This window comes from Saimiri boliviensis, chromosome 7 (genome assembly GCF_048565385.1).
Source record: "Saimiri boliviensis isolate mSaiBol1 chromosome 7, mSaiBol1.pri, whole genome shotgun sequence".
Classification (NCBI taxonomy): domain Eukaryota; kingdom Metazoa; phylum Chordata; class Mammalia; order Primates; family Cebidae; genus Saimiri; species Saimiri boliviensis.
Genome location: NC_133455.1, coordinates 78,440,835 through 79,009,994, shown reverse-complemented (window position 1 = coordinate 79,009,994; position 569,160 = coordinate 78,440,835). Strand labels below are relative to the sequence as shown.

General features: G+C 42.2%; 7 protein-coding genes, 1 long non-coding RNA gene and 3 other non-coding genes across 18 annotated transcripts; 4 read left to right on the top strand and 7 right to left on the bottom strand.

Annotated features, from left to right (window-relative positions):
- Nucleotides 1–10,755: 10,755 nt before the first annotated feature.
- Nucleotides 10,756–10,861, top strand: LOC120365217 (small nucleolar RNA U13). Its single transcript, XR_005580224.1, has one exon. It is a non-coding gene; the product is annotated as a small nucleolar RNA U13 (small nucleolar RNA).
- A 1,994-nt stretch (nt 10,862–12,855) lies between these two features.
- On the top strand, nt 12,856–56,610 carry GNS (glucosamine (N-acetyl)-6-sulfatase). The gene is made up of 14 exons (XM_003926524.4): nt 12,856–13,211; nt 19,177–19,236; nt 23,090–23,296; nt 25,706–25,771; nt 26,522–26,620; nt 28,117–28,284; nt 30,356–30,438; nt 31,508–31,626; nt 33,872–33,975; nt 42,101–42,202; nt 47,409–47,516; nt 48,511–48,621; nt 50,085–50,245; nt 53,274–56,610. Exons 1-14 carry the CDS (start codon nt 13,020–13,022, stop codon nt 53,350–53,352), a joined length of 1,659 nt encoding a protein of 552 aa, XP_003926573.1. The 5' UTR covers nt 12,856–13,019; the 3' UTR covers nt 53,353–56,610.
- RASSF3 (Ras association domain family member 3) lies at nt 54,552–163,350 on the bottom strand. 2 transcript variants are annotated; one of them, XM_074402847.1, is made up of 5 exons: nt 163,308–163,350; nt 82,075–82,182; nt 78,550–78,787; nt 75,701–75,810; nt 54,552–72,238 (listed from the first exon to the last, which is right to left on the bottom strand). In XM_074402847.1, exons 2-5 carry the CDS (start codon nt 82,081–82,083, stop codon nt 72,089–72,091), a joined length of 507 nt encoding a protein of 168 aa, XP_074258948.1. In that variant the 5' UTR covers nt 82,084–82,182; nt 163,308–163,350; the 3' UTR covers nt 54,552–72,088. The 2 variants fall into 2 exon arrangements, with proteins under 2 accessions (XP_074258948.1, XP_010335577.2); XM_010337275.3 differs by lacking the exon at nt 163,308–163,350 and adding an exon at nt 161,879–162,203.
- A 117,986-nt stretch (nt 163,351–281,336) lies between these two features.
- On the bottom strand, nt 281,337–348,353 carry TBK1 (TANK binding kinase 1). Of its 3 annotated transcripts, XR_012518474.1 has the most exons (22): nt 348,247–348,353; nt 341,769–341,886; nt 337,414–337,554; nt 333,454–333,583; nt 330,576–330,757; nt 321,451–321,611; nt 315,874–315,984; nt 313,631–313,810; nt 310,864–311,060; nt 309,559–309,617; nt 309,054–309,145; nt 305,839–305,940; nt 303,862–303,940; nt 296,222–296,343; nt 296,051–296,127; nt 295,128–295,167; nt 294,494–294,595; nt 294,285–294,381; nt 293,770–293,876; nt 293,476–293,547; nt 282,620–282,773; nt 281,342–282,225 (listed from the first exon to the last, which is right to left on the bottom strand). XR_012518474.1 is itself a non-coding variant. In XM_074402843.1 (21 exons), exons 2-21 carry the CDS (start codon nt 341,853–341,855, stop codon nt 282,734–282,736), a joined length of 2,178 nt encoding a protein of 725 aa, XP_074258944.1. In that variant the 5' UTR covers nt 341,856–341,886; nt 348,247–348,353; the 3' UTR covers nt 281,337–282,733. The 3 variants fall into 3 exon arrangements, 2 of the variants coding, with proteins under 2 accessions (XP_074258944.1, XP_039327701.1); XM_074402843.1 differs by having other exon boundaries at nt 281,337–282,773; XM_039471767.2 differs by lacking the exons at nt 281,342–282,225; nt 282,620–282,773 and adding an exon at nt 288,711–288,989.
- A 4,205-nt stretch (nt 348,354–352,558) lies between these two features.
- XPOT (exportin for tRNA) lies at nt 352,559–411,846 on the bottom strand. 2 transcript variants are annotated; one of them, XM_074402842.1, is made up of 25 exons: nt 411,636–411,846; nt 398,088–398,221; nt 391,251–391,333; nt 389,237–389,293; nt 388,209–388,278; nt 387,088–387,306; nt 385,933–386,117; nt 385,663–385,831; nt 384,694–384,930; nt 383,089–383,127; nt 382,752–382,814; nt 380,933–381,057; nt 380,461–380,605; nt 380,191–380,310; nt 379,734–379,828; nt 375,849–375,918; nt 373,589–373,827; nt 371,809–372,094; nt 369,080–369,269; nt 367,611–367,727; nt 367,327–367,442; nt 366,578–366,625; nt 362,552–362,623; nt 355,707–355,763; nt 352,559–352,683 (listed from the first exon to the last, which is right to left on the bottom strand). In XM_074402842.1, the coding sequence occupies exons 2-25, from the start codon at nt 398,145–398,147 to the stop codon at nt 352,657–352,659; spliced, it is 2,889 nt and encodes a 962-aa protein (XP_074258943.1). In that variant the 5' UTR covers nt 398,148–398,221; nt 411,636–411,846; the 3' UTR covers nt 352,559–352,656. The 2 variants fall into 2 exon arrangements, with proteins under 2 accessions (XP_074258943.1, XP_003926571.1); XM_003926522.4 differs by lacking the exon at nt 411,636–411,846 and adding an exon at nt 403,642–404,029.
- On the bottom strand, nt 395,163–395,637 carry LOC120364925 (cytochrome c oxidase subunit 6C-like). Its single transcript, XM_039471766.2, has one exon. The coding sequence runs from the start codon at nt 395,552–395,554 to the stop codon at nt 395,327–395,329; it is 228 nt and encodes a 75-aa protein (XP_039327700.1). The 5' UTR covers nt 395,555–395,637; the 3' UTR covers nt 395,163–395,326.
- On the top strand, nt 410,192–502,409 carry C7H12orf56 (chromosome 7 C12orf56 homolog). Its single transcript, XM_074402848.1, has 13 exons — nt 410,192–410,620; nt 422,027–422,186; nt 437,436–437,508; nt 455,908–456,316; nt 462,521–462,594; nt 468,355–468,499; nt 477,828–477,934; nt 479,364–479,453; nt 488,022–488,145; nt 490,371–490,445; nt 490,759–490,830; nt 499,046–499,224; nt 502,129–502,409. The coding sequence occupies exons 1-13, from the start codon at nt 410,264–410,266 to the stop codon at nt 502,232–502,234; spliced, it is 1,971 nt and encodes a 656-aa protein (XP_074258949.1). The 5' UTR covers nt 410,192–410,263; the 3' UTR covers nt 502,235–502,409.
- On the bottom strand, nt 455,660–541,605 carry LOC141585142 (uncharacterized). Of its 2 annotated transcripts, XR_012518476.1 has the most exons (5): nt 541,516–541,605; nt 540,068–540,185; nt 489,982–490,093; nt 471,873–471,927; nt 455,660–456,220 (listed from the first exon to the last, which is right to left on the bottom strand). It is a non-coding gene; the product is annotated as an uncharacterized LOC141585142 (long non-coding RNA). The 2 variants fall into 2 exon arrangements; XR_012518477.1 differs by lacking the exon at nt 471,873–471,927.
- LOC120365233 (U1 spliceosomal RNA) lies at nt 513,617–513,776 on the bottom strand. Its single transcript, XR_005580240.1, has one exon. It is a non-coding gene; the product is annotated as a U1 spliceosomal RNA (small nuclear RNA).
- A 13-nt stretch (nt 541,606–541,618) lies between the features above and the next one.
- KICS2 (KICSTOR subunit 2) lies at nt 541,619–568,170 on the top strand. Of its 3 annotated transcripts, XR_012518475.1 has the most exons (5): nt 541,619–541,925; nt 547,527–547,812; nt 560,192–561,003; nt 562,314–562,516; nt 567,142–567,212. XR_012518475.1 is itself a non-coding variant. In XM_074402845.1 (4 exons), exons 1-4 carry the CDS (start codon nt 541,691–541,693, stop codon nt 567,213–567,215), a joined length of 1,407 nt encoding a protein of 468 aa, XP_074258946.1. In that variant the 5' UTR covers nt 541,619–541,690; the 3' UTR covers nt 567,216–568,170. The 3 variants fall into 3 exon arrangements, 2 of the variants coding, with proteins under 2 accessions (XP_074258946.1, XP_074258945.1); XM_074402845.1 differs by lacking the exon at nt 562,314–562,516 and having other exon boundaries at nt 567,142–568,170; XM_074402844.1 differs by lacking the exon at nt 567,142–567,212 and having other exon boundaries at nt 562,314–564,645.
- LOC120365161 (U6 spliceosomal RNA) lies at nt 556,287–556,391 on the bottom strand. The gene has a single exon (XR_005580177.1). It is a non-coding gene; the product is annotated as a U6 spliceosomal RNA (small nuclear RNA).
- Nucleotides 568,171–569,160: the final 990 nt, after the last annotated feature.

Genomic DNA, 569,160 nt, shown 5'->3' with positions numbered 1-569,160 from the left:
TTCTTTCTCAGTAGCAAGAAATGCAAAATGTAGCAGTTTGTTTTTACTTTGGAGACAATGTCATGGCGCACTCCGAGACCCCTAAAAATCTTTACTGAAGTACCAAGTTTCTAAATGTTCATACAGCTTGTCGCCCACCCTCTGGAGCACGTGTATCTTATCAAGGCATTCAGCGTGCTAGTCACCTCTTGTTCATCCTGCCTGATCAGCATGATGTCATCAATGTATTGGATGAAAAAGATGTTCTGCAGGCTGTCTGAGCAGTCTAGATTTATCGGGGCTGTATTAAAACACAGAGTTAGATATTGTGACACAGAGACGAGTTAACATAACCTTGGGGCAAAACTGTAGGCGTCTTTTGTTGTTCATTCTAGATGAATGTGAAGTGTTTCTGAGCCTCTTTTCTGATTGGGACAGAAAAGAATGCATTCATGAAATCGATGGCTGCTTACCATTTACCTGTGGCCATACTGATCTGGTCTAGCAGAGGTATTAGATCTAGCCTGACCACATTATCAGGACTAAGATTTGGCTGAGCTTATGGTAGGCTATGATCATTTCCCACAATCCTTTCTGCAGGGGCCAAACTGGCTACTTAAATGGAAATATGATAGGGACCACCAAGATTGGTCAATTTTGTTAATCTTTCCAAAGAATCAGCTTTTGCTTCCATTGATTTTCTCTATTTTTTTCTATCCTCTATTCCATTAATTTCTGCTCTAATTTTTGTTATTTCCTTCTTCCTGCTTGCTTTAGGTTTATTTTGCTTTCTTTGATGTCTTAAGGTAGAAGGTTATTGATAAGATCTTTTTTTTTTTAATACAGGCATTTACAGCTGTAAATTACTCTTTAAGCTCTATGTTACCTGTTTCCCAAGTTTTAGTATCTTGTGTATTCATATTCATTCATCTCAAAGTATTTTCTAATTTCTGTTTTGATTTATTTTTTAATCCACTGATTATTTAGGAGTATGTTATTTCATTTCCAAATATTTGTGAGCTATCCAAATTTCTCTGGAAATCTTACCATGTTCTAATTTTTTCATTGTGGTGAGGGAACATACTTGTATTATTTCTACCATTGTAGATGTATTGAGGTTTGTTTTATAATCTAGCATATGTTCTATCCTGGAGAATATTCCATAGGCTCTTGAGAAGAGTGTGAATTCTGCTCTTGTTGGGTGGAGAGTCTTGTGAATCTCTGTTAGGTCTACCTGTTTTATAATGTTGTTCATGTCTTCTATTTCCTTGTTCATCTTTTGCCTAGCTACTCTATCCATTATTGAAAGTTGATATTGAAGTTTCCTACCATTATCAAATTGTCCATTTTTTCCTTCATTTCTATCAGTTTTTGCTTCAAGAATTTTGGCACTTTGTTAGGTTCATATGTATTTATAATTGTTATATCTTCCTGATGGAGTGACTCTTTTGCCATTATAAAATGCCCTGCTTTATCTCTAATAATATTTTTGTCATAAAGCCTATTTTTCTTTATTACTAGTTTCCAGAATTTTAATTGTGATGCTTCTCAGTATGATTTTCTTTATGTTTATTCTGCATGGAGTTCACTGAACTTCTTGAATCAGAGATCAGAGGTTTCTCCATATGTAGACAGCAACTATTATTTCTTTGAAAAAGTATTTCTTCCTTCTGGAATTCCAGTTATGTAAACGGTAGACCCCATGATTTTGTTTCACAGGTCACAGGGGCCCTGCTTATTTTTATTTTCATTTTTTCTCTCTTTGCTTTATTTTGGATATTTTTCTCTTGCTATATCTTCAAGATGACTTATCTTCCCCCATCCCCATATTGCTTAATCTTCCATTAATCCAGGTGGTGAATTTTCAGATATAGTGCTTTTCAGTTATAGTTTTATTATTTATTTATTTTTGAGACAGGTTCTCTCTCTGTCACCCAGGCTGGAGAGCAGTGGCATGAATATGGCTCACTGCAGCCTGGACCACCCAGGCTCAAGTGATCCTCCCAAATCAGCTTCCTGAGTAGCTGGGACTACAGGAGCATACCATCAAGCCCAGCTAATTTTGTGTATTTTTTTTTGTAAAGGTGGGGTTTTGCCAAGTTGTTGGGCTCAAGCCATCTGCCTTCCTAGGCCTCGCAAAGTGCTGGGATTACAGGTGTGTGCCACTGCACCTGGCCCAGTTATATATCTTCCACCTCTTTTCTCAATAGGCCCATGTTTTCTTTAAATACTTGAACAAGTTATAATAGGAGTTTTAACACCCTAATCTATTAACTTCTTCATCTCTGTCATTTATTATCTGTTTCTATTGACAATTTTTTCTTCTGGTTATGGGTTACATTTTCCTGTTTGGGGGCCTGTGTAGTAATTTTCTTATTGGATGCAGGACACTGTGAATTTCATATTGTTGAATATCTAGGTTTTGTAGTCTTCACTTAAAGAGTATTTGGCCTTATTCTGGAAGACAAGTTACTTCCCTTGCAGATTAGTTTGATCATTTGAGGATTGTACCAAAGCTTTGTTACTGTGGGTGCAGAAAACTTTTTACTCATGATAGTATTAGCTCCACGTGATAGTTTAGTTTATTAGGGCATGACCTTTCCAGGTTCTTAAGGAATGCTCCTGTGGGAAGTAGAAAAGTTCCTCTTTAAAGTTTCCTGTCTTGTTCAAGAATAAATGTGCTAATAACTCTTTGTGAAGACCTATTCAATGTAGCTATTAGACGTGCCATGCCTACAGGCACGTTGTACATTCTATGTCCTTGTACTTTAACCAAGATATCTGTGCTGGACGTGCTCACAGTCTTGTCCCAGCTCTACACTGCTTTTAACTGTTTAGAAAGGTTTTAAGTTGTTAGCCAATCGGGCTTTAGTTTAAATTCTGAGGTCTGACTCCAGCCAACGGAGATCAGACACAGCAGTAAGAACAACCCCAAATGTGTAAAAGATAAATATGTTTGTTTTTCCTTTGTTCATCGTACTCTTCTGGCAAAATGGCTAGCAAGAGTACCCTTCCTGCAGTTCAGGAAGTAAAAATTGCGTTGCTGAAAGATCCTTTGTCTCAGTGCTGATTTTTCTTTGTGGCACTGAGCATCTTTCCAACGATCAAGGAGGACTTTCCCCTCTAGCTGGTTAGATCTCAAACATCCCCAACCCCTCTGAAAATTATTTATTTTACATTACCTTGGTCATTATTTGCCTTGCCTCCTGGTGGTGTTTCACCCTATGAATGCACATCTCAATGTTCAGCAAAGTTTCAGAAAGACATCTGTGCAGATTTATGGAGCTTTTAAATCTATACAGCATCCTTCTCTTTGGAATTCTTCCCTGCAAACTTCCCACTGCCTCAATCTCCCTCAACCTTGATCTCTCTCCTCCCAAACTTAGCAAATCAACTTTGTCAGGCATGAGATCCTCTTTCCTGGTTTCTGGTTCAGAATGTGAAAAAATTGGAGCAACTGTTTGTTTCTCTTTAGATGTGGATCACAATCCTTCACTATTGTCCCTTGTATAAAAGCATCTATGTTGCCCTGTTTTCTAGTTGATTTTAGCAAGAGAATTAGTCTGGCACTGTTACACTCCATCATGGCCAGAGGTGGAAGTTTTGAGGTTATTAAATGTTAAGTAAAAGTCAGAGGTCATGATGAAAAGTACCATTTTTCTACAATGAAAACTCCACGGGAATTTTTCAACTAATAGCTGAATTGGATCCATTTTTGCTTAAACTCCTGGAAAAGATGTCAAAATTTTAAAATGCCTTATTTTACTAAAACAATTTATGGATAAAATTGAAATAATGAAGCTGGGCGCGGTGGCTCAAGCCTGTAATCCCAGCACTTTGGGAGGCCGAGGCAGGTGGATCACGAGGTCAAGAGATCGAGACCATCCTGGTCAACATGGTGAAACCCCGTCTCTACTAAAAATACAAAAAACATTAGCTGGGCATGGTGGCGCGTGCCTGTAATCCCAGCTACTCAGGAGGCTGAGGCAGGAGAATTGCCTGAACCCAGGAGGCGGAGGTTGCGGTGAGCCGAGATCGCGCCATTGCACTCCAGCCTGGGTAACAAGAGTGAAATTCTGTCTCAAAAAAAATAAATAAATAAATAAATAAATAAAAATTAAAAAAAAAATAAAAAAAAATAAAAAATAACTTGGCTAGGCCAGGTGCAGTGGCTCATGCCTATAATCCCAGCACTTTGAGAGGCTGAGGTGGATGAATCACTTGAGGTTACGAGTTCAAGACTAGCCTGGCCAATATGACGAAACCTCTTTTTCTACTAAAAATACTAAAATTAGTTGACTGTGGTGGCACACACCTGTAATCCCGGAAACTCAGAAGGCTGAAGCACAAGAATTGCTTGAACCTGGGAGGTGGAGGTTGCAGTCAGTCAAGATCATGCCACTGCACTCCAGCACTCCATCTTGGGTGACAGAGTAAGACTCCGTCTGGAGGGCAGGGGGGTGATGGGGAACAACTTGGCTGAGTATGAGCTACACACACACAGCTCATTACCTTAATTTTGTTAGCGAAAAGACTTCCTCAAAGTACCTGAAGTTGTTAACTACTTCAATGTTTTACAATAATTGTCAATTTTATTTTCAGGTTCAACAACTATATGGAATATTTTAAACACATATACCAACTTGGACTTTTCTGTGAAGAGTCTAATGTAATGAAATGGTCTGCCCAGTACAAAAGTGTTCAAGCTTTGCGACATAAGTTCATGAAATTTTTAAAAGAACTCTAAAATATATTTTTTACAACTCAGAAGAGAAACCCAATCACAAATGAAATGTAAAATCTTTATTTAAGGCTGGGGTATGGTGGTTCATGCCTGTAATTCCAGCACTTTGGGAGGATAGGTGGGAGGATCACTTCAGCCCAAGAGGTCAAGACCAGCCTGAGCAATATAGTAAAGCCCCATCTCTATAAAAATAAAAATAAAAATCAGCTGGGTGTAATGGCACGCATCTGTAGTCCCAGCTACTCAGGAGGCTGAGGTCGTAAAATCACCTCAACCTGAGAGGTGGCAGTTGCAGTAACTCATGATCATGCCACTGCACTCCAGCCTGAGCAACAGAGCAAGACCCTGTCTCAAAACAAACAACAACAAAATCTATGAAACTTTATTTATATATTTGGTAAAACTCAAATTCAACATTTTAAACTGCAGTTTAGGAAGATATTTTGGAACATTTTAATGAAACAAGTGGTGAATTACAGACTTCTGATGTAGATGTATATGGTGGATACTTTCTTCTGTCACCCTTCAAGTTATTTTATTAAAGCACTGAGATAAAATTGAGATTAAAAAAATTAAGAGGATATGAAACCAAAGTGATAAGATGAATGAAAAAGTAAAGAGAAATTATCCTGACATTGAGAAGTGAAGAGTAACAAAAAACTGTTTCAATCATAGGAAAAACAGTATTCATTAAAAGGAAGAGAATAATCATTTCACACTGTATACATACATGTAAACATCATATTGTACACCTTAAATATACATACTTTTGTCAATTGTATCTCAATAAAGCTGGAAAAAAGAGGAAGAGATAACTTGCAAATGAAAGTAATAAATAAACTAGCCAGACACGGTGGCTAATGCCTGTAATCCCAGCACTTTGGGAGGCCAACGCAGGCAGATCACAAGGTCAGGAGTTTGAGACTAGCCTGGCCAATATGGTGAAGCTCCGTCTCTACTAAAAAACTACAAAAATCAGCTGGGTGTGGTGGTGTGTGCTTGTAGTCCCAGCTACTTGAGAGGCTGAGGCAGAAGAAGCACTTGAACCCAGGAGGCAGAGGTTGCAGTGAGCAGAGATCGTGCCACTGTACTCCAGCCTGGGCCACAGAGCAAGACTCCGCACCCCCCCCAAAAAAGGGGGTGCTATTAAATTGGCTAAAAAAAGGCTATTAAATTGTTTTATAATTTGTTAATTATACAAACTCATTGAAAAATATTCAAATTTCTTTCTGATTTGATCTTTCACTACCATTGAGGAAGATGACATAAAACTCACAATATGATTACAATGAATACATTTATGACAAATGAGTGACTTCAATTCAAAAACTACATATGATTATTAACTGTAAGAAAAGGCTGGGCACAGTGGCTCATGCCTGTAATCTCAGCACTTTGGGAGGAAGATGGATCACCTGAGGTCAGGAGTTCCAGACCAGCCTGGCCAACATGGTGAAACTTTGTCTCTACTAAAAATACAAAAATTAGCCAGGCGTAGTGGCTCACACCTGTAATCGCAGCTACCCAGGAGGCTGAGGCAGGAGAATTGCTTGAACCTAGGAGGCACAGGTTGCAGTGAGCCGAGAGCACACCACTGCACTGCACTCCAGCCTGGGCAACAGAGCAAAACTTCGTCTCAAAAACTAAAATAAAGAAAATGCAGAATGTCATGAAATGCCTGTGTAAAAGGATATTAAGAGTTTTCTGAAATTTGACAAAAATACTAAACATATATGTAGATATATATGCATTTATATAAAACCAACAATGAACTGTGCAGGTGAAAAATAGCTTTTCTGAATTATCACTAATAAAAAGCAAATACTGATCAAAAACACCAGAGAAAAAATGAAATTATCTTTCTATTCTCTTTAGAAAATATTATAAAGTATCATCATATGAAGAGATAATTAAAGATTACATAGGCTGCCGGGCGTGGTGGCTCAAGCCTGTAATCCTAGCACTTTGGGAAGCCGAGGCGGGCAGATCACAAGGTCAAGAGATCGAGACCATCCTGGCCAACATGGTGAAAACCCATCTCTACTAAAAATACAAAAATTAGCTGGGCGTGGTGTCTTGCGCCTGTAGTCCCAGCTACTCGGGAGGCTGAGGCATGAGAATTGCTTGAACCCGGGAGGCAGAGGTTGCAGTGAGCCAAGATTGTGCCACTGCACTCCAGCCTGGTGCCTGGTGACAAAGTGAGACTCTGTCTCAAAAAAAAAAAAAAAAGATTACTTAGCCAACCCTTTTAACAAGATGGCGCCAAAAGTGAAGAAGGAAGCACCTGCCCCTCCTAAAGCCAAAGCCAAAGGGAAGGCTTTGAAGGCCAGGAAGGCGGTGTTGAAAGGTGTCCACAGCCACAAAAATAAAGAAGATAGATCCACAGATCACCCACTTTCCAGATGCCCAAGACATTGTGATTTCCAAGGCAGCCCAAATATCCTCGGAAGAGCGCTCCCAGGAGAAACAAGCTTGACCACTCTGCTGTCGTCAAGTTTCCGCGGACCACTGAGTCCGGAGTGAAGAAGACGGAAGACAACACACTTGTGTTCGTTGTGGATGTTAAAGCCAACAAGCACCAGGTCAAACAGGCTGTGAAGAAGCTCTGTGACATTGATGTGGCCAAGGACAACACCCCGATTCGGCCTGATGGAGAGAAGGCATATGTTCGACGGCTCCTGATTACGATGCTTTGGAGGTTACCAGGAAAATTGGGATCATCTAAACTGAGTCCAGCTGGCTAATTCTAATATATGTATATCTCACCATTAAAAAAAAAATGTACATAGGCATATAACGTAGGGGGGAAAGTATGAAGTATGCCTGGTAGTTACTTAATTAAAATGTTACTTTAAATTTTTGCATTATTTGTAATATTTTTCAACTTTTAAAAATTTATAACGTGATTTGTTTTAGACCAAATATATATTCAGTTGTGTACCTACTTTTTAATCTAAAATTGTTATTCTTTTTCTCAAGGAGCCCCTACTTATCAAATGTATATAAACTTAAGGCCCCACAAAATCGGAATCTGTCCCTGTTACCCACTTTTCTCTCTACCTAATTGGTCTACTGTGAGTGGGAAACCCCACAAGTGTCAAGGCAAGGGTCTGAAGCCTCAGCCTGTTTCTATATAAATATAGAGCTAGAAAAAGAATTAGAGATATAGCTCCATAGTTATTCCTATATATATATAAAACCATATATGTTCCATATAACCTTTTGAGTTTATTAATGACTATCGGGTTGTGAAGCATGGAACTGAAGTGACATGGTGAACAAAGTGATCCTAAGGCAAGATGCTCTAAGCCCTCTGTCATGCCCACGTAAGGGCTGCCGGAGGGCACCTTGGCTGTGCGGCAGCGCCAGCACTGGGAAAGCGCCGGCTGTTTAGCCAGCTAGGGAAGGAGACGTCCAAAATGGCCGAGACATCTCCTTCCTGGGGAAGTTAGGAGAAAACTCCACCTCTCCAAGCTCTTGTGCTACCACTGTCAGGTAGGCCCGCAGACATCGGGGGTTTAACTGTCTCTATGTGATGCTGTGCTTCAGTGATCATGTTCTCTGTCCACTCTCATGCTCCACTTCCACACCTGGTTTCTTTTTTTCCCAAAAGATAAAAATCAGTAGTAGTGACAGAAATCTTAATGCCTTCGTTCTTTCTTGACAAGTATGAGAAAAGTGCTGATGCATTAGATTTTCTCCTCGCCTCAGCCACTCAGAAGACCTGGGTCCCTACCTCCAAGACACGTGATTTACCTCACTGACCATTACCTAACCCTACTCACCCTGCTCCCTGCTTCGTACTCAATAATTAAATCAGAGCGTCCAGGCACTTGGGGCCACTGCCAGACTCCACACTTTGGTTGGCAGTGGATCCCTGGGCCCAAACTCTATTTTCTTTCTTGGTGTCTTGTATCATTTCTACAGTTTTTCGTCTCCACTCCAGCAGAGAGGGGCTCACAGGACCCTGTAGGGCTGGACCCTACAGTCTACCCTTGTCTATGCTTGTCCTCTTCCAATCTGTTCTTCATGCCACAGTCTAAACTATCTTCTAAAAATTCATGTATGATTGTATTTCTCCTATATTCTTTTAGTAATTTCCAATTCGCCTTACTATAAAAACCCACGTCCTTAAAACAGGATCTGGGTCCTCACCACCTCTCTCCCTCTGCTCTAACCACACTGGCTTCTTATAGCTATTGCAATGCATCAGCTCAGGACCTTTGCATACGATACACTCTGTGACTAGGAGACATTCTACCACCCCAACACTTCATTAACAAATTATCTCCTGGCCGGGCGCGGTGGCTCAAGCCTGTAATCCCAGCACTTTGGGAGGCCGAGGCGGGTGGATCATGAGGTCAAGAGATCGAGACCATCCTGGTCAACATGGTGAAACCCCGTCTCTACTAAAAATACAAAAAATTAGCTGGGCATGGTGGCTCGTGCCTGTAATCCCAGCTACTCAGGAGGCTGAGGCAGGAGAATTGCCTGAACCCAGGAGGCGGAGGTTGCGGTGAGCCGAGATCGCGCCATTGCACTCCAGCCTGGGTAACGAGAGCGAAACTCCGTCTCAAAAAAAAAAAAAAAAAAAAACAAATTATCTCCTACTCGAACTTCAGATTTCATGCTAAGATCACTTCCTCGGGGCACCTTAGACTAAGTCAGCCTCCCACTCTCTTCAATGCTAATTGCACCCTTTACTTTTCCTTCATAGCAAGTCTATTTGTAATCATATACTTCTGTGACTATTGGTTTGTCCATCTCTCTGCCATTAGACTGCAAATTCCTTGAAAGAGGAACAGTGTCTCTTCAGCATTAGTGCAGCAGTGTTACCAGAACAGACCCCAAGAGAGCGTTCTTGGATCTCGAGCAAGAAAGAATTCGGGACAAGACCATAAAGTGAAAGCAAGTTTATTATGAAAGTAGAGGAATAAAAGAATGGCTACTCCGGCCGGGCGCGGTGGCTCAAGCCTGTAATCCCAGCACTTTGGGAGGCCGAGGCGGGTGGATCACGAGGTCGAGAGATCGAGACCATCCTGGTCAACATGGTGAAACCCTGTCTCTACTAAAAATACAAAAAAATTAGCTGGGCATGGTGGCGCGTGCCTGTAATCCCAGCTACTCAGGAGGCTGAGGCAGGAGAATTGCCTGAACCCAGGAGGCGGAGGTTGCGGTGAGCCGAGATCGCGCCATTGCACTCCAGCCTGGGTAACAAGAGCCAAACTCCGTCTCAAAAAAAAAAAAAAAAAAAAAAAAAAGAATGGCTACTCCATAGGCAAAGCAGCTGAGGGCTACTGGTTGCCCATTTTTATGGTTATTTCTTGATGATACACTGAACAACGGGTGGATTATTCATGCCTCCCCTTTTTAGACCATGTAGGGTAAATTCCTGATGTTCCCATTTGTAAACCGTCATGCTGCTGGTGGGAGTGTCGCGGTGAGGACTACCAGAGGTCACTCTCATTGCCACCTAGGCTTCGGTGGGTTTTAGCCGGCTTCTTTACTGCTATGTGTTTCATCAGCAAGGTCTTTATGACCTGTATAGTGTGCTGACCTCCCATCTCATCCTGTGACTTAAAATGCCTAACCATCTGGGAATGCAGCCCAGCGGGTCTCAGCCTTATTTTACCCAGCCGCCATTCAAGATGGAGTTGCTCTCCTTCAAATGCCTCTGACAGCAGCATCCTGAACAAAGTGTGGAACTAATTACACAATTTCTGGCCTCAAATAGTTTAACCCTGAAAAAGAAAAAACAATTTTACAATTTGGGGCATCAATGTGAATGACAGGTCCTTTTTTTGTGCATGAAAGTCTTCCTGGAAGTCTTGAAACCTGAACACATAAGGATTAGTTATTCTAACCAGCTTGAAAAATTGGCCTAGGCCAAGGCCGTAACCAAGTGTATTCTGGTTGTCTAGGAACTGTTCTGACCATATTTCTGGCAAAACTGTTTCTTGCAGAAAAACTCTACTTCATTTTTTTAAAGTTTCTTTTGCCTTCTGTAGGCTTACTTTTAAAAAAGTATTAAGATCCTTTTGTGGTTCATTAGTGTGATGATTCGGTTTTCACACTAATGTGTGAGTTACGACCCCTACTTCAAACCTTGTTAGGACTCCACACATTACCCCTCTGTAGTGAAAAAAAAAGTAATAAAAGAATAGCCCTATCCTTGTACACATGAGGTTTCAAAGTGTTTCCATCATCACTTTTACCTTATAGTACAGTGTCTTCACGAGTTTTTTTCCTTTTTAAAATTTATCTCACTTTTAAGTTCTGGGACAGTTTTCACGAGTTTTAAGAGACTCTTCTTGGCAGATAGTTCAGCTCAGAGAAAATACTTTTACCAGCAAGGAGGTACACCCTGTTACATTGGTCTGGGAAAAACTTAACAGTTCACCTTGCCAGTAAGATCTCTGTTTCTACAGACGTCCGCAGAGGGGCAAAGTCGAATTGTTCCAGAGCGACCACAAAATACTTGGAGCTAGTATCATGGGATATTCCTCGCTAAAGATTACTTAATAATGCGATGGGGTTGGGGGTACGGGCACAGTGGCTCACACCTTACAGGTTACATTCCAGCACTTTGGGAGGCCGACACGGGCAGATTACAAGGTCAGGAATTTGAGATCAGGCTGACCAAAATGGTGACATCTTGTCTCTACTAAAAATATAAAAATTTCTCTCTGATGAGGAACTTTTCACAGACCAGATATTCCCGCGGGACATAGAACAGGTGCCACAGCAGCCGACATACGTCCAGGCCCTCTTTGACTTTGATCCCAGGAGGACAGAGAGCTGGGCTTCCGCCGGGGAGATTTTATCCATGTCATGGATAACTCAGACCCCAACTGGTGGAAAGGAGCGTGCCACGGCCAGACCGGCATGTTTCCCCGCAACTACGTCACCCCTGTGAACCGGAACGTCTAAGAGTCAAGAAGTGATTATTTAAAGAAAGTGAAAAAATGTAAAACACATACAAAAGAATTAAACCCACAAGCTGCCTCTCACGGCAGCCTGTGAGGGAGTGCAGAACACCTGGCCGGGGCACCCTGTGATCCTCTCACTTTGGTTGGAACTTTAGGGGTGGGAGGAGGTGTTGGATATAAAAATGCCAAAACTTACCTATAAATTAAGAAGAGTTTTTATTACAGGTTTTCACTGCTGCTCCTCTTTCCCCTCCTTTGTCCTTTTTTTATCCTTTTTTCTCTTCTGTCCATCAGTGCATGACGTTTAAGGCCACGTATAGTCCTAGCTGACGCCAGTAATAAAAGACAAGAAACCAAAAAATATATATATTAACCAGGTGTTGTGGCACACGCCTGTAATCTCAGCTACTCAGGAGGCTGAGGCAGGAGAATCGCTTGAATCCGGGAGGCGGAGGTTCCAGTGAGCCGGGATCACGCCACTGCACTCCAGCCTAGGCAACAGAGCAAGACTCCTCTCAAAAATATAATAATAATAATAATAATAATAATAATAATAATGCCATTGGAAGACCACCTTACAAGGTTTTTGTTCATGCACATCCTCCAACATTTTCCAAGAGAGTGTTAAAAAAGTTACCAAGGAACATTAGGATAAAACTGTCAGGACATCCCTAAATTGTAACTACAATGTCAGCTGAGGAAAGTAGAACATAATCAGGCTTTGGAGTTAAAACAGCTGAATTGGAAGCCAGTTCCGAATTTAATGGCTGAGCCAAACGAGAATGTTAAGACTTATCTCACAAGTTGTAGAGAAAACTAAAAACGATTAAACATGGGGACCTTGAATAAGTGCCCGTCCATTCGGGGATCCAATATGGTAGAGTCCACTTTCCCCATCAGCTGATATTAAAATCTGGTAGGTATAGTCCTCCTTTCTCTTCCCTAATCGGTTGGTCAGTATTTGCCAATTCTTTCCTGCTTTTCATCGTCTCTTTCCTCCGTTTAAATCTTTCCACCAAGCACTCAGAAACGCGAACCGAGCCTGCGCACGAAGTACGCACGGGTCATGACCTTTTCCCGGTTCTCCGCCCTTTTTCCCATTTCTCCGCCCCTTTTCCGCAGCTGCCCGGCACCTCCCTCCCGGCTGCGCCCGCCCTAGGCCCCGCCCACGCGACAGTCACGTGACCGCGCAGCGTGCTCCGCCCCTTCCCCAGCTCACGTGATCGCGCCCAGAGAGAAAACGCCTGACCCCAGCCCCTGGCCTTCAAGGCACGGCTTTTTCTTCCTTCGGCTGGTCGGCCTGTCGCCTTTCAGCTACCTGTGCGTCCCTTGTTCCTGTCCCGGGGTCCCCCCGGAGGCTGTCGGCCATGCGGCTTTTGCCTCTAGCCCCAGGTCGGCCCCGGTGGGGCAGCGCCCGCCACCTGCCCTCCTGCAGCCCAGCGCTGCTTCTGCTCGTGCTGGGCGGCTGCCTGGGGGTCTCCGGGGTGGCGGCGGGAACCCGGAGGCCCAACGTGGTGCTGCTCCTCACGGACGACCAGGACGAAGTGCTCGGCGGCATGGTAACTCTTCTGTTTCTGCCCCGCCCCTCCATCTCTCGGGCTGACTCCCCGGTGTCTTGCTCTCTTTCCCGGTCCCCACCCCCACTCCCCATACTGGCTGTCTTGACCCTGGATAGGTTTGGTTTTACCACCTGAGGCCCTTTACGCCGGTTAAGGGACTGCAAGACTCTTTTCCCTTCTGTATTGAGGCACATGCGTACTGCACACACAGCTTCTAGGTAGGACTGTACTGCTGTGGAGTTTACATTAATATCTGAAGATAAACATGTGGAGACCGGTGGAGGATGGGCTGAACCAATGAGGATCAGGTGCTGGCTAAGAGCACTCAAGCCCTGATTGTTTTTCTTTTGGATTAGAGGATCAAAAGACAAGTCCAGTCCCCTTTATGAGGGAGCTAGGCCACCTCTGCGTTTGTGCCTGTGTACAATGTCTGTGTCTGATATCTGTAAAAATAAGCCTGAAGTACACTGATCTGGTAGGCATACCGTCAAACTATTGAGGGTGTGTTTTGCCTCACAAGAATCAAAATTCAGTTGGTCTAATTGAACACCATCAGGTGTTCAATTAGAGACTGTCAGTGTTTCATTTTCTGTCTAATGGGTGTTGTCACAAGACTTCATTTTTTTCCTCCCGAGTTAATTTTGCTTGTGTATTGCAGAATTCTGGAATGTGTGACCTTTGGAAACATCCACTCCAATCCCTTCCCCGTGGAGGCCAAGAAAGCAACTTGCCCAATACACATGAGTAGTTGAGGCAGAGTCCTCTGACCTTGGGTTCAGCATTCCTCTCTTCGCTTTAAAACCAAATGCTTTATTGCTTTATTTGGTTTCAGTTCTTTTTGCTTTCAGCTGAATGCTGAGACTATGAAATGAAATACTCCAGCAAGACGTTCCTAACTTTGCTTGTGTAGTTAGTTACACACCCTAACTTAGTGTCCTTCAAACCGCTGGTCCCAATCCGTGAGTGAGTTGTGAAATCAGTTTATTGAGTAGCTACCAACATTTTTCATTTCCTCCGGAATACAGTAGAATAAAAAATGTCCGTGTGTGTGTGTGTGTGTGTGTGTTACACTTGATAAAGGTAATTATGTCCATCTGCCTATCTTCCTGAGTTGTCTATCTACATTACTGAGTTGTAAAATAGGTTGTGCTCAAGAGCTTGAGAGTCTTTTACAGCTGATGTCTAAGATGTTTGCATTTTGACTACACATTTCTTCCTGCCGTATATGCTTCATTGTCTTTTAGTTTCTAACAAGCCATGTTGACAAGTCTTGATTTAATTTTCCTCTTGCACTTTAGTTTTACTACTCTTTTACTATTTTGTCTGCTCACAGAATTCCTTTTTTATTTAAAAACAACAACAACAAACTGTGTCGTCGAGTGTTTTGTCCAGAAAAAGCAAGTCTTCTCTAGCAGTGACTAAAGTTCTCGGTCAAAACGTCAAGCTTTTATAGCTGTTGAAAACAAAATTCATTGTTTAAATATAAGGTATTTACAATTCAGTTTCTTCAATTTTTATCAACCACAGCTGTAGTCTGTGTGTATTTGAGGTCTCTTCCTTTTAGTATGTTAATCCTATTTGCTTCTTTAAGCCAGTAGCAGTTTTGTTTGTTTGTTTGTTTGTTTTTGAGTCGGGGTCTTGCTCTGTCATCCAGGCTGGAGTGCACTGGTGCAATCGAGAGTCATTGCAACCTTGAATTCCTAGTCTCAAGCAGTCCTCCTGCCTCAGCCTCCTCTAGTAGCTGGAACTACAGGCACATGCCACCACATTCAGCTAATTTTTAAATATTTTGTAGAAACAGCATTTCTCCATGTTGCCCAAGCCAGCCTTGAACTCCTGGACTCAAGTAATCCACCCACCTCAACCTCCCAAAGTGTTGGGATTACCTGCATAAGCCAGTGCCCCGGCCCAGATTCTTTTTTTTAATAGGTGTTTCTACTGGAAACAGGTACCAAAATTGAGTGGAGGAGACAAGGCAAGCTTAATGTTCCCAACTCAAGAATTCTGGCTTCTCTTCTAGCCTTTTTCAGAATATTCTACCACTAATTGTCAAAGAGGACTCCAAAGGGAAGAGCTAAGACAAGGGTATTTAAGAACTTACTTGGAGCCAAGCAGAGTATTAGGATTTTTATTCTTGTGCTTCGTCACGAGTCCTCTGCTGTGCGTAGTATTCCTATCTTAAAAGGAAACTAAACCTGGAAGGTGGTTAAGTGACTTGGCTAGGGTTCATATAGCTAATACTGGCCAAAGCCTGGGTAGCTAATCTCAGAGCACCATGCTTTTTCTCCTATTCTAGAATACTGTGATAATAATCAGATTTCATTCCACATACCCACACCAGCGTAATCACACCATAGGTCAGAGAGTCTGCAGGTGACCTTCGGGGATGCCAGTGACTTCATGGAACTCCTTAATTTACATGTAAAATTTTGTGTATAATGTCTTCATTTCTGTGGAAAGAGAGCTCTAACCTAAAAAAGATTACAGATTGCTGCCATCATTGGCAAAATAAACAGTGGTCAACCCCCACCAGACTAACTCTGGTCAAAGGATTGTAGACAGCACTTATAACATGACTTAGATTCATAGTGGAATTTTTCAGGTGTCTTGGAAATTCTCTTTGATATAGTAGCATTGTCTTTAACATTTAATTTTATTTGTTCCAAATATCTGTGGGACTCTGTTTTCATTTTTTATTTTGCCAGGGAACTTTACTTAAATCTTTCTTGATTTTACTTAAACATCATTATAGTGTGGAGGACACAGTATTCTTCACAGAAGCATAAGTTGCTCTTTTTAAAATCATTCACGGCCAGGCACTGCGTCTGACGCCTGTAATCCTAGCACTTTGGGAGGTGGAGGCAGGTAGATCATGAGGTCAGGAGTTCGAGACCAGCCTGACCAGATGGTGAAACCCCATCTCTACTAAAAATACGAAGATTAGCCAGGCATGGTAGTGTGTGCCTGTAGTCCCAGTTGCTTGGGAGGCTGAGGCAGGAGAATCACTTGAACCTGGCAGGTGGAGGTTGCAGTGAGCCAAAATCGTGCCCCTGCACTCCAGCATGGGCAACAGAGAGAGACTCTGTCTCAAAAAAAATAAAATAAAATAAATCATTTAAGAAAAGTGACATTTGGCCAAAACCTCAGGCAAGTGAGGGAAGGAGCATCACCCAGGCTGCAGTGCAGTGGCACGATCTTGGCTCACCACAGTCTCTGCCTTCCCAGTTCAAGCGATTCTCCTGCCTCAGCATCCCAAGTAGCCCGGATTACAGGGACCCTCCACCACACCCGGCTAATTTTTGTATTTCTGGTAGAGACGGGTTTCACCATGTTGGCCACAGTGATCTTGAACTCTTGACAAGTGATCCGCCCACTTTGGGCCTCCCAAAGTGTTAGGATTACAGGCGTGAGCCACTGCACCCAGCTGGGGAAGAAGGAACTATTTCATTGCTTCACTGAAAGCAAAACAATTTCCATTGTTAGCCACAGAATTATCAGAATTGTCGTTTCAGAGCAGCTATACATGGAACCAGGAAAGTAAGTGACTCTTTGGGGTTTTAATGAAAAAGATTCTCCTTGGGATGAGCAGAGTAACACGTTTGCCCATATGAGAGCATTAGACTGGCTGCTGCTTAAAGACTTGTATGGCCTTAACTTGACCATACAAGTTTTTTGTTAGATCTTTGCTTAGATCTTAAGGGTTCATTTTACATTCTGATTAGCATAGAGACACATACACATTTAGGGTACAGTATGGTTTCTTGTTTAGGACTTTTTCAGTTAAGCACAGATTAGGTTATCTTTTGTACTATTGTTAGCAGTGTAAATATTACAGTTAATACAAACTACTTTTTTTTTTTGAGACAAGATCTCTTCTCCTCTAGCGGGGGAGTACAGTGGTGCAATCATAGCTCATTACAGCCTCGAACTGGGCCCAAACAATCCTCCCACCTCGGCCTCTCAAGTAGCTGGGACTACAAGCACGCACTACCAAACCCAGCTAATTTTTGAATTTTTTGTAGAGGCAAGTCTTGCTATGTTGCTCAGGCTCCTCTCGAACTCCTGGCCTCAAAGAGTCCTCCTGCTTCTGCCTTCTAAAGTGCTGGGATGACAGGTGTGAGCCACCTTATTGGACCTAAAGTCTAAACTGCTGTTCCACTCCACGTGACTGACTCCTGCCTGCCTCTCTGACCTCATCTTAACCTCATTCTCACTTTTCCTTCCTAAGCTGCTTCTATCGCCACGCCGGCTTTTCTCTTCCTCCCAGGTGTCTCTCTCCTTCCTCTGGCAGCCCTCGTACCTACATACCCAGCCTGAAACACCTTCTGAATCTTTGCATGACTGACTCCTCATCACATGGCTTTCCATACTGAAGCTATCTTTGGAAAGAGAGGCCTTTCCTGACCACCCATCTAAAGTAGTTCCCTTTTCCTCCCACCAGCTACAATCACATCATCCTGGTTTATTCTCTTCATAGCACTTATCACCACCTGAAATAACTGTTTACCTGTTAGTTGTTTTACGTCCCCAAGAGTGCTGGAATCATGCAGCCAAGGACCATCTATCCTCTGTCCACCACTGCCTAGGTTAATGCCTGGAACATGTTGTGTTTAATAAATGGTATTACACAGTTTTCCTGTAAATCAGATATTCTTTCATAGTTTTACATATTTATCAGACAGTTTAACAAGAAGTCCCATACAATAAACTCTGATGGTCCTTTTCTCCACTTACCCTTTGAATCCTCATTTCGCCTTCGAATGTCCTCATAGTAACTCAGGTTTTTTATCAAACCAGTGTTTCAGTGAGCCCGGTATTCTTTTCCTGAGGGTGGTACCCGGTGATGCTCTGAGGAGAGCATGACTGCTGACCTTGCTTTGGAAGGTTGGCAAAGATCTTCTGCATCTCCAGCATCTCGTGGCAGCCTCTTCTGTATCTACGCATGAAATTTCAGAGCTTTTTTTGGATAAATTAGAATTCTCATCCTTTTGAGCTTATGGATTCCATAGATTTTGTATTTATATTAAATGATGGAAAATTATTTATATATTGAAATTGAGGCTTCTATTTTACCTAGTTATATATTTAGATTAGCGATCTTTAAGGAATTATTATAAAACAAAATATACTTAAAACTGCATTCAGAATGGTCTTAGGTTTCAAAGGCATTTCAGAATCGTCATGAAGTGACCCGTATTACAACTAAAACAACCTCTTCAGTGGTGCTTTTTGCTGTCTGGAATCTGAAGAATATTAGTGTTCCTTTCATTTGTATTGAAATGACTGTCTTCACACTTTCATCCTCATTGTAGAGTGAAGTTAATTGTTCTCTGTACTTGTAAAGTTCTTAGATTTTGAAGAAAAGATGAAAAGCAAGGACATAAAGTTGTTTGAGTAGGCTTTTGCCTGACAGTGTTCTGCATACACCTGCTTACCGCCTGGTTCAAGCCCTTATCCTGAAGTGTTAGTGGATCTATGCAGATGGCAGTCGCTGTAGTTGAACAGTGTGCATCTGGCCTGCACCACTGAGTGTGTGAAGTTTGAATCAGTCTCTGAGCCCTGGGGCCCTGTTTGACTTTCAGAATACCACTGTTGTCTTCTGTTTCATAGGGCGGAAGACTCCCTTTATATCATTTCCCACATCCTATTTCTGAAGATTAATTCATTGAGATAGGTCTGCCCTATCTGCCTTATCTGGGGGTTGATAACTATAAAGGCACGAAGATGTTACTGCCACCAACTGAACTTTCCCTTCCTGCAAGCATTTTGACCTCCTATACTTTTACAAAACAGGGTGGAGCTGGCTGGAGCCAAACCTGTCTCTAGAATCATACAGGACTCTATTTGGCTGTTGCTTAGCGCTGACCGTTTAGAAATTAAAGATTAAGATGTAACAAAACAGGAATTCTTTGTGTCTTAATTTATTGGAAGAAATTGTCTAATGGATATTTACTTACTTTTATAGACACCACTAAAGAAAACCAGAGCACTCATCGGAGAGATGGGGATAACTTTTTCCAGTGCTGTAAGTTTTACGGCTAATTCTATTTTGTTAACCTAACCTAATCATGTTTGTAGCTTGAGAAGAAACTCTCTTCTCGGGAATCTGGTATGATCTATTTGCTTTTTTTTTTCCTTGTTCAATACTTCATCTGAAGGAAGGATTTAATGTGATATAAACTCTTTTAATTGAAATATTACCTCTTATAAATTGAAGATTAACTGCAGATATTTCTAAGCCAGTCTCAGAACTAGAGAATTTTAAACTTCATCGTTTGAGATTTGAAAATGGATTGTAAAAAATCATGTAATACGTATGTGTTACCTTTTCTATGGTAAAAACACAATCCTGATAACCAACTGACAAATAGCCAGCCACACACACACACACACACACACACACACACCCCAACCGTAAATATAGATGCAAAGATTCAAAACACAATATCAGCAATTGATTTTCAACCATGTACATAACAAAGTGAATGGTATTCTAGGAATGTAAGGGTAGCGTACTCTCAGGAAATCCCTTGAACAGTAGCATAGTGTTATGTTGAAGTACTCAAGACTCTGGAACCAAACTAGTCTGGAATAACCTCTCTGTCTCTTGTCTAGCAGCATGACCTTGGACAAATTATTTAAACTCTCTGGCCCTTTTTCTCCCGCTTTATAAAAGGGAGTACCAAAATCTCCTTCAGAGTTGTTGTGAAGTTGAGTTAATATGTGTAGAGCACTGACTTTTTTATTTATTTTTTTTTTTTTTGAGACGAATTCTCACTTTGTTGCCCAGGCTGGAGTACAGTGGTGCAATTTTGACTCACTGCAACCTCCACCTCCTGGGGTCAAGCAATTCTCCTACCTCAGCTTTCCAGGTAGTTGGGATTACAGGTGCCCACCACCATGCCCAGCTAATTTTTTTTGTTTTTAGTAGAGATGAGTTTGCACCATGTTAGCCAGGCTGGTCTTGAACTCCTGACCTCAAGTGATCCGTCCACCTCAGCCTCCCAAAGTGCTGGGATTATAGGCGTGAGCCACCATGCCCAGCCAACGCCTGCCTTATTATAGTAAATACTACATGATGTTGGTTATTATATGTCTATCGACATGGTATAAATTATTGAAAGAAGGAAAATTGAATGTTCTTCCTAATGGATATTGAAAGTACTGTGAAATTTTAGCATCTTTTCCTGGTAACACATTAAGCTATAGTAAGAGTACTTCCTGACAATGATGAATATTTCAAACAAATACATAAGGTGAAAGACTCAGGGCAATTGCTGTTAGGGATAAAACAAGGGCTCCATTTAATGTTATTCCGGACTGTCTACTCATTGCCATTAGGTCTTATGGAAATCAGAGGTAAAAATATTGGAAAAATTCTTTCTGCTTGTTTGGATTTTCTATCTAGGAAACACAGGAGAATTACTGAAAAACTTAAAATCACTAGAATTCAGCAAGATAAACATGAAAAAATAAAAATAACTTTCTTCCATGTGATCAGTGAGAAAAATAGAAGGTTGGGAACAAAGAAAATACCTTATTCATAATTACTTATTTTTCTTTTATGTAAAGATAGAGACAAGATCATATTGTGTTAGCCCAGGCTGGTCTGGAACTCCTGAGCTCAAGTGATCCTCCTACCTCGGCCTCCCAAAATGCTAGGATTACAGATGTGAGCTGCCATGCCCTGCCTCATTCATAATTTATTAACTTTCTAAGAATCACTGGTTGGGGCCAGAAATGACTATGACCTATGTAAGTTAAGTGACAAAACAATGTGAGTGGTAAGATAAAAAACGTTTGATACATAGATAGGCACATCATTTTACATACATTTCATTTCTTCCTTTTTTTTTTTTTTGAGATAGGGTCTCATTCTATCACCCATGTTGGAGTGCAGTGGCATAGCTCACTGAAGACTTGAACTCAAACTCCTGGGCTCAGATGATTCTCCCACCTCAGCTTCCCAAGTAACTGGGACTATAGACATGCATCACCACACTCAGCTAATTTTTTTTCACTTTTTTTTTTTTTGAGAGACAAGGTCTTGCTCCTGTTGCCCAGGCTGGTCTCAAACTCCTGGCCTCAAGTGATCCTCTGCTTCAGCTTCCCAAATAGCTTGGATTACAGGTGTGAGCCACTGTGCTCAGCTAAGACACAATATTATATAATATATTTATTCTAGTTGTAATTCTATCAAGATTATTTTAGACTCAAGTGATTCCCAAAGTTACCTGGAATAATAAATAAGTTAATTTTTTTTTTTTTTTTTTTTTTAAATTACAGTGGCTCATGTTTGTAATCCCAGCACTTTGGGAGGCTGAGGCAGATGGATTGCTTGAACTTAGGAGTTTGGGACCAGCCTGGGCAACATGGCAAGACCCTATATCTATAAAAATACTTAAATGGTGGTGCACGCCTGTGGTCCCATGTACTTTGGGAAGTTGGGGTGGGAGGATTGCTTAACCCTGAGGCGGCAGAGGTTGCAGTGAGCTGATATTGACCAGTATACTCCATCCTGGGGGACAGAGTAAGACTGTCTCCAAAAAGAAAAAAAAAAGAGAGAAATTGTTCTACCAGATGCTAAAATGTAATACTAAGATAAGCTGTGTACTGACCGTAAAATTCATCAAAAAACAAAAAGGGGAAGAGTTAGGAGTTTCCAATTTAAACTAAAAAAGTCAAACATCTAATAAAATTAAAAGGCAAAAGTAAAAATGGGAAGTATTTGTAACATGACTGAATCCTTTCTTAACTTAAATTTTATGTAGCAAGAGGCCAGCAGCCAGGAGGAAAAAAATGAGCAAAGCGTATGAACAAACCATTCACATAAACACAATCAGTACATGGGGGAGAATGTTCATCCTCACTATTATTTAAAAATGCCAAATCTAACTTGAAAGGCAGAAAAAATTGCAAATATTTAAAAAGGATAATACCCAATTTTGGCATAAGCATGTGCTTGAATGACCTTTCCCTGCTGGTGCAAGTATAAGCTAGTATTACCTTTCTATGAACTGGCTTGGTGATTTGTACCAGTATGATTGAGTAGAATGGGGAGAATAGGTTGCTGACAGTAGCTAATGGAAATATAATTACAGTAGGAAAAACTTTTCCTGTATAAATTGACACAGGAAATGTATAAAGCTGTGGATCGGCCTGCAAATGAACCGCTATGTCTCAATTAGATCCAAGTAGTAGTATTTGTCTTTGGTTAAAACCCATCTCTCACCTTGCTGTGCTCCTTGTGTATAAATAATATTTCCGGCTGGGTGCAGTGGCTCACACCTATAATCCCAGCACTTCGGGAGGCCAAAGTGGAAGGATCACTTGAATCCAGGAGTTTGAGATGAGCTTGGACAACACAGTAAGAACATTGTCTCTACAAATAAAAAATAAATTTAAAAAATTAGCCAGGAGTGGTGACACGCTTCTATACTCCCAGCTATTTGAGAGGTTGAGGTGGGAGGATCACTTGCATCAGGAGGTCAAGGCTGCAGTGAACTGCGCTTGTACCACTGCACTCCAGCCTGGGCGACAGTGAGACCTTGTCTCAAAAAAAAAAAAAAAAAAAAAAAAAAAAAGATCTCTATGGCAGATGAGACTAGAATCGCTGTTATCCTACAGAAAGAAAGGAAGTGAAAAAGAAATCCATTTTCTCAGTTTGTTCTCTCTGCGTTGATGTCTACACTATGTGACTTAACCACATAAGTTAATGTGCCCTCATCAAGTATGTCATGTGTAGAAAAAAAAATTCCATGGGAAACTACATATTTGAAGTTAGAGTATTAAGGAACTTTTCTTTACTCTCTTTAGCAGTGACGGGAAGTCCATCTTTCTTGTGTGACTTTGTCCTTTTTGCTTCCTTTCCTTTGTAGTATGTGCCAAGTGCTCTTTGCTGCCCCAGCAGAGCCAGTATCCTGACAGGGAAGTATCCACATAATCATCACGTTGTGAACAACACTCTAGAGGGGAACTGCAGTAGTAAGTCCTGGCAGAAGATCCAGGAACCAAACACTTTCCCAGCAATTCTCAGATCAATGTGTGGTTACCAAACCTTTTTTGCAGGGAAATATTTAAATGAGGTATGTTGAATGATCTCTTTCTTTTTTATACAATAGCATTTAAAATGTGACTGTAATTCATGTTAATTTTATTAGTAACAATATTAAAGGATTTTTTTTGATGTACACTGTTTTCTGTGAATCTGCCCATTAAACAAGAATAAGGAGTATGTTCATGTAAGTACACATGTACATGTTTACTTGATTTGGGTCCTTGGTTTTCCTTTCAGTAGTCCCAGGAGCATGTATTTAAAAATTGTCGGCCGGGCGTGGTGGCTCACGCCTGTAATCCCAGCACTTTGGGAGGCTGAGGCGGGTGGATCATGAGGTCAGGAGATCGAGACCATCTTGGTCAACATGGTGAAACCCCGTCTCTATCAAAAATACAAAAAATTAGCTGGGCATGGTGGCGTGTGCCTGTAATCCCAGCTACTCGGGAGGCTGAGGCAGGAGAATTGCCTGAACCCAGGAGGCGGAGGTTGCAGTGAGCCAAGATCGCGCCATTGCACTCCAGCCTGGGTAACGAGCGAAACTCCGTCTCAAAAAAAATAAAATTAAATTAAAATTAAAATTGTCCTAAGACTGCTGCTGTCTGATTCATCTTCCTTCCCTTTACCTCAGGAATTCTGCTTGTCATGTAGCTGTCATGGTATCTTTGTTTGCATTTCCCCATTATCAGTATCTAAATGAAGACATTTTTCCTCTTAGAATCTTTCCTCAGATTTCTTAGGATCTTTTCTGAATTATAACAACTTAATGCTTAACTCATTTTCCAATGTGAAAAGTGGCAACTAAATGTGGAGAGATTCGTGATAAAGAGAAAGTACCCAGAGTTGGGATATGAAGGTCATTAAAGTGTATGACCAGCAGCTGGTGCGCCAGCTTCCTAGACCTGGATGGAGAGATACCTTGTGGTGAACCGTTGAGGCCAGATTCCATGGGCCCACATTCACACATTGGCCTTAGCTTTTACCCAAAGTCCAAGCTTAAAGGAAATAGTACATTTGAGACTGTTTGGGTTAGCTCTTAGAGTTAAACTGAGGGTTCAAGACAGAGAAGATGTACTTATACTCTTTATCTGTAGTTACTAGAGATCTTGATATCTGAATTTTCTGTTAATTCTCCCCTCCCCCAAGTAATTGGGGGAATCTGCAACCTTGTAAGTATGCAGGAAGTTGAGTCAGTTTGAAAAGGATCATGAGAAACAGGAACTGTGGGTACTGGGTCATTTGGTTGGGGCTATGGGTCATAAAGAGAACTTATACTACTTTGCATATTGAAGGTCATCTGATGTGTATATAAAATTAGGAGAGACTTAAAGTAGAAAGATGTTGTTTTCAGGGATTAAGTTCTGCCTTAAATGGGTGGCATTAAACCTTGTAAGGATAAAGTGGGATAATTCTGTGGTTTATTTTATTCATCTCATCAGATAAATTGATCTCTAAAAGTGGGGTTCGTTTGCAGGGCAACTGAAATACAGATTATCCCTTATCCAAAATGCTTGGGACCAGAAGTGTTTTGCATTTCGGGTGTTTTGGATTTTGAAATATTTGCATGATACTTACTGGTTGAGCAGTCCCAATCCAAAAATCTGAAGTGCTCCAGTGAACATTTCCTTTGAGTATTATGTTGGCACCCAAAAAGTTTTAGATTTTCAGATTTGGGATATTCAACATACAATAAATTGGTAGCTCATAGTCTGATTATTTGGGCTGCTTAGGGTCAGCTGGACTATTCAGTCTGTGCTATCAGCCGCTCAGCATTCATCCCATGAATAGGCCATGTGGGGTAGGCTATGTGGACTTTTTCTGTAGTGGGTCAGATAGTAAACATTTTGGGCATTGCAGGCCATATGTCTCTGTTGCTACTATTCAGCTCTACCACTATAGCGTGAAAGCAGCCACAGACACTGTGTAAATGAATCGTGGCTGTGATACAATAAAACTCTATCATTATTGAAATTTGAATTTTATATAATTGTCACATTTCATAAATACTATTTTGATTAACTTTTATATTTTTAAATTGTTAAATTCTTAGCTTGCTGTCCATGAAAAAGTCATCAGGCCAGATTTGGCTCACTGGCTGTAGTCTGCCAACTCCTGCTTTAGACGTTCCTGGGATTATTAGTTTATTTTGGACTAGTGTCTATATTTGGGGAAATTAAGCACCTACTGTGTTTCAGGCATTAGTCTAAAAAGATTCTAGGCCAGGTGTGGTGGCTAACACCTGTAATCCCAGCATTTTGGGAGGCCAAAGCAAGTGGATCACCTGAGGTGGGGAGTTCAAGAGCAGCCTGACCAACACGGAGAAACCCTGTCTCTACAAAAAAAAAAAAAAAAAAACAAACCTAAAAATTTCCTATTTCTTTCTTTCTGGTCTGGTCATATCTAAGGACTTGTAATTGTCCCTACTTGTCTTGCTTTTCAGTATGGAGCCCCAGATGCAGGTGGACTAGAACATGTTCCTCTGGGCTGGAGTTACTGGTATGCCTTGGTGAGTGATTATTGAAGTTAATGACATTATCTGCAGCCCTACAGATGCAGAATAATTTAGCTCTGACATTGATATAACTTTATTTGCTTTTACAATTAGTTATTTTAAAACCTTAAAGTATATTGAGCTGTGACCAGGTGTAGTGGGTCATGCGTAGAATCCCAACACTTTGGGAGGCAGAGACAGGAGAATCACCCTGAGTTCAGGAGTTCGAGACCAGCCTGGGCAAAATGGTGAGACCCCATCTCAACAGAAAATTTTAAAATTAGCTGGATGTGGACACGCACCTGTAGTCCCAGCTACTTGGGAGGCTGAGGCGAGAAGATCACTTGAGCCCAGGAATTTGAGGCTGCAGTAAGCTAGGATTGTGCCACTGCATTCCAGTCTGGGCGAGAAAGAGAGACCCTGTCTCTTAAAAAAAAAAAAAAAAAAAAAGGGTGGGGGTCTGTTGACTTATGAGTCGAGTCAGTCCTTTCCTTTCTGGGATGTTTTTCCTGCATCGTACAAAGTTTAGCAAAGTAGTTTGCTTTTCTACCTGATCTACTTCTGGCTTTTAAACTAGAACATATAATTGAAACTTCTAGTCTTTAATAAAAGCCTAGTCAAAAAAATCCAATTCAGTATTCGACTCGAGTAATTATCTTTTTAATGTCTTACCACGGCTCAGAGTATAGTTTAGCACAGCATGGATTCAGACTTCCACTTTGTACACTGACCTCATGACAAATTTGACTTTCCTCTTTTTAATAGGAAAAGAATTCTAAGTATTATAATTACACCCTCTCTATCAATGGAAAGGCACGGAAGCATGGTGAAAACTATAGTGTGGACTACCTGACAGATGTTTTGGTGAGTTGCAGAAGCTTTGTAGCTCTGTCCTTACAGAGTTGGCTCACATTTGATTGTAGACTCTGCCTAGAAAACCCATAATCTTGTTTGTGTTGCGTAGTGTAAATGCACAGTAACTTGGTCTGACTGCCCAAGAGTATTTCCAGCTAATTACAAACTCCCGAGGGTATTTTCTTTGTGTATAGGCCAGGCTCAGATCTAATGCTCTTGAAATTCTAGCAACAAATTCCTTTCCAAAGGTTAATCTCTTTGACTACACAGATTACTTTGTAGGGGGTTTTACTTTATAAGGGTTCCTACTCTTGACCCCAGTTTTACTCATAAGCTACAAGATGGCAGCTTCACAGGCCCCATTATGAGGGTGGAGGGATAGGGATATTGGATTTATTTGGGCATTGGGTATTTATATATAGAAACTACTGAAAGCAGGTGAAATTGGGACTTTCCTGTTTGGAAGCATGCCTAACAGCAGTCTTCCATAGTATTATATATTCATTCTCTCAATAGTGCAGCACCTAGTATAGCGAGTCTTCAGCAGTAAATGAAGCAGTATCCCTGCTTCTGTGGAAGGTAATTTTATTCACACATGCACACTCTCGCAGTCTTATGTGTTGCCTTGTTAGATGGTCATCAGTTAGAGAAATAAGTTAGGGTATGAGGTTACTTAGACAACATTTAAGCAGAAACTGGAAGGAGGTGAGAATGAGCTGTATAGATCAGGGGGAAGAGTGCCTCAGAGTCAGGGAACAGTAAGTGGGAGGGCCCTGAGGCAGGAGTGTGCCTGGCATATTTGAGAAACCACAAGGAAGCTGATAGGACTGGAGTGAAAGGTGGATGGAGGGACTATAGGAGATAGATATAGTCAGTGTCTTTTGAGTTATTGTTGGGAATAAATGAAATTATTTCAGAACAATGAAAAACAACATGTATGTAGTATACTTTCATTTTCATAAAGTATCTCCTGATAAGCAAAGGAAAAATGTAAGTCCATGTAAATTAAAGCCCTAGTGGGATGTATTTGAATCTAATATTATTCACTTAGCTACCTAAGTGCATAATTTATGACATCTACTTTATACATATTTTCATAAGGTTAAGGTAACTTAATCTACCTTTCCCACTGTTTTAAGTTGACTCTCCTTTTACATTTTTTAAGGCATCACATGTAGATACCATAATCTCCATTAGTGTAAGTTAATACTAAAATAGCCAAGTTACTGTTTCCTTCTTTGTGGGAAACATGATTTCCAGGTCATATAAAATCAAGACCTTAATTGCCTTCTTATGTTGGTATCCTCAGGTTTTAAAATGTTGCCTAAAAACCAAATACATTTGTTCCAACAATATGCTTGCAAATGGCTATGACATAAGATCATGTGCTAAGGTTGATTAAGAGCTAATATGACCCTGTACTGTCTGCTCGCTAGGGGACATTTATCTATTAAATACTCATCTTTTGGGTAAGGTAGGAGATGACAAATCTTTGTATGTGTCAGGCTAATGTCTCCTTGGACTTCCTGAACTACAAATCCAACTTTGAGCCCTTCTTCATGATGATCGCCACTCCAGCACCTCATTCACCTTGGACAGCTGCACCTCAGTACCAGAAGGCTTTCCAGAGCGTCTTTGCACCAAGAAACAAGAACTTCAACATCCATGGAACGGTAGCTTCTCCTAACCCTTGTATTCAGCCCTACTCAGCATGATTAGCTGTATGATATACTTGTCAGGAAGGCTTTAAGCCATTTACTGAGTTTTTCTTCACAATCTTTTAGAGGTAATTGTACCTGTCCCTAGTAAAACAGATAGTATAAACTTACATTCCAAATACAGGTAAAGTTCCTGCTACTCATCCAGTGAGCAGCTAGAGAGTTGACAGGAATGGTAAAGAATGCCGTCTTTCCCAGTTATAGGAGTATATCACTTGGGCGCTCCTGGTAACCTCTGCACTGGGTCTCCTCCCTCCTGGCATAGCCGGGACTGCACCAGCCTCCTGGTGGCCCTCACTAGCCTTGAGGTATGGGAAGAAGGGGTGGCACAGAGCAATATGGTTGGAAAGGGAAGTTGAATGGAAAAATGAACCAGAGCAGGTGACATGATTAAAAGCCACAACAACTCACATATTTGCCTCATGTGCCAATTACTTATACTTCCCTTGGCTTGAAGTATAGACATTTCCCTGGTTCAAAGACAGAAGGCTTCTATTGCCTCAGATCTGTTATCCAGAAATTGTAATTGCTTGTTGTAGAAAGAATGAGTCTTGAACCCAGAACTACCACTTTCTAGCTCAGTTCTGACCATGAGCAAGATGCTTAACTTCATTTTTTTCATCTGAAATGGGAGATCTTGATCCCTCATGGAACTATTTTATGAATTCAAGTACATAGAAACAACTAGCTTATTGCCTGGCACATTATAGGCATGTGCTTGTTAAATAAAAATTTTAAAGCTGAGTGAACTGCGTTTTAAATTAGAGGACCATTCTCAATCTGTGTTCCAAAAGAAGTTAATAAAAAGTTCCGTGGTTAAGTAAGTTTGGAAACTGTGAGTTAAATAAGTCACTCTGCTACAGGACTTCTCAGAGTTATTCATGATCAAATGTAAATTTTTAGCAGGAAGATATGCTATATAGCATGTCTCAAACTTAATAATTAAAGAACACTTTGAGGATCATAGTTTGAGATACGGTGGCTTAGAGTTTTACGAATAGAGAAGAGAGAATTAATAGTATATGGGGATGTTTTTGTTTAAGAAATATGGCTCTTAGGCCGGGCGTGGTGACTTGCACCTGTAATCCCAGCACTTTGGGAGGCTAAGGCGGGCGGATCACGTGACAACAGGAGTTCGAGACCAGCCTGGCCAATATGGTGAAACCCCGTCTCAAAAAAATAAAAATAAAAATGGCCCTTTTTATTTAAACGGAAGGACCCTCTGGATTTAGACTTGAAGTTTTGGAAAATTGCTGTGATAAGATTTTTTAAGGATTTAGAGTGATTGATATCTTGGCTAGGCAAAACTTAAGAGGAAGGTAGACCAGGTACGGTGGCTTATGCCTGTAATCCCAGCACTTTGGGAGGCCAAGGCAAGAGAATCACTTGAGGCCAGGAGTTCGAGACCAGCCTGGCAAACATGATGAAACTCCGTCTCTACTGAAATACAAAAATTAGCCAGGCATGGTGATACATGCGTGTAATCCCAGCTACTCAGTGGCTGAGGCATGAACATCACGTAAACCAGGAGACAGAGGTTGCAGTGAGCTGAGATCATGCCACGCACTCCAGCTTGGGCTTTGGCTGGAGTGCAGTAGCATGATCTCGGCTCACTGCAACTTCCCACTCTGCCTCAAAAAAGGCAACTTAGAGGAAGGTAAAGTTATTTGCCCATTTCGTAACTGTAGTAGACCAAAGGCATATGATCAGAGTTGTAAATGTAATCTCGTTTTAGCCAGTAGTTTCCCAGTGACCTAAAACATCTTTATGCTGCTAACAGAGGAAGACGTTTTATGGTTTGGGAGGTGCTGGGAAGCTGAAGAATGAGAGATTGAGTTAATCTGCAGAAATTTCTATTTTAGGAACATAGGAGGGGAGAGAAGGTCTGAAGTTGCTTAAACAGGTTCCAGTTAGTTCCTTCTTGCTTAAGTAAGAGTGAAATGATTCTATTCATTATATACTCCAGCAATCCAGTAGTTTACTGTGGTGACTTGGTGTTAACATTTTTTTTTCTTCTGAATTTTAGAACAAGCACTGGTTAATTAGGCAAGCCAAGACTCCAATGACTAATTCTTCAATACAGTTTTTGGATAATGCATTTAGGAAAAGGTAAGAGCTGCTGCTACTTAAAATCTGAGTGGTTTTAAGGACCCTACACATCAACTCACACAGAGGGGACCACACCACATTGTTGTCTCTGAAACAAAAATGGAGGGAAGCAAGTCAGTGAGAGAAAGGCTTCAATGGAGCACCAGAAGCAGAGAGATTTCTTTACACTCAAGTGAATGAGGTGGCATTTGGACCCCAGTACTAATTAGACCATGCATTTTCAGGACCTGGCAAAAATACTGCAAACTTGAACCATGTGGTAGAAATTTTTTCTCCTGGTTTAAAGAAAAGGTCACTTGGTTGAGAAAGCCCATTATCGTCTGTGACAAATGACCCAAAAGCTTAGTTAGACAAGATCAAAATATTTGCCTTTGCCATTTGGAATTTTCAAGAAATTCTCTTGTGTCAATTTTTAAAAACCCATTACTTAGGAAGTGTTTAGACCAGTGGCAAGCAAACTTTTTCTGTAAAGGGCCAAGTAGTAACTATTAATCGCTCACAAGTTGCACATTCTGTCACAGCTACTCAGCTCTGCTATTGTAGCACAAGAGCAGCCCTGGATAATATGTAAATTAATGAGCGTGGTTGTGATCCAATAAAACTTTATAAAAACAGACAGTGGGCAAGCTGTGGCCCCTGAGTCATAGTTTGCCAACTCCTAGTTCAAACTTAATAAGCTTTTTTGTAACACAGGCCCATCTGAATTAATCTGTAGTACAGTACTGAGAATGAATAACTGTCCCTTCTGATTGTCTCTACTCTCATCACCATTGGCAATAAAAAGTAAAGCTAACTGGTTATTTTAAAATGAGTTTATTTATTTGGAGATCATTAACTTTGGAATGAATTATGTTTTGAAATTTTCTAATCTGTTACAATAGGAAGGTCTAGGGAGTAGAAATTGGGGATTTGAGTTTTTGGGGAGGGTAGTTTGGGGTTTCATGGTTTTTTTTTTTTTTTATTTAAACAGGATATCTTTGGTTTTTTGTTTGCTTGTTTGTTTTGGCAAGCTAGTGATACCTCAGTCATTGGCCGTGAAGTCCCATTTCTACCTTCTGTTCACATCCAGGTGGCAAACTCTCCTCTCAGTTGATGACCTTGTGGAGAAACTAATCAAGAGATTGGAGTTCACTGGGGAGCTGAACAACACTTACATCTTCTATACCTCAGACAATGGCTATCACACAGGTCAGAGGCAGGGGTAGACACTGCTGTGATCTTTGACAACATGTCTTTCCTTTTTCACCCAATCAGCCCTGGCAGGGAGTTCTAGTCTTTCTATAACTGTGGACCTGCCAGAGGGAGGGTCTTGCCCTCAAGACCCCTCCAGTTAGAACACCACATCATTCCCACATGGAGAAATCAGGTTTCATTGTTTGCCCTTTCACATGCAAGATGACAATGGTGTTCTAGGAGTGGGAGCAGAGTATGAGCTTGATGGGTTGGAGGCAGTCCATATGGAAGGCATTTATGACAGGAAGACCAAGAGATGGTTGTCTTGTGAGGAAAACTCTATTTTGCCAATCATGGAATTTGTTTTTTGGGGGTTTTTGTTTTTTCAGAATCTGTAGGATGAGTTGGCTCTGTGTCCTTGACTTTCATGCTTTCTACTTGGACGTTCTGTTGTTAAAAGCAAACGTTTTCTTTTTTCCACATATATAAATGTCCACTTGAATCTTCCTTGCATAGGAGGAGATCACTTAGGCATTTAATACATTATTGTGATTTTTTTGTTGTTGTTGTTGAGACAGAATCTCACTCTGTCACCCGGGCCAGAGTACAGTGGTGTGATCCTGGCTCACTGCAATCAATCACCTCCCAGATTCAAGCGATTCTCCTGCTTGAGCCTCCCGAGTAGATGGGGCTACAGGTGCACACCACCATGCCCAGCTAATTTTTGTATTTTTAGTAGAAACGGGTTTTCGCCATATTGGCCAGGCTGGTCTTGAACTCCTGACCTCAGGTAATCTGCCTGCCTCGCCTCCCAAAGTGCTGGGAATACAGACATGAGCCACCATGCCTGGCCTATGAATATTTTTAAGCACTCAAAGTAGAGAGTAGGAAAATAGCATCTGGCTTAGATTTTCAGCTGCATGTGGCCAGTCTTTTGAATTCTTCCTACTCTCCTTGTGTTTTTCTTTTGTTGCTAGAAGATTTTGAAGCAGCTCCCATACACATGATTCCAGGCTTCAATACCTGATTATGCATTTGACTCTGGTTATTACGTATCAAGATGCAGACAGCTGGCATGGTGGCTCACTTCTGTAATCCCAGCATTTTTGGAGGCCGAGGCAGATAGATCATCTGGGGTCAGGAGTTTGAAATCAGCCTGGCCAACATGACAAAATCCCATCTTTACTAAAAATACAAAAATTAGCCAGGCGTGGTGGCATGCATCTATAGTCCCAGCTACTTGGAAGGCCGAGGTAGGAGAATCACTTGAACCCCAAAGGCGGAGGATGCAGTGAACTGAGATCACACCACTGCACTCCAACCTGGGTGACAGAGCAAGACTCTGTCTCAAAAAAAAAAAAAAAAAAAGGTACAGAGAAAGTCCACATACTACCTTTAGTTCTTATGTCTCCTAACTGTCATTTGCCACGAATTTATAGGGAGAAATGGGTCTTTTGTCCATCAGCATGTCTCACATTCTGAATTTGGCTAAATGCAGTTTTATAGTGCCATGTTCATCTCTGCTCAGCATTTCCTATAGATTGGTAGTTAGATTAGGGACTTGATAGAAATTCACATTTTCAGGTGACAGTGCATACTTGCCTGCTGCTGACTTTCTATTACATCATGTCATGAGGTCCGTGGTGTCTGGTTGTACTGTTTTGGGGGTGCTGGTGTTGGTTGATGGATCAGGTGATTTAAGCCTGAGCTGTTGCTATGAGCTTTTCTCTTGTTCCATTGATGATTGTTGCCTAAATCCATTATTTCCTCAGAAATTGAAAAATGTCGATTTTGTAATCCTGTCCTTTCTTTTGTATTTATTAGCTGGAATTCCTCAGGAAAGAATTTCCCCTTATCAATTATTTGGTGATCTTGAGATGCAGTTCATTCAGGAAATACAGGATAGGCGTTTTTGTTCGTTTGACAGTTTTTGGAGTAAACCTCATTCAGTTGTGATGAGGCTGAGTAGCATGCATAAATTTTTATGTTCTTCTGTTTCAATATTTTCCTGTCATTACTTTTGCTCATTTTATCCTATCATAAGCCAGGGAGTCCCTTGTAGTCATTTATTTAGAGAAGATGAATTCGTCGTCTTCCTGCCTTGTAAAAAAGACCCAGGCAAATTTCAGCTTTCTATTAAAATACCAGAATCAGTAGAACAAAGTTGTTTTAGTTTTTGCTATGGATTAAATGAGTGAAACATAATATGAGCAAGGCTCCTGTCTTGGTTCCACCTTTACCTTGTGTGTTTTGTTTTCAGGACAGTTTTCCTTGCCAATAGACAAGAGACAGCTGTATGAGTTTGATATCAAAGTTCCACTGTTGGTTCGAGGGCCTGGGATCAAACCAAATCAGACAAGCAAGGTAGGTGCCTGACAAGCCGGTGCTGTGGACAGGTAGGTGCTTGCCTGAGAAAATAAGGTGTTTCCTCCTGAGAGAAGATTGGTTAGGTTCCTCTTCCCACTAGGGCGAAGGCTGAGCAGCAGAAGAGCTTTTAAGTGGAAACAATGATTTCTTTTTTTTTTTTTCCTTAACTTGCAACTGTTCTCCATAATCTGTATTTTCACCCCACATGTACGTGTCCCATTAAGATGCATAGCTTTTATTTGTCTTTTGAGGCTAGATCTTTACTTTGTTCTGGAGCAGTGACTCTCAACAGAAGATATGCATCAAAACTGCCCTCTGAAACTGAAGAAGAAAAATGGTACATTCTTGGGCAATATCCAGAAAGAGTGTGATTGACTCATTTGGTCTAGAGGGACCCAGCATCTGCCTGTTTTCTTTTTTAAGTTTACAGATGATTTTGAAAGGCAGCCTGGTTTGGCACCCACTGCCTTGTAAAGCATAACTCCACAGGCTTTTCTGTGTATGTGAATCCCCTGGGGATCTGGTTAAAATGCAGATTCTGCTTCTCCATTTCTGACCAGCTTCCAGGTGATGTCTGCTGCTGGCCTGACCTTGCTTTTGAATATAAGGCTATCAAAAACATGTATTCTGGGAATGAGTCTTTGCCTGTTCTAGACTCTTCCTTACAAATGCTTTGTTGCTTTCCTGGTTCTCTCTCCTAGAACTGCCAACACATGCCACACTGTTGTTGTTCCCATTTGCCTTCAGTGTCTTTTTCCAAACGTGGTACCTAACGCTGAGGCACTTTGTTCCTAGTGATCGTGAGGACCTTCATCTAAAACACTGTCCTCCAAAACTCAGGAGATAAGTGTTGACAGGCTCTGCCAGCTATGTCTTCTCTCCTTCCTGATCTCACAGTTGCAGTTTCAGTCCCAGTTTGGTGAGACCAAAGAAGATGAACAAATATACACTTTAAGCTAAAATTAAAAAGCAGACTTTTAAATAGACCAGACTTTCTAGGTAGATTGGGTATTTTAGTTTCATTTTGGAGCTTAACGTTTACTTGTTTAAACGTCTGTTTTTCACTTGTTTCCTTTTACAATTAAAATTCTCTGGGAAGGGTGAAATGGCCTTCATAATTACCTTTTGTGTTTTTCTCTTAAAACCCACATTCCCTAGCTAGTCACTTTTCCCTACAAATTTCAGTGCCTTCTAAACAGGCTTCCTCTTTCAAAGGAGATACACAAGTTTGGAAGACCATTAAATCTTAAAAGTATTTTCTTGAGGTTGATGTTTGGAACTGATTGAGGAGAACATGTCAGCAGCTATGTTCTGTTTTTAGGAGCAGGGCTTCCCCAGCCCACGTATAACCAGCGTAGGGAAGGAAGCTGAATGAGATCATAGTGAAATGTGTCGGCCAGCTGCCTGTGGAAAAAATGGTTCTTTTTTCCTTTAATATTGCTATTTAAATGTTAAAAATCAGAAACTTCACCTTCTCTAAGCAATCTAAATGAAGTCTGGTTCGTAGGAAGCCAGTTGAACAATATGGCTAACATTTATTGAGTGTTTAGTATGTGACAGGTGCTATTCTAAGTGTATTACCTGAATCAGCTCACTCAATCCTCACAGTTTATGAGATAGAGGTAGTGTTACCCTGTTTTGCAGTTGAGGAAACTGAAGCAGAAAAAAATGATCACACAGTTAAAAAGTAGCAGAGCCCTGCATTTGAACTAGGGCAGTCTGGCTCCAAAGTCTATATACATAACCATTATATTATAGCTCAGTCAACAACTATTACCTTCTTTGCCAGCACAGTACACCAAGGAGCCTTGCATACGGCAAGGAGCAAGCAAACAAGATCAGTTCTTAAATCCCTGTGTCAGGGAGCACCAGATACTTAAGCTACAGTGGTCAGTGAAAGCCTCTGAGGCATTTGAGCAGACATGGATATTGAGAAGGATTTAGCCATGCAGAGATCCGTGGGAAGAGCATCCTGAGCAGGATGGTAAATGCGAAGGCCCAGATGTAGGGATAAGCTAGGCTTGTTCAACAGATGGAAGATAGCGGTTGTACTGAATTCCTTGTCCTTCCTAAGTGCACCTTCTCTCTTACCTCCTGGCCTTTGAGATTGGTGTTTGGAACTGATCGAAGAGACTATGTCAGCAGACTGCTCCTTCTTTCTGGAATGCCCATCTCGTACCCACTTCAGCTGGCCAACTTAATTGTCCTTTAGGGCTTTGGTTAGGGCTCCCTCTGGGAAGTCACTTCATACTGCTGCTCCCACATGGGGTCGATGCCCTTATTATATATGTTACCAGCTGGCCTCACACTTGTCACACCCTATTGAGTTTGTCTTTTTTAGTCTAGGGTGTCCTAGAAAAGAGGAACTATCTAAACTTAAAAGCCCATAGCATACACTGGGGAACATCCACATTGGTTGAATGGATTTTGCCAAGGTTGCATAGCTGCAGAACAGGGACTGAAAAATTAAGTCTGTGTATTCTCAGAATCCATGTGGTTTGGTTTGGTTTGGTTTTGTTTTGTTTTGTTTTGTTTTGTTTTGTTGAGACAGAGTCTCTCTGTCACCCGAACTGGAGTGCAGTGGTGTGATCTCAGCTCACCGCAACCTCTGCATCCCCAGTTCAAGCAATTCTCCTGCCTCAGGCTCCTAAGTAGCTGGGACTATAGGCACGCCACCATGCCCAGCTAACTTTTGTATTTTTAGTAAAGATGGGATTTCACTATGTTGGCCAGGATGGTCTTGATTTCTTGACCTCATGATCTGCCCGCCTTGGCCTCCCGAAGTGCTGGGATTATGGGAGTGAGCCACCAGGCCCAGCAGGAATCCATATGTTTTTACATTACTGCATTGACAGATGTAATTTGAGAAGCATGAAATGCCCCAGCTTTCCCCTAGCACAAAGAATGTCAGAGACGATGGGTGATGCATCATGTGTTGGCAGCTCAGTTGTCTCAGTGCCAGCCATTCTGTGTGAGTGGCACAGGGTTATAAGTTGGGCATAATGAGCTGAGCTGAGCTGTCAACAGCCTTGACAGCCACATCAGCGCACATTTAACTGACAGGCAGACTTAGCTGTGTGTTGGCTGTGTGGGAGAACTGGGGCAAGGTCGTATGTGTAGGTGCCAAAGACTGGCTATTGACGTTTTCTTCTCTGACTAGTCTAGCTTTAGATTTGGTGGTAGGAGTTCTGCAAAAGGAATTATAGAAAGGAAAAGGTTAGTAGGAAAACTAAAATGATACAGCATGGTCCCAGGGAAATAGAACTGAACTGGGAGTCAGGAAGACCACCTGTTGGCTTTGGACAAAATAAGCCTTGGTTCCCCTAGTTTTGTGAAAGTAAGAGGATGTTAAGCCTCCATTTTTGGGTGGGACCAGGTGATGCCCCAGCTTCTTCCTTGTCAGGAAAGCTGGCACTGAGGGGCAAGTGCACCTGAAGCAACCAAAATGTGAGGATTCTGAACTTTCTCATGCAGTTACAGTGCTTCTCACTAAATGGATTTGGGGTGCTTTCTGGTGTGCTTGGAGCCTTTTTGATAACCCTGGAGAGATTCAACATCAGGGTTTGGGTGTCTGTCTGGAAACCTGATATGTTCTGACAGCCCATTGCCATCTTGTTCTTTTCAGTAATTATGCAACAGTGTCATTCTTTCAGAGCAAGAATAAGCAGGTTCAATGCATGATACCCCTTGAATTAAGCCCCAGGAATTTTTTTTGTTTTTGTATTTTGAGACAGGGTCTCGATCTGTCACTTAGGCTGGAATGCAGTGGCACAAGCTTGGCTCACTGCATCTTCTGCCTCCTCAGGTGATCCTTCTACCTCAGCCTCCCAAGTAGTTGGGACTGTAGGTGCATACCACCATGCCCAGCTAATTTTTGTTTTGTTTGTAGAGATGCAGTTTCACTGTGTTACCCAGGCAGGTCTCTAACACCCGGGCTCAAGCAATCAACCCTCCTTGCCTCGTTACAAGCATGAACTACCATGACCAGTCTACCCCAGGGTTTTCTAGGGACTTTCATTTGATTAGGACATTTATATACTTAAATCCTAAGAACATTCTCAACCTGAGGGAGTGTGATTTATGAAATAATTTATAATTTTGGCTGGACGCGGTGACTCATGCCTGTAATCCTAGCAGTTTGGGAGGCCAAGGCAGGTGGATCACCTGAGGCCAAGAGTTTGAAACCAGCCTGGCCAACATGGTGAAACCTCATCTCTACTAAAAATACAAAATAAGTAGGTCGTGGTGGTAGGCCCCTGTAATCCCAACTACTTGGGAAGCTGAGGCAAGAGAATCACTTGAATCCCAGAGGCAGAGGTTGCAGTGAGCTGAGATCACACCAATGCACTCCAGCCTGGGCAAAAGAGCAAAAAAATGTGTCTCAAAAAAAAAAAATTATTTTTGGTCTTGTCAAAGCCTTTTCTGCTCCAATCCATAAATGAAGTTTTTGTTTGTTTGAGATAGGCACTCTGTCACCCAGGTTGGAATATGGTGGCTCAGACATGGCTCACTGCAGCCTTGGCCTCCTGAGCTCAAGTGATCCTCCTGCCTTGGCCTCCCAAAGTGGAGGGATTATGAGCAAGAGCCAGTGTGCCTGGCCCATAAATGAATTTTTAAATTTACACTAGACAAAAGCAATACCCTGAAACTAATGTTTCTCAAACTCATCACAGCGATGGGTGAATCCATTCAAATTATTGATTATATAAAAACCAGAGGTAGGTATAATTGTTTTTAACTCTTCAATCATACTTGGCATTCACTAGAAATCTCCCATCTCCTGATACAGTACGCTAATTTTGAGACTGTCTGCTTATTTAAGTAAAATTCTAGAAGAAGAGAAAATTAATCCATTATATTTAAGGGAGTGTGATAGTTATAGATTTCCAGGGAGAAAGAGTCCTGGAATGATTTGTGCTTATGGTACTTGTGCTGAATCTTAGTGATTTTGGAGTTCTACTAGAACTTATCCCTTTCTCTCCAGGGAGCAAAATGCCATTAGAAAGGGCCTTGACTGGGTGCAGTGGCTCATGCCTGTAATCCCAGCACTTTGGGGAGGCCAAGGCAGGTGAATCACTTGAGTTCGGAAATTTGAGACCAGCCAGGGTAACAAGGCAGAAACTCCATCTCTACTAAAAATAAGAAATAGAAAAATTAGCTGGGCATCATGATGTGCACCTGTAGTCCCAGCTGATCGGATGCTGAGGCAGGAGGATCAGTTGAGTCTGGGAGGAGGTCAAGGCTGCAGTGAGCTATGATTGTGCCACTGCACTCCAGCTTGGGTGACAGGATGAGCCCCTGTCTCAAACAACAAAACAGGCCAGGTACAGTGGCTCATACCTGTAATCCCAGCACTTTGGGAGTCCAAGGTGGGCGGATCATCCCAGGTCAGGAGTTTGAGACCAGCCTGACCAACATGGAGAAACCCCATCTCTAAAAATACAAAAATTAGCCAGGTGTGGTGGCACATGCTTGTAATCCCAGCTGCTTGGGAGGCTGAGGCAGAAGAATTGCTTCATCCCAGGAGGCGCAGGTTACCGTGAGCCAAGATGGTGCCACAGCACTCCAGCCTGGTGACAGAGCGAGACTCTGTCTCAAAAAAAAAAAAAAAAAAAAAAAAAAATTAGCCAGGTGTGGTGGCACATGCATGTAATCCCTTGAACCCAGGAGGCAGAAGTTGCTGTGAGCCAAGATCATGCCATTGCACTCCAGCCTGGACAACAAGAGCAAAACTCCATTTCAAAAAAACACAACAAAACAAAAAGTTTCCCCCAACTCCAAAAAAAAGAGCAAGCCTCCCATTATACAGGTAGTAGATGCTGCAATTTTTGGTGAGATAGCAGTCACGATTTTGTGTCTCTGGGTTTTTTGATGTTTTCTCTTTTCTTTTAAAGTGCCTTGGACATCATAGTAGTATCTGAGGAATTGGCTTCACCTCATTCATGGTACAGGCATCACTGAAGATCTGGTAGTGACACTTCAGGGTCTGTGGATGTCTTGTTGTCTTGATCTAATTCTGGAGATGGTCTTTCCCTTTGACCTTCCTTTCCTGTTGTGGTCTCTTCCATATTGACACTTAGACCTGATGACTGTTTTCTAAGCTGCTCAATTTGCCTGGGGGACTTGAAACTAGGAAAGTTATCTGTAACAGTGGGTCTTGTATCCTCCCAGGGGACATGGTTTTTGTATGTGAGGTTTTTCCCCTCTTCAGTAGCATATGGATTGCCTTTCTCCTAAAGTGTCTGCCTCTGAGTGGTAATTCCTGACAGCTGCAGAGTTAGACTAATTGATTGAGAGCCAGGATATTTATCACTCTGCCCTCCAGGTGCTGTCCTGGCCATCAGGAAACCTGGCCCTTGATAATCATATTCTGAAGGTTTTTTTTTTTTTTTTTTGCCTTTCCTATCTGTACTTTCCGTTTTGTTTTTAAATTAAAAGTGGCAGGGTTGGGGTGCTTTGTTTTGTTTGATCTCTCTATTTGAACTCTCCTAAAATGATCTAAGTTTTCTCAACAGTTTAAAGACTGTTATTTCCTGTCAGTAACTGATGGCTTTTCCAGTTATAAGCTGTTAACTGTTCCAGTGACTTCTTGTGTTTCATTTCTTTGTGTATAAAATGGGGGAAACACTGTGTCTGAGGACTGTGATAAGGAATAAATGAGAATAAACATTACATGCTTAGCACAGTAAATTTCCCAGTTTTTCTCACTTCCTGTTTGTTACCCCCAGTGGGTTGTTTCACCACTTGAAGATTTTTCTTTTCTTTTCTTTTCTTTTTTTTTTTTTTTTTTTGAGACGGAGTTTCGCTCTTGTTACCCAGGCTGGAGTGCAATGGCACGATCTCGGCTTACCGCAACCTCTGCCTCCTGGGTTCAGGCAATTCTCCTGCCTCAGCCTCCTGAGTAGCTGGGATTACAGGCACATGCCACCATGCCCAGCTAATTTTTTGTATTTTTAGTAGAGACGGGGTTTCACCATGTTGACCAGGATGGTCTCGATCTCTTGACCTCGTGATCTACTCGCCTTGGCCTCCCAAAGTGCTGGGATTACAGGCTTGAGCCACCGCACCCGGCACTTGAAGATTTTTCTAGCCTGTGACCAGGTGACTTCTGCGCTTGAGTTCTGTGTAGGTCTGCAGTGTCCACTTGTGGCTGTTGAGCACTTGAAATGCGGATAGTCCAAATTTAGATGTATTATTATTGTGAAACGCCAGATTTCAAAGACTTGGTTCACAAAAAGTTAAATCTCATTTTTTAAAAATACTGTTTACATATTGAAATATTCAGATATTTTTATATGGGGTTAAAATATATAAAATTTTACCTATGTTTATTTTAATGTGATTATTGGACAATTTCTAATTACATCTAGGGTCCCCTTTATATTTCTATTAGGCTACTCTGGATTAGGTCCTGTAGAGGCATTGTTTACAAAAGGAAAACAGTCTGAAAACCAAGGCAATAAGGCATAAATACAGGACGATGCCTTTAGTTTCTAGAATGTTTAAAAACATCTAAGTTTTATGCCATTAAAAAAAAATTTTATTGCTACATTGTTGGAATAAATATATTCCAAAAAATAAAAAATTTTGTGCAGCCTTCACACCCTGTTGCAAACATATTTTGGCAGTGTTGTCCCTTTGAGAAGCTATAAAAAGAGCTGATAATTCTCATTGGTGGCAAGCATTCCATTTTTGAGGCCTTCCAAAATGTCTGGAGTTCATTTGAAGTCAAATTTAGTTAATCTGAATAATCAAGTTGTAAGATGCTTTGTGTAAAATAATCGGAACAATGTTTTTTTCATGAGTCACAACAAACTCAAAGCAATCGCAGAGGAGTTTTTAAAAAACGTTTTGCTCAATAACAGAATGGGTTGAATAAATATGTAACCTCCCAGGGGGATACACTATTATACACGCCTTATAAGCCTTTATATTTTGAGTTATTGTAGTTATATTTGAACATACGAAACAGTAAGACTAAAGTAAGCATGGGCTGTATAAAAGGTAATATTAAGTGCTCTTGTCCCATGGGTGGGATACAGGGGGAAGAGAACTTTAGGATAGATAGAAAAGGAAAATGAGACCAGTTGTGTTCTAGATTGTTTTTCCTTCATTCTCATAGATGCTGGTTGCCAACATTGACTTGGGTCCTACTATTTTGGACATTGCTGGCTACGACCTAAATAAGACACAGATGGATGGCATGTCTTTATTGCCCATTTTGGTAAGTATAAAGCCCTCGACCAGGCCTGAGCCAAGACCACAATAAATTTTGGGTTGTGTAAAGACTTAAAAATTTAAATATTAAATAATACTATTAAATTTGGGAAGCAGAAAATCTTGTGGTGGGAAGGAGTTTTCTAAAAGAAAAAAGTTGACCACCTGTGAAATTGAGAGCTGTTTCCTTTTGCTCTCCTCTAAGAACACCCACCATAAAGAAAGAGGTGACAGTTTGGGAACATATTTGCATCATTGTAAAAAAGAGTCATTAATCCAAATACATGAGTTCTTAGCAAAGATTAATATCCCAGTGGGAAAATGGGCAAAAGAAAAAGTGGCTAATCAACTCACAGAAGAATTAAAAATGGCTAAAACAAATGCAAAAGGATTACTTCAGTGCTAATCACAGAAATGCTTAACTGAAGGAGACCTTTTTCATCTGTGAACTGGCAAAGATTTTTTAAATAGCCAGTATTTCAGAAGTCTGAGAATTTGGAAACTACTCATATACTTTTCACACAAGTGTAATCAGTATAACCTATCAGGAAGCTGGTTTAACAAGACGTACCACTTCAGAGTACACACATCAAAAACAGACAGATTAACTTTTGCCTGTCTGGTGAGTGAAAAATGGCGTTTGGTCTTACTGTGCATCTGTTTGTTTGTTAATAATGTGAATTATTTTTTAACGACTTAATTCCCATACCATCCAGTTCACTCATTTAAAGTGTCCGATGGGCGTGATGGCCCACGCCTATAATCCCAGCACTTTGGGAGGCCAAAGTGAGTGGATTACCTGAGGTCAGGAGTTCGAAACCAGCCTGGCCAATATGGTAAACCCCTGTCTCTACTAAAAATACAAAAAACTGGCTGGGCATGGTGGCAGGCACCTGTAGTCCCAGCTACTCAGGAGGCTGAAACAGGAGAATCACTTGAACCTGGGAGATGGAGGTTGCAGTGAGCTGAGATAGTGCCATTTCACTCCAGCCTGGGCAACAAGAGTGAGAAACTCCATCTCAAAATAAATAAATATTTTTTTTAAAAAGTGTCCAGTAGTCGTTGGTATATTCAGAGTTCTACAACCATCACCATAATCTAAGAGTATTTTTATCACCCTAAACCCCCAAACACATTAGTCACTGTAATAGAAGAAAACTGAAAACCCAAATTATCTAGTAAAGAATTGATTAAATTGTGGTGCAGGGAATTGATTAGATCTGTTGCTCCCATTCTCACCACAAATCTGTTTTATGTTTGTACAGAGTTGTCTGTTCTGAACTTTTCACATAAATTACATAATATGTGACCTCTGGTTTTTTCACTGAGCATAATGTTTTCAAGGATAGTCTCCACTGAAACGCGTATCAATACCTTGTTCTGTTTTAGTGCCAAATAACATTCCATGTGTGAATATATCACATTTTATTTATCCATTCAGATATTTGGGCTGTTCCCACTTTTTGGCTGTTAGGAATAATGCAACTGTAATGTTTTTGAGATAGGGTCTTGCTCTGTTGCACAGGCTGGAGTGCTGTGTTGGCCATCACAGCTCACTGCAGCCTCAGTCTCCCAGGTTCAGGGGATCCTCCCACCTCATCCTCCGTAGTATAGCTGGGGCTACAGTCGCCAGCCACCACGTCTGGCTAATTTTTTTTTTTTTTTTTTAGTAGAAGTGAGGTTTCCCTGCATTGCTCAGCCTGGTCTCGAACTCCTGGTCTCAAAAGATCCTCCCTTGTTATCCAAGAGGATTTTTAAGAAAAAATTCCTCCCGCCACAGCCTCCTGAAGTGCTGGGATTATGGGCATGAGCCAACACTTGCTATTATCTATCTTTGTGACTATTTTATTTTAGTAGGTGTGAAGTGGTATCTCATTGTGATTTTCATGTGTCTTTCCCTGCTGACTATTTATGTTTAGCATTTCATCATTCGTTTGTCAGCCATTTGTATATCTTCTTTGGAGATGTGTTTATATTGGGATCCTTCACCCAGTTTTTTTTTTTAATTGTGTTGATCAGCAAATCACTTTTCATTTATGCTGTTTTGTTTCTTCTCTTGAGAAATGCCTCTGCATTTTTGCCTATGATAGTCTTATTTATGACTTGTCTTTTCCATATATTAAGATATGGGAGCCAGGTGCAATGGCTCATGCCTGTAATCCCAGCAATTTAGGAGGCCAAGGCAGGCAGATCCCTTGAGTCCAAGATTTCAAGACCAGCCTGTGCAACATGGCAAGACCCAATCTCTACAAAAAATACAGAAAATTAGCCAGGCATGATGGTGTGCATCTGTAGTCCCAACTACTCTGAAGGCTGAGGTAGGAGGATCACTTGAGCCAAAGAGGTGGAGGTTGTAGTGAGCAGAGATTGTTCCACTGCACCCCAGGAATCGAATGTACATATTGTTTCTTTTAACAGTTAGCATCTTTTGTATACTTATAAAGATGCTTCTAAAACTTTGAAGCCAGTAAACTATATTTTCTTCTAAAAGTTTTATAGCTCTGCCTCCTATACCCAAGTCCTTGATGGATCTATCTCTGTACCAATGTCATTTTGTCTTATAAAGCTGTGTAACTAAATCTTTATTTGCATGGGTGCACCTCTGTGCTAATTGTTCTGGTGGGGATCCTAGCCCTTATCTTCACATAAACTTTAGAATCAGCTTTTCAGATTACCTGAGAAATGTTGGCTTTTGATTGGAAGTGCATTTAACCTATAGATCAGTTATGGGAAACTTTACATCTTTTAACTTTCTTCATACGAGTCTTACACTGTGTACCTTATTAAGTTTCTAATTAGAAAAAAAAAAACTTGATTCATTTTAGGGGTAAAAATCATTATGTTGTCTATAATTTCTCTGCACAGTTCTTGAAGTGCCACTTGAGACTTGGTTCTTTTCCTCATTCATGTTTTGTTTCTGGAGGTTATTCTGATGAAATACTGATATATTGCAACAGTTAAATAGCCATGTGTGGCTATTTATGTGAATTAACAAAAAATGAAATTCAGTTCTTCAGTTGTGCTAGCTGCACATCTTGTGCTCAGTGGCCATCATATTGAACAGCAAAGATAGGGAACATTTTAGTCAGAAAGTTCTGCTGGCCTAGCAGTTGGCAGACTACAACCTGTGGGCCAAATCTGGTCCACCCCCCGTTTTTGTAAATAAAGTTATATCAGAACACAGCCACACTTAATGTATTGTTGATGGCTGCTTTCCTGCTACCTGAGTAGATGTGACAGAGCCAGGAGTCTAAGTATGTACCCTGTGGCCTTTTACAAAGAAAAGTTTAATGACCCCTACAGACCATGAGTCTCAAACTTGGTCAGACATCAGAATCACTTGGAAACTAAACTACTAATGCCTGGGCCTCACCCCTAGAGATTCTGATTTAATTGGCATGAGATAGAATCCCTTGGGATTTTTGAAGTTTCCGTGGAACTTCAAAAATCCCAAAGTTCAGGAACCACTGATCTACACTTCTCAGATGCTCTTTTCTCCTCTGGACACTTTGACATTCAAGTGTGGGATTTTGAAGTTCACTCAATTGTGACAGTTCACTCAATTCCACTTTCCAGCTTCCAGCTTCTGTGGCTCAGGTTTGGCACCAGAAGCTTTTTTTTTTTTTTTTTCTGAGGCAGTCTCACTTTGTCGCACAGGCTCAAGTGCAGTGGTGCAATCTTGGCCCCACCACAACCTCTGCCGCCTGAGTTCAAGAATTCTGCCTCAACCTCCCAAGTATCTGGGACCACAGGCGCATGCCACCACGCCTGGCTAGTTTTTTGGTATTTTTTAGTAGAGATGGGGTTTCACCACGTTGGCCAGGCTGGTCTCAACCTCCTGACCTCAAGTGAGCTGCAGCACCAAGCCAGCATGAGCTTTTGAAGTCTCCAATGACTCATGATTTCTGAGATCCTGAGCTGCACAGGATTGTTCCTAACAAGTTAGGAAATAATTCCTATTTCACCCATTCCCCACCATACTCACCCAGGTTAAGCATTCTTTAGAGCAGTGATTCTCAAACAGGCATTCCCCAGAAATGCCTGTGGGACCTGCTAAAACCCAGGTTGCTGTCTACCTACATTAGGAACTAAGAATTTGCATTTGTAAAAAGTTCTAAGGTGATGCTGCTTGTCCTGGGAGCCACATTTTAAGAACCACTTTTTATAGAGCAATGCTGTTCAGAGGTCTTACTAAAATGCAGGCTTTGGCTCGTGAGAGCTAGAGTAGGACCTGAGATTCTGCATTTCAAACAAGCTCCCAACCAGACTTTGACCATTTTAAGAGCACCCTCTAACCTGGTCTTCCTGTCTTTCTATATCTCCATTCCCTCTCTATATTCTGCTACGAGGCTGACTTTTCTATCTAAATCACTGCCTTGATTGTGTTACCTGCCTGCTCAAAAACCTCCTATTGTTTCTCATCACCTGCTGTTCTTTATAGGACAGGCCCAGGCAGCATGACATTTGGAGCCTTTTCTCGTGTGATGCCAGCCTGCCTCTCCACCCTGTTACTTTGTCTGAAAGCTGGGTTTCAGGAAGCCACCTTACTAAGTGGTCTGTGTTCAACCTATGTTCATGCTCTTTAATCTAAAACTTGCTCCTATTCCTAGATTCTTTCTCCTTTCACCATTTGTGTGTCTCTTAAACTTACTTTCAAATGCTGCCACTTCTTTCCTTCCACACCATGAATGTACATTGAAGAGTGAGTTAATGTACTGTACCTGCATTCTGACCATCAAGAGGTGCTTTCAATCTGTTACAGTCCTAAGCACACAGGTCTATTAAATACTTGTTTCTTTATTGTCCTTGTGTCTATTAGGTTATACGTTCCTTAGTATGAGCATAAAACAGTTCTTAAATAGAGCATATGACAGTATTATGTGTTCTAGTCTGGACTTTTCAGCAACTTGCAACGTGACTTTGATTCTTGCTTAGCTACCTTGTCAGGTTCCATTCCTGACCTAATTCACAGAAGTACCCTTGGGAAGGAATTGTTGAATGTTCAAAGTATTTGACCATCATTTGTAAAGGCCCTTAAGTACCAAACATACAACTCAGTAGCTTTCATATGCACCTGTTTTAGTCATTCGCTTTGGTTACCGAATGAACAGTCTAGTTACTTTTGACTCCCAAGTCCCCTTCAGCAGTCAATTACTTTGTGATTTTTGTCATAGTCTGTGTGCCTCACAAACTCCGCTTGCTCTTCTTTCTAGAGAGGTGCCAGTAACTTGACCTGGCGATCAGATGTCCTGGTGGAATACCAAGGAGAAGGCCGTAACATCACTGACCCAACATGCCCTTCCCTGAGTCCTGGCGTATCTGTGAGTAATGGCTTGAATCGACTTAGGAAGCTTTCTCACTGACAACACGGCAAGGTGCTGGTTTCGGTGTGTCAAGTAGTAAAACCTTTCATTTGACTCCTGTTCATTTGTCACTTGACTGTGAGTTTTTAGCAGACAGACAAAAGTAAATCCAGTGATCTTGGAAATGATGCTGCCAACCTGTCATCAGAATGTGTGCTGTTAATTTTCCCAATTTATGTAACAAGTGCATGTATCCACCCATGTTCTTACCTTACCAATTCCTTTTCTCTGTTTTTCTACCCGTCCCAATAACAGTACCACTTTTTAGAATTAGGGATATTACTGGGGCATGCCGTAGAAAGATGTGGTTGCTGCCTGTAACCATGCTATTGTGAGTGCCTGGCATTGTCGGCAGCCGGGGAGGTCACAGAGAGGGTAACAGCCATATTGGCCTCACTTTGGAGAAGGGAAAATAGGCTTCCATTTGGAGTTGATTGATTCTTCTAACAACAAAGTGTTACAGTATAATAACCAAAAGTGCAATAACAGATCATATGGTAGACTTAAGTTAGATTTAAGTCATACTTGGTGATAAGAACACTCAAATAACTTACCTGCATGTGATTCCACAAAGCTCATTTTAATCTTTTCCTCCATCTTTTTAGGGTGACAGTTCCTAGTCATTCTTAGAAATGAGTCATTTGAGTTGATTTCTTCTCCTTGCCAACCCATACCTTTTACAGGTGCTCATTGTAAGTAATTCTTTTCAGGAGTTTAGCAGACAAGGATAGCAACAATCTACAAATGGAACAACCCATATACCTTGATCAAGTTAGCCAAAGGAACAATGCCTCACATCTATGTTTGAGTTATTGGCTTCTCCATGGAAGGTTTTCTGATTGCTGTTAAATTGCATGTCTGGCATGAGCCAAGCTGATGGTTCTTCTGGGCAACTAGGTATTTGATACTATGGAAGAACTGTCTTCATTTAACTTTTAAAATATCCCTACAGCAATGTTTCCCAGACTGCGTATGTGAAGATGCTTATAACAACACCTATGCCTGTGTGAGGACAATGTCAGCGTTGTGGAATTTGCAGTATTGCGAGTTTGATGACCAGGAGGTAAGAGGGATGTCTGCCTGCATTTCCCCACTCCTTTCTTGCTGGTGCTTTGTTGGCTGGACTTGGTGGCAGAAGAGCAATTCCAAGGCCACTCCCTAGGGAAGAGGTTGTGTTTCTCATTTGTGCTTCACTTTATTTAGGTTTCCTTCACTTGTAAGGCCATGTCTCACTTCTCTAACTGCAATCTTTCTGAATGGGGTTTTCTCCACTCCCACCACTACCCAAATTCACAGTTTAAATGCACAGTTTGTTTTCAGAATGATACATGCTTTGTCTCTTAACTTCCCTGGTAGTTTGGGGTGAAAGTGAAATACCTCAACTTCACTTGAGTTGGAGCATTTCCTAGAAAGCTTACCAGCAACTGGTGTATTCAGAAACTCTTGTTGCCACCACAGCATAATCCAGTGCTTCTCTAATAGATAAGAGTGGGGGTCAGAGGCCCAGGAGTCCATCCATGGAAGAAGGTGGCTTTTAGCCTACATAGGTTGGTATGGATTATCTGAAGGATCCCATGGACGCTAGTCCCTTGTGGTTTCTTACTGTTTATCAGCATATGCACACCTGCCCCATCTGGAGCAGATGCCCATCTGTGTTTCTCAGAAATGGACTCATTCTCCACTCCATTTGCAACTTATAAGCGTTTCTCAGAAATGGACTCATTCTCCACTCCATTTGCAACTTATAAGCACTCTGGACAATAAGCAAGAGAGCTTCCCTCAAACTCTGTTCCTGTTTCCTGCTCCCACATGATGTTTATCAGTTTGATAACTACTTTATAAGTAGTTGTAAGTGTGAGGGCAGCTGCCTGAAGCCATTATAGGCAAAATTACCTACCATCTTTCTAGCCTAATATTTGACTCCAATTTGGAGAACAGCATATAGATTATAGAGGGAAAAGTACTGCTGTTCGACCTGTCTTATGTTAGAAATGATAATTAGTACTGTATCCTTCCCCAGTATATCCACAGCTACTTTTTAAAATAGGAAAACTTAACATTTGTGTAACATAGGCGAGAGTACTTTCATATCCATTCTCATTTGAAGTTTACAATTCTGTGGCAAAAATCACCTTTGAATGTTTGCTCTCACTTTATTAACTCTATTACCAAGTCTTGTTTCTGAGACCTTGCCATGGCAGGTTCATGCCTTCGGTTCTATTTTAATTACAGAAGATAATGTATTTCTTCCCCATCCCCCTTTTGCCTCTGCCTGAAGGTACAGGCTGTGCAGGGGCCCCTTTTTAGCATGTGGCTGGAGACCAGAAGCAGCTGAACCCCCAGAACAGATGCTCCCTCATCTGAAGGAAACAGTGAGCTCTTTGAGGATCTTGAGACCAGATTGAGTCTCCAGGGCCATGGTTTATCTTCCTCTTCCCCTTCCCATTTAGAAATAAGTCACGTTAGGAGTATTTCTCACATCTAACCCCTGCTCTTTTCTTTCCTCCGTGCTTTCATTTCTTCTAGGTATTTGTAGAAGTCTATAATCTGACTGCAGACCCAGACCAAATCACTAACATTGCTAAAAATATAGACCCAGAGCTTTTAGGAAAGATGAACTATCGGTTAATGATGCTACAGTCCTGTTCTGGGCCAACCTGTCGCACTCCAGGGGTTTTTGACCCCAGGTAAGTTTCCTTTCTCTTCATTTACTTGGCCAAGATTTTTTCTACTAGTCACGCTGTTCTTGAAAACAAAGGGAACCCTTTTTGCTGCGGGATGATGATGATTCTAGTGCTTTAGAGGAATACTGTGTTCTTAGTGCATCATCAGCCTGTTGTGCTGGGAAAATAAGCTTTGGAAACTTTTGCTTTCCACTACCAGTTGCTGCTTTAGCCAGTGGTACAGCCTTGCTCCCCACCAAATTTGGGGCTCTTCTTTTCCTTCTATGATTATTGTCATGGTACCACTTGATTGCACTGGTGACACTTAGGGCTTCTTTAAGCTGCAACCCTCTGCTGCTCTTCCCTAGAGCTTCCAAGAGTATATGCCATCATTTCATTTCTCAGAAACCCCTATTACAGAAACTTGAATGTTTGCTAAATATATTAAATACACAATGAAAACAGAAGGTGTAAAGTCACATGTTGAAATATATAAGCCCACTGCAGGATATGGAGGTATAAAAGATGTTTAGCTCCCACCTGCTAAGTCAGATTTGTTCCCCACACTATCCCTCTTAGTAACTTCTCAGCATTAGCACTGGGTGTCAGTATACCAGGCATTTGAGCTGCTGGTGGCAGGAAGCTTGTCATTTATTTTTTTCTTGAAGATCATGAAGTTTAAAAATCAAACTTTCACTGGGAAAGGAGTATTTTAGTTCTTACCTTCAGACTGTAGGAGAGGGAGGAATGATATCCTAAGTTGATGGAAAGTTATCACTTAATTTTTGTTATCTTGGTGTTAAATTTTTAGTCCAAATTAGAGACAGATGAATATGAATGAGTAGAAAACTCGATTATAGACTATTCGTTGTTTGCTTTTAAATAATGTATATAGAGCCAAAGTGACATAGATACCAGTAAACTAAGACCAGATAATATAAAAAGATAATATTTATCATTATACCACTTAAACGAAATAACTGTTTTTATATGGATAATCCCATTAGTACAATAAAAATGGTCAAGGATTTTCACCACCTTGCTTTGATCTTTCCTCTAAGTTAGTGAAATAGATCCTAGCTTGGTACCAGTTACCTGAAATAGGAAGTTGATTCCCTAAAATAAAAAACACAAGACTTCCAGTTTCCATGTGCTGACTTCGCAATTTCCAACAGTTACTTAGCTCAGAATGTTCTTTTAAACCATACTAAGTTAGATGTCTACAGCAGTGAATGCTTTTTAACCATATACTCTTTGGCTGACTCTGGAAACTTAAAGCCAACATCTGACTAAATTTTAAATGGAGGGTCAAGGGACTGCATCTCTTAGATGATGATGTGTGGCCAAACAGTCCCTGACCACCCCACTGCTAGGACATGGACCTGCCAGGCTGGCATCTGGTTGGCCAGTACAAGGTAAATGCAGCCAGTTGTCTGTTTCTTCTGAACATCTGGCTGTAAGTGTTAGAATTCATTCAAGTTCCATACAGCCCTTAGAGCCCAAACAGGTAAATTTCAAATGAGGAAATTGAGCTTGGAGTTGTGATTTGCCCAAGGGCTGCCCTTTAAGGAACTGAATACATTGTCTATTTCCTAAGCAAGTTTTGTGTGGTTTTTAACTGCAACAAATTGTCTTGCTCACATTTTAGAAGGTTATAACTAAAGTTCTAGATGCTGGCTTTGCTGATGTTAGCCTGAACTACTTAAACTTTACCTGATTTTCTGTTTTAAATTCCTTAGCCATGATTATGCTTTTCCTATCAAACAGTTGGGCCTATTGAGTCCTCCATGGTGGGGTCATCAGACCAGATCCTGTGAGCCCAGTCTAGTCCCACCTGCTGGAACAGAGTCTCACATACTCATTTACCTGGTTTTGGCTGCTTGTGTGCTTCAGCAGCAAAGGAGAATGGGCAGGACAGAGACTGGATGGCTCCCATACCCTAAACATTTATTACCTGGCCCTTTACAAAATACGTGGTCAGTTGCTGTTCTAAAAGGCAGTAGTCCCCGCTTATCCACAGAGGATCTATTCCAAGGACAGTACCAGGCCCAGTCGCCAATCAGTCAGAAGATGGTTCTGTTCATGTCTTCTGCCTACAAATTTTATGCCTTTTCCATCTTAACTAAACTTCTGTCACGTACTATGGCCCTAACTTTTGCAGTTTAAGGTGTGGCAGCAAAACTAGCATGAATTCTTTTTTCCTTCTTCATGATTTCACAGATAGAAGATTCATTCTTAGCCAGGTGCTGTGGCTCGCACTTGTAATCCCAGCACTTCGGGAGACCAAAGGAAAATCACATGAGCCCAGGAGTTCTAGACCAGCCTGGACAACATGGTGAAACCCTGTCTCTACCAAAAAAAAAAAATTAATACAAAAATTAGCCAGGTGTAGTGGTACACACTGATGGTCCCAGCTACTTGGGAGGCTAAGGCAGGGAGGTGGAGGTTGCAGTGAGCTGAGATTGTACCACTGCACTCCAGCCTGGGCTACAGACTGTGACTCCATCCCCATGCCAGCGCCCCACCAAAAATGATTAATGCTCATGGTGAGCTGCTATAGGTCTTAGCAGTCTCGCTGTAGATCTTAGCAGTCCTGCTGTACAATTTTTTTCTTAAGTCAAGAGCATTCACTTTTTCACCTAAAGACACACTTTATGGCTCCTCTTTGGCATTTCTGAATTGCCAGCACCACTACTCTTGTGGTTTGGAGTCATTATTAAATAAGGGTGACTTGAACACAAGCACTCTAATAGTGCAGCAGTTGATCCACCCCTACTCCCGCAAAAGAAAAAAAAAAAATCTTGCTGCCTTCTGACACCTTTCAAGACTAACCTACTTGTTTTTCTCCTCTTGAGTTGCACTGTGTGACTGTGTGCTGACTGGGGATGGAAACCTTCTGAACTGTCGAGTGCTGTTTTATACCATAGACTTTCTCACTCGAGTCCCTTCTAGTGATTTCTTTAACATCCCTTCCTGCTGTCCTTTCCACTGAATAATATTCTGAGTGAGAAGCTAGCGAGAGTTAATGTTACAGTTGGTGTTTCCTCCCCAGATACAGGTTTGACCCTCGTCTCATGTTCAGCAATCATGGCAGTGTCAGGACACGAAGATTTTCGAAACATCTTCTGTAGCGACCTCACACAGCCTCTTCAGTTGGATCCCTGCACGCCTCTTTCTGATGAAGTGATCGTAGTAGGTGTCTGTAGCTAGTCTTCAAGACCACACCTGGAAGAATTTCTGGACTGGCTTTCAGTCCTGTTTGAAACAGCAACCCCATTGGCTGACTTCCTCGTGCAATGCGTTCAACTGTGAACTCTGCCCGTGTGTCAGGAGTGGTCATCTCTGGTCTCTTCTTCAGCTGATAAGGGCACTCTGAGGTATTTGTTCTCACCATATTCTTCCTGTCCTGGGGCCACAATTCTTGATTATTCCCCATGTGGTTAAAGTCTGAATTTGTAAATCCATTCAGATAAATGGCAGTACTTTAGGACACACACACACAGACACACACACACTCCCCTATGTTTTGATATAGCTTGACCTAAAATCGAATGACCTGTGTAGCATTCAGATTGAGCACTTCACTATCAAAAATACTAACATCACATGGCTTGAAGAGCAACCATCAGAGCTGAATCACCCAAGAACAAGTACCATTGTTGATAGATAAGCAGAGATATATTTTTTATGATGTCCATCACAGTGTGGTAAGGTTGCAAATTCAAAACATGTTACCCAAGCTCTGTTCATTTTTTTGGGGGGGAGGGGGGTGGCAATTCTAGCCTGGTGCTGCATTGACTTAGAGCAGCAAGCTTGTGATAAAGGCCAGTTCCAGGTAGCTCCTGAAGGTGATAGCCATCTACTTTCCAGTGGCTGCCAACCACAGGGAGTGCCTGTTAACACCGGAAGGACTGAGGAAAGGTCTCTTCTCTTGAGACTCCCCTCTGGGGTCTGAAAAGTAAAGTGTAGGAACATCACCAGGGAAGAACTGCCAAGAGTTGGTGAAGGTTGTGTCTTCTGAAGGCCTTCTGAAGACAGTGCTCTTGAACAGACTGGTGGAAGGGCTGTACCTGGGATAAAGGAAGTGTCTGTCTAGCAGACAGCTTGAGTTTCAGTTGCATGCATGAAGTCATTGACTGTCTCTGCATTTTTCTGTCATTCTGTTCATTTAAGATGGAAAATTGTCTTGTAGTTGATGTGTAGTATCAACTACTTTACCCTACCTTCTCCCTTTTAGATGGGTTCTTCCTAAGTTTTGGGAGTCTTGTGTGATTAGGGCCCCATTCAGTATTCCCCTGTCAAAATCACATCTATTTAGGTTTCTTCACTGTTGAGAACACCTAAACTTTTTTTAATTTTACTTTTTTTTTTTTTTTTTTGCAGGGAGGAGGGGTGGACAGTCTTGCTGTGTTACCCAGGCTGGAGTGTAGTGCGGCGATTTCAGCTCACTGCACCCTCAGCCTCCTGGGTTCAAGGGACTCTCCTGCTTCAGCCTCCTGAGTAGCTGGAATTGCAGGCACCCACCACCGCACCAGCTAATTTTTTGCATTTTCAGTAGGGACGAGGTTTCACCATGTTGGCCAGGCTAGTCTCAAACTCCTGACCTCATGATCCACCCACCTGGCCGAGAATACCTAAATTTTTAGGTTTCTTGGCTCAAAAACCAATTCCATTTCTAATGTTTTCTTCACAAGAAGGCTCATTTGTGGTGAGACAGCAGGGAAGGAGGAAGAGCTGTGGTTTGTAACTTACTCAACTCAGGCGATAAGCGATTTTAGCTTTATTTAAAGTCTTCTGTCCAGCTTTAAGCATTTGCTAAGACATGGCTGAAGGTAGCTTTTCTATCAGAATTGCAGATAGTCATGTTGGGTTAACAGCCATTGGATTTATTACTTTACCTCACATGATCCCAGCAACTGTGGTGATACTTAGGCAAGTGAAATGAACACCCCTGCTGTGAATGTTTTACAGAAGGAAATTCAAAAAAATGTTGTAACTAAAAGTATACTACATTGTTGAATATGGGTTTCAGCTTTTTCACTTTGATTCTTAACATTATCAGTCAACTTCCACATTAATGAAAGTTGACCACAGTTATTTCCAAATAAAAAGAAACCAACTCTTACCAGGCCTTGGACTGTGATGTCATCTTACTCAGTTTTATGCTGGTTCCTGAGAGCAGAAGCCATCAGAGTGACACAGTCAGCTGCTGATAGCACCTCTGCCATACTGCTGTTACGTTCAGTTCACTGGGTGTGCTTCAGTGGTGGGATGTGGTGTGGCCCTGTCTTCTATACTCTTCTAGTTTTGGTGTATTTCCTATCTAGCCTTCAAATAGCTTCCAGTTTTAGTTTTTTTCTTGGACTGGCTTCATTCTGAATCTATGCTAAAATCATCTTTCATAGAGACCTCAGTTTATAGCCTAACAAACAGACTACAGAATGCACTGATGTTTTCATAGTATTTAAGGGACCCACTGCAAGAAGCTTGCTTTCTTTTATTTGTATTCATTAGATTTTGATTTTTCATGTTAAGAAGGTGAGGTCCATGTTGGTGCCCTTTGGAGTAGAGACCATATAAACACTGGGAATCAACAGAGGCCTTAGGAATGAATAGTCTGCCTTATACAATTTCCTGTTACAAAGCTCTCCCTCACATACAAAGTAGATAACACCTTTTGAGCATCTTTGAATTTGACATTTGGTGCTGTTACACTTTTTTGAGACGGAGTCTCGCTGTAGTCACCCGGGCTGGAATGCAGTGGAGCGATCTCAGCTCACTGCCAATTCCACCTCCTGGGTTCCAGCAGTTCTCCTGCCTCAGCCTCCCAAGTAGCTGAGATTATAGGCGCCTACCACCACACCCAGCCAATTTTTCTATTTTTAGTAGAGATGGGGTTTCACGATGTTGACCAGGCTGGTTGAACTCCTGACCTCAGGTGATCCACCTGCCTTGGCCTCCCAAAATGCTGGGATTACAGGTGTGAGCCACTGTGCCTGGCCTGCAAACACATTTTAATTGACAACAAACACTAGGGCTCTTGTACAAAAAAATGACAGCCATGGAAGTTTCACCTTATTCTATGAGAACTGTTCTTAAGTGTCTAAGGTTTAGTGCTCTTTTTAAAGGAAAGTTGTTCCAGGATTCATACTAAAGAAAGCAAAAGTTATTTCAACTGATCCACCAATGGAATTAGATGGGTAGAGTTGGGTTGAGTTTTACCACCATTTAAATCCCTCTGAATTTTGTAACTTCCTGTGTTTGCATCCTCTGTTCCTTATTCTGCCCTTTGTCTGTGTCATCTCAGTCATTTGACTTAGAAAGTGCCCTTCAAAAGGACCCTGTTCACTGCTGCACTTTTCAATGAATTAAAATTTATTTCCTTTCTAGTGGGAATGTGTCCTTTGTTTTAGTTCACAAGTAGTAATTTTGACAAGATGCTTTCTTCTGATACAGTTTGTTTTAATCACTCACCTAGTACTGGAAATGGGCTGTTTTCTAGTCAGACCCTATAGTCTTTACCTGTATAAGCTCTTACATACATGGCCCCTACTGACTGATAACCCCTGAATGAAGTACCATGTAGAAAATATATCCTGATAGACCGGGTGTGGTGGCTGACGCCTATAATCCAAGCACTTTGGGAGGCCAAGGTGGGTAGATCATGAGGTCAAGAGAGCAAGACTATCCTGGCTAACACAGTGAAACCCCGTCTCTACTAAAAACCCCAAAAATTAGCCAGGCATGATGGCATACACCTATAATCCCAGATACTCTGGAGGCTGAGGCAGGAGAATCGCTTGATCTTGGGAGGCAGAGGTGGCAATGAGCAGAGACTGAGCCACTGCACTCCAGCCTGGGTGACAGAGTAAGACTCCATCGCAAAAAAAAAAAAAAAAAAAAAAAAAAAATTCCTGATAAATCTTTATTCATTTACAGCTTTGAAGAAAAAGTCTGGTCTTGGCTGGCTTTCAAACAGACTAAGCTTACCTTCAAAGATGCTTTGCCATGTGGTCCACTGCCCAAGATGAGGAATGACTTCTTATGGGGTCAGTAAACTTTTTAAAAGGATAGACAGCCAGTATTGTATGCTTCCAGGCCATGTGGTCTCTGTCACAGCTGTTTACCTCTGCTGTTATAACACAAAAGTAGCCATAGATAATACATAAGTGATTGTGTGGCTGTGTTCCAATAAAACTTTATTTACAAAAACAAGGACATAATTTGCCAACCCCTAGACCTTGTAGGTTGCCTCATATCTTGGCAGTTCTGAAGACCACATAGAAAAGTGTTAGACATAAAATTGTCAGATTACTATCAGAAAACTGGGTGATTTGGGCCAGGAGGCAATGGCTCACACCTTTAATCTCAGCACTTTGAGAGGCCGAGGCGGGAAGAATGCTTGATCTCTGGAGTTCAAGACCAGCCTGGGCAACATAGCAAGACTGTCACCATAAAAAGTATTTAAATTTTAAAAATGAAAAGCAGGTGACTTGGCTATATCACAATTTTAAGGTTAATTTTAAGGTTATTTATCATCACCTGGGATTTATACCCTTCTTGCAAGCTAATTAAGTAGGTCTGTTATTTCATGAGACTCCTAGGATAAAGACACAGGACTTAATTACAGCACAGCAAGCCCTACAGGTACAATGCAGAGGGCCCAGACAGATGCCTGCACATGAAGTGGGTTTTGTTAGAGGAAAAAAGATGCTGGGCTTGGGGAGCCTTCGTCCAGGCTGGAGTGAAGTGGTGCGATCTCGGCTCACTGCAACCTCCGCCTCCCAGGTTCAAGCAATTCTCATGCCTCAGCCTCCTGAGTAGTTGGGATTACAGGTACACACAACCACACCTGGCTAATTTTTGTATTTTTAATAAAGACAGGGCTTCACCATGTTGGCCAGGCTAGTCTCAAACTCCTGACCTGAAGCGAGCTGCCTGTCTCAGCCTCAGCCTCCCTAAGTGCCGGAGGTATGAGCCACTGCACCCGGCCAAGCCTGCTGTTTTATAGCAAGCACTAAGTGAGGCTGCTCTTTGTTCGAGAAAAAGACATTGACTTATCTCTGAAGCTGCTCACTACAGACAACCCTAAGGAATGGCCAGCATAAAAAGTGATCAGGAGGCCGGACATTGTGGCTCATGCCTGTAATTCCAGCACTTTGGGAGGCTGAGGTAGGCAGATCACCTGAGGTCAGGAGCTGGAGACCAGCCTGGGCAACTTGGTGAAACCCCATCTCTACCAAAAATATAAAAATTAGCTGGGCATGGTGGCGTGCACCTGTAATCTCAGCTACCTGGGAGGCTGACGCAGGAGAAGCACTTGAAACCAGGAGATGGAGGTTGCAGTAAGCCAAGATCACACCATTGCACTCCAGCCTGGGTGACAAGAGCAAAACTCCATCTTAAAAAAAAAAAAACAAAACAAAAAAAACGCAGGACCTTGCATTCTTGGCATGCAAAGCAAGGAGGTGCAAGCGTGCTTGGGGTTCATAGTGGATTGCCTCTCCCAACAGCTGTCAGCCGTTCAGTAGCAGGGAATCACCTGGCTGGATGTTTCTCCTTCCTCTTCCAGACAGGCTAGAATGCTAGATCAGGCCAAGAATAGCAATTGTAGACCAAAATGCTTAAATAAGATTTTTTCTTTTTTTTTTTTTTTTTTTTTTGAGACGGAGTTTCGCTCTTGTTACCCAGGCTGGAGTGCAATGGCACGATCTCGGCTCACCGCAACCTCCGCCTCCCGGGCTCAGGCAATTCTCCTGCCTCAGCCTCCTAAGTAGCTGGGATTACAGGCACGTGCCACCATGCCCAGCTAATTTTTTGTATTTTTAGTAGAGACGGGGTTTCACCATGTTGACCAGGATGGTCTCGATCTCTCGACCTCGTGATCCACCCGCCTCGGCCTCCCAAAGTGCTGGGATTACAGGCTTGAGCCACCGCGCCCGGCTAAGATTTTCTTTTTAACCTGGTACCTAAGACCAAGAAACATGAGAGAAGTGCACTGGGCTTCCAGATTTCAAGACAAGACATCAAGACCCAATGGAAAGGGAAAGGATAACAAGGTTAAGCATCAGGTCAGACTTAGTTTTGAGCTACCTCCTCTGGCCTTTGTCTAAGTACTAGAGAAAGGTGAAAGAGAAAGGAGAGCCCCTGTGATCACTGTCCAAATATTAATAGAAAACCAAGATGGTACAGAACACCCATAAAATCACTAAATTACCATCCTAAACATTGGAAATTTGATTATATCACAGTCATGCCGTCAGCAAGGAGAAGGAGAATTCACTTGCAGAGATGCAGAGTGAAGAGAAATACAGACTCCATTAGATCCATTTTTTTGTAATTTATCCCAGCTATTCCCACTGAAACTAGACCCCGCCCTGTAAAACCAAATTCCCTACAGAAGCAGCGTTTGTTTCATCATCTTCATCTACCACCAGTGGATTTATTTTTTGAGACAGGGTCTCGCTCTGTTGCCCAGGCATGATGCAGTGGCCCTATCTTGGCTCACCACAACCGCCGTCTCCCGGGCTTAACTGATCCTCCCATCTCAGCCTCCCAAGTAGCTGAGACTATAGGCAGACACCACCTGCCCGGGTAATTTTTGTATTTCTTGAAGAGATGGGGATTTGCCATGTTGCCCAGGCTGGTCTTGAACTCCTGGGCTCAAGGGATCCACCTGCGTTGGTCTCCTAAAATGCTGGGATAATAGGCATGAACCACTGTGCCCAGCCACCCCCAGCGGATATAAAAGGCTGGTCATATGTGTACACTAAAGTCTGCTGATGCCGAGAGCTGACAACCAAAGTGCCCAAAGGAGACAAGGTGAAAGCATGGTGCTGAGCTCTCCACTGATAGGCTAGGAATCACTGAATCAGACAAGATTTAAGTGTGGGACATGGGAACTAGCTCCTGGAGTACAGTAAAGTAGATGACGGTTCTAAATCTTGGTCTTTGAGAGAAAGTTCATGATCACCTTCTGGTGAGACTGATACCCGTATATGTCATCTTAACCTGCAGCCTCAGAAATAACACCACACATCTACATCATCTGATCTTTAACAAACCTGACAAAAACAAGCAATGGGGAAAGGATTCCCTATTTAGTAAATGGTGTTGGGAAAACTGGCTAGCCATATGTAGAAAGCTGAAACTGGATCCCTTCCTTACGTCTTATACAAAAATTAACTTCAGAGGAATCAAAGATTTAAACATAAGACCTAACACCATAAAAACCCTAGAAGAAAACGTAGGCAATACCATTCAGGACATAAGCATGGGCAAGGACTTCATGACTAAAACACAAAAAGCAATGGCAACAAATGCCAACATAGACAAATGGGATCTAATGAAACTTCAGAGCTTCTGCACAGCAAAATAAACTATCATTAGAGTGAACCGGCAACCAACAGAATGGGAAATTTTTGCAATGCACCCATCTGACAAAGCGCTAATATCCAGAATCTACAAATAATTTAAATTTACCAAAAAAAACCCCTCAAAAACTGGGCAAAGGATATGAACAGACATTTCTTGAAAGAAAACATTTATGTAGTCAACAAACTTACGAAAAATTCATCTTCACCAGTCATTACAGAAATGCAAATCAAAACCACAGTAAGATACCATCTCGTGCCAGTTAGAATGGTGATCATAAAAAAATCAGGAGACAACAGATGCTGGAGAGGATGTGGAAAAATAGGAACACTTTTACCCGGTTGGTGGGAGTGTAAATTAGTTCAACCATTGTGGAAGACAGTGTGGCAATTCCTCAGGGATATAGAACTAGAAATACCTTTGACCCAGCAATCCCATTAATGGGTATATACCTAAAGGATTATAAGTCATTCTACTATAAAGACACATGCACATGTATGTTTATTGCAGCATTGTTCACAGGAGCAAAGAGTTGGAACCAACCGAAATGCCCATCAGTTATAGACTCGATAAAGAAGATGGCACATATACACCACGGAATACTATGCAGTCATAAAAAAGGATGAATTCATGTGCTTTGCAGGGACATGGGTAAAGCTGGAAACCATCATTCTCAGCAAACTAACACAGGAACAGAAAACCAAACACCTCATGTTCTTACTCATAAGTGAGTGTTGAACAATGAGAACACATGGACACAGGGAGCGGAACATCACACACTGGGGCCTATCGGGGTGGGGGTAGGGGAGGGACAGCATTAGGAGAAATACCTAATGTGGATGATGGGGTGATAGCTGCAGCAAACCACCATGGCAAGTATATACCTATGTAACAAACCTGCATGTTCTGCACATGTACCCCAGAACTTAAAGTATAATAAAATTTTTTTAAGCTAAAACTGTCCCCCCAAAGGATTAAAAAATAGTAACAAAAATTCTTGAATCTACAGGATAGCAGATTTTAAAAGAAAACTAGCTCATCAGATTTTGCATAGAATGAGTCTGCTGATGTCACAGCCTGAATTTCCACTGTATATTTCATACAAACTCCCCAGATTTGCACCTGTGACCCATGAGTTTGCATAAAGAAATAACTACATGTGCCCAAGGAGTTTCAGATCTCCCTTTTCCTTTCACCAAGCACCTGCTAATCCCAGTATCCACCCGCAAACTCCTTTACATTTTTGTGGAAATGGGACTCTATGTTTTCCAGAGGTAGTTTGAGACATGGGCTTGCTATGTTGCCTAGACTGGAGTACAGTGTTGTGATCATGGCTCACTGCAGCCTCAGCCACCAGCAATCCTGCCTAAGCCTCCCAAGCAGCTGGGACTACAGGCATGTGGCACCATGTAGAGATGGAGGGGATCTCACTATGTTGCCCGTTTGTCTCAAACTCCTGGTCTCAAGTGATTTCCCACCTCAGTCTCCCAAAGTGCTGGGATTACAGGCGTAAGCCATGGTACCCAGACTAAATCTTTTTTCTTATTTTTCTTTTTTTGGAGACAGGGTCTCAGTCTGTCTCCTAGGCTGGAGTGCAATGGCACCTGGGCTCAAATGATCCTCCTGCTTCAGCCTCCCAAGCAGCTGGGACTAGAGGCATGCTACAGGCATGTGCCACCATGCCTGTCTAATCTTTTCAAATAAAATTACTGCCTGCCTTAAAGACAGCACAAGGAGAAATATTTGAGCTTGACATTCCTATCTCCTTGTGAGTCAACTTACATATATTATAAAGCTTTTCTCAAAAACAAAAAACCCGGTGTGATGTTATTGGCTTCAGGTGCACTGAGCAGGGAGCCCTTTTTACTATAGGTTAGGTTAGAGCTGTTTAGTGGTAGAGGCTCAGATTGTCTCCAAAGTGGGGGAAAACATGTATGTTACATACTGTAATTACAGAAATAAACACTGGTTCCCAGCTATTGTTACTAAAACCAAGTGGAAGCTTCTTTGTTGGAATGGTTGCTAAAATGTTCTCAGCACATGTTGGAAAATATTTTAATGGACTCTTGGCTGGCAGGCTCCAGTCACAAGTCCAAAGCCTTCTCTCTAGTGGGCCTCTGTAACTCCCAAACGCTGGTGCAAGGGAGAGTCGCAGCTCGGGAGAGCGGCCCCTCAGCAGCTGCAACACACCAAGATTCTGGCTGGGTTTCCAAGGCACCTGTTGTCCAAATCAAGATCGTCAGTCACTTCTCCCTTGTCCCCTCCCTACGCTGGGAAAGTAGCTCAGATGCACAATTGACTGTGTTCCCACCTAAGTCCCTAAGAAAGGGACTGCTGTGTGTACGTTTCCGCCCAGTCCCTTTTCAGCATCTCCCAGATTAGGTGAGCAGCACGCTTCCTAGGCCTGAGATCAACACGACAACCCAGGTTCCTTCCAGCAGTCTAAAGCGAGTGACTACTCATTTTGTCATCTATCAGGGCAGACTTCAGCCTAAAGCCACCCTATCAATGCTCCCACAGAGGATGAAGCCCATGATGCCACATCTGGTCCTCTGCACAGCAGGGGATAACAATACTCTTACCTGCAATCATCCTGGCCCCTCTCCTTCGTCCTGAAATACCATCAAAGGTCCTGTTTAAGAGTTCAGCCAAAGGTGAGCACTGCCTGCATAAGGAGCGGCAGCAAGCTGCAGCTAGGGGTCTCTCTGTAGAGGAGCATCTTACTGTCCCAAAGCTGCCCAACTGGCTGTTTCCAGACATGTCCGAAACATTCAGTCCCATGAATGCTGTGCCCTGCAGCTAAGAGAGATGCAAAGTGAGCTGAAGATATGGTCTAGTCTCCAAGGAGATTACTATCTAGGGGAGAATTTACGTGCCTCAAAACATGGACTAGAAACAAAAAGGTCAAAGCCCCTGTAACACACAGCCGTCTGGTTTGGATCACGCAGCCTCGCTCTGTGCCTTACGTGGATATGAAAACATGGGCATCCCCGGTCCCAGCTACTCTGAGCATTTGGGCTCTAACTTGTCAAGGAAGAAAGAACGCTTTGTGACTTTTATTTATAGGAAGCACAAGGCAAGGCACTAAATGATCTGGCCTACCGATCACCCTAAGAATCTTGAACGTTTTGCTTTTAACTACATTTCCTTCCCTTAGCATGAATTTTTAAAACAAAACTAAACAAAAAAATCCTTTTCTGCTTAGAAAACTGGCACCCATGATGCTTCTAGAATGATAGATAAGCATCTATCATTGGCCCAGTAGTGAAGCAGCCACATTACTGTAGGAACAAAGAGTTGGAAAATAATACCATCTCATGCCATACCAGGAACTACAATGTACAAGGTACTTGCGCATTCCCAGTCTTATTTGGTCCTCACAGCAGCCCTATGAGGTAAGCAAACAGGTGATGCCCTCTCCATTTTACAAGGGAAAAAAATAGGTTTGATGCAGAGCAATTGCCACTGTAATTTTTTTTTGGGTGGAGACAGAGTCTTGCTCTGTCCAGGTGACACTCACTCTCGGCTCACTGCAACCTTCACCTTCCAGGTTGAAGTGATTCTCCTGCCTGTCTCTTGAGTAGCTGGGACTACAGGCATGTGCCACCGCATCCGGCTAATTTTTGTATTTTTAGTAGAGATGGAGTTTTGCCATGTTGACCCAGCTAGTCTAGAACTTCTGACCTCAATTGATCCTCCCGCCTGAGCCTCCCAAAGTGTTGGGATTACAGGTGGGAGCTACCACACCGGCCAAGGCTGTCTTTTCCTAACTACCTTCAAAACTTTCCATGACAAAGGAGACATGAACGTTGTTTCTGTCTTCCCGACACCACTACACCCTAACTGTTTAAAGCCCACTTCCTTCCCCAGCACACACAAACTCCTATAAAAACTGTATCTAGGTAGGCTGAGTGCAGTGGCTCACGCCTGTATTCCCAGCACTATGGGAGGCTGAGGTGGGTGGATCACAAGGTGAGAAGTTCAAGACTATCCTGGCTAACACAATGAAACCCCGTCTCTACTAAAAATACAAAAATTAGCCGGGCGTGGTAGTGGGTGCCTGTAGTCCCATCTATTCAGAAGGCTGAGACAGCAGAATTGCTTGAACCTGGGGAGGCAGAGGTTGCAGTGAGCCAAGATTGCGCCACTGCACTCCAGCCTGGGCGACAGAGTGAGACTCCTCCAAAAAAAAGTAAAAATAAAATAAATAAATTGTATCTAGATAAAGGTGATAGAACTTGAAGTTTTCTGATGGCCGGGCATGGTGGCTCACGCCTGTAATCCAAGCACTTTGGGAGGCCAAGGCAGGTAGATCACCTGAGCTTAGCAGTTCAAGACTAGGCTGGCCAACATGGTGAAACCCTGTCTCTACTAAAAATACAAAAATTAGCTGGGTGTGGTGGCAGGTACCTGCAATCCCAGCTACTCAGGAGGCTAAGACAGGAGAATTGCTTGAACCTGGGAGGCGGAGGATGCAGTGAGCCAAGGCTGAGCCACTGCACTTCAGCCTGGGTGACGGAGCAAGACTGTCTCAAAAAAAAAAAAAAAAAAAAAGAACTGGAAGTTTTCTGAAAACTGGTCCTCATGTTCCTCAATTTCTATGGTTACCCTTACCTGCTCAAACATCTTTTATTGATAAGGCCTTGATATCCTCAATCAGACCTAAACAAAATTGACTAAGAATGTTTTCCTTGCAAAGATCACATATGAAATGTTCACCATCTTTAAAAGAATCTGAAGGCACCATTTACAGTTCTGAGTAAAAGGTTTGAAATTTTTTTTTGAAACGGAGTCTCACTCTGTGGCCCATGCTGGAGTGTAGTGGCGTGATCTCGGCTCACTGCAACTTCCGCCTCGCAGGTTCAAGCGATTCTCCTGCCTCAGCCTCCTGAGTAGCTGGGATTTATCCCTCCTGGGATTACAGGCGCGTGCCACCACGCCCAGCTAGTTTTTGTATTTTTAGTAGAGATGGGGCTTCACAAACTCCTGACCTCGTGATCCGCCTGCCTCGGCCTTCCAACGTGCTGGGATTACAGGTGTGAGCCACCGCACCCAGCCATAATGAGGCTTGAATATGAGCTGTTGCCTTCCTGCCTCCAAGAGCAGTAATTAAAGAATTCTTAGTTTTGGCAAGGCACTAAAGTTTGCTGCTTCAGAATTTTTAGAATTTCAACAAATTTTATTGCACCTGTCAATGGAAAAGCCCTCTAGAGCAGAGCCCCCTAGAAAGCCACTTGAGAGGCAGGAACCACAGAGGGCTTAATGAATCCCACCAAGAGTGGCTCAACAGCCCGCAGTACATATGCCAGCAAACACAAACCAGACAGATGCCCTTAGCAACCAAGACGCATTGTGATCAGAATGAACACTCCTGATTGAAACAACTCCCTCCCAGAAACAAAGTCAAATTCCAACTTCTTTTGAAGTTTACAAAGAGATGTTTTGTTGTTTGTGTGTAAGTAATATTTAAAGGTGCTCACATTTCTCAGAAACAGGAAGGAGAGGAGGTTTTGGAGTTTACTTGCTGCCAACTACAGCCTCAGCCAAACATGTGAGAACCATAATTGTCCTCTGGAAACGACTATTTAAGATCAAAGGGGTCTGTCCTCTACCCTGCTTTTGTCATCTCCTAAAATAGGGAAAGATTTGTCAAAAAAAAAAAGCAAGCAAAACCAACAGGCGAAAAGAACCCACAAAAAACCAAGAACCCAAACCCTGATCCAACCCTGCAGATGGAATAGATTTAGCTTCAGAAGTCGTTAGTATATAACCCTGCTAGTTCCCATTCCCTCCTGTTCCAGCCTTCGCCACACCAACCTTTATCCTTATACAAAACTTCTTTCTTGTACATTCAATTAAGTAGTGATTCACACCACACGAGGGTATACTTTGGACTTCTGACTACTTATCTACATGTGTCCCTTTGCAGAGGATGAACTTTGTTTGGGGAGATGGTTTCGAGTCAAACTTTTGCTCAAGTTTCGTGGTTCCTATAGTACTCTGAAGTACTGAAGCTGTTCTTCTGGTGGTTCCAGAAGAATTGTCTTACCAATTGCAGTGAGACCACTAGGTTTGGTTACCCGCCCTGTCGTTCCCCCATGCAACAGAACCTTTAAATGAAAACACAGGTCTGGGCTGGGCATGGTGGCTCTAATCCCCCGCACTTCGGGAGGCTAAAGCAGGAAGATCACTTAAGCCCAGGAGTTTGAGACCAACACGGGTAATATAGCCTGACTTTCCACATCCAGCTAAATTTTCTTTTTCATTTTTGTAAAGATGAAATTTAGCTGGATGTGGTGGCAGGCACCTGCAGTCCCAGCTACTTCAGAGGCTGAGACGGAAGGATCTCTTAACCCCAGGAAGTTAAGGCTGCAGTGAGTCGTGATTGTGCCACTGTACTCCAGCCTGGGTGACAAGGCGAGACCCCATCTCAAAAAATAAAAACAAAAAGAAAACACAGGTCAGCATTTTATCCTATGTGACTTAGTATAATCACCTAAATGAAATGGTAAATGAACCAAATTGGATAAAAACACAATGACATCAACAAACCCAATGGCACCAAAACAGTTATGCTTTTGGGTGAAGTGCCCATTAGAGGCAATTTAACAGACTTTTGCTCCTTTACTCAGTAGGCAATTTAGCTGAGGAACTAGAGAGCACTTACAGAAAAAGATAGTAGAGAAATGCAGTGGCAGTGGGGTGGAGGGGGCGGTTCCCCGGTATGCCACTCTCTCACACAGTGGTCTGGAGCAAGCTGCTAAACCTCAACATGTCTGTTTCCACATCTGTAAAAGAAAGGGATATGAAGAAACAGTGCGGTGATGTCATGGGGAAGGAAATGAGTTAATACAAACTAAGCATTTTAGAAGAATGCCTAGCACATGGTAAGTACTTTGCTGGCATTGGCTATTAGAGTGTAGACCTTCACCACCATCCTCTTTTTCGAGACAGAGTCTTGCTCTGTCGCCCAGGCTGGAGTGCAGTGACACAGTGATGGCTCACTGCAGCCCCCCGCCTCCCAGGCAATTCTCCTGCCTCAGCCTCCTAGCTGGGACTGTAGTCGTGTGCCACCACACCTGGCTAATTTTTGTATTTTTAGTAGAGATGGGGTTGCACCAGGTTGGCCAGGGTGGTCTTGAACTCCTGGCCTCAAGTGATCAGTCTGCCTCGGCCTCCCAGAGTCCTAGGATTATAGGCGTGAGCCACTGTGCCTGCCCCCTCCTCTTTCAATAAAAAGATCTAATTAGGGTCATCTGACAGTGTCTCCGAATTTGTCACCAATTGATAATTGTTGTTTCAATATTCATGTGGGCTGGGCGCGGTGGCTCATGCCTGTAATCCTGGCACTCTGGGAGGCCAAAGCGGGCAGATCACCTGAGGTCAGGAGTTTGAGAACAGCCTGACCAACATGGTGAAAGCCCATCTCTACTAAACATACAAAATTAGCCAGCTGTGGTGATGCACACCTGTAACCCAGTTACTCAGGAGGCTGAGGCAGCAGAATCACTCAAACCCAGAAGGTGGAGGTTGCAGTGAGCCAAGTTTGTGCCATTGTACTCCAACCTGGGTGACAGATCAAGACTCTTTCTTTAAAAAAGGCCTGCCTATAATCCCAGAACTTTGGGAGGCTGAGGTGGCTGGATCACTTGAGGTCAGGAGTTTGAGACCAGCCTGGCCAACATGGAGAAACCCCGTCTCTACTGAAAATACAAACAAACAAATTAGTCGGGTGTGGTGGTGGTGGAGGTTGTAGTGAGCCAAAATCATGCCACTACACTCCAGCCTAGGCAACAGAGTGAGACTCTACCTCCCCCGCTCCACAAAAAGGGGATAAAAATTCCCGTTCTCCGTGCACCTTGGGTAGTAATCCAAGCAACCCCCAAACCTGATTCTTCTGAATATTTCAATGGAAAAGCAGAATTATACAGAGCCATAATTTTCTATCTCGATTATTTTTATAGAGCAGCTATGGTACTTGAAAGGTCTCTACCACCTTTTGCCAGCCTTGCTCCCATTTCATCAGCCCCTCCAGGGGGCAGTGTAGTGGTAAAAATACTCCCAACAGCAGACATAGAAGGCAAAGACCATGGCACAAAGCCAAGGTGCAGGTGCCCACCCCATCATCACCACCCCAGACACTCTCCATCCCAATCTGTGTAAGGCAGTCACAGTGACCAAAGAAATACAAATACTCACCTTATGTTGAAGCGGTCTGTTTCAGGGGTAGGAGACCTCAGAGCAAGCACGGGTGGAGGGAGAGACGGAGTTTTGCTCTTCTCGCCTAGACTGGAGTGCAACGGCACGATCTTGGCTCACCGCAACCTCCAACTCCCAAGTTCAAGCGATTCTGCTAACTCAGCCTCCCAAGTAGCTGGGATTACAGGCATGTGCCACCATGCCCGGCTAATTTTGTATTTTTAGTAGAGAAAGAGTTTCTCCATGTTGGTCAGGCTGGTCTCAAACTCCTGACCTCAGGTGATCTGCCTGCCTTGGTCTCCCAAAGTGCTGGGATTACAGGCCTGAGTCACCGCGCCCAGTCTGGAGGGAGAGGATTTGCAAAGAACTGACAAGGTTCTATTTCAGTAATGGTCATGGGGTATCCATTTTATAATTATTTAAACTGTTTTCATGTTCTTATTTTTTTCACTCTGCCTCTCCCCTCTTTTGCATGCTTTATATACTTTTAAATGTATATATTTCAATAATTAAAACAATTGTTTTAAATAAAATAGGAATATGCTGTGTGATCTTAGGGTTATTTTTCCCCAGAGGATAAGGCAAAGAGCAAATGACATCTGGGAGGACAAATAACCTACCCAAACCTAGGAAAAGCTGTTGCATTCCAGCATGTGTCCCTGTGTTCTGCCAGCTCGGCCCACTCCTGTGACCTTTTTAAATCCAGCACATTATCATAAATAAGCACACACAAACATCAACTAATAATTTCAATTTTTAATAATGGAAACAATTTTGCCATTCTAGAAACAATGTTAGGGGAGAAAAATCTTCCCTACAAAAATAAACCCATCAAAATTATAAATATTATAACATTTTACTTCTGCCATTTAAAATGCTCTCCTGCAATACGACCCCTTCATTTAACATCTTTCCTGTACCATCACATATTGAAGAGAAAACAGTATTACAGCAAAGCTTAGATAGTTTAACATAACGATTTGTACAATGATTCTTAAAAAATCTTTGGCCTTAGTGGCCTTTTTACTTCACTTAGACATTAAAAATGCTGCTGCAATTACCAGTGTTTGGGAAAAAACATCAGTCTTCAAGAAACATGAACTGACAGAATTTCAATACAGTAAGTTTCCAAATTGCAATTTGTAGTGCACATGACAGTGAGCGAGGTTCTGGATAAATACAGATGAGGATGCCTAGTTAGACAATCTACTTCAAGTAAAAAAAAAAAAAAAAAAAAAAAAATTCACAGATACCCATCAGCTACTATTTTAGGTTCTAACAGTGTCTTAATCTGAGAAACAAATGCCTCACAAAATGTAAGTTTACTTGGATGAATAAGTAAAAAACCAGGTGGCTGCTAAAACCCAGGCCACAGTCTGAGTAGTAAAACCAGTATAAAAATCAAAGGCATTCCCTGAACAATAAAGGTAAAGTGTTAGATGACAATGTCACTAAAACCTCATCAATGTACTACAGAGAAGTTACATGCAAAATTAAATAAGATGTGCCATACATATTTTATAGCTGCTAATTCTATTTTTTTTTTTCAACTTTCCTTAAATGCTTAGGAAGATACGATTGTCTCAATAAATTGTGTGGCACAGCATAACAACTTAAGTCTGCCTCCAACAAGATGGGTATTCTCTGAAAAGTCAGAAGAGCCACCAAGAGAGGAACAGAAATGCAATAAAAGGCACGGTTCACTTAGGCAAAGAACTGAAGCACCTTGGAATTTCAAAAAGAATCCATTAGGTGTCACCAAAGTGTTAACAATTCCTTGGGAATTTATAAACAAAAAATATCTAGACTAAAAATAGAATATAAGGCCCCTCTGGAACCACTGCACACCTTTCCCTCTGTTCTCAGATTAAACTGCTGCATAAAATGAGGTTATTTAGCTTGTTTTAAGGAAGGCTTCTATTGCACCTGTAATTTCTTTGGTTGGTAATAACATGTACTTTCGTTACAATATTTCCATAGTGAAGTCCTGTTGTGTGGTTAGCTGGGTATGGACGTTCCTCCGTTTCTTGGGGCCCTCCTACTCACAGTCAAGTTGTCCTTTAGAACAAAAGATTTGGTAGGACTGGGTCTTTATTCAATAGCCCCGTTCTACATTATGTAAGAACAGATTTCAATGTAGAAAAGAAAGGGAGAAGAGGGAGAGGGAGGAGAGGGAAGGAGAAGGGTGGGGAGAGAGAAAAAAGGGAAGAAAAAGGAAAGGAGGAATAAAAGGGACGGGAGTGATTGTCACAAAAGTTTACTTGATAAATATCCTAGCTAACAATCAAGGGAAAAACAACCACCCCTACCAAAATTCCATCTCCACTTTGAAAACCACCTGTGGGGGGGAAACTATATACTGTATGTAACTTAACAAGAGTTAGCGAATGGTGACTGTCCTGCCTATGCAGTGAAGCTACACCAATGAGACCTTCCACTCCAAAGGGGCAGAAGTAGCGGGTCGGTTCCAGCTGCGTGAGGCCCACGTCTGCCCAGGACGGCAGGCTCCACCTGCCCGAGTCTCCGGTCCCTCTGTCTGTTCTAGCTTTTGCCTCTGGCTTTGTTCCCACATTTTACCCACCAGGAAACCAAGAGATTCTAAAATGGGTTTAACATCTCAACACCGAATGCGTTTAACTCGTTTATAAGCAACTACCCCTTTCTCCACTACACCTAACTGAAAAGCCAAGTAACCTTCCACAGCCCACAGCGCTCGCCACCACGCCACACACCTTCTCCAAACTTACTCTTTCCTCTCTGTCAACCCCCAACAAAATCCTTCACAATAAATTCCTCAGAGTTCCTAGATTCCTGTGCCTTTTGATTCACACGGATCGATTCCTCTGACATTAAAAAAAAAAAAAGAGAGAGACAGGTAGTTTCAAAACAGGACAAATATTCAGAAAGATAGACTCCTAGTTAAGCTTTTTAAAAAATCATCTGCACATCCATAAGCTTAACAGCATCACATAATTAAAATAACTAAAAGAAAATTTAAAAAAACACCCCAGAGTTCATGCTTCCAAGCACCCTCGAATGCTCCTGATGAGGCTACAGGTTCACAGCTTGCCAAGAGGTAACACTGCGATGCTGAACAACAAGCTTGCAGAGTCCCTTACGTGAGACACTAGGTGCAGGATGCTGTGTGACCAGATTTGGGGAACAAAATCTACAGATTAAAAGGGGAAGACCCTAGCATACCGGGGCAAGACAGCAGCCCTCTGAGAAGAGAGGCTCTTGGTGCTGTTCTGTGGGTCCGTCCCACATGGGGCCTCGAGGACAGGGAGCCCTGCTTTAATCAGGCTTCCACACCTCACGGAGGGCCTCTTCCAGCTTGTGTCTGTAGGCTGCGTAGCGCTTCTTCAGGTTCTGCAGCTGCTCATCTTCTTCCTTGTCCAAGATGCGCAAGAAATTCTGGAGCTCTGGCAGGCTGAAGGCTTCCCACTGTCAGCAAACACAGGAAGAAAAACTCCAGGTGTTTAAAGCTCAGTCAGACTTGGGAGTGCTGACCGGGAGCTCCTGGAGGTGCAGCTGCCCCCTCCTCCCAGCACCATGCCGCAGAAGGTGTGGTCTGCAGGAGCTGGGGTGCTGCCAGCCTAAGGACTCCATCCACTTGCCCTCGGTTCACAGCCAACACTTCCCACCCTCTCCTCCCACTGTTCTTCACGACGGTCTCCCTAAAAGCCACAGACCTCCGTATCCCTAAGTCTATTAGACACTTTCATTCCTCACCTGATTTGCCCCCAGCAGTATTAAAAAGAACTCAACACTCTTTCCATATTAACCTTGAGTCTTCATTGTAACTGACTTCTTTCTTACCTCGTGTAATCAATCGCATCACCCCCAAACAGTTCTCCACTCAGCCTGCTTTTCTCTCTCTCTACAGCCCCTTGGTGTTAGCTACCATCATCTATTCCTGCATCACTGGGAAAGCTTCTTACCTGGCCTCCTCACTCCACTCTCAGGCTCCCCAGTCTGTTCCCCAAACAGAACAGCCTTTGTAAAATGCACATGTGGTCAAGACTCTCCCCTGCTCAGAACCATCCAGTGGCTTCCCTTAGTCGCTGAGGCTAAGTCTGAAAGACTCTAAACTCTCCGGCCCCATCTCTCTCTCACTGAGCGTCACTCTCTACCCAAGTGGCATGCGTTCTACCCTTCTCCACTTTGCCTGGCTACGAACTACTAATCCTCCCCATCTCAGCTAAAACGCCACTTTCTCTAAGCAGCTTTCCACAACTTCCTCCCCTCTCTTCCCACCCAGGACTAAGCGTATCAGAAGGCTTCAGAGAACCTGATCACAACGAAGATTTTTAAATTACAATGAATTGCTTAGTATCTATTTCACCTGCACCTTACCCACACTACAGCTGCCGTACTTCTTGCTATTTGGAGTTTATCTCTTGCCTTGAGGCTCTGAGCCTTGTTTCCCTAACAGCACCTAGTACTTATATAGCAGGTACAAAATAAAATCTTTTAGGTGGCATGGTGGCTCATGCCTATAATCCCAGCACTTTGGGATGCTGAGGCAGGAGGATCACTTGAGCCCAGAAGTTCAAGACCAGAAGTTCAAGACCAGCCATGGCAATATAGTGACACCCTGTCTCTACAAAAAGTTTAAAAATTAGCTGGCTGTGGTGGCACACTCCAGCTACTCGAGAGGCTGAGGTGGGAGGACTGCTGGAGCCCAGGTGTTTGAGGCCGCAGTGAGCCATGGCTGCACTACTGCACTCCAGCCTTGGCGACAGTGCAAGACCCAGTCTCTTTAAAAAGAATGAATGAATAAATAAATAAATAAATAAATAAAACAAATTTAAAAAAAATAAAAGCCGGGTGCGGTGGCTCAAGCCTGTAATCCCAGCACTTTGGGAGGCCGAGGCGGGTGGATCACGAGGTCAAGAGATCGAGACCATCCTGGTCAACATGGTGAAACCCCGTCTCTAATAAAAATACAAAAAATTAGCTGGGCATGGTGGCGCGTGCCTGTAATCCCAGCTACTCAGGAGGCTGAGGCAGGAGAATTGCCTGAACCCAGGAGGCAGAGGTTGCGGTGAGCCGAGATCGTGCCATTGCACTCCAGCCTGGGTAACAAGAGCGAAACTCCGTCTCAAAAAAAAATAAAAAAAAATAAAAAATAAAAAAATAAAAGCAGTGAATGTCAAGAAGTGTATCTAGCATCATCTAGAAGGTTTCTTCCAAACACATCCTATTCTCCCAAAGTGGGCCCTGGATCCTGGCTAAGAATTGCTCTTGGATGGGGTAGGGAAAAGGCTCAAGATAACCAAACACAACTGAACAGAGAAAGTAAAACCACGTGGGCTCCATGGTAGAAGAATTTCTGGAGATGAATTCAGGCTGGTTATTAAAGAAAATGAGCAACATGGAGTAGGAGAGCAAAACTTCTACATTAGAATATTCTGTTAATTTAAAAATTTTTAACATTTTATCTTTCACCAATGTTGAAGTCTCCAAAAGAAAGACATCATATAAATATCCCTCCTACCCCCTAACAGCTATGGAAAGTTTCTTCCTTCAGTTCAGTTTGCCTTCAATAACTGAAAAACAAGAACACCATACAGAGATCCAGTACAGCAGTCTGGGACGACGAACTCCACTAGAAACCCAATGTAAAGTAAATTTCAAAACTAAAGTTAAGGCCAGGTGCAGTGGCTCACACCTGTAATCCCAGCACTTTGGGGGGCTCGGGTGGGAGCATCGCTTGAGCCTAGGAGTTTGAGACCAGCTTAGGCAATGTAGCAAGAGATCCTATCTCTAATTATAATTGAAATAAAATAAGACACGAATAAAATTCTTGTCCAATGTAGTTCCAGTTGCTACTTAAAACACTAAGTACAAGAAAAATGAAACACTGACTAGACTATGCTAATGCGTCTGGCTTCAGCAGGCAGAGGAATGCTGCCCAACTGCAAAGCCAAGTCAGACTTCTGCACCCTGCCTGCTCCCCAAAATGAGTCTGAATTTCTTGAAAAGCTTCAAAACACCAGAATCGAAAGAAACTTCGAAAACATCTAAAACCACTGTCTTCCTAAAACTCTCTTCACTTACATGTATACATTTCTAATTGGGACTAGAAGCCACCTTGTAAACTGTTTAGTCCCACTTAACAGATTTTAAAACTGAAGGCTAAAAGATGAGAAGATTCACCTGAGGTCAGGCGCCTCATCTAACAGAGTAGGAAAGAGAGTCATTTTCCTAACTTTTAACCTAGAAGCCGTATTCTCAACTGTACCATGCAGGACATTTCATACCACTTCCTGTTCCAGACAGAAGACTGGGGCAGGAGCTTGGATGTGCTCAAGTGTCATTTAGAGCTGACACTTGATCTGGAGGGCAGGTTCAAGTGCCTTCTTTCTTCTACTGAACTGGCTACATACAATCCTCCCTGGAGACAACATGGCAAATGATGCACATGGAAACATAATTTCTTAATTGACTGACTGGGCGAGGGGGAAAAAAAGATTCTAGAAAGCTAAATGTCTTCCATGGTAAAGAGATCGGATTTCCTTTTATTTCCCTTTAGAAGGGAATTAGCCTGGAGACTTTTGTTAGTAGCAAACACATGGAAAGTGTCAACTTTCAAAGTTCAGCAGGACTGGAGTATTTTGGAGGTTGGAAGGGGTGAAAATGACTCTCTGGATTGGAGATCAAGTAAAAAATATTTATTTTCTCCCACATCTGAAAATGACAGACTAATAGAAGGTTGTGAGAGATTAACATCGTAGGCTAACTTTGGGTTCATTTCCGACGATTCACAATCTCTCTTCCTCTTCCTGCCCTCCAACTCTCCTCTCTCCCCATCCCCCACCAACAGCCAAGTCACTAGGCTACCGCAATAAAGTAGGGCCAGCTGTTCTGTATAGTTTAAAGCAATAGTCAACAATAACTTACCTCTCCAATTTCATGTTCACGAAGAACAAAACTAAGTGTGTCTGTTCTGGGGCCTGCTACCAAACGCAGGTAGAGTGGATGTTCCCGGTCTGAGAGCTTGCAGGCGTAGACTGGGTAAGGAACAAGCAGCATGTTAGAGTATTCAGCCATTCCTGAGACCACGCCCCCATTCGATCCCCTCCTCCAGGTCAAGGTAACCATCACTTTACCCCAGCCTCCAAGTCACCAATAAGCTCATCTCAGTATTTAACACCAGTAGCCCACAGAGGAATGAAATCTATTCTGTTTCTCTTCAAATAGAAACTATGCCTTAAGGAAGAAATTATTTTCAAGAACAAATTTTAATAGGTATTAGTCCCCAAATATGCTTATGGTTAGCTCTGCTCTTCCTTTTAGAAAACAAGTACTCCCAGCAATTTGGGAGGCTGAGGAAGGCAGGAGTTTGAGACCAGCCTGACCAACATGGTGAAACCCCATCTCTACTAAAAATACAAAAAATTAGCTGGGCATGGTGGTGGGCGCCTGTAATCCCAGCTCCTGGGGAGGCTAAGGCAAGAGAATTGCTTGAACCTGGGAGGCAGAGGCAGCAAGGCTGCAATTAGCCGAGATCATTCAATTGCTCTCCTGCCTGGGCAACAAGAGTAAAACTCCATCTCAAAAAATAAATTAATTTTTTTAAATGGGAGAAAAAAAAAAAAGAAAACAAGGTAAGAAACCTAAAAAAGGGTCTACAACTCCTTTAAAAACAATATAAATAGGCCAGGCATGGTGGCTCGCACCTATAATCCCAACACTTTGGAAGGCTGAGGCAGGAGGATCACTTGAGGCCAAGAGTTCAAGACTAACCAGGGCAACATAGCAAGGCCCAGTCTCAAAAAAAAAAAAAAAAAAAAAAAATTCTAATTAGCTGAGCATAATGGTGCCCCCCTATAGTCAGTCCTAGCTCCTCAGGAGGTTGAGGCAAGAGGATCACTTGGGCCCAAGAGTTCAAGGTTACAGCGAGCTATGATCGTGCCATTGTACTCCAGCCTAGGCAACAGAGTAAGACGCTGTCTCAAAAACAAAAACCAAGGCCGGGCATGGTGGCTCACACCTGTAATTCCAGCACTTTGGGAGGCTGCGACAGGCAGATCGTCTGAGGTCAGGAGTTTGAGACCAGCCTGGCCAACGTGGTGAAACCCCGTCTCTACTAAAAATACAAAAATTAGCTGGTCATGGTGGTAGGCACCTGTAATCCCAGCTACTTGGGAGGCTGAGGCAGGAGATTCGCTGGAACCCAGGAGACAGAGGCTACAGTGAGCCAAGACCATACCACTAGGCAACAGAGCCAAGACTGTCTCAAAAAACAAACAAAAACCAAATGAAAAACAAAAATATACCATCCAAAGAACATAAAATCAGAGTTCTAGAAGCAAATCTCTCTACAGATTAATTAAGAATTAGCTATCAGAATACAAGCTCTGGTAGCTTCAAGCACAGCTGTATGTCTGATGCTAGAGACACACACTCACACACCTCTCTCTCTCTCTCTCTCTCGCTCTCGCTCTCGCTCTCGCTCTCGCTCTCTCTCTCTCTCTCTCTCTCCCCGCCTCCCCGCTCTCTGACACTGCCAATAGTGTTGAAGGATTTGCCAGCCATGGGGGGGGTGGTATTTCAACAAGTCACCATTACTTTCAGATTGTACAGCTGAAGTCTAGGTGAGCAGACAAAGAAACTGGCAGATAAAAATGCCATCGAGCCTCTCTACATTATGATGGCACTTCTAGAGGCACCGCATTGCAGGTGCCAATCTCCCTGTAGATATAAATTTCCCCCACACCACTAAGCTTGTGGCCACTGGAGGTAGGAACCCTGGCCTGTTCATCTTTGTATTCCACGAGGTCTAGCCCCATGGTATGTTTTTAAAAAGATGTATGCTCAGCAATTAGCTGGGCTGCATCCTGTGTAACTGAAGAACACTACTATCATGTCCAGGTTAATACAGTTTATTGTATAGCTACATTAGGCTTTACCCAGAAAATCTAAAGAAAGCTTAAATAGTTTATTGTACACACACATACACACACACACACACACACACACACACACACACACACACCCCGATTTCAAAGTGGATGTAGGGATTCACTCCTCTCCACCACTGGTATCAATTTCTGGTCACTGCCTGACCTGGAATATCTCATTCCGTTTTCATTCAGTAATTTATTATTCTGTTTCTACTCCATGAATGTGGGTATGAAGTTTAGTCAGACCCTAGATCAAAATGTTATTCACTCCTTTTTTGAGCCTCTGGGGGACAGAGTACCAAAATGTCCCAACGTAATGGCAAGTGAGACAAGCTAAGGAAACAGGAGAGCCCAGGGCTGGGCCATTTCCATCAGTACGCTGAAATGCGCTGTGATACACAGGTGCCTCCCATCCACAAAGTCTCAGCAAGCACAGGTCCACCGAACCACTCCATGTACCAATGCACATCAAATATGGAATGTGCTACTGAAAACTTCAAGCACAGAGGCACTCTTTTGTGTCCTAAAGAAAATTAAAATCAAAGCCACTCCTCTTAATGATAAAAAACAGCCCCCACCCCATCCCCCCCAACACAAAATACTCTGTAACTGTCCATCATATATGAATGCTTCTAAGCTCCTCAGACCCACAACTGTCCAACTCAAAAATCTGGACAGCCAGGAAGCACTAAGTGCATGCTAAGATCACCATGGCTTCCAGCATCGGACTCCAGGCTCTGACACAATCGACACGGATAAGACCCACCAGGCTTCCCTCTGCTAATGAGAACAACAGATGTAAGTAGAAGCAGAGACCATTTTCCCTTTAAGCTGGCAGCGTACCTTGGTCTTCCCTGTGACAACGCTTATAAAGTGCAAACTTGGCAGGGCTCTCAGTCACGAGAAACTTTTTGAGCAGGGCCTCGATCACTTCCCCGACAGTGTTTGTGCTGCTGATATGAAGTGTGTTCATACAGCCATTGCTACTGGGAGAGAGTTTGCCAGAGTTTGGAGAAGTCTGTGGAGATTTGCAGAGTTCCATCTGTACTTTAATGAAGCCAGTGTAAATCCCATTTGAATTCTGAAGCAGAGAGAGAAGCACACACTTAGCTGGGTGGATGGTGGCACTTCAGGGAGGGAGCATATCAAAACAAAATGGGAAGGTGAAATGCTCCTTTGTTCTCTTCTCTTAGAGGTTTGTGGCAGAGCTTCACTAAAGACTGCCCCCAAGGGAATGACCTCAGAGAGCAGTTAACACACCAGGCAAAGTGCTTCCAGAGGCAAGGTCTGCAGGGCAGATGTGGTGACTCAAGAAGCCTCCTGATGTTGTGGCTGACTGCTGGCCCCAGGCTCATGCCTCTGAAGCTACTGACAAAAGGTCAGGGTCCACTTGCGAGGCCAAACCACAAAACTTACTAAAGCTTGGGGGATATGTCTAGGCTACAGGCTCAAAAGAAACAAGGTCCTCCACTGATGACTATTATACACACAAAAAAGGTCACAGTTAGGGCTCTGAGATACTGAAGTCAACAATGAGGGGACAGTAAGAAAACAGTCTCTTTTCATTCCTAGTGACTATGTTCATATGCACTGAATTACCAACTTTGCTTAAACTTTTTTTTTTGAGACGGAGTTTCGCTCTTGTTACCCAGGCTGGAGTGCCATGGCGCGATCTCGGCTCACCGCAACCTCCGCCTCCTGGGCTCAGGCAATTCTCCTGCCTCAGCCTCCTAAGTAGCTGGGATTACAGGCACGCACCACCATGCCCAGCTAACTTTTTGTATTTTTAGTAGAGACGGGGTTTCACCTTGTTGACCAGGATGGTCTCGATCTCTCGACCTCGTGATCCACCCGCCTCGGCCTCCCAAAGTGCTGGGATTACAGGCTTGAGCCACCGCGCCCGGCCTGCTTAAACTTTTTAATGCAGCATATATGCCATCCAGCATAGGATGCATTTTAGGTCTCTTAAGCAGCATTTTAAAAACAAATTCAATCTCCCGAAGTCAGGAGGCAGAGGTTGCAGTGAGCCAAGATCGTGTCGTTGTACTCCAGCCTGGGCAACAGAGTGAGACTCCATCCCTGCCCCTGCTCCCGCCAAAGAAAAAAAAAAAAAAAAAACAGTCAAGCCACTATACTTCACAGTACAGATCTTAAAAACAACTTCATTGATGGCAGAATTACTATTTGTTAGTTGCCAAAAACAGTAAAAACAGACTGGTCTTTGCATTTTGTTGTTGTTGTTGTTATTCAGTATATTTGGGGCCAAGCGAAGTGGCTCTCGTCTGTAACCCCAGCACTTTGGGAGGCCGAGGCGAGCAGATCACTGGAGGTCAGGAGTTCGAGACCAGCCTGCCCAACATGGTGAAACCCCATCTCTACTAAAATTTAAAAAAAAAAAAAAAATTAGCTGGGCGTGGTGGCGGGTGCCTGTAATCCCAGCTACTTGGGAGGCTGAGGCAGGAGAATCTCTTGAACCCAGAGCGGGAGGCTGCAGTGGGCCAAGACTGCACCACTGCACTTTAGCCTGGGCAATAGAGCAAGACTCAGTCTCAAATACAAACAAAAACAGCATATTTAGAAAAGATTTATTATAGTGTTTTATTAAAATGAATTGTCAAGTGTTATATATAAATAGCAATTAAAGTAGAACATTTAAAATCACTTTTATGGTGGGTTATTTTTCTTCCTTCCCACAAGATCAATTTTCAAACCCAATTCTCTTGTTGATTCTTTGTTTTTGTTTTTGTTTTTTTTCTTTTTTTAAGACAGGGTCTTACTCTGTCGCCCAGGCTGGAGTGCAGTGGCATGAAACAGCTCACTGCAGCCTCAACTTCCTGAGTTCAAGTGATCCTCCTGCCTCAGCCTCCAGTAGTTGGGGCTGCAGCTGCCCGCCACCACATCTGGTTAAATTTTGCATTTTTAGTACAGACAGGGTTACGCCATGTTGACCAGGCTGGTCCCACCTTGGCCTCCCAAAGTGCTGGGATTACAGGTGTGAGCCACTGTACCCAACCTAAAATTTTTATCTTTAAAATGATATGGATATTTGTGTCTGTTTTAATCTCTACGGGGAAAGAAGAAAAAAAAAAAAAAAACATAGGAAGTGAAATTCTCCTTTGATGAAAAAAAGAAATCTTGCTGCTGGAATGATTAAGAGTTATCTTGGGATTCTCTGCCCCTCTCCCTTCTTTCTAGAGCAGTTCCACCAGGGAGGGGGTCCTTTACCAAAAGCGTTTCTATCTGAAAGCTCCTCCCCAAGAATCACCGGATTCAGTAGGGCCTGTTTTAAACTGGTCACCCTGTCCTTTACCAAACTCCATCATTTTCACAGTGAACAGACTGAGAGAGAGGGGTCCAAGTGCCCTGGAAACTGGCACCAAGGACTGACAAGTGCCATGAAGAAGGCGGAACACCCAATGGGTGGGTGAGACCTAGACGCCAACTCAGTTTAGAGGAACATGAATACTCTAGCTTTGCTGTCAGCTCCTGTTTCCCTGTCACCAGGCCCTGAGCCTTCTCCCTCCTGTACGCCCACTCTCTGTGTGCTTCCAACAGTGTGGTGCAATGCTGTGGAAGCGTGGGACGACGACGTGGAGCAAACTGAGTATTAAGTACCTCATCTTACGCTAACGACTGGCAGAGAAAAATATCCTACTATGTACCTCTATATTCCATTCCGTGGGCTCAAAATCCTTTCCCTGACACTTCCATATTTATTTTGTACAAGACAAAAACTTAAGGGCTTCTGACACCTGTAATCCCAGCACTTTGGGAGGCCAAGGAGGGTAGATCACCTGAGCCAAGGAATTTGAGATGAGCCTGGGCAACATGGCAAAACCCCATCTCTACAAAATATACAAAAATTAGCTGGCAATGGTGGCAAGTGCCTGTGGTCACAGCTACTTGGGAGGCTAAGGTGAGAGGATCACTTGAGCCTGCAGCTCGAGGCTGCAGTGAGCCACAATCGTGCCACTGCACTCCAGCCCAGGTGACAAAGCAAAACCTTGTTTCAAAAAAAAACCTTATCTGAGGTCTTGTTAGAATCTGAGTCACTATTTCTGTATGTTAGGCAATGCTGCTAAAAATCATTTGGGGAGGAAGGGGTGGGTCACAAAATCTTTTAAAATAAAATTATAAGCATTTCATTTTTTTAAGGGTAACCCAGCAACTGATTTTTGAGACAAAGCTACTTCAAAATACAGATTTAAATTGAAAGCCATGGAAATATTCCATTTTCCTGTTCTGTAGACCTTGACTATTACACTTCTACAAATGTTATTCAGATATTTAGAAATATAGATTATAATACCAACAACTTACATTTGTCTTGTGACAGGTGTCAACGTAAACAGTATTATGGGTACTTACCAAGGTCATCTTCAACTTGTCTGTGACTGCTAAGTTGTATTTATGAACTTTCTCTTTGATCTCCTCTTTGCTGAGGTAACTGTGGGTTTCCTTCTCTTTCTCAACATCCTAGAAGAAAAACAAGACACGCCACATGTGAGCAATCACAGAAAAAAATGAGGACAGGTCGGGTGAGGTGGCTCATGCCTGTAATCCCAGCACTTTGGGAGGCGGAGGCAGGCAGATCACCTGAGACTGAAAGTTCAAGACCAGCCTGACCAACATGGAGAAACTCCATCTCTACTAAAAATACAAAATTAGCCAGGCGGGTGACACATGCCTGTAATCTCAGCTACTCGGGAGGCTGAGGCAGGAGAATAGCTTGAACCAGAGAGGCGGAGGTTGCGGTGAGCTGAGTGGGGGGAATAAGTCAGGATTCTTTTTCAATTCCACACAAGGCCCAGGCATGATGGCACATGCCTGCAATCCCAGCACTTTGAGAGGTCAAGCAGGGCAAAGCTTTAGCCCTGGATACTGAGACCAGGCTGAGCAACATGTTGAAACTCTATCTCTACAAAAAATACAAAAATTAGCTGGGCATGGTGGTGTGCACCTGTAGTTCCAGCTACTCGGGAGCCTGAAGTGGGAGGATCACCTCAGCCCAGAGGTCGAGGCTGTAGTGAGCCATTAATTGTGCTGTGCTGTAGTCTGGGTGACATAGTACAACCCTGTCTCCAAAAAATAAATAAATAAATTACATCCCACACAAGAACGACCTTGCTGTTCTTGCATATTACCTTGAACACACACACACACTCTCTCCCTCTCTCCCTCACTGCTTCCCTTTCTCTCTTTCAAACTCTCCAGGGTCATCCACCAATTATGGGAGTTCTCATTCTTTCAGATTACAGTCTCCCTAGGGGATATACTAAAAAAAAAAAAAAAAAAAAAAAAAAAAAAAAAACTAATTTGTCAGCAGCTAGTAGTAACACTTCATTACCAATATTATTCTGCAAAACTGTCATTGCTAAATTTTTCTGCAAAAACATCATTTCCTCAGCGTGCCTGTTAGAGTGGCCATTTCTATTTTAAACAACATTTAAAGACATACAGCACAAGTTTCTCTGTAGCAAACTGTATTAACTCTGTTGTCTTTACAGCTTTACAGTATTTATCAGCAAAAAGCACAGCAGTTAATATTAACTGGCACTACTCATGGACTCACCATAATCCCTGATCTGTCAAACTGTACACAACTACCAGAGAGTAATTCATCTTCCAAACAAATCCCCAGGCCAAGATACAAGTAGTCAGACTTCTCCTTCCCACTCCCCCAACCTCCCCACCCTTCCAGTCTCACGCACCTCTCTACCTCCCCATACTCTACAGCAGGCGTCCCCAGACTTTTTACACAGGGGGCCAGTTCACTGTCCCTCAGACCGTTGGAGAGCCGCCACATACTGTGCTCCTCTCACTGACCACCAATGAAAGAGGTGCCCCTTCCTGAAGTGCGGTGGGGGGCTGGATAAATGGCCTCAGGGGGCCGCATGCCATGGGCCGTAGTTTGGGGATGCCTGCTCTAGAGGGAGAAATATGGCTTAAATCCTCTTCTCGCTGTGAAGAATTTATCAATAATTATGTCTAAAGAGTCCCACCAGCATATGACATTATACAGCAGCAGACGTGATCACAAATGACCAAATTACAGCGTTCTGTCACCCTGATGGAGTACCTAACTTGTATCACCTTTACTTCTCCCAACAACCTAATCAAGGAGGCATTACTACGCCAGTTTCAGTAAATTAAACTGCTGGGGGAAAATTGTAACTGTTCAGTGAAAGCAAATGAAAGCCTGCTAACCCTAACTCCAAACGAGCTCTAAGTACTTCCACAGGGGTGTTCTCATTTAATCCTCCCAACAATGAGCTCATTCATGCTAATTAGCACCCCCATGTTACACGTAAGGACAGAAGATTTACAGAGGTCAAGCAGTTTGTCCAAGGACAACCCAACTAGTTGAGAGACCCAGTTCCACTTTAATCCAAGTGCTCTAGGGTGCTCCCACTCAATCCAATCCATGGGTCTGACGTGGGCAAACATTTAAACACGTACAGAAAAACTGCATAATCAGCTTCAAAACAAAGAGAGGAAGAACAGTTAAAATCTAACGATTTAGGCCTGCAAAATAAAGCCTTTGTAAACATGCCTCTTTCTGCCAGACACATCACAGCATTCTCACAGCTGGATATTCTCCAGGCAGGCACTGGTTCCCATCTGCCCACTGGAAGCCAGTGTCATAAATACACCAGAGGGGCTACTACAGAACTTGCATCAGGACCACAGAGAACGAAATGGCTCTGGATCCATTCAAGCCTCAAGATCTCTGACTTTAGATCTTAAGAGGGGTGTGCTGACTACAAATTATCTCAGTAACTTTTCAATGTCAGCACCATCCTGGTGAAGTCTAACAGGTCAGTATACTGGGAAATACTGGATAAATACCAGCACAAGATAATATGTTTATTCCCTAGTACCAGGGGTAGGCTTTGAAGTCCCTTGGGAGCATCCTATTAGCCAATGTAAAACCCCAAAGTAATCTTATTTTTGGTATTACTGTTTGGTGGAGGGAAAGCTGTGGATTAAAATAAGCTTTCAAAAGCTCCAGTGACTACTTCCAAGGAAGTGTTTTGTTTTGAGACAGGGTCTCACTTTATCCCCCAGATTAGTATGCAGGGGTGTGATCACAGCTCACTGCAGCCTCAACCTCCTGGGTTCAAACAATCCTCCCACCTCAGTCTCCTGAATAGCTGGGATTACAGGCATGTACCACTGCGCCCAGCTAATATTTTGTAGAGAATAGAGATGAGGTTCTATGTCGCCCAGCTGCTCTCAAACTCCTGGGCTCAAGCAATCATCTCACCCTAGCCTCCTAATGTGTTGGGATTACAGGTATGAGCCACTGCACCAAGCCCCAAAGAAGTTTTAAACATGTGTCACATCTCTGCTTGTCTTGCTCTTACCAATCCACAATTAGCTGGGTACCAGTCATAGCTGAAGAAGAAAATTAGGCATTCTTGGCTTGTACATTCAGTTTTAACTGTCCAAAGACTCTTCAAAGCATATGTTAAAAAGTGTACAATAAGGACCTACGATCTCATGGACGTGGGATAGGTGGTTGGCGGGGCAAAGGAGTGTTAGAGAAAGCGCACCACATCTGCAAGACTCTGGCTCCAGTCCTCAGGCTGTCACCAACTAATGCTATACCTTTCTGAGCCTGTTCCCTCATTTTCTACAAAACAAGGAACTAGAGTTCATCACCTCCTCTAAGATGCTTCCTCGCCTAGGCTGATCTGATTGCAAAGATGTGGAGGTGCTTTCACAGGTGTCACCAGGTCTAGGACAATCTGATTGAAAAGATCTGGTGCTGCTTTCACAGGTGTGACCAAGGGGGCCAAAGGGTTCCATGTGAGGAAATCACCAAAGGCTCACCATTAAAAACACAGAAAGGCCAGCACAGTGGTGCACGCCTGTAAGCCCAGCACTTTGGGAGACTAAGGCGGTTGGATCACGAGCTCAGGAAATCGAGACCATGCTGGTTAATATCGTGAAACCCCATCTCTACTAAAAATACAAAAATTATCCAGGTGTGGTGGCACGCGCCTGTAGTCCCAGCTGTGCAGGAGGCTGAGGCAGGAGAATTGCTTGAACCCAAGAGGTGGAGGCTGTGGCGAGCCAAGATTGCACCACTGCACTCCAGCCTGGGCGCCAGAGTGATAGTCCATCTCAAAAAAAAAAAAAAAAAAAACCACCCACACACACACACACAGAGGAAATGGCAAAGCACATATACAGCAGCCTAGATGCATCCTAGGGGCTTGTGACTTACATGAGAACTCTAACAATGAGAAGAAAAGGGGGTAAAGAACATGAAAGAACAGAGTTAAGTAAAGCTGGTCAACCCTAAATTACAGGTTCTTGTGATGCTATGGGACTTAACACCCAGCCTTGGGCCCCCTGGCACAGGCAGACCCAGAAGCTTGAGGAAAACCCAAAGAGTAAGCCAGTCTGGAAAGAGAAAATTTCCCTGGATCATCCACATATAGATAACTGAGACATCCTTATGTAACAATTATCTTTCCTTCTCAGAGATTAAAAAATAAGGGAAGTGACCGGGCATGGTGGCTCACACCTGTAATCCCAGCACTTTGGGAGGTCAATGCGGGTAGGAGTTGGAGACCAGCCTGCCCAACATAGTGAAACCCTATCTCTACTAAAAATACAAAAATCAGCCAGGTGTGGTGGCAGGTGCCTGTAGTCCCAGCTGCTTGGGAGGCTGGGGTAGGAGAATGGCTTGAACCAGGAAGGTGGAGGTTGCAGTGAGCTGAGATCATGTCACTGCACTCCAGCCTGGGCAACAGAGAGACTCCATCTCAAAAAAAAAAAAAAAAAAAAAAAGCAAGTAAAACCCAAAGGACTCTGCTTCTGCACTTTTTAAGTGAAAAATGTAGCGATTACACACGAAGGCCTCATCCTTCAGCAAACACCTGCTGAGCTCCCACCATGCGCCAGGCACCTGCTTAAGTGCGAGGCAGTCAGACTCGGCAGTAGACACCACACCATCCTCATGGGGCTTGGTGTCTGCCCAGGTGGAGTGGGGAAAATCAAGGGACAATCTGCTTCCGAAGTGGCCACCAAGTACTGTTTCTCCAGCTCTGGCAGCAAAGAGGACAGGCCTTGGAACAGAGGACACTGGTTTCATTTGGCATCAGAGAAAGATCCTTAGCTCTAAAAACTTCCCAATTGTTTACCCCTTTAAAAAAGACCCTCCTGGGCCAGGCGTGGTGACTCATGCCTGTAATCCCAGCACTTTGGGAGGCCAAGGCAGGTGGATCACAAGGTCAGGAGTGCAAGACCAGACTGGCCAACATGGTGAAATCCGTCTCTACTAAAAATTACAAAAATTAGCTGGGCATGGTGGCTCATGCCTGTAATCCCAGCTGCTTGGGAGGCTGAGGTAGGAGAATTGCTTGAACCGGGACCAGGGAGGCAGAGGTTGCAGTGAGCCGAGGTAGTGCCACTGCACTCCAGCCTGGGCTACAGAGCAAGACTCCATCTGAAAAAAAAAAAAAAACCTTCTTGTCCCCTAATGGAGGGGAATCCGGAATCCTCCCCCTTCCTCCACTACACTGATTATTAATCAGAACCACAATCTCTAGGAATGCAGCCGTATGCACAGGAAAAAGGTCTTTAAGAGAAGAAAATGAAACTCAGGAGGGGCACAGGAGCTCCCACAGGTAAAGGGGTGAGAGCAAGAAGGAAGGGTTAAAAGAAAACAGTGCAGCCGACGTGGACTAGATACAACACCAAGTGTCAACACTGGTCTTTCATTGTGATGGCAGGAGAGGAAACGGCATGGGGCGCAGCCGTCTGTGGATAATGTGTCAGTTATTGTTCTTGGCAGCCAGTGAGGGCATCATGCCACGCCTGAGATGTCTGTCTGGTGAGCTACAAGTCATCTTTTCATAAGTCAGTTTTGTTTTGTATTCCCCAAACCCTCCAGCAGTTTCTCAGAGGAAGAGTTCTTCCACAAAAAAATGTTTCATAAATCCTAGATACTTCCCTCATTATTTCCAGCCAGTGAGCCCTGGAGAGCTGCTCTTAGGCTCGCTTCAGTTCCTGGGTGGGTTTTCGTCACTGTTTTCCAGCAGGGCACTTTCTCAGATAGGACACACCTGACCTCCCAGGCACGCAGGAGACCTCATGTAGCATGGCCCAGACTCCACTCAAGAAGTGTGGCCCAATCCTGCAGGCTCACAACTGAGACTTTCTATGACTATATCCCAACGAATCTGGGTAAAGGGTCTGAGAATTGTTTATACTCTTCTGGTTAATTTTTCTCTGCGAAATTGTAACAAATTTAAAATATGAAAACATACCAAAACACCCAAATAAACATAGTGCAATTAAGAGTGACTGTTCAGGCCAGGTGCGGAGGCTCACACATGTAATCCTAGCACTTTGGGAGGCCAAGATGGGCAGATCATAAGGTGAGGAGTTTGAGATCAGCCTGGCCAACATGGTGAAACCCATCTCTACTAAAAACACAAAAATTATCTGGATGTGGTGGTGTGCACCTGTAATCCCAGCTACTCAGCAGGCTGAGGCAGGAGAATCGCTTTAACCTAGGAGGTAGAGGTTGCAGTGAGCTGAGATTGTGGCACTGCACTCCAGCCTGGACAATATAGCAAGACTCTATGCCCACCCCTCAAAAAAGAGTGACTGTTCAAAAGAGTGAAAAGATGAATGTGGCCCTATCATTCCCTCTAGTTTAGCATAGTGACAGCCTGTCACATTCTAGCTGTGTGACCAGAGGTAAATTACTTAACCTCTCTGGACCGCAGTTTTCTCACTGCTATAAAATGTGCAAAACAATACCTACTTTATACAACTGTTGTGAAGATATAATACAAGCCATTATTCAACAACTATTTATTGAATGCTTCTTGGTGCCAGGCTCCACGCCAAGCACTTAAAGCCCCAAGAGACAGTTGTGGACCCTGGCTTTCTGCCTGTGCTTGGCTGGCAGCCTAGTAAAGTTTGCCTTACTCCCCCCACCCCAGCCCCACAAGGAGTTTTTGGGTTTTCATATATATATATATATATATATATATATATATATATATATATATATATTTGGTATTACAGATCTCATTAAGAAATACAGCTGTTGACCTTTTACCACCCCATACCCCCAAAAGAACAAACATTAATGGCACAGATGCTGTGACTGAGTGGCAGACAATATATGCACAGTGCCTGATGTCAGTGGCATGACAGATGCTCAGTAAGTGGTACCATCGCCCTGCCACTAGGAGGTCCCACAGCTCTCACAGGTGCTCTGACACCTGGTTAGGTTTGGGGTCCCACCTGTGTCAGCCGAGAAGGGTGAACTTCCCAGGCCAACAGGTGCTTTCTCCAAGTGAGGCTACGTTCTGAAATCATGAAACCTGACCTTACATCTCATCCGTTTTGGCAGTAGGCAGTCACCTGCTGATGACCCACAGACTGGGATGCCCAGTGCACTAACAGACGGAGCAAGTTCTAGCCTAGGAATTGCACAGAGCAAAACATCAAGCACCTTTCAAACGTAAAACAGCACATATATTGGAGCAGTGGGCCCATGTTGCAAATGAAATTCAAGGCTAGCTCAAACTGAATTGAGTCTAGGTCTTGATTCCTCTAGATGTCTTCCAATAAAGACATCAAATAAAGTACCATGGACCAGACTGAAAGAGAAAAACATTCTCTGGGAGAGACATTTCCACTGAATTCAGGGAGGGACTTATAAGCAAACCAAAGCAGGCTTGCTCTGAAGCACAGTATTAAAGTGATTTCCAAGAGCTGCAGAGCAAGCAGTAAGGGATTTCAAACAGAAATTTTCGGCATGTGAAGTTAGATGCTCCTAAACTAGATTTTAACTGTGAATAATAGGCAAAAATATGGTTCTCAGATGTCTTTTAGGTATGCAAAGTGCATGCCCTGTGATGAATACAAAGAAAACCGTCACACAGAGATAATCCTGCAAAGCCCTAGGAGGGTCTTCCAGGTGGGGAGCATGTCTTGCTCAACCCTAGGGAAATGTATGAACAGGGACACCAGGGACAGTTTTGTATTTACATTTGATGTCTGTCCAATGTTCTTCACTTTCAGTACCAAAACCTCTAAGATATTAAAGTAGGCAGAGTCACCAAGCATGGTGTCTCATGCCTATAATCCCAGCACTTTGGGAAGCCGAGGTGGGAGGGTCACCTGAGCCCAGGAGTTCGAGACTAGCCTGGAACTGTCTCTTTAAAAAAAAAACAAACAAAAAAATAGAAATAGCTGGGCATGGTGGTATGCACCTACCAAAAAAAAAATGTTTTTAAAATAATAAAGTAGGCAGAGATGCTGAGAGAGCCCAGAAAGTTTTCTCAAATACTGATCGGCATTGTTGATATACTTCAGGGCTGTCCAGCAGTATTTTCTGCAGTGGAGGAAATGTCCAGTAACTGTGCTGTCCATCAGAGCAGCCATGAGCAACATGTGGCTTCCAAGCACTGGAAATGAGAACTGAATTTTAAGCTTCATCTAATTATTGTAGTAGACATTGCAAATGTAGACTATAATGTAGACAGAGGTGTAACTGAAGGACGAGGAAGGAAAAACCCACCATAAAATGATGTAAAACAGGATGTTCGACAGCAATATTCTAGCCCAGGCACAGTGGCTTTGAGACTCTGTCTCCCAAAAAAAGAAAGAAAGAAAAGAAAAGAAAAATTAGCCCTGCATGGTGGTGTGCACCTGTAGTCTCAGCTACTCAGGAGGCTGAGGCAGGAGGATCACTTGAGCCCAAGAGATGGAGGTTGTAGTGAGCCAGGATCATGCCACTGCACTCTAGCCTGGGCCACACAGCAAGACTCTGTCTTAAAAAAATTTTTTTTTTTGGCTGGGCGCAATGGCTGACGCCTTTTGGGAGGCCAAAGTGGGTAGAACAAGACTCTCTCTCTCAAAAAAGTGAAAATAAAAATAAATTCTACTACTGAAGGAAAGAATCAGAACAGTTGTTTCTAGGGTGTTTGGTGCTGTTCTTTTTTTTTTTTTTTTTTTTTTTTTTTTTTTTTTTTTTTTTTTTTTTTTTGAGATGGAGTCTCACTCTGTTACCCAGGCTGGAGGGCAATGGCACAATCTCAGCTCACTGTAACCTCTGCTTCCAGGGTTCAAGTGATTCTCCTGCCTCGGCCTCCTGAGTAGCTGGGATTACAGGCACGTGCCACCACAGCCGGCTAACTTTTGTATTTTTGTGTTTTTAGTAGAGATGGAGTTTTACCATATTGGTCAGGCTGGTCTCGAACTCCTGACCTTGTGATCCACCCACCTCAGCCTCCCAAAGTTCTGGGATTACAGGCATGAGCCACAGTCCTGCTGTTCTTGACCTTAAAAGTACAGTGTGCTGCTTGCTGTGGTGTTCTCACAGCACTCGTGTTGATAATCTGCCATGGTGCCACATCTAGAGACTCAATGCTTATCTTGGTGTATGGCCCTGGCATGATGATTCATCCTGGCCACTCTAGGGCTGGGATGTTGTCCCCCTGCCAGAGGAGAGGATTTTTTTTTTTTTTAAATAGCAGGATACAGGGTGGGAGCTCTATTTCCATTTATGCACAGATTCAGAAGTTCATCTTGCCTGAATTCAGCTTGTAAGCAGGCAACTTTTTTAGTGCAGCCATATAAGATGTTCACTTTGTTCAAGCTTCCAACAGCAAAGAAAAGGTTAAAGAGGGACTTAGCAGCCTCCCCCCATCCCCCAATCCTTCTTGTAGCAATAGATGTATCACTGTTACGTCAGGGCAGGAAAAGTTAAGTGGAAAAACAGAGGGCAACTGGAATGAATAAGCGCACTGTACACAGCACTGTGGAGCAGCAGGGCGCCATGTTTCCCAAAGAGTGTTCCACTGAACACCAATCCTCCAAAATGTGCTGTGGACAGACAATTCCTGTTCTTCCTCCTCCTTCACTCTAAGCTTAGAGATTCTCAATGTTTCTTAGGATGCTAAAGGCTCTAAGAAATCCTGCAGTTAAGAAACCAGGTCTGGCGCAGTGGCTCATGCCTGTAACCCTAGCATTTTGGGAGGCCAAGATGGGAGGATCGCTTGGGCCCAGGAGTTTGAGACCAACCTGGGCAACACTGCAAGACCCTATCTCTATTTAAAATTTTTAAAATTAAAAAATAAACCAGTTAAAGGACACAGCAAGAAAACCTTAGGAGACTTTTAATGTTATGAATGTGACATTTATTAACTATGAGGAAATGAGTACTTTATAAAGGAACAAATATTTCTTCTTATTGTTCATTTAAGTAAGCAGATTCTATTCATTAGAGGATTATTGGCACACGCAATCTCCATCTGTTGAACTTGAAATTTTAAACAACCTTTCTTGGTCCTCAAGGTTACTCATTAAGCAAGAAGCAGAGGAGGGTCTAGGTGGATATTTTAGACGACTTCTAAAACATGGACTACAAAAATAAAATGAAGCAACAACCTTATAAGGCTGGAGTACTATACTAGCCTTCCTTAAATGTAAGAAAGAGAAACAAGAGAGCAAGAGAGAAAGCGTGCATGCTGGAAACCAAAGCGTACCACCCGCTGCTGCTGGCAATCTTACCTCTCACCACAGTACTGCCCTGCCAGTCAGCGCACCACCTGCTCCTCACCTGGTGATCCTCTGCGTTCAAGGCCCACCCCACCCAGGAAGCCATCCTAACCACAACAGCCCTCAGTTACCTACCTGCCCTCAGAACCACCATGCTACCTACCCTCATCAATTCAGGTTTGGGATTCACAACACCTTCCATGGCTTGTTGCTTCCTGTGCTTACTTTTGGTTCCCAAACACCCAACAGTGCTTTTACCTTTTTGTTTGTCTGAGACAGGGTCTCACTCTGTTGCCCAGGCTGAGGTGCAGTGGGGCCATATTGACTCACTGCAACCTCCACCTCCCAGGCGCACACGATCCTCCCATCTCAGCCTCCCACAGTGTTGGGATTACAGGAATAAGCCACTGTGTCTGGCTATTTTTTACATCTTTCCCTCAGTGCTGGATCTGCAAGAGGGCTCCATTCCTGTTCAGCTGATTCTGATCTGGTCATAGAGTCACTGCTGCAAGACTGCATCTGCAATCCACCCTCTTTTGTACATCCTATCAATCTGCATGAAGCTTTCTGCTCTCTTCTCAAAACCGAACGAATCTACAGAGGCATACAAAAGGCCTTTATAATACCAGATACAAAGTTTGATGTACTTCTGTTATCCATGTGCATCATCAAAGAGCAAGAATCCTTCAAAGCATGCCCCCTGAATACTCTTGCACACCCAGGGCAGCGAAAACAGAAACAGGCCCAGCATGTAAATAAGATTAATTGCAGTTGTGATACACATTAAAAGAGCTTCATCTGGGCCTTCCATGACCTCACTTTTTAAACCCCCTGGTTACCAGCCCTCCATACCCTATATGGTTGTACTTTTAAAACTGGGTACTGTGCCAATAGTCAAACAGCCACTCATTTGTTTGGAGCCAGAAAACAAACTTGGAGGTCGACCAGTCTCCTCTGAGTGCCCCAGCTTGAGGTCCCAACCTCAAGGCATACCAGATTACACTCAGAAATCCCAGTCTGATGTGTTTTCAAAGGGAATCAATTGAGACGCTGTTCATTTCTGAAAGGTGATATATTTCACAACTGGTTTAATGTTCTTCAAATTCTAGGTGAGCTAGGTAAGAAAGGAGAGATTATTAGAGGCCTCCAAGCCAAACACATCCAAATCCACTAATCAGCTTTGACAACTGGAAAAGGAATGTGACTGCATGGGAGTCAGCATCCTCGATGCAGCCCATCCTCTCGGAAATCTGTGGGCTCTGTCTCAATGGAAGAAGCAGTGGATTTTTAGGATTTCAAAGGCAAGCATGTCCTCATGGACTCAGTTTTCCCTGATTATTAAAAGATAGCACTGGACTACGGTCCCTTTCAATAGTAAGTTTTCAAATATCAATACCATCTACAACACTACATTAAACAATAAATGCAAAGTAAGCTCAGTGGATAGTAAGAAAGTTATCTGAAAACATTTATAGAAGAGGATCGCCAAGAAGCCAGGAGGGAAGTGAGACTGACAAGATAATTTTGAGTGGTGACACAAACACCCACCCCAAGTTCAAGATTATATGTAACATCTCACTGTTCAAGGCATCATCCAGCAATCATACACCTCCTTCAGCTAACAGTGATTAAAAGCCATGGTCCACTAATTCAGGTTAGCTGGGTTTAAAAAAACAGTTTTTTAGTAAGGTCAAAGTTTGGAGGTCGAGTTTCAAGACTGCCATATCCTTCATGGAACTTTTGAACCTCAGTGATAAGAAGAGTTTCCGGAGAAAGGAAATGAACAGGCTCATTTGGAGGCGAGCCAGACAGGAAGCACAAAGCAATGAATGCCACAGAAACCCAGGAGGAGGCAGGTGGATCCCATCTGGGAAACTCAGCCGGCTCCAGCAGCAGCAGGAATCGAAACATCAAGGGCAGAGGCTTGCAAACAAATGGAGCAGCCACTCTGCCCGATGAAACCTAATTTGAAGGACGAACAGAGTCCGAAGAAAATTAGACATTTTTCTAGACCAGGCCAGCCACGGTGGCTCATACCTGTAATCTCAGCACTTTGGGAGGCTGAGGCAGGAGGATTACTTGAGCCCAGGAGTTCAAGACCAGCCTGGGCAACACAGCAAGACCCTCCCCCACCATTTCTACAAAAAATAAAAATAATAGCCCAACTACTTGCGAAGCTGAGGTGGGGGGAATCGCCTAAGCCCAAAAGGTAGGGGATACAGTAAGTATGACTCAGCCTGGGCAACAGAGCAAGCTCCTCTCTCTCAAAAATAAATAGGCTGTCAAGGTGGTTCACACCTGTAATCCCAGCACTTTGGGAGGCCGAGGTGGATGGATCACCTGAGGTCAGGAGTTCAAGACCAGTCTGGCCGACTCGGTAAAACCCCATTTCTACTAAAAGTACAATAATTAGCTGTGTGTGGTGGCACGTACCTGTATAATCTCAGCCACTCAGGAAGCTGAGGCAGGAGAATCGCTTGAACCCAGGAAGCGGAGGTTGCAGTGAGGTGAGATGATGTCACTGCACTCCAGCCTGGGCAACAGAGCGAGACTCGGTCTCAAAAATAAATAATAAATTAATTAATCAAATTGAAAATAAAGTAACTAGAAGAATATATTTGGATTGTTTGTAATACAAAGAAATAATAAATGCTTGAGACGATGAATACCCCATTTACCCTGATGTTATTACACATTAATATGCCTGTATCCAAAAATCTTATGTATCCCGGCCAGGCATGGTGGCTCATGCCTGTAATCCCAACACTTTAGGAGGCCAAGGCAGGCGGATCACGAGGTCAGGAGATCGAGACCAGCCTGGACAACATGGTGAAACCCTATCTCTACTAAAATACAATTAGCCAGAACCACTGCACTCCAGCCTGGAGACAGAGTAAGACTCTGTCTCAAAAACAAAAACAAAAACAAAAAAAAAACTTATGTACCCCTTGAGTATATACACCTGTGTACCCACAAAAGCTAAAATTTTTTAAATAAATAAAAATAGACAAATGTAAAAGTCTGAAGAGGGCCACAGGGGATTAAACTGTTTTGTATCACTCTTGTTCCCATTAATTCCATCCACTTTCATGTCTTGCATTCTTTCCTTCTGCCCTACAGGCCACTCAAGATGGCTCTTTGATAAGTCTGTTCACTTCCCTAAAAAGGCATGGCTGAAATCCCAAATGTACAAGTATTTGTGCCTCGGGCCTTGGGCGATACATGATGGAGAACAAAGGAAGATAGCCCTCTGCTGCCCTCCATTCAGAACGCCAGTACAGGCACAAGTTGGGCCCACGGAGAACACCTACGCATTGACGCATTCAGCTCTACCTAGGCACGGTTTCTTTCAGACGCGCAGCTCTAGGTTTTGGTTTTATCTGAGGAATCACCTTCCTCCTCCTCCCAACAAGGTAAAAAGTCCTCTGGAGTTACTAAAAAACTTCAGTTAACAGTTAGAGCAATAAAAGTAACAGGTTATTAGCACTTCAAGGAGCCTCACAAAAGCAGTTTCTAGGCGTACTCTGCTGCAGAAACCCTCTCCCATCCTCCTGCTTGTTGTAGACAGGGTGTGAGACGCTTACATCATCAGAAGAATGCCAGGAACACAGGTTGGTCAGTCGGAAGGCTCAGAGTAAGCAGTGAACACACACAGAAGACCACAAGAGGCGAGGCCAGGGAGGCAGATACCCCTGCAGGGAGAAAGCCGAGGGCCCACCTCACTGAACCCTGCTGGGGTGGCTCAGGACCAGCCCACATCCGTCATTGAGGGTTCAGGTACTGCCAGAAACAAATACCTGACTAGGGCAAAAGAAGGTTTTCTCAACTACACCTCCCCTATTCTGCCTCCCTTTCTTTCCTGGTCCCTCATCCAAAACCAGACAGGGCAAGATTAGTCAACCCAAATTCTTGGGTGGGGGCAGAGGCAGAATCCCCAGCACAGAGGTGGCAGCAGCTTTCCTTGGAGAAACTGTATCATCACCCATTCCAGACAACATGCCACACCCTTCACAACCTGCCTCTGAATTCTTACAATAACCCTGCAACTGGGTAATACTATCCTCCCTATTTTGCAAATAGGAAATGGAGGCTCAGGGAGATTTAATTTGCCTGAGGACACAAAGTTAAGTGGATGGCACTTAACTAGGTGACATTTCTACCCCGGTCTGTCTGATTCAAACCCAATAAAGCCATGCAAGTGAAAGAAAGGCGGAAAGACCCGTGGAAAAGCTGAGACCCTAATGTTTGCCCACTACTAGTTTCTGACAACTCAGCCATTTTGATAGAGTAATCAATATGGATTTTACAGGGCAGGGGTACTAGCACAATTGGCAACTTACTAGGGAATATCTGGCCGGAACCACTGCCATTAATTTAAAAATGAAACTACATGTGCAGCACTCCAGAAATGTGAAACAAGGAGCATACAAGTGCTAACATGAAGCCTACAGAAGGGTTTTTTAATGAAAAGACAAAAAAAAAAACTATATCCAGTTTGACAAATAATTTTTGCCTGATTGGTGAGATTTGGAATGGGCCCCCATTTTCTCTTCTCGTAAAAAAAAATTTCAACACTTTTACAAAAATTTTAAAAACTTCTCCTCGTGGGGTGTGGTGGCTCACGCCTGTAATCCTAGCACTTTGGGAGGCTGAGGCGGGCGGATCACCTGAAGTCAGGAGTTTGAGACCAGCCTGACCAACATGGAGAAACCTCCTCTCTACACTAAAAAATAAATAAATAAATAAATAATTTAAAAAACTCCTCCTAGGTCTGTATATTTTTGTTAATCAGGAAAAAAAAAAAAAAAGCAAAATCTAGTAGGGAAAAAGGCTTTCATGTGTAAAAAATAAAATAGCCTTGGAAACAAAAATAAACACAATGCAATGCAGCCCTTTGCCAGCATAACTGAATACCACTTTGATGTGCCGCTCATGGGACGGCCACCCCCAAATAAACAGCCAGACACAGAACAGAGGCACCAACGCCACAAGGCTCTCTGTCTTCCTTAATGCTGACACCAACTGCACGTACAGAAACGACATGTGGATGCTGCTTGACAGAGGAACCTGAGCTCCCTCAGGCAAAGACATGCTGTGAAAGATATCTACCAAATAAAAAAGCTTCTCCATCCATTAAAAAAAAAGACAACTGATACTGCCAAGAAGTGCCAGAAGGAAAGGTGGGTTTTTAAACATCCCTCAATCAGCTGACCAATGTGTAAATAAAAGCTACCCTCCATCTGCCCTGGAAAGCAGATGGTCAGCTTTTTTTTTTTTTTTTTTTTTTTTTTTTAATTTACAGCAATTTACATTTTCTTTGTTTCGCAGCAGTGTTGCTTGCATAACCTGAGGGTTCACACGCCCTCCAGCTCCTTTTCCTTCTAGGTGGCGTGAACAGGAAGCCCGAGGCCGGGAGGAAGCGTGCTCCCGCTCCACCTTTCCTCAGCACCCGGGTCAGCGGCCAGCCAGCCTCCCAACCCCCGCCGAGGTCAGCGGCTTGCAAAGGGACGGGGCAAGGAGAGTGGCAGCCCAGCTACCAAGGCTGGACTGCAAACCTGCTCAAGTAAAAGGCTGATGTGAAGCAGAGAAAAGAAAAAGAGAAACTGAATTTAACATAACGAATGCATTAGCATTACAAGTTTAAGACAGCTGTACTTCACTCAAAACTAAAGACCTAGGCAGGAAACAAGTGGCAGAAGAGTCAACACAGTCTTAAACACAGGATGTGCCCTGCCTAGCGCCACATCCTTATCTCCACGTGTGGCGAGGGGAACTGTTTCATCCAGAACATCTAAGGAAAAAACGAAGACAAGAATTAGACTACATAAGGGCCGGGCGTGGTGGCTCAAGCCTGTAATCCCAGCACTTTGGGAGGCCGAGGCGGGTGGATCACGAGGTCGAGAGATCAAGACCATCCTGGTCAACATGGTGAAACCCCGTCTCTACTAAAAATACAAAAAATTAGCTGGGCATGGTGGCACGTGCCTGTAATCCCAGCTACTCAGGAGGCTGAGGCAAGAGAATTGCTTGAACTCAGGAGGCGGAGGTTGCGATGAGCCGAGATCGTGCCATTGCACTCCAGCCTGGGTAACAAGAGCGAAACGCCGTCTCAAAAAAAAAAAAAAAAAAAAAAAAAAAGAATTAGACTACATCAGATTTCACACATTCCTGCCCAATCCCGTACACAAAAAATGTGAAGGTTTCACCTTTTTTCACCCTTTCATCTAAGGCCCCAATTACCTCCCCTAGGAACTGCTTCCTGTAGGGTCCTCTCTAACGTGCATAACAAAACGGAATGCTTCAACAAAAACCTGAAGAATGCCCCAGAGAAGAAATGAGAATGTTTAGAGTGGAAAGGCATTTGCTACTCGAGGTTAAACAGGACACATAGTTCAATGCCCTACTAAAAAAAAAAATCAATCCAAGGTGTAACCCAAGTTTTTCTAGGTGTGTGTAACATATAAGTCTTTCAATTTAGGACTTGACATCCTTAGGGGAAAAAATGGGTTTTTCCTCCTAAAAAAATCAAAATGCAAACAGTCAACATCCAAGTCCTACCGTGCTGAGAGCTAAACTCCAATCACCAAGTTTTCTGAGGTGTCAAGCCAGGGTGATTAAAAGAAAACAACGAGGCTGGACACAGTGGCTCGTGCCTGTAATCCCAGCACTTTCGAAGGCCAAGGCGGGCGGATCGCTTTGAGCTCAGGAGTTCAAGACCAGCCTAGGCAACATGGTGATAACCCGTCTCCAAAAAAACACAAAATTAGCCTCACATGGTGGCAACAAGCCTGTAGTCCCAGCTACTTGGAGGCTGAGGCTGGAGAATCGCTTGAGCCCAGGAAGCGGAGGTTGCACTGAACGGAAATTGTGCCACACTCCACACCAGCCTGGGCGAGACAGTGAGACCCCGTCTCAATTTAAAAAAAGAAGAAGAGGCCGGGCACGGTGGCTCAAGCCTGTAATCCCAGCACTTTGGGAGGCCGAGGCGGGTGGATCACGAGGTCGAGAGATCGAGACCATCCTGGTCAACATGGTGAAACCCCGTCTCTACTAAAAATACAAAAAATTAGCTGGGCATGGTGGTGCGTGCCTGTAATCCCAGCTACTCAGGAGGCTGAGGCAGGAGAACTGCCTGAACCCAGAAGGCGGAGGTTGTGGTGAGCCGAGATTGTGCCATTGCACTCCAGCCTGGGTAACGAGCGAAACTCCGTCTCAAAAAAAAAGAAGGAAGAAGGAAGAAGGAAGAAGGAAGAAGGAAGAAGGAAGAAGAAGGAGAAGAAGGAGAAGGAGGAGAAGAAGGAGAAGAAGGAGAAGACGGAGGAGAAGACGGAGAAGACGACGGAGACGACGACGGAGACGACGACGAAGAAGAAGAAGAAGAAAAGAAGAAGAAAGAAGAAAAGAAGAAGAAAGAAGAAAAGAAGAAAGAAGAAAAGAAGAAAGAAGAAAGAAGAAAGAAGAAGAAGAAGAAAGAAGAAGAAAGAAGAAAGAAGAAGGAAGAAGGAAGAAGGAAGAAGAAAGAAAGAAGGAAGAAGAAGAAGAAGAAGAAGAAGAAGAAGAAGAAGAAGGAGAAGGAGAAGGAGAAGGAGAAGGAGAAGGAGAAGGAGAAGGAGAAGGAGAAGGAGAAGGAGAAGGAGAAGGAGAAGGAGAAGAAGGAGAAGAAGGAGAAGGAGGAGAAGGAGAAGGAGAAGGAGAAGGAGAAGGAGAAGAAGAAGAAGAGCTGGCTGATATTTACATTGCTGATTTTGAGTGCCAAGCAGTGGTTCAGGTCATTCAATAGTTGTATCTTATGTAACCCTCCCAGGAATCCCTATGGTAGAAATTTTAACCTCATGGTATATTTTCAGAAATCAAAGCTAAGAGCACAGAAGTAGAATGTGGTGAACACAAGACCTGGCCAACCTCATTACCATGCCCTTTCTACTCATACCAAAATCCTCTAGAGTCCAGGAGAAAAACCTGTTGCCAGCTATCTGTGTGACCTTGGGAAAGTACATCTTTCCAGGTGTCTTTCTCTTACCTCTAAATATAGAAGGAAAACTAACAGCCTCAGTGAACCTGCAAGGAGGGAGTGAGCATGCATGCATAGCCAGTCTGGCCCTCTGTCCTCTCTTGAGGGCAACATTCTGCTGCACAGCTCTGGAGATGAGCCTCAGGAAGGCCACTTGCCCACAGAGATAAGCCAAGTTCTGCATATCAGCTCTATCCCTTATCATTATAAAGGTAAATTTTGGTCTCCACCAGCCTTACTCCTGTCTTTCTTCTCAACTGATTCCAATTTTTTTTTTTCTTTCATCATGATGGCCAGACTGGTCTTGAACTCCTGACCTCAGGTGATCCACCACCTTGGCCTCCCAAAGTGCTAGGATTACAGGCGTGAGCCACCGTACCCGGCCTCAACTGATTCCAAGACACACGCAGGGGAAGAGAAAAAAATTTGGTCCTCTTTGAATGACTGAAATGGGAAAATTCCTAAGAAAGAACTTCTATTCATTTAAAATAGGAACTATAACCTCTTTCTCTGAAGGGACTTGTAATAGAAAGAAAACAGGCAGGGAGTTGAGGAGTTCAAGACTACCCTGGCCAACATGGAGAAACCTGTCTCTACTAAAAATACAAAAATAATCTGGGTGTTGTGGTGGCCGTCTGTAATCCCAGCTACTCGGGAGGCTGAGGCAGAAAAAACGCTTGAACGCAGAAGGCAGAGGCTGCAGTGAGCTGAGATCGTGCCACTGCACTCCAGCCTGGGCAATGGAGCAAGACACTGTCTCAAAAACAAAGAAAACACACATACACACATTCCAAGTAACCAAAACACTATTCCAGAAGTTAATAAATGGAAACTGTTAACTAGGTACACCTACTTTCACAACATAGATGTGTTCCCCAATTGCAGCAGAGAAATCCTATTTTTGAAAGCACAGATACTGTTTTAAAAACAAAAACAAAAAAACCCTTAGAAATTCCCAATGCAGGGGAAAACTCATAGTGGCTGGTAACCTTCTCCACATACCCCCTTCCATTTCCTGCAGACCTGCCCCCAGCCCAGCAGAGGCTCCGTATCTGGCTCCCTCTCCGAGTAATGGGCTTCTACCACACCCTGCACTGGCCAACACTCCTGAGCCACTTTGTATCTCAACTACTTTTGCTCCCACTTTCTTGCTTTTCTGTCCCCACTTCTCAATTTTCATGTGAAAAGGCAAATCTCTTTGCAGATACTGCCAACAAATAACATTTTCCTTTCTTTCTGCTTAGTAAATGAACCAGTTTTGGCATTCAACAAATATTTGTTCAGCACCTAAACGTTGCGCAAATAGTTGTGTGACGCACTGGGTTACAACAGTGAACAGGGCACAGGTTCTGCCCTTCGGGGCCCAGGTGGGACATGGACAGTGGTGGGATAAGGACAGGAGCACTGCAAGGAAACCCCTTGGGAAGATCCCCTGTGGGAGGAAGTATCTAAGCTGGAAACTGCTTTGTAAAGTGTTCTGTTGGAAAGTAAAGCCATTCCTACCCTTACCTTTTAACACCTATCAAACGTGTTATGCAGAAAGATAACAAAAGTTACGCCAGAACAAGAAGTCACCTCATGGAAGCCTTTGGAAAACTCGAGTACACAGCTCAAATCTGCTAATTTTAGACAAACAGAAAATACTTCAGTGAGCATGCTACTGAAGGGTATTTTTAGAGTCTGTTTCAGTTAAGCACCCTGAACTCCTCAGTAGTTTTAAAAAAAAAAAAAAGGCAAGCAAAGAAAACTAGTTCAAATCTATAGCAAGTAAAAAATTATCTTCCTTCTTCATGTCTAATTTCTTTCATCACACAACAGAAAACAAACTCTCAGCATTCCATAGCCAATTCCATTCTATGCCTAACCACCGTGTTTACTTAGTATTTGGGGAAGAAAGTTGACTACGGTTGTTATTTCTCATTGCTTATCTTGAGAAAACACTGAACAATGTAAAGCACATATGAGTAATAAGCAATAAATTAAGCACGAAGCAGTGTTTTCTTTTCCTTCACAATGCTGCCTAAGAATGGGCTTAGGCTGTGCACACTATAATCTCAGCGGTTTGGGGGATCGAGTTGAGAGGACTGCTTGAGCGCTGGGTTTCGAGACCAGCCTAGGCAACACAGGGAGACCCCATCTCTACAGAAAATTTTAAAAATCAGCCAGGTGTAGAGGCACATGTCTGTAGTTCTAGCTACTCAGGAGACAGAGGTGGGAGGATCACTTCAGCCCAGCAGGCCCAGGCTTCAGTGAGCTGTGATTGCACCATTGCATACCAGCCTGGGCAACAGAGTGAGAGATTATAAAACAAAGAATGGGCTTAAACAAGATTTCATAACCTGAGGGCAACCTGAAGCCTACCCTGGCTTCTTAAAACTTCTCTGACTGGCCCAGCCTGAGACCAAACCAAATTCTAGGGTTTGGGATGGGATCTTCCACAAAGCTCAGCTTTTACTATACACAGTGGCACCTGCTTACTTTCTGAAAAAAAAAAAAAAAAAAAAAACACTGATCTTGGAGATGTAGTGTCCTGCTGCTCCCTCTTCAGATGTGTTACTATCTCAGCCTCGTTCTCCTGAAAATGCCCGCGAGAAGCCAGAAGGTTTGCCCCTCAACCTTGGAGTCATGCCAGTTGGCAAGCAAAAAACAACAGGGCCCACTTTCAAACCGTCACTGCTACCACACTGTGCTATTCACATTTTTAAAGTCTTTTTCTTTTTTTTTTTTTTTCTGAGACAGTTTCACTCTTGTTACCCAGGCTGGAGTGCAATGGCGAGATCTCGGCTCACCGCAACCTCCTCCTCCTGGGTTCAGGCAATTCTCCTGTCTCAGCCTCCTGAGTAGCTGGGATTACAGGCACGCGCCACCATGCCCAGCTAATTTTTTGTATTTTTAGTCAAGATGGAGTTTCACCATGTTGACCAGGATGGTCTCGATCTCTTGACCTCGTGATCCATCCACCTCAGCCTCCCAGAGTGCTGGGATTACAGGCTTGAGCCACCGTGTCCAGCTCAAAGTCTTTTATTATTTTAAATACATTAAAATTTCTTTTTAAATGAATACACACACACACACACACACACACACACACATATACACACACATATTTTTCTTTCTTTTTTTTTTTTTGCGACATTCTTTGTTCATTCACCCAGGCTGTGGTGCAATGGTGCAATCTCCTCCCACTGCAACCCCCGCCTCCTGGGTTCAAGCAATTCTTCTGCCTTAGACTCCTGAGTAACTGGGATTATAGGCATCCACCATCACACTGGACTAATTTTTGTATTTTTAACAGAGACAGGTTTCACGATGCTGGCCAAGCCGGTCTCAAACTTCTGACCTTAGGTGATCCGCCCACCTCGGACTCACAAAGTGGTAGGATTAGAGGCATGAGCCACAGCGTCCAGTTTTATATTAAACATATTTAATATTTTTTGCAGGCACAGGGTGGGTGGCAGCTGTGGGCTGAATGCAGTCCCACACTTTCTCATTTTTTTGGTGTTCATTCCAGAGACTGACGAATGTCTAGCACAGTGCAAGGTGCTTTGGGAAGATTCAATGATAGACCCTGTCCCTGAGGAGCTCAGTGAGGAAATGGACAGGGTAACAGTACTAGCTGGTTTCTTTGGAATGATCCCCCATCCCAACAGTGTTACCATATTACATGTCAAGCACTGGGACAACATGGTCCTTCACAGGGTTTAAACCCCTCCTGTGTAGGAGGTGAGCTTTATTTTTGCGGAACCATTTCAAAACCGCAGATATAATGACACTCTACCCCCAAATATTTTAAAAATCTCTTAAGAATAGGCCATTCTCATGTATAAAACAAATACCCTTATACCTAAGAAAATCAATTATAATCCCTTAATATCATCCAACATCCATTCCATATTCAGAATTTCCTACCTCTCCCAAAAATATATTTGACAGCTGTTTTTTTAATCCATTCAAGGTTCTCATATTGGTTTATTATGTCTATTTGGTCTCTTTTGTTTGTTTGTTTGTTTAGAGATGGAGTTTTGCTCTGTCACCCAGGCTGGAGTGCAGAGGCACGATCTTGGCTCACTCAACCTCCGCCTCCTGGGTTGACGCAATTCTCCTGCCTCAGCCTCCCCGGTAGCTGGAATTACAGGCATGTGCCACCATACCTGGCTAATTTTTATATTTTTCAGTAGAAACCTAAAATTTTGGGGGTTTCACCATGTTGGCCAGGCTAGTCTCGAACTCCTGACCTCATGATCTGCCAGCCTCGGCCTCCCAAAGTGCTGGGATTACAGGCGAGAGCCACCCTGCACAGCCACAAATACAAAATGTAGCTGGGCATGGTGGCACATGCCTGTAATCCCAGCTAAGGGGGAGGCTGAGGCAAGAGAATCACTTGAACCCAGGAGGTGGAGGTTGCAGTGAGCCGAGATCACGCCACTGTACTCTGGCCTGGGCGACAAGCGAAACTCCACCTCAAAATATATATATATATATATATATATTTTTTTTTATTAAAAAACTGTGAAGTAAAAAAACTTTTTTCCATATTCACAAACATATCAACACTCAAAAAGAAAAATATAAGCACATATATAACCAAAAAAAAGTCATTTTATTAGGTTGGTGCAAAAGTAGTTGAGGTTTTGCCATTTCCTTTAATGTAAAAACTGCAATTACTTTTGCACCAACCTAATACATTCTAGAATATGAATTTTTTATTTCCAGGTAACTGGAGTATCAAAAGGTCTCAATTGCTAAGTGATTCACTGCAAGTTACCAGCTGCCTGGAGGGCCTCAAACACCAGGCATCCAAGAAGGGGAACTGTGACACAAATCATGCACGTCCCAATCCAGCCTAGGGCCTCCAGTGACCAAACTGTGTGCTGTGGTTTTCTAGCCTATTTCCTTCCCTGCAAAAACAGTTTACAGGCTGACCTCTCATTCCTGCGGGAACTAAGCATAATCAGCAGTAATCTGATTATTTCCCAGGTAAACTGTTCGACTTAGAAAAAAACGAAGTTAGAAACTTCCTGAGAATTTTCAGGAAGACTGTGCAATACACCAGACCTTTAGGATTCTCTTCAATCAGAACTCAGGGGACCCTTATGTGTTACAGTGACAGGAGTGTAAGAGACATGCCTTCTGCCCGCAAAACATTAACTGCTTCAAACAGGAAGTTCTTGCTGTCATCTTTTAAAAAATTCCTATGATTTTTCAACTCATGTTATCCTGACCAACAAAAAGTGATTTTTTTTTTTTTTTTTTTAAGAGACAGGGTCCTACTGTGTTGCCCAGCTTGGAGTGCAATGACATGATCACAGCTCACTGCAGACTCCAATTCCTGGGTTCAAGCAATCCTCTCACTTCAGCTTCCCACAGGTCCACTGCCCAACGCCTGGGTTTTGTTGTTCTTTTGGTTTTTTGGTAGAGATGCTTTGTTTCCCAAGCTGGTCTCGAACTCCTGGCCTCAAGCCATCCTCATTCCTTGGCCTCCTAAAGCACTGAGATTACAGATGGGAGCCACTGTACCCAACCAAGAAAGTGACTTTTTCTTTTCTTTTCTTTTGCGATAGGGTCTCCCTCTGTCACCCAGGCTGGAATGCAGTGGCATGATCATGGCTCATGGCAGCCTTGGCCTCCTAGGCTCACACGATTCTTCCACCTCAACCTCCTGAGCAGCTAGGATCCCAGGTGAGCTCCACCACGCCCAGCTCATGTTTTATAGAGATGGAGTTTCACCATGTTGTCCAGGCTGGTCTCAAACTCCTGGGCCTAAGCAATCTGCCTCAGCTTCCCAAAGTGCTGGGATTACAGGCATGAGCCACCGCATGGCTCCATAAAAAAGTGATCATTTAACGTAACTTTTGTCTTTCATTACTTTCTAAATCTCAGTCTCACTAAGCCTTAGTTTCTTGTCAACAAAATCAACATAAAAATACCTGCCCTTTCAGGGCCCTTGTTCAGAGTAACTGAGATAACACACATAGAACACTTCACAATATCTGGCTGGCTACCATCATCATTACTATCATTACTACTACTGATGAAGGGCAGGCAAACCCCCAAATTGGGGCTTAGCTCAGGAAGATTCTTGGCTGCACTCAGGAAAGAGTTGAAGAGCGAGCCTGTGGTAGAAGAAAACTGCTTTACTGACGCAGCAGTGTTACAGCTCTGTGCCTGCTCCTGCAGAGCGCAGCTGCCGAAGGCAGTGGGTTGACAACAGCAGCTCTAGGGCAGTTCGGCAGTCATATTTATGCCCACTTTTAATTACATGCAAATTAAAGGTCAGATTAGTCAGAAACTTCTAGAAAAGGAGTGGTAATTTCCAGGCATTGCCATGGCGATGGCAAACTGACATGGCACTGGTGGGCGTGTCTTTCGGAGAGGTGCTTTCACCCCTTCCCTGTTTCAGCCAGTCTTCAGTCTGGTCTGGAGTCAAGTCCCGCCTCCTACCTCACTAATAGTGTTTATCATCAAACTTGGTGTTTAATAATGGCAAGTTAAAAATCTAGCAGTAAAAATTAATGTGTGTCAATTAAGCAATCTGACTGGAGGCATTCAAAATCAATACTAAAAGTCAACAAACCATTTCTGTCTGATGCCAAATCAATCATTTAATTTTAGCATCTACATTGTGCTAGATGCACATGCTAATCCTTTTTGTCACATGAACCTTGCAAAATAATAATTATTTCACAAAAGAGAAAATGGAAATGGAGAGACTAATCTGCCCATATTTTAAACAACTGGTTGTGAGAGGCACTGAGATTTTAACCCAGATCCATGCAATTCCTAGAACCTTCCATCACACTGCCTTTCTGATTTTAGACAGTGATTAAGCCCACAAAATACTATGACCAACAGAGAACTTCATAACTTTTCATTCTGGACCTCTGACTTTTTAGAGGTGGTGGGGTACAATTCTAACATTTTCAACAGAGACTTATTATTTAAATGACTTAGTAAGCACTATTAAACTGAGGTACAAATACTATATAGAGAACTGAAATAATTAGTAACAGCCTTCAATAGTTTTAGAAGTATAATTTTTAATACCAATAATAGGATCCATATTCCTTAAACTCAAAAGCAAGGCTAGCAGCCAAAGACCAGTGCTTGTACTGAGGCAACCAGAGATGACCCCCCCAAAATCAGAGCTATCTTCTTTAACTATCAAGTAATTTTGTGATTTGGCTTCATTTTTGTTTTTTGGAAAGTGCCTGTGCTTGGGTCTTGTACATTTAAATTTAATTTTTTAAACAAAAAAGCCAGGTGGCAGGGGTGGGGTGGGGGAAGATTGGAAAGGAATTTCCCTTTTAACTTTCTGAGCCCTGAAACTGATTTTATGTTTCATAACTGAGAGATTGCTTCTGTAAGTACACAGTAGCATGATGTTGGAACAGAAATCATGAGACTTAAGGAGAACTGGTTGACTTAAAACATATACCAGTTCTTCTTCCATTGTGAAAAGTAGGCTAACAACAGATTATTACCTAGAGAGGAAACAGATGATTATTCACCTTGAGATGAAAGGGTACACGATAAACTAATTACTAAATAGTTTGACAAATGGCCTGAGTAGATACTTATTGCTGTACAAAGGACACTGTATAATATTTTGTAAAGCCTGTTGTTTTTGGAAGTATTCATGGTAAGCTTTCTTAAAAATTATTAGGGTAAATACTTCTGAAATGCAGCATACTTTTTTTTAAGCTTTGTCATTTCAATTATGATTTTTAATAGTAAAATTGTGGTACTGAGATACGCATTCTCTGGACCTTTATAATACCACGCCAAAGGCAAAGAACCATGAGTGACAACAGTCAAACTGTGGATGAAATGACCAAGAACAGAGAACTAAGTATGTAAATCCCAGCTTCACAGGAACTCTTCTCATACTGCTTTTCTGACTAAAACTGCTGTTTACCTGGTCTCTGAATATTAACTAAGTCACTGCCCTCAGTTTCCCCCGGCCCCATCAATATGTTCTCTTGCATATATTGGCATGCTGCCATACAAAGTAAAAATATTGGAGTTATTCTATATTTTATATATAGGTTTATGTATTGTTAGGGATGTTTTCATTCTGCTCTTTTTGACATAATAAAGAATTCTCTGTTGAGGCAAAAAAAAAAAAAAAAAAAAAAAAGCAAGCAGTGGCTCACACCTGTAATCCCAGCAATTTGGGAGGCCCGGGCAAGCAGATCACTTGAGGTTAGGAGTTTGAGACCAGCCTCGCCAACACAGTGAAACCCCATCTCTAGTAAAAATACAAAAATTAGCCAGGTATGGTGGCACATGCATGTAGTCCTAGCTACTCAGGAGGCTGAGGTGGGAGAACCACTGGAACCCAGGAGGCAGAGGCTGTGGTGAGCTGACATCACGCCACTGCACTCCAGCCTGGGCAACACAGCAAGACTCCATCTCAGAAAAAAAAAAAATAAAGAAATTGTAGGTGTAAACCACATCAAATAAGCTTGCATCCCCGATTTCTATATTTTTCCCAAACTCAAATTTAGTCACTAAACCAGACATGGTCAGAGTCTGGGAAATCATTATATTCTTCCCCACCACCCCTATCAATCAGCATGCACCACACCTTTATTAGATTTCTTACCCTTTTCCTCCTTACCCTGACCATGCTTTGAGAATGTGTTTCTCCTTTTTGCCTATTGATCCACTAGATAATAACACAAGAAGGCCTTTGTTACGTACACATCTGAGGTTCCTGCCTTAAAAATCTATTCCTCCAAAATGGCCTCAGGGAATGAAAGGAGGAGGAGGAGAAAGATCAACACTGTGTGCATGCTCCAAATTTGGCACCTATATAATTATTAATACATAATTACTGCTTCTAACACAGCACTTTTTTCCAAGAATGTGGCCCTTCCAGTTTCTATTTAAAGCTCTGAGTTGCATAACAAAAGGTAGAACACAGTATATTATATGTGTTAACAGCTAAAATGTATTCGATGCCTAGAACTATTATTCAAAGCACTCTTCACGTATATCCCAAGACAGCTCCCCCAACTTCCCTTACACACACACACGCACTCTTTCCCTCTCAAACCCTAAGCCTTGTTGCTGGAGTCCTCATTCCCAGCCAGGAAAGATCCAGAATCCACCTTTTTCCACTTCCTGTGCCCCAGAAACGACAAGGGAGTCCCATTTCAACTCGGGATGGGGTCTGGCCCCCAGCAGGAGCTTAAAGACACATTTCACAGGGAAACAAGATGAAGCTACAATCACTCATTATTCCCAATATTCCCTCTCAACATACACACACACACACACACACACACAGAGAGAGAGAGAGAGAGAGAGAGAGAGAGAGAAAGAGACAGACAGACAGACAGAAACTATGGAAGCTTTACTTGCTTCTTGGCACTGACCACTAATCTAACGTATCACATATCCAGCATTTATCTTGTTTTTGTTTCTTTGTTTGAGACAGGGTCTCACTCTGTCACCCAGGCTGGGTGCAGTGGTGCAATCACAGCTCATTGCAGCCTCAGCCTCCTGGGCTCAGATGATCCTCCCACCTCAGCCTCCTGAGTAACTAGGACTACAGGCAAGCACCACCATGCCTGGCTACTTTTTGTACTTTTTTTGTAGATACAGGGTTTCACCATGTTGCCCAGGCTGATCTCAAATTCCTGGACTCCAGAAATCTACCTGCCTCTGCCTCCCAAAGTGCCAGGATTACAGGTGTGAGCCACCATGTCTGGCATTTATCTTACTACCTACTTCCCCCACAAGAATCTGAGCTCCACAAAGGCAGGGATTTTTTTTCTCTCCATTTTTGTTTCCAGCATACAGAGCACGTCTTGGCACACAGTTGGTGCTTAATACACTTTTTTTTTTAAGAGATGGGGACTGGGCATGGTGGCTCACGCCTGTAATTCTAGTACTTTGGCAGGCTGAGGCGGGCAGATCACTTGAGGTCAAGAGTTTGAGACCAGCCTGGCCAACAGGGATGAAACCCATCTCTACTAAAAATATAAAAATTAGCCAGGCATGGTGGCAGGCGCCTATAGTCCCAGCTACTTGGGAGGCTGAGGCAAGAAAATTGCTTGAACCCAGGAGATGTAGGAGATCGCGCCACTACAATCCAGCCTGTGTGACAGAGCAAGACTCCATCTCAAAAGAAAAAAAAAAAAAAAAGAAGAAAAAGAAAGATGGGGAATTGTTACATTACCCAGGCTGCACTCAAACTACTGGATCCAAATGATCCTCCATTTCAGCCTCCTGAGTGGCTAGCTAGGACTTCAATACACATTTTTTAATGAAAGAAACAAACAGGGTTATGTGGACATCACATCCATGGAAACGAGCCTCCCCCCTTTTTTTTTTCTAGAGACAGGGTCTTACTTTGTCACCCAAGCTGGAGTTCAGTAGCAATCACAGCTTACAGCTGACTCAAATTCCTGGGCTCAAGTGATCCTCCCATCTCAGCCTGCTGAATAGCTAGAACTACAGACGCTATTCTGTGCCCAGCTAATTTTTAATTTTTTGTAGAGATGGGCAGTCTCGAACTTTTGGGCTCCAGTGATCCTCTCCCCTTGGCCTCCCAAGGTGCTGAGATTACAGGCATCAGCCACCATGCCCAGCCCAGAGAAGTCAAGGCTTCAGTGAGCTGAGATCATAACACTGCACTCTAGCCTGAGTCACAAGAGTGAGATACTGTCTCAAAAATAATACATATATATATTTTAGAAGTCTCGCTGTCACCCAGGCTAGAGTGCAGTGGTGCAATCTCGGCTCACTGCAACCTCCACTTCCTGGGTTCAAGTGATTCTCCTGCCTCAGCCTCCAAGTAGGTGGGATTACAGGCATGCACCACTACGCCCAGCTAATTTTTTGTATTATTAGTAGAGACAGGGTTTCACCATGTTGGCCAGGATGGTCTCAAACTCCTGATCTCAAGAGATATGCCCGCCTCGGCCTCCCAAAGTGCTGAGATTACAGGAATGAGCCACCACGCCCAGCAATATTAGTAGTAGTCGTATTTGATTTTTCTAAATTTCCTTTCAAAATATGCTATATTTTATTAATAGACTGTGGCAAACCTCTCCCCTCCCCTCCCTCAGCAACAGAAAAACAAAGACTCTGATTTACTTTTATTATAAAATTTGAAGATAACCCTTGAACCAAAATAAAGCAGTCCACAAAAATGGACCCCTCATTATTCTAAAGCAACTTCTTGGAGTGTGCTCAGACCATAACCTTGGAATTCACCACCAAAGCTAGAAACCCTGTGCTTCTAAGTTTGTCAGTTTGCTCTGACCTTGTCATTAGTAAGAAAATGAGGGCAGTATAGGTTCCATTTAGGAGAAGAATAATCTTATCAGGAAATTACTTTATATCTCATACTGTGCTAAAAATATCACATCCTTTCACCTCTAACTCCACCTCTCTCTCACCTCCTCCAACCAAGTAAAGAACTCAGGCCGGGCGCGGTGGCTCAAGCCTGTAATCCCAGCACTTTGGGAGGCCGAGGCGGGTGGATCACGAGGTCAAGAGATCGAGACCATCCCGGTCAACATAGTGAAACCCCGTCTCTACTAAAAATACAAAAAATTAGCTGGGCATGGTGGCAAGTGCCTGTAATCCCAGCTACTCAGGAGGCTGAGGCAGGAGAATTGCCTGAACCCAGGAGGCGGAGGTTGCGGTGAGCCGAAATGCCGAGATCGTGCCATTGCACTCCAGCCTGGGTAACAAGAGCGAAACTCTGTCTCATAAAAAAAAAAAAAAAAAAAAAAAAAAGAATTCATTTAACAGGTGAAGGCTGCCTCTGAGAATGATCTGTCTAAAAACACAGGCAGGCCCATGAAATGTGTTTGAAACTAGTCTCTGGGCTCTTGGTCACTGACTCACTGACATGTCTGTTCCACAATTTGTTCTTCTTTCTGTTGCTCAGGCTGGAGTGCAATGACACAATCATGGTTCACTGCAGACTCAAACTCTTGGGCTCAAGACATCCTCCTGCCTCAGCTTCCCAAGAAGCTGGGACTACAGGTGTGCATCACCATGACCAGCTAAGTTTTTCTTTTCTGTAGAGATGGGGGTCTCCCTGTGTTGCCCAGGCTGGTCTCAAACTTCTTGAGCTCAAGTGATCCTCTTGCCTCAGCCTCCCAAAGTGCTGGGATTACAGGCATAAACTACCATGCCCAGCATAATTCTCTTTTTTTTTTTTTTTTTTTTTGAGACAGAGTTTCACTCTTGGCTCACTGCAACCTCTATCTCCCAGGTTCAAGCAATTCTCATGAGCCTCCCAAGTGGCTAGGACTACCAGTGTATGCTACCACACCTGGCTAATTTTGTATTTTTAGTAGAGACAGGGTTTCACTATGTTGTCCAGGCTGGTCTCGAACTCCCAGCCTCAAGCCTGCCTCAGCCTTCCAAAGTGCCAGGGTTACAGGAATGAGCCACCGTGCCCAGCTGTAATTCCTTAATAAATTTACCTTCACTAGTTTCTTTGTGTTTGTATTTGAGTCTCCTCCATGGCTGGCCCATCAATTCCTTAAGGACCTAGCTATGTCTCTTATTTTGCTTTGGGAAACCGCAGTCAGCAGAAAACCTCATGCTGATGTTCTCCTCAGCAAAAGCACACAGTTCCTTTGGCGCCAGGAGGATCTTTGTTCCATGAAGAATTTTTAGGCTATAAACAAGTCTTGTTCCTTCAGAGACACTCACTCTGGCTTTTAAAAAAAAATATGTCTGCGGGTATCAAGTCTCACCCACATGTTGATTTTACTACTTTAAATTAGGTTTCCAGACATCGGACGGTCACTCTCCAAGTACTACCTAAATAGCACCACCCACACTTCTACCACAAGGGAGCACAATGCAACCTGACAATTTATTTATTTTTCGGAGACAGGGTCTTGCTCTGTCACCCAGGCTGGCGTGCAGTGGCATGACTGATGCTCACTGTAGCCTTGACTTCCCGGGCTAAAGTGATCCTCCCACCTCAGACTGCACCACCATGTCTGGCTTTTTTTGTTGTTATTGAAGTTTTAAAGAAATGAGGTCAAGCCCAGGCCGCCCAGGCTGGTCTTAAACTCGTGGAGCTAAAGTGATCCTCCCACCTGAGCCTCCCAAAGTGCAGGGAAGTGCTGAGATTACCAGCGTGAACCACCACACCCGGCCCTGATAATATTTTTTAAGCAAATGTGTCTTTGCCAACCTCACTCTGGATTAAAAGTGCCTTGGGGGCACAGTTTTATCTTGCTCCTGTGCCAAGGCACTGGCATTTCTTGAACACAGGATATGCTCCATGGGTGACTAGTGGAAGGACCAGAATGAAGGGGGCAGGCCGAGACCTGTCCTGGGCATCCTCACTGTCCCCCTCACACTCAGAAGGCAGGTGCAGAGGCAAGGCCACTGAAAAGGGTGCCTGGCCTGGTAGACTATCCAAATACTCTGGTCCTACCCTCTCTTTTCATCAAAGTGATTTTACTACTCTTACTTTTTAAATTTTTATTTTATTGTGGTTAAATATACACAACATAAAATTTGTTCTTTTGTTTTTTTGTTTTTTGAGACGGAGTTTCGCTCTTGTTACCCAGGCTAGAGTGCAATGGCGCGATCTCGGCTCACCGCAACCTCCGCCTCCTGGGTTCAGGCAATTCTCCCACCTCAGCCTCCTGAGTAGCTGGGATTACAGGCACGCGCCACCAAGCCCAGCTAATTTTTTGTATTTTTAGTAGAGACGGGGTTTCACCATGTTGACCAGGATGGTCTCGATCTCTTCACCTCGTGATCCACCTGCCTCGGCCTCCCAAAGTACTGGAATTACAGGTTTGAGCCACCGCGCCCGGGGAAAATTTGTATTTTTAATCATTTTTAAGTATATTTGACATTGAGTTCATTCACAACATTGTGGAACCATCACTACCATCCATCCCCATAACTTTTTCACCTTCCCTAGCTGAATCTCTATACTGCCCAACATGGTGGCTTACACCTGTAATTCCAGCACTTTGGGGGTGTACAGATCACCTGAGGTCAGGAGTTCAAGAACATCCTGGCCAACAGGGCAAAACCCCGTCTCTACTAAAAATACAAAAATTAGCCAGGCATGGTGGCACACACCTGTAGTCCCTTCAAGGGAGGCTGAAGCAGGAGAGAATCGCTTGAACATGAGAGGCAGAGGCTGCAGTGAGCTGAGATCGCACCACTGCACTCCAGCCTGGGCGACAGAGCGAGACCCTGTCTCAAAAAAAGAAAAAAAAGAAAGAAAGAAACTATACCGTTAAACACTGACTTCCTATTTCCCTGTAACTACCATTCGACTCTGTCCCTATGAATGTGGCTATTGTAATTATATGGTATTTGTCCTTTTAGTGACTGGCTTATTTCATGTAATGTCCAAGATTCATCCACATTGTTACGTGGCATAATTTTTCTCTTAGACTACTATTTTAATGACAGACTAAAATGGTCCACAAATTAAGGGACCAATTATCAGAAAATCCCAGATATTCCATCAGACAGGCAGGCCCATTTCTCTGATAGGCTTTTGCCTGAGTGCACTTGGGCTTTCGGCCTGATGTGATTTTTCTTATCTCTGAGCTTACAGACCCAGGCTTATGTAAACAGCTTTCACTGCACAAATTCAGAGCCACTCAGCATTTCCCCACCACCAGAAGATAAAAGTGCTTGCTGTTCTTAATCTTTCACTGCAACTGCTTTGGGGGATCTGGAGAACAGAAAAAGGTAGGAAATCACAACTTTAGAATCTTTTCAGCACTGCAAATTTATTAACAGTATTTTTCTAAGCGTCACTGACATATAACTCACATAACACAAAGTTCACCCGTAAGTATTCAATTAAATGGTTTTACTATGTTCACAAAGTAGTACAACCATCTCCATTTTCATCAACCCACAAAGAAACCCTAAGCCCACTAGCAGTCACAGCCGCACAGCCCACTCCTGTTCATTAATACGATCTTAAGCTTTATAATCTAGTTGCCAGATACTCTTCTTCTACATGTCCCACAGTACATAGCAAATACTTGATCCAATAAACACATCCACTACTATCAAATGCATATATATATATTTATTACAAGTAACCTCAAAAATAATCTTTCCAGTAAACCTTATGTTCAGAAATTTTGTTATTAGGCATATCCCAATTAACCTGAGATCCAAATTCGGAAAAAAGAAGAAATTTATTACTTTTTTTCTTTTTCTTTTGAGACAGAGTCTCACTCTGTTGCCCAGGCTGAAATGCAGTGGCACCATGTCGGTTCACTGCAACCTCTGTTTCCTAGGTTCAAACGATTCTCCTGCCTCAGCCTCCTGAGTACCTGGGATTACAGGCACCCAATACCACACCCAGCTAATTTTTATATTTTTATTAAAGATGGGGTTTCACCATGTTGGCCAGGCTGGTCTCGAGCTCCTGACCTCAGGAGATCCACCTGTCTTGGCCTCCCAAAGTGCTGGGATTACAGGCGTGAGCCACCATACCTGGCCAGATTTATACTATTTTTAAAACTAGATGAACATTCCTAAAACGGTAGCATTTTTTGTTTGTTTTAGTTTTTATTATAACAATTAAAAGAATTTAAAAGAAGTAACAGTGGCTATGACATTAATTTCAAGACCAGGCATGGTGGTTCACACCTGTAATCCCAACAATTTGGGAGGCCAAGGCAGGAGGATCACTTAAGGCCAGGAGTTTGAGACAGCCTGAGCAACATATTGAGACCCTGTCTTTATTTTTTGGAAAAAAAAAAAAAAAAAAGAAAAAGAAAAAATATATATAAGATACGCATTTCAGAAAAAGGCTCTCCTTAAAACATCAGGGCTCTCCTTGCTGTCTCATGGGCAAACTATATCTGCACACCTGCCCTATGCAGATTCCTGCCTCTCTCTTATCAAATAAAACACGTACAGGCTATTATACAACACTTCATTATATGTATTTTCAAAAATTCAGATATTGAATCCTCTTAAATGAAACTGTGAAGACATAGGATATCATCACAAGCCTTCAAAAAGGTAAATTATTTACTTATCATCACAAACAGCTAAATACTACAATAAAAACTGACGAGCATTACACGGATTTGAAAACCTCTAGAGATCTATACCAGTGCAGGCCGGGCACGGTGGTTCACGCCAGTAATCCCAGCACTTTGGGAGGCCGAGATGGGTGAACCATGAAGTCAGAGATCGAGACCATCCTGGTCAACATGGTGAAACCCCATCTCTACTAAAAATACAAAAATTAGCTGGGCATGGTGGCACATGCCTGTAATCCCAGCTACTCAGGAAGCTGAGGCAGGAGAATTGCCTGAACCCAGGAGGCAGAGGTTGCGGTGAGCCGAGATCACGCCATTGCACTCCAGCCTGGGTAACAAGAGTGAAACTCCATCTCAAAAAAAAAAAAATCTAAACCATTGCAGCTTAGAGGAAAACCCATACTTCCTCCATAAAGCAGTTTTGCATTAAAGCTCTCCCCTTGCTCTCACTCCGCTTTGGAGCTTATTTGTCTTGGGACAGGTACTGGTGTCATGAGTTCTTGACAGTCAGTAAATCATAGCCTACATACAAGGAACAAACGAGAAAATAAAATCATTTACTTGGAGATGAGAGAAGGCAACCTTATCAGTGAATTCATTCTTTTAAAATTTTAATTTAGCCGGGCGCAGTGGTTCAAGCCTGTAATCCCAGCACTTTGGGAGGCCGAGGTGGGTGGATCACGAGGTCAAGAGATCGAGACCATCCTGGTCAACATGGTGAAACCCCGTCTCTACTAAAAATACAAAACATTAGCTGGGCATGGTAGCACGTGCCTGTAATCCCAGCTACTCAGGAGGCTGAGGCAGGAGAATTGCCTGAACCCAGGAGGCGGAGGTTGTGGTGAGCCGAGATCGTGCCATTGCACTCCAGCCTGGGTAACAAGAGCGAAAACTCCGTCTCAAAAAAAAAAAAAAAAATTAATTTTATTTTATTGAGACAGTAGAGTCTCATTCTGTCACCCAGGCTGGAGTGCAGTGGCATGATCTCAGCTCACTGCAACTTTTGCCTCCCAGGTTCACAGGATCCTCATGCCAAGGCCTCCCGAGTAGCTTGGATTACAGGTGCGTGCCACCACAACCAGCTAACTTTTGTATTTTAGTAGAGATGAGGTTTCGCCATGTTGGCCAGGCTGCATTTTTTTGTTTGTTTTTAAAGAGACAGGGTCTCACTATGTTGCCCAAGCTGGTCTCAAACCCCTGGACTCAAGTGATCCGCCCACCTCAGCCTCCCAAAATGCTGGGATTACAGGCGGAAGCCACCGTACCCAGCCACAGTGAATTAGTTCTAAGTGGAATACAGAGTTTTAACTAAAAACTTATCAGATTATGGGGCCAGGGGTGGTGGCTCACGCCTGTAATCCCAGCACTTTGGGAGGCCGCGGCAGCCTGATCACTAGAGGCCAGGAGTTCAAGATCAGCCTGGTCAACATGGCAAAACCCCATCTCTACTAAAAATACCAAAAAAAAAAAAATTATCTGGGTGTGGTGGTGCGTGCTTATAATCCCAGCTACTGGGGAGGCTGAGGCAGGAGAATCACCTGAACCTAGGAGACAGAGGCTGCAGTGAGCCTCAAAAAAATAAAAAATAAATAAAAATTAGGCAAATTTTGGGCAAGATTACTGTGCCAAAGTAGAAATGAGTCTTCTTAGTGCTACCAAATTAATTCTAGTCAGAATCAGAGTAGGGAGAATGGGGAGAACTGGCAAACTGACACTGAAACAACGTCATCTTTTCCAAACCAGACTTGCCGGTGCCCCACAGAGAAGGGGATCCACTAACAGCCCATTAACAGCCCGCCACCAACCCGGTGATCCTTGAGGGCCAGCCTCCAAGCTGGGACCCACAGCCACCATCCCACAGACAGTGCTCTCCAGATACACTACTGGAGAGTTGTTAAAGATACTGTTAAGGGCTGAGCACAGCGGCTCAAGCCTGTAATCCCAGCACGTTGGGAGGCCAAGGCAGGAGAACTGCTGAAGTCCAAAAATTCAATACTAGCCTAAGCTACATGGTAAGATTCCATCTCTACAAAAAACTTTAATTGATGAAGGAGTGCCATCTACTAGGAAGGCTGAGACAGGAGGATCACTTGGGCCCAGGAGGTCAAGGCTGCTGCAGGGAGCCATGTTTGCACCACTGCACTCCAGCCTAGGTAACAAAGCAAGACTGTCTCAAAAAAAAAAAAAAAAGATACTGTTGAGGACTGATTTGTGTCCTCCCAAAAATCATATGTTGAAGTCCTAACTCACAGTGACTCAGAATGTGACCGTCTCTGGAGACAGGGTCTTTACAAAGGTCACCAAGTTAAAATGTTAAAGCCATCAGCGTAGTCCCCAATGCAATATAACTGGTGTCCCTATGAAAAGGGGAAATTAGGCTTGGCATGGTGGGTCATGTCTGTAATCCCAGCATTTTGGGAGGCTGAAGTGGGAGGATCACTTGAGGTCAGTAGTTTGAGACCAGCCTGGGCAACAGAGTGAGATCCTCGTTTCTACAAAAATTAAAAAATAAATAAATAAAATTAGCAAGGCCTAGTGTCACGTGCCTATAGTCCCAGCTACTCAGGAGGCAAAGGCAGGAAGATCAGTTGAGCATGGGAGATCAAAGCTGCAATGATTCATAATCACACCACTGTACTCCAACCTGGGTGATACAGTGAGACCCTATCTCAAAAAAGAAGGGGAAATTTGGACACTGACATGTACAGAAAGAAGATGACGTGAAGACACTGGGTGAAGACGGTCATGTATGAACCAGTGAGAGAGGCCTGGGGACAGATCCTTCCCTCCTAGCCCTCAGAAAGAAGCAACCCTGCCAACACCTTAATCCAGGACTTCTAGCCCCCAGAGCCGTGAGCAATACATTTCTGTTGTTTAAGCCATCTTTGTGGTGCTTTGTCAAGGCAGTTAAGGCAAACTAATCCAGACAAGACTTTACATGTAAATAGAGTTACACTGTAAATTATATACTGAAACAAAATGAACATTTCCCAAGTTCCATACAATTAGAAAATAATAAGAGTGTGTGATTACTGTAGTAAACACATCATTCCATCATCTCTTCATGGAACTCTCTTAGAAGAAGATGACCCAAAAAACACCACCAAATTAAGAGCAAGAATCCTCATTCATCTCTGGATTGGACACTCCCAGAGTGTGCTCAAGCACTGGCTGAACAAATAAATTAACCTATCTGTTTCCTCTACAAGATGGAAACAATGTCTATAAAATCACAGTCCTTGAGCCAGGCCTTGTGGTAGTCTGAGCTATTCAGGATCAGGAGGCCGAGGCACCAGGATCTCTGGAGCCCAGGAGTTTGAGGTCAACCTGAGCAATGAAGGACAGGACAGGACAGGACAGGACAGGACAAGAAAAGAGAGGCCAGGCACGGTGGCTCACAACTATCCCAGCACTTTGGGAGGCTGAGGCGAGCGGATCGCTTGAGGCCAGAAGTTCAAGACCAGTGTTGCCAACATGGTGAAACCCTGTCTCTTCTAAAACTACAAAAACTGGCTGGGCGTGGTGGCGCACACCTGTAATCCCAGCTACTTGGGAGGCTGTGATGGGAGAATCACTTGAATCCAGGAGGTGGAGGTTGCAGTGAGCTACGATCGCACCACTGCACTCCAAAAAAAAATTTTTTTTGAAACACGTTCTTTAAAAAGAAAAAAAAAAAAAAAGAAAAGGAGAGAAGGAGGAAAGGAGGGATGGAGGGAAGAAAGGAAAGAAAATTAGGAAAGAAAAGAGAGAAAGAAAATTGGAAAAGAGGCAGGGGGAAAAACTTTTGCAGTCCTCAGATGTGTCCAAAAAAAAAAAAAAAAAAAAAAAAAACCAAGCACCTGCAATGGCCATAAAGAAAGCACTGTGCTACATCATACCCTGAAAGATATATAAAGTTTATAAATGAACATTGTCTTTAAAGCAAAATAAAGTGTAATATCTATTAAGAAGATTACACTATTCAAGCAATGTAAAACTACGATGTTAATTTTGACATTAGAACCTCAGTCCTCTAATTTATAGCCAAAATACCATCCTTCTTCATCTCTCTATTCAAACAAGGAAACAGCCAATATATTGCAAAATATGGTAATCTATAATACCTAAACACCAACTAGTCTGTTGTAAATTTCAGAATTACTGCCTTAGCACTCTAGTAATTCCAAATAAGAATATCTAGTAATTAATACACAAGAGTCACCAAGCCTACAATTAAACATTAAATGGGGCTGGGCAAAGTGGCTTATGTCTGTTATCCCAGCACTTTGGGAGGCCAAGGCTGGAGGGTTGCGTGAGCCCAGTTTAACAACAGCATGGTGAAACCCCGTATCTATGAAAAATGCAAAAATGAGCCAGGCATGGTGGAGTACACCTGTCATCCCAGCTACTCAAAAGGCTGAGGGTGAAGGATCACCTGAGCCTGGGAAGTCGAGGTTACAGTGAGCTGTGACTGCACCCCTGCACTTCATCCTAGACGGCAGGGGGACCCTGTCTCAAAAAACAAAAACAACAACGAGCTGGACATGGTAGCTCATGCCTGTAATCCCAGCACTTTGGGAGGCCAAGGCAGGCAGACCACTTGAGGTCAGGAGTTCGAGACCAGCCTGGCCAACATGGCAAAACCGTCTCTACTAAAAATACGAAAATCAGCCAGGCGTGGTGGTGCATGCCTGTAATCCCAGCTACATGGGAGGCTGAGACAGGAAAATCACTCAAACCTGGGAGGTTGGAGGTTGCAGTAAGCCGAAATCAGGCCACTGCACTCCAGCCCAGGCGACAGAGACCTCATCTCGAAAATAAACAAAAACAAACAACAACAACAAAAAAGTAAGTGGGCAGCCTTAAAAATAACTTCTTAACATACGTTTAATAGATGCATCTCCAGGCACCATGATCATTATCATTTTTATTGTCTCTCCACATATCTTGGCCTTAACCTAGGTAAGCTACAAAATTTCCTGACATTTCGTTGTAACTGTTTTGTGTCTTTTTTTTAAAGAAAGGACACAAGAGCCGGGCGCGGTGGCTCAAGCCTGTAATCCCAGCACTTTGGGAGGCCGAGGCGGGTGGATCACAAGGTCGAGAGATCGAGACCAACCTGGTCAACATGGTGAAACCCCGTCTCTACTAAAAATACCAAAAATTAGCTGGGCATGGTGGCGCGTGCCTGTAATCCCAGCTACTCAGGAGGCTGAGGCAGGAGAATTGCCTGAACCCAGGAGGCGGAGGTTGCGGTGAGCCGAGATTGCGCCATTGCACTCCAGCCTGGGTAACAAGAGCGAAACTCCGTCTCAAAAAAAAAAAGAAAGGACACAAGAGAGAGGCATAGCCTATTAAGACACTGATTTTTCTATTACTAGATGTGTCTGAAATGCAGTAACATATCCTTAATAAGTTAGCTCTGTATATGGTCACATGGCACTTTCAAAAACGAATCTCAAATCTATTTATATCAAATGCAGCAAAACACATCTTGGAAACCACTTTACAAGCCTGTAAGAAATCAGTGTTAGTCACAATAGAGGCAAAAGGCAAAGAGCCAGCCATAGAATCGCACATGCACAAGTCACAAAGTTTACAGGAAAGTGTGACTAAAAGTAAATACTCAGTGCAGGGGTTTTCCAATGAGCATGATATAGCTTAAGCAAAAACGTGCACGCATCAATATGAAACATCTAAGACAGCAATTCCCTTTAGTGAAACCATTCTTTCAGGTACAGGAAAAGACTTTTTTAAAAGACTCCTAAAACTCCTTTAGAAATAAACACCTCCTGGCTGAGGACAACTCCATAGTCCCATGTTGATTAGATATTTGACTTCAGGCTTATCACTGAGCTCATCACTGAGCACAGCACAGGGGGCCTGTCAGGGTCCTATGGTGGCAGCACTGCTTGAGGCTTGCTTTGAGGCACTGCTTCCTCTTTGGCATGGAGATGATTAAATTTGCTTATCAAATTGGCCAATAACACCTGGGAGGGTCAGCCAGCTCACAGGCTCAAATGGAGGAATCCAATATGGAATTAAAGGTACATTTAGAGTTTATACTGGAGATCCCCTGTCCCTGCCCCCACAAATGCATGCATGTATCATCTACATAACAAGAGAGGAATAAATGGTCCCACTAAACAATGCTGGTGGGTCAATTTAGTGGTGCCTTATTTGAAAAGCAATACTAGCAAAAAGAAACAGTTCAGCCGGGCGCGGTGGCTCAAGCCTGTAATCCCAGCACTTTGGGAGGCCGAGGCGGGTGGATCACAAGGTCAAGAGATAGAGACCGTCCTGGTCAACATGGTGAAACCCCGTCTCTACTAAAAATACAAAAAAATTAGCTGGGCATGGCGGCACGTGCCTGTAATCCCAGCTACTCAGGAGGCTGAGGCAGGAGAATCGCCTGAACCCAGGAGGCGGACGTTGCGGTGAGCCGAGATCGCGCCATTGCACTCCAGCCTGGGTAACAAGAGCGAAACTCCGTCTCAAAAAAAACAAACAAACAAACAAAAAAAAAAAAAGAAACAGTTCAGAGGGAATCATAACAAAGGCTCTGAAAACTACACAAGAGCATACTGGGGATGTTAGTGTGGGAAAAAGGAAAACTGGGAGAAAACAGTAAAAAGTGTTTTTATAATGGTAAAGAGTATCATGTACAGGGTGGGCTGGCCTTGTGCTCCCGGCAAGGCCCACACTGTGAAAGATATTCAGGGAGACCATTTAGCTTATTTCACCAAGAGCTTTTCTGATCCTCAAAACTGCCCAAAAATGGCTGCCCTAGAAGTTGGCAAGCTCTTTGTTCTGGAAGCGTTAAGCATGAATGCTTTGGAAACAACATCTTTCCGAGGCATTTAACACTGATAACTTGGCTACCGAGATGGCAGAATTTTTCCTGAGTTCCCTGAGAATGTCCTGACTGGGTACCTACCCTAGGACCATTTTCCCCACTGCTTCTTATCTGCAGATTGAGCAGAGAAAATGCACTAGAAGCCAAGGTGCTTTTTAAAAATCCAGATGGCTGCTGGGACCCCAGGAACACCAGTTAGAAGTTCCAAGGTCAGACCAGGCCAGAGGGTTTTCAAGAGCTTTATGAGAAGCTGGGCTCATACCTTTACTATAATCCCAGCACTCTGAGAGGCGAAGGCCAGGAGGATCACTTGAGGCCATGAGTTTGAGACCAGCTGGGCAACATAATGAGACCCTGTCTCTACAAAACGTTTTTAAAATCATTAGCCAGGCATGGTGGTATATACCTATAGTCCCAGGTACTTAGTAGGCTGAGGGGTGAGGGTCACCTGAGCCCAGGAGTTCGAGGCTATAGTGAGCCAAGACTGTACTAATGCACTCCAGCCTGGGTGACAGAGCAAGCCCCTGTCTCTAAACAAACTTAATTTAAAAACAAAAAGCTTTATGGGTAATTCTGACACCCACCGTTGGTTAACCCACTATGCCCTAGAGCTCTAGCAGGGAGCCTCATTTTTGTTGACAAACTAATAATCATAAGAAATAAGCTTAATTCCATCCTTTGTAGTTAGACTAAAATTGTAGCTTCTGCACTTACTAGCTAGATAAACTCGGGCAAATTACTTAGCCTTGAAAGCTTCACCTTCTTCATCTATAAAATGGGGATAGCAATGACATATATACTTCACCAGATTGTGATACAAAGTAAACAAGCTAAGGAATACAAATCACTTCCCACAGAGCCTGACCCAGAGGGGTCCCTCAGTAAACGCTACAGTTGTTATTTTTACTAGATCTGCAAAATGTACACACGGGCATTACTCTTCCTGGGTCTTTCACCCTATGTCAACAGAAAAAAAAATGGAAAGGAAAGAAATGAAACACTAATCCCTTTTGAAGTATGAGGTTTCCCATAGGAATTTGCAGTGAGTTTTGAATATTTCAGCATTAATATAAGAGGGAAAATGATGAGTCTTTTATACCAGAAGAACATAAGCATAATTAGACTAGAATTTTTACAAGGTTGACTTACAGTAGATGGGTAAGGACGGTCCAATCAAAAATTCTTTTTGCTTGTTATTGAAATAACTGCTACATCTGAATAAGTTGCTGAGCAAAGCTTTCGGTTGTGTATCAGTTATTTATCTTCATCCTACCCAACCTGCACTCATTAGAAACTTCCCTGAGAGTTCCTTTCTCCTATCAATGAGGTTACTTGAGGACACGATTAAAAATGGAACAACTGAAGAGACTGCTAGCAAGGATGTGGAGGAAACAGAACTCTCGTCCATTGCTAGTGGGCATGTATGTCAGTCTAACACAGTTGGAAAACTGGTATTATCTACTAAAGCCAAGGATACGCCTCCTACAATGTAGCAATTCCACTCGTAGGTGTATATATCCAAGAAAAATGAAGGAGATATGTCCTACAAGAATGTTCAAAACAGCTGAATACAATCCAAATGTTCATCAAGAGAATGAATTATGATATATTCAAACAATGTAATATCGTAAAGCAATAAAGAATGACCGATACATGCAATAGCATGGATGAACCTCAATATATGGCATTGACTTGGGCAAAAGATGTCAGCTGCAAAACAGTGCATACCGCATGATTTTACTTACATGACATTCAAGATGCAGCAACATTAACTTATGGTGATAAAAATCAGACTAGGCCGGGCGCGGTGGCTCAAGCCTGTAATCCCAGCACTTTGGGAGGCCGAGGCGGGTGGATCACTAGGTCAAGAGATCGAGACCATCCTGGTCAACATGGTGAAACCTCGTCTCTACTAAAAATACAAAAAATTCGCTGGGCATGGTGGCACATGCCTATAATCCCAGCTACTCAGGAGGCTGAGGCAGGAGAATTGCCTGAACCCAGGAGGCGGAGGTTGCGGTGAGCCGAGATCGCGCCATTGCACTCCAGCCTGGGTAACAAGAGCGAAACTCTGTCTCAAAAAAAAAAAAAAAAAAGTCAGACTACTGGTTCTAGCCGAGGGCTGGGGAGATTACTGATTGTCAACAGTCACATAGGAAACTTCCAAGGTAACAGAAATGTACTGCATTTCTAAATCTAGATAGTAAACACAGAGACGCATTAAGTTGTACAATTAAGATCCGTGCATTTTATCGCATATAAGTGATACCCCAATATTCTTAAATTCAAATAAATATCTACACGAACATTCTGTGAAGATACAACATACCTCATTCTTAACCTCAGGAGTAAAACTATTTTTCTTTTTCTTTGAGAAGGCAGGATAGAAGACTAGTAATAAAAGTTTGGCTTAATGAAACAGAATATACGCCTAAAGCACATAAACTTCTCAAAATAAAAAACATTTTCAATACTTATTTTTAAATTTTTATAATTTAAAAGATAAAGACAGGGTCTCACTACGTTGCCCAGGCTGGTCTCAAACTCATGGCTTCACACCATCCTCCTGCCTCAGCCTCCCAAAGTGCCATGCCTCACCAAAGTGAAAATATTTCTTAAGAAAGGATAAATTCAGGCCGGGTGCGGTGGCTCAAGCCTGTAATCCCAGCACTTTGGGAGGCCGAGGCGGGTGGATCACGAGGTCGAGAGATCGAGACCAACCTGGTCAACATGGTGAAACCCCATCTCTACTAAAAATACAAAAAATTAGCTGGGCATGGTGGTGCGTGCCTATAATCCCAGCTACTCAGGAGGCTGAGGCAGGAGAATTGCCTGAACCCAGGAGGCGGAGGTTGCGGTGAGCCGAGATCGCGCCATTGCACTCCAGCCTGGGTAACAAGAGCGAAAACTCCGTCTCAAAAAAAAAAAAAAAAAAAAAAAAGAAAGGATAAATTCATCTCTCAAGCACTTTCTCCTATAAATGAGGGTGGTAAGAGAACACACCTCATAGAGTTACTATGATAATTAACTAAGATAACATAATTAAGCATCCAATGCAATACATACTCATTATTTAATAATGGTTTGCCAAAATTACTTGTTCATTTTCTTCAGTTTTAATCGACTCCACAAAAATTCACAACCCAGCAAGTGTTCAATATTTGTTGAAAAAATTCAGAAAATCTCTCTCAAAGCATGCAAACCATAAATAATTCCCACATTAATTCATAAAAAAGTCTTCAGGCTGTCACCAAGGCTGGGGTGCAGTGGCATGATCATGGCTCACTGCAGCCTCAACCTCCCAGGCACAAGTGATCCTCCCAAGTAGCTGGGATACCTGCACACACCACCATGCTTGGCTAATTTTTGATGTTTTTGTAGAGATGGGTTTTGCCTGTCTAAAAAATGTCTTAGGGTTTCTCACACTAACCACTAACATAGACACAAACCTCCGGGCATTCCCAGGTATACTGGAAGTCACAAGATAAATATGGCACATGTATCTGAGGACAACCTACTTGAAAGTTTAATGGAAAACCACATATATATTTGTTGCTGTTGTTGCTGTTTGTTGTTGGAGACAGGGTCTCACTCTGCTGCCTAGGCTGGAGTGTAGTGATGCAATGACAGCTCACTGCAGCCTCAAACTCCTAGGCTCAGGTAATCTTCTCACGTTAGCCTCCCGGGTAGCTGGAACTACAGGCATATGCAACCAAGTCTGGCTAATTTTTTTTATAGATATGGGGTTTCTCCACGTTGCCCAGGCTGGTCTTGAACTCCTGGGCTTAAGCAATCTGCCCATCTCGGCCTCCTAAAGTTCTGGGATTATAGGCATGAGCCACCTCACCTGGCCACAAAACATTATTCATAATGTAAACAGATATGGTTAAGAATACTACAGTCTTGGCCGGGCGCGGTGGCTCAAGCCTGTAATCCCAGCACTTTGGGAGGCCGAGGCGGGTGGATCACTAGGTCAAGAGATCGAGACCATCCTGGTCAACATGGTGAAACCTCGTTTCTACTAAAAATACAAAAAATTAGCTGGGCGTGGTGGCGCGTGCCTGTAATCCCAGCTACTCAGGAGGCTGAGGCAGGAGAATTGCCTGAACCCAGGAGGCGGAGGTTGCGGTGAGCCAAGATCGCGCCATTGCACTCCAGCCTGGGTAACAAGAGCGAAACTCCGTCTCAAAAAAAAAAAAAAAAAAAAGAATACTACAGTCTTGTCTAACGTAACGCAGGACACTCCAGAGAAACCTCTGTTGCTCAGCTGGAGCTACATTCTAGGCTATCACTCTTCCTGAGCCCCTCAGGTACTTCTTCTCTACCTGTACCTCAGGTACCTCTCTCTACCTGTATTTCAGGAACAGTTTTAACAGGTTAGACATAGGATATTTAGAATATTTCTGGCTCTCTACCTTTAAAAACCCTGATCAATGTGGTTCAGGCTTTTTAAGGCAATTTAAACTGATGACGGTTTAAGTTATTTCCTCAATTATAAATACTACTCCATCTGGCTCACTAGCCTTGCAGAGCAAAATATTTATTTTCAGCAATGTTGATATGAAAAAGCAAAAGAACAGGAAACTCTGTTTAAGCAAAACAAAATACCACAATAAGATTAACAAACTACATACAATTTTACAGTTACCTTTAGGAAGTTGTCTTTGTATGAAAAGTGTATTTTTGATTCAGCTGTATACACACCACAATGAATCTTTATTTTGTTAAAATAATTAGTCAATCACTGGGAAACAAATGAACCTCTGAGATAAAGAGAAAAATCAAATTGCCCTTTTTAGAATTAACCTGCCAGTAATCTCTGGGTGCTTTTACCCAAAGACCCCAACATAAAGTTCACATGTAAAACATATTTTTCAGTTATAAAAGCAAAACAGAAAAGTTATAGCAGGGGAAAAAACACAAAGTCAAAAGAGATTGTCCTATCACCCAGAGTAGATCATTCCATTTTTTTTCCTATTCTTAAATTTAATGATACATCACACATGCTGTTTTGTCGGGGGGTTTTTGGTTTTTTGGTTTTGTTTTGTTTTGTTTAAAAGAGATAGGGTCTTACTATGTTGCCCAGGCTGGAATGCAATAGCTATTCATAAGCACAATAATCGCACACTAGAGCCCTAAACTCTTTCCTGGGCTCAAGCAGTCCGGCCTTAGTCTTCCATGCTGCTGGGACTACAGGTGTTTGCCACCTCACCTGGCTCTATACATACTGTTTTAAAATTCTTTTCCATTTGAAAAATTTTGTGAATATCGGTGCTTCTAACACTTTAACAGTAACAATAGCTAATTTTTATGGAGCATTTACTATGGACCAGACATGTTTAAGCATTTTACAAGGTATTAATTACTTATTTGATATTCAAAATGACCCAAGGACAGCTGTTAAACTACAGTTAACAACTGCATTAAGAAATTTGCCCAAAGTCACAGAGTTCTAAGTGGCAGCACTATTAGAATTCACTTAGTCTGGATTCAGAAGCTACACTTTTAAACCACTGCACTCTACAAATGATTTTAAATAACTGAATATCCACTGTTTCCAAACTTCTCACTATTACAAAGTTTTGATGAACCTTCTTATTATAACAGATCTTTTCACACATCCTTGACTTTTTTCCTTAGGATAAATTTTTAGAAGTATGACTACTAAGCCAGAAGATAAAGCAAACAATTTAAATAACCAGGTGAGCTGTCAACCAGAACACATTTTAATCAGCTCATAAGGAAACTTAATGCAGTAGAAAAGATAATTTGCAACAAAGAATTATAATTAGATGGCTCCACATACAGAAATTAGTCACTAGGTACTTTAGAGTCACAAGGGAGGTGATAAATAACTAAAGAAATGCTGGTATTCAAGCTTAAATGCCCCCTTGGAGTCAGTAACTTTTAAAAAAAGAAAGAGAGAGATAGGGTCTCACCATATTGCCCAGGCTGATCTCAAACTCCTGCGGCTCAAGCAATCCTCCTGCCTTGGGCTCCCAAAGCTGGGATTACAGGCATAAGCCATCACACCCAGCTGGAGTCTGCTACTTCTCAAATCCAGTCTTGACAACTGTACAGGTCTACTAGTCTCCCACGTCCATAGGGTTTCTCATTTGTCAACTTTTTTCTGTATGGGTGATATGGGGTCTCACTCTGTCACCCAGGCTGGAATGCAGTGGTACAGTCTCGGCTCACTGCAACCTCCACCTCCCAGGCTCAAGAGATCCTCCCACCTCAGCCTCCTGAGTTGCAGGGATTACAGGAGCACATCATCACACCCAGCCAGTTTTTGTATTTTTAGTAGAGATGGGGTTTCATCATGATGCCCAGGCTGGTCTCAAACTCTTGATCTCAAGGGACCTGCCTACCTTGGCCTCCCAAAGTGCTGGGACTACAGGCCTTTGTTTTCAACTTTAACATCCCCTGTTTTAAAGCTCGAAGTCACATGGAAACAACTGAAATGATGATGGACATTAAATAAGAACATCTTATTTAATGTCATGAAATAAGACTATTGAAAATGCAATGTATATATACATTCGGACATTATTTCACCTTTAAAAATTAAATCCTAGCCGGGCGCAGTGGCTCAAGCCTGTAATCCCAGCACTTTGGGAGGCCGAGGCGGGTGGATCACGAAGTCAAGAGATCGAGATCGTCCTGGTCAATATGGTGAAACCCCGTCTCTACTAAAAATACAAAAAAAAAGTAGCTGGGCATGGTGGCACATGCCTGTAATCCGAGCTACTCAGAAGGCTGAGGCAGGAGAATTACCTGAACCCAGGAGGCGGAGGTTGCGGTGAGCCGAGATCGCACCATTGCACTCCAACCTGGGTAACAAGAGCGAAACTCCGTCTCAAAAAAAAAAAAAAAAAAATTAAATCCTAGACTGGTGAGGTGGCTCATGCCTGAAATTCCAGCACTTTGGGAGACCGAAACAGGAGGACAGCTTGAACCCAGGAGTTCGAGACCAGCCTGAGCAACATAGTGAGACCCTCTCTCTACAAATAATTATAAAAATAATAATTAGCTGGGATAGGGGCACATGCCTCTAGTGCCAGCTACTCAGGAGGCTGAGGTGGGAGGATCACCCGGGAGGTTGAAGCTGATGTGAGTCGTGATTGTGCCACTGCACTCCAGCCTGGGTAACAGAGAGAGACCCCGTCTCAAAAAATAAAGGAAAAGGAAAAGGAAATCCTACCATTTGCAACAACACAGATGAACCTTGAGGACATTATGCTAAATGAAATATAGTCACAGGGCCAGGTGTGGTGGCTCACGTCTATAATCCCAGCACTTTGGGAGGCCGAGGCAGGTGGATCACCAGGTCAGAAGTTGAAGACCAGCCTGACCAACATGGTGAAACCCTGTCTCTACTAAAAATACAAAAATTAGCCAGGTGTGGTGGCACACACCTGTAGTCCCAGCTACTCAGGAGGCTGAGGCAGGCGAATCACTTGAACACGGGAGGCAGAGGTTGCAGTGAGCCAAGACTGCGCCACTGCATTCCAGCCTGGGTGACAGAGCAAGACTCCATCTCAAAAAATAATAACAATCAGTCACAGAAGGGCAAATACTGCATAATTCCACTTCTATGTGGTGGTTTATCTCAAATAATCAAACTTATAAAAGCTGAAAACAGAAAAGCAGTTGCCAGGGGATAGGTAAAGAGGGCAATGAGGAGTTGTTCAATGGGAATAAAGTTGTAGTTATACAAGATAAATAAGCCCTAAAGATACGTGTACAACATAATGCCAATGATACGGTATCATACACTAAAAATGTGTTGACAGGGTCAATCTCATGTTAAGTGCTCTTACCACAAAAAAAAAAGTGACACAGAAAAACCTGGAGGCAATACATGTTTATGACCTTGAGGGTGGTGATATCACTGGTGTGTGCACATATCCAAACTCATCAAATTGCATACATTACATATGTACAGGTTTTTGATATATCAATTATACTCAATACAGCTGTAAAAAAAATCAATTGATTAAAATACTAACGTGGTCCACTGACAAGAAAAGATTCTAAGTCAAATTAGCTGAAAAGTGCAGAATACAAAAGACCCTCTGAGTCCTCACATGAATCAAATAGATGAGTTATCCACCTACATTAAATCTGCATAAACCGCAGCTTACCTGTCATGTCTTCATCATAGAATGACAACATCTTTCACGTTGCATTCCCACAAAAGATCTCTACAATATAATGACACATCACAGACCTTGTGGCCAAGATCCACAAGAAGTGGCTCTCTTGTTGATTCCTCCCAGTAGGTAGTAAGTGTTTGGAGAAGCAATCACACCGTAATAGCAAAACTGTTTTCTAATGTTACTGAAGAATGCAGTAACATAAAATTTCTAAAAACAATGTAAAAAAAAATATGAAGGAACTGATATTAACAGCCTAAAGCCAGTCCAACAGGTATCTTGGAAACCGCAAACTACACCCGGGCAACTTGAGCAGGAAGAATACGATAAGAAAATAGAACGTTCTTTCACCCAAAGGGAGCATTCCAGGTGATTTCAAAAAGACCTTTCATGATTTATGCGAATCTTCATCATTAACGCACCTGTTCCTTTCTACTTGATCACTTTGAGATGTGATGGTTTAAAAAAAGAGTTTCAAATAAATTATAGAAATTTTAAAGGCCACACAAAAATGTTATCACCTGTTCAAAAGTCTCCCCTGCCCAAATATCCCACATTCACTCTAAGTCAAATTACAAGTGGGCACAGAAATAGCAAAGAAAAAAAAAATAGAGTTTAGGAATTCATTTTTTACAGAGTCTCTCATAATGGTCCTATGTATTATGCAGCCAGTAATATTATATATTATTTAAATTAAATGGAACTTTACATAAGTCACAAGTTATGAACCATTAACACAATAGATATTTCCTGTTGTGTATATTCCATTTTCTCCTAAACCACGAGTATGCAAAGCTCCATTACAGCTTCAAAAATAATCAGCATACAAATTAAAAAAATAATATCTTAATCCTCAAAGCTTCCCATTTGAATGAGAGAACTGAATAATCTACCTACAGTAGTAGCCTATGAACATGCAGACAGACCCTTCCCTATGACTAAGCAGTTCCAGGTCCTGGATTGTAACACACAGTGTCCCTCACACACGCAAAAGGAGATCCACAAAGATATTTATTGCAGTACCATTCGTAATAAGAGAAAAATTGGAGGAAATAATAATTAAATGTGTGGCCAGGCACAGTGGCTCCTGCCTGTAATCCCAGTACTTTGGAAGGCCGAGGCAGATGGATCATGAGGTCAGGAGTTCAAGACCAGCCTGGCCAAGATGGTGAAACCCTGTCTCTACTAAAAATACAAAAAAAAAAAAAAAAAGTAGCCAGGCATGGTGGCAGGCACCTGTAATCCCAGCTACTCAGGAGGCTGAGGCAGAGACTTGCTTGAACCCTGGTGGCGGTGGCTGCAGTGAGCCGAGATCATGCCACTGCACTCCAGTCTGGGTGACAGAGCGAGACTCCATCTCTAAAAAAATAAAAAATTTAAAAAATAGGCAAGGCGCAGTGGCTCACACCTGTAATCCCAGCAATTTGGGAGGCTGAGGCAGGAGTTCAAGACAAGCCTGGCCAACATAGTGAAACCCCGTCTCTACTAAAAATACAAAAATTAGCCAGGCGTGGTGGTGCGCGCCTGTAGTCCCAGCTACTCACGAGGCTGAGGCGGGAGAATCACTGGAACCAGGGAGGCAGAGGTTACAGTGAGCCAAGATCAGGCCACTGCACTCCAGCTTGGGCAACAGAGTGACACTTCATCTCAAAAAATAAAAAAATTAAAAAAATTAAAAAATGTAAGTGTCCATCAACAGGAAAATGGGCACACTATGGCACGTTCAGCAGCTCAGAAGAATGAACCAGAACAAGGACCAATCTCAAAATCAAGGCTCAGCAACAGAAACAACCTATAGAAGAAAAAACGCAATATGACACCACTTCTACAAGTTTTAAAAACATGTAAAGTAACACTATTAATGATGAACACTTACACACATATCTGTAATAAAAGCATAAAGTAGATGGATGGCAATGATAAAAATGAACTGGGGGAAACCACAGGGAAAAAACAAATGGGGCCAGGAATTGAGACCAAGGGCTTCAACTATGTCTGCAATGTTTTCTTTTGAGCGAGATGGTGACTAAAAGGTATTCGTATTACTTTTATATAATTACTGCATGCCTGAATTACTTTAATAGTAAAAAAAAAAAAAAAATCTCCTTTCCTAGCATTTGACCTACTTCAATAAATATTTGCAACATAATAGTTCAAAAATAATTCCTTCCTATTATAATCTTGCAATCTCCAGTAGCCATTGCACTCCAGCCTGGGTAACAAGAACAAAAACTCTGTCTCAAAAATAAAAAAAGAAAGAAAAAAAAGAAATATCTGATAACTACAGAAAAAGAGCAGAAAGGAACATCCTAATTTTAGAGCTAGCCCAGTCACAGACAAACACTTTGGAGTGTTTCTAGAAAGGAACTACTCAAGGGGTTGGGCATGGTGGCTCACATCTGTAATCCCAGCACTTTGGGAGGCTGAGGTGGGTGGATGGTTTGAGGCCAGGAGCATGAGATCACCCTGGACAACAGAGTGAAACCCTGTCTCTACTAAAAATACAAAAATTAACTAGGCTTGTTGGTAGATGCCTGCTGTCCCAGCTACTCGGGAGGCTGAAACACAAGAATCGCTGGAACCCAGGAGGCAGAGGTTGCAGTGAGCCAAGACTGCACCACTGTCCTCCAGCCTGGGCCCGGGCAACAGAGTAGAGCAAGACTCTGTCAAAAAAGACTGAAAAGAAACAAGCCGGGCGCGGTGGCTCAAGCCTGTAATCCCAGCACTTTGGGAGGCCGAGGCGGGTGGATCACGAGGTCGAGAGATCGAGACCATCCTGGTCAACACGGTGAAACCCCGTCTCTACTAAAAATACAAAACACTAGCTGGGCGTGGTGGCGCACGCCTGTCATCCCAGCTACTCAGGAGGCTGAGGCAGGAGAACTGCCTGAGCCCAGGAGGCGGAGGTTGCAGTGAGCCGAGATCGCGCCATTGCACTCCAGCCTGTGTAACAAGAGCGAAACTCCGTCTCAAAAAAAAAAAAAAAAAGAAAAAGAAACAAATAAAAAAACTACTCAGGCTGGGCATGTAATCTCAGCACTTTAGGAGGCTGAGGTGGGCAGATCATGAGGACAGAAGTTCAAGACCAAACTAACCAACATTGTGCAAGCCCATCTCTACTAAAAATACAAAAACTAGCCAGACATGGTTAGATGTGCACGCCTGTAATCCCAGCTACTCAGGAGGCTGAGGCAGGAGAATCGCTTGAACCTGGGAGGTTGGAGGTTGCAGTGAGCTGCCAAGATGACGCCAGTGCACTCCAGCCTGGGCAACAGAGCAACTCCGTTTCAAAAAAAGAAAAAAAGAAAGAAAGGAAAGAAACTACTCATACTACTCGCCTATCTCTGGGATAATCCCTAGAAGTCTGTAAAATTCATTATGCTTTTGAGGCAATCTAAACTTTTCAAACACACTCCAATGCTTTTTCTACAGAAAAATAAAAGACACCCACACTCAGTCAGTTCGAGCTTTTATCCCTCCAAAACTCAAATCCAGGCTTCTTCCTCCACCTTCAGGAGGTTCTTTTCTATTCAGCCCCCAAGGCACCTGCTGCTCAACAACAGTTGATAAAAGAATAAATCAGGGTATTATATGAGCCTCCTTAAGTGTATTTATTTTAACCTCTTCTGGATTGCTCTATACTCATTCATACAGCTGTTACTGCTTGCAAATTGCATTATATTATATTGGTCTCCTCACATAAACTTGGGAATACATATAGGGAGGAAGCAGGAATCTTGGGTAATAACCTAATTGTATTTAGTACAAAGTTCTGTGCATTGTCCATGCTCAGTAATACTGAAAACATTTTAAAAATCCCAGTGTGCCAATAAGGGTGTGTGTGACTTACTTTAATTTTTGGAACTCACCCAGGTCCTTTACATTTTCTTTCTGATCTGCAAGGAAAACAAGCATGCAGCAATATAGAACTCCTTCCTTACCACTCCCTGAAACAAATTTCCTAAGCCTACTAATAACAGACTGCTTTTTAAATTATAATAAACCAGCTAGGCGCAATGGCTCATTTCTGTAATTCCAGCATTTTGGGAGGCCGAGGTGGGAGGATCGCCTGAGGTCAGGAGTTCGTGACCAGCCTGGCAGCATGACAAAATCATGTCTCTAGTAAAAATATAAAAATTACCCAGGCGTGGTGGTGCATGCTTGTAATGGGAGCCTTGGGAGGCTGAGGCAGGAGGATCGCTTGAACCCGGGAGGTGGAGGTTGCAGTGAGCCAAGATTGCGCCACTGCACTCCAATCTGGGCAACAAGCGAAACTCCATCTCAGGGAATTAAAAAAAAAAAAAACAGAAGTTACAATAAACCACACAGAAACTCCCAACTTCCTTGGAATTGCGAGTGATGCTCATTACGGTCATTCCCACCCATATTGTACCTGCATTTTTTTTTTAATAACAGTGAATGTAAACAGTATGTTCATAAAAAATATAGTTTCAGAATTTCAGAGTAACCCTTGACATAAAAAGGAGACACTGCCTGTTTTTATAATCTGGTTCCCATCCCCCTCTCTATCCTCACCTTCAACTATTTGACTTCAGACTAGTCTGTCTACGCTTAATTTAACCATAACTTCTGATGTTCTTTCCCATTGTCCCTTGGCCCCCCAGGCTCCACACACATGCACGAAGTCCTCATCCCCTTATCTTCAATAATACAACAGTCACCCTAACTAGACTGCAGCTTCCCCTCTTCTTAGAGCACAGACCACCCAGTTTTTAATGTTGGTTAACCTAATTTCCAGCTACTATTTAACCTCTCTGTGCCTCTCACAGAGTTGGCGTGAGAATGAGATGAATCAGTATGGATAAAAGGCATGGTAAGTGCACCATAAATGTGAGCCATCCTCATCAACAGCAGCTGCTCTTCACTGCTCTTACACAGACATTGACAGTGGTCACTAAATGGCTCTTTATGACTTTCCACTAAGCCATGTGCTCGACGGCAGAGATACCAGCTTAATCCTCTTTGAATTCCCAGAGACAAGCATAGCAATGGGTATTAGGCAGACTTGTAATAAATGTGTGATACTACAAAACAGGAATACAGATATGAGGGGTCATCAAAAATTTCAAGGAAAATGAGTATTATGAAAAAATTATGACCAGGCATGGTGGCTCATGTCTGTAATCCCAGCATTTTGGGAGGCTGAAGCAGACCAATCACTTGAACTGGGGAGTTCGAGACCAGCAAATACAAAAATTAGCCAGGCATGGTGGTGTGTACCAGTAGTCCTAGATACTCAGGCTGAGATGGGAAAAGGGCTTACTTTGGGAGACAGAGGTTGCAGTGAGCCAAGACTGCACCACCGTATTCCAGCCTGGATGACAGAGACAGACCTTGTCTCAAAAAAACAAAAAAGAAAAAGAAAAAACTACGCATGGATTTGAAAATTTTTTTTGCACCAAAATAAACTTGTACTAACTTGTCATAACATGTCTGAACAAAATCTAGTTTGAGGCACTAAGAAGGATAAATGTCCGTTTGAAAAGACCCTTATCAGAGCAACATAAATTCTGCTAATTTTTTTTTTGAAATGGAGGCCGGGCGCGGTGGCTCACGCCTGTAATCTCAGCACTTTGGGAGGCTGAGGCGGGTGGATCACGAGGTCAAGAGATCAAGACCATCCTGGTCAATATGATGAAACCCCGTCTCTACTAAAAATACAAAAAATTAGCTGGGTATGGTGGCACGAGCCTGTAATCCCAGCTACTTAGGAGGCTGAGGCAGAAGAATTGCCTGAACCCAGGAGGCGGAGGCTGCGGTGAGCTGAGATCGCGCCATTGCACTCCAGCCTGGGTAACAAGAGCGAAACTCCGTCTCAAAAAAAAAAAAAAGAAAAAAAAAATGAAATGGAGTCTCACTCATGCAGGCCAGAGTGCAATGGTGCTGGTCTTGGCTCACTGCAACCTCCACCTGCCGATTTCAAGCAACTCTCGTGCCTCAGCCTCCCGAGTAGCTGAGATTACAGGCACCTGTCACCATGTAGGGCTAGAATTCTGTGAAAATTGAAGCAAAAAAAAAAAAAAAAAGCCATCAAATTTACGGTGAAGTTTGGGCAGAAGGGTGAAATCACTGTTGCTTTTTGAAAAGCTTATGGGAACAATGCCCCCCTCCCAAAAATCAGCAGTTTTCAAGTGGATAACCCTTTAAGAACGGTCAGGCACTGTGGCTCAGCTATAATCTCAACACATTGGCAGGCTGAGGAGGGAGGATCACTTGAGCTCAGGAGTTCAAGACGAGCCTGGACAACATACTAAGAACTAATTTCTATTAAAAAACAATTTTTTTTCCAAAGTAGGAAAAAAGAAAAAAAGAAAGGACATGTTAAAGCTTACAGCAGCAAACCATCAGTGTGAATTTGCAAGAAAAAAGTTAACCTTGTTCAGGTCCTAGTTTAAGTGGACTAATGATTAACAGCAGAAACAATAGCCAACACCATAGACATCTCAACTAGTTCAGCTTACACAATTCTTGTTTATTTTGAGACAGGATCTGGCTGTCACCCAGGCTGGGGTGCAGTGACTTGATACTGGCTCACTACAAACTCTGTCTCCCAGGCTCAAGCCATCTTCCCACCTCAGCCTCCCCAGTAGTTGGGACTTCAGGGGCATGTCACCATGTCCGGCTAATTTTTGTATTTTCTGTAGAGGCAGGGTTTTGCCACATTGTCCAGCGTGGTCTCAAACTCCTGAGCTCAAGTGATCCACCCACCTCAACCTCCCAAGTGCTGAGATTACAGGCATGAGCCACCCCACCCGGTACATATTTCTATCAGCATTTTGGTCAAATTTAATCAGTCTCTAAGAAGTGCCAAAACTGTCCCTCGTCTTCCTGTCTTCTTCTGACCCCACCAAACTCTTCCAATTTCTGCCCGTTACGCAGTTCCAAAGCCACTTCACATTTTCAGGTATCTTTATAGCAATGTCCCTCTCCTGGTACCAATTTTCTGTGTTAGTCTCTTCTGCGTTGCTATATAGGAATACCTGAGGATAGGTAATTTACAAAGAAAAGAGGTTTATTTTGGCTCACAGTTCTGTCGGCCACATAGGGAAGATGGCATCAGCATCTGCTCCCGGTGAGGACCTCAGGAAGCTTGCAATCATGGTGAAAGGCAAAGGGGAAGGTATGTCACATGGTGGGAGAGGGAACAAGAGAGAGAGGAGGGGGTGCCAGGCTCTTTTTAAACAACCAGTTCTCACATGAACAGAATGAGAACTCATCACCCAGGAGGTGGTGCTAAGCCATTCATGAGGGATCCATTCCCATAATCCAATACCTCCCACTACGCCCCAACTCCAACACTGTGGATCACATTTCAACATAAGATTTGGTGGCCTGTAATCCCAGTACTTTGGGAGGCCGAGGCGAGTGGATCACGAGGTCGAGAGATCGAGACCATCCTGGTCAACATGGTGAAACCCCGTCTCTACTAAAAATACAAAAAATTAGCTGGGCATGGTGGCTCTTGCCTGTAATCCGAGCTACTCAGGAAGCTGAGGCAGGAGAATTGCCTGAGCCCAGGAGGCAGAGGTTGCGGTGAGCCGAGATCGCGCCATTGCACTCCAGCCTGGGTAACGAGAGCAAAAACTCCGTCTCAAGAAAAAAAAAAAGATTTGGTGGCAACACACATCCAAACCACATCAGTATCCACTGGTGTCAAAACCAGGGAATAATTAATGCAATGTCGCCATACTCAAAACAGTATGTTTCATCTTCAAAGACTTTTCAAAAATATAACCAACTAGTCCCTGTCAGTCCTCTGAAGTCTCTTCTCAAAAGGGATAAACAAAATGACTGAAGAAACAGATTTTAACCTGATAGGAAAAAAACAAATAGAGCCAGATCAAGATAACAGTACTTCTATTAAAACGTCTTAGATTTATTTTCTAGCTTATTCTAGATGTGCTAATTTTTAGCAGTTTGTGGAGGACCACTACAGTCTGGTCATCAAAGACTTTTTTCTAAGAAAGTTTAAAAATATACATTAAATGATCTGAGAAGTTTAACAGTCCATATCCGCATCAAGATTTATTTTTCTCTTGTTCTTTCAAATAAATCTTAACCACTTCCAATTCAAGGATGACGATCTCAAGCTTCCATGAGATCTGAGGCCTGTCCTGAGCTTCGAACACCTAATTCTGGCTGCCAGCTGGCTGCTACACAAATGTTGTGAATATGCCCTAAAACTGAGCTGTTCCCCTAAACCTGTTCCTCTTCCTCCCATGCTCCCTGATCCACAGGGGCATGGCCATCCTCTCACCCAGCCACCTTCCGTATCTCCACCTTTTCCCTCTTCTTCCTTGCCTGCCTTCACCCTGGTAGATCAGGTGCCAGTGTGACAACTCAACTTCTGGAGTCCTTCTCTCTCCCACTGCAACTTCCCTATTTCTAGCCCTAATGACCTTCACCAAGTTACCGCAATCAGCTTCCAAACAATCTCTCTCCCTCTTTCTCCCACTAAACTCTGCCATAAACTGCTGTGAGTTTTGAAATCATGGGTCTGACCCATGATTTTCTTTCTCCCTAAGCGGCTCCTCCCCACTCAGAAAATATTCAGCCCTTCTGAGCCTGCCAACCCTCCCTCGTTTCCAGCCTAGTTTCTCACCACACCCTTGGGTGGCAACCCTTGCTGCAGCCACACCACTAGTTGGTGCCATATACCCCAGCACTCTCCGCTTCTGCCGGGTGCCTGCCTGTGTGAGCTTCCTTTCATGCACCACTCCCATACATGCATACCCACCTCCTCCATCAATAGCCACATGCCACCATATGAAAGGCCTAGTCACTCCCTCTCGTATTATACACACATTTCCAGATTGAACTCCTCCCCCACTCAACCATGGGAGAGCCGCCTTCTTTCTGAGCAGCCTCCTAGAGTCCAAATCTCATCCTTCCCAGTGCAAAGGCAGGCATCTCCTTCAATGATCCTCACTCCCCAGACACTCAGCCTTTCTTTCCATTCAAGTCCTCTCATCTAAAAATAAATAAAAAACAGGCCGGGTGCAGTGGTGCACGCCTGTCATCTCAGCACTTCGGGAGGCAAAGGTGAGCAGATAACCTGAGGTCAGGAGGTCCAGACCAGCTGGACCAACATGGCAAAATTCCATTTCTACTAAAAATACAAAAATTAGCCAGGCATGGTGGCAGACACCTGTAATCCCAGCTATCTGGGAGGCTGAGGCAGGAAAATCGATTGAACCCAAAGACAGCGGTTGCAGTGAGCCACAACTGCACCACTGCACTCCAGCCTGGACGACAGGACGAGACTATGTCTCAAAATACACGCATACATACATATACATACAATGGATGACAACACCCTTACCACTTCCTTTGCACTGTGGCCTCCTCATTTTATTACACCATCCTCTCCTTGCCAGACAAGCCTCATGGAAGAGCACCTCCGCTCACCCTCCCACGTCCTCTGCATTACTCACTCACCACCCTCTGCAGTGTGACTTGTGCCTCCAGTTCACTGAAGTGGCTCTCCTCAAGGTCTCCAGAGACTGCCTCATGGTTCAACCCCAGGCCTTCTTGGCTTTTCTGCAGCGCTTGTCCCATGACCAAGCCCTTGTTCTTGAGGTGGTCCCAACCTCAGATCCCAGAACAACCACCCTCTTTCTGTACCCTCTCTGACCACTCCTTGGTTCCTCCATGGACACGCCCTTCTCTGCTCACTTCTTACCTGCTGGTGCCCCATGCTACTGTGGTGTCCTCCATACTTCTGTCTAAAGACCCCTTTTTTGCTTTACACACACAGTTCAGGTGGCTGCATCTAAGCCCATGACTTCAACAAATCCAAAAGCTCTCTCTGCAGACCAGGTCTACCTTCTTGATAAGAAACCAGAGAAACTTAAATATCCCACAGACATCTCAAAACACACAGGCCCAGATTTACTCACTCACAATTTACTCACTGCCTGGTGTATGCCATACATTCATTGCCTCAATGTATCCTCCCTCCTAAACCTAATCTTTCCCCTCATACTTGCTTTCTTGGTGAGTGGCTGCTTGCTAGCACCATCTTTCAAGGCACCCAAACCAGAAACCCTCAACTCATCCTTGACTCCTCTTCCTCACCACCTCCATGCCCACATTCAGTGTTACTAACACCTCCCAAAGCACCAGAATCTCCAACCCAACCCCTCTTCCACTTCATCCCCACATTCATGCCTTCATTCCAATTTAATAACTGAACATCTACTGAGAACTGGCTAGAACTTACTCCCGAGTAGACATATGATCACATGTCCTGATAGTAAAAAGAACAGTTATCGATTTCTAAGCAGCCTTTTTGTTTTGTTTTGTTTTTGAGACAGGGTCTCCCTCTGTCACTCTGGCTACAGTGCAGTGATGTGACCACAGCTCACGGCATCCTCAAACTGCTGGGCTCAAGTAATCCTCCTGCCTCTGCCTCCCAAAGTGCTGGGATTACAGGAATGACCCACCACGGCCTGTACTTTAATTTTCAACTTTAAATCTCTTTTGTGGATGACAAAAATTATACATATGGCAGCTCACATTTTCCCTTTTGATGAATGAAAAATCTTAAAATCAATCAGTGCCTAAATGAGTGGAATGCCTATGTGTAAATTCAGAGGTACTTCAAATATTTCATTACTTAAACATTTAGGATCTGGGAATTTGGTGCTTTTATTTGCCAAAAAATGCAAACAACTTTTTAGTTCACATAAATCATTTTTATACATCACTCATTCTCATAGGCCAACTTTTCAATTTAAAGCAAACATATGTGAGCAGCTACCTAAATCAGCTATTTTCATCAGAGTATCACATTACATATAGAAAATGCACCACAGAATTTCAGAAATACTAGGATCTGTTTAATAAAAAGGGTAAAAAATTATTTTTGTGAGAAATTACGATTTTCATAACTAAAATAATTATGATTTTTCTGGCCGGGCAAAGTGGTTCACACCTGTAATCCCAGCACTTTGGGAGGCCAAGGTGGGCGGATCATGAGGTCAAGAGATCGAGACCATCCTGGCCAATGTGGTGAAACCCCGTCTCTACTAAAAATACAAAAATTAGCTGGCATGGTGGCACGTGTCTGTAATCCCAGCTACTTGGGAGGCTGAGGCAGGAGAATCACTTGAACGAGGGAGTCGGAGGTTGCACTGAGACGAGACTGTGCCACTGCATTCCAGCCTGGTGACAGAGCAAGAATCCATCTCAAAATAATGAGTTTCATAACTAAAATCAAAACTGTGTACTTATGCATTTAAGTACAGTCCTTCTGGCTAGAACAGCAGTGGGGCTGGTACAGTGGCTTATGTCTGTAATACTAGCACTTTGGGAGGCCAAGGTAGGCAGATGGCTTGAGCCCAGGAGTTTGAGACCAGCCTGGACAACACTATGAAAGTCCGTCTCTATTAAAAATACAAAAAAACTAGCTGGTGTGGTGGCGCGTACCTATAATCCCAGCTACTCAAGAGGCTGAGGTGGAAGGACTGCTTGAACCCATAGGCAGAAGTTGCAGTGAGCCAAGGTCACACCATTGTACTCTAGCCTGGGCGACAGAGACCTTGTCTTAAAAGAAAAAATTAGCCGGGTGTGGTGGCCTGTGCCTGTGGTGGCCTGTGCCTGTGGTCCCAGCTATTAAGGAGGTTGAAGGGGAAGGATCACTTGAGCCTGGGAAGCCTGGGACGGTCAAGACTGTGGTGAGCTGTGTTCACACCACTGCACTCCAGCCTCGGTGACAAAGCAAGACCCTGTCTCGAAAAAATAAAATAAAAATTAGACAATCGACTCTTGCATTTTATAATAGGATTCAACTTGCTGAAAGTTTTCTAGGAATATTTATCTGTATGTGTAGACCACCTGGAATAAAGGAGACACTTGAAGCAAAGGAAAAAATTAATCAGGCCATGCGTGGTGGCTCATGCCTGTAATTACAGAACTTTGGGAGGTTGAGGTGGGTGAATCACCTGAGGTCAGAGTTCAAGACCAGCCTGGCCAACATGGCAAAACCCCGTATCTACTACTAATACAAAAATTAGCCGGGCGTAGTGGTGCATGCCTGTAATCCCAGCTACTCAGGAGGCTGAGGCAGGAAGAATTGCTTGAACCCAGGAGGTGGAGGTTGCAGTGAGCCGAGATTGTGCCACTGCACTCCAGCCTGGGTATCAGAGCGAGACTCTGTATCAAAAAGAAAGAAAGAAAGAAAAATTAATCTTCCAAAGGAAATGAACATACTTCCTCAATCCCAAGTGCTGCACCAACCCTCAAGTACTGACTCTTCATGGAAGCATAGTGGCTAAACTATCCCTACTGTCCTACCAATTATCAGTAAGATGATTGTCATACATTCATCCTGTCCTGGTTTTGAGAAATGTGGCATTGCTGATGGGCTCTTATTAAATAGTTCTTGATACTGTATTTATAACTCCTGCAATAAGCAGAAGTTCAGAACAATCAAGTTTTCTTTTGGCTTACATGAAACCCATTCTTAAAAAAAAAAATTTTTTTTTTAATAAAATAAAAAAAAATAACGTTCTTGCTGGCACTAGATAGGGGATGAATCAAAGATATCACCCATATCCCCCTTGATTTATTTCCCAAGACAGTCCCTCTTTTGGGAAAGAAATAGTTCTATATATTCTATTCATTTCTCAAACACCAATGACTAATCAACTCACTTGGGTTCTCCCCATCCAAGCAGGTATGACCTAATATAGCTGTTTCTAAACTAATTCATTTGGCATCTCAATATATTTGTGAAGCCCTCTTCTCAAGTCCTATTGCTGTTACTTTCCTTCCAGCCAGTAATTCTGCTCCAGAATAAACTCACCATTTGCCATAAAGCTGGACAGTCCCTTTGAGGAAGACACTGAAGCCAAAAATGGTTAAGTAACTCTCGGAAAGTTCTCTCTGCTAGTTAATAAAGGACCAGTCCTAGGACCTAGGTCTCCATACTCCTGGCCCAATGTACTTTTCACCAAAATGTCCTACTTCCACATGAATACAGAAGCTATTACTGTTGTTTTATTATTACTCACTCTGAAACCAAAAAAAAACATGTTAGTGCCTTCACCAAACTTTTCCTTGATTGTATTTCTGACACAAGTGACGTAAGTGTGATCAGATGAAAACCAGGTGGTCAATTAACAAATATCAATGGGACTCCCTCTGTCCCCAGTGCCAGGCACCAAGCTAGCACTGAAAATATCGTGGTGAACTAGAGACATGGCCCGCCCTTGTGAAGCTCATAGACAGGATAATCTGGAAAGCTTAAAGCTAAATTAACTCAAGTCCCCTGATGCATCCAACTTGCTAGAATGTCATCTTCCCCCAAATCACCACAGTGCTTCATGAACACAATCATCAATTCATTAAGTAATTTAAACTTGATGCTTAGCTATCAATTGTTCAGGTCCCCAAACACAAATCACCACTTTGCAGATAAGAAGAGATGAGGAGTAAATTCATTTTCAAAAACTGTTTATCAAGTGTCAATACTACAGCAGGCTGAGAATTTATCATCAATTTACATGAGACAAGATTAAAAGTAGGATAAAACCATTTTTTAGTAGTCTCTAAACACACCTATGATTGCTACCACACTTATGATTACATAATAATCTATAATTTAGGAATACTTTCCACATACATTATTTCATTTGACTCCTCTATCACACTGTTTTTAAAATTAAGAAACTTAAGGAAGTTAACTAAGGAATCTGCTCAAGTTCCTATAGCTAGTAAATAACAGATCCAAAATTAAAATAGTCTCCCCATTCTAGATCCTCAGACCTTTCTACTGAACCACACCGCTTTCATAAAATCTCCTACCAAATTGTTTTAATTAATAATGCTGGATGAGCATGGTGGCACACACCTGCAATCTTAACACTCTGGGAGGCCAAGGGAGGAGGATCACTTGAGCCCAGTAGTTCAAGACCAGCCTGGGCAACACAGCATGATCCCATTTCTACAAAAACATTTTTTGAAATTAGCCAGGTGTGGTAGTATGCACCTGTAGTCCCAGCTACTCAGGAGGCTGAGATGGGAGAATCACTGGGGCCCTCGAGTTCAAGGTGGTGGTGAGGCATGATTGCACCACTGCACTCCAGCCTGGGTGACAGGCTGAGACCCTGTCTACAAAATAAAAAATAAAATGAAACCATTCTAATGCCATTAGAAGTAATAAGTTAATCTTTTTCCCTTTCTTTTTCTTTCTCTGAGACAAGAGTCTCACTTTGTTGCCCAGGCTGGAGTGTGGCACAATCTCAGCTCATTGCAATCTCCACCTCCTAAGTTCAAGCAAGCACATCAGGCTAGTTTTTGTATTTTTAGTAAAGATAGAGTTTCACCATGTTAGCCCAGGCTGGTCTTGAACTTCCAACCTCAAGTGATGTGCCCACCTCGGCCTCCCAAAATGCTGGGATTACAGTCATGAGCCACCGTGCCCAGCAGAAATAATAAGTTAATCTTTATTAAACATGTACTTATATGCCAGGTATTGTTCCAAGCCTTTTATATGTATCAACTTGTTAATGATAACATTTATACAAAAATATATCAACATTACAGCTCAGCCAATTAAAAATTTTATAAGCAATTAAAAATCTTCACAATGGCATCTGGAATTAATAGAAAGCCAGTTTCCAACAACCAATTCATTGTGAGAAACATACAACCAAACATACTAGAGGAGGTTGTGGGTGGAGAGAGAATATGAAAACCCAGAAGGCGCATCCAGCTTGCAGGACTAGGAAGAGGTTTCCCATCGGGTTCCAAGACTTAGACCAGTTGTATAGAGTACGAACAACTCTGAAGAGTTGACCAAGTAGATCACATGACTCATTGAGCTTTAATGCCTGCACTGGAACATAAGCAAGCCTGTTGTTTCCTAAGTGTGGAAACATCCAGCATCGCTGAAACCCTCAGAGCTGAGACAGTCGCTCTGTGGAGAGAGAAGAGGGCTGGGAACCCAGCTGCGACCAGGGAACTGGACTCTGAGGACAGCAGCAGCATCTGCCTTTGCAGTATGTTATACGGTTTGCATGTATTACCTTATTTGATTTGATCTCATGAAAACCAGAAAGAAGACAGTGACTAAGCCCCTAAACAATGAGCACAAGACCTTCTGGAGGAAAAAGGAAAACCCCAGGAAGAAGCGGAATTTGTCACCAGGTCAAGCGAGCAGCCCTGGGCAAAACTAGCCAGGATCCCATGATCAGAGGCAGATAAGAAAGAAAAAAGGAAGTTAAAAAAAAAAACAGTGTACAATGTGTTAACTTATACATTAACTCTTGGGCAAAAGAACCATACTTTCATATGCCTGATCTCTTTCAAATGGAGTGGCTTGCTTTAAAGAAAAAAGAAGTTGTTGAATTTGGTCTACTTTGACAGTATATGGGGTGGTTTTGTTTTTTGTTTTTTGTGGGTTTTTTTGTTGTTGTTGTTGTTTTTGAGACAGAGTTTCACTCGTGTTACCCAGGCTGGAGTGCAATGGCGCGATCTCGGCTCACCGCAACCTCCGCCTCTGGGGTTCAGGCAATTCTCCTGCCTCAGCCTCCTGAGTAGCTGGGACTACAGGCGTGCACCACCATGCCCAGCTAATATTCTGTATTTTTAGTAGAGACGGGGTTTCACCATGTTGACCAAGATGGTCTCGATCTCTTGACCTCGTGATCCACCCACCTCAGCCTACCAAAGGTGTTTTTTTAAAATAACATTTTTTTCCTATTGTAAAGATACTACACGTTCCATATGGAAAATTTAGGAAATACAGGAAAAAAATTAAGAAACTACATCTATTCATCAATACCCCTCTGACTTAAAATGCCAACTTTGTAGAAATAAGCTAGTATTCTTTTGCTATTTCCCCTGTATGGGTGTGTATATATGTAAATTATATTTTTAAGCAAAATACTTTTTTGTGTGTAAACAAAATGTTAGAAATACAGTTGTATTGCAAAAAAAAAGAAGAAGAAGTTGGTAAAGACTTGTGATTAGGTGGCTCCAGGCTTGGTCAGCAGGCAACAGCTCCTTTCCAAAAACAAAGGCACCACAGTGATATGGCACGCAGCTTAAAAAAAAAAAAAAAAAAAAATAGGGCCGGGCCAGTGGCTCACACCTGCAATTCCAGCACTTTAGGAGGATGAGGCAGGCGGATCAGGTCAAGAGATTAACACCAGCTTGGCCAACATGGTGAAACCCCATCTCTACTAAAAATAAAAAATTAGCTGGGCATGGTGGCACATGCCTGTAGTCCCAGCTAGTCAGGAAGCTGAGGCAGAAGAATCGCTTGAGCCCAGAAAGTAGAGGGCACCGTGAGCTGAGATCGCACCACTGCACTCCAGCCGGGTGACAGAGTGAGACTCCGTCTAAAAAAATAAATAATAAATAAAAATAATCCTCCGGAAATTACTGGCGCTCCTTCCCGATTAAATTACATTGAGATTCCCAATTCATTCTGGTTAATAAAGGCAAAAAGACAGACCTAATTTCCTGCTATTTTTCGCTCTTCGGCTGAACTATTAGTTCACTTCAAATCTATCAACACTGTCAGTTCTCCGTAGGTCTACTAGCATCAAATGAAAAGAGGTATATGATCACATATAGGAGGATCTTTTAAAAATAACAATTGCTAACATTTTTATTAATGCTTATGAACTTCTAGGCATACTGCTAGTTTAAAAATGAGGAAACTAAGGCTTAAAGAGGTACAATGACTTGCTGGGCATGGTGGCCCATGCCTGTAATCCCAGCACTTTGTCAGCCACGTCAGGAGGACCACTTGAGCCCAGGAGTTCGAGGCCAACCTAAGCAACATAGTAAGACCCTGTCTCGTAAAAAATAAAACAAATACAAATAAAAAGAGTGGCCGGGCATGGTGGCTCATGCCTATAATCCCAGCACTTTGGGAGGCTGAGGCAGGCAAATCACAAGGTCTGGATTTTGAGACCAGCCTGGCCAACCTGGTGAAACCCCATCTGTACTAAAAAAAATTACAGAAAATTAGCTGGGTGTAGTGACAGATGCCTCTAATCCCAGCTACTCGGGAGGCTGAAGCAGGAGAATTGCTTGAACCTGGGAGTCATAGGTTGCAGTGAGCTGAGATCACGCCACTGAACTTCAGCCTGGGCAACAGAGAGAGACTCTGTCTCAAAAAAAAGAAAAGAAGGGCTGGGCGCAGTGGCTCAAGCCTGTAATCCCAGCATTTTGGGAGGCCGAGGCAGGTAGATCACGAGGTCAAGAGATCGAGACCATCCTGGTCAACATACTGAAACCCCGTCTCTACTAAAAATACAAAAATTAGCTGGGCATGGTGGTGCGTGCCTGTAATCCCAGCTACTCAGGAGGCTGAGGCAGGAGAATTGCCTGAACTCAGGAGGTGGAGGTTGCGGTGAGCCGAGATCGCGCCATTGCACTCCAGCCTGGGTAACAAGAGCGAAACTCTGTCTAAAAAAAAAAAAAAAAGAAAAGAAAAAAAAGAGGTACAATGATGACTGGCCCAAGATAATACAGTTAGCACTGATTTAAACACAGGGTGCCCTACACAGCTACCTGCAATTAATCAGTTAAGAACACACAGTTCTTTCTCTTTTTCATTATTGAGTTTTTAAGTCCTCACCTCAAACAAGCAAGATCCATTGTAATGGTAATTTCAAAACTGTAACAGAACTTCCTCCTTTAGGAAAGGATTGTAAGTGGATTTGCTGACATCGGTGCTAGGTTTGCCTTAATGAAAGGTACTTCTTCCAATACACAACCAGCCCAAATTCTCTTCCACCAAATTTCATGAATACTTACTTGGGTACAGAAACCAACATGACAGCCAAGGATCAAACCCCTGCAAGACAGCAGCACCTCATTCATGCTAACTGACAGTTTCATGTCACCAAATCTGGTCACATGAAAAGCAAAAAAGCAATTTTAAAACAGAAATATCGCCAGGTGTGGTAACTCACACCTGTAATCCCAGCACTTTGGGAGGCAGAGGTGGTAAGATCACTTGAGGCCAGGAGTATGAGGCCAGCCTGGACAACACGGTGGTCTCTACTAAAAGAGAATACAAAAATTAGCCGGGCACGGTGGTGGGTGCCTGTAATCCCAGCTACTCCCGAAGCTGAGGCACGAGAATCTCTTGTATCCGGGAAGCAGAAGTTTCAGTGAGCCAAGATAGTGCCACTACACTCTAACCTGGGTGACAGGGCGAGACTCCACTTCAAAAAAAAATAAACTTCCGAAATACCTGAAAGGGTTGTACTTTCCTCCTAAAGAACACTGGCAAGAAAAAAAAACAATCCACAAGCCTGTCTGAACAAACGCAAACAGACCTCATATGGACAAACACAATATTGTTTCTTTATAATATCTACATAATATTTACATTTTCCCATAACTAGGAAATTACTCACCACAGTTAAGTAGCCCTGAATTTACCTCTGGCATGCCATGAAACCTGCATCTACTTAAGGCCTAAACGGATAAATGTGCTAGTTACATTTTTCATCTCAGAATTCCTTTGATATTAAAGTCCAATAAAACCAACTGAATTTTAATTCTCTAAGGAATGCTAAAGTTAATTTTAGTACTGGTACTTTTCCTCCTATGTGATACATATAATTATGTTGTTTTCTAATTTCATTTAAAAAAATTTTGTTCCTAAGACTTTGCTGGCAAAATATCAAAAAAGATTCCTCGAAACAAGCATTTGTAGGAAATTTTCATGATAAGCTTTTTTAAGAAATGGGGATTAAGAAGGGCTCATAATCTATCAAAGTCAGAAATAACTCTTCACATCTTTTTAAAAGATTCACTTAATAAAAAGATTCTGAAAGAAGAAAAAACTTAATGTAGGAGTTAATCAGAATAAAAGAGATTAAGCAACAATTTTCTACAAAGGCATCAACAAGCCTTAAAGTATTAAGTTGGTGCAAAAATAATGGAGATTTTTGCTACTGAAAGTAATGGCAAAAACCACAATTACTTTTGCACCAACTTAATAGATGCTAAGGCCAGGTTCCTTTCTCACTGCAATTTTTCAACAAAAGAAAATAAGCCTGTAAGTAAACAGTATAAATTATCTTTGGTGGGTAACGTTTCCAGCAGTTTGTCCTACCATCCTTTTTTCAATACCTAGCGTATTTACAAAATAAGTTAGTTTCGTCCAAATTCTACAAGAGTGGTTGGAGAACAAGCCCTAAGTTTACTGAAATTCAAAGATAAACAGGAACTTCCAGTCACCCTTTTTTAAAAAAACACGGTTAGAGGAAAACACACCATCCAAACTGCCCACCCTCTGAATCCCATGGGTTTATTTACAGTGATGATTTCTTAGCAATGCCTTTCCCATGGTGTAACTACAGGAGTAACCAGTAAAATATTCTGCTGAGTTTCAGTGATGTCACCCTGAAACACATTCTGAAGTATTTCAAAATACCTGGGCGGGGCGCGGTGGCTCACACCTAAAATCTTAGCACTTTGGGAGGCCAAGGCGGGCCAGTCACCTGAGGTCAGGAGTTTGAGATTATCCAGCCAGAAAAACATGGTGAAATCCCATCTCTACTAAAAATACAAAAATTTGCCAAGCGTGGTGGTGCATGCCTGTACTCCCAGCTACTTGGGAGGCTGAGGCAACAGAATCGCTTGAACCTGGGAGGCAGAGGTTGCAGTGAACCCAGACAGTGCCATTGCACTCCAGCCTGGGCAACAAGAGCAAAACTCCTCTTTAAAAAAAAAAAAAACGCCTGAATAAGTAATACCCCTTTGGTACAAACAGTATAAGTCAAAAAAAAAAAAAAAATCCCCAAAGTTCAGCTGACCGCAAAAAAGGAGAACCATCTACTCAGCTAAAAATGCACAGGACTCAAGCAGTGCTCTCTCAAGATTCTGTGTACCTAACAGACAAATAGGCAAAGGTCATGCATGGCTAATTCTCACACCAGGGGAATTACTCAGAAGTATTAAAAAAAATATTAAATTCACAAACGAATGTGCCAGGTGCAGTGGCTCACGCCTGTAATCCCTGCACTTTGAAAGATTGGGGTGGGTGGGTCATGTGAGGTCAAGAGTTCAAGATCGGCCTGCCCAACATGTATTTTTATCTGCTAAAAATAGAAAAATTAGCCAGGCATAGTGGCACATGCCTGTACTCCCAACTACTTGGGAGGCTGAGGCAGGAGAATCACTTGAACTCGAGAAGTGGAGGTTGCAGTGAGCTCACGCCATTACACTCCAGTCTGGGCGACAAGAGCAATACACAGTCTCAAAAAATAATAATTTTAAAAACGGTAATAATAAAGAAATGCAAAGTTAAATAGCAATAATGTGCCTTTACTTACTGAAGTTTTTTTCCCTCTATTTTAATGACTATATCTAATGGAGGTAAGGGTGTAATGAAACTTCAAAATAGACATAAACTGGCAATATATAACCAGAACTACAGGAAGTCACACCCTCATAATCAGTAAAATTCCATTTTTGTACAACTATCCCATAAAATTAATCCATAATGGAAAAGGTTTCCTGCAGAAGAAATCTATTACAGTAGCAAAAATTAGAAACCTCCAAATTTTCCAATATTTGGGGAATAATGCCAATTCATTAAAATACAATGTAGACAATAAAATGACAGCTGAACTCATGCAGCAGTATTCCATAATCCTAGGTTTAAATAAGGATTCCAATTTGTCAGTATAGTATTCCTCAAAAAATTAAAAACAGAATTATGTGATTCTATAGCAATTATTATTTATGATATAGATCCCAAAGTTTTAAGAAGGGTCTTTAAGAAATATTTGTACACCCTTGTTCACAGCAGCATTATTCACAACAGCCAAAAAGGTAGAAGCAATCCAAATGTCTATGGAAAGACGAATGGATAAACAAAAAGTGAAATATAAATACAATGGATATATTATTCAGCCTTTAAAAGGAAGGAAATTCTGACACATACTCCAACGTGAATAAATCTTAAGGGTATCATGCTAAGTAAACTAAGTCAGTCACAAAAAGACAATTGCTATACAAGTTCACTTATAAGTGATATCTAGACTAGTCAAATTCAGACAAACCTATATAGGCCCCCTGTGTAGGCAGATTTCAACCTGTTTTGTTCACCACCAAATCTCTAGCACTTAGTCTAGCATCATTGTGAATATTCAACACTTGAGAAATGAATAAAAACTACCCTCCCCAATCTTACTACACACACACACACACACACACACACACACACGCTCAGCCTGCACTAATTTTTTTTTTTTTTTTTTTTTTTTTTTTTTTTTTTTTTTTTTTTTTTTTTTTTTTTTTTTTTTTTTTTTTGAGACAAAGTTTCACTGTGTTGCCCAGGCTGGAGTGCAGTGGTGCAATCTTGACTCACTGCAACCTCTACCTCCCAAGTTCAAGCAATTCTGTGTCAGCCTCCTGAGTAGCTGAGATCACAGGCACATGCCACTATGCCAGGCTAATTTTTGTATTTTTAGTAGAGGCAGGGTTTCACTATGTTGGCCAAGTCGGTCTTGAACTCCTGTCCTTGTGATCTGCCCGCCTCAGCCTCCCAAAGTGCTGGGATTTACAGGCATGAGACACCATGCCCAGCAACTTGCACTAATTTCAAGTGAACCCTTTGCTAATTATATTCTAAGTCTGTTAATTCCAAGACCTTCTAAATCTATCCTTTCGGTCTCCAATTCCCAAACTCACCCTTTTTCCTCCTCTAATTATCTCACTTTTTTTAGCATCTGAAAGAAGAACCGAATGCTGCAATATATAATTAGTACATTATTCTTAGCTGACTGAATCATATAGCAGTAGTTAGCAATTACGGTCCATAAAATGCATATTAAGCTCGCTGTTTTAATACTTTATGAAATATGAGCCCTATTCTCTCTGTAAACGGAAGGCAGAGTTGCACTGAGAATGCCATTAGGTCAGTTTTATCTTATTGGCTCAAGCGGGGAAAAAAAAAAAGGGGGAAGTTCCCCACACAAAAGTTTCACAATTCCAAAATGCTAGTATGTGTGTCCCCAGGATAGGCTGAGAAGAAACTAGCCCGAACAGTAAAGGGCAAGTTCCCCCTTCACAAAGAAAATCTTTCCAACATACAGGGCTGGCACCCCCTCATCCATCCATTTGCAGCCACAAAAACAATAGAGATTGAAACCTCGGGCGGGGGCTGCCAGCTCTGCTTTAGCAAATAGCATTGTTCAACAAAAATATAATGCGAGCCACATGCATAATTTTAAGTTTTCCAGCAGCCATGCTAAAAAATAAGTAACATTGATTTTATTTAGCTCAATATATTCAAAATATTATCACTTCAACACGCAAGTGCAATGTTTTAATTATTGTAACATATTTTACATTCTTTCTTTCTAGTCTTTAAAATTTAGTGTGTATTTTTTACAGCAATCTCAATTCAGACTAGCCACATTTTGAGTGCTCAAAAACTACATGTAGCTAGTGACTACCAGTACAGTTTTAGAGTGGTCACCTCGATCTCAGAATATATTTTCTGATTTGTTACACACGTTTTTAAATATATTCAAATACTCATCATTTTTTACAGGTTCTGACATCCTCCCTAAAGCATTATCTGGCCATCTCCCTTTTAAGAAAAAAAAAAAAGCAAAAGCCATTTGACTATAATACTGAAAGCCAAACCAGAACTACCTGTTTAAACTCTTAAGAAAAACCTGGAATACTCAGGAGGCTGAGGCAGGAGGATCATCTGAGCCCAGGAGTTCAATGCTATAGTGCACTATTATACCTGTGAATAACCACTGCATTCCAGCTTGGGCAACATAGAAAGATCCCATCTCTTTAAAAAAGAAAAAAAAAAGACCTGGAAAATAAACAAAATTTGGTTGTTTACTTAATTTTGGTTACCATTTCGGTTAATTAACCAGTGTTTGGTTAACTGTGGTTAAAGTTATTAAAAAAGCATTTTCTATCCTTAAAGATTATTATGTTTCTGTTGGAAGATAGTCATCAATAAGGAAATGTGATTCTTTTACACAGGCATGTAAAACAGGAAGGAATACACTTCCATGTCAACATTCCCATCTAAGTGGATGCATAGGGCCAGGCGTGGTGGCTCACGCCTGTAATCCCAACACTTTGGGAGGCCAAGGCGGGCAGATTACAAGGTCAGGAGTTTGAGACCAGCCTGGCCAACATGGTGAACCCCCATCTCTACTAAAAATACAAAAAATTAGCCAGGTGTGGTGGCGTGCACCTGTAATCCCAGCTATTCCGGAGGCTGAGGCAGGAGAATTGCTTGAACCCAGGAGGCAGAGGTTGCAGTGAGCAGAGATCCCGCCACTGCACTTCCAGCCTGGGGGACAAAGCAAGACTCCATCTCAATAAATAAACAAATAAATGCATAGCTTCACCATGCTACAAAATAGGTGTGTTCCTGAAAAACTACAAACATTGCAAAGTTTCCTCAAATACACTAAAGGAGCAAGTTCTTCAGGGAAAAATTAGAGAGATATTTTCTTTTTTTTTTTTGAGACGGAGTTTCGCTCTTGTTACCCAGGCTGGAGTGCAATGGTGCGATCTCGGCTCACCGCAACCTCTGCCTCCTGGGTTCAAGCAATTCTCCTGCCTCAGCCTCCTGAGTAGCTGGGATTACAGACATGTGCCACCATGCCCAGCTAATTTTTTGTATTTTTAGTAGAGACGGGGTTTCACCATGTTGACCAGGATGGTCTCGATCTCTCGACCTCGTGATCCACCCACCTCGGCCTCCCAAAGTGCTGGGATTACAGGCTTGAGCCACCGTGCCCGGCGAGAGATATTTTCATTTGCCTATTGGGTAAGCTTTTTAATAACATTACTAAATGAGGCTGGGGACTGTATTTTGTTCACCACACTAACCCCAGAGCCTAAAACAGTGGCTGCCATGTAGTAGGCACTCAATAAACTGTCAACTAAGTAGATGAATGAATAAATGAGTTTTCTTAAAACAAGGGGAAAGTATATAAAGTGAATTATGCCTTACCAGTAATAACAGATATTCACTAATATCATCCCATCTTAAATCACTGCTACCTGTAAGATACTGTGAAGGCTTATGGTCTAGTTTGGAAAGGAGGAGTCATTGTATATAAAGGAAAACAGTACCAAATACTGGGACAGCCATCCAAAATTAGTAGGCTTTCATTTGGTCAAGCACCTTAAGGGCCGAGCATTTATTTCACGTAGCAGGTAAAAAATGCTCATCTCTGTCCTCAATAAACAAAATATAATGGCAAATTATAATTTTTGCTATGAAAGGAAAGAACAGAGGGCTTTAAGACTTTTCTGAGAAGGAGACATTTAAGTCGACATGTTAAGGAGAAAGGAGGGCAGCAACTCCAAGCCATGGTTCCGAGATGGGGATGCAGCCCGAAAGGAATTAAAGAAAAGGCTGGCTGGGCGCGGTGGCTCAAGCCTGCAATCCCAGCACTTTGGGAGGCCGCGGTGGGTGGATCACGAGGTCAAGAGATAGAGACCATCCTGGTCAACATGGTGAAACCCTGTCCCTACTAAAAATATAAAACATTAGCTGGGCATGGTGGCGCGTGCCTGTAATCCCAGCTACTCAGGAGGCTGAGGCAGGAGAATTGCCTGAACCCAGGAGGCGGAGGTTGCGGTGAGCCAAGATCACGCCATTGCACTCCAGCCTGGGTAACAAGAGTGAAACTCTGTCTCAGAAAAAAAAAAAAAAAAAGAAAAGAAAAGGCTAAAAGCTATTACATCACGGGTAAACAATAATGGTAATCTGGGCCTTGTTTTAGAGGTAATGCCTGCTTGCCATGTGAATAAAACCTTCCTACTAGGCAGTGTGTGTAGTTCTTCAAAGAGAGGAAGATGCAAAGAGGCTAAGTTAGCCAAGACTTGTCATATAGAAGAGCAGCTCCTTTGCAGCTCCATTTATCATATATCCTACTGTCTTTTCACCATCCCTTCTGAAGTGGAACTGATAGCCAATGGCCTTTGGCCAAATTAGGAGTGAACCACATGTTTCAAACTGGGGCCTTTATTTAAAGACAGCTACTTATGCTTTGGAGACTTGGGGGTGGAAAATGCGAGCGCTAATGCCCAGGGGGCTAGGAGCTGGTGATCAGGCCACACTAGAAAGCATTTGGTCAGCCTCAGTTTTTTTCTCCCAGAAAAAGAATGTTAACAGTATGACATGCACTGACTGCCAAAGGAAGTCTAAAAAGAATAACCACATTATGGGATATTTTTAGCCTTTCTTTTAAAAAATGTTTTGTGTCACTGCTTTCCAAATAATTGCAAATCTTGAAAGTTAGCCAGAAGAAGAAATGGGATAAGGAGTATACTGCTCAAATATGAGGCTTTATAAGTCTTGCTCACACAAACACAAAATTCCAATGGATTAATATCGTGTAAGAACAGAACATTTCAGATACACTGACAAGGTGTACAAATCACCTTGCACTAGGTTAAATGTGTGGTGAAAATGTTTATGTCCCATAATACAGGAATTAAAATTTAACATTTAAAAAGCTAGTATAGGCTGGGTATGCTGGCTCATGCCTGTAATCCCAGCACTTTGGGAGGCCGAGGCAGGCAGATCACTTGAGGTCAGGAGTTCAAAACCAGCCTGCGCAACATGGCAAAATCCCATCTCTACAAAAAATACAAAAAATTAGCTGGACATGGTGGCAGGCTCCTGTGATCCCACCTACTCGGGAGGATGAGGCAGAAGAATTGCTTGAACCCGGGCAGCAAAGGTTGCAGTGAGCCAAAGCCAAGATCATGCGACTGCAGTCCAGCCTGGGCAACAAGAGTAAAAAGCTACTATAGTCAAAACACCCATGTCTTAAACCAGTATTCTTTTACCCCAGTGATCTAGCTCTAAAACTTCTAATGGAAACACTAATCAAAGAGTGCAGCTCATTACTGTTGATTCTAGCAATAAGACACAACCAAATAATTGAGGCACAAAAATATCTGAATAAGAAAGAGAAAAGCAAGCCGGTGTAGTGGCTCATGCCTGTAATCCTAGCACTTTGGGAGGCCGAGGTGGGTGGATCACCTGAAGTCAGGAGTTCAAGACCAGCCTGGCCATCATGGTGAAACCCCATCTTTAAAAAAATAAAAAAGAAAAAAGAAAAAGAAAGAGAAAACCAAAAGGGTGAAGACGAGGCCTGCTATCTGCAGTCTCATAGGCTTACTTACTGAAAAATTCTTCAGTACAATTTTTCTAAGTGTGGGTTGTACAGAAGACAATTTCAAGTTTTTCAAGACTTCTTGACTATTATAGTGTCTCATTTCCTTATTCCTATTAACTACCAAAGGCTCAACAGGAGAGGTAGCTTAGCTAAGAGGTCAGACATACTCCAACAGATTAATAATTTTAGGCCATTTCTACTCTGGAAATCTGAGTATGTCTTATATTTACAGGTAGTTTGATTTTGGTGGGAAATCGGGAAGGCAAATGATAAATTACAGAATTGTTCACATTTTTTATTCTGCTGAAAACAATGATGAGGGGGATCCTTTGAAACACAGGGAATCCACAAATTATTATAAAGACTGTCACAACAATATATACAGGTCAGGGAGTTGAAATTTTAAGAAACAGCTGGGAGCAGTGGCTCTTGCCTGCAATCCCAGCACTTTGGGAGGCAGAGGCAAGCAGATCACTTAAGGTCAGGAGTTCAAGACCAGCCTGCCTAGCCAACATAGCGAAACCCTGTCTCTACTAAAATAAAAATAAAAAATAGCCAGGCCTGGCAGTGGGTGCCTATAATCCCAGCTACTCAGCAGGCTGAGGTACAAGAATCACTTGATACTGGGAGGCAGAAGTTGCAGTGAGCCAAGATCCCACCACTGTACTCTAGCCTGGGTGACGCAGTAAGAATCCATCTCAAAAAAAAAAAAAAGAAAAATTTTAAGGAACTCTGAAGCTTTAGGTGTCCTTATTTGCAAAGGGAATATGGAGCTGTACAATTATTTTCATAACTAAGAAGTTACCAAAGAGAGTGGAATTTTGAATCAGAAAACCTGAGCCCCAGCTTTCTTGCCATCTAGGTGTGGGCCTTAGACAATCACTAAATAATACCTCTCCCTTTCATTAGGTTAATGTTTCATATAGTTTTTGGGAGAATCATAAGATAGAGTACATTTGAAAATGGTAAAGATCCAGTTATTATCAAATCAGGAAAACATTCATTGATTCAGCTTGCATTCATTGAGCAACTACTGTATATACGGTACTGATCCAGACCCTGCGTCTAAAATAAACATGACATTCAAACTGCCACAAAAGGTCATATGTTAATTCCCTTTATATCTTTTAGACAGTTTTGTTTTCGAAACAGGATCTCACTCTGTTGCCCAGGCTGAAGTGCAGTGGTGCAGTACAATGACAGCTCACTGCAACCTCTGCCTCCTGGCCTCAAGCAATCGTCCCAACTCAAGTCTCCCAAGTAGCTGGGACTACAAGCGGGCACCACTACGCCTGGCTAATTTTTGCATTTTTTGGTAGAGAGGGGGTTCACCTGGACAAAAACTAATTTTGTCCAGGCTGCTGGGGAGCTCCTGGGCTGAAGCAACTCTCAGCCTTCCAAAGTGCAAAGTGCTGGGATTACAGGAGTGAGCTACCACACCCAGCCTAGACAGGTTTTTAACCCTTTTCCTTTTTTTTTTTTTTTTTTTGTTAACAATAAGGTTTAAAATAAGAAAGAAAATGATAGCATTTTCTTTATATCTATAAGGTTTTGTTACTGCTGGGGATAGAAAGCAGTTGGGCTAAGTTCCCTTGCCTGGCAAGAGAAGAAAGAAATTTCTTGTCCACCCCCTCTCTCATGCCTTTCTCCCCATTCTGCATTTACCACAAACATCTTGCTTTCTCGGGATATTTTCAAGAATTCTAGAAAGCTCATTTTCCTGGCTTTTCTACCAGGTGCTACAGCATCCAAAAAAAAAAAAAAATCACTGTAATTCTCATAGATCCTTTTAGCAACACCTCTTTCCATCTCACTAGAGAAAGGATAAATTTCACTACTATGCTGTATGTCAGAAGTGCTTATCTTATTCTTATCAGCATGAAAATGAAGAAAACAGCTTATCTAACCTTTGTTTTTTTTTATTTTAAAGAGGGGTTTTCACCATGTTGGTCAGGCTGGTCTTGAACTCCCAACCTCAGGTGATCTGCCCACCTTGGCCTCCAAAACGCTTGGATTACAGGTGTGAGCCGCCACGCCCGGCCTATCTAACCTTAGATAAAAGAAATGTTCTACATTAAGAGTGATTTGCTTTATATTTATGATGTTTTACTTCCCTAATTCACCTGTCTTACCAGGAATTTAAAACATTCACATCACTTCTTTAAATAAACCAAAACCCCGACTAAAATTCATAGTTTAGAATACTTTCTCCCCCAGGCAAATAACTCCTACAGCTCAGCACCTTACATGTGTTATGTTAGAAAGGGAAAATATGCAAGCAATAAAGCTTCAAATACACATGTGAAGCTCTTCAAGCACGGAACTATGTCTTCCTGTCCTGATTTCCAACACAATATTTCAAAATACATATTAATGTTAGGCTAATTCTAAATGCTAAATACTACTACCCCGGGTATAATATAATACGCTAGATGAAAATCACATAAATAAATGCATATAACATAGAAACAATAAATGCGGTCCCATGTGGTGGTTCATGTCTTTAATCACAACACTTTGGGAGGCCGAGGCAGGCAGATCACCTGAGGCCAGGAGTTAGAGACCAGCCTGGCCAACATGGTGAAACCCTGTCTGTACTAAAAATACAAAAATTAGCCAGGTGGTGGTGCATGCCTGTAATCCCAGATACTCAGAAGAGACAGGAGAATCACTTGAACCTGGGAAGCAGAGGTGGCAGTAGGCGGAGATCACACAACTGCACTCCAGCCTGGGTGACAGAGTGAGGCTCCATCTCAAAAAAAAAAAAGGCAGGCTAAATGCATATAAACCTAGGGAAAAAAACGGTATCTTTACTTTTTAAAGCACAAAAGGATACTCATACAATTCCAATCTGGATGCTTTGGCCCTTGTGACATCTCACCCCTGGAGAATCCAAGAACCAGGAGATTAGCAGACACTCCTGGAATAAACTCCAAACTAGCATGAGTTCCTTTTCATGTCAAATGGTAAACACAACATAAATGAAAGGAGAAAAGGCAAAGTGGAGAAGGGAAAGAGAGAGGCCAAGATAGAGAAAAGCAAAATGGAAAAAGCACAAGGAAATGCAATCTTTCTATAAACAGGGGTGGGGGGGAGGAGGGAAGATACAGTATTTCCAACTTCCAAACTTCACAGCAAACTCATGCTCTTAGAACACACTCTTGCTGAAAGTAAGAGATCCTACTCAAAGAGGCTCGTAAATAGTGGGGCCTTAAGCCTTAGAAACAATAAAAGACAGACAACTATGGCACCAGGACTTGACTGGAGAGTAACCGCTGTTATTAAATAAGGGCACTTGACTTCAGCTTACCCTTCACCGTCTCCTCTCCTCCTCCGGGTATGGGACTTAAAGAGCCTGAAAAGACTAGAACTTCCGAATTTTAGAAAGATTTTTACTTCAGAAAGTCACTAAACTTAAGAGGTCTGCTAAGACCACCCTGACAGATTGCACCCTCCCACATCCACCAAAAAAACTCATCATCCGGCCCCTTCTTGCTTCTAGTCTCTTGGTCTCGATCTGATATTAATAGAAATGTTTGCCGAACGCCTGTTTTCTAAAAGCAACATATTTGTTCCATTACAATCTGCCGTAATCTGATGTGAGCGTGTCCGAGTTGGCCGCGTCCCAGGGCCAGGAGGCCGAGGGTTCTAGCACCGACCTCCTCAGTCCAGCCGACGTGCCCCGTTTCGGGAAGGCCCCCCTAAAACACACGGCCACGGCTGGCGAAACCGGCACAAGTTCCCTTCCCATCCTTTCCCAACTCGTGCTTCCCACGGCGTGCTGCCTCCAAAAAAGGAAGAAACCGGCCGAAAGGTTAGCTGTCGCCGGTCAGTACCGGAGCCTGTTTGCAAAACATCTGGGCACCAAAAAACCTAGCTTTACAGAAAACGCACAACCCTGAGTCCCGCAACCGAGATTTAGTGAGCGCCTACTGTGTCAAGGCCCGCGGTGCCCTCGGACACCCACCCTACCGGGGCGTCCGGGCAAGGAAGGAGGGAGCCAGGTCACCCGGCCACCCCTAGATATCACACGTTGCCCCCAGCCACTCCGGGGGCCACAGGCCAGTGAGTAGACTAACAGGAAGGACAGGCGCGCGGACCCGACTGTTGACCCAGCGGGGACGCGAAGAGGAAAGACGAGGAGTGACCCTGGGACGCCTCCTGGCTCCGGGACTGCTCCCCGCAGGCGGCGGCCCGAGGCCGGGCTGCAGAGGCCATCTGGCGCGGAAGGCAGGAGCCGGCCCTCAGCCTCCCCGCCCTTCCTCCGCCTTCCCTCGCCCACAGCACAAACTCCAGGCACGTTGCCGGGATCAGAAAACGCAGAGGCCACTTCTCCGCCCGCTCCTACTTCCCGGCGAGCATCCCCCGCGCGCCCCGCAGAGACACGTGGAGTCTGGGGGCGCCCGCCGCGCGCCACTCACTTGTTGGCCGGAGCGGGGCTTGCCCTGGGGCGCTCTCCTGAAGAAAGAGGTCCTGGCGGTGAAGAAGAAGTCCTCGGCGTCCTCCTCCAGGCTGCTGTAGCCGCTGCTCATGCTGCCGGTCCCGTAGCGCGCGGGCGGCCTCCCCGGGGCGCAGGCGGCAAGGCAGGGGGTGCCGCGCCCGCCCGCCGCGCGAGGTTCCCGGCGCGCGGTCCCGGGCCGTCCTGCTGCAGCTGCGGCCGCCGCTCAACCGGGCTGCCCGGCCCCTCCTGCCGCCTCCACGCCGGGCTCCAGGCGCTGCCCGGCCGCGGTGCGCCCGCAACCCCGCCTCCCCGGGCCCCGCCCCGGACGGGTGGCCGGTCGAGCTCCTCCCCGTGCGGCCCCGACGCTCCCCGCCCGGCCGCAGGTGGGGGCAACCCGGGCCCTCCCTTTCCAGGCGCGCGGGTTTCTCCCAGCAGCTTCGCGGAACCCGGAAAGCGGGGCGCGAGGGCTGCGTCTCGTGGGGCTCTGCTCTGGTCGCTTCCTCAACCTCCCGGAAACTGCAAATTCCTCGGCGAGCGGCCCGCCCGCCCCCAGCCCCCAGCCCCCAGCCCCGCTAGCACGAGTTTCGGAGAGGGCGGGGGCAGAGAGGGGAACTTTCTCGCTGTCCACACCCCGCTCGCCCCCTCCCAGGGTTCTTTGGGAATGGGTGGGGGTTGCCTGGCCGGGGGGGGGGGGACCTGGCCGGGGGGGCCCCCGAGGGTTGCCTGGCCGGGGGGGCCCTCAGGTTCCAAGGCTTCCTGCAGCCGCAACGCCCCGCCCTGAACCCCAACAGCTCGCCTCTCCTGGAGGATTTCAAGTTAACAGAGATGGGTGGGGAAATTAACAACGGGGTTGAGTTTATTCGAATGAAAACATCCTTTCTGGTCATTCATTTGAGCTTCCGTCTTACCCTTTTGCCCTTTTTTCTAGCTAGGGCTCACTTCCAAATAAGATCGTTATCTTAGGCGCACTCAGTGCAACTGAAGGGTGAACTAGTTCTATAGTTACCGAGCAATCGAGTGCTTATTAATTAAATGTGCTTTGTAAAATCCCAGCCATGGTCAGCCTTGTACGGTCACCCACAAGGCATGGTTTAAGTGGTGGGGATAAGGAGATCAGGGAATTCTATTCACCCACGTACAAAAAAGAAAGTTTCCATGTTTTCTAAATTCCTTCCCGTCAGCTAATCCTCTTTTAAAAGCCACCTGTGGGTAACGGCCTTTTACACCTTGGTGTTATTGCACTGATTTAAATCATACTACTTTCAAATCTTGACTGAAAGATTCTTTTGAAGATGCAAGCCCTGCTATGGTTAGTGAGCTTCAGAAGAGGTTTCATTAGAAGGGGAAGAGAGACGTTAGAAAAGAGAAAATGTCCACTCATTATAGTCAAACTAGCCAAACCGTCTTACATTTTCTCCTGCAATCCTCCGAGCAACTCTGTAAGGTAGGTAGTACTATTTTATGCCGGTGTTAGCCCTAGAGCAGCAGCTGAGACTTAAAGAGAGGAAAGTAGCTGCAGGTGGCCGGACTCAGACCGTTCTGTTCTGCGTTCTGTTGATCTGAACATGGTCACATACCCTACAAGGTTCTCTGCTTGGTCCGGGTCAGCCATGCTCTTTTGTGGACTACAGGAAGAAGAATTGGACCAGAAAATGACGGGGAGAGAAAAATTGGCTCATGAGTCATCCTTCTGTCCCCAGGCTGAAAGAAGGCTTCCAAACCTGCTCCACCTTCAGGCTCACACATCCAGCTTGTAAAATAGTTTATTACCCCCACGTGATTCACAACAACTCCAGAAGGCGGGTTCTTTGAGTTACAGCCCATTTTAAAGGTCCCACAACATTAAAGCCGTCTTCTCAGCCACACAGCTACTGAATGATAGGAAGCCAGGAGTTCTAACTCCATATAGTTTCACCCAGCTTAAGTGGATCCCTCTGTGTGCCATACACATACATAATGTAGGAGAATAGGTCTTTACGACAAATTTTTCTCATTTGGTTTCTCTTATCTCATTATACAGACATAATATTTTATTAGAGCAGCTCTTAATATTCTAATTTAAGAGTAATGTGTAGGTTAAGGAATCAAATTATTCATTTTATTGTGGGTAGAAAGGGGAAAATAAGGCCGGGCACGGTGGCTCAAGCCTGTAATCCCAGCACTTTGGGAGGCCGAGGCGGGTGGATCACGAGGTCAAGAGATCGAGACCATCCTGGTCAACATGGTGAAACCCCGTCTCTACTAAAAATACAAAAAATTAGCTGGGCATGGTGGCGCGTGCCTGTAATCCCAGCTACTCAGGAGGCTGAGGCAGGAGAATTGCCTGAACCCAGGAGGCGGAGGTTGCGGTGAGCCGAGATCGCGCCATTGCACTCCAGCCTGGGTAACAAGAGCGAAACTCCGTCTCAAAAAAAAAAAAGGAAGGGGAAAATAATTGTACCCAGAACAAATTGAAGTTTATGAATACTTTGAGGAAAAATGCGTTCAAAATGCTTTATTGGCCGGGCGCGGTGGCTCATGCCTGTAGTCCCAGCACTTTGGGAGGCCGATGCAGGTGGATAAAGTGAGGAGTTCGAGACCAGCTTGGCCAAGGTGGTGAAACCCCGTCTCTACTAAAAATACAAAAATTAGCTGGGCATAGTAGTGCACACCTGTAATCCCAGCTACTCGGGAGGCTGAGGCAGGAGAATTGCTTGAACCCGGAGGGGTGGAGGTTGCAGTGAGCCGAGATGGCACCATTGCACTCCAGCCTGGGCGACAAGAGTAAAACTTCGTCTCAATCATTCAATCAATAAAATGCTTTATGATGCACCACACCATAAAAATTATCTTTTTAATTGTATTATTTTTAAGCTCCAAAGGACTGAAATAATTTGTCTGTCAGCATACCATCAGAAGCAGTTATAATAAAAAGGCATGATTGAGTGGGACACAGGGAGCGGTGGCCGGGGGAAGCTGAGGGGGAGGATCACTTGAACTCAAGAGTTCCTGTCCAGCGTGATGAACACAGCGAGACCTATTCTCTAAAAAATTGAATCTTTTTTTATCTAAAAAAGGCGTGATTAGGCTGGGCATGGTGGTTTACACCTGTAATCCTAGCATTTTGGAAGGCCGAGTAGGGGATTGCTTGAAGCCAGGAATTCAAGACCAGCCTGGGTAACAAAATGAGACCCTGTCTCTATAAAAACCAAAACCAGGGCCGGGCGCGGCGGCTCAAGCCTGTAATCCCAGCACTTTGGGAGGCCGAGGCGGGTGGATCACGAGGTCGAGAGATCGAGACCATCCTGGTCAACATGGTGAAACCCCGTCTCTACTAAAAATACAAAAAAGTAGCTGGGCATGGTGGCTCTTGCCTGTAATCCCAGCTACTCAGGAGGCTGAGGCAGGAGAATTGCTTGAACCCAGGAGGCGGAGGTTGCGGTGAGCCGAGATCGTGCCATTGCACTCCAGCCTGGGTAACAAGAGCGAAACTCCATCTCAAAAAAAAAAAAAAAAGAATTAAAAAACCAAAACCAAAAAAAATTAGCCAACATGGTGTCACATGCCAGTGGTCGCAGCTATTTAGGAGGTTAGGTGGGAGGATCACTTAAGCCCAGAAGTTTGAGGCAATAATGAACTATGATCTCACCACTGCATTCCAGCCTGGGTAACAGAGTAAGAGTCTCTCTTTCTCTCCAAAAAAAAAAAAAAAAAAAAAAAAAAAAGCAATGATCAAATAATGAAATAGAAGCACTTCTTTTAAACAACAAAAACCAAAAAAATAATAAAGGGAAGGACCAGGCAAGGTGGCTCATGCCTGTAACCCTGGCCCTTTGGGAGGCTAAGGCTGGCAGATCACTTGAGGTCAAGAGTACAATCCAGCCCGACCAACGTGGTGAAAACCCATCTCTACTAAAAACATTAAAAAATTAGCCAGGCATGGTGGCACATGCCTGTAGTCCCAGCTACTCAGGAGGCTGAGGCAGGAGAATCACTTGAACCTGGGAGGAAGAGATTGCAGTGAGCTGAGATGATGCCACTGCACTCCATCCTGGGTGACAGAGGGAGATTCCATCTCAAAAAAATGGAAGGAAGGAAGGAAAGGAGGGAGGGAGGGAGGAAGGGAAGAATTGTCATTTGTTTTCTGAAAGCAAAATAATAATATTTCTATATTTTTCTGGTAGTATTTTTTTTTTTTTGAGACAGGGTCTCACTTTGTTGCCCAGGCTGGAGTGTAGTGGTGTCATGTTGGCTCACTGCAACCTCAACCTCCCAAGCTCAAGCAATTCTCCCACCTCAGCTTCCCCAGTAGCTGGGACTATAGGCATGTGCCACCAGGCCTGGCTAATATTTACTTTTTTTTTTTTTTTTTTTTTTTGTAGAGACAAGATCTTACTCTGTTGCCCAGGCTGGTCTTCATGAAGTCCTGGGCTAAAGTGATCCTCCCACCTTGGCCTCCAAAAGGGCTGGGATAACAGATATGAACCACCACATCTAACCCAATAGCATTTTTAATTAAAATATTATAAATTTGGCCGGGCACAGTGGCTCAAGCCTGTAATCCCAGCACTTTGGGAGGCCGAGGTGGGTGGATCACGAGGTCAAGAGATCAAGACCATCCTGGTCAACATGGTGAAACCCCATCTCTACCAAAAATACAAAAAATTAGCTGGGCATGGTGGCATGTGCCTGTAATCCCAGCTACTCAGGAGGCTGAGGCAGGAGAATTGCCTGAACCCAGGAGGCAGAGGTTGCGGTGAGCCAAGACCGCGCCATTGCACTCCAGCCTGGGTAACAAGAGCGAAACTCCGTCTCAAAAAAAAAAAAAAAAAAAAAAAAAATTCAGAATGTAATGTTAAGCAACTAGACATTTTTAACATTTCAAATACAGGGAAGGGGGTGAAATAAATAAAACTAAATGTATTCAACCAAGTTCAAGTTTTTTTTGTTTTGTTGTTGTTGTTGTTGTTTGGTGTTTTTTGTTTTGTTTTGAGAGGCAGTGTCACTCTGTCGCCCAGGCAGGAGTTCAGTGGTGGGATCTCAGCTCACTGCAACCTCTGCCTCCCATGTTTAAGTGATTCTGCCTCCTCAGCCTCCCAAGTGGCTGGGATTATAGGCATGCACCACCACACCTGGCCAATTTTTGTATTTTTTTTTTTTTTTTTTTTTTGAGACGGAGTTTCGCTCTTGCTACCCAGGCTGGAGTGCAATGGCGCGATCTGGGCTCACCGCAATCTCCGCCTCCTGGGTTCAGGCAATTCTCCTGCCTCAGCCTCCTGAGTAGCTGGGATTATAGGCACGCGCCACCATGCCCAGCTACTTTTTTGTATTTTTAGTAGAGACGGGGTTTCACCATGTTGACCAGGATGGTCTCGATCTCTTGACCTCGTGATCCACCCACCTTGGCCTCTCAAAGTGCTGTGATTACAGGCTTGAGCCACCGCGCCCAGCCTCAATTTTTGTATTTTTAATAGTGACAGGATTTCACCATGTTGGTCAGGCTAGTCTCAAACCCCTGACCTCAAGTGATCTGCCCACCTCGGCCTCCCAAAGTGCTAGGATTACAGGTGTGAGCCACCATGCCTGGCCCAAGTTCAGTTTTCAAAAGACTTATCGTCAAATGCACGATTGAATTTTCATGTGGACTGTATCATCGTGACTATTTCAGTGATATAAGATCCTAATGATTACATTATAGCCTAAAAAGTTTTTGTTTCTATGTTAAATGAGGAATTTAAAACTTTATATAAAGATATGAAGTATTGTAAACACAAATGTTTTATAATTTTAATTATCTGGTATATCAAATCATTTCCCTTAATATAAAAGGGAGACCATAGTGGCTTCTCTTGCTCAACAGACAAACCATCATGAAAATAGTAATTCTATAAATGTGGTTATCAATCAAAAGTTTAAATTATATTCTGGTTCTTTTTTCTTTCTTTCTTTACTCAGAACCTCGTGGAATGGAATATATTCCTGTTCTTTAAGTACCCACTGCCACGAATAATAGAAACAAAAATATAATAAATGCAGAAAACATTTCAAACACAAGTCACCCTTTGACTAAATATATTTAGAAGTAAAATATTTCTTTTGCTAATTTGTCCTAATAAAGATAACACAATATCACAAAGGAAAAGTTTTCTGGATTTGATTATGTAAAAATTTAAATCTTTTAACACACACACACATACATACAATATTAAAAGACAAGGAAAAAACTGGAGGAAATGCTTGCAATATAAATGACACAGGGCTAATACACTTAAAACATAGGGAGCTCATACAAATCAATAAAAATGTTGAGCACCTAATAGAAAAATCAGCAAAAGACAGAACAAGCAGTTCATAAAAGAAGAAATATAAGTAATTTGTCAGTCATTTATATAATAAAACATTCACTCAGTCAACAAATATTTATTGAGCATATACTATCTGCCAAGCACTGATCTTAGCACAAAGGATACATTACTGGACAAAACAGACAAAAATCCTTATTCTAATGGAGCTTGTATTTCAGTAAGGGGTGGAAGGAGACAGGCAAAATGAATAAGGGAATTGTATAGTATGTTAGAAAGTAATAAGTACTTTCACATAAATTGTGGAAGAAAGATAAAGAATGTTGTACATGGAGTGGTTATTGAAGGTCTCAATGAGGTCACATTTGAGCAAAGATGTGTAGGAAGTGAGAGAGCTGGCCGTGTAGGCATCTGTGGGAAAAGCATTTCCAGGCAGGGAGAACAGCATGTTCAAAGGCCCTGAGGCAGAAGTATGTCTGGCATATTTAAGTAAGAGCCAAGAGGCCAGTGTTTCTGAAGTGGGCAAGTGGAGGGCAGAGTAGTAGTAGGAATTTTGATCAAAAAGGTAACTGATTCAGTGAGCCAAGATTGTGCCACTGCACTGCAGCCTAGGTGACAGAGTGAGAACCTGTCTCCAAAAAAGAAAGAAAGAGAGAGAGAGGAAAGGAGAGAGGGAGGGAGGGAAAGAAAAAGTAAGAGAGGTTACTGTTGCTGTAATACCTGGAAAGCAATGGTATGGACGTTGGTTTTGGCTTTTACTCTGAACTGAGAAACCACCGGAGATTTTGAGCAGAGGAATGACAATATTTGACTTACCTTTCTTTTTTTTTGAGACGGAGTTTCGCTCTTGTTACCCAGGCTGGAGTGCAATGGCGCGATCGCGGCTCACCGCAACCTCCGCCTCCTGGGTTCAAGCAATTCTCCTGCCCCAGCCTCCTGAGTAGCTGGGATTACAGGCACGCACCACCATGCCCAGCTAATTTTTTGTATTTTTAGTAGAGACGGGGTTTCACCATGTTGACCAGGATGGTCTCGATCTCTCGACCTTGTGATCCACCCGCCTCGGCCTCCCAAAGTGCTGGGATTACAGGCTTGAGCCACCGCGCCCGGCCCCTTGACTTACCTTTTAAATGGACCCCTTTGACTTCTGGGTGGGGAATAGACTGCTAAAGCTTATGAAAACCAAAGCAAATGAAGACAAAGTCTATTTTTTTCACTCATGAGATTGGCAAATATTGTTTAAAGCAGATCACGAAACAGCATGCATAGTATGATTTATATGTGTGAATTATAATCATAGGTAATATTTTTACAGTGTGCCAGGAACTAAGACACTTCATTCGAGGATTTATAAAAGGTTCACACACATATTGACAGACAAGTATTACCCTGATACCTGTGTGATATGGAAAAAGCACTTTGGGAGGCTGAGGCGGACGGATCACCTGAGGTTGGGAGTTCAAGACCACCCTCACATGGAGAAACATGGAGAAACCCTGTCTTTTAAAAATAAAATAAAATAAAAATAAAAGAACCCATAACAGAGGTATTTAAATTGACTTTAAAAAGGAAAAAATTATGTTCTAAAATTTCTCTCAAAAATTCTGACAGGCCAGGTGCAATGGCTCACACCTGTAATCCCATCACTTTGGGAAGCTGAGGCAGGCAGATCACCTGAGGTCAAGAGTTCAAGACCAGCCCAGCCAGCATGGTGAAAACCCATCTCTACTTAAAAATATATATATATACAAAAATTAGCTCAGCGTGGTGGTGAGTGCTTGTAATCCCAGCTACTCAGGAGGCTGAGGCAGGAGAATCACTTGAACCCTGGAGGTTGAGGTTGCAGTGAGCCAAGATTGCACCACTGTCCTCCCGCCTGGGTGACAGAGCAAGATTCTGTCTCAAAAAGAAAAGAAAAGAAATTCTATGACAAACTCAAAGATGATGGGAGTTGGTTGCATCAGGCTGGTAGCTGGAGGACAGGCTCTGTAGTAGCTGAACCGATATAATCAGTGGCTCTTCTCTTTGGTCAATGCCTATTGGCTGCAACTATCACCCTGGTCACTTCCATTTTATTCATGGTAATGACAGAAATAAACAGTATAATAACTAAAAGGCAATTTGTTTCGTTGTTAAGTATCCAGGGTCAGAAATCAGACTGAGCTGGGCACAATGGCTCACACCTGTAATCCTAGCATTTGGAGAGACTAAGGCAGGCAGATCACTTGAACCCAGGGGTTCGAGACCAGCCTGTGCAACATGACAAAATCCTGGTATGGTGGTGTGTGCCTATAGTCCCAGCTACTCAAGAAGCTGAGATAAGAGGATTGCTTGAGCCAGGGAAGTCAAGGCTACAGTGAGCCATGATCAGACCACTGCATTCCAGCCTGGGTGACAGAGTGAAACCTTGTCTACAAAAAAGAAAAAAGAAATCAGACTGCCTGTGTTCAAATGTGGATCCAGATGGTGTGACCCACTGCATATTATTGAACCTGGCTAAACCTTAGTTCTACATCTGGAAAGGGGGGATAATAGTAGGCACTTACCTTGTAGGATTCTTTTTTTTTTTTTTTTTTTTTTTGAGACAGAGTTTGGCTTTGTCACCAGGCTGGAGTGCAATGGCGAGATTTCAGCTCACTGCAACCTCTGCCTCCCGGATTCAAGTGATTCTCCTGCCTCAGCCTCCCGAGTAGCTGGGATTACAGGCATGTGCCACCACATCAGCTAATTTTGTATTCTTAGTAGAGACTGTGTTTCACCAAGTTGACCAGGATGGTCTCAATCTCTTGACCTCTGATCTGCCTGCCTTGGCCTCCCAAAGTACTGGGATTACAGGTGTGAGCCACCAAACATGGCCCCTTGTAGGATTCTTACAGATATTAAGTAAACTAAGACATCTAAATCATTGTGTGGCATATAATAAAAGGCCATGATGTTAGCTAATATGATTACGTATAAGGATAGTATTTCCATGTTTGGGCACATCCTCAATAATCAAGGAAAGGACGTGTTACCTGTGAGCCTGGCGGTAACCCCAGTTTATAAGACAAGGTGGAGGAGAAAAGCAAATGGCTTTCCCATCACTAGATTTGTCCATCCAACATGTCTAGGATCTAATGGAATGAACTGAAGTATTTTGTGCAAAGGGCACTACCTGGTACTAGGACTCCATGATGAACCCCACAGTTTCGTGTCTGTATCCAAGCAGATTTCATCATTGGCTTTTGCATTTCCTCATTACTGTGATAAGAGCTGGCCAAGGGAAAGCACAAATCTGATGAGAATTTCCTTGATCATCATAATACTTAATCATGTTACCTTGTATCTCAGACCCTCAAAGCCCTTGACATTAATGTTAACTCTGACCAAGTAATAATTACCTGTCTCCTTTAAAAGACAAAGAAAAAATAGCAACAACAACAACAAAAAGGTAAAGAAACAAAACAGATAGATGGAAGAGCTACACTTCAAATTTGGGAGCTAGGTGGGCAGATCACCTGAGGTCAGGAGTTCGAGACCAGTCTTACCAATATGGTAAAACCCCATCTCTACTAAAAATATAAAATTAGCGGGGTGTGGTGGTCCATGACTGTAATCCCATCTACTTGGGAGCCTGAAACAGGAGAGTCACTTGAACCTAGGAGGCGAAGGTTGCAGTGAGCCAAGATCACACCATTGAACTCCAGCCTGGGCAACAAGAGCAAAACTCTATCTCAAAAGAAAAAAGAGTTTCTCCTCTACTTCCACTGCTTCACTTTACTAGCAAAAAATGAAAGAAAAAAGAAAGAAAGAAAAGGGAAAGAGAGAGAGAGAGAGAGAGAGAAACAAGAGAAATAGGCCAGGTAAATTGGCTCATGCCTATAATCCCAGCACTTTGGGAGGCCAAGGCAGGTGGATCACTTGAGGTCAGGAGTTCAAAACCAACCTGGTCAACATGGCGAAACCCCATCTCTACTAAAAATACAAAATTAGCCAGGTGTGGTGGCAGGCGCCTATAATCCCAGCTACTTAAGAGGCTGAGGCAGGAAAATTGATTGAACCTGGAGGCAGAAGTAGCAGTGAGCCGAAGTCGAGCCATTGCTCTCCAGCCTGAGCAACAAGAAAAAAACTTTGTCTCAAAAAAAAAAAAAAGAAAGAAAAAAGCAAAAGCAAATATGACAAAATGTTAATGTATATTTGATCTGAGTATTGAAATCACAGATTTTTAAAATTGTTTTATCTGTATTTTTTGTAGGTGTGGAATATTTCTTTTCTTTTGTTATAATATTTTTAAAAATAGTGATGGAGTCTCACTATGTTGCCCAGGCTGGTCTCAAACTCCTGAGCTCAAGCAATCCTCCTACCTCGGCCTCCCAAAGTGCTAGGATTATAGACATGAGCCCCCACCACACCTGGCCTATGAATGGAATATTTCTTAATTTTTTTTAAGAGACGAGGTCTTGCTCTGTTGCCTGGCTGGAGTACAATGGTCTGATCACGGCTCACTGAAGCCTCCCTCTACCAGGCTCAAGTGATCCTCCCACCTCAGCCTCCTGAGTAGCTGGGACTACAGGCACACACCACCACACCAGCTAATTTTTTTTGTAGAGATAGGGTCCCTCCATGTTGCCTGGGCTGGTCTCGAACTCCTGGGCTCAGCAATCCACCCACCTCAGCCTCCCATAGTGCTGGGGTAACAGGCCATGACCGGTCATATTCTTTTTTTTTTTTTTTCTTTTTCTTTTAGCATTTTGTATTTTTTTAATTTTTTATTTATTTTATTTTATTTTTTATTGCATTTTAGGTTTTGGGGTACATGTGAAGAACATGCAAGATTGTTGACCGGTCATATTCTATTTTTTTTTTTTTTTGAGACGGAGTTTCGCTCTTGTTACCCAGGCTGGAGTGCAATGGCGCCATCTCGGCTCACCGCAACCTCCGCCTCCTGAGTTCAGGCAATTCTCCTGCCTCAGCCTCCTGAGTAGCTGGGATTACAGGCATGCACCACCATGCCCAGCTAATTTTTTGTATTTTTATTAGAGACGGGGTTTCACCTTGTTGACCAAGGTTGGTCTCGATCTCTTGACCTTGTGATCCACCCGCCTCGGCCTCCCAAAATGCTGGGATTACAGGCTTGAGCCACTGCGCCCGGCAACCGGTCATATTCTTAATTGTAGAGTAAAAGAAACTGAAAGGTAGATGGTAATCGAAATTTGTTAAACTACATTTTAATACTATGAGGAACTTCATCGACAGAGTATGTAGTTAGAGCAGGGGCCCTCAGACTAAAGCTTTTGAAAACTTAAGTCATGGTAGTAAAGCAGACTCTCACCAACAATTTTGTGGAAAATATTTTGTTCTGAAATAGCAGTAACTACTAGAATTGTTTCTATTTTTAAAATTTTTTATTATATATTTTGTAAGACAGGGTCTCACTCTGTCACCTAGGCTAAGTGCAATAGGGGGATCCCAGCTCACCACAGTTTCGACCTCCCACATTTAACTGATCCTTCCACCTCTGCCTCCCGAGTAGCTGGGACTACAGGCATGTCCATCATGCCCAGCTGATTGATTTGTTTATATCTTGAGACAGGGGTCTCCCTGTGTTGCCCAAGCTGATTTCAAGCTCCTGGACTCAAGCCGTCCTCCCACTTTGGCCTCCCAAAGTGTTGGGATTACAGCATGAGCCACTGAGCTCAGCCTAGAATAGTTTCAATAAGGCCTAGATGGATAAAAATCGAATATGATCCTGTTTTGGGCACTATGGAAGGTTACAACGGCATTAAGAGGAGACTGAAGAAAAGAGAAAGCAATATAGCATCTCTATAACTAGAACTTGATTTCCCATAGTAATTAAAACAGAAAAAGACAGAAACCAATTTAAGCTTGAGAAAGAAAATATAGTAACAATAGTTTATAACTTTAAGTTATAGCTTTATAAATTAAATTCCAAAACCACTGGAGTCTAAGATGTGCATTGGTAATTTTCACTTAATCTTATTATCTACATACAGTTCACAGTTAAAAATTCATTGTTATTAGCTGGGCCTGGTGGCGCGTGCCTGTAATCCCAGCTACTCCGGAGGCTGAGGCAGGAGAATTGCCTGAACCCGGGAGGCGGAGGTTGCGGTGAGCCGAGATCGCGCCATTGCACTCCAGCCTGGGTAACAAGAGCGAAACTCCGTCTCAAAAAAAAAAAAAAAAAAAAAAAAGAATTAAGATATTTTTGATTTAGGATGAGTTTATCAAAATGTAAATCCATCGTAAGTCAAGGAGTGTCTGTACATTACTTTATATGTTTATGTAGTATTTATATATATATATATATACATGATTCTATTCACAAAAAAAAATTCATTGTTAATTATTTCAGCCATGCTCCAAAGATGCATATATGGTGAATGAGAGTAATAGAGAATTCTAGCTTCCCTCAAATGAGGAAGAATAAACATGAAAACCAAACTTTAACATTTGGGTCTTTTTGGCAAAGATACAGGACTCCTAAAGGGCATTTGAAACTGAAACTTAATTAGGCAGGTTGTTCCTCAAATAGTTGGGAAATTTACTCAATAAACACACAAACTTCTCAGTATGTTTAATGAGTTTGCTCATTAAAGTACTAGTTGGCCGGGCGCGGTGGCTCAAGCCTGTAATCCCAGCACTTTGGGAGGCCGAGGCGGGTGGATCACGAGGTCGAGAGATCGAGACCATCCCGGTCAACATAGTGAAACCCTGTCTCTACTAAAAATACAAAAAAAAATTAGCTGGGCATAGTGGCACGTGCCTGTAATCCCAGCTACTCGGGAGGCTGAGGCAGGAGAATTGCCTGAACCCAGGAGGCGGAGGTTGCGGTGAGCCGAGATCGCGCCATTGCACTCCAGCCTGGGTAACAAGAGCGAAACTCCGTCTCAAAAAAAAAAAAAAAAAAAAAAGTGCTAGTTTACTCATGTCCAATGAAAGAAAGCCCATGGGGGGAAGAAACATGAAATGCAGTTGGTGGTGAGGTGTGCGTGTGTGTTTGTGCTTGTTTTGAGATGGTGTTTCCCATGCTGCCCAGGCTGGTCTGGAGCTCCTGGACTTAAGCAATCCTGCCTCCACCTCCAAAGGTGCTGGGAGGACAGATGAATGCCACTGTACCTGGCTAGTTTTTTGTTGTTGTTGTTGTTTGTTTTAACTTCTGAGGTATTTTTTCTAAAAAAAAAAAGACCCCTCAGAAGGAAAAAAGATTAATTCATTGAACATTTATTGAGCTCTTACTGTGTATCAGGCACTATTCCGAGCGCTGTTAAACTCATTTAATCCTCTTAACACTTCTCATCTTCCCTTGGAAGCATGGCATAGACATTACAATTCCCAGTGGCAAGGCAGCCTGAGCTCCCATGTTCACCCTCCTAATCACTGCACTACACAGCCTTTGGGCCAACCTAGGGTGAGAGGAGTGTCAAATTGCCTTAGAGGAAACCACAGGGGTTCCCACCCACAAATGATTTGCAGTGAATTGATTTGAAATGTGTTATACCGGGCGCGGTGGCTCAAGCCTGTAATCCCAGCACTTTGGGAGGCCAAGGCGGGTGGATCACGAGGTCAAGAGATCGAGACCATCCTGGTCAACATGGTGAAACCCCGTCTCTACTAAAAATACAAAAATTAGCTGGGCATGGTGGCGCACGCCTGTAGTCCCAGCTACTAGGGAGGCTGAGGCAGGAGAATTGCTTGAACCCAGGAGGCAAAGGTTGCGGTGAGCCGAGATGGCGCCATTGCACTCCAGCCTGGGTAACAAGCGAAACCCCGTCTCAAAAAAAAAAAAAAAAAGAAATGTGTTATTAGAGAGTGTCGGCTGGGTGAGGTGGCTCACACCTGTAATCCCAGCGTTTTGGGAGGCGGAGACGGGTGGATCACGAGGTCAGGAGTTCAAGACCAGCCTGGCCAAGATGGTGAAACCCCGTCTCTCCAAAAAAAAAAAAAAAAAAAAAAAAACTACAAAAATTAACCAGGCACTGTGGCAGACGCCTGTAATCCTAGTTACTCAGGAAACTGAGGCAGGAGAATTGCTTCAACCCAGGTGGCAGAGATTGAGAGATTGCAGTGAGCTGAGATCACGCCACTGCACTCCAGCCTGGGTAATTGAGTGAGACTCCATCTCAAAAAAAAAAAAAAAAAAGAGTGTCTTTGTGTGACAGATACTGCATTTGAGGTTTTTAAATGAGAGAAAAGATTATTTTTATTCAACTGACTGGGCCTTTGAACTTTCCAACACTGATTTTGATCAGTCCTCCAATTAATTTGTGTTTCCTACTCCTGTGCTTCTGCTAAGAGCTTTTAGCCATCTACCCCTAGTTTGAATACAGGTAGGGAGAACCTGAACTTTTTTTGCCATGGGACATTCACCATGATATGACCCATTCACAATGACATTATCTCTTTTTTTTTTTTTTTTTTTTTTTTTTTTGAGACGGAGTTTCGCTCTTGTTACCCAGGCTGGAGTGCAATGGCGCGATCTCGGCTCACCGCAACCTCCGACTCCTGGGTTCAGGCAATTCTCCTGCCTCAGCCTCCTGAGTAGCTGGGATTACAGGCACGTGCCACCATGCCCAGCTAATTTTTTGTATTTTTAGTAGAGACGGGGTTTCACCATGTTGTCCAGGTTGGTCTCGATCTCTCGACCTTGTGATCCACCCGCCTCGGCCTCCCAAAGTGCTGGGATTACAGGCTTGAGCCACCGCGCCCGGCCCTCACAATGACATTATCTCTTATAGGGGCTTCTAGAAGCAGAGCTGTGGCTGGGAGATTAATGCTGTCCTCAAAGGGAGGAGTCACCACCACTTGCCAAGTCAAGTCCTCTCTGCAGGCATGTGCATTTTGTAAACTGGGAAGAATAAACAGACATTTTCTGACATTTTTTCTTGAGATTTAACTAATCTCAGCGCATCAAGAGATAGAGAAGGGAACAGAAATCAATACAACATGGCTAAATAGGGACGGTTTGTCAGAAACACAAGGCAGAGATCTGGTGACCATATCTGACTTTGAAATCTGTGTCTTATGACAACAGCTTTAGGAAAATAGAAATGCTTTTTTGTTCAAGAAAGGCGTCCCAGAGATAAATTAAGCCTTTTTTTTTTTTTTTTTTTGAGATGGAGTCTCACTGTATCACCAGGCTGGAGTGCAGTGGCATGATCTCGGCTCACTGCAACCTCTGACTCCTGGGTTCAAGTGACTCTCCTGCCTCAGCCTCCCGAGTAGCTGGGATTACAGGTGCATGCCACCACGCCCAGCAATTTTTTTTGTATTTTTAGTAGAGACAGGGTTTCACCGTGTTAGCCAGGATGGTTTTGATCTCCTGACCTTGTGATCCTCCCACCTCTGCCTCCCAAAGCACTGGTATTACAGGCAGTAAGCCACCAAGATGTCTTTATAAATACAAATGGAGACCTAAAAGTGCCTTCAGAATTTCTATGGAGGCCGATGTGGCAGTCTAAGCTGGGCTGCATAAATTGTCCATATCAAAGGAGAATTGCTGATGGAGATAGTTCAGCAATTGTTCTCCCTTGTTCCTTGCTGTGCTAAATCCCTGTAATAACTACAGCTACATTCACTCTTTCACTACATTAAGTACTGAGGTCTTATTATATACATAGCACCATGGAAACGGGGTAAGACATAAGAGTTAGATAGGTTTCTGCCCTTCAAAACGTTATAAATTAGTTGATGAAAAAAATATTCCCCATAGTGCAATTATGTAATGATAACAGACTGTGATTAGCCAATCAAGTGAAGAATGTGTCAGAATATAAGACAAACATGAGAAGAATGTGATACAATTTGGTCAAGGGCCAGGCAGGGTGGCTCACGCCTGTAATCCCAGTACTTTGGGGATCCAAGGTGGGTGGGTCACTTGAGGTCAGGAGTTGTTAACCACTTTGCCAACATGGGAAACCCCATCTCTACTAAAAATACAAAAAAAAAAAATAGCTGGATGTGGTGGCTTCGCCTGTAATCCCAGCTACTCAGGAGGCTGAGGAAGGAGAATTGCTTGAACCCGGGAGGCAGAAGTTGTGGTGAGCTGAGATTGCACCACTGCACTCCAGCCTGGGCAAAAGAATGAGACTCCATCTCAAAACAAAATAAATAGGCCAGGCGCAGTGGCTCATGCCTGTAATCCCAACACTTTGGGAGGCCTAGGCAGGGAGATCACCTGAGGTCTGGAGTTGGAGACCAGCCTGGCCAATGTGGTAAAACCCCATTATCTACTAAAAATACAAAAATTAGCTGGGTGTGGTGGTGCATGCCCATAATCCCAGCTACTCAGGGGGCTGAGGCAAGAGAATTGCTTGAACCCAGGAGGTAGAGGTTGCAGTGAGCCAAGATCATGTCACTGAACTCCAGCCTGGGCAACAGAGTGAGACTCTATCTTGGGGGAAAAAAATAAATAAATAAATAAAATGGAGAAAAAGTGATCAGATAGGTGAAGGCCAACATATTAAAAAAAAAAAAAAAAAAAGACTGGGCGCGGTGGCTCACACCTGTAGTCCCAGCACTTTGGGAGGCCGAGGCGGGTGGATCGCGAGGTCAAGAGATCGAGACCAACCTGGTCAACATGGTGAAACCCCGTCTCTACTAAAAATACAAAAAATTAGCCGGGCATGGTGGCGCGTGCCTGTAATCCCAGCTACTCGGGAGGCCGAGGCAGGAGAATTGCCTGAACCCAGGAGGCAGAGGTTGCGGTGAGCCGAGATCGTGCCATTGCACTCCAGCCTGGGTAACCAGAGCGAAGCTCCGTCTCAAAAAAAAAAAAAATACACTGAGGAGTTAAGACTTCATCAGCAGGGAATTTAGGAACTAGCAGTCAGGGCATGACATGAAGAAAAGGGTGTTGGGGCATGGGGTGAGGGTGGAGGGCTGTGTTGTAATACCAACTGGGGAGGATCAGACAAACAAGCTCTGACCATAGTTTGTGAAACTTCCTGTGGTTTAGTGAGGGACACATGGAGTGCAGAGGACGAACACTTGTTGGGCACTGAGAAATTTAACTCCAAATCCTCGAACATCACTGGCGCCATGCTCGTACAGCCTGCAGAACAGGGAGCCAAATAAACCTCTTTTCTTTACAAATTTTGCAATCTCAGGTTTCCTTTATAGCAACACAAAACAGACTGACACAGGAGCCAAGGGAGCACTTTCCTCTTGGCCTCTGAATGTTTGTTGGAAAATTGACTCACATAAGGTAGATTAACTGAAGAAAAGACATACAGATTTATTTAACATGTGTACACAAGAGGCTTCAGAATGAAGACTCAAAGGTACAGGAGAAAATATCCATTTTGCCGGGTGCGGTGGCTCAAGCCTGTAATCCCAGCACTTTGGGAGGCTGAGGCGGGTGGATCACGAGGTCAAGAGATCAAGACCATCCTGGTCAACATGGTGAAACCCCGTCTCTACTAAAAATACAAAAAATTAGCTGGGCATGGTGGTGCGTGCCTGTAATCCCAGCTACTCAGGAGGCTGAGGCAGGAGAATTGCCTGAACCCAGGAGGCGGAGGTTGCGATGAGCCGAGATCGCGCCATTGCACTCCAGCCTGGGTAACAAGAGCGAAACTCCGTCTCAAAAAAAAAAAAAAAAAAAAAAAAAGAAAATATCTCCATTTTATGCTTGGGTTCAATGAAGTATAGACAGCCGTGTAAAAATATAATTGGACAAAAATGGTCTGATCAAATGCTCACAGACTGAGTGGGGAAACTCAGCAAGGCGTCTGCCTAGATTCTTCCTGACCTCTCTGAGCATGCATTTCTTTCTTCTGGGATTGGGGCAGGACCCTCATGGGGGTCTTATGACCTACAGTCAAACAAGGTAGGTCACGTGATTTCTTTAAGAACAGCTTTTGCACAGAAAGGCAGAGGGAAAGTTTGAGTAATATTTTTAGGTTTTATGTCTGGTTTTGAAGAAAAGGGATTCTGCTTTCTATGACTCACCTTGGGAAAGAGAGATTCTAGTTTCTATGGCTAGCCTTGAGAGAGAATGGGATTGAAAGAAAAGAGGACAGGAAAAGGTCAGAGAAAAACTTCTGCTTCTGAAACCCTCATTTTGGGGTATTGTTTTGTTGTTGTTGTTGTTGTTGTTGTTGTTGTTTTGAGATGGAGATCCGCTCTTGTTACCCAGGCTGGAGTGCAATGGCGCGATCTCGGCTCACCGCAACCTCTGCCTTCTGGGTTCAGGCAATTCTCCTGACTCAGCCTCCCGAGTAGCTGGGATTACAGGCACGCACCACCATGCCCAGCCAATTTTTTGTATTTTTAGTAGAGACGGAGTTTCACCATGTTGACCAAGATGGTCTCGATCTCTTGACCTCGTGATCCACCCGCCTTGGCCTCCCAAAGTGCTGGGATTACAGGCATGAGCCACCATGACCGGCTGGGGTATTGTTTTATGAGCCCTAATAGTTCAAAAACAATCAAACAAAAATTCATTCCTCCACTAAATTTGCAAGGTTCATGTGAAGTGCGTAGTGTAGGAGATGAAGAAACTTTTCCCTCCACCCTCTTAGGTGCTGTACATGGAGGCCTACAAATAAGCCTGGCAAAAGAGAAAAAGATGTATTACATAGACATATGGGAACTTCACAGAAAAGGAATGAAAGCACCAAGATGCAAATATTCCCCAGGGTTTATACGTCATGTAATAAGTTCTGCAGAAGGTGGTTTGGGACTTCCAAGTACAGGGAAAAGTAGGTTTTGGGAAGATGACTAGGAAACGTATGGTGGATAAGGGTTGCTTTGTATGATTTGTACGAAGAAGCTAGGTGCAGTGACCCATACCTGTAATCCCAGCACTTCGGGAGGCTCAGACAGGCGGATCACTTGAGGTCACGACTTCAAGACCAGCCTGACCAACATGGTGAAACCCTGTCTCTACTAAAAATACAAAAATTAGTCATGGCATGCACCTGTAGTCCCAGCTACTCAGGAGGCTGAGGCAGGAGAATCACTTGAACCGGGGAGGCAGAGGTTGCAGTGAGCCGAGATCATGCACCCCAGCGTGGGTGACAGAGAGAGACTGTCTCAAACAACAACAACAAAGATTTCTTACGAAAATTCTTCTCAGATGGTAAGTTATGTTTGTGTGTATGTAGTGTGTGTGTGTGTGTGTGTGTGTGTGTGCGCGCGCCTGTGAGTCATTCTCCTCTTCCTGGTACAGAAGAGGACAACTTTACAAACAGAAATTTCTGTCAAACACGGTGGTACCTGCCTTCAGTCCCAGCTAATTGGGAGGCTAAAGTGGGATGATCATTTGAGCCCAGGAGTTTAAGACCAGCCTGGGTAATATAGCAAAACCTACCACCCTATCAGGGTGGTAAAGACATTTTTTTGTAAACAAATTACTTTCTTTTTTTGAGCTACCCCAGCTCAAAAAAAGAAAGAAATTTCCTTTACAAATGTAAATTTTCTTTGCGAAAGGGGAGGGTATGCTGTGTTTCTAGAGCTTTCCCTGAGTCTGCTGTTTCTCAATTGCCTTCAGCACAAAATATTCACCATACCAAAGTGGCATATTGTAGAGTGCTATACTGTGACTCCTTTACAGCAGCATGCTGGACATAGCAAGACTACCAAAGTCTTTTAGAGGCTACCACATTATTTTTTGCTTCCTTAACCTACTGCTTGCCCATGACCCCTCAAATAAAAAGGAGCAATCCTCTTCAGCTTTGCTACAGGATTTCAAAATTTTATCTTAGAGGTTCCTTTAACAGAAATAAGTTAATTTATATTAGTTATAACAATATGTCCTCACCTTCCAAGCTAGAATATGCATTTGGCCTATATAATCTGTTTGTTTAAAACACAAAAGAGAATTATGAGATAGATGTTGAAATAACCTGTTTACATTAAATCATGGATGTAGTGGCTAACCAAACACAACTTCCGCTGGGCGTGGCTCACGCCTGTAATCCCTGCACTTTGGGAGGCCGAAGCTGGTGGAAAATTTGAGGCCAGGAATTCAAGACCAGCCTGGGCAATATGGCAAAACCCCGTCTCTACTAAAAATACAAAAATTAGTCAGGCATGGTGTTATGTGCCTGTAGTCCCAGCTACTTGGGAGGCTGAGGCAGGAGAATTGTTTGTATGTGGGAGGGAGAGGTTGTGGTGAGCTGAGATGGCTCCACTACACTCCAATCTGGGTAACAGAGTGAGACTCTGTCTCCAAAACAAAACAGAAATTCATGGCAAAATAGAATGCAATAAGCAGAGTCAAAAGGCAAATGACAGGGACTATCTTGATTATGGAATTTGTCAAAACTTCCTGCACTGTGCTCTAAAAAGGGTGAATGTAATGTGTATGTATATGTAGATTATAATTCTACCTTAATTTTTTTTTTTTTTTTTTTTTTTTTTTTTAGACGGAGTTTCACTCTTGTTACCCAGGCTGGAGTGCAATGGCGCGATCTCGGCTCACTGCAACCTCCGCCTCCTGGGTTCAAGCAATTCTCCTGCCTCAGCCTCCTGAGTAGCTGGGATCACAGGCACACGCCACCATGCCCAGCTAATTTTTTGTATTTTTAGTAGAGACGGGGTTTCACCATGTTGACCAGGATGGTCTCGATCTCTTGACCTCTTGATCCACCCGCCTCGGCCTCCCAAAGTGCTGGGATTACAGGCTTGAGCCACCGCGCCCGGCCTCTACCTTAATTTTTTAAATGAGGTAATGGTAATTAACAAATGAGGAGGACAGGCGTGGTGGCTCACGCCTGTAATCCTAGCACTTTGGGAGGCACAGGTGGGTGGATCACCTGAGGTCAGGAGTTCAAGATCAGCCTGGCCATCATGGTGAAACCCCCATCTTAAAAAAACAAAACAATACAAAACAAAAAAAAAACAAATGAGGAAAAGGTACTTGTAAATTTTATCATAAAGAGCAAATATCTATAATCTGTAAAACATTCCCAAACATCAAGAAGAGCAAACACCAGCCATGCACAGCGGTTCACGCCTGTAATCTCACTCCTTTGGGAGAACGAGGCAAGAGGATCACTTGAAGCCAGGAGTTCAAGACCCACAAAACCTTGTCTCTACAAATAAATAAATAAATAAAATAAAATAAAAATCGGCCAGGTATCATGGCATGTGCCTGTAGTCCTATTTCTTTGAAAGGCTGAGGCAGGAGAATCTCTTGAGCACAGAAGTTCAAAGCTACAGTGAGCTATGATTGTAACACTGCACTTCAGCCTGGCCAACAGAGCAATACTCTATTTCAAAACAGAAAAAAATTGGTAAAAACACAAAAGTTAGACAATTTTCTGACTGAGGTTGCAGAAAAGCAGGCATTCCCACATATGGTTATTTGGAATGCAAAATGGTACAACTCCAAGACAGGCTAACCCTGTAGTATCTAGCAAAATTACACATGCATTTTCTTTCATGGGAAACAATATCAAAGACACACTAAAAAAATATAAATGCCTCATGGTCAAGGTTAAGACTGTACCATTATTTATAGTAACAAAAAAAGGAAACGACCTAAATATCCATCAATTGGGCAAATTGGCTAATGGAATATTATGCAGCCATTAAAAAGAAATCTGGACACTCTCAGTATACTGATATGGAATAACCTCCAGGATAAATCATTTAAAAAGAATAGTGTGGAACACTGTTCATAGTATGCTGGCTATTTAGAAAAAAAAAATTTTTTTTAAAAGAAGCAACAGAATAGCTGATGGGGTGGCTCATGCCTGTAATCCCAGAACTCTGGGAAACTGAGGCGGGCAGATCACTTGAGCCCAGGAGTTCAAGACCAGCCTGGGCAACATGGCAAAACCTCTTTACAAAAAATACAAAAATTAGCTAGGCGTGTGGCATATGCCTATAGTCCCAGCTACTCAGGAGGTTGAAGTGGGAGGATCACTTGGGTCTGGGAAGCAGAGGTTTCAGTGAGCCAAGATCGTGCCATTGCACTCTAGCCTAGGCAACACAGTGAAACCCTGTCTCAAAAAATAAATAAATAAATAACACAAAGAAACAAAAACAAAGAAAAACCCAAAGGAATAATAAAAATTAGTTATTTGTAGGGGGATAGAGGGAACCAGATGAGAATACACAATGGAAGCACAAGTTATTTGGCTATATCTAGGTTTATAGTTTTGATTTTGAAACTCTATGAATGTTTACATAACTAAAAATCTAAGTTTAATCAAGGGGGGAAAAGCTACTCCTAAGTTGAAAACAAAATAAATGAACCTACTGAATATTCAGAGGCACACACACAAAAATTGCTCTGAATGTTTTAAAAAATATTTTGACTGTTAACACCTTACTGTGATATATTCTAAGTATAAAATATCTTCAAGTACTCTTTTTTTTTTTTTTTGAGACGGAGTTTCGCTGTTGTTACCCAGGCTGGAGTGCAATGGCACAATCTCAGCTCACCGCAACCTCTGCCTCCTGGGTTCAGGCAATTCTCCTGCCTCAGCCTCCTGAGTAGCTGGGATTACAGGCACGCACCACAATGCCCAGCTAATTTTTTGTATTTTTAGTAGAGACGGGGTTTCACCACGTTGACCAGAATGGTCTCGATCTGTTGACCTTGTGATCCACCCGCCTCGGCCTCCCAAAGTGCTGGGATTACAGGCTTGAGCCACTGCGCCCGGCCTCTCAAGTACTCTTAAACTGTGTATTATATTGGTATTGTTATTTTGAAACAATTATAGGTATAATGTATGATAAAGTAGCTAAGTGAAAATGGTGTCATTGTTTTCTAGGCTCATTTTTTTAGAAATATATCTTGAAATATGTATTGATGAAAAGACATGATGTCTGGGGTTTGCTTGAGTAAAAGGAAGAAAAAAGAATGGACAAAGGAAGTGTGGCAAAATCTTGACAACTGCTAACTGTGCATGATTGGATTGTGGGATTTTCTTATATCATTCTTTCCCAGGCTGCCTTTTATAAGAAGTTTTTTTTTTTTTTTTTTTTTTGAGACAGAGTTTCACTCTTGTTACCCAGGCTGGAGTGCAATGGCGCGATCTCGGCTCACTGCAACCTCCGCCTCCTGGGTTCAGGCAATTCTCCTGCCTCAGCCTCCTGAGTAGCTGGGATTACAGGCAAGTGCCACCATGCCCAGCTAATATTGTATTTTTAGTAGAGACTGGGTTTCACCATGTTGACCAGGATGGTCTCGATCTCTTGACCTCATGATCCACCCGCCTTAGCCTCCCAAAGTGCTGGGATTACAGGCTTGAGCCATCACGCCCGGCTATAAGAAGTATTTAAAGAAGCATCAGTCCATTTTTAATAACTCTACCAGAATACTATCATTGCCCCCTCATGTCACTTAACACAAATTCAGGTGGGACCAGAATTAACGAGAAGAAACCTCTTAGCATCCTTTCATCTTCAAAGCTCTTCAAAAACTCTTAAAGATAAGGTTTCACTGTGTCATTGAGAAGTATTTCAGTTAATAGCTATATTTCTACATGGAGAAATTAGATAACAGGAGTACAATAATAATAGCTTGCTGTGTCTTGATTGTTGCTCTTTTAAATGCTCACAGCAGTTTCTCACCTAGTTATCTCAGCGTTACCTAAGGGGTCTGTAATTACTGCCACTTCAAAGATAAGAAACAGTCTTAGAGAAGTTAAGTGATGGGTCCATGATCACAGCTGAATTGCTACTGAGACCCAGGTTTCCTATCAGCCAGGTACCAGTGGATAGTTGATAGTTGGCTACCAACTATCATATACAGACCACAGAGGAAGTTAACGTCAAGAGGTGAGATTAGGATTCATATTTTAGCTTTTACTCCAGCACTCTGGTTAAGTAGTATACATATTAGAAAGATCACCTTTAAACCCTAAATTTTACATGTGAAAAATAGTCTAGAACTAGTTAAAAATGCGTGCGTTCACATATGTGTGTTGTGTGTGTGTGTTCATCTCTCTCCCCTGTCAACGCTACTATAAAATGAAGGGTGTCTCTTCCCTTTTATTTGAAAGTCAGGTTTATGGGTTCATGTCTACAAAGTAATCATGTAGAACACAGTGGTTATTTAATGCTTTTACTGTCTTGGCCTCATTCCTTTCTGTAGAGAAGGATTGAGCTAATTAGTTAATATTCATCTAATAGTTACAGAACGCATTGTTAGAGGGCAAGCCTAAGTCTTGAACACTGTTTTGTTTGTTTGTTTGTTTGTTTGTTTTTTTAGACAGGATCTCCATTTGTCACCCAGGCCGGAGTGCAGTGGCTCCACCTCGGCTCATTACAGCCTTGACCTCCCGGGCTCAAGCAATCCTCTCACCTGAACCTCCTGAATAGCTGGGACTACAGATGCACACTACCACGTCTGGCTAATTTTTGTACTTTTTTTTTTCTTTTGAGATAAGAGTTTTGCCATGTTGCCCATGTTAGTTTCAAACTCTTTTTTTTTTTTTTTTTTTTGAGACAGACTCTTGGTCTGTTGCCCAAGCCGGAGTGCAGTGGCGTGATCTCAGCTCACTGCAACCTCTGTCTCCCAGGTTCAAGAGATCTCAGCCTTATTTATCACACATGTCTCAGCCTCCCAAGTAGCTGGGATTACAGGCACAAACCACCATGCCTGTCTAATTTTTTGTATTTTTTGTGGAGACAAGATTTCACCATGCTGCACAGGCTGGTCTTGAAGTCCTGACCTTGTGATCTACCCAACTAGGCCTCCCAAAGTGCTGAGATTACAGGTGTGAGCCACCAAGCTTGGACCTTGTTTTATTTATTTATTTATTTATTTATTTATTTATAAAATCTTTTTAATGTATTTTTTGTCTTTTATTTTTTATTTTATTTATTTTTATTTTTATTTTATTTTGGGCCTTGTTTTTTTTTTTTTTTGAGACAGAGTCTTGTTCTGTCACCCAGGCTGGAGTACAGTGGTGTGATCACTACAGCCTCTGTCTCCTGGGTTCAAGTGATTCTCCTGCCTCAGCCTCCCCAGTAGCTGGGGTTATAGGCATGTGCCACCATGCCCGCCTAATTTTTGTATTTTTAGTAGATAACGGGGTTTCAGCATGTGGGCCAGGCTGGTCTTAAACTCCTGACCTCATGTTATCCACCCTCCTCAGCCTCCCAAAGTGCTAGGATTACAGGCATAAGCTGCCATGCCCAGCCAGGTCTCAAACTCGAGCTCAAGTGATCCTCCTGCCTTGGCCTCAAAAGTACTGGGATTACAGGCATGAGCCACTGCACTCGGCCAAACACCTTTTCTTTTTTTTTTTTTTTTTGAGACAGAGTTTCGCTCTTGTTGCCCAGGCTGGAGTGCAATGGCGTGATCTCGGCTTACCGCAACCTCCGCCTCCTGGGTTCAGGCAATTCTCCTGCCTCAGCCTCCTGAGTAGCTGGGATTACAGGCACATGCCACCATGCCCAGCTAATTTTTAGTTTTTAGTAGAGACGGGGTTTCACCATGTTGACCAAGATGGTCTCGATCTCTTGATCTCGTGATCCACCCGCCTCGGCCTCCCAAAGTGCTGGGATTACAGGCTTGAGCCACCGCGCCTGGCCAACACCTTTTCTTTATGGAAAAAAAAAAAGTTGTTTATTTTGAACAGCACAGTAAGTGTTTTAAAATTATGCTCATGCTTGGAAGCAATATTGGCATGTGGAAGGCTATCGTTAGTCTTTAATCGTGGAGAGTCATCTTTAGTTATTTGATTATGCTGACATTTTTATTTTGTTTTATTTTATTTTATTTTATTTTTTGAGATGGAATTTTGCTCTTGTTGCCCAGACTGGAGTACAATGGCACGATTTCGGCTCACTGCAACCTCCGCCTCCCAGGTTCAAGCGATTTGCCTGCCTCAGCCTCCTGAGTAGCTGGGATTACAGGCATGTGCTACCACACCCGGCTAATTTTGTATTTTTAGTAGAAATGGAGTTTCTCCATGTTGGTCAGGCTGGTCTCAAACTCCTGACCTCAAGTGCTCCACCCACCTCAACCTCCCAAAGTGCTGAAATTACAGGTATGAGCCACCACACCCAGCCCATTTTATTTTTTGAGACAGGGTCTTGGTCTGTTGCCCCAGCTGGAGTTCAGTGGCACAATCTCGGCTCACTGCAGCCTCCACCTCGCAATTTAAAGCCTCTGTCTCCCCAGTAGCTAGGATTACAGGTATGTGCCACCGTATCTGACTAATTTTTAGTAGAGATGGGGTTTCACCATGTTGGCCAGGCTGGTCTCGAACTACTGAGCTCAAGTGATCCACCTGCCATGGCCTCCCAAAGTGCTGGGATCGCAGGCGTGAGCTACTGTACCTGGCCTATGCTGACATTTTTTTTTTTTCTTTCTTTCTTTTTTTTTTTTTTGAAACCGAGTTTCGCTCTTGTTACCCAGGCTGGAGTGCAATGGCGCGATCTCGGCTCACCGCAACCTCCGCCTCCTGGGTTCAGGCAATTCTCCTGCCTCAGCCTTCTGAGTAGCTTGGATTACAGGCATATGCCACCATGCCCAGCTACTTTTTTTGTATTTTTAGTAGAGACGGGGTTTCACCATGTTGACCAGGATGGTCTCGATCTCTTGACCTTGTGATCCACCCGCCTCGGCCTCCCAAAGTGCTGGGATTACAGGCTTGAGCCACCGCGCCCGGCCTGACATTTTTTTTTTTTCTTATACTGACATTTTTTTTTTTTTTTTTTTTTTGAGATGGAGTTTCGCTCTTGTTACCCGGGCTGGAGTGCAATGGCACGATCTCGGCTCACCGCAACCTCCGCCTCCTGGTCTCAGGCAATTCTCCTGCCTCAGTCTCCTAAGTAGCTGGGATTACAGGCATGCGCCACCATGCCCAGCTAGTTTTATTGTATTTTTGGTAGAGACGGGGTTTCACCATGTTGACCAGGATGGTCTCGATCTTTCGACCTTGTGATCCACCCGCCTCGGCCTCCCAAAGTGCTGGGATTACAGGCTTGAGCCACCGCGCCCGGCTATACTGACATTTTTAATGTGAAAAGAGAATTGGCTTCTGCCTTAAATTCCAAAGTGGCTCCTAGTTCTTTGATTTATGTAGCATATTTGGTGTTATTTGAATACTCTGTTTTATTTTTCAAAAGGCAGTGTTTTCTTCAGGTTTTCTTATAATTAGGGTCATGACAGCTTTTGCAAATTAGAAACAAAAAGAAGTCGTGGGAAAAATTATAGGAATTAGAAGATACGCATTTTGACTCCATTAAAAAGATTCAACCACATTAAATGTTACATAAAGGCTGGGTGCAGTGGCTCACGCCTGTAATTCCAGCACTTTGGGAGGCCAAGGCAGACAGATCACCTGAGGTGAGGAGTTCAAGACCAGCCTGACCAATGTGGAGAAACCCCATCTCTACTAAAAATACAAAAAAACATTAACCAGGTATGGTGGCTCATGCCTGTAATCCCAGCTACTCAGGAGGCTGAGGTAAGATAATTACTTGAACCTGGGAGGCAGAGGTTGTGGTGAGCCAATATTGTGCCATTGCACGCCAGCCTAGGCAACAAGAGCAAAACTCCATCTCAAAATAAATAAATAAATGTTATATAAAGAGGGTCTTTGCGTGTTTATATTATACAGACATTAAAGTCATCTTTCTAAAAAGAAATTCCCACTTAAGTAGATTGAAAAAGTCATCTTATTTAAAACCATTTAATATGGAGAAATGTTCATGAATTTAATATTAAGTCAAAAACTAGAATACAAAACTAAATTTACAGTGTGATCCCAATGTTATTTAAAGATAACTAACTCATAGAAAAAGGCCAGATGGAAATATAGCATGTTGTTCAAAATATAATTTTAGCCTAGTGGAAGTATGTGTTGTTTAAACATTTAAAAAATGCTTTTCTACATTTAATGAAATTTTAGTAATAGATAGCTTTTATTTATTATATACATTTATCATAAGAAAAAAGATATCTTTTTTTTTCTTTTAGTGTAGAACAGGGTCTTGCTTATTGCCCAGAGTCTTGAACTCCTGAGCTTGAGCTGTCCTCCCGCCTCTGCTTCCCTAAGTGCTGGGATTACAGGTGTGAGCCACTGTGCTCAGCAGAAAAAAAGACATTTTAAAGGCATTTATGCTAGTTTTTAATTAATAGTAATAAATATTATTAACAGTGTTTATGTATAGCTCTCAGCAGCCCTGTGTCATGCAGAAATGGCCTACAAAATGTACAGTTGACCAGACAATTCGAGAATTCACTTTACTAATCTTTCATTCATCACTGCAGCAAAAGGCAAAATGTATTAGGAGGCTGAGGTGGGAGGATCACTTGAGCCAAGCAAGTGGAGGTTGCAATGAGCTGAGATAGTGTCGCTGCACTCCAGCTTGGGTAACAGAGTGAGACTCTATCTCAAAAGGAGGGGGATGTAAAGATCGATTCTCTATGACATTACTCCTTCTTATTCTCATTAACCATTTGAGCAAAACTTGGAAGAAGTTGCTCTTTCCTGATGAACTAATTTAGTACATAAATGTACTTTGATAAATATAGAAACCTCAAGATGCAGCTAGGGGGTGGTGTTCATTTAGTTAATACCATGAAATTACCAAATAGTATAATCTTGGAAAAAATCGTGGGTTGAGATACCATTGTCTATGTTGCAGTATTTTTAACTAGGACAAAAATAGAAGTGCTACAGTTCCTATTTTCTTCAAACAGTCACTTGCTGGAAGTGGTTGGAATTATAAAAAACAACCAGGACCTTGCATCCCAGTATAGAAGCCACAACTGTGGAAGCTCAACAGCCAGGCAAATGCCCACAAAATACCACCCTCTGCACTGGATGCATATGTCCCCAACCTTGAAAGTGAAAAGGAGAGGAAGACTGTGATACCTCCAGGCTTCAGACACATGAATCCTGTGGATAGCGACCCACTCTTAAAACCAGTCTTCTTAATTAAATGACGTAGTTTACATTTCATTTGGAAATACTCTGGCTAGGCAGCATAACAGCCAAACTAGGTTGTTCTCAAACTATTAGCTATTTTTTTTCTTAGGGAAAAAGAAAAATTTAAGAACCACACACACATGCAACTACTACTACTTCACAAATTAAAAAGGAGGGGAATATGGAAAATAGATTTCAAAGAGCGTATCAATTTGAAGATAGAGCATTTGACTTATTAGCTGAGTGGTTTGGTGTAAATTATTTTACTTTTTTTTCTTTTCTTTTTCTTTCTTTCTTTTTTTTTTTTTTTTTTTTTTTTTTTTTTTTGAGATGGAGTCTTGCTCTATTGCCCAAGCTGGAATGCAGTGGCACAATCTTGGCTCATTGCAATGTCACCTCCCGGGTTCAAGCAATTCTCCTGCCTCAGCCTCCTGAGTAGCTGGGATTACAGGCACGTGCCAACACATCAGGCTAATTTTTGTATTTTTAGTAGGGAAGGAGTTTCGCCATGTTGGCCAGGCTGGTCTCGATCTCCTGACCTCAGGTGATCCACCCACCTCAGCCTCCCAAAGTTCTGGGGTTAGAGGTGTGAGCCACCGTGCCTGGCCTATTTTACTTTTCTTGATCTTAGTTTTCTCATCTACAAAATGAGATAATAAAAATAATACTTTTGGCTGGGCGCGGTGGCTCAAGCCTGTAATCCCAGCACTTTGGGAGGCCGAGGCGGGTGGATCACGAGGTCAAGAGATCGAGACCATCCTGGTCAACATGGTGAAACCCCGTCTCTACTAAAAATACAAAACATTAGCTGGGCATGGTGGCGAGTGTCTGTAATCCCAGCTGCTCAGGAGGTTGAGGCAGGAGAATTGCCTGAACCCAGGAGGCGGAGGTTGCGGTGAGCCGAGATCGCGCCATTGCATTCCAGCCTGGGTAACGAGCGAAACTCCATCTCAAAATAATAATAATAATAATAATAATAGTAATACTTTTTTTTTTTTTTTTTTGAGACGGAGTTTCACTCTTGTTACCTAGGCTGGAGTGCAATGGCGCGATCTCAGCTCACCGCAACCTCCGCCTCCTGGGTTCAGGCAATTCTCCTGCCTCAGCCTCCTGAGCAGCTGGGATTACAGGCAGACGCCACCATGCCCAGCTAATTTTTTGTATTTTTAGTAGAGACGGGGTTTCACCATGTTGACCAGGATGGTCTCGATCTCTTGACCTCGTGATCCACCCGCCTCGGCCTCCCAAAGTGCTGGGATTACAGGCTTGAGCCACTGCGCCCGGCAATAATAATAATACTTTTAATATAAATCAGTGACTATCTCTGGAGAATGAATTTATGGGGGATTTTTACTTCCTATTTTATTTTATTTTCCTGAAAAGGAGTCTTGCTCTGTCACCTGGGCTGGAGTGCAGTGGCATAATCTCACTTCACTGCAACCTCTGCCTTCCAGGTTCAAGTGATTCTCATGCCTCAGCCTCCTAAGTAGCTGGGACTACAGGTGCACACCACCACACCCAGCTAGTTTTTTGTTTTTTGTGGGTTTTTTTGAGATGGAGTCTCACTCTGTCACCCAAGCTGGAGTGCAGTGGTGCAATCTCAGCTCACTGCCGCCTCTACCTCCTGGTTTCAAGCAATTCTCCTGCCTCAGGCTTTCAAGTAGCTGGGATTACAGGCGCCCATCACCATACCCAGCTAATTTTTGTACTTTTAGTGAGACAGGATTTCGCCATGTTGGCCAGGATGGTCTCGAACTCCTGACCTCAGGTGATCCCCTGCCCTGGGCTCCCAAAGTGCTGGGATTACAGGTGTGAACCACCACACATAGCCCACCATGAATGGTCTACTTTCTAGTTTTTTAAGGGAATGAAAATGCTTAGTTCAGGAGATTCTAAAGAGAACAAATGACACTGTGAATGTAAATGGCTTTGTAGATACTCTCTACTATAACAATTGTTAAAGACTTGGCCAGGTACTGGGGCTCATGCCTATAATCCCAGTATTTTGGGAGGTTGAGGTGGAAGGATCACTTGAGCCCAGGAGTTTGACACCACCCTTGACAACATGGTAAGACCTTGTCTCTACAAAAAAAGTAAACAAGATGGATGCAATGGCTCACACCTGTAATCCTAGCACTTTCAGAAGCTGAGGCGGGTGGATCATGAGGTCAGGGGTTTGAGACCAGCCTGACCAACATGGTGAAACCCCGTCTCCCATTTTAAAAATACAAAAATTAGCCCAGTGTGGTGGCACACACCTGTAATCCCAGCTACTTGGGAGGCTGAGGCAGGGGAATTGCTTGAACCCAGGAGGCGGAGGTTGCAGTGAGCTGAGAGCACACCACTGCACTACAGCCTGGGCGACAGAGCGAGACTCTGCCTCAAAAAAAAAAAAAAGTAAACAATTAAGCAGGCTTGCTGGCACATGCCTATAGTCCCAGCAACTTGGGAAGCTGAGGTAGGAGGATTGCTTGAGCCTGGGAGATTGAGGCTGCAATTAGCTATGATTATGCCACTGCACTCCAGCCTGGGTAACAGAACAAGACCCTGTCTAAAAAAAAAAAAAAAAAAAAAAAACAAAACAACAAAACAACAGCAACAACAAAAAAACTTGTCTAGCAATACGCACTAAGAGTAGATGAACCAGTGCAGAAAGAAACTTCTTATTTTCCCCCTTCTTCACTCATTGGCACCTGAGTTAGCAGCTATTGTGTCAAATGGTAGTACTGAAAACAATGCACTGTATCCTCAAAGTTCTCTCCCTAGCCTGGTGCCCAATCATGGAGAGATATCTTTATGGTCTTGGAGTTTTCAGTGATTGCCCAAGAAATCCCCATTGGTATCCCCAGGTTGGCAGCCTCCCACCTGCTGCGGTGTCTCAGTTCAAAGAATCCTGGGCTTTTCCAAGCCGCTCTTGGGAGTAACGTTGCAATAGGCATAAGGTGAGTTGCTGTGCTTCAGCCAACCAAACCTCCTCTCCCCAGAAATTTGCTAAGGATTGGATGCTTCTCATCAGAAATCTATTCTCTGTGAGGCCTCTCCCTAACCAGTTCTCACCTCTACCTCCCAAGGGTGATGGTTATGTCTTTTTTAGACACTTTGGCTGAATGTATTTGTACGCATGCATTTTATTTGGAATTCAAAGGAAAGATCAGTCATGAAGATGTAGGATATCTGAAGAAAGAGAAAGGAAGTCAGAAATAAAGCACTGACTTTCTTTGGCGTTTTTGTTTGTTTGTTTGTTTGTTTTGTTTTGTTTTTTTTTTTTACCCTGGATCAACTGACTTCCTTCCTTCCTTCCTTCTTTCCTTTTTTGAGACTGAGTTTCACTCTTGTTCCCCAGGCTGGAGTGCAATGGCACGAACTTGGCTCACTGCAACCTCCGCCTCCCAGGTTGAAGCGATTTTCCTGCCTCAGCGTCCTGCGTAGCTGGGATTACATGCCCGCACCACCACACCCAGCTAATTTTGTGTTTTTAGTAGAGAGAGGATTTCACCTTATTGGCCAGGCTGGTCTTGAACTCCCGACCTCAGGTGATCTGCCCACCTTGGCTTCCAAAAGTGCTGGGATTACAGGCGTGAGCCACTGTACTTAGCCTGCCTGGACCTCTTTCATAGAAAGCAGCAAGACCTTTGAGGGTATGAAAAGTGGGTGAGAGAGACAAAAAGGGGTATGGAAAACAGGGGAGATAGGAGATCTCCAGGACAAACTTTACCTCATCATTTTGCCTGACTCTGGCTCCATAAATCAAAAGTCCCTCTTCCCCTCGGGGCAAAAGAGAGAATCAGCATAATTAAATGTTCGAGGTTTGTTAGATGTTAGGTGCCTGCATTTCAGCTGAGGAAGGAGCTGCTCCATGAAAAGCAGATTTCTCTGTTTAGAACTGCCCTGCAAAAATCAAGCTGGCATCAAAGCCTGGTCTTTTTAACTCTGTTTCTGAGTTTTGCTGCAGCTCGTAAGTTATAATCAGAGGAAGGAAACGCCTGAGAGATCTGAAGGTTTTAATTGTTGTTGAGTGCAGATGGTTTGGATTACCGCACAGGAATGGAGCTCAAGGTCAGTGTCTGTAATCAGCTGCCTGAATGTATGATTTTAATTGGACGGCACCATTTCTGGGTAAGAGCTGTGCAGCTACATTTAAGCAGTATTAGTGCCTGGAACATGGGCTGACAGATTAAAAAGTAAGTTTATCAGAACTTGATACCACAAATAAACCCACCATATTTTTCATGTAAAGTAAGATCTTGCCTGTGAGCTTTAAAAGAAAACAGGAAGTGGACATGATAGGAGGACGAGAAGTCAAGCAAACTCCACCACCAAGATCCTTTTAGTTGAATACAGTAAAGATTGTTAGGGTAGAGGAGTTGGATGGAAACTGAGGCAGAGAGGTTGCAACGTATGCCTGGTGCCAGCAAAAAATCATGTGGATGACTGAAACGTGGATGTTTTGTTTTGTTTTTGAGATGGAATCTTGCTCTGTCACCCAGGCTGCAGTGCAATGGAGCAATCTCGGCTCACTGCAACCTCCACCTCCTGGATTCAAGCTATTCTCCTGCCTTAGCCTCCCAAGTAGCTGGAACTACAGGCACAAGCCACCTTCCTTGGCTAATTTTTTTTTTTTTTTTTTTTTAATGGAGTTCTACTCTTGTTATCCAGGCTGGAGTCCAACGGTGCGGTCTCCACTCACTACAATTTCCACCTCCTGGGTTCAAGCGATTCTCCTGCCTCGGCCTTCCAAGTAGCTGGGATTACAGGTGTCCATCACAATGCCTGGCTAATTTTTGTAATTTTAGTAGCGACAGGGTTTCACTATGTTGGCTAGGCTGGTCTCCAACTCCTGACCTTAGGTGATCTGCCCACCTCGGCCTCCCAAACTGCTAGGATTATTGGCTAGAGCCACCACGCCCAGCCTGAAATGTTGGTTTTGTATGAAACACAAACCCGATTTCCCCTGTCTGACATAGAACACTTGAGCTTTTCACCCCATTAACAGTGAGAAAAAAGGGAAATTCTTTTTAATACCAGAAAAAGCCTAAACAAAGCAGCAGCATTAACTGTGTCACAGGGTGGAGATCATTTTATTCCTACTCTGGAACACAGACTCAATACTTTGTGCCACGTGAGGGGTCCTCAGATACTTCCTATTGCCTTGAGTAGAAAGTGGGGCGGAGGTGGGGTAGAGGAGATCCCTTAGTGGGAGAGAACTGCTTGTCTTGCAAGAGAACAAAAGGTAGAGGGCTCTCTCTGAAATATGCACTTCCAGGTCCAGGGTTTATGCTGCTGTGCACAAAGATTGATCGAGCACTTCAAAATGAGTAAGTAGTGTCTCAAAGCTCTTTCTACACTTCCAGCCTGCTCATGTGAGGAATGAGAAAATAAATGGACATACACCCTGGCCAAAAGTGTGGGAAAATCAATAGTAGTGGCAAAACAGAACGCTGGCTCAACTTTCAGTGTCTTTTGTGAAGTGCAAAGCCCCTAACAGCCAGAAGCTATGTAAGACTCCAGATCTGATTCTTCCTTCAAGGAAGCACACTGCAGGGTACTGGTTCCTAAGGCAGCTCAAGGGTGGGTGTTGAGAGGAAAACTGCTTCAGAATGAATCTTTTTCTAACTCCATACCTTCTTTCCTCCATTCTGAGGTGCACTCCTCACATACTCCTCAAAGTCCCATCTCCGGGAGTCTCTGTGGCATAATGGGTTGTGACTGATGAGACTGTTCCCAATCTGAATGTCTTGGAGACAGAAAAAGATTCAGTTACCTAAAGAGTCCTTCAAGCTCTAAATTATCTTCTATGATGAAAATAAAGCTTTTCAAAGTAAAATAGGCACAATGATTTATTGAGAAATTACCTAAAGAAAGACGAGTATAGTTAATCTTTTTGGCAGGAGGCATTTTCACTAGCTGAGCAGGTTGGGGCTGTCAGTAAAGTTTCTGAGTAAGCAAGGAAAACTTGGTAAATTTCAGAGAGCTGGGCAGGGTGGTGGCAATGTGCTGAAAGATCTAGAAGAACAAGGCTTCGTGATTTTACAATAGACCCTGATGTTCTGGTTGGGGGATCTTTGACCTGTTCATTTTTCTGTCTCCTACAATAAAAAATGTCATGGTCAGCTGGGTGTGGTGTCTCTCCTGTAACCCCAGGTCTTTGGGAGGCCAAGGTGAGAGGATTGCTTGTGCCTAGGAGTTTGAGACCAGCCTGGGCAACCACATCTCTACAAAAAAATGCAAAAATTGGCCGAGCATGGTAGGGCGTGCCTGTAGTCCCAGCTACTCCAGAGACTGAGGTGGAAGGATCTGCTTGAGCCTGGAAGGTCAAGGTTGAAAGGAGACGAGATTGTGCCACTGCACTCCAGCCTGAGCAACAGAGCGAGAACTTGTCTCAAAAAAACAAAAACAAAAACAAACAAAAAAGGTCATAATCTCTTTTGAAATGTTTTCAGATTTCAAGAAAAAAAAAAGAAGCATCATCCTTTGACAATGAGGTCTTCATTATGTATAACCCTTAAAATTTGCCTGTCATGGCCGGCATGGTGGTTCGTGCCTGTAATCTCAGCACTTTGGGAGGCTGAGGTGGGCAGATCATGAGGTCAGGAGATTAAGACCATCCTGGCCAACATGGTGAAATGCCGTCTCTACCAAAAAAATACAAAAATTAGCTGGGTGTGGTGGTGTGCACTTGTAGTCCCAGCTATTCAGGAGGCTGAGGCAGGAGAATCACTTGAACGAGGGAGGTGGAGGTTTCAGTCAGCTGAGATCTCACCACAGCACTCCAGCCTGGCGACAGAGCGAGATGCCATCTTAAAAAGTTGCCTATAACTTTAAAAACATTCTTGTTTTCATCACTACTTTTTCCCTGGGCTCAAGCAATCCTCCCACCTTGGCCTCCCTAGTAGCTAGAACCACAGGCATACACCACCACACCCAGCTATTTTTTTTTGTAGAGATGGAGTTTCACCATGTTGCCCAGGCTGATTTTAAACTCCTGGGCTCAAGTGAGCTGCCTACCTTGGCCTCCCAAAGGGCTGGGCTTACAGGCGTGAAAAGTACGACTACTTTCAAGTTGTATTATATTTTGTTTCAAAAGAGCACTTTACTTGTAACCACTGCTGTGAAAAACTAACCTGATGTTTTAAGGTGCTCAGCTAGGTCCGTTATAAGCTATGTGTACAGTTCTAATAAATTCTTCTCAGACAGAAAGCCCTGCCAGCAGTCAGAATTGTCCATAGGCCCCTGGGAAATCAACAGAGATAGTCACCTATCAGTGGGCTCAGTGTAGACAGAACTATTATCATCAAGTTCCTAACAAAAGAATTTGCTGGGCGTGGTGGCGCACACCTGTAATCTCAGCATTTTGGGAGGCTGAAGTGGGCAGATAACGAGGTCAGGGATCGAGAACATCTTTGCCAACATGGTGAAACCCCATCTATACTAAAAATATAAAAATTAGCTGGGCATAGTGGCGTGTGCTTGTAATCCTGTTAGTTGGGAGGCTGAGGCAGAAGAATCGCTTGAACCGGGGACTTGAAGGTTGCAGTGAGCCGAGATCGCACCACCGCACTCCAGCCTGGTGGACAGAGCAAGACTCCACTTCAAAAAAAAAAAAAAAGATTTCAAAAACTGGATGAGTGCTTAGATTGAATCGGTGTTTATAAGCACACACCGTTTTTTAATTTAACCATAAGTAATATTAAACACATTTTTGCATTGTGACTCAATACATAGGTTTATATATATATTTATAAATATATATGATGTATACATGTGTAAGTAGATATAAATATATATATATATGTTACAGGTTGAATGAGTTGAATCCCTGCCCCCAAACATATGTTGAAGTCCTAACCCCTGGTACCTGTGGATGTGACTTATTTCTAAATAGGATCTTTGCAGATATAAATAAGTTAAAATGTGATCAGTAGGGCGAGCCCTAATCTAGTCCAGCTGATATCCTTATAGGAAGAGGGAAATTTGGACACAGACACACACAGACAAGAGAATACCATGTGACCGAGGCAGAGACTGGGATGATACAGCTGCAAGCCAGGGGTGCCAAGGACTGCAGGTGAAGACTCAAGGAAGGTTCTACACAGAGCTGCAGGGCCTTACTGACATCTTGATTTGGGCTTCTAGATTCCAGAATCAGGAGAGAATAAATTTCTGTGTGTGTGGTTGTTTTTTTTTTTCCCTAAAAAAGAGACAAGGTCTCACTCTATCCCTGAGAATGGAATGCAGTGTCATGATCATAGCTCACTGCAGCCTCGATCTCCTGGACCCAGGGCATCTTCCCAGCCCACCCTCCCAGGAAGCTGGGACTACAGGCATGAGTCATTGTGCTGGCTCTGTTGTTTTAAGCCACTGAGTTTGTGGAATTTTGTTGTTGCAGTTCTAGAAAATGAATATAATAATGAAAATGAAAATTTGCCAACTGATACCTTTATCTTTTTTTTTTTTTTTTTTTTTTTTTTTGAGATGGAGTTTCGCTTTGTTACCCAGGCTGGAGTGCAATGGCTCAATCTCGGCTCACCGCAACCTCCGCCTCCTGGGTTCAGGCAATTCTCCTGCCTCAGCCTCCTGAGTAGCTGGGATTACAGGCACGCGCCACCATGCCCAGCTAATTTTTTGTATTTTTAGTAGAGACGGGGTTTCACCATGTTGACCAGGGTGGTCTCAATCTCTCGACCTCGTGATCCACCTGCCTCGGCCTCCCAAAGTGCTGGGATTACAGGCTTGAGCCACCGCGCCCAGCCACCTTTATCTTTACCATGTGCAATGTTTAAAAAAAATTTTTTTTTTTGAGAAGGAGTTTCACTCTTGTTGCCCAAGCTCCAGTGCAATGATGCAATCTCTGCTCACTGCAACCTCCACCTCCCGGGTTCAAGCAATTCTCCGACCTCAGCCTCCCGAGTAGTTGGGATTACAGGTGCCTGCCACCACACCTGGCTAAGTTTTGTGTTTTTAGTTTTACCATGTTAGCCAGGCTGATCTGGAACTCCTGACCTCAGTTGATCCACCTGCCTCAGCCTCCCAAAGTGCTGGGATTACAGGTGTGAGCCACTGTGCTAGGCTTTTATTCTTTTTTTAAGCTTGTCATAACTCAGTTCACTGGTTTCGTAATCTACTAATGGGTTGTAACCCAAAGTGTGAATAATATACCAGAAATACCCTTGAAGGTTCTTTCCAAACTTGAGCATGTGTGATTCCATGGTACCCAAATGGGGCACAGATCAGAAGAATCAGGACACAAAAAAGGCTGGACACAGTGCTGATTACAGGCCCATGCCTATAATCTCAGCACTTCAGTAGGCTGAGGCAGGAGAATCACTTGAAGTCAAGGGTTCGAGATCAGCCTGGCCAACATAGTGAAACCCTGTCTCTCCTAAATACACAAAGATTAGCCAGGCATGGTGGTGCATGCCGGTCATCCCAGCTACTCAGGAGGCTGAGGCAGGAGAATCTGTTGAACCCAGGGGACAGAGGTTGCAGTGAGTCGAGATTGTGCCACTGCTCTCCAGCCTGGGCAACAGAGCAATACTCTGTCTAAACACACACACACACACACACACACACAGATCTAGTTTTGTACCCTACTTAGCATAGTCAATCTTTACCCTATAACCTCTTGTAGTTTCTGGAAAAAGAAATATTTTAATATTAGATGACACAAAGCAATAACATTAATAAAAAGTTGTTCCCGTCTTACTAAAAATACAAAAATTAGCCGGGTGTGGTGGTGGGCACCTGTAATCCCAGCCACTTGAAAGTCTGAGACAGGAGAATCACTTGAACCCAGGAGGTGGAGGTTGCAGTGAACTTCAGTTGCGCCATTGCACTCCAGCCTGGGCCACAAAGAGCGAAACTACATCTCAAAAAAAAAAAAAAAAGTTGTTTATTAAGGAATTTGGGGCCGGGCTCGGCGGCTCAAGCCTGTAATCCCAGCACTTTGGGAGGCCGAGGCGGGTGGATCACGAGGTCAAGAGATCGAGGCCCTCCTGGTCAACATGGTGAAACCCCGTCTCTACTAAAAATACAAAAAAAAATTAGCTGGGCATGGTGGTGCGTGCCTGTAATCCCAGCTATTCAGGAGGCTGAGGCAGGAGAATCGCCTGAACCCAGGGGGCAGAGGTTGTGGTGAGCCGAGATTGCGCCATTGCACTCCAGCCTGGGTAAGAGCGAAACTCTGTCTCAAAAAAAAAAAAAAAAAAAAAAAAAAAAGAATTTGGCTATTGCTAATAATACCCTTCTCCCAAATAATAGATATTAAATCATTTAATTGTAACTTAAATACGATGAATTCCATGCCTTGATTACTTGACAATTCCCAATCTATTAGAAACTCTTTTGAAGCTGAATAAAGGTACAGACTCTTTTTTTTTTTAATTTTTGAGATGGGGTTTCACACTTGTTGCCCAGGCTGTACTGTAATGGCATGATCTCAGCTCACTGCAACCTTTGCCTCCTGGGTTTAAGCGATTCTCTTTCCTCAGCCTTCCGAGTAGCTTCGATTATAGTCATACGCCACCACTCCCAGCTAATTTTTTGAGACAGGGTTTCATCATGTTGGTTAGGCTGGTTTGGAACTCCTAACCTCAGGTGATCCACTCAGCTCAGCCGTGAGCCACCACGCCCAGCCACAAAGACATGATTTTATAGAGTTTATGAATTGCGAGCTGGCTGAGGGAGGCAGTTGCTTCCCAGTGTGGCTGATGCCTGGGCAGCAGTGTAGGAGAGTAGTCAAGAGCATCAGCTTTTGTGTCAGGCAGCCGGTTAGGGTCAGGTGGATTTACTTTTATGACCTTAGGTACTTATTTAACCTCTCTTGCCTTCAATTTAATTATCTATTGCTGTCTTGTTTTCTTTCTGTAAAGACAGAAATCTCACTATGTTGCCTGGGCTGGTCTCAAACTCCTGACCTCAAGCAGTCCTCCTGTCTTGGCTTCCCAAAGCGCTGGGATTACAGGCAGGAGCCACCACATCTGGCCTAATTGTCTCTTAAAATAATAACAATAACCTCTGCCTCCCTGTGGTGTCGTTGGAATTAAATGCATTAATGTTTATAAAGCATTTAGTATAGTGCCTGTCACATTGTAAACCCTCAGTAAATTTTAGATATTTTTGTCATTACCCTACTGTAAGTTCCTTGAAGGCAGAAACCATGATTTAGACATCTTTGCATATACTCAGAACTCTGAACACAGTCTCTTCCCAGAGACACAATAGGTACCCAATAACAAATGTCGGTTTCAGGAATTCAATGTCTGACATGACAGCACTCCTTTTTTTTTGAGACGGAGTTTCGCTCTTGTTACCCAGGCTGGAGTGCAATGGCGCAATCTCGGCTCACCGCAACCTCCGCCTCCTGGGTTCAGGCAATTCTCCTGCCTCAGCCTCCTGAGTAGCTGGGATTACAAGCACGTGCCACTATGCCCAGCTAATGTTTTGTATTTTTAGTAGAGATGGGGTTTCATCATGTTGACCAGGATGGTCTCGATCTCTTGACCTCGTGATCCACCCGCCTTGGCTTCCCAAAGTGCTGGGATTACAGGCATGAGCCACCGCACCCAGCCTGACAGCACTCTTACTGTTTTTTGTTTTTGTTTTGAGACAGAGTCTTGCTCTGTCCCCCAGGCTGGGAGCAGTAGTGTGATCGTGGCTCACTGCCACCTCTGCCTCCTGGGAGCAAGAGATTCTTGTGTGTCAACCTCCTCAGTAGCTGAGACTACAGTTGCCCACCACCATGCCCAGCTAATTTTTGTATTTCTAGTGCAGATGGGGTTTCCCCATGTTGGCCAGGCTGGTGTCAAACTCCCGACCCCAGGTGATCCACCTGCTTTGGCCTCCCAAAGTGCTGGGATTACAGGTGTGAGCCACCACATCCAGCCACTCCTACTGTTTTATCTTCTTCACAGACAACACTGATTTCATAAGGAAAGCCAATCACCTGAGCAGTAAATGCACCTCATTAATCTTTCAACATTATAGCACTAAATGGCAACAGCAAGTGGAATTGCTCCCAGCTTCCAAGATGGGAAAAGCTTAAAGGGCATGCATGAGTTTCATCATCAGTCTGTCAACAGGGCTAGAAATAGAAGCCAGAATTCCTGCCATCAGAACCCTTATGGGGCAGGCTAATCTTTTAAGAACCTCAGCAGAGTTTAACAACCTATGATATCTTTTCGGGAAAAATGAGAAAAGAAAGGCTTTCCATTCTTTTTTAGTTTATCATTTATAGAAAGATTATGCAACAATTTTAGGAATCATTTGGAGAAAACTTGCTACCCTAGGCAACTATTTTTTATTTTTTGTAAAACACCCTTTCGTCCATGGCCAGATGTACTCATATTTCCCATAGTTGTTATTATAGCATGTAGGCCACTGTGCCTCCTGCTTCCTTTACTTTGATAATATCATACTCTTCCTATACTTCATCATCAAGTTTTGTTTTTGGTTTTGGTTTTTGTTTTTCTGAGACAGGGTCTCACTCCATTGCCCAGGCTGGAGTGCAGTGGCTCAGTTATGGCTCACTGTAGCCTCAACCTCCAAGGCTCAGGTGATCCTCCCACCTCAGCCTCCCAGGTAGCTGGGACTACAAGCGTGGGCCACCATACCCAGCTAATTTTTGTATTTTTTGTAGAGGTGAGGTTTCTCCACGTTGCCCAGACTGGTCTCAAACTGTTGGGCTCAACTGATCCACCTACCTCAGGTGCCCAAAGTGCTGGGATAACAGGTGGGAGTCACCGCCCCCGGCCAAGATAATTTTTAATGGCTGCTTCTTAAACCGCTGTATGATTATCCTGCCATCTACTAAGTCACTGCCCCACTTTCAGTCATTTAAATTAGTTTTCAGGAATTATTTAAGCTTTCGCAAAAAGTATACGTGGCAAATTGACTCCCTAGACATTAAACTAACTTACAAATAAGGAAAAGTTTACCAGCCCACCAATTATTTTCCATTTGCCTACTTCTCACAGGCAAAGCAATTAAATCGGTATTTTCACTGACTGAGCATACTACATTACTTGGAAAGTTGAATTTCTTCTTAAAGTAATGAAAGACAATGGACATAGACAGAAGGGGGTGATTGGTGGGGTTTTCTTGGCCCCAGTTGCTCATAGGTATGCAGTGGCCATTGTGGTTTTCTCTCCAGAGCCATTCCACCCTCATGTATATATATATATGGCCATTCCACCCTTCTATATTACATATATATAGATAGATAGAGATATATGTATGTATGTATATATATGTTTTTTATTTTTTTTGGAGATGGAGTTTCACTCTTCTCACTCAGGCTGGATCTCAGCTCACTGCAACCTTTGCTTTCTGGGTTCAAGCACCAGCTAATTTTTGTATTTTCAGTAGAGACAAGGTTTTACCATGTTGGCCAGGCTGGTCTTGAACTCCTGACCTCAGGTGATCCACCCGCTTCGGCCTCCCAGAGTGCTAGGATTACAGGCGTGAGCCACCACATCTGGCCTCTTACGTATCAATAGCAGCTTTACAGCTTTGGTGAGATAGAGCTCAGCTCAGAATATTGTTGATTAAGGGGATTGTTTTGGAAAAAATGCAGAATGTGCCCTGGGGGCATTAGGAAATGAGAGGTGGTGGTCTTCTGGCATTAAGCATTTGGGGAGCTGACCTCATGATCTGCCGGCTTTGGCTTCCCAAAGTGCTGAGATCACAGGCGTGAGCCACTGCACTCGGATGAAATGTGCAGTCTTTTTTTTTTTTGAGATGGAGTTTCGCTCTTGTTACCCAGGCTGGAGTGCAATGGTGTGATCTCGGCTCACTGCAACCTCCGCCTCCTGGGTTCAGGCAATTCTCCTGCCTCAGCCTCCTGAGTAGCTGGGATTACAGGCACGTGCCACCATGCCCAGCTAATTTTTTGTATTTTTAGTAGAGACGGGGTTTCACCATGTTGACCAGGATGGTCTCGATCTCTTGACCTCGTGATCCACCCGCCTCAACCTCCCAAAGTGCTGGGATTACAGGCTTCAGGCTTGAGCCACCGCGCCCGGCATTTTTTTTTTTTTTTTTTTTTTTTTTTTTGAGACAGAGTTTCGCTCTTGTTACCCAGGCTGGAGTGCAATGGCATGATCTCGGCTCACCGCAACCTCCGCCTCCTGGGTTCAGGCAATTCTCCTGCTTCAGCCTCCTGAGTAGCTGAGATTACAGGCACGCACCACCATGCCCAGCTAATTTTTAGTATTTTTAGTAGAGATGGGGTTTCACCATGTTGACCAGGTTGGTCTCGATCTCTCGACCTTGTGATCCACCCGCCTTGGCCTCCCAAAGTGCTGGGATTACAGGCTTGAGCCACCGCGCCCGGCCCTTTTTTTTTTTTTAGACAGAGTCTTGCTCTATCTCCCAGGCTGGAGTGCAGTGGTGTGATCTTGTCTCTCTGCAATCTCTGCTTCCAGGTTCAAGCGATTCTTCCGCTTCAGCCTCCCAAGTAGCTGGGACTACAGGGCGGTCCACCACTATGCCTGGCTAATTTTTGTATTTTTAGTAGAGACGGGGTTTCAACATATTGACGAGGCTGGTCTCCTGACCTTATGATCTGCCTGCCTTGGCCTCAAAAAGCACTGGGATTATAGGTGTGAACCACCGCGCTCAGCCTCTGTCAAACAATTTTTCAAAGTAATTTACAACCCACCAGAGTTCCAGTTGCTGCATATGCTTATCATCATTTGATGTTTTCAGTCTTTTTAACTTTAGTCATTCTGGCATGTCTTGATATCTCTTTTTGATTTTAATTTGGAATTTCTTGATCTGCATTTCCTGGCTAATACTGTTGAGCACATTTTTGTTTATTTGTGATGTGCACACTTGTTCATCTCTTTTCCCTATGTGTCTGTAGAGCTGTTTTCTCTTTTTCTAATTAATTTATAGGAGTTCATCATATGTGCTGGATAAAAGACACTGTTAGCTATATGTGTTGTTTCCACTCTGAGACTTGCCTTTTCAATCTCTTAACGGTGCTAGTTGATGACCTGACAGTTCTAATTTTAATTTGGTCTAATTCAGGGATTGGCAAACGTTTTCTGAAAGGGGGCAGATAGTAAATATTTTAGACTCTGTAGGCCATACAATCTCTGACACAATTATAGAGTGTGAAAGTAGCCATAGCTAAAATGCAAATGAATGGACATAACTGCCTTCCAATAAAACTTTATTTACAAAATAGGTGGCCAGATTTGACCTGAGGGCTGTAGTTTGGCAATCCCTGGTCTATGTATCAGTTATTTCCTTTGTAATTAGTGGTTTTTGTGTCCTCTTTAATAAATCTTTTCCTATCCCTGAGATCTTAGTCTCTTGTGACATCCTCTACAATCTTTTAGTTTTCACATTCAGATTTACATATAATCCAATTGGAGTTGATTTTTTATGTATGCAGTAAGATAGGGGTCAAGATTCTTCCTTCCTTCCATATACATTCAACTGTTCCAGAAGCATTTATTTAAAAGGCCATTCAAGGGCACTACATTTGTCATAAATTAAGCATCCATAAATGTGTCAGTCTGTTTCCAGGCTCTCAGTTCTATCCCTTTGGTTTATTTATTTTTGAGCCAAATCGCAGCCTTAATTATATTGGTTTAATTTTTCTGTGAAAAAAAATTCTCCCATTTTTGTCTTCTCCAAGATTGCTTTAGCTATTCTTGGCCCTTTGTGTTTCCAAATATATTTTGGAATCAATTTATAAAATTTCACAAAAAGATCTGTTGAGAGCTGGGCACAGTGGCTCACGCCTGTAATCTCAGCATTTTCAGAGGCCGAGGCAGGAAGATCACCTGAGGTCGGGAGTTTGAGACCAGCCTGACCAACATGGAGAAACTCTATCTCTACTAAAAATACAAAATTAGCTGAGTGTGGTGGCCGGTGCCTGTAATCCCAGCTACTCAGGAGGCTGAGGCAGGAGAGTTGCTTGAACCCGGGAGGTGGAGGTTGCCATGAGCTGAGATCCTACCTTTGCACTCCAGCCTGGGCAACAAGAGCAAAACTCCATCTTAAGAAAAAAAAAAGAAAGAAGGAAAGAAAGACGATCTGTTGGGAATTCTTTGGAGAATGTACTGGGGAGACAAATTTGGGGACAATTGACATATTTACATTTACACTTGAATACTGACATATTGACTCTTTCAATCATCAATATGATGTAACTCCTGTGTTTTCTTTTTTCTTTTTCCAAGGCCATCAATTATAGGTGACATGTATATATATATATATATATGTATATATATATATATATATATTTTTTTTTTTTTTTTTTTGAGACAGTTTCGCTCTTGTTACCCAGGCTGGAGTGCAATGGTGCGATCTCGGCTCACCGCAACCTCCGCCTCCTGGGTTCAGGCAATTCTTCTGCCTCAGCCTCCTGAGTAGCTGGGATTACAGGCATGTGCCACCATGCCCAGCTAATTTTTTGTATTTTTAGTAGAGACGGGGTTTCACCATGTTGACCAGGATGGTCTTGATCTCTTGACTTCGTGATCCACCCGCCTCGGCCTCCCAAAGCACTGGGATTACAGGCGTGAGCCACCGTGCCCGGCCATCATCCACCTTTTAAAGCCTGCTTCTGTTACTGGAACACACTCGTTCTCCATCAGGCCTTGATCCATTGCTGATGAGGAACTGTGATCCCCTGTAGAGGGAGAGGCGTTCTGCTTTTGGGTATTCTCAGCCTTTTTAGGCTGGCTTCTTCCCTTCATTTTAGATTTATCCATCTGTGGTCTTTATAATTCTGTCTTTATCATTGGGTTTCTGAGTGGACCTCCAACTTGTTGATTCCCAGCGCCGGAATCTGAGCAACCCATTGCGCTGGCTAAAACAGCAGCGTTAAGATTGATGGTGCTTTTCTGACTCTGCACCAAGAACCGCTGCTCTGAGGTGCCGGCAAAACCGCCTTGCTGGCCACAAGAGTAGTGCTGGCGACCCGTGGGGCTGCTCTGCTGGGAATCTCCTGGTACATGAGCAACAAGAATTCATCTGAAAATGTGGCGTCCTCTTGTTCTCTGCGCTTTCATTGGGAGCCACAATCCCGAGCTGCTAGTGGTCAGCCATCTTGGATCTCTCTCCAATTTTTTTTTTTTGAGATGGAGTCTCGCTCTGTCACCCAGGTTGGAGTGCAGTGGTGGGTGATCTCACCTCACTGCAACCTGTCTCTTGGGTTCAAGCCATTCTCCTGCCTCAGGTTCTCAAGTAGCTGGGATTATAGGCACCAGCCACCATGTCCAGCTAATTTTTGTATTTTTTTAGTAGAGGCGGAGTTTCACCATGTTGGCCAGGTTGGTCTTGAACTCCTGACCTCAAGTGATCCACCCATCTTAGCCTCCTAAAGTGCTAGAATTACAGGTGTGAGCCACCACGCCCAGCCCAAATTTTTTTAAATCTATTGAAATGATCATATTTTTCTTCTTTGTACTATTAATATGGCAAATTTCATGGATTTTGAATATTAAAGAAACCTTGCTGTGGTGGGCAGCCTGCGGGGTGACCTATGATCCCTGACTCCTGTTGTTTACACCCTGTCTAATCCCTACTTTTGAGTGGGGGATAGATCTAGTGACCTGCTCCTAAGGAACAGAAAATAGCCATGGTGATATGAAAAGTGATTGCTGAGATTAGGTTACAAAGACTTAAACTTCAATCTTTCTGAGCCCTTCCTCCAGGGAAAGCAAGCTGCCATGTTGTGAAGGCTGCTTTGGAGAGGCCCAAAGATCAAAGAACTGTCTCTGTCCAACAGCCAATGAGGACCTGAGTCCAATAAATACACATAACTGAGCTTGGAAGTGGATCCTTCCCTAGTCAAGCCTGGGGCATTAAATGAATTCGTAAATGGAGGTAAAGCATGTAGAACAGTTTTGGCACCTAGTAAAAGCTTAATACAATTTAGCAACACCACCTCTGAGTTTTCCTTTTCATGTCTGTTAAATGGGGACAATATGATTTTTCCGTAGGATTGTTGTAAACATGAAATGAAATGTATTCGTAAGCACTTAATGAATAGTCACTATTGTTAACTGGCTAAACTGCTGTTTAGATGAAAGGTGTTTGTTTGTTTTTAAGACAGGATCTCACTCTGTTACCCAGGCTGGAGTGCAGTGGCCTGATAATAGCTCACTGCAGCCTCGAACCCCCAGGCTCAGCTGATCATCCCACTTCAGCCTCAGCTAGGACTACAGAGGCATGGCACTGGGTCTCACTAAGTTGTGCAAACTGGTCTGAAATGATCCTCCCACCGCATCCTCCCAAAGTTGTAAAATTACAGGCATAAGCTACCACACCTGGCAAGATGAAGCTTTATAAAAATAGAAATTGCATTTTGGGCTGGGTACAGTGGCTCAGGCTTATAATCCCAGTGCTTTAGGAGGCTCAGGCAAGAGGATCACTTGAGGTCAGGAGTTTGAGACCAGCCTAGGTGACAGAGGGAGACACTGTCCCTTAAAAATTTTTTTAAAATAAATTGCATTTTGTTGACCTTTGAATTCTCTAATGTAACAAAAATAGACGTTCAATTAATGGTTTGGAATTGACACATTAAATCTGTCTTTATGTACATGAAACAAAAAAAAAAAACAAGCTTCATAGACTTGGACAAGTTGGAAATGTAACCTCTGTTTCTTCTTCTATTAAGTGAAGGCACTAGACTTACTCTCTGTGATTTCTTCAAGCTTTATTCATACATTCATTCACTCTTACACTTATTTAGTAAATAGTTATTGGGCCTCAACCATATGCTAAGCTCTATGCTTGGTGCTGGGGTTCAGTGATGTACAGATGTGGCTTATGTTCTCATAAAGTTTACCATCTGTATTCATCTGCTGAGGCTACCATGATAAAATACCATACATTAGGTGGCTTGAACAATAGAAATTTCTTGCCTCCCAGCTCTGGAAGCTGGAAGTCCAGGATCAGGGTACCAGCATGGTCAAGTTCTACTAAGGGTTCTCCTCCTGGCTTGCAGAAAGCCACCTTCTCACTGTGTCTTTACATGGCAGACAAAGAGGGAGACAGAGCATGCCAGTAACAGCAAGCTCTCTGGTGTCTCGTCTCGCAAGGGCACTAATCCCATCATGAAGGCCCTAGTCTCATGACCTCATCTAAATCGAATTATCTCCCAAAGATTTATCTCCCAAATTATCTACATTGGGTGTTAGGGTTTCGACACATAAATTTTGGGGGGACATGATTCATCCCATAGCATAGTCTAATAAGACATAATCTCACACACACACACACACACACATCTACAATTACAAACTGTGGTTGGTGCTGTGAAGGCAGGGTTCATGGAGCCATGGGAGAAATTAACCAGGGAACTAGGCCTAATTCCAGGTAAGGAGAAGCTTATGAATGTCATAACCTATGAATTCTAGGCTTGGTGAAAGGCCCTTTGTCCTCCAGCTATCAGAAAGAAGAGAATAAAGTAAGTGATTCTGGCACCAGCAGAATCACAAAATCACTGCTTGCCCCCACCGTCTATACCAGCAAGCCTTGCTTTGTGTATGCAACCACTCACAGCTGGACATAGCCAAGCACTTGGGAACCTGGGAAGAGGGAGGAGACACGATATGGACAGAATTTGTCTCCCCGTTTAAATGTACGCATTGGAACAGCACAAAAAAAAAGTGTCACGAATCTCTCCACAGAACTTTTATGATAGAGAGATAATTGCTGGAAATTACTGTATGGGGCTGTTAACAGCAGATCAGAAGAGGCTGCCAAGCTTGGCTTCCTCTCTCCCCCATGGCAGCCAAAAAACACAGGTGTCTTAAAGAAAAAATAAAGTACAAAGGAGAGTGGTGAATGAAGATCAGGAAGCTCATGTGTGCTGAAGCCTCAGCCCAGCCCAGAGCATCTCCAGACAGATCTCACTGAATCTACGTTCTCCTCTGCTGCCGGGTCATAACAAGGCTCCTTGACTGTGCTCACTGGTGTGCGTTTGAGGATTATGCTCTCGTTTCCTGTGGCCAGGTAGCCTCACGATTCTCTAAAGCCCATGTCCTGAAAAAGCAACAGCCGCTCTTCTTTGTCCAAGGATTGCAGGGCCTGGCATCTGCAGTGTGTCATTATAATGCACAGGGCCAGACAAGTTGGGAAACAAACTGTCATTTTTTTTTTTTTTTTTTTGAGATGGAGTTTCACTCTTGTTGCCCAGGCTGGAGTACAGTGGCACAATCTCCGCTCACTGCAGCCTCCGCCTCCTGGGTTCAAGCGAGTCTCCTGCCTTAGCCTCTCGAGTAGCTGGCATTATAGGCATGCGCCACCACACCCGGCTAATTTTGTATTTTTAGTAGAGATGGAGTTTCACCATGTTGTTCTGGCTGGTTGTGAACTCCTGACCTGAAGTGATCCACCTGTCTCAGCCTCCCAAAGTGTTGGGATTACAGGCGTGAGCCACCACACCCCTCCCAAACTGTCATTCTTCACAACATTTTCCAGGGGCCACTTCTCAAGTGGGTTACTGTCTAGGAGGCTGACTTTCAGGTACTTCCTGTCTCACACTTAACCCGCTTTTCTCAATTCTTTTTGTTTTATTTTCTGAGATGGGGTCTCACTCTGTTGTCCAGGCTAAAGTGCAGTGGTGCAATCTCAGCTCACTGCACCTTTTGCCTCCAGGGCTCAAGTGATCCTTCTGCCTCAGCCTCCTGAGTAGCTTGGACTATAGGCATACACTACCATGCCCAGCTAATTTTTGTATTTTTTGTGGAGACGAGTTTTTGCCATGAAGCCCAGGCTGGTCTCGAACTCCTAAACTCAAGGGATCCACCTGCCTTAGCCTCCCAAAGTGCTGGGATTACAAGTGTGAGCCACTGCACACAGCCCTGCTCCTCAATTTTTATAAACCCTTCCTATGACAGGTTATTTCTCTCTGGAATTCAAAATACCATACAACTGAGTCTTCCCTCAGAGTGTCCCATGAAGTGTGCTTTATCTCCAAAGAGCTCACTCTGGCGTAGGCCTTTATGGAGCCAGAAAGTTTCTCTAGGTACAAATATTTATGTTTCAGGAAAATGCTTCCAGACAAAGTCACTGCCAATCCCTTGGAACCATTTTGATTGTTTGGCTTCTAAGGAGCTGGGTAGCAGGCAGAATCTCAAGGACATAACCTTGAGCAAGGTTTTGCACTTTTTTTTTCTTTGAGATGGAGTTTCACTTTTGTTGCCCAGGCTAGAGTGCAATGGCACGGTCTCAACTCACTGCAACCTCCCACTTCAGGGTTCAAGTGATTCTCTTGTCTCAGCCTCCTGAGTAGCTGGGATTACAAGCACCCGTGACCACGTCCAGCTAATTTTTGTATTTTTAGTAGAGACAAGGTTTTACCATGTTGGCCAGACTGGTCTTGAACTCCTGATCTCAGGTGATCGGCCCATCTTGGTCTCCCAAAGTGCTGGGATTACAGCCATGAGCCACCGCGCCCAGCCCCTAGACACTTTTTAACCCAAAATCTGGCTTGCCAGATAACTTGAGTCCTCCAAGGTTAAGAAGCATCTCCAGTTCATCCTCTGGAGCAGGGTAGGATACTTCACGGAGCCACACTGAGATGACAGAACTCTCACATTTTCAGTGCTACCCAAGAACCTCATGAGAAATACCACAACTGACGTTAATACAAAAGCAGCTTAGATTCTTGTGGGGGTTTGTTCATATATGATGGGGGGATGGGGTGGGGGAAACGCAGGCAGCTAAACAGCTCTTAGAAAGACAATTTTTCCCTTTGTTTTTGACGGCTGGATAGAAGTATATTTCGATTTTCTAGTCAGCAAGTTAAGCCAGCTGCACACACACTGGCTCGACAAAGAAAGAGGCCAGTATAAAAAGATATTAAAATGCAAAACGCATTTCAGAGGCAGCCTTCTCCTCAAATTGCGTGGTCACAGGGAGAATTCATAAATCAGATATGAGGTCAAGTGTTGGTGTTGAGTTCAGCTCTGTTTGTCCCTTGATATTATTATGATGATACCCAGATGAGAAATATAAAGAGAGAAGGCCAAGCGAAAACATCTGTCCTCCTAATCCATCAGCTGGGAAACCTCAGTTTTAGGACAGCACCAAAGTAAGCATTCCAAGAGAAGAAATCTGTATAATCAGCATCAGTCCACTTTCTAATTAAATCAGTCATTTACAAAGACACACCCTTTGCCTGGGGTTCAGGTTTCAAAGAAAATAGTACATCCAGAAATCTGTTCTCTAAAGCCTGTGCACTTCATAGGCCGAAGTCTGAGAGCCAAGGTCAAATGTGAACCAGCCAAGGCCGAAGGTACAGCGAGCCACAGTTGTTCACAAGCCTAACGGGTGAAGAGAAGAAAGTCAAATACATTATAGGCAGACCTTGTATTTTTGGTGGGTAGTTTGTCCTCTAAAGATGTATTTTTAAGTTGCTTACTTGAAAAGACCTAGGAATACATTTCTTCCTAAGAACAGTGATGTTGGCCGGGCGCGGTGGCTCAAGCCTATAATCTCAGCACTTTGGGAGGCCGAGGCGGGTGGATCACAAGGTCAAGAGATCAAGACCATCCCAGTCAACATGGTGAAACCCCGTCTCTACTAAAAATACAAAAAATTAGCTGGGCATGGTGGCGTGTGCCTGTAATCCCAGCTACTCAGGAGGCTGAGGCAGGAGAATTGCCTGAACCCAGGAGGCGGAGGTTGCGGTGAGCCGAGATCGCGCCATTGCACTCTAGCCTGGGTAACAAGAGCGAAACTCCATCTCAAAAAAAAAAAAAAGAACAGTGATGTTAAGATACTTGTATTCTTGGATCAGCCCACGGAATTCCATTTGGGACAGTGTAACTAAAAATCATCTCCGGTCACCCTAAGATCCCCCAGGGTGACAGTAATGAGATGGAGCTGGGAGGAACCGGTTATAAGTCATGGCAATGTTTGGGAGAGATTTTAACAGCCAGGTGGGAAGGGGCCAACGCCATAGGTGTGCAGTTTGTGCATTGCACAAAGCAGCTGGCTGGAGGCCAAGAAGAGGCTGGAATCCAGCCTGTCCTCCGACAGCCAAGCTGGGGCTGCAGGGCAGGGCTGTGTCAGCTGGAGTGGGGACTTTTTTCTAACTTGTGCAAAGAACTCTGGCCCAGATAAGTTCTAGAGGTTCCCATAGTTACAGCAAACGATGGCTTTTCTAGAAGAGAGTATCAGTAGGGGAGAGGCAAGAGAGAAGCTACCATGAACACACACATTTGTATGTCTGGGTCCCTGAGCACTTGAGTGGGTTTACACGCGACCCGACCAAAATCTCTTCTTGCAGCCAAGCTTAGTCCTCTCCAAATCTTCTCATACGACTTCGACTCCCTAATTGACCTGGATACTTCAGTGAGAGGGTGGCAATTAAAAGTAAGCTCAGAAAAGGCTCATTACACCTTAGGTCTGGGGTTGGTGGGTGAATGAAAACAAGATACCTCTGGAAATTTTCAGTAGAACAGAACCCCACCAAACAGACTGGGGAGTGCCTGACTGCAGCTCCCGCTGTGGTGGAGTCCAGAGAGTGTTCTGGATACAGAGGATGGGGAAGGAGTTGCCACCACATGGTGTGAGGAAAGGGAGCTGCAGGAAATGGCCCCACCCAACTTGAATGAGGATGAACGATCCTTACCAAGGCCTCTGTTGTAACAGAAGAAAAGCAAGGAAGCAAATGGTTCAAATAGATGATTTTCTGATATAGATACTTTTTTTTTTTTTTTTTTTTTTTTTGAGACGGAGTTTTGCTTTTGTTACCCAGGCTGGAGTGCAATGGCGCGATCTCGGCTCACTGCAACCTCCGCCTCCTGGGTTCAGGCAATTCTCCTGCCTCAGCCTCCTGAGTAGCTGGGATTACAGGCATGTGCCACCATGCCCAGCTAATTTTTTTGTATTTTTAGTAGAGACGGGGTTTCACCATGTTGACCAGGATGGTCTTGATCTCTTGACCTCGTGATCCACCCGCCTCGGCCTCCCAAAGTGCTGGGATTATAGGCTTGAGCCACCGCGCCCGGCTGATATAGATACATTTTACCACACATACACACACAAGTTTAAAAAAACCAAACAAGCAGCTGGGCGTGGTGGCTCACGCCTGTAATCTCAGCACTTTGGGAGGCCAAGGCAGATGGATCACCTGAGGTCAGGAGTTTGAGACCAGCCTGACCAACATGGTGAAACCCCCATCTCTACTAAAAATATAAAAATTAGCAGCCGGGCGCAGTGGCTCAAGCCTGTAATCCCAGCACTTTGGGAGGCTGAGGCAGGTGGATCACGAGGTCAGGAGATTGAGACCATCTTGGTCAACATGGTGAAACCCCGTCTCTACTAAAAATACAAAAAATTAACTGGGCATGGTGGCGCGTGCCTGTAATCCCAGCTACTCAGGAGGCTGAGGCAGGAGAATTGCCTGAACCCAGGAGGCGAAGGTTGCAGTGAGCCGAGATCGTGCCATTGCACTCCAGCCTGGGTAACAAGAGCGAAACTCCGTCTCAAAAAAAAAAAAAAAAAAAAGAACTATGTTGCCTGAGGTATATCTCAGGAAAATGTCATTGTTTTGCGCCGGGCGCGGTGGCTCAAGCCTGTAATCCCAGCACTTTGGGAGGCAGAGGCGGGTGGATCACAAGGTCGAGAGATCGAGACCATCCTGGTCAACATGGTGAAACCTCGTCTCTACTAAAAGTGCAAAAAATTAGCTGGGCATGGTGGCACGTGCCTGTAATCCCAGCTACTCAGGAGGCTGAGGCAGGAGAATTGCCTGAGCCCGGGAGGCGGAGGTTGCGGTGAGCCGAGATTGCGCCATTGCACTCCAGCCTGGGTAACAAGGGCAAAACTCCGACTCAAAAAAAAAAAAAAAAAATTAGCTATGCATGGTGGCTCTTGCCTGTAATCCCAGCTGCTTGGGAGGCTGAGGCAGGAGAATCACTTGAACCCAGGAGGCAGAGGTTGCAGTGAGCTGAGATCGCGCCATCGCATTCCAGCCTGGGTAACAAACAGAATGAGACTCTGTCTCAAAAAAAAAATAAAGCAACCAAAGAGCAAACACAGACACCATGGACACGTGCATGCCTCAGGATGTGAGAAGAAAGGCGTGGGGGGTCTAAGCAAACACTCTCTTCCTTCCAGCCTCCAACTCGAGTTAAAGGCAAGAGCGGCAGCTTCACCCTGCCTGGTGGAAAGGCTGCGTCTCTCATGATGCCCCCCGAGCAGCAGGGACAGACGTGGATACCCCAGAGCCTGCCAGTGCACGCTCTGCAGAGGCAGCTCCGGTATGTGGAGGCACATCTCCCAGGCCAGCAGCTCTGTCAGCGGGACTTGTGAGACTCTATCAGGGAACGAATGTTAGCCTTGCAGTTCCAAAGTGTATCATTCAGAGCATGTCACCTGTTGTAGGGAATCCCAAAATCCTAGTCTTCATGCCATAGCCCCTGTGGCTGAGCAGTCACTCAGGGTCAGGCTCCTTCCACCCTATAGCTACATCACTGTTAGCTTCCCAAAGATGCCTCTGATCAGCCATCGGAGAGGAGAGAGCAATGGTTGTGCATGAAGAGTTTGGGGGCCAGGGCTGAGAGTGGCCAGCAGCATTTCCACTCACATTTCATTGGCTGGACACCAGTCACTGGCCACACTTAACACAAGGGAGACTAGGGAAGAGAATGTAGCTGTGTGCCCAGGAAGCAGAGAAGATGGGTAGGGTATTTGTTTGTGACCCCCAGGTAGAAGATTCCTTCCATTTCTTTGTAGCTGCACTTGCTCAGGCAAGAGAGTTGCTGCTGTAACTGTGACTGATAAAGGCAGGGCCAGGAACCAGGGTGTAACTCTCACCGTCTTATGTTCAGGCAGAATGTCCCCCAGGCCCTCCCGTGGGGCGTTGCTGTGGTCACCCACGCCTTTGTCTCCCAGCCTGGCTCCTGCAACAGGTTTCCTCTAACCAGGCCTCTTTTGAAATTGATCTGCCCCAACAGTTGCAAACCCCAGCTGCTCCTTTACTTCCTCTGCCAGTAGCAAGAGAATCAATTCTCCCTGCCCTCAGTGAACTGTGGCGTTTGCTGATCTGCCAAAGGATAGGATTCAAGGTCTCAGCCTTAGGCATAAAGCTATACTTAATCTAATCGAGTCAACAATTGCTTTTTGCCCTTGGTCCCCACCTGGCAACAACAAAAACATCACCTCAGAGTTTTAGGAATGTAGAAACCCCACCCCTCAGGGGAGATAAGGACAGGCACGCATAATAACTTCCATTTGTGCGGAATGGTGAGAAAGGCAAATGCTGACCATCTTCAAGGTTGAGTCTCACTGTGGGCTTCTCACAGTAAAAGCCTGTGGTTGCTTAGTCTCTACCTAAGAAAATTCCTGAGCATCTCTCTGTGGAACCCTCGATACATATTCATTTTAGACTTCTCAGCATTGCCATTTTAGGATCTCTTCATTGCTGTCTCTGTCCCCTGCCTTTTCACCTCTACTCTTGGTAATTTTGACAATGAACCTCATGGCTGAGCAGAACTGAGGCTCTGTCTCCCCTTTCAGGACGTTTTCAGGCACCCAGATCTGTTTAACATACTTACCGAGTGCCCACTAGGTGCAAGGCCCGGCTGGACACTAAATTCCTTTTTTTTTTTTTTTTTTTTTGAGACGGAGTTTCGCTCTTGTTACCCAGGCTGGAGTGCAATGGTACGATCTCAGCTCACCGCAACCTCCGCCTCCTGGGTTCAGGCAATTCTCCTGCCTCGGCCTCCTGAGTAGCTGGGATTACAGGCATGTGCCACCATGCCCAGCTAATTTTTTGTATTTTTAGTAGAGACGGGGTTTCACCATGTTGACCAGGATGGTCTCGATCTCTCGACCTCGTGATCCACCCGCCTCGGCCTCCCAAAGTGCTGGGATTACAGGCTTGAGCTACCGCGCCCGGCCTGGACACTAAATTCTGAGGACAGTAGCCTTGCTTCCAATGAGTTCTGCTTTGGAATGTGTTTTTCAAATGCTTTGTAACAGTGCCATGCAAATGGATTCAATGATAAAATGTAAAAATGTAAAATAAGATGGTTTGCATTCCTTGGGGAGTAAGAGCAGAAATGTCTGGGATGACAAGCGTTCTTAGAAAAGCTTCTCTCCTCTCCTATTCTAAATACAGTTCTGTCAGCAAGACTTTTTTTTTTTTTTTTTTTTGATGGAGCCTCAGTCTCCCAGGCTGGAGTGCAGTGGCACGATCTCGGCTCACCAGAACCTCTGCCTCCTGGATTCAAGTGATTCTCCTGCCTCAGCCTCCCGAGTAGCTGGGACTACAGGCACCCGCCACCATGCCCAGCTCATTTTGTGTTTTTAGTAGAGATGGGGGTCTCACCCTGTTGGCCAGGCTGGTCTCAAACTCCTGACCTCAGGTGATCCTCCTTCCTTGGCCTCCCAAAGTGCTGGGATTACAGGCGTGAGCCACCACGCCCGGCCGCAAGAGTCTTCTATCCGTTTTTTCTTTTTCTTTTTCTTTTTCTTTTTTTTTTTTTTGAGGGGGAGTCTCACTCTATTGCCCAGGCTGGAGTGCAGTGGCCGATCTCACTTCACTGTAACCTTCACCTCCTGAGTTCAAGCAATTGAGCTTGCGTGAGCCACCGTGCCCGGCCAACTCTTCTATCCTTTAGGTATCAGTAATTGGTGCCTCCCGCAGTGCCCGCCTAACGCAGTCTCCAAGCTGAAGACAGACATTTTTCTCTATTCATGGACAAGGCTTTTTTTTTTTTTCTGGTTCTCTAGATATTTGTAGTCTCCTTCTACTACTTATGTATGCCAGTTTAGTTTGAGATTATTAAACGTATATCCCAGGCCAGGCACAGTGGCTCATACCTGTAATCACAGCACTTTGGGAGCCTGAGGTGGGTGGATCACCTGAGATCAGGGTTTGAGACCAGCCTGACAAACATGGAAATCCTGTCTCTACTTTAAAAAAGTATTAAATTAGCCAGGCATGGTGGCACACACCTGTGATCCCAGCTACTAAGGAGGCTGAGGCAGGAGAATCGCTTGAACCCAGGAGCTGGAGGTTGCGGTGAGCCAAGATTGCGCCACTGCACTCCAGCCTGGGCAACAAGAGCGAAACTTTGTCTCAAAAAGAAAAGAAAAGAAAAGAAAAGAAAAGAAAAGAAAAGAAAAAAGAAAAATATCCCAAAAGTAGGCTGGGCACAGTGGCTCACACCTGTAATCTTAGCATTTTGGGATACTGAGGTGAGTGGATCACTTGAGGTCAGGAGTTCGAGATCAGCCTGGCCAAAGTGGTGAAACCCTATCTCTGCTAAAAATTAAAAAATGAGGCTGGGCGTGATGGCTCACCCCTGTAATCCCAGCACTATGGGAGGCCGAGGCAGGTAGATCACCTTGAGGTCAGGAGTTCGAGACCAGCCTGGCCAACATAGTGAAACCCTGTCTTTACTAAAAATACAAAATTTCGCCAGGCATGGTGGCATGTGCCTCTAATCACAGCTACTAGGGCATGCTGAGGCAGGAGAATCACTTGAACCTGGGAGGCAGAGGTAGTAGTGAGCAGAGATTGTGCCATTTCACTCCAGCCTGGGCGACAGAGTGAGACTCACTCTCAAAAAAAAAAAAAAAAGTGTTAAGACATAACCACATTGTTTTCTTCAAGCTACCATCAGAGAAACCTGTGTTTCTCTGTTGGAGATGGTAGCTTGTAGAGATGTGTTAGGGAGAGGAGACCTTTACTGAATCTAAGGGGCTAGCAAAGAAGAAACAGTCCCCAATCCAATAAAGTTAATATAGTAGTTATCAGAGGGCAAGGGACCGTCAGCTTTTTGTTTACAAAGATTCTCTTTTGCAATTATGCGGACTCCATTGCCAAGCAGCAAATACTGTCTATCAGTTGAGAGCTGAAGTCAATACTTAAAACTGACAGGGTATAGAACAACAAACCCCAACATTTGGGATACTGCTGCATATTGAAAGCCAAAAGGTAGAAGTCAACGAATTGGCAATGACATTAGCTATCAGGGGACCATGTATATCAAAGGTACTGTTCATTCACGTAACACACATGTTAAGAACCCATGCTATGCTCAGCTGGGGTGGGTGCTAGAGATGCAGCCATGAGCAAAACAGACATAGCCCCTTCTCTGATGAAACTTACATTCCAGATGGAGGAGAGAAGAAATAAAATGATGTTCCATAATGGTAAGTGATATGAAGAAATTAAACGGAGTATGTAATATGCTAGAGGAAGTGGTGGTATGGAGGCTGCTTTAGTTTTTGTGGTCAAGGAAAGCCTCATTGAGAGATGACATTTGAACTGAGACCTGAATCAAGGAGCCAGCTGAGAGAGAACGTGGGAGAATATTCCAGGCAGAAGGAACAGCAACGGACCTCAGGACTGAGCTGGCATATTTAAGGGACAGAGCAAGAGTCAGCAGAGCTGGTGGTGTATATTGACTAAGCAAGGCAGGGGCATGGGCCAAGATCAGCAAAGTAGGCAGGGGAGATCATGAGGGCCTTTGAAGGCTTGGTAAAACATGTAGATTTCATTTTAGGGAAGTAGGGGTTTTAATATCAGATGTAATCTGATTTATATTTAAGAAAATAGACTGGGTGTGGTGGCTGATGCCTGTAATCCCAGCACCTTGGGAAGCTGAGGCAGGTGGATCACCTGAGATCAGAAGTTTGAGACCAGGCTGGCCAACATGGTAAAACCCCGTCTCTACTCAAAATACAAAAATTAACTGGCCGTGGTGGCAGGCACCTGTAGTCCCAGCTACTCGGGAGGCTGAGGCAGGAGAATGGCTTGAACCCAGGAGGCGGAGGTTGCAGTGAGCCGAGATCGTGCCATTGCACTCCAGCCTGGGTAACAAGAGAGAACAAAACTGTGAAACTCAGTCTCCAAAAAAAAAGAAAAAAAATTATTTTGGCTGGGCATGGTGGCTCACACCTGTAATCCCAAGACTTTGGAAGGCCAAGATGGGTGGATCACCTGTGGTCAGGAGGTCGAGACAAGCCTGGCAAACATGGTGAAACCCCATCTCTACTAAAAATACAAAAAAATTTAGCTGGGCTTGATGACAGGTGCTTGTAATCCCAGCTACTTGGGAGGCTAAGGCAGGATAATCGCTTGAACCTGGGAGGCGGAGGTTGCAGTGATGAGCTGAGATCAGGCCATTGCACTCCAGCCTGGGAAACAAGAACAAAACCCCATCTCAAAAAAAAAAAAAAAAAAAAAAAAAGAGAGAGAGAGAAAGAAAGAAAATATATTCTGGGTGCTGTATTGTAAAGGAAGCAGAGAACATAGGTAGAAGGCTATTACAACACAGTATGAGTGAGATGACGGTGGCTTGGACATGTAGTAGCTGTGAGCACAGAGAGAAGTAGATAGAAATTGATTAGATTTTGGAGACAGAGACAACTGAATTTGCTTATGGATTGGATTTGAGGTGTAAGAAAAAGAGAAGAATTGGGCTGGGCACAGTGGCTCATGCCTGTAATCCCAGCACTTTGTGAGGCCAGGGTAAGAGGTTGAGCCCAGGAGTTCAAAACCAACATGAGGAACAAAGTGGGACCCTGTCTCTGCAAAATATTTTTTTAAAAAACATTAGCCAGGTGTGGTGGCATACACCTGTAGTCCTAGCTACTTGGGAGGCTGATATGGGAGGATGACTTCAGCCCAGGAGGTCAAGGCCGCAGTGAGCCACAATCGTGCCATTGCACTCCAGCCTAAGCAACAGAGAGACCCTACCTCAAAAATAAAATAAATAAAATTTAAAGCCCCAGAAGAAGAGAGGAAGGTTCCCCAGTTTTTAGCTTGAACAACTAGCTGCAGAGGAGCATCATTTATTTAGAAGGGGCAGATGGGAGCAGACACATGAAAGAGCCGCTGGGGACAGGATGGAAAGCAATGGTTTGGTGCTGACGTGCATTTCATTCACTCATGGGAAGAAACTAGGAAGGCAATTTGAACTACGACCAAATCGCTCACAATGGGTCTCCTAACCAGGATGTCTAAGGAGCTTATGTATGCAAGATAAATGCTATGGGCGCTTGGGTGCGGTGGCTTACGCTTGTGATCCCAGCACTTTGGGAGGCCAAGGCAGGAAGATCACTTGAGGTGAGGAGTTTGAAACCAGGCTGGCCAACATGGTGAAACCCTGTCTCTACCAAAAATACAAAAATTAGCCGGGCATGGTGGCATGCACCTGTGGTCCTAGCTACTCAGAAGACTGAGACAAGAGAGTCTCTTGAACCCAGGAGGCAGAGGTTGCAGAGAGCCAAGATTGTGCCGCTGCATTCCAGCGTAGACAACACAGCAAGGCCCCATCTCAAAAATAAATAAATAAAATAAAAATGAATGCTATGGGCCATGCACGGTGGCTCACGCCTGTAATCTCAGTACTTGGGAAGGCTGAGGTAGGTGGATCATTTGAGGTCAAGACTTTGAGACCAATCTGGCCAACATGGTGAAACTCTCTCTACTAAAAATACAAAAATTAGCCAGGCGTGGTGGTGCTGGCCTGTAATTCCAGCTACTTGAGAGGCTGAGATACGAATCCTTTGAACCCAGGAGGCGGAGGTTGCAGTGAGCTGAGATCGTCCAACTGCACTCCAGCCTGGATGGCAGAGGGAGACTCCATCTCAAACAAACAAACAAGATAAATGCTAAAGAGGTACAGAGTACTCTCTGAAGCAGGAAGGGTTGCGGCTCCCTGAGGCATTTTTTGTTTTCATGGCTGTCTTGATGTTGTGGAAGTGCATTATACAGGGGTCTTATCTGGATATTAATTCTGACTTTGAGATCAATGAGCTGTTCAGTGGTACTACTTGGGACTTTATTGCCTCCAGGGAGCTTTTAGAAATGAGGTGGTGGGGCAGCAATTTGGTTTGTCATGATGTAGGAGGTGGTGGGGGAGGGATTACTAGCATCTAGTCCCTGGGGCCGGAAATGCCAAATGTGCAGCAATGCGGGGAATATCTTCACACAAAGTAAAAAGGTCCAATCAAAAATGCATGTGCCTTGGGAAAGTTTATTTTAAATTTCCAAAGCTCTCTTCCTTCCTCATTAAAATGAAGACATCACATGAAATCATCTCTGAGGTTAGATCTGGCTTCCTTATTCTATGACTCACAAGACACAGACTCACAAGATACAATAGTGATATGAGTAGGCTTCAGAGGACCTGGTGGGAGGCTATGGCCATGGAAATGGATCCCTCAGCTCTCCTGCTGCAGAGAGCATAATTGACTGATGGACACAGCGGCAGACCTCTGGACCCACCCCCATCTCATTTACAGAGCACATTTTCTACAAGCTGCTAGCCAATGACTGAGTAAGCAGGGCACACTAATACAGACCCATTCTGCACTAATACAGACTCTTTTAATGAGGAACTTTGGCTCAAGGATGCTCCATCAACCAGGCTGAGCAGTTCTTGTGACTGTAGCCTGGGAGTCTCCTATCAGATCCTCCCTCCTTCCCCATGTCCCTCACAGAGGTCAGACCTGCATTGCGTCTGAAGGCTCTCCCTGCCCATTCCAGCTCCCTCTTCTTTATCCTGCACAAGTGTTCCCCATGGAGTTTCCTGGACATCCAATCCAATCTTAGCTTCTGCTTCTCAAAGAACTCAAACTAACCCAAGTAATGCCAGGAGTGGTCTGAGAAAACAAGAGTAAGATGGGGTTTGGAGACTGGTTCCCTTAGTGCCCAGTAGACTAAGAAGATGCTACCCTGAATGGTACGTGGGGCATGGATAGTCCCTGGCACAAGGTGGTGGCACAACAGCTAAAGATTTCATCAGTGGTGATTTGGGAAGATGTCCTGGTGGAGGAGAATGCAGTGCAGGTGCAGAGATCCAGGCACTGGAGAGCTATGGTGGTGCGAGAATGATAGCTACAGGGAGGGCAGAGTTGACTGATTACTGCTAAGTTGTATTGACATCCTACCAAGTGACAACAAGCAGTAGAGGCTGTGAAAGCTAGAGAACCTGTTTAGTAGCTTAAAAAAGGGTCCTCCTCTCCTGCAGTGGAAGAATTGCCACAGCTGAGCAACAGACTAAGATCTGATAGTCCTAGAGCTCCAGAGATGCCTGAATGCTGAGCTAAAGCAAGTCAGTTACGCTCAGGTCAGGGCCCTGTTTGGAGGACTCGGGGACTCTGAAACATGGGATGGGAGTATCTGAATGCATGCCCCTCAGGACGTTGACTTGGAAGGGCCCTCTGAACCCTCCAGGCCTGCCGGGCTGGCCCCTCATTTAATAGTAAGAGCTGGCACTTTCACAGGCTGGCTTCAGGGGATCTGGTGGGAGGTTGTAGCCATTAAAATGCATCCCTCTCCAGCAAGGGAACAGGTTGCCCTCTCAGGAGCTGCTCCCAATTCCTCTACTATCTCCCAAGCCAATAACCAAACTTGGTATAATCAAGACAGGGGTATGCTGGGCCTGAAAGGGAAAGAAGATAATCTATCTAAGGACCTGTAAGAATTAGCAGGAACCATGGGAAAACTTTGGAATCAGATTCGAGAGTACTTAGTCAAAGAGGCCAGAAAATAAGACTAGAAAAGCAAGACTTCCTTCACTAGGGGACAATTCTGGGGGGGACACAGGCCCCTGATAAGGACCACAGAGGATGAGTGAAACTCACTGCTAAGGTGGCTCTTAGAAGCCTGCTGCAATGTTAGGCAATGCTGAGCAAAGTGGAAATGGCTGAGTTGCCCTGGCAGATGGCAGAGAAAAGAATGAAGCAGCTGAGGAAAATTGACCCAGAGGACACGCTGTTTACCAGCGCCTTCAGGACTCGAGAGGGGCACCAGCATCACTAAGCAGTGGGGGCCTTCCTCTGCAGGTCAGGGCCAATGGCGGAAGTGGCAGCGGCAGAGCTAGACTCATTAATATCCATGGGAATATGAGGCCCTAGAATAATAGAGGTAGGTGGTGGCATGTAAGTGTCAGGAGCAAGACAGCCACAATCACCAGAATGACTGGCAAGGTCAGGCTGCAACCAGAGGGCCTGACTGAAGGGAGCTGTGAGACAGTAGAGCATGCTGTCCCTAGGGGTCAAAGTGATGAGTAGCACAGAGGGTGCAGCATACTATTGACACTAGAAAAAGGCAGGAAGGGAGGGGCAGGAGGCTGAGGGAGATCGCTCCAATCAAAAGCCACATCCCTTCAACGTTCCCATACTCACAAGATACAATAGTGATATAAGTAGGCTTCAGGGGACCTGGTGGGAGGCTATGGCCATGGAAATGGATCCCTCAGCTAGTTTTCAGATCTGTAATTCATCGACTGAAGCGGTGGCCAGGTCCCTAGGGAGACAGAGCCTGCCACACCGCCGCAAATATCTACTATAATAATCCTTGCAGCCATTCCTCAGAGAGACCTCTGGCCGTTTACTCAGGTGATAAAACAGAAAGGGGAATACCGAGTCATTTCAAGGATTATTGGACATAGAGTCTAAATTGACTTGATTCCTTGAGTTATGCCAGCTCTTTCCTTTCCTTTTCCTTCTTTCTTTTTCTTTCCTTCTTTTCTTTTTTTTTTTTTTTTGAGACGGAGTCTCGCTCTATCATCCAAACCGGAGTTTAGTGGCGCAATTTCGGCTCACCGCAATCTCCACCTCCTGGGTTCAAGTGATTCTCCTACCTCAGTAGAGCTGGGATTACAGGCATATGCCACCATGTCCGACTAATTTTTGTATTTTCAGTAGAGATGGAGTTTCACCATATTGGCCAGTCTGGTCTCAAATTCCTGACCTCATGATCCATCTGCCTCGGCCTCCCGAAGTGCTGGGATTATAGGCATGAGCCATTGCACCCGGCCATGCCAGCCCTTTTCTCACATTTTACTGGGCTCTGGCAGAGAGAATGCTTGAATATGGTTACTACGTAACCATACCCCCAGAACTGCTGACTATGAACTGGCTTCTGTCAGATCCCCAAGTCATAAAGTAGGAATAGAGGCATGCGGCTGGATATATAGGAACGGCCATGGAGTATGACAATTTTTGTGTCATATGTTAACAACCACGAGAGAGCATCTCCCATGGAAAACGTACCCATCAGCCAAGTAGGCAAAATGACTTAGCCGGGTGACCTTAGCCAATCTTCATCATCAGCCACCCCACAACAGGCATAATAGGGACATGAATGGAACAGCCATGGTGGCGGAAATGGAGTCTGTGCGTCATCCCAATGCATGAACTCTCACTTGCTAAGGCCAGTTTAGCTACTGCTGACTTTGAATGTCCAGCTGTCAGCAAAATGGACTAACAACAGGCCCTCGATATGGCACTATTCCTTGAGCAAGACAACTGGTCGCTTTATGGCAAGCCCACTACATTGGGCACCCTTCATCCTGGAGGGCCAGTGGTTGATTCTTAAAGGGACAGATATACATTCTGAGTATATATTTGGCTTTCTGCCCAAAAATCCTCAGCCAGCATCACTATCCAGGGTCTTATACAATGCCTTATCACTTATGACAAAGCATCTGACCAGGGGACCCACTTATAACAGAGGAGGTACAGGAGTGGGCCCATGACCGTGGGATCTACTGGTCATATCACGCATCACACCATCCAGAAGCAGCTGGATGCAACAGCATGGCTTCCAAAGAAAACTCAAGTACCAGCTCAGAGGCAGCACCATGCAAATATGGAGTGGCGTCTTCAGGATGAGGACTGTGCATTAAATCAGAGATGTCTCTGTGGTGCTGTGTTCCCCACAGAAGGAATAAATGGGCCTGGGAACCCAGGGAATGGAAGCAGGAGTGGCCTTACCTACCATCACTCCCGATGACACCCTGGGGGATTTTGTGCTTCCCATCCCTACAACTCTGGGCTCTGCAGAACTGGAGATCCAAAGCGGGTATACTTTTGCCAGAGAACACTGAATTGCAAGCTGCAGTTATTGCCAGGGGACTATGAACTCCTGTGAGACCAGCAGGTGAGAAAGAGTCACCACTGTGGCATGAGTAATTGACTCTCCTCAGCAGGAAGAGGTAGGGCTGTGCTTACACATGGGGTCAGGAAAGAATTTATGTGGAGCCCATGTGACCCAGTTGGGCACCTCCTGGCACTCCCTTGCCCCACTGTAACTGTGTATGGACATACAGCAAACCCCAGTCTCAAAACAGCATGACTGTCAGGAACTCAGGCTCTCAGGAGTGACAGTTTGGGTCACATAACAAGGTAAGCACTGAGAACTGCCAAGGTGAGAAACTAAAGTGGAGGGAATTTAAAACGGGCAGGGAAAGCTAGGCGTGGTGGCTCACGCCTGTAATCCCAGCACTTTGGGAAGCCAAGGTGGGTGAATCACCTGAGGTCAGGAGGTTGAGACCAGCCCGGCCAACATAGCCAAACCCCATCTGTACTAAAAATACAGAAATTACCCAGGTGTGCAGGCATGTGCCTGTAATCACAGCTACTGGGGGGCTGAGGCAGGAGGATCGCTTGAACCCGGGGGGCAGAGGTTTCAGTGAGCCAAGATTGTGCCACTGTGCTCAAGCCTAGGTGACAGCGCCAGACTTGTCTCAAAAAAAAGTGAGGGGCAGGGATGGAAAGAGAAAATGAACATGAGACCAACTGGAGATATAGGGCTTTCCCTCCGGAAGAGAATAGGAGCTCCCCAGTCTGGGACTCAACAGAAGCAAGCTTCAGAAGGTAGGTAATAACAAACCTCACTGAGCTAAAGGAGCACGTTCTAATCCAATGCAAGGAAACTAAGAACCTTGAAAAAATGTTAGCTGAAATGCTAACCAGAATAACTAGCAAAGGGAAGAACATAAACGACTTGATGGAGCTGCAAAACAAAGCATGAGAACTTCATGAAGCATACATAAGTTTCAAGAGCTGAATCAATCAAGTGAAGAAAGGATATCAAAGACTGAAGATCAACTCAATGAAATAAAGCGAGAAGGCAAGATTAGAGAAAAAAGAATGAAAAGAAATGAACAAAACCTCCAAGAAATATGGGATTATGTGAAAAGACCAAATCTATGTTTGATTGGTGTACCTGAATGTGATGGGAAGAATGAAACCAAGTTGGAAAACACTCTTCAGGATATTATCCAGGAGAATTTGCCCAATCTAGCAAGGCAGGCCAACATTCAAATTCAGGAAATACAGAGAACACTGCAAAGATATTCCTCAAGTAGAGCAACCTGAAGGCACATAATTGTCAGATTCACCAGGGTTGAAATGAAGGAAAAAATGCTAAAGAAAGCCAGAGAGAAAGGTCAGGTTACTCACAAAACAAAGCCCATCAGACTCACAGTAGATCTCTCAGCAGAAACCCTACAAGCCAGAAGAGAGTGGGGGCCAATATTCAATATCCTTAAAGAAAAGAATTTTCAACCCAGAATTTCATATCCAGCCAAACTAAGCTTCATAAGTAAAGGAGAAATAAAATCCTTTGCAGACAAGCAACTGCTGAGAGATTTTGGCACCACCAGGCCTGCCTTACAAGAGCTCCTGAAGGAAGCATTAAACATGGAAAAGAGGCCGGATGCGGTGGCTCAAGCCTGTAATCCCAGCACTTTGGGAGGCCGAGGTGGGTGGATCACGAGGTCAAGAGATCGAGACCATCCTGATCAACATGGTGAAACTCCGTCTCTACTAAAAATACAAAAAAGTAGCTGGGCATGGTAGCACGTACCTGTAATCCCAGCTACTCAGGAGGCTGAGGCAGGAGAATTGCCTGAACCCAGGAGGCGGAGGTTGCGATGGGCCAAGATCGCGCCATTGCACTCCAGCCTGGGTAACAAGAACGAAACTCCATCTCAAAAAAAAAAAAAACACAAAAAAACAAAAACAAAAAAACAAAAAAAAAAACATGGAAAAGAAAAACCAGTACCAGCCACCGCAAAAACATACCAAATTGTAAAGACCATCAGTACTGTGAAGAAACTGCATAAAATAGTGGGCAAAACAACCAGCTAGCATCAAAATGGCAGGAACAAATTCACACATAACAATATTAACCTTAAATGTAAATGGGCTAAACGCCCCAAGTAAAAGACACAGACTGGCGAACTGGATAAAGAGTCAAGAGCCATCAGTGTGCTGTATTCAGGAGGCCCATCTCATGTGAAAAGATACATATAAGCTCGGCCGGGCGCGGTGGCTCAAGCCTGTAATCCCAGCACTTTGGGAGGCCGAGGCGGGTGGATCACGAGGTCAAGAGATCGAGACCATCTTGGTCAACATGGTGAAACCCTGTCTCTACTAAAAATACAAAAAAAAAAAAATAGCTGGGCATGGTGGTGCGTGCCTGTAATCCCAGCTACTCAGGAGGCTGAGGCAGGAGAATTGCCTGAACCCAGGAGGCGGAGGTTGCGGTGAGCCAAGATCGCGCCATTGCACTCCAGCCTGGGTAAGAAGAGCGAAACTCCGTCTAAAAAAAAAAAAAAAATATATATATATATATATATATATATATATAAGCTCAAAATAAAGATTTACCAAGCAAACAGAGAGAGAAAAAAAAAAGAAAAAAAAGCAGAGGTTGCAATCCTAGTCTCTAATAAAACAGACTTTAAACCAACAAAGATCAAAAGAGACAAATACAGGTACATAATAGTAAAGGGATAAATGCAACAGGAAGAGCTAAGTATCCTAAATATATATGCACCCAATACAGGAGCACCCAGATACATAAAGCAAGTTCTTCAAGATCTACAAAGAGACTTAGATTCCCACACAATAATAGTGGGAGACTTTAACATTCCACTGTCTTTATTAGATAGATCGATGAGACAGAAAATTAACAAGAAAATCCAAGACTTGAACCCAGATCTGGACAAAGCAGACCTGATAGACATCTACAGAACTCTCCACCCCATATCCACAGAATATACATTCTTCTCAGCACCACATCACACCTACTCTAAAACTGACCACATAATTGGAAGTAAATCACTCCTCAGCAAATGCAAAAGAACAGAAATCATACAACCAGTGTCTCAGGCCGCAGTGCAATCAAATTAGAACTCAGGATTAAGAAACTCACTCAAAACCATACAACTACATGGAAACTCAACAACTTGTTCCTGAATGACTACTGGATAAATAATGAAATGAAATAAAGACAGAAATGAAGATGTGCTTCAAAAACAATGAGAACAAAGACACAACATACCAGAATCGCTGGGACACAATTAAAGCAGTGTCTAGAGGGAAATTTATAGCACTAAATGCTCACATGAGAAGCAAGGAAAGATCAAAATTGACACCCTAACTGCCATGATTAAAAGAACTAACTAGAGGAGCAAGATCAAACAAATTCAAAAGCTAGCAGAAGACAAGAAATAACTAAGATCAGAGCAGAACTAAAGGAGACAGAGACACAAAAAGCACTTTAAAAAATCAATAAATCTAGGAGCTGGTTTTTTTGAAAAGATCGACAAAATACATAGATCACTAGCCAGACTAATAAAAAAGGAGAGAGAATAATTGAATAGATGCAATAAAAAATGTTACAGGGGATGTCACCACCAATTCCACAGAAATACAAACTACCATCAGAGATTACTACAAACACCTCTATGCACCTAAACCAGTAAATCTAGAAAAAATGGACAAATTCCTGGACACTTACACCCTTCCAAGACTAAACCAGGAAGAAGTTGAATAACTGAATAGACCAATAACAAGGTCTGAAGTTGAGGAAGCAATTAATAGCCTACCAACCAAAAAAAGTCCAGGACCAGATGGGTTCACAGCTGAATTCTACTAGAGTTACAAAGAGGTACCTGGTATCATTCCTTCTGAAACTATTCCAAACAATACAAAATGAAGGAATCCTCCCTAACTCATTTTATAAGACCAACATCATCCTGATACTAAAACCTGGCAAAGACACAACTAAAAAAGAAAATTTCAGGCCAATATCCATGATGAACATTGATGTGAAAATCTTCAATAAAATACTGGCAATCAGGCAAGAAAAAGAAATAAAGTGTATTCAATTAGGAAAAAAGGAAGTCAAATTGTCTCTTCTTATAGATGACATGATTGTATATTTACAAGACCCCATCATCTCAGCCCAAAATCTACTTAAGCTGATAAGCAACTTCAGCAAAGTCTCAGGATACAAAATCAATGTGCAAAAATCACAAGCATTCCTATATGCCAATAACAGACAAATAGAGAGCCAAATCATGAGTGAACTCCCATTCACAATTGCTACAAAGAGAATCAAATACCTAGGAATACAACTAACAAGGGATGTGAACAATCTCTTCAAGGAGAACTATAAACTAGTGCTCAAGGAAATAGGAGAGGACACAAACAGATGGAAAAACATTCCATACTCATGGTTAGGAGGAATCAATATTGTGAAAATGGCTATATTGAATTTATAGATTCAGTGCTGTCCCCATTCAAGCTACCATTGACTTTCTTCACAGAATTGGGAAAAATCACCTGAAACTTCTTATGGAATCAAAAGAGAGCCCACATAGTCAAGACAATCCTAAGCAAAAAAACAAACAAACAAATAATAACAACAACAAAATAGCAAAGCTGGAGGCATCATGCTACCTGATTTCAAACTATTCTACAAGGCTACAGTAATCAAAATAGCATGGTACTAGTACCAAAACAGAGATATAGACCAATGGAACAGAACAGAAGCCTCAGAATTAAGACACATCTACCTACAACCATCTGATCTTTTTTTTTTTTTTTTTTTTTTTTTTGAGATGGAGTTTCGCTCTTGTTACCCAGGCTGGAGTGCAATGGTGCGATCTCGGCTCACCGCAACCTTCGCCTCCTGGGTTCAGGCAATTCTCCTGCCTCAGCCTCCTGAGTAGCTGGGATTACAAGCACATGCCACCATGCCCAGCTAATTTTTAGTATTTTTAGTAGAGACGGGGTTTCACCATGTTGACCAGGATGGTCTCGATCTCTTGACCTCGTGATCCACCCACCTCGGCCTACCAAAGTGCTGGGATTACAGGCTTGAGCCACCGTGCCCGGCCCAACCATCTGATCTTTGACACACCTGATAAAAACAAGTAATGGGGAAAGGCTTCCCTATTTAATAAATGGTGTTGGGAAAGCTGGCTAGCCAGTTTTGCAGAAAGCTGAAACTGGATCCCTTCCTTACATCTTATACAAAAATTAACTTCAGAGGAATTAAAGATTTAAACATATGACCTAACACCATAAAAAACCCTAGAAGAAAACCTAGGCAATACCATTCAGGACATAGGCATAGGCAAGGACTGCATGACTAAAACACCAAAAGCAATGGTAACAAAAGCCAAAATAGACAAATGAGATCTAATGAAACTTCAGAGCTTCTGCACAGCAAAAGAAACCATCATTAGAGCTAACTGGCAACCAACAGAATGGAAAAAAATTTTTGCAATCTACCCATCTAACAAAGGGCTAATAACCAGAATCTACAAAGAACTTAACCAAACTTACAAGAAAAAAAAAAACCTCATCAAAAAGTGGGCGAAGGATATGAACAGATACTTTTCAAAAGAAGATATTTATGCAGCCAACACACATATGAAAAAAAGCTCATCATCACTTGTGATTAGCGAAATGCAAATCAAAACCACATTGAGATACCATCTCACGCCAGTTAGAATGGTGACCATTAAAAAATCAGGAGACAACAGATACTGGAGAGGATGTGGAGAAACAGGAATGCTTTTACATTGTTGGTGGGAGTGTAAATTAGTTCAACCATTGTGGAAGACAGTGTAGCAATTCCTCAGGGATCTAGAACTAGAAATACCATTTGACCCAGCAATCCCATTACTGGGTATATACCCAAAGGTCTATAAATCATTCTATTATAAAGACACATGCACATGTATGTTCATTGCGGCACTGTTCACAATAGCAAAGACTTTGAACCAACCCAAATGCCCATCAAAGATAGACTAGATAAAGAAAATGTGGCACATATACACCATAGAATACTATGCAACCATAAAAAAGGATGATTTAATGTCCTTTGCAGGGACATGGTGAAGCTGGAAACCATCATTCTCAGCAAACCGACACAAGAACAGAAAACCAAACACTGCATGTTCTCACTCACAAGTGCGTGTTGAACAATGAGAACACATGGGCACAGGGAGGGGAACGTCACACACTGGGGCCTGTCGGGGGGTGGGGGAGTAGGGGAGGGATACCAGGGGCTGGAGTGATTGGGGATGGATAGCATTAGGAGAAATACCTAATGTAGATGATGGAGGGATGGATGCAGCAAACCACCATGGCATATGCATACCTGTGTAACAAGCCTGCATGTTCTGCACATGTACCTTAGAACTTAAAGTATAATTTTAAATTTTTTTATAATTTATCCAACAAATATTAATTGAACCTCCACTATGTGCCAGGGACTGAGAATACAATGGTGAAGGAGGGTAAGTCCTGCTGCCCAAGCTTATAACCTAGTGGGAGAGATAGACAGTAAACAAGTAAAAAACGTACAGAAGTCATTTCAAACATGTTGTAACTGCCATGAGAGTTGGGATCACTGTCATCTCATATCTAGCTCTCCTTGGGAGCAAAGTTCCTTGAAAGAATTGTCTGTATTCTATTTTTTTTTTTTTTTGAGACGGAGTTTCGCTCTTGTTACCCAGGCTGGAGTGCAATGGCGCGATCTCGGCTCACCGCAACCTCCGCCTCCCGGGTTTAGGCAATTCTCCTGCCTCAGCCTCCTGAGTAGCTGGGATTACAGGCATGTGCCACCATGCCCAGCTAATTTTTTGTATTTTTAGTAGAGACGGGGTTTCACCATGTTGACCAGGATGGTATCGATCTCTTGACCTCGTGATCCACCCGCCTCGGCCTCCCAAAGTGCTGGGATTACAGGCTTGAGCCACCGCGCCCGGCCTTGTATTCTATTTTAAACACATTTCAATCTACTAAATTTGCTCGGTCAGGATTAATCGATGCATTTGCTAAGCCCAGTGCTCATCTGAATTTCGACAGCACTGACCCTGAATCTTTGTTTTCATCACATTTTAAGAGGAACTGTGACCCAGAGAAGAGCAAGACAGTTGCGGGTCTGAAAAGAGAAGAATGTATTCTATTTTGTTCTTCAAATCAGAAACTGGGCCAATGGGCTAAAACCACAGGGAGACATAAACGTATTCTGTATCAAAAAGTGCATAGTCCTAACCATGTCCCAGACCATTTTTAAATTTTTTTATTTTTTGAGACAGGATCTTACTCTGTCACCCTGGCTGGAGTGCAGTAGTACAATCACACCTCACTTCAGCCTTGACCTCCAAGGCTCAGGGGATCCTCCCACCTCAGCATCCCGAGTAGCTAAGATTTCTGGCACATGTCACCATGCCTGGCTAATTTTTGTATTTCTTGTAGAGACAGGTTTTTGCCATGTTGGCCAATTTGGTCTTGAACTCCAGGGCTCAGGTGATCCACCTATCTCTACCTCCCAAAGTGCGGGGATTACAGGTGTGAGCCACTGCACCCAGCCCAGACAACTTCTTACATCAAGAAGCTTCCCTTCTGGAGAAATGCTTACATAGAGGCTGGATAGTCACCTTTTGGACTGTAGGCCTGATCAGAAAGGAAGTCAGCTTGCCTGACATCCAGGGTCTCATCTCCTTCTGAGATTTGGTAACCTGGGACAGGGCATCAAATGTTTTTTTTTTTTATCCCAAATGGCATACTTCTCTTTGCAAAGGACATATTATCCTGAAGCATCTATCTTACTGTAATTCTTTTTTTTTTTTTTTTTTTTTTTTTTGAGATGGAGTCTTTCTCTGTCGCCCAGGCTAGGGTACAGTGGTGCGATCTTGGCTCACCTATAACCTCCACCTCCCAGGTTCGAGCGATTCTCCTGCCTTAGCCTCCCAAGTAGCTGGGACTACAGATACATGCTACCAAACCTGATAATTTTTTGTATTTTTTAGTAGAGATGGGGTTTCACCATGTTAGCCAGGATGGTCTCGATTTCCTGGCCTTGTGTTTCGCCTGCCTCGGCCTCCCAAAGTGCTGGGATTACAGGCATGAGCCACCGTGCCCAGCTCTTACTGTAATTCTTTTTTTTTTTTTTTTTTTTTTTTGAGACGGAGTTTCGCTCTTGTTACCCAGGCTGGAGTGCAATGGCGCGATCTCGGCTCACCGCAACCTCCGCCTCCTGGGTTCAGGCAATTCTCCTGCCTCAGCCTCCTGAGTAGCTGGGATTACAGGCACGCGCCACCATGCCCAGCTAATTTTTTGTATTTTTAGTAGAGACGGGGTTTCACCATGTTGACCAGGATGGTCTCGATCTCTCGACCTCGTGATCCACCCGCCTCGGCCTCCCAAAGTGCTGGGATGACAGGCTTGAGCCACCGCGCCCGGCCCCTCTTACTATAATTCTTAATAACACTTCCAAATTTCTTTGGAGTAGTTTACCAGTACCACAACTGGTAAACTTTCAACTCTCCCTGGCTCAATGTCAGGAATATTTAATCCCCTGGTCCACCCTCACTGGTCAGTAGTTCTGTGCTTAGACATTTAGCTGTTTGCTTCCTATTTAAACTGAACCTAGTATAATTATTGAACTGGACTTCTAATAATGATATTAACAAAGTTACTGAAAAGAAAAAGCTAGCCGAGTGCGGTGGCTCAAGCCTGTAATCCCAGCACTTTGGGAGGCCGAGGCGGGTGGATCACAAGGTCAAGAGATCGAGACCATCCTGGTCAACATGGTGAAACCCCGTCTCTACTAAAAATACAAAAAATTAGCTGGGCATGGTGGCACATGCCTGTAATCCCAGCTACTCAGGAGGCTGAGGCAGGAGAATTGCTTGAACCCAGGATGCGGAGGTTGCGGTGAGCTGAGATCGCGCCATTGCACTTCAGCCTGGGTAACAAGAGCGAAACTCCGTCTCAAAAAAAAAAAAAAAAAAAGAAAAAAGAAAAGAAAGGAAGGATGGAATTGGCTGGACACAGTGACTCATACCTGTAATCCCAACAGTTTGGGAGGCTGAGGCAGGTGGATCACCTGAGGCCAGGAGTTTGAGACCAGCCTGGCCAACATGGTGAAACCCTGCCTCTACTAAAAATACAAAAATTAGTCAGGCATGTTGGCAGATCCCTATAATCCAAGCTACTTGGGAGGCTGAGGCAGGAGAATCACCTCAGGTGGAGGGAGGTGGAGGTTGCAGTGAGTAGAGATCACACCACTACCCTCCAGCCTGGGCAACAAGAGTGAAACTCTACTTAAAAAAAAAAAAAAAAAAAGAAGAAGAAGAAAAGAAGGATGGAATGAACCCAAATGCCCATCAACAATAGACTGGAGAAATGTGGTACATATATGCTATGGAATGGAATACTATGCAGCTGTAAAAAGGAATGAGATCATGTCTTTTGCAGGGACATGGATGGAGCTGGAAGTCATTTTCCTCAGCAAACTAACTTGGGAACAGAAAACCAAACACGGCATGTTCTCACTTATAAGTGGAAGCTGAAAATGAGAACACATGGACACAGGGAGGGGAACAACACACTGGAAGCTGTCAGGGGGTCAGGTAGGGGGAGGGAGAGCCTTAGGAAAAATCACTAGTGCATGCTGGGCTTAATAACTAGGTGATGGGTTGATTGGTGCAGCAAACTACCACGGCACACATTTACCCATGTAACAAACCTGCACATGTACCCCAAAACTAAAAATTAAAATTAGCCGGGCGCGGTGGCTCAAGCCTGTAATCCCAGCACTTTGGGAGGCCGAGGCGGGTGGATCACGAGGTCAAGAGATTGAGACCATCCTGGTTGACATGGTGAAACCCCGTCTCTACTTAAAATACAAAAAAATAGCTGGGCGTGGTGGCGCGTGCCTGTAATCCCAGCTACTCAGGAGGCTGAGGCAGGAGAATTGCCTGAACCCAGGAGGCGGAGGTTGCAGTGAGCCGAGATCGCGCCATTGCACTCCAGCCTGGGTAACAAGAGCGAAACTCCGTCTCATTTAAAAAAAAAAAAAAAAAAAAAATTAAAATTAAATTTTTTAAAAAAAGGAAATGAAAATAAGGATAGTGGAACCCAGGGTTCAAATCTCTTCCCGAAGGTCTCATGGATCTCAGGTCTCAGCTTCCTTTCTCCCCTTTCCTTTCTCTCTTTCCTCCTTCCCTTTCTAGCCAAGTGCCCTGGCTCCCCAAAGTAAATTTTCCCATATCCTCTAAAAAACAAAACATAAAGAAAATGTTGTTGCTTGCTCAGAGTCACATTACAATGTTTAAATGTAACCAATTCGAAGGCCCCCTAAATTTAGGGTCCGGGTGTGACTGCATTGTTTTTGTTCTTGGACTGACAGACACCAGGGGTTTTCTGGTGGCTGTTGGGGGGCTGTTCACTCTTGTGTAAGGCGGGGGGACGCTGCAGTGCACATCTCATAATCTATTTGAAGATAATATCTCTCAGTGTCACAGAAAACCTGAAAATATTTTGGAAAACATTTCGTAGTCGTAAAACAAGCTGTAGACCTTTGGCAAGTTGCTTAGCCTCTGTTTAATTCAAACCTCCTGTTAACCACAAACACGCTTACAAAGCATGTGTCTATGCCAAGTTCCATGCTAAATGGACGAATATGATTGTTGTATTAAAAATATATGTATTAGTTAATATCAATTAAAATTTCCTGCCAAACACTGGGCTAAGTACTTTTCTACGCATTGTCTAATTAAATCTCCACAGCAATGCTATGAAATAGACATTATTATATTTACTACATACATTTTTTTTCTTTTTTTGAGACAGGGTCTTACTCTGTCTCCCAGATTGGAATGCAGTGGCATGATCTTGGCTCACTGTGGCCTCGACCTCCCAGGTTCAAGTGATCCTCCCACCTCAGCCCCCTGAGTAGCTGGGACTACAGGCACACGCCCCCACGCCCGCCTAATGTTTGGCATAGTTTGTAGAGCTGGGGTTTCACCATGTTGCCCAGGCTGGTCTCAAACTCCTGGGCTCAAGTGATCCACTTGCCTCGGCCTCCCAAAGTGCTGGGATTAAGGGAGTGAGCCTATTACACACATTTTGTATGTTAAAGTGTCCGCCTATTCTATACATTTTATGGATGAGGTTAAGTGACTTAACCAAGTCTAAATATGTGGCTGTATGCCTTGAGCCTCCTTGCTCTTAATCTGTGCATAGGTACTTTGCACGTCTCGTACTGTAAAATGCTATGAAAGTAAGACTAGTGGCCGGGCATGGTGGCTCATGCCTATAATCCCAGCACTTTGGGAGGCTGAGGTGGGTGGATCATAAGGTCAGGAGATTGAGACCATCCTGGTCAACATGGTGAAACTCCGTCTCTACTAAAAATACAAAAATTAGCTGGGCATGGTGGCGCGTGCTTGTAGTCCCAGCTTCTTTGGAGGCTGAGGCGGGAGAATTGCTTGAACCCAGGAGGCGAAGGTTGCAGTGAGCCAAGATCGCGCCACTGCACTCCAGCCTGGGTAACAAGAGTGAAATTCCGTTTCAAAAAAAAAAAAAAAAAAGAAGAAGAAAAAAGAAAGTAAGTCTAGTGACCATCTTCTCAAGTTATGGAGATTCCCAATACCTTTCTCTGGTCTCTGCCTCCACTTCTGATTTTGAGTAAGGGTGAAACTGAGATCAAATAACCATCGAGGGCAAGCTTGAGGAGGGAAAAGGAGTCATAGAAACAGTAGCCTAGGAAATGTGTGGGGATAGGTGGGGTGTTTCAGGATGAAGTATTTCCTTAGCAGTGAGCAGGCAAGATTGGAACATTTTTGGACTTTATGGACATGAGCATCAGCTCTTTCTCATTTATTTATTTATTTCTTGGAGGTGGAGTCTCCCTCCCTCGCCCAGGCTGGATTGCAGTGCTGAGAAACTGGTTCACTGCAACCTTCTCCTCCTGGGCTCAAGCAATTCTACCACCTTAGCCTCCTAAGTAGCTGGTATTACAGGCACCCATCACCATACCCAGCCTCCTTTTTTCCTTTTTTTGTTTTGGTGATGGAGTCTTGCTCTGTTGCCCAAACTGGAGTGCAGTGCCACAGTCTTGGCTCACTGCAACCTCCGCCTCCTGGGTTCAAGTGATTCTCCGGCCTCAGCCTCCTGAGTAGCTTGGATTACAAGTGTGCACTACCACACCTGGCTAATTTTGGTATTTTTAGTAGAGATGGGGTTTTGTCATGTTGGCCAGGCTGGTCTCGAACTCCTGACCTCAGGTGATCCACCCAACTTGGCCTCCCACAGTGCTGGGATTACAGCCATGAGCCATCATGCCCGGCTATTTCTTTTTTCTTTTCTTTTCTTCTTTTTGTTCTTTTTTTCTTCTTCTCTTTTCTTTCCTCTCCCCTCTCCTCCCCTCTCCTCTCCTCTCTTTTCTTCTCTCCTTCTTTTCCCCTCTCCTCTTGTTTCCTTTCCCTTTCTGTTTTTCCCTTACACCTTAAATATATTGAGGAAAAATTTACACAAAATACAATTCATTCTTCTTTCTTTCTTTCCTCATTTTTAAAGCAAGGATTTATCTCCTCTGGATTCTCAGTAGGAAAAGAGAAAAAAGAGGGCAGAAAGAACTTTAATGGAGTTAGGAAGAGGGGGCTGAGCCTGTAGATAAAATATCTGTGTTATTTCTTCTTTTGTAAAACCTCTTAACTTCGGTAAACCTTAATCTCCTCCCTCATCAGTAAAAGTGGAAATAATAATATCTTGATAGACTTGTGGTAAGCATGAAATGAAAGAATATCTAACAGACACAAAGAAGCTTAATGCATGTTAACAATAAATGATATCGATGTGATGATGTCTAAACCTTGGGACGGTGCAGGGAGTGCTCAAAAACACAAGCAGTCGTTAGATGTTGGTTTTGTTTTTCTTTTGAATCCGTGGCTAAGACACCACCATATAGGAGTCGGTGCTAGAGCTCCCTCTAGTGGCTTTGCTGTCACAAACACAACCAACTACTGTATCCTACCTACCTCTGCTTACCCGGCCTTGCTGCAGGTGCCTTCATCAGAAAGTTTGACCATTGACTCCTAATGATTAAAAACAATTAATTCCCCAGGTGTGAAGTTGAACTGTATGAAATTAGCTGGTACTGAACCTTTATGGACAGAAACGGCAACTTTATGTCATTGAATCTGGTAATTGCTGCTGTAACTAAAGTGTGTAAAGTGCTAAATCAGTTACGAAGGAAACAATATACAGCAAAGGAAGCCACGTGCACACTGACTTTAAGAATAATTTTGTCGCCGGGCGCAGTGGCTCACGCCTGTAATCCCAGCACTTTGGGAGGCCGAGGCGGGTGCATCATGAGGTCAAGAGATCGAGACCATCCTGGTCAACGTGGTGAAACCCCGTCTCTACTAAAAATACTAAAAATTAGCTGGGCATGGTGGCGCGTGCCTGTAATCCCAGCTACTCAGGAGGCTGAGGCAGGAGAATTGCCTGAACCCAGGAGGCGGAGGTTGCGGTGAGCCGAGATCGCGCCATTGCACTCCAGCCTGGGTATCAAGAGCTAAACTCCGTCTCACACACACACACACAAAAGAATGATTTTGTAGGCCGGGCGCGGTGGCTCACGCCGGTAATCCCAGCACTTTGGGAGGCCAAGGCGGGTGGATCACGAGGTCAAGAGATCGAGATCATTATGGTTGCGGTGAGCCGAGATGGCGCCATTGCACTCCAGCCTGGGTAACAAGAGCGAAACTCCGTCAAAAAAAAAGAATGATTTTGTGGCCTGCTGGAGTGCAATGGCGCGATCTTGGCTCACCGCAACCTCCGCCTCCTGTGTTCAGGCAATTCTCCTACCTCAGCTTCCTAAGCAGCTGGGATTACAGACACTTGCTACCATGCCCAGCTAATGTTTTGTAGTTTTAGTAGAGGCGGGGTTTCACCATGTTGACCAGGATGGTCTCGATCTCTTGACCTTGTAATCCACCCGCCTCTGCCTCCCAAAGCGCTGTGATTACAGGCTTGAGCCACCGTGCCCGGCTCTGATGGAATTTTAAAATGGATTTAAAATTTAAAGATGTTAGATGGAATACATTACTCAAGAGACTATAGGTGAATTTCTATAGTGAGGTAAGCTTGCTTGTGAACTGCTGGCAAGGGTGTAAACTGGTACACCTGTTAAAGAGTTTGGCAGTAAGCATCTGTCAGGTCTCCACATGCAAGCCTGGAGTCTGAAAGTCTGAAGTCCTGTCTGCCTCTACTGGTCGTCTCCCCCGCCACGTCCGAATTCCCCCATTCACCGTTGTCCCTAATTGCCCAGCGGAGCTTCCCTGGACAAGCCCCTCACCCAACCCTGCCATCTAACTGATATTATGATAATGTGAATACTCCTCAGCCTACCCTACCATCTTAACTACTGTATCCCACCCGTCATTGTAACTGAACTTATGGTAATGTATACTCCTTGCCCCTACCGCCACCACTGTAACTGATCTTACTCTCTAACTTTCCACTGCCCACCCCAAACCTATAAAACAAATTCCTATCCCACTGGCCTTCGCTAACATCTTTTTGGCCTTAGCCGACCTGTACCCAGGTGAATAAACAGCCATGTTGCTCACACAAAGCCTGTTTGGGAGGGTCTCTTCATTCAAAGCACTCGTTTTTAATAGTATCCAGGGCTATTAAAGCTCTTGACTGATAAATTCTCCCCAGATTTGTATTAAGGAAACAAGAAGAAATATAGGGAATTTTTTTTTTTTTTTTTTTTTTTTTTTGAGACAGAGTATTACTCTTGTCGCCCAGGCTGGAGTGCAATGGCACGATCTTGGGTCACCTCAACTTCTGCCTCTTGGGTTCAAGTGATTCTCCTGCCTCAGCCTCCTGAATAGCTGGGATTACAGACATGTGCCACCACACCTGGCTAATTTTGTATTTTTAGTAGAAACAGGGTTTCTCCATGTTGGTCAGGCTGGTCTCAAACTCCTGACCTCAGGTGATCTGCCCGCCTTAGCCTCCCAAAGTGCTGGGATTACAGGTATGAGCAACCATGCCTGGACGGAAAAGATTTTCATACAAAGATGTTGTAGCTTCATTTTCAACAGTAAGAAACAGCACCAAAAGAATTAAAATTGTTGGCCAGGTGCTGTGGCTCCTGACATTTTGGGAGGCCAAGGCAGGAGTATAGCTTGAGCCCAGGAGTTTGAGACCAGCCTGACCAACACGGTGAGACCCCCATCTCTAAAAAATATAAAAATAAAAAATAAATAAGCTAGCTGGACGTGGTGGCCCCTGCCTGTGGTTCAGTTACTCGGTAGGCTGAGGATCCCTTGAGCCCAGGAGGTAAAGACTACAGTGAGCTGTGATCCCACCACTGCACTCCAGCCTGGGTGACAGAGCGAGACCCTGTCTCAAAATAGATAAATAAAATACAATTTAAAAATTTAAAAAGGTAAGAATTGTTAAATCAAATATGAAGTATAAATATTACACCTTAGATCTCATGTTTTCAGAGAGTAGAGTGTGACAAGGAACATGGTCACATTGTAATGAAGGCTGAGGAATATCTATGTATCTACCCAAATACCGACTTCCAGTTTTGTGAAGAAATACATATAAACAATGGACACCGAGAAAAGAGAGGAATGAAGGACACTAAAATACTAAGGGCAATTATCTCTGGGTGGCGGGATTATAAGCAATATTAATGTCTGTCTTAAACCTTTTTATGCTTTCCATAGTTTCTATAATAAGCATACATTCTTTTCTTATCCCCCTCCAACTGCATGATTTTCATAATCACAAAAAGATACGCAATACAACAGCAATTTAATCCTGAATCAAGGTTGTGGGTGGGGGGAAGAAATTTGATTTGAAAAGTCAGTCAAATTTGAGTTTCATCTTCTTCATGGTATTGAATTTAGAAACTGAATACCAGGTTTCATCAAACTGTAAAGCTGATAAATAACTAAATATGTTTTAAAATATTTTATAGTTGCAAAGTGCTTTCCAACAATTGACCTACCTCCTTCCCTCCCTCCCTCCTTTCTCCCTCTTTCTCTTTCTCTCTTTCTCTTTCTTCTTTCTCTCTTTCACAGAGTCTCGAGTTCGGTTCACTGCAACCTCCACCTCCCAGGTTCAATCAATTCTCCTGCCTCAGCCTCCTGAGTAGCTGGGATTACAGGCGCCTACCACCATGCCCAGCTAATTTTGTATTTTTAGTAGAGACAGGGTTTCACCTTGTTAGCCAGGATGGTCTCCAGCTCTTGACCTCGTGATCCACGCGCCTCGGCCTCCCAAAGGGCTGGGATTACAGGTGTGAGCCACCGCGCTTGGCCTCCTTTTCATTTAGACTAAGTCTCGTTCTGTCATGCAGCCTGGAGGACACTGGCATGAGCTCGGCTCACTACAACCTGAGTAGCAGGGATTACAGGTGTGTGCCACCACACTAGGCTCATTTTGGTATTTTTAGTAGAGTTAGTCTCAAATTCCTGGGTTCAAGCGATCCACATGCCTCGGCTTCCCAAAGTGCTGGGATTACAAGGGTGAGCCACCACACCAGGCCCCAACAATCTTCCAATGTTCTCTCCATATCAAAAGGTGGGAGCAAACTAAGAGTGAGGGAATTTTTTTTTTTGGTTCTTGGCCAAATTCTATAGCTTCTAGGAGATTCTGCTTGAACAGTTCTTTTCAAGGACCAAATTGAAACCTCTCTGAAGTTTATCGCTCTATTAGGGCTTGAAGCCAACAACACTGGGGAGTATAATTGGGTTGAGAGAACTCCTAACATAATCAGCTGATACGCATTTCCAAAAGGCTAAAATCCTGGGTCTTGAGATATTGCCAAGATTTAGAATTCTGTTAATGACTTGAGAACCATTGCATTTATCATTCAGCACCTTTAAAGCCAATAAGAAAAAAAGTTAAGTGCAGTATCAAATCAGTTCACAAGAGTAGACTGATTTGAGACTATTAAAACAATGTATTATAGCACCACACATTGGGTATGCAAAAATATTCAGGAAATAATTTAATGCTTATGATCCCTTGTGAGGTACATATCAATATCACCTACATGTATACACAGGAAATTATGTGCTAGAGTGGCATTCTTTCTTCTTCATCTTTTTTGAGGCAGGGTCTCACTGTCACCCAGGTAGGAGTGTAGTGGTGAGGAAGGACCCCCAAGCATCTAAGACCACCTCCCCCTTAACATCCACACTGTATTTCAATATAAGAAAAGGCTGGCCAACTGGCACCTCCTAAATTACCTTCCTATGATAGCAGGTGTGGTATGGGGAATCTCTCCAAAGACATTGTTTTTACTTAAACAAGACCAACTCGCCCCCACTCCTCCTCCATCGACCAAGACCCTTTCATCTGTGATTTCTAAAGCTGTAAACCCCAGACCCTTTCATACGTGATTTCTAAAACTGAAAACCCAAGATATTTGCACTTGTAATTTCTTTTTCTTTTCTTTTTTTTTTTTTTGAGATGGAGTTTCGCTCCTGTTACCCAGGCTGGAGTGCAATGGCGCGATCTCGGCTCACCGCAACCTCCCCCTCCTGGGTTCAGGCAAGTCTCCGCCTCAGCCTCCGGAGTAGCTGGGATTACAGGCACGCAGCACCATGCCCAGCTAATTTTTTGCACCTTTTTTTTTTTTTTTTGAGACGGAGTTTCGCTCTTGTTACCCAGGCTGGAGTGCAATGGCGCGATCTCGGCTCACCGCAACCTCCGCCTCCTGGGTTCAGGCAATTCTCCTGCCTCAGCCTCCTGAGTAGCTGGGATTACAGGCATGTGCCACCATGCCCAGCTAATTTTTTGTATTTTTAGTAGAGACGGGGTTTCACCATGTTGACTGGGATGGTCTCGATCTCTTGACCTTGTGATCCACCCGCCTCGGCCTCCCAAAGTGCTGAGATTACAGGCTTGAGCCACCGCGCCCGGCCTTTTTGCACCTTTAATAGAGACGGGGTTTCACCATGTTGACCAGGATGGTCTCGATCTCTTGACCTCGTGATCCACCCGCCTCGGCCTCCCAAAGTGCTGAGATTACAGGCTTGAGCCACCGCGCCTGGCTGCACTTGTAATTTCTAAGACTGTAAACCTAAGATTCCTTCATGTGTAATATCTAGAGTGTAAGCCTATATAAAGGCAGAGCTTCTCTTTGTTAGGCAAGCTTGGCAATTAGACAAATTGTTGCCTTATTCACGGGCCATAATAAAACCTCTTCCTTCCTAGTTCGGTGTCCAATTCTCGATTCTCGAGGCTGATCCTGCTTCAGTGGTGTGATCATGAAACCTCAACCTCCCGGGCTCAAGCGATCTTCCTGCCTCATTTAAAAATTTTTTGTAGAGATGAGGTCTCACTATATTGCTGCGTCTGGTGTTGAACTCCTGGGCTCAAGTGATCTTCCCACCTTGGCCTCCCAAAGTGCTGGGATTACAGGCATGAGCCACTGTGGCCCGCCAAGAGGAGCATTTTTAAATGAGGGGATTGTCACTCTAATCTAGAACAATTTTATGCTCAGCCTGTTGGGAAGCCTTCTTTCATGTGATCTGTACAATCCTGTCTATCAAACCAAATCTGAGGCTCCCTAAGACATCAATGTCTCAATCTTAAATTCTATACTTTTATAAGAATTGAACTAAAAAAAGTATCCAAAACTTTATCGTTTTCTAAAATTTTTAGAGCCACATCAGAGAGCACAGGATTACTTTTTCAAAATCATTATAAGAAAATAATAGGAGTTACTCAAGTATCAGTAGTTCAGGTACCTTTCGAGAAACTTGGCAACGCATCTGTTTAAACCCTACACTTGAACTCTACATTTTTTTTTCCAAGCCGAACAAGCGTATATTTGTTCTCCCTGGAGCTTCTCATAATACCTCTATTATCCTTGCTGCTCTCTCCAAAGTTATCCTATTAAATTACATGCTGCATCCCCACTCCAAGCTTTTCTTCCTGACATGGAGGCATTTTCTCAAGTTAATTTTGAGGCTGGTACAACTTTGCAGAAACTCCAATCGGCTCCAGTTGTAAACTTCATATCAGATACTACTTAAAATGAAGCCATCAGTCTGCCAGAAAAGCTATTATTCATGCCCTCTAGAGATTCCCCATTAGCTTCCTGTGTCCCTGCCAAGTGTAATTGAGTTGAATGGGAATTTAGCATATGTGAACCACACACGCTGAACAAACTCTTCAAAACAGCTATTACTGTTCTGATCAAGAGTTAACTTTGTTAGGGAAATACAAGTGGCAAAACCATGTATTTGCTCTTTTGTACTCAGCATTGGTCAGGGGGCAGTGGAGAATCAGCCTCTTGGCCCGAACTAAAAAACAGTTTCATTCACTCATTCACATATGCAGGAAGGATGAATACTGCTGCCCAATTTCGGTAATTCTATCCAGACATGCCAGTGAGCTCTCAGAAGCTGACAAGATGCTCAGATAATTTAATGCAAGTGCCCCCAAGCCTTTGAAAAAATAGCCTACATTTTTATTTGAGACAGGGTCTCACTGTGTTGCCCAGGCTGAAGTGCAGTGGTGTGATCACAGATCACTGCAACCTTAACCTTGCCCACTCAAGTGATCCTGCCAGCACAGCCCCCCAAGTAGTTGGGACCACAGGTACATACCACCATGACCCATTAAGTTTTGTATTTTTTGAAGAGAAGAGGTTTTGCCATGTTGCCCACGCTGGTCTCGAACCCCTGGCCTTAAGTAATCCACCCACCTCGGCCTCCCAAAGTTTTGGGATTACAGGCATGAGTCACTATGCTTGGCCAAAAGAAAATAGCCTACCTTTTTTTTTTGAGGCGGAGTCTCATTCTGTTGCCCAGGCTGGAGTGCAGTGGTGGGATCTAGGCTCACTGCAACCTCCACCTGCCAGGTTCAAGCAATTCTCCTGCCTCAGCCTCCTGAGTAGATGAGACTATAGGCATGTGCCACTATGCCTGGCTAATTTTTTGTATTTTTAGTAGAGACAGGGTTTCACCATGTTAGCCAGGATGGCCTCCACCTCTGGGGCTTATGCAATCTTCCTGCTTCAGCCTCCTGAGTAGCTGGGACCACAGGCGCATACCACCACACCTAATTTATTTTTATTTTTATTTTTTGTAGAGCTGGGGGTCTCACCATGTTGCCCACTTGGCTCGAACTCCTACACGCTCAGGTTCTTTATCGGATTAAAAAGACAATCGACACACACATTTAGATTTCATGTCCTATTTTCTGCAGCAGGAAGTATGTCTGTCAACAAGATTGCATCCTGAATGTGGCAAGTAATCAAGCAGATGAAAGCCTCATATCTTATGGCAAATCTGTCGGATAAAACTGATATACTCTATCTTATTGTTTTAAAAATTATAACCCAAGGTTAAGCTTCAGATACAACAGGAGGTAAGGAGAGAAGCAACAGCAATGAATGAACCTGAGTTCCATCCTCTGAAGATACATACGTAAGCCACGGAGATAAAAAAGACTGTTCTATGGGATATGACTGATGGGACTGACCGAAACGCATGATGCCAAAAAGCACCAGCAGTGCCTACCTGACTGTTGTTTTTGCTTGAATGTCTTACTTCAGAAGTCAGCATGCAGCTTGATACCTTCCCATTTTGTGGATAATCCAGATGCACCAGATCTCGGCAGTGAGCATGACATATGTATTTACCCTCTGAAAGAGAAAGCACATTAGGTTCCCAGTTAGATCTACGTTGTTCTCTATTCTTCTGACAGGCTGAGTCAAAAAGCCAGCATCCAACCTGGAGTAATAAAAATGAGTTTGTGTAGGGCCCATCCGTACACAATGCAGAGCCATTTAAACCTAGACTATCTTGGTCTCCTCTGAAATTCAGTCACGGTATCACAGAATATCTTTCGCAAAGACAGGAGATTAAGCTATAATACATTTCTTTTCTTTTTGCAATTTTTAAATTAAGAGAACATTGGCTGGGCACAGTGGCTCATGCCTGTAATACCAGTACTTTGGGAGGGCAAGGCGAGCAGATCAATTGAGCCCAGGAGTTCAAGACCAGCTTGGGCAACATGGCAAAACTCTGTCTCTGTTAAAAATACAAAAATCAGCCAGATACGGGGGTGGGTGCCTATAGTCTTAGCTACTTGGGAAGCTGAGGCAGGAGAATCACTTGAACCTAGGAGGCAGAGGTTCCCATGTGTAATCCCAAGGTTCTGGGATTACAAGAGTGAACCACCACATTGGCCTTACTTAGAAAAAAAAATTTCCAGCCTGGGCAACACAGCAAGACCCCATCTCTACAAAAAAATACAAAAATTAGCCAGGCATTGTGGCACACACCTATAGTCCTAGCTACTTGGGAGGCTGAGTTGGGACGATTGCTTGAGTCTAGGAGGTCGGGGCTGCAGTGAGCCGTGTTCAACTACTGCACTCCAGCCTGGGCGACAGAGTGAGACCCTGCCACCAAACGCAGTGGTGCAATCATAGCTTACTGCAGCCTCGACCTCCTAGGCTCAAGTGATCCTCCTAACTTGGCCTCCCAAAGTGTTGAGATTATAGGCATGAGCCACCATGCACAGCCTCACCTATCAAATATTCAAAATTCATATGTGTTGTGGCACATATCAGCTCTTCATTTCTTTTTACAGATGAATAATAGTCCATTATCTGAATGCCACGCACTGTTTATTCTCTCATCTGTTGATGGCCATTTAGGCAGTTTCACTTTTTTTTTTTTTTTTTTTGGCTATTATAAATAATAGCCAAACATTCATGGACGAGTTTTTGTGTGAACATAATGTTTTCCATTTTCTTGGGTGTATACCTTGGAGTGGGATTGCTGGGTCATGTAGTAATTCTAAGTTTAACTTTTTGAGGAACTACCAAACTGCTTCCAAAGTAAATATTTTAAAAACATTTCTCTTAGCCACATTATAACACATAAATAAGAGCTGCCACAATTTTATTCACCAGCAAGTAGATTTCTCTCATTAAGAGTCTAGTAATGGAACCCACTCAATACAGGTCTAACATAATGACATTCTTATTTTTTTTTTGAGACGGAGTTTCGCTCTTGTTACTCAGGCTGGAGTGCAATGGCGTGATCTTGGCTCACCGCAACCTCCGCCTCCTGGGTTCAGGCAATTCTCCTGCCTCAACCTCCTGAGTAGCTGGGATTACAGGTACGTGCCACCATGCCCAGCTAATTTTTTGTATTTTTAGTAGAGACGGGGTTTCACCATGTTGACCAGGATGGTCTCGATCTCTCAACCTCATGATCCACCCGCCTCGGCCTCCCAAAGTGCTGGAATTACAGGCGTGAGCCACCGTGCCCGGCCCATAATGACATTCTTAAGGAGCCTTCCTAGGAAAGAACTCCAATTGGCTTCAGTTGTAAACTTCATATCAGATACTACTTAAAATGAAGCCATCAGTCTGCCAACTATCTTATTGTTTCTAAAATTTTAACCCAGGGTTGAGCGTCACATAAAACAGGCAATACGGAGAGAAGCAATGGCAGTGAATGAACCTGAGCTCAATTATCTGAAGCTATATACGTAAGCCATGGAGATAAAAAAAAGACCATTCAATAGGGTATGAGTGATGGGACTGCCTGAAACCCACATGTCGACAATATTCCATCATATAGATAGACTACATTAACTGATTTAATAATAAGTTTATGATTGGTCTATCTGTACGATCGAATATTGTGAAGTGATCAATAAATGATGTTGGAGAATAATAATATTTAATAGTATGAGGAATTTTTTCTTTTTTGAGACAGGTCTCATTCTATTGCCCAGGCTGGAGTGTAGTGGGCATTCACAGCTCCCTGCAGTTACAAACACCTGGGCTTAAGTAGTCCTCCCACCTCAGCCTCCCAAGTAGCTGGGACTACAGGCATGTGCTACCATGCTTGCCTAATTTTTGTATTTTTTTGTAGAGGTGGGGTTTCACCATGTTGCCTAGGCTGGTCTTGAACTCCTGGGTTCAAAACTTAATTCTCAAATTCATGTGTTGATGGTGTTTGAAGGTAGGGCTTTTTGGGAAGTAATTAGGATTAGATAAGGCCATCAGGGTGGGGCCCCCATAATGAGACTGGTGGCTTTATTTTATTTATTTATTTATTTGAGACAGAGTTTTGCTCTTGTTGTCCAGGCTGGGGTGCAGTGGCGTGATCTTGGCTCACCGCAACCTCCGCCTCCTGGGTTCAAGCTATTCTCCTGCCTCAGTCTCCCCCAAGTAGCTGGGATTACAGGTGCCCACCATCACGCCCAGCTAACTTTTGTATTTTTAGTAGAGACTTGGTTTTGCCATGTTGGTCAGGCTGGTCTCAAACTCCTGACTTCAAGTGCCCTGCCTGTCTCAGCCTCCCAAAGTGCTGGGATTACAGGCATGAGCCACTGTGCCCGGTTCCAATTTTTAAAAATATATACATAAGGCCGGGTGCAGTGGCTCAAGCCTGTAATCCCAGCACTTTGGGAGGCCGAGGCGGGTGGATCACGAGGTCAAGAGATCGAGACCATCCTGGTCAACATGGTGAAACCCCGTCTCTACTAAAAATACTAAAAATTAGCTGGGCATGGTGGCACGTACCTGTAATCCCAGCTACTCAGGAGGCTGAGGCAGGAGAATTGCCTGAACCCAGGAGGCGGAGGTTGCGGTGAGCCGAGATCGCGCCATTGCACTCCAGCCTGGGCAGCAAGAGCGAAACTCCGTCTCAAAAAAAAAAAAAAGGCCGGGCGCGGTGGCTCAAGCCTGTAATCCCAGTACTTTGGGAGGCCGAGGCGGGTGGATCACAAGGTCGAGAGATCGAGACCATCCTGGTCAACATGGTGAAACCCCGTCTCTACTAAAAATACAAAAAATTAGCTGGGCATGGTGGCACGTGCCTGTAATCCCAGCTACTCATGAGGTTGAGGCAGGAGAATTGCCTGAACCCAGGAGGCGGAGGTTGCGGTGAGCCGAGATCGTGCCATTGCACTCCAGCATGGGTAACAAGAGCGAAACTCCGTCTCAAAAAATAAAAAAATAAAAAATAATAATAATAAAATAAAAAATAAAAAATAAATAAAAATATATACATAGAAAAAAGATAAGGATATGTGCCAATGATCAATTCCAATTACGTTTGTTAAGATTACTGAGATTTTATGTTTTGTGGGGTTTTTTGTGTTTTCTACAGAGCTCATGTAATTATTTTATAATCAGAACAATATTATTTATAAAGCATAATAGTCATGATGGTGAGAATATTATAATTGTGAGAAATGGCACAGTCCTCAACTAAAAGGGTGGCAATTAGAGATGAAGATGGAAAGTCAAATTTGAAAGATGTCTAAAAACTAGTGTTATGGGCTGAGTTGGGTGCCTCCAAATTTCCGACGTTGAAGTCCTAACCACCAGCATATCAACATGCGGCTGTATTTGGAGACAGGGCATTTAAAAAGATAGTTAAGATGAAATGAGGGCGTGTGGATGGGCCCTAATCCAATACAACTAGTGCTCTTCCAAGAAGAGGAGACTAAGGCCGGCCACTGCAATCCCAACCTTTTGGGAGGCTGACGGAGAACTGCTTGAGTCTGAGATCAGCCTGGGAAACACAGGGAGAGATCCCATCTCTACAAAAAAATTAAAAAATATTAGCTTAGTGCGAGGTCACGCATCGGTAGTCCCAGCTCTTTGGAAGGCTGAGGTGGGAGGATTGCTTCAGCCTGGGATATTGAGGCTCTGTGTACTGTGATCATGCCGCTGTATTCCAGCCTGGACAACAGATTAACCTTGTCTAAAAAAAAAAAAAGAGAGAGAGGAGGAGACTAGGACACAGACAACACACAGGCCAAGAGAAGGCCACGTGAGAACACAGCAAGAAGGTGGCCATCTGCAAGCCAAGAGGAGAGGTCTCAGAAGACACTGAATCTGCAGACATGTTCATCTGGGATTTCCAGCCTCCAGAACTAGGAGAAGATGATTTTTCTGCTGTTTAAACCACCCTGTCTGTGGTATTTTGTTATGGCGGCCCTAGAAAATGAAGACAGCCAGTAGTGTCAGGATTTTGATAGGGGAAGGGAGGACTCTAAGATAACTTCCAGGTTGCTTTTCTCAAGGTAAAGACACAGATGGGAAGGATTAAAGATTGAGTTCTGGGCAGTTTGAGCTTCAGATGTCAGTGGAACTGAGCAGAGATGTTGAGCAAGAAGTTGGAACGTGAGTCTCAGGAGGGAGAGCTGAGATGGGGCTGGGAGATTGGGAGTCACTCAGCTTATTAAGTGTATGGGAGGTCAAGGGTATGACTGAGAGCAGTCTGAGAGAGGGTGACCTATTTTTGGAAAGAGCACAGTTTGTGGGTCAAACAGACTGGCTTTGAATTCTGTCTTTATCTCTTTTTTTTTTTTTTTTTTGAGACGGAGTTTCGCTCTTGTTACCCAGGCTGGAGTGCAATGGCGCGATCTCGGCTCACCGCGACCTCCGTCTCCTGGGTTCAGGCAATTCTCCTGCCTCAGCCTCCTGAGTAGCTGGGATTACAGGCACGCGCCACCATGCCCAGCTAATTTTTTGTATTTTTAGTAGAGACGGGGTTTCACCATGTTGACCAGGATGGTCTGGATCTCTCGACCTCGTGATCCACCCGCCTCGGCCTCCCAAAGTGCTGGGATTACAGGCGTGAGCCACCGCGCCCGGCCGTCTTTATCTCTTTTTAGCTGTGAGACTCTGCCCCCATTACTATCCTACTCAGAACCTCAACTTACCGTTTGTGAGACAGAGGGGATAGTGGGGCGTTTTTTGAGTCTTAAATGATGTACCATGTTAAGTTCTAGAATGTTCTAGAGTTGGAGTTCACAAAAAGTGGAAGCTATTTCTATTTTAGTAAGAACTAGGGCAAGGAGAGAATGCTGATCCTGACGAGGTGCTCAGAGGAAGGTGAGCATTGAGGAGGGCTGAGAAGGAAAATTCAGAGAGACGTGGGGAGAAATAGGCAAGAGTGCGGGGGAAGGAAGTCAAGATCCAAGATGGCTTCAAGCAAACAATTGGTCGGCAACGTGATGTGCCGTAGAGACGTCAAGTAGACAAGCATGGAACACAACACATGTGACCTGGCCGTCAGGAAGTCTAGGGGCAAAGAGAACTTGCCTTGAAATAAATGAGAGGTAAGGGAGTGTGTTTGTAGGCGTAGGCCATTTCTTCAAAAAGTTTAACTGCGTTCTGCCAGGCAGTGGGGGAAGGAATAGGGCTGGATCCTTCCTACAAAGAACAGAGATGTGACCACCAGCGATATATTTTATTCAGTAAAGCATAGACGTGATATCAAAAGGAAAAGGGCACTGAATCCCTCACCTGTCTGCTCGTCTTCTGTTGTCTACCCCAAAATAGAACTAGAACTGAAATCTTGTAGAACTCCTTATTTACATTCAAATAGAATGGGATATATGATTCATTTCAATTCCTTATTCCATATGCTTCTCCTTTGAAGATTATGTACCATTTTTTCTTTTTAAGTCCCAAGGCTCTCCCTTCTTACTTGGGAAACAGAATAAAGTTATTGTGTTATTATTTATGTGTGTCTGTGTGGTAATAAACCCAACACAGCCAAATTGAATTAGAGAGCTGTGTGCTGGTCAATAGTATTCTAAGAAGGAATTCACTAACAATTCAGGAAACATTTATTCTTTGGATGCATTTTTGTTTCTCCATCATAATTATTTTTATCTCTACAATGTCAAGCCTACAGCAGGGTCACTGTTTTCTTCTATTAAAAGCCTACTTTAAAAAAGTGAAAACAGGTGGGGCGTGGTGGCTCACACCTGTAATTCCAGCACTTTGGGTGAGCAGATTACCAGGGCTTGGGAGTTTGAGATCAGCCTGACCAACATGGAGAAATCCTGTCTCTACTAAAAATACAAAATTACCTGGGCGTAGTGGTGCATGCTTGTAATCCCAACTACTTGGGAGGCTGAGGCAGGAGAATCACTTGAACCCAGGAGGCAGAGGTTGCAGTGAGCTGAGATGACGCCATTGGACTCCAGCCTCAGCAACAAGAGTGAAACTCCATCTAAAAAAAAGTGAGAACAAAACCCATGCATGGCCAGGCACAGTGGCTCATGCCTGTAATCCCAGCACTTTGGGAGGTCAAGGTGGGAGGATTGCTTGAGCCCAGGAGTTTGAGACAAGCCTGAGCAACATGGAGGGACCCTGTCTCTACTAAAAAAAAATACAAAACATTAGTTGGTGTGGTGGCGTGTGCCTGTAGTTTCAGCTACTCAGGAGGCTGAGGTGGGAGGATCACTCGAGTCTGGGAAGTTGAGGCTGTAGTGAGCCACGGTCACACCACTGCACTCCAGCCTGGGCAACACAGCAAGACCGTGTCTCCAAAGAAGAAAAAAAGGGGAGATATTTATCCCTTATTGTAAATGTTGTTTGTTTTGTTTTTCTTAGAGACAGAGTCACACTCCGTCAGCTAAGGTGGAGTGCAGTGGCATGATTGCAGCCTTGAACTCCTGGCATGGGCCACAATGCTTGCCCATAAACGTAGTTAATAGAATGGAATACTCTTATATGAAACACCAATTTACAGGATTAGCACCGATTTATAAGACTAAAAAGAACTTTGGACTGCCATCTACTGAATGTCATCTATATTAAAAGGTACTCTTTTGGCCGGGCGCGGTGGCTCACGCCTGTAATCCCAGCACTTTGGGAGGCCGAGGCGGGTGGATCACGAGGTCAAGAGATCGAGACCATCCTGGTCAACACGGCGAAACCCCATCTCTACTAAAAATACAAAAAATTAGCTGGGCATGGTGGCACGTGCCTGTAATCCCAGCTACTTAGGAGGCTGGGGCAGGAGAATTGCCTGAACCCAGGAGGCGGAGGTTGCGGTGAGCCGAGATCTCGCCATTGCACTCCAGCCTGGGTAACAAGAGTGAAACTCTGTCTCAAAAAAAAAAAAAAGGTACTCTTTTTTTTACATGTAAGTATCTCTGAAATGGTCATACATCTTATCATCAATAACACGACTTGCTGAAATTGACAGCATTTTCCTTTCTTAGTGGTACATAAAGTGACGGTGTATGTCACAATAGATGGTGCCTTAGAGATGAGGAAATATGGTAATGCTGTGCCTTACTGCCAGGCAAGCTATTGTAGAAATAGAACTACTTACTGGTGTGGTAAGAGCCTCTAGATAATGACAGTAAGATGGTCACGTAGCAAACACACAGCCTGGCGACATTTTCCATAGCTTAGCGTGAGGCAGGCATCTCACCACCCACACTAAGAAACAGGCAGGTCATGGCTTAAGATCAGATAGAATTCCTCTCTGAGTCCATTCCACCCCTTTCTACACTAAAAACACACATAGTCTCTCTCTGTCTAGTCTCACTTTCATACACACATACGCCCCTCCTTGTGAGCTCCTTCCTTTCTACTCCCAACCTTGCAGAGGTCATTACTAGCCTTGGGGTTGGTCATTTTTCAGCCACTGGTGAGAGTAAAGTGGGAAATCCCCTCTTTTATTTAATATTTAATTTATTTTCTTTTATTATTTTATTTTTGAGACAGGGTCTCAGTCTGTCACCCAGGCTAGAGTGCAGTGGCACGATCATGGCTCACTGCAACCTCAAATTCCTGGGATCAAGCGATCTTCCTGCCTCAGCCTCCCTAGTAGCTGGGACCGTAAGTGCACGCCTCCATGCCTGGCTAGGGTTTGTTGTTGTAGTAGAGATTGGGTCTCCCTGTGTTGCCCAGGCTGTCTTTTCTTTGTTTGTTTGTTTGTTTTTTTTGAGACGGAGTTTCGCTCTTGTTACCCAGGCTCAGGCTGTCTTTTCTTTTATTTTTTTGGAGACAGAGTTTGCTGTGTTGCCCAGGCTGGTTGTACAGTGGTACCATGGTAGCTCACTGCAGTCTTGAACTCCTGGGCTCAAGCAGTCTTCCTGCCTCAGCCTTCCAAGTGGCTGAGACTACAGATGACCATCAACACACCCAGCTAATTAAAACAACATTTTTTTTAGAGATGGCGTCTTGCTATGTTCCCCAGGCTGGTCTCAAACTCAACGGCTCAAGTAATCCTCCCACCTCAGCCTCCCAAAGTGCTGAGATTACAGGCGTGAGCCACATTGCCCCACCTTGGTTTTTAATTCCTGTTACAGTTTTCTTTAGATGTTGTCAATAATAAAGATCTACCCATTTCCCGAAGCCGCAGGGAGCCCCAGGCTCTACCAAGCATTTTATAGGAGCTCTGCTGTTATCTGGGCACCTCCCACAATTCTCCTTCCAGGACTGCAAGCCTGTATGCATTTTCTGTTGCTTCCTAAGAAAGACCTGGGAGCCATGGCTTTATCCTGAACGTTCTTGAGTCTTTTTAGGAAGAATCTGAACTGCAAAACACGTGTCCTTGGTATTTATAACTGGTCAAAAGAACGCTGGCGTTAAAGTTAACATCTGTTGGAAAATGAAACCTCCTGAGCTGTCCTGTAATAGAAAGAAGCTGCAGAGCCCTGTTTCTCCATCCTTTGTTTAACTCATGCAAAATTTGAAAGCACATTTGTCTTCAAGAAATAAAGCTTACTTGTGAAATGGCTTATAAACGAACTCAGATGACAAGAAACCAAAATAGCAGGCCTGGCTGAAGCACTGAGCCCTAGCCCTGAAAGCCAGCCGGGTCTTTCTGTAACATCAAAGGCACAAACAATTGAACCAACATGGGGACTGATTCTGCCCAGCAGCCCTGGTGCCCTCAGACCATCCAAAGCAAGAGTAACCTACCAGGTATGTGGGTTTTCTTCACCTGAAAGTTGATTTTGCCCGAGAGCTTATAAATCGCAGTTCCCATCTCCGAGCTCGGCCCTGCTGTGCAGCAGAGCACAGAGAGACAGCTGATGGTGACAGGCTGAGCCGTCCAGGCCTGGCTGACTTGCGTGACTCAGAGCCCACCAGGGAGCAGGCCCTCGGCCTCTCTTCATTCCCTGGCTTCATGTATTTTTCCAAGTGCCCATCAGCATGCTCAACAACCCTGCTCACAGGGACTATCAAACGTTCACACCTGTGTCTGTAAGTCAAGTTAGAAGAGGCTGAGGGAGTATCTCTGAGACCATAGTGTTGAATGGAGGTACCTGGGGAGGTGGTTAAGGCCTCTGGACCCAGACACTTTAGATGAGGTGTGTGACCTTTGGCAATGTATTTAACCTCTCTGTCCCTCCATTTCTTCTGTAAAATGAGGAAAATAATAGTTCCCATCTCACTGAGTTTGTCGTTGCTGTTGTTTTTGAGACAGGGTCTCCCTCTGTTGCCCAGGACAATGGCATGATCTCAGCTCACTGCAATCTTGATCTCCTAGGCTGAAGCAATCATCCTATCTCCGCCTCCTGAGTAGCTGAGACCACTGGCAAGTGCCACCATGCCTGCCTAATTAAAAAACTTTTTTCAGACGCAGTGCAGTGGCTCACACCTGTAATCCCAGTGCTTTGGGAGGCCAAAGCTGGTAGATCATAAGGTCAGGAGATCAAGACCACACTGGACAACAGAAACCCTGTCTCTACTAAAATTACAAAAATTAGCTGGATGTGGTGGCACGCGCTTGTAGTCCCAGCTACTCGGGAGGCTGAGACAGGAGAATCACTTGAACCCAGAAGGTGGATGTTGCAGTGAGCCGAGATGGCACCACTGCACTCCAGCCTGGCAACAGAGCAAGACTCTGTCTCAAAAAAAAAAAAAAAAAAAAGGCCGGATACAGTGGTGCATGCCTGTAATCTCAACACTTTGGGATGCCAAGGCGGGTGGATCACAAAATCAAAAGATTGAGACTGGCTGGGCTCGGTGGCTCACGCCTGTAATCCCAGCACTTTAGGAAGCCGAGATGGGCGAATCATGAGGTCAGGAGATCGAGATCATCCTGGCCAACATGGTGAAAACCTATCTCTACTAAAAATACAAAAAAACCTAGCTGGGCGTGGTGGTGCACCCCTGTAGTCCCAGCTACTCAGGAGACTGAGGCAGGAGAACGGCTTGAACCCACGAGGCGGAGGTTGCAGTGAGCTGAGATTGTGCCACTGCACTCCAGCCTGGGTGACAGAGCAAGACTCCAACTCAAAAAAAAAATTTTTTTTTTTTTGGTTGAGATGAGGTTTTCCTACGTTGCCCAGGTTGGTCTTGAACCCCTGGGCTTAAGCGATTCTCCCACCTTGGCCTCCCATAGTGCTAGAATTACAGGCATGAGCCACCATGTCTAGCCCTTACTGAGTTGTGATAAGTATCAAAAGTGCTTAGAATGTTACCCAGCACCATAGTAAGTGCTCTAAAAGGGTGAACCGTTGAACCTGGGTGTTTCTTGTTCAGAAAATTTGCATTTATGAGCAGGGCTGCCGATATTTCCAAGAATACTAGGAAACTCCACATGATAGCTTAGATCACAATTCCCAGTGTTTGCAGGGAAAGGCCCACTAAAATAACAGTTAAGAATTAAGAGGAGCCGGGCGCGGTGGCTCACGCCTGTAATCCCAGCACTTTGGGAGGCCGAGGCGGGTGGATCACGAGGTCAAGAGATCGAGACCATCCTGGTCAACATAGTGAAACCCCGTCTCTACTAAAAATACAAAAAAAAATTAGCTGGGCATGGTGGCACGTGCCTGTAATCCCAGCTACTCAGGAGGCTGAGGCAGGAGAATTGCCTGAACCCAGGAGGCGGAGGTTGCGGTGAGCCGAGATCGCGCCATTGCACTCCAGCCTGGGTAACAAGAGCGAAAATCCGTCTCAAAAAAAAAAAAAGAATTAAGAGGAGAGGAGAGGCTGCTCTTTAACCAGGCCTGTAAATAGGGCTGTTTTCTATTTGAACCCGCAGCCAGCAATCCATCCTGACAGAAGGTGGAGCCGCTCAGTGTAGTCCTTGCTTTGTGCTCAAACGCTTTCAAATCATTCTCTCCCAAATGGCTGCCTTTTTAATGGTTAGAAACCTACAGGTAGCTGCCTTTTCTCTCCCTAATCTCCCACTTTTGTTGACTCTGAGGCATTTTTATCCCTTGGTGAAACCCTCTGAGGAAGACTGCATTGGTTTTACTTTCCTGGTGTCCTGAAGCAGAGGAGAGTTGATTTCACCAAGGCCAGATCACATAGAGGGCAGGCCATCAGGATTGGGTGCAAACGCTTCAGCAGCACAAAAATAGCATTTCTTATTTCTCAGCTGGCTCTGTCACTTACCAGCCCTGTGATCCGGGTTCTCGCTTTTCACATCTCTAAAACAAAGGGGCGTTCCTAGAAGACCTCTAAAGTCCCTGTAAATTCTCTGCTTTCCTTTGAGGCCCTGAAATGGGTGTTTGCACCCCCTAGGGAAGGAGGGAGGCCGTGGAATCACACAAAGCCACAGGCTAAACAGGCTCATCTTTCTAGAAAGGCAACATTATTTTTTACAGTAAAACAAAACTGGGGGTTACTATGGAATACAATTCAAAGTTCCCAAGGTTTTTAAAGAAAAAAGCGAGATTTGAAAAAAAGTTCATTTTGGAAAAAATAGCGGTGATGGTGGCACAACACTGTGATTAACATTAATGTCACTGAACTGTAAAATTAAATGTGGCTAACATGGCAAATTTTGTTATAGATATTTATTTTTTACCACAATAAAACAAATTTAAAAGCCATGTTCAGGTAGACTAGAGAGTCTAGAAATAAACTCACACGTACTTGGTCAACTGATTTTCAACAAAGGTAAAAAGGTAATTCAGTGGAAAAAGGATAATCCCCTTAAAAATGGTGCTGGGACAATTAGATATTCATATTCTTTTTGCATATTATTTAATCAACTTTGATCCACACCCTGCACCATATATAAGGATTAATTCAAAGTAGATGATAGCCGGGCGCGGTGGCTCAAGCCTGTAATCCCAGCACTTTGGGAGGCCGAGGCGGGTGGATCACGAGGTCAAGAGATCGAGACCATCCTGGTCAACATGGTGAAACCCTGTCTCTACTAAAAATACAAAAAATTAGCTGGGCATGGTGGCACGTGCCTGTAATCCCAGCTACTCAGGAGGCTGAGGCAGGAGAATTGCTTGAACCCAGGAGGCAGACGTTGCGGTGAGCCGAGATCGCGCCATTGCACCCCAGCCTGGGTAACAAGAGCGAAACTCTGTCTCAAAAAAAAAAAAAAAGTAGATGCTAAAGCTATATGTAAAACCTAAAGCTATACAATTTCTAGAAAAAAACCTAGGAGGAAATCATTGTGACTTTGGGTTAGGCAAAGATTTTCCAAATAAGATGCCAAAAGCACAATTCATAGAAGAAAAAATTGATAAGCTAGATGTCATCGAAATTAGGAACTTCTCTTCAAAAGACACAAGAGAATAAAAGACACAAGAGAATAAAAGACAAGAGACTGAAAGTAAATATTTGCAGATCAGAATCTAAAAACTAGAAAGCAAGCAACCAAGTTAACAAATGGGCAAAATACGTAAACAGACTTCACAAAAAAAGACATACAGACGGCAGGACGGGCGCGGACTAAATGGACTTACAGCAAACGTCTATGCCTAGGTGTTAGAAATGCTCATGGGTCAGGCTTGAATATGTGTCCACCCATGGATCAGCTGCAAGTAAGGAATAAATGTCTCTCCAAGGAAAAGCAGATATCTACTACATCTTCCATATTAACCCCTTAAAAACACGAATAATTAGCTTAATGTGGTGCTAGTTTTATTTCATGAAGACTTGATTTTTGGAAAGTAGTTACATTTGTATTAAAGATACTTAGAATTGTGGACTCACATGATAAGAAAGAGCATTTAAGGTTTGACTACTCAGTTTAACAAGTTTTCTGTCTTATAATATATTGAAGCTGTGGTTAAAAGCTACTTGTAGGCCAGGCGCAGTGGCTCATGCCTGTAATCCCAGCACTTTAGAAGGCCGAGGTGGGTGAATCACCTGAGGTCAGGAGTTCAAACTAACATGGTAAAACCCTGTCTCTACTAAAAAAGTACAAAATTAGCTGGGCGTGATGGTGGGCGCCTGTAATCCCAGCTACTCAGCAGAATCACTTGAACCTGGGAGGCATAGTTTGCAGCTGAGATCGCGCCATTGCACTCCAGCCTAGGCAACAAGAGTGAAACTTAGTCTCAAAAAAAAAAAAAACCTACTTGTATTTCATGGCATGTGATCATTCAGTCTATGGAAAGGCACCATGAAGTAAAAATAAAAGCTACCTCTGCTGTATTAAGCATTTTCTCTAGTTAGTACTTAATTTTTTCAGCAGTCTATGAGAATGTTCAGATGAGGGAACTGAGGCTCTGAAAGGCTGAGTAACTGGCCCAAAGTCAAGCTTGTGAGTGGTGAGGAGGGTTAGAACCCAGGCCCCTCTGATGCTAAAGCTTGTTCTCTCAGCTGCTGTCATCATCCACAGACTCCTGTCTCCAGCATCATCAGTCACCTCGAGTCACAGCTGTGGGGCACCTGGCACATGGTGCTGGGAGGGCTGGGCCTTTCCAGCCTCACCTGCCCTGGGCACCATTATCCAGCGCCCACCCAGGGGCTGGAAGGGGTGAAATGAGGTGAACCTATGCTTTCAAGGTCCTCTTCTGCTTAACGCTAAAGGGAGGTTTCTTTGTAGCCGATTTAATACATAAGGTTTCTTTCAGTTTCCCAACGTCAGGCTAACACAAGGATGTTCCTTTTGCAGTACTTTCCAATGTGCCTTTGAAGAGCACTGTAAAACCAGCAGGTTGATGTGGACTAAAGAGCCCTGGCCTACTTAGAAAGAAATCTGAATTCCTGTGTTTCTGGCTTTTCCAGCAACTCCCTGTGTGACCTTTGAAAATCCACTTAACCTCTCTGAGCCTCAGTTGCCAGAACTGAAGTTGGATGAGATCAATGTTTCCTGACAGTGATTGACATACCATGGTGGTACTTAAAATCCACCTTTTGAAATTTCAGTAGTTATGTATCAATTTCTTTTCTTTCTTTTTTAAAGTTCTTTTTAAGACAGGGTCTTGTATTCTGTCTCCTAGGCTGGTATGCAGTGGTGAGATCACAGCTCACTGCAGTCTCCACCGCCTGGGCTCAAGCGATCTTCCCACCTCAGCCTCCCAAGTAGTTGCAACTACAGTGTGCATCACCATGCCCCACTAATTTTTTAACCTTGTGTGTGTGTGTGTGTGTGTGTGTGTGTGTGTGTGTGTGTATGTTGGAAAGACAAGAATCTCACTATGCTCCTAGGCTGGTCTCAAACTCCTGGGTGGCAAGCAGTTTTCCTGCCTTGGCCTCCCAAATTGCTGGGATTACAGGCGTGAGCCACCACACCTGGCCTGAATCATTTTTTTTTAATTGAATTTATTTATTTATTTATTTTGAGACAGAGTCTCGCTTTGTCACCCAGGCTGGAGTACAGTGGCTTGATCTTAGCTCACTGCAACCTCCGCCTCCCAGGTTCAAGTGATACTTGTGCCTCAGCCTCTCAAGTAGCTGGGATTACAGGTGTGTGCCACCATGCTCAGCTAATATTTATATTTTTAGTACAGATGGGGTATTGCCATGTTGGCCAGGCTGGTCTTGAACTCCTGGCCTCAAGTGACCTGCCCACCTTGGCCTCCCAAAATGCTGGAATTACAGACATGAGCCACCATCCCCAGTTGCCTGTATTAATTTTAATGTTTTAAAAATAAAATAGCATATCAAAAAATTCTCCAGGTATCACTTTTTAGGATGATGCTTAAAAAAAAAGCGGGTAAGGTACTTCATAAAAAATAAGTAAATACTAGTACAGACTTTTGCAAGTATGGCAAAAATTGTGAAGATAGCCTATAAATGACATTTGGGAAACACTGGATTGGGCAGGAAATGAGAGCTATGATTTATTGCACACTTACTGTGTGCCATATTAGTGCACTTGATATGCATTAATTAATTTAATTCTTAAAACAATCCCAAGGAATAGGTTGTGTCGTCATCATCTGTATTTTATAGAAGAGGACACTGACACACTGAAGGGTTAAGCTGCTTTTTTTTTTTTTTTTTTTTTTTTTGAGACGGAGTTTCGCTTTTGTTACCCAGGCTGGATGGAGAGTGCAATGGCGCGATCTCGGCTCACTGCAACCTCCGCCTCCCCGCAACCTCCGCCTCCTGGGTTCAGGCAATTCTCCTACCTCAGCCTCCTGAGTAGCTGGGATTACAGGCACACGCCACCACGCCCAGCTTATTTTTAGGATTTTTAGTAGAGACGGGGTTTCACCATGTTGACCAGGATGGTCTCGATCTCTTGACCTCGTGATCCACCCACCTTGGCCTCCCAAAGTGCTGGGATTACAGGCTTGAGCCACCGCACCCGGCCTTAAGCTGCTTTCTAACAGTCATCTCCAGCATTTGGCAGGACCAGGTGCTGACCTCAAGCCTTGTTCTTAGTCCGGGTCTCTGCTGGTAACCTTGCTGGAGTGCGAAGGACTTGCTAGGACCCAATATATAATTCTGCAACTCAGCATTTCTCAGAGGAAGACAGCATGAGCTTCAGCTGGATAACTTGTTAAAATGCAGATTCACTAAATCCCCACATTCATTGCACCACAATTAACAGTAGCCAAGATAGAGAATCAACCTAGCTGTCCATGGACAGATGAATTAATCAAGAGCATGTGGTATGTACACGATGGAATACTATTTGGCCTTAAAAACAAGGATTCTGGCCGGGCGCGGTGGCTCAAGCCTGTAATCCCAGCACTTTGGGAGGCTGAGGCGGGTGGATCACGAGGTCAAGAGATCGAGACCATCCTGGTCAACACGGTGAAACCCCGTCTCTACTAAAAATACAAAAAATTAGCTGGGCATGGTGGCGCGTGCCTGTAATCTGAGCTACTCAGGAGGCTGAGGCAGGAGAATTGCCTGAACCCAGGAGGCGGAGGTTGCGGTGAGCCGAGATCGCGCCATTGCACTCCAGCCTGGGTAACAAGAGTGAAACTCCGTCTCAAAAAAACAAAAAACAAAAAACAAAAAAACAAGAATTCTGCTATTTATGATTGTGTAGATAAACCTGGAGAATGTTCAGTGCAATAAGCCAGGCACAGAAAGACAATTACCACATGTTCTCACTTCTATGTGAAATTTAACAAAGTTGAACTTAGGGCCAGGCACAGTGGTTGTGCCTGTAATCCTAGCACTTTGGGAGGCTAAGGTGAGAGGATCAACTGAGGCCAGGAGTTCAAGACCAGACTGTGAAACATAGTGAGACTCTGTCTCTACAAAAAGTTTTAAAAAGTTATCCAAAGGCCAGGCCCAGTGGCTCACGCCTGTAATCCCAGCATGTTGGGAGGCCAAGGCGGGCAGATCATGAGGTCAAGAGATCGAGACCATCCTGGCCAACATGGTGAAACCCTGTCTCTACTAAAAATACAAAAATTAGCTGGGTATGGTGGTGTGTGCCTGTAGTCCCAGCTACTTGGGAGGCTGTGGCAGAAGAATCACTTGAACCCAGGAGGCGGAGGTTTCAGTGAGCTGAGATCACGCCACTGCACTCCAGCCAGGGCAACAAGAGTGAAAACTCCGTCTCCAAAAGAAAAAATGTATCCAGGCCACATGGTATGTGCCTATAGTCCCAGTCACTTAGTAGGCTGAGGTGGGAGGGTTGCTTGAGTCAGGAAGTTTAAGGCTGCAGTGAGCTATGATTGCACCACTACACTACAGCTTGGGTGACAGAATGAGACCCTGTCTCTGAAAAAAAAAAAAAATACTTTTTTTTTTAAGTTTTAAACTTACAGAAGCGGAAAGCAGAATGGTGGTTACCAAAGTCTGGGGGTTGGGGGAGATGTTGGTCAAAGGACACAGAATTTCACCCAGACAGAAGGAATATGTTTGAGAGCTCTATTGTACCACATAGTGACTATAGCTAATAACAACATATCTTATACTTGAAAATTGCCAAATGAGATATTAAGTGTTCTCACCACAAAAAAGTATGTGAGATAATGCATATATTAATGAAGTTGATTTAGGCATTCCACAGTAAATACATATTTTAAAACATGATGTTATAGGCCGGGCACGGTGGCTCAAGCCTGTAATCCCAGCACTTTGGGAGGCCGAGGCGGGTGGATCACAAGGTCAAGAGATCGAGACCATCCTGGTCAACATGGTGAAACCCCGTCTCTACTAAAAATACAAAAAATTAGCTGGGCATGGTGGCACGTGCCTGTAATCCCAGCTACTCAGGAGGCTGAGGCAGGAGAATTGCTTGAACCCAGGATGCGGAGGTTGGGATGAGCCGAGATCACGCCATTGCACTCCAGCCTGGGTAACAAGAGCGAAACTCCGTCTCAAAAAAAAAAAAAAAAAAAAATCATGTTATATACTGTAAATACATATATATGTAATTTTTATCTGTCAATCAAAAATAAGAAGTAAATAAAAATGTAGCTACATAGTCCCTTCTCCAGGAATTCTAGCCCTTACATTGCCCAGCTGTGGGAAAGCAGTTTTAATAATTACTACAGATAGTTCTGAAGTGGGTGGACCTGCAGTCTCATGCTGAGAAATGAAGGCAATTCTAGGACTCATAAGAATTATGAGTTCTATTTGGGAGATGAGCTCACCTTATGTATCAGCTTCACTACAGACATCTCTCTTGTTCACCGGGCTTGTCACTCCCACTTGAGGCTCTCTGCAGCCTTTGGGATGAAGGTAATGTGCTGATGGTGTGCCTCTTTCAATACTTTCTTTCACACGCATTCTAGTAGCAGTGAGGAACCAAATGGCCTTTATTCTCAAGTCTGTTTTGACAGTAGATCTGTATGCTTCTGACCACACTACCAGTGATACAAGAAACTCCAAAGCAGAAAGCAAGGAAAAAAGCAGACTTTGAAAATGAAATGTAGAAGCAAAAGAATTCTGGGTCTGCAGGAATTTCGCCCACGCTCACCGCTGCCACCTGCCAGCCCATTTTCCCATTCCGCAGCCAAGGCTCATTATGATCATAAGTGGGCCAAGGAGATGGAACTGAAAAAGGCTGAAAATGAAGTGGGAGAATGTATATGACTGTTCACATGAGACAATGAGGAGAAGTGCTGCCTGGCCCCAGGCATGGCTTTGCCAGTCAGGCCTGCCAGAAGGTGAAGGGAGAAAAGGGAAAAAACAGTGAGGATGCTTTCATAGCATCTAAAAAGAAGGAAGTGGTCTTCTAGTTATAGGCCCCCTCAGACCCACAATCTTGAAAATAGATTTTAAAACATTCACAAATAGCTGCAATTCAGAGTAGAAATGGCAATGAGCATCACAAAAGTAGTTCAAATATTTTTTTCTTTTTTTTTTTTTTCCTTGAGATGGAGTCTCGCTCTGTCACCTAGGCTGGGATGCAATGGTGCAATATTGGTTCACTGCAACCGTTGCTTCCCAGGTTCAAATGATTTTCCTGCCTCAGCCTCCCGAGTAGCTGGGATTACAGGCACACGCTACCACGGCTGACTAATTTTTGTACTTTTAGTAGAGATGGGGTTTCGCCATGTTGGCCAGGCTGGTCTCTAACTCCTGACCTCAGGTGATCCTCCCGCCTTGGCTTCCCAGAGTGCTGGGATTATAGGCATGAGCCACCATGTCTGGCCACTACAAATATTTTCCAAGAGGTATAGAGCAAGTTTGATGAGCAAATGAAAGAAAATATTTTCAGAACTCTAAGGCCTGATGTCTAACAACTGGATAAAGAGGATGAAGCTGGAAAATGAAGTCTCCAGCTTAACCATAATTCTCACTGTTTCTGGTTTTTCTTTCTCTTTTTTTTTTTTTTTTTTAGACGGAGTTTCGCTCTTGTTACCCAGGCTGGAGTGCAATGGCGCGATCTCGGCTCACCGCAACCTCCGCCTCCTGGGTTCAGGCAATTTTCCTGCCTCAGCCTCTTAAGTAGCTTGGATTACAGGCATGTGCCACCATGCCCAGCTCCTTTTTTTTTTTATTTTTAGTAGAGACGGGGTTTCACCATATTGACCAGGGCGGTCTCGATCTCTTGACCTCGTGATTCACCCGCCTCGGCCTCCCAAAGTGCTGGGATTACAGGCTTGAGCCACCGCGCCCGGCTGTTTCTGGTTTTTCATATACTCAATTCCTTTTATTCATTTAAGTTGTGCTGGGGTTCCTACAAGCATAAGAGTTTGCAGTCCTTGGTTCCAAGCATGATATGAATGCTAATACAGTTGCTGCAGAGAATGTGATCATGAGACTGGCCATGTGGGCCAGACTGGCATGGGCCTTGAATTTGCACATCAAAGGAATTTGCACATCAAAAGTCACTGGTTCTTGGCTGGGCGCGGTGGTTCATGCCTGTAATCCCAGCACTTTGGGAGGCTGAGGCGGGTGGATCACGAAACCCCATGTCTACTAAAAAATACACAAAATCAGCCGGGTGTGGTGGCGCATGCCTATAGTACCAGCTACTCGGGAGGCTGAGGCAGGGGAATCACTTGAACCCGGGAAGTAGAGGTTGCAGTGAGCCAAGATTGCACCACTGTACTCTAGCCTGGTGACAGAGCAAGACTTCGTGTCAAAAAAAAAAGAAAAAAGTCAGTGGTTCTCAACCGGAGGGTGGGTCCCTTTTAAACCCGGGCACCTTGACATCACTGAGTATCAGAAGAGTTCTTCTTTTTGGGGTATGTTGTACGTGAGAATGTCATGGAGGTAGAACAACAGCTGAGAGCCAAAGCTGTAGGTAGTAGGGAGCCACATTCCCAGTGTGACTTGGGAATGACGTGCACACACTTGCACTTTGGAAACACCACTCTGGGGAAGCTTGGAGGACAGAGGGAAGAGGGATGATTAAGAGAAAGTGCAGGCTGGGCGTGGTGGCTCATGCATGTAATCCCAGCACTTTGGGAGGCCAAGGTTAGTGGATCACTTGAGGTCAGGAGTTCTAGACCAGCCTGGCCAACATGGTGAAACCCTGATTCTACTAAAAAAGATACAATAATTGCCAGGCATTGTGACACACGCCTGTAGTCCTAGCTACTCGGGAGGCTGAGGCAGAAGAACTCTTGAACCCAGGAGGAGAAGGCTGCAGTGAGGTGAGATTGTGCTACTGCACTCCGGCCTGAGCAACAGGGCAAGACTCTGTCTCAAAAAAAAAAAAAAGAGTGCAGCTAGCAAGTGGTGATGGCAGTCTGGGTGGGATTTGGGAGCCTTCTCTCTACCACCAGCTTTGCCATTCCTCCTTGAATTAGACACCCCGATGGGCTCAGGAACTGGGGTGTGGGGCAGGAAATCAAACTGAGGTGATGAAGGCTTCTTTATTGAAAACATTGGTCCCTTGCTGGGTGAAGTGGCACATGCTTATAATCTCAGCTACTTGGGAAGCTGAGGTGGGTGGGTCGCTTGAGCCTGGAAATTTGAGACCACAGGGCACTGTGATGACACCTGTGAATAGCCACTGCACCCCAGCTTGGGCAACATAGCAAGACCCTGTCTCAAGAAAAAAAAAAAATTTTAATTGAAAACATTTGTTTCTCATGCATTTTTTGTCCCTTTCCTCCAGTTACAGGAGGAGGAAGGGTAGGACAAAGGGTTTAAAGAGTCCTGGTTTCTGTTCTTAGTCTGCAAGTGACTCTGGATCATATGCAAATCGGGAGCTGGTCTTCACAGAGAGCTCCTGCTGAAGGCTGCTGGACCTGGTGGGGTAAGAAGGGAGCACTTTGGAACCTCAGGTGACATCGTTATCCACAAAGTAACGCCTGTAAGGGAAGCTTATTTTTTCTTTTTTTCTTTTCTTTTCTTTTTTTTTTTTTTTTTGAGACAGAGTTTCACCCTTGTTACCCAGGTTGGAGTGCAATGGCGCGATCTCGGCTCACCGCAACCTCCGCCTCCTGGGTTCAGGCAATTCTCCTGCCTCAGCCTCCTGAGTAGCTGGGATTACAGGCACGTGCCACCATGCCCAGCTAATGTTTTGTATTTTTAGTAGAGACGGGGTTTCACCATGTTGACCAGGATGGTCTCGATCTCTCGACCTCGTGATCCACCCGCCTCAGCCTCCCAAAGTGCTGGGATTACAGGCTTGAGCCACCACGCCCGGCTCTTTTTTCAAGACAGGGTTTCACCATATTGGTCAGGCTGGTCTTGAACTCCCGACCTCAGGTAATCTGCCCGCCTTGGCCTCCAAAGTGCTTGGATTACAGGCGTGAGCCACCACGCCCAGTCTATTTTTCCTATTTTATTTTATTTTATTTTTTTGAGACAGAGTCTTGCTCTGTCACCCAGGCTGGAGTGCAGTGGCGTGCTCTCAGTTCACTGCCACCTCTGTCTCCTGGTTCAAGTGATTCTCCTGCCTCAGTTTCCTGAGTAGCTGGGACTATAGGTGTCTGTCACCATTTTTGTATTTTTTGTAGAGACACAGTTTCACCATGTTGGCCAGGCTGATCTCGAACTCCTGACATCAGATGATTCACCCGCCTTGGCCTCTCAAAATGCTGGGATTACAGGTGTGAGGTACCATGCCCGACCAGAAGCTTATTTTTTCAAGCTAATCAACAGAGGAAAGCATTCCAGGGAAAGAACAGAGCAGCAGTTAAAAATATATATATGGGTATCTTCTTTTGCCCTGGCATGAATCAGCACTCTTCCCTACCCCTCCAGCCCTGTGCCTGACTGATGCTTTGGTTTTGGGGGATGTAGCTGGTTGAGAAGCAACATTCTTTTTCTGGATTTCCAGAGGGGCCCAGAAGCCCAGAGCAGTGGGAGAGGAATGGAAATGAAGATACCTTTTCCCCACCTTTCCCCCAGGAGCCTGATGATAAGTATTAGTTCTATATATGTTTTGTTGCATCTTAAACCCCTACAGGGACAGAGAAATTTCTGTCCTCCCAGCCTCTTTAGCTGAAACCAAGTAGCTGAATGGCTGTGGCAATAGCCAAGAGGATCATTTAGATGGGTGAGATTTCCAGTCTTTTAATTTCTTGCGTTGACACTCCTGGTACACAAGTTTCACAGTCTTTACTATGAATCAACTCTCAGTCTTCTTAGTAAAAAATCTAAGAAGGCAGATCATTCAAACAATCTGGTAGCTGCAATCCTAAATGGCTTTTGACAAGAGACTTGGTAGGTGTTTGTGTGTATGTGTGCGGAGTATTTGTGTTCTTTTGTGCACATGCTGGGTTGAGTGGGAGGAGGAGGGAGTGTAGGACAAAGGGTTAGACTTTTTTTTTTTTTTTTTTTTTTTTTTTGAGATGGAGTTTCGCTCTTGTTGCCCAGGCTGGAGTGCAATGGCGCGATCTCGGCTCACCACAACCTCCGCCTCCTGGGTTCAGGCAATTCTCCTGCCTCAGCCTCCTGAGTAGCTGGGATTACAGGCACACGCCACCATGCCCAGCTAATTTTTAGTATTTTTAGTAGAGACGGGGTTTCACCATGTTGACCAGGATGGTCTCGATCTCTTGACCTCGTGATCCACCCGCCTCGGCCTCCCAAAGTGCTGGGATTACAGGCTTGAGCCACCGCGCCCGGCCTAGACTTTTTTTTTTTTTTTGAGATGGAGTTTCGCTCTTGTTACCCAGGCTGGAGTGCAATGGCGCGATCTCGGCTCACCGCAACCTCCGCCTCCTGGGTACAGGCAATTCTCCTGCCTCAGCCTCCTGAGTAGCTGGGATTACAGGCACGCGCCACCATGCCCAGCTACTTTTTTGTATTTAGTAGAGATGGGATTTCACCATGTTGACCAGGATGGTCTCGATCTCTTGACCTCGTGATCCACCTGCCTCGGCCTCCCAAAGTGCTGGGATTACAGGCTTGAGCCACCGCGCCCAGCAGGGTTAGACATTTTTAACCACATATTTCATAATCAGCACTAGGCATGCTCCAGTATGCTACAGAACAGTGAAAAAGGGGTCCCTGCTGATTTCTCCCCACATCTCCCCAGCAGGAGCTGGGAGGAAAAGAATGGATTTGACATCTGGAGAAGTTCTGTGGCAATTTCTGTTTTCTATTTTATATGCCCTCAAAAAAAGAAAGAAAAGAATAGTTTTGAGCCCAGAGAAGATCCACCCAGCAACATAGACTTTTTGGTATTTTCAAAGATGTTCATTCTCCTTTGACAGCGCTTTCCAGATCTGTCTGGAAAACCATGTCATAGAAAACAGTTCATTTCCAAAGGCATCTGCTTTCATGCCTCCTGCTGTTCCAAAAAAGTTTGCTTTGCCTAAAGAACTTAAGAACTTCAAGTGTGAAACTAAAAATTTGAAGCTTTATAAGTTGCGCATTGCATAATTTCACAGACTCCCTTCTCCTGCTGAGATGAATCAACCAAGCCAGCAGAAGGGCTGTGTTCCCAGCATTTGGGATAAGAGACCCCAGAGGGTTCTGAAGGTGGGAAGAGAGCTCAGACTCAGGCATAGCTGAAACTAAAATTTACTTCTTCTGACTATGCCTCTTATAAGCTGTGTGACCTGGGCAAATTATTTACCCTCTTTAAGCTCCTGAAATCCCTCCTTTGGCTAAAATAAAGAGGGGTGGAGGATAATAATAGTCACAGTGTTTCAGTGTAGAATACACACATAGAGCAGCCATCCAATAAATGGCACTGATGGCCACGATGGAGCTTTGGAAAACAGCGACATAGACACAGGGAAGAAAGAAAGCATTACCCACGATCCTGGCACCTGTGGAGACTATTCTTTCTTCCCTGTGCATGTGTTACACCACCCATGTGTCATTCTTCAGCATCATATAATCCAGTGAAGACTTTCAAAATTAAGAGACAGATTTCAATTATAAGCTTTATCAGTGAATTAAAAAAAAAAAAAAAAAACAAACAGACAGACTTCTCTGACTTTAGTTTTGGCCTAGGCCTACTTTTAGAGTTGATGTCTTCTTGGTGTCTCTGACACCAAGGACATATTCATGAAGGGATGTGGTCCAGAGAAGGAGGGGATGAAAGAACAGAAAATCTAACACGGAGAGCCTAATCTCAGCCTCGCAGGAGGAATTTTGGGCCTCTTTCTCCTGCCACTGCCTAAGGAGTGGGGATAGATTTCTCCATCAAATAATATTGCCTACCTGTCCACTTTAGGAGCACACCTGCCACAAGGGTACGATTGAGCATCAGTACAGGGGAGGGCTGGGATGGGGGTAGTCCCAAACATCAGAGGCATTGCTTGGGTGGGCCAGCTGTGGGAGTGGCACTGGGTCCAGGTCTGGGTGAAGTGGGGCCACAAGTCTCTGCACACTTTCAGACCGTAACAGGGAACTCGTGCACTGAGGTACCCCAGTCTCCACACCCTTCTGCAGATGACCCCACAACCATTTCAGCTCAGTGCCGTGAGTGCGGCTTAGTCCATTCACCTTCTCTGCAGCTCTCTTTCATCAGAAGGCTACATCTGGAGCCCATGGGGATGCTGTTTAACCACGTGACGCTACTTTCACTTATTCTAAATAAAGGCTGTCTCTAGCTTTTCCGGGGTCATAGACACTTAAAGTCCATCTATTTTAAGACTTTAATGTAGACTCCCCACCTCTAATTTCAATCAGTCACCTTGTTCCTTTGATCCTTCTTTTTCTCTAATGTCCATCTTTCCATTATGACCTCAATACTTCTTTTTTAGCTAGCACGAATAGTAACAGAAATCCAAAGAACTGAAACACCAACTTCATATTTAACACATAGGTTTCTAGGTTTTTCTAGGTTTCCAGTCTGTGAACCTACAACATACATGTGCATATATATATGTGTGTGTACGTGTGTGTATGTATATTCAAGAAAGCTACTAATTTCTGATTCTTTAAAGCAAATATGTGTGTGTGTGTGTGTGTGTGTGTGTGTGTGTGTGTGTGTGTATTCACTTAGATTCATTTCCTTGAGGTAAAGTTTACATACAATAAAATGCAACAGATTTTCAGTTGGGTCAATTTTGATGCACATGGAAATCACATCCCAATAAAAATGTAACGTAATGACATATCGAAGGCCCTCCCCAACCTGTCCTCCTCTCCTCTGTCCAGGCAACCTCTGATCTGATTTCTATCATTCTAAGAGCATATATATACATATATATTAAAATAATATTATAATAATATATATTATTAAAAATGAAATATATATATTTTATATATCCTCTTGGGATAAATATATATTATATATTATAATATATATATTCCATATATAATTCCATATACATAGTTATATATATATCCATATCTAGTTATATATATCCATATATATAGTTTTATATATATCCATATCCATATATATATATATATACATACATGTAGTTATATATATATATATATATATATATGGAATTCTCAAGATAAAGGCTCAAACAGGCCTGGAAAACAAACTGTCCACATTGGAACAAGAGAAAGGAGGAAATCAAGGAAAAAAGAGGGATCTAGGGTAGAGATGGGGGTGGCTGTGGAGGTAGGCATATAGATGTCTTCAGCTATCTAAAATGTTTTATTAGGCCAGGCACAGTGGCTCATGCCTGTAATCCCAGCACTTTGGGAGGCTGAGGCCGGCAGATCACTGAGGTCAGGAGTTCAAGACTACTATCCTGCCGGGCGCGGTGGCTCAAGCCTGTAATCCCAGCACTTTGGGAGGCCGAGGCGGGTGGATCACGAGGTCGAGAGATCGAGACCATCCTGGTCAACATGGTGAAACCCCGTCTCTACTAAAAGTGCAAAAAATTAGCTGGGCATGGTGGCGCGTGCTGTAATCCCAGCTACTCAGGAGGCTGAGGCAGGAGAATTGCCTGAACCCAGGAGGCGGAGGTTGTGGTGAGCCGAGATCGTGCAATTGCACTCCAGCCTGGGTAACAAGGGCGAAACTCCGTCTCAAAAAAAAAAAAAAAAAAAAAAAGACTACTATCCTGGCCAACATGGTGAAACTCTGCCTCTACTAAAACTACAAAAATTATCTGGGCATGTTGGCAGATGCCTATAATCCCAGCTACTCGGGAGGCTGAGGCAGGAGAATCGCTTGAACCCAGGAGACAGAGGTTGTAGTGAGCCAAGATCACTTCATTGCACTCCTGCTTGGGTGATGAAGCAAGACTCTGTCTCAAAGAAAAATAAATAATAAAAATAAAAAAATGAATAAAGTGTTTTATTATGTGAAAAACTGTACTGGGAAGCTATTGGAAACATGAATAAGAGATAAAGAAAACAAAATTTCCAAAAATACAACGATAATAAGGTAGTACAAATTAGTCTGGACTGAGAAAATTCAACTCTCCTACTGTTCTGATTGGGAAGAGAGACAGATGATAATGCTAATATTTATTTCTCTCAGGGACACATGTGGCAGCTGTAAAGTGTAATAATGATCCCCTAAGGAATCCCTAAAACCATGCACTACGACAAACTTTGCTAATTAAAATGAGCATCAGCAGCAATGAAACATCCCACTCTTGCCTGGAAGATCTAAGTCACTTTGACATAAAAAAGGCAGCCTTGATTTCCAAGCCAGGTGCAGAATTCTGTGTGATTTCTAAGGAAACAGGAGCCTGGGTCCCCTCTGTAGTCCACTGATGCTGACCACTTCCCACACAGCCTTCCTTTGCACCTATCAAAACACTACTTCATGGCTGGGCGTGGTGGCTCACCCCTGTAATTCCAGCGTTTTGGGAGGCTGAGGTGGGCAGATCACCTGAGGTCAGCAGATAACCTGAGGTCGGGAGTTTGAAACCAGCCTGACCAACATGGAGAAAACCTATCTCTACTAAAAATACAAAATTAGCCAGGCATGGTGGTGCATGCCTGTAACCCCAGCTACTTGGGATGCTGAAGCAAGAGAATCGCTTGAAGCTAGGAGGTGGAGGTTGCGGGGAGCCAAGATCATTGCACTCCAGCTTGGGCAACAAGACAAAATTCTGTCTCAAAAAAAAAAAAGAAAGAAAGAAGAAAGAAAGAAAAAGAAAAAGAAAGAAACACTACTTCATTTAAATTTAACTTAAATACCACCCTTCTTCCAAATCCTAGAATAGCTCTGTAATTTCCTTTGATGAGATACCGCACAGTTCCTCTTGTGTGAGGTCTCTTCACGGTTGCATGGTCTGCAGGTTTGTCTCCAGGGGCTTAGGCTGATTGGACTAGAACAATTTGGAGGTTCTTGAGATTTGAGCCTTGCTGCGGCAACTGGGAGGAGGGCCTTGCCTCAGTAATAATGCGCATATCTGATACCCCTAAAGTCCCACCTGCCCGCCTGTCTCCAGCTGCATAGGATTTACAATGAATCTGGACGCTGATCAGAATCTCTTTGGCCTTTCAGTGTTAGGTTATTATGTTTCTCCTGAGATTTGAGACTTCTAATCAGACTGTGGTATCTTCTAGTGAAATCTGGCTTTTTTTTTTTTTTTTTTTTTTTTTTTTTGAGATGGAGTTCTGATCTTATGGACAGGCTGGAGTGCAGTGGCATGATCTCAGCTCACTGAAACCTTCGCCTCTCCTGGGTTCAAGGGATTCTCCTGCGTCAGCCTCCTGAGTAGCTGAGATTACAGGTCCCCACCACCACGACTGGCTGATTTTTGTGTGTGTATTTTTAGTAGAGACGGGGTTTGCTATGTTGGCCAGGCTGATCTCGAACTCCTGACCTCAGGTGATCCGCCCACCTCAGTCTCCCAAAGTGCTGGGATTATAGGTGTGAGCCACTGTGCCCTGCCTGAAATCTGGCTTTTAACATCTCTTGTCTTTTAGCTGCTTGTCCAAATGTGTTATATGTTGTTTGTCTCTGAGAACATTTCTCAGCCCTGTCTATGCTTGAACAATTTGCTTCAGGACAGCTTCTGTTTATACATTCATTTCACCTTCTGGGAGGCTGCCGATTCTTGGGTCAGCAGTTGGGACAGCTTTACTTTAGGGATGAGAGCAGAAACCCTTAGAAGCAATGTCTTTATGTTTGACCAACCATCAACCAATCTCTCATGAGATTGTCATTGTCTTCCAATAAACTTATGCTAGCTCCTGATATAACTTTATTGAGGACAATTTAAAGTTGTGGTGACCACTTGGAGGAACACTGATATGAGTAAGATTGCTCATTAGACTGGTGCCTCAGAATAAAAGGGGCTAGATTGTCTGCCTTAAGCAGACAGAATTTTATTTAATGTAGAATGCAACTCACCATCCTTTTTTTTTGTATTTCAGGGACTAAAAACTATTGATTTTTTTGGTTTTACAATTGCTTGGTAATATTGTCAAGGGTCTGAGTTATCGTTAAACTGTTGGTAAGAATTCTGTGTGTGAAAATACCTTTTCTGCATCTAAACTTTCTCTTCTCTCCTTGCAGAGGAAAAGTATATAGCCTTTTACAGTGATAGTTTCATATTTGTTTCAAGCTGGCTCCCTCTCACTTAAGAGACAGAAAATTTGCCTTTTTTTTTTTTTCTCCCAGAGATGGGGCCCTCACCATGTTGCTCAGGCTGGACTTGAACTTCTGGCCTCAAGTGACCCTTCTGCCTCCTGGGTAGTTAGGACTAAAGGAATTTGCCACTGTGCCCAGCTGATCATTTGCTTTTACAGGCCACTAAGTGTAGAACAGATTTTGTGATGTCATCTTTTCCATTAGCCTTTCTATTGCCCCACTGATGCACAGAGAATACATTGTACTAGAAGGTTATGCCCTACCCTCCAACAGACAAGACACTTGAGTATCCATGTTAGAGTGTTCCTTTGCCAGTTCTTCCACAGTGGTTGTCTCTATCAGGGCTTCTGTTCTGCAGAGGTGTCCTTGAGAAAGCCATAAAATGCTAGAGACAAATGGAGTGCTAATGAGCACCCCTCCTCCTTTCTCTGCTTCCCTGTGGATGCAGGTGGGTTTCTGTGTTTTCCAGATGTGCTTATATCTGCCTCCTTACAAGAAGCAATAGATTTTCATTCAGTCATCAAATCTCATGAAGCTAACTGCTAAAACCTGGGGCAGGAAGGGGTGAAAAGAAGAACCATAGAAGATCTTCTAGCTCTGATTTTCTGACCATCCTGAGAGTTTGGTTATCTTGTAAGTCATGATGAAAAGAAGCTGAAAAAATCTTTTAAAAAATAAATTAATAGGATAGGCTTTTGTCTTCAAGGAGGTATCCTGCAAACAATGTTTGATTGGGCATTAGTAATGATTTGGAAAAGAAATGAAGAGCTAGGCTGTGAAAGTGACGTCCTTGCCACAGAAATTAAATGACCAGGATGACTGCTGGGAACTTCAAAGTGCCCTGGAGCAAGTTACACTGAAAAGGAGGCCAGTTTCCATATGCAGCAGCCTAAAATTTAGGGCTCATCCTATATATGGAGAGTCTAGATCTCTCTCTCTCTTTTTTTGAGGTGAACTCTTGCTCTATTGCCCAGGCTAAAGTGCAGTGGCATGGCCTCGGCTCACTGTAGCCTCCACCTCCTGGGTTCCAGCACACAGGGGTTCAGTCAGGGTGATGGGAAAAATTGTAAAATACAAACTTTTTTGGAAAACTGGAAGGTTTTTGCAAAAGCCTCGGAATAGGATTTAGCTGAAGGCAGCCAGATTCTCTTATTCGGTGCCTGAAAGCTTACAGTAGATACAAAGGAATTTAAGGGAGTTTATCTAAAGAGCTTGTTTAGCCGGGCGCGGTGGCTCAAGCCTGTAATCCCAGCACTTTGGGAGGCTGAGGCGGGTGGATCACGAGGTCGAGAGATCGAGACCATCCTGGTCAACATGGTGAAACCCCGTCTCTACTAAAGATACAAAAAATTAGCTGGGCATGGTGGCACGTGCCTGTAATCCCAGCTACTCAGGAGGCTGAGGCAGGAGAATTGCCTGAGCCCAGGAGGCGGAGGTTGCGGTGAGCCGAGATCACGCCATTGCACTCCAGCCTGGGTAACAAGAGCGAAACTCCGTCTCAGAAAAAAAAAAAAAAAAAAAAAAAAAAAAAAAAAAAAGAGCTTGTTTACTCACATGGTCCTAAGACTTTAGGATGATCTTTGAACAACCATGGGCACATGACTGCTCTCTAATGGGGGAATCAACGTTATTACCCACAAATTGTGCTTGCTTAAAGGCCTCGGAACTAGGCCTTTAACCATTATCCACAAGGGTGTTGACTCACAAGTCTCTGTCAACAAATCTATACTGAATAAATGCCTGGAGTGCCAGCTGGTCAGGGCCGCGGCTGCTAACTCTTTACCAGACCCTTCTCAGTGTCTGTGAGTGGCCCGACTATCTAGCCTGCTCTTTCACTGGATATCTGTGGTTTGAGTGCATTTGTTCATCCATAGCTGGGTCAGGATCTGACAGATGGACACAGCACCAGCAATTGTCCTGCCTCCCTTTGGGGTAGGTAGGATTACAGGTGTGCACCACTATGTCCAGCTGATTTTTGTATTTTTAGTAGAGATGGGCTTTTACCAGCTCTCCTATTTGTTTTTTCAAAAGAGCATGTATGCATTTGGTATGCAAACTCCTTAAACAGGGTTTAACATAAGGTGTCAGATATGACAATTAACAATGCCAGTTCCGGCCGGGCGCGGTGGCTCAAGCCTGTAATCCCAGCACTTTGGGAGGCCAAGGCGGGTGGATCACGAGGTCGAGAGATCGAGACCAACCTGGTCAACATGGTGAAACTCCGTCTCTACTAAAAATACAAAAAATTAGCTGGGCATGGTGGTGCGTGCCTATAATCCCACCTACTCAGGAGGCTGAGGCAGGAGAATTGCCTGAACCCAGGAGGCGGAGGTTGCAGTGAGCCGAGATCGCGCCATTGCACTCCAGCCTGGGTAACAAGAGCGAGACTACGTCTCAAAAAAAAAAAAAAAACAATACCAGTCCTGTTTCTCCAGATGAATGACACGTTGACAAGCTATCTGACATCAAGAAACCTTCCTCCATGCTGCTCTTCAGCAACTCTGCAGCCGCTTTGTATTACTGTATCTTAGTTTCACGGCATTTACAAAACTGGAAGGAAACTTTAAGATCAAGTTCAATCTCCACATTTTACAGATGAGAAACCTCACATCAGAGAGATCTAAGTGACTTGCTCAAAGTCACACAGCTCTCAGTAGCACAAGCCAGGTCTGACTCTGAAGTCCCACAAGCTCTCAAAGTAGCACAGCTCTCAGTATCCGGGTCTGACTCTGAAGTCCCTTGATCGTCTCAGCAGCCTACAGTCCTCTTGAGCTCTGTTTTTTATATATACCTTGGGTTCCTCAACTAGATTAGAAACGGCTGCAAGTCATGGAATGTGGGCTTTTCTCATATGCCCCTCCCATTCTCCTCCTTTAAGACCACAGATTACCACGGTGTGTAAAATACGTACTGAATTCAGATTTACGACTATCCTTCGATATTTCTTCCTAAACCATGCCTTGGTGTAACTTGTCTTCTAAGGGGAGATAGAGAAGAACTGAAGGAGAGTCAGTAAATAGTGTTGTTACAGGGGTAAAGCCATTTGGGAGCCTTCGCTTATTTAGTATTAAAATACCATGTGCTGGTTTTGTCCTGAGACAATTTATGTTTTCAAGTGGGGTTAATCAGGATGAAGTTACTTAGGGAAACTTTGATATACTTCTGTCAACATTTAGATGACTCGACGATATTGATGAGTGACAGTTTAGCCCTAAAGATGTTGTTGGTAGATACAATCCATTAATCTACACAGAAGGGTGGAGCAAGGATCCCCGGGGACTAGTAGATTTCTAAGAATAAATTCATTGTTTTAGCTCAAAATTCCATATGGTTGTCTTCATAAGTCAATTCAGTAAAGCAAATAGTTATTGATTGCCCACATATAAAACATTATGCTAAACAATGAAGATAGAAGAAAAGATATTTCTTGCTGTTGAGGGGATATAATCCTACAAAGCATGTATTTAAATAATCCCATTATAATAGAGTAGTATTGCAACAAAACCTTTTTTTTTTTTTTTTTTTGAGACGGAGTTTCACTCTTGTTACCCAGGCTGGAGTGCAATGGCGCGATCTCGGCTCACCGCAACCTCCGCCTCCTGGGCTCAGGCAATTCTCCTGCCTCAGCCTCCTGAGTAGCTGGGATTACAGGCAGGCGCCACTATGCCCAGCTAATTTTTTGTATTTTTAGTAGAGACGGGGTTTCACCATGTTGACCAGGATGGTCTCGATCTCTCGACCTCGTGATCCACCCGCCTCAGCCTCCCAAAGTGCTGGGATTACAGGCTTGAGCCACCGCGCCCGGCTAAAAAAAACCTTTTTTTTTTTTTTGAGACAGAATTTTACTCTGTTGCCCAGGCTGCAGTGTAGTGGCATGATCTCAGCTCACTGCAACCTCTGCCTCCCAGCTTCAAGCAATTCTCCTGCCTCAGTCTCCTGAGGAGCTGGGATTACAAGTGCCTGGCACCATACCTGGCTAATTTTTGTATTTTTAGTAGAGGCAGGGTTTCACCACGTTGGCCAGGCTGGTCTTGAACTCCTAACCTCAAGCGATCCACCTGCCTCAGCCTGGCAAAGTTCTGGGATCAAAGACATGAGCCACTGCACTTGGCCTCAACAAGAAACTTTTTCATAATTGTGTATAAGTAAAAAGATTGTTGGAATCGGGCTATCAATTTTCAAACTAATGAGAAAACAAGCTTTACTTTGGAAAAATAGATAACCAAACTTTTAGGTGTAGATTATCCACTGATGAAGGCTCTAAGTAAAATATTCAGTGAGGGCTTGTATGTTCTCATTCTGATACTTACTCACATTGCACTGTGGTGTGAAAAAGAGCAGCAGACCAAGAATTAGATCATCTAGGATAAGGCTCTGGGGCCCATGTAACAGTTTTGGGAGGTTAAGGTATTTAACCTTTTGAAGGTGGATTGCTCATCTTTATTTTTATTTTTATTTTTTGAGACAGAGTCTTGCTCTGTTGCCCAGGTCCATCTCCTGGGCTCAAGCTATTCTCCTCCTCAGCCTCCCAAGTACCTGGGATTACAGGCGCCCACCACATCTACTTAAATTTTATATTTTTAGTAGAGACGGTGTTCCGCCATGTTGGCCAGGCTGGTCTTGAACTCCTGACCTCAAGTGATCCACCCACCTTGGCATCCCAAAGTGCTGGGATTACAGGCATGAGCCACTTTGCTCATCTTTAAAATGAAGCAATTGGTGAAGATGATTTTTCTAAGTTCTCTTGGGGCTCTAACATCCCAAATTATAGTAATCCATATCTGAAGAATGGTACATATAAACAGAGAGACTTAAACTATTAAGTTAAATTCTATTTTGACAGTGAGAAAGAATGAAAAAAATATTAACTCAAGGAAAAATAGGTGATTGAAATGTCCTAGGCCTTATATTTTATTATATTGTTTTAAATAAATTACATTTTAAAATATATATATATATATATATATATATATTTTTTTTTTTTTGAGGGAGTTTCGCTCGTTACCCAGGCTGGAGTGCAATGGCGCGATCTCGGCTCACAACTTCACCTCCTGGGTTCAGGCAATTCTCCTGCCTCAGCCTCCTGAGTAGCTGGGATTACAGGCACGCGCCACCACGCCCAGCTAATTTTTTGTATTTTTAGTAGAGATGGGGTTTCACCATGTTGACCAGGATGGTCTCGATCTCTCGACCTCGTGATCCACCCACCTCGGCCTCCCACAGTGCTGGGAATACAGGCTTGAGCCCGGCCTTTTAAATAATTTCTTAATCACATACCTACCTTGTTGATTAGAGATCACAGTCACTTTTTTTTTTTAAGACAGAGTTTCGCTCTTGTTGCTCAGACTGGAGTACAATGGCTAGATCTCAGCTCACTGCAACCTCCACCTCCTGGGTTCAAGCGATTCTCCTGCCTCAGTCTCCTGAGTAGCTGGGATAACAGGTGCCAGCCACCACACCTGGCTAATTTTTTTGTATTTTTAGTAGAGACGGGTTTCACCATGTTGGTTAGGCTGGTCTCCAACTCTTGACCTCAGGTGATCCACCTGCCTTGGCTTCCCAAAGTGCTGAGATTACAGGCATGAGCCACTACGCCCAGCCGTCACTTCTGTTTTTAAAGGATGATGTGGCACTGGATAATCTAGCACATCATCAGATTATGTTATGTTTGATAATGGATCAAACACATAATACATCTTATGTAACTGTTAAGCACCTGTGTAAGATGCTGAGCTACATGGGTGAGAGAAACAGAATTAGAATTTTGATTCACTTGCAAGATGAAACATGATGAAGTGAGAGAATTGGCTTATAGTAGTCTAAGTAGTCCAACCAATACTGCAGAGGATGAATGTGAAAGCTGGGCTCCTGCAGGAACTTGAGATATCAGCCTTGGAGGGGTCATCTACTCCCTTTAACCCTCTCTCCTCTGACCCTTGCATATTCCAGTCAGGCAGGACTGGACAGAAAAGGCATTATGTTGTAGCAAATATAAGATGCTTTAAATTCTCACATTAATACATACCTGACTAATATGCTGCATAAACTGACCCACATAGAAGAGATATAAGGTCCACTGATCTTTTTAGTTTTCTATGGAAAAAAGGGAAACTTGTGACTTATTTTGTTCTTTTCTGCTTATTCTGTTTTAGTACTAGTGCAAGTTAGGAGTCCCTGAGAATAAGAGCTGCTTTTGTTGTTTCTAAATTCTAAACATTTCCCAACTCCCTCTAGTCAACTTTTTGGAATCGAAATACCTAAAAAGCATACAACTGAGTAAGAACACTCATGCTTTTAATACTTCACCATCAAAATGCTTAATTCCATTTTCTCTCAATTCTCCCTCCAGATGACCAAGTGGAATAATACCTTTTAAAGGCTTCAAGACTTTTCTTTCCCACTCTTCCCCACCCACTTGTGGGAGCCTCCATTTTAGTAAGAGAAAAAAAATGCATTTGAAATAAGGCATTAGCCTGAGGTAACTTACCCCCACCTTGGCTCCAGAGCAGCTTGGATTTCCAATTCTTTGAGCAGGTCAGTGATTTGGGGAACCAGTAAAAGAGCCGAGCTATTCTTCTGAAGGTTTCATGGAAGTCACTTCTTATGGCCATAGCGAGAACCAGGAGTGTTCCAGAACGACTCTACCGAGAGCATGGATGAGGAGCACAGTAACACCCACATATGACACTTTAGCTGTGAACTGCCTTTCAGCCAGTATGTCTGGGGACCACCTGTTAGCCCTAAATCCCCTTCCTCTGTCATTCTTTTGGCTTGTCCTTTAGACCTTGGCCCTTGTAACTAGAAACTGTATTAATAGATGTTCTTTCTAAAGAAAGAGTTTTAAGCTTTCTTAAGAGAAGCTCTAACCTAATGCAAAACTTGGTAATTTTCAAGCATGAACCTCCTGACCTCTTTCATAAAAACACAATTATTTTCATAGAGGAGTGAAAAAAAAAAGAACAGTATCCACTAATTCAACTTCCAACAGAATTGTCAGTGGTAATTTGCAGGACTTACTGGTGATGGACAAGCAATCTCCTAAAGCTGTAGCCTTGATCCCATTTGTTTTGTGCATTTTTACTGGAAAAATGAAGTTTTTTTTTTTTTTTTTGGAGACAGAGTTTCGCTCTTGTTACCCAGGCTGGAGTGCAATGGTGCGATCTCGGCTCACCGCAACCTCCGCCTCCTGGTCTCAGGCAATTCTCCTGCCTCAGTCTCCTAAGTAGCTGGGATTACAGGCACGCGCCACCACGCCCAGCTAGTTTTATTGTATTTTTAGTAGAGACGGGGTTTCACCATGTTGACCAGGATGGTCTCGATCTTTCGACCTCGTGATCCACCCGCCTCGGCCTCCCAAAGTGCTGGGATTACAGGCTTGAGCCACCGCGCCCGGCCTAGACTTTTTTTTTTTTTTTTTTTTGAGACGGAGTCTCCCTCTATCACCCAGGTTGGAGTACAGTGGTGTGATCTTGGCACACTGCAACCTCCGCCTCCTGGCTTCAAGCGATTCTCCTTTCTCAGCCTCTTGAGTAACTGGGATTACAGGTGCCCGCCATCATGCCTGGCTAACTTTTTGTATTTTTAGTAGAGATGAGGTTTCACCATGTTAGGATGGTCTCAATCTCCTGACCTCGTGATCCGCCCACCTTAGCCTCTCAAAGTGCTGGGATGACAGGAATGAGCCACCATGCCCGGCAAAATGAAACCTATTTTAAACTTTGGCAGGAATTTATTCCAGGAAAAAAATTCATTTTTTTTTTCTGCCTCCTGCCCCAGCCTCCCTAAATTGATTCTTACGAGTCAAAAAAAATGTGTAAAAGTGCCAGGCATGGTGGCTCACACCTGTAATCCCAGCACTTTACAGGAGGCTGAGGTGGGAGAATTGCTTGAGCCCGGGAGTTCAAGACTAGCCTAGGCAACAAAGTGAGATGCTATCTCTACCCACCTTCAAAAAAAAAAAAAAAAAAAAAAAAAAAAAAAAAAAGCTGGGCCTGGTGGCAGGTACCTACAGTCCCAGCTACTCAGAAGGCTTAAGTGGGAGGACTACTAGAATCCAGGGGAAGCTGCAGTGAGCTATGACTGCATCACTGCTCTCCAGTCCTGGTGAAAAAGCAAAACCCTATTAAAATTAAAAAAAAAAAAAAGTGCAAAAGAACATTTTCCTCAGGGTCGTTATTTTGATCTTTAACCATTTATGGAATAATTCTCTAGAACTTCTAACATTACTGAATCCATTTCAGTATTTCAGCAGACATCAATACCTAGCTGTCTACCATGTAACTCATACTGAGGTTCCCATCATCACTCCTGAGACTATGCCTAACAGTTGGTTCTTGTGCATTCTGTTTATGTCAAAAGAAATAAATTTATTCATATATTCATTTAGGAGCTTATTTAGTCACTTAAACAGCCTGATGTAGTATTTGGACTTGCTTTTATATTCCATAGCAAATTTTTGGAGCTGATTTATTCTATAAAGAGAAACAAGGGATATTATTATATTGCCAGTTTTTATTCCCAGATCAGATGTTTTTGTTTTCTATTCCATTTTCAGTATTTCTTAGGAATCTGGACTTTGAATCTTCTAAGTGACAAGTGGGGAGCAAGTCTAACTAAAACGACAGTGTAAGAGTTTTTCAGATATTTTGGACTTCTTTAAAATGGGATGCGGGTGGAGAATCCAATTAAAACAGGACTGTAAAGATTTCTTTAAATGTTTTTCTTTCTTTCTTTTTTTTTTTTGAGACGGAGTTTCGCTCTTGGTACCCAGGCTGGAGTGTAATGGCGCAATCTCGGCTCACTGCAACCTCCGCCTCCTGGGTTCAGGCAATTCTCCTGCCTCAGCCTCCTGAGTAGCTGGGATTACAGGCACGCACCACCATGCCCAGCTAATTTTTTGTATTTTCATTAGAGACGGGGTTTCACCATGTTGACCAGGATGGTCTCGATCTCTTGACCTCGTGATCCACCCGCCTCAGCCTCCCAAAGTGCTGGGATTACAGGCTTGAGCCACCGCGCCCGGCCCTAAATGTTTTTGTTTTCAACTGTGTCTGCCCCAGGACTTCTGAGTTTCAAAAATTTGAGTAATCGTAAATTTTCTGCAGCACTTCCTCAAAGAGAAAGTACAACATATAAAATGCATCTGAGTGAGGTGAAATTAGAAACAAAAGGCTAGCTCTTGGCCAGGCGCAGTGGCTCACACCTGTAATCCCAGTACTTTGGGAGGTTGAGGCAGGCGGATAATCTGAGGTCAAGGGTTTGAGACCAGCCTGACCAACATGGTAAAACCCTGTATCTGATAAAAATACAAAAATTAGCTGGGCATAGTGGCGGGCACTTTTAATCTCAGTTACTTGGGAGGATCAGACAGGGGAATCACTTGAACCTGGGAGGTTAAGGCTGCAGTGAACCAGGAGTGTGCCACTGCACTCCAGCCTGGGCGACAAGAGTGAAACTCCATCTCAACACACACACACACACACACACACACACACACACACACACACACACACACACAAACTAGCTCTGGTGGTGGCTGTAATCTGAAAGGGGAATAAATTGTTGACATTTCAGTTGAGAGTCCCTTATTCCTATCAATAGTCCCTTCTTAATTCTAAACAATGCATCTCTTACTTTTAATACAGACCACCACAAAAGGTAAACATTATTGCAACAACAACAAAAAACCACCAACAACAAAAACACCAAAGAAATAAAAACAATCGCTGGGCGCAGTGGCTCATGCCTATAATCCCAGCACTTTGGGAGGCTGAGGCGGGTGGATCACGAGGTCAAGAGATCGAGACCATCCTGGTCAACATGGTGAAACCCCGTCTCTACTAAAAATACAAAACATTAGCTGGGCATGACTGTAATTTTGTTCTTAATAATTTATTGATAAAGACACATTTGTAAAGAAATGTTGATTTATTTTTAGTATCTAAGAAGCATTTCTTTTGACATGATGAAATCAGGTCTATAAGCCAAGACATGGTATAATCAGGTCTATATGCCAATAATTTGGTAACCTACAAAATAATGGCAGCTGGAATTTTTTTTTTTTTTTTTTTTTTTTTTTTGAGATGCAGTCTCACTCTGTTGCCCAGGCTGGAGTGCAGTGGTGTGATCTCGGCTCACTGCAACCTCTGCCTCCTGAGTTCTAGCAATTCTCCTGCCTCAGACTCTTGAGTAGCTGGGATTACAGGCTCATGCCACCACAGCAGGCTAATTTTTTATTTTTAGTAGAGATGGGGTTTTACCATGTTGGCCAGGCTGGTCTCAAACTCCTGACCTCAGGTGATCCACCTGCCTCAGCCTCCCAAAGTATTGGGATTACAGGCATGTGCCACCACACCCGGCTAATTCTTTTTTTTTTTTTTTAGTAGAGACAGGGTTTTACCATGTTGGCCAGGCTGGTCTCGAACTCCTGCCCTCAGGTAATCCACCTGCCTCGGCCTCCCAGAGTGCTGGGATTACAGGCGTGAGCCCCTGCACCTGGCCTATATATACTATTTTTGTATCATTAATTACCATCTTTTGGAAACATGTTCTAATATTGAAAAAATATTACCAAACTGAAGATGTAACTTACTTTAAAGCTAATTTCATTTAAACAGTCACTGAAAATTAGCAGACTGGGATGCCATTCATTTATTTAAAATGTTTTGACAAATAAATGTTTTCAATGAGGAGGCGTTTTTGAGGGCAAAATATTGAAAGCAAGAATGCTTCTTTTCCTTGTCACTGTAATGGGAGAATAAAAGAGTAAATCTTAAAAAATACTACTGTGGAATAGGTATATTCCTATCAATACTATTAATAAAAGTACAATCTCCACGTTAAGGTTCTATTTATTGGTGTTCTTTGCTAGAGGTGCTGAAATAAAAACTAAATTGGCAAATTTATTAAATAATCACCTAACGAGTAAAATTTTACCTAATATTCAGTGATATAAACATTTAAACTATATAAGATACCCATATTAGATGGTCGAATGGAAAATTAAAATAAAGAGGGACTAAATACTTCCTTGCCCCACACATTCTTAGACTAAACAGGTATCTGACAAGGGATAACTGTATTTATATAAATAAAGGCATTCACACTTGCATTTATTTCTGTTATATGTACATGTGATGCTTAAAATGCTCCACAATAACGCATCATAATCTCACATAAAATCCTATCTTTTCATTTCTTTCTTTTTTTTTGAGATGGAGTTTTGCTCTTGTTACCCAGGCTGAAGTGTAATGGCATGATCTCGGCTCACTGCAACCTCCGCCTCCTGGGTTCAGGCAATTCTCCTGCCTCAGCCTTCTGAGTAGCTGGGATTACAGGCACGCGGCCAAATAATGTTTTGCATTTTTAGTAGAGACGGGGTTTCACCATGTTGACCAGGATGGTCTCGATCTCTCGACCTCGTGATCCACCCGCCTTGGCCTCCCAAAGTGCTGGGATTACAGGTTTGAGCCACCGCGCCTGGCAATCTTTGCATTTCTTAAGATTGATTAAGTTACTAATGCTCTTGGTAAACAAATATATTTCTCTTTAGGATATGTTATTTTATGATTTGCAGGTTGTGTGTAATTATTCTTCACCAGTCTGAAAAGCCAGAAACCAAAACCAAAAGAAATAATAATTCTGTTAGACGTAATAATTTCTTGCCAAGCACAATCCCTTAGTCTAGAACGCCAAGTAGATTTTTCAAAGAAAATGCTCCTTTTTGTCTGGGCACAATAGCTCACACCTCTAATCCCAGCACTTTGGGAGGCTGAGGTGGGCGGGTAACTTGAGGCCAAGGTGTGCGGATAACTTGAGGCCAGAAGTTTGAGACTAGCCTGGCCAGCATGGTGAAATCTTGTCTCTTCTAAAAATACAAAAATTAGCCAGGCGTGGTGGTGCATACCTGTAATCCCAGCTACTTGGGAGGTGGAGGTTGCAATGAGCAGAGACACAAAATTCTCCCTACATCCAATATTCTGAGAGTAGTTTATGATTACCATCTATATTGTTACTTTCAAAAGATAACTTTTGTTTCACAAACTGGATACACAGAAACACATGAACTCTTTACATTAAAATTGAGAAATTTATTTTTTTCCCATGGAATAGTAAGCAGAATTAAAGTAAAGAAATGTACAGCTTAAAACAGTTGAAATGACCTTAGAATTTTAATGACAATTATACATTTATGGCCAAAGGAAAAAATGAATAGTTTTTAATAATGAATTCACTTTAAAAGTTTTGCTTAATAATTCATCTGGAATTACATGGATACAAGGATAACTGGGATCCGGGCACCTTGTAAAATAAAATAATGCCACTTTATCCTTCTCAAAAAAATTGTTATCCCAGTATAACAGTGGTTCGGTTCTGCTCCCCACTCACAGTAGCCACCGTTCTACCATTTACAAACATGTTAACTCAGTCTTCCTGATATGTAACGATGCCTATTTCAGTTCCATTAAAAATATTTCCAGTAGGCAGTCAGAGAAAATGACTTATTTAGCCCCACTCAGAGTAGAGGATTGGTATGTCAACACATTGTTCGGTCATGGCTTTCTTCTCGTGCTCACTGAGGTCAAATTTCCTCATATAATTATAAATGTTAAAAGATAAAATTACATCTTCACAGCAGCCAAAAATTTATATATTTTTTTATGTATTTACAATATCGTACATATTTACATGACCACATCAAATACTGGACTGTAGAAACAAGTGACCATCTATAAAGGCATTTATTTAATGCCCAAGCGTTATTTTCTTGTGTAAACAGAAACTTTTTCAAACTTCTATTAGAAAGCTAAAGACAGTCAACATTGTGAAGGCCACCATCCATGGTTAAAGAGCCAAACCTAAAACACACACAAGAAGAGAAAAGGTAATCTCAAAAGATTCGTTTATGTATAAAGGCCCCCAACATTATAATACTTTTCAGAGGAATAAATAGCTATTTATTTTTAAACAGTTTAAGCAATTATGATTTGTTCTATTTCTTACTGGAACAGCATGGTATATCATAAATGCATGAGAAACCGATATGATGTAATCAAGAAAGTGTTAGTAAGAACTGGATAATTTCTTTCTGGTGGGGTGGGATTTGTTTTATTTTTATTTATTTATTGAGAGACAGAGTTCTGCTCTTGTTGCCCAGGCTGGAGTGCAATGGCACAATCTTGGCTCACTGCAATCTCTATCTCCCGGGTTCAAACGATTCTCCTGCCTCAGCCTCCCAAGGAGCTGGGACTACAGGCACACACCACCACGCCCAGCTAATTTTTTTGTATTTATAGTAGAGACAGGGTTTCTCCATGTTGGGCAGGCTGGTCTCCAACTCCTGACCTCAGGGGATCCACCTGTCTCAGCCTCCTAAAGTGCTTGGATTACAGGTGTGAGCTACCATGCCCAGATGGGATTTATAAACTAAGATCGAGTTGGGGCCAGCCGTGGTGGCTCATGCCTACAATCCCAGCACTTTGGGAGACCGAGGCAGGTGGATCACTTGAGGTCAGGAGTTTGAGACCAGCCTGGTCAACATGGCAAAACACCTTCTCTACTAAAAATACAAAAATTAGCCAGTGTGGTGGCACACGCCTACAGTCCCAGCTACTCAGGAGGCCAAGGCAAGAGAATTGCTCGAACCCTGGAGGCAGAGGTTGCAGTGAGCCAAGATCATGCCGCTGCACTCCAGCCTGGGTGACAGAGTGAAGCTTTGTCTCAAAGGAAAAAAAAAAAAAAAGGCCGGGCGCGGTGGCTCAAGCCTGTAATCCCAGCACTTTGGGAGGCCGAGGCGGGTGGATCACAAGGTCGAGAGATCGAGACCAACCTGGTCAACATGGTGAAACCCCGTCTCTACTAAAAATACAAAAAATTAGCTGGGCATGGTGGCACGTGCCTGTAATCCCAGCTACTCAGGAGGCTGAGGCAGGAGAATTGCCTGAACCCAGGAGGTGGAGGTTGCGATGAGCCGAGATCACGCCATTGCACTCCAGCCTGGGTAACAAGAGCGAAACTCTGTCCAAAAAAAAAGACATTGAGTGTGACATACCCAAGAGATGATGACAAATGATACCTTGCTAGAATAGAATGTTATTTTGGAGAGCAGTGGGAAGTAAAGTTGGATGAACAGGCTGGAACCAGACTATTATACTCTTTGAATGGAAGTATGAATTTAGACTTGACTTTTTAAGTAACAGGAGTTTAGAAACTTTTGAGCCAAAGAAGTCGTACAATTACATCAGTATTCTGAAAGATGATTTTGGCTGTAATGCCCATGACAGATGGGAAGAGCATGGGGTTAAGAAAAAACTAGGTTATTACCATACATCACATATGAAAGGGAAAGGAGATCTGAATGAGGGTGATGAGGGGAAGGATGGGAGCCAACTTGTTGAGAGTGAGTAAAGAACATTAGGAGTCTACAATAATTTATGTTTAAGGGAGTAAGAGCAAGGTGGTACCTCAGAATAAAATAAAGAGAGAGGTAAAACTGAGTTGGGACAGATGATTTTAGGTAAGAAAAAAAATTTGAAGTGATAGTGGGTTATCCACATGGAGACAGTAGAATAATACTCTGAACAAAATCTGGCTTCCGCTGGGCGTGGTGGCTCAAGCCTGTAATCCCAGCACTTTGGGAGGCCGAGGCGGGTAGATCACAAGGTCAAGAGATTGAGACCATCCTGGTCAACATGGTGAAACCCCGTCTCTACTAAAAATACAAAACATTAGCTGGGCATGGTGGGGTGTGCCTGTAATCCTAGCTACTCAGGAGGCTGAGGCAGGAGAATTGCCTGAACCCAGGAGGCGGAGGTTGCGGTGAGCCGAGATCTCACCATTGCACTCCAGCCTGGGTAACAAGAGCGGAACTCCGTCTTAAAAAAAAAAAAAAAAAAAGTCTGGCTTCCATTACTAGTTTTGTCATTTAACATTTAAGATTATGCCATGTTATATCACCCATATCATGTCAAGAAACCTGCAAATAAAACATAGGAGGAACTGACTTACTAAATGTGGTTTAGGAAGTTGGAATTTTATTCCACAAGGCCTAAGTACGTAAATATGAAAGTGTGTTAAAAGCACATCTTTGGCTGGGTGTGGTGGCTCAAGCCTGTAATCCCAGCACTTTGGGAGGTAAAAGTGAGCGCCATGAGGTCAAGAGATCAAGACCATCCTGGCCGACATGGTAAAACCCCGTCTCTACTAAAATTACAAAAACTAGCTCTGCATGGTGGCACACACCTATAGTCCCAGCTACATGGGAGACTGAGACAGGAGAATTGCTTGAACCAAGGAGGTGGAGGTTGCAGTAAGCCAAGATCACATTACTGCACTCCAGCCTGGTGATGGAGCAAGACTCCATCTTCAAAAAAAAAAAAAAAAAAAAATCGTATCTTTACAGTCTTCTACTTGCTGAGCTTTAAGCCTAAAAGGATTTAGCTAAAGTTGTAAAGAAACTGTAAACTGGATACTATAAAAAGTTAATTACTACAAACAAGAAAAGTATTTAAAAATTAACAAGCAATTCCCAACAAAAATAAAAATTGAACAAATATATTAAATGATGTTTGATATCACCATAAACCACAGAAATATAAATTAAAATAAGATCTCGGTTTTTACTAAACAAATTGGGGAACGTTTAAAAGACTGATAACATTCAGTGTTGCCAAAGGCACAAGTCTTGTCTGTTTAGGACTATAACAAACACCCTGTTAAGAAACAAAATTGGCTAGGTGCAGTGGCTCACGCCTGTAATTTCAGCACTTTGGGAGGCTGAGGCAGGTGGATCACCTGAGGTCACGAGTTTGAGACCAGCTGGTCAACATGGTGAAACCCCATCTCTACTAAAAATACAAAAATTAGCTGGCATGGTAGTAGGCACCTGCAGTCCCAGCTACTCAGGAGACTGAAGCAGGCAAATCACTTGAACCCAAGAGGCAGAGGTTACAGTGAGCTGAAATTGCGTCATTGCGCTCCAGCCTGGGCAACAGCGAAACTCCGTCTCAAAAAAAAAAAAAAAAAAAAAAAAATTATTAAAACCCACCAAAATTTAAATTGGCATACTCTCTGACCCAGAAATTCCATATCTAGAAACATCTAAAACTGGTTCCTCAGAAATTCCCAAGCAAATACAGCAAGACATATACACAAGATGCTCAGTGAAGCATGTCTCTAACTGTGAAAAATCAGAAACTTAAATGCCCAACAAATACACAAGGACAGGAGGCTGGGTTCTAGCTCTAGCTCATCTTCTCAGGGTATAAATTTAATACCTGTGGAACATGGATAGACTATCCAAGGTTGAAATGTACATTCCATGAGACAGTGCAGTGGGAAAGTGCCCTGCAAGGGTACAAATGTGAGATATATATATATCTCACATTTATGTGGTACTAATATATAAATTTGTTTGAGACAGCGTCTCACTCTGTCGCCCAGGCTGGAGTGCAATGGCATGATCTTGGCTCAAACTGCAACCTCCATCTCCCAGATTCACGATTCTTGTGCCTCAGCCTCCCCAGTAGCTGGGGTTACAAGTATGCACCAACACACTCGGCTAATTTTTTGTATTTTTGGTAGAGACAGGGTTTTGCCATGTTGCCTAGGCTGGTGTTAAACTCCTGAGCTCAGGTAATCTGCCTGCCTCAGCCTCCCAAAGTGCTAGGATTACAGGTGTGAGCCACTGTGCTTGGCCAAATGTGAAATATTTTTATCAGCATTACAAGGGTTTGAGAACTTACAGAGGAGCACCTAAGGGCTTGAAGAAGAAAGGGTTCCATTACAGAGCCAAATATGACTTAATTTCTCTAAGGAATCAGGATAAGGAAAATAGCCATCCAAATACTGCTTTATTGGCTCAGTATGTTTTCAAAAATCTCTTTTGGCCTCATCTATTAGGATTTTGTAGATAATAAGCAGACACATAGCTCCTCAAAGTACTGCATTTATGTATGGTTTTCCCCTGCAAGAAGGTGTGCAGAGGACTCTGTAAGCTACTCAGCACCAGAGTGCTGGTATCTTAACAAGAAACTCTGATTCCCCAAATTGAAAATTTCGATTCCAATGAATAAGTTATAAAAAATAATGTAAATAGAGTTTGGTCTTTACAAACTGATTCAGATAAGCAAGTAATTCAATTAACCAGTTCTTCTATAAAATGGAACCAATCAACCATTAAAAGGCATCAAAAATTCACAATCATACTGAGAGAGAAAAACAATTGAGTTCTGACTTTATGACCCTTTACCACTGCTGAATCTATTCACACAGGAAGATATAAGTACAGATGTGTATGAACTCAATTGCACAGAAAATCAGAATAATTATTTTTGCATTACTCACCTTTCTAAAATGTGGTTATTTTCAGCAAGTTCTTTAACCACTCCTTCCATCTCTTCCTTTAATTTCTTCATACTATATAAAATAAACAAGCACCTTTGCTTAAAAGAAGTATGCAAATGTTTTAGAATGATAAACATTTATGTTTCAGTTTTCTAAATTTAACTAGTCAGTAACTAACCTTATTAAACACTGTATTACAACAAACATCAAACATTTCAGAATGTAAGAGCAAGAGCACAAACTGCAATAAAAGCAAATGGAAACACTACAGCTACCAAATGATGAGTTTCTTACCCAAGAGTCATTTCTACTAATGTGTTAGAACTTGGATAAATTGGGGTCATGGTATGTTTGATTCCACTGGAAGCTGCAAACATTTTCTGAGGCAAAGTTTCTTGTAACTAAAACATCAAAAAAAGAAAAAAAAAAAACCACATGAATCACAGAACAAAAGTACTTACTACAGATCTGACATCAAGTGTTGGAGCTTTTAATAAGTCCTTTATAAAAATGTTAAATTTTGATTTCAAAACTATCAATGATTCAATACTTAATCAACACCCTTGTAAGAAACTTTTCTCACAGATGATAAAAGAATGGTTTATCAGCTGTTTTTAGTTGTAAAACATCTACACTCTTAAAACTTGGCTCAAAATACGTATTAAAAATTTGTGGGTGGAACCAAATGTAGGCACATTCTATCCCATTTTTCCCTTGTGAATCACTATCAGTTATAAACTGAGAAGAATTTTAATTTTTCCTAAAGAGAAAAATGCTTTTTTCTAGATACTTTTGATAGCTATACTTACATCATTAGTATAGTCTTGATACTTTGATACTTCTTCTTCAATATCAAAACACTGATTAGTCAGAGATAATAACTGTTTCCTAAGATGAAGCATCTTTCTGAAAACCAAAAAGAATTCATTGATGTGCAGTCTAGCAAAACATTCTCACTTCAAATGTACATTTCTATTGTTCAGTCAACCACTCATCACTCCAAAAGAAGTTTACTCACCTCATCCATTCTTCTGACTTACTCAAAAATGCCTCATACTTTTTAACACACTCATCTGTAAAGTGTGTCATAGCTTTTGTTGCATGGTAATACAGTTTTTGCCTGTAATTTAGAAATAATCAAAAAAGCTTAAACCAATGTCACTGTTTCTACTTTCAATATTTAGAAACTTTCAAATATATGAAATGTATCTGTTTCCTATAATGATTGTTGTGGCTTTAGAATATTTACAGTAGAAAGTAAACATTTCTAAGATAGACATTATAGCAGCAAGAAGAGAAAGGGAAGGTTCAAAATGGATGTTAAAGAAAATGCCTATTGAATGAGATTAAAGTTACAGTGGTTAAGTCTGCCCTCGCCTGTGTGCTCTATTATCTGTCCTTCTGTGATGAGAACACAGGAGGCAGAAGGTGACTGAGTGGAATGATAACGTTTGTCCCTGCTCCTTCTCCCATCATGGTAACTTCCCAATTAAGGAGCAGATGCATGACCTTCAAAAATGTGTACATATTGTAACAATCCCGTAAAATCAAGATTAAAACGTATTTTTAATTATAATTAATTTCAACTTGAAGAAGAATCATATTAATAAAGATCACCAAAAATAATTATTAAACATAATCTGGATACTTACTTATCAAATTTGTGGATTTGTTCTTCATTATACGCTAGTCCTAGAAATAAGAAAATATATTACTGTTGTTAATGTAGAATCATAACATCGTACACAATATATTTTGAGATTATTGCTTCAAAATGGCTAAGAATTTGAAGCAGATGTCATAGATTTGTGGCTCATGGGCTACTTATGGCCCACAGATGCTTTTATTTGGTTTGTAAATAACAATGTAAAAAACAATTAACTGTCAACATTTAAAAATCAACATATTTCTAACAAAAACTTGGTATTTCTAGCTTTTTGTTTTGTTTTGTTTTGTTTGAGACAGAGCCTTGCTCTGTTGCCCAGGATAGAGTGCAATGGCACAATCTTGGCTCACCACAACCTCTGCCTCCTAGGTTCAAGTGATTCTCCTGCCTCAGCCTCCTGAGTAGCTGGGATTACAGGCATGCGCCACCACGACCGGCTAATTTTGTTTTAATAAAGACGGGGTTTCATCATTTTGGTTAGGCTGGTCTCGAACTCCTGACCTCAGGTGATCTGCCCGCCTCAGCCTCCCAAAGTGCTGGGATTACAGGCGTGAACCACTGCGCCCAGCATTTCTGGCGTTTTTTGAGAAACGGGAAGACTGGGCAATACCTCTGGTGAATCTGAGTAGTGGCTCTCCCCTGTAGATGAGTCCCCACTGGCCAATCTCATTCCTTTCTGTAACCTGCCTAGCCTTTAGATGTTCTGGAGTTCATGACCCTGATTTAAAGTATTCAAAAGGTTGATATTAAGAACAGTTTTTTAGCACCATCAACCTTTTTCCTGACAGAATCACATCTTTGAAACAGCTTAAAAAGCCACCCTTAAAGATATACCAAATTAATTTAACTGAATTACAACTAATTACTAACAGTGATTTATTAAATTAAAAAATAGCAAATTTTACTTACTACGTTCTGCTTTGTCTTTTTTGAACTGATAGTAAATCTCTGTCATGCAATTTAACAGGACTTGTAGTTTTTCTACACTATTTAAGGAAGAAAAACTCATATAAATTAACTGAGTCAATGTGAAAAAGGACATTTATAAGAGGAGAAACTATGCATAAAGCTATAACCTACTTTCTGTCTTTTGGATGAGTGCCTTCTTGATGTGCCCATGTATCTGCCAGCAATCCGCCTGGAGACAGTCTGCTGTCAATATCCTGAAGACTGGTTTCTATTGTTCCCTGAGAACTGGAAAGCTAAATAAAACCAAAGGTTGAGATCTAGATTGCCAAAAGCTTTTTTTGAGAAACAAGCATTGCAGTGTCAACAAAGTTTAAAGTCTGAACCACATTTCTTTTGTAGATTACTTCAATTCAAAGGCACAGTAATTATTTCCATTTTTAAATACAAAAGAGTTTCTTAGGTTGATTTCCACCAGGGGTACAATATGATTATAAAACATGAGACTAGCATTAATACATCTTATAAAGCATTTCCTTCCGTAAATACTCTTCTAAAACAACATGTAAAATACTTCAATCTTGTTTATCTGTAAAAAGTGTTTAATTCTCCATTTCATAGCCCTGTTGTGAAAATTCAATAGAATCACTAGAATAGTCCCAAGCATAAACTATGTAGGTAGCAAGATGTGTGCTCTTCTTGTTTAGAGGCCAAACCAAAGCAACTACTCTTAAAAACAGAAAATGAAAAGAAACCTCATCTAAGATACTGTTCATTTTAAGCTTAGTAAATTTATCACTTGCCTGCCACAGAAATGCATATAGTATTTGTAAAACTTGTGAAGAAAGGATGAGGCTAGACTTAAAGGATAAATATGTGCAAATATTTTAAAGGTCCTGATACACACTACTGCCTTTCAAATGATGTTGTCAGTAGCAGCTGACATCGCCACTAGCAGCAAACAAGGGTGCCCTTTAAACCATACTCTTGTCAGCACTGGCATTATGATTTTTTAAGCCTTGATAATCTCAAAGATAAAAACAGTATCTTATTGTTATAACATGCAAGTTTTTCTTACTATTGGATTTGAGCATTTTTTTCAAGATTTTTAACTCAGTAACATTTAAAGTATGTATATACCTGAATCAAAAGTTTCAGCAGATATATTTTTTCATTTATAATTTTCATTTATAAATTGTCTCTAAATGTTCTTTGCTCATCTGTTTTTTACAAATTAACTATTTTCCTTATCAATTTGTATGAGTTAAGTTTTATAAAAAATGCTTTATCACATTTTCCCGATTTAATTGCTTTCTAAGATATTTTAAACATACCGAGATCTTAAATAGTTATTTTATTTTTGAAACAGGGTCTCACTCTGTCACCCAGGCTGGAGTGCAGTGGGGCAATCTCAGCTCACTGCAACCTCTGCATCCCGAGTTCAAGCCATCCTCTCACCTCAAGCCTCCCAAGTAGCTGTAACTAGAGGTGTGTGCCATCACACTTTGCTAATTTTTGCTTTTTTTTTTTTTGGTAGAGATGCGGTTTCACCATTGCCCAGGCTGGTCTTGAACTCCTGAGCTCAACCAATCTACCCCCACCATGGCCTCCCAAAGTGCTGGGATTACAGGTGTGAGCAACTGTGCCCAGCTTAAATTTTTATACGATCAAATATATACCTTGGTTTGTATGCTTTATGTCTTTTTTAACATTAATGTTTAGAATCTGTTAAATTATACATTCAATATATGGGAAATAGTTTATGGAAAAAGTTATTTCTTATAGAATTACATAGAAGAGTGAAAAGCAAACTGAAGGACCAACAGTAGAGGAATAAGATTGTAACAAATCCACTGGCTGCAATATCATATCATTAAAAAAGTGGTGTTATCAAAAGAAACCTGGGAAATGCCTACACTATAATGTTATACAAAAAGTTAAAAACACGGCCGGGCGCGGTGGCTCAAGCCTGTAATCCCAGCACTTTGGGAGGCCGAGGTGGGTGGATCACAAGGTCAAGAGATCGAGACCATCTTGGTCAACATGGTGAAACCCCGTCTCTACTAAAAATACAAAAAAAATAGCTAGGCATGGTGGTGCGTGCCTGTAATCCCAGCTACTCAGGAGGCTGAGGCAGGAGAATTGCCTGAACCCAGGAGGCAGAGGTTGCGGTGAGCCGAGATCGCGCCATTGCACTCCAGCCTGGGTAACAAGAGCGAAACTCCGTCTCAAAAAAAAAAAAAAAAAAAAAAAAAAAAAGTTAAAAACAACAACCATATGTTTGTAGAGTAACAATCATTTAATAATACATATAAAAGAAAACCAAAACAGTGGTTGCCCAAATTTTAGCAGCATGAGAATCACCTGGAAGGCTTATTTAAAAAGGCCTTTGTGACCTAGAAATAGAAATTCCATTGACCCAGCAATCCCATTACTGGGTATATATCCAAAGGATTATAAATTGTTCTACTATAAGGACACATGCACTCGAATGTTCATTGCAGCACTGTTTACAATAGCAAAGACCTGGAACCAGCCCAAATGCCCATCAATGATAGACTGGACAGGGAAAATGTGGCACATATACACCATGGAATACTATGCAACCATCAAAAACGATGAGTTCATGTCCTTTGTAGGGACATGGATGAACCTGGAAACCATCTTTCTCAGCAAACTGACACAGGAGCAGAAAATCAAACACCGCATGTTCTCACTCATAGGCGGGTGTTGAACAATGAGAACACGTGGACACAGGGAGGGAAGCATCACACACAGGGGTCTGTCGGGGAGAACTAGAGGAGGGACAGTGGGAGGTGGGGAGTTGGGGAGAGATAGCATGGGGAGAAATGCCAGATATAGGTGAAGGGGAGGAAGGCAGCACATCACACTGCCATGTGTGTACCTATGTAACAATCTTGCATGTTCTTCACATGTACCCCAAAACCTAAAATGCAATTAAAAAAAAGAACAAAAGAAAAAAAGAAATAAAAAGGCCTTTGCTGAGTTCTAGCATCAGAGCTGCTTACTCAACATATCCAAGGTGGGGTCCCAAAATGTGCATTTCTAACAAGTTCCCATGTGTGGCTGATGCTGCTGGCCCAGGAGCCACTCTTCTTTACTTATTTTTTGATACAGGGTCTCACTCTGTCACCCAGGCTAGAGTACAGTGGTGTGATCTCAGCTCACAGCAACCTCCATCTCCCGGGTTCAAGTGATTCTCTTGCCTCAGCCTCCCCAGTAGCTGGGATTACAAGCGTTCACCACTATGCCTAGCTAATTTTTGTATTTTTAGTAGAGACTAAATTTTTGTATTTTTAGGGTTTCACCATGTTGGCCAGGCTGGTCTCAGACTCCTGGCCTCAAGTGATCCACTCACCTCAGCCTCCCAAAGTTCTGGGATTACAGGCATGAGCCATGACACCTGGTGGCCCAGCAGCCACTCTGAAAAGCACTGCTGCAGGGCTATGGACAAAACTGTTAAGAATCATTTTTTTGGGTGCAGAATATATGTGGTATTTTTTCTACTTATAAATTTTACTTTTGTGGTGGGAAAAACTTTTTTTTTTTTTTTTGAGATGGAGTCTTGCTGTTACCAGGCTGGAGTGCAGTGGCGCAATCTCAGCTCACTGCAACCTCTGCCTCCTGGGTTCAAGAGATCCTTCCGCCTCAGCCTCCTGAGTAGCTGGGACCACAGGCGCATGCCACCATGCCCGGCTAATTTTTTTTTGTATTTTTATTAGCGATAGGGTTTCACCATGTTGGCCAGGATGGTCTCGATCTCTTGACCTCATGATCTGCCCACCTTGGCCTCCCAAAGTGCTAGGATTACAGGCGTGAGCCACCGCACCCGGCCCTCTTTTTTTTTTTTTTGAGACAGAGTCTCCCTCTGTTGTCAGGCTGGTGTGCAATGGCATGATCTCAGCAGCTCACTGCAACCTGTACCTCCCGGGTTCAAGCGATTCTCCTGCCTGAGTCTCCTAAGTAGCTAGGATTACAGGCATGTGCCACCACGCCCAGTTACTTTTTAATTTTTGTATTTTTAGTAGAGATGGGGTTTCACCACGTTGGTCAGGCTGGTCTCAAACTCCTGACCCTGTGATCCACCCACCTTGTCCTCCCAAAGTGTTAGGATTATAGGCGTGAGCCACTGCACCTGTCCAGAAAAATTTCTTTTAAGGTCTCACTAGGAAAGGAGTTACAACAACTCCACAGGTTATGAGAAAAAATGAAATCTAGGGAAAAGTGATTGGCTTGAAGTAAAAAGTCCTAATGTCGTAAGACTCCATTACCTCAGCTATTTAGTTATCTATGCTTTCTCATAAGAAATCTTAATCTCACAGAAATGTCATAAAAATGGAAAAAATTTTGAGATCCCCAAAAGAAAACATATAATTTTGACTGAAAGTGCTCAAATGATGCTTGCCCTGGAAATAAATGTCTACTAGGCCTATGAGCTGGTAAATCATGTTCTAAGGTGAAAACAAAGAATATAAAACAGACAGCAAGATGGCTGTCTATACTTAAATGCAGACAAATACTGGGGAAGACTATTTTGTGCTTTCTGACTTTTAATCACTTTATTCTATAGCTATGTTTTTTAAACTTTCTTGACCACAGCTCATAGTAAGAAATTCACTGTTTTAACTCAGTAACATTTAAAATGTGTATATACCTGAATCAAAAGTTTCATCAACAGCCAGGTACAGTGGCTCACACCTGTAATCCCCAGCACTTTGGGAGGCCAAGGTGGGCAGATCATAAGGTCAGGAGTTTGAGACCAGCCTGGCCAATATGGTGAAACTGTCTCTACTAAAAATACAAAATTTAGCCAGGCATGGTGGTGGGTGCCTGTAGTGCCAGCTACTTGGAAGGCTGAGGCAGGAGAATCACTTGAACCTAGAAGGCAGAGGTTGCAGTGAGCTGAGATCACACCACTGCACTCCAGCCTGGGTGACAGAGACTCCATCTCAAAAATGAAAAAAAGTTTCATGAACAATAATTTCCTTATTACATGTGATGCATTCTGACATTTTCTATTCTGTTCCATTTAAAAACACATTGCTGATTACAATGCACTGAACTTCATAACCTACTAGTTGTTCATTACTCCTACTTTGGAAACCATTGTTTGGTATCTAAAACTGAGGAGAAGAAACAACTAAACATCAGCCTAAGCTGGAAAAAGAAAAGGATATTGTATCAAATTCCTTCCATTCATTCATTCATTCACTCATTTATTCATTTATTTGAGACAGGGTCTCAATATGTTGCCCAGGCTGGAGTATAGTGGCTATTCAGAGGCGTGATCCCACTACTGATCAGCACAGGAGTTTTGACCTACTCCATTTTTGACTTGGGCCAGTTCATCCTTCCTTAGGCAACCTGGTGGTGCCCCATTCCCGGGAGGTCACCGTATTGATGATGAACTTAGTACAGACACCGACTGGCATAGCGCACTACAGCCCAGAACTCCTGGGTTCAGGCGATCCTCCCACCTCAACCTCCCGAGTAGCTAGGACCACAGGCATGTGCCACCGTACCTGGCAAGTTCCTCTCACTTTTCATTTAATATCCATTTTATGAAAGAATACTTCAAATGCTAAAGCTTGCAAAGTTACAATACATTTATTTATTTATTTATTTTGAGACAGAGTCTTGGCTCTATTACCCAGGCTGGAGTGCAGTGACATGATCATGGCTCACTGTAACCTTTGCCTCTTGGGCTCAAGTGGTCATCCTGTTTCAGCCTCCCAAGTAGCTAGGACTACAGGTATGCACCACCATGCCTGACTAATTGTTTTGTATTTTTTTGTAGAGATGGGGATTCGTCATGATGCTCAGGCTGGTCTCAAACTCCTGGACTCAAGTGATTCATCCAACTCAGCCTCCCAAAATGCTAGGATTACAGATGTGAGCCACTGCATGCAGCCAAGAGTACAGTATTTTTATTTATCTCATTTAATTGGTACAACAGCTCATAAGACAGGCAGGGTAAGAAATTGCTGATTTTGGAGAAAAAGAAACCAAGGATGCAAAGAATTAAAGGCCTTTCTTAAGTAGCCAGCCATGAATAGGCAGGTAAATGGGGCAGGTCTGGGATTAGTAATTAGCTTTCACTGATTACTAACATATAAATCTGTGCACTTTTGTAATATATTTTTTTGAGACAGTTTTGCTCTTGTTACCCAGGCTGTAATGCAATGGCGTGATCTTGGCTCACTGCAACCTCTGCCTCCTGGGTTTAAGTGATTCTCCTGCCTCAGGCTCTTGAGTGGATGGGATTACAGGCATGCACCACCATGCCTGGCTAATTTTTGTATTTTTCATAGAAACGGAGTTTCTCCATGTCAGTCAGGCTGGTCTTGAACTCCCAACCTCAGGTGATCCGCCTGCCTTGGCCTCCCAAAGTGCTGGGATTACAGGCGTGAGCCACCATGCCCAGCCTATAATACATTTTAATAAGAGATTTCAGAGACTCTCTGAAATTCTGTATTTTATAGCAGAGTAGAGATGTGTGTCCTAATTCCTTTTTCTAGCTATAGAAACGATTGCCCCCTGAGGATCTCAAATCTTTCTTTCCTTAAATTTTTATTTCAGAAAAAAATCTGGTAATATTTTCCTAATTTAAATCTCTCTCTTTCTCTTTTTTTTTTTGAGACTCAGTTTCACTCCTGTCACCCAGGCTGGAGTGTGATGCCACGATCTTGGTTCACTGCAACCTCTGCCTCCTGGGTTCAAGCAACTCTCCTGCTTCAGCCTTCCAAGTAGCTGGGAATATAGGTGCCCACCATGCCCAGATAATTTTTGTATTTTTAGTAGAGATGAGGTTTCACTATGTTGGCCAGGCTGGTCTTGAACTCCTGACCTCAGGTGATCCACCTGCTTCAGCTTTCCAGTGTTGGGATTACAGCTGAGAACCACTGTGCCTGGCCTAATTTAAATCTATTTCTAAACAAGCTTAAGCACTTTACATTCAACTGTATGTTAAATTACATTTATGAGGCCAGGCGCGGTGGCTCAAGCCTGTAGTACCAGCACTTTGGGAGGCTGAGGTGGGTGGATCACGAGGTCAAGAGATCGAGACCATCCTGGTCAACATGGTGAAACCCCGTCTCTACTAAAAATACAAAAAATTAGCTGGGCATGGTGGCGCATGCCTATAATCCCAGCTACTCAGGAGGCTGAGACAGGAGAATTGCCTGAACCCAGGAGGCGGAGGTTGCGGTGAGTCGAGATCGTGCCATTGCACTCCAGCCTGGGTAACAAAAACGAAACTCCGTCTCAAAAAAAAAAAAAAATTACATTTATGAACTTGCTTTAACTGCCACAGCAGTAATACAAAAGCATTATGGATTTATACACAGAGAGAGAGAGAGAGAGAGAGAGACAGAGAGAGAGAGAGAGAGACAGAGAGGGGTTTAAATGATAGTAGGCATTTGGATATGTTACAAAAAATTTCAAGGCAGTTAGAGTATTTAATAATACTCTAAAAAGAAGTTTCTGAAGATGGTAAAATACTCTTTCTCTGCAGTGAGAAACATCACCTCTGTAAGAAAGTTTATTTATTTAAACTATTTATTTTATAGACAAGATGTCATTCTGTTGCCCAGGCTAGGGTGCAGTGGCACCGTCATAACTCACTGCAGCCTTTAATGCCTCAGCTCAAGTGATCCTCCTGCCTCAGCCTCCTGAGTAGCTGCGACTATAGGTGTGTACCACCATGCCTAGCTCATAAGAAAGTTTAAATTTAATAGTGCCAGCAAAGGAATAGGTTATGAGCTTATAATTTTCATAATTTTTTAAATACTTACTCTCAACAATTTGGTGTGTATGTCTGAAATTTCACCTAACTCTGCCGCTTCTAGGTTGATCTTCATCAACTTTTCGTAACTGTATGAAAAGTCACAAGAGAAAATTAAATGAGTATAATCAATATATAGTTTTAAAAAGATGCTTCATAGGCCAGGTGTGGTGGCTCACACCTGTAATTCCAGTACTTTGGGAGGCTGAGGTAGGTGGATCACAAGGTCAGGAGTTTGAGACTAGCCAGATCAACATGGTGAAATACCGTCTCTACTAAAAATACAAAAATTAGCCAGGCATGGTGGTGCGTGCCTGTAATCCCAGCTACTCAGGAGGCTGAGACAGGAGAATTGCTTCAACCTGGGAGGCAGAGGCTGTAGTGAGCTGAGATTGCGCCACTGCACTCCAGCCTGGGTGACACAGTGAACACTACACCTCAAAAATAAAAAAAGTTTTATAAATAATATTTGAGCTTTTATCATAACCACTTAAAAATTAAAAAATGGGGCCGGGTGTGGTGGCTCACGCCTGTAATCCAAGCACTTTGGAGGCCAAGGCAGGCGGATCACCTGAGGTCGGGAGTTCAAGACCAGCCTGACCAAGATGGTGAAACCCCGTCTTTAAAAATAAAAAATAAAAATAAAAAAAATGATTCAAAGTCTATCAGCTAGCAGATTGTTAAAAAAAAAACCCTGATGCTGTCTGGGCATGGCGGCTCACATCTATAATCCTAGCACTTTGGGAGGCCGAGGAGGGCAGATCACGAGGTTAGGAGATCAAGACTAGCCTGGCTAACACGGTGAAACCCCATCTCTATTAAAAATACAAAAAAAATTAGCTGGGTGTGGTGGTGCATGCCTGTAGTCAGAGCTACTCGGGAAGTTGAGGCAGGAGAATCACTTGATCCTGGGAGGTGAAGGTTGCAGTGAGCTGAGATTTTGCCATTGCACTCCAGCCTAGGCAACAGAGTGAGACTTCATCTCAAAAAGCAAAACAAAAACCAAAAAAACAAACCTGATGCCTTCCTGAAGAAGAAATTTTATCTGTTTCTATTTTAAATTTGCAGAGATTAAAGGATAAAACAGAAAAGACAAATTAATTTCAAATAGTCTTATGTGAGGATAATAGTAAAAATACTACATTTCACAATTAATGGAGGTCAACAGTGAATACTAATTTCATTTACTATATTTTCTCTGCAGTACAAATAGTATATTCTAGAAAGAGGGCAGTTTAAAATATCATTCTGTTTCAATACACATTCTCAGGAATAAAATTAACAAGTAAGAATAAACTAAAACAAATTCCTAAAATTCTAAAAATACTACTAAGGCTGTTCTAGAATACCTCTTCCTATTTTCTTTGTTGATTACAGGGTTCATATTTTCTTATTCAGAGTTTCTGTTTTGCAAGATAGAAATAAGATGTTTCTCCCACTACCTTTTGCTAGCTAATGGCTGGGAGGAAACGCCACTAAAGAGATGGTATTCATTTCTTACCAAGAAAATCGGCACTTTTGCCTTTGTGATGATGATGTAATCACTAATCTAAGGCTGATTTTTTGTTGTTGTTGTTGATACAGAGTCTCACTCTGTCACCCAGGCTGGAGTTCAGTGGTGCGATCTCAGCTCACTGCAACCTCTGCCTCCCAGGTTCAAGCAATTCTCCTGCCTCAGCCTTCTGAGTAGCTGGGACTACCATAGGTGCATGCCACCACGCCCAGCTAATTTTTTGTATTTTTAGTAGAGATGGGGTTTCACCATGTTAGCCAGGACAGTCTTGATCTCCTGACCTCATGGATCTACCCAGCTTGGCCTTCCAAAGTGCTGGGATTACAGGCGTGAGCCACTGTGCCTGGCCAAGGCTGATCTTTAACATAAACCCTTGCAGAGCATGTGATATTGTACCAAGAATAACTAAATCAATTAACAGAAATGGAACATTTAATAATTTAACCCTTAATAGTAAGGAAGTAGTCTACTCACACTTTCACAGTTTTTTCAATGTTTCTGATACAGAAATCCAATGTGATCACAACTTCTGTCTTTTTGTGAACAGTTTCATTGTAATCATCTTTAACTAATTCACTAAAAAAAGAAAATTATTCCCATTAGTTTATCTAAGGAGTTATTTTTTCTATCACTAATTTTACTGCAGTACTACTGTTCAAACACATTTTATAACAATATTCTTGATATTAGTCAATTCCCACATTTTGAGATACTATAATTAAAAGCATTTCTGTGACGAGATATATATATACACACACACACACACACACACACACACACACACACACAAATATAGGGAACTTATATTTTCACAAACCATTACTACTTAGTTTAACAGTTTAGAAACCTAAGGTATTAAAATTACCTTAAAAAGTAAAAACTAATCTACAATTACACAAATAGTTTTTAGAGCATTACAGTTTATACTGCCAGAATTAATGTTTTTTTTTTTTTTTTTTTTTTTGAGGTGGAGTTTCGCTCTTGTTACCCAGGCTGGAGTGCAATGGCGCGATCTCGGCTCACCGCAACCTCCGCCTCCTGGGTTCAGGCAATTCTCCTGCCTCAGCCTCCTGAGTAGCTGGGATTATAGGCACGCACCACCATGCCCAGCTAATTTTTTGTATTTTTAGTAGAGATGGGGTTTCACCATGTTGACCAGGTTGGTCTCGATCTCTCGACCTCGTGATCCACCCGCCTCGGCCTCCCAAAGTGCTGGGATTACAGGCTTGAGCCACCGCGCCCGGCCCAGAATTAATGTTTACTACTCATAGCAGACTACTGTCTGACTTATAAACCAATTTATAATCCCTATGATTTGAATATCCTTTATATGAAATGCTTGGGACCGGAAGTGCTTCAGATTTTGGAATATTTGCATATATATAGATTGGTTAAGCATCTCTAATCTGAGAATCCAAAATGCTCCAATGAGTATTTCCTTTAAGCATTAACTTTGAGCAAAAAGTTTCGAATTTTGGAATATTTTTTATTAGGGAGGCTTAACTTGTGATATAATTTCTGAAGAAGGATGACAGAGTAAACAATATATAATTGAAGGACTTTTGATCTACATCAGGGATCAGCAAACTAAGACCCGAGGCCTGCTTTTGTATGGTCCACGAGCTAACACTACACTTTTAAAGGTTGCAGAAACAAAGAAGAGACCACATGCAGCCCACAAAGTCTAAAGTATTAGACTGCTAACAGTAGTTTACATTAAAACTATTTTCTCCTGACTTACTGACCTATAAACTAATAAGTAAAAGAAATAAAGCTTCATGGATCAGCGATTAAGGGTAGACGAGAGAGAAGATGAAAACTGTTAGAACACAGAGCTTTATCCAGAAACCAGTGAAAGCAAGGAAGCTTCTTAGTAGAAATATAAAAACATAGGCTTAGGAACCAGATATGTGAACACAGTGAAAAACATAAATACAAATTTATGGGTCTCAAGTAATGCTAACAGAAAAAAAAAGGAGCCTAATAAAAGAACGATGAAATGCTTCATGTCCACTTTTGCAAGAAGGGGTGGGTATGAGGTAGGCATACATAAACTGTTAAAAGCATTACAGTCCAAGGGCACATACATAGTGATAAGAGTACAGAAAACAAACTTCTCAGCATCTGTCGGCCACAAGGCCATTACGATGTGTGTGCAAAATTCAAAAGCTTTGAATGATGTGTAGAAATAAGCATAATTCCCAAAGAGATCAATTATTTTCCATTTTTATCAGATGGAAAGATGCCATCTATAAATCATGAAAAGTAAAAAAAAAAAGTAAAAATTATATCCATCTTACATTTCTTAGGAGTCATTTCTTAGGAAGAGACTACCTAGATGATCAGTTAACTATATTAAGCAATCTAGTGTTAAAAAATTAGCTTTTAAGCCGGGCGCGGTGGCTCAAGCCTGTAATCCCAGCACTTTGGGAGGCCGAGGCGGGTGGATCACGAGGTCGAGAGATCGAGACCATCCTGGTCAACATGGTGAAACCCCGTCTCTACTAAAAGTGCAAAAAATTAGCTGGGCATGGTGGCACGTGCCTGTAATCCCAGCTACTCAGGAGGCTGAGGCAGGAGAATTGCCTGAGCCCAGGAGGTGGAGGTTGCGGTGAGCCGAGATCACGCCATTGCACTCCAGCCTGGGTAACAAGAGCGAAACTCCGTGTCAAAAAAAAAAAAAAAAAAAAAAAAAAAAATTAGCTTTTAAATTGCTTGTTAGATTACATATTCATATTGTATGATTTCATTTATATGAAATGTCTAGAATACGCAAATGTATAGAAACAGTATATTAGTGGTTGCCTAGGGCAGGGCTGTGTTGGCAGAAATGGAGAGTGAATACTAATGGATGCAGAGTTACTTTTTGGGGTGATGAAAATGTTCTAAAATTAGTGATGATGGCTGCACAACTCTGGACATACTAAAAACCACTGAACTGTATGCTTAAATGGGTGAATTCCATAGTTTATGAATTCTATCTCAATGCTGTGAAGGTTGGGTGTAGTGGCTCACACCTGTAATCCCAGCTGTGTGGGGCTGACTGCTTGAGCCCAAGAGTTTGAGACCAGCCTACGCAACGTAACTAGACCCCATCTCTACCAAAAAAAAAAAAAATCAGCTGGGCTTCGTGGAGTATGCCTGTAGTCTCAGGTACTTGGGAGGCTGAGGCGGTAGGATCACTTGAGCCCAGGAGTTTCAGGCTGCAGTGGTCTGTGATTCTGCCACTGCACTCTAGCCTGGGTGACAGTGAGACCCTGTTTCAAAAAGAAAAAAAAAAAATGCTGTGATGATAAAGGACTGTGTGTTTCATTTGGGAAAATGATAGGAAATGAAGAAAGACTTTGAGGACTTAAATGCGAGAAAGTACAGACTGTACTGGATTGTAACAAGCCAAAGCCTTCTAACATAGTGAAATGACAACCAAGTCAAGGTCCTAGGAAAAGAAATACATTTGCTGTCACATCCTATAGTGTGGTATAAGTTTTAAAATTCAGATATACTATTTGTACAGGGTCACTGTAGGACTCATGAAAAAATAGCTGCTAAATGTTTTATAAGCTAAATGTGAAACAAATGTATTATAATAAAAATCAAACACCTAACCTATTTAGTCTGTAGAGAGAAAATATCAATGATGGATGAGGTCTATATGAAAACCAATTTTCAAATTTCAATCTACTACTCACATCAGCCATCGTATCCCCTTTCGCATTAATTCCTGATAAAGCAGTAAGGTACTGGCAATTCTGCAGGCATAACACACAACCCCTGTTATTGCCTAATGAAGAAATAAAATGTCAATATTTGGTGCTCATTGTGGTATAGGGTGAGAAAAACTTCTACACAAAATTATTCAAGCTTATACATTTTCATCAGGTTAATTAAAAACACAATAAACCACCAATTTCCAAAAGTTAAAAACAGATATAACTATAATAAATATATCATCCTTAACATTATCTGAACATGCACTGTCTCAATGGAGAGAATGTTCTTATATAATGAATTCAAGAAAGGATAAAAAGTAAAAAAGAAAAGACCACAAAATAACTTGGAAAGGGTATCAATTTAAGTGAATAATTTCCTAAGTCATACAGGCATACATGAAGACACAATACACGTTATTGCTTCTACTATTGATAGGATACATTAAATTCAGATGTTTACACAGTAATTCAATTAAATACTAACCTTAGCCATGCTAGCATCCCCATCTAAATCATACCGTGGATGCACTTTAGGGAGGGAAACTGAAAGATGAAGTAAAATAAAATGAGAAAGAAAACTTTTTGAAAAAATCACTTTATCCTTTATAAAGCAAATAGAATGTCTAAATTAAACATTAGTGGCAAAATCTTTAATGTACTTTTCAAACAATAATGCTCATTCTCTAACAAATTACCTCCAATATTTCTAAGAAGTTTCATTTTTTCCTTAAATATATTCCAACACAATGAGTTAGATGATTCTCTTTAAATCTACATCAACTCCCAACCTTCAAATAGAAATGTAAAATTCTGGGTGATTCACTTTTTTTTTTTTTTTTACCAGTAGAATGAATAATTTAAAGGACTCAGAAAATGCAGATCTATTTTTTCTTAGACTCTAACGCTTTGCACAATGTTGTATACATACTGGACACAAAAAAATGTTTGCTGAAATTTATGATATAAAAGGCAATTTTGAGGGTTAGTAAAACACTTTTTTTTTTTTTTTGAGACTGAGTCTGGCTGTATTACCCAGGCTGGAATGCAGTGGCACAATCTCAGCTCACTGCAACCTTCACTTCCCAGGTTCAAGCAATTATCCTACCTCAGCCTCCCAAGTAGCTGAGATTACAGGCACCCGCCATCACACTCAGCTAATTTTTGTATTTTAGACAAAAAGACAGGATTTCACAGTGTTGACCATACTGGTCTCGAACTCCTGACCTCATGATCCACCAGCCTCAGCCTCCCAAAGTGCTGGGATTATAGGCGTGAGCCACCGAACCCAGCCAACGAAACATTTTTAAAAGAGAGTTACGGTGAAATGTATGACAAATGATTTTATCATTTTATGAAACAAAATATTTGAAGTCAAATGACGTCTACAAGGCTTTTCAATTTTACTATTACTGTCTTTCAACTGCAGTAACATAAAATTTTAATATTTATAAAAGCTCTACATTAATGTTACCATCAACTTCATAAAGATGACAATCATTTCTACAATCACAGATTCTGTGGATTTTTTTTTTTTGAGACAGGGTTCCACTCTGTCTCCCAGGCTGGAATGTAGTGGTGCAATCTTGGCTTACTGCAACCTCTGCCTCGTGGCCTAAAGTGATCCTCCGACCTCAGCCTCCCATGTAGCTGGGACGATAGGTGCAAGGCACCATGCCCGGCTAATTTTTGTTTTATTTTGTTTTTTCTGTAGAGATGAGCTCTCAACATGTTGCCTAGGCTAGTTGTAATTTTTTGATGGCCAGTAAGAACAAGAAAAACTCTAACTTACTTTTTTCATATATTAATCCTATGGTATTCAAAGGTTCCCGGCTTACTACAAAGATGGGATTTTCCTCAGTAGTTTTAGGGAAATGCTGTGCTAGTTTTCCAGGTTCTAATATTAAGCGTCGTCCTTCATAGATAAGTTCTTGATTTGAAGAAAGAATTTTGGTTTGTTTATACACCAGTTCATGAAATATAGTAGCACTGTGTGAGAAAAAATCAAAAGGACACTGTAAATGGGGATAAAGTGAGAGGAAAAATCTTTTTAAAGTGCAACAATATTCATTTCTAACTCATATTCCTAAGATCATAACCAGTTTATATAAACTTGCTTTGTTAATGTGGATACTACAAACTCCCTTCCATATAACCTGTCCATACAGTAAGCAATTCTAAAGTATTGTTATGTTTGGATACCTATGCAATATATAGGATTCTTAATATTTTCTTTTCTCTCTGTGTGTGTGTGTGTCTGTGTGTGTGTTTGTGTGTGTGACAGAGTCTTGCTCTGTTGCCCAGGCTGGAGTACATAGTGGCGCAATCTCAGCTCACTGCAGCCTCCGCCTCATGGGTTCAGGCGATTATTGTGACTCTGCCTCCTAAGTAGCTGGGATTACATGCATGCATTACCACACCCAACTGATTTTTGTATTTTTAGTAGAAACCATGCTGGCCAGTCTGGTTTCGAATTCCTGGCCTCAAAGTGATCCACCTGCCTTGGCCTCCCAAAGTGCTAATATTACAGGTACAAACCAACGCACCTGGCCAAGATTCTTAATATTTTCAAATAGAGAATCAACATATCAGAGATGTTTAGAGTACTGACTTGAATCAGATACCTGGGTTCAAATCTTAACTCTTCCACTAACTTGCTATATAACCGTAAGTGACTTAACTCTCATGCACCATTTCCTCAACAGTAAAATGGAAATATTAACAGTACCCACTTCACAGAATTGTTGTGAGGAATAAATGGCTTAAATATATAAAGAACCAAGAACAGCACTTGTCATGTGACTATATGTTTGTTAAATAAATTAATAAAATGAAGTGTTTTCAAAATGATGCTTTAGGGAAAAGATAGCCTCCTCATGAATAGATCAATGACATCAAAAGAAATGTTTCAGCAGCAATATTGTAATTTGGCTCTACAAGCCTCCATTGGGTGACCTTTTGAAAATTTTTTGTTTCTAATTTTTGTGTGTACATAGGAAATGTATATGTTTATGGAGTACATGAGATGTTTTGTTACAGGCATGCAATATGTAATAATCACATCATGGAGAATGTGGTATCCATCCAGTCAAGCATTTATCTTTTGTGTTACAGACAATCATATTATACTCTTTAGCTTTTTAAAAATTTATAATTAAGTTATTATTAACTATAGTCACATTGGGTGAGCTTTTTAAAAAACAATTTGCTATCACTACAGATTCACATGCAGTTCTAAGAAACAATGAAGACAGACACTATATATTCTTCCCTCAGCTTTCCCCAATGGTAACATCTTGCATATAGCAAAGCATCACAACCAGCTATTAACACTGATTCACTCAACTTACTCAAATTTCCCCAGTTTTACATGCAAGTGTATGTATGTATACAGTCATGCATTGCTTAACAATGGGAATAAGTTCTGAAAAATGCATCATTGTGTGAACATCATAAAGTATATTTACAGAAAACTACATGCTGGCAGGGCGCTGTGGCTCAAGCCTGTAATCCCAGCACTTTGGGAGGCCGAGGCGGGTGGATCACGAGGTCAAGAGATCGAGACCATCCTAGTCAACATGGTGAAACCCCGTCCCTACTAAAAATACAGAAAAAAAGTAGCTGGGCATGGCGGCACATGCCTGTAATCCCAGCTACTCAGGAGGCTGAGGCAGGAGAATTGCCTGAACCCAGGAGGCGGAGGTTGCAGTGAGCCGAGATCGCACCATTGCACTCCAGCCTGGGTAACAAGAGCGAAACTCCGTCTCAAAAAAAAAAAAAAAAAAAGAAAACTACATGCTATGCCTTCTACATACCTAGGCTATATACTATCTAGCCTGTTGCTCCTAGGCTACAAACCTGTACAGCACCTTACTATACTTAATACTGCAAGCAGCTGTAACACAATTACTAACACTATTTGTATATGTGAACATATGTAAACATAGAAAAGATACAGTAAAAATAAGGTATTATAACCTTACGGAACCACTGTCATATACATGGTCTATCATTGACCATTATATGCAATTTTATCATACGGGTAGTTTTTCTTAAATCATATGGGTGTGTTTTTGCTTACATAAAACAAACACTGGCACCAGGTACTTTAACCATTATTATGGTTAATAATAATAACCAAATTATTTGCATATGGTTATCATGTGCAAATAATAACCATGTTAACTGTATTTAAGACTTAGGCTTTGATATTTTAAACATGGGAGGATAGTGCACTTAGTAAAACCTGGCTTATTTATTGGTAGATGCCATTTGTGGTTATGTGATTATGCAACTTGAAAGAAAGCACTGCAATGAAAGTAGTCTTATAAAAAACTTACAGTTTAAGAACAAGCTAATTTAACTATAAATTTTAGAATATCAATCCTTTTACTACAAAAATAAGTGAAAAGGAATTTAGTAAGCACTTAAATATAATTTTCTATGTGGGAAGTGTGGGTGCTTTTGGTGAGGCTGAGGCACCTTTTCTATTTCTCTTCCTACCTTAGGAAAATATATAACAGAATATGTTGCTGTAAGAAGAAAACAGAGATACTTACGTATTATAGCTATGAATATAAATCTTATGAGCTGTCATTTGTTGTAGCGAAAAAACATGAATTATCATACGGTGAAGTATATCACTAGTTTCTGCAAAAAACTGGTCAAAACCCCAACACTTTTCCTGATCCGCTTCAAGGATGTTTGCAAGAACAGGAGTAAGTAGAACCTGAAGACCCCTAAAATGGTATTGAAAAGTTACTTGAAAAGTGAATATATCATATTCTGTCTAGGTTAAAAAATCATATTTACCAGCAAATTAAAGGAACTGTCATTATCATATTAGATTAATTTAAAAAATTTTAAATCTGTCAACTTTTCAGAAAGCTAGGTGACCTTCACTTAATATCACTCATCAATGAATCAGAGATTATAGCTTCTTTTTCTTCTAGAAATGAGGTCTTGTTATACTGCCCAGGCTGAAAGTGCCCTGGCTATTCACAGACACTTTATGCGTTGCAGTCTCAAACTCCAGGGCTCTAGTATCCTGTCTGAAGCTTCCTGAGTAGCTGGGACTATAGGTGTATGCCACTATGCCAAGCCCATTACATTTTTGGTAGTTGCTTTCACTGCTGATTTGTAGTACTTGAAGTTCTTACTATTTAAAACAAATGTTGATTTCCTGAGCCCTTTACATTTTATCAGTTTGCCTGAGATCCTCAAAATGAGTATTTCCTAAATCAAAATTTAACACAAATCACAATTATAATGTTACATTTCTGCTCTCCAACACAATGAATTTCTCTTGGTTATCTAGTTGCATGACAATTTTATTTAGGAAACCTTTTTAAACAACATACACAAAAAACTGTTACAACAGTGGTTTTTGAAAATGATTTCAGCATTGGAACTCTCGGTTTACATGAATTTTCACAGAACCCAATATATAAAATGCTAAATGATATTTTATTAGTTTGTTTTATATATTTATTTAGTTAAAAGTCATACAAAAAGCACCTACAACTTACAATAGGTGTTAAGCCAGTAACTCACCCAATTATATAACTACCACACTCACGAAAAATGGAAGTTAATTCAGTAATCACAAATTCTAAATACTGATGCGTGTCTTGGCTTTTTTTCCATAGTGAAATACAAAATAATTTACTTTCTACTTTTAATTTCTTTAATTTTAATTTTAATTCTTTCTTTGTGGTAACAGATATCTTTTTTTTTTTTTTTTTTGAGACAGAGTTTCGCTCCTGTTACCCAGGCTGGAGTGCAATGGTGCGATTTTGGCTCACTGCAACCTCCGCCTCCTGGTTCAGGCAATTCTCCTGCCTCAGCCTCCTGAGTAGCTGGGATTATAGGCACGTGCCACCATGCCCAGCTAATTTTTTGTATTTTTAGTAGAGATGGGGTTTCACCATGTTGACCAGGATGGTCTCGATCTCTTGACCTCGTGATCCACCCGCCTCGGCCTCCCAAAGTGCTGGGATTACAGGCTTGAACCACCGTGCCTGGCCTTTTTTTTTTTGAGACAGAGTCTGGCTCTGTTGCCCAGGCTGGAGTGCAGTGGCACAATTTTGGCTCACTGTAACAGCCACCTCCCAGGTTCAAGTGATTCTCCTGCCTCAGCTTCCCAAATAGCTGTGACTACAGGCACGTGCCACCATTCCCAGCTAATTTTTGTATTTTTAGTAGAGATGGGGTTTCACCGTGTTAGCCAGGATGGTCTCAATCTCCTGACCCTGTGATCCACCCACCTCAGGCCACAGAATTCTTAAATGACAATATAATTTGTTTGAGTTCTGCCTGCATCATTAAACAAGACCCATACAAACATCTGAAATGCTAAAAAGTACAAAAAGACTTATTTCTCACCCTTTGAATAATTTGAGTATTTTTAAAAAATGAGGATAATACTAAATCTCTTACTGTTTGCTTTTTACAACTCCAGTTGAGAAATTTACTCATATCCAAACCACTATTTGTTATCCATCAATATGGAGGTCATTACAAAAAAATACTGAAGTCCTGAGCGGGATCCCCACACTAGGAAGAATTCCAAGACCAGTGATTATCAATCTCAAAAATGTATGCCCTGTGTCCTAACGCAGATCAGGGAAAATTATTTGTATAGTCACAAAGACAAAAACCATTTATCAAGGCATATGCTTTGATGATATATAATTAAAATAAAATCGAAGTATACTTCAGTATTTGAGTACCTGTGGTTTTAGGCAAGAAAGATTTCAAACACCAAAGTGCAAAAGATAAGAATTGGGTACACCATACTTACCGAGAAAGACTGCAAGAAACAGGCATGTCTCCACTCCAGTCGATTGGTCCATTTTCTGCTTTCTGTACTCCAGATATTGCACCAGAAGGCTTTCCTGTAATTATTTTATACCTTGGGAGGAATAAAAGCAGAATAAAATATGCAGTTCATTTTTGCATGACTTATTAATGGGCTTTGCAAAAGTATTTCCTGAATTGCACCTACAATTATCTACTAGATGAAACTTTGTGACTGATGTTCACAGGATCCATAAAACAATCAAAATACTTTGAATCTGACTGACTGAAGAATAGTGGTTGTATGGTTATTTTATATATGCCATAATTAATTTTCATCTGAGATCTCAGAGTGCTTTAAAACAGCATCTTGATGTTCACAACAAAAATATTAATTTTCCATCTGAAAAAACCGAGCAAACACAAAATAAGTTATGTCACAGAATGTCTCTAGATCATGAAAAAAAAAAGTATCTAATCCCTCTTATCCATATTATCCAAAGGCACAACTAAAGTGTAAAGTTTCTGCAGAATGAATAGCATTGTTTAAAACAAAAAAGATAAAACTATACAGAGCACAGTATCAGAGTCTTTGCACATTGGAACACACACATTTGCACATTTTGGAAAAAGCACATTTGTTCAATGGTAAAGTAAATGTGCTCTGAGCAAATCAATATTAAAAAAAAAAAATAGAACAAACCACTACAACCAATTTAGACCATTTGCTGCTTCCTCAGCAGAGGCAGCCATGATTTCTGCCTTAAGAGATTTTTCAAAGAGGAAATTAATGTGAAAAATGAGGTGTGTTCATGTGAGAACTATCTAAGGAGTAAGTGCACATATGTGAGATTAATGCAAAAGAGAAGTGAATAAATGGCAAAATTCTTAAAGGAATGCTTACAAGTTTTTAAAAAGTTTAATTTTGATAAGATCCATATATAAATACATTCCTAACATGCAAATGAGATGCTGAGGAATCAGCACTGCCATAATGTTGGATGAATACATCCTTCATTAGCAAAGTAAAACAATTATTATTACTGAGTACTTCAATCACCTCTGAACATTCTTTAGCATCAATGTTCATAAAAGTTGAGTTTCTGTGCTAATAAAGTAAAATTCTTCTAATGGTATATCTGCCCACATGGGTGTCAGACAAAATTATCCGGTATTCCTAGCTACTCAAGAGTTATATGATTTCTTTATTAGGAAGCAACACACACTTTTATTTAAACCATTTTCAGGGCAGGAAGAAATGCTGACATTGCTTTAAAAGCTGATACTATCTATGATGATAAAACTATAATTAACTGTTAGGCACAATTTATGTGTAATGAGAAAAACACAAATTATCAGTTTTTGTTAAGGAAGAGATTTCATTAAAAGGGCAATGCTATAAAGCAGGCTCAGTAGGATGCTATACCAAAATCATCAGTACAGTTAAATAGATGTCTTCTTCCCATAAATACATACACTGTCCTTGCTGGAAAACATTCAGATACCCAAGTTTCAGCAAAAGTCATTGCACCATCTGAATAATTTGTTTTACTTTCTTCAACCAACAAAAGGAAAAACATCTTTCTCCCTCAATTTTTTGAGAAGAGATTAAATACTTGTATTTTTTATAGTTGTGACTATTACTTTAAGTCATGTTTGCTTCATAAAAGGTAGGGCCAGGGTAAGCGTGGTGGCTCACGCGTGTAATCGCACCACTTTGGAGGCCGAGGGGGGACAGATCACTTGAGGCCAGGAGTTCAAGACCAGCCTGGCCAACATGGTGAAACCCCATCTCTACTAAAAATACAAAAATTAGCTGGGTGTGGTGGCATCCGCCTGTAATCCCAGCTACTCGGGAGGCTGATGCAGGAGAATTGCTTGAACCTGGGAGGCAGAGGTTGCAGTGAGCTGAGACTGGGCCACTGCACTCCAGCCTGGGCAACAGAGTAAGACTCTGTCTCAAAAAAACAAACAAACAAAGCAAAACAAAAAACCAAACCAAACAAAACAAAAGGTAGAGTCAAATATATAAAAGTCTGAGAAATATGTTAAGACCTAAAAGAATGACTGGACAGGTTAGGCTGTCAGTGGTTGCTGTCCATTCACTAAACTCAGTATTCTTTACATCATAGTTTTATGTGTATGTAGTTTGGCTTTCTCATGAAACAAGGTTATTCACAAATGTCTTTTAAAATGAAAAAGCACAAATGTCTTTTAAAATCAAAAGAAGTGTGGCTAATTATGGATTATTTTTATAATTAATTTCACATCTAGAAATCCATCTCTCTTTTCCTTGGCTTACAAGAAATGAGTTTATACACACAGTAACTATTTCCTAATAATTATGACACTACACTTCAACAAATTAGGCACAGAAGGAACATATCTCAAAATAATAAGAGCCATCTATGACAAACCCATAGTCACATCATTCTGAATGGGCAATTCCCCTAAGAACTGGAACAAGACAAGAAGGCCCACTCTCACCACTCCTACTCAATATAGTACTGAAAGTCCCAATCACAGCAATCAGACAAAGAGAAAAATAAGAGGCATTCAAATAGGAAAAGACATAGTCAAATTTTCTCTTCACTGACAATATGATTCTAAACATAGAAAACCCTAAAGATTTCGCCAAAAGACTCCTAGACCTGACAAACAACTTCAGCCAAGTCCCAGGATACAAAAAAAAAAAATACAACTATCAGCACCATTTCTATACACCAATAATGTTCAAGCTGAGAACCAAATCGAGAATGCAATCCCATTTACAATAGCCACACAGATGCAAAAATACCTAGAAATACACTTAACCGAGGAGCTGAAAGATTGCTACAAAAACTACAAAATACTGCTGAAAGAAATCATAAATGACACAACAAATGCAAAAGCATTTCATGCTCATGTCTATGATAAACCCACAGCCAACATCATTCTGAATGGGCAATCGCCCTAAGAACTGGAACAAGACAAGGAGGCCCACTCTCGCCATCCCTACTCAACATAGTACTAGAAGTTTCAGCCAGAGCAATCAGGCAACATCAATATCATTAAAATATCTATACTGCCCAGAGCAATCTACAGAATCAATGCTAATCCTATCAAATTATCAATGTTATTTTTCACAGAATTAGAAAAAATTATCCTAAATTCATATGGAACAAAAACAGAGCCTGAATAGCCAAGGCAATCTGCAAGGCTACAGTAACCAAAAGAGCATGGTACTGGTACAAAAACAGATACATAGACTGATGGAACAGAATAGAGACTCCTAAAATAAAGCCACACATCTACAACCAACATATCTTTGACAAAGCTGACAAAAATAAACAATGGGGAAAGGACACCCTATTCGATAAATGGTGCTGGGAAAACTGGCTAACCATATGCAGGAGAATAAAACTGGATCCCATCTCTTACCATATACAAAAATTAACTCAAGATGGAATAAAGACTTAAATGTAAGAGCTCAAACTATGAAAATTATAGAAGGAGATATAGGACATACTCTTCTATACACTGTCTTAAGAAAATAATTCATGAAGACCTCAAAATCAAATGCAACAAAATAAAAAATAGACAAATGAGACTTAATTATGTTGGAGCTTTGGCACAGAAAAAGGAACTCTCTTTTTATTTTATTTATTTATTTATTTATTTTAGAGATGGGGTTTCTCCATGTTGGTCAGGCTGGTCTTGAACTCCTGACCTCATCAAGTGATCTGCCCTCCTCGGCCTCCCAAAGTGCTGGGATTACAGGCGTGAGCCACCACGCCCAGCCCTAAAAGGAACTCTCAACAGAATAAACAGACAACCTACAGAATGGAAGGAATTATTTGTAAACTACGCATTTGACAAAGGACTAATACCAGAATCTATATGAATCAACAAGAAAAAAACAAAGAACCCCATTAAAGTGAGCAAAGTATATGAACATACTCTCCTCAAAAGAAGACTATACAAGCTGCCAATAAACATGAAAAAATACTCAACACCACTAATCAGAGAGATGTAAATCAAAACCACAATGAGATACCATCTCATGCCAGTCAGAATGGCTCCTAAAAAGTCAAAAAATAACGGTCGTGAGGTTGTGCAGAAAAGGGAATAATTATACACCATTGGTGGGAATGCAAATTTGTTCAGCCCCCGTGAAAAGCAGCTTGGAGATCTCCAATAACTAAAAATAGAACTCAGATGACCCAGCAATCCCATTACTGGGTATATAACCAAAGAAAAATAAGTCATTCTACCAAAAAAGACATACACACAGCAGTATCCACAATAGCAAACACAAAGAATCAACCTAGGTGCCCATCAATGGCAGAATGGATAACAAAAATGTGGTACATATACACCACAGAATAGTAGGTAGCCATAAAAAAGAATGAAATCACATCCTTTGAAGCAACACAGATGAAGTGGGAGACATTTATCTTAAGTGACAATATGATTCTAAACCTAGGAAACCAAATACTGTTATGCTCTCACTTATAAGTGGGAGCTAAATCTTGTGTCCACACAGATGTAAAGATGGAAACTAAACAGTCCCTGAGGACTCTAAAAGGAGAGAGGGAGGGAGATGAGGGCTGAACACTTTTTATTAGATACTACATACACTACCTAGGTGATGAGATCAATAAAAGCCCAAACCTCAGCATCACACAATATACCCTTTTAACTAAACCTTCACACATACCCTCTGAATCTAAAATAAAAATGGAAATTAAAAAAAAAATTGTGATAATACATAAATGTATATACATTATACTAGTAAAATATATTGTGTCTGGCCCAAATCTGCAACACTGGAAAAAAAAGTTTAATGTAACATTACTGCCAAAATATTTTTAATTTATTTATTTAGAGATAGGGTTTCACTCTGTCGCCCAGGCTGGAGTGCAGTGGTGCAATCACAGTTCACTGCAGCCTCAATCTCCTGGGCTTAGGTGATCCTCCCACTTCAGCCTTCCGAGTAGCTAGGACCATAGGCGCATACCACCACGTCTGGCTAATTTTTGTATTTTTTGTAGATACAGGGTCTCACTATGTTGGTTCAGGCTAGTCTTGAAATCCTGGGCTCAAGCAATCCTCCCCCGCTCAGCCTCCCAAAGTGCTGGGATTACAGGCATGAGCCACCATGCCTTGCCCAAAATGTTTTTTTAAATGGTCAAAGAAATCAGTTCACTTTAGGGTAAGACTGATGCTCGTTTTAGATCTGGTAATGATTCTGATACTCCACAGAACTACATTATTTTTTTCAGTTGTATAGGAGAAAAGTGCTGACAAGCACCCAGAGTGAAATAAACAGTGTGCTAAAATAAAGTCTAGAAAGCAGTACATTTTTAGTGATGGGCCAAAGACTGAATACCATTTATACTGTGTATTTAAGATATTTAAACATGATACGGAAAATTATGCATACTTTTATAAGGCTGCATTCTTTTAAAACACCAGTTAGCTTAAAATATCAGAAACGATTGTTAAACCAATTTTCATTAACATAAACCACTAACAATATGAACCAAGAGAGAAATAAATTTTTAAATGCTTCTCTGATTTTAGATTGGAAACCACTTACATCACTTCTTTATTCCTACGAGGCCCTTCAAAGGGTCTAAATGGCAGTGATCCAGTAGCGGCATGGTAAAATGTTACCCCAATGCTCCAAAGATCAACTGTCGCTCCATATTTCTTCTGATGATCTTTCCTCAGCACTGCTCTCTCATACATATCAGGGTGCTAAGATTAAAAAAAAAAAAGATGAAAAATCTATGAACTTGTGACCAATTTTATTATATAAACAAATGGATACTCAATAATGCTTAGAAATTCTATTTTGTTTTCCTAATAACTTCATTTCCCCAATCTGAAAAGACTATTTCACATCTTCCCCTCCCTCCTCAAACCTCCACCACTACCTCCTTTGATCGTCAATTTTGATGGACTCAATTCATAATTTATTGTGGAAATAGAAGCAATCAGACCAGCACTCCATTATGTCCTTTACCAAATACAACCTACCTGAATCTGTGTCTGTTCTCTTTATTTTTATTTTTTTGAGATGGGGTGGAGTACAGTAGCTTGATCTCGGCTCACTGTAACCACCGCTTCCTGGGTTCAAGCGATTCTCCTGCCTCAGTCTCCTGAGTAGCTGGGACTACAGGTGCCTACCATGATGCCTGGCTGATTTTTGTATTTTTAGTAGAGACAGGGTTTCACCATGTTGGCCAGGCTGGTCTGGAACTCCCGACCTCAAGTGATCCACCCGCCTTGGCCTCCCAAAGTGCTGGGATTACAGGTGTGAGCCACTGTGCCTAGTCAATCTGTGTCCGTTTTCCAGGCCTACTTTCCAGCCACAATTGAACTGCGCCTATACATGGCCAACTTTTCCATCTGTGCTGTGGAACTCATCATATCATCTTGCCAATTCCAGAACTCAATTCTTGTAATTATCCCACTTATTTTATGCATCAATGTTTCCTTCTGTTCTGATTCATTACTTTCTGCTTACAAACATGCTTTAATATCTCCCATTTTAAAAGATCTCTAAACTGACCACAAAACTCCCTTCAACAATAACCCAATTCTCTGCTTTCCACCACAGCAAAACTTCTCAATACAGCTGTCCATGCTTATTATAACTGCCTTACTCCCTCATCTCCCATTCAGGCCTAATGCATTAAATATCATCTGTATGCTTTACTTCCAAAACTACCTAGGGCCCTGAGCTTCAGATTTATATATCCTACTGTTCTCTGATGTCTAAAACACAGCTCAAACTTAACATATCCAAAATTGACTCTTGGTCTTCCCACTTAAACTTGCTTCCTTCTAATCTTTAAGTAAACAGTACCACCACCTATCTAGCTGCTCACAACCGAAACTAACCAGGCAGCCTTGATTTATTTGCCTTATCCTCAAATGCAATCTGTCAGGGTAAGCTCATTTAATTTAATGAAATTAAATTATCTAGAATCAATTCAGAGGACTAGCTTGACTGGGTTCACTGGGGATCTAGTGACATTAAACACACGTCCTTACACACAGGAGATACTATGCCAAGCTTGTCCAAGCTGCAGCCTGTGGGACGCATGTAACCCAGGACAGCTTTGAATGCAGCCCAACACAAATTCATAAATTTTCTTAAAACACTGAGGGCTAAGGTCGGGCATGGTGGCTCAAGCCTGTAATTCCAGCACTTTGGGAGGCCGAGGCAGGTGGATCATGAGGTCAAGAGATCGAGACCATCCTAGTCAACATGGTGAAACCCTGTCTCTACTAAAAATACAAAAAAATTAGCTGGGCATGGTAGTATGTGCCTGTAATCCCAGCTACTCAGGAGGCTGAGGCAGGAGAATTGCCTGAACCCAGGAGGCGGAGGCTGCGGTGAGCCGAAATCGTGCCATTACACTCCAGCCTAGGCAACAAGAGTGAAACTCCGTCTCAGAAAAAAAAAAAAACAACAACAACACTGAGGGTTTTTTTGCGATTTTTTTTTAAAGCTGATCGGCAATCGTTAGTGTATTTTATGTATGGCCCAAGACAATTCTTCCAATGTGGCTCAGGAAAGTGAAAAGATTGGACCCCCTGCACTATATCATAGACACTGAGAACAGATGGAGCTTCTAAGAAATTGTTTAGAAGCTTACAGAACCAAAAAAAAAAAAGAAGCTTACAGAACCTGACAGAGATTCTGATGGACATTTTGTTTTGCAAAGAATAACAAGAATAACCAGTGGTCACACACAGCATGGCCTCCTCCATCTGCCTTCATGAAAGTTATACACTGGCAACTTGAAGATTTCTGGAAGATAAATCTTAAAAAAGTGTACTTATGGAGCAAAATAGAGTTACCACCTAAATGATCCCTTACCAAAACAATTCCTTTTGACATTGTGGGATTTGGCTATGGCCCAGGGGACTGGGAACCAGTGCAGGAAACACTGCTGGGAGGGGCTTCTAAATGATGCAGTCTGTGAATCTCACTCCCAACTGATCACAATCTCTGGATTTTTGGGAGTGGGGTGGGGTGGGAAGGGGATGGAGACAGGGGCAGAAGAAAGACTCTTTTGAGAAATACACTTCAGTGAGGAATCAGAATGCAGACAAGTATAAGATCTGGGTACTGAAATGAGTGTCCAAACATATGCCTGCCAACATGTTATCTCAGTGGCTTTACTGGTTCTGTAGCACACCACATAAAGTGATCATTTTCCAAAGAAGTGACGGCCAAACCTTTGACTTAGCAGCCAGTACTTAGTGTGTAAATGGTGTCGTGAACAGGCCAAAAGTACCTGGATATGCCTGACACCTTCCAGAATATAAAGCCTCCTGGGAAGAAGAGACATGGTGATTCTAGGAGACAAAGAGGGACCTGTGACAAGGTGCAATAATATACTGCCTAACTGATATAGCTGGAAGCTATTCCCTGGGAGTGACCAACTGGGAATGGCTTGACACATGCTGGTCTGATACATTTGCGCCCACTGGCTCTTTCCTGATATGCTACTGGCTTGGTGTCTGGGCCTGGGCTATTGCATCTGGAAAAAGAGCAGAAGGATAAAGCTACTCCAAAGTTTTCAGGATTATATTACTGAGATTATATCTATCGTATTAAAAGCAGTAGAAGAGAGAGTGTGGTGGCTCATGCCCTGTAATCCCAGCACTTTGGGAGGCCAAGGTGGGTAGATCATTTGAGGTTAGGAGTTTGAGAACAGCCTGGCCAACATGGTGAAACCTCGTATCTACTAAAAATATAAAAAATTAGCTGGGTGTAGTTGCACACGCCGGTAATTCCAGCCACTTGGGAAGCTGAGGCATGACAACTGCTTGAACCCAGGAGGCAGAGGTTACAGTGAGCTGAGATGGCATCACCACACTCTAGCCTGGGCAATAGAGTAAGACTGTCTCAAAAAACAAAACAAACAAACAAAAAATTAGCCAGGTGTGGTAGTGTGCACCTGTAACCACAGCTACTTGGGAGGTTGGCACACAAGCATCATCTGAACCTGGGAGATGGAGGTTACAGTGTGCTGAGATCATGCCACTGCACTCGGGCCTGGGTGACAGATTGAGACTCTGTCACAATAATGAACAAAAAACAGAAGAATGTTTTCTTTGGACTTTAACATACAAAAGAGAGAGGATTTAACACCTGGGATGGGAATTCCTGGGAACTTCAAAATGAGAGAGGTTTTCAATTAAATATGGAATACTGCTAGGCTGCTGAGCTTTAGCCTATTATTTATCTCATTTTATAACTTCTGGTGCACTGTATTTGATTATTTCCCGCTGTGAAATAGCAAATAAATAGATTAGAGTTAAATTTCAGCCTAGAGTACAGCACAGACTTGGAGTTAATTTATTTAATGTTTTGCTCTTTCCAATTTAAAAGTCTTAGAGGCAAAAGCTGAACTATGGCCCTAGGAGGTTACATGAAAGATTAATAGTTGGTATTGGAGGAGCAACCTCATAAAGGCTGGTGTAAGACTGCTGTTTGCTTGTTACGGTAATCATAATAATTGGGAAACGCTAGTGGTATTTAGTGGGTAGAGACCAAACACTGAAGGACATACTGCAGTATACGTGACAGTTCTGAAAAATGATCCTCCTATGTATAGCCTGAATGACTCTGGAATATCCTGCCAGATACTTGTGCAGGTGAGAAATCTATTTTTAACTCTATTTTACATATAACAAAGAATTTTTTTGTACAGTTCTTTCAAGAATGTAACTATATTTAAATATACTTTGTTTAGTTAGAAAATTTACCCAAAATTGTTCACCACTTTGGAAAATCATGTCAACAACAATACTACCATTTGGGATATGATTCACTAATACAACATGAGTTATCACAGCACTTGTACTCGAAGTGGAGGCATATATGACTACTTCATTTGTTTGCTCATGAGGCTGTTTCTAAATTTTTACATATTAAATATCTATTATTTTATTATAAAATATTTTCCTCTACATTATTATTAAGATATTACGCTATTTTAATTAGGTATGCAGGTTTATATTATCTAGGAATTTCATTTCAAGATATTAAAGGGAACACTGCAAAATATTTATTATAAAAGTGGGTATTGGTTTACCCACTTTTATAATAATAGTGATCTAAAACTAGTGAACTAGTTTACCCAGGGTTTAAACCACTAGCCTATCTGATCTGGCCGGCCCCCGATCACTTCTTTAATTCTGACTCCTTCCACTTGCCTCTTCACTCACTAAATTCCAGCAAATTTGCCATCTTTTCTGTTTCTCCAACTCCTGAGGTCATGCTTGTCTCCAGGCCTTTGCAGCTGCTTTCTCTGGGCCTGATGGAACCAGACTGAAGCCCAAGAACATTCTTAGAGCAGTGAACCTTGGGACAAGCAGTGCCCTCCTGGGAATGGCAGTGTCCTGAGCACGCATCTACTGCAGCTTTGGTCATGACGGGTGTGAGCCCCAGAGACAAGGAGCTGGGGGTGGTGAGCTAGCTTTTAGAAATAGGCTGTTCTTATAGAAAGAGGGGTTGGTGAAAAAAAGTATTGGGTGAGAGAAACAGAGAAAGAGAGAGAAACTGAATTTTTGAACAAGTTATCTTATCTAGTAATTGAATTTCAAGGACATAGGCTTGAACTTGCTATTGGAAAGGAGGCTTTCTGCGATGGTTTTGAGCTATTTATTGGAGGCTCACTGCTCTAAGAAAAAAGGGAAGGCAAATGTCTGAGCTGGGGAAAGTGAAGAAAACAGGAAGCTGCCTTGAACCAAAACTCCAGTGTGAATTAAGCAGCACTGCTTCTCGAAGTAGAAAGCACGGTCTAGTCAAACGTAACTGAGAAGACAACCAATAGAGAAATGAGAATGAAGATGCTTGTGTGTTGACTGAGTCACATGTTGAGGCCCAAGAAGAGACAAAAGGAAAACAGCAAAAGCACAAATGTCATGTAGGACAGAGAAAGGAGCAGGAAGGAGGTGATTTCTTCTTGTCTAACTCTGCTTGGTGTTCTCGGCAGGCTAAGATGAAAGTCCCTGCTTTGTGGAGCTTACATTCTCATGGAGAATTGAGAATATCAAGCCTACTCATCAGAAATGTTTGAGTCCAGCCGGGCACGGTGGCTCATGCCAGTAATCCCAGCATTTTGGGAGGTTGAGGTGGGTGGATCACAAGGTCAGGAGTTTGAGACCAGCCTGGCCAAGACGGTGAAACCCTGTCTCTACTAAAGATACAAAAAAATTAAAGGCCGGGCGCGGTGGCTCAAGCCTGTAATCCCAGCACTTTGGGAGGCCGAGGCGGGTGGATCACGAGGTCGAGAGATCGAGACCATCCTGGTCAACATGGTGAAACCCCGTCTCTACTAAAAATACAAAAAATTAGCTGGGCATGGTGGCGCGTGCCTGTAATCCCAGCTACTTAGGAGTCTGAGACAGGAGAATTGCCTGAGCCCAGGAGGCGGAGGTTGCGGTGAGCCGAGATCGTGCCATTGCACTCCAGCCTGGGTAACAAGAGCGAAACTCCGTCTCAAAAAAAAAAAAAAAAGATACAAAAAAATGGCCGGGCACGGTGGCTCAAGCCTGTAATCCCAGCACTTTGGGAGGCCGAGGCGGGTGGATCACGAGGTCAAGAGATCAAGACCATCCTGGTCAACATGGTGAAACCCCGTCTCTAATAAAAATACAAAAAATTAGCTGGGCATGGTGGTGCGTGCCTGTAATCCCAGCTACTCAGGAGGCTGAGGCAGGAGAATTGCCTGAACCCAGGAGGCAGAGGTTGCGGTGAGCCGAGATTGCGCCATTGCACTCCAGCCTGGGTAACGAGAGCAAAACTCCTTCTCAAAAAAAAAAGATACAAAAAAATTAGCCGGGGTGGCAGGTGCCTATAGTCCCAGCTACTCAGGAGGCTGGGGCAGGAGAATTACCTGAACCCGGGAGGTGGAGGTTGCAGTGAGCAGAGACCACTGCACTCCAACCTGGGCAACAAAGCGAGACTCTGCCTCAAAAAAAAAAAAAAAAATTGTTTGAGTCCTGTCTCTGTTCCAGCCAAGAGTCTCAGGAAGCTTGAAGGTGAATTCATTATAACTGTATTTCCTATACCATCTATGTTCTATGACACATTCTCCAGATCCACAATGACAGAGAGTTCACTGTATCACAAAGCAGTTCATATGTCACAACTCAGATAGCCAGAGGACCCCATAGGCATCTTGGGCCCTCAACAACACAGGTCTATGTAGGGAAGAGGAGGCCAGACTGATGTCATTGGGTTCAGTAGTACACAGCAAGCAGAGATGGAGCGAACTGCCAAGGATTATGACGACTGGTGGTTGAGTTTCTTTACTGCGGGGTGAGGTAGCTTCCACAGGGCCAGGGAATGGCCACAGAACAGCAGTCAGAATGGTGTGCCTGGCTTGCTGCTTTTTATCATTTCACTGTCAGTTCATTCAGTCCTTAAAGGAGGCTTTCCCAGGCTATCTTTCTCCTGCTAGTCAAGGTAATCTTATTACCTTGTTGTCTTTGCTAAACTTTAATCATCTAAATTTACTTTACTTGTCTTTTTTTCCCTACCAGAATGTGGGTTCCGTAAGAGCAGGAAAACTATGTATCTGGTTCACCATAGAAGTCTGAGCACCTAGAACTGTATCTGGTATATAGTAGGCACTTCATAAGTATTTGTGCAATGAATGAATAAAATCCATTTTTAGGTACCTTTTTTTTTTTCTAAGAGTGTTTCTCTGTCACCCAGGCTGGAGTGCACTGGCGCTATCTCGGCTCACTGGAACCTCCACCTCCCGAGTTCAAATAATTATTCTGCCTCAGCCTCCCAAGTAGCTGGAATTACAGGCACACACCAACGCATCCAGTTAATTTTTATATTTTTAGTAGAGAAGGGTTTCACCATGTAGCCCAGGCTGGTCTCAAACTCCTGACCTCGTGATATGCCAGCCTTGGCCTCCCAAGGTGCTGGGATTGCAGATGTGAGCCACTGCGCCCGGCCGGGTACCATTTTTTTTTTTTAAATTAAGAGACAGGGTCTCGCTTTGTAGCCCGGGCGGGACTGCAGTGGTACAACTGCAGCTTACTGCTGCCTCAAATTCCTGGGCTCAAGAGATCCTTCTGCCTCAGCCTTCTGAGTAGCTGGGACTACAGGTGTGTGCCACCATGTCTGGCTAATTTTTTGCAGAGATGGGATCTTGTCATTGTGCCCAGACTGGTCTTGAACTCCTGGGCTCAAGTAATCCTTCTGCCTCAGCCTCCCAAAGTGGTGGAATTATACGCATGAGCCACTGCGCCTGACCCATTCTTAAGTACTCTTATCTAAAAGATCATCACATATATCTACAGATCAATTTGGAGATATCAATTGTTAGGATAACAATGTAAGATACCTAGTTCAGCCAGGCCCGGTGGCTCATTCCTGTAATCCTGGCACTTTGGGAGACCAAGGCGGGTGGATCACGAGGTCAAGAGATCGAGACCATCCTGGCCAACATGGTGAAACTCCATCTCTAATAAAAATACAAAAATTAGCTGGGGGTGGTGGCATGTCCCCGTAGTCCCTACTTGGAAGGCTGAGGCAGGAGAATCACTTGAACCTGGGAAATGGAGGTTGCAGCGAGCAGACATCACGCCATTGCACTCCAGCCTGGCGACAGAACGAGACTCTGTCTCAAAAAAAAAAGGATACTTAGTTCATGCCAGACTTAGAATAATCTGAATAAAGCTGTAGAGGCCGGTAGACATCTTTTAACTTATAAAATTACAACAGCACGGCCAGGCGCGGTAGCTCACACCTATAATACCAGCACTCTGGGAGGCTGAGGGGGTTGGATCACCAGGTCAAGAGATTGAGACTGTCCTGGCTAACAAGGTAAAACCTCATCTCTACTAAAAATACAAAAATTAGCTGGGTGTGGTGGCACGTGCCTGGAGTCCCAGCTACTTGGGAGGCTGAGGCAGAAGAATCACTTGAACCTGGGAGGCGGAAGTTGCAGTGAGCCAAGATCATGCCATTGCACTCCAGCCTGGCGAGAAAGAGACTCTGTCTCAAAAAAAAAAAAAAAAAAAAAAATTACAACAGCACTATCCAAAAGTCACAGATTCTGTGACTTTTAAGACAAAACCCAGAGACATGAACAATTAATGAGTGATATATATTAAACTTCCTGATTACATGTTAAAAGTATTTAAAGTATATTTTCTTAAATGTTTCAAATATTACACTGACTTTACAAAAACACACCTATATAAACCTTTCAATCACAGAACTTTTCTAACTTTCTACAATTTAAAGTTAGGTCTTCTCAGGGGCATTTTGTGTGTGTGTTTCTAACAACGGTCCTTTTGGTCATTCGATAACCAACTCCCCCAAACAGAATTTTCTGTTTCATAAATATAATGAATATATAAGAAACAGTATTATGACAAGCTTGTCATATATTAACTGCTTATCAGAAAAGGGATCTATATTAAGATCCATAGCATCAGTAAAACTAAAGAATTTAAGGGTGCTATAAAACTTCTAAGAATTTTTAACAGAAAAATAATAGCACCCTTAAAAATGAGTGCCTAATTCCCGTGTTACACATTAGAATAGAAAATTTAATTTTTCTCATAAAAATTATGACATTTTACAGCAAATTGGCTGACCAATTACCCAATTATAATTACAATATATCAAGCTTCTTTAAATGAAAATATTAGTGATGTATGACTTACCAAATATTCTTCTGTGCCATACAGAGAAACAAACTGTTCGTCATCTTCTAATTCTCTAGCTGCACCAAAATCTGTGAGCTTGTATACAGACTGTCCATCTTCCCCTATAACACGCATGATATTTCCTGGCTTGATATCACGGTGCACTATGCCATTCTCTCGCAGATGATTCATTCCACCCACTTCGACAATATAAAACAAAAGAAGTCATAATGTAGATATTTATGTGTATGTGTGAATGTCCCAAATTCATTGATATATTCACCCAAACTTAATGTTTTTCCATAATTTGGTTCATTTTACTCAAATAACAGAGTATGTTTTAGTTATAAGAAGTTTTAGAATGATAAAAATTAATGTGGTCTAAGGAAGAATCCAATGTCTCTTAAGTACTACCAGGAAAATGTATCAAAAGAGTCTTAAGCCTATGATTTCTTGAATTACTTTGGTCATGTATATGTGGGTGATCTGTTTAAACAAAAATAATAAAGATTCCCAAGAAAGACACCAATCTTTCACCAGAGTTTTAAATTTCTTTACCTTGAGAAAAAAAATTGCCTGAAAAGTAAACTGGACTCAATATGTAAAATAGCAAAAAAGAAACAGAAAGATGGCAAAGTGTCAAACTTGTTTCCATAAAAATGTATTCTTATATGCTTGGCACTATTCCAAAAAGTCCATTTTCTTTTCTTTTTCTTAAGGGCAAAGTTGTCTACTTTGCTGAAATTAAGCTATTTTGTCTGACTGACAGGCAGTATCATTGAGTGATAACTTCAAACATTTGCCTGATGGCTGATAGATGAATGTTCAAATTCAAAATATGTAAAAGGTGTAGGAGTATCAATGTATAATTATTAAAACTCAGGACTATCCATACACTTAGGAAGATATCATATCTATAATTTCTATTTAACAGGCTATAGCATACTAATAATATTAATTCTGTTTCTCTTTCATTGTAACCTCACCTAAATAATCACTCTGCTTCCAGTGTCAAGTTTAAGAATTCCCACCAACCTTTTACCTTCCTTATCACTTGACTTTTCCCATTCTTAAACTATTTGATTCATTTCTTTCAAGAAGTTATTTCCTTTGATTGTAGTATTTTTAAAGAACACGTTTACTGAGATATAATTAACAAATAACATTCATCTTTTTTAGGTGTACAATTCACTTTTTTAGTATAGTCAGAGTTGTACAAATATCACTAGTTTCACAATACTTTTGTCACACCAAAAACACACCTCATACCCAACTCTATCTTCCACTAATCCCCCAACAACCACTAATCTGCTTTCTGTTTCTATGGTTTTATCTATTTTCAACATTTCATATAAATGAAATCATAAAATACTGAAGCCTTTGTGTCTGGCTTCTTTTACTTAGCATAATGTTTTCAAGTTCATCCATGTTGTAGCATATATAACTACTTCCTATCTTTTTATTTTTTTGAGACAGTCTTGCACTATTGCCCAGGTTGTAATGCAATGGCGTGATCTCGGCTCACTGCAATCTCTGCCTCCTGGGTTTAAGCAATTTTCCTGCCTCAGCCTCCTAAGTAGCTGGGACTACAGTTGCGCACTACCACACCCAGCTATTTTTTTTGTTTGTTTGTATTTCTAGTAGAGATGGGGTTTCACCATGTTGGCCAGGATGGTCTTGATCTTCTGACTTCGTGATCTGCCCACCTCAGCCTCCCAAAGTGCTGGGAATACAGGCATGAGCCACCACACCCAGTCTACTTCATATCTTGTTGTAAACAAATATTCATTCCATTTTATGGACATACTACATTTTTGTTTGTATATTCATCAGTTGATGGACATTTGGGCTGTTCCTATGGTTTTTTTTTTTTTTTTGCTATTATGAACAATGCTGCTAAATACACTGGAGTACAAGTTTTTATATGGATATGTTAATTCTTTGGGGTATACACACAGCAGTGGAATTGCTGGGTTATTTGGTCAAAAGTTAAATAATTATATATTTAACTTTTTGAGGAACTTCTAGACTGTTTTCCAAAATGGCTGTATCATTTTATAATCCCACCAGCAATGTATGAGGGTTCCAATTTCTCCATATTCTTGCCAACACTTGTTGTTTGTCTTCATTTTTTTTTTTCTTCATTTTTTTTGCTCTATTGCCCAGGCTGAAGTGTGGTGGCACAATCATTGCTCACAGCAGCCTCCATATCCTGGGCTGAAGCGATCCTCCCACTACAACCTCCCGAGGAGCTGAAACTACAGGTGCATGCCACCATGCTTGGCTACTTGTTATTTTACTTTTTGTAGGGACGGGGTCTCACTATGCTGCTCAGGCTGATCCTGAACTCCTGGATTCAAGCAATCTGCCTGCCTCCGCCTCCCAAAGTGCTGGGATTACAAGTGTGAACCACCATGGTTGGCCCTGTTTGTCTTTTTTATATTAGGCATTTCTGTTGGTATAAAGTGGTATTTCATTGTGGTTTTGATGAGCATTTCCCTAATGACCAATAATGCTGAGCATTTTTTTATGTACTTATTAGTCACTTGTGTATCTTCTTTGGAGAAATGTCTATGTGACATTTGCCCATTTCTAAATTGGATTGTTTAGCTTTTTATGGTTGAGTTGTCTGGATAAAAATTCCTTGTGAGGTGTATGACTTACAAACATTTTTTTCTCATTCTATGGCTGTCTTTTCACTTACCTGATGTCCTTTGAAGCACAAAAAAGTTTAATGTTGATGAAGTCCAATTTATGTATTTATTTTTGGTATCTGTGCTTTTGGTGTCATGTCTAAGGAAGCATTGCATAAAGGTCTTCAGTTTTGAATGTAAGATATATTTTTTAAATTCTATATTATTAAATTTTATATATAAATGAAATCATATAAACATACCCACATCTCGCAAAACAATTAAAAATTCAGATTCTGGTAGTCCATAGGCATTAGATGGCTCTTCTAAAACAGTGTATAAACTTCCACATGGACAAAATTCCATAATAAGTACTTTATGTCTTGTTGTTGTCTGAAAAAAAAAATCATTGATTGGGAATGAACATAAAAAATAAATTTTGATTATATGCCAGTACTTATCTGATTTCATTTAAATGCAGGATTTGCTACAATGATGAAGGGACTTTGCTTCACCTGAGATTCAGTATCTGTTGACCATACACATATAAGAATTAACATCTTCCAAATTCCTATTAAGTTGGATTTGTTTTAGAAGACAAACCATGGTAAAAATTAGCTAAATCTGAACTACAAAATCACTAGTACAATGTTACAATGGTTCTGTTAAAATTACCTTAATTTTTTTTTTTTTTTTTTTTTGAGACGGAGTTTTGCTCTTGTTACCCAGGCTGGAGTGCAATGGCGCGATCTCGGCTCACCGCAACCTCCGCCTCCTGGGCTCAGGCAATTCTCCTGCCTCAGCCTCCTGAGTAGCTGGGATTACAGGCACGTGCCACCATGCCCAGCTACTTTTTTGTATTTTTAGTAGAGACGGGGTTTCACCATGTTGACCAGGATGGTCTCGATCTCTCGACCTCGTGATCCACCCGCCTCGGCCTCCCAAAGTGCTGGGATTACAGGCTTGAGCCACCGCGCCTGGCCTCCTTGTTCTTTTTTTAGATGGAGTCTCGTTCTGTCGCCCAGCCTGGAATGGAGTGGCACAATCTCAGCTCACTGCAACCTCTGCCTCCCAGGTTCAAGCATTTCTCCTGTTTCAGCCTCCCAAAGGGCTGGGATTACAGGTGCGTGCCACTATGCCTGGCTAATTTTTTGTATTTTCAGTAGACAAGATTTCACTGTGTTAGCCAGGATAGTCTCAATCTCCTTACCTGGTGATCTGCCTGCCTCAGCCTCCCAAAGTGCTGGGATTACAGGTGTAAGCCACCACGCCTAGCCCATCAAATTATATATACACAATGATTATGTATGCTAATTTCAGAACCTGAAAATGTGAATGAGTCTTAAAATCTACTATTCATGTGCAACTTTTTATCCTTTCTTTAATTTTTTCTACATATCCCCAAAACACTTTTATAAAATATTTTAAATTACTCTCTGGCAGTCATTTTAAAAAAGAAAGAGAAATAACCGTAACAGAAAAAAAAAAAAAAGCCTTTTTTTTTTGTGATGGAATCTTGCTCTGTTGCCAGGCTAGAGTGCAGTGACGCTATCTCGGCTCATTGCAACCTCCGCCTCCTGGGTTCAAGTGATTCCCCTGCCTCAGCCTCCCAAGTAGCCAGGACTACAGGCGCATGCCACTATGCCCAGCTAATTTTTTCTATTTTTAGTAGAGACAGGGTTTCACTATGTTGGCCAGGATGGTCTTGGTCTCCTGACCTTGTGATCCACCTGCCTCGGCCTCCCAAAGTGATGGGATTACAGGTGTGAGCCACCACGCCTGGCTCAAAAAATGTTGCTTTAAAAATTAATTAGTTTGTTATTATTATTATTATTTTAGAAACAGGATTTCACCATGTTGGCCAGGATGGTCTTGATCTCCTGACTTTGTGATCTGCCTAACTTGGCCTCCCAAAGTGCTGGGATTACAGGGGTGAGCCACCTCACCCAGCCAAAATGTTGCTTTTAAATGATGAAATATACGTAATTCCATTACCTGGAGATAATGAATTAATATGTTGGTGTACTTCCTTTCAGTCTTTTGTCTATGGATCAAATAATGTCATAGATACATAATGCTGTCTGTATATCACACTGTATATATTAAGATCATACTACAGATATATTTTTAATCCTGATTCTTTCCATATAACATCATATATAAGGTGTTCCAAGAAGATTAAAATTTTGGTAAGTATCTCTTTTCATTACCACTTAACTACTGGGCAGTAAAAAATTAAGTTTACCCAAAGAGAAGTCAGGCTTTGCCCTTGGCTACTGGAAAGTGATCTCAGGTTCCTGAAATGTCCCATCTGAAAGAACAAGACTTCTGTCTTTGTTCCTCTGGGGACTTTGGCCGCTGGATAGTCTAACAGCGTTGATTCATGATGGGAACTTCAGAACACACCATATCAGCTCTGCCCTCCAGAGGAAATGGAGTCTAAAGGAATTATCCCAAACCTCTGGAAGAGGCTGGGGACTAAAGGTCAGCAATACAGGCAATAAGTGATCCAGCCTCAGTAAAAACCCTGGACACCAAAGGCTTGAGTGAGCTTCCCTAACTGGCAATACTCCATGCATACTGTCATACATCAATGCTGAGAGAGTGATATATTCCTCGGGACAAAGAAGCTTCAAGTTTGAAACCTTCCCACATTCCACGCTTTGTGTCTCCTCTGGCTGGTTCTCTAATTTGTATCCTTTTGCTACAAAAATAAACCCTGTAATCATAACTACAGCATTCTCCTCAGTTTTGTGAGTCATTCTACATTCCAGCAAATTACCAAATCTGAGTGTCATGGGCAACCCCCACATTTGAAGCTGGCTGGTATGATGTAAGGGTAGTCTTGTGGGAACATCTCTCTGACTCTGCAGTTTGCCAAATTCCTTTGCAATGGATATCAGAAGTCTTGAGCAGGAAGGCTATGCTCTTAACCTTGAGTTTGGCTAACTTCAGGTAACTATCTGCCACACATTCTAATTTATTCTATGTATTTAACCATTCTTTATTGTAAACAGGACACCAATTCACATCTTTATGGATGAAATTGTATTTCTGATTACTTCCTAATAAATACTAAAAATAAAATCACTAGGATAAAGAGTATAAACTACATTTTTCTCAAAGATTTTATTGACTGCTCATATTTAAAGGGATTAATATAATTTCTATTTCCATTACTTCTAGATTACTTTTCCTAATGACATTCTTATTTTCACTATTTCTCCTTAAAAAAATCAATTCTCTTATAACTGGACTTCATATCTTAAACGCCAGTACTCTTGAAATTTTTATTCTTTTAAAAGTTTGATTTTTTCTTTTTGTAATTATGTTGATTTAACGTGTTACCTTCCTTTTGCTAACAGTAATACTGGTAACCATATTCAATACACTTTTCTTTTTTTTCTTTCCTTTTTTTTTTTGAGATAGGGTCTCACTCCCATCACCCAGGCTGGAGTACAGTGGTGCAATATGTTTACCATAGCCTGGACCTCTCAGGCTCAAGTAATCCTCCCACCTCAGCCTCCTGAGTAGCTGGAACTACAGGCGCATACCTCCACATATGGCTAATACTTGTATTTTTTTACAGAGACAGTGTTTCACCATGTTGCCCAGACTGTTCTCTAATTCCTGAATGCCAGTGATCCTCCAGCCCCGGCCTCCCAAAGTACTGGATTATAGGCATAAGCCACACTGCACCTGGCCCCCTTTTATTTCTTTTCTTTTTTTTTTTTTTGAGATGGAGTTTCGCTCTTGTTACCCAGGCTGGAGTGCAATGGCACAATCTCGGCTCACCGCAACCTCCGCCTCCTGGGTTCAGGCAATTCTTCTGCCTCAGCCTCCTGAGTAGCTGGGATTACAGGCACGCACCACCATGCCCAGCTAATTTTTTGTATTTTTAGTAGAGACGGGGTTTCATCATGTTGACCAGGATGGTCTTGATCTCTTGACCTCGTGATCCACCCGCCTCGGCCTCCCAAAGTGCTGGGATTACAGGCTTGAGCCACCGCACCCGGCCTTATTTCTTATATTACTGTTTCTGATTCCATTTTTATGATATTTTATTTTATCGTTCTATTTATTCAAGAATCCTTTAGGATAAAGTAATTGGTTGCATAAACCCTAATTTTCAAGTTTTAGAAAATCTATTTTTTAATATTAGATTCTATCTCTTGACTCATAACTACAAGAAATATAGGATTAACTGAAGTTTTAGTACTTACCTCCTCTTCAATAGCAAATAATTTGACAATATTTTTGTGATTGAGTTTTTTCAACACTTCAAATTCCCTCATCTGAACATCCACTGGACGAAGGAAGCTTATGTTATTAAATACTTTGATAGCAAATAAATCACCAGTTTTCTTAAAAAAAAAAAAAAAGAAAGAAATGTTTTATTTATTCATATTATAAAAGAGATTAAAAGGTAGCATTAGGACTAGCTACTGCAACTTATTTTCTTATAGAACATCATGCATCTTTTAGGCACAGGAATCTGTACTGAGACCCCTGACTTTTCTAAAAAATTAAAATGAATCAATTAACTACTCAACATTTCTTTCCAATTATACCTTTTGGAATTTAGAAAAGGCTATTTTCTTTCATATTATAAATAAAGCTTCCATAAGGATATACTAGTGGCAAAAATAGTCACACACCAGAAGATAAAAGCTGTAAGAGTATCAAAAGCAAAACCTTTTAGATACGAAATGGAAAGTGAAACTAATGAGAGCTTCTCCAAAGCCTAAAAATTTTAAACTAATCAAAGCAGGACAGAGAGACTGAACACTATATTCCACCTATGAGATTTTTATGAAGAATATCAAAGTAATACAATTAACTTTTCAGAAATATTTTGTAGCTAAGAAAATGTGGAGAAGGGGAGTGGGGGGAGCAGGAGTTGCAGAGTGAGGCTAAAGTAGACTTCCTGGTTGGAGTCTACCCTGCTGCCCTGGGTTACTTTCTGCAACTCTACCTAGATGACCAGGGCAGGCTGTTCCTTCACAGACCCTCTCTAGAGGATTAAAGGCATTTATTTCTTCTTCTCTACTGATGTACTACAGCATCCCACTCTCACTCTTTCACGACCTACTGAAGTAGATCACACACAGAATTACAAAGCACAGCTGTAGTTGGGAGGGGAACTTAGAGATTTAAAACACATACTTACATTTCAGGTAAATATCATAGTCACATGTTCTTCTTACTAACCCTTCCTTTAAGACTCTTTTTCGGACCCTCCCACTTCCTTCCAATCACTCTGAAGGGCAAGCCTCTCCCTGGTGCCCAGCCCAGATCTTGAATTTAGCCTTACATTTTCCCCCATTTATCCAAGGTTGAAGTTCCCCACAGCAAGCAGGAAAATCCTTTTCTCTTTGAGCCTGGAGTTCAAGCACCACATTCCTAAAGACATTTCATGGCTTCTCTGTCAGGACCTCTGTACTGTTCCTGCTTTGGAGCCCTCTTTATACCTTCCACAGATTCACCACTAAGTGCTATCATCCTCCTCTCTCACTCAAGAATTGCATGATCCTTTTCTTAAGGCCATTTAACTGTTTCATAATCCTATGTGATTCCCCTCACCCTGGTCATGCCAAATATACAAACTGATGTATATGCTTTCCAGAGGAAAATGAAAGATAGAGTCAATTATCATTTTCAGACATATGAAAAGAGAAGAATTCATAGTTCAGTTCCACTGCCTTTCCCTTGTTCAGCAAGGGTAAAGACTGCCAAATCTATGTATCACCCAAGAGATTTTTCTTAAGCTGAGACAGGCCTCAAACTCAGTCTAAAACTAGGAGAATCCTAGCAAAAGAGCAAGCAGGAAAAATAATACAATGTTGCAATATACTTACTGTGCTCATGGTCATTATTTTCCAAACTTGTGTAGACTACATCATACCTGTGGGACTATTGGGATATAGGTGGAAACGTACCATTTTCCCTTTATTCACCTACACAGTCATCTATTATTCACTAAGTTAAAGTGTATACAAATCATAGAGATCCCTATATATCTATACCTACATATATCTCCATATGTGCAGATCAACACATCCTTCAACTCTCTTCCCTTCAACTTCACCATGGTAATCACACACATATACACATACTCACATTCATACATTAATAGCTAAAAGCAGTTTAATGAAAAAGAGATTCAGTGGGTAATATACTTTGAGTAACAAGTAACAAATGTAAGAATTTGGTCATTCTAAGCAATAATATAAAAGGGCTAATATCATGGTAAAAATCCTTTAAATAGGCAGAAGCAGGATTTTTTGGAGAATACAGTCCTTAGCATTTGAAATTACTGTCATTAAGAACAAACATTCTCAAAGCACACCCCTAGGAAAACTGTTGGGGACTAAATACTAGACCGTGCCTTGGCAATCTTTTTGTGTGTGCATGCGCGCGCGCGTCTGTGTATGTGTGCGTGCATGCGCACGCATATTTTTAGTAGAAACAGGGTTTTGCCATGTTGCCCAGGATGGTCTCAAAACTCCTGGACACAAGCAATCTACCTGCTTCAGCCTCCTATAGTGCTGGGATTATACGTGTGAGCACCACACCCGACTTGTCAATCTTTTACTTAATTCTTATACTTCTCAAATCCTCATTTTTGATTTCCACACTACAATGGGTAAAGTACATCTCTGTTTCCTTTGAAGAACTTCAGGTTATCTTGGGGTAATCTAATCAGTCCTCATTCATTCGCTTATTATTTCATTCAGTTAACATTTATAGAGTGCATATTATGTGTAGGCACTAAAGTGAAGGACACTGAGTATCTAAGTAAGGAAAGAGGACCACAGTATGTGACATATCGTCTAGTGCCAGGCCCTTTCAATGTGTCTCACCCAGTCTCTGTCACTACTATCTCTTATCCCATCAGTTTCCAATTTACTTCCTATCTTTTTTTTTTTTTTTGAGACCAAGTTTCAGTCTTGTTGCCCAGGCTGGAGTGCAATGGCGCGATCTCGGCTCACCGCAACCTCCACCTCCTGGGTTCAGGCAATTCTCCTGCCTCAGCCTCCTGAGTAGCTGGGATTACAGGCACGCGCCACCATGCCCAGCTAATTTTTTTGTATTTTTAGTAGAGACGGGGTTTCACCATGTTGACCAGGATGGTCTCGATCACTTGACCTCGTGATCCACCTGCCTCGGCCTCCCAAAGTGCTGCGATTACAGGCTTGAGCCACCGCGCCCAGCCAATTTACTTCCTATCTAATCCATCTTGCTACTAAACTCAATACTGTGTCCAGGGACTGCACATTAGCTACAGTTATATTCACCAGATATGCCATAGTGCCTGACATATACTAAGTGATTATTAAAGTTTGTTAATTTGGACTACAGGAAAACAAGATGATCAGATGTGTTCTCAATGCTAAATTCTGAGTCACTAGTCATTTTCTCCTTGGCATAAAATAAAAGCAGTTTCTAGGGTGGGATACCCAGGATTGATCAAAAGTAATCTGAATAAGAACCCATAGCTTGTGGACAATTCTAGATGCAGGGGAGGAAAGCTAAAAGCTGTCTGTATGGTACTTCTGATTCATCCTCTATGAGCCGTAAAGGGTGTTTATAGTCAATATTCTCTCCCCAGAGGAAACAGCCCTTCTCCATGCATGCTTATATCATTGTCACTGACAGAACTGACTGGTAGTCTCAAGAATACAGGAAAAGAGGAAGCAATCCCTTTCTACTAAAATGTTTTGGGCCTTAGTTCTGAAGGTAAGGAACTCCAAACATCATATAGCTCAAAACAAATTCCTAAGACTGAAAAATTAGTTATTATTTGTGTTATAAGAGAACTTTGTACTCCATTTTTCCAGCTTCTTTCCCAGAATACACTCTGTTTTTCCAGCTTCTTTCCCAGAATAGAAAGTTTAATTATCTTCAATTTCCTCATTTTAAATTATTTTAACTATATTTACTTTCATCCTCCATACTGAATCTGACACAAAATCCTTTTTGGTTCTTGAAGTGCCTCTGGGAATAATCTTTTTATTCTATTCCCACTTCCACTATGAGGTGCTGATTACCTCATACCAAAATATAGTCTTTTCAACCTGGGATCCTTGTTGAGAATCTCATTTTACTTCAATCTGCTTTGCAGGATGCTGTTTCAGTAGGGGCACCTACACTTATCAGAGCATAACAGAAACACCTGTGAGTTCCCCTCCAACTATACGTCTGCCTCCCTCCCATCAAAAATGCCACATCAAATGCTACCCAAATCACTACACTGAACTCCTGTCAACGAAATCACTCTCTACTATAGGGAAGCTAGGCTGGGGAAAGCATCAAAAGGCACAAAACTAATCTTTCCCAGTCCATTTTCAACCAATCTGTTTTCCCCCAATCACTGACACTTAACCTCTGCCACCACTGGGTAGATATGTTTATTGCCTGACATGGCTATGCCTTAAATAACCATAAAAATCATTAAAACAATTTCTTCAAACAAAGGAATCAAAATCACCAAGTCACACATTTTAGTGTAAGCATGCATCTTAGAACAAAATACATACAGTGATTAAAAGGCCTTCAAAGTTTTCTCTGTACCAACCTTATGTCTTCCACGAAAGACATTTGCAGTAGCTCCTTGGCCTAAAATATCAGATAAAAGCCACAGATGATTAGAAGTGCTCTGCATCTTGACTGGATCAGGCGATTCTCTTGTTATACTAAGAAGAAGAAGAAAAAAAGATTTACACATATGTTTTAAGGAAATAATACAGCTAAGAAACAAATGTTAGCTGTTTTTAGTTTCAAGTAAGATCACCCATTATCTGTTGCTAAACTGAAGTGTATAAACAGTCCAATATAAAAATCTAAGTTTCAAAGTATTTTCAAGTCATAAGTTGCTAAATGATATGGTATGAACTAGCCAAAATATGAACCATTATGACTCAAGTTAGATTATCCTCTGGAAAGACAGATCTGAATGTTCAGTTCCAGCCAAGGTAGATTTTACTTTCAACTTTTTAATATCACTTTCTGTGCCTAAATTTTTGGTGTCACCTTGTGTGGTCTAAAATTCTGCAGGGATGACTAAAATTTGACATAACGGCATCAATGGATTGTTAAGAGTAACTTTAAGTTGAAGATTAAAGCAAGATGCCATTTTCTCGATGACTTTCATTTTGTTTACATTTCTTCCCTTTATGTTAGTATATACTACACATACGATAATAAAATACAATAATATGAGAAAAAAAAATCAAAGTTTCAGCTGGGAGCAGTGGCTCACACCTATTATAATCCCAGCACTTTGTGAGGCTGAGACAGGCGGATCACCTGAGGTCAGAAGTTTGTGACCACCCTTCCCAACATGGCAAAACTCCGTTTCCACAAAAGGTACAAAAATTAGCCAGGCATGGTGGCAGATGCCTGTAATTCCAGCTACTCCGGAGGCTGAGGCAGGAGAATCACTTGAACCAGGAAGTGGAGGATGCAGTGAGCCGAGATCGTGCCATCCCATTCCACCCCATTCTAGCCTGGGAGACAGAGTAAGACTCATCTCAAAAAAACAAAAACAAAACCAAAACAATAACAACAATAAAAAACTAAGCTTCTAGCAATATTCAAGGCTAAAATGCTGTGTGGGCTTTGAAAAAAACATTAACCAGCCGGGCGCGGTGGCTCAAGCCTATAATCCCAGCACTTTGGGAGGCTGAGGTGGGTGGATCACGAGGTCAAGAGATCGAGACCATCCTGGTCAACATGGTGAAACCCCGTCTCTACTAAAGATACAAAAAAATTAGCTGGGCGTGGTGGCACATGCCTGTAATCCCAGCTACTCAGGAGGCTGAGGCAGGAGAATTGCTTGAACCCAGGAGGCGGAGGTTGCGGTGAGCCGAGATCGCGCCATTACACTCCAGCCTGGGTAACGAGAGCGAAACTCTGTCTCAAAAAAAAAAAAAAAAGAAAAAGAAAAAAACATTAACCAATATCAAACTTTCTATTTAATTCACTTATCACAGGTCTGAAAGAAACATCTATTGGTCTTCTAATTTAGTCTTTGTCAATGAGAGTGATATTGTTATCTCCTTCAAACGTTTTGAAAGATGATAATCTATGACACAGTGCCCAGTAATAATGTAAAATAAAACAAATATAGAAAAAATTATTTTGTTTCCTTCAGGGCAGGAAAACACTAAAGAAAACAAATGTTGCCACTGCATAATATTTCCATAAGCTAAAATTTCATCTACACAGAACCTGACATGCATAAAGGAAAGGTACAAAAATTATTATTCCTGAAAATGTATGAACTCTTCTGAAATCAATTTAAGGACAGTTTCTCCAACCTCCAAGTATAAATATGTAAACATACCAAGTAGCCTATATTACCAAGTCTTTAATATTGAAAAGCTATGGCTCCATCAAAGTATACAAAGTATCCAAGTTCCACCTTGAACTAAAATCCATGTATGCTAACATAGCACAAACACTAGCCCCATCATGCCTCTTTAAACCTGCTGTACTGTCATATGGAAACATGGATTTTAATTTCCCTCCACAGTAAGTTAAAGCCAAAAGTAGTATGCTATACTAGGTACTGTGATGAATTAATGACCACCAAAATCCCAAGCTGGGTTAGGAATACACAGAATGGTCAGGGGGTCTCAAATTTTACCAATCACTGACGCAGTAAGATATTTTTATATAATATTACTACCCATCTAATTCAGATAAATTTTATATATGACTACTGGAAATAAGCAATAAAAATAAGATTCCTTTTTCACAAATAAGAAATTTGTATTTGTCAGTTACTACGGTTCATTCACAATACAGTAATAAACGTCTCAACTATCTAACCTAATCAATGTAACTTTGCTGTTTCAGAAAACTGCAAATGACAAATAGTACCATTAGATACCTATGTGTATGCACCTTCAGGATAATAAGAAAAATATTGGAGAGAGATCCAAGATGGCTGATTACTAGTAGCTCAGGATTGTAGCTCCCAGTGAAAGCGCAGAGAATGAGAGGACACCACACTTTCAGATGAATTTTTGTTGCTCACGGACCAGGAGATTCCCAGCAGAGGAGCCCCACGGGTCACCAGCACGACTCTTGTGGCCGGCGCAGCGGTTCTCAGTGCAGAGTAAACGGGACTGGGGTCCCCTTTAGGTCGACGTTTGGAGCTCCGGAAAGGCAGAGTCGCCCATTCAGCTGATAGAAAAATGGGACTCAAGAGGGAAGCCAGAACGGAGATTCCTGGGCAGAAAAGCACCAAGAATCTCAACACCGCTGTTTTAGCCAGCACAGTGGGTTGCTCAGATTCCGGCGCTGGGAATCAACAAGTTGGACGTCCACTCAGAGACCTAATTTGAAAGTCGGTAATTACAAAGACGACAGGTGGACAAATTTACAATGATGGGAAGAAACCAGCATAAAAAGGCTGAGAATACTCAAAATCAGAATGCCTCTCCCTCTACAGGGGATTACAGCTCCTCATCAACAAAGGAACAAGGCCTGATGGAGAATGAGTGCGTTCCAATAACAGAATTAGGCTTCAGAAAGTGGATAATAAGAACCTTCTGTGGGCCAGGCGAGGCGGCTCAAGCCTGTAATCCCAGCACTTTGGGTGGCCGAGGTGGGTGGATCACGAAGTCAAGATATCGAGACCATCCTGGTCAACATGGGGAAACCCCGTCTCTACTAAAAATACAAAAAATTAGCTGGGCATGGTGGTGTGTGCCTGTAATCCCAGCTACTCAGGAGGCTGAGGCAGAATTGCCTGAACCCAGGAGGTGGAGGTTGTGGTGAGCTGAGATCGCGCCATTGCACTCCAGCCTGGGTAACAAGAGCAAAACTCCATCTCAAAAAAAAAAAAAAAAAAAGGGCCGGGCGCGGTGGCTCAAGCCTGTAATCCCAGCACTTTGGGAGGCCGAGGCGGGTGGATCACGAGGTCGAGAGATCGAGACCATCCTGGTCAACATGGTGAAACCCTGTCTCTACTAAAAAATACAAAAAATTAGCTGGGCGTGGTGGCACGTGCCTGTAATCCCAGCTACTCAGGAGGCTGAGGCAGGAGAATTGCTTGAACCCAGGATGCGGAGGTTGTGGTGAGCCGAGATCGCGCCATTGCACTCCAGCCTGGGTGAAAAGAGCGAAACTCCGTCTCAGAAAAAAAAAAAAAAAAACTTCCGTGAGTTAAAAGAACATGTCCTAGCCCAATGTAAAGAAACTAAGAACCTTGAAAAAAGGTTTGACGAAAACGAGAATAGACAATTTAGAGAGGAATGTAAGTGAATTAATAGAACTGAAGAATACAAATACAAGAATGCTGCAAAGTATGCACAGGTTTTAACACTCGAATTCATCAAGCAGAAGAAAGGATATCAGAGGTCAAAGACCAACTTAATGAAACGAGAAGATAAAATTAAAGAAGAAAAAGTAAAAAGGAATGAGCAAAGTCTCCAGGAAATATGGGACTATGTGAAAAGACCTAATTTACGTTTGGTAGGTGTACCTGAATGTCATGAAGAGAATGAATCCAAGCTGGAAAATATTCTTCAGGATATTATTCAGGAAAACTTTCCTAAGCTAGTAAGGCAGGACAATATTCAACTCCAGGTACTACAGAGAACACCACAAAGATAGTCCTCAAGAAGAGCAACCCCAAGACACATAATCATTAGATTCACCAGGGTTGAAATAAAGGAGAGAATTCTAAGGGCAGCTAGAGAGAAAGGTCAGGTTACCCATAAAAGGAAGCCTATCAGACTCACAGCAGATCTCTCAGCAGAAACCCTACAAACTAGAAGAGAGTGGGGGTCAATATTCAATATCCTCAAAGAAAAGAATTTTCAACCCAGAATCTCATAATCCAGCCAAACTAAGTTTCATAAATGAAGGAAAAATAAAATTTTTCTCGAACAAGCAAGCTCTCAGAGAGTTCATCACCACCAGGCCTGCTTTACAAGAGCTTCTGAAAGAAGCACTACACACAGATAGGAACAACCAGTAGTCATCCCAGAAACTTACCAAAAGGTAGAGTATGTTCATAATGAAGACTCTACATCAACTAATGTGCAAAATAGCCAGCTAGCATTAAATGACAATATTAAACTCACAAATATCAATATTAATCCTAAATTTAAATGGATTAAACGCCCTAATCAAAGACACAGACACGCAAATAAAATAAAAAGTCAAAACCCATGGCACCATGTATCCAGATCTATCTCATAAGCAAGGATACAAAGACTCAAAACAAAAGGTTGGAGGAAGACTCACCAATCAAACGGAGAGGAAAAAAAAACAAACAGAAAAACAGGAGTTGTAACTGACAAAATAGACTTTAAAAGTAACAAAGACTAAAAGAAACAAAGAAGGACATCACATAATGGTAAAAGGATCAATGCAACAACAGGAGTCAATGATCATAAATATATATGCACCCAATATAGGAGCACCCAGAGATACATAAGACAAGTTCTTAATGACTTTAAAGAGACTTGGACTCCCACACAATAATAGCAGGAGACTTCAACACCACATTGTTAATATTCGACGGATCAACGAGATAGAAAATTATAACAGGGACATTTACTATTTGAACTCAGACCTGGAACAAGTAAACTCATTCAATATTTATAGAATTCTTCACCCCAGGTCCACAGAAAATACATTTTTTTCAGTATCACATTACACCTATTTTGAAAGTGGCCACCTAAATAGAAGTAAATCACTCTTCAGCATTTGCATAGCATTTTACAGATTTAAATGAAATGATGGTTGGCTGTTTGTTATTTTCTTCCCTTATTCCTTCCTGTCTCCGCTGTTAAGTACAATTATCGGCATAAAAGAGGTTTTTAATACCTATTTTTAGATTGCATTCCAGCCTGGGCAATACAGCAAGACTCCTATTCTCTCTCCCCCTTTCTCTTTCTCTTTCTTTCCGGCCCTCCCCCCCCCTACCTAAAAAAAAAATTATCAGCCAAGATATCTGTTCTCTATGCAGATACAAAACTATGGTTTCTATTTAACAGTCATCACAGGGGAAATGTCTTTTGAAACTATCTTCCAATAACTCCACAACATGCTAAAACATGACTCAGCACACCCACAAGGTGCTGGCCATATAAATCTTACCAAATTTTTGACAAGCATATAAGCAGGCACTCAACAAGTATGTTGATGATGCCGTCTTCATTCTACTTCCTTATACCATACCGCCCAAAACGAAAGTTACTATTTGTTGAGGGATTAAAAACAGGTTTGATGACATGGCCTATAGACAAAGTTCCAGGATTTCCAAACTCTACCCGTATGTGAATCACACACTGGGGGTTCCAGAGTAGAAAAGACCAGTCTTTGGTTACATTTGGCAATTGCTTAGGAGTTGTTTTGAGGCCACCTACTAAAATTACCTGGGATAGAGATTACAAATTAAACCCATAAACTAAATATACGAGGAGCAATGAAACGTCTGGGAATTCGTATTTTATCGGCATATATTTAAAACATCTTATGCTTCTGGTTTCCGGTGTGAGTCAATCTCTACTGACTGAACATAACTAAAACTCTTAAGAAAACGTCTCTTTTTAATCCTCTGAAAAAATCAATCCATTTAAAAACTGCTAGTCTTGTCGACACTCTGAAAGAGGGCAGAAAACAGCGAGTCTAACTCCAAGGGAAAAAGGTGTCCCTGCCTCCCCGGGCAGCCAGGGCCCAAGCCCGTTAACGGAGTTGTCCTCTTGGTGGTCAGCGCCGCCGGACGGGATGCAGGTCGAGGGCCGGCCGCGCGCCGAGGAGCGGGGATGCAGGGGACAGGGCCCGCGCGACCATTCCACCGCCTGCGGCCGCCCCTGACACACGCCACCGAGGCAGTGTCCGCGCAGTCGGGGTCCTAGACAGCTTGGCCTCGGGTCGCGCGGGGCTTCTCAGTGCGCCCGCCCCCGCCGCCGCTCTGACTCAGCATCCCGGCCTCCCACAGGGGGCGGGAGCGCTCCCCGCCCCGCGGCGCAGGCCCGACCGACCGCGCCTCGCGCCGCCTCGGTCCCTCCGCCCGCGGCCGTCTCACTTACCCAGCCGGGTCTCCGCCGCGCCACCCCCGGCGGGCTCCCGCGGCCTCCTCGAGCCCCAGGACACTTCCGGCTTCGCAAGCCCTGGCCGGGGGCCACGTGACCGACGGCCGGCGCGCGGGTGCGGGTGCGCGTGCGCACGCCTGCGGCCCGTCCGGTAGCCACCGCAGCCGCGGCGGCGATAGCTGAGTCGGCTTCCCGGGCCACGGTAATGAGCGGGTGCCTGGGAACACCCGGTCCGCTGTTCCCCTCGCCCCCGCTTACGCTGAGGGTGAAGCCGAGGCGCCCTGAGTAGTGAACACAATAATCGGGATTCCCGCAACTGCAAATCCCGCCCCTCCCCGAGCGCTGGCGGACTGTGGGGCGCGGACCCACGCTCAACTAGGGATTACATCCCAGGATTTACAAGTGTGCAGAACGTGGGACAAGTGAGGGGCGGGCGCAGGAGGCCGGCCCAGCCGGGAGGGACGGATTCTAGGTTTTAAGGGCCACTTTGGCTGCCGTGGAGCCAGACTGTCTTCTCACAGTAGTTCAAACTTATTTCCCCATCACCCAGAAAGACGTTAAATTCTTAATATGTTCATTTAATTCCCTCTCGGCATGTTGGAAAATTGCTGTATTGGAGTATCTAAGCTTAAGAAATAAAGAACTAGGCCAGGCGCGGTGGCTCACGCCTGTAATCCCAGCACTTTGGGAGGCCGAGGCGGGTGGATCACGAGGTCAAGAGATCGAGACCATTCTGGTCAACATGGTGAAACCCCGTCGCTACTAAAAATAATACAAAAAATTAGCTGGGCATGGTGGCGCGTGCCTGTAATCCCAGCTACTCAGGAGGCTAAAGCAAGAGAATTGCCTGAACCCAGGACGCGGAAGTTGCGGTGAGCCGAGATCGCGCCATTGCACTCCAGCCCGGGTAACAAGAGTGAAACTCCGTCTCAAAAAAAAAAAAAAGATAAGAACTTAAGTGCTAAAATTAGGTCCTGCAATATTCGTGCACTCAAGATCTCAAGCAGCAATTCCAAATAAGGAATAGCTTTCTGAAGGGGTCCCTTCTGCCCATGGACTGCAAAATAGGCCTTTCTCAACATAAGTAGGGGACGGGACCGCTGCTAATGTAAAAAACGCTGCTAATATAGGACTAAATTTCTGAGTGGAAGGGAAGAGGAAGATGGGTGTTTCCCAGGGGAGTACTACACAGCAAACACAAATGAATAGATAGTCATGCAGACTGTCGAAGAGCAGAGGCTTTAGAATGGAATAGACCTAGGGCTGCAGTCCCGGCTGCCAATTGCTGACTGTAAAGCAAGTTTCTTATCTCTCTAAGCCTCAGTTTTATCAAATGTACAATGGAGACAACAAAAGTCCACTCTAATGAGTTCTTAGAAAGGAAGTTACTTTATTAGAATTTTAAACAATGTATAAGTAATGGAATCGTTCTAACAACACATCTATTCACTGCTTACAATTCCAATTTCAGTTCTCTGATATCTAACGACAAGAACGAAGACCTGAAAAGTTCCTTCCACCAGTAAAACCCACAGCTCAAAGGCCTTCACGTTTACCACATTAAAAAAAACTACACAGTGTTTTCTTAAAAGGTCAATCACCTGGGAACCAATTAACATTAGCATTAAGATTTAAATAAACTATTAGGCACAGGGCTAGATCAGGCATCATAAAACCCTGTGGTTCCCTAGTCAGGTAACACAAATCCCCAAATATTTTAGCCTGTAACAGTCTGTACTTCCTCTCTTGAGACAATTATTTGGGTACTTGCTTTTGGAAATAAGGTAATTCATGATAGAAGTTTCCTAACTGTGATGGTGTTCTAGGTAACTTCAGAGAATGAAGATAGAAATTATTCGTAATTATATAACATGAAGAGTTTAATTTCTATTACTCAATTTCCATGGCCTGATTTCTCTTAGCTCTATAAACACATGCAAATCTCTTGCAGAGCTTTAAAGAGCTAGGGAAACACCTTTCCATATATGGAACTGATAGGATAGTAAAGGCCAGGTGCAGTGGTTTAGGCCTGTAATTCCAATAGGCCAGTGGGAGGATTGCTCGTGGCCAGGAGTTTGAGACCAGCCTGGGTAATATAGCAAGACCCTGTCTCTACCAAAAAAAAAAAAAAAAAAAGCTGAGTGTGGTGGTGCACACCTGTAATCCCAGCTAACCTGGAAGCTGAGGCAGGATTGCTAGAGTGTGGGAGTTAGAAGTTACAGTGAGCTATGATGTCACCACTGTACTCCAGCTTGGGTGAAAGAATGAGACCCTGTCTCAAAAAAAAAAAAAAAAACAAAAAAAAAACAAAAAGTATAGTGATACACTATTAATTCTGTATATGCTAATGCAACATAGCATCCATATAAGCTACTATCAAGTCTTTATGTGCCAACTACTATAAGAAGTCTTTTCATGTTTAATTCACTGAATTCATGAGGAGTTATGAGGTAGCTACCATTATTTCCCCTATTTTACAAACAGGGAAACTGAGGCTGGGAGACATTATTTAACTTGCCCAAGGTTCTAAAACCAGTTACTGGCAGAACTGGTATTTGAACCTACTTAATCTATTTCTGGAACCCTGTGCTATATAAACTCTTACCCACTAAGCTATGCTATTCATTAGTATCTGTTTAATAATTACTAATATTGCAGTAGCTGCAATTATCACTCCTATAGTACAGGGAGGAACCTATCACAGAAACATTCAGCTTACACTTATCTATTTCTGAAAACATTTTAATTAAAAGTATAATGTGCATTTCACTGACTATTTTTATAACTGTCAATTTAGTTAAGTTCTTCTGTTACATGATGTAAGAAAAATGTTTGAAATGTCTTCTGGGATTAATCCAGAACAAAATACATGTGCAAAATTTAGAATATAATTTTATGGAGTTTATAGGCCACTCAAGCCCATCTATGAAACCCTTAGGAGACACAAATGGACAAAGGGCAAAACAAACCCTCCCTGAAAATCTTAATCGGGCTTTTAGAATTTAAACTTAAATGCCTATGTGAATTCTGCTGCTCAGTTTTGTCCCTTCTCTCTTCTTAATTTTCCAATGATATTACTGATAACTATTATTTTTCTTTTTGCTTTTCCAAGTAGCCATGAATTTACAAACAAAATAAACAGTTTCTCAAGTAGCTACCATTTACAAACATAATAAACACATATGTATACTGTGTTCTAAGTAGATCCAATAAAAGAGTGAGAAAACAAATTGGGCTTTTAAAAATAAATTATTTATTTATTTTCTCCTCCCACCTTCTCCAAATTGGGATTTTAAATTTTTTTTTTTTTTTTTTTTTTTTGAGACAGAGTCTTACTGTGTTGCCCAGGCTGGAGTACAGTAGCACAATCTCAGCTCACTGCAACCTCTGCCTCCTGGGTTCAAGCAATTCTCCTACCTCAGCCTCCTGAGTAGCTGGGATTACAAGTGTACGCTACCACACCCGGCTTATTTTTGTATTTTTAGTAGAGATGGCATTTCACTATGTTGGCCAGGCTAGTCTCAAACTTCCGACCTCAAGTAATCTGCTTGTCTTGGCCTCCCAAAGTGCTGGGATTTCAGGTGTGAGCCATGGTGCCTAGCCTGGAATTTTTTAAGTTTTATCAACAGATTCACATAGGCTTTTTTTCTAGTACATTAAAAAAAAGACTCTCATGTAACAACTAAATTGCATGTTACCTTTGAGGAGCAAGGTTTAATGAAATAAAGCATCCATACACTAATATTTGCAAACCTTAAAATGGGAAATCAGGGAGAAATTGATGAGAAAATAAAACTAAAATATTTATAATAATTCCAGAAAAGACCTGGTAGATTTCACTACGTAAAATTTATTTTTATATATATATATATGTATATATATAAAAAGTATAACACTGGAGCCTAAAACCATTCTCTCTTTTGTAGAATACATATTGGCATTGAAACAGTTTAAAGAAATGAAATGGCTATCTACAAAAAGTTAGTTTTGATTGTTGTATTCCCCCCATACTTTATGTGTCTTCACACATAAAGAAAATTAAAATTTTCAAACATTTTATATTCAGCAATTTTTAAAAAAGTACACTGTTTTCCACTGCTATGGTCTTTATAAAGGACTTGACTTAAAATTTCAACAAGAATTAAGGTTCTAGGATAACTCTGTGTCTTTTAAGATCATCTTTATACAGAACAATTTGAATCGGCATGCAGGCAACTTCTTTTGTTGTTACATACCTGTATTAGGAAAATTACACCCATTTTACAGAAATATCCCAAAACATATACTGGAATAATAAGCTCAAAACAATGTTAAAAAGACCAGTGTGAATGGCACACAAAAACTGCTTCTTTATAAATTATTAACTGGAATTCCTGATCATGAAGTAGGCACAGGGAAATCCAGTCCTTAGGGCTTTGCTCTCTGGAAGAACACCTGTAAACAAAGTATTAATGCAATCAGTACTTATGTCAGAAGGTATCACTTTCACCTGAAGAATGGTTCCAGTTTCTGAATGCTAGCAGTGTTCTTTTGTAACAAACAATAGACATTTAGAACATTTTGCATGCCTCAGATATCCATATGTAATCTAAGGTAAGAAACTTCTGTTCTGGAGAATTGGTAAGTCTAGATATAGCTTATGCTGACATCACCCAATTGGGGAAGTAGGGAAAATATGGTATTATCTGTATGCTATGGAAATCAAGGGGTCAGAAGAAAACATGCTCTTGACACCTTTTTACTGATTGGTATTATTTCAAAATTAACACTGGTAAATTAAATATTGAGGAGGAAACAAGTCAAAGCTAAACATAGCAGTTCTAACCCCATAAAGAATTTACTATTTATTTGATGATTCAAAAGTACTTCCAAGTCAAACTTTGAGACTACAAAATAGTTGGCTAGAGGCTGTGCTAGGCATGGCCTAGTACTATACACTGCCATCCATAGCAGGTCAGGTTAGCACAAAACACAATTCAGTGTGCTCAGTATGGACAATGATATGGTTTGACTCTGTGTCCCCACCCAAATCTTATCCTGTAGCTCCCATAATTCCCACGTGTTGTGGGAAGGACCTGGTGGGAGATGATTGAATCATGGGGTGAGTCTTTCCCATGCTGTTCTCCTGAGTAGTAAATGGGTCTCATGAGATCTGATGGTATTAAAAATGGGAGTCTCCCTGCATAAAAACTCTCTTTGCCTGCTACCATCCATGTAAGATGTGACTTGCTCCTCCCTGCCTTCCGCCACGATTGTGAGGCCTCCCCTGCCATGTGGAACCGTAAGTCCAATAAACCTCTTTATTTTGTAAATTGCCTAGTCTCAGGTATGTCTTTATCAGCAGCATAAAGATCGACTAATACAGACAAGAACAGTATTGACGGTGCCCTAGCACCTAGGAGATTCATTTAACAGATAATCTACTGACTATGTGCAGCAAAAAGAATGATCACTATATAAGCAAAACAAAGTAAGGAGGCCATGCTTAAGGCAAACCTAGAAAAATGGGTATAGTTCATACAGAAGTTGGGCTGCTAGTAAGGCAGGATTTTTGAAGAACTACAAGAACAGCAAAGACCATTTCTGCAAGAAAAAGCAGAAAGAGTTTCAGGTCAGAATATGAAAAAAAAAAATTAAGTGCCAAAATGAGAAACATGAATTTGTTTAGGAAGGTTATAAGGAAGGAGAATAAATATCAAAGGACTGTTTGAAGTTTTCAAACTCATCAGCCTGGCTAGAACAAGTGAAGAGAAAACAGAGTCAGACAATATCAGCCTACACTAGAGCAGCAGCAAGAGACAGGAGAGAGAGGAGGAGGAAAGAATCCACAAGATCTGAGGATCAATCAGGTGTGAAGAGAGGAGTGAGCACAAAAGAATGAAGTTCATTTCTTCCAACTAGAATCATAATGCTAACACTGAGATAATGAGATCACTAAGATAATGTCATCACTGAAAAGAAGTTGGGCTCAGAAGGAAGACTTTTTATAAATGCTATGAAGATGAATAATCATATTGGGAGCACAAGCCTTCTACAGGGTACCTAGATCTAAAGTTACAAACACCTCTGATAGAGGATTGAGCCCTTTAATTCGGTTTGATTGATCACAGGGATTACTCCCATAGGCATTTGGCTTTTATGGGAGGACGGTGAAGGAGAGGGTTCCCAATGATTAAAAAAAAAAAAATTTAAAAAATAAGCCCTCAATATTCTTCCACACAAACTCTCTGAGATGTTGAAGCTGACAAACTTTTGTCTACTACTATTTTGTAGTAGACAAACTATAAGAAAAAACTGACAAGGGAAGATGTTAGAACCACAGTCAAAGGATGGCACACTTAAATTATTTACTGCACAAAGCCCTTTGACTTATATATTCTACTGAATGCCTTGGCCAAAAGAACCAGGTGATACACTAAGTTACCTGCTGCCAAATTTAATATAGTGCTTTGTTGCTGGGCACGGTGGCTCAAGCCTGTAATCCCAGCACTTTGGGAAGCCGAGGCGGGTGGATCACGAGGTCAAGAGATCGAGACCATCCTGGTCAACACAGTGAAACCCTGTCTCTACTAAAAATACAAAAAATTAGCTGGGCATGGTGGCGCATGCTTGTAATCGCAGCTACTCAGGAGGCTGAGGCAGGAGAATTGCCTGAACCCAGGAGACGGAGGTTGTGGTGAGCCGAGATCGTGCCATTGCACTCCAGCCTGGGTAACAAGAGCGAAACTCCGTCTCAAAAAAAAAATATATATATATATAGTGCTTTGTCTTCAAATTATTTAAGATAATAAATAAACAACTCATCTTGTCACAATGTAACTTTATTTCTAGATCATGAGCTCCTTATGGGGAGGGAAAATTACTCATAGTTGTATTTGCAACCACTACTATAGTACTTAGTAAAGCAGTCATGATGTATGAAATGAATGACTACCTAGCTAAGACCAAGACAGTTTTATCTCATGAACTTAATTATAACTATGAATATCAAATAAACATGTGACACTTTTTGTTGATTTAGAGTTTTAAAAAAAAATTGGTGATTTCATAAATGTAAAAGGAGGCTTGATGGACCAAATCTGGGGAGTCTCCTTTTTGTCTGTTTTACTATTTGAATGTTTCAAAATAGGATAAAAGCAAATATCTCATACTTCTGTTTTTATATTTTCAGCTCCTTCTTTTCAACTTAATATGGATAACTGTTCTTGAACTTTTCTTATTTTCCTAATCCCTTTAGTTTCTATTTCATTACATCATGAAAATATAAAAGGAAACTGGTATTTTCTTAACAATATATCAAAGGGTATACATTCAGTGTGCTTACCTAACATCTTATGATCTTTTGCAAGAGCTTAAAAAGGACTTCACATAAACATCTGTAATTGCAGCTATTTATCCTCTCGACTCTCAAACATTACCTAATTGTATCAAGATATATGAGTTTCACAAATACTTACCTTTAAGTAATTTTTAAAAACTTTAGCATCAGGCTGCTGAAGCGCTTGACAAAACTCCTGGGGTGGGGCGTGCGGAAAAACAGAGCAGAACAAGAACAAATGTATTTGTATTAAATCCATTGTAATTCATATCCACAGTTTAGGTTTTTTTTTTTTTTTTTTTTTTTTTTTTTAAGACAGAGTTTCGCTCTTGTTGCCCATGCTGGAGTGCAATGGCACTATCTCAACTCACTGCAACACTGCATCCCTGGTTCAAGTGATTCTCCTGCCTCAGCCTCCCAAGTAGCTGGGATTAAAGGCATGCACCATCACACCTAGCTAATTTTTATTTTTTTGTATTTAGTAGAGACAGGGTTTCACCATGTTGGTCAGGCTGGTCTCAAACTCCTGACCCCAGGTGATCTGCCTGCCTCAGCCTCCCAAAGAGCTGAGATTATAGGTGTGCACGACTGTGCCCAGCCCACAGTTCGTTTTAAAGAGATGGTCTTGCTCTGTCATCTAGGCTGGAGTACAGTGGTATGATCAGAGCTCACAGTAGCCTCCAACTCCTAGGCTCAAGGGACACTCCCAGCTCAGCTTCCCAAGAAGCTAGAATTACAGCCATAAGTCACTATGCCTGGCTTTTTTTTTTTTTTTTTTTTTAAGTTGTAGTTAAAAATACTTGAAACTTACCATCTTAACCACTTTTACATGTACAGTACAGTAGCATTAACTACAAGCACACTGTTGTTCAACAAGTTTCTAGAACGTCTGCATCTTGCAAAACAAGCTTGCTTTCTGCCTCTTAACTGAAGAACTCCCCATTTTCCCCTACTCTAGCCCCTGGGAACCACCATTCTACTTTCTGCTTTAGCAAGTCTCAAGCCAATAGAATCAGAAAGCAATGTCTTTTAATAACTGCCTTATTTCATTTAGCATAATGTCCTCTAGGTTCAACCACATTATAGCATATGACAGGATTATTTTATAAATAAGGCTTAGTATTCTATTGTATGTATATACCATATCTTATTTGTCCATTTATCTGTCAAAGGAACTTAAGGTTGCTTCAAATTCATAGTATTCTTATTATAACTTATCAAGATCAACTCAACAGTACCTCACCACAAGAGGTTTATAGCATTTTCAAATGCTATAAACATTAATACTTGTCAAACAGGCTGCTTTCACTTTTGAGAACACGGCACTCTTAGAAAAGGTGGACTCATGCCTGAGAAGAGTGAGTGGGACAAAAACTACATTGCTATAGAGGGATAACCAAGCAGAGCTAGACCAAAAGAGAATTTTAACAAAAAATTCCACAAAAAGTGTTGTCAGACATAAGGCATATGAAAAAGGGAAAATTGAGGTTGCTTATCGTTCACAATAGAATTGCTAAATAGAAAAATAATTTTGCTTCATTTAGTAATCAGGAAGAATATTCACTGTAAAGGGAATGGTCCAGTTCTACTTTTGATGAGCACTAAGATAGGAGAATAATTAGTAATTTATTTTTATTAAAATATTAGTTTATGTCAGGCACAGTGGCTCACGCCTGTAATCCCAGCACTTTGGGAGGCTGAGGTAGGCAGATTACGAGGTCAGGAGTTCAAGACCAGCCTGGCCAACACAGTGAAACAAAAATTAGCCAGGCACAGTAGTTCACATCTGTAGTCCCAGCTACTTGGGAGGATGAGGTGGGAGAATTGCTTAAACCCAGGAGGCAGAAGTTGCAGTGAGCCGAGATTATACTACTGCATACCAGCCTGGCTGACAGAGTGAAGACCCTGTCTCAAAACAAAAACAAAAAAACACCACTGAAAGAAAGCTGTGTTCACGGACTGAAGACTTAATACTGTTAAAATGTCCTCACTACCCAAAGCAATCTGCCAAGAAGTGGTGTCTGCTGCTCTCTTGCCTCTCTTTGGTGTTTGGCTGCCACCACCTGTGAAGGGCCCCTTCCTCGTTTGCAGTACCCAGACCAGGGTGATGTAGTAGTGTTCAGGGACATGGTGAAGGTCAAAACAGTGAATTATAACACATATGGGTTTTGGGCGAAGGTGCCAGGAAATTTGCATTTTCCAACATACCTCAGATCCAATTAAAAAAACCCTTGGAGCCGGGCGCGGTGGCTCAAGCCTGTAATCCCAGCACTTTGGGAGGCTGAGGCGGGTGGATCACAAGGTCAAGAGATCGAGACCATCCTGGTTAACATGGTGAAACCGCGTCTCTACTAAAAATACAAAAAACTAGCTGGGCGTGGTGGCGCGTGCCTGTAATCCCAGCTACTCAGGAGGCTGAGGCAGGAGAATTGCCTGAGCCCAGGAGGCGGAGGTTGCAGTGAGCCAAGATCGCGCCATTGCACTCCAGCCTGGGTAACAAGAGCGAAAACTCCGTCTCAGGAAAAAAAAAAAAAAAAAAAAAAACCCTTGGATGAAGATCATGATGTTTAAGAACACGGTATCGGCCAGGCGTGGTGGCTCAAGCCTGTAATCCCAGCACTTTGGGAGGCCGAGGCGGGTGGATCACGAGGTCGAGAGATCGAGACCATCCTGGTCAACATGGTGAAACCCCGTCTCTACTAAAAATACAAAAAATTAGCTGGGCATGGTGGCACGTGCCTGTAATCCCAGCTACTCAGGAGGCTGAGGCAGGAGAATTGCCTGAACCTAGGAGGCGGAGGTTGCGGTGAGCCGAGATCACGCCATTGCACTCCAGCCTGGGTAACAAGAGCGAAACTCCTCCTCAAAAAAAAAAAAAAAAAAAAAAAAGAACACGATATCATCACCCCTCCTACAATTCTACTTATATTATGAAGAGCAGGTCCTGGTGGATACAGAGATCAAGGTGAGTAAGGAGATCATGGAACATACCAAAAAAATCACTGGGAAGAATGAGGTCACGCTCAAGACCAAAAGGAGCAGGAGAAAAAGCAGCTCTCTCATCCAGCTCATTTGGCTTTCAAAGTATTTTTTCTGGGACTCTACTGGTAAAGTGAAAGGGCAGGTGTTGTACCCGGGCCTAGTGGCATTACCCAGGAAGACAGGGAAGTAGACAGCAACACTGAAAGCCAGTGCCCAGGACTAAGGTCTAAGGCCACTGTGGGCTACGGTAATTGATATGGGGTTACCTGGGCTACAGATAAGCCCCTAGCTCTGGCCAGGCACACAGGCTCACTTCACGCCCGTAATCCCAGCACTTTGAAAGGCTGAGGTAGGTGGATCACTTGAAGTCAGGAGTTCAGGACCAGCCTGGCCAACATGGTGAAACCCATCTCTACTAAAAATACAAAAATTAGTCAGGCATGGTGGTGGGCGCCTGTAATCCCAGCTACTTGGGAGGCTGAGGTGGGAGAATTGCTCAACGTGGGAGGTGGGCATTGCAGTCAACTTAGATCATGTCGTTGTACTCTGGAAATGTCTTTGGAATAAAAGGCTCCCCCTTTTACACCTGTATGTAAAATGACACAGGGGAAATAGTATATAAAGCTGAGCTACTAAATAAATATTTCTGTTCCATCAGGTCAAAAAAATGCTTCTTGATGGCCAGGCAAGGTGGCTCACACCTGTAATCCCAGCACTTTGAGGCCAAGGTGGGTTGGGAGGATCATCTGAGGTCAGGAGTTCGAGACCAGCCTGGTAAACCCTGTCTCTACTTAAAAAAAAAAAAATTAGTCGGGCATGGTTGTGCGTGCCTGTAATCCCAGCTACTACGGAAGCTGAGCCAAAAGAATTGCTTGAACCTGAGAGGCATAGCTTGCATGCAGTGAGCCAAGATCATGCCACTGCACTCCAGCCCAGGCAATGAAGCAAGACTCCATCTCGAAAAAATAAAAATAAATTTTAAAAAATTTTAAAAGCTTCTTAATCATTCCAAAAACATAAAACAAAGCAATGTACAGATTCAAGGCAATCTGTATAAAAAGTTCCAAGAGCATATTTATAGAAATAGAAAAACAACAATAGAATTTACATGGAATCACAAAAGGCCTGGAATAGCCAAAAACAATATGGAGAAAGAGCAAAGCTGGATATACCACACTTCCTGATTTCAAAATATAACGTTACAGTACGAAAACAGTATGGTACTAGCAAAGGATAGACATATATCCTGGCTACTTGGGAGGCAGAGGAAGAAGGATTCCTAGAGTCCAGGAGTTTGCAGTTTCAGTGAGTTATCATGGTGCCACCACACTCTAGTCCAAACAACAGAGTGAGACCCTGTCTATTTTAAGACAGACATAAACCAATGGAATAAAATAGAATCTGAAAATCAACTCCTGCATACAGTCAACTGATCTTCAACAAAGGTACTAAGAATATACAAGGGGAAACAATAATCTCTTCAACAAATGGTGCTGGTGAAGCTGGATTATCTATATGCAAAAGAAAACGAAACCCTTATCTTACACCATACACAAAAATCAACTCAAAATGTATTAAAGATTTTATATGTTAAGTCCCCAAATTGCAAAACTAGAAGAAAACAGGAAAAGCTTTATGACACTGGTCTTGGAAATGATTTCATTGATATCATGAAAAGCTACATTAGTGGAGCTACATCGAACTAAGAAGCTACTGCACCATAAAGTAAGCAATCAACAGAGCAAAAAGGCAACCTCTGGAAGAGCTAAAGAATGGGACAAAGTAACTGCAAATCATTTATCTGATGAGGGGTTAATTTCTAGCATATTAAAAACTCCTTTAATTCAATAGCAAAAAAACCTAATAACTTGACTAGAAAATGGGCTCAAGACTTAACTAGATTTCTTCAAATACGAATAGCCAACAGATATATGAAAAGATGCTCAAACACCACTAATCATCAGGGAAATGTAAATCAAAACCACAATGAGATATCACCTCACACCTCTTGGAATGGCTATTATATATATATTAAAAAAAAAAAAAAAAAAAAAGACAAGCATTGATGAGGATGTGGAAAAATTGGAACCCTGCTACACAACTGATGGAAAAGCAAAATGGTATACAGCCACCACAGAAAACAGTAAGAAGTTTCTTCGAAAAATTAAAAATGAACTACCATGTGATCCAGCAAACCCACTTCTGGGTTATTCATCTAAAAGAATTAGAATCAGCATCTCAAAGACATGTAAGCACTCCCAGGTTAACTGTAGCACTTACTCACAATAGCCAAGATGTGAAAATATCCCAAATGAATCTACCAGTGGATTAATAAACAAAGAAAATGTGATATATACATACAATGGCATATTATTCAGCCTTAAAAAGTTGGGAAATCCTGCCATATGTAACAACATGGATGACCCTAAAGGCCATTGTGTGGAATAGCCAACCCCAAAAAGAGAAATAACTGTATGATTCCACTTATATGAGGTATCCAAAGTAGTCAAATTCACAGAATCAGAGTAAAATGGTGGTTTCTAGGAAATGAGTGCTGGGGGAAATGGGAATTGCTAATCAACAGATATAAAGTCTCAGTTATGCAAGATGAATATGTTCTAGAGATCTACCTATGTTTTATAGGTGCAACACTGTCCCTATAATTAACAATACTGTGTTGTGCACTTAAAATAGTTAAGATGGTATATATCTCATGTAAGTGTTCTTATAACAAAATAAACAAAACAAGGCCGGGCGCGATGGCTCAAGCCTGTAATCCCAGCACTTTGGGAGGCCGAGGCGGGTGGATCACGAGGTCAAGAGATCGAGACCATCCTGGTCAACATGGTGAAACCTCGTCTCTACTAAAAATACAAAAAATTAGCTGGGCATGATGGCACGTGCCTTTAATCCCAGCTACTCAGGAGGCTGAGGCAGGAGAATTGCCTGAACCCGGGAGGCGGAGGTTGCAGTGAGCCGAGATCACGCCATTGCACTCCAGCCTGGGTAACAAGAGCGAAACTCCATCTCGAAAAAAAATAAGCCAAACCAAAATAAACGAAACAAAAATACTACTGATGAAGAAACAAATTTTGAAATATACATAAGAGATTATAATTCTAGTTTTAGATACTTCATTAACTCCATGTACTACCGGATAAGAAATCGAAAAATTATATGCCAAGAAACAGTATTATACAAATGACTTCTTAAAAGTATAAGGTAACTTTCTAGACACTTTCCTTAAAATAGTTTCAGATTTACAGATGAAGCATTGATAAGCTTGACATACATACAATGAACTACCTGGCACAAAGCTTCAGAACTCTGCTGTAGTCCCCTTCGGCAGTCTGGAAGAGCCTATTAGACTACTTTTAGAATGTTTCTTAAAAAAAATGTGTAAGGCCGGGCGCGGTGGCTCAAGCCTGTAATCCCAGCACTTTGGGAGGCCGAGGCGGGTGGATCACGAGGTCAAGAGATAAGAGACCATCCTGGTCAACATGGTGAAACCCCGTCTCTACTAAAAATACAAAAAATTAGCTGGGCATGGTGGCGCGTGCCTGTAATCCCAGCTACTCAGGAGGCTGAGGCAGGAGAATTGCCTGAACCCGGGAGACGGAGGTTGCGGTGAGCCGAGATCGCACCATTGCACTCCAGCCTGGGTAACAAGAGCGAAACTCTGTCTCAAAAAAAAAAAAAATGTGTAAAACATGCTACATGGGATTATAACAGAAGCCAACTATACTGAATAATGGTTATCAGACTATTTAAAGTATAGTAGAACAGTAAGGACTTATTAACTTGTTCAGTAACAAGGTGTAGTGACATTACTTAGTAACTCATAATTTCCAAAATGGTGGTAAGCATAACCAGTATTTTGAGATACTAGTAACAACTTATGTAATATGAAAATATTTGTGATTTCTACTGGTGACAGTGTCACAGGCAATGCTGTTACTACTGTGATCTCTCGCCTATACAATGGTGGGAAACAGCTCTTACCTGGATTATTTCTGGAGCTACTTGCAAGGAGGGCAGGTATTCTTGTTGAAGATACTGAACACATTCTGGGCCCTGAAGATTAAAAGATACTTAGAACTATTTTCTTGCTTGACATTAATAAGCTTATAAAGAATTGGAAAACTACATGTACACTTTAAAAGCAACATAGTTTGTGCTTAATAACACAAACTCGAGAACCAGACTGCCTTGGTTTGAAGTCTGGCTCTGGCAACTTTCTAGTAACTTGGTCAAGTTACTTAACCTCTCTGAGTATCAGTTTTTCCATCTGAAAAATAAGGTTCTTGGCTGGGCACAGTGGCTCATGCCTGCAATCCCAGCACTTTGGGAAGCCGAAGTGGGTGGATTACTTGAGGTCAGGAGTTCAAGACCAGCATGGCCAACATGCTGTTTTAAACATGCGGTTTTAGTAGAAACACCGTCTCTACTAAAAATACAAAAAAATTAACCGGGTATTGTGGTGCATGCCTGTAATTCTAGCTACTCAGGAGGCTGAGGCAGGAGAACTGCTTGAACCCAAGAGGCGCAGGCTGCAGAGAGCCGAGATTGCACCACTGCACTCCAGCCTGGGTGACAGAGTGAGAGACTCCAGCTCAAAAAACAAAAAAAAAGAAAAAAATCATTCCATCTTTCCTCAATGTACTCTTCCTTGCATTGACAACTGGATTATCTGTTTATATTAGTGCTCCTGAATCAAAGGATTTGTTTCCTCCTTCACCTTGGATCTAGGTCACAGTTTAATGACCCATCAGAGGAAACCTGTCTTCAGTTGAGAAGCAGAAACCCTGCACTGTTTCCCAGATCCCTCCTACTTTCCTTCTCATCTTTTTCTTGTGTGTGCCCTGTCTATGCTTGCTTCTTATGCATTGTTCATCACCTTGTAACCTCACTGTTATCACTTTAAAAGACTGTAGTTTTGTTTTGAATCAGGAAAAGTAAACTTGTACCTCAAGTCAGTCAAAAGAATGAGAAAATAGAACAATGAAGCAAAATATTTTTGTTTTTGAAACAAAACACTTTAAAATATAGTATTGTCTGACTCAATTCTGTGTGTTTAAATTAAGACTTCTATGGGTACAAAAAATACTGCTCAACTAGAAATACCATCCTTACTGTTTCTTTTCATCCTTCATCACATCCACCTTGACTGTCTAGCATCCAAACAATGTCATCCAATCTCCTGAGACTCTCTTCCCTTATCTTTGATAATACTCCTACCTCTGGTTCTGCTTTTTTGTTTTTGTTTGTTTGTTTGTTTGTTTGTTTGTTTTGAGATGGAGTTTCGCTCTTGTTACCCAGGCTGGAGTGCAATGGCGCGATCTCGGCTCACCGCAACCTCTGCCTCCTGGGTTCAGGCAATTCTCCTGCCTCAGCCTCCTGAGTAGCTGGGATTACAGGTATGCGCCACCATGCCCAGCTCATTTTTTTTTGTATTTTTAGTAGAGACGGGGTTTCACTATGTTGACCGGATGGTCTCGATCTCTTGACCTCGTGATCCACCCGCCTCGGCCTCCCAAAGTGCTGGGATTACAGGCTTGAGCCACCGTGCCCAGCCTTGTTTTGTTTTTTGAGACAGAGTTTCACTCTCTTGCCCAGGCTTGAGTACAGTGGCCCAATCTCGGCTCACTGCAACCTCACCTCCTGGGTTCAAGCAATTCTTGTGCCTCAGCCTGCCAAGTAGCTGGGATTACAGGCATGCATCACCACTCCCGGCTATCTGGTTCTCTTTCTACCTTTCTGTTGACTCTCGCTTGAGCTAAGGTTCTTTCTGTTCTGGTCTTAGAAAGTCTTAGTCATTCCCATGGCTTTACAGACTGACTTACACTGAGGACTCCAAAATCAGTATTTAGTTCTAACTGCTTCAGACCCATTGTTTGGAACATTTTCCCTCTTAAATTACAAACCCACTGCCTACTGACTTCCCAACTTTACACATGTAACACAAGGCTTTTAACATGGTCTCATCTTATTTTTAGCTATCACTTCTGCCTCTATTCTTTAGCTAAACAGGATTAACTCTATAACGGCCCACCAAATCCACCATGTGACATCTGTTCTGTCTTTGTATACCAACTTAACTTTGGCCAGAATGCCAGCTTCCTGTTAGTCCCGTCAATCTATATTTATTTATCTTAAGGGCCATCAAAAATATCACCTCTTTCCTATAGCTTGCTTAGACTGCCCCCTTAGGCACAATTGCCTGTTGAGCTTTAGTTCCATAGTATTTTATATGCCTCCACTAAAGTACTTAACCCACTGGAGTTTTTTATGTGTTGGCCTCCCTTGATTCCCTTGAGATCCCTAACATCAGGTGATGCTTCGTGCATCTTTATGCAGTTACCCTGCCGTCCCTAAACACACACCTACCCTACCCTAGCACGTAGCAAGTGTAGAACAAATGCTGCTAAATTGAAAACACTTTCAGTCTCTATCAGAATAAAAAAATCAAGTTCAAATGAGTGCACAGCCTGAATGGAGAACAGTGAGCAAAAGTTCATGTTCCTTTTAGGAGGTGAGGGGAACTACTGCTCTTTAGCTGGCTGTAGCTATGTGGTAATACCAGTCCCATGTTGGCATTTTATGGCTTTGAGAGAAGTTGGAGGCAGGAATTTTTGTTTAAAAAAAAAGTATCTGAGAGTTTAAAATGCTGGCAACCAATTCCAGTTATTTACAAATACCCAGAATTAGCTGAGCATGGTGTAATACCAGCACTTTGGGAAGCCAAGGCAGGAGGATCGTTTGAGCCCAGGAGTTCAAGAACAGCCTAGGCACAATGGTGAGAACCCATCTCTACGAAACCACAAAATTAGTTGGGTGTGGTGATGTGTGCCTGTAGTCTCAGCTGTTGAGGAGGCTGAGGTGGGAAGAGCCAGGAGGCTGAGGTGAGAAGAGCCAGGAGGTTGAGACTGCAGTGAGCCAAGATCATGCCACTACACTCCAGCCTGGGCAACAAAGGGAAACCCTATCACAAAAAATAAAGTAAAATACATATTTAAAAAATAACCAAGGCCGAACACAGTGGATCACACCTGTGATTCCAGCATTTTGGGAGGCCAAGGCAGGTGGATCACTTGAGGTCAGGAGTTCAAGACAGCCTGGCCAACATTGTGAAACCTCATCCCTTAAAAAAATATAAAAATTAGCCAACCTGAGTGACAGAGTGAGAATCTGTCTCAAAAAATAAAAATAAAAAATAGGCTGGGAACAATGGCTCACGCCTGTAATCCTAGAACTTTGGGATGCTGAGGCAGGTGGATCACTTGAGGTCAGAAGTTCGAGACCAGCCTGCCCAACATGGTGAAACCCCATCCCAACTAAATATAAAATATAGCTGGGCATGATGGCAGGCGCCTGTAATCCCAGCTACTCGGGAGGATGAAGCAGGAGAACTGCTTGAACCTGAAAGGCAGAGGTTGCAGTGAGCCAAAACTGTGCCACTGCATTCTAGCCTGGGCAACAAGAGGAAAATTCAGTCTCAAAAAAACATTAAAAACAAAAATAAATTTAAAATCTAGTATTGAGGAAGCCTACAAGATCATGAAAACTGGCCAGGCGTGGTGGCTCACACCTGTAATCCTAGCACTTTGGGAGGCCAAGGTGGGTGGTTCACCTGAGGTCAGGAGTTCAAGACCAGCCTGGCCACCATGGAGAAACCCCCATCTTAAAAAAAAAAAAATTTTTTTTTTAAATAAAAATTAAAAAAGATCATGAAAACGGAATCTTTAAATTCTGGCTAAGATTTTTCACATCCTTAGTCAACGCAAAACATGTTACCCAAAACATGAAAGACAATAAAAGGATACTGCTACTTTCATTCATCCTCTTCCCCACATCCAAAAAAGTCAGAACAATAGTTAAGTTTTACACAGTGTGTTGATAATGAAGCACAATTAAAAAAAAAAAAAATTTTTTTTTAAAGGAATTTTACACAAGATACGTCTTTCAAGAACCAAGATAATAAAACCACAAGTGAGCTGACAATGCAGGGGCATGGACTACAAGCCTTACCCGTTTGAGATGAATTGTTTTCAGTGTGACTGCACACTCAGATAAAGCCTGTGAAAAACAAGTTTAAGAATTTTCATGTACTCAATTCTTGTTTAGTGATCCAGCTCTTTACTACCCTGGGCACTGCCAGGGAAATTCAAATAAATGAGAAATATTTAACTACAGAAAAGGGACAGAAGAAAGAAAGATAACAGGCAGGTGGACTAAGTGGGTTGAATTTAAAAAAAGAAAAAAAAATACAAACTGTTGTTTTAATGTAGTCAATTACAATTACTAAATCTAGCTTTTACTAGGTTGTGGGAAAGTGAGAAAGCAGAAACTGACATTAGGTACTGTGAAAATGAGAACTGGGGAAACTATCACACAAGGAGGATCAAGTTGCCATTCTGTGTTCTTAATGATTATAGAAAACCACTGAGTTCAAGTTTTAGAATTAAAGTAGTAGTAGGAAACTAATACTCCAGCTTGAAAAAATGTTTGTGCCATATGCCCTTTCATGGTCCTAGAAAAAATCATGTGCTGAAGCAGCTGATGAATTTGTAAAATTCAGCTGTGGCACTGGGATTGAATAAGAATCCATAAAAAATCCAGAAGGTGTCAATTTTTTAAAATATGAACCTGATCTGAAATCACTGAATTAAAAAAAAAAAAAAAATCAATGAAACATAATATAATCAACCTGGCATTAAAGAAGAAATTGGGAATATATGAGATCTACACAAGGTAAACAAAGATTCCTAGGTGCTTACCAATACTGTTTGTGCATCTGCCAGGTCAAAGGTTTGTTTTAAAGGTGCTAGGAAACATGCGGGGACAATGTGCTTATAAACAAAATCAGCAAATCCCACTGGTCCATCTTTACCTCCTGTCAAGAGAATTCAAATTTTCATCTTATATATAAAAGTAAGTCAATTAATTCATCACCAGGGAAAACCAACTCCCCGTTTCTCTCTCTGTTAGGGCTAGGGTTCCATTTCATCTCTAAAAGTTTTATGAAAGAGTGCGGGAAATGAAGGTTAAAAAATGAAATTACCCCAGAGCTCTACCAGCTTTGAGAGGATGATAAAACATGTTTTCTGTGCAATTGGATCTGGATATTCAACTGCTCCTTGGATAACAGTAACAAGCACTCTTTCTACATTCTCTGCACCTGAGGAGAAAAACCTTACTTTAATTTGCAAAAATAAGTAGGAAAGCAACTTTAAGTCTTTTTTCATATACATTAACAAATAAAAAACTCATTTACAGGTGGGACAGGAAGAATCAAGAAGGAAAAAAACATTTACAGAGTTGCAAAATTCCTTGATTTTTATTAACTGGGCACCTATGTATTAAACACTAAAAACTCCGCCGGGCATGGTGGCTCATGCCTGTAATCCAAGCACTTTGGAGGCCAAGGCAGGCAGATCACTTGAGTTCGGGAGTTCAAGACCAGCCTGACCAAAATGGTGAAACCCTGTACTTATTAAATAAATAAATAAATAAACAAACAAACAAACAAACACTGAAAACTCAGCTGGGCACGTGGCTCCCAACTGTAATTCCAGCACTTTGAAAGGCCGAGGTGGGCAGATCGCTTTAGCCCAGGAGTTTGATACCAGCCTGGGCAACATGGTGCGATCCGGTCTCTACAAAAAATAAAATCACCCCGGAATTGTAGCAAACGCCAGTGGTCCTGTCTACTCAGGAGTCAGATGGGAGGATAAGCCAGAAGGTCAAGGTTGCAGTGAGTCATGATCACACCAGTGCACTCCAGACTGGGCAACAGAGACCCTACCTCACAAATAAAATAAAATGCTGAAAAATCAGATTGCCCCTGATACCTTGTTTCCTAAATTTCCTATACGGTAGAATTCTGTACACTAATCTATACAGTTCAATTTATTTTATATTTCAAAATGGCTAATTTGCCATAAAGACTCAATTGTCAGGTCAATTCTGGCAAACAGCCATGTAATTTATATTGCTGAAGAACCAAATTAAAAAATGCTGCATAGCCGGGCGCAGTGGCTCAAGCCTGTAATCCCAGCACTTTGGGAGGTCGAGGCGGGTGGATCACGAGGTCAAGAGATCGAGACCACCCTGGTCAACATGGTGAAACACCATCTCTACTAAAAATACAAAAAATTAGCTGAGCATGGTGGTGCGTGCCTGTAATCCCAGCTACTCAGGAGGCTGAGGCAGGAGAATTGCCTGAACCCAGGAAGCAGAGGTTGCGGTGAGCCAAGATCGCACCATTGCACTCCAGCCTGGGTAACAAGAGTGAAACTCCGTCTCAAAAAAAAAAAAAAAAAGGCTGCATAAAGAAAAAAACAGAATACAAATTAATTTTAAGGTGCTTTACATAAAAGTGAATAATTCCCAGCCTGAAAACAATGAGCTGTCTTTCCATAGGCTGACAAACTTGAAAAGTTCTACATTTACTTCAGTTTACTCTTACTCATACAGATGTACAATGACACAGACTTAAGCAGAAAAATTAGATACAGCAGGCGTCCCCACCTTGATTTGCTATAACTTCGCTCATCCCACTGCCAGTGACTGTTTGCAGGAAAGCAAAGTAACTCCTCCGCAACATCTGCTTCTCTAAAGCAGCAGACTGGTCATTTTCTTCTGCTGGCCGGAGCAGCACTTCAAAAATTGCATGTAGCAGGGGCATGAACATCTGTTGTAAAAATGGGGACACCTGTATCTGAAGATAAACAACATTACTTCAGAAATTAGTAAAAATATTAATATGCAACTTAGAAAAAACTATTTTACATAAAGCCTTTCTTTTCTATTTAGGATGTATATGTACATAATTCAGTTAGCAGATATCAATTTTAAGATAAAATCTACATAACATAAACATTACTAGGCTGGATGCAGTGGCTCACACCTGTAATCCCAGCACTTTGGGAGCCTGAGGTGGGTGGATCACCTGAGGTCATCTGAGGCCAGCTTGGCCAACATGGTGAAACTCCATCTCTACTAAAAATACAAAAATTAGCCAGGCATGGTGGCGCATGCCTGTAGTCCCAGTCCTAGCTACTCAGGAGGCTATGGCAGGAGAATCACTTGAACCCAGGAAGTGGAGGTGGTAGTGAGCCGAGATCGCATCACTGCACTCTAGCCTGGGAGACAGAGAAAGACTCCATTTCAAGGGGGAAAAATAAAAAATAAAAAATATTACTAACAGCCTCAAGATCATTAAATTTAAACTCTTTCCTACAGCTTAAGATTCAGGTTAAAATAATAGGTAGTCAGACACATTTCACAATAAAATACTGCCATGGAATATTTTCTTTTCTTTTTTTTTTTTTTTTTTTTTTTGAGACGGAGTTTCGCTCGTTACCCAGGCTGGAGTGCAATGGCGCGATGTCGGCTCACCGCAACCTCCGCCTCCTGGGTTCAGGCAATTCTCCTGCCTCAGCCTCCTGAGTAGCTGGGACTACAGGCACGCGCCACCATGCTCAGCTAATTTTTGTATTTTTAGTAGAGACGGGGTTTCACCACGTTGACCAGGATGGTCTCGATCTCTTGACTTCGTGATCCACCCGCCTCGGCCTCCCAAAGTGCTGGGATTACAGGCTTGAGCCACCGCGCCCGGCCATAGAATATTTTCAAATTTAAATTATCAAAAAATGAATTGTTTTGCTTAATCAATTTATATGATTAAACTCTTAGGGTTATTTTTTTGAACAAAGGTAGAAAACATCGTTTAATAGCACCTTCTCAGTACTTGCTTACAAAAGAACTGTTGGGTTTTATATACTCTTGGACAAATCCCTTAACTTCTCCATGCCTCAATTTTCCTCAACTATAACATATAATGCCTATCTTCCAGAGTAGGTATGAAGATCTAATGAGTAAATGTACAAAAAATGCTTAAAACAGATTCTGAACATAGAAAATACTATGTAAATGGCCAGGTGCGGTGGCTCACCCCTGTAATCCTAGCACTTATGAAGGCAGAGGCGGGAAGATCACTTGAGGTCAGAAGTTTGAAAACCAGCCTGGCCAACATGGGGAAACACTATGTCTAATAAAAATACAAAAAATTAGCCTGGTGTGCTGCTGTGGTGCACGCACCAATAGTCCTAGCTACTCAGGAGGCTGAGGCACGAGAATCGCTTGAACCTGGGAGGTGGAGGCTGCAGTGAGTCATGACTGTGCCACTGCACTCCAATCTGTGTGACAGAGCGAGACGGTCTCCATAAAAAAAAAAAAGGAAAAAAAAGGAAGTATTATGTAAGCATTAAACACTTTTATTAGACAACTTAAGTGTCCTTCAGAAAACTGACTTTAATAATTGAATTACTTTTAAACTCCTGCAGACTGTCTCAACCATGGGTACCCAAATTATTTCTTTAGACATTTATTACTCAATGCTGTTTTTATATGCACTTCTAGAACAGCAGGCTAGTTCTTTTCTTCTGCTACACAGAGCAGACAGGGTCTGTTTATATTCAAACATCTTTTTTTTTTTTTTGAGACGGAGTTTCGCTCTTGTTACCCAGGCTGGAGTGCAATGGTGCGATCTCGGCTCACCGCAACCTCCGCCTCCTGGGCTCAGGCAATTCTTCTGTCTCAGCCTCCTGAGTAGCTGGGATTACAGGCACGCACCACCATGACCAGCTAATTTTTTGTATTTTTAGTAGAGACGGGGTTTCACCATGTTGACCAGGATGGTCTCGATCTCTCGTGATCCACCTGCCTCGGCCTCCCAAAGTGCTGGGATTACAGGCTTGAGCCACCACGCCCGGCTATTCAAACATCTTTTAAGCATGACCTATGTATCAGGGAGTGTACACAGTGTGCCAGACACCACGGATAATAAAAATACATATGATCCAAGAAGCTCTCAAGTAATTCGTTATTTAAAAAAAAAAAAGGGCCAGGCACAGTGGGTCATGCCTATAATCCCAGCACTTTGGGAGGCTGAGACTACCCTGGCTAACGTGGTGAAACTACGTCTCTGCTAGAAATACAAAAATTAGCTGGGTGTGGTGGCACATGCCTGTAGTCTCAGCTTCTCAGGAGGCTGAGGTGGGAGAATCCCTTGAACCTGGGAGGTAGAGGTTGCAGTGAGCCAAATTGTGCCACTGCACTCCAGGCTTGGCGACAGAGCGAGATTCTGTCTCAAAAAAAAAAAGAAATTCAAGGGCAAAATCCAAAACATGTCTGAAGATAAACACATCTGATCTTTAAGTCAAGAGATTTTTCAGTGCTCTGAAGGTTTGCAGTACCTTGAATTTGGCCGTAATCTGGTTGATAAGAGGAATGAACTCCTGGAGGTCTTTTGCTTCACAATCTTTGAGCATATGCTCTGAAGCAGATGGGATGAACGGAAGAACTTCCTCCTCCAGGCAAATAATCATTCGATGAAGGAAAGTACGGACTCCACTTCTGAGAATATCCTTTTGTAAGGGACAACTGAGGGCTGGCAAGAATGTCTGTAAACAGTCCAGATAAACTTCGGAACAGCCACATTGTTTCACAGTCTGCTTGTTGCTGAAAGCTTTACTGGTTCGACTATATAAGCAAAAATCAGGCAATCAGATGTAACTTTATTCTATAAAAGTGCTATGGAGTATTCAAAAGCAATGCACAACAAATTACAAAATTAACAAAACTAACTAGACCTTTTTTTCCACAGCACAATTACTTCCATCTTTAGCTGATATGGCTATTGGTAAACTACTGCTTCCAATTAATTATCTTTCCAGAACAGAAGAGCACAAATTAATTTAAATGAATGACATGTAGTTAATGTAATCCTTCTAATGTGAATCTATCTAAATGTTTTATTAAAATCCTATTAACTGGGCTGGGCACTGTGGCTCACGCTTGTAATCCCAGGACTTTGGGAGGCTGAGACAGGCACATCACTTGAGACCAGGAGTTTGAGACTAGCCTGGACAACATGGTGAAAACCCATCTTTACTAAAAACAAAAATTAGCTGGGTGTGATACCTAACAAACAAACAAACAAAATCCTATTGAGAAAATGGACAGGAAAAAGAAAATAAATCCACTTATTATGACTAAGCTGTACTAGATAATCTGCACACTACCTATTCAAATTTAGAAAACCATCTTCAGAATTAAGCTTACAACCTCTAGTTCTTGTTCTTAAGTATATTACAGAACAACTTAACTTCTAATCAGCAATCATTAAAACTTTCATGCTGTTGTTTATTGTTTGTCAACAAAAAGTATGGTTGTGGGGGCGGGGAAGCTGCTTGTGTGGTCTCCAGGACACAATGCAACTAAAGAGAAGCCTCCTGCCATGTGTGTACCTATGCAACAATCTTGCATGTTCTTCACATGTACCCCAAAACCTAAAATGCAATTAAAAAAAAAAAAAAAAAAAAAAGCCGGGCGCGGTGGCTCAAGCCTGTAATCCCAGCACTTTGGGAGGCCGAGGCGGGTGGGTCACGAGGTCGAGAGATCGAGACCATCCTGGTCAACATGGTGAAACCCCGTCTCTACTAAAAATACAAAAAACTAGCTGGACGTGGTGGCGCGTGCCTGTAATCCCAGCTACTCAGGAGGCTGAGGCAGGAGAATTGCCTGAACCCAGGAGGTGGAGGTTGCGGTGAGCTGAGATCGCACCATTGCACTCCAGCCTGGGTAACAAGAGCAAAACTCCGTCTCAAAAAAAAAAAAAAAAAAAAAAGAGAAGCCTCAGGCTCTTCTCTTTAAGGTAACCAAGACTAACCAAAGACATCCTATCCCAATGTATCTTTGGTATATTAACACTTTAGCTAATCCCCTTAAACACACAACCTATTTATACCAAAGAAGTCAGAGGAGTTAAAGATTTACAGCTGCCAAGGCAAAAATGCAAATGATACGTAATCTAACCCCTTCTTCAACTAAACCTAATTTACTGGATTTGGAAGTCAAAGATTTAGACAATTCTCTGGACAATCCAAGGAAACACAAATATGTGTGCTCACCAAACAAGTGGTTCTGCCTGTGTAGATACATGCACATTACAATTTTAACTGTGATCATGCTTACCTGGCAAATCCAACAGCATGGTTGAGACAGTCTGCTAGAGAGGTTTGCCTTTCTTCATCTTGTGCCAGCATCAACTTTTCTAACAGAATTTTAAACTTCTCCATTAGTGGAGTCAACAGATTCCTCATTAAAGCTTGTTTCCTTTCTGCTGGGTATTCACTATTAACAATCAGAACTCCAGCTGTCTCATAAATAAAAAGTTGATCATCGCTGCTCAGTAAGGACTGGTGGCCATTCTCCTAGAATGTAATTTAGTCTTACTAAAAGTTTTTGAGTTCCTCTCATTTAATGAGAAAAAGTGCATTAGGAACAAACAGTAAATGTAATCTATCATGCCAACTCATAGATCAAATACTTATAAAGACAAATTATCTCCCAGGATCATAGAATGAAAAGAAAACTGAATTAGAGGTCAACAGATCATGGTTCCAATTCCAGTCAAGACTCTACAAATGACCATGTAAGATAATTATTAAAGTTAACTTTCTAACTTGTTTCCTTTTGTAAAGATCTTATTTATAAGATCGTTACGAGGCTAGGCTGCATGTGGTGGCTCATGCCTATAATCCCAATACTTTGAGATGCCAAGGAGGGCAGATCACTTGAGGTCAGGAGTTCGTGACCAGCCTGGCCAACATGGTAAAACCCCGTCTTTACTAAAAACACAAAAATTAAGCCAGGCGTGGTGGTGGACCTGTAGTCCTAGCTCCTCGGGAGGCTGAGGCAGGAGAATTGCTTGAACCTGGGAGGTGGAGGTTGTAGTGAGCCAAGACCATGCCACTACACTCCAGCCTGGATAACAGAGCCGAGGCTGTCTCAAAACAAAACAAAACAAAACAAAACAAAACAAACGCCGGAGTATTACACTTCTTTTAAATAATTAAGTAACAAATACATAGTAAAGCATTATTTTGCATGTGTCTGTGAGGGTGTTTCCAGAAAAGATTACTAAGTCCAAGTGAACTAGGTGGGGAGGACCTGCCCTCAGTGTTGGTGAGCACCACCTAACTGACCATTTGTTCTCTGAAAGAACAAATACAAAAGTTGAATCGGTCTCTCTCTGAAAGCTGGACACTTTTCTTTTGCTGCCTTGAACATCACAAATTTGACTCCACAAAAGTACAGTATCACAGCATTAACTTTTCATGTTAAGCACCGTGCATGTATAAAAGAGGATCCTTTCTGTGTATCTGCATCTCTGAAACATAAAATTTGTTGTGATCTCGGCTCTTTGAGTGATTGCAAATGTTGTGGTTACCCACTGTCATTTTTTTAATCAATTTCCTCAAGACTTACGTTGTCTGCCATGGTTATTTCAGATGAGTGCAGTTACAAAGCTGAGTGGCACACAATTGCTAACCATAGCGATATGCACCTACACATTTTGCTTTCTGAACTATTTCTTTATTAATAGTTTGTCTGCTCCTGTTTTACCCATGTAACTGTCATTTTTATAACTGTTTATGCTTACAAAAGCATGTTATTATTGCCTATTTTATTGTGTAAAGCCGATGAAGTGCTGTCATGTTTTTACATGTTTTTCAAATACATTCCCTTTTAAAAATGTGAAGCAATGTCTTCAAAATAGTTGTTTTTTTTTTTTGAGATGGAGTCTCGCTGTCACCTAGGCTAGAGTACAGTGGCATGATCTTGGCTCACTGCAACTTCTGTGAAATAAATTTTTAAAATTACTTTTTCCAGAATTATATTTTCAAGATTTTGATCTTTCAGAACTGTGATTTTTAGGATTTCAGGATTTTAATGCTTCTATTATGACCCATTCCCAACACCAAGATATTTAGATTGACTAGCACTTAAATTTTGTTTTACCCTAAGCTAAAATGACACAGAAAACTTCAATCTAACAATAGCAGCTGCTAAGAATGGCTAATAAAATTATAGAACTAAACAGAATTAATTTAGAACTTGAATTTTTTTTCTTAATTTTTCTTTAAAAAATTTTTTAAAATATACTTTTCATCTTAACAGCAAATTCATCTTTAATGAATTTTTTCTTCTCCATTAAATACTTCAACATTTTAACAATATACCCCATGCTGCCAAATTGATCGGTCAACACTTGATTCCTTTCTATTACTGTTCTGTTTACTATACCAACAGAATTTTGGTAAACAGAACTAATATTGGCACATACATCTCCCTCCACCACCAATTTTTTTTTAATGCCCACAGAGACAATAATGGCATGGGTGGCTTCAATGATTTTTGGGTAAAATACCTTAAAGAGACAGATACTTACAGGTGGAGAAAGCTCTAATAAATCTTGTATTCTATTCAAAATATCCTCAATGAAAGGATTCATTTGCTTACTAAAGAACAGCAAGAAAGAAAATCACAATTAATAGCAGCACTCAAAAGAATGCTAAAGTACCAAGTCCCCCACCCCTCAAAAGTTCAGTTGTAGGCCAGTCACATCTGATTAAGATTAGCTGTAGTTATTTGAAGTGAGTGTTTTCTCAGCTTTGAATTGAGGATTTGTTTTCTTAGTTATGCAGAAAGCTATTTTTCTATGACGAAGTACAGATGCTAAGGAATGCAAGAGAAAACTCATTTATTCCATGGTTTCCTAATCAGGAAAAAGCAAGGAGTTATTTAGCTGTATTTAGTACATTCTTTCCAATGCCTGTTTTCCTGAATCTTCTATTATTTCAGCCATTATTGCTATAAATTACTTGGACTAGCAACTGAGGGTCTGGGAAAGGACTTAGCCATGGGCTACATGGCACTGACCTCTAATCAGAGCTCTCTACATGGCTCTCTTCGACTCACTGGAACCATTTCCACTTTTCTGCCTGCTCTGTCTGTCACATGGTGGTATGATGTGGCTTAGTGCAAATCACCACCTGAGGCTTGAGATGACCAGTGTGCAGGACTCATAACAGCTAGCTTTTTCAAAACAGATGACAGCACACTGAAAAGAACTTGGATAAGAAGTGTCAGGTGCAGGAAGTGATGGTTTGCTGAATTACACGGCTCACCACTCTGGTTTTGCAATTCATTGACACAATTTCATTGCAAGCATTTTTAGCCCTAATTTTGTAATAGGGACAGCCATCTCAGTTGGAATTAAAAAGGAAGGAGGCAGTGGAGTGAAAGCATAGGGCTAGTGGCTTAAAAAAAAAATCACAAAAACAGAACTTAAAAAAAATCAGGATTTATAGTCAGTATTTCATAATCTGAAGAGGTATTTAAAATTATAAAACAATTTTTTAAATGTAGGCTTTAGTGAAACTATAGAAAGCAAATCAGTGGGCCATCTCATAGAGGACAACTTCTTATATATTTATACTTCCACGCATTTGTCAGAAATAAACAGTTAAAAAGCATTTTTCCTAATCGTATAATTTACTGATTTTTATCTCCTAACATATTCCACGTAATTGAGAGCTGGAGGACCTTTTCACTAAGCCCAGGTCTTTGGCAGCTATTTCTGGTGGCCATTGTTGGACACTGCCAGATAACCCCATTGGGACCCAGACCCTCATTACGCTGCGGAGAGCAGTGGGGCTCTCATCTAAGCCCCTCTGTGGGGATAGACCAAGGCCAATGAAATCCACCTCACCCAAGAACTCACACTAACCTCCCTACTATATACCCTCCTGCCGAGCAGCCCACATCCAAAGAGGTAAGTTCAGCCTCCTCGCTTCCATGGGACAATTATGAAAAGCCATCTTAGCTCCAAAGCTCCCTGTGGATTTGGTGGAGGCCTTTATTGAAGATGTTTCACATTTAAATTCCTCACTTTGTCTTATCCTAGCTTCCCTCTCTCCCTCCACAGATGGTGATCCCAATAAACCACCTACACCCCCCCAAAAAAAAGATTAGCTGTGGTTAATTTTTAAAAATTACCTTTATCTGTTCTGTAGTGATAAGACTGTCAAAATGACTTTCAATCTTATAAGCCTAATAAGGAGTGTTTTTCATTCCCCAAAAATGATACCAGTAAAGAATACAGGCCAGGTGCAGTGGCTCATTTCTGTAATCCCAACACTTTGGGAGACCAATGCAGGAAGGTTGAGCTGAGGAATTTGAGACCAGCCTGGGCACCATGGTAAGATCTTGATTCTACAAAAAATATAAAAATTAGCTGCCTAGGCTGGGAATGGTGGCTCATGACTGTAATCCTAGCACTCTGGGAGGCTGAGGCAGGCAGATCATAAGGTCAGAAGTTCAAGACCAACCTGACCAACATGGTGAAACCGCATCTCTACTAAAAATACAAAAATTAGCCAGGCATTGTGGTACACGCCTGTAATCCCAGCTACTCAGGAGGCTGAGGCAGAATTGCTTAAACCCGGGAGGCAGAGGTCACAGTAAGCCGAGATTGCGCCACTGCACTCCCAGCCTGAGCGACAAGGTGACTCAGTCTCAACAACAACAAAAAAATTAGCTGGCCATCGTCACACGCTTGTAGTCCCAGGTGCTTGGGAGGCTAAGGTGGGAAGATCACTTGAGCCTGAGGAGGCTGACGTTGCAGTGAACTGGAATCAAGCCACTGCACTCCAGCCTGGGCAACAGAGTGAGACCCTGTCTCAAAAAAAAAAAAAAAAATTAAATAAATAAATAAAAACTTTTAGTATAGAACTAAGTAACTGGCTGATGAGCAGAAAAGAAGTGGCAACATAAAAGGGGCATGGTGGCTCATACCTATAATCCCAGCACTTTGGGATGCTGAAGAGGTTGGATCATCTGAGGTCAGGAGCTCAAGACCAGCCTGACAAACATGGTGAAACCCCCATCTCTATTAAAAGTACAAAAAAATAACTGGGTATGGTGGTAGGCACCTGTAATCCCAGCTAACTGGGAGGCTAAGGCAGGAGAATCGCTTCAACCCAGGAGCCAGAGGTTGCAGTGAGCCAAGATTGTGCCATTGTACTTTGGCCTGGGAAACAAGAGTGAAACTCCATCTCAAAAATAAAAATAGGGACATCTACCTGACAAACCATGGCTTGGAAAAGGAAGGCTCTTGGAAAATAATTTTCATATCTTTTTTTTTTCATTTCCATGTTCATTTTATTTTTTTGAGAGAGTTTCACTCTTATTGCCCAGGCTGGAGTACAATGGCATGATTTTGGCTCACTGCAAATCTGCCTCCAGAGTTAAATAATTCTCCTGCCTCAGCCTCCCAAGTAGCTGGGATTATAGGCACCCATCACCATGCCCAGCTAATTTTCTGTATTTTTAGTAGAGAGGGAGTTTCGCCATGTTGGTCAGGCTAGTCTCAAATTCCTGACCTTAGGTGATCCACCAGCCTCGGCCTCCCAAAGCACTAGGATTACAGGCGTGGGCCACCTTTTGTGCCAGGCCTCCAACTTCATTTTAAATTCAGGGAGTACATATGGAAGTTTGTTACAAGGGTATATCATGGGATGCTAAGGTTTGTGCTTCCATCGAACCAATCCCATCACCCAGATGTTGAACACAGTACCCAACAGGAAGTTTTTCAGCACTTGCCCCACTCCCTCCCTCATTTTGGAATCCCAAGTGTCTTTTGTTCCCAGCTTTATGCCTGTGTGTACACAAGATTTGGCTCCCACTTATAAATGAGAACATGTCACATTTGGTTTTTTGTTTCTGCATTAATCTGCTTAGGAGAAAGGCCTCCAGCTGCATCCATGTTGCTGCAAAAGACATGATTTTGGCCGGGCGCGGTGGCTCAAGCCTGTAATCCCAGCACTTTGGGAGGCCGAGACGGGTGGATCACGAGGTCGAGAGATCGAGACCATCCTGGTCAACATGGTGAAACCCCGTCTCTACTAAAAATACAAAAAATTAACTGGGCATGGTGGCACGTGCCTGTAATCCCAGCTACTCGGGAGGCTGAGGCAGAAGAATTGCCTGAACCCAGGAGGCAGAGGTTGCGGTGAGCCGAGATCGCGCCATTGCACTCCAGCCTGGGTAACAAGAGCGAAACTCTGTCTCAAAAAAAAAAAAAAAAAAAAAAAGACATGATTTTGTTTTTTGTTATGGCTGTTTAGTATTTCATGGTGTATGTGTACTATATTTTCTTTATCTAATCCACTACTGATGGGCACCTAAGTTGATTCTGTGTCTTTACTATTGTTTTACAGCTATTCAGTAACTTAAAAAATAACTAAACATAATAGCTGCATTTTATACTTACTTAAGAGATTTGACAAATCTAGAAAACAGGTAGGCCGTCCTGCTCCGAACTTTTGCACTGGAATGCCGCAGACCTCTGTGATCTAAGAAAGCCATCTAAAGAAAGAGGTACTTTTACTATTTCTGCCCTTTTTCAAGACTTTTGTTGATACTGTCATGCTACATTTTTGTTCACGCTAAATTTTACTTCTTAGCTCCTAAAAGGCAGGGACTAGGAATATAAAAGTAATTCTAAACTACACACAAACAGACCCTTGAGAACTTGTTTAAGATGACTAATTGGGCAGAAACTATCCATCTAAAAGAAATGGAGGAAGGGTTATTTTCAGTATGTGCCAAGCGTTCCTGAGAGCTTTTGACTATGAAAAAAGTTATAGACAGAAAAATACAATACTATCAACTCGTTAGCTGAAATCCATAGAAAGTAACAAAAATCCAGAGTAAAAATGTATACTTACTAATACACATGGAATGTGCTGAGGTTCAACTGTGAAAAACTTTTCATATCTGACAATAGTTTCAAAGAACTCCAACGTCACAGACGTATGCTGATAGGAACTGACTCCAGATGTTACCAGCTACAGCAGGAAAAAGTTAAGAAACCTCTTATTTATTGCATCAAAATGCCCCAGTATTAACATATACTAAGTTCTAACAAGTAACTTCCATTAGCTTATACTGAAAACTGAAAATTTATGTTCAAAATAAATTATCTTCAGTATACTTACAGTTCGCATCATATCCTGCAAAGCACTAGCTTTTGAAACATCACCTGAGAAGTGGGCACCATGAGATACTGGAAGAGCTTCTGCCAACATATACAGCAATCTTATTGCTACTTCAACTTCCATAAACCGTGTAGTCTGCCAATTCCTACCAAGGCATAATATGTCAGTGAGATTTGAAGGTAAATTTTTCAGACAGCAAATTATGCACAGGGTAAGACACCAACAAAAGCCTTTTTAATAATTAAAAAGTCACAGCAATTGTTAATCTTCTCAGGCAACATAATATATATTACAAAGGTAGAAAGGATCAAGATAAATCAAGAAGACAAGTGCATTGTTTCCAGAGATACACATAAGTTCTCAATAAGTAACATGAATTAGTAAGAGCGGAAGAAGTTAGCTTGTTTACTTTGACCCATATCAAAAAGCGAAGGAAGTAGTAAGCTTGTTACAAAAGCAATGACAAACTTACTGCAGGGTAGAACTAAAAACTCTACGAACAGAGGCCAGAAGTAACTCCGGTGAAACTTGAGCAAGCCTGTCCAACAGTAACTTCAGTTGTTTTCTATATTCTACAAACATGGCTTCATCTTCACCCTATGATACAGGTTGAAATCCTCATTTAAAAAACTTAAAAGACCTTAAGATTCATGAAAGTATCCAGTTCTGTATTCTTCTGCATTTACACATTTTGTACTTTTAATTGTTGTCACTATTTACATAGGAAAACATTACGCTTAGTAACTTCCCTCTGCCTCATAAATAAGTATTCCTGCACACAGCTATCGGTCTAAAAAGCCTAAAGCCAGAAATAGTCTAGGAAGGTTAAAGACAATAGTCTAGCACCAGAATGGGTTTTGAGACCTTTGCACTTTATTTATTCTTGTGAGTCAATGTCCATTGTACAAAATGGTAATAATATGGTATAACTGGAGATATTAAATGTTAGGAGCCTGGCACATCCCAAGTGCGCAGTGTGTTCATCAACACCACCATTATCCTTTTACAACCCTAAGTTTTTGAATGCCTGCGGTAGGGAATACCACACTTTAGAATAGGCGTCCCCAAACTGCGGCCCCCTGAGGCCATTTATCCGGGCCCCCGCCACACTTCAGGAAGGGGCACCTCTTTCACAGGTGGTCAGTGAGAGGAGCACAGTATGTGGCGGCCCTCCAACGGTCTGAGGGACAGTGAACTGACCCTCTGTGTAAAAAGCTTGGGGACGCCTGCTTTAGAACATAGCTTAGCAGCAAATACCATGACTGAATACCTAGAAAGCATCAATGGCCCTTATGTTTGATTTGAAGCTGACCCCCTCACAATTCTGAAAAAGATTTTTAACTGGAACAAGTCTAGAGTGCCTCATTTCCACTCTGCCAGTATACTCTTGTGACCGGAGTTCACCATTCTAACAAACTATAAAGTGAAATATGATCACTAACATTAATATTTTACTAAGTTCAATGCTACAAAGCATTTGTAAAAGGGCTGTTAATGGGCCAGACATGATGACTGAAGCCTGTAATCACAGCACTGGGAGGCTGAGGCAGGCAGATCACTTGAGGTTAGGAGCTTGAGACCAACTTGGCCAACATGGTAAAACCCCATCTCTGCTAAAAATGCAAGAATTAGCTGGCATGATGGCACATGCCTTAATCCCAGCAACTCAGGTGGCTGAGGCACAAGAATCACTTGAACCCAGGAGACAGAGGTTTCAGTGAGCTGAGATGGTACCACTGCATCCCAGCCTGGGTGACAAAGTGAGACTCTGTCTCAAAGAAAAAAAAAGGAGGAGGTGTTGTTAATGGATAAAATATCAAAACAGAAGAGGCTTTTATTAATTTCACCCAAGGTTGGTGTTAATATAAACAAACTAATTTTTCAAGAACTTCATGTTTTAAAGGGCACCAAAACAATACAAACTAGAATTTTTTTTTTTTTTGAGAGAGTCTCACTGTCACCCAGGCTGGAGTGCAGTGGCACCATCTCAACTCACTGCAACCCCTGCCTCCTGTGTTCTAGCAATTATCTTGCCTCAGCCTCCTGAGTAGCTGGGATTACAGGTGTACACCACCACGCCTGGCTAATTTTTATATTTTTTAGTAGAAATGGGGTTTCACCATATTGGACAGGCTGGTCTCAAACTCCTGACCCTGTGATCTGCCCACCTTGGAATCCCAAAGTGCTGGGATTACAAGAGTGAGCCACCACACTCGGTCAAAACTTGAAATATTAATTTGATTAAGTAAACAATAAAATTAAAACTCCTTTCTCAACAAAAAAATTCTTACCTCATTTTCAAAGTTATATTCTTCATCATAAGTCAATTTTTTCATAACGGCCAACATGATTGCCTAAGAATAAAATTGAGAAGAAAAGAGTTGTCTGTCTCCTTCTAATTTGATATAATTTGAAATTAAGCTACAATTCAAGGCAATTTTTTTTTTTTAAAGATGGGGTTTCACCATGATGGCCAGGCTGGTCTTGAACTCTTGACCTCAGGTGATTCATCCACCTTAGCCTCCCAAAGTGCTAGGATTACAGGCATGAGCCACCACGCCCGGCCAATTCAAGGCAAATTACAAAGAATCTGTCATTGGTTTAAAAGAAGCATAAAGTCAATTTTACCTCTACATTAGCTTTTTGCTGATCCGAGAGCACTGTAAGCTGTCAAAAGAAAGCAGTAACTTATTAGGTTTCCTAAAGTTATACCTGCATATCAGAACATTTTTCTAATCAATTAAGACTTTTTTTTTTTGAGACAAGGTCTTGCTCTATTGCCAGGCTGGAGTGCAGTGGTACAGTAATGGCTCACTACAACCTCCAATTCACTGGCTCAAGTGATCCTCCTACATCAGCTTCCCAAGTTAGCTGGGAGCACAGGCATGTGTCACCACATGTGGCTGTTTTTCATTTTGTCACTAGTAGAGATGGAGTCTCCCTATGTGGCCCAGGCTGGTCTCAAACTCATGGGCTCAAACAATTCTCCCACCTTAGCCTTATGAAGTGCTGCGATTATAGGTGAGAGCCACCATGCCTGGCCTCTAATCAAGTAAGATATTAAAACATGCACACAACTTTTTTGCAGGGCAGTTTAGCAGTAGCTGCCTATATTTAGAATGTACCTAACCTAACCTAAGATCAAGTAATGCCACTTTAGTAAGTAACCTGACATGTAGACAAAGACACATAGATGACTTTGATTTTTAAAGACACCTACAACATATTCTGCAAAGGTTTTTAAACAAAGCAAAACAAGCCTAGAAAACCATTAAGAGATGTACGATGGGGTTACCAATAGTGATCATACCCTTCCACACTGCATGTAATTTCTTAAAATATATGTAAAGATACATGTTATGTTTATTACAATAAAACAGAAACTAAAGTCATTTGGAAAGGTATTTAAGCTTAACTTGATTCAATTAATTCAGCGCAAATATACAGAAATGGCTCTTTCATCTAATATCATATTGATAAGTTACTAACTCTTTTAATTGCTAAATGCTATACTATAGAAACTAACACCACCTACAAGCTCTTTCTGGAAGTGGGGAAAACTTCAATTGTAAAAAACTGTTTATAAGAAATGAATGATGTATATGCAAATCAAGGTAACAAACCATGCTTATGAAAATTTCAACTATATTCACAAGTAAATACAGTTTCAAAACAAAAAAAAAAATCCAAATCTATAACTAACTCTGAAGCTGGTTAGTCTACTGAATTTAGAACCTGAAACTATTTTCTGGCCAAGTTTTTTTTTTTTTTTTTTTTTTTTTTTTGAGATGGAGTTTTGCTCTTGTTAACCAGGTTGGAGTGCAATGGCACGATCTCGGCTCACTGCAACCTCCGCCTCCCGGGTTCAGGCAATTCTCCTGCCTCAGCCTCCTGAGTAGCTGGGATTACAGGTATGCACCACCATGCCCAGCTAATTTTTTGTATTTTTAGTAGAGACGGGGTTTCACCATGTTGACCGAGATGGTCTCGATCTCTTGACCTCGTGATCTACCCACCTCGGCCCCCCAAAGTGCTGGGATTACAGGCTTGAGCTACCGTGCCCGGCCTTTTTTTTTTTTTAATAAGATGGAAATACATTAATATTTAACAGTAAATATCTTTAGGGAGTAGAATTATGGATATTTTCTTTTTTTTAAATTTTTCTACATTTCCCACTTCTCCATGGCTCCTTTGTATTATGTACTGAGTAAAAAGAATAAAACAAAAACTTACCTGTTTCAAAATATGAAGATAATCATAACAAAATCCAATAATATTAGAAGAAATATCATCATCCTCATGAATTAGTAGCTGCAACATCAGTGCCACTTTTGTTTCAATAGCTTGTAATGCTTCCTGAGCATTCTTAATATCCCCACTCTTAATTAATTTACTCCAACTAACTATCAGTGACTGTCCCATTCCATTTACCAGCTTAGAAAATCTGGCCAGGAAGTCAACATCTTCTTCCTACAAGCAATCAAGACACATCTCCGTTTAAAACCACCTACACAAAAGCATAAGAGAAAAAACCTGAACCGTAATATAAATCAATTGCTAATTAGAGGATTCAATTTTAAAATAACATTATATATTTAATAATTCCAGGCCGGGTACAGTACCTCATGCCTATAATCCCAGCACTTTGGGAGGCTGAGGCAGGTGGATCACCTGAGGTCAGGAGCTCAAGACCAGCCTAACGCAGTGAAACCTCGTCTCTACCAAAAATACAAAAAATTGGCCAGGTGTAGTGGCATGCGCCTGTAATCCCAGCTACTCGGGAGGCTGAGACAGGAGAATCACTTGAACCCAGAAGGCAGAGGGTACAGTGAGATGAGATGGTGTCACTGTACTCCAGCCTGGATAACAGAGACTCCATCTCAAAAAAAACAAAAAAACAACAACAAAAAAACCCCTATTCCACTATGAACAAGTTGTGTCAGCATCTCCTGGGAGTTTGTAAGAAATGTGCAACTGCAGGCGCCACCCAAGACTTTCAAGTTTAAGAACTGGTATAATCTGTTCTCCAAGGAGAATGCTACTAAGAACATTTTGGCTAGATGCAGTGGTTTATATTATAATCTCAAGGAGAGTTTATAACATTTAGAAAAAATAGAAAAAACTATTATTATATTTAACTTAGTACCTATCCCAGTTTGTTCTAACAACTTTATATATAATTTTATATATAAATTTACCAACCTGGTCAATGCTGAAAAACCCAGCAGACTGTAATACTTGACACAAAGATTCTACTAGTTTCATTTTATCAACAGGGTCCATGCCTTTATTTACAACTTCAAATAAACAGTCACATGCTTCTTCCCGTAGAACCTCTATTGACATATGGCCTAGCAGCATATTTATAAACCTGGTAATGAGACAATAAAATTGTTTTAACATTTTCAAAGTCATGAATTTTAAATATGGTATTTTACAAGTTTATACTACAAAAATTATAGGCATACTTACCTATCATTGGCTATAAGGGATAAGTCTATCCAAGAGACATATGCCCCAACTACTTCAAGGCACTGACACGTCACTTCAGAATTAGTATACTGATAATTTTGTAATATTTGGTACCATGATTCCACCAGATTTGGAATGCACTGTTCCCTCATGGTATCTTTTATGAGAGTATTCCTACGAGCCTCCTAAAATACAAAACACAAAGTAGATTACTTCGCAAAAATAACGTTTGATATCTGTATACACGTGCACTGAGTAATTTCCTCCACATCGAACTTTTGGACTTGTTAACATTCCCTACCAGTATTTCCTATTTACCAGCTCTAAGATCATATCCTGTGATTCTTTGTATTTCCTTTCTGTTCTATTCCTCAGTGCCAGAGTTAATTTCTTATTAAACACAAACTATAAATAAGCATTGCTTAGAAATCTTAAGCATATGGTAAGTTATTTCTCAATATAGTAACATAGTACTTCTACTATGTGATGAAAAATACAGAAGCAGCAGCACTGACAATTCATAAGCAATGCTTCTTCCTTGCTCAGGGACTATTCAGCAGTATTAAATAGAGACTACTTTTCTCAACAGATTCATACAAGAAAATCAACTTGTATATGTCACTACAGCATTTGCTAGTTAAAAATTTAGGCCGGGCATGGTGGCTCATGCCTATAATCTCAGCACCTTGGGAGGCCGAGACAGGCAGACCTGAGGTCGAGAGCTTAAGACCAGCCTGGCAAAACCCTGTCTCTACAAAAAATACAAAACTTAGAAGGGCGTGGTGGCATGTGCCTGTAGTCCCAGTTAGTCAGGAGGCTAAGGGAGGGGAATCACTTGAACCTGTGAGGCGAAGGTTGCAATGAGCCAAGATTGAGCCACTGCACTCCAGCCTGGACAATAGAGCAAGACTCCATCTCAAAAAAAAAAAAAAAAAAAAAATTTAACGTAACACTTTAACTTAAATATACATCTGGAAAAAAATAACCAAGACTGAGTTCCTTCATGAAATAAAATCCAAAACGTTAGATAAATTTATAATTATGTAACTTAAAGTTTACCTCAAGAAATAAAACTTTTCCGCTCCTTTTATTATGTGCCCATTATCTCCTACAAAACTTAGATTAATTATAAAAAATTCATGGTTATTTACTTGCCTCTGATGTATGTACTACATCACGATCCACCAACTCTGAATCAATAGCCATGAGGATTCGAAGATACAGATCTACTCCCCTCGGATTTAGGTCCACTACTGAGAGAATGTCAAAAAAAAACTTGGGCCATTTAGTGAGATATTCTGTAACAAAAAGCAAGGCAAAGACTTGGGCGGCTTTATTTCGTATAAAGGTCTTCTCTGGTTGAGGATTCAGCATCTGACAAAGAAATAGCCCATAAAATTAAATGTAAATTGAAAAGACCCAGAATCACTTTTATCATTAAAAGACAAAGCTTCATCAAATGTCAACATAGCCTATATAAACTAAGTAACAAATGTGCTTCAAAATATTTTGATAATTATGATTATTTCAAAATATTTCATCAAAAGTATTTAAGTGATTGGCCAGTTGAAGAACAATTAAATAAACCATTAAAGGCTGTAATGATTACTCCTCATTCTTACACTTTGACAGAGAAGTTTCATGTGCAGTTTTAATAGCTCCTATAATCTCCTAAGAAGGAAAAAAAAATTGTTTTTCTTCTATCTACTTGCTCTTTAAGGAAAATTAAAAACTCTGGCTACACAATTGCTTTATGTGTTAAGATTAGCTAAAATTAACTGAAAAGAATTCAACTGGCCCTTTATAAGGGGCTCTTGTGGAGAGGCTGTCCAGGAGGGCTCACCTTTAGGAGCCAAAGAGAGGCCGAGTGCGGTGGCTCACGCCTGTAATCCAAGCACTTTGGAGGCCAAGGCGGGCGGACCACCTGAGGTCAGGAGTTCAAGACCAGCCTGACCAACAGGGTGAAACCCTGACTTTATTAAAAAAAAAAAAAAAAAAAAAAAAAAGCCAAAGAGAAAAACAGTGTTTGTCAAGCAGTTAAAAACAACATTTTAAAATTAAAGTTTCCACAATGTGTCATGGAAACTATGATCACTTCACATTAATATTAAATTACTGCTAAGATCCCACTTAGCCATGATCTTTAAAGCCAGCACTTTTTAAAAAAGCTATGAAATTCAAACGGCAGAAAAACGACCAAAATTTTTTAGGTAAAGTTGCAAACTCTTTCAAAAAGAAGTTTAAACATCTAGTACTGAATAAAATTACTATTTTACCTGAGCTTGCAGCCATGATATGAGCGTCTCCCTAATTAGTTGTTGTTGAACAGTGGTTAGTTCCGAGTATCTGTTTAAAATAGAGAAGAAAAAGAATAATGGCTATATTTGGTGTCTACGGTTGTGAAATATAACAGCCTTATATATTGGAAAGGGAAAATTTGTATAGCTCTCAATTATCTAAAGTTTCCTAACGTAAACTGATAATGCCACTCATCATTGCTTTAAACATAAGGAAGAGAGTGGCAGGTAAGGTATTAATATCAATCTTTGTTTATGATTCTATTCATGTTAAAACAAATGACAGCTACATAATTTTTTTGAAAGAAAATATATCCATGTTTTACTGGTCTACAGAATATACCAGTAGGTGAACTAGGAATCCTCTCAGTAGTGATTTGTTATTTTGCTTAATTAGTAAGTCAGATTCTGAACACAAGTGCCCATTCAGCCTTTAACTCTAACAGAGACTTGTCATGTAGAAAAACAGGCCTATGTTCCCACATACTGACTTTTCCAGAAAAGCTGGAAATCTAGATTTTTCTGTGAAATGTCTGCATTTTCATTTTTTGAGACAGGGTCTTGTTGTGTTGCCCAGGCTCAAGTGCAGTGGCTTGATCCCAGCTTGCTGCAACCTCCACCTCCCAGGTTCAAGCAATTCTTGTATCTAAGCCTCTTGAGTAGCTGGAATTACAGGTGTGTACCACCACATCTAGCTAATTTTTGTATTTTTAGCACAGACAGGGTTTCACCATGTTGGCTAGGCTGGTCTCGAACTCCTGACTCAAGTGATCAACCTGCCTTGGACTCCCAATATGCTGGGATTAGAGGCATAAGCCACTGCATGTGGCCAACTCAGCACTTTTAAAATACTTTGGGATACATCAAAACATATCTATAACCTGAATATAACATATATACTGTCAATTTATAATCTGAATTATGGTTTCCTTCAAGGAAAAACCTTAAATCAAAAAAATGACCTTTCCCCACAAATCTCAGAGTCAAAACAGTGAGAAAAGCCTTACTTGTATTTAACTTGATGTTCCAGTACTTGAAAGCAGAAAAACTTTACATGATCATCACTAAAAAAGAAAAAAGAAAATGAGATAAGCAGAATATGAATTGAGAAAAAAAAATCAAAGGCAAAATAGTAATGAATAACACAGCAGAAAAGTTTCTCAAATTAGACTTTTGGCTTGTTTCATGCTTACTGGTCTCAAATATGATAAGCAAAATAACCAAAATATTAAGATGCACCTTGAACACAGTGCTTTGTAAGCAGTAAAACATCCCCCTAAATTCCAGATATTAAGATTCCTCGAACAACCCTTTCATTTAACAATAACAGGTTAGGTATAAAATGACAAATGGCAGAACAGCCAGAGTCTGAGTGAAAGTAGAGATGGTCATCCAAGTCCTACATAAAATTCAACCCTAGTAGTTCTATTGTAGCCAAATCCAAAACAAGCAGGGCCACATGGACTGTCAGTCCAGCTTCAAAGTTTCATACAGGAAACTAAATTACAAATATGGTACCCTTGCTTATAACATGGGAGCAAAAATTAACATCCACCAACTATCCACTTCCAACCATCTTTCCAGGGGAAAGGCAGAGTTGCAGTAAGACAGCTATAAACACTGACAAAGATCCTTTAGAGACCAACAAACTGCCAATGAAATAAGAGAGTTCCTATTTCTGTAAAAAGTCTGTTGAATACTTCAGAAAGATTTCGTAGAAAGCCATACTGCAAAAGGAAGAAATGTTGTACATATTTGACATGGCCTATATAACCAGAAGACTTGAGAGGCAGGGGGCAAATATCTTATAAAAGGTACGAATCTGCATTCATTGTACACACCCATGCTAGAAATGACAGAGGATGGGTTATAGGTGTGACCAATCTAAGAATAAAGTGACAGCTAGTAGCATACAAAGGTAAGACTGTGGTCCAATATCAAAAGATTGGTCACTGAATGATTATATACCTGAAGTTAAAATTAAGATATATACCACTGGGCTGGGTGCAGTGGCTCACGTCTGTAATTCAAGCACTTTAGGAGGCCAAGGTAGACGGATCACGAGGTCAAGAGTTCGAGATCAGCCTGACCAATGTGGTAAAACTAAACTATTTTTAGTCTCTACTAAAAACACAAAAATTAGCCAGGCATGGTGGTGCATACCTGTAATCCCAGCCACTTGGGAAGCTGAGGCAGGAGAACCACTTGAACCCAGGAGGTGGAGGTTGCCGTGAGCCAAGGTCACGCCATTGCACTCCAGCCTGGGCAACAAAGCGAGACTCCGTCTCAAAAAAAAAAAAAAAAAAAAAAAAAAGGCCGGGCGCGGTGGCTCAAGCCTGTAATCCCAGCACTTTGGGAGGCCGAGGCGGGTGGATCACAAGGTCAAGAGATCGAGACCATCCCGGTCAACATTGTGAAACCCCGTCTCTACTAAAAATACAAAAAATTAGCTGGGCATGGTGGCACGTGCCTGTAATCCCAGCTACTCAGGAGGCTGAGGCAGCAGAATTGCCTGAACCCAGGAGGCGGAGGTTGCGGTGAGCCGAGATCGCGCCATTGCACTCCAGCCTAGAGATCGCGCCATTGCACTCCAGCCTAGGTAACAAGAGCGAAACTCTGTCTCAAAAAACAAAACAAAACAAAACAAACAAACAAAAAAAGATGTTTATCATTTACAATCACCTTCTTTACCAACATTTTAGGAAAGCAGTTATCACTCACAGTGATAAGATAAGAAGTTTTTACCGTACTTTATTCCAGCTGGGATCTGGTGACGGGTACAAAATATATGGCAAAGGATGGTTTTACTGAAAAGTTAATTCTGAAATGGTCAAACTGTTGGTTTACTACTTTTCTCATTTCCACATCGAATGACTATATGCTAACGTCTTTGCAAAAAAAAAAAAAAAAATCATAAAATGTTTTTATGAAAACACTTTGCAAATCCAGGTAACTTTAACAGTCCTGTCATGTCCACAGAAATATTTAAACTAAGAGTCATAAAAATTTTGTTTTAATTACCTGTAGGTCCTCTGGGCTAGTGCTTCTGCACATACCTGCCAGGCATCTGGGGAAATCTTTAGCTGTTCAAAATAAGCCAGGGCCTGTAAGATTGCGAAACAAAAAAATGCATTCAGAATAAACAATTGCAATGCCCTGCTAGTACTAAACAAAATATTCTGAGAGTTGGAAACCTAGTAACAAATCAGTAAACTTAATAGAAAAACAGCTAAAATATTAAATGCAGGCTTACAAACATTTGCAACCTAGGGGTCATTCCTAAAAATAGGTTAAACAAACATAAATTCCATCAGTTAGGTAATCAAACCAGTTTTCTTACAGCAGCAACAACACAAAAATGCCCGGCAGACTTCATTGAGTTATGATGACGAATGAGAGCCAAGTGCTTTGTCAAGTGCCAGACTACTGAGAAACTGTAGAGGATGGGTTATGGGTGTAATCATTTTATAATATGCAATTATAATAAAATGGCATGTGAAGGGCCCTTTTCCTATTTAATAGCACATCTGCTTTGAAAGGGGTGATTATAAAAGATAAAACACACTGTGTACCTTATCTGACCTACTGTTACGCAGAAGAGTATTTCAAGTCTTTAATTGTATCATGTAAGTTCCCTAGAGATTAAAATTGGAATACAAGTTCACGATATGAATTTTGAAAAATACTAAATAACCGAAAAGGTCAAAGCTTAAAGTTTCTTATCTCTATGCTTAAGAATTCAGGGTCTTGGGCCGGGCGCAGTGGCTCACGCCTGTAATCCCAGCACTTTGGGAGGCCAAGGCGGATGGATCACAAGGTCAAGAGGTCGAGACCATCCTGGTCAACATGGTGAAACCCCGTCTCTACTAAAAATACAAAAAAATTAGCTGGGCATGGTGGCGCGTGCCTGTGTAATCCCAGCTACTCAGGAGGCTGAGGCAGGAGAATTGCCGGAACCCAGGAAGCAGAGGTTGCAATGAGCTGAGATTGCACTATTGCACACTAGCCTGGGTAACAAGAGTGAAACTCCGTCTCAAAAAAAAAAAGAATTCAGGGCCTTGTAATGAGAAGTAACAGTAGCAACAAAGAGTAAGAGTATTCTAGAATGGATGCAGCACCAAGTCCATATGCCCTCTACCCAACTGCTGGGAAAACAAGAGTTACTTCAGGCACTCTTCCCATCAGCATGTTGCATCAGATGCAGGTTTCACACATGGCAATGGACAAATAGTGGAGAACATTTTGTGAAAAGTACCTCCAACAGACAAGAAAATCGCACATAAATTGGAAACACTGCTAGATGGTTTGACAGCAATTATGTACTGATACAAAACCTGACATAAGGTAAAAGGAACGTTAGCATTAGAGGAACCTAATTTCAATTGGTGAGTATTGTAAAAACAGTGGTGTCTCCCACTAGTGATGAAACCAATTTATGAGTCCTGAATAATAATTTTAAAAAATAAGAGAATATTAGATATTCCATACTGTACCTAGCAAGAATATTATTTTCTGTAACTTATTTATGTGTACATGTACATATAAATATATACACACACCAGGTTGTCGAGATGTAAAATTATTTTTTTCTTTGGGTTAGAGATCAAAGCCACTGTATTTATATTTAGATGATAGTTTCCTATACTATGCATTGCATGAATAAGGGACTGGGTTTTCATACATGGTCTCAATGGCTGCTCCTACTGACAGAAGACCAGGTAAATGAAGGTGATTAGATGAAGATCATCAAATATAATATTAGATAGGTAGTGTAAAACAAACAAACAACAACAAAAAAAAAACTAAAAAAATAAATAGGTAGTGTAACAAAAAAATACATTTAGACTTTACAGTGGGTTGCTGGCACAGAGCTCTTAACGTAGAGTTTCCTGAGTGACAGGACTGTCTTTTGTCATTCATTATGAGCCTCTTTAGGCCAGACACAGCAGTTCACACCTATAATCCCAACACTCTGGGAGGCCAAGATGGGAGGATCACTTGAGGCCAGCAGTTCAAGACCAGCCTGGGCAACATAGTGGATCCCTGTGTCTACAAAAAAATTTAAAAATTAGCCAGGAGCAGTGACATGCACCTGTAGTCCCAACTGCTTGGGAAGCTGCAGTGAAAGGATGACTGAGACTGCAAGGTCAACAGAGGTTATGTTAATGAGGTAACTTGATGCAGGAACCCTAGATAGCCTAAAGATAGGGCTGGGTACCAGAAAGAGCAAGTGATTAGAGGGTTGGAACTTTTAGCCCTAACCACCAACCTCTGGGAAGGGGAGAGGGGACTGAAGATTAAACTTCATAAAAACTCTTGAAGTTCCAGGTTGACGAACACACTGGGATGCTGAGAGGGTAGTGTTCCTAGAGAGGACAGAAAATCTCTATGCCCCTTCCCCCATCCTTTGCCCTATGCACTGCTTCCATGCGGCTGCTCACAAGGCATATCCTTTATAATAAATCAGTACAAGTAAGTGAACTGTTTTTCTAAGTTCTGTGGGCTTCTCCAACAAATAGTCAAACTCAAGGAGGGAGTTGTAGGAGCAGAAATATGAGAGGTTCTAGACTCAATTGGTGTCTTAAGTGAGGGTGGTTTGTAAGACTGAACCCTTAACTTCTGGGATGTGATGCTAACTCCTGGTAGCGTCAGAAGTGAACTGGTTTGTAGGACACTCCGTTGGTGTCCTCAGAATCAGAGAGTTTGTTGTTGGTATTGGAAAACAGCCCAGAGTAAATAATGGGTCTCTTTAGAAGTTAAGACTATAAGAACACAGGCAGCTATAAAAGATACTACCAGTTGATATTCTTGTATCAGTGAATTGACGAAAAAATAAAAATTAAAAATTAAAAAAAAAAAAAAAAAGATACTACCAGCTTAGTTGCTTCTAATAGCAGTCCATGAAACCTAGGGTTTCCTTTAGGAATATCTCAGAGGTTAGCCGGGCATGGTGGCACGCACCTGTAGTCCCAGCTACAAGGGAGGCTGAGGCAGAAGAACTGCTTGAACCCAGGAGGTGGAGGTTGAGGTGAGTGGAGATCGAGCCATTGCACACTCCAGCCTGGGTAACAAGAGCGAACCTCCATCTCAAAAAAAAAAAAAGGAGTATCTCAGAGGCCAGAGGACAAGATAGAGGTTAATCATGTATGTTGGATTACCACCTAATATTTCACTTATGAAAGAGGGGAGAGGTGGTTTCAGCTGCTAGAACTGCCATGGCATACCATTTTCTTTAATAATAGCAGGTTTTAAGCCAAAGACAAGCATTTTACTTTATTTTTATTTTTACTTTTGTTTTGAGATGGAGTTTTGTTCTTGTTGCCCAGGCTAGAGTACGATGACACGGCCTCGGCTTGCCGCAACCTCCCCCTCCTGGGTTCAAGCGATTCTCCTGCCTCAGACTCCCAAGCAGCTGAGATTACAGGCATGACCCACCAAGTCCAGCTAATTTTGTATTTTTAGTAGAGACGGGTTTCTCCATGTTGGTCAGGCTGGTCTCAACTCAAACTCCTGACCTCACATGATCCGCCTGCTTTGGACTCCCAAAGTGCTGAGATTACCACACCTGGCCAAATGTTGTATTTTTTTAAAAAGTAGGAGAGGAGGCTGGGTGCGGTGGCTCAAGCCTGTAATTCCAGCACTTTGGGAGGCCGAAGCGGGTGGATCACGAGGTCAAGAGATCAAGACCATCCTGGTCAACATGGTGAAACCCCGTCTCTACTAAAAATACAAAACATTAGCTGGGCATGGTGGCGCGTGCCTGTAATCCCAGCTATTCAGGAGGCTGAGGCAGGAGAATTGCCTGAACCCAGGAGGCGGAGGTTGCGGTGAGCCGAGATCGCGCCATTGCACTCCAGCCTGGGTAACAAGAGCGAAACTCCGTCTCAAAAAAAAAAAAAAAAAAAAGTAGGAGAGGAAAGATAACCTGAAAGGTTTTTAGTTTTTTTTTTTTTTTTTTTTTTTTTTATTTGTTAAATGTTTATTTATCAAGAGAAACTATTTCTTAGCCCACATATTCATGTGTCATAGTTCAGGAGCCCGAGTCATCGACAAACTTCTAGGTAATTCAACCTGAAGAAATTCTTTCTATTCCAAGATCACTTTATACTACGAAAGACACCAGCCTTATTCATCTCCTCAAAATCTTTCTCGGGACTGTAATTTTTGTAGAAATCCGCATATGCCTTCTTTCTTGGTTCAGCCACACCAAACTTATAGAGAGCTGCAACCCCCAGGGATATCAGGAATGCTCCAACCATATGAATTCGCAGACGCCTGGCCAGAAGACCACGCATCTGAGGTTTTGCCAAAACTTCAGAAGCCATAGTTAATTACTGTCCTTGATACGTACGCCAACCTCAACACCAACGTCCTTCAGGTTTTTAGTTTTTAACCAAAGCCTTTGTATTCTAAATGCATGCATTACTAACAATTTAAAAAAAACAAAATTCTACAACATTGATGAACAAGTCCTAGCTTTCATCACCTAGTTCTACCTCATACCTTTTTTCTAATGGTTTATTGACTCTACATGACAAGTCAGTTCAATTTTATTGCCCAGTAAAAAAGAAAATTAAAGATAGACAACTGAGCAATTGGTGTTGGCGGGCAGTTATTCTGCTCACCACCAAACTGAATTAAGTTTCCACTACTCCTGAACTGGCAACAAAAGGGCTTTGAGAATTCACTTTTCTTAAGATTTCTTCCCTTTTCATTTGAATAAATTGTTAATCAGATTGGCCAAATGGGATATCAAATTATGCCTGGACCTGGATGCTTAAAACACGTCTGTGACAGAACCCATTTTTATTGATAAAAAGCACAACTTCTGTATTAAAGCCACTAATAATGTACTGGTTTTACTTTTCTGAAAAAGAAATCATGGCACATAGTAAAAAAATTGGATGCTTTGAGGCCGGGCGCGGTGGCTCAAGCCTGTAATCCCAGCACTTTGGGAGGCCGAGGCAGGTGGATCACGAGGTCAAGAGATAAGAGACCATCCTGGTCAACATGGTGAAACCCCGTCTCTACTAAAAATACAAAAAATTAGCTGGGCATGGTGGCACGTGCCTGTAATCCCAGCTACTCAGGAGGCTGAGGCAGGAGAATTGCCTGAACCTGGGAGGCGGAGGTTGCAGTGAGCCGAGATCGCACCATTGCACTCCAGCCTGGGTAACAAGAGTGAAACTCCGTCTCAAAAAAAAAAAAAAAAAAAAAAAAATTGGATGCTTTGAAAAAATCTCCCAGAAAAAACAACAACAACTGGATGCTGTAACTTAAGAAATAAAAGATCTCAAGAGGCACATAAAAATAACAACAAAGGCCATCTAACAACTAAACATATAGTCAAAGGTTTTTAATTATAAGCATGCAATACCAAGCTAGACTACAGGTAAAGATCTATGATGCTTCAACTGTGTTTGAAGGCTGGTAATATAAAACTCTATGGCAAGAAAGATTTGTTTACACACAGAAGCCATGGATTTTAAATGTCTTTTGATGTCCTTACTTGTTAGATAGGTATCTTGTAATTAGCTTGATACTTACAGTATCTGCAGGGCTACTTATTTAGTAGCAGAAACATACACATGGTACCATACTAGAAACTAGTTGGGATTTTTCCTGCTTTAAAAGGTGTTTTTCTTAAAATACGAAAAACTACTATAATATTCAGTGAGATTATTAACCTCATTTAGCTAATTTATAAAAAGCATTCTTTGTCATGAAAAGTATAAAGAAAATGCCTTTCCCTTCCACTTACCCTATACTTCAGAACGCCCATTTCTTTAAAAAAATTATAGGCTCGGCCGGGCGCGGTGGCTCAAGCCTGTAATCCCAGCACTTTGGGAGGCCGAGGCGGGTGGGTCACGAGGTCAAGAGATCGAGACCATCCTGATCAATATGGTGAAACCCCGTCTCTACTAAAAATACAAAAAAAAATTAGCTGGGCATGGTGGCACATGCCTGTAATCCGAGCTACTCAGGAGGCTGAGGCAGGAGAATTGCCTGAACCCAGGAGGCGGAGGTTGCGGTGAGCCGAGATCACGCCATTGCACTCCAGCCTGGGTAACAAGAGCAAAACTCCGTCTCAAAAAAAAAAAAAAAAAAAAATTATAGGCTCATTCTTTATATTGTCTCATTCAGCTATAGTCATGATTATAGTTGCAGGCCACATTATATTTAATTGTTTACATTTATCCAACGATCCCAGCACTTGATAATGGATTCTTGTCATGTAATCATTTTATTTAAGACATAGCCTATCACAACTGCTTATTTATGTCTGCCTAGACCAAATAACAAGAATGTTAAGTATCACTAATGTGGCTGGGCAGGGTGGCCATGCCTGTAATTCCAGCATTTTAGGAGGCCAAGGTGGGCGGATCACTTGAGCTGAGGAGTTCAAGACCAGCCTGGGCAAGATGGTGAAACCCCATCTCTACAAAAAAATTTAAAATTTAAATAATAATAATAATTAAGGCAAGCATTAAATAGCTTGCATACACAAAGCCAAGTAATGAAAAAAATAAAATACGCATGTCTGCTGCTATGGAGAGTCCCTCAAATGAATCCTTTGCATTACAACTTTTAAATAATTAGAAATAATGACTGATGATGCATAAAGATCTGCCTTCAATCTCATGTGATTTTAACATTCTTGTTTGGCCAAGTAAACAGAAAATAAATCACAACACTCAATGTTTCTGTATTCAAAATATATTCAAACAGCTCAACTTTTTTTTGGTTTCTGTTCATTTCTACCCAAATTAGACCTTTGTCAGGTATATTTTTATTCAAGTCCTCTAATACAAATCTGTGGTGACATGCTTTAAAAAATGATTCAGCAGAGTAACTTACCCTTTGTCTAAAGTCTGAATCAGCATTTGGATTTAGCCCTAATAGAGCCTGTTCATCCATCCTTGCTGCTATACGTGGAGCTTTCTGGTTACAATAGGCGTGCCGTCTGATCCCACAGAAGAATTTATAAACATCTGCCACAAAAAAAAAAGTTGAAAGAAAATATTACTCGAAGAACAAATAAATGCTTATCCCAAATAACATAAGTGGATAAAATCATGCAAAGACGCTTAAATGTTTAAATAACTTCTTTTGAAACATCTAAATTGCAACTGAAAGTTAAGAGCCTAATTCTCAGAAAAATGGGCCCTGCTAACTACTCCATTAATGTGTAATTTCTAAAAATCTAAAGTATGGCATTAAGGTCCTCAAACTTTATTCTTCAAGATCTTCTTAATAAGGTATAGAAAGTAATCATTTTCTACTTTAAATAGAAGTACCTAATTTATGTAGTGTTTTACTTATCTCCAGTACTTAAAAATGCAATTTGTACAACTGCAGTAAGTATAAAAATGACAAATCCAGACTTTTATTATAACAGATTAAGTATAATAATTTGCCTACCTCCAGACACCAATATCACAAACCTATTTTAAAACATCAGAATGGCTGACCTCAGAGTTCAATATCCTTTGAAGTGTTTACAAAGTACTACAAAAGAAGTCTAATGAAAGAAACAAAGTAACGAAAACCCAGTCATTTAGCTTTTGAGCAATGGACTAGTTTTGCATTTTACAGATGGCTGCTCTTGCCAGCCAATTTTAGAAATTTCGAAAAAATGTTTTTCAATAGTAGATACAAAAATCCACAAATGGGCCTGGTGGAGTAGCTTGCACCTGTAATCCCAGCACTTTTGGAGGCCTAGGCGGGCAGATCACTTAAGGCAGGCGTCCCCAAACTGCGGCCCCCTTAGGCCATTTATCCGGCCCCCTGCTGCACTTCAGGAAGGGGCACCTCTTTCATTGGTGGTCAGTGAGAGGAGCACAGTATGTGGCGGCCCTCCAACAGTCTGAGGGACATTGAACTGGCCCCCTGTGTAAAAAGTTTGGGGACGCTTGACTTCAAGGTCAGGAGTTCAAGCCAGCCTGGCCAACATGGTGAAACCTCTTCTCTACTAAAAATACAAAAATCAGCCAGGCATGGTGGTGCACCCCTGAAATCCTAGCTATTCAGGAGGCTGAGGCAGGAGAATCGCTTGAACCTGGGAGGCGGAGGTTGCAGTGAGCCAAGATTGCGCGACTGCACTCCAGTCCGGGCAACAGAGCAAGACTCCATCTGGGTTGTGGGGAGGGAGATCCACAAATGACTTAACATGGACACTCTTAAGATCTTTTTTTTAATCTCTGAGAATAATCCACCTCTTCACAATACAGGTTCTAACATTTTAAAATAATAAGCCCCAAAAAGCATCCTAGTTTTTGATAGAATGTATGTTCACTTGAGCTAACATGGAACAAACTCTAAATGATATGAAAATGATATTTATTCTCTGAAGACCTCAAAGGTATGGAGACTGGCTATTACTACTTCCATTAATGACTGGGTGGTGGCTCACGCTTGTAGTCCCAGCACTTTGAGAGGCCGAGGCAGGAGGATCAACTGAGGTCAGGAGTTCAAGACCAGTCTGGCCAACATGGTGAAACCCCGTCTCTACTAAAAATACAAAAAAATTAGCTGGGCAATGTGGCACACACCTGTAATCCCAGCTACCTGGATGGCTCAGGCAGGAGATCTGCTTGAACCTGGGAGGCAGAGGTTGCAGTGAGCTGAGATCATGCCACTGCACTCCAGCCTGGGAGACAGATGGAGACTGTCTAAAAAAAAAAAAAAAAAAAAAAGGCTTTTTTTTTTTAAATTACCATAATCGAAGAAGCCAAAATATTAATTGGGTTGGGGGTAGGGGAGAAAAGCCTTTTGGGAACAGTGAAGTCAGGATCAGAACCAGGTTACAGGATACCTACGACACATTTTTCTGTTTTCCCCTGAGCCTGTCTGAATCAAATGATAAATCAGGATATGGACTCAGAGCTCTGAAGACAGCTCAGCCCTTTCTCATGGTTCATATCATACTTGCATACTTCAAGGCAGTGAAACTCCCCACTGCCCTCAGATTATGATCCACTTTTGAGTGACTCACTACTGTATTCCGTATCCCAGGTCAGCAAGGCCAGTGCTAGTGAACCACATGGCAGTTCTCCAATGGCATTCTACCTTTCATCTTCGTACACTGCTTTTTTCTTGTTGCTAGGTTAACCCCTGCTGTCCTTTGAAATAATACTTAGAAGACATCTCTTTCAAGAACACTTCTTTGACCCCTATGGTCCCACTTTCCCAAATTGGATTACATTCCCCTGCCAGCTTACTGGTTTTCTTTCTTTTTTTTTTTTTTTTTTTTTTGAGACAGTCTTACTCTGTTGCCCAGGCTGGAGTGCAGTGGTGCGATCTTGGCTCATTGCAGCCTGCGGCTCCTGGGTTCAAGTGATTCTTCTGCTTCAATCTCCCAAGTAGCTGGAATTACAGGAGCTAGCCACCACACCAGCTAATTTTTGCATTTTTTAGTAGAGATAGTTTCACCATGTTGTCCAGGCTGGTACTGAACCCCTACCCTCAGGTGCTCTGCCCACCTGGGCCTTCCAAAGTCCTAGGATTACAGGTATGAGCCACCATGCCTGGCCATCTCTCATAGTCCTAAAGGGCAAGGACTGTCTTGACTAGTCATCACTATGTTCCTAGGACATAGCAGAACATAGGCTTTGGATTTGAAAGACCTAGTTTGTATTCCCATCTTGTCAGTTTTAAATTGGGGCCACTTGGACAACTTACAAAACCTGAGACAGCCTTTTCTATGGCATGGAAAAAAGACTACCTGCTTTATAAAGTTGTAAAGGCTTCAAAGAGATAAGGTATGCAGAGTATGCCTAGCACATAGTGGGTCCTCAATAAGAGGCAGGAACATGGGAGATGGAAACTACTTGGAACATTGTGTTTCTTTTTTATTTATTTATTAACAGAGACGAGGTTTCTCCATGTTGATCAGGCTGGTCTCAAACCTCAGCTGATCCGCCCGCCTCGGCCACCCAAAGTGCTGGGATTACAGGCGTGAGCCACTGTGCCTAGTCTAGAGCATTCTTACACTAGTAGATCAGCAGATTACGAGGTCACGAGCTTGAAAACATCTTGGCTAACAATGTGAAACCCCGTCTCTACTAAAAATACAAAAAGTTAGTAGGGCGTGGCGGCCCGTGCCTGTAATCCCAGCTACTCTAGAGGCTGAGGTAAGAGAATCCCTTGAATCCGGGAGGCAGAGATTGCAGTGAGCAGAGATCACACCATTACACTCCAGCTTGGGTGACAGAGGGAGTCTCCATCTCAAAACAAAAAACAAAAACCTCAAAGAAAGGTACTGGTTCCCTTCACACCTCAATGTTAGGAAAATATGATGTCCATTCCCCTGAAAATTACCCAGCGAGAAAAAACAATTTTGGAGTTTCTAAGAATCCCAGATTGGGAAGTCCAACAAAAGCCTCCATGAATTTGCTATGGCTTTAAAAAAAAATTTTTTTTTGCTTAAACCGGGCGTGGTGGCTCACGCCTGTAATCCCAGCACTTTGGGATGCCCAGGTGGGCGGATCACCAGGTCAAGAGATAGACATCAGCCGGGCGTGGTGGCTCACGCCTGTAATCCCAGCACTTTGGGAGGCCGAGGCGGGTGGATCACGAGGTCAAGAGACCATCCGGGTCAACATGGTGAAACTAAAAATACAAAACATTAGCTGGGCATGGTGGCGCGTGCCTGTAATCCCAGCTACTCAGGAGGCTGAGGCAGGAGAATTGCCTGAACCCAGGAGGCGGAGGTTGCGGTGAGCCGAGATCGCGCCATTGCACTCCAGCCTGGGTAACAAGAGCGAAACTCCGTCTCAAAAAAAAAAAAAAAGAGAGAGAGAGATAGACACCATCCTGGCCAACAAGGTGAAACCCCACCTCTACTAAAAACACAAAAATTAGCTGGGTGAGATGGTGCGTGCTTACAGTCCCAGCTACTCAGGAGGCTGAGGCAGGAAAATTGCTTGAACCCAGGAGGCAGAGGTTGCAGTGAGCCGAGATCGTGCCACTGCACTCCAGCCTGGTGACAGAGTAAGACTCTGTCTCAAAAAAGAAAAGAAAAAATTGCTTAAGCTTGGTCAAGTCACTCCAAAGCTATCAGGAGAAAAATTAAGTTGTCCCAAGGAAAATATAGCCAATAAACCCAAGGAAACAAACTAGTTAACAGTTGCTACTACAGAAGAATCTCCCAGAGAAAGCACTTGGACAATCAATGCGCAGTGAAATATGGCAAAGTACCTACGTGTGTTCAAACAAGTAAAAAAGTTACACCCCGTGTGAAAAAAACGGCCTTCCCAGTAAAAGACTGTACGTAACATGTAATATTCTATCTAACATGACATAGCCATGCAGTTTAAACATTTGTTTCAGGCCAGACGCGGTGGCTCACACCTGTAATCCCTGCACTTTGGGAGGCCTAGGGAGGCAGATCACTTGGGGTCAGGAGTTGGAAACCAGCCTGGCAAACATGGTGATCCAGTCTCTACGAAAAATTTTAAAAAACAAAAAAAAATTAGCCGGGCGCGGTGGCACACGCCTGTAATCGCGCTACTCTGGAGGCTGAGGCAGAAGAATCACTTGAACCTGGGACAGAGAGGTTGCAGTGAGCCGAGATAGCACCGCTGCACTGGGAGACAACAAGCATGCATCTTACAAAGGTTCTAGAGGGAAGGCGAGCAACATACTTAAAATATTAAGCATTAGATTAAAACAAAAAATTAAGCCTTAACTCTTCCTGGATAGCCATTAAGAATTAAACACTATGGAAAAACTCCACACCTTCTGAAGACTGTTTCAAAGGCTACGGCTGACTCTTTCCAGCCTTTTAACACCATGCTGACAAGTCGGTTTAATAAAATTTAACTCTCCCCCAAACCCCGCCCGCCACAACTAATTAGCACTTTCAAAAAAGTACTTGTTTTTCTGGTTACAGGAAACCTCATGCTTCTCTAGTCCTGCAGGATAGTGAGGAAGGTTTGAGAAGAAATGGTGTGTCCGCGCTGGCCAATTACTACACAGAAATAACACTTCTCCCCCTTTTTGTCCCGGGTGGGGGAAAATCAAGTTTGGGGTCTCCACAGTTGATAAGGTGCTACAACGATGACTAATGAGCATGAGGGCCACAGGCGATACCGACCCTCCTCGTCCAGCCTTGCCCCCCCATCCTTCCCCCGGATCCCTCCCCTAAAGGAAGCCTCGTGGCAATTCGGGTGATGAAACACCAGGCAACAAGCGGCCACGCATTCGCGACGCGCTCTTCGGCGGCGGCCCCGGCTCGTACCCACCCCCACCCGGTCCGCCCGGCCTGGGGCGCACCGCCATGGAGGGTCTCAAGCCCGCACCCTCCTCGGCGTTGGGGCTGCCCCGGGCCGGTCATCCCCGGCCAACTTCCTCGAAGCCTCTCACGGACCAACCCTGGTCTCGGTCCCGCCGCCCCCGAGCCCCGAGTCACCTTCCCTATCGCTCCATCCCGCCTCCCAGCCTGCACTCCCGATGGTCGGCCAGCGGTGCGGCGCCGCACGCAGGGAGCTGGGAGAGCGGCCCTCGTCCTTGTCGCCGTAGTCCTCCGCCACGGCCGCAGCGCCAACGCCGGAGACAGAGCTGGCTGAGGCCGCGCGCCTCTCGTCGCTCCGCGTCCCCTGGCACCTTCTCTTGCGTGGCTCCGTTCAAGCAAGCACGCAGGCAGGCAAGCAAGCAAGCAAGCGGGCGGGGTCGGCGCCCTAGGAAGGGAAAGAGCGCGAGGGCCCGCTAACGCCGCCGCCGTCGCCGCTGAGTCAGCGCAAAGCGCGCTCCCCGCGTCGGTGCCGCGCGGGCGGGCGACGGCGCCAGTAGTCTCATGGAGAGTGCGGGCGGCAGCCCGCGGGCTGGGGCCGGAGGCCTACAACTCCCAGCATGCAGCGAGCGGGCGGTGCTTCCGGGCGGCGAGCGGCACACGCGCTCCCTGGCGCTCGCCGGAAGGCGTGGTCGCCGGGCCCTGAGGTGCATGCCGGGATGAGGCGTCCGGCCCACAGGTCCCTATCCGGCTCGTAAATGCCACGCGGTGTCTGTGCGGTGTCAGATCTCAAGCGTCAGGTTCGCCGCGTGCATTCCACAAAGGCTTCTAGTAGTTAGAGTACGGATTCCCGAATCAGGATGATGTGGTTCTAACCACGTGTGAGTCAGTTTTATTGCTTGTCTAGGGCCCCAAGTGTCCCGAGTCCAGCAGCGTGAAGATCTGATGAGTGCTAACGGTTTTTCAAAAATTTTTAAGTTTTATTTTATTTATTTTTTTGAGATGGAGTCTGTCCCTGTCGCCTAGGCTGGAGAGTAAAAGGCGCGATCTTGGCTCCACCTCCGGGGTTCAAGCAATTCTGCTACTTCAGCCTCCCGAGTAGCTGGGACTATGGGTGCCCGCCACTACGCCTAGCTAATTTGTATTTTTCGTAGAGACCAGGTTTCCCTATGTTGGCCAGGCTGGTCTCGAACTCTGACCATAGGTGATCCACCTTTGGCCTCCCAAAGTGCTGGGATTCCAGGCATGAGCCACCGTGCCCGTTCCAAATTTATTTTAAACAGACTAAAATTTTGTCCTTGAAAAGGAGAGCATTCTTAGGAAGTCCTACTCATAGGTTCTTTCAATAGCAGTAAATGTCAGGTCATTTATTTGGTCACATATTTACTAATTTTATTTATTTATTTATTTAAAGATTGGGTTTCACCATATTGGTCAGGCTGGTTTCGAACTTTTGACCTCAGGTGATCCGCCCACCTCAGCCTCCCAAACTGCTGGGATTACAGGCGTGAGCCACCGCGCCCAGCTTTACTAATTTATTAATGCAACACAGAGGCAGCGTAGGCTCAGGATGCCTCAACTTCACTGCTGTGAGGTTTGAGTTAATACAACTGTTTGACACACAATATGTGCTCAATATTTCCATTTCATTGTTGATTATTCAATATGTACTAAATACAGACTAGGTTGCAGTCACAGACTACAAACAAAACTTGGGGGAGAAGGAGAAATGGGAAGAGCAGTAGAATAAAACTGTTAGAATTTAATAGCTACATTTATTTATTTAGCTGGACAAGACACTACACCAGGCATTTCCTATATAAAATACCTTTGCCCGGCTCGGTGGCTCAAGCCTGTAATCCCAGCACTTTGGGAGGCCGAGGCGGGTGGATCACAAGGTCAAGAGATCGAGACCATCCTGGTCAACATGGTGAAACCCCGTCTCTACTAAAAATACAAAAAAATTAGCTGGGCATGGTGGCGCGTGCCTGTAATCCCAGCTACTCAGGAGGCTGAGGCAGGAGAATTGCCTGAACCCAGGAGGTGGAGGTTGCAGTGAGCCGAGATCGCGCCATTGCACTCCAGCCTGGGTAACAAGAGCGAAACTCCGTCTTAAAAAAAAAAAAATACCTTTAGCCCGTCGAGGTGTCTCACGCCTATAATCCCAGCACTTTGGGAGGCCGAGGCGGGTGGATCATGAGTTCAAGAGATGGAGACCATCCTGGCCAACATAGTGAAACCTCGTCTCTACTAAAAATACAAAATTTACCAGGCATGGTGGCTCATGCCTATATTCCCAGCTACTAGGGAGGCAGAGGCAGGAGAATCACTTGAATCTGGGAGATGGAGGTTGCAGTGAGCCGAGAGCATGACAATGCAGTCAAAAAAAAAAAAAAAAAAAAAAAAATCTCCACAGTGACCATATATTACTTTCCTTTTTAAAAATTAGTATTATAGCCGGGCGCGGTGGCTCAAGCCTGTAATCCCAGCACTTTAGGAGGCTGAGGCGGGTGGATCACGAGGTCAAGAGATAAGAGACCATCCTGGTCAACATGGTGAAACCCCGTCTCTACTAAAAATACAAAAAATTAGCTGGGCATGTTGGTGCGTGCCTGTAATCCTAGCTACTCAGGAGGCTGAGGCAGGAGAATTGCCTGAACCCAGGAGGCGGAGGTTGCCGTGAGCCGAGATCGCGCCATTGCACTGCAGCCTGGGTAACAAGAGCGAAACTCCGTCTCAAAAAAAATAAAAAAATAAAAAAATAAATAAAATTAAAAATTAGTATTATTTTATTTATTTATTTATTTTTTCATCAGGGACACCTCAGCAGAATCGAGTACTTTCATTATCAGAAAAAAAATCTGCTTTTTTTTTTTTAAACAGAGTTTCGCTCTTTTGCCCAGGTTGGAGTGCAGTGGCACGATCTCAGCTTACTGCAACCTCCACTTCCTGGGTTCAAGTGATTCTCCTGCCTCAGCCTCCCCAGTAGCTGGGACTACAAGCACGTGCCACCATACTTGGCTAATTTTTGTATTTTTAATAGAGACAGGGTTTCACCATGTTGCCCAGGCTGGTCCTGAACTCCTGACCTCATGAGATCTACCCGCCTCAGCCTCCCAAAGTGCTGAGATTACAACTGTGAGCCACCATGCCCAGTTGAACTTATTCTTTAAACACTTATATAGTGTTTACTCCATTCCAGTTTCCTCTTCTAGGTACTTTTGAAACTTTTTAAATCCTCATAGTAACCCTTTGGGGGTTGGTACTATTATCCCCATTTCACAGATGGGGAAACTGAGGCATAGGTCATTCAACTACTGAATAGGAGAGCTGGAATTTGAGCCCAGGTCATCTGGCTCTACATTTCTATGCTCAAAACTACTGTCCTTTCGATTATTTGAACTGACCATCCCTGGATCAAAGACTACTGTTCTGATGAAAATCCAGGAGACTGCCTTTGAGGATTAGTCCAAGTAAGTAATGTCCCATTCCTTTTGATAATTGTATCAAGAAACATCTATTAAGTGTTTGATTGCAGAATTTTCTTTGCCAAATGCTTCTTGAGTTTGGAGGTACTTACAAGATAAGGAGTGAGTACCTATCTTTGGTGCATTTGGGTTATCCACATAAAACAGGGGTATCCAATCTTTTAGCTTCCCTGGGCCACACTGGAAGAAGAAGAATTGTCTTGGGCCACATATAAAATACACTAACACTAGCCGGGCACAGTGGCTCACACCTGTAATCTCAGCACTTTGGGAGGCTGAGGCAGGCAGATCACCTAAGGTCGGGGGTTTGAGACCAGCCTGACCAACATGGAGAAACCCTATCTCTAAAGAAAAAATATATATATACATATACTAGCAGTAATGATAGCTAATGAGCTAAACAAAAATCCCAAAACAATCTCCTAATGTTTTAAGAAGTTTATGAATTTGTGTTGGGCCACATTTAAAGCCTTCCTGGGCTGCATGTGGCCCATGGGCCATGGGTTGATGTAAAGCTTACCAAAAGACAAGAGAATGTGAATGCTGCTTCTTTTTTTTTTTTTTTTTTTTGACCCCACCCCACCCCCATAAATGCTTCATATGTCTATAGTGCTCACAGAGTTCATAATTCATCACATTTGATCCCCACATTTTACAAATAATGAAACTGAGGCTCAGAAACGTTGTGACTTTCCAAAAGTCTGAAAGATAACAGAGTTAGTGCTCTAATCTAGTTCTCCTGACTCCAAATCTAGTGATCTTTCCTAAATACTTAACTCCCTTTCCTGCAATAGAAATTTTGCTATTACCTTGGCAACTGCTATGCACAGTGCCTGGAAACCATCTATTGCCTTCTCTGTGTGCCACAAAGTTAGATAAACTGAAGTGACCTTAACCACCAGTCTCCCAGTCAAATTCCCTTCTTTCTGTGCTTCATTTTATTTCTTTCTTTATTTTTAAATTTTTTTTTTTTTTTTTTTTTTTTTTTGAGACGGAGTTTCGCTCTTGTTACCCAGGCTGGAGTGCAATGGCGCGATCTCGGCTCACCGCAACCTCCGCCTCCCGGGTTCAGGCAATTCTCCTGCCTCAGCCTCCTGAGTAGCTGGGATTACAGGCATGCGCCACCACGCCCAGCTATTTTTTTTTGTATTCTTAGTAGAGACGGGGTTTCACCATGCTGACCAGGATGGTCTCGATCTCTTGACTTCGTGATCCACCCGCCTCGGCCTCCCAAAGTGCTGGGATTACAGGCTTGAGCCACCGTGCCCAGCCTATTTTTAAATTTTTGATACAGAGTCTCACTCAGTTGCCGAGGCTGGATTGCAGTAGAGGATCATGACTCACCGCAACCTCCACCTCCAGGTTGAAGCAATTCTCCTACCTCAGCCTCCCGAGTAGCTGGAATAACAGGCATGTGCCATCACACCCTGCTAATTTTTTGTATTTTTAGTAGAGATGGGTTTTCACTATATTGGCCAGGCTGGTCTCAAACTCCTGATCTCAGGTGATCCGCCTGCCTCGGCCTCCCAAAGCACTGGGATTATAGGCATGAGCCACCACGCCCAGCCTGCCCAGGGCAATCTATGCAGGAAGAATGAATGGGTGACAGTGGCATCTTGAAAAGTTGAAGCTGATAGACTGAAGAATGCTGATTACATAGCCCTGAGGCTGCAGAGGAGTAAGTACTCTTTAGTTTTTACAAGCCAAGAATAATATATAAATTAGGTAAGAGAGGGCCAGGCACTGTGGCTCACGCCTGTAATCCCAGCACTTTGGGAAGCTGAGGTGGGCAGATTATGAGGTCAGGAGTTCAAGACCAGCCTGACCAACCTGGTGAAACCCTGTCTCTAATAAAAATACAAAAATTAGCCAGGCATGGTGGCTCATGCCTATAATCCCAGCTACTCAGGAGACTGAGGCTGGAGGGTTGCTTGAATCTGGGAGGTGGAAGCTGCAGTGAGCCAAGATTGAGCCACTGCACTCCAGCCTGGGTAACAGGAGCGAAACTCCGTCTCAAAAAAAAAAAAAAAAAAAAAAAAAAAAGGCCAAGTGCTGTGTAGCTCAGGCCTGTAATCCCAGCAGTTTTGAAGGCCAGGGTGGGCAGATCACGAGGTCAAGAAATCCAGACCATCCTGGCCAACATGGTGAAACTCCGTCCTACTAAAAATACAATTAGCTGGGCGTGGTGGCACGCGCCTGTAGTCCCAGCTACTCCGGAGGCTGTGGCAAGAGAATCACTTGAACCCGAAAGCTGGAGGTTGCAGTGAGCCAAGGTGGCACCACTGCACTCCAGCCTGGCAACAGAGCGAGCCTCTGTCTTAAAAAATCCCTTTTTTCAGGCCAGGCGCGGTGGCTCAAGCCTGTAATCCCAGCACTTTGGGAGGCCGAAGTGGGTGGATCACAAGGTCAAGAGATCGAGACCATCCTGGTCAACATGGTGAAACCCCGTCTCTACCAAAAATACAAAAAATTAGCTGGGCATGGTGGCGCGTGCCTGTAATCCCAGCTACTCAGGAGGCTGAGGCAGGAGAATTGCCTGAACCCAGGAGGCGGAGGTTGCAGTGAGCTGAGATCGCGCCATTGCACTCCAGCCTGGGTAACAAGAGCGAAACTCCGTGCCCCCCCCCCAAAACAACAACAACAACAACAACAAAACAAAACAAAATCCCTTTTTCGCTGGTTGGAAAAAGAAGACTTACGTTTACACTCCGACAAAATCAGAAAGTTGTGCCAGGCCATGTTATAATCAAAAGTTAAATCTGTGCCTGTAATCCCAGCTACTCAGGAGGCTGAGGCAGAAGAACTGCCTGAACCCAGGAGGTGGAGGTTGCGGTGAGCCGAGATCGCGCCATTGCACTCCAGCCTGGGTAACGAGCGAAACTTCGTCTCAAAAAAAAAAAAAAAAGTTAAATCTGTATGATTGGTCTTAATAGGTTTCTAGGGTAGTTAAAAATAAATCGGTAAATTCAACTTAAGTTTCTAACAGGAAACCAGATTGAAACTCTGTTCCATTACCAATAACGTTTGTATGGGATGGTGTGATCCGCAATAGAGTAAGCAGTGATGGGGGCTGGTATAAAGGTCGGGAGAGAGAGACCCTAAAAATCCACCGCCCTTCAGCCGCAGGGGACTTCACGGTGATTAGCCCAAGGTGCCCATCAGCTAGGGCCCGAAGGACCAGACTCGTGCCCCGCCCATCGCTGTCTGAGGTTAGGACAAAGATCGGGAGGTGAGACAACGCAGGGGAGGGCGCCCCAGGGAAGCCGACCAGAGGTCGATTTCTTCAGTTGCGGGCCGCTCCTGGCGCCGAGGAGATGAGACTACGCGAGGCTGGCGGCTTTGTGGCGCGCGGGTTCCAGCGCGGGGGAGGGGAGAGCGGGGGAGCAGAAGTCCCCGCGCCCCTACACGCCGCCCGGCTGCGGGCGCTGCGCATGGCCAGCCGCCTGCCTTCAGGCTTCCCGGCGCGCCTGGATGTGTTCCTGCGGCGGCATTTGCCGCCGGAGGTCTACGACGCCGTCCGCGCCTACGAGCGGTGCATAGTGGTGTCCAACTCGGAGAAACACACCCTCAAGTACGTGGTGCTCAGTGACCGGTTCATCTACCTGACCGAGAACCCGCCCAAATCTATCCGGGAGTTCGTGGCTCTGCGGGACATCGTGGCTATTGACCTGGTGAGCGGCGCGGGTGGGCAGGCGGTCTGAAGAGCGTAGTGAAAACCCCCGGCTGGGCCCCCCAAACCCAGCCCTCCTGCGCGGGGGGAGAAGGGAGACCTGCCTCATCCCGCCCTCGACTTCCCTACTGTTATTTAAGAACGAGGAACACAGGGAAACTGTGGATTGCTGTGAGCACTCCCAATACAGACACCTTTCCCATGCTCCTCGGGTCTGCCTGTCCACCGGTTCTCCCGCCTCCCCTACCCCACGTAGTGCTACAGGTTTGAGAACCAAGCCTCTTATCAAAAATACGCTTTAAAGTTGTTTCTTTGTTAACAAAGCACCTAGTCAGTGTCAGGCTCTGTGCTAGACTCGGAGGATGCAAAACAAAAAACAAAAAAAGCGAAAGACTGCCCCTTCTTAGAAGCAGTTGCTGGAGGGCTAAAAAGCCAACACTCCTGCAAATAAATGCTGTGTGTTAAGTGCTGTTATGTCTCATTTGTTTTTTTGTTACGGATGCTTAGAGCATGTTAGGTGCTCAATAAGAATAAATTCATGAGGCCGGGCACTATGGCTCAAGCCTGTAATCCTAACACTTTGGAAGGCCGAGGTGGATGGACCGATCACCTGAGGTCAAGAATTCGAGACCAGCCTGGCCAATGTGATGAAATGCCGTCTGTACCACAAATACAAAAATTAGCTGGCCGTGGCGGTGTGCATCTATAATCCCAACTACTGGGGAGTCTGAGGCACAAGGATCGCTTGAATATGGGAGGCGAAGGTTGCAGTAAGCCGAGATTGCGCCCCCAGCCCCCAAAGGAATAAAAGCATGAATGAAAAATGTGTTAATGAGACACGCACAGGGCACTTGGCAATCTCAGGTGGCTCACTCCAGTCAAACAGGGCAGGACCTTCTGGAAACATCTTGGAAGGAAAGGCGTAGACGTGGGAGCTGGGCCTGAAAGACATCGGGCCTGGCACAGCCTGTCCTGGGTTTTCGTGTTGTACCCCTTTCCTCCTGGAATAGATTTACCTTGTAAACCAGCAACAGACGGAAAGCACGGTCTCCTCTCCAATTGCTGCTTTCCCCGCCTTGCTTCCTTTGAGCTACTCTCCAGGTGTGTTATTGGTTTTTCCACTGGGGACAGGTGTCTAGCCTTGTTTCTTCATGCCCTTGACTGAGCCCCAAGGGAAAGGTTGTCGAGAAGCTTGATGGAGCTGTTTTCCTGAGAGAGTCATGGCTTGTTTAGAATGAGTCTGTAAAAAAAGAATAAAATTACATGAAAAAAAAAAAGATTTTTTTCTACTCGGAATACCTTTGTGAACTATCACTGTGCCAATTTATTTTCTTCATTGTTGAGAAAAAGTTCGGGGTAATTAAAACATTGTGTTTCCTCACTACCATTGTTTCCATTCTCTCTGTCTCTCTCTTTTTTTTTTTTTGAGACAGAGTCTCGCTCTGTCACCAGGCACCAGGCTGGAGCACAGTGGCGGGATCTCGGCTCACTACAACCTCCGCCTCCTGGGTTCAAGCAGTTCTCCTGCCTCAGCCTCCTGAGTAGCTGGGACTACAGGCACAATGCCCAGCTAATTTTTGTATTTTTAGTAGAGACAGGGTTTCACCATGTTGGCCAGGATGGTCTTGATCTCTTGACCTCGTGATCCGCCTGCCTTGGCCTCCCAAAGTGCTGGGATTACAGGCGTGAGCCACTGTGCCTGGCCTGTTTCCATTCTCTTGAACTAAAACAATATTTTTGGAGACAGTCTCACTCTGTCTGGAGTGCAGTGGCACCATCACGGCTCACTGCTGCCTCAACCTCCAGGGCTTAAGTGATCCCACTTCAGCCTCCCAAGTAACTGGGACTACAGGATCATACCATTACAGCCAGCTAATTTTTCTAATTGTTTTTTCTTGTAGAACCAGGGTCTCGCTGTGTTGCCCAAGCTAGTCGCAAACTCCTGGGCTCAAGCGATCCACTACAGACATGAGCCACCGCACCTGCCTTGAACTACATTTTTTTTTTTTATTTAAATTTTCTTTACTAAAGGTTTTTAAAAACTTTAGACTGGGCAAGGTGGGTCACGCCTGTAATCCTAGAATTTTGGGAGGCCAAGGCGAGGGGATCATGTGAGCCTAAGAGTTAGAGACTTGGGCAACCTAGCAAGATGCTGTCTCTACTAAAATAAAAATAAGTAGCTGTGTATGGTGGTGCATGCCTGTAATCCAAGCTACTTCATAGAGTGAAGTGAGAGGGTACTTTGAGTAAGGAGTTCAAGGCTGCAGTAAGCCATGATCTCACCACTGCACTTCAGCCTGGGTGACAGAGCTAGACTGTCTCTAAACAAACAAAAAACTTTAGATGGGGCCAGGCATGGTAGCTCATGCCTGTAATTCCAGCACTTTGGGAGGCCAAGGCAGGTGAACCACCTCAGGTCAGAAGTTCAAGACCAGCCTGGTCAACATGGTGAAACCTTGTCTCTACTAAAAATACAAAAGTTAGCTGGGCATGGTGGTGCATCCCTGTAATCCCAGCTGCTCGATAGGCTGAGGCAGGAGAATCACCCGAGCCAGGGAGGCAAAGGTTGCAGTGAGCCAAGATTACACCATTGCATGCTAACTTTGGCAATAAGAGCAAAACTCCGTCTCAAAAACAAAAATGAAGAACTTTAAATGCTCAGCTTTTTCTATTGTCTTTAAACATTTATTATTTTGACAAAAAAAATCATGACTTTAGAATATTGTTACTATCCTCCAAAAGAGACATTTATGTATGTCAACAGTGTTGTACATCTCTTGGGGTTTGGTTTGTTTGTTTGTTTGTTTGTTTGTTTTGGAGATAGGGTCTTGCTCTGTTGCCCAGGCTGAAGTGCAGTAGCCTGATCTCAGCTCACTGCAACCTCTGCCTCCCTGGCTTAAGTGATTCTTCTGCCTCAGCCTTCTGAGTAGCTGAGACCACAGGCCCATGCCACCATGCCCGGCTAATTTTTCTATTTTTTTTAGAGATAGGGTTTTGCCATGTTGCCTAGGCTGCTGGGCTCAAGCGATCCACCAGCCTTGGTCTTCCAAAGTGTTGGCATTACAAGCATGAGCCACTGCTTCTGGCTTGTTATTTTATTATTATTATTATTTTCAACCTGTGAGAATCTAAAAAGTACTGTAAAGCTCCTTAGGCCCTGAGCCAAGAATCCTATGAAAAAGGATACCAATTTATTTGTTCATGCTTTATGTACAAGATTTACCTTTCAGGCATAAAGAATGTGTAATGTCTATAAATGTCTTGAAGAAATCTAAGCTTTCAACATTGTTGGTAACTTGAATGTCCATCTTACACAATATAGTTCAACTTTAGAAGTTGTGATAGGCAGAATAATTAAACCTCAAAGATAACTACAGGCTAAATCCCCGGAACCCATGACTAGGTTACATTACATGAAAAAGGAGAATTAAGGTTGCAGATGGAATTAAAGTTGCTAATCATTTGTCCTTAAAATAGGAAAATTAATTTGGATTATCTGGGTGGGCTCAATGTGAAGACATCTTTTTAGATAGAGTCTTGCTGTGTTGCCCAGGCTGCAGTGCAGTGGTGCAATCTCAGCTTACTGAACCTCCGCCTCCTGGGTTCAAGCAATTCTCTCACCTCAGCCTCCCAAGCAGTTGGGACTACAGGCACATGCCACCACGCCCAACTAATTTTTGTATTGGCGAGGCTGGTCTCGAACTCCTGTCCTCAGGTGATCCACCTGCTTCGGCCTGCCAAAGTTTGGAGATCAGAGGCATGAGCTACTTAGCCCAGCCATAAAGACATCTTTAAAGGTGGAAGAGTCCGGGCAGGGTGGTTCACATCTGTAATCCCAGGACTTTGGGAGGCTGAGGTGGGTGGATCACAAAGTCAGGAGTTCAAGACCAGCCTGGCTAACATGGTGAGACCCCCCACTGTCTCTACTGAAAATATAAAAATTGGCCGGGCATGGTAGCACACACCTGTAATCCAAGCTACTCAGAAAGTTGAGACAGGAGAATCGCTTGAACCTGCGAGGAGGAAGTTGCAGTGAGACAAGATCACACCATTGCACTCCAGCCTGGGCAACAGAGTGACATTCTGTCTCAAAAGATATATATATATATATAATTTACAATCACCTTCTTTGCCATTTTATTATCAAAATAATTTTTAAAAATTTTTTAAGTGGAAAAGAGAGGGGCAGAAGAGTCAGTGGCAGACTGATACAGCATGAGAAAAACTTGACTAGCCACTGCTAATTTTGAAGGTGGAAGAAGATCTTTAGCCAAGAAATGTAGGTGGCCTATAGAAGCTAGAAAAGGCAAGGAAATGGATTTTCCCTTAGAGCTCCCAGAAAGTCCTGCCAACACATTAATTTATTTAGTAGAGATCCTAGCACTTTGGGAGGCTGCCATGGGGGTCTTGCCATGTTTCCCAGGCTGGTCTTGAACTCCTGTCCTCAAATGATCCTCCCACCTCAAGAGGATTCTAAAGTTTGTAATTGCCCAGTGGATTCACCTTGCCCACTGCCTACACAGAGCCAATTTATTAAGACAGGGGAATCGCAATAGAGAAAGAGTAATTCATGTAGAGCAGAGCAGGCTGTGCAGGAGACTTGAGTTTTATTATTACTCCAATCAGTCTCCCTGAGCATTCAGGGATCAGAGTTTTTAAGGACAACTTGGTGAGTGTGGGGTTGGAAGCCAGGGAGCCAGAAGTGCTGATTGTTTAGGTAGGAGATGAAATCATAGGGAATTGAAGCAGTCCTCCTGTACTGAGTCAGTTCCTGGATGGGGGCCACAAGATCAGATGAGCCAGTTAATCGATCTGAGTGGTACCAGCTGATACATCAAGTTTAGGATTTGCAAAATATCTCGAGTACTGATGTTAGGAATGAATAAAGTCCTTTATGCCTGTGAGCCCCAGCCCTCCTTGTTCCATGTTAGGCCAGATTAACTCTAGTTCCTGACATATGTCACAGTTAGCTCGGGGGGAAAAAAGCCCCTACAAATAATACACATAAAAATTCTATTCCCCTCGCAAAGGAAAAAATAATTAGATTAGGCACAGTGACTCATGCTGTAATCCCAGCACTTTGGGAGGCCAAGGTGAGTGGATCACCTGAGATCAGGAGTTCAAGACCAGCCTGGCCAACATGGTGATGGTGAAACCCCATCTCTACTAAAAATACAAAAAAAAAAAAAAAAAAAAAAAAAAGTAGCTGGGTGCAGTGGCATTTGCCTGTAATCCCAACTCTTAGGAGGCTGAGGCAGGCAGAACCCAGGAGGTGGAGGTTGCAGTGAGCCAAGATCACACCTCTACCCTCCAGCATGGGTGACAGAGTGAGACTTTGATTCAAAAAAAAAAAAAAAAATTAAAGGTAAGAGCAACAAAAAGTTAGACCAGACTCTACACATATTTGTCTTGAAGAAGGGTACAAGTGAGATTTCCCTTCCAGCAAAAATGAGCTTGAAGTGCACTTGAGATCTCAGTATATGTTTGATGTGGTTCATTTTCTCAAAAAAATGAGTTTCCAAGTTACTTGGGCAGAGATTTTATAAAAGGCTGACATTTTCTTTAAAAGTTACTTTTGAAAGAGTTCTCTAGAGTTCTGCCGTTGGGTGCATCAGAATACTATTTAAGCCCTTCTAAGGTTAGGCGCTTTATTTTTATTTTTTGAGCAGGAGTCTCACTTTCTTGCCCAGGCTGGAGTGTGGTGATGTGACCTTGGCCCACTGCAACTTCTACTTTCTGAGTTCAAGCGATTCTCCTGCCTCAGCCTCCCAAGTAGCTGAGATTACAGGCACTCACCACCGCACCCAGCTAATTTTTGTATTTTTAGTAGAGGCAGGGTTTCACCATGTTGGCCAGGCGGGTCTCAAACTCCTGACTTCAGGTGATCCACCCACCTTGGCCTCCCAAAGTGCTGGGATTACAGGCATGAGCCACCATGCCAAGCCAGTTAGATACATTTTTAAGTGTGAGAACAAATAACACAGAGCAGTTTATAAATTTCCTATGGATCACTGTCCTTCAAAGCCACCCCATCCCCTTCAGGAAAGAAAACCTGTCAACTCCAGCAGCCCTTGCCTCTCTTTTTCCTTATCCTTACACCCCTCCCCACCACCCCTTCCTCTCTAGGTATCCCAGGCTCTATGAGGCCTCTTGAACACGCAACAAATGATCAAATACACCTTTTACAGCTTGGCCTATTTGCTTGCCATGAATAGTTTGTCTTCCTTCAAGGCAATTGAGATCATCACTTTTTTTTTTTTTTTTGAGAGAGTTTCCTTCTTGTTGCCCAGGCTGGAGTGCAATGGTGTGATCTTGGCTCACCGCAACCTCTGCCTCCCAGATTCAAGCTATTCTCCTGTCTCAGGCTTCTGAGTAGCTGGGATTACAGGTACATGCTGCCACACCCAGCTAATTTTGTATTTTCAGTAGAGACAGTATTTCTCCACATTGGTCAGGCTGGTCTCGAATTCCTGACCTCATATGATCTGCCCACCTTGGCCTCCCAAAGTGCTGGGAGTACAGGCATAAGCCACCGTGCCCAGCCAAGATCATCACATTTTTAATCACTTGTTTAATCCTTGGTGACATTATTGAACACCTACTACTTGCTATGCAGTCTAAAACATAATAATACAATCCTTTTCTAAAGGAGACAGTCACTGAAACATAATAGTTCATAACAGTAGAATCTCCAAGAGAGATATTTCTAGGATACTATAATACCAGCTGGGTGCAATGGCTCATGCCTGTAATCCCAGCACTTTGGGAGGCCAAGGCAGATGGATCACCTGGGGTCAGGAGTTCGAGACCAGGTCTGACCAACATGGAGAAACACTGTCTCTATTTTTTTGAAAATGCTATGATACCACAAAATACTGTCTTCTGATTTTGATCGGAAAGAGGAAGAGGACGTAAAGAATAGATTAAAGAGGTAGAATAGTGTAAGGTGCCTAAGAACACAGCCTCTGAAGTCAGATTGCTTGTCTTCAAATCCCAGTCCTGCCACAACCTTGGAAAAACTACTTAACTTCTCTCTGTCACAGTTCCTTCATCTATGAAATTGAGAAAATAATAAGAACTAACTCTTAGCCGGGCGCGGTGGCTCAAGCCTGTAATCCTAGCACTTTGGGAGGCCGAGGCGGATGGATCACGAGGTCAAGAGATCGAGACCATCCTGGTCAACATGGTGAAACCTTGTCTCTACTAAAAATACAAAAAATTAGCCGGGCATGGTGGCGCATGCCTGTAATCCCAGCTACTCAGGAGGCTGAGGCAGGAGAATTGCCTGAACCCAGGAGGCGGAGGTTGCGGTGAGCCGAGATGGCGCCATTGCACTCCAGCCTGAGTAACAAGAGCAAAACTCCGTCTCAAAAAAAAAAAAAAAGGGGCCTCCCAAAGTGCTGGGGTTACAGGAGTGAGCCACCACGCCCGATCAAAACCTAGAAACTTTTGTTTTTTTAAGACAGGGTTTCACCATGTTGACCAGGCTGGTCTTGAACTCCTGACCTCAGGTGATCCACCTGCCTTGGCCTCCAAAGTGCTTGGATTACAGGTGTGAGCCACTGCGCCTGGCCACATGTATATATATATATTTTTTGAGACGGAGTTTTGCTCTTGTTACCCAGGCTGGAGTGCAATGGCGCGATCTCAGCTCACCGCAACCTCCGCCTCCTGGGTTCAGGCAATTCTCCTGCCTCAGCCTCCTGAGTAACTGGGATTACAGGCACACGCCACCATGCCCAGCTAATTTTTTTGTATTTTTAGTAGAGACGGGGTTTCACCATGTTGATCAGGATGGTCTCGATCTCTTGACCTCGTGATCCACCTGCCTCAGCCTCCCAAAGTGCTGGGATTACAGGCTTGAGCCACCGCGCCCGGCTCACATGTATATATTTTTTGAGACAGAGTCTTGCTCTGTCGCCTAGGCTGGAATGCAGTGACGCAATCTCGGTTCACTGCAAATTCTGCCTCCCGGTTTCAAGTGAATCTCTTGCGTCAGCCTCCCTAGTAGCTGTAATTACAGGCATCTGCCACCATGTCTGGCTGATTTTTTGTATTTTTAGTAGAGATGGGGCTTCACCGTGTTGGTCAGGCTGGTCTCGAACTACTGACCTCGTGATCCATCCGCCTTGGCCTCCCAAAGTGCTGGGATTACAGGCATGAGCCACTGCGCCTTGCCAAAAGACCAACATTTTGTGGTATTTTTCTTTTTTAGGAACCTGTTGAGAAATCTCAAAGATGTTTTAAACGTAAAATATATCCTAAGATTTTAATGTATTTCTTTCTTAGAATCGTATTTGTGGAAGGCAAAAATCAACTGTTTATTAAAGGAGATTTTGACTTTTGTTTAAGAGAGAATCATGGGTGCCTGAGAAATAATACCTGGTTACCTAGTTAGTCAAAGTGACAATAAAACATTTAGTAATAGACATGGAAAGCAACATGCTTGAAAAGAACCTCTTTCACAAGCACAGAAACTTTGTAAACGAGTACATTCATTAACATGACCAAAATATATAATCTTTCTGTAATATATAAAAATAAGCTTAAGTGTATGTATTAATTTTTTTTGAGACAGAGTCTTGCCCTGTCGCCCAGGCTGGAGCGCAGTGGCACAATGTCGGCTCACTGCAACCTCTGCCTCCCAGGTTCGAGTAATTCTCCTGCCTCAGACTCCCGAGTAGCTGGAATTACAGGTGCGTGCCAGCAAGCCTAGCTAATTTTTTCATTTCTTTAGTAGAGACAGGGTTTCACCATGTTGGTCAGGCTGGTCCCGAACTGCTGACTTCAGGTGATCCAACTGCCTCAGCATCCCAAAGTACTGGGATTACAGGCAGAAGCCACCACACCCAGCCTACCCTCACCTTTTCAAAAAGAGATGGGGTCTTGCTATGTTGCCCAGACTGGGTTATAGTGGTTATTCACAGAGAAGTGCACTGCACAGATCATAGCACACTACAGACGCAAACTCCTGGACTCTAGTGATTTCCCCTGCCTCAGCCTGTCTCACTCTTAGCTTTTCAATCAAATACTACTGCTGCTTGTTATAGAAAGCAAAGTAGACTGTTACAGAGAAGATTTAAATGTCCTATTTATTTATTGAGACCTTTTCCCTTTTAAATCAAGAACAGAGAACAGAGCACGTTGGAGAGAACATTTCCAGTAGTTCAAACCTAGATGTTTGCCTTCACAGAATCTCTGTAGACTGTTACCTATAAATGGACGTACTCTCCTTCATAGAAAAATCTTTTTTTTTTTTTTTTTTGAGACGGAGTTTCGCTCTTGTTACCCAGGCTGGAGTGCAATGGCTCGATCTCGGCTCACCGCAACCTCCGCCTCCTGGGTTCAGGCAATTCTCCTGCCTCAGCCTCCTGAGTAGCTGGGATTACAGGCACGTGCCACCATGCCCAGCTAATTTTTTGTATTTTTAGTAGAGACGGGGTTTCACCATGTTGACCAGGATGGTCTCGATCTCTCGACCTCGTGATCCACCCGCCTCGGCCTCCCAAAGTGCTGGGATTACAGGCTTGAGCCACCGCGCCCGGCCCATAGAAAAATCTTAGTGTAAAATCAATTAATTATACATTTTTGAGACCTTTATGAAAAACTTATTTTTAAAATGGAATTAGACTGGGTACAGTGGCTCCTGCCTGTAATCTCAGCACTTTGGGAGCCCGAGGCAGGCAGATCACCTGAGGTCAGGAGTTTAAGACCAGCATGTCCAGCATAGTGAAACCCCATCTCTACAAAAATACAAAAATCAGCTGGGCATAATGGCAGGTACCTGTAATGCCAGCTACTCAGGAGGCTGAGGCACAAGAATTGTTTGAACCCAGGAGGCAGAGGTTGCAGTGGGCAGAGATTGTGCCATTGTACCCCAGCCTGGGTGACAGAGGGAGACTCCATCTCAAAAAAATAAATAAAATAAAATGGAAGTGGAGAGGGATATATTTTTGAAGCAAGAGCGCCCGAGGGAAACAGACCTCTCTAACACAGAACTGGGAAGGAAGAGGTGATTTATTTGGCTCAGAGCAAGATGGCATAGTTGCCTAACAGCCAAGCTAGTCTAACAAAGGAAATCTCTGCCTTTATAAAGGCTCACAATTCTAGATATTACAGGTGAAAGCCTCTCGGGTTTACAGCTCTATAATTTACATGTGAAAGGGTCTTAGGCTTACTACTCTAGAATTTACATGTGAAAGGGCCTGGGGCCATGGCGTAGGGTGGGATATAGTGACTTAGGTGGGGGTTTGATTGTGTTTAAGTAAAAACAATGCCTTCCAGAAAGATATCCTCCATACCATGTCTGTGATTTATAACAGGGTGATTAAAGGTGGTGCCTGGTCTGCCAGCCCTAACTTCCCCTATTGAAATGCAACGTGGAAGTGAAGAGGGAGGTGGTCTTAAATGCTTAAGAGTGATTAAGGGTTTCCTTCCTCATTTTGACAAATACTGTAACAAAACATTGTTACTATTTATGTAGCAATTCTTTTTTTTTTTTTTTTTTTGAGACGGAGTTTCGCTCTTGTTACCCAGGCTGGAGTGCAATGGCGCAATCTCAGCTCACTGCAACCTCCGCCTCCCGGGTTCAGGCAATTCTCCTGCCTCAGCCTCCTGAGTAGCTGGGATTACAGGCAGGTCCCACCATGCCCAGCTAATTTTTTGTATTTTTAGTAGAGACGGGGTTTCACCATGTTGACCAGGATGGTCTCGATCTCTTGACCTCGTGATCCACCCGCCTCGGCCTCCCAAAGTGCTGGGATTACAGGCTTGAGCCACCGCGCCCGGCCAATGTAGCAATTCTATAGTGTAAATAGTTTCTTGGGTTCTGTTGCTGAGCACATTTTAGAAAGTACTAAAACAAATAGAGAAATAATTGAGAAACCTAACAACAAGAAAAGGAAGATGTCCCAGTGGAGAAAATGAAGGGGGAAAAAACAAAAACAAACAAACAAAACTCAGTTTAAACTTGCCCTTGGGCCAGGTGCAGTGGCTCATGTCTGTAATTCCAGCACTTTGGGAGGCTGAGGCGGGTGGATCACATGAGGTCAGGAGTTCGAGACCAGCCCGGCCAACATGGTGAAACCCTGTCTCTTCTTAAAAAAAAAAACAAAAAAAAAAAAACAAAACAAAACCAGGTGTGGTGGCTCATGCCTGTAATCCCAGCTACTCAGGAGGCTGAGGTAGGAGAATCACTTGAACCCAGGAGGCAGAGATTGCAATTAGCCGAGATCAGGCCAGTGCACTCCAGCCTGGGTGACAGGTCGGGACTGTTTTGAAAAATACACACACACACACACACACACACACACACACACACACGTCCTTGGCTTTGGGGGATTTATTACACCAAAATAGGTAAACAGTTGTATTTGGCTTCAATAAGGTGAATTAATTTTTTTTCCAGATTGATGATTACCCAGAATTTTTGAGTGCACCAGATAGAGAAATCAGCCAACACATTCGTATCATCTATTCTTCAACTGTTTTGAAAAAAGAGTGCAAAAAGTCAAAAGATGTCAAGAAATTCCTATTTCCATTTCATCATACTAAAGCTAACAAGAAAGGTACTTCCTGTCTATGTCTGGATCTAAGGCAAAAAAAGGGCATGTAACATAATTCTTAAAATTGATGCAGGATATTTTGCTCCCTAGTTCAGGTAAAATCCAGGTTTTTATCACACAGCCAGGAAAATTTATGCATGTGGACACACTGAAAGATGTGGATTCATGAAAAGTGGAGAGAGTGGAATTTATTAAAAGAAAGCTCTCAGTGAAAAAAAAGGGGGTCTGGCCAACTGGCTCCCACCTCACAGATGATCAGTCCGTCACACACAAGAGCTGAAGAGGCCAGGCTCATCCTCCCTGCACAAGGCTCTAATTCCTGGTGGCTCTACCCTACCCTCCCAGTGGGCATGTGGGCCCACCATCCAGTTTTTTTTTTTCTGTAGAGATGGGGTTTTACCATGTTGGCCAGGCTGGTTTTGAACTTCTGACATCATGATTTGCCCACCTTGGCCTCCCAAAGTGCTGGGATTACAGGCGTGAGCCACCGCATCTGGCCTCAAAACAATCCTTTAACACTAGGCAAAAATTTACATTTTGATAACATCTGCATTTTACCAATAACCTTTCAGGCTATTCTTATCTCTCAAAGATTAAAGTTATTTGAACTAAAAGGTACCACAGCTTTTATCTTCCCTTTAAAACATATTTGATCCAAGTGCTTATCCTTAAGTCAATTAATAAGAGCTCTATTTTAGACATCACACACATAAAACATGTATAACTAGACAGACAGGCAGAAGAAGATCCAGAAGATCCAGTAGCTGAAAGATTTTTCATTCACCCATCTTCTAATTGGATTATTGGCCTCTGGGTGGAGCTCTTTAAGGGTAATGCTACAGAAGAATGTAGCTTCTAGGTCCTAATAAACAGGTATGGCTTGAAGACAAAAATAGATTTTGAGAGGGATCTACCTGCTTCTGATCCTTGGGGTTCCATGAGGAAAACAGAGTCGTCTCCCAAAATGGAATTTGTGGCATCTTTTCTGCTTTTCCCAAGGAGTCCTATGTCATCAGATGAGGCCAGGCTCATCCCTCCTGCACAAGCTGTGATTTCAGGGGTGGCTCCGACCTACTCTCCCAGTGCACAGGCAGGCCCTCAGTCCATTGCGGGCATGTCCAGACAAGGCCCTGGACAGGTTCCCTTATCTTCCTCCTGCATCTATCAGAATAACATAAAAAAGATGTTTCCTTACAAGATAAAACTGATAGTGTTCCTTACATTGAAGATGAGCTGACTAATCCATTATTAGCAGCACCGTGTCTGGGCACACTTTGCCATGAATAAGGGTATGTGGAAAGGAAGGAAAGGAAAGAAAGGAAAGATAAGAAAGAATTATGTTCCCTAAATATTGATTTTAAAAAATGTAACTAGGGCCAGGCATGGTGGCTCACACCTGTAATCCCAGCATTTTGGGAGGCTAAGGTGGGTGGATCATGAGGTCAGGAGTTCAAGACCAGCCTGACCAACATTTTGAAGCCGCATCTCTACTAAAAATACAAAAAAATTAGCAGGACATCCCTGAAGGACAGTGGTGAGGGGTAATCTTCCCAGTGGGCAGAATTTCGAGCAGTGTACCTGGTGTACACTTTGCATGGAAGGAGAAATGGCCAGATGGACAATTGTATACTGATTCATGGGCTGTAGCCAATGGTTTGGTAGATAGTCAGGGACTTCCAGAAGCTTCCAGAAGAAACATTACTGGAAAATTGGTGACGAAGAAATTTAGGGAAGAGGTATCCCTCTATGTGGTCAAAAACTGTGAAGATATTTGTATCCCAGGTGAGTGCTCACCAATGGGTGACCTCAGCAGAGGATTTTGATAATCAAGTGGATAGGATGACCCATTCTGTGGACACCACTAAGCCTCTTTCCCCAGCTACCCCTGTCATCACCCAATGGGCCCACAAACGAGTGGCCATGGTGGCAGGGATGGAGGTTACTTATGGGCTCAGAAACATAGACTTCCACTCACCAAGGCTGATCTGGCTATGGCTACTGCTGAGGGCCCAATTTGCCCACAGCAGAGACCAACACTGAGCCCTCAATACGGCACCTTTACTTGGGGTAATCAGCCAGCTACCTGGTGGCAGGTTGATTATATTAAGCCTCTTCCATCATGGAGAGGGCAGAGGTTTGTCCTCATTGAAATAGACACTTACTCCGGATATGAGTTTGCCTATGCTGCATGCAGTGCTTCTGCCAAGGCTACCATCTGTGGACTCACAGAATGCCTTATCCACTATCATAGTATTCCACACAGCATCAACTCTGACCAAGGCACTCATTTTATGGGTAAAGAAATGTGACAGTGGGCTCATGCTCATGGGATTCACTCGTCTTACCATGTTCTCCATCATCCTGAAGCAGCTGGATTGATAGAATGGTGAAATGGCCTTTTGAAGTCACAATTACAATGCCAACTAGGTGTCAATACTTTTCAGGGCTGGGGCAAAGTTCTCCAGAAGGCCATGTATGCTCTGAATCAGCATCCAATATAGGTTACTGTTTCTCCCATAGTCAGGATTCGTGGGTCCAGGAATTAAGGGGTGGAATGGAAGTGGCACCACTCACCATCACTCCTAGTGATCCACTAGCAAAATTTTTGCTTCCTGTTCCCATTACATTACATTCTGCTGGCCTAGAGGTCTTAGTTCCAGAGGGAGGAATGCTGCCATCAGGAGACAACAATGATTTCATTAAACTGGAAATTAACACGTCCACCTGGACATGTTGGGCTCCTCTTAGCCTGTTGGCCTTTAAGTCAATCTACTACTTCACATGGAGTTAAGGAAGAGTATATGCATGTAACACAGGTGATCCATTAGGGTGTCTTAGTGTTACCATGCTCTTGATTAAGGTCAGTGAGAAACTACAACAGCCCAATTCAGGCAGGACTACAAATGACCCACACTCTTCAGGAATGAAAGTTTGGGTCACTCCACCAGGAAAAAAAAACATGACATGCTGAGGTGCTTGCTGAAGGCTAGGGAATATAGAACGAGTAATAGAAGGTAGTCATCAATACCAGCTAGGATGAGGTGACCGGCTGAAACAAGGACTGTAATTGTCATATTTCCTCCTCCTTTTGTTAAAAACCTGTGTGTTCATGTATACACTTGTACTAACAATATATCTTCATTTCTCTTCCTTTTTCCTTTGGCATATGACAAAAGATTTATTGAATTCACATCAGGATTTAAGTATTGTTAACTTTATGTAATAGTATTTGGGTTCAGAATTGTTGAGTTTCTGGTTGTATGAAGGACGGTTGTGTTATATTGGCATAATTATGATGTTATTATTGTCTTTATTTGAAGATTATGTGTAATCTCAGGAGATGTGTATGGGTTTAAGCTGACAAGGGGTGGATTTGTGATGGTTAATACTGAGTATCAACTTCATTGGATTGAAGGATGCAAAGTATTGATCCTAGGTGTGTCTATGAGGGTGTTGCCAAAGGAAATTAACATTTGAGTCAGTGGGCTGGGGAAGGCAGACCTACCCTTAATCTGGGGGGGGGCGGTGGGCACAATCTAATCATGTGCCAATGCAGCTAGAATATAAGCAGGCAGAAAAATGTGAAAAGAAACACTGGCCAAGCCTTCCAGCCTACATCTTTCTCCTGTGCTGGATGCTTCCTGCCCTCAAACATTAGACTCCAAGTTCTTCAGTTTTGGAACTTGGACTGGCTCTCCTTTCTCTTCAGCCTATTGTGGGACCTTGGGATCAAGGTGACTTAATACTTAATAAACTTCCCTTTATACATATATCTATCCCATTAATTCTGTCCTTCTAGAGAATCCTGACTAATACAGGTGTGGTGGCTCACATTTGTAATCCCCGCACTTTGAGGGGCTAAGTGGGGACAATAGCTTGAGCACAGGAGTTTGAGACCAGCCTGGGAAATGTGGCAAAACCATGTTTCTTCAAAAAATACACAAATTACCTGGGTGTGGTAGTGCACGCCTGTAGTTTCAGCTACTCAGGAGGCTGAGGTGGGAGAATCACTTGAGCCTGGGAAGTCAAGATAGTGAGCTATGATCATACCACTGCATTCCAGCCTGGGTGACATAGCAAGACCCTGTCTGAAAAACAAACAAACAAGCAAAAACAAAAACAAAAAAAAACCAAAAACCCTTAAATGATGGGGTTTGGGGAGTTCCCAAGTTTGTGACCACATCAAGTTCTTAGGACAGCGGTGGACCAAGAGAGGGCATGAAGGCTTTGCACTTGCTTAACGTATTTCTTCCATTTGGTTATTTCTTAATATAAACCTTTATAATAAACTGGTAATAGTAAGTGAAGCACTTTCCTGAGTTCTAAGAGCTGTTTTTGCAAACTATCAAACCTGAGGAGGGGCTTGCAGTAAAGGGGAGGAAAGTCTTTTCCCCTACCTTCTTAGGTTTTGTGATTGTGCCTGAGGATTAAACTGAGAAAAGACAGGTTAGGCCGGGCGCGGTGGCTCACGCCTGTAATCCCAGTACTTTGGGAGGCCGAGGTGGGCGGATCACGAGGTCAAGAGATCGAGACCATCCTGGCCAACATGGTGAAACCCCGTCTCTACTAAAAATACAAAAAATCAGCTGGGCATGGTGGCATGCGCCTGTGGTCCCAGCTACTCATGAGGCTGAGGCAGGAGAATTGCTTGAACCCGGGAGGCGGAGGTTGCAGTGAGCCAAGGTCGTGCCACTGCACTCCAGCCTGGCGCCTGGTGACAGAGTGAGACTTTGTCTCAAAAAAAAAAAAAAAAAAAAAAAAAAAAAAAAGACAGGTTAACAGGAGATAAGCATACACATTTTATTTGGTGTTAACATTTTTACATGGCAGGGGAAACTTCATAAGAGACAAATGAAGACCCAAAGCAGCAGACAGGCCTGAGAGCTTATATACCATGTTAACAAAAGATGATAAATTGTAGAGCTATAACAAGACGAGGCAAAGGGACTTGGCCTATGCATAGTGAACTGTGGGAAAATGACTAGGAAATGTGTGGTGAAAATTAATGGAAGATAAGATTTATTTTAGTATTTGTGCAGATTCATCTCAGTGTCCATGCCTCACTTCTGTTGATGAGAATGTTCTCCTCTTCCTGATACAAATAGATGGCCTTTATCATGGAAAATGTATGTCCTGTTTTATTATTATTATTATTATTATTATTATTTTTTTGAGACGGAGTTTCGCTCTTGTTACCCAGGCTGGAGTGCAATGGCGCGATCTCGGCTCACCGCAACCTCCGCCTCCTGGGTTCAGGCAATTCTCCTGCCTCAGCCTCCTGAGTAGCTGGGATTACAGGCACGTGCCACCATGCCCAGCTGATTTTTTGTATTTTTAGTAGAGACGGGGTTTCACCATGTTGACCAGGATGGTCTCGAACTCTTGACCTCGTGATCCACCCGCCTCGGCCTCCCAAAGTGCTGGGATTACAGGCTTGAGCCACCGCGCCCGGCCCCCTGTTTTATTATTATTAAGACAAAATCTTGCTTTTTCACCTAGGCTGGGGTGCAGTGGAATGATCTCAACTCACTGCAACCTCCACCTCTCAGGTTCAAGTGATTCTTGTGCCTCAGCTCCTGAGTACTGAGATTACAGGCATGCACCACTACACCTGGCTGATTTTTGTATTTTTAGTAGATATGGGTTTTTCGCCATGTTGGCCAAGCTGGTTTCAAACTGCTGGCCTCAAGTCATCCGCCCGCCTCAGCCTTCCAAAGTGCTGGGATTATAGGTGTACCAAGCCACTGTGCATGGTCTATGTCCTGTTTTAAGGTTGAAAGGTATAGATCAGAGAGCCCTTCCTACATCTGCTGTCTTTCAAGCACCTTCAGGTCAAAATAACCAATATGCCAAAGTGGCATGTTTTGGGTGGCATGTTCTGATTCACTTCATGGGGGGCCCCTGATTTATAAGTGGTTTATTCAGAAATACAGGTGGAAACCTGGGAGTTGCAACTGCCATCTGAAGTTGGGGCAGTCTTGTGGGACTGAATCCTTAACCTGTGGGGTCTGTGCTAATGCCAAGTAGTGAATGGCAGAATGGAATTGAATTGTAGTACTCCTGGTTAGTATCTAGAGAATTAGAGAATTGGCTTTGGGTGAAAGGAAAAAAAAAATCACATATTGGTATCAGAAGTGAGTAAAAACAGCTCAGACATATCTGTATATCTATATCTATATAGACATATTGATATATGAGACTTTTAAGGTATCTGTCCCTGTAATTGGGAGTTGGTGAAAAGCATAGAACAAGAACATGGACTTTGCATTTCACTAAGCCCAGGTTTGAATCCTGTTTCTCACATATCCTGGATGTGTGACCTTCAGCAAGTCACTTAACCTTTGTGAGTCTCAGTTTCCTCATCTCTATTAGTAGTGTCACAGAGTTGTTGTATTACATGAAATAAGGTGGGCAGGGCAAGGTACACAGCTAGGGTGGCTGATTTAATGGAGTCAGCCCTTAAGACTGACTCTTTAGCCAGGCGCGGTGGCTCACGCCTGTAATCCTAACACTTTGGGAGGCTGAGGAGGGTGGATCACCTGAGATCAGGAGTTCAAGACCAGCCTGGCCATCATGGAGAAACCCTATCTTTAAAATTTAAAAAAAAAAAATTAATATAAAAAACAAAAAGACTGAATCTTTAGCATAGAAGGAGAAGAGAAGGATGAAGGTCCGTAGAGCTGGATAGGTCCTTCTACTTCTGGCATCCAGCTTGTGTAGCTAGACCAGCCCATTCAGCTCACTGACTGTCCACTAGACTTTATTCCAAGTGAGACTTAGAGCTATGATGTGTGAGAAAACTGTGTGGTGTTTGTACACTTTCATGAATGAGCACCTTTCCATGCTGACACACTGTGGCATGGAAACTGTTTGCAGAAGTTGTAATTAACAGGTTCATCAAATCCCTGGTTGCTCACTAGGTCTCCTGTCACACTAATTAGGGTATCTAACTGGTGTTGGTTGCCTTAAATGCATATTTATCCTTGTCCACAGGCATAATTATTCTTGGATTATTTTTTCCTTCAATGTGTACAGGAAAATAAAAACACATACGAAAAGAATGTAGTAAAACAGATAGGACTGTTTAATTCCTAGAAACTTTGCAAGAGATATTAAAATTAGTGAAGAGTTTGTCCTGTGCTTATGTGCGGGGCTATTCATAGAATAACACTTGCCCCTACCTGTTCTCTACTTTCATTCCCAAAGGTACCATCTGACACTTGGGTGTGGGGGCTTTACAAAACTGCCACTGTCACAAGGAGCCCTGGCTACATTACAATATAGAAAACACTCCCCTTTTCCATTATGCCAACAATGATGCTGTGTTTTCTGTTCTCCTTCCAGTGGCTTGTTCCCTGAGTTAGGTATTGCTATATATCCAGGACCCAGTGGTTCACCTCAGAGACATTCTGTCATATGTGTCCTAAAGCAGGAGACAGGCCCAAACCTACCCGACCAACTATTTGACAATAGTCATTGCTAGAATCTTTAATATGTTAATAATGATGGTGTCATGCCTAGAGCAGCAGCACACGATAACTACTGAGCACTTAAATAAAGATAATTAGTAGGACTAACTCCAAACCTCTTGGGTAAAAGCCTATAAAGGATATTTTTATCATATGATACAATTGCCCATGATCCAATCGATTCAGTAATCTGAACAAGGAAGCTCAACAATGGAAATCATTTCTTTTTTTTTTTTTTTTTTTTTGAGACAGAGTTTCGCTCGTTACCCAGGCTGGAGTGCAATGGCGCGATCTCGGCTCACCGCAACCTCCGCCTCCTGGGTTCAGGCAATTCTCCTGCCTCAGCCTCCTGAGTAGCTGGGATTACAGGCACGTGCCACCATGCCCAGCTAATTTTTTGTATTTTTAGTAGAGACAGGGTTTCACTATGTTGACCAGGATGGTCTCGATCTCTTGACCTTGTGATCCACCCGCCTCAGCCTCCCAAAGTGCTGGGATTACAGGCTTGAGCCACCGCGCCCAGCCTTAATTTTTTGTATTTTTTAGTAAAGACGGAGTTTCACCATGTTGACCAGGATGGTCTCGATCTCTTGACCTCGTGATCCACCCGCCTTGGCCTCCCAAAGTGCTGGGATTACAGGCTTGAGCCACCGTGCCCAGCCTCTTTTTTTTTTCTTTAAAGATGGGGTTTCACCATGTTGGTCAGGCTGGTCTTGAACTCCCAACCTCAGGTTATCCACCCACCTTGGCCTCCAAAGTGCTTGGATTACAGGTGTGAGCCACCATGCCCAGCCAATGGAAATCATTTCTATAAAAATACTGAGTTAAAATGATCACACTTTTAACAGGATTCCTAATTAGATCCAACTTTTCTGAATATATAGAGGAAAAGATGCTTTTCTCTTTAGTATACATATGTTCTTAGATGGGCCACAATTAGCACTTTGAATTGCCAAGGCTGATCTCAAACTTCTGGCCTCAAGCAATCCTCCTGCCTCAGCTTCCTGAAGTGCTTGGATTACAGGTGTGAGCCACCATGCCCTGCCTGAATTGTGCTTTTTCATTTAGATGAAAGAGGATGGTTATTAAACTCTACGTGAACAATGCAGATGGGAAAAGAGTGACAGGAGTGAACTGTATTAGTAGCAAAAGCTTTTTTTCTTTCTTTTTTTTTCTTTTTTTTTTTTTTTTGAGATGAAGTCTCACTTTGTCACCCAGGCTGGGGTGCACTGGCATGATCTCTGCTCACTGCAACCTCTGCCTCCCAGGTTCAAGCAATTCTCCCTGCCTCAGCCTCCTGAGTAGCTGGGATTACAGGTGTCCACCACCATGCCCACGTAATTTTTGTAGTTTTAGTAGAGATGGGGTTTCACCATGTTGGCCAGGCTGGTCTCAAACTCCTGACCTCAGGTGATCCACCTGCCTCAGCCTCCCAAAGTGCTGGGATTATAGGTGTGAGCCACCACGCCTGGCCACAAAAGCTCTTGAATGGATTGGGTTATTAACCACTTAGCTTCAGTTTCAGGTACATTCCAGAACAGCATTACCCAACAGAACTTTTGGCAATGATGGCGATGTTCTGTATCTTGTCTAATCATGTCTAATACAGTAGCCATCGTCTACCTGTGGCCATTGGGCTTTTCAAATGTGGCTAGTGCTGCTGAATAACTGAGTTTAAATTAAGTTCGCAGGCTGCGGTGGCTCATGCCTGTAACCCTAGCACTTTGGGAGGCTGAGGTGGGTGGATCTCCTGAGGTCAGGAGTTCAAGACAAGCCTGGCCATCATGGTGAAACCCCATCTTTAAAAAAAAAAAAAAAAAATTCAGTTTAAATTTGAATAGACACAGGTAACTAGTGTTTTCTTTTTTTTTTTTTTTTTTTTTGAGACGGAGTTTCGCTCTTGTTACCCAGGCTGGAGTGCAATGGCGCCATCTCGGCTCACCGCAACCTCCGCCTCCTGGGTTCAGGCAATTCTCCTGCCTCAGCCTCCTGAGTAGCTCGGATTACAGGCATGTGCCACCATGCCCAGCTACTTTTTTTTTTTTTTTTTTTTTTGTATTTTCAGTAGAGACGGGGTTTCACCATGTTGACCAGGATGGTCTCGATCTCTTGACCTCGTGATCCACCCACCTCGGCCTCCCAAAGTGCTGGGATCACAGGCTTGAGCCACCGTGCCCGGCCGGTAACTAGTGTTTTCAAATATTCACTGCAGCTCTAGAAAAACACAAAAGACCTTAAAGGATTTAGTGGTATATTTTGAATTATTGGCATAAAATTAAATAGACTAATTCCCCAACCAAATTGAAACATAATTTAATGAAATCTAAACGGAACCAAAGTTTAGTCATACCATGAAAGCCTTTAAGATCTTTTCCGTTATTCTAGAGTCGCAGTGAATATTGGCTTTCCATATTCGTGAGTTCCACATTAATAGATTCAGCCAACAGAAGATTTAAATTATACTAAAAAAAATTAAATCTGTGCTGTATATGTACAGAGTTTTTTCTTGTCATTATTCCCTAAACGATATAGTATAACGAGTTACATGACATTTTTTTTTTTTTTTTTTTTTTTGAGACGGAGTTTCGCTCTTCTTACCCAGGCTGGAGTGCAATGGCGCGATCTCGGCTCACCGCAACCTCCACCTCCTGGGTTCAGGCAATTCTCCTGCCTCAGCCTCCTGAGTAGCTGGGATTACAGGCATGTGCCACCATGCCCAGCTAATTTTTTGTATTTTTAGTAGAGACGGGGTTTCACTATGTTGACCAGGATGGTCTCGATCTCTCGACCTCGTGATCCACCCACCTCGGCCTCCCAAAGTGCTGGGATTACAGGCTTGAGCCACCGCGCCCGGCCAAGTTACCTGACATTTTGTTGTATTTAGTATTATAAATAATCTAGAGATTATTTGAAGTATATGGGAGGATATGTGTAGGTTGTATGAAAATACTATGCTATTTTCTTTCTTTTTTGTGTGTGTTTTTTTTGAGATGGAGTTTTGCTCTTGTTACCCAGGCTGGAGTGCAATAGCGCGATCTCGGCTCACTGCAACCTCCGCCTCCTGGGTTCAGGCAATTCTTCTGCCTCAGCCTCCTGAGTAGCTGGGATTACAGGCACGCGCCACCATGCCCAGCTAATTTTTGTTTTTTGTATTTTTAGTAGAGACAGGGGTTTCACCATGTTGACCAGGATGGTCTTGAGCTCTTGACCTCATGATCCATCTGCCTCGGCCTCCCAAAGTGCTGGGATTACAGGCTTGAGCCACCATGCCCGGCCACTATACCATTTTCTATCAGGCACTTAAGCATACTCAGATTTTGGTTTCCAAGGGAGATCCTAGAACCAATTTCCCATGGATACTGAGAGACAACTGTGTGTGTGTGTGTGTGTGTGTGTATGTGTGTGTGTGTGTGTGTGTGTGTGTTTGTGTGTGGTGTGTGTATAATTTTAAAAAATAAATGTATAACCTAGATATTTTATAAAACTGATGACGTGGGACAAAAGTAAAAGCACAAGAAACTGGTGAGTCTCTCAGGTTTCATGATAGTTTTTACATATAGAAGCTTGACAATCTTCCCCACAGGAATGGGACTATATGAATATAATTGAACCTCTTGCAATAGAGAAAGCAGATATATTACTTTTGTAGTGTCCTTTCTAAAAAATGTTCCTCAGCTGGCCAGTACCACCAAGTATTCCATGAGATATGCATTGTGCTAAATGACTGAAGGAATTTATACCCAGACCACTGAAGAAGTGTGTCAACTGCTACATGCACACTAGAGAATTCAGCAGCCGTTGACTCTGCACTCAGGCTCTCTTGTCATCATTGCCTTATACCTGCCAGACTGTGGTCCTTGGTGTCTAGGAGACCACACTTTCCCCCAAGTGCAGAAACAGATTGAACTGTACTTTATTTCTGAGTGGGGAGTACAGATGATCCTGATTCTCCAGACAATGGTTACAAAGTGAAATTTAAAGCTAACATAGGCTGGGCACGGTGGCTCACACTTGGAATCCCAGCATGTTGGGAGGCCAAGGTGGGCGGATCACTTGAGGTCAGGAGTTTGAGACCAGCCTAGCCAACGAGGTGAAAACCCATCTCTATTAAAAATACAAAAATTAAGGCCGGGCGCGGTGGCTCACGCCTGTAATCCCAGCACTTTGGGAGGCTGAGGCGGGTGGATCACGAGGTCAAGAGATCGAGACCATCCTGGTCAACATGGTGAAACCCTGTCTCTACTAAAAACTACAAAAAATTAGCTGGGCATGGTGGTGCGTGCCTGTGATCCCAGCTACTCAGGAGGCTGAGGCAGGAGAATTGCCTGAACCCAGGAGGCGGAGGTTGCGGTGAGCCGAGATCGCGCCATTGCACTCCAGCCTGGGTAACAAGAGCGAAACTCCGTCTCAAAAAAAAAAAAAAAAAAAAAAAAAAATACAAAAATTAGCTAGGTGTGGTAGTGCATGCCTGTAATCTCAGCTACTCAGGGGGCTGAGATGGGAGGATCACTTGACCCCGGGAGGCAGAGGCAGTAGTGAGCCGAGATCATGCCACTGTACTCCAGCCTAGGCAACAGACAGAGACTCTGTCTCAAAAAAAAAAATAATAATAATAATAAATAGCCAGGCATGGTGGCTCAAGCCTGTAATCCCAGCACTTTGGGAGGCCGAGGCGGGTGGATCACGAGGTCAAGAGATTGAGATCATCCTGGTCAACATGGTGAAACCCCTGTCTCTACTAAAAATACAAAAAATTAGCTGGGCATGGTGGCGTGTGCCTGTAATCCCAGCTACTCAGGAGGCTGAGGCAGGAGAATCGCCTGAACCCAGGAGGCGGAGGTTGCGGTGAGCCGAGATCGTGCCATTGCACTCCAACCTGGTTAACAAGAGCGAAACTCCGTCTCAAAATAATAATAGTAAGTAAAATAAAACAAACATAGAAAGAGGCAGGGACGCGGACACTAAAGTAATTTTTTCTCAACTTTTTAATGGTCTCGCACAAAAAAGAGAGAATTCAAGCTTGGTTAGTGAATCTGGACTGAATTAGGTTTAAAAGAGACAACTTAAGACTGTTACAGGATGATTGTGCAGGTAACTCCAGCATCCTAATAGATAAGCCTTGGTGATCTTGTCCTCTTTTCCAGCACACCAGCAGTGTTGTGCTCTATATTTCCTGCTCTCCTCCAAGCTGTGTGCTCCCTGGGTTGGTATTACTATATCACTAGATTCCAGTGTTTCACCTCCTAGACATTCTGTAATTTGTGACCTGAAGCAGGAGATAGGCTCAAACCTGTCTGATTGATGTGTCATAAGTGCTTCCATTTAATTCCAGCAATATATAAAAGGCATTATTTACATCACATTTAGTACCATTATTTGTTAAATGCCTACTTTTACAAGTGATTGTGATAGTTGGGGTCTTAAAGTTTCTTAACTCGCAAATAGAAAAAACTGATTCTGCCTATCTTAATGTCAAGGGGAGTTTGTTGGACGATTTTGGAGTCTCTTAGGGAATCAAAAGGGAAACAAAAGAGGCAAATAGTGGGAGAACAGAAACCCAGGGGCCTGTTCCAGGGCCTAAGCAGCCTGGCCAGAACCTCCAGCTAGAGTCTAGCCAGCTCCAAAGACTTCTAGCCCTGTCTCTCAATAACAAATGTCACAAATCCAGGGCAAGACATTGATTGGCACAGACTGGGTCAGCAGTCCACCTCTAGACCCATCAGCTTTGGCTAGGGCAGGAGCGGATCTAGGTTTTACAGGGACTAAAACTCATACAACTTGGAGAGCACACCTTGAAATAGTTAAGATGTCTGTTTTACATTGTACAAATACTGTTGGGAAAAGCAGCAAAGGAGAAAGAACTTACAGAGTGCCTATATAAATTGGTTATGAGTAACATATAAACAAGGAACAACAAACTGCGGAAGGCTGCAGAAGGCCTCTGGGGAGGAAAGCCTCTCCATGCCTCATCTTCCGGTGCAGGGTGACCTGGGCTCTGTTACCATAATCATTGTGCTCAAGGATGTAAAACCCCTTTGCAGCACTATGACATAGCCAGACTTGTAGACTCCTTGTAAGGCCCATGTTCCCTCAGCTGTACATAGATAATCAGCTAAAAATAACCACATTCTTGTTTTGCGAAACTCCCAGACCGCTGCTGTTACCAATCCTTAGGTTGACACACCAGTTCTGGCTCACTGATTCACTTCTGGCTCTCTAATTCACCATCACTCCACCTCTACCCTATAGATCAAAGTGATTGTAATCAATAAATAGTGTAGATGATGAGAGCTCAGGACCTTCACTGTATCCTCTGAGATAATAAAGCGATGGCCCCCTGGTCCCACTTTCTCTCTTAATCTGTCTTTTCACCACCGAACACAGGGTACTGAACATGGGGTGATATAGGGTAGTTCCCTACAAAATACAAGGCCCGCAGCACTACAAAAAATAAGGACAGAAGAAATCACAAATACAACGTGCCTACAACCACTGTCAAGAGAGGAAGTGAGACAGAAGGATAATTGAAGTAGGAAGAAGAGCTTGTGGTCTTAAATGGTTGTGGCTGAAAAGGTGGATTATTCTCTTTGCAATTCTCATAAAAATATTTGGCCATGTGAACACATTTTTAGGGTTTCTCCTAAGACTTTGAAAGGAACTCACTCATGCAATGAGGGCCACTGAATTATTATTATTATTATTATTTTTTTTTGAGACAGAGTTTCACTCTTTCGCCTAGGCTGAAGTTCAGCGGCTCAATCTTGGGTTGCTGCAACCTCTGCCTCCTGGGTTCAAGCGATTCTCCTGCCTCAGCCTCCTGAGTAGCTCCAACTACAGGCCTGAGCTACCACGCCTGGCTATTTTTGTGTTTTTAGTAGAGACAGGGTTGCATCATGTTGGCCAGGCTGGTCTTGAACTCCTGGCCTCAAGTGAAAAAAGGGAGAGCCTGGAAAGACAGAATAACAACAGACCACTGTCTTATCCTGCATCTGCTGCTATAACAAAATACCTTAGAGTAGGTAGTTTCTAAATAACAGAATTTTTTTTCTCACAGTTCTTGAGGCTGGAAGTCCAAGATCCAGTCACCAAAAGACTCAGTGTCTGGTGAGGGCTGCTCTCTACTTCAGAAATGGCAACTTCTTGCTGCATCCCCATGTGGCAGAAAGAACAAATGTTATATCCTCACATGGTGGGAGGGGCAGAAGGACTAGGGTACTCCCTCCAACCTTTTATAAGGGTACTGATCCCATTTATGAGGGCAGAACCCTAGTGACTTAATCACTCCCCAAAAGGCCCTACTTTTTAAATTTTATTATTTATTTTTGAGACAGCGTCTTGCTCTGTTACCCAGACTAGAGTGCAGTGGTATGATCATAGCTCACTGCAGCCTCAACCACCTAGGTTCAAGCAATCCTCCATCCTTAGCCCCCCAAGTAGCTGGGACTACAGGTGTACACCACCACACTCAGCTAATATTTCTATTTTTTTTCGAGATAACATCTATGTTGTCCAGGCTGGTCTTGAACTTGTGAGCTCAAGCAATCCTCCCACCTCAGCCTAAAATGTTGGGATCACAGGTGTGAGCTACTGTGCTTGGTTGAGGACATGTTCATATCAAGGCCAAAGTTCTTTTTGCTCCATCATGCTACCCAGCTTACAATTTTGGACTTACAATTTCTGTGAGGATTTATGAACTTTCAGTCAGTACATGTGACTAGGTCTTCTTCATCATATCAATCAAATTGTTTAATTAATGACCAAATAACTATTTTTTTTTTTAAAGTCAAGGAAGAAAAGAATGGCCCTGCCTTTTGGAGAAGCAAAGAGCCCAGAAGTGTGAATCAATCTCCTCCCAGGTGAGATTGTTGTTTGGAATATGTGTTTAACTTGCTAACCAAAACATTTTTACATTACAACTTGTTTTTCTTAATGTTTTTTCTCTACTAATGGCTTTGGATTAAGTACTATTAATCTCATATGTGCAATAATGAAGAAGGTATTTTTGAGAGAACTTTTTCTCAATTCAAATCAGTTAAATAATATTTCTAATTTTCTATATATTACTGAATATATAGATGTCACAATATAGATAAATCACTAAAATTAAATTCAAAAATATCTGTTGACCTCTGGTTCTGTGTAGGGCACTGTGTTAGGCCCTATGATGGATACAAAGATGAGTAAGTCATAGATCCTGTCCTTGAGAAGCTGATTCTAACCAAAATATACAGCATTTGCTCAGATAAATAAAATATACAGTCCACATGCTAAGTATCCCAAATATCTGAGCAATTTGCAAAGAGACTTACAGAGGGGACAGATTATATTCAGTTGTGGGGAGAAGTCAAGATGCCAGGTGACAGTTGGTAAAGGAATAGGGCGCATGGAGATGGGGACACTGCCGTTGGAGGAATAGTGGAAAAGGAGATCCAGGCAGGAAAGAAATGGAGCATGTGTTAGCCCCGTGTGATTGAAAATAGGACCTGAAAGTGAAATTGAGTCCATCCTTTGGAGGGTCTTAAAAGTCCATATGGCAATGGGGAAAGGATTCCCTGTTTAATAAACGGTGTTGGGAAAACTGGCTAGCCATGTGCAGAAAGCAGAAACTGGGCCCCTTCCTGACACCTTACATTAAAATTAACTCCAGATGGATTAACGACTTAAACATAAGACCTAACACCATAAAAACCCTTGAAGAAAATCTAGGCAAAACCATTCAGGACATAGGTGTAGGCAAGGACTTCATGACCAAAACACCAAAAGCATTGGCAACAAAAGCCAAAATAGACAAATGGGACCTAATCAAACTCCACAGCTTCTGCACGGCAAAAGAAACAGTCATTAGAGTGAAACAGCAACCAATAGAATGGGAAAAAATGTTTGCAGTTTATACATCTGACAAAGGGCTGATATTCAGAATTTACAAAGAGCTAAAACAGATTTACAAGAAAAAAACAAGCCCATTCAAAAGTGGGCCAAGGGTATGAACAGACACTTTACAAAAGAAGACATGTATGAGGCCAACAAACATATGAAAAAATGCTCATCAGCACTGGTCATTAGAGAAATGCAAATCAAAACTACATTGAGATACCATCTCACACCAGTTAGAATGGCAATCATTAAAAAATCTGGAGGCAACAGATGCTGGAGAGGATGTGGAGAAATAGGAACACTTTTACACTGTTGGTGGGAGTGTAAATTAGTTCAACCATTGTGGAAGAAAGTGTGGTGATTCCTCAAGGACCTAGAAATAGCAATTCCATTTGACCCAGCAATCCCATTACTGGGTATATATCCAAAGGATTATAAATCATTCTACTATAAGGACACATGCACACGGATGTTCATTGCAGCACAGTTTACAATAGCAAAGACCTGGAACCAGCCCAAATGCCCATCGATGATAGACTGGACAGGGAAAATGTGGCACATATACACCATGGAATACTATGCAACCATCAAAAACGATGAGTTCATGTCCTTTGTAGGGACATGGACGAACCTGGAAACCATCATTCTCAGTGAACTGACATAAGAGCAGAAAATTAAACACCGCATATTCTCACTCATAGGCGGGTGTTGAACAATGAGAACACATGGACACAGGGAGGGGAGCACTACATACTGGGGTCTGTTTGGGGGAAATGGGGGAGTGACAGTGTGGGGTGGGGAGTTGGGGAGAGTTAGCATGGGGAGAAATGCCAGATATAGGTGAAGGGGAGGAAGGCAGCAAATCACACTGCCATGTGTGTACCTATGCAACCATCTTGCATGTTCTTCACATGTACTCCAAAACCTAAAATGCAATAAAAAAAAGAAAGAAAGAAAGCGAAAGAAATAAGGAAAGAAATTCTATTATTCTGAACAGTAATAATTAACATATTTTATTATTGAATAGTAGGTTCGAACTACTCATGATATCAAAGTTTACTTAACTACATCACTAAACAAGCAAGCTGTGTGTAATAAAAATATATGTATATTTTTCCTTAAATTATAATATATGAAGAAACATTTATTTCTCTTGCCCAATTTGTTAAAGTTTCTTAGAAAAACACATGTACTACTAGTATATTTGGTTGACAAATCAAAATTGTATACATTTGTGGGGTACAGTGTAATGTTTTGATATATGTATAAAATATGGAATAATTAAGTCAAGTTAACTAACATATCTATCACCTTACTTACCTATAATTTTTCTGTGGTGAGACATTAAAACTTACTGTTATGTTGAAATGTACAATACATTATCATTGACTGTAGTCACCCTACTGTGCAATAGATCTCAAAATGTATTTATCCTGTCTGCAAAACTTTGCATTCTTTTATCAACAACAGTCTTTGGTAACCAATTATTCCACATTGTACTTTGTTATTTCAACTTTATTAGATTCCACATAAAAGTGGAATCATGCGGTAGTTAGTTTTCTTTGTGTATCTGGCTTATTTTACTTAGTAAAATATCCTCTACATTTATCCATATTGTTTCAATTGACATCTCCCCCTTTTTAAGGCCGTATAGTATTCTATTGTGTATGCTATTATTCTAAATGTATATACTACATTTAGAATAAAATTGTAATTTAAATACATATTCATCTATTGGTTGGAAAACTCATGTGTAATGGAAAAATATTTGTGTGGCAACATGTATTAACATAATACAGCATATAAATGTCTCTTTAATGACAGCTAATTTGTACTGAGCACTAATCATAATACTATAGATGTGTTAATAAATTTTGTTCTCACAGTGAGAAAAAAAAAAAGTCCGTATGAATACTTTACATTTCATTTCCAAGGACATGAGAAAACTGTTGAAAGTTTTGACCAAGAGAATGACATAGAAGCATTACCACAGAAAAATAATCCAGCGGTTGTTCTTAAAATGGATTGAAGTAGGGAAAAACCAGAGACTGGTGGAAAGTCATTAGAATGTGAACTGGGCTAGTGGTAGCAAGAATAAAGAAAAAGGGACAGATGGAAGAGACATTTCATAGGCAGAATCCACAATACTAACGTTTGATTGAAATAGGAGAGATGGAAAGAGAAACTACTGTGGTTTCCAGCTGGAGTGATGAATAGTGATGCCCTTCAAAGAAATAAGGATGTCAGAAGGGATCACACCCATGTATTGGTTTAAACAGATTAAGCTTGAGGTCCTAGTGGGCCTTATCTGGTGGAAAAGTTCATCTGGCAGTTGAAATTTTAGTCTGGAAGGTGGGAAAGAAGCCTGGGTAAATTTAAAAAGAACAAAAAGGGGTTTCCTTTTTTTTTGAGACTGAGTCCCACTCTGTCATCCAGGATGGAGTACAGTGGTGTGATCTCTGCTCACTGCAACCTCTGCCTCCCAGGTTCAAGCGATTTTCCTGCTTCAGCCTCCCAAGTAGCTGGGATTAAAGGTGCCCACCACCACACCTGTCTAATTTTTTCCATTTTTAGTAAAGACAGGGTTTTGGCATGTTGGCCAGGCTGGTCTTGAACTCCTGACCTCAAGTGAGTTGCCCACCTCAGCCTCCCAAAGTGTTGAGATTATAGTTGTGAGCCATTGCGCCTGGACAAAAAAAAAAAAAAAAAAAAAAAAAAAGAGTTTCTTAAGTTGCATAAGTTAAAGTGTGATACTGTTACACACTTTCGCTATTTAGATATTAGAAGGAAGAAGGGAGTGTAGGATTCTAGGAGCTGACAGTCAAGGGATATAGAGGCATAGGGAAAATTAATATGAATTGGATCCTTGAAAGACAGTTCATAGCAAGGGGAAATATCCAGATTAGAAAAGCATTGCAAAATGCTGTTGGAAGAGAAATCCTAACTGGGGATATTCACAAACACATGGTGGGGTCATGGTGCGTTGCTTAGCTTGCTGGGGAGGGGCCTTTTCTCCCTGCACTTTCCATCATTCTCACCCTCTCTCACAGTGTGAATAAGAGCACCTATGAGGTCTCTTTTAAACTTAAATTTCATTACTATTATTACTTCTTTTCTTACCAAAAAAAAAAAAAATGTAGAAAGTTTCTTTTTCCTAAACACATTACCAATTTGCTGTGTAGAATTTTAACCTTATGGCCAATTATTTTAGATAAGAGAATTGTTGGACAGTAAGTAATTTTCTTTTTTTTTTTTTATAGATGGGGTTTCACCATGTTGGTCAGGTTGGTCTTGAACTCCTGACCTCAGGTGATCCACCTGCCTTGGCCCCCAAAGTGCTTGGATTACAGGCGTGAGCCACTACACCCAGCCGTAGTAACTAATTTTCTTAAAGGTGCTTTTCTTAAAGGTTCAAGATTAAGGAGTTAGCTATAGTGTTCCTGTGTTCTTGTCAATTCTCAAGGCTTTGAAGGTTCTGATTTGAACCTAACCATCAAAAAAACCTTTTTTTTGAGACGGAGTTTCGCTCTTGTTACCCAGGCTGGAGTGCAATGGCGCAATCTCGGCTCACCGCAACCTCTGCCTCCTGGGTTCAGGCAATTCTCCTGCCTCAGCCTCCTGAGTAGCTGGGATTACAGGCACGAGCCACCATGCCCAGCTAATTTTTTGTATTTTTAGTAGAGACGGGGTTTCACCATGTTGACCAGGATGGTCTCGATCTCTCGACCTTGTGATCCACCCGCCTCGGCCTCCCAAAGTGCTGGGATTACAGGCTTGAGCCACCGCGCCCGGCTCAAAAAAACCTTACTAGGCTGGGCACGGTGGCTCACACTTGTAATTCCAGCACTTTAGGAGGCCGAGGCAGGTAGATCACGAGGTCAGGAATTCAAGACCAGCCTGGCCAAGACGGTGAAATCCCGTCTCTACTAAAAATACAAAAATTAGCCAGGCACGGTGGCGGACGCCTGTAATCTGAGCTACCTGGGAGGCTGAGGCAGAGAATTGCTTGGACCCGGGAGGCATAGGTTGCAGGGAGCCAAGATGGCACCACTGCACTCCAGCCTGGGCAACAAAGTGAGACTCTGTCTAAAAAAAAAACAAAAACAAACAAACAAACAAAAAACATACTAAAGCATTGCATACCATTGCTTAAAATGCACATTTAACCCTTTTTTAATGCTGGCATTGGAGAACGGACCAACAGCAAGCTGAATTCCTTTCACCCTATTTCTCAAGGGGTGCGACTGGCATTTTGTGTGGTACCATTTGTGCTTGTGCAGAATGGTGCCACACATTGTGAAACTTCAGCTAACCTGGGTTTTGACCACTAAGTGCCAGTAATACTCCCTATTTATATGTGAAGCTCTGAGATACATGGGCAGGATGTGCAGATTCGCTGCATAGGTAAACACGTGCCATGGTCACCATGCATTTTAATGGAACTACCCTGGCTACTTCCGGCTCTCAACACACTTGTCAGATAGTCAAGATTTGTTTCAATTTCTCCATTCTGTGCTCTTTCTCCCTGCTCTGTGCCGTCTTCTCTATAGCCCTCCCTAGTATCTTAGTCTGTTTTCTGTTGCATATAACAGAATACCTGAAACTGACTAATTTATAAGGAAAAGAATGTATTTCTTACAGTTATGAAGGTTGAGAAGGCCAAGGTCAAGGTGTTGTATCTGCTGAGAGCTTTCTTATCCATGAATTGATTAACTTATTTATGAGGGCAGAGACCTCATGACCGAATCACCTCTTAAAGGCCCCACCTCTCAGTTGCACCTTACTGGGGATTAAATTTCAACATAAGTTTTGGAGGGGACAAATATTCAAACCATACCACCTAGCAAGCATCTTTGCTTTCCCTGTAAATTTTATGTTTGAGTTTTTACGGATACCACATTGTGATAATTTCTTTTTCTTTCTTTCTTTCTTTTTTTTTGAGATGGAGTGTAGCTCTGTTGCTCAGGCTGGAGTGCAGTGGCACGATCTTGGTTTACCGAAACCTCTGTCTCTCAGGTTCAAGCGATTCTCCTGCCGTAGCCTTCTGAGTAGCGGCGATTACAGGCCCCTGCCACCATGCCTGGCTAAATTTTTTTGTATTTTTAGTAAATATGGGGTTTCATCATGTTTGTCAGGCTGGTCTCAAACTCCTGGTCTTATAATCCGCCTACCTCGGCCTTTCAAAGTGCTGGGATAACAGGCATGAGCCACTGCCCTGGGCACGCTGTGATAATTTAATAATACAGATTTAAAATGGTTACTCCTTTGGTGGGATTTCCATTTTGGCAGGCATGAAAGCCAGCAGCTCCAGGAAAGCAGCTCTATTTGTAGAATTTTGTTGTAACAGATTTATTGAGGTATGACTGACACACAGTAAACTGGACATATATGTTTTGTCATATATATCTCCCCACGAAACCACTATCACAATCAGTATGTATCACCCCCTCCTCTCTACACCGGGCCCTGGAGACTTTTTTTCAAGATGGGAAACTGGGGCAATCATTAGGTTTCACCTTGATTATTTCCCACCTATTGGGGCTCATTGCCTTTCATTGCCTGGTGTCTAGTGTCTTGAAATCTACTTTTGCATATATTTTGTCCAATTTTTGGTTGTTACAGGTGGGAGGGTATACATGGTCTCTATTACTCCATCTTGGCTGGAGGCAGAAAAAAACTAGTAATTCTAGGTTTATGCCCATATATACAGAAGAGGATTTCGACTGGTGCTAGATCCTTCCTGGAGTCAGTGATGTTCCTGGAATTCCTATAAAAGAGATTTTGGGGGCAGCAACAGGGGAGATTAGGGAATTCATTTACCTAGACTGTATGTGTATGTGGACTAGATTGAAACTCTTTTCCTTAGCAGGCACAAGTACATTGTTTTTATGTGGCATAGATATTTATTTGTGGTGGCTCACTCAGGGGAAGACTATTGGAGATCCTAGCAAATGGGGACACTGACGCCCTCCTTCTTTTGGCTTCTGCCTTTGGGAGCCTACTGTTTCAGGCCAACTTGTCAATTTTAGTTCTAGACTATATTAACAAAGATAATCCTGAAGTTCAGAAGGACCTGGATTATCAAGGATTCATGTATATGTACTATTCTGCCTTTTACAAAAAGACAAAACCATATACTTTTAGAAAACTTGCTTAACAAAGTTAAGTATCCCATACAAGGTTAGTTAGATAAGTCAATTGAATATGAGATCTCATTTTCCCCCAGCAGTCCTTCCATGTAAAGTTAAATATACTGTAGGGGCTTGAATTTACTTATCAGAAAGTTAGAATCTGGGACACTCATTGCTGCTGCTTCCTTTTTTTTTTTTTTTTTTTTTTGAGACAGGATCTTGCCCTGTTGCCTAGGCTGGAGTACAGTGGCATGATTATGGCTCACTAAGGCTTCAACCTCCCAGGTAGCTAGAATTACAGGGGTGCACCACCATGCCTAGCTCCGCTGCTGCTGCTTGATGTGGTGTCACTGCTTTGAGATTAGTTTACACTCCTAACACATGCTGACTGGGTGATGTAAAGAGTTAGCCTAGATCTTCTGGGGTGTAAAAATAAAGCTGACCTGGAATAATGACAAAAATCCAAATTTATTTCAATCCTGGCTGTGTATCTGTGGATCAGAATCTCTCAAGGGCTCATGGAGAGTACATACTCCTAGGCTTTACTCCAGGCTGCTGAATCCTCAGCTTTAGGGACAGGATTCAGTCATCTATTTTTGATAGCTCCCTAGATGCTTCTGTCAGCTAGCTATCAAGGTTTGGGAATTGCTGGCCTAAATAATCTACAATGACATCAATCTTCCCCCGGATTATTGGAAATCTCAGTTCTTTTTTTTTTTTTTTTTTTTTTTCAGTTTTTTTTTTCTTTTTTTTTTTTTAAATCCTCAGTTCATAATATGTCTCTAATTCACCCATTAGCTTCTATCTCTCCTGCCAAAACCTCTATAATCTCATCACTTCTGCAACACCTCTAACTACGCTCTCCACATCCCTTCTCAGTACCTCTCTGCCTCTGCCTGAATCCATTATCCACCTTAAAGCCAAAATGATCTTTTCCAAATGTCCCTTTCTGCTTAAAACCTTTCAGTGGTATTCCATTGCACGGCAAATACACCTTTTACCACGTCTAGACATCCCTGTAAGACCTGGCCGTTGCTTAACACTCCAGCTTCATCTCTTAGAGCACTGCAAACTCTTTCCAGCTCAGACCTTTGAACTTCTTTCCCCTCTTAACATTGCTTTTCACATGGCTCACTCTTTCTCATCCTTCAGGTCTTAGCTTAAATGTCCCCATCCCAGAGAGGTCTTGCTTGATCACCTAGTTTGAACAAACACATACAGGTTTTCTTTTTTCTTTCTTTCTTTTTTTTTTTTCCACACACACAGGTTATCTTTATCAGACTGCTCTGTTGATTTCATTGCACTTTTGTAAGTTATAAGTCTGTTGTGAACAGTGCCGCAAACATACGTGTGCATAGATTGGATAAAGAAAATGTGGCACATGTATACCATGGAATACTATGTAGACATAAAAAAAGGATGAGTTCATGTCCTCTGCAGGGACATGGATGAAGCTGGAAATCATTATTCTCAACAAACTAACACAAGAACAGAAAACCAAACACCACATGTTCTCACTCATAAGTGGGTGTTGAACAATGAGAACACATGGACACAGGGAGGGGAACATCACACACTGAGGCCTGGAGTGGAGGGCTAGGGAAGGGATAGCAGGGAGTGGGGGCACTGAGGAGGGATAGCATTAGGAGAAATACCTAATGTAGATCACCAGGTGATAGATGCAGCAAACCACCATGGCACGTGTATACCTACGTAACAAACCTGTACATTCTGCACATGTACCCCAGAACTTAAAGTATAATTAATAAATTAAAAAAATAAGTTATAACAACATGTTCATTACTTATTGTCTGTCTTTCTGCTAGAATGCAAACTCCATGAGAACAGGGACCTAGATATTCCTGTGCACTCATACACTTCTAGTGTTGGCCCAGTGCTTGGTACATACTAGGTGCTTAATATTTGTGGAATGAATAATCATATTATTTACAAACTAGCCTGGTTTACATAATATTGGCTTGTGGGAGTGTGATTTGCTCTAAATCCATGTAATAATAAACCATGTTTGGATAGAGATGATGTATTTCCATTATTGCCCTGAAAAATGTGACTTATGAGCTTCTGGGAGGAGGGCTCTGCCCTATAGCAGGGCACTGAGTGAAATTCTTAACATGGTCTTTGTACTTGGAATGATTGAGGGAGGGGCAGTTCTAGGAATAGACATCCACATCCTCCCAGACTCAAGTCTTCATTTCAGTGTAATTCCCCACATTTCTAGGACACTTTGAAGTGCTCTTGTTTTCCTCCAATTCAGAAAAATAAAACAGGTTTTTAATTAATGTTTGCAGCTGGGTGCGATGGCTTACACCTGTAATACCAGCACTTTGGGAGGCCAAGGTGGGTAGATTGTTTGAGCCCAAGAGTTCAAGACCAGCCTGGGCAACATGCTGAAAAACCATATCTTTTTAAAAAAAATAAAAGAAAGAAAAAATTAGCTGGGCTGGTGGCATGTGCCTCTAGTCCCAGCTACCCATACCACTGTACTCTAGCCTGGGTGACAGAGTAAGACCCTGTCTTGGAAAAAAAAAAAAATTAGTGGATTTTGTAGTAGTTGTTTTAGGTTACTGTGGAGGTTAGAACTCTGTTAAAAGTGAGAGAAATGCATTTTAGATTTAAAAAGGGAATTTATTGTAATTACTGGGTTAACTCATTAAATTCAGTATTCATTCAACAGATATATATGGAAATAAATAAAAACATAGGCATAGATCTATCAGTCTAATCTGGCATACTTGAATTGCTGGGCTCTATGTTATGTTATAGATGTATTAATACAACGGTGAGCAAACTCAGTAAAGTTTAGAAGTGGAATCTTGGGAACGTAGGAATGCTAAGAATGGAATTCAGACACAGCTGGAACTGGGGGCTTGAGTGTCCCAGGACTTGGTTTCTGTCTCCTCTGACGTCTGTGTGTCAATTGCATCTTCTCTCCCTGAATACTACACCCTACATGGGGCAGCAAACGAGTCACCGACTCCCATAAATTCACATTTTACAGCTTTCACCACCAGACAAAGGCTAACTTACACACTCTCTTATAACAAATTTTTAAATCCTGAAGAAAGTCTCTGATTGCCCAGCTTGAATAAATGACACACTGCTGAAAAATATTCACCATAGCCGACAGATCGGAGTCTTTAACAACATGGCAGCTTCCGTGTGCTCTGTGTGTAGAGGGAAGGAGTAGTTTCCAAGCAAAGAGGGTGAAGAGGGAGCTGGGTCTACTGTCCCATAGTTTTCTAGCACTGTAATCTTTGTAATTAAACCTTTGAGTCAGATGTTTAAACATAAGGCACTCTGGGATAGGAAACACTAATTAGAGGACTAAAGGATGTTATCATGTACAAAGATTTGAAACACCTCCTAGGTGCCATGTTTTAGGCCTAATGATGAGAAGCTGCAGGTCACAAGAAGGATGCTTTTACCTTGGGATATCAGACTTACATAAGTACGGTCACTTTTCAGGGTAATAGCAAACAACAGGCCTTTAATACCTGAGGGATGAAAAATAATCTACCAGTGATTTCTGATAATGAGATTCAGTATTTAGGTTTCTCTCTCTGTAGTGTAGCTCTTTATTAGGGGGTAGTACTTTGTTTTCATAGGGATTTTACAGGAGAAAACCTAGTAGGCACTTCACCAAAATGATCTCTTAGGAAAGGACTATTTTGTGATCTACTTAAAATAATAATAATAAAAAAAAAGACTGCTATTGCTTGAGAGTGTGAAAAACAAAGAGGAACACTGAGACCAACAGGGCTGACCCAGAGTAACATATATATAAATTTAATTGAGTTCACCATGAGTAATGCAAAAGGAAAAGAAATAATGACAATGCTTAGCTTTCAGTCTAGGTCTGCTAAGCCCAAACCCACCAGGGTAGATTTTGATCTGAGTTTACACCCATCTGTATCCTCCACTAATATTTACCTAACAGAAGTTTGAGGAGCAGGGTGACTCATGCCTGTAATTTCAGCACTTTGGGAGGCTGAGGCAAGAGGATTGCTTGAGCCCAGGAGATCAACATCAGCATGGGCAACATGGCGAAACCCGGTCTCTACAAAAAAATACAAAAATTAGCCAGGTGTGTGCCTGTGGTCCCAGCTACTTGGGAGACTGAGCTGAGAGAATCAACTTGAGCCTGGAAGGCTGAGGCTGCAGAGAGCCAAGACTGTACCACTGAACTCCAGAGTGCCCAAAGCACCCAAGATTGCTCTGGGCAAAAGAGGAAGATCCTGTCTCAAAAAAAAAAGTTAGAAAGCAGATTTATTTTATTTTATTTTATTTTTGAGACGGAGTTTCACTCTTGTTACCCAGGCTGGAGTGCAATGGCACGATCTCGGCTCACTGCAACCTCCGCCTCCTGGGTTCAGGCAATTCTCCTGCCTCAGCCTCCTGAGTAGCTGGGATTACAGGCATGTGCCACCATGCCCAGCTAATTTTTTGTATTTTTAGTAGAGACGGGGTTTCACTATGTCGACCAGGATAGTCTTGATCTCTTGACCTCGTGATCCACCCGCCTGGGCCTCCGAAAGTGCTGGGATTACAGGCTTGAGCCATTGCGCCCGGCGAAAGCAGATTTTTAAACCACAGTACATGGCAAGAAGAGGATGAGCTCTTCTGGAAAATCAATCTTAAACAGAATTAAAGCTGACCAACTTGGCATTTTTATGAAATTAAAATGTGCTGCACTAAATTGTACATCATTAGCAAAATGGAAGGAAAAAAAAAAAACTCCAAGAAACTGAAGTTTATGTTTTTCTCTAACAAGAAGCATTTCTCAGCAGAAAGCAGAAAAAGGGGGCAGAGTTATTTCTCTCTCCTAGTAGATAATCATGCAGGCTCTGGAGCTATACTGGCTGACTTCAAATCCTGACTCTACCTTAAGCTAGCTATTTAATCTTTCCAGGCTTGACTCTCCTCATAGGTGGAAGGGCTCATAATAGTACCTATTCCATAGGCATGATATGTGAGGGCTAAATCATGTACATATAAGTTGCTTAAACTCTGTGTGGCACATATGAGTCTGTATTAGTATAAAACATAGCTTTTTTTTTTTTTTTTTTTTTTTTTTTTTTTTTTTTAAGACAGAGTTTCGCTCTTGTTACCCAGGCTGGAGTGCAATGGCTCGATCTTGGCTCACCACAACCTCCGCTTCCTGGGTTCAAGCAATTCTCCTGCCCCAGCCTCCCGAGTAGCTGGGACTACAGGCACGCACCACCATGCCCAGCTAATTTTTGTATTTTTAGTAGAGACGGGGTTTCACCTTGTTGACCAGGATGGTCTCGATCTCTTGACCTCATGATCCACCTGCCTCTGCCTCCCAAAGTGCTGGGATTACAGGCTTGAGCCACCGCGCCTGGCCCTAGCTCTTTTGTTATTGCTGATGATCAGGAAGTCAATCACAGAATAATCACTATCCAGCATCCTCAGAATCTTTGATCAAGTCCCTGGAGAGCTTTCCTGTTTTTCTACTCTCACTAGTAATACTGTATTATTTTAAAAATAAAAATGCTGTTGTGCAATAATATGGCTTGAGGTACCAGTCTTAACTTTCTAAGAATTTGTTATACAATAGGTTGCTCTAGTTCTATTACAGGACCAAGTCCTGTGTTTATGTAAATATACTATGCATGTAAATGCATGAATCCAGGATGTTTAGAAACTCAAGAGAAAAGATTCAAAGTCTCCAATATTTGTTCTGAGTCTTTTTTTTTTCTTTTTTGAGATGGAGTTTTTCTCTTGGTGCCCAGGCCGTAGTGCAATAGCACGACCTTAGCTCACCACAACCTCCACCTCCTGGGTTGAAGTAATTCTCCTGCCTCAGCCTCCCAGGTAGCTGGGATTACAGGTGCATGCCACTATGCCCTGCTAATTTTGTATTTTCAGTAGAGACGGGGTTTCTCCATGTTGATCAGGGTGGTCTTGAACTCCTGACCTCAGGTGATCCGCCCACTTTGGCCTCCCAAAGTGCTGGGATTACAGGCGTGAACCACCACGCCCAGCCTTGTTCTAAGTCTTTATTTCTTGATTTTTTTCATAATAAACTAAAAATATTAAATAGATATTCTCTCTCTCTCTCTCTCTCTCTCTCTCTCTCTCTTTTTCCAGACAGTGTCTCACTTTGTCACTCAGGCTGGAATGCAGTGGCCCAATTTCCACTCACTGCAGCCTCAACCTTCTGGGCTCAAGCAATCCTCCCACCACAGTCCCCCAGGTAGGTGGGATTCCTGGTCTCAAGCAATCCGCCCACCTCAGCCTCCCAAAGTGCTGGGATTACAGGTGTGGGGCACAGCTCCCAGACAAGAGACAGGGTTTTGCCACATTGCCCAGGCTGGTCTTGAACTCCTGAGCTCAAGCAATCTGCCCACTTCGGCCTCCCAAAGTGCTAGGATTACAGGTGTGAGCCACCACGCTCAGTGATATATTCTCTTGTATGTTAATATAATTTTCTCAGTTTATTAGTAATAACAAATATTCATAAAAATACAAAAAAATCATTGAGCAGAGGTAGACTCAATATACTTTCTTCTCCTCATCAGTCTCCTCCATCCTTTTATTCCTATCTTCCTCTTCCTTTTTGCCCCTCCCTGCCTCCCTTTATATGCCTGTTTGAAAATTTTAATTGGCTATATAGTCAGCAGCAGAATTGTTCTGTACATTCTATATATTAATCTCCTTGTTGGTTTTAGACATTATGAATATCACCTCCCATTTTGTTATCTACCTGTTAGCTTTGTCTATGTGGTGTCTTTTTTTTTTTTTTTATAAGATGGGGTTTCACCATATTGCTCAGGCTGGTCTCGAACTTCTGACCTCAGGTGATCTACCCACCTCAGCCTCCCAAAGTGCTGGGATTACAGGCGTGAGCCACCACACCTGGCTTACCTATGTGGTGACTTTACTGAATATAATTTTAATTTTGATATTAATAAAATTAATCAAGAAGGTTTTGATTTAGATCAAGCTGGAATAAGCACAGTTTCCTCTACCTTTCCTACTGAACAAGTAAACATTTTCAATGGAATAATACAACGATTGATTGTCTGATTTTTAAAAAAATTAATCTTCTCCATAGAATTTAAGTAATACCCAGAATCACATAACATAATATTCAAAATGTCCCAGCTGGGTCCAGTAGCTTATGCCTGTAATCTCAGCACTTCGGGAGCCTGAGGCGGGTGGATCACCTGAGGTCAGGAGTTCGAGACCAGCCTGACCAACATGGAGAAAACCCTATCTCTACTAAAAATACAAAATTAGCCGGGCGCGATAGGGCATGCCTGTAATTCCAGCTACTTGGGAGTCTGAGGCTGAACAGCTTGAACTGGGAGGCGGAGGTTGTGGTGAGCTGAGATCATGCCACTGCACTCCAGTCTGGGAAACAAGAGCAAAACTCCGTCTCAGAAAAAAAAAAAAGTCCCAGATGCAACAAAAATTGCTTGACATTTGAAGAGTCAGGAAGATTTCAACATTTTATGAAGGACAAAACAACAGATAACAATCCCAAGATGACACAGATGTTCAAATTACAAAAGACTTTTTTTTTTTTTTTTTTTTTTTTTGGGAAGGAGTTTCACTCTTGTTACCCAGGCTGGAGTGCAATGGTGCAATCTCGGCTCACCGCAACCTCTGCCTCCAGGGTTCAGGCAATTTTCCTGCCTCAGCCTCCTGAGTAGCTGGGATTACAGGCACGCGCCACCATGCCCAGCTAATTTTTTGTATTTTTAGTAGAGACGGGGTTTCACCATGTTGACCAGGTTGGTCTCGATCTCTTGACCTTGTGACCCACCCACCTCCGCCTCCCAAAGTGCTGGGATTACAGGCTTGAGCCACCGCGCCCGGCTTTTTTTTTTTTTTTTTTTTAAATAGAAATGGGGCCTCACTATGTTGACCAGGTTGGTCTTGAACTCCTGACCTCAAGTGATCCTCCCACCTTGGTCTCCCAAAGTGTTGGGATTACAGGCATGAGCCACCATGCCTGACCCAACCAAAGACTTTAAGGCAACTATTATAACTAGGCTCCAAGAAATAATATGAACCCCTTTGAAGCAAATAGACAGAAAGTCTCAGCAGAGAAATAGAAGACATAAAAAAGGGACTCAATGGAAAGTTTAGAATGAAGAAATACTACAATAATTGAAATTTTTGAAATTCACTGAATAGCTTAATAACTGGAATGGAGATGACAGACAAAAGTCATTGAATTTGAAGATAGATGAATAGAAATTGTCTAGTCTAAACAGAAGAGAATAAAGATCGAAGGAAAAAAACAGAATCTCAGGGTACTGTGTGGCAATATAAAAAGATCTAGTATTCACATTTTCAGAGTATCAGAAGGAGAGGAGAAAAAGTGTAGTGCAGAAAAATAGCCAGGCACAGTGGCTCGTGCCTGTAATCCTAGCACTTTGGGAGGCCTAGGCAGGAGAATTGCTTGGGCCCAGGAGTTCAAAGACAGCATAGGCAACATAGTGAGACTCTGTTTCTTAAAAAATAATAATAATAATTAAGTGTAAAAAAATTAATGAAAAGAAAGTATTTGGAGGCATAATGACAGAAAATTCTCTAAATTTGGCAAAAGACATAAACTTACAGGTTCAAGAAACTCTGTGAATCCCAAAAAAGATAAACTCCAAAAATTCCACACCCAACCGCATCATGATCAAACTGCTGAAAATAATAAAGAAAATTAAAAGATACTTAGAACTTAATGACAATACATATCAAAGTGCATACAAGTGAACTAAAACAGACTTTAGAGGTTTGCTCTAAAGCTATATTTACAGCTTTTACTCTATTCACCAAGAAATAAGAGAAGTTAAAAAATAAATGAGTTAAACATTCCACTTAAGAAATCGTAGGCTGGGAAGGATGCAGTGGCTCACCTGTAATCCCAGCACTTTGGGAGGCTGAGACATGGGGATTGCTTGAACCCAGGAGTTTGAGACAAGCCCTGGAAACATAGTGAGACCCCATACTTACAAAAAACTTTTAAGTTTATAAAAATAAAAGAGAGATTTCAAGCTGGGAATAGTGGCTCATGCCTGTGACCCTAGCAATTTGGGAAACTGAGGCAGAAGAATTACTTGAGGACAGGAGTTTGAGACCAGCCTGGGCAACATAGTGAGATACCCCTCCATCTCTACAAAACAAAGGGGCTTTCCACTATTTTGGAGGTTCTAATCTTGTGGGAGAGAGAAGATAATGTAAAAGGATAAACTTCCCCCCAATACTATTGAAATAAAAAAAAAAAGATAAACCATCAACTCAAGGTAATATAGGGTAATAGTAATAGTTTGCACATATTGTTTCCAGTTTTGCAAACTCATTGCATGTATTCTTACAGAAACCTTATGAGATGGGTGCTATTATTGTATTATTATTATTATTATTATTATTTTTTTTTTTTTGGAGACGGAGTTTCGCTCTTGTTACCCAGGCTGGAGTGCAATGGCGCGATCTCAGCTCACCGCAACCTCCGCCTCCTGGGTTCAGGCAATTCTCCTGCCTCAGCCTCCTGAGTAGCTGGGATTACAGGCAACGCGCCACCATGCCCAGCTAATTTTTTGTATTTTTAGTAGAGACGGGGTGTCACCATGTTGACCAGGATGGTCTCGATCTCTTGACCTCGTGATCCACCCGCCTCGGCCTCCCAAAGTGCTGGGATTACAGGCTTGAGTCACAGCGCCCGGCCTATTATTATTATTTTAAAGACGGGGTTTCACATGTTGGTCAGGCTGGTCTTGAACTCGCAACCTCAGGTGATCCGCCCACCTTGGCCTCCAAAGTGCTTGGATTACAGGCATGAGCCACCACGCCCAGCCTATTGTATTATTTTAACATTAGTAAATCAAGTCCTAGTCCCACTAAGATGTCAAAAGACAAAATGGGCACAGATTTAGTTTTATTTGTGATTCTAGAATTGGGAGAAGTGGACTGAAAAGCTGAGAAGAGGAGGTTGACTTTATAGGCAAAGAAAGGCTGAAGAAAGCTGAAACGACAAAAATTGGATTGCTTGTTTCAAAGTTACTGTTCTTACAGTGTTAAAACACAGGACACTACTTCATTATTGACTTAGGTTGAGTGGAATCTGTTTTTCTGGAAAACTGGTCAGTTTCCAAGTTCAGTTTGATTAGTGGTACTAAGCACAAGGGACTCCCTTCTATTTTGGTCTGTTCTGCTGGGGCCTCATGCAGGAGGCTAGTTGAAAACAATGGCCTCTCATAAACTTTGTTTAACAAAGGTCACATAACTATTAAGTGGCAGAGACAGGATTAGAATTTAGGTGTCACCATTCTCTGCAACTTCTTAGCTTCTCTAACTTGTTTCCTTGTGTATCAAAGTAAAGAAAGGTCATGGTGAGCTGGAGAGAATAGGGAAGGTAAAAGACACAGCATTGATTCTGAAAAAAAGTGCTGATGCTATTGGGAAAATAAAAGAGTATTAGCAGTAGGGTAATTAAAGAAAACACCATTTAAAAAAATCTCAGGGCAGGCACAATGGCGCAGGCCTGTAATCAGAGCACTTTGGGAGGTGGAGCTGAAGGTGGGCAGATCACTTGAGCCCAGGAGTTTGAGACTAGCCTGGGCAACATAGTGAGACCCCATCACTACAAAAAAATAAAAAATTCGCTGGGTGTAGTGCCAATGTCTGTAGTCACAGCTACTCAGGAGGCTGAGGTGGGAGGATTACTTGAGCCTGGGAGATGGAGGTTACAGTGAGCTGAGATAACACCACTGCACTATAGCCTGGGTGACAGAGTGAGACCCTGTCTCAAACAAACAAACAAACAAAACCCTCTCTTCATATTCCTATTTGAATAGTTTTTTCCTTATAGGATACATTAGCAATGTACAATTAAAGGACAATCAGTTTTCAAAACTAGAATGAAAAAGTCGTTTCAGTGGAAATACCGGGGCTCCATGAAGGACAGACATAATACTTTCAACACAGAAAGTGCTTCAATATATGAAATAAAATGTATTTCAGAAATGTAGTTTATTTCTGAAAACAGAAAAGTATACTAAAAGACTACAGTATCATATCTCCTCTAGTCAATGGGTTATTACCAGCGAAGTTATATGACTTCCTTGTTTTAACAAGCATTCCTTTTTACGGAAAACATTCGTGTTCAGAGTCTTAAACTACTGCAGTTGGGCCAACAGTTTCTCTTTGTTGCATACTGTGAAATTCTGCAGATCATGTTTAACACTAAATTCTACCTGACAGGGATCACCAGGAGAGCAGTACACCATCCAAGGACTCGACTCTCTATTCTCGTTCAGACTTCAAAAAGTTGTCCCTTCACGGCCAAGGTGCCTTTCGACCCCTACCTTACCCCTCCAGGAGGAGCTCTCAGTCTGCAGCAGCTACTGGCAAGGCTGTCAGCGAGCCATCATGCACAACAAACACAAAGGAACCCCAGGGACTTCCAGATCACCACGACTCCATAAGTGAAATTCCTTTCAAGTGCAATGGGAACGGAAATGACTTTTACTTAGGAAACTCCCTCCTAGATTCCTCTTCACAGAGCAACTCAAACCTAGAAAAAAAGGAGTCGGAACTTCATTTGTATGTTGTTTCCATAACCTCATCAATATTTCTACACTTAAAAAGTTCATGGAACAATTATATTACAGTAAGTGTCCTCTTAAGTTAATCTTGATCTGAATTTTTATTTTTTTATTTTTTAGAGTAAACAAGCCCTCCCTCCTTTACCTCCCATTTCGGAAATTTAGCCTTGGAATTTAATAATATTGTGAAAAACAAAATGTACTGGACAATTAAGGAGATGATTTTATTTAGGCGATTGCAATAGGAAAAAATGCTCATTAATGTGCAGTTTGTGGCCGGGCATGGTGGTTCATGCCTGTAATCCCAGCACTTTGAGAGGCCTAGGTGGGAGGATCACCTGAGGTCAGAAGTTCGAGATCAGCCTGGCCAAGATGGTGAAACCTTGTCTCTACTAACAAATATAGAAATTAGCCAAGTGTGGTGGCACACACCTGTAATCCCAGCTATTTGGGAGGCTGAGGAACGAGAATCACTTGAATTCTAGAGGTGGAGGTTGCAGTTAGTTGAGATTGTGCCACTGCACTCCAGAGCGACAGTGGGAGACTCTGTCCCTTCAACAAAAACAAAACAAAACAAAAACAAACAAAAAACTCTGGGGTTTTGTAGAGGCAAGTAAGTAAGGTAAGTCATGGAAGTCATGAAGAAGGAGGGAGATAGGTCTTATCCTGGAATATGTGTGAGCAGGTGTTCTTTTGCAGTTGCTGGGGTGACAAAGGCCTCAGGTAAGTTTCAATGTTGTCAGTTTGTTTCTGTATTGCTTGGTTGTGCTATTGAAAGTGGGTTGATGGGGGAGACCTTGTTACAGGATCAGATAAATTTATCTAGAGATCACTATTCTAAGTCCTTGTTTTATAAATGAGGCAACTGAAACAAAATTTTTGAGTGATTTACTCAAGATTATATAAATTAAAAAAATAAAAAAATAAAAAAATAAAAATAAAAAAAGATTATATAAATTTAGGGGCAGAGTCAGAACTCCCATTTAGGGACCTTTTTATTAGACAGTTTTATTAGATGGTTTTTAAAAAAGTAATTATTAAAAGAGTAATACAATCCCTTTATCTTCAGTAATATAATTTTTATTAGTGATCTTTCAACATAATAATAATAATTATTATAAAGGTCTATTTTGGTTAAAAGAAACTAGGAAGCCGGGGTTTTATAAATGGCTAAAAATTATGAAAGATTACAAGACAACTATTAATTTTTTTCTCACATCACTGTTTGGAAAACTTCAAATATTTAAAATTTCTTTCTAAATTTTTAAACATTCTTCAAATTAAAAACGTAAACAAATTAAAAATAGAGGAAAAACTCTGGTCTATTAAAAAAAAGATCTCAGGCCGGGCGCGGTGGCTCAATCCTGTAATCCCAGCACTTTGGGAGGCCGAGGCGGGTGGATCACAAGGTCAAGAGATCGAGACCATCCTGGTCAACATGGTGAAACCCCGTCTCTACTAAAAATACAAAAAATTAGCTGGGCATCGTGGCGCGTGCCTGTAATCCCAGCTACTCAGGAGGCTGAGGCAGGAGAATTGCCTGAACCCAGGAGGCGGAGGTTGCGGTGAGCTGAGATCGCGCCATTGCACTCCAGCCTGGGTAACAAGAGTGAAACTCCGTCTCAAAAAAAAAAAAAAAAAAAAAAATCTCAGGCCAGGCGCGGTGGCTCAAGCCTGTAATCCCAGCACTTTGGGAGGCCGAGGCGGGTGGATCACAAGGTCGAGAGATCGAGACCAACCTGGTCAACATGGTGAAACCCCGTCTCTACTAAAAATACAAAAAATTAGCTGGGCATGGTAGCAAGTGCCTGTAATCCCAGCTACTCAGGAGGCTGAGGCAGGAGAATTGCCTGAGCCCAGGAGGCGGAGGTTGCGGTGAGCCGAGATCGCGCCATTGCACTCCAGCCTGGGTAACAAGAGCGAAACTCCGTCTCAAAAAAAAAAAAAAAAAAAAGATCTCATGTATTCTAGCAGAAAAGCCAAAACTTAATTTACTTAAAAAAAAAAAAAAATCTATGTAAATACTTCAGAATAACTGTATGTATCCTTGAATTACCCAGTTGCAGGTCTTAGCATTACTTTTTAATTCTGCAGCAGAGGCATGGTTGGAGCAGTGAGACTGGCCAACTCATTACCTGCTAAGCTATAAATAGTTTTTGCAATAAAAAATGCAATAACAATAACTAATATCTATTGCTATTTTCCTACTAGATAATAACAATAGAACAATAGATGCTTCATGGACATTAACTTATATTAACGGCCGGGCGCGGTGGTTCATGCCTGTAATCCCAGCACTTTGGGAGGCCAAGGCAGGTGGATCACGAGGTTAAGAGATCAAGACCATCATGATCAACATGGTGAAACCCCGTCTCTACTAAAAATACAAAAATTAGCTGGGCATGGTGGCGCACGCCTGTAGTCCCAGCTACTAGGGAGGCTGAGGCAGGAGAATTGCTTGAACCCAGGAGGCGGAGGTTGCAGTGAGCTGAGATCGCGCCATTGCACTCCAGCCTGGGTAACAAGAGCGAAACTCCGTCTCAAAACAAACAAACAAACAAACAAAAAACTTATATTAACAATAACAATAGATGCTTCATGGATATTAACTTATTTAATTTGTACAACAACCGTATGAGGTAGGACTGTTATTCCCATTTTACAGATGAGGACATCGAGGCACCGAGAAATTAAATAATACGTGCAATGTCACATAGCTAGTGCAGAGCTGAATCCAGGTAGTCTGATTTTTTTTTTCCCTATGGCCATTAAATAAATGTGGGTAGAGGAAAACTATCAGTTGTTAGATGCTATAATTTAAAATTAAGTTCTCTTAGCCAGGTATGGTGGCATGCACCTATAGTCTAGTTACTCCAGAGGCTGAGATGGGAGGATCATTTGAGCCCAGGCATTGGAAACTCTCCTGCACACTACTGCACTCCAGCCTGGGCAATAAGCAAGACCTCATCTCTAAAATAAAAACTAAGGCCAAATGTAGTGGCTCATGCCTGTAATCCCAGCACTTTGGGAGGCTGAAGTAGGTAAATCTCCTGAGCTGAGGAGTTCAAGACCAGCCTCAACAACATGGTGAGATCCCATCTCTACAAAAAAATTCAAAAAATTAGCCAGGCATGTGGTGTGTGTGTACTCGGGAGTCTGAGATAGGAGGATTACTTGAGTCTGAGAGGTGGAGGCTGCAGTGAGCCAAGATTGTGCCACTGGTACTCCAGCCTGGGTGATAGAGTGAGACTCTATCTCAAAAATAATATGTATATATAATAAAAATTTTAAAAAGTAAAATAAGTTAAAAAATTACAATAATGTTCTATCCCTTCCTTGAAAAATGGAAAATGAATAAGCAAATATTTCACATGTAAGTGAAGACTCAGGTTAGAATTCATTCTACTAACAATAAGCTATTAGTTCAATATAAAAGCTTTTTTTTTAGATGGAGTTTTGCTTTTGTTGCCCAGGCTGGAGTGCAGTGGCACGATCTTGGCTCTCTGGAACCTCCGCCTCCTGGGTTCAAGTAATTCTCCTGCCTCAGACTCCTGAGAAGCTAGGATTACAGGCACCTGCCACCATGCCCGGCTAATATTTGTATTTTTAGTAGAGATGGGGTTTCACCATGTTGGTCAGGCTGGTCTCGAACTCCTGACTTCAAGTGATCCGCCTGCCTCAGCCTCCCAAAATGTTGGGATTACAGGCATGAGCTACCATGCCCAGTTTATAAACACTTTTAAAACCTGTGGCTTTATTTGGTGACACTATTGTATTCTCTTTTTTTAATTTAATTCACCCTTTGCAGAGACACTGTTCAATTCTTTTTTACCAGTTGGTCACGTTTGGTTAGTATTGTGATGTATTGACAAATTTTAAGGAGTTGAGAAAAAATTCAGTCCTAAATCAGTGAGAAATATTTTGGGTAATTGATCTTTTGTGCCTTGAAATCTGGGAAGTTCTTTCATGCTAAAGTAGAGAAATGTTTCTGAGAAAATGAATTAGATTTTTTTTTTTTTTTTTTTTTAGACGGAATCTTGCTCTGTAGTCTAGGCTGAAAGGCAATGGCATGATCATGGCTCATTGAAACTTCTGCTTCCTGGGTTCAAGTGATTTTCCTGCCACAGCCTCCCAAGTAGCTAGGATTACAAGCATGCACCACCACTCCTGGCTAATTTTTGGTAGCGACAACATTTTGCCATGTTGGCCAGGCTGGTCTTGAACTCCTGACCTCAGGTGATCCCCCTTATTAAGCCTCCCAAAGCGCTAAGATTACAGGCATGGGCCACTGCATCCAGCCAGTATTAATCCTTTTAATGATTTAGTATTCCATAGCATAGATATACAACACTTTTGTTAACTCTTTCCTTATTAATGGAGTTATTTTTCCTTAAATCTTTAGTGTTGCCATTGCTCATTTATTCTGGGTCCTCAAAATATTCATATAGTATTCAGCAATTTCTCAAAATAATCTTTTATTTATGCTGAGGCTTAATAAGACAAGTCAGAAGGAATTTCTGAAATGTTGCTAATTGGCCAGACTTAACCCTGTCTTACTCTTTTTTTTTTTTTTTTTTTTGAGACGGAGTTTCGCTCTTGTTACCCAGGCTGGAGTGCAATGGCACGATCTTGGCTCACCGCAACCTCTGTGTCCTGGGTTCAGGCAATTCTCCTGCCTCAGCCTCCTGAGTAGCTGGGATTATAGGCACGCGCCACCATGCCCAGCTAATTTTTTGTATTTTTAGTAGAGGCGGGGTTTCACCATGTTGACCAGGATGGTCTCGATCTCTTGACCTCGTGATCCACCCGCCTCAGCCTCCAAAAGTGCTGGGATTACAGGCTTGAGCCACCATGCCTGGCCTGGATTTTTTTTTTGAGATGGAGTCTCGCTCTATCACCCAGGCTGTAGTGCAGTGGTGCAATCTCGACTCACTGCAACCTCCGCATCCCAGGCTCATGCAATTTTTCTGCTTCAGCCTCCCAAGTAACGGAGATTACAGGTGGCTAATTTATATATTTTTAGTAGAGACCATTTCACTGTGTTGGCCAGGCTGGTCTTGAACTCCTGACTTTGTGATCCACCGCTTTGGCTTCCCAAAGTGCTGGGATCACAGGCATGAGCCACTGCCCCTGGGCAATAGATACTTTAAAAAATGTTAGACACTAAAGTCTTGCTCTGTTGCCTAGTCTGGAGTGTAGTGACACAATCATAGCTCACTGCAGCCTCCAACCCCTGTACTCATGTGATCCACCTGCCTCAGCCTCTGAAGTAGTTCAGATTACAGATGCGAGCTACGGCACCTGGCTCTATGATCAGACACTTTAAATAGTGGGATGGAAAGGGTAGGGAAAAACAGAGAACTTTTATCTTTTACTTTATGCATTTCTAAACTGTGTGATTTTGATAATTTCATTTTATAATGAGCAAGTGTTATATTTAAAACTTTTTAAAAGCTAAATAAGGCCAGGCGCGGTGGCTCAAGCCTGTAATCCCAGCACTTTGGGAGGCCGAGGCGGGTGGATCACGAGGTCAAGAGATCGAGACCATCCTGGTCAACATGGTGAAACCCCGTCTCTACTAATGGTGCAAAAAATTAGCTGGGCATGGTGGCACGCACCTGTAGTCTCAGCTTCTTGGGAGGCTGAGGCAGGAGAATTGCCTGAACCCAGGAGGCGGAGGTTGCGGTGAGCCGAGATCGCGCCATTGCACTCCAGCCTGGGTAACAAGAGCGAAACTCCGTCTCAAAAAAAAAAAAAAAAAAAAAAAAAAAAGCTAAGTAAGAAAAAAATTTCTTGGGGTATTATTAAGCCCTAGAATGAGTTTTTTTGTTTGTTTGTGTTTTTTTTTTTTTTTTGAGACGGAGTTTCGCTCTTGTTACCCAGGCTGGAGTGCAATGGCGCGATCTCGGCTCACCGCAACCTCCGCCTCCTGGGTTCAGGCAATTCTCCTGCCTCAGCCTCCCAAGAAGCTGAGACTACAGGTGCGTGCCACCATGCCCAGCTAATTTTTGTATTTTTAGGAGAGACGGGGTTTCACCATGTTGACCAGGATGGTCTCAATCTCTTGACCTCATGATCCACCCACCTCAGCCTCCCAAACTGCTGGGATTACAGGCATGAGCCACCGTGCCTGGCCAGAATGAGTTTTATAAACAAATCATGTACTATAGGGGGGATTAAATAATAGATATACAATATTGACTAAAGATAGGGGGAATTGATTATCAGTAAATAAAAATTCTAACGATTTCCACTTTTTCCTCTTTCAGAAAGCTACCCTTTTACAAGATCCCCTCTACGTTAGTGAGTTCAGTCCTGCTATTGGAAGTCAAAAGCCATATAGGTAAGAAGTGATGATATATGATAGAGTTGCATGGGGGATTTTTCTTTCCTTTTTGCCTCTCCTTTTTTTTCTTGAGACTGAGTTGCACTCTGTCACCCAGGCTGGAGAGCAGTGGTACAAGCTCTGCTCACTGCAACCTCCACCTCCTGGGCTTAAGAGATTCTCCTGCGTCAGCCTCCTGAGTAGCTAGGACTCCAAGCACCACCCCCACCACACCTGGCTAATTCTTGTATTTTTTAATAGAGACAGGAGTTTTGCCACTTTAGCCGGGTCAGTTAGATTGGTCTGATCTCAGGTGAGCCGCCCTACTCGGCCTCCCAAAATGCTGGGATTACAGGTGTGAACCACTGCACCTGGCCCTCTTTGCCTCTCCTAACTGTTGTACGTGTGGCTATCACAATTATACCTCTACCTCATCTGCCTGCCCTGACGGTTAAGTCCACAAACACAAGTATCCACTGGACATCTTTTGTTTGTCTCACAAGAACCTTAAAGTCAACATATTCAGAAGAGAACTCAGCATCTTCCCTCTGGAACCTGACTTTCCTTCTGTGTTTCCTAACACAGGGAATGGTGTCATTATCCCCAGATCACCTAAGCAAGAGTCCTAGATGTCACCCTTGCCTCCTCCCTCCCCTTCATCATTTCCCGCATCCAGTCAGTCACAGCATGCCTTATTTATTGTGCCTTTAGTATCTCTGGATAACATCCACTTCTTTCCATGGCCACTTGCTCAGGCTCTGTTACCTCAGTTCTGGGTTCCTACAGTGTTTTCCTAGCTGATGTCTCTGCCTTGACTCTTGCTCCTCTCCAGCCCCATTCTCCGATACAGCAGAGTAATCTTTCTGAAACACAAATCTGATCATGTAACTCCTCCCAGGAAGCCTTTGAATGGCTTCCCATTGTCCTTAGGTGAAAGTCTAAACAGTGTACAAAAATATGTATGACATCTCTTTTGTCTTTCTGTCCTCACCTGATGAATTCATCCTCGCTCCTTCCCTAAGCTCCTGCTCCAAATGAACTTTTCACAATTCTCAGAAAGTTCCCTGTTCTCTTCCCTCTGGGGCTTATCATAATGGTCCCCGTTCTATAACACTACTCTACCCTTCTTCTTTTTCCTGAATAACTTCCAACTCATCAAGTCTCAGCTTATTTATCATTTTCTCTGAAAATCTTTCTTGATACTCCAAAACTAAGTTAGGAGGGACTCCTCCATAATGTCCTATGCTCACATATTTATTTTTTTTAGATGGAGTCTTGCTCTGTTGCTCAGGCTGGAGCGCAGTGGCATGACCTTGGCTCACTGTAACCTCTGCCTCCTGGGTTCAAGCAATTCTCCTGCCTCAGTCTCCCAAATAGCTGGGATTATAGGCGCCTGCCACCATGCCCAGCTAATTTTTGTACTTTTAGTAGAGACGGGGTTTCACCATGTTGGCCGGGCTGGCCTCAAACTCCTGACCTCATGATCCTCCAGCCTCAGCCTCAGCCTCCCAAAGTGCTGAGATTGCAGCTGTGAGCCACCACACCCGGCCTGCTCACATATCCTGTAGCACTTACCAGTCTGTATTATGATTGCTTGTTCATTATTTGATGCCCTATTACGCATTATGTTCCTTAAAGGCAGGGACCCTAGAATTAATGGATAAATAAGATAGAGACTTGGAACAGATCATAAAAGGACCTATATGCAAGGCTAAGGAGTTTCCATTTTATCCAGACTTCAGAGTTCTGCTATGTTCTGATCACAGGTGGGCTGTGTATTGTAGTACTTACTTGTGATGTGAATCTCTCTTTCATTAGATTGTGAGCCCCTGGAAGGCAAGGACTGTGTCTTGTTACTCTTGGTCTTTTTCTTACTGAAAACAGTGCTTTGCACATAGTAAGCACTCAGTGAATTGACAGTGTTAGCAATTTTGATGTTATATAGGTCATAGGCAAATTTTGTGACGTTTCTGATAGTGAGGTATATTGGAGAGTCATGTAAATGAGCCGAGAGTGAGTTAACTTTAAAAGATGTATATTCATTCCCCACTAAAAGGAACCAACGTTCCTGAGAGGACATTCTAGGTCTGGGGCAGGACATACACAAAATAAGTCTGAAACAGTTTGTTCCAGAAAGAAAGGACAGGGCCCTAAGAAAAGGGCACAGGAACCCACATGAAGGAGCTCCCAGTAGTCAAAGATGGGACAACTGGAGTATCAGAAAAAAATAAGAAATGAAGCTGGGTGTAGTAGTTCTTATCTATAATCCTAGCACTTTGAGAGGCCGAGGTGGGTGGATCACCTAAGGTCAGGAGTTCGAGACTAGGATTACAGGCATGTGCCACCATGCCCAGCAAATTTTTTGTATTTTTAGTAGAGACAAGGTTTCTCCATGTTGGTCAGACTGGTCTCGAACTCCCAACCTCAGGTGAGCTGCCCACTTGGGCCTCCCAAAGTGTCTTTTTTAAAAGGTTCTATGGATAGCTTAAAATTTCTACAGGTTTTCATATGTTTACTTAAAAAAAAGTATCAGTTTTCATTTCAGTGTTTTATTTATAGTGGTTTTAAAACTAACTGTATGATAAAACAGACTCAAATTTTGTGTATGTGTGGCTTGAAATTTATTCCTGAAGGCAAGAAGGATGAGTTCTATCACTCTCTTGACTCAGGAAAAGCATATTTCTTACAAAGTTAATTCCTGAAGGCAACATACTTAAAATGGAGTGATTTCAAATGCACTGTGAAGGATGTCATGGTACACAAGAGATAGTCTCTATCTGCAAGGCATCTTCAATTTAAAAGGAATAAATATCCTTTAGGTTTTTTTTTTTTTTTTTTTTTTGAGATGGAGTTTCGTTCTTGTTACCCAGGCTGGAGTGCAATGGCGCGATCTCAGCTCACCGCAACCTCTGCCTCCGGGGTTCAGGCAATTCTCCTGCCTCAGCCTCCTGGGGAGCTGGGATTACAGGCACGTGCCACCATGCCCAGCTAACTTTTTGTATTTTTAGTAGAGACGGGGTTTCACCATGTTGACCAGGATGGTCTCGATCTCTTGACCTCGTGATCCACCCGCCTCGGCCTCCCAAAGTGCTGGGATTACAGGCTTGAGCCACTGCGCCCGGCCCTCCTTTAGGTTTTCAATTTAGAAATTGTGTCACAGATGGGACGGTTCTGCAGCTTGACCATTGTGAAAATCATACACAGAGCTTCTGAGATAATACAGGAAGAGCCTTTCCAGCATTTTGCAAATTTGAGGTATTATTTATAGTAAATGTCTGGAAAGACGAAAAAATACAGGAAAAATAAAGCTTATTAGATTAAGAATCCTTCCTGCGGCTGGGTGAAGTGGCTCATGTCTGTAATCCCAGCACTTTCAGAGGCCAAGGTGGGCAGATCACTTGAGGTCAGAAGTTCAAGACCAGCCTGGCCAACATGGCAAAACCTTGTTGCTACTAAAAGTACAAAAATTAGCTGGGCATGGTGTGTACGCACACTTGTAGTCCCAGTTACTCGAGAGGCATGAGAATCGCCTGAACCCAGCCTGGGTGACAGAGCGAGACTGTTTCAAAACAAACAAGCAAACAAACCCAAAACCTTCCTGCAACATTATTTTGCTAAATTTATGTTTTCTTTCGTTCTTTTTCTTTTCTTTCCTTCTTTTTCTTTCTTTTTCTTTTCTTTCCTTTCTCTCTCTCTCCTTCCTTCCTTTTCTTTCTCTTTCTCTCCTTCCTTCCTTCCTCCCTCCCTCTTTCTTTCTTCTTTCTTTCCTTCCTTCCTTCCTTCCTTCCTTTCTTTCTTTCTTTCTCTCTCTCTCTCTCTCTTTCTTTCTTTCTTTTTGAGATGGAGTCTCGTTTTGTTGCCCAGGCTGGAGTGCAGTGGCACACTCTCGGCTCACTGCAACCTCCACCTCCCAGGTTCCAGAAATTCTCCTGCATCAGCCTCCTGAGTAGCTAGGATTACAGGTGTGTGCTACCATGCCCGGCTAATTTTTGTATTTTTAGTAGACTCAGGGTTTTAACATTTTGGTCAGCCTGGTCTCAAACTCCTGACCTCATGATCTGCCCGCCTCGGCCTCCCAAAGTGCTGAGATTACAGACGTGAGCCACTGCGCCCCACCGAATTTATGTTTTCTACCTGATGAAAACAGAGTATCTGTTAACATTAGTATAGATTTTCCTCTTATTGGAAATAAGTTGAATAATGGAGTCTTCTGGCATTCAACTTCTTATTTAAATTAGTCAAATGCAGTTTGTTATCTATGTATAAGCAAATATTTTCTGAATCCTCAAAGAAATTGTTATTATTTATAACTTATCTGCAGTAATGTAGAATGTGTACTCTAACTTGAATTTATGTTGTGTATGAGACCTCAATTTATGTATGAATTGATTTTTAGTCTGAAGAAGTTAGTGTGCTGTTTTCTGTGAAAATTTTTTTGGCCATAAAAAAATTAGTTTGGCATTACTATCTATTATCCTAGTTGGCAAAGGATTAAAAACAGTTTATTTTTATTGTGGATCTTAGCAAATTGCTGACTATGAATGAAAAAACAGGAAAATCAATTTCAAAATAATTCTGCTGATATTGTATCTTATCTGAGCTTTTGCTTTTCTAAGCTCTTTTGTAAAAACTACATTTCTGTTGTTGGAGTTCTCAGAAAGTAGGAGGATTTTATAGTTATTTTTTAAATGAAATATGATGGTAATTAGATGTGGATAGGAAAGCAGGATCTCAAACTTATTTCTGTTTTATGAAACCATTTGTCAAATACTTAGTGTGTATGAAGGACATGCATTAACTAAAGTATCAAAATAGCGCATTTGGCCAGGTGTGGTGGCTCACACCTGTAATTGCAGCACTTTGGGAGGCCGAGGTGGGTGGATCACCTGAGTTCAGGAGTTCGACCAGCCTAGCCAGCAGAGTGAAACCTCATCTCTACTAAAAATACATAAAATTACCCGGGTATGGTGGTGCATGCCTGTAACCAGCTATGTATGTAGGTGGCTGAGGCAGGAGAATCACTTGAACTCAGGAGGCAGAGGTGGTGGTGAGCCAAGATCACCCCACTGCACTCCAGCCTGGGTGACAAAGTACGACACCTTCTCAAAACAAACAAACAAACAAACAAACAAACAAAACAGCATATTTGGGTAGGTACTATCATTATTCCATTTTACACATGAGGAAATGGAGGCACAGAGAAGCTATGTAACTTGCTCATGATAATGACCTAACTGAGTAGCAGCAGGTCTAGGATTCTTTTTTTTTTTTTTTGAGACGGAGTTTCGCTCTTGTTACCCAGGCTGGAGTGCAATAGCGCGATCTCGGCTCACTGCAACCTCCACCTCCTGGGTTCAGGCAATTCTCCTGCCTCAGCCTCCGGAGTAGCTGGGATTATAGGCACGCGCCACCATGCTCAGCTAATTTTTTGCACCATTAGTAGAGACGGGGTTTCACCATGTTGACCAGGATGGTCTCGATCTCTTGACCTCGTGATCCACCCGCCTCGGCCTCCCAAAGTGCTGGGATTACAGGCTTGAGCCACCGCGCCCGGCAGGTCTAGGATTCTGACCTTAGTCTTCATGCTCATGATCATCATGTTCCTCGCCTCTCTGCTTACTATAATTGAATTCATAATGATCGGTCTCCCTCCAGCATCTCCACTAGAAAAGAGACCATTTTTTTCAGAATGCTTAGTTTTTGGGTTAATAAGAGCAATTCATTGATTGGACAAAGGAGAACATTTTTTACATGGAAAATTTTCCTGTGTTTCTGTAGGTCTGAGGAGAAAATTAAGCACTTCAGTCAACTTAAATCCGAGCTTTTTCTTAAAGACAATTCTTTGAGGAGGATACTTTCTTTAATTATGGAACTTAAAGTAGCAGCCCAGAAAAATTTCATTCTGAAAAGACTTTTCTGGAAGGTAAGTGTTTTGTTTTATTTTTAATATTTAAAGCTTATGTCATCTGGTCACCAAATATAAGCACAAATTAAAATATAAATAAATATTGTCTTGTATTCTGATGCTGCATTTTTAAATGTTGATAAAATTTATTGCAGTCATGTCTTAATGCTGGATAATTTGTGATGTAATCAGTAATATATATGAGTATGTTGTGGGGAGTATGTTGGGAGTGGTAGCAAAAAGTAGCTCATATGGGTTGGGTTGGCAGAGCCATAGGAGAGATATTAGAGGGAACATTTTTTTGCATGCAAGATATATATAGACAGTGAGATGGGAAAGTAGATTTTAAGAAGGTTTTGTTTTTAATTTTTTTGTGATGGAGTCTCATTCTTGTCGCCCATGCTGAAGTACAATGGCGTGACCTTGGCTCACTGCAACCTCCACCTCCCAGGTTCGAGCCATTCTCCTCCCTCAGCCTCCCATGTAGCTGGGATTACAGGCACCTGCCACCACACCTGGCTAAATTTTTGTGTTTTTAGTAGAGATGGGGTTTCACCATGTTGGCCAGGCTGGTCTCAAACTTCTGACCTTAGGTGATCCACCTGTGTTGGCCTCCCCAAATTTTGGATACAGGGGTGAGCCACTGCACCCTGCCTGTTTGTTTATTTTTAAAATAGAGACAGGATCTTACTGTGTTGCCCAGGCTGGTCTCAAACTCCTGGGCTCAAGCAATCCTGCCTTGGCTTCCTAAAGTGCTGGGATTAAAGTCATGAGCCACTGTACCTGGCTGATTTTAAAATGTTTTATTGTGCAGTGTCCCCTACTGTAAAAATATAATCAAAAATTATTTTTGAGTATAGGACTGGTATTTTTTAAAATGTGACTCCTGGGGAGGTAAAGCAACCTTATTCTCACTCAGTAAATTACAGATGCATTGCTTTCAGGTTCAGGTGAAAGTGTTAAGAAGCCCAGGTGAGTAACCTGGTGTGGCGCTAATGAGGCCTAGGTGAGAGGGTGAGCCCTGCCTAGGGCTGGGCTCATGTTGATGGCTATATATTTTATCCTAATTCTGGTCACTGGTCACACAAGTAGCTGCCATCATTTCACTGAGCAATTATAAAGCATGTGAACTCCCAACCATACAAGAAAGTCCTGGCCATTTATTAGCTTCTAGGTCCTTCAGATGTAGGGTGACCAACCATTTTGGTTTGCCCAGAGTAGGGTGACCAATTATTCCAGTTTGCCTGGGACTAAGAACATACCTGCAGTATTGGAAAGGTAAAACAGTTCCAAGCAAATCAGGATGGTGAGGGCAGATTAGCTGTAGAGAATAATGTGCCACTGGGATCATGTGTTTACAGGCATTGTATTTATTTGGCACTCCTGGAACAAGTATATCTAACCCATTCTTGATTTTTGGACTATTGAGGTGAGCTGTTTGAGGGGTATGGGGCCTAGAAGTTAAAAGATAAGGATGTCTTCTGTCCCTTTCCCCTATCCATTCATTCCTTCATCTCTTTGCCAAGATGTTTTCCTTTCAGGGTCTGTCCTTCCAGTTTAGAACAGTACCATGAATCCCACTTGTGTCAATATTAAAGATAGCTGAGAAGCAAAATGAAATATCAGGATATTTTAGCATGTGGGTGAATTACACCCGGATGTCTGCACAAACATTTGGCACTAGGAAGATCTGCTTGTTTGGGGACAGGGCTTTTATGGAATGTGAGGACATAAAAATTGTCAAGAGTAATTCCAGTAGCTGGAAGAGAACTGGGAAAGGAAGAGCAATGTCCAAAGGGAACATCCACCCAGATACACTGGACATAGCTAGGGACTTGATTTAAAGTAGATGTCTAGGTAGAAGAACTGAAGTACAACCTAAGGCTTAGATTAAGAAGAAGGGTGTTGATGTGTATTCCTAATGGAATCACCACCAGTGTTAGTCTGGAGGTCATTTAAGCATCTCCAGTTTTGAAACAGGCCTGATACCGGTGGCCTTGGCTGTGGAGCAAAAACAGAAAAGGGAGAAATAGAATAAGGTTAGGACTAACAGACCCAAGCCGCTACTTTATCTTTTCTCTCACTTCTGTCCTCTACAAGATCGAGCCATGTGGGATAACTTTGACACATGTTCTCCTTAGCTCTCCTTTCTCCCTGCTGTTTGCTTTCTCTAGAATATTGTTCTTTTATTTTCTCTTGTTAAAAATCATTACCCATTCATCAAGGCCCAGCTCAAATGCCATTTTCTGCCTTTCCTGTCATGCCGAATGGGTAACTTTGGTACCTTCCTCCTTTTGATCTTCTGTCAATTCTGTGCCAGAGGACTTTCTTTGATATTTTATAATCATCTACATTGTTCAATACAGCAGACACTAGCCACATGTGGCTATTAAGTACTTGAATGTGACCAGTGAATAAAAAAGTAAAATGTTAATTTTATTAAATTTAAATTAATTTAAATAGCCACTTGTGGCCAGTAGCTACCAAGTTGAACAAGGCAGTTTTATGACATCTTTCAAAGCACTTTCTCTTTAACAATTAACAGACAGGTTTCATACGTAATCTGTGTGAGGCTTGGTGATAGGTATTAGAAATATAGCATGATTATGGTACAGTTCCTACCCTCAATAATTAGCACAAATATCCTCCCTTTTACTACAGTTATTGGTATATTTTTCTTATTTATCATAATATGTCATAAGCGTCTTAGGACAGGTATATGTCTTACTTACCTTCGTATTCTCCCAAAGGTAAACACAATGCATGCATGTTCCGAGTACTGTAAGCTAGTCACATTAAATTGCAAATCTGTTTTCTTGTGAAATATGAACCTAACCCAGCGTCTAAAAATAAAACTTTCCTGATCTGTTTCAGACTTGAAAACACGGCAGCCATTATTTAATGTAATGTTCTTACCTGGGCTAAAATAGAACTTCTAATTCAGTGGTCAAAAATGAAAGGCCAAAGTGAATGGAGAAGGAAATAGTCAATGGGTAGTCTCTCTATTTGGGATCTTTCTACACTTTAGTGGAGTCCCCCTTGGTCCTATCCCCAACCATGCCATCAAACCCAGTAACCTTATGTTCTTCTGTCTAGTCCACAATAAAAATCTATCCTCAGATTCATTTTCACAAAATTAGCATATACAACTAATTAAAGTCAACATGCTTTAAGATTTTTTTTTTACTTAAAAGGTTATCATAGCGTTAAGGTAAAGCAGTAGTTCTTCAACTTTATGCTATATTTCTTGGAAAACATATGTTCTGTGAAGCTCTCTTAGAAACCCATACTGGGTGGAGAGATTAGGGCCATTGTCTTAGTCCATTTGGTTTTGCTATAACAGAATATCACAAACTTGGTAATTTATAAAGCAAATGAATGTATTTCTCACAGTTCTGGAGGCAGGGAAGTCCAATATCAAGGTGCTAGCATCTTATGAGGGACTTCTTGGGTCATCCATGAGAAGGCAGATGGGTAAAAGAGCATGCAAAAAAAAAAAAAAAAAAAAAGGAAGGGGGCCAAAGTCATCTTTTTATTAGAAACCCAGTCCCATAATAATGACATTAATCCATTTATGAGGGCAGAAGCCTCATGACCTAATCAACCTCTTAAAGGTCCCACCTCTTAACACGGTTGCATTGGGGATTAGTTTCTAAAACATGAACTTTGGGAGACACATTCAAACCACAACATTCTGCTCTTGGTCCCCAAAATTCATGTCTTTTTTACATACAAAATACTTTATTCCATACCAATAGCATCAAAAGTCTTAACTCATTCCAGCATCAACTCATAAGTCCAAAGTACCAGTTGTCATCTAAATCAGATATGGGTGAGACTCAAGACAGGATTAATCCTGAGGCAAATTCCTCTCCAGTTATCAGCCTGTAAATCAAGCAACTTATCTGCTTCCAAAACACAGTGGTGGGATGGGCAGAGAATAGATATTCCCATTCCAAAAGGAAGATGTAAGAAGAGGAAAGGGCCAAGTAAATCCAAAACCCAACAGGGAAAATAATATTGTCTTAAAGCTCAAGAATAATCTTTCACTCTTTCACTTAATAAATGTCTAAGAAGTTTCAGATTTTCCCTACGTCTGTCCTCTTTCTTTGAGCCCTCACCAGCATCACCTTTAATGCTCCAGTTATGGCAATCTAGGCTTTTTCTAGCCTGCTCCTCCAAATTCTTTGAGCTTCTATCCATTAACCAGTTCCAAAGACACTTCCACATTTTTTGGCATTCCTTATAGCAACAATTCTACTTCTGGTAACAAAATCTGTATCAGGATTCTCCAGAGACAGAACTACACAATTTTCCAACTCACATATCAGTCTCCTCTGGAAATACTTTCACAGATATCACAGAAATAATGCTTTACCAGTTCTCTAGTACTCCAAATTTAGCCAAGTTTACATCTAAAATTAACCATCACAGGTATCTTTAATTTTTGCTTCCTGTAATAGGATGTAAAATTAGACATATATATAATATACATATTACAGATATTAAAAATTATAGCTACACTATAATATAGAGATATTTATTATAGATATAAAATATAGAGTTTTTCCCCCTCCCTTTAAAAATCAACTTTATTGAGGCATACTTTTTTCTTTTAAGTGGTCTTTATTTTTTAATTTTATTGAAGGCAAAACTTTTTTTTTGAGATGGGGCTTCACTCTGTCACTCAGGCTGAAGTGTAGTGGTGTCATCTCTGTCACTACAACCTGCACCTCCTGGACTTAAGTGATCCCCCCACCTCCACACTCTGAGTAGCTGACACTACAGGTGCATACCACCATGCCTGGCTAATTTTTGTATTTTTTTATAGAGAAGGGGTTTCACCATGTTGCCCAGGCTGGTCTTGAACTCTGTGGCTCAAGCGACCCGCCCCCCTTGGCCTCCCAAAGTGCTGGGATTATAGGCCGGAGATTATAGGCTCTGAACACTTTTTCATAGGTTGACTAAATTCCAAATTTTAGGAGAAGAGACACATGTCTATTTGTCTGTTTTGCTCAAGATGTTATCTCATTATCTAGCATATCTGCCACAGAGCTGGCAATCGATAATTATGCGTTCACTAAATGAATAAATGAGTAGATGAAAGAGTTCTCTATCTTCTTTTTCTGGTTTAAAACTTTTCCACCAGACACAGTGACTCACGCCTGTAACTCCAGCACTTTGGGAGGCCAAGGCAGGCACATCATCTGAGGTCAGGAGTTCAAGACCAGCCTGGCCAACATGGTAAAATCCCATCTCTACTAAAAATACAAAAAAGTTTAGCTGGGCATGGTGGCATGCACCTGTAATCCCACCTACTTGGGAGGCTGAGACAGGAGAATCATTTGAACCCAGGAAGTGGAAGTTGCAGTGAGCCAAGATCGTGCCATTGTACTACAGCCTGGGTGACAGAGCAAGACTCCATCTCAAAAACAGAAAACATTTTTTCTTCATATGGTTTTTCTTTCATTTTTAAATTTTTTTGGCAAAATATACATAACATGAAATTTACTCCCTTAATCATTTTTGAGCACACATTTCAGTGCTATCAAGTTTATTCACAGTATTGTGCAGCCATCAGCACCATCATCTCCAGAACACTCTTCATCTCACAAAACTGAAACTCTACCCATTAAGCAACAACTTTCCATTTCTTTCCCCCATTCCACCCCCGCAAACCACAGCCCCTGGGAATTACCATTCTACTTTCTGTCTGTGATTTTAACTATTCTAAGTACCTCATATAAGTGGAATCACATAGTATTTGTCTGTTTGTGACTGAGATTTCACCTAGCATAATGTTCTCAAGTTTAATCCACGTCGTAGCATGTATCAGAATATCCCTTTTTCTTAAGGCTAGATGATATTCCGTTGTATGTATATACTACATTTTCCTTATCCATTCATCTGTCAATGGACACTGGGGCTGCTTCCATGTTTTAGATGTTGTGAGTAATGCAGCTATGAACACTGGTATGCAACATATCTCTTTAAGATGGTGCTTTCAATTCTTTTTTTTTGGTGCTTTCAATTCTTTTGGGTATATACTCAGAAATGGAATTGCTGGACTGGATGGTAATTCTGTATTTAAATTTTTGAGGAACCACCACACTGGTTTCCAGTGCTATTTTCTGTGCTATTTTCTATTCCCACCAACAGTATACAAGAGTTCCAATTCCTCTGCATCCTTGCCAACACTTGTTATTATTTATTTATTTATTTTGAGATGGAGTATCACTCTGTTGTCCAGGCTGGAGTGCAGTGGCACAATCTCGGCTCACTGCAACCTCTGCCTTCTAGGTTCAAGCCATTCTCCTGCCTCAGCATCTCAAGTAGCTGGGATTACAGGTGCCTGCCACCACACCTGGCTAATTTTTATATTTTTAGTAGAGACAGGGTTTCACCATGTTGGCCAGGTTGGTCTCGAACTCCTGACCTCAGGCGATCCACCCACCTCAGCCTCCCAAAGTGCTGGGATTATAGGCGTGAACCACCACACCCAGCCTATTTTGTGTGTGTGTATGTTTTTTTATTTTTTTTTATTTTTATTTTATTTTATTTTATTTTGAGACGGAGTTTCGCTCTTGTTACCCAGGCTGGAGTGCAATGGCGCGATCTCAGCTCACCGCAACCTCCGCCTCCTGGGTTCAGGCAATTCTCCTGCCTCAGCCTCCTGAGTAGCTGGGATTACAGGCACGCACCACCATGCCCAGTTCATTTTTTTTTGTATTTTTAGTAGAGACGGGGTTTCACCATGTTGACCAGGATGGTCTCGATCTCTTGACCTTATGATCCACCCGTCTCGGCCTCCCAAAGTGCTGGGATTACAGGTTTGAGCCACCGCGCCCGGCCGTTTTTTGTTTTTTTTTTTTTAAATAGTAGCTATCCTAATGGGTGTGAGATATCTCATTGTAGTTTTGAGTTGCATTTCTCTAATGATTATGATGCTGAGCATCTTTCATGTGCTTATTGACCGTTCATCTCTCTTCTTTGAAGAAATTATTGCAGTATAATTTACATAAAATAAAATGCATCTATATTTAAAGATATAGTTTGAAGAGTCTTGACAAATGTTTATATTCATGTAACTATTAATACTACTTCAATCAAGATAGAAAATGTTTCTGTCACTCCAAAAAGTCACCTTGTGCCCTTTGGCTGCCAGTTCTCTGACACTCCTGGTCTCGTGCAACTATTGATGTGCTTTCTGTCACTGTAGACGAGTTTTGCCTTTCTTAGCATTGCACTTACATGGAATTCTGCACTAAGTACTCTTGCATTTGGAGTACTCTTTTGCATTTGGCTTCTTTTGGCATATTTTTAAGATTCTTCCATGTTGTTGCAGGTAGATGGATGATATTTTATAAGTGAAAATTCATGAATCAGTGAGCAGGTGGGAGGTCATAATAACAAGTGATACTTATTCTCTCTCTCTTTTTTTTTTTGTAGAGATGGGGTTTCACCATGTTGACCAGGCTGGTCTCAAACTCCTGACCTCTGGCAATTCTCCCACCTCAGCCTCCCAAAGTGCTGGAATTACAGGCATGAGCCACTGTGCCCAGCCTCGCCCAGCCAAATGATACTTATTAAACACTTGTTATGTAGTTAGCACTGCTGAAGCTTTACAGATACATACTACCTTATTTAAATGTAATATCAATCCCATGAGGTGATATTATTAACCCTATTTTAAAGAAAAAAAAATGAATGACAGGGAGTATAAGTAATTTGCCAAATGTCACACAACTACCCAGTGGCAGAGCTGAGCTGGGATTTGAGTTCAAAGAATATAACTCTAGTCTGTTTATAAAACCACCACACTATGCTAATTTATCAGGTACTGGGTAAGCCTTTTTTTTTTTTTTGACCAAGTCTTACTCACTCTTGCCCAGACTGGAATGCAGTGGCACAGTCTCAGCTCATTGCAACCTTCACCTCCCAGGTTCAAGTGATTCTCCTGCCTCAGCCTCCCAAGTAGCTGGGATTAGGGATTACAGGCACGTGTCATCACACCCAGCTAATTTTTGTATATTTAGTAAAGACAGGGTTTTGCCATGTTGGCCAGGCTGGTCTCAAACTCCTGACCTCAAGGGATCTGCCCACCTCAGCCTTGCAAAGTGCTGGGATGACAGGCATGAGCCACCGTGCCCAGCCAGGTCCTTCCTTCTTTCAAAGCCCAAGCACTTCTGAGGGTTTCTGGTGTATATCCCACTCCTCTTCCTCTTTTTCCTTTCTCCACAACATTCCCAGCCTCTTTTTATACCATATCACCTGAATAAGGGCACACATACACTTTCTAAACAAAAAGCCTAAATTGTCACTAGTAAACCAAAATCCTGGGGGAAAAAATGAGCAATAGAGAAATAGATTAAAAAAAAAAAAAAAGCAATTACATTTCTCATTAATGCTGACTTGCCTGATTTCAGGGGCCAGTGTTTATTTTCATGCTCGATTTCTCATGAGACTGGACAGGAACACACAAAAATGGGTTCCCCAACTCTAAGTCAGTGTTTATTTTGACAGAAATGGCAATCTACATTTCCACTGTATTATCAGAAGAATTACTATTGTTCTGCACAATTTCCATAAGCTAGCCTAGTGCTGTCCATTTGTTTTTGTGTTAGTAAACATTTTAAAACGAGAGCTTGCTTATTCATTATTCATTATATCCTCACAAGGGCCAAATTACTTTGGAAAGGCAGAAATTATAGGAGCCCCATTTTTCAAGGTGACTGAATGAGTTGCCTGAGATTACACACCTACTTCTGGATGCTCTTCAAGGTTAATGATCAGCCAGGCCCAAGTGGCACCTCCCGGCATCACCCCCTAGCCCTTGCTCTGATACCAGGACAGTGTCTCCTGGTTGTAAGTTAGAAGTATGTTTCCAGGCCGGGCGCAGTGGCTCAAGCCTGTAATCCCAGCACTTTGGGAGGCCGAGGCAGGCGGATCACGAGGTCAAGAGATCAAGACCATCCTGGTCAACATGGTGAAACCCCGTCTCTACTAAAAATACAAAAAATTAGCTGGGCATGGTGGCGCGTGCCTGTAATCCCAGCTACTCAGGAGGCTGAGGCAGGAGAATTGCCTGAACCCAGGAGGCGGAGGTTGCGGTGAGCCGAGATCATGCCATTGCACTCCAGCCTGGGTAATAACAGTGAAACTCTGTCTCAAAAAAAAAAAAGTACGTTTCCAATTTCGGTTATGCTAGTATTAATGGGAGATATTGTAATTCACTTCTCTAATCAAAGAACAAACTATTTCTTCATACTTTTAGTACATGAGAATAGAGGATTTTAACAACAGATACCTTAATGACCGCCTTTTTTCCCTCCACTTGATTTCACAGACCAGTGACCTTTTCTATTTCCTAGTAAATAAACTTCATGAGTACTTGCCTGAGTCTAGGGATAAGAATGGACTTCAAAATCAAAGCCAAAGGGTTGAAGAGCTGGTGTAAGTACTAACTAGATAATCATCGATTTTTTTTTTTTTTGCTAGGGTGTTAAAGATAAATGGAGGACACTGGACAAAATATATACTACATTAATGATTAATGGCACTGCAAGTTTTTCTTCCTATGGATTTTATTTTATTTTTATTTTCATTTATTTATTTATTTATTTATTTATTTATTTTCTTGAGAGGAAGTCTCACTCTGCTGCCCAGGCTGGAGTGCAGTGGCATGATCTTGGCCCACTGCAACCTCCACCTTGTGGGTTCAAGCAATTCTCATGCTTCAGCCTCCCAAGCAACTGGGATTACAGGCATATGCCACCACACCTGGCTAACTTTTGTATTTTTAGTAGAAACGGGGTTTTACCATATTGGCCAGGCCGGTCTCGAACTCCTGACCTCAGGTGATACACCTGTCTCAGCCTCCCAAAGTGCTGGGATTACAGGCATGAGCCACCATGCCTGGCCTCTTTCTGTGGATTTTAAAAAATAGCATTCATTTTGTTCTAATTTTAATGGAAGGCTGCACAAGAAACTAGTAATATTTGTTGTCTGAAAGTGGGAAAAATGGATACCTGGAGGAGAGACAGCTTTCACTGTATTCTCCTTTTTTACCATTGACATTTTGAGCCAAATATTACCTCTCTGAAAATATTAAAAAAACAATAATTTTATAACAGTGTGTGATTATCCTAAAAACTTTCGAAAAAACATACATACAAAAAAGAATGTAAAAATGATTTGGTACTGAAATCCAGCTATTCATTCATTTAACTTTTTTTTTCTTCTTTTTTTTTTAGACAAGTTCTCACTCTGTCACCCGGCCTCGAGTGCAGTGGTATGATCATGGCTCACTGCAGCCTCAACCTCCCGAGTTCCACACTCAGTTAATTTTTGTAAAGATGGGGTTTCGCTATGTTGCCCAGGCTGGTCTCAAACTCTTGGGCTCAGGCCATTTGTCCATCTGGGCCTCCCAAAGTGCTGGGGTTACAGCATGAGTAATGCGTGAGCCACTGCCTGACCAGCAAACGTTTTTGAGGGTTTACTGCAGGCATCCCCAAACTTTTTACACAGGGGGCCAGTTCACTGTCCCTCAGACCATTGGAGGGCCGCCACATACTGTGCTTCTCTCACTGACCACCAATGAAAGAGGTGCCTCTTCCTGAAGTGTGGCGGGGGGCCGGATAAATGGCCTCAGGGGGCCGCATGCGGCCCGTGGGCCGCAGTTTGGGGACGCCTGGTTTACTGTGTAGCAGTCAGAGTAGGCACTTAGCCAATGTTAGCAATTTGATGTACAGAATTTATTTCCTGTACTTTTTTCTATATGAATATCTGGAAGCAGTTTTAGCAACGATTACTACTTTTGTGGAATTCTGAGCTTCTGATGAAATCATGACATTTTCTTGCCTTTTATCATTTTATTTTCTAGGGCATGCATTGAAATTATACAGACCCTAGGACTGATGTTCAGAGAAACAGAAACTGAGTTATCACGCCTGAACACATTGGCAGCTAAGAAGTAAGATCTTTTAGAAGGCATTGGGACTTTGTAGTTGTAACCTATTAACTATTCTTGTTGAGGGTCTTCCAAAGCACGTAATTCTCCAACTTCTCTGTTCACCCCCTTCCAAGTGTATTTCACTCTTTTTGTTTCTCTGCTTCCCTCTGTGATGAACAGATTAATTGGCATGGGCTGAGTTATCTCTGTCTCTCTAGATTATTAAGGGTACAAGGATTTTCATAGCATAATTTTTTCTTTTGTCCTAGTCTGTTGAACTTGAAAAAGACCAAATGACTCATCATACATTAAAAGCCAGGGGATCTCCACTAGAATTTCCCAGAGTATCCTTATATCCACACAACAGAAAAATTGCAAAATCAGGAGTTATAGAAGCCTCATTTACAATACAGTCGTGTGACCTTAGAGTAAGTGACTTTGGAGAGCATATTAATATATAGGGTATGCTGCTGTAATAAAGATACTCTAGGCTGGGCATGGGGGCTCATGCCTGTAATCCCAGCAATTTGGGAGACTGAGGTGGATGGATCACCTGAGGTCAAGAGTTTGTGACCAGCCTGACCAACATGGTAAAACCCTGTCTCTACTGAAACACGAAAATTAGCTGGGAGTGGTGGTATGCACCTGTGTTCCCAGTTACTTGGGATGCTGAGGCACAAGAATCGTTTGAACCTGAGAGGCGTAGGTTGCAGTGAGCCAAGGTTGCACCATTGCACTCTAGCCTGGGCAACAAGAGCAAAACCCTGTCTCAAAAAAAAAAAAAAAAGAGAGACTCTAAAATATGTGGCCCAAAGAAGACTGTAATTGAAATCTTTCTCACATAACAGTTCAGAGTAGATATTCAGGCTTCATACACAAGGTGAGCCAGGGACCTGAGTTTTTTTCCCCTTTTGTTACTCTGTTTTCTTCTATCATGTTGTCTTTATCCTTATAGTGAGAGCTGGCTGACCTTGATGACTTCATTATACCCTATGGGAAGCAGGAAGAGAAGTAGAGGGCATTCCAGTTAAAAAAGAAAAAAAAAAAAAGAGAGAGAGAAGTAGAGGGCAAACAAGCTTCCTTTTTAAACAAGGCATGTAACACTTCTGCTCACATTCTCTGGGTGAGAACTTTAGGCACATGGCCACACCTAGCTGCAAGAGAGGCTGGAAATGTGTCTGTAGTTGGACAGCTATGTGCCTAACTTAGTTTTGGATGGTAAAGAGGACATCTGTTATTGAAAGAAAGAATGGAAGAATGTATAGTGAGGGACAGTAGCATACTTTGTCACAGAAACTGTGATTCTGCAGTTCTGCATATAGTCTGCTTGATTCTTTGTTTTTATTTTTTGAGACAGAGTTTTGCTCTTGTCACCCAAGACAAGGGTGCAATGGCACGATCTCAGCTCACTGCAACCTCTGCTTCTCGGGTTTAAGCGATTCTCCTGCCTCAGCCTCCCAAGTAGCTGGGATTACAGGTGCCTACCACCATGCCCAGCTAATTTTGTATTTTTAGTAGAGATGGGATTTAGTTTAGTAGAGATGGGGTTTCACCATGTTGACCAGGCTGGTCTTGAACTCCTGACTTCAGGAGATCCACCTGCCTTGGCCTCCCAAAATGTTGGAATTACAGGTGAAAGCCACCACACTCAGCCACTTGATTTTTTAAAATATGTATTTATAAACTCTAAATTATATTCTTGGGCAATGTTGTGGCTAAAATCTTAACTTTTTTCCACCTTCATCAATTGTTTATCCAAATTCACTGCATTAAAAGGTGGAGGAATGAGCCAGAGAGGGGCATGCACCCCTGTAATCCCAATACTCAGGAGGCTGAAGGGAGAGATCACTTGAGCCTAGGTGTTCCAGGCAGCAGTAAGCTATGATCACACTACTGCACGTAGCCTGGGCAACACAGTGAGACTCTGTCTCTTAAAAAAAAAAAAAAGGTGGAGCAAATGATGAGAGCCATGGACTCTAAAACAGTCAAAACTTGTAATCCCAGCACTTTGGGAGGCCAGGGTGGGAGGATCAATTGAAGCCAGGAGGTTGAGGCCAGCCTGGATGACAAAGTGAAACCCCCACCTCTTGGAAAAAAATGTTGGGCATGGTGGCACATGCCTGTGGTCTCAGCTACTCAGGAGGATGAGGCAGGAAGATCAGTTGAGCCAGGAGTTCAAGACTGCAGTGAGCTATTACTGTGTTACACTGGGTGATAGAATAAGACCCTGTCTCCTGTCTCTGAAAAAAAAGAGGAAAAAATAAAAACAAGACAAAAACACTCATACCAGAGGAAAGAATAAGAACTCTTGGTAATATTTTTCCAGGCTGTTTATTAAAGATCTTTAAAAATAACTTATTAATGATAATATTCATATATATGCATATATATTAGAGACAGCATCTTACTCTGTTGCCCAGGCTGGAGTGTAGTGGCACTATCATAGCTCAATGCAGCCTCCATCTCCTGGGCTCAAGCAGTCCTCCCACCTCAGCCTCTCAAGTAGCCAGGATGACAGGCACATGCTACCACACTCGGCTAATTTCATTTTTTTTTTTTTTTTGAGACAAAGTCTCACTGTGTCGTCTGGGGTGGAGTGTGCATCCTCAGCTCACTGCAACCTCCGCCTTGTGGGTTCACGTCATTTTCATGCCTCAGCCTCCTAAGTAGCTGGGATTACAGGCATGAACCACCACGCCCAGCCCTAATTTCATTAATTAATATTTCTTAAGCACACTTGCTATGTGCCAGGGACTGTGGACATACTATACATAGTTTTTTTTTTTTTTTTTTTTTTTGAGACGGAGTTTCGCTCTTGTTACCCAGGCTGGAGTGCAATGGCAAGATCTCGGCTCACCGCAACCTCCACCTCCTGGGTTCAGACAATTCTCCTGCCTCAGCTTCCTGAGTAGCTGGGATTACAGGCACGCGCCACCATGCCCAGCTAATTTTTTGTATTTTTAGTAGAGACAGGGTTTCACTATGTTGACCAGGATGGTCTCAATCTCTTGACCTCGTGATCCACCCGCCTCAGCTTCCCAAAGTGCTGGGATTACAGGCTTGAGCCACCGCGCCCGGCCTATACATAGTTTTTTAGACGGAGTCTCACTCTGTCATTCAAGCTGGAGTTCAGTGACAAGATCTTGGCTCACTGCAGCTTCGATCTCCCTGGGGCTCAGAAGATCCTCCTACCATAGCCTCCCCAGTAGCTGGGACCACAGGTATGCGCCACCATGCCCTGCTAACTTTTTTTGGTATTTTTCATAGAGATGGTGTTTTGCCATGTTTCCCAGGCTGGTCTCAAACTCCTGGGCTCAAGTGATCTCCCTGCCTTTGGCCCCCAAAGTTCTAGGACTACAGGTGTGAACCACTGTGCTGAGCCAGCATACTATGTTTTGTAGGAGGGGTGGACAAACATTTCTGTAAGGGATCATATAGAAAAACAGTTTTGGCTTATCACACCATACAATCTGTGCTGTATCTACTCAGTTCTGTCATTGCAGCACAAAAGCAGCCATAAACAGTACATGAACGAATGGACACAGTTGTGTTCTGATAAAGCTTTCTTCACAGAAACAGGCTGTGGGCTGGATTTGGCCTACAGGCCATAGTTTGCTGAGCCCTGCTTTACAGCAAACAAGAAAATATTCCATGCCAAGCTAGTTCTTATTTTTTAATTTTTTTATAGACAGGGTATCACTTGTTGCCCAGGCTGGTCTCAAACTCCTGCGCTCAAGTGATCTTCCCACCTTGGCCTCCCAAAGGGTCGAGATTACCGGCATGAGCCATCTCTCCCAGCTTGAATACTTCTTTATGTGATTGGTAGTACTGCCATTTCCCTAACCTCCAAGATGGAGATTCAACATTATTTTTGATATTTCTGTCTTTTCCCACATTGTAATTATCACTAAATGTGGTTATCTTTTTTTTTTCAACCTTTTTGTACCTACCTTTCTATTTCCAAGTTGAAAAAAAAATCCTTATTCACCTCTGTTGTATTGTTTTTATGTTTTCTTTAAAAGTATTGCTTTTAATTGTTTTGTTTTAACTTGGCTTGATCACAGCAGCTCTCCGATATCAAGCCTCTTTCCTGATATTACTAATTCTTTTAATGTCCTTTGATACATATATTATATTGCTATAGTAGAGTCTGGTTGTAATATTAACTTTTCTCAGCCAATTTTTATATCCCTAGGGTCAAATAATGTGACCCATAGTATTATGCAGCCCATTAAATATCTAATAAAACTGTGTTAGCTCTTTTTTCTTTCTATTTTTTCCCAATAGCCCTACGGTCTAGCATATGATTAGTTTTCTTTCTTTAAGACACAGTTTCACTCTGTCACCCAGGCTGGAGTGCAATGGTGTGATCTTGGCTGACTACAACCTCCGCCTCCTGGGTTCAAGCAATTCTCACGTCTCAGCCTCCTGAGTAGCTGGGATTACAGGCTTGCACCACCATGCCCTGCTAATTTTGTATTTTTAATAGAGATGGGGTTTCACCATGTTGGCCAGGCTGGTCTTGAACTTCTGACCTCAGGTGATCCACCCACCTTGGCCTCCCAAAGTGCTAGGCTTATAGGCACGAGCCACCATTCCCAGCCAAAGCTGTATTAGTATTCTATTACCATATAACAAATCATTACAAACTTAGTGGCTTAAAACAACATGCATTTCTTTTTTTCTTTTTTTTCTTTTTTTTTTTTTTTTAGAGATGGAATCTCACTCTGTTGCCCAGGCTGGAGTGCAGTGGCGTGATCTCAGCTCACTGCAACCTCTGCTGCCTGGCTTCAAGCTATTCTCCTATTGCCTCTTCAAGCTATAATCCCTCCCGAGTAGCTGAGATTATAGGTGCTTGTCACTGTGCCTGGCTAATTTTTGTAGTTTTTAGTAGAGATGGGGTTTCACCGTGTTGGCCAGGATGGTCTTGAACTCCTGACCTCATGATCCACTCGCCTTGGCCTCCCAAAAGGTTGGGATTACAGGCATGAGCCACTGCGCCTGGCCACAACATGCATTTCTTATCTCACAGCGTCTGTGGATCAGAAATCTGGGCACAGCTTAACTGGATCCTTTGCCCAGGGTCTCAAACAAGGTTTCAGTTGAGGTGTTGGCCAGGCCATAGTCTCATCTGAGGCTTGGGACTCTCTTCCTAGCTCATTTGGATGGTTGTTAGCAGACTTAGTTTCCTTATAGCTGTGCAACTCAGGTGGCTTGTTTCTTGGCAGGAGAGTATCTTTGAGCTTAGGGAAGGCCTAAGCTCTCTTTTTCGGGGCTCACCTGATTAAAGCAAGCCTATTCTGGATAATCTCCTTTTGATTAACTCAAAAGTCAGCCAATTAGGGGCCTTTATTATATTTTCAGAATCCCTTCACCTTTCCCATTTCATATAACATAATCACAAGAGTGATAAGACAAACATATCCAGAGGTATTGCCCATTCTTAAGGGGAAGAAATTTGATAAGGTATGCACCAGCAGGCTGGGAATCTTGGAATCCACATTAGATTTCTGCCCACCACAATAACATAGACTGACTTAGGAGACTATGAACGTGGCCTTCAAAGTCTGTATTTTAAAAGATATTATAGTACATTTGAAATTCATACATTGGAAATAATAACCTAAACAATATAGTATTAAACTGTTGGGACTATTTTTAAGGCTGTGATGTCAGTCCTATAAGTCATCTCTGTTTTCAGGATGAAACTACCATTTTGATTAAAATTTCTTCTATCTATTATTGCCCTAGTGGATTTTAAATTAAGTTGGCAGAAGGGGTGGATTTCAAAGTAAATCCCGTTTGGGCAAATAAAGCAGTTGATCATTTCAGCATTTTCCTCTTTATTATTTTCATGAGTGGAGATTGTACTAGTTCAACACACTTTGCTGTAACTTTCTTGAAATGTGCCATATTTTTTCATATCCTAGTATTGTTAGGGTTGAATTCATATGTTATCATAGCAAGTAACCCATAATTTAAGAGTTCTTTTTCTTTGCCTTGGACATATGATACTTTGAAAATAAGCTGTCACTGGAAATAAAGGACTGTAATTAAATATAACAGTGAACGGAATGCCACTTCAAACAATATCAAGAAACACTTCTAAAGGGAGTGTTCTGTTGATTTGAAAAGTGTCTTCTAAAAGTAAGATTGGCCATTTAAAATAGCCTGAATAAAACATTATTAAATACCCTGTAGGGTATATCCTGCTTTTGTGAGAAATGTACTAACTGATATGATTCTTCTTTCCAAATATAAGAACTAGACTTGCTTTTTGACTTGAAGGAAGGGCATTGTATTTTTATTAAAGTGTAGGTTAATCATGAGCTTCTAATCATGGTGACGATTTAAATGACTGTAAAAAGATTAGAAAGCCTCAGATCTTACTAAACAAGAATATTTATACTCTCTTTCCTTTATTCTATCATGAAAGGAATGATTATGGTTATGGAGAATTTTTGTGTAGTCTTATATCTGAATTATTTTACTACTCCTACCCCTCAAATCGACTCTGACATTGTCTTCAGTTAGGCAACTGAGTTTTTAGCAGTCTGCCTTTAGCTCCTTTTCAACCATACAGGGGTTGTACTACTCAGCATGAGATAGTGTTATTAACCCAGTTCATGAGGATGCACACATAACATTTAAGTGAGTTGTCAATGGATAGTACCCCACATTGGAAAGTAAAAGATCTGACGTTTTTGACATCATCAAGTATGCATTTTAATAAATGTTGGAGGCCAGGAGCAGTAGCTCACGTCTGTAATCCCAGCACTTTGGGAGGCCAAGGCAGGTGAATCACCTGAGGTCGGGAGTTCGAGACCAGCCTGACGAAATTAGCCAGGCATGGTGGCATATGCCAGCTACTTGGGAGGCTGAGGCAGGAGAATTACTGGAACCTGGGGGCCCAAGGTTGCAGTGAGCTGAGATAGCGCCACTGCACTCCAACCTGGGCAACAAAACCAAAGTCCATCTCAAATAAAACAAAACAAAAAAACAGACAAAACAAAAGAGACAAACAAAACAAACAAAAAAAGAAATGCTGGAGTTGGGTGTGGTGGCTCATGCCTGTAATCCTAGCACTTTAGGAGGCTGAGGTGGGCAGACTGCTTTAGGCCAGGTGTTCAAGTCCAGCCTGGGCAACAAAGCAAGATCCCATCTTTATGCTAAAAATTTTTTGTATTAAAAAAAGAAATGCTGCACACTATTAATAAAAACCAAGAAAAGGAAGTAAATTTACTGTCCAGCAATGGCTGAGTGGATAAAGAAAATGTGGTACATATACACAATGGAATATCATTCAGCCATAAAAAGGAAGTCTTGTTATTTCTGACAACATGGTAAAACTGGAGGATATTATGCTAAATGAAATAAACCAGGCACAGAAAGACAAACACGAGTTTGACTTTTGAGATCATGCATGATCTCACTTATATAGGGAATCTAAAAAAGCTAAAGTCATATAAACAGAGAGTGTAGAATGGTGGTTGTCAGAGGCTTAGGGGTGGGTGGAATTGGGAGATCTGGGTCAAAGGGTACAAACCTTCAGTTAGGAGGAATAAGTTCAAGAGATTTATCATACAAACATGGTGACTATAGTTAATAATAATGTCCTATATACTTGAAGATTGCTGACAACAGATTTTGTGTTCTCACTATATAAAAATAAGCATGTGCAGTAATGCATATGTCAATTCACTTGATTTATAAAATATGTACACATGCTACAGGATATACACATTTAGAAACAGCATGTTGTATGCGTTAAATACATAAAATATATACAATTTTCATTATCAATTTTAAAAAGTAAAAACTGGGAGTGGTTGCTCAGGCCTGTAATCTCAGCTACTTGGCTGAGGCAGGGGATCACTTGAGTCCAGGAGTTCAAGACCAGCCCGTGCAACATGGTAAGATCCTGTGTCAAAAAACAAAAAACAAAACAAAAAAACCCAAGCAAACAAACTTAAGAAAAGCAAAAAGAAAGGCTGCATACTGTTGCTTTGTTCCAGAGATACACAGTGGATATTAGCATATAAAGCCTCTGGCACAAGCCTGTAATCTCAGCTACTTGGGAGGGTGAGACAGGAGAATTGCGCATTGCACTCCAGCCTGGGCAACGAGTGAAACTCTGTTTCAAAAAATAAAGCCCATGAGAAGTCCTGTAGTAAAAACATCTGATGAACTTGGTTTAACCAAGTATTTTCCTATCTCCTTTGACCACAATATCTATTTTAACTATAAAATTGCCTGGAACTAGCAATGTATAAAAAGCCCCTTGAAAAATAATGCTACAATTGAATTTACCCAAATCTCCCTTAAATCCAGATTTTCTAGTCTTTCCAAGCTATGTGCACTTCTAGAACTATACCCACTCTGAGCCAGAAGACCAAGAAATTATTTTCATTAAATTTTTTATCTCTAGACATTCATTTGCATGTCCAAGCGTCCAAAACTTCAGTCAAGGATGGTCTACAATGCTTCATTGTTTTAAACATAATCATATTCAGTGTTTGTAAACTTAGCTTCACCATTTTCTTCTCAAAACCTTGCTCATTAATTGCCTTTCACTTATTTTTTTTTCAGGGCAACACTATTGAATCTCTTGGTAATTTTAATTAGCAAGCCTCAGATTCCAAAATCTTGTCCTGTGTTTAATATCCAGTTGGTGGCTGATTCAGCTTTAGTCAAAATGTCTTTTGCTGCTGAGGTGAGATGAGAATTTTGGGGGTAAACTATTATATATAGGGGCCCTGGCTTCTTTTAATGTGGACCATGTCATCACACAATACAGAAACATAATTAAATAAAAGAGTAGATCTTTTGTCATAAACCTCAAAATTTAGATAACAATTCAGTCTAAAGTAGATTTAGAGGGTCAAGAAAAAGACAAAAATTACTATTCAGTCAATATTAACATATCCATTTTATATGTCTTAAGGTATGCATATTAAGAAAGGTATCATTCTTTATAAATTTGATAACTCTGTTTATGTCTGTCTCTATACAAAATATGATGTATACGTAATTGCATAGCAGGGATCTAACGGGTAAAAAATCACTGTCTTAGAAATTTTAGGGTTAATTCTCATACTTTACCATTTCCCTACCTATATACACAGTATAAATTATCAGCAAGAGTTACTTGTTTTTCTAAGGTTGTACCAAAACATTAGAAGTATCAAACTGCCTAGAAAGCATACCTCTGATAGAATAAAACAATGCATTAATAGTTTATTTTGAGCCAGGTTAACATATTTTTTTTTAAGGATGGAACATGATTTGATAGTTCTTAAATATATGGTCAGAGTTATTCTTTAGAATACTCGTTCACTCAGTAACTTTTTTTTTTTTTTTTGAGACAGGGTTTCACTCCGTTGCCCAGGCACAATCTCGGCTCACTGACTTCCCAGGCTGAAGTGATCTTCCCACCTCAGACTCTGAAGTAGCTAGAACTACAGGCACGGGGCGCCACGTCTGGCTAATTTTTCTATTTTTTGTAGAGACAGGATCTTGCCATGTTACCCAGGTTGGTTTCAAAACCTTGGGCTCAAATGATCTGCCTGCCTTGGCCTCCCAAAATGCTAGGATTACAGGCATAAGCTACCATACCCAGCCACAATCAGTAAATATTTATTGAGCATCTATTATGAGCAAACAATGTGCTAGGCAGTAAAGTCAAAACAGTAAGCGAAACAAACATAACCCCTGCCTTTATTAGTTTATACTCTGCTGGGAGAGACAGACATTAACAATGAATATATAATTACAGACTGTATATGGAGAGTTTCCAATACCACTTTCAGTGGTGGGTTAGGGGTTAAAAGAGTGGGGTAGAACCAAGACTCAGATAGGCAGCGCATTAAGCAGCTAGTGCAGTAATCTAGGTAAATAATGATATGGGCCAGAGGGAAGCATTCCTTGACCCCCAAATGAGACTAGTACTGCAGAGCTCCCTTAACTTCCGGTACATTGCTTTCATAGCCCTTGTCTCAGTTTATAATTATGCATTTATTTGGTTGTTTGATGTTTGTTCTCCAACTAGATTTTATGTTCCATGAGGGCAGGTACCATGTCTGTGTTGTTCTCCCTTGTATCCACAACACCTAGCTCAGTGTCTGATGCATATTTGTTGAATAAATAAATGAAGAAAAGAAGAAAAGGAAGAATTATTGTAAAGAGGAGTTTGGAATTCTTAAGAGCAATGAAATATCTCTAAGCCCTTTATTTATCCATACCACAGAAGGAATTTTAGTTTAATTTGGGCATAAGCATAAATTCCCCAGAAAATCTCTCACTTCAACTCTGGGGAGCATATTTTTACATTCTTGAGAGAAAGTAGGGTTGTTGATCTGATTGATTTTGTAAATCAGGAATGCAATTTTTTGTATTCGTATTCTGTGGACCAGCCAGGAATAATGGCTTGCATCTGAATCCCACCTACTGAGGAGGCAGAGGTGGGAGAATCGCCTGAGGCCAAGAGTTCCATACCTGCCTCGGCAACAAGCAAGACCCTGTCTATACAAAAGAAAAAAGAAAAAATTACCTGGGTGTGGTGGCACATATCTGCAGTCCTCGGTACTGGGGAGATTGAGGTGGGAGGATTGCTTGAGCTCAGGAATTTCAGACCACCTTGGGCTAATAGTGAGACCTCATCTCTACAAAAAATTAAAAAAATAAAATTAGCCAGCATGGTAGCTTGCACCTATAGTCCCAGCTACACAGAAAGCAGAGATGAGAGCAATGGCTTTTGCTTATGAGTTCGAGGCTGCACAGAGCCATGATTACACCACTGCACTCCCACCTGGGTGACAAAATGAGACCCTATCTTGAAAAAGAAAAAATTACTTTATAAGTGTCTAAAGGGAACCAAGGGAAATTATCATTTTCTGACTTGGCTTATGATATTGCATTGATTATTCTTGAAAATTCTAGTTACAGAAGCTTATTCTGGAGTATACAGATTCGGCTACGGCCCTTTTATATGAGATACTTCTTGTCTTTCAGCAGGTACAATTTTAAAAAATTATATGTATTGTGTAACTATAAATTATATGACTATCATATATTATGACATATGTATATTAAATGATTATGGTGTATGATTAACAATATACCAAAAATGCTTATATTAGAGATGGTCTCCAAAACTGGTTGATTTAAATGCTATGACCTTTGCTCTTAAGTGTTCATCTAGTTTATTTTCCAAAACTGATTTTAAGGATTTGATTAATCAGGATAAAAATGTATTTAAGAATGAGTATCCTTCTAGATACAACTTGAACTTTATGAATATAACTTGTTAATTTCCTTGAGTCTTTAGAATCTTGGATTGGGATCCACAAAGTTTGCTATTAGCTGGATGATGTCTTTTCTACAAAGTTGTCCTCCCATTGTAAGTATCTAGAAGTCAAAACAAAATCACCACTCAGGCCTAATTATACAGATATTCCTGTGCTTAATTAATAAAACACACGTTTTCCCAGTGATGTAATCAAGTTTATCAACCAGAAGCAAAGTGTAAATTTGACATTTTATTATTATTATTATTAATTATTGTTTTGAGATGGAGTTTCACTGTTGTTGCCCAGGCTGGAGTGCAATGGTGCAATCTTGGCTCATCACAACCTCCGCCTCCTGGGTTCAAGCGATTCTCCTACCTCAGCCTCCCAAGTAGCTGGAACTACAGGCATGTGCCACCATGCCTGGCTAATTTTGTATTTTTTGTAGAGACGGAGTTTCTCCATGTTGGTCAGGCTGGTGTCGAACTCCTGATCTCAGGTGATCCACTCACTTCGACCTCCCAAAATGCTGGGATTACAGGTGTGAACTACCATGCCCAGCAACAGTTTATTATTTAATTGAAATAAATTGTTTTCACCTTTGGGGCCTGACTGTTTAAGGCACTGAAATTACATCTTTTTTTTTTTCTTTTTTTTTTTTGAGACGGAGTTTCGCTCTTGTTACCCAGGCTGGAGCGCAATGGCGCGATCTCGGCTCACCGCAACCTCCGCCTCCTGAGTTCAAGCAATTCTCCTACCTCAGCCTCCCGAGTAGCTAGGACTACAGGCGTGCGGCACCATGTCCAGCTAATTTTTTGTATTTATAGTAGAGACGGGGTTTCACCATGTTGACCAGGATGGTCTCGATCTTTTGACCTCGTGATCCACCCGCCTCGGCCTCCCAAAGTGCTGGGATTACAAGCTTGAGCCACCGCTCCCGGCTGAAATTATATCTTAAGTGGGAACTTGATTTCATGAGAAACTCTAAGATTCCCAGTACTTTGGGAGGCCGAGGTGGGCAGATCACACGGTCAGGAGATCAAGATCATCCTGGCTAACATAGTGAAATCCCACTGTGAAGAGTGACACTCCATCTCAAAAAAAAGAAAAAGAAAACAGAATATTAAATTGTTAGCTGTATAATTAGGTAAAAAGAGAAACATTTACCTTAAATAGTGGGTGTGAATCTAACACTTGGGATCCTTTGTGCATTCTCTCCCTACAGACAGCATCCTAGTTCTTATTATCACTATTTCTTTCCTTGATGCTACACTCACATGTCAATGCTCTGTCTGTCTTCCCACCAGATTACAGGCTGAGGAATCCATTTGAAATAAAAATCTGATTGTCATCCCTTGCTTTAAATCTCTCCACAACTTTTCACTATGAATAAAGACTAAACTCCTTAATATAGCCTATAGGGCCCTGTATGCTAGGGCTGACAGCTTCCTCTGATCCCTCAGCCTCCCTGCTGTGTGGGTCTCTTGATCACTGTCCCTCTTTCCATCACTGCCCCTGCCTCCCAGCTCCTCCGGGACCTGCACCATTGGATCTGTCTCTCCATTGGAAATGCTTTTCCCTCCCCTACTTTTTTTGTTGAGACCAAGTCTCGCTCTGTTGCCCAGGCTAGAGTGCAATGGCGCTATCTCGGCTCACTGGAACTTCTGCCTCCCAGGTTCAAGCGATTCTCTTGCCTCGGCCTCCTGAATAACTGGGATTACAGGTGTCCACCACCATACTGGGTTAATTTTTGTTTTTTTTAGTAGAGACGGAGTTTCACCATGTTGGCCAGGCTATTCTCGAACTCTTGACCTTGTGATCTGCCTGCCTCCATCTTCCAAAGTGCTGGAATTACAGGCGTGAGCCACCGCACCTGGCTCCCTCCCTTTTTCACCTGATCAGTTCCTACTCACTCCTCAGGCCTCAGAGCTTCTTTCTGGGCTGGGGAAGTGGAGGCTGCTTCTCTGCCCACTATGACAGGGGAAGAGTCCCTGATTAGAGGCACAAATAGTGCATGGCATGGTGTCCTCTTCCTCTCCTTTACAGACCTTGTCATTGTTGCAGTTCACGTTTGTTTGTGTTATTATTTGGTTCTGCTGTGTCATGGCCATTAGTGCCCACTCATACTCTGGCTCTATCTCTCCTTCTGGGCACATGGTGGGACTGCACTTCCCTCTCCATGTGAAATTAGGGGGGTTCTCTGTTGCTGCTTTGGCTAATGAAATGTGAGCAGAAGTGGCCTATGTCACTTCTGGGCAGAAGCTTTAAGAGCCGGTGTGTGCCACTGGGCATTCTCTTTTCCTTCTGCGGATAGCACCCACAAGGTGGCTGCTCTGCCCGCTGATGGCTGAGAGTAACTACAGTGAGTAGAGCCGGACAGACCCCTCCAGGACATGCAGAGAGAATGAGTAACCAGCCTTTGTTGTTTTAAGCAAAGCATTGGTATTCCGGGAGGTTTGTTACCACAGCATGATCTAGTCCATCATGACTGATAAAATATCTTTCTCTTCCTACAGACTGTCAGTGCCGGGAGGGTAGAAGCTATGTCTGTTGTGCTAGGCACACAATAAATGTTCAGTAAAATATCTGCTGAATTAATTCTAGTAAAGGTTTTATCTCTTAATCTCTTCTCACCTCCTCAAACTTATGCAGTCAGTCAACAAACGCTTAATTGGAAATCTCTTCAAAAGAGTCATCTAAACTAAATTCCCACTGCTAATGGACACAAGGTAATATGTTCTCTGTTTTGTTTTTGTTTTTTTGAGACAGAGTCTCGCTGTATTGCCCAGGCTGGAGTGCAGGGGTGCCACAATCTCGGCTCACTGCAACCTCCATCTCCCAGATTCAAGTGATTCTCCTGCCAAGTAGCTGGGATTACAGGCACCTGTCACCACACCCAGCTAATTTTTATAGTTTTTAGTAGAGATAGGGTTTCGCTATGTTGGCCAGGCTGGTCTGGAACCCTTGACCTCAGGTGATCCACCCACCTCAGCCTTCCAAATTGCTGATATTACAGGCATGAGCCATTGTGCCCGGCCTGTTCTCTTTCCATATGTGAACATGCATCTTTTGACTGTCTGTGGGTGGGTCCTCTACAGTTTCTCTAGAGTGATGTTGGTTCTGTCCTATGGGATCTAGACTCTCTTGTCAGATCCCTGTGACATATGTTTTATACAAAGCTTGCTGGAGTCAGGGTACATTTGTCAGTAGAACAGCCAGCTGCCCTATACAGAAGTTGAGCCCATGAACTTGTCTTCCTCAGTAGCGCATAGGCCCCAATCAATCTCAGACCACTTCACAGAATGTTTTAAAGTTACAGACATTCACAGCAACAGAAGCTCATATGTGCAAGATGCAAGAACCCTATGTTTTCTGTGTGGTGGTTGCAGACCCTATTACATGAACTGATGTAATCTGGGGTTTTACAGACTCCATGTAATAGGGAAGTTTTTTTTTTTTTTTTTTTTTTCTTTTTCTGGATCTATACTTGCAAACTACACAAAGAGGGAAGTTTCTTTTTATTTATTTATTTATTTATTTATTTATTTATTTATTACTTTTATTTCTTATGTAAGCCTTCCTGCATAGTATTTATTTATTTATTCATTTATTTGGAGACAGAACCTTACTTTGTTGCCCAGACTGGCATGCAGTGGTGTGGTCTCGGCTCGCTGCAACTTCTGCCTTCTGCGTTCTAGTGAGTCTCCTGCCTCAGCCTCCCAAGTAGCTGGGATTACAGGCACCCATCACCATGCCCGTCTAATTTTCATATTTTTAGTAGAGATGGAGTTTCACCATGTTGGTTACACTGGTCTCCAACTCCTGAATTCAGATGATCCTCCCACCTTGGCCTCCCAAAGTGCTGGAACTACAGGTATAAGTCACTATGCCTGGCTGCATTTATTTATTTTTAATAATTTTTAAAAAATGAGATGGGGTCTTGCTATGTTTCCAGGCTGATCTCAAATTCCTGGGCTCAAGCAATCCTCCTGCCTAAGCCTCCTGAATAGCTAGAAATACAGGCATGTGCCACTGCACTCTAGCTAAAAGGAAGTTTCTTTATCAGCCTCTAAAGTTGATTCACCAAAGGAACTGGGTTGAGTATAAATGAGGCTAGTCTGTGACCATGAACATGTGAGGATGAAGGGTTGGCAAAAGAAAGCTTCAATATTAACCCAGTTCTAAACAGTATAGGCAGAAACATATCATTTGAGAGAAACTGGCAAGCACAGAAACAGGGATCATTGCTATGCACCTGCATGTCAGTCAGCTCTGATTATCTTACTTGGCTAGAGAAAAGTTCTAGAAAAGTTAAAAAGTTAATTTCTAAATGGTCTAATTAACATTGTTCTGTTCTGCTGCCTCAGACTCTCTCAACTCAAGCTGTGTTTGCCAGACAATATCTGTTTAATCAATAATGTTTTGTCAACATATGTAAATGGCCTGGAATGGGAAAAATCCACTTCCAACTACTTGCCCTATCTGTAGAGAAGGGCCAGTTGCAACATATTACAATAGAAAAGGCAATACATTTTTATTGATACTAATTTAATGGGTGTGTAGTGTGACCTGTTGATTAGAGCTTGAAAGGGCACTAGCGTTCTTTTCTGTTTTTCACACAAGCCTACATTTATGGACAGTAATTTAAAAATATTTAAAAATTCCAAAACAGGCACGATGGCTCATGCCTGTAGAAATCCCAATACTTTCGAAGGCTGAGGCAGGTGGATCACCTGAGGTCAGGAGATCGAGACCAGCCTGGTCAACATGGTGAAACCCCATCTCTACTAAAAATATTTTTAAAATAGCTGGGTGTGGTGGCGCATTCCTGTAATCCCAGCTACTCAGGAAGCTGAGGCAAGAGAATCACTTGACCCCAGGAGGCGGTTCAAGCAGAGAACCAAGATTGTGCCATTGTACTCCAGCCTGGGTGATAAATAGAAGACTCCATCTCCAAAAAAGAAAATGGTAAAACAGAAACAACCTATGATTCAATTGTGCTTTGTTTTTTATTTCTCTCTCTTTTTTTTTTTTTTGAGACATAGTCTTGCTCTGTTGCCCAGGCTGAAGTGCAGTAGTTACAGTCTCAGCTCACTTCAATCTCCACTTTCCAGATTCCAGCTATTCTCCTGCCTCAGCTTCCTGAGTAGCTGGGACTACAGGTGCATGCCAATACTCTCGGCTAAGTGTTTGTATTTTTAGTAGAAATGGGGTTTCACCATGTTGGCCAGGCTGATCTTGATCTGGCTTACCTGACTTCAAGTAGTTTGCCTGCCTTGGCCTCCCAAAGTGCTGGAATTACAGGCATGAGCCACCACACCTGGCCCCATCTTAGTTTCTGTCTGAGAAATGACACTAGAAGTGCCCTTGATGAAAACCCGTGTACAGTGGCATCAGCATCACTTGGCTTTCTTTGCTTTCTCTCTTAGAGCTGTGTTTCTCAAAATGTGTTCCTGGGGACAAAGCCATCAAAATTATTTGTGGAAAATACTTGGAGGGTAGGGCCTAGTATTTTGTGTTCTTAGTGAATTGGTGAGGTGATGTTTATGCATATTGAAATTTGAGAACCACTGCCTTGTAGGAACTTTGTCTGAAAAGCAAAGGCAGCTTATCAATATGGGCCATTTGTTCTTACCTGCAGAAAAGAAGAAAAACTATCTTTCCTATTGGAGGAAGACATAGACCTTTCTGAGCTCTTCTTCCATCCCCATTCCTGCTTCCAAAGTTCTCTTTCCACTTTGGAATCAAATTCCTTGCAAGTCCTTATTGGTTCTAACCTTGCTTGTAGAGGGTCAACTGGTAAACCCAGATTGGTCTATGATCTGGTGCTCTTTGATGTCAAAAGACAGAATTATAAGAACTTCAGTTTTAAAATGTTAATTGGCCTTATTTGTGATTCTGGAATTGGCAACACTTCATTCCGTAACATAGAATAAGTGTTTCAATGCACTGGGAAGAAAAGGTTTGCTTTATAGACAAAGAAGGGCTGAAGAAAGCAAAAGCAAAGAACAATGTGTATTCGTCATTTGTGAGACAGGGACAGGGAGACAGAGAAATAGAAAAGTAACTGATTAGTTTGTATCAGGTTACTTCAGGCTACTTCTTTTATGTAAGGATTAAAGAAGAGGGAAATTCATTATCATGCTGATTGAAGATTTTATTTATTTTATTATTATTTTTTGAGATGGAGTTTTGCTCTTGTTGCCCAGGCTGGAGTGCAATGGCACAATCTCAGCTTACCACAACCTCCACCTCCTGGGTTCAAGTGATTCTCCTGCCTCAGCCTCCCAAGTACCTGGGATTACAAGCATGAGCCACCTCGCCCGGCTAATTTTGTATTTTTTAGTAGAGATGGGATTTCAACATGTTGGTCAGGTTGGTCTTGAAATCCTGACCTCAGGTGATCTGTTCACCTTGGCCTCCTAAAATGCTGGGATTACAGGCATAAGCTACCGTACCCAGACTTTATTTTATTTTCTTTGATACTGAGTCTCGTTCTGTGGCCCACGCTGGAGTGTAGTGGTACAATCTTGGCTCACTGCAACCTCTGCCTCCTGGGTTCAACTGATTCTCATGCCTCAGCCTCCCGAGTAGCTGGGACTACAGGCAAGTGCCACTATACCCAGCAGATTTTTGTATTTTTAGTAGAGATGAGGTTTCACCATGTTGGCCAGGCTGGTCTTGAACTCCTGCCTCAAGTGATATGCCTGCCTTGGCCTCTCAAAATGCTGGAATTATAGATGTGAGCCACTGTGCCTGGCCTGATTGAAGACCTTAAACTGGCCTGCTTAGGAAACTGGCTGTTATTTCTGTCTCTTGACTTCTTTGAAGATCAGATGACAACTTAGTTTAGATTTGGTGACATGAAACTGTTATAAGACCAACAGGTTCATATGCCCACTGTGCAGTAATAAACCAATGCACTGAGACAGAGGGGTTTGCAGTAGAGAAAGAATTTACTAATCACAGGGTAGCCGAATTAGGAAACTGAGAGAGGAGACCCTCAATCCATTTCCCTGGGGAGTTCTTGGCTGGGGCTTTTAAGGGATTTTGGAGAACAAGGAGCTGGAAAGTTGAGGTCATTGATTGGTTGGGGTAAGTGGGATGAAATCATCAGGATGTGGAAACTACATTCTTTGGTGAGTCCACTCCTCACGGGGGTCCTTCAGACCAGCTGGCATTGGTAGTTTCACTGGTATATGAGACCTGAAAGAATATCTTAAAGGGAAAACAATGTTTCACGATGTTCAGGTTGTTGTCTACAGACAGTTAAGGGTGACTGTAATCTGGAGTTTACATGATCCTAGAACAGCCACCATCAAACAAGTGTAATGAGGCAGGTCAGAACAAGCTGGCCTAATTGTTAATGCTTGAATGTGGTGCAAACTTGGCTTATTTTTTAATTTCCCCTCCCTTCTTCCCTGATTAATTTTGTAAAGTTTATTGGGCCTCACACAGTGACTCATGCCTGTAATTCCAGCACTTTGGGAGACAGGCAGATCACTTGAAGTCAGGAGTTTGAGACCGGCCTGGCCAACATAGTGAAATCCTCTCTCTACTAAAAATACAAAAATTAGCTGGGCGTGGTGGCATGTGCCTATAATCCCAGCTACTCTGGAGGCTGAGGCAGGAGAATCCCTTGAACCCAGGAGGTGGAGGTTGCAGTGAGCCAAGATCGCACCACTGCACTCCAGCCTGGGTGACAGACCAAACCCCAGCTCGAAAAATAAAAATAATAAATAAATAAATACAGTTTATGGGATGGTTTCACAACTTTAGCATGGGAGACTCCCTTTTGATTTTTAGTCTGGTGTGTAGGGACTTACTGCAGAACCTTAGTCCAAAGCAATGGTCTCCTGTACCTTTTTTTTTTTTTTTGAGATGGAGTCTTGCTTTGTCGGCTAGGCTGGAGTGCAGTGGCATGATCTCGGCTCACTGCAACCTTCACCTCCCAGATTCAAGCAATTCTCCTGCCTCAGCCTCCTGAGTATCTGGGATTACAGGTCCACCCCACCACATCCGGCTAATTTTTGTATTTTTAGTAGAGATAGGGTTTTACCATGTTGGTCAGGCTGGTCTCGAACTCCTGACATCATGATCCACCTGCCTCGGCCTCCCAAAGTGCTGGGATTACAGGCATGAGCCATGGCACCTGGCTCCCTCCTATACTTTTTATTTGACATTGAATACCATTCTATGAGGAAGATTCCAACAGTGGTGTTTGGGTAGTGAGGGCTTCAGTCTAGATTTGTAGTGGAAGCTCCAGCTGAAATTGTTGCTTTTGTGGGTGGCACACAGCCTACATATAACTGCATTTTCCTTGTCTAGATTACTTTTGTGGCCAGTATTGTGAAACAAGTGGTGAGGGGGCTTTCAGCTTCATCTCAGCTGCTGAGTCCCTGCCAAGCTGTTCTGCTGTACCAGCAATTTTATATCCTCAAGAGCTGTCTGCGGCACAGCAGGACTCTAGCTGAGTATATTAGGAATAACTACAGAGAAGAATTCAGGTAAGAAAAAAAGTCTGAATCTGATCTGCAGTAAGATTCCACTCATTTCTGAGTTCATGCCAACCTGAAACATGGTCCAATATTTAGAAGATTAGGTATTTATAGGGAATTCTATTTTTGTTTTTAATAACATTTTGCTTTGATCTGTGAAAATAGTAGGATTTTGGGGACCTCCAAGAACCACTGCCATTTTTTTTAATCCTGCCCACTACCTCCAACCATTGCCATTTGAAGTATATTCCCAGGCCAGAAAAGACAAGTGAAACATCAAACTGTCTTTGAAGAACTGTTTGTCACTCATTGTCTTTATTGTAGCTGCATCTCATAGAAATAGTAATAATTTTAACCTGTTGTGAGTAATTAAGAGTATTAAACTTGGTTGGGTGTAGTGGTTCATGCCTGTAATCCCAGCACTTCGGGAGGCTGAGGTGGGCAGATCACTTGTGGTCAGGAGTTCTGAGACCAGGCTGACCAACATGGCAAAACCTCATTGCTACTAAAAATACAAAAATTAGCTGGACGTGGTGGTGCACACCTGTAATCCCAGCTATTTGAGAGGCTGAGGCAGGAGAATCACTTGAACCTGGGAGGTGGAGGTTTCAGTAAGCTGAAATCATGCCGACACACTCCAGCCTGGGCAACAGAGGGAGACTCTGTCTCAAAAATAAAAAGTGTGATAAACTTCACTGAAGAGGATAATAAACTATGGATTGCGACTTACAGTTGAGTTATTGGACAGAAGCAATTGATAAAGGAGTAACAATTAATGAACATGGTTATCAGGGGCTTTGTTTGTACCCCTCTCAGTAACAGAACAGTAAGAAAGAGCAGTAGCCAGCATTGGCTTCACCCACCAGCCTGTTCTTCTGCACCTCAGGGGTTCCATTTCTATTTATAGGCTGGCAAAGCTAAGTGCACTTAACAGTGCAGCCCTGCATAGCACCTATTAAGAAGAAAACCCAGGCTGTCTCTGACTTAAGATGAAAAGAGTACAACAGACATAGCTTTGCCATTTGTTTGGATGAAAAGGATGTGGAGGCATATATTATGGCCTTAGATTGTCTTTTTTAAAAAACTTCAGCCCAATTTATAGACTTTTTTTTTTTGAGACAGGGTCTCACTCTGTTGTCCAGGCTGGAGTGTAGTGCTGTGATCTTGGCTCACTGCGACCTCCACCTCCTGGGCTCAAGTGATCCCCCGCTCCCATTTCAGCCTCCTGAGTAGCTGGGACTACAGGCATACACCACTTCACCCAGCTAATTTTTGTATTTTTTGTAGAGGCAGAGTTTCATCATGTTGACTAGGCTGATCTCGTACTCCTGACCTCAAGTGATCCACCTGCCTTGGGCTCCCAAAGTGCTAGGATTACAGATGTAAGCCACCACACCCAGCCACGGACTTTTTGTCTTCCATGAGGTGTTCCATTCTAACTTCCATAAAAGGAATTTGTTTGGCTCTAAGTTGGTCTGAATAACCCAGTTCCCATCTCTTCCCTCCTCACTTAAAAAAAAATGTAAGGTAAATTTCACATAACATGAAATTTACCATTTTAAAATATACAATTCAGCATTTTTAATATAGTTCACAATATTTTACAACCATAACTATCTAATTGCACACCATTTTCATCACCTCAAAAGAAACTCAGTACCCATTAAGCAATCACATTACATTTTCTCCTCTTCCCAACCCCTGAAAACCACTAATTTATTTTCTGTTGTGATGGATTTGCCTGTTCTGGACATTCCATATAAATGCATCATATAATATATGATCTTCTGTGTCTGACTTATTTCACTAAGCTTAATGTTTTCAAGGCTATCCACATTGTAGCATGTATCATACAATCCAATTTTTAAAACTTATATATGAACATCCAAGAACCAGGACAACTAGCAAAGTGGTGTCACACTTGTAGGTGACAACAGTTAGGCAGTTGTAGGTGACAACTGTAGCTACCCCCTTAGGTGCATCATGTACTGTTTAGTTTGCTACCATCTCCACTCTCTCGATTACTCTTACCCCCTTAAATTACATTACTGGTGGCCATTTAGGTTTGGATTCTTGTTTCAAACTAGTGTTTTAAACTCATTTTGCATTAGAATTACCAGAATAACTACAGGCTGAGCATCCCTAAACCAAAAATTCAAAATTTACAACACTCCAAAATCCAGAATCATTTGAACACCAACACAATGCTCGAAGGAAATGCTCATTGTAGCATTTCACATGTAGATTTCACATGTTCATATTAGGGATGCCCAGCCCCTAAATATAATGTAGATAGTCCAAAGTCTGAAAAAAATCTGAACTCCAAAACATGTCTGATCGCAATCATTTTTGATAAGAGATACTCAACCTATTAAAAAATACTGATAACCCAGTCTCATATGTAGAAATTCTGTTTTTGTTTGTCTGGGGCGGTACCAGGGCAGTGGTATTTTAAAGATAAAGCTCTCCAGGCGATTCCAATGTGCACTCAGGTTGAGAACCATTCTTTTAAGTCATCCAAGGGGATGGCTGAAGGACTTTTCATTTTTGCCTCTTCCTCTGGCCTTTCCTAGGCTTTTACTGAGGCCATGAGGATGACCTGTACCCTTCCCTCTTGACTTGGCCCTAGTAGTCACCACGGCTTGACACTTTCGTTTCAGCTCCTCACTGTGCATTGCCTGATAAACCAAGAGGCAGGAGCCTCTGCTTAGACTGTGATGAGGACAGTCCACATGTCAGAGATTTTCTAGGTCCAAAATGGGGGAGATTGGAGGGCTGAAAATGCTGACCAAGTCTTATAGCTTAGACTTCCACACACAACAACCCTAGCCAGTGAGTGTGAATGTACTGATGTGACCACTGTGAAAGTTCTTATTTTTAAAGCTCTATTTTGTTTCTTTTTATGATTTGCAGGTACTTTATTCACATGCCAGCCTTGAAGAAAAGGCTCCCGCTGTGTTATCCCATTACTCAACCTACCACTCAACTTTTTCATGAAGTTCTGAAATTGGTTAAATAGAAACAATATATATAATGTTAATTAGAGTATAAACTGTTAATCAGGAGTCAATTTGATATTCATGAGGAACTTTTTTTGATTTGTTTAATATCTGGCTATTTCTGAGTCCTATAAACAAAGATTTTAATGTAATATGCCATCGATACCTTTCTAAGAGAAGTTTAAAATTTTAAAAAATAGGGCCGGGTGCGGTGGCTCAAGCCTGTAATCCCTGCACTTTGGGAGGCTGAGGCGGGTAGATCACGAGGTCAAGAGATCGAGACCATCCTGGTCAACATGGTGAAACCTCGTCTCTACTAAAAATACAAAAAATTAGCTGGGCATGGTGGCGTGTGCCTGTAATCCCAGCTACTCAGAAGGCTGAGGCAGGAGAATTGCCTGAACCCAGGAGGCAGAGGTTACGGTGAGCCGAGATCGCGCCATTGCACTCCAGCCTGGTTAACAAGACGAAACTCCGTCTCAAAAAAAAAAAAAAAATCTTTTTAAAATAAATTTGCTTTATTATAAGTGTGCAAAGATCTCTATGCCATTGGGAAAAGGACCCGTTTCTTTATTAGAGTAGTTCTTCAAACTCACTCTTGCTGCAAAATAAATCACTATCCATCAAGACACAGGAAAAAGGAATGCAGGGATTTAGGAATGCTGTACTTGCTTCTCTTCAACCTTAGCAGCAAAAGCAAGAAAGTTCTCAAAATGCTCCTGACAATAGTTCTGTTGTCTTAAGCAACAGAATTGTGGGGAGTGTGGGGGCCTGAGGCACGGGCACTCAAGTTCTTCTCAAGGGTGTTTTATCTTCTCAGTTCAGGCACAGTGTTCTCAGTAAAACCATACTAGGCAGGAGCAGGCTCTTCATCTGATTCTGTACACGAAGCCATCCAAAAACTGTGATTTCAACTAGGTTCTTAGAGTCCACTATGTCCACCATCAGCAGGGCCTGGCTCTTCCACTACATTTCTGGAATTATAGCTTGGTCTGGGCCTGGGGTCACTCACCCAAGATCTCATCCGCCAGCCACGCCTCCAGGTAGAACACTAAAGGGTCTCTTAGTTCCTGCACCAAAAGCCACCAGGGCTGATGCCAAAGTTTTAAAATCTGCTACAAAGAAACCTACATTCATCCTTACATAAATAGAGTGGTGCTAAATGTTAGTTTTTCTCCAGAAAAAAAGCTTCTAAGACAAAAAACTATCAAGGGAACAGAAGCCTGTGGAGAGTGAATACAGAAAATATAATCTGGTGAGTTTCACTGGTGTAATAATGGTGAGTGGCATGAAGCCACGAAACATCCTAAGATAAACTGTTGTGGGGAATATAAGCTACAAAGTGGCTATTTGAGAAACACTGAGCAATAGGATGACACCCTCCTCCTCCACCTGACAAATTCTAGTGACCAAAGTATTCTTAGAAGAATGAACAGAACACAGGCATAGCTGTACAGAATGTCAGTTCCTCCTTTATCACAGTGAAAGAAACTTGGACTTCAACAAAATTAAGTGCATTATGCCACTCTGTTTCAGGCATCTGTGGGCTAATTTGTGTAGTCCCATAGAGTCTCTACGAAATGTAAATTGTCCATGAACAATTACGGCTTTCCCACAACCATTTAAAAACTTGTCTTCACTATATTTTATGCCATAAACTAATTTAATTCCACAAATACTTAACCGGTATCACTGTGAGCTATTGAATTTGGACGTCTAAGAACATAGGAACTGGACTCTCCATTCAACTTACTATGACTTGAGGGAGGATGAGAGAAAAATCTTCCTCCAAAGAAAGAGCTCTTAAGCCAGATTCACCTGTGTTGGGCAGTGGAGATGATGTTCACTTAGGACATTTTTTTCCAGGTTCTGACAGAGCCAAATGATCAGCTCTTTGACTTCAAGCAAGTCAGGCCCTTTTCCAGACCACATTTGTTTCTTTCTGGGCTTCCTCTGATATGTGGAAGGGTGGGACTAGCTGTTCTCCAACTTCTCTTCCAGCTCTGGCATTCTCTGCCTGTGACAAGACATTTAACACTCTGAAATGGAGTAGTGTGTTTCTCTGCTACCTTGGCTCAGTGGATGATTTTGCACTAAGTGCAAGTAAACCTCCTTTCTTTTTACCTGGAGTTTCCCTTTCTGCTGTCACCAGCCATCACCCCATAAAGTGTCCAAGCCTTTTCCTTCATTACCCAATGAGGAGTCCATTTTCTACCTCCATCTTGGGGGCAGAGAGAGGAGCAAAATGGTGTTTCTGAGTATCCTGGCCATTAGATAGGGGATTATTTTCAAGAGACAGTCAATCAAACGAATATGAAAAGATTCTTGGAACACAGGCAAGTATCACCTCAAACTGGACAAAGGATGTGCTGGTGAATGATAGAATCCACAGGATGACAAGAGGATCAACTCAGCTCTGCCTCAGCTTCTAAGCAGTGCCCTGGATCTGGGCTAGCAGCTGTGCAGGCTCTGGTGAGGGCTTGGGGTTTCTCTCCCATGAGATTCTGCCACTCCTCTCCCACTCCTCTCTTTGCCCCAAGCTCCTACTTTATTTAATCTCTGGGAGCAAAAGCTCTGTCAAAATGTATCTGAATCTTTTCATGTGCAGCTAAACGCAGTGTTTTTTTGGAGAGCTAATGGTGGAATATTTGTCACCCTGATTTCCTTCAGTCTACTCTGTACAACTCATGTCTATTCATTTGCACAGTCTGGGACCAGAAACTAATACTTTGAAGGATTATCCAGCCACAATTCTTTTCTGCTGTGTGCTTTTGGTTTGCGTTGTTGTCAAAAGCAAGAAAAATCATAGAATAATCCATCTCTATTAGTGCTCAGACACATTTAACATTTTAACTAAATACTGACCTCACCTACAAAATAATTATTTTTCAGGAAATCTAATTGTAGAAAAATTTGACTATGAAGATCACATACATGCTTGTTAAGAATCCAAGGGCTTACCAAAAAGGCAAGTACACATGGACAGTTTTCAAGCCAGCATCAAGATTCTAAACCCTTTGACCACCTTTATAATACAAGTATTGCCATTTACTACCCCTACTTACTCCCACAGTCATCAGCTCTACCATTTAAAAATATATGTAAATAGCCTAGGCACAGAGGCTCATGCCTGTAATCCCAACACTGTGGGAGGCCAAGGCGGGTGGATCACTTGAGCTACAGAGTTTGAAACCAACATGGGCAACAGAATGAAACCCTGTCTCTACTAAAATACAAAAATTAGCCAGGTGTGGTGGCACGTGCCTGTAGTTCCAGCTACTCGGGGAAGGCTGAGGCACGAGACTCGCTTGAATCTGGGAGGCGGAGGTTGCACTGAGCCAAGATTGTGCCACTGTACACCAGCTTGGGCTACAGAGTGAGACACCCATCTCAAAAAAAAGTAAGTAATATATAGAGATTATATATGATTATATACAGAATTATTTATAATTTTAAAATTTCATGTATATAATAGGGGGTATCAACACTGGTTTTGAGACCAAAATGGTTTAAATTCCAGTTCTGCACTAGTTTTGGATCTTAGGAAGTTAATATTTGTAAGCTGCAGTTAAAGCAAAGATAACATAACCTACTGCATAAGGTGTTAGGAGATTTAAATGAAAACGTAAGCACATAGCATGGTGTCTGACAAGCAGTAAGGATTTGGGGTATTTATTGTTAAAGTAACAAAGCTGGGTAAGAATTTATAGACTAACAAGTACTGTCCTTATTTCCTGAACCAATCTGAAGACCAGCCACTATACTCGTAGAACCCCTGATCTACAGAGCATTGGAGGGCAGACTAATTTGAATATATACATATAGATTTTTAGACTGAGTTTTGCTCTTGTTGCCCAGGCTGGAGTGCAGTGGCGCAGTCTTGGCTCACTGCAATCTCCACCTCCTGAGTTCAAGTGATTCTCCTTCTTCAGCCTTCTGAGTAACTAGGATTATAGGCACGCACCACCACACCCAGCTTATTTTTGTATTTTTAGTAGAGACAGGGGTTTTGCCACGTTGGCCAGGCTGGTCTCGAACTCGTGACTTCAGGCGATCTGCCAGCCTCGGCCTCGCAAAGTGCTGGGATAATAGGCATGAACCACTGCACCTGGCCAGTATGGTTTTTTAAAAAGTTAATGTGATAGCTGATCTCCAAACATGTTCTAAACAATACCAGCTCGCTCTATTTGCATGTTACTCCTTACATCAAAAGGTGAAGTTTGGCCAGGTGCAGTGGCTCATACCTATAATCCCAGCACTTTGGGCAGATCACTTGAGATCAGGAGTTAGAGATCAGCCTGGGCAACATGGCAAAACCCTGTTGCTATTTAAAATACAAAAATTAGCCTGGTGTAGTGAAGCATGCCTGCAGTCCCAGCTACTCAGGAGACTGAAGCAGAATAATCGCTTGAACCTGGGAGGTGGAGGTTACAGTGAGGCAAGATCATGCCACTGTACTCCAGCCTTGGGGTGACAGGAATAGAACCCTAAAAAAAAAAAAAAAAAAGAGGTGAAGTTTGTGTCCTTCTGCTCTCACCTGGGCTGAGCCTGTGATATTCTGACCAGAAGAATGTGGAGGTAGTTCTAGGATTTCTGACTCCAGACTTTAAGACGGTCTGGGTCTGGCAGCTTCTGTTTCCGAGCCATAATGTAGAGAAGCCTTGGAGGATGACATCAGGTGCATGGAGAGACCATACACAAGAGCACCAGCTGCCCTTTCACAGCAAACACGTGGGAAACCCAAGTGAGACCTATAGAAGAACTGTCCATCCAATCCACAGAATTGTGAGATACAATGAAGGGCTGTGTTAAACCTCTTAAGTTTTGAAGTTTTGCATTTTGACGAATGTAAAACAGTCAATATTTTTATTTATTATTAAACAAAATTGTGCATTATAGCAATGTTAGGGTAATTCCAAATTCTTCCTTTCTTCCTTTTTTTTTTTTTTGAGACAGGGTCTCAGTTTGTCACCCAGGCTGGAGTGCATGGAGTGCAGTGGCATGATCTCAGCTCACTGCAGCCTCAACTTCCCAGGCTCAAGTAATCCTCCCATCTCAGCCCCCAGAGTAGCTAGGACTACAGGCATGTACCACCAAGCCCAGGTAATTTTTGTATTTTTTTGTAGAGATGGGGTTTCACCATGCTGCCCAGGCTGATGTCAAACTCCTGGAATCAAATGATTCACCCACTTCAGCTTCTCAAAGTGCTGGGATTTCAAGTGTGAGCCATTGCACCCAGCCCAGTAATTCCAAATTAAGTAATGCACTAACATCAGTTCATTCTAAGCAATCTAAGTGTTTTTACTTGTTTATATGCTCTTCCAGCTCTTTTTTCCTATATCACTGAAATAATAATACAGATTTTTTTCCTCTTGTCACTTTGAATGGATTTGATAATATTCCAGTTTTCTAGTTCCTTCAAAATAGGATTTTGTAAACTATGATGGTGCCATTGCACTCTATTCTGGGAGACAGAGTGAGACCCTGTCTAAACAATCAACCAACTAAAAAAAAAAATGTATTTACATACAGCAAGGTCCATGTCATTCCTGTCCCTTCCTGGGAAAGAGGCCCTGGGAATCATATAACACAAACAATAGTTGAGCACATAAGAAAATCAAACATTGAGCCAGGTGCGGTGGCGCATGCCTAGAATCCCAGCATTTTGGGAGGTTGAGGAGGGTGGATCACTTGAGGTCAGGAGCTCAAGATCAACCTGGCCAACATGGTGAAACCCCATCTCTACTAAAAATACAGAAATTAGCCCAGCGTGGCAGCACATGTCTGTAATCACAACTACTCGGGAGGCTGAGGCAGGAGAATCACTTGAACCTGGAAGGCAGAGGTTGTAGTGAGCCAAGGTCGTGCCACTGTACTCCTGCCTGGGTGAGAGTGAGACTCCATCTCAAAAAAAAAAAAAAAAAAAGACAAGCAAGCATTGATAGAATATGATTATGCCAACTAGACTGGGATTGTTCATTCCCTCACCCCACCCCTTCCTTCTTCCAGCCAGCCTAGAAGGGACTAGGGGAAAGTTTCATAAAGCTGGGAAAAGGCTAGGTCTTTGGAAATTTATTGGTTATACATTGGAGAGATTTCCAGGTATGAGCAGACCTTGGATAGACGAGGGGTTTTTTTTCCATTTTATTTTTTCTGGCCTTCTTTTTCTTTTTTGTTGCCTTCTACTTAGAAGGTGACTTTGACTCTGGACTCTGGTGACTTTGACTTTGGAGTTATTGGCTGGGCACACTGGCTTATACTTTTAATCCCAGCACTTTGGGAAGCTGAGGCAGGTGGATTGCTTGAATCCAAGAGTTCAAGACCAGCCTGGGCAACATGGTGAAACCCTGGAGAGCTAAGGACTATGGGTTAAGCAAGAGAGAAGAAGGCAAAATTTTCTTAATATTTGCCCCAAGATTCTGAAAGAGGCACAGAGGACCTTTAAGTTTTCTTCTAGGTGGTCCACTCCTTTGAAGGCCCTAGGAGGGTGTGGGGTTTCTGGACAGAAGGTGTGCCTATAAATAAAGATGTTAGATTTGGCTGAAGCACGAATCCTGTTCCCTTATTTTTTCTCTTTCTACTTCTGATGGTGATGGGGACAGAGTAGCAGTGACTGTGGATATGGAATTTTTCATTTGTTTTGCCAACAAGGAGCGTGGGCAGAGGAAGGAGGGTATAAATCAAGTGACATAGGGCTACTATCAATACTATTTCAATTAAGATTCATATGAGTTTTGGTGGGTTGTCCTGCAACATCTGCCATTATTTACAACCTTGTTTCTACAGGGAAATTATTCTGTCTTCTACACAGCTGACCTACAAATGAATTAGGAAAGGATATAAAGGAGTGGAGTTATTTTACTTCTATTAGCAACTATCACCACCAGAGGGCATAGTTGAATCAGGAAGAGAAAGGCAAAACTTTGGTCTAACCTATGAAACATTGATTTTCTTTCTTCTTTTTTTTTTAATTGTGAAAAACGCATATGTGAGATGTATCCTCTTAACAATTTTTTTTTTATGGTGAAAAGACATACATATATTTAGAATTAGCTGGACTAAGTTTAGATGATCCCAATTTTGTTGGCAACATCCAAAGCACTGTAATTAGGAGCCAGTTGAACATATGCCTCCTTCTCCATCAGGCCAAATCAGGGTGTTGACCTTGGCTTCATCAATGTCACAGAGCTTCTTCACAGCCTGTTAGACCTGGTGCTTATTGGCTTTAACATCCACAACGAACACAAGTGTGTTGTTGTCTTTTATCCTCATGGCAGACTCAGCGGTCAGCCAAAACTTGATGATAGCAGAGTGGTCAAGTTTGTTTCTCCTGGGGGCGCTCTTCTGAGGATACTTGGGCTGCTTCCAGAGCTGCAGTGTCTTGGGCTGCCAGAAAGTGGGTGATGTGCAGATCTCTTTTTTTGTGGCTGTGGAGGCTGTGGACACCTTTCGACACTGCCCTCTTGGCCTTTAAAGCCTTTGCTTTGGCTTTGGCTTTAGGAGGGGCAGGAGCTTCCTTCCTTGCTTTTGGTGCCATCTTGTGAAAAGCCCTCTTAACAAAATTTTAAGTGTACATGATTGTTACCTATATGCACGTTGATGTACAGCACATCTCTGGAAGTGTCTCATCTTGCATGACTGAAATCCTGTATCCACCGAACTGCAACTAATGTTCCCCTCTCCAAAAACACCATTCTAGTTTCTGTTTCTATGAGTTTGACTCCCTTAGATGCCTCATGTAGGAAGAATCCTTCAGTGTTGTTGTTTTTTTGAGATGGGCTTATTTCACTTAGTACAATGTCTTCCAAATTCTTGTTGCAGCATGTGACGGGATTTCCTTCTCTTTTTAAGACCTTCATTTGTAGGTCAGCTATGTGGAAGACAGAATAATTTCTCCATAGAAACAATGTTATAAATAATGGCAGATATTACAGGACGGTCCACTAAAAAGCTGAATAATATGCCACTGTGTGTATATACCACATTTTCTTTATCTATCCACTGGTAGACATTGTTTTTTTCTACCTCTTGGCTGTTGTGAATAACACAGCAATGAACATGGGAGTACAAATATGTTTTCAAGATCCTGTTTTGAATTCTTTTGGATAAATACCAGAAATGATATTGCTACATCATACAACAGTTCAATTTTTAATTTTTTGGAGGAACTTCCATACTGTTTTCCATATAGCTGCAGCATTTTACATTCCAACCAACAGTGTACACATGTTCAAATTTCTCTATATCCTCATCAACATTTATTTTATGTATTTTTGGTAATGGCCATCATAACAACTGTGAGGTGATATCTCACTATAGTTTTGGCTTGCATTTCCCTGATGATTAGTGACACTGGGGATCTTATATGTGTGATTTTGCTTTGTTTTGTTTTTGAGACAGGGTCTTGCTTTGTCACTAAGGCTGGAGCATGGCCCACTGTAGTCTTGACCTCCTGGGCTCAAGCAGTCTATCTCAGCTTCCTGAGTAGCTGGACTACATGTGTGTGCTACCATACCTAATCAATTTTTTTTTTTTTGTAGAGAGGTCTCACAATGTTGCCCAGGCTGGTCTTAAACTTCCAGGCTCAAGCGATCTGCCTGCCTCAGCCTCCCAAAGTGTTGGGATTACAGGTGTGAGCCACATTCCCAGCCATCCTATAGACTTTCAAGTTGAAATCTAGGCCAGGCATGGTGGCTCATACCTGGAACCCCAGCACTTTGGGAGGCTGAGGTAGGAGGATCGCTTGAGCCAGAAGTTTGAGACCAGCCTGGGAAATATGGCAAAATCCCCCCAAAACCAAAAAAAGCCAGATATGGTGGTGCATGTGTGTAGCCTCAGCTACTTGGGTTGGGGGCTGAGGTGGGAGGATCACTTGACCCTGGGAAGTCGAGGCTACACAGTGAGCCATGATTTTGCCACTACACTCCAGCCAGGGCAACAGGACAAGACCTTATCTCAACAACAACAACAACAAAAAGAAAAAGAAAACAACAACAAAAAAGAAATATAGAGACCCCAATTTGACCTTTATGAATAGAGGATAAGGGGTTCAAAGTATTTTAGGTATGCTGACTTGATGGCATGGTTTGCCTGTGGGGGCCCCGGCTTATGTCTTTTTTCCCCAGCATCGACTTTCAGTTTCACAAGTGTCCTCATTTGGACACAAAAACATACGGAGTGATATAAAGGGCTTTGGGGACGAGGGGTGGTAGTGTGATGGGGAAGGAATAAAAGACTATATGAGTACAGTGAACACTGCTTGGGGGACAGGTGCACTAAAATCTCAAAATTCACCATGAAGGAACTCATCGATGTAACCAAAAACCACCTGTACCCAAAAAACTATTGAAAAATTTTAAAGTGTCCTCATTCGGGCAATAAAGTATAAAGCTATACACTCTAGTTACAGCCGTCCTGGCCTAGTGTTTTAAGATCAGTAAAGACTTGTGTCTTAACAGTAGGAGTTGGGAAACAAAGGGGGTCAATATCATTTACAGAACTTTGATAGACTTCTCTCAGGAAGCATCTCTAGTCCAATATGAGTGAAGCTTTGAGGGTCCTACTGAACTTCAGATATCCTGTTCAGATCTCCTTTTGTGACTCAGACCTCTGTAGTTCCCCTATTCCCCACACCCCTAAAATACCACCTCAAAACACAGGTCATAAGAAAGGAAATAGAGCAAAAGATTTCATCACAATTAGACTCCCCTGAGATATGAGAGCATAAAAGGTCATTTTAGGATAAGAAGAACGAAACTTCTCGAAGAGTCACATTTACTCAGAAAAGCTGGAAGGCAGGACAGCAGTTTTGCAACCACATGACATAATTTGGCTGACATTGTGAATTGGGATTGCTACACAACAAAATGATTCCTCCAATGACAAGTCTCAAGATGAAATCCAGTTGCCAACGTGACTTCAAATAGTTTGGTATTAACAATAATGAAAAGATAGAATAAAATAGTGATTTTTAAGGAGACTGAGAAATGTTTATCTAAAAAAGTGTTTTGAGAGAAAGTGTGTGTGTGTGTGTGTGTGTGTGTGTGTGTGTGTGTGTTTGTGTTGGACCATATCCAAGAATGAAAGTGGCACACAAACTGAAATATGCTGAGATTAGTTTGTTGGAGCAAAACAGAGCATCTTGGCAACCTCAAGTCCTCATTCCTTCAGAGGATGACTATTATTAGCACTATTTAGTATCTATCAAGCCCCAGCTGGGGCAACTTGTCATCATGGGCAGGGAAGGAAGAGGGGAGAATGTATCATTTGTCCCCAGCATGGGCGCTCGGTGTGGGGAAAATGTCTTAAAAGTTATCTGTCAGAAGGTTTAGGAGGTTTCATATGATTTTCAAAGATCTCTCTGCCTCAAAAAGAAACTGATTCAGTAAGCATCTATTCTGTGTTTGTTCGTTACTTAGGGTATAGAAAAAGAAATAAAACTGGGCCTCCACTGTCGAGAACTTACATTCCAGTAAGTTAATCTTTCTAAATTATTTGAACACAACCTTTAAATTCTTTGCTGTATCGTCTGTATAATAATACTCAGTACAGATTTAATCAATGTTTTTACTCGATATTTTCTTAATATTACTCAATAGTTTCCCAATATTTGTACTTACCTTAGCCTTGTCCTAAAAAATACCTGGGAAATCACAGATTTGGTGTTCTAGCTATATTGTTTTGTTTTTGTCTGTTTTTTTGAGACAGAGTCTTGCTCTGTTTCCAGGCTGGAATTCAGTGGCCCAATCTCAGCTCACTGCAACCTCTGCTCCCTGGATTCAAGCAATCCTCCTGCCTCAGCCTCATGAGTAGCTGGGATTACAGTCATGCACCACCATGCCCAGCTAATTTTTTTTTGTATTTTTAGTAGGGATGGGGTTTCACTATGTTGGTCAGTCTGGTTTCAAACTCTTGACCTTGTGATCTGCCCACCTCTGCCTTCCAAAGTGCTAGGATTACAGGCGTAAGCCACCGCACCTGGCCCATAGTTTTAAATAACTTTTGTGGTTTTTTTTTTTTTTTTTTTTTTTTGTAAGGAGTCTTGCTTTGTCACCCAGGCTAGAGTATAGTGACACAATCTTGGCTTACTGCAACCTCTGCCTCCTAGGTTCAAGTGATTCTCATGCCTCAGCTTCCTGAGTAGCTGGGATAATAGGCATGTGCCACCACAACTAGCTAATTTTTGTATTTTAAGTAGAGACGGGGTTTCACCATGTTGGCCAGGCTGGTCTCAAACTCCTGACCTCAAGTGATCTACCTGCCTCAGCCTCTCAAAGTGCTGGGATTATAGGCCTGAGTTACCATCCTGGGCCCATTTTTTGTCTTTTCTTTCTTTTTCATTCTTTTCCTTTTTAAATTAAAAAAATTTTTTAAAATTTTTATAAAGATATTAAATAAACCAGGGGAAAGCGCGAATACACTTTCCACTACCACAAGTTATGCAGTCGAGTTTCTCACATTTGGGGAAATCGCAGGGGTCAGCACATCCGGAGTGCAATGGATAAGCTTCGCCCTGGGAAAACCACCTTCGTGATCATGGTATCTCCCCTGCCAGGTAAGTATTCTTTTCCTTTTTTGAAGACAGGATCTCACTCTGTTGCCCAGGCTGGAGTACAGTGGCACAATCTCAGCTTACGGCAGCCTCAATTTGTTGGGCTCCAGCAACCTTCCCCACTTAGCCTCCTGAATAACTAGGACTACAGGCACATGCCACTATGCTTGGCTAATTAAATAAATTTTTTTTTTTGTAGAGAAGAGGTATCACTATATTGCCCAGGCTGGTTTTGAACTCCTGGGCTCAAGCAATCCTCCTGCCCCGGCCTCCTAAAAGTATTGGGATTACAGGCATGAGCCACCATGCCTGGCCATATGTGCATATTTCTAATGTACTTTTAAAAATAAACACACAAAAATTTTTTAAGTGTCTCTTCCTTGGATTACCTAGTCATCTTTGTAGCACTCTACAGGAATGACCATAATAAAGAACGCTCAAAGACATCATCATACGAGGGACTGAGTAGCTTTCCCTGTAGGTAAATGTAGGTAATTCTGACTGAGTATATCAAGGAGGCCCATTTAGAAGAGCTGGCATTTGAGGAGTTTTAAAAACATATCTAAGTCTGTAATATTTCAAAGAACTAAAGGAACATGACAAAATGATAAGATTTGACAAAGCTTGGCGATGAGTTCACAGATGTCTCTTTGCATGCTTGAAATATTTCACAATAACAACAATTAAAGCATCTCTAGGATTTGGAAAAGAGAAAAGCATTCTAAGTAGATGAGAAAGTATGAGTGCTGGGCATGGTGGCTCACGCCTGTAATTCCAGCACTTTGGGAGATCGAGGTGGGCAGATGGCTTGAGCTCAGGAGTTCAAGATCAGCCTGGGCATCAAAGTGAGACCCCATCTCTACAAAAATACAAAAATTAGCCAGGCATGGTGGCATGCACCTATGATTCCAGCTACCCAGGAGGCTGAGGTGAGAGGGTGGTTTGAGCCTGGGAAGCAGAGGTTGCAGTGAGCTGCGATCATGCTACTGCACTCCAGCCAGGGAAACGGAGCCAGATCCTGTCAAAAAAAAAAAAAAAAAAAAAAAAAAATCTGAGCAAAAGCACAGAATCCTGAAATTCAGGGCTGGGTGTCCGGTCCTGTTAAAGGTGAGTGTAAGAAAATAAGGCTGGAAAGGTAAGACAAGGTCAGATCACGCAGGACCTAAGTGGTCCTAACTAACCGAGAGGGCTGTGGTGATGGGGAATCCCTGTAGATTTCTGATGAGTTAGATGATACGATCAGAGCAGGAAATTATAAATAGAACTCTAGGAGAATTTTACAGGATTGGAAGGGCCCAAAGTTGAAAGGATCTTATTAATTATGATTCAGGTGAAAATGATGATCTCCCTATGCCCCCTGACATCCTGATTTCTTCCCTTGTTCTGCTTTTATTTAAAACAAAACAAAACAAAACCCCTGAAACCATACATTTCCACAGGGAAATTTCTCCTTCCCACACCAGATTCTTTGTAGTCTCATCCAATTATAATTGTAGATAAAGTGTTGGTAAACCTTTCCTGTAATAGGCCAGATAGCAAATATTTTAGACTTTGCAGGCCATATAGACTCTGTTGCAGGTACTAAACTCTGTCATTGCAGCAAGAAAAGTAGATCCAGAAAATACACAATGAATGAACATGGCTATATTCCTGTAAAACTTTATAGATACTGTTAAATTTCAGATTTTCATGTGTCATAAAATTTTCATTTTTTTCAATAATTAAAACATGTAAAAAAGCATTCTTAGCTTTCAAGATATATAAAAATAGGCTGCAGACTATGGAAATGCAAAACAAAACCACAGTGAGACACAGCTTCTCCCTAGGATGGCTATATAAAAAAAATGGATAAGTGTTAGCAAGAATATGGAGAATGAGAACCTTCATAGGTTACTCCTGGGAGTGTAAAATGCTACAGTTGCCTCGGAAAAGTTTGGTAGCTCCTCAAACAGTTGAACATAGTTACTATATGCTCAGGCAATTCCACTGCTAGGTATGTATCAAGAGAAATGAAAACATGCCAACACAAAAACTTGTACAGGAATATTCATAGCACATTATTCATAATAGCCAAAAAGTAGAAAGAACTCACATGTCCACCAACTGATGGGTGAATAAACAAAATGTGGCCTAGCCATATAATGGACTATTATTTGGCAATAAGAAGAAATTAAGTATTCTAGCCAGAGCAATCAGGCAAGAGAAAGAAATAAAGAGCATCCAAATCAGTAAAGGGGGGAGTCAAACTCTTGCTGTTTGCCAAGGATATAATGATATACCTAGAAAACCCCAAAGACTCCTCCAAAAAGCTCCTAGATTTGATAAATGAATTCAGTAAAGTTTCAGGATACAAAATCAATGTACTTAAGTTAGTAGCCCTGCACCAACAGCAACCAAGCTAAGAATCAAGAACTCACCCCTTTTACAATAGTTGCAAAAAATAAAAATGAATAAAGTAAAATACTTAGGAATATATCTAACCAAGGAGGTGTAATACCTCTACAAGCAAAACTACAAAACACTGCTGAAGGAAATCATAGATGACACAAACAAATGGAAACACATGCCATGCTCATAGATGGGTAGAATCAATATTGTGAAAATGACCACACTGCCAAAAGCGATCTACAAATTCAATGTAATTCCCTTCAAAATATCACTATCATTCTTCACAGAATTGGGAAAAAAATCCTAAAATTCATATGAACCCCCAAAAGAGCCCACATAGCCAAAGCAAGACTAAGCAAAAAGAACAAATCTGGAGGCATCACATTTCCCAATTCCAAAGTCTATTATCTGGCTATAGTCACGAAAACGGCATGATACTGGTATAAAGATAGGCACAGAGACCAATGAAAAAGCATAGAGAACCCAGAAATACAGCCAAATACTTAGAGTCAACTGATTTCTAAGCAAACAAAAACATAAAGTGGGGAAAAGACACCCTATTCAAGAAATGGTGCTGGGATAATTGGCAAGTTAAATGTAGGAGAATGAAACTGAATCCTCATCTCTCACCTTTTACGAAATCAACTCAAGCAGCCGGATGTGGTGGCTCACACCTGTAATCCCAGCACTTTGAAAGGCTGAGGCGGGTGGATTGCTTGAGGTCAGGAGTTTGAGACCAGCCTCAACAACATGGTGAAACTCCGTCTCTATTAAAAATACAAAAATTACCCAAGCATGGTGGCACATGCCTGTAATCCCAGCTACTTGGGAGGCCAGGACAGAAGAATCACTTGAACCCAGGAGGTGGAGGTTGCAGTGAACAGAGATTGCACTACTGCACTCCAGCCTGGGCGACAAGAGTGAAACTCCATCTTAAAAAACAAAACAAAACAAAAAACAAAATCAACTCAAAATAAATCAAAGACTTAAATCTAAGACCTAAACCATAAAAGTTCTAAAAGATAACATTGGAAAAACCCTTCTAGACATCAGCTTTGGCAAGAACTTCATGACCAAGAACCAAAAGCAAATGCAACAAAAACAAAGATAAATAAAATGGAACTTAATTAAATTAAAAAGCTTCTGTACAGCAAAAGAATCAGCAGAGTAAACAGACAACTCACAGAGAGGGAGAAAATCTTCACAAACTATCCAACAAAAGACTGATATCCAGAATCTACAAGAAACTCAGACAAGTCAGCAAGAAAAAAACCAATCCCATGAAAATGGGGTAAGGTCATGAATAGACAATTCTCAAAAGAAGATATACAAATGGCCAACAATCATATGAAAAAATGCTCAACATCACCAATTATCAAGAAAATACAAATCAAAGCCACAATATGATACCACCTTACTCCTGCAACAATGGCCATAATTTTTTTTTAAATTATGGCCATTGTTGCAGGAGTAAGGTGAAAGAAGCCAGTCACAAAAGACCACATAATGTATGATTTCCTTTATATGAAATGCTACAATAGGCAAATCTACAAGGACAGAAAGTAGATTAGCAGTTACCCAGGGCTGGAAGGGCATGGGTTTTTGCGGGGAGGGAGTTGATGAAAACGTTACAAAATTGTAGTGATGGTTGCATGACTCAGTGAATATACTGAAAACCACTGAACTGCACACTTTAAAGGGTGCTTTGTATAATATGTGAATTATATCTCAATCAAGCTGTTAAAAAATAAACAACAGTGGGCTGTGGGCCAAATGGTCTTGCAGGTGGTAGGTAGGTTGGCAACTTCTGTTGTAGAGATATTCATGCAGGACGCCAGATGAACTGATTCCTTTCAGAAGCCTGTTAGTGGCTTCAGCTATTTAAGCTTGGAAGACTCACTTAAGCAGGGCTGGAAGTTGACTGTAATCAGAAAGTCCTTTGTTCTCAGGTCTTGCTGGTGAAAGGATCTATCTTATAGATGTTTGATGTAAGCAATAATGAACTCTTCACCACCTGGTGGTTTGTAATTACAGCCATGAATTCAGCTCAGGAACTCAGGTACATTCAAACTCACTGTGTTTTCTTGTATTGGGTTCTTGCACAGCTACTTGGTTGCAAGGACCTTCACTTGGTCTCAGCCACACTTCCCAGACAAGCCATCGTTCTGTCTGTCTCTCTTCTTCTAGACCATTTGGTTAGTGTCTTAGTCCACTCAAGCTGCTATCACACAATGCCATAGACTGGGTGGCCTATACACAACAAATATTTATTTCTCACAGTTTTAAGGAACTGCAAGGGAAGTTCAAGATCAAGGCACTGGCAGATTTGGTGTCTGGTGAGGGCCTGCTTCCTGGTTCACAGATGGCTGTCCTCTCACTGTGTCCTCATATAGCAGAAGTGGCCAGGGAGCTCTCTGGAGTCTCTGATATAAGGGCACTAATCCCATTTGTGAGGGCTCTACCCACATGAACTAATCACCTCTTGAAGGCCACACCTCCAAATACAAGCACATTAGGGGTCACGTTTCAACATATGAATTTTGGGGAAACATAAACATACAGTCTATAGCAGCTAGTCAGCTTAAATTCCTAACCTTTTCAGATCTGAAAAGCAAAGCTTCATCTCACTGTCCTTTTGGAGAGCTAATGTGAGCGGCTAATGGTAGGGTTTAAATTTCCTTCTTGCAATCAGACTCCTGGCCAAGGCAACTGCTTAGTTTTTGTTCTGCACTTGGGATTTTACATGTCCATTCCACAAATACATATTTTATGCCTACTATGCATTGAGCACTATTCCAGGTGCTAGAGATACAGTAGTGAACAAGAAATAAAAACTCTGCCCTTTGTGGAGTTTATATTTTATTTTTATTTACTTATTTATTTTTATTTTATTTTTTTGAGATGGAGTCTTGCTGTGTTCCCCAGGCTGGAGTGCAGTGGCGCGATCTCAGCTCACCACAATCTCTGCCTCCTGGGTTCAAGCAATTCTCCTGCCTCAGTCTCCCAAGTAGCTGGGATTACAGGCATGCATAACCATGCTAGGCTAATTATTGTATTTTTAGCAGATACAGGGTTTTCCCATGTTGACCAGGCTGGTCTTGAACTCCTGACCTCAGATGATATGCCCACCTCAGCCTCCCAAAGTGCTGGGATTGATAACAGGTATGAGCCACCGAGCCCAGCTGGAGTTTATATTTTAGTAAGATGGAAGTTAACCCTTCTTTCATCTGCTTCTTTCCATAATGAAATACTATACTTTATCATCGAGTTAGTCTTGAATGAGAGTCCTCTGCTCCATGAAACGCCATTTCACCACTTCCTCTAAGCAGAATACAGCCAAACTCATCCTGGACTGAACTACTAAGTCCTATGAGTTCTATCTACAGCACAGTTAAAAAACATCCCATCCACTTCTCTTTTTTTTTTTTTTTTTTTTTTTAAGAAATGGGGATCTCACCATGTTGCCCAGGCTAGACCTGAACTTCTGGCCTCATGATCCTCCTGCCTCAGTCTCCTGAGTAGCTCGGGTTACAGGTGTGTTCCACAATACTTGTCTCAGCAAAAGCTTTTGTATGTGTCTCCCTGAATTTTCAATTTCCCCATTGTTATTAAAATAACCAAATTTGATAATATTCTTTCCTTATATAAGCCTTTCAATAGCTTTTCCATTTTTCTTAGAATTAATTCCAAAATACTTACCTGGCCTATGGTGGCACTGCACGTACTGGTCCCTACCCACCTCACCTGAAATCACCCTACCTGTGGCTTGCAACGTTCCCACCACATTGGTCTTCTTTCTTTACCTTGAAATGCCAAGCCCCTTCACACCCCCATTTTACGTGCTGTGACCTTGTGCCTGAAACACATAAATCTTCACCAGGTTTATGTGTACTTAGGTCCACAAAACTGAGCTTTCTCCTTAAGGCTTTCTCCTTTCTGATCCTACTATATTATACACTTGTAGTTATTACCATAGTTATTTATGTTCATATTTAATTAATGATACCTCCATTAGACTATAAGCTCCATGAGCAGGGTCATGTATTATATGTTTACCACTGTATCTCTTCACCTAATCCAGGATCTGGCTCATAGTATTGGGTTCTTTTTCTCATAGTATTGGATCTTCCTTTTCAAAATATCTGTTTGTGATTGAAAACAATTCAAAAGGTGTTTTCAATCACAAACAGATATTTTGAAAAGAGAAGATCAGTTAGAACGAGACAACAAGCTGAGTGCGGTGGCTCACGCCTGTAATCCTGGCACTTTGGGAAGCTGAGGTGGGTGGATCACCTGAGGTCAGGAATTAAAAACCAGCCTGGCCAACATGGTGAAACCCCATCTTTAAAATAATTAATTAATTAATTAAAAAAAAGAGACAACTATGAAATTACCTTAAAAAGTAAAAAAGTATTTTATGGCTACATATTATGATACAAATTAAATTAAAATAATGGAAAAAGAGGGATATGACTAGAAAAGGGGGAAAGCAGATGGGGAGTGAGTGACAAAGAGAAAAGGAGGAAATTGGCAGAATCACAGCTAAATTGCAAAAGGAGGAGCATGGGGAAAAAGATAATTTTATTTAAAATAAAAACTAGTGATGGCTTGACTGGCAGAACATTTGTACTTTTAGAAGACTTGGACAACTGAAATCCAGAACTGTTACCCAGACACTGGTCAGAGTCAAGACTACCCCAAATTTTGTAACAACCAATTTTGTCTACCTCTTTATGCCTTTTGTCTCAAAACTTCACAGTCTCCCAAATGAGATATTACAAACCTTCCTCAGGAGGGCTAGAAGTTTTAGGAAACGAAGTACATAGCAGTTTTTCTGCTTTCAAGAGGGAAGTTTCTCAGTCGTTCACTTCCACACTCAATTCTAGGATAATTTGTGTTTCATCTCCCCTCACTTTATGCCACCCAGGTGGCGATAGCTAATTTTTAAAAACTTGGAAGAGAATCTTTGGTTTTATCATTAAGTGTCAGGAAGAGGGCATTTATGGAAAGAAATGTTTAATAACATGCAGAAAGCAGAGTCCCAAGGGTCCGGGCAGACCTTTGCCTCAAATGTAAATGAGGGAATGCGGGGAAATGCCACCTTTTAGTATGTAGGCAAGAATGACAGGAATGCATGTTCAGAGGAGTTAAGAATTTAATGATATAGTCATAAGAAAAAGTGCTCTAAAGATCATCTCTGAGGTGCACAAGATATAAATTTTAATGATGCCTATGCCACTATAAAAAACAAGTCCACAAGGCACAAAGGGAGAGTCCTAATGAGTGCTCAATCTGTAGAACTAACTGGAAAGAAAATGTTGATGGAGGTATATTTCCCATACAGTTCTAGAGTTTAAATAATGCCTATGTATGAAAATGCTTGGATTTTAAGAGAAATAAAAGTGTATTTTCTGGTGCTCATGGTATACAGCACTAGCAAAACTGATTATTTCAACACTAAATTACAGAGTATTAACTATATGCTAAGCAGTATAAAGATTAGTAAGACCTAGTGCTTAGCTTTAACAAGTTTACAATAAAACAAGGGGAACAAGTTAGCCAGAAAAATAACTATAAGGTAGTTGATAATAAATGACCAGGAGATTCAAAGTTTTATGAGGGTTAGAAGGAGAAAAGGCTCATAATCTTACTGAAACAATCACTAACATTTTCATGAAGGAGGCAGCATTTGAGATGAGGCTTTAAAAATAGTAACATATTCATAGTCTAAAATATGAGGGAAGATAATTTCAGAGAGTGGGTACAGCAACGGCAAAGGTACAGAAGTGGGAAAGCAGGAGAGATTTTTAGGAAACGCAATAGTTATTTTGCCAGAGTAGAAAGTGTGTATGTTTGAGAAGGGCAGTGGGAACTACTACTAGAATGGTAGGTAGGAGTCAGATTGTGAATAGCCTTTTATTCATTCATTAACAAATATTCACTGAGCCCTTGTGCCTGGCATTGTGCTAGACTCAGTGGGCAAAACAAAAACAAAAAAATAGAAGCCAGGAATGGCAGCACACACTTGTACTCCCAGCTACTTGGGTGGCTGTGATGGGAGGATATAGCTTGGGGCCAAGAGTGCCAGACCAGCCTGGGTAACACTATGAGAACCCATCTCACACTCCCCGACACACACTCCCCAAAACAGATAGGGGTCTTGAATGCAACCACATGAACTATGCATTCATAGATTTCCTCAACCAGAGACCCAAACATTCTTTTCTTAAATCATATTTTTTGGTTGCTTCCCAACTTTTTTTTTTTTTTTTTTTTTTTGAGACAAGGTCTTACTTTGTCACCCAGGTTGGAGTGCAATGGCATGATCTTGGCTCACTGAAGCCTCAACCTCCCAGGTTCAAGTTATCTTTCCCAACTAGCTGGAACTACAGGTGCATGCCACCATGCCTGGCTGATTTTGTATTTTTAGTAGAGGCAGGGTTTTGCCATGTTGGCCAGGCTGGTCTTGAACTCCTGAGTTCAAGCAATCCAACTGCCTTGGCCTTCCAAAGTGCTGGAATTACAGGTACCTGCTACTACACTTGGCCTTGCCCCCCAGCTTTCATGACAAGTTAGTCAAATTTATCGGTGGTGGTAGTCTGAGTACATGTGAAGAGAAATGCCTTCTCCCTGTCTCACAAGGGTTCAAAAGCAATTTTGAAGAAAGAAAGAAACACATTTGCAACCAATTATACTTTCAAGTTACATTCTAGTTTCAAGAAACTAGGTCAGATTCCTTAGCAGGTTCGGAAGGAATTAACTCGTTCATTTCTGGGAACAGTGCCTTCTATAACTTGTTCTGCCCAGAGGCTGGCCCTGCTCAGTTTATCCCAGGGAGGGTAACAACACAGTGATGATCCTGTCCCAGTGGCTGATCCACCAGACTGGCCAAATTTGAACTTGAGCAACTGGAAGCAACTGCTAAAGAATTTCAAGGACAAATTCTTGCAGCTGTTTTCAGCCTTGAACATGACTAGAATATCAATCCATAAGCTGGAGGTGGCACACCTTGAGGATCTGTTGAAACTACAGGAACCCAGATCTTAAAGCGGCAAATATGGGCACGCTGACTATTAAAATAAGAGGTTGTGTTTAAGTTTAAATTCTTTTAAAAAGAAATGTAAAATAACAAACGTTAAAAATAGAAATGGAAGTAACTGAAATGCAGGGCAATTATATAGCTGACAAGTAAAATGAAATCTAAGAATTCATTAGGGAAAAGACCATAATAAAAGATTATCATTAACTCAAGGAGTTATAATAAGGAGGCTTCCCAGGCTGAGTGTTAATTGGGTATAAGGTGGAGGCAGGGGCTTAAAAAGCTTTCTCAGTTTGAAGCCCAAGTGGCGGAACTTCTTGTCCTCAGGGTTTTAACTCAGGCCTGACAGTAAATACTTCAGGAACTGCTGCAAAACTTGTCACTGTAAGTCCTCACACAAAGCTTCTGGGCTTTCAATATCCTCACTGATGAATGTGAATTTACTTGCTATTTTACTTACCACTTACTTTAGCCTCCCAGTAGCTAGAACTACAGGCATATGCCATCATGCCTAGCTAATTAAAACTTTTTTTTTTTTTTTTTTTAAGAGACAGGGTATCACTATGTTGCCCAGGTTGGTCTGGAACTCTTGGCCTCAAGTGATCCTCCTCCCTCAGACTCCCAAAATGCAGGGGATTATAAGTGTACGCTACCACACCCCTCTGGAGCCATTTTTTACAATCAAATTCTGAGTGACTCTCTCTCTCTCTGGCTTAGAAAGGAAGACACAGCAGAAATACCTTTTTTTTTTTTTTTTTTTTTTTTTTCCCCCTGAGACAGGGTCTCACTCTGTTGCCCAGCCTGGAGTATAGTGGTGCAGTCATGGCTCACTGCAGCCTCAATTTCCCTGGGCTCAGGTGATCCTCCTACCTCAGACTCCTGAGTAGTTCGTACCACAGGCGTGACACCATGCCTGGCTACCTTTTGTATTTTTCTTGTAGAGATAGGGTTTTGCTATATTGCTCAAGCTGTTCTCGAACTCCTGTGCTCAAGTGATCTGCCAGCCTTGGCCTTCCAAAGTGCTGAGCCACTGTGCCTGGCCAGAAATACCATTCATTTAATTCTGTCAATAACCATACATGTTTTAGTGCCTATTATATTTCTAGCACTGTACTTGATGCTTGAGGAAGAGAAGTATCAGAGGCCAATAGCTATGGATTTAGGATCAACACAAATAAAGGGAAATAAATAAAAAAATAAAGGTATAAGATAGTAAGTACATGATTAGCTATTCATCTTTCTCCTTTGTATGTACTGTGCTAAAAAGGCATTCTTGTCAAACTGCCTTGCTACCATGGTGACAGTTACTAAGAAATACACAGATGCACATATGAACAGGTTAGAGTTCTGTGTTCTGTTTTGTTTTTTTTTTTTAAATATGTAGCATTTTCCCTGTCAGATGAATGGTTCTTAGTATCAGTTTCCATACAGAGGTGATTCATACAATTCATAGATCAGGCATTAACTCTTCATGTGTAACTTGGGAAAGCTATGAAATGATTTGGAATTTTCTGATTCCCCTGTAAGCGATGGTGGTGGGGGTGGAAAAAGAGAGAGAAGGGGCTGGTTCCCTCTAGAACACTCCTTCCTTATCTGCCATTATCCACAGGCCAATACCCTTTTGCCTGCACTCAGCATGAAAGAAATCTTCTGCATTCAGTCTCAAGAGTAGCTGCTTGGGCAGTGACCACAGCTCTGCTTTAAGGATAAGACTCTTATCGGTGAGTACAGAAAGAGAAAAGGATTCCAAAGGTTCTGAGTGCTGATTTCTCTGTGGCAGCCCTAAATTACATCTGAATATCATCCCCAAAGGAATATACCATGTGACGATAAGCACAGATTCTTGTGAGAATGCATATTTCCCCTTGGACACATTTCAGTCTCTTTCTATATATCTTTGTACACACTTACCATAAGCCTGTTACATATTGTGCAGAACACCAGACCAGGTACCATGAAAGAAAACTATAAAACAAAATTGAGATCCTATAGGAGCTTAGAATTTATAGGGTAAGATCTTACCACACGGAAATAATAATGACGGAATGAAAAACTAAGTAGAATTTATCTGTAGAGTTCTAGATTTTTTGAACTAGAAGTATTATAAAGATTATTCTTGCCGGGCACGGTGGCTCAAGCCTGTAATCCCAGCACTTTGGGAGTCCGAGGCGGGTGGATCACGAGGTCGAGAGTTCGAGACCATCCTGGTCGACATGGTGAAACCCCGTCTCTACTAAAAATACAAAAAATCAGCTGGGCATGGTGGCGTGTGCCTGTAATCCCAGCTACTCAAGAGGCTGAGGCAGGAGAATTGCCTGAACCCAGGAGGCGGAGGTTGCGGTGAGCCGAGATCGCGCCATTGCACTCCAGCCTGGGTAACAAGAGCGAAACTCCGTCTCAAAAAAAAAAAGATTATTCTCTGTTTTGTAGAGGAGAAAATTGTAGCCCAGAGAGTTAGTAGTTTACTTGAGGTCACAAAGTGAATTAGCGGCAGAGCCAGAAATATATCATGAGTATCAAGAACTTTGTTTATCTTGTCGCACGTAACAACTATTAAGCATCAGTTCTAGGCAAGGTAACATGTAGCTTGAGATAATACATGAAAAATACCTAGCACCATGTCTGGTACTATTAGCTGTCATCATTATCACAATCATCATCATCATAATGGTTAAGAGTACAAATTTGGTATTAGCCAGACCTCCATGTGAGCCCTAGTTCTTACACTTACTGTGTAAGAGTGGACAAGCTACTTACCTTAAGTTTCTTCATCTATAAAATGAGAATAAAAATATCAACTTAATAGGATAATTGTGAGGATTTAATTAGGTAATAATGTACCAACTGCTTCATGTATTACTTAGCATGTTGAAACTGTTTAAATATTAGCTGTTGTATTACATTTATTAACCTATATAGACACACAAGGAGTCAAACACACACACACATATAGAGTACTGGTGGAACTTCTCTTTGCCCTGACAAAAAAGGAGGCCAGTCAATTAACAACATTTACTGAGCTTTCACTGTATACAGGTGTCAGTGCACAGTCATGTGGAACAAAGAAAATAAGAGAAGAAATGCTATTTGGGATGTTATAATATATAAACTATTTATCATTCACAACAAATACACACCAATTACCGACAATGATGAGTAAGACTGAGTTTCTGCATGCAAAGAGCCAGTCTAGTGGAAGCAGCGGCAATAAATTAAGCCATTGTGACATGGAGTGATATACACATTGTAGAGGTAGGGCTAAGAGCTATGAAAGGTTATGAACGGGCATCTAATCCACTAAGGGTGGAGGTAGGGAAGGGAGTGTCAGGGAAGGTTGCTCAAATGAAAGAATAAGGAGCTGGCCAAAGATGAGAAGAGCTGAATAGAGCCTAAAGCAGCAAACCTGCTGTGTCGGGTACTCTGGACTGTCTCTGGCTCTCAGCCATTCCAATCTTCTAGTGTGCTTTCTTTGTATACAGAGGTTAAAGAAGGAAAAAACACATTTCCCTCATGTCCCGTAGGTATGGTTATGCTTCTGCCAATTAGATGTACTTGGAAGGTTGATCCTAGGCAAGTTATGTTTTGTTTCTGCTAGAAAACCAGTTGTGGACACATTGGGCACTTCTGCAGCAGTATTTCAGTGTCTAGGTCCTACCTCTGGGCTGGCAGCAGTGACCATTCCTTTATCCTTTCCAATGATTTTGTAAGCTTCTGATAAACTGTATTAAATCCATTTTTGCTGAAAATAGTTTGAGTGGTTCTATTTCATGCACCCAATACACCAACAGAATACCAAAAATGCAAAATGTGCTATATAGTTTTCAAGGGTCAGTAAACTAGCAAACTTTTCCTGCAAAAAGACAGGGTATAAATATTTTCAGCTTTCCTGCCTGGGTAACAGAACCCCATATGATGTTTTTTCCTCCTTCTTCCTCTTCTTCCTTCCTACTCCTCTTCTTTCTCATCTTTTAAAATAACCCTTTAAAAATATAAAAACCATTCCCAAACCCTGCAAGCCAGATTTAGCCCATAAGGTATAGTTTGTTGACTTTGATAGAGTGTTGATGAGATGTCAAAAGAGCATGATGAAATGTTGAAAAATTAAAATACTGAAGGAAAATAACTCACATGTTTAAAAACAAGATATACTTAATGAGGCTGGGTGCAGTGGCTCACTCCTGTAATCCCAGCACTTTGGGAGGCCAAGGTGGGCAAATCACTTGAGGTCAGGAGCTCAAAACCAGTCTGGCCAACATGATGAAACCCTGTCTCTACTCAAAAAATACAAAAATTAGCCAGGCATGGTGGTAGTCCTAGCTACTTGGGAGGCGGAGGCAGGAGACTCACTTGAACCTGGGAGTGGAGGTTGCACTGAGCCAAGATCATGCCCCTTCACTCCAGCCTGGGTGACAGAGCAAGATCCTGTCTCACACACACAAAAAGGTATGTTTAAGATATGTTTAATGATGTTATCATACTAAGACACACACCAAATCCTGCGGTGGGATCAATAGTTGATGAGAGGAGGCAACATAATTCAGGCAAATAAACTGTTCCTTGCCTACCCAACTTGGATGCCCATTCCATTAAAAAAATAATTTTATGATGGTTAAAAAAACCACTTAAGTGTACAGTTCAGTAGTGTTATGCATATTCACATTGTTGTGCAGCAGATCTCCAGAACCTTTTCACTGTGTAAAACTGAAACTCTATATCCATTAAACAACTCCCCATTCTCCCCTTCCAGCCAGTCCCTGGTAACCACCATTCAACTCTCTGTCTCTATTAATGATTACTGTAGTTACTACATATAAGTGACATAACATTTGTCTTTTTGTGACTGGCTTATTTCACTTAGCATAATATCCTCAAGGGTCACACATGTAGTATGTAATAGGATTTCCTCCTTTTTAAGGCTGAATAATACTCCACTGCATGTATGTAACATTTTTCTTCATTCATTCATTCCTTGATGGACATTTGGGCTGCTTCTGCCTCTTGGATATTGCAAATAATGCTGTTATGAACAAGGGTATAGGAGTCTCTCTTCAAGAACTTGTTTTCAATTCTTTTAGATATATGCCCAGAAGTAGAATTATTGGTAGTTCTATTTTTAATTTTTTGATGAACCTCCATATTGTTTTCCATAACGGCTGCACCATTTTACATTCCTACCAACAGTGTGCAAAGGTTCCAATTTCTTTACATCCATGCCAATACCTGTTATTTTTTTATTTGACTAGCCTAATAGGTGTGAGGTAGTACCTAATTGTAGTTTTGATTTGCATTTCCCTAATGATTTGTAATGTTGAGCATCTATCTTCTCATATGCTTGTTGGCCATTAGTATATCTTCTTTACATAAAAGTCTACTGAAGTCCCCTGCTCATTTTAAAATCAGAACTTTTTTGTTGAGTTGCAGGAGTTCTTTTTTTTATGTTCCAGATATTGAGCTCTTACCAGATACAGAATTTACAAATATTTTCTTCCATTCTGTAGGTTGCTTTTCACTCTGTTGATTGTGCTAGTGTCGTTTTAATCTCTGTCCATGAATGAAAGTCTAGTCTACAGCAAATTGCTGGCAGTCTGGCCAGATCTGGAACCATCTTCTGTCCTAAAGACACTAGTGGTAATGAGTCAAAACATCTGTCTTGGATGCTTCAGAACTGGATATTCTGATCCTCTACAACATCCAAAAGCATTCCCTTATCTTTGAGCCAGAACCAGCCAACTCAAGGTTTCTGGAGCTGTAGAATTAGAAGCAGCCTCAAAACTGGGTAAGTGGGAGATATGGAGGTGGACTCATTAGATTCAGGTTTTCATTATTAATTGTCTGCCACTAGAAAGCTGAAATTAAACACAATTTCAAGATCTATTTTCCAATTTACCACTGTTAATTTTTATTTCAAATGGTAGTTCAGTTCGGTTTCTTTGATGCTTCATGCTTATTCTGAGGAAATAAAACATCCCAACCCTGGAGACCGGAATGATTTCCAGGAAGTACATGGAGAGTTAATCCAAGGCTTGGTCTAGAATGCAACTCAGTTCACACAAAACTTGCTCCAAAAAGCCTTGCAGATTCTGTTCAATTGGATGTGAACAGAATCTGCAAGGCTCTGATGCATTTACTATAACATCCTATTTGAAGAGATAAGGTTCTGACTTATATAAAGTCTGTTTCCTCTTCCAACCACTATTGCCTTTGGAAGTACACAATTGGAGAAGCTAAATAGGTTGGCTTATCAATATTAATGAGATTTTTAAAAATCTAAAAAATATTTATGGAAAATGACTGATTGCCTCACTGTCAAAATTCCTATTCCTGAGATTTAGCACATATGATAAAATTATTTATCCAAGATGGCTTATGGAAACAAAATTTTGGAGAGACTTATGTACATTATTTTTCTGGTTCCCACAAGAAAAGTAAAATGGGAGGGAAGGTTAGGGACAGAGCTGCACAAGGTCAAGCAGAAAATATGCTGAAAATGTAGGGTCCTAATTCTCTGACTTCTATGTTACATTGTTGCTATCCAAGTATTTACACACAATGATGTTTATCACAGCATACTTCAAATTATGAATGTCAGGAATAGTGACATTTAAGTTGCCAAACACAGTAGATTAAAAAGATACTTATTTTATTCATCATGTCAAGAAATCCAGAGATAGGTGGTTGCTAAAATTGGTTTAAATGTGCAGTGATCTTGTCAAAGCCAAGTATCTAATTTCTTGACTTTTCTCTCATGGATGAAAAATGGGTACAATAACTCTGAACATCTCATTCCTTACCAAAAAGAAATAGGTAAGAGATGATAGCAGTTTGGGCTGTCCCATTTTATCTGGAAGGCAAAATGTGTCCTGGAACTTCCCTGTCAACTCTCACAAAACTTGAGCTTATTTCTTAATGGCTGGAACTTGTAAGTGAGGCTTATTTCTCAATGGCTGGAACTTGTAAGTGAGGCTAAAAAACTAAATATTCCTAGATATTGTAGAGGTAGGCTACTGAGAAGGGATTTGGGAATGGGGCTTCTCTGCTAAGTTTTAGGGTTAACCAGGAAATACCAAAATATCCAACAATACAAGATTAACTGAGTGTCATGTGCCATATAAATCCCAGGTGGCTGTTAAAAATTGTGTTGTGGGCCAGATGTGGTGGCTCACACCTGTAATACCAGTACTTTGGGAGCCTGAGGAGGGCTGATCATATGAGACGAGGATGTAAGACCAATTGTTTGAGACCAGCCCAGGCAACATGGTAAAACCTGATCTCTACTAAAAATACAAAAATTAGCTGGGCATGGTGGTACATGCCTGTAATCCCAGCTACTCACATACTCACATGGCCGAGGCATGAGAATTGCTTGAACCTGGGAGGCGGAGGTTGCAGTGAGCTGAGATCATGCCACTGCACTCCAGCCTGAGCAACAGAGCAAGACCCTACCTAGAAAAATACTGTTGCAGATAGTTACATGCTAAATTATCCATAAAACATTATCAACTAAACATTTACTGTAAAATAATAAGAAAATTTCTAATTTTTTAGAGCAAAATAAATACATATTTAAAAATTTTAAATGGACAGATGCAAAAAGAAAAAAAATGGAACTTGTATTCCAAAATGTTGACTTCAGTTGGGTTTTTCTGGAAACAGACTTTGAAGTAGAGGTTTATATGCAAGTGATTTACTGGTGAGAACTCTCAGGAATAGCACCTGTAAGGGAAGCAGGGGCAGGACTGGGCAGAGGGAGAGGGTAAATTGCAGGGCAGCTGCCACAGGAGCTTTAACTTATCTCATGGGACACTCGAAAGCTGGGATGTCCCAGATTGTGCCAATTGAGTCAATACCTTGTACCTCCACAACCAACCAGTCATTGGATCTCGGCTGATTCAAGGAAGGGAACGTTGGGTGAGGCAGTTACCTCCACTGAAGACAGTTTTAGAGAGGAATTAAACTATGAGCCAGCAACAGCCAATTTTCCTGGTAGCTGTATCTTGGGATCTGGGCAGCATACCACAGCATCCACTAGAAATGTCAACAGTGATGATCTTGGTTTAGGAATTAATATGCTTTATTTTTCTATATGCTTTATTTTCTTTATATGCTCTATTTTTCCAAATTTTTCTACATATGCTTTATGTTTTCCAAATTTTTCACAATGAGCATAACACTGTACTAAGGATTAAATGAGTCAATCATGTAAAGCACTTAGCACAACTCCTGTAATTTACTAAATACTCAATATATTTATATATTATTATTTTGTATTTAGAAAGAAATCTATATATATAGGTACACACACAAATTTCTTTCTAAATTCAAAATAATCATAGGTAAAGTTACTGAGTACTTGACGTATACATATATATAATTTAAAAAGAAAACATAAATGTATACATTGTCAAAAAGAATGACAGTGTGAAAAAGGATTTAAAATAACACATGGATCTTGCTGTTCATTTTGGTTTATCTGATCTGTGAAAGTCTTCCTTATAACAGTTTCTTTCCAGCACTGTCCCATAGAAAGTTTTGTGGTGATGACAATTTCTTTTCTTTTCTTTCTTTCTTTTTTTTTTTTTTTTTTTTGAGATGGAGTCTCGCTCTGTCACCCAGGCTGGAGTGCAGTGGCATGATCTTGGCTCACTGCAACCTCTGCCTCCCAGGTTCAAGCAGTTCTTGTGCTTCAGCCTCCTGAGTAGCTAGGATTACAGGTGTATGCCATCACATCCCACTAATTTTTTGTATTTTTAGTAAAGACAGAGCTTCACCATGTTGGTTAGGATAGTCTTGAACTCCTGACCTCATGATCCACCTGCCTCAGCCTCCCAAAGTGCTGGGATTACAGGCATAAGCCACCGTGCCTGACCAGTGATGAAAATCTCTATATCTGTGCCATCTAATATAGCAGTCACTAGCCACAGGAGGCTACTGAATGACTGAAATGTGACTAACACAACTAAGAAGTAAATTTTTAAAATTTTATTTCATTTTAAATTCATTTAAAATGAAACAGCCACATGTTGCTAGTGGCTACCATGTCTGAAAGTGTGGCTTGGGAGCAACACTGGGCAACGGTAATTTAGAGAACAGATTTAAAATATTATTTCCGTCTTGAAGCTTGGATTAGTTTCTTACTAATCTGAATTATACATCTTACTAATTATATGCTGCTTTGTATAATTCCCTAATCTTGATTTTTAAATCTCATTATAATTAGATACGTAGAAAAACAAAATGAGAAGAGCTAATTAAGTGTAAAAAAGAGTGTGTTTATTTGCACGTGTTTTGTCGTATAAAAGGAAAAGTAATTTAGCTGAAAGTTCGATGCTGGCCAGGTACGGTGGCTCACACCTGTAATCCAGGTACTCTGGGAATCTGAGTGCACTGATCACTTGAGGTCAGGAGTTCGTAACCAGCCTGGCCAACATGGTGAAACCCCATCTCTACTAAAAATACAAAAATTAGCTGGATGTGGTGGAGCATGCCTATATCCCATCTACTTAGGTAGCTGAGGCAGGAGAATGGCTTGAACCCAGGAGACAGGGGTTGCAGTGAGCCAAGATTATGCCATTGCACTCTAGAGTGGGTGACAGAGCAAAAACTCCGCCTCAAAAAAAAAAAAAGTTAGATGTTAAAGAGCTATATAATGTAATAATGTATTGCTAATTGTGTGGTACTTTTAGCAAACAACCTGAAAAAAAAATGAAAAAGTCTGTTCTATATCAAATATTTGATTCCTTTTGGTAAGTCAAAGAAGCCTTCTCCCTGAAATAGTATCTTTCAACCACGCTGTTGATATAGTTAGAAAGATAACTGCAGAAACAATTTGACATTGCCTGAAAAACAAGTGGAAATCTCTTACTACTCGGTGGGAAGCCTGTATGTATGTGGACAACTCACTAACAGCAGCCAGGTTTATGGAGGAAAGCTACACAAACCTTGGTTTATATCTTAGCCTTACCAATTACTGGTTCTGTGTATTTGGACAAGCCACTTAATTTTTTGGAGCCCCCATTTGTCCATAATCAAGTGGTTATAAGTACACCTACCTTGAAGACTTACAGGAAGATCAATCATATATAAAGCACCTGGCTGGGTGTGGTGGCTCACACCTGTAATTCTAACACTTTGGGACACAGAGGCGGGAGGACTGCTTGAGCTCAGGAGTTTGAGACCAGCCTGGGCACCATAGTGAGACCTCATCTCAAAGACTGAAAAAATACTATATTAAAAGATACATGAAGTACATGGCTACATCAATGACACTTTGATTGTTAGTATTACATCCAGAAAATTGATCAGAAAATGGGAAGCAAGCCCAAATAATATCAATTTTAGATAGTAATTAATTGGCATAGTCATTTAAACTGTAAAATCATTTTTGGTATATGTTACTTTGTATATATTGACCATAAATAAAATTTCATCCAAGCCAGTACAGTGTCTCATGCCTGTAATCTCAGAACTTTGGAAGGCTGAGGTAGGAGGACTGCTTGAGGTCAGGAACTCAAGACAAGCCTGGGCAACATAGCAAGACTCCAGAGCTATAAAATAAATCTTAAAAATCAGCCAGGCACAATGACATGTGCCTATAGTCCTAACTACTGAGGAGGCTGAGGCAGGATCAGGATCCCTTGTGCCCAGGAGTGAGGCTGCAGTGAGCTATGATTACAGCACCGCATTCCAGCCTGGGTGACAGAGCGAGACCTTGTCTCTAAAAATGTTTTCAATGTAGTCCATTGTTGATTGAATAAATGAAAGAATGAATGCCTTGCTTTGTTCTTAAAGTCCTTTTGTCCCCAAAATGGGTTGTTACAACTAAAATGTTTTTTTCACTGGCATTGTCACTAGGGTTATTTTCAAAGACCCATAAAGAACAATACCAAATCAATGGTCTTGAGCAGCATTGTTTTTCTAATGTAAGATAAATTTTGCCTGAAATTAAGAAACAGCTTCTTGAGTAATATAATATTACTTAAAGAGCAGCTTAAGGCTTCCATCCTCTGATATTTTTAGGAAGACAGATAATTCTCTATGTTGAAAATGTCATCATCTGTGGGAGCCAGCCTCTAAGATAACCTCCAGGGGTCCCTGCATCCTAGCATTCAGGCCCTTCACTAGCCTCCTGCTCAAATTCAATCAAGGGTGGCCCTGAATATGGCAGAGGTGATGTGTGAATTCTGAGGCTAAGTGATAAAAGGCATTGCAGCTCCTGCTTTGGTCTCTGAACCACTAGTTCCAGGATAAGCCAGTTACCACACTGTGAGGACACTCAAGTATCCTGTGGAGAGCCCGGTGGCCAATAGCTCATGCCAAGCTGCCAAGAATGTGAGAGAATCACTGTATAAGAGGATTCTCCAGCTCTAGTCAAGACTTTAGATGACCACAGACCTTGCCAACATCTGACTGCAACTTTATAAAAGACTGACATAGAACTGCCCAACTGATCCACTTCTGAATTGCCAACTCACAGAAATTGTGAGAGATAATAAATGATTTTTATTGTTTTAAGCCACTGTGTTTTGAGGTTATTCATTATGCAGCAATACATATCTAATATATCACCAATAACAAATAATGAGCCAGGTGCGGTGGCTCATGCCTGTAATCCCAGCACTTTGGAAGGCCAAGGCAGGAAGATCACATGTGTCCAGGAGTTTGAGACCAGCCTGGGCAATACAGCAAGACCCTGCCTCTAAAAAAATAAAAATAAACAAACAGTTATTGCTGCTATACAAAATATCCTGCTCATGGACTGAACCATTCCAAGTAACTTCTCACTTTATAACTTCAATGTTTTAACAGCTTGACATGTCATAACACCATGTATTTTCTTATACCATTCTTATGAGACAAGAAGAATCAGTCAATTAAATATTTAATGAACATCTGTTAAGTTCAAGGTAGTACTATTATTTCTAGAAACACACAACTTACCAAGACTGAATCACAAAGAAACAGAAAATCAGAACAGATCAATTATGAGTAAGGAGATTGATGCAGTAACCAAAAACTTCCCAATAAAGAAAAGCTCAGCAATATTCTCACTTGTTTTCAGGTCATATAAATTTTCACCTTTTACTCAAGATTCCTGTGGAGAGGAAAGACTCGAGTTTTTAACTAATTTTTTGAGGTCTTCCTCTGACAGACCACATAGCTTCATGGGTGAATTCTACCAAGCATTTGAAATTGAAGAGAAAGGAACACTTCCAAACTCATCTTTTAAGGCCAGCATTAACCCCACATCAAAGCCCGATAAAGATACTACAAGAAAAGAAAAGTATAGGCCAATCAACAAAATATTAGCAAACTAAGTTCAGTACCACATTAAAAGTATCATACACTAACATCAAGTAGGATTTATTCCTGAGATGCAAGGATAGTTTAACATATGCAAATCAACAAATGTGATATTTCACATTAACAAAACAAAGTATAAAAATCATATGATCAATTCAGTAGATGCAAGAAAAATCATTTAATAATATTCAACATCTTTCATGATAAAAACCCTCAACAAATTAGTTAAGAAGGAATACATCAAAGTAATTAGGCAAGAAAAAGAAATATAAGTCATCCAAATCAGAAAAGAAGTTAAATTGTCTCTGCATATGACATAGTCTTATATATAGAAAACCCAGCTGGGCACAGTGGCTCATGATTATAACTTCAGCGCTTTGGAAAGTCAAGGCAGGAGGATCTCTTGAGCTTAAGAGTTCTAGATCAGCCTAGGCAACATAGCAACATTTGTCTCTACAAAAAAAAAAAAAAAAAAAAAAAAAAATTAGCTGAGTGTGGTGGCATGGGCCTGTAGTCCCAGGTATTTCAGAGGCTGAGGACTGCCTAAGCCCAGGTGGTCAAAGCTGCAGTGAGCTGTGATTATGCCACTGCACTCTAACCTGGGTGACAGAGTGAGACCCTGTCTCCAAATAAAAAGAAAGAAAGAAAAAGAAAATAAAGCCCTACAGAAGAATTACTTGAACCTGGGAGGTGGAGGTTGCAGTGAGCCAAGATGGTGCCACTGCACTCCAGCCTGGGTGACAAAGCAAAATTCTGTCTCAAAAAAAAAAGCCCTAAAGATTCCACCAGAAACTATTAGAACTAATAAACCAATTTAGCAAAGTTGCAGGATACAAAATCAACAAATGAAAATTGGCTGTATTTCTATACACTAACAATAAACCACCTAAAAAGAAATTAAGAAAACATCTCATTTATAATAGCATCAAAAACAATACAATACTTAGGAATAAATTTAACCAAAGAGGTGAAAAATTTGTATGCTAAAAGCTATGTCACTGATGAAAGAAAATGAAGACACAAATAAATTGAAAGATATGCTTACAGATTGGAAGACTTAGTATCATTAAAATGTCTATACTCTCCAAAGCAATCTAGATTCAATGTGATCCCTATCAAACGTCCAATGGCATTTTTCTTCACAGAAATAAACAATCACAAAATTCATATGGAAACACAAAAGACCTCAAATAATCACGGAAATCTTGAGAAAGAACAACAAAGCTAGAGATATCATGCTCCCTGATTTCAAATTGTATTACGGAGCTATATTAATTAAAACAGTATGGTACTGGTATAAAAACAAACACAAAGACCAATATAAAAGAATATGGAGCTTAAAAATAAACTCACACATAAATGGCCAACTAATCCTTGACATGGTCACCAAGAATATACAATAGGTAAAGGATGGCCTTTTCAATAAATAGTGTTGGAAAAACTAGGTATCTAAGGTATCTACCTGCAAAAGGGTAAAATTATGCCCTTACCTTACACCCTCCACAAAATTAAATTAAAATGGGTTAAAGATGTAACTATCAGACCTGAAATTATAAAACTCCTAGAAAAAAAAATATAGGGGGAAAGCCACTTGACATTGGTCTTGGCAATGATTTTTCAGATATGCACCCCAAAGTACAGGTGACAGAAGCAAAAATAAACAAGTTGGACTACATCAAACTAAAAATCTTCCACAAAGCAAAGGAAACAGTTAACAAAATGAAAGGGTAACCTATGCAATGGGAGAAAATATTTGCAAACCATATATCTGGTAAGGAGTTAATATCCAAAATATGTAATGAACTCATATAACTCAATAGCAGGAAAACAAATAGCCCAATTAAGAATTGGGCAAAGGATGTGAATAGACAGTTTTCCAAAGAAGACATAAAAATGAGGCCGGGTGCGGTGGCTCATGTCTGTAATCCCAGCACTTTGGGAGGCCGAGGCGGGTGGATCACAAGGTCAAGAGATCAAGACCATCCTGGTCAACATGGTGAAATCCCATCTCTACTAAAAATACAACAATTAGCTGGGCATAGTGGCACACGCCTGTAGTCCCAGCTACTTGGGAGGCTGAGGCAGGAGAATTGCTTGAACCCAGGAGGCGGAGGTTGCAGTGAGCCAAGATTGCGCCATTGCACTCCAGCCTGGGTAACAAGAGTGAAACTCCGCCTCAAAAAAAAAAAGAAGACATAAAAATGGCCAACAGATACATTAAAACAAACTCAATGTAACTGATCATCAGGAAAATACAAGTCAAAACCGTAACATACCATCTCACACCTGTTAGAATGGCTATTATCCAAAAATGGCCAGGTGGGTTGGCTCATGCCTATAATCCTGGCACTTTGGGAGGCTGAGGTGGGAGGACCACTTGAGACCAAAAGTTTGAGACCAGCCTGGGCAACACAGCAAGACTGTCTCTATTAAAAAAAAAAAATTACAAGCAATAGCAACTGTTGCTGAGGGTGTAGAGAAACAGGAACCCTTGTACACTGCTGGTGGTAATATAAATTGATATAGCCATTATGGAAAAATAGTATGAGGTTCCTCAAAAAATTAAAAATAGAATTATCATATGATCCAGCAACTCCATTTGTGCCTTTATATCCAAAGGATTATTACCAATAGTCAAGAAACAGAAATAATGTGTCTGTCAATGAATGAGGAGATAAATAAAATGTTGTGTATACAGACAATGTAATACTTAACCCATAAAAAGGAAGGAAATCCTGCCATTTGTGACAACATGGATAAAACTGGAGGATGTTACATTAGGTGAAATAAGCCAGACACAAAAAGACTAATATTGTATGATCTCACTTATATGAGCAATCTAAAAAGGTTGAACTCACAGAAACAGAGAGTAGAATCATGACTGCCAGGGTCTGGGGGGTGGGGAAAATGGAGAGATGTTTATTGCACATTTATCAGCACTTAATATTTTTTTGGGGGAGTGAACCTATGAGAACACAAAGGCATAAGCATGATATAATGGGCTTTGGGGACTTGCAGGGAAGGGTGAGAGGGGGGTGAGAGATAACAGACTTCACATTGTGTATACTGTACACTGCTCAGGTGACAGGTGCACCAAAACTCTCAGAAATTAGTACTAAAGAACTTATTTATGTAATCAAAAACCACCTGTACCCCAAAAACTGTTGAAATAAATTTAAATAAAAGTTTCTTTTGCTAGTTTTATAGATGAAAAACAGAATATAGCTTATTTTGCTTTTCTTTAATTACTAGTGAGGTTGAGCATTAAAAAATAAATTGAGTTCTATATTTCTTTTTTTTTTTTTTTTTTTTGAGACAGAGTTTCGCTCTTGTTACCCAGGCTGGAGTGCAATGGCGTGATCTCGGCTCACCGCAACCTCCGCCTCCTGGGCTCAGGCAATTCTCCTGCCTCAGCCTCCTGAGTAGCTGGGATTACAGGCACCCACCACCATGCCCAGCTAATTTTTTTTGTATTTTTAGTAGAGACGGGGTTTCACCATGTTGACCAGGATGGTCTCGATCTCTTGACCTCGTGATCCACCCGCCTCGGCCTCCCAAAGTGCTGGGATTACAGGCTTGAGCCACCGCGCCCGGCCACGAGTTCTGTATTTCTTTTGGGACTTACACATTTGAGTCCTTTTATTTTTACCGGTAAGAGATCTTGATATGTTAAGTACATTAAACCTTTGTCTGTGATATATTACAGATATTTTTCCCCAGGATGGCATGCTTTCTTTTTTATTATACTTTAAGTTCTGGGATACATGTGCAGAATGTGCAGGTTTGTTACATAGGTACACATGTGCCACGGTGGTTTGCTGCATCCATCAACCCATCATCTATGTTAGGTATTTTATACAGTCAAATCAATCTCGTCCTTTTAAAGTTTTTCCAATTCTTTTATATTTAGAAGGTTATTCTCTATCTTTAGATCAGTCACTTGTATTTTTTCTGGTTTCTGGTTTTATGTTTTACACTTTTTTTTCTTCAGGAAACAAGGTGACAGTCCAATTTCCTTCCTTTTTATGGGTCAAGTATTACCTTGTCTGTATACACAACATTTTATTTATCTCCTCATTCATTGACAGACACATTGTTTCTGTTTCTTGACTATTGGTAATTTTTCCCATGGTTAATCACGTTTCCTTCACTATTAATTGAATAGGTTTCTTCCCCCACTTGTGTATAATGCCACCTTCATTAAGGAATTCTTATATTATGTGGGTATGTTTATGAGTTTTGTAATCTCTTTCATTGTCTGTTGGTTTTGATGATAGTACTACACTTTTTTTGATTACTTCTGTTTATTCATCAAGAATCATCACACTCTCCTCCAGGAAGCCTCCTTAATTCTTCCAAAAAGATGATTGCTCCCTTCACGCTCTTTCACCTTTGTCATGTTTAAAAATCTGCCTTGAAGCTGGATGCAGTGGCTCATGCCTGTAATTCCAGCACTTTGGAAGTTCGAGGCGGGCAGATCATTTGAGATCAGGAGTTCAAGACCAGCCTCGCCAATGTGGTGAATTCCTGTCTCTATTAAAAATACAAAAATTAGCCAGATGTGATGGCACTAACCTGTAATCCCAGCTATTTGGAAGGCTGAGGCAGGAGAATCACTTGAGCCTGGGAGGCAGAGGTTGCAGTGAGATGAGGTTGCACCATTGCACTTCAACCTGGGGGACAGAGTGAGACCCTGTCAAAAAAAAAAAAAAAAATCTTCCTTGTATCATTGTTAACAGGGTTGATCTTATCCAACCACATTCTTGAGTATAGGGAACAGGTGCACAATATCTATTCATTAAAATGGTGGGATGGCTTTTAAAAGGTAGTGATGATGGCAGAACAGCTCGTTTGAGAAAAGACAAAAATAGGCAGTTCTCTCATTTGTTCAGCAAACAGGGCTGCGCTGTCCAATATGTAAAGATAACTGTAAATAAACTCTAGCATGCCCGAGGGATCTCACCACTTGGGAAAAGAGACGTGTAAATATATGTGATTAAATAGTGTGACTAAGCAGCATAACATAAGCATGTACCAAGAAGAATAAAGGAAAAAACTAGTGAGTAGTGGGTAGTGTTTCAAAGTAGTAAACATACATATGAGCTGGGTTCGTGGGGTTTCTTCAATGTCAAAGGAACTTGTAATTAATCTAAATGACAACGTGCACAATTTACATTAATTTATCCTTCATTCTGGCCAGGTGTGGTGGCTCACATCTGTAATCCCAGCACTTTGGAAGGCTGAGGTGGGCAGATTGCTTGAGCTAGGAGTTTGAGAACAGCTTGGCCAACATAGCGAAACCCTGTTTCTATTAAAAATACGAAAATTAGCCAGGCGTGGTGGCGCTGGCCTGTAATTCCAGCTACTAGGGAGGCTGAGGTAGGAAAATCGTTTGAACCCGGGAGGTGGAGGCTGCAGAGAAGCGAGATCTCACCATGGCACTCCAGCCTGGGCGACAGAGCGAGGCTCCGTCTCAAAAAAGAGAAAACTTTTAAAAGGAAGGATAATGTAGTTTGGGCCAGGGGCTCTGCTTGTTAGCTGCTGGGCTAACACAGACCCGGGAGGACTAGAATGGGATACAGGTGAGAGTTAACCGACGGTGTGCGACATGATGAAAACTAGGCAACGGGGGAGAGGTCGACCTTTACCCGTCAGTCTTCTAATCTCAACGTATCACTTCCCGGAGTTGGTGAGGAAGCTGTCAGGGCTGACTAGGGTACCTGCTGTGAGTGTGAGCACAACTCCAGGCACCTGCCCATCTCCCGGCCGGCCCTGAGAGGCGCCTGGCGAGCACAGGGAAGAGACTCTCGCCAGAGCTGACGTCACGTTTGCGTGACGTCACCAGCGCTGACAAACCTCACAGGGAGGGGCCTGTCAGCTCACCTCAGTGCGCAGGCAGTTCCTTACAGCAGCGAATTGGCCGCCTCCTATTCTACCCCGAACGTCGGAATAGTCAGAGCTGCAGGAGCCGAAGCGCCTAAGGAGCTCAGGAACCGCTACCTCCCTCTTTCCTGGGTCCTTACCCTTGTCTTCTCTAAGGCCCAGGAGCAGTCCCGCCGCCGGCGGCGGCGCGCTCACGAGCCCGCCGCGCGCACGCACGCTTGTGCGTAAGCCCGTTCCCTCAGAACCCGGAAGTGCGAGGCCGAGGAGAGCCACGTGGGTCGAGCTGGGGCGCAGCTTGTATGGGGCGCAGCTCGCATGGGGGAGTCTATCCCGCTGGCCGCCCCGGTCCCGGTGGAACAGGCGGTGCTGGAGACGTTCTTCTCTCACCTGGGTATCTTCTCTTACGACAAGGCTAAGGACAATGTGGAGAAGGAACGAGAGGCCAACAAGAGCGCGGGGGGCAGCTGGCTGTCGCTGCTGGCGGCCTTGGCGCACCTGGCCGCGGCCGAGAAGGTCTATCACAGCCTCACCTACCTGGGGCAGAAACTAGGTACCTCCGCCCCGCCCCCTGAGACCCTTGAGGAGGAAGGAAAGGGGGTATATTCCCCAGTCGGCAATGGCTTGAGTTTCCTGTCTCTGTGTCACTTCTAGTCGCAGGCTCGACTCGGCATTCCCAGGTCTCCTCCCACCGTTCCTTTCCTACCCGCCCACCGGCCTGCGCTGCTGATAGATTGGCGGACTGGGTAGATGCTCTTTGCAGGGCTGTGACCCAAACCCAAGGGTTTGCCCTTTTGCTTCGTGCATGGATTGGTGCCATAAATGAGAAGTTAACCAAACTATGTCTTCATTCTTCTAATTAGTGACGCTGCAGCCAGAGAAGCAAAACTTTGCAAAACAATCTAATTCTATTACTGAACACTGCTTATTGTGTGGCCTCTTAAGATTAAGGCCCGATAGTCACATTTGGATTCCTACCCGTCTTCATAGTGCCCCAATACATATTTAATGACTAAAGTAATAAACGAATACTGGACAGGAAAGGCAAGAAATATGCCTAACACTAGCAAGAGGAGACTGAAGGGAAAAATGGTAAACACTCTTAGTACCTCAAGTACATCTTGCCTCTGAAAATAAGATTCAAGAGCTGATTCAACTGATTTTCACTAGTAAAAGCAATAAGTATGAGTAGATGAGAAGGAAATAATAGATGTAAAAGGCAAGAATTATGCATACAAAATAGTATTACTGCTTAATTATGACAATAAATATATTTGAATCTTAGGGGCTTTAGAGTCAGTACTTTGGCCTATTTTAGACTCTTCAGTTTTCAGAGGCATGGGTCTGGTGTGAATGAAGGACACCTATATAAAATATAGGGAATAGAAATGTAAAATTGGTGTAGATTTCATTTTGATTCTCCATCCTCTTCCCCCAACCAACCCCCAGCTTTCCTTATATTGCCTGAAGGTGACCATGTATATCTTACTGAGCTTTCAGTAAACGCTCAAGGAACAGGGCTTTCTGGGATCCTAATTGCTGTGGCAAATATGTTGATTTATACATTCTTCTTTAGTATGCTAATTTATTAACAACTGGTCAGATAGTTTCACCTTATTTTTCTCCCCTTTTTACAATGGAATTTCACAAATTTGCAGTTGTGGTTAATGGTAGTATTATTCCCCCTTCTATAGATATATGCAATTGTGTTTGTTAGATGATAAAGTCCAAACCAAAATACCTGCCTTTGAACTGTCAGGTTGAGTTTGTATTCATATAACTTATTAAAAATGTGTATGTAAATTGTAATTTACCTATAATATGCATATATGTGATTTTTATATATGTGAAAATGGGGTGGATTCTAGCTGTAATACTGAAGGTAGGTAATATGGTAATATTTAGTTGTCTTAGTTGTTTTTAGACTCCTACACCTCAAAGAATGGTGATTGATTCAAGTGCCATGATTCTTTGCTTTTTTTTTTTTTTTTTTTTTTTAGCTTATCCATGGAAATCTGATGAAAGCTGTGTACTCACTTCCCAGAAAAATATATATGTACATACAATTTTGCATATAACCTGAGCCGGTTCAGCGGAATTCTCTAAAGTCTACTTATTGACTTCATTTAAAAAAATCTACTCTAGTTTTAACTTGGATGAGCCAGGTTTTTATGTAAACAGAACTGGCTGCCCTGTGTGTAAGAATGTGTATATAAGATCTTCACAGTTTCTGACTTGGGTTCTTAGTAAAGTGGTCCTCAGTGTGTAAATTGATTATTTCTGCTTGAACCCCAGCTGACATGGATGAGCATGAGTGCTATGCCTTGAAACTGACCTACACAACATTTGGCACTATGAAACATGCCCAGGCACTGTTAGGTTCCCACGTGGGCTCTCACTTCTGAGTAAATAGTCTTAAAATGGTGTATTTAATGCTTCATAACTTATTTACATATACAGTATGTTTATAAGTTCCAGAATTTAAATTTTATCTTTGCACATACATTTTTTGGTACTAGAGTATATATGATATCAGTGTGCTTACAATATGACTTCACAATTATCAGGTTTGCTGTCTATTTCCTTAAAAACTTAAGGGGAAAACTTTTGTGTTGCCATTTAAAACATTCCCATGTTCTCCAGCTACTTTGCTCATTAGAGCATTTATGTAGTTTTCTTTAGAAAGCAAAACAAAGAGTTTATGCATGCTTTTAAAAAATTTAAAACATAATTCTGAAAATTTTTTTAGCCTTAGTAAGATATAATTGACAATAAAATTGTATATATTTAAGTTGTACAACTTGATGTTTTGATGTATATATAAATTGTGAAATGATCACCACAATCAAGCTACTTAATATATCCATCACCTACCTTACACAGTTCTCTCCCTCCATCCCTCGCTACCTATCTCCCTCCCTTCCTACCTTCTTACATGTGTATATTGCGAGAATACTTAAGATCTACTGTCTTAGCAAATTTCAAGTAAAAAGTGAGTCTTTTTTTAACCTCTCTTATGGCTGGTATTTATTTGAGGCCTTAGCAGTGAATCCTGATGAAAGAAGCAAGCAGGGCCTTTAGACAAAGGATAGACCTGACAGGGAGCTTTCTGTTCCTGTCTTGACCCTGTTACTAAAAAACTTTGAGTAGGTCCCTTATCTTGGGGCCTTCTCTTTCCTTTGAGAGAATACTACCTGTCTGGGGAAGGATCAGTGATTAAAATATGCTGACTCAATACCTGTGGATAATTTTAGAAGGTCATACTTTTCTTCTCTTTGTTTCATTCCTGGAGAGTTTTCTTAACCTCTGGTTGCTGAAATTTAGCATAGCAGAAAATGACTTAACTTGAGAACTGATGTTTAAAAATTATTATTAGCAAGAAGCTGGAGAATAAAATGTGCAAGATGTTTTACACGCTCCTTTAATACACTTAAAATTTCATAATGTGAGATAAACTGTTGAAATCTTGAGAAATTATGAGCACTTATAACTAAAGCCTTCTAGAAATCATTCAAAATAATAATATTTTATAAATTCAAAACACTGAAAAGAGATAGAAGTTGGATGTTTCTGATTCCTTGTTTTCCAACATGAAGAAAGGCCAGTCCCCATTGGATATTCCAAACCAAGATAGTCAACAGATAGGATTGCATTCTTGAGAGCTTTAAGAAAAGAGAACTGTTTAAAAGAAATGTGTTGATGGTCTGTCTCTTCCATATAGTAGTTTCACTTTACGTGGTTTCACATACTGGTGATTAGTGTTTATCGATAAGCTTTTAAAGGTATTCTTTGTATTAATGTAGTGTTTCCATTACCCCAGATAAGGGTAATCTGATGAAGTTAGGTATCCTTTTTTTTTTCTTTTTCTCCCAGAAGTCCTAGAAACAGATGATATCCTTTTTCAATGGAAAATTAAAATTTTCACCAAGGCCACCCTGTTTAACAGTAGTAGATAGCTATTCTTTTTCTAGTACTTGACGCTCGCAATTCACCACAGTTTCAGAAGCTCAATTATGTATTATTACTAGAAGTTTAAAAAAATATATCAGTTACAAGTAGAAGGGAAAGGGATTAGTATTATAGAATATATGCTTTGTTCCAGGCACATTACACACCAAATGTTACTTCATTTTGTTTTCTTAGCTTTATCACAGTTTTATGTTAAAAATAGCAACTAAAGCTCATAGTAGTTCAGTAGTTTGCACATCAACATAGCCTATAATCATGGGAGCTGGGGTTTGAAACCAAGTCTTTCAGACCTGCACAGCTTTTAGTTTTTACATAATACTCTTATTACCCTCCTAAGCTGAGATGTTTTATCCTAGATGTGGGCACAGAGGCCTATTTATTTTGTACCTGTCACTCTACAAAATTGGCAGAATTAGACTGAATATGGGCGTGGGAGGAAGGCAAACCCTGCAGGGTACAGTTCCATATGGGATGTTGGGGTCATGACTGGTCCATCTGTACCTATATAGGTTTTGATGGTATTGTAGATGATGTGCCAGTTACTCGGTCTGTTTGGAACAAGCTTGTCTAACCTGTGGCCCGCAGGCCACATGCAGCCCAGGATGGCTTTGAATGTGGTGCAACACAAATTCATAAACTTTCTTAAAACACTGTGAGATTCTTTGTGTATTTTTGTTTGTTTGTTTGTTTTAGCTCATGAGCTATGGTTAGTGTTAGTGTATTTTATGTGTGACCCAAGACAGTTCTTCTAATGTGGCCCAGGGAAGCCAAAATATTGGACACCCCTGGTTTAGACAGTGTATTGGAAAAATACTTTTTAAAGTATCAGTAGTTTGGCTGGAGTGTCAGAAGTAAGTAGGGTAACCAACTGTTCAGATTTGCCCAGGGTTGAGGGATTCCAGGATGGGGGACTTTGTTTTAAAACCCTATAGACTAAAGATTTCCTGAGAAGCTGGACTTTTAGTGCTAAAACCTGGAAAGTCTTGGGTAAACTAGGACAAGTTGGTTACCCTAGTAGTAATGGAAGGAAGATTCATTTCTTGAAACATAAACCAAGCAATGAATTAAAATCTATATTGTGAAGTGGTTCATTAATTAAGAGGATATTTTACAAATGCCTTGATAAATAATTTTTATTCCTAATTACAGGAATATGTTGGTGTCATGATTGGACCACCTGTACCCATATAGGTTTTTAGAAAACATATTCCTGTAATTGAGTATGTTGTTTTGAAGAGAAAATTTAACTCTTGTCCATCTCTGAGATTTTTTTTTTTTTAATTTTGCTAGAAATGAGTGTTTTAAACCTGTCCTGTTTCTTTTCTTTTTCCTAATGTCTTGCCTCTGGCCCTTTGTTGGGTAGAGAATTGCTTAAGGAAACATCCATGAAGCTGGCTATAATTAGAAATGTAATTGGTGATATATAAATACAGAAGTGAGTAAATGATATCTATGCTATTTGATCCTTTTTGACTATGTGAAGGTGTTTTTGGTCTTATTTTTGGCTGATTTTCTTTGGAACCCCCTAGTTACAGCAGCAGTTATTTATAATTGGTTCCTGGTCTTAATAATTCACAATGTGGTCCTTATTATTTTATAGCGTATATTGTCAGTCTTGTCAATAGTGCTAAGATTTTCTTTATTCTCCTGGGAACCCAGTGGTCTGTTTTCTTGCATAAAGGGAATATATGTGTATGTATTCAATTTTCTGGTATGATCTAAAAGATAAGATTCAAAGGAAAATACAACTCTAAAGCAGAAACAAAAAATTGTGACTTACCAGGAATAACAGTGTTTCATAATTTGTGTTCTTTTGTTTTGAATACATTTATGTGTAAGAGAGGCTTTTTAGTTCCAGCTGGTATTATTTGCTAGGTTAATTATGTTCTAAATCTGAATCCTCATTGAATTGGGTTGGGGGAGAATTGGTACATGGGCAAGCATATCGTACGCAGGTCCATTGCTACAGTAATGAGTTACATCAGGTATTCGCTTAGCTTATTTCTCAGGAAAATTATGAATTATAAAGTATTTATATCTCAATCATAGGAGACAGAGAATATGGTAGATGAAAACTCATTGAGCTCAGTTGGTTTGGATTCTTTGCTTTTGGATGCTGGTAGGTGTTTGGTAGTTATGGTTTCTCTTTCTTACTTGTCATGTGCTTATGTTGTTTGCCTACCAGGGAGCCAGTCTTTCTTCAGCAGGAAGGATTCCATCCGCACCATCTATACTTCCTTGCATAATGAGCTGAAGAAGGTGGTGACTGGCCGTGGTGCCCTGGGTGGGACTGTTACTCATGTGGAAGAACTCCTTTCCCACCTGTCAGAGCAGCTCTGCTTCTTTGTTCAGGCTCGGATGGAGATCGCAGACTTCTATGAGAAGATGTACACCCTCAGCACACAGAAGTTCATCAATGCTGAAGAGCTCGTTGGCCTTTTGGATGCTATCCTAAAAAAATACAACTCCAGGTCAGTGTGGGGAGTGGGGAGGGAGAAAACATGGCTGTCCTACCAATCCCACACAAGCTCAGAGTTTTTCTCCACATTGTTACGAAAATCTATGATGAAATAACTGTGAAATAAATAACTGGGTTACATTTTATACATATTCATTAATCAACAGGTATACATTAGTCACCTTTATTAGTCTTAGTTAATACCACACTGGCTGCATACTTCTCTAAGCAATAGCGAAAGACTGAGAATGAATGAAGAATGAAGTAATCATAAACCTTGTATTGTAACTGATTTTGCTGCTTAGGAAAGTGTTCACACAACAAATACTGTTTTTTATTTCTGGTAGAGACAGGGTTTCTCCACGTTGCCCAGGCTGTTCTCAAACTCCTGAGCTGAAGCAATCCACCCACCTCAGCCTCCCAAAGTGCTGGGATTACAGGTGTGAGCTACTGTATCCAGCCTATTCTTTCTTTATAAAAGTTTTTCTTTAAATTTTGATTTTGAAATTTTTAATGCTGTAAAAAGTTACAAGGATAATATAATGAACATAGTTACCATATGATCAGCAGTTTTACTCCTAGACATATATCCAAGCAAAATGAAAACATAGTTCCACACATAAAAACATTGACATGAATGTTCATAGCAGCATTATTTATAATAGCCAAAGGGCAGAAACAACCTAAATTTGACCAATGGATGAATGGATAAATAAATGTGGTATATCCATACATGGAATATTATTCAGCAATAAAAAGGAATGAAGTACTGACACATGCAACAACATAGATGAACCTTGAGAACATTATGCTAAGTGAAAGAAGCTAGTCATAAAAGACCACATGGAAATCGCATAATTTCCATTATGTGAAATATCCAGAATAGACGAAGTCATAAACACAGAAAGTAGGTTACAAATTCATAGTCACAGAAAATGGATGCCGGGAGTTGGAGGGGAAGGAGGAGTGATTGCTGATGGGCACTGGATTGCTTTTTTGGGGACCATGAAACTTTTCTAAAAGTGATAGTTGTGCAATTCTGGAAATATATTAAAACCATTGAATTGTTCACTTTAAAAGGATGGTACATGAAGTAATTAACAGTAAAGCTATTATTAAAAAAACCAATTGTACAATGAACATACAAATATCCTTCACCTGTGTTCACAAATTGTTAACATTTTGCCACATATGCCTTATCTCTTTCTGTATATGATCATTCTTCCCTGAGTTATTTGGAAGTAAAATGCAATCATCATGACACTTTCCTCCTACATACTCAGATTTTGTCTTCTAAGAACCATACATCATCATAACACAGTTTTGAATGAAAAAACCCAGTTTCTACACTTAGGAAATTTAACACTTATTTTCTACCATTGTATAATACATAGTCCATATTTGGATTTCCCCACTTGTCCCCAAAATGTTCTTTATAGTTGCTTGTTATTTTTTATTATTGTGTCTCTTTGATTTTTATGATATATTCTAAATTTTCTTTTTATTTATTATTGATATATAATATGTTCACATGGTTCAATGTTTATTAAGTATAATACAATGGAAAGTTCTCTCCCTTCCCCTTAGCCACTTAGTTTACCTCTTTAATAGGCAACTACAGTTAGTAGGTTCTTTTTTTTAAGACAGAGTCTTGCTGTGTTGCCCAGGCTGGAGTGCAGTGGCACGATCTTGACTCAGTGCTACCTCCGACTCCTGGGTTCAAGCAATTCTCCTGCCTCAGCATCCTGATTAGCTGAGATTACAGGCATGCGTCACCATGCCTGGCTAATTTTTTTTGTATCTTTAGTAGAAATGGTGTTTCACCATATTGGTCAGACTGGTCTTGAACTCCAGACCTCAAATAATCCGCCTGCCTCAGGCTTCCAAAGTGTTGGGATTATAGGTATGAGCCACTGCACCCTGCCTAAAGTTAGCAAGTTATTACTGTCATTCCTGTGAAATAGGCTATGCATATAAATGTATACACTTACTTTTTTTAGACACTTAAACATTTTATATTTTGGGAAATATTCTCTTTTTTTTCCCCTCCTATCTGATTAGTATGTTTTCTTTTGATAAAATAGTTTTTTGAAACCCCACAACTGAAGTACAGTTGAGGATATGATTCCTAAGGAGAAGAGATCTCATATAGTGAGTCCCAAATGCTAATGTAAAAGTGATATGCTGAACTCTCTGGGAAGCTTAAGAAAAATACCCATCCCTGGGCCCTTTTTCCTCTTCCCTAAGAAGGTAAAATTTAGTGGTTCTGGATTATGTGCCCAGAAACCTCTGTTTTCAAAGTTCCCTGTGATAATGATACATGGTCAGCACCAAAAAAATTGGGTAACTAAGAGAAAGATGTCAACTCCAGGATAGAACAGGTATTGAACCTTATGGGTGTGTGTGTGTGTGTGTGTGTGTGTGTGTGTGTGTGTGTATGTGTGTGTGTGTGTATGTGCATGTGTGTGTCTCCTATGAATGATTGATACTAACTGGTTTCATTTTGTTAGATTTGTACCGTATTCTCTTTATTTATTTTGAGATGAGATCTTGTTCTGTCACCCAGGCTAGAGTTTAGTGGCACTATCTCAGCTCACTACAGCCTCAACTGCCTGGGCTGAAGTGATCCTCCTACCTCCACCTGCCAAGTGGCTAGGACTACAGGAGCATGTCACCACCCCTGGATAATTATTTTATTTTTTGCAGAGACAGGGTCTTGCTGTATCACCCAGGCTGGTCTTGAACTCCCACGTGCAATCTATCCTCCTGCGCTGGCCTTCCAAAGTGCTGGGATTACAGGTGTAAGCCACGTAACCAGGCCCCATCATCTTTAAACCTTCTTTGAAATACCCCACTTCCCAGAGCCGTAAGGGTCCCTCCCTTTCCCTGCAGATTTAATTTTCAAAAGCTCTTAGGGCAGTTCTTACTTGTAACCCTCATCCTCAGTGAATATTGATCGAGTCAGAGGGAACTGGATTACAGTATGGACAAGAGATGTCTTTTTTCGCCTACCATTTCCATTTTCCGCCCATGCTGTGTTTCTCTAATTAATAGAGAATGGACTGATCATAGACACATACTAGTCTGAAAATGATCTAAATTGGAGGCTTTGGGTTAATTTGAACAACATAAATTCATTAAGGAATTCTGAAAATTTGAACTTCTCTATAATGATTTTCTTTGGGAAGTGGGATTCCTTTATGTGTAAACTAACATGATTTTTTGCCCTTTGCTAGGTTAACATGCTTTTTTCTATAGCCTTTTTGATTTGGCATCTGTGCTATACCACACATTTCTCTTTTATGGTTTCAGTGTTCTAGAGAAATAATTCATATTTTGGTATTCTGCTGTATTGAAAAAGTTAATCCTCTTCCCAAAGGATACATTTATCTTTCAGGGAAAGTTTATTTGTCCCAATGTAGCTGATCCATGTCAGAACTCTTGTAACAAATTTTGTGAATAGTACTTTGTTTCAAATGCTGAAATGCCTTTGTATTAAAAAATTAATAAGCATGATGAATAGCATGGAATTGAAACCTCTGGCCTTGATTTGACACGTAGATCCTATGTGAGTGATTGCAATGTCTAGTCTGCTTTCATAGATGAATGGAAAGTATATTTTGTTTTTCTTCTTCTGGAAGCCAGTTGTGTTCACAGTAGAATGGTGTTAAATGCTTCTTTTTTGGGTAAATTTATAACTTTTTTTTTTCGAGATGGAGTTCCACTCTTGTTGCCCAGGCTGGAGTGCAGTGGTGGTGCAATCTTGGCTCATGCAGTCTCCGCCTCCTGGGTTCAAGCGATTCTCCTGCCTTAGCCTCCCGAGTAGCTGGGATTACTGCCTGCCACCATGCCCAGCTAATTTTTGTATTTTTAGTAGAGACAGGGTTTCACCATGTTGCCCAGGTTGGTCTCAAACCCCTGACCTCAGGTGATCCACATTCCTCAGCCTCCCAAAGTGCTGGAATTATAGGTGTGAGCCACTGTGCCTGGCCAATTTATAACATTATTAAGCATATATAAGTTCTTGTTTAGGAATCACAGTCATTTGTGATTCTCCATTTCAAATTGAATTATTAACGAACTATATTAATAATATAATTATTACATAAATTTAATTGTGTGCCATTTAGCAGAAGAAACATGAAGTCAGCTTGTATAGGGTCAGAATATCTCCTATTCCTTGAGTACTTTTGAGGAGCAGTAGAACTTGGGTTTTTGTTTTTGTTTTCCAAAGAATCACCAATGGAACATTTTCTGATTCTGTAGAATTTTTTACACATTTATTTATTATTTTGTGGGTATAAAGGAAAATTCTGGCCAACTTTTCTGTTTCATGGTTAAAACAAATTTGGAAGATAGGTTGTAAATTCAAATTAATATTTACTCTCCTAAATCAAGACTATAATATTAAGAAATAATACTTTTAAAGAAAGAAGAGAGCCATCACTTATGCATTGTAGACCATTTTAAAAATCTCTATGGTATGGCAATAGTAAACCACTTTGTGATTTTAATTCTTTACTAATAATTTTATAGCTTGAATTTAAAGAACATTAAAAGTTGATCTACGTATATTTGTGTTTGCATTTTAGGAATCACAGTTTCTTTATCTGAATGCTTTAATTCAGAAAATTCTCACAAAAGTCAGAACTATGGTTTATTTAGCTTTTATACCCACTTCTCATCAAAAAAAGATTTTTGATGATAAGGCTGTTAATAAGACATTTTGTTAATTGCATGTATATAGTTCAACAAGATTAATTATTGCCCAATGAAAATTTCATAAGCAAAACTAATAGTAGTACGATTTCTGTGGAATGCACTCTCTCCTAGGCATTTGACTTGCTTAGATCTTAATAGTGAAGACTCAAGAAGATCTTCCATGATATTGCCTCAGCCTATCTTTTCAGATTCATCTGCTACCTCCCATCAAATGCTCCACATTGCCACCAAAGTCTTAGTATAAAGAAAGAAACTTCAAAGGGCCGGGTGTGGTGGCTCATACGTGTAGTCCCAGCACTTTGGAAGGCCAAGGTGAGTGGATCACTTGAAGTCAGTCAGGAGTTTGAAACCAGACTGGCCAACATGGCAAAACCCTGTCTCTACTAAAAATACAAAAATTAGTTGGGTGTGGTGGCATGTGCCTATAATCCCAACTACTTGGGAGGCTGAGGCAGGAGGATCACTTGAACCCAGGAGGTGGAGGCTGCAATGAGCTGAGATCACACCACTGCACTCCAGCCTGGGCGACAGACTCTATCTCAAAAGGAAAGAAAGAAACTTTTTTTTTTTTTTTTCTTTTTTCTGAGACGGAGCTTCGCTCTTGTTACCCAGGCTGGAGTGCAATGGTGTGATCTCGGCTCACCGCAACCTCTGCCTCCTGGGTTCAGGCAATTCTCCTGCCTCAGCCTCCTGAGTAGCTGGGATTATAGGCACGCACCACCATGCCCAGCTACTTTTTTGTATTTTTAGTAGAGACGGGGTTTCACCATATTGACCAGGTTGGTCTCGATCTCTCGACCTCGTGATCCACCCACCTCGGCCTCCCAGAGTGCTGGGATTACAGGCTTTGCCACCGCGCCCGGCCGAAAGAAACTTAAAAGAGAAAACACTGAGAATTTTAACCAGAAGTCCAGAAACAGCCCCATAGTCTAATATTAAGTATATTCCCCATAAGGATTTGCCATTTCCTCTCTGTCTGCTTGGGCGTCTGTTATTTTTATGTGTAGAATGTCTTTTTATTGTTCTGTCATGTATCAGTTTGCTATTTGCTACAATAAGTCTGCATAACAGACCTCCAAATTTATACTTGCGGGTTTGCAGGTGTACTGGATGTTGGCTGACCTGAGCAGGGTTTATGAGTCTGCTTAACACTGTTGGTCTCATTGGGGCTGACTTTTAACTGTGAGCTTTGGGCTTAGGTCTCCTCCATACGCGTTCATTCTGAGCCCACAGTTAGAGGGGAAGTAGCTACCTAGTACCAATGTTCAAAGTGCAAAAGTATGACCCAGCTAAACTCATTTTAAGCCTTTGCTTGCATCTATTCTGTTAGGATCTGTGGCCAAAGCAAGTTACTTCGTCCAGTCTATATTCCATGGGTAGGAAAGGAGCTGCAGAGTTACACAACAAAGGTTGAGGAATCATGGGTGGGAGAAACTTGGGGCTGGAAAATCAAGCCTCTGTCTTCACATGGCAAAATCCTGCCTACTCTTTCCCCCTGCCTTTTTTATTTTGGTTAAAAAAATGACACATAATGTCAAATTTACCATCTTTTTTTTTTTTTTTTTTTTTTGAGACAGGTTTAACTCTATTGCCTGGTCTGGAGTGCAGTGACCTAATCTTAGCTCACTACAGTCTCCACCTCCAGGGCTCAAGTGATTCTCATGCCTCAGCCTCCTGAGTAGCTAGGACTACAGATACACATCACTGTGCCTAGCTAATTTTTGTATTTCTGTAGAGATGGGGTTTCGCTGTGATGCCCAGGCTGGTCTTGAACTCTTGAACTCAAATGACCTGCCCACCTCAGCCTCCCTAAGTGCTGGGATTACAAGCATGAGCCACTGTCCCCAGCTTACCATTTTAACCTTTTTAATGTATCCAGTTCAGTAGTGTTAAGTATATTCACAGTCTTTTGTAGTAGATCTTTAGAATGTTTTCATCTCGAGACACTGAAACCCTGTACTTCTTGAGCAGCATTTTCCCTTCTGCCAGCCCTGGGCAACCACCGATCTGTTTTCTGTTTCCATGAGTTTGACTGCTTTAGATACCACATAGAAGTAGAATCATACGGTATTTGTCTTTTTGTGACTGGCTTATTTCAGTTACCATAATATCCTTGAGGTTCATCTATGTTGTAACGTATGACAGGATTTCCTTCTTTTTTTAGGCTGAGTAATACTCCATTTGTGTGTATATACCACATTTTCTTTATCCATTCATTTGTCAATGGACATTTGAGTTGTTTCTACCTCTTAGCTGTTTTAAGCATCATGGCTCAATTCAAATGCTATCTCCTCTGTGGCTTCCCTAATCTTTTAACCAAAAGGAATTGCTCCTTCTTCTGAAATGTTATCTTATGTGTAATAATGTATTATTTTCTACTTTGTATTCATTATAAATACCTCCTTCTGCCATGGAAGGTCCAGTAGGGAAAATCTCTTGATTAATTTTTTATATCCTCAATGTATTGGTATTTAAGAATTAGTAAACAAGTTGTTTTAAAAGATAAGATGTTACAGATTTTGTTTTGTCATGGTAAAATATGTGTAACATAAAATTTATCATTTTGGGTGCAGCAAAACACCATGGCACACATATGCCTATGTAACAAGCCTGCACATTCTGCACATGTAAAAAAAAAAAAAAAAAGTATCATTTTGACTAGGCATGGTGGCTCACACCTGTAATCCCAGAACTTTGAGGGGGCTAAAGCAAGATGATTGCTTGAGGCTAGGAGTTCAAGACCACCCTGGGCAACAGAGCAAGACCCTATGTCTACAAAAAATTAAAACATTAGCTGGGTGTGGTGGTTTGTGCCTGTAGTCCCAGCTGCTAAGGAGGCTGAGGTGGGAGGATCCCTTGAACCTGGAAGGTTAAGGCTGCAGTGAGCTGTGCAGTGAGACCCTGCCTATAAATAAATAAATAAATAAACAAATAAGAATATATACTTTTTGGAAAGAACTCCATGGTACAGATTTGCAAAGGAGAAAGGCAGTGTTTCTAAAATGGAGTTTTGTGTTTCATTAGAATATTGCACAAATCGATTCATTTTGTACTTTCCTCCAGTCTAAGGAGAATTCCTTCCTTCCTTCCTTCCTTCCTTCTTTCCTTTCCTTAGAGCAGATGTTCTGCAAATAGTTGTTAATTTATTCTGTATTAAGACTATTCAGACTCTTTCAAGCTTGCTGCCGTAGCTTAGGTGGATATTTTTGGATTACAACCATTTAACAGAGCCTCCTATAATGTGAGTTGTGAATAGCTATGAGGCACATGGCAGAGTGGGAATAGGGAAATGCTACATCATAATGCTAATCTCTAAGTCTTGGCAGACTAACATTAACGTGAATTTTTAGCTCTTCTTGAGGATGAAAAATAGCTTCAACATTCACATATCTTCAATAAATGTTGAGCATTTAAGCACTTTTAGTGTATGTTATGGAAGAGCTTGTTTGGAAGGTTTGTACAGGGAATTTTTGTCCTCTTAAGCATTGGATATAAATGATGATTTCCAACTGAAAGCAGAAGGATAACAACAGTGTTATTTGTACTAGAATTCTCTCTGATTTCATGTCGTTAATCCTGTGATTAACAGTCTTACTGTGTTCACAGTTTTTAGGCAAATTTTCTTAATAGCCCTGATTATAGAAGATTGTGATATTTAATGCTTATAAGTGTCAAGGGGCCTAAAGGCTAAGGTGGTAGGAGCCTTTCTTACAATTCAAGGATTTTGAGACTTATATTATAATGGGATTTTGCGTGTGTGCATTTAAAACTTTTAAAAATACATATATTAAAAAAGTGTTATCCTTGTATAGGGGACATGCTAATCTTCACTGTACGATTCCAATTTAAGTATATGTGCTGCTGAAGTGAGTTTTTTGTTTGTTTTAGACAGGGTCTTACTCTGCTGTCCACACTGGAGTGCAGTGGTGTGATCATGGCTCACTGCAACCTCAACCTCCCAGGCTCAAGCAGTCCTCCCACTTCAGCCTCCCAAGTATCTAGGACGACAGGCACACCCCACCAGGCCTGGCTAATTTTTTTAAGTATTTGTAGAGACAGGAGTCTCACTGTATTGCCCAGGCTGGTCTTGAACTCCTGGCCTCCAAATGATCCTCCTGTCTTGGCCAAAGTGCTAAGATTACAGGTGCGAGCTGCTGCTCCCAGCCTGAACTTTCTTAGTGTTCATTCCAAAATATGTAATGTTTGAAAAGTTTAAATTTAGCACATGAGCTAGAAGATTTGAGATCTGGTTTATCTTTCTGATTTTTTTGTGTATTTATATATGTATTTTTTAAATTCAGTGTTTTTAAGTTCTAGGGTACATTTGCAGGATGTGTAGGTTTGTTACATAGGTAAATGTGTGCCATGGTGGTTTGCTGCACCTATTAACCCATTACCTAGGTATTAAGCCCAGCATGCATTAGCTCTTTTCCCTAATGCTCTCCCCTACGCCACCCTCCCCCAACTGGCCCCAGTGTGTGTTGTTCACCTCCCTGTGTCCATATGTTCTCATTGTTCAGCTCCCACTTATAAGTGAGAACATGCAGTGTTTAAATTTTCTGTTCCTACATTAGTTTGCTGAGGATAATGGCTTCCAGCTTCATCAATGTCCCTGCAAAGGACATGAGCTTGTTCCTTTTTATTGGCTGCATAGTATTCCATGGATTATGTATATTATTAGACTTAATCTCACCCATGTTTTAGCTTCCTCAGATGGAAGGATGTTGATGTAAAATGCAGATAATAGATGGAAAACAATGTGTGTTTTTCACATGAATAATGACCTTTCACTTGATAATTCATTTCTGTCTTATAGTGTTCAACTTAGTATGGACTCTCTTAACCATAATCCTCTTAAGTATTTAAGTATATACATATTTTAAAAACCTAGATATACTTGAGATGATTTTTTTCCATATTTGTTTATTTGATAACCAGCATTTTCCTTTTCACCAGTAGTCAAATCAGAGCTGTGTGAGAAGTGTCCATCTCATTAACAATTAAGTGATCAAATGCACTCAGGCCTGTAGATCATCTACCATAGTGCCTGGAACATATGATATGCTCAATAAATACAAGTGCTTCCCCTGCCTTTACAGTGGGATCACTTGCTGAGGTCATTTCCACAGCCTCTGCAGGTACTGTGAATCTTTAGGAAGAGTGTAAGGGCTTGACATAGGCTTCTGGAGAAGGAGCATGTACCAGGCCTGGGAGACACTGTTTGTTTCACAGAAGAGAAACTGAGCAAGAAAGCTCTATGTGGTCTGTACAGAAAGGACTCTCCTGAGCCATTCTATTCCATTGTTATAGAACTTATTTCACCTCATAACCGCAGGCAGAACCAATGAGGCAGAGACTTGGATTCAGATCTTTACATAGTTGGTCACCACATTGACTGAATTTTTACTTGAGTCATAATGTTCTAGAGACAAAGGAGCCAATAGAGGAGGCAGCTGTGACTTCCGCTTGGGGAGGAGCTTAAAGCTGGGGTGGCCGTATGTTTCAGTTTCCCTGAGAAATTATATGGTCAGGCTACTAAAGTGGGAGAGAGGTATTAGTAAATGAGAGGATGTAACTGGGGAACCTGACGTCGTCTGGGAGTGGACAGAGAAAGCTTTTCTAGTGACTGACGAGGAGACCTGAAGAATCAGGAAGGAGTACAGTATTGATGAAAATGGGTCATGCTCTCACTTGTCTAGGGCCTCTGCACTTTTTCCCTCATGCCTGGAAGAGAGGATAGTTTCACATCATGTTCTTTTCCCTCTAAATGTTGCTATTACATTTGAAGTAAAATAGTATTTTACCAACAGCAGGTGGTAATCCATGGGTTATAAAGTTAATTTAGTGAGTAGTAATCTGATTTAATATATATAGTAGAAAATATATTAAATATATACTTAATATATATAAGAAGATATCAAGAGTACATTGTATATAGTCAGTAAATATTGAAGTAAAATAATATTTCTATATATAGGTACTTGGTCACAACATGAAGTGTATTTTTTACTATAGATCATAGTCAAAAACCTTTTTTTTTTAAGACAAGGTCTCACTCTGTCAAGCGCAGAAGTGTGATGACAGCTCACTATCCTCAACCTTGCTCAGTTGATCTTCCCACCTCAGCCCTCTGAGTTGAGTAGCTGGGGCCACAGGTGCACGCCACCACACTTGACTAATTTTTGAATGTTTTGTAGAGAACAGGATTTTGCCATGTTTCCCAGGCTGGTCTCATGAACTCCTGGGCTCAAGCAGTCCACTCGCCTCCACCTTCCAAAATGCTGGAATGAGCCACTGTTACAACGTCAAAAACTTTTATATATTTTGTCTAGGACAAGTGGAAGTAAAAGTACACTACTGTCTCGAACTCCTTGTAGTATAATTGCATTTTCAGTTATTTATTGAATATCTGGAGAAAGTGAGAAGAATAGGAATTGGCTCAAACTGGGAAGGAACTAGAGTATTCAATGCCCTCTAGGCCTTTTTCTGGATTTGGGGTTTTATCCTAAGTTAAGCGGAAAATGATTGAAGTGTTAGCTGTTTCTTACTTGGCCACCATATGTTTATTTGTTTGTTTGAGACAGAGTCTCGCTGTTTCACCCAGGCTGGAGCAGTGGTGCACAGCTCACTGTAACCTTGCCTCCCAGGTTCAGGCGATTCTCATGCCTCAGCCTCCCGGGCAGTTGGGATTACAGGCGCACATGCTACCATGCTTGGGTAATTTTTGTGTTTTTAGTAAGGATGGGCTTTCACCGTGTTGGCCAGGCCGGACACCATTTTGTTTTTAACCATAATTAAATATGAAGGGAGATTGGGAACCAGGATTGAATAAGGGCTGTCTGATAAGTGCTGTATTTCTTTAATAAACATTTATTTTATCTACAGTGTTTTACATGTAAGTTTACAGTATGTGTTCTCATCTGCAAGATAGGTTTAATGCGTCATGCCATTAAATAGTTTATATATGTCATCTACACTTTCAACTGATGTTTTAGTGACTTTTTTTGTTTTACCTCTGCCTCTTTAGGACCACACTCTGAAAAGAGCATGCCTTGTTTCAATGACTGTGTTAGTCATACAATTCCCAGAATAACTAAAATATGCTCAGAAAGAATTATAGCTAATTTAGGCCAGGTGTGGTGGCTCATACCTGTAACCCAGCACTTTGGGAGGCCAAGGCAGGAAGATCACTTAGAGTTTGAAACCAGCTGGGGCAACATAAGGCTTCTTGTCTCTACAGAAAATGGAATGTGTGCCTGTATTCTCAGCTGCTTGTGATGCTGAGGTGAGAGGCTCACTTGAGCCCAGGAGCTGAGCTGCAGTGAGCCATGATTGCACAACTGCACTCCAGCCTGGGTGACAGAGCAAAACCCAGTCTCAAATAAATAATAATAATAATAATAATAAAATGAATGGTAGCTAATTCAGTAATTCTGTTAAGAAAGTGGCCACTACTCTCAGGCCATTTCCACAGGAGAATATGATGTTGATAAAATTTTGAAATGGTGAAATTATGTCAGAACTTCAAAATAAATCATTTTTTCTTCCTGTGTCCTCAAACATAGTATTATTTGTTTGGCCATATTGTTGCTCTGTGGTTAGAAAAATGTCAGTATGGCAAGTGGAGTACCATTTCCACTTATCTCTATTAATTTCCCTCCCCTCTTTAGATTTCACCACCCAATCCTCAGTCCTTTGGAAAGCAGTTTCCAGCTGGAAGTTGACGTCCTGTGTCATCTCCTGAAAGCCCAGGCCCAGGTCTCAGAATGGAAGTTCCTCCCATCTCTGGTTAACTTGCACAGTGCGCACACCAAGCTGCAGACCTGGGGCCAGATCTTTGAGAAACAGCGGGAGACAAAGAAACATCTGTTTGGAGGGCAGTCTCAGAAGGCCGTGCAGCCCCCACACCTTTTCCTTTGGCTGATGAAACTCAAAAACATGCTTCTTGCCAAGTTTAGCTTTTACTTTCATGAGGCCCTGAGCCGACAAACGACTGCTTCAGAAATGAAAACGTTGACAGCAAAAGTTAACCCAGACTTCTTTGGAAAGATTTCCAGCTTCATCAGGAAATATGACGCTGCCAATGTGTCCTTAATTTTTGACAACAGGGGTTCTGAGAGTTTTCAGGGTCACGGCTATCACCACCCCCATTCCTACAGAGAGGCTCCCAAGGGTGTGGACCAGTATCCAGCCGTAGTGTCTCTGCCCAGCGACAGGCCAGTCATGCACTGGCCCAATGTCATCATGATCATGACGGACCGCACATCCGATCTGAACAGCTTGGAGAAAGTGGTCCACTTCTATGATGACAAAGTGCAGAGCACCTACTTTCTAACCCGCCCGGAACCTCACTTTACCATTGTCATCATTTTTGAGTCAAAGAAATCTGAAAGAGACTCCCACTTTATTTCCTTCCTCAATGAGCTCTCACTTGCCCTTAAGAACCCCAAAGTGTTCGCAAGTCTGAAACCTGGATCCAAAGGTTAGCAGGTGATTTGTGTGGAAGGGTTTCAAGACCAGAAACTGTTGCTTAATTGCCCTAATGATCTACAGTGGTCTGTGATTAGCGTTTACATCCACTCATGCCTCTTTCAGAACTAAATTAAGGACAAATTCCCCCTACCTGTGTTGCACACTTTATAAGCGATTAAGGCCAACTGAATTAAGTATCCAAAGAGTCATCTAGGAAGTGGTCCTGGGCTACCATGTGTCTCCATGGTACAGCAAAGTAGTTTCAGTATTTTCCCCTATTTTCCTGTATTTCTTGTAGATTGAATATTTATTGAGCTTTGAGTTTTTTCCCCTATGTTTTCTGTTGTTCTAAACATTATGTTCTACTGAAATTCCAAAAACTATTTTTTCCTCCTTCCTGGAAGAATAATAGGGATGAGATATTAAATGGTCTTTTTAGAATTAAGGACTTTATGTTTTCTATCTCATAAATTAGCAAATGAACATGGAATTAGTAGTTTTATGATTCTGATCTATAAATTAACATTGTTGATGCCAAAATTAGGGTCTTGGTAAGAAATATCTATCAGTTATTGAAACTGAAGGTGAATCAGATTGGTAGCATAACATCAGGCTTTAACAGTTCAGAAGATCCTCCTGACAACTTTAATAGCCATGGGTTCTTTTGGGGTGAGATAACACACCTAACTGCATTTGTTTTCACTTCTTGAATGTTTGAATGTTTGACTCTGTTTTAAAGTCAGCATAAGCCATCATGTGGGCTTTCTTCTTTCTTCAGCATATTATCTGCTTGGCTTTCTGTTTATCACTTTTCTGCTGAAATGTACATGTTTGGCTCTACTCCTTGGTTATTTTTAGGCTTAAAAGCATGCAGTCGGCTTTTCAGCCACTTTTAGAGACTCATGCAACATAGCCTACTTTTATAAAATCAAAATGAAGGTCTTCATACCCTATGCTTGCTAAAAATCAATTGTGTGCTTGAAAGACTTCTTCATAGTTGAGTACTTGAGCACTTCTGAACTTGGGTTTCATGCCTGCCCCCACCAATAAACTATGTTTAGAGGCAGCACTGCATCTTAGCACATGCTGCCTTATCCCTTTCATTCAGCAGGTATTCATGGGAAGTGGGTGGATCAGTGAAGGCATAATGGGCTGTGAAGACCTTCACTTCTAGGTTATTGATTCAAAATAAAAAGCCACAAAGAGTAATTGAATAGTTACTGTTTGATGGCTCCTTCAAAGTTTGTGTGAAATGTAATGGTCATATCTGTCTTGTTTCTCATGATTATATGGAGCCACTGTTGTATTGGGTGTCCACAGCTAGCATGCCAGCCCCATCAGCAGAGACCAGAGAGCCCCTCCGAGTCCATGTAGGAAGCCTGCCCATCTTGTCTGGCCTGCCTGGCAGAAGAAAGAAGAACCAGCTGGGCGTGGTGGCTCATACCTGTAATCCCAGCACTTTGGGAGGCTGAGATGAGTGGATCACTTGAGGTCAAGAGTTCAAGATCAGCCTGGCTAACGTGGTAAAACCCTGTCTCTACTAAAAATACAAAAATGAGCCAGGTGTGGTGGCAGGCGCCTGTAATCTCAGTTACTCAGGAGGCTGAGGCAGGAGAATCGCTTGAACCCAGGAGACAGAGGATACAGTGACCCAAGATCATGCAGCTGCACTCTAGCCTGGGTAAAAGAGCGAGTCTCTGTCTCAAAAACAACAACAACAAACAAAAACCAAGAAACTGTTGGCCTATTTCCTATTTTCTGGGGAGAACGTGGTTTTCTTTTTCTTGTTTTTTTTTGAGTCAAGACAGGGTCTTGTTCTTTGTCCATGTTGGAGTACAGAGGCACAGTCACAATTCACTGCAGCCTCAACCTCCAAGGCTCAAGTGATCCTCGCACATCAGCCTTCTGAGTAGCTAGGACTACAAACATAAGCCATCACACCTGGGTTTCACTATGTTGCTGAGGCTGGTCTCAAACTCCTGGACTTACATGATCCACCTGCCTTGGCCTCCCAAAGCACTGGGATTATAAGCATGTGCCACCGCACCTGGCCTCTTTTCTTTTTCTTTAAAAATGGTCATAAGCTTTGTAAAAAGCCAATTTGCTTTAAATAGAAAGTAGTGATTTACCTCTGCATTTTATTCACTCAGGTTCTATTAAAAAAACTCAACAGATTTTACAACATTTACCTTACCTAAGAAATTGAAAGCAATTGGAGCTAAAAAGTCAAATCACTTTTCCTTTCTTTTGTGTTTTGCCAAGAAACTGAAAAATATTCCTTGGTATACATGTATTTTTTTCCTCTTAGATTAAACCACCATTAGCCTTAATGACACAGTCCCCCAAATACCTAAAAGAATATATGCTTCAGTGGAACACTGAGAGGGATATAAGTAAAACACATATATCCTATTTAAATAACCAGTTCTCACCTAGAACATATTTGAATCATGTATTTATTTTAAAACAACACAAAAAGAATTTCAAAGATCAGAAGGCAGATGTGAATATTAAGAAAATCTAAGACAACGTAAATTGGCAAATTACTGTGCAGCTGTCATAGACTGTACTGGAGGAGTTTTTGAAGATTCAATATTGATACTTAAATTATTTCTTAAGCTCTTCAATAAAGTTTTCTAATTATTAAAAAAACCCACATAATTTGGTTCAAGCCAAGAAACAAAGTCATTTTACTCTAAGATTTAGTCTCCAAATACAGTAATGAGATTTGTAAAGTCTGTGTTTTGCTAATTAAAACAGTAAATCTGCATATTTTCTGCAGACTGCTTTCTTTGAATCTGTTTCTAAATCACAACTTGGTAAGTTTTTATGGGTAACTGGGAGTATGGTCAATACCGAGTTTGCCAAAGCTTCTGTCCAGGAGTATTTCATTTAGGTTGCTGTTTGGACACATGCTTTGTAACTTTGTTCTCTCTATTTTCTACCTGATCTCTGGCTGTGTGACTTCAGGGAGTGTGTGAAAATAAAGCCCAATTCTTAACCAAGGAGCCAATACTCTTAATATAATTGCTTTGGATATTTGGACATACTGGGGGAAGTATGTCCAAATACTTTTTTTTTTTTTTTTTTTTAGCGACAAGGTTTGTCTCCCGGACTGAAGTACAGTGGCATGATCAAGGCTCTCTGTGGCTTTGAACTCAGGCTCAATGATCCTCTTGCCTCAGCCTCCTGAGTAGTTAGGACCACACCTGGCTTAATTTTGAAAAGTATTTTAGAGATAGAGTCCTACTGTGTTGCTCAGGCTGTTCTCAAAATCCTGGGCTCAAGTGATCCTCCCTCTTTAGCTTCCCAAGTGGGAATACAGGTGTGAGCCACTGTGTCCCACAGAAAACGTACTTTCTAGAAGGAAAATAATTGGTATTCCACTACATTTCCAGTGAATTCCCTCAGGTGATCTTTAAAGTATGTCCACCCTTTTGATCTAGCAACAGACTTTCAGGATTTTGTTCATTTGGCAAATCAGCCTCTGAGCTCAACTTCCTTGTCTGTGAAGTGGGGATAAGGAAATGTGGGCTGCCTTTTCAAAGGATAATGTTGGGATGGAATGAGATAATGTGTATAAAAAAGGCTTTGGAAACTTTCTGGGATTTGAAGGCTGTATAAATAAAAGATGGACCACTCTTTCCTTAAATTTGGCACCTTTCTTGTTCTTTTCTTTCTCTTCAATCCTGTGGCAAACCTGTACCTAGTTATCACATTTGAAAGAGAACTGGTTTAGAAGAGGAGGCAGATAAATGCCTAACCAACCCACTCACTCTTGCCATTTTAGAATGTTTGTGGTTTTTGTTCCCAAATTTTTATGGTTGGTTGATAGCATCATTTTAGTTCTCCTATATTATGATTTCTTCCCCCCCCTCCTTTGGTTACTCTATCAATTACTGAGTGAGGTGGTTTGAAATCTCCAACAGTGCTTGTGGATTTGTGATTTTCTTCCTTTAGTTCTGTCAGTTTTTCCATCCCGTATTTTGGAGACCTGTCATTAGGCCCATATACACTGCTACTGCTTACTCCAAAGTCTGTTTTGCCCAGTGATTTTTTGGCCCTTCCAGCTTTCTTATGCTTACTGCTAGTGTGTGTGTGTGTGTGTGTGTGTGTGTGTGTGTTTTCCGTATTCTCATTTTAAACTTATTTATATCTTGGTATTTGAAGTGTCTACTGTCAGAACTGAGGAGAGAAGACAGATGAAAAGGAACAACAATCTCTGCCTTTTGATGGGAATGTTTAGTTTCTTTCTTCTGTAAGGTTTTTACCGTCAGGGTTTTTATGATGCAATCCTTGAACTGTCATTTAACATGTTTTTCATCTTTTTTCCCCCTTTATATTAGAAGTTAGAGCAAGATGATTAATCAGATTCAGCTTTTCTTTGTGTAGTGGTGTTGTAGATTTTATTAGGAAGCAGCTAATAACTGGCATTGCCTAGATAGATTATATCATTAGAGGTTACAAAATGGTGATATTCTAATTGTTATTCCTTTTATTATTAGTCAGAATACATCCACAAAGAGAAACTTCACCTCTAACTATTTAGATCTTGAAGTATAGCTCATATGGAATGGATGGATAAATCTTTGATTCTTTTACTTTTCTTTCTCTCTCTCTCTCTTTTCTTTCTTCTTAACATATTTAGTTCATTAGCATCTTGCAGAGACACTGAGGAGTTTTTTTTTTTTTTTTTTTTTTTTTTTTTTTTTTTTTTTTTTTTTATGAGACGGAGTTTCGCTCTTGTTACCCAGGCTGGAGTGCAATGGCACGATCTCGGCTCACCGCAACCTCCGCCTCCTGGATTCAAGCAATTCTCCTGCCTCAGCCTACTGAGTAGCTGGGATTACAGGCACGCGCCACCATGCCCAGCTAATTTTTTGTATTTTTAGTAGAGACGGGGTTTCACCATGTTGACCAGGATGGTCTCGATCTCTTGACCTCGTGATCCACCCGCCTCGGCCTCCCAAAGTGCTGGGATTACAGGCTTGAGCCACCGCGCCCGGCCCACTGAGGAGTTTTAAAAGAATTTATAAGGATTTCTGCCTCTTAGGTTTGACCCTGAATTTGAAATAAACAGCGATTTTCTCCCTTACCACAAGATATTTTTTGGTAAATATTATGACTTTCCCTTTTTTCTTCCTCATGGTTAATTTTCTCTCTTAATTACTGTTGAATATTTTCCTCCACACTTTTTTCTCTTATTCTTTCTCTATATCCCTTTCTCTTTTCTTCTTCTCCTCTCTCTCTTCCTTCCTTCTCTCCCTACCATCCTGTCTTACCTTTCGTTTCTCCATCACCCAGGCTGGAGTGCAGTGGCGCAGTCTCCACTCACTACAACCTCTGTCTCCCAGGTTCAAGCAATTCTCCTGCCTCAGCCTCCTGAGTATCTGGGATTACAGGTGCGCACCACCATGCCCAGCTGATTTTTGTATTTTTAGTAGAGACGGGGTTTCTCCATGTTGGCCAGGCTGGTCGTGAACTCCTGACCTAAGGTGATCTGCCCACCTAGGCCTCCCAAGTGCTGGGATTACAGCCTTGAGCCACTGTGCCCAGCTCCATCCTGTTACTTGAGTTTCTGATTTCTTTCTCATAGATTCTGCTTTAGCCACCTTTCTTCCCTTGCCTGCAAGACCCAGGACATATCCCAGTAGTGTCTGACCCAGTTTGGGAAACAGCATCTGAAAGCATTCATTTTGATTGTTTTTATAACCAGTTACTTTTTTTTCAGGCAGTGAGGAAGGAATACATACAGGGGGAAAGGTCAGTGTTGATACTAAGAGGGTGACCACAATTAATCCTATTCACTTCATAAACACAAGGCCTCTGGGCAGCTGCAGCCAAACATTGCTGTATGTATCTGGCAGGCTATTTGGCAGGAAAAGCTACTCGAAACTAAAATTTTTCAAGTGTATTTTTTACTATGTGATTTTTTAATTTTTATATAAAAGATCGCTCTTAGTGTATTTGCAGTAATTAGTGTATAAAAGCATTAAATTAGCCTCTGATTTTTTTTCTTCAAGTAAAAATGTAAGAAAATAGATTTTTTTTCTCCTAAGTGAGAAAGAAAAAGCATGCCATGTGACTCCCCACGAAAGCCCTGTAGGTTGAGTTTAATTTAGCAATTCCCTCTCTACTTTTCTACCAGGTTCCTGTTACCAATGCAATTATTTCGTGGCCTTTTGCCTGAATTATTCTAAGCTGCTTCTCCAGAGGAAATGAGTCAGAAGAAATAGGCTTGATGTGCAATTCTGCCTTTGGAGACTTCTCTTGATACGGTGTAAATCCATAAAGCTTCATTAATGCAAGTATTTTGACTTGTCTGCACATTTTTTCAATCTGCTTCTATAACAAGGTCTGTTTCTAGGGTATTTCAAATTTAAAACCATATGATATGTGTAAAACATCGCTGCTAGAAAATGAAGAGATGCAAATGAGTCCCCCCTTCTGTAGTCCCTCCCTGATGTCAGAATCTGGGGCTAGGGTTCTAAGTGATGATACCACTCAGAAGAGCATCACAAGAGGCAACTACATGGGAGTGCATTCTGGAATATGACTGTTTAGACATGCAGTAAGAGTGGCAGGAAAACGGAAGATGGCAACTTGACATTGATTTAGGAGAGGAAGATAATCATTGGGACTTTTGCTAACTTTGTCCCTAGAGAGTGAATTCTGCTATTGCTGGTCCTAATCACTGCAGAGGAATTCTACAATGTAGTTAATTTGATCCAAGATTTATAATGACTCAGCCGGTTGATCCAGCTTCGGTCTAGACTCATTTCACTTTTGTAGTGACAAGATATGACAATATAGGACACACCCTTTACCCCCTACGGCCATCCTGGTGTCAGTCATTTCAGGCGTGGCCAGTGTTAGAGCAGCCTTTGAAGCAGAAGTAGATGGAAAGTTGTGAATGATTTTTAATATTCAACATTCATTAATTTAACATCGACTATGTTAAGGGTAGTGATATTGCAGTTGACCAAGACCATCATGGTATCTGCTTGGTTGGTGCTTGAAATAAGGTGATCTGGCTCCAACCACCTAGGTGTCCAGAAGCTGAGAGGGCTGTAACCAGCAGGCAGTGAATAGTCGTGAAACCTATACCCCCTACAAATTTTGGAAAAGCCATGATACTCCGATGGATTTTTTAAAAAGAATATCTAAAATCATTATGTTTACCCCTAAAAGATGCATTTTATTATGCATTATAAATATTGGCATTTTAAAATGTTATTTGGTCTTTTTTTTTTTTTTTTTTTTGAGACAGAGTTTCGCTCTTGTTACCCAGGCTGGAGTGCAATGGCGTGATCTCGGCTCACCGCAACCTCCGCCTCCTGGGTTCAGGCAATTCTCCTGCCTCAGCCTCCTGAGTAGCTGGGATTACAGGCACACGCCACCATGCCCAGCTAATTTTTAGTATTTTTAGTAGAGACGGGGTTTCACCATGTTGACCAGGATGGTCTCGATCTCTTGACCTCTTGATCCACCCGCCTCGGCCTCCCAAAGTGCTGGGATTACAGGCTTGAGCCACTGCGCCCGGCCTATTTGGTCTTTTAAAGGTATCCAGTGAAATCTTGGTACAGTAGAGATTTGCTAGCTACTACTTTCCATTTTTAATAATACTTTAACATGCTTTGTAACAGTTGGAAATATTGTGCGATTCTTTTTGCTCCCTGAACTCCGTTCTACTTCTTCCAAAGAATTTTATTCTAAAATGAATTTATTTTTTGCTCTAAAGTCTTATTGGTCACCTTATTAAGTACTACTCAGCATATTATAGATATAAGTGTTCTTTGTGTTACCATAGGCTCTAAGAGTTTAGTGACCAAAGGACATTTTAATAAATATTAAACTTAAAAAGTTACGTTGGGCCTGGTGTGGTGGCTCACACCTGTAATCCCAGCACTTTGGGAGACCGAGGTGGTAGATCACTTGAGGTCAGGAGTTTGAGACCAGCCAACATGGTCTTGAACATGGTGAAATCAGTCTCTACTAAAAATACAAAAGATTAGCCAGGCGTGGTGACAGGCACCTGTAATCTCAGCTATTCTGAAGGCTGAGGCAGGAGAATTGCTTGAACCTGGGAAGCACAGGTTTTAGTAAGCCAAGCAAGATCATACCACTGCACTCCAGACTGGGTGACAGAGTGAGACTCTGTGACGAA

Excerpts from the sequence above, each read along its gene's own strand:
- TBK1 (XM_039471767.2), bottom strand. The coding sequence starts at position 341,855 with ATGCAGAGCACTTCTAATCATCTGTGGCTTTTATCTGATATTTTAGGC. Across the intron at positions 337,555-341,768 it reads TCTTTCGTGGAAGACATAAG|AAAACTGGTGATTTATTTGC; the intron begins GTTGGTACAGAG and ends TTTTTTTTTAAG. Across the intron at positions 288,990-293,475 it reads AATAACCACATTTTAGAAAG|GTTTGGCTCTTTAACCATGG; the intron begins GTGAGTAATGCA and ends TGTGTGTTTTAG.
- XPOT (XM_074402842.1), bottom strand. The coding sequence starts at position 398,147 with ATGGATGAACAGGCTCTATTAGGGCTAAATCCAAATGCTGATTCAGAC. Across the intron at positions 386,118-387,087 it reads ATGTAGTACATACATCAGAG|GAGGCTCGTAGGAATACTCT; the intron begins GCAAGTAAATAA and ends TTTGTATTTTAG. Across the intron at positions 366,626-367,326 it reads CAGATGCACAAACAGTATTG|GCTTTATCTGAGTGTGCAGT; the intron begins GTAAGCACCTAG and ends TGTTTTTCACAG.
- KICS2 (XM_074402844.1), top strand. The coding sequence starts at position 541,691 with ATGGGGGAGTCTATCCCGCTGGCCGCCCCGGTCCCGGTGGAACAGGCG. Across the intron at positions 541,926-547,526 it reads CTACCTGGGGCAGAAACTAG|GGAGCCAGTCTTTCTTCAGC; the intron begins GTACCTCCGCCC and ends TTTGCCTACCAG. Across the intron at positions 561,004-562,313 it reads TCTGAAACCTGGATCCAAAG|CTAGCATGCCAGCCCCATCA; the intron begins GTTAGCAGGTGA and ends GGGTGTCCACAG.
- GNS (XM_003926524.4), top strand. The coding sequence starts at position 13,020 with ATGCGGCTTTTGCCTCTAGCCCCAGGTCGGCCCCGGTGGGGCAGCGCC. Across the intron at positions 31,627-33,871 it reads AGACAATGGCTATCACACAG|GACAGTTTTCCTTGCCAATA; the intron begins GTCAGAGGCAGG and ends TTTTGTTTTCAG. Across the intron at positions 33,976-42,100 it reads AACCAAATCAGACAAGCAAG|ATGCTGGTTGCCAACATTGA; the intron begins GTAGGTGCCTGA and ends TCATTCTCATAG.
- C7H12orf56 (XM_074402848.1), top strand. The coding sequence starts at position 410,264 with ATGAGACTACGCGAGGCTGGCGGCTTTGTGGCGCGCGGGTTCCAGCGC. Across the intron at positions 456,317-462,520 it reads CATGGAACAATTATATTACA|AAAGCTACCCTTTTACAAGA; the intron begins GTAAGTGTCCTC and ends TTCCTCTTTCAG. Across the intron at positions 468,500-477,827 it reads TGAAAAGACTTTTCTGGAAG|ACCAGTGACCTTTTCTATTT; the intron begins GTAAGTGTTTTG and ends TTGATTTCACAG.
- LOC120364925 (XM_039471766.2), bottom strand. The coding sequence starts at position 395,554 with ATGGCTTCTGAAGTTTTGGCAAAACCTCAGATGCGTGGTCTTCTGGCC.
- RASSF3 (XM_010337275.3), bottom strand. The coding sequence starts at position 161,989 with ATGAGCAGCGGCTACAGCAGCCTGGAGGAGGACGCCGAGGACTTCTTC. Across the intron at positions 82,183-161,878 it reads AGCCCCGCTCCGGCCAACAA|GATGTTGAGAAAGAGAAGGA; the intron begins GTGAGTGGCGCG and ends TTTTTCTTCTAG. Across the intron at positions 75,811-78,549 it reads TTGTCACAGGGAAGACCAAG|TCTACGCCTGCAAGCTCTCA; the intron begins GTACGCTGCCAG and ends TTCCTTACCCAG.